Consider the following 576,716-nt stretch of genomic DNA (forward strand, 5'->3'; position numbering starts at 1 on the left):
TCTGTTCTGTGTATTTGGATGAAGCCTAAGATTTTGTTTGAAGACAGGGTTTAATCAGTTAAAAAATAATTTGAAAAAATATGACTTGATTACACTTAATTAAATACATGAGAATAAAGAGGTCTAGAAAAGTTACATGAAATTTGCCCAAGGCTACAGAGCTAATTGAACACTGTGGAAATAAAAATTATAAAAGTAAAACCTTGAGTCGCTCTTGGTTTAGAAACAATCTGTGGGTCACCACGGTATTTGGCGAGAAGCATTGGGGTGGAAGTTTTTTCACACACAGATGGAGAATTGAAATTCCTGTGTGTGTTACTATGGTTTAGCAAGACAAGGAAGAGAGGGCAGGAGAATATTTGTATAGTGGGAACCACAGTAGAGTAATGAACAAAGAGACCTGTTAGGAGACACGCCAGGCAGAGGAAAGGTCTTAAAGAAAAAAAAAATTCAGTTTAAATCTATAGGGGCTCTGTCCCTGGTAGTCACACTATTGCTCGCTTCGGTGATCATGGAAGAGGGGCCAAGAGCCCCTCCACCTCCAAGATTAACCGGAAGGTTTTTGTTTCATTTCCCAGATTAAGCATGAGATTACCACTTAGCTTCGAAAACCTGTGGCTATAGGAATTGTGTTAATTTAATCTATAAAACATATTTGTAAAGCCAATTGGTTGAATTTGTTCAACTTATGCTGTTAATAAATTCAACAGTCTTATGATAACTTGGAGCCCTGGTGGCATAATGGTTAAGACCTTGGCTGCTAATGAAGAGATCTGCAGTTCAAATCCACCAACTTCTCCTTGGAAACCCCGTGAGGCAGTTCTACTCTGTCCTATAGGGTTGCTAGGAATCGGAATCCACTCGACAGCAATGGGTTTGTTTGTTTTATGATAACTTACCCATGGCTGTGTTAGAAAGCTACAGACCATCTGGTTCTGGATTTCTCCTTGAAGACTATTTGAAATAAAGGGTGTCTTCAGCAGATTTGGGAGCCTCTGCATGGTGCAAACAGTTAACACACTTAGCTGCTAACTGAAAGATTGGAAGTTCGAGTCCACCTAGAGTTACTTTGGAAGAAAGACCTGGCAATCTATTTAAAATAATCAGCCATCAAAAACCCTGTAGAAGGGGACATCTACGTCAATTGGCATAATAAAATCTATTAAGAAAACATTCTGCATCCCACTTTGAAGAGTGGCACCTGGGGTCTCAAATGCTAGCAAGCAGCCATCTAAGGTGCATCAATCGGTCTCAACCCACCTAGATCAAAGGAGAATGAAGAACACCAAGGACACAAGGCGATTACGAACCCGAGAGACAGAAAGGGGCACATGAACCAGAGACTACATCATCCTGAGACCAGAAGAACTAGATGGTGCCCGGTTACAACCGATGACTGCCCTGACAGGAAACACAACAGAGAACCCCTGAGGGAGCAGGAGAGCAGTGGGATGCAGACCCCAAGTTCTCATAAAAAGACCAGACTTGATGGTCTGACTAGACTAGAAGGACTCCAGAGGTCATGGCCCCCAGACCTTCTGTTGGCCCAGGACAGGAACCATTCCCAAAGCCAACTCTTCAGACATGGATTGGACTGGACAATGGGTTGGAGAGGGATGGTGGTGAGGAGTGAGGTTCTTGGATCAAGTGGACACTTGCAACTATGTTGGAATCTCCTGCCTGGAGGGGAGATGAGAGGGTAGAGGGAGTTAGAAGCTGGTGAAATGGACACGAAAACAGAGAATGGAGGGAGAGAGCAGGCTGTCTCATTAAGGGGAGAGTAACTGGGAGTATGTAGCAGGGTGTATATAAGTTTTTGTGTGAGAGACTGACTTGGTTTGTAAACTTTCACTTAAAGCACAATAAAAATTATAAAAAAAACAAAAACAAAAAAACCCCGTTGAGTACAGTTCTACTCTGACTCACAGGAGGTCGCCAGGAGTCGGAATTGACTCAATGGCAACTTGTTGGTGAACAGTTTCAAATCCAAACATTATAAGAGGCCTCACTCGTCCTCAGCACCAATCAAGAGCCAGGCTTTCTTCTAAGCATTGAGGATGCAACAATGAACATTTGGAAAAGTGCCCAGCTTCCATGGACTAGAATCAGATCTCTTGATTTCTGGTCCAACACTGTTTCCATTACATTGTGCAAAGTTGAAGGCTGGCTCAACTGTTTTGAGAGTACCTGTCATTACAGAGTATCCTTACATCTCCTCCACGTTATTTATTCATTTATTCAACAAATATTTGTTGAGTAGCTTCTATAACCGGGCTCTACACCAAGCGCTGGGCGCTGTAATATAAATTGGCTCTCAAGGCACTCCCGGACTTGTGGGGACATAGACTCTTAAATAAATCTCAGACCAGCACGGTAAGTGCAACATGGAGGAAGGAACAAGGTACAGACATAACACAGGGTAGCAACTCATCAGCTCTCTCTGGGGTGATATCAAAACAGTCATAGAGGTTTCCCAGGCCAACAAGGACAGTGGGAGTGGGAACAGCATATAGAAAGGTTCAGAAGCAAGAGAGGACATGGCACTTTCTGAGAACTATAAGCTGTTTGGTATTGAAGGAGTATCAAGCACGGATGGATGGGAGGCAGGAAATTGGTGGAATTTCTATCTAATGGCTTCTGTTTTCTCAACGAGATAAGAGAGACAACATTTTTTTTTTCCTTGATGCATAAACATTTTATTAGTAATCAGATAGCTGTTCCTCCAGGGCTCTGAGCACTCCACTAAATTAAGCATTTCTAGTTGAAGAACTAGAAATGAATATGGAACAAATGCCCCATTGCAACCTCACGGGCAGAAGGTCCCTGTGCATGGCAGTTGCACTACTGTGGACTTGAAGAGCTGCAAGTGTGTGAAACCCAGGAACTCCCTAGGCACAGGAGTGGTACCAGGAGGGCGACAATTCTGTGCCACGAGGGGCTCTTCAGGTCCCTAGGGCAGGAAGTGTATGATGATTGATGAGAGGCAGAATCAGTGACCTGAAGGACAACTGGGCTCTGTAGTTGGAAGAACTGATTGTTATATTACTGTTTTAAAGTACATATAATATAAAACATATACACAAAGTAGAACTGACCCATAGGGTTTTCTAGTCTATAATTTTTATGGGAGTAGATTGCCAGTTCTTTCTCCCACAGAGCCACTGGGTGGGTTTGAACCAGCAACCTTTTGGTCAGCAGTGGAGCACTTAACCATTGTGTCACCAGGGCTCCATATATTTATGTTATATATGTGATATATGGAAACCCTGGTGGCATAGTGGTTAAGTGCTACAGCTGCTAACCCAAGCGCCGGCAGTTCAAAATTCCGCCAGGCGCTCCTTGGAAACTCTATGGGGCAGTTCTAATCTGTCCTATAGGGTCGCTATGAGTCGGAATCGACTCGACGGTACTGGGTTTGTTTTTGATGTGATATATGTTGTTGCTGTTGTTGTTAGGTGCCATCGAGTCGCTTCTGACTCCAGCGACCCTATTCACAACAGAACGAAACACTGTCCGGTCCTGCGCCATCCTTACAATCGTTGTTATGCTTGAGCTCATTGTTGAAGCCACTGTGTCAATCCACCTCATTGAGGGTCTTCCTCTTTTCTGCTGACCCTGTACTCTGCCAAGCATGATGTCCTTCTCTAGGGACTGATCCCTCCTGACAACATGTCCAAAGTATGTAAGACGCAGTCTCGCCATCCTTGCCTCTAAGGAGCATTCTGGCTACACTTCTTCCAAGATAGATTTGCTCGTTCTTTTGATAGTCCATGGAATATTCAATATTCTTTGCCAATGCCACAATTCAAAGGCCTCAACTCTTCTTCAGTCTTCCTTATTCATCGTCCAGCTTTCACACGCATATGATGCAATTGAAAATACCATGGCTTGGGTCAGGCACACCTTAGTCTTCAGGGTGACATCTTTGCTCTTCAACACTTTAAAGAGGTCCTTTGCAGCAGATTTTCTCAATGTAATGCGTCTTTTGATTTCTTGACTGCTGCTTCCATGGCTGTTGATTGTGGATCCAAATAAAATGAAATCCTTGACAACTTCAATCTTTTCTCCGTTTATCATGATGTTGTTCATTGGACCACTTGTGAGGATTTTTGTTTTCTTTATGTTGAGGTGCAATCCGTACTGAAGGCTGTGGTCTTTGATCTTCATTAGTAAGTGCTTCAAGTCCTCTTCACTGTCAGCAAGCAAGGTTGTGTCATCTGCATAACGCAGGTTGTTAATGAGTCTTCCTCCAATCCTGATGCCCCATTCTTCTTCATATAGTCCAGCTTCTCGTATTATTTGTTCAGCATACAGATTAAATAGGTATGGTGAAGGAATACAACCTGGATGCACACCTTTGCTGACTTTAAACCAATTGGTATCCCCTTGTTATGTCCGAACAAATGCCTCTTGGTCTATGTAAAGGTTCCTTATAAGCACAATTAAGTGTTCTGGAATTCCCATTCTTTGCAATGTTATCCATAGTTTCTTACGATCCACACAGTCAAATGCCTTTGCATAGTCAATAAAACACAGGTAAACATCCTTCTGGTATTCTCTGCTTTCAGCCAGGATCCACCTGACATCAGCAATGGTATCCCTGGCTTCACGTCGTTTTCTGAAACCAGCCTGAATTTCTGGCAGTTCCCTGTTGATACACTGCTGCAGCTGTTTTTGAATGATCGTCAGCAAAATTTTGCTTGCGTGTGATATTAATGATATTGTTCTATAATTTCCACATTCGGTTGGATCACCTTTCTTGGGAATAGGCATGAATACGGATCTCCTCCTGTCAGCTGGCCAGGAAGCTGTCTTCCACATTTCTTTACATAGACGAGTGAGCACCTCCAGTGATGCACCTGTTTGTTGAAACAGCTCAATTGATATTCCATCAATTACTGGAGCCTTGTTTTTCACCAATGCCTTCAGGGCAGCTTGGACTTCTTCCCTCAGTAACATCAGTTCCTGATTATATGCCACCTCTTGAAATGGTTGAACATCAACTAATTCTTTTTGATATAATGACTACGTGTATTCCTTCCATCTTCTTTTGATGGTTCCTGCATCGTTTAATACTTTCCCCATGGAATCCTTCACTATTGCAGAATAGACTCAGAGACACAGACATGAGGGAAGACAGACGCCAGGGTATGTCAAGGAATGCCCGCGGCTACCTACAAGGAAGGACCCTCACCTACAGCCAATGTCCTGATTTGAATTTCTAGCCTCCAAAACCACAAGACCCTGAGTCCAGTTCTTTAAAGCCACTCATTTATGATATCTGTGCCACAGCAGCCCTAGGGAGCTAAGACACAGGGTATGTACAACAGCTGGCATGTTCAAAGTCACTGGCGGTACAAACAATTGATGCACTCTGGTGCTAATCAAAAGGTTGTAGGTTCAAGTCCATCAAGAGGCCTTCAGAAGAACGGCCTGGCAATCTACTTCTGAAAAATCGACGCTTGAAAACCTTATGGAGCCCAGTTCTATACCCAGTCAGTGTCAACTCAACAGCAACTGGGTTTTGGCATGTTAGATAGACATAAGTGCTAAAAAGATAAAGAAACAGGGAAGAGGAATGAGGATTTGGAGGTTACAATGTTAGCTAGAGGCCAGGTAAAGCCTTGCTGATATCTGGTGGAAGAAGATTCCAAGCAAGGAACAATAAATACCTACTGTGTTTGTGGAACAGTGAGGAGGCCAGTGAGGCCAGAGCAGCGTGAATCCCTGGTAGAGCAGCGGGGTCAGGAAGGTGGGGTAGGGTGGACAGATTTAACAAATGAAAATGTAGGGTGCTAAGTCAAACTTGAACCCCACACAAGTGAGAAAAAACTTTTTGACTATGAGTATATCCCAAATGGAGCCCTGGTGGCACAGTGGTTAAGAGTTTGTCTGCCAACCAAAAGGTCAGCAGTTCTAATTCACCAGCCAGTCCTTGGAAACCCAATGGGGCAGTTCTACTCTGTCCTACAGGGTTGCTATGAGTCAGAATGGACTTGAAGGCAATGGGTATATCCCAAATATTGCATGGGATATATTCATACTAACCAATTATGTGTTGTTTATCTGAAGTTCAAACCCAACTTGGCGCCCTACATTTTATCTGGCAACCCTGAGGAGAGAATGAGTTTTAGATAGTGGGCAGCTTCCTAGGTGAGCCTGAGGCTTTGACTTTCACTCTGGGTTAGATAGGAGCTGTACTGGCACCATAGGGCTACCATAACTACAAACTGGGTGCCTTCAAACCACAGATATTTACTGTCTCACAGGTCTGGAGACCAGAAGACCAAATTCAGGGTGTTGGCAAGGCCATACTCTCTCTAAAGGCTCTAGAGAAAGACCCTCCTTTGCCTCTCCCAGCTTCTGGTAGACCCAAGTGTTTCCTTCCTCCGTCTTCACATCCCATCTTCCCTCTGTGTTTCTCTGTCTCTGTGTGTCTTCCTATAAGGACACCAGCCCTGTTAGATTAAGGCCCACCCACTCCTGAAATTTGTCCATTTCCTCAAGGTTCTTAAATTTGTTGGAGTACAATTTTTCATAGTATTCTGTTATAATCCTTTTTTTATTTCAGTTGGGTGTTGTAACATCACCCATCTCATTTCCTATTTGGGTTATTTTCATTTTCTCCTGTGTCAATTTGGCCAGTGGTTTGTTGATTTTATTAATCCTTTCAAAGAGTCAGCTTCTAGTCTTGTTGATTCTTTCTATTGTTTTTCTGTTCTCTTTCATTTATTTCTGCTCTGATCTTTATTATTTCCTTTCTTCTGGTGACTATGGCCTTCTTTTGCTGCTCTTTTTCTATTTGTTCATGTAGTGGAATAATGTTTTGATTTTGGCCATGTTCTTCTTTTTTGATGTGTGTGTTTATAGCTGTAAGTTGCCCCCTGAGTACTGCTTTTGCTATGTCCCAAAAGTTTTGGTATGTTGTGTTTTCGTTCTCCTTTGATTCTAGGAATTTATTTCATCTTTATTTTTTTAATCTTATAGTGTTTTAGGTGAAAGTTTAAACTCATATTAGTTTCTCCTTCAAAAATTTATACACAAATTGTTTTGTGACATTGGTTGTAATCCCTGAAATGTGTCAGCACTCTCCCCTTTCCCTTTACACTACTGGTTCCCCATATCCATTTGTCCAGGTTTCCTGTCCCTTCCTGCCTTCTTGTCTTTGTTTTTGGGTAGGTGTTGCCTATTTGGTCTCATATATTTGATTGAACTAAAAAGCAGAGAGATGGAGGTGGAATCAATGTGGCGCCGTAGACAGATGCACCATTATGTCCCTCTGCAGCAAAGAACTGAAAAACTAAGTAAAATAAACACAAACGTCAACCCTAAAACTGTAAGCATCAAATGAAGGGATAAAAAAATAGATCAAACACCGAAAGGAGGAGGAAACTGAAGGATAACAGACAACAAGGAGAGATACAGAGTGCAGGTCCCCTGCCAACTAACACAGCACAGCACCGTCAGCTTGGAGCACAGTGAGCAATGACCCCAGATAGGAGTATGAAAGGCAACTTCATGAAGTTCCTAACAGGAAACAGAGTACTCGGTAACCAGAGAAACACACTTTCCCACACCTTACTGTTCCGCCCCATATGCCACTTCCATGCTTTCCCGCTGAGCCACGCCAAACAGCCTTAGCTAGAGTGTCACTGGCCCATTGCCAGCCCTGGTGCACCCTGCCGGCTCTGCCGGGCCGTATTTTTCCCGTTTTCTTCTTTGCTTTCTCCCTCCCATCGAGCCCCATACTCCACCTCTACCCATTCCCACCAGGCCACACTGCACAGCCTTAACTAGAGAGCCACTTGCCTACTGCTGCCCAGGTCCACCCCACCCCCACCCACAAGCCCCTGCTATGCTGCCATTTTTTCCTTTTTTTAATTTCTCCCTCCCACGTTGCCCTATATGTCACCTCCCCTCCTTTCCAAATGGCCCCAGTCTCCACTTCACCTCTCCCCCACTTGCCAACCCACACCAAGACACTAGTTTTTTTCTTTCCTTTTCTCTTTCTTCCTTTTCGTTCTTTCTCCCACCTGGCACTGTATGCCACCTTCCCCCTTCCTGCTGGACTTCACCACACTGCTGTGGCTAGAGAGTCACTGGTGCACTGGCCAGCCACTGCCCCAGGTCTGACCCACCTTCTCCCATGTCCCACACCATGCTGCCATTTTTTTTTCATTTTTTTCTCCCTCCCACCTAGCCCAACACATCACTTCCCCTACCTACCCACCGGACACTGGGTATGCCCCGCCCACACTCAACGGCCACTGCTGTGCCCCCATTTTTTGTCTCTTTTTTTCCTTTCTTACTTTGCTTTCTCCCTCCCATCTAGCTGCATATGTCACCTCCCCAACTTCCCATTGGCCTCCACCATGACACCACATATAGAATGCCACTGACACACTGGCCTGCATCCACCCTACAGACCCCACTTCGCCAGCTTTTTTTTTTTTTTTTCTTCTTTCTTTTCTTTCTAACATCCACCTAACCCTGTATGCCACCTCTCCCACTTTCTGCTGACCCCCAGGTCTGCCACACTCCCACCTGCCAGCTAGTCCTTTTTGTCATTTTTCTTTCTATTTCCTACCTAAACCCGTTTGCCACCCTTCCATTTCAAATGGTACTTACTGTGCTGCCACAACTACAGCATTCCCAGTGCTCAGGCCTGGTGCTACACTGGGCACACACAGCCCCTCTCCTTTTGACACTCGACTAGCTATTGAACGGTGGTAAGCAGGTCCATACCACTCCCCATCTGACACCCATGCCTATCTGGTGGGGGCTGTGAACACTTCCAAACCCTGGACCAACATCAGGAGGTAGACAGTGGATGCCCAGTCTGCTATCAGCTACCTCACCAAACCAGTGTAAAGCGAAATGGACTTACACTGCCTGCTGCTACCCTGCCCACCTGGACAAGTAGTGAGAGCTATTGTGCCCTCAGACGAGCAAGCAGCAAAGCATGCCTGGACCACCTCCCCAAACACATCAAAATAAAACAGTGAAATAGGATGGAAAAAAAGGAACATACAATCAATAAATAAAGAAAGTAAAACCTTAATGTCTGGAAGACAGCAGACAAAATCAAAATATGTGAAAAAGCAGGATAAGATAGCTCTAGGAAGTGGTCAAAATAAAGAATCAGATGACTTTCTAGTAGAAGAAAAGGCAGTGGAACTACCTGATATGGAACTCAAAAGATTAATATTCAGTGTTCTCCAAGAGATTAGGAAAGACATGAAGGAAAGCACAGACAAAACCAAGGAAAAATAGACAAAATCATGGAAAACACAGACAAAACATAACAAAAAAATAAAAATAAATTTTTTTAACAAACATCAAGAAAATCACAGACAAAGCAATAGAAGAATTCAAGAACAAAATATCAAAATCAATAATTAGGAATCATACAAAAACAGAAACTGGAAATGCAAAAGATAAACAACAGAACTTCAGAAATGGTCAACTCAATAGAAGATTTTAGGAGCATTTGAACCAATGGAAGACAGAATCAGTGAGATCAAAGACAAATCCATGACCACCAATTTGTTTGAGGAAAAATCAGAGAAAACAATGAAGAAAAACTAAGAATTATGTGGGACATAATCAAGAGCAAAAATTTGCATTGATCAGATTTCTAGACCAAGGGGAGTATATGGAAGACACAGAGAAGATTGCTAAAGATTTTCTGCTAGAAAACTTCCCAAATATCATGAAAGATGAAAACCTGACCTTCCAAAAAGCTTTACAAACTGCATATAGGATAGACCCAAAAAGAAAGTCACCAACACATATCATAATCATGCTTGTCAAAAACAAAGACAAAAAAAGAATCCTGAGAGCAGCTTGAGGGAAAAAAAAGTCACTTACAAAGGGAAAACGATAAGACTAAGATCTGATTACGCAGCAGAAACTATGCCTACAAGAAGGCAATGGGATGACATATGTAAAACTTTGAAAGAAAAACACTGCCAACCTAAAATAGTAATATATCCTGCAAAACTCTCTCAAATATAAAGGTGAAATTAGGATATTTCCATATAAACAGAAATTAAGGGAATTCATAAAAACCAAAACAAACTTATAAGAACTATTAAAGGGAATCCTTTGGTTAGAGAAGCAACAACATCAGACAACAACCAGAGTCCAGGACGCAGGACAGCATCAGCCAGACACCAACCTAGTAACAAACTCTCAATCATAAAACAAAGTTAAAAGATTTAAACATGGAAACAGAGATGTCAATTTGTAAGTGATGACAACGTCAAAACAATAAAGGGGGCATAAATAGTGTAGGTATCAAACTTTCAAATGGAGAGGAAAACAAGGTAATATCGAGTAATAAAAGACTGGTTCAAACTTAGGAAAATAAGAGTAAATTTCAAGGTAACCACAAAGACAGTTAACAAATCTACTCATCAGAATAAAAAAGAAGAAAAACAAAGTCTCAGTAAACACAAAATCTATAATAATGAAAGAAAAGATAATTCACAAACAAAAGGAAATCACGCAGGAAAGTAAGAGGAACAAAGAAAATGTCAGCACCACATAAAAAAGCACAACAATATGAAAGCAATAAACTCAAAGCTACTGATAATTACGCCAAATGTAAAAGGCTCAAGTGCACCTGTAAAGAGACAGAGAGTGGTAAAAAAACCCAGCCCAGTGCCATTGAATAGATTCCGACTCATAGCTACCCTATAGGACAGAGTAGAACTGCCCCCATACAGTTTCCAAGGAGCACCTGGTGGATTTGAACTGCCGACCCTTTGGTTAGCAGCCATAGCATTTAACCACTATGCAACCAGGGTTTCCAAGAGAGTGGTAGAATGGATAAAAAAAAGTATGACCAATAAATATACTGTCTACAAGAGACATACCTTAGACACAAAAACAAAAATATATTAAAAATCAAAGACTGGAAAAAATGACAAAGCAAACAGTAATCAAAAGAGGGCAGGAATGACAATGCTAATCTCAGTTAAAATAGACTTTAAGGCAAAATCAACCATAAAAGTTAAGGAAGGACATTATATAATGATTAAAGGAACGATCCACCATGAAGACATAACCTTAATAAATTATGCACCCAACACCAGGGCTCCAAAATACATAAAACACACTCTAACAGCACTGAAAAGAGAAATAGACAGGTCCACAATAATAGTAGGAGACTTCCACACACCACTCTTGGTAAAGCACAGAACATCTAGAAAGAAACTCAAAAAAGTTAGAGATGATCTAAAGTCCAAAATCAACCAGCTTGACCTCATAGACATATATAGAATGCCCCACCCAACAGCAGCAAAGTATACATTTTTTTCCCAATGCACGTGGAACATTCTTCAGAATAGGAAACACATGAGGCTGCAAAGTAACCCTCCATAAATTCTGAAGCATCGAATTAACATAAAGCATTCTCTTTGATCACACTGCCATAAATGTAGAAATCAGTAATAGGAAGAATAAGGGGAAAAAATCAAATACATGGAAACTGAATAACATATTGCTTAAAAAAAAAAATTGGGTAATAGAAGAAGTCAGCAAGGGAATAAAAAAATTCCTAAAATCAAATGAGGGTGAAAATACATCATGCCAAAACCTTTGGGACACAGCAAAGGCAGCGCTCAGAGGTCAATTTATAGTAATAAATGCACACATCAAAAAAGTAGAAAGGGCCAAAATCAAAACATTAGCCCTACAACTTGAACAAATAGAAAGAAAACAGCAAAAGAAGCCCACAGCCACCATAAAAAGAAAAAAAAAAAATTTTTTTTTACCACAAGGGAGGAAATAATAAAGATTAGAGCAGAAATAAATGAAATAGAGAACAGAAAAATAATAGAATCAAAAAGATCAGAAGTTGCTTCTTTGAAAAGATCAACAAAATTGGCAAACCACTGGCTAAACTGACAAAAGAAAAACAACAGAGGAAACAAATATCTCAAATAACAAGTGAGACGGTGTACATTAGTGCAGACCCAACTGAAATAAAAAGGATCATAACAGAATACTATGAAAAATTGTACTCCAACGAATTTGAGAACTTAGAGAAAATGGACAAATTTCTAGAAACACACTATCTACCTAAACTAACACAAGCTGGGACAGAAAATCTTAAAAGACCCAAACGAGAGAGGAGATTGCAGAGGTAATAAAAAATCTCCTAATGGAGAAAAGCCCTGGCCCAGGCAGCTTCACTGGAGAATTCTACCAAACATTCAGAGAAGAGCTCACACCAGTACTACTCAAACTATTTCAGAGCATAGAAAAGGAAGGAATATTCCTGAGTTCATTCTATGAAGCCAGCATAACCCTGATAACAAAGCCAGGAAAAGACACCATAAACAGTAAAATTACAGACCAATATCTCTCTGGAATATAGATGCAAAAACTCTCAACAAAATTCTAGCTAATAGAATTCAGCATCATATTAAAAAAAAAAAAATACACCATGATCAAGTGGGATTCATACCAGGTATGCAAGGATGCTTCAATATTAGAAAACCAACCAATGTAATCCACCATATAAATAGAACAAAAGAAGCAAATCACATGATAGTCTCAGTGGATGGAGACAAGCCACTTGATAAAGTCCAAAACTATTCCTGATTAAAAAAAAATCTCAATAAAATAGGAATAGAAGGGAAATTCCTCAACATAATAAAAAGCATCTACACAAAAACAACAGCCAACATCATTCTCAAGGGAGAGAGGCAGAAAGCATTTCCCCTGAGAACAGGAATAAGACAAGGATGCCCTTTATCACCACTCCTGTTTAACATTGTGCTGGAAGTCCTAGCTGGAGCAATAAGGCAAGAAAAAGAAATAAAGGGCATCCAAATAAAGAACCCCACTGATTCCACAAGAAAACTATCGGAACTAATAGATTCAGCAGTGTAGCAGGACACAAGATTAACATACAAAAACCAGTTGGATTCCTATACACCAGTGAAAGAGAACTTCAAAAAGGAAACTGGGAAAAAATACCATTTATAATAGTCTCTAAAAAAAATAAAATACTTAGGAATAAATCTAACCAGGGACATTAAAGAAAACTACAAAACACTCTTCCAAGAAACCAAAAGAGACATGCATAAAGGGGAAAATATACCAAGTTCATGATTAGGAAGACTCAAAATTGTGGAAATGTCAATCCTACCCAAAGTGATCTACAGATATAAAGCAGTTTCAATCTAAATACCAACAGCATTCTTTAACAAGATGGAAAAACTAATTACCAACTTTATATGGAAATGAAAGACGCCCTGGCGAAGCAAAGCTTTACCAAAGAGAAAGAACAAAGTATGAGGCCTCACACTACCTGATCTCAGAACCTAGTATACAACCACGGTAGTCAAAACAGCGTGGTACTGGTACAATGACAGACACATAGACCAAAGGAACTGAATTAAGAACTCAGACATAAATCCCTCCACCCGACGGCAGCGGGGTTATGGTCAGCTGAACTTTGACAAAGGACCCAATTCATTACATGGGGAAAAGACAGTCTTTTTAACAAAAGGCGCTGACAAAACTGGATGGACATCTGTAAAAAAAAGAAAAAAAATAAGATCCATACCTCACACCATACACAAAAACTAACTCAAAGTGGATCAAAGACCTAAATACAAAATCTAAAACAATAAAGATCATGGGAGAAAAAATAGGGACAACATTAATGGCCCTAATACATGGCATAAATACAATATAAACCATAACTAACAATGCACAAACACCAGAAGATAAACTAGATAACTGGGACCTCCTGAAAACTGGACACTTATGCTCATCAAAAAAGTAAAAAGGTAACTGGGAGCTCCTAAAAATCAAACACTTATGCTCATCAAAAGACCTTAAAAAAAGAGTAAAAAGAGAACCTACAGACTGGGAAAAAAAATTTGGCTACCACAAATCCCATCATGGCCTAACCTCTAAAATCTACAAGATACTGCAAAACCTCAACAACAAAAAGATGAATAAACCCATAAAAAAAAAAAAAAATGGGCAAAGGACAAGGCTGGAACCACTCCCAAAGCCAACTCTTCAGACAGGGATTGGACTGCACTATAAGACAGAAAATGATACTGGTGTGGAGTAATTTTCTTGGCTCAAGTAGACACATGAGACTATGTGGGCAGCTTCTGTCTGGAGGCGAGATGAGAAGGCAGAGGGGTAGAGAAGCTGGCTGAATGGACATGGGGAATACAGGGTAGAGATGACAAGTGTGCTGTCTCATTAGGGGGAGAACAACTAGGAGTACATAGCAAGGTGTATATCAGTTTTTGTATGAGAGACTGACTTGATTTGTAAACTTTCACTTAAAGCACAATAAAAATAAATAAATAAATATTTTTAAAAATGGCAAAGGATATGAACAGGCACTTCACCAAAGAAGACATTCAAGCAGCTAAGAGATACATGAAGAAGTGCTCATGATCATTAGCCATTAGAAAAATGCAAATCAAAACTACAATGAGATACCATCTCACCCCAACAAAGCTAGCATTAATGCAAAAAACAAAAAATAATAAATGTCAAAGAGGTTGTGGAGAGACTGGAACACTTATACACTGCTGATGGGAATGTAAAATGGTACAACCACTTTGGAAATTGATTTGGGACTTCCTTAAAAAGCTAGAAATAGAAGTACCATATGATCCAGTAATCTCACTCCTTGGAATATATACTAGAGAAATAAGAAATGTCACATATATAGATATAGGCACAGCCATGTTCACTGCAGCACTGTTCACAATAGCAAAGTAATGGAAACAACCTAGGTGCCCATCAGCAGATGAATGGATAAACAAATTCTGGTGTATATACACAATGAAATATTATGCAACGATAAAGAACAATAAGGAATCCGCAAAACATCTCACAACATGGATAAATCTGGAGGGCATTATGCTGAGTGAAATGAGTCAGTCACAAAAGGACAAATATTGTATGAGATCACTATTATAAAAGAACTCAAGAAAAGATTTAAACACAGAAGAAAACATTCTTTGATGGTTACGAGGGTGGGGTGGGAGGGAGAGAGGTATTCACTAACTAGATAGTAGGTAAGAATTATCTTGTGAAAGGAAGGACAACACACAATACAGAGGAAATCAACACACCTGGACTAAACCAAAAGCTAAGACGTTTCCTGAATACAACCAAACACTTCGAGGGGCAGAGTAGTGGGGGCAGGGGTGTGGGGACCATATTTTCAGGGGACATCTAGGTCAATTGGCATAACAAAGTTTATTAAGAAAATGTTCTGCATCCCAATTTGGTGAGTGGCATCTGGGCTCTTAAAAGCTAGCCAACGGCCATCTAAGATGCATCAATTTGCCCCAACCCAAGTGGAGCAAAGGAGAAGGAAGAACAGCAAAAACACAAGGAAAATATTAACCCAAGAGTTAGAAAGGGTCATATAAACCAGAAGCTCCTTCAGCTTAAAACCTGAAGAACTAGATGGTGCCCAGCTACCACCAGTGACCACCCTGACAGGGAACACAACAGAGTCCCTGATGGAGCAGGAGAAAAGTTGGGTGCAGAAGTCAAATTCTAGTAAAAAGACCAGGCTTAATGGTCAGACTTAGACTGGAGGAACCCCTGAAGATATGGCCCCCAGGAATCTCTGTTAGCCCAAAACTAAAACCATTCCCAAAGCCAGTTCTTCAGACAAAGATTAAACTGGACTATAAGACATAAAATGGTATTCATGAAGAGTGTGCTTCTTAGCTCAAGCAGATACATGAGACTAAATGGTTAACTACTGTCTGAAGGTGAGATGAAAAGGCAGAAAGAGACAGGAGCTGGTTGAATGGACACAGGAAATCCAGGGTAGAAAGGAGGAGTTTGCTGACATATTATAGAGAGAGGAACTAGGGTCATATAGCAATGTGAGTACAAATTTTTATATGAGAAAATAACCTGAACTGTAAACTTTCACTTAAAGCACACACACACACACAAAAATTAACCGATTATAAAAAAAAAAAAAAAAAAGAGTGAAAAGAGAACCTACGGACTGGGAAAAAATTTTTAACTACTACATATCCGAGAAGGGTCTAATCTCTAAAATCTATAGAATACTTCAACACCTCAATAGCAAAAAGACCAATAATCCAATTAAAAATATGCAAAGAATATGAACAGACACTTCACCAAAGAAGACATTCAGGCATCTAACAGACACAGAAGGCAACGCTCAAGATCATTAGCCTTTAACCCGTTGCCACTGAGACTATTCCAACATTAAAAAGAAATTCAAATCAAAACTACAATGAGATACCATTTTATCCCAACATTACTGGCACCAATAGAAAACCAGAAAATAACAAATGTTGGAGAGGTTGTAGGGAGATTGGAAATCTTATGCAATGCTCTTGGGAATGTAAAATGATACATCCACTATGGAAAATAATATGGCACCTCCTTAGAAATAGAAATACCATACGATCCAGCGATCCCACTCTTAGAAACATATCCTAGAGAACTAAGAGCCGTCACAGGAACAGACAATTCACAATAGCAAAAAGATGGAAACAACCTAAGTGCCAACCAACAGATGAATGGATAAACAAAATGTGGTACACACACACAATGGAATGCTACATAACAATAAAGAATAATGATAAACTGGAAAACATCTCACAATATGGATGAATCCGGAGGACATTATGCTGAGTGAAATAAGTCAATCACGAAAGGAAAAATATTGTGTGAGACCACTATTATAAAAACCCAAGAAAAGGTTTACACACAGAAAAAACAATCTTTGATGGTTACGAGGGAGGGGTATGGAGGGGAAATCACTAACTAGATAGTGGAAAGTGCTACCTTTGGTGATGGGAAAGACAATACACAATATTGGGGAAGCTAGTACAACCCAAACAAGGTAAAGTTATAGAAGCTTCCTAAACAAAACAAAAAAAGACCAAACCCTTTGTCGTAGAGTCAATTCCAACTCATAGCAACCCTACAGGACGGAGTAGAACTACCCCCATAGAGTTTCCAAGGAGCGCCTGGTGGATTTGAACTGCCAACCCTTTGGTTAGCAGCTGTAGAATTTAACCACTACCCCACCAGGGTTTCCAGGTCAATTGGAAAACATAGTTCATAAAGAAAATGTTTTGTATCCTACTTTGGTGAGTAGTGTCCGGAGTCTTAAAAGCTTGTGAGTGGCCATCTAAGATACCTCTATTGGTCCTATCTTGTCCGGAGCAAAGGAGAATGAAGAAAACCAAAGACACAAAGAAAATATTGGTGCAAAGGATTAATGGATCACATGAACCACAATCTCCATCAGCCTGAGCCCAAAAGAACTAGATGGTGCCTGGCTACCACCAATTGCTGTGACAGTGATCACAATAGAGGGTCCCAGACAGAGTGGGCGAAAAATGTAGAACAAAATTCAAAATCCCTAAGAAAGGCCAGACTTACTGATATTACAGAGACTGGAGGAACCCCCGAGGTTATGGCACTCAGACACCCTGCTTACTCAGAACTGAAGCCATTCCCAAAGTCCACTTTTCACCAAAGATTAGACACGCCTATAAAACAAACAATAACACACGAGGGACATGCTGCTTAGTTCAGTCAAGTGTATGAGAACAAGTGGGCAACATCTGCCCAAAAGCAAAGAAAAAAAGGCAGGAAGGGACAGGAAAACTGGAAGAATGGACACCGAGAACCCAGAGTGGGAAGCAAAAGGGGGAGAGTGCTGACACATTGCAGGGACTGCAACTAGTGTCATAAAAGGATTCATGTATGAAATTTTTGAATGGAAAACTAATTTGTGCTATAAGCTTTCACCTAAAACAATAAAATAAAATAAAAAAACAGAGAGACTCTATTTTTTGAGAATGAAAGAGGCAGAAGCTGGGTAGGAAGTTTGAGGGGACCATTAGGATTGAGAAAAACCTAAAGGTCTATCAATGGGGACTGGCTTAATGGAACAGCCCACCATGCAGTGGAATACCATGTAGCCAGAAGAAAAAATAAGATATGTATTGATATATACTGATATGAAAAGATCTATAAGATATACAGTTTAGAGGCAGAGCCAAGAGGCAGAATAGACAGAAACTCCCGGCGAGCCCTCTTTACAACAAAGACCCAAAAAAAACAAGTGAAACGAGTATATTTGTGACAACCCGGGAGCCCTGAGCATCAAAAGCAAACTTAGACAACAAACTGAGGGGCAAGGGGAGGAAGAGACCGTTCAGAAGTGGAGAGAAGTTACTGGACCTGAATCGCGGGGAGCCCTCAGGCACCATTCCTGGAGCGGCGGCGGCAGCAGCAGGCTGATACTAGCATTAGGTCGCAGTTTCCTCAGGGAGAAGCAGCCAGCCACACAGCCTACTCACACCTCTGGAACCTGAGGAGAGCGGCGCTCTCAGCAAAAGGTAAGTATTTGTGTATATTTTACTGCGCCCCCCCACCCCCAAACCGGCTTCAGCGGCTGAATCCCTGGGCCTGAGATAGCTCCTGTTGAGCACCTAGAGCCATGCTTCCAGCCTTGGGGAAGGAAAAAATTTGCAGTTAGGGGGAAAAGATAATTTGCTAGCTCCATTAACCGAGGGAGCCCAGGACAGAAGCAGTCCTGTCCAGGCAAAAACCATCCATGGACCTTGAGCACCTTTCCCTTCTGCATGGACCTGTGTGGGCCTATTTTAGGAGAATAGGCCCTTGTTGGCAAATTCCAACCATTTCAGCTATGCAGTGCAGAGGTGGGTGTTTGACGTTTGACATTGCTTTGCCTGTGAAACGAGGTACTCACCTACCCACATCAGGGACCTAAGGACTGGTAGCTCCACTCAGGTCACCCAGCCACCTGTGACAGAGGTCCAAAGATAACTGGTACCTCCCAGTCCTTACAACAAAAACTTTGGGTGCCCATGGGTCCGTCTGCAGAACCCACCCACCTGCATGCACTAGGGAACAGGGACGTGCTTTCCTCAGAGACACTCAGGGATCATTTCTCGGCCCCCTGCCTTGTTCAGAGTGTGACCCCCTGCTGCAATCAGATACTGGTATATATGCCAATTACCCCTGCCCATCTAAGACTGTAGTAAAGAGCCTGTACCACACACTTGATGATCAGCTACTTGGAAACCTGAGCTGAATTCATACAAGAAAACTGAATGGACTCCTAGACTGATATACCTGATAACAGCTCTAGCCAGCTGGGGACAGGATGCCAGAGCTCCAAAGGTAAAAATAATCAAGGTAGCTCACTCAAGCAACCCATGGGGTATAACAAAACCAAATGAAGCAAGCAGCCATGACACAGTAAGCAAGCATAAACTAATACAATAACTTATAGATGGCTCAGAGACAACAGTCAATATCAAGTCACATAAAGAAACAGACCATGATCACCTCAACAAGCTCTCAAAACAAAGAATCCAGGAATCTTCTAGATGAGAGTGCATTCCTGGAATTACCAGAGCCAGAATACAAAAGTTTAACATACAGAACCCTTCAAGACATCAGGAAGGAAATGAGGCAATACACAGAACAAGCCAAGGAACACATAGATAAAGCAATTGAAAAAACAAGAAAGATTATTCAGGAACATAATGAAAAGTTTAATAAGCTGGAAAAATCCATAGACAGACAGCAATCAGAAATTCAGAAGATTAACAATAAAATTATGGAATTAGACAACTTGATAGAAAGTCAGAGGAGCAGAATTGAGCAAGGAGAAGCTAGAATTTCTGAACTCAAAGATAAATCACTTGGCACTAATATATTTGAAGAAAAATCAGATAAAAGAATTTAAAAAAATGAAGAAACCTTAAGAATCATGTGGGACTCTATAAAGAGAAATAACCTACGAGTGATTGGAGTACTAGAACAGGAAGGGATAACAGAAAATACAGAGAAAATTGTTGAAGATTTGTTGGCAGAAAACTTCCCTGACATTGTGAAAGATGAGAAGGTATCTATCCAAGATGCTCATCAAACTCCACATAAGGTAGATCTTAAAAGAAAGTCACCAAGACATATTATAATCAAACCTGCCAAAATGAAAGATTAAGAGAGAATTATAAGAGCAGTGAGGAATAAACGAAAAGTTACTACAAAGGAGAGCCAGTAAGAATAAGCTACTCAGCAGAAACCATGCAGGCAAGAAGGCAATTGGATGACATACTTAAAAAATTGAAGGAAAAAAATTGCTTGCCAAGAATCATATATGCAGCAAAACTGTCTCTTAAATATGAAAGTGAAATTAATACATTTCCAGATAAACATAAGTTGAGGGAATTCGTAAAAAAAAAAAAAAAAAAACTACAAGAGATCCTAAAGGGAGTTCTTTGGTTAGAAAGTCAATAATATCAGGTATCGACCCAAGACTAGAACACTGAGCAGAGCAACCAGAAGTCAACCCAGACAGGGAAATCCAAAAAAAACAAAGCAAGAAAATGAACAAAAAAAGATCAAAACAGGGTAACAGTGATGTTATCACATAAAAGAAGACAAAATTAAAATAATAAAGAGGGACTAAGAAATGTAATCCTACACCTTCCATATGGAGAGGAAGATACGGCGATACAAAGAAATAAAAAAGTTAGCCTTAAATTTAGAAAAATAGGGGTAAATAATAAGGTAACCACAAAGGAGACAAACTATGCTACTCATCAAAATAAAATACAACAGAAAAAAAGAGACTTAGCAGAAACAAAAGCAACAAAACAAATATGAGGAAACGACAATATATAAAGAAAATCTACTCAGCACATAAAATCAAGTGGGAAAAGAAACTGTCAACAACACACAAAAAAAGACATCAAAATGATAGCACTAAATTCATACCTATGCATAATTACCCTGAATATTAATGGACTAAATGCACCAATAAAGAGACAGAGTGGCCTAATGGATTAAAAATAAGATCTATCTATATGCTGCCTACAAGAGACACAAACAAAAACTCAAAGGATGGAAAAAAAATCTATCAAGCAAACAACAATCAACAAAGAGCAGGAGTGGCAATATTAATTTCTGACAAAATAGACTTTAAGTTAAATTTATCATAAAGGATAAGGAAGGACACTATATAATGATTAAAGGGACAACACACCGAGAAGATATAATCATATTAAATATGTATGCACCCAATGACAGGGCTGCAAGATACATAAAACAAACTCTATCAGCATTGAAAAGTGAGATAGACAGCTCCACAATAATAGTAGGAGACTTCAACACACCACTTTCAGTGAAGGACAGAACATCCAGAAAGAAGCTAAATAAAGGCACGGAAGATCTAAATGTCACAATCAACCAACTTGACCTCGTAGACATATACAGAACACTCCACCCAGCAGCAACCAACTATACTTTCTTTTCTAGTACACATGGAACATTCTTTGGAAGAGACCACATATTAGGTCATAAAGCAAGCCTTAGCAGAATCCAAAACACTGAAATATTACAAAGCATCTTCTCTGACCATAAGGCCATAAAAGTGGAAATCAATAACAGGAAAAGCAGGGAAAAGAAATCAAACACCTGGAAACTGAACAATACCCTGCTCAAAAAAGACTGGGTTATAGAAGACATTAAGGATGGAATAAAGAAATTCAGAGAATCCAATGAGAATGAAAACACTTCCTATCAGAACCTTTGGGACACAGCGAAAGTGGTGCTCAGAGGCCGATTTATATCAATAAATGCACACATCCAAAAAAGAAGAAATGGCCAAAATCAAAGAATTATCCCCACAACTTGAACAAATAGAAAGAGAGCAGCAAAAGAAACCCACAGGCACCAGAAGAAAACAAATAATAAAAATTAGAGCTGAACTAAATGAAATGGAAAACAGAAAAACAATTGAAAGAATTAACAAGACCAAAAGCTGGTTTTTTGAAAAACTCAACAAAATTGATAAGCCGTTGGCCAAAGTGACAAAAGAAAAACAGGAGAGGAAGCAAATAACCCAAATAAGAAATGAGGTGGGCAACATTACAACAGATCCAACTGAAATTAAAAGAATCATATCAGATCAGATTACTATGAAAAACTAAATTCAAACAAATTTGAAAACCTAGAAGAAATGGATGAATTCCTAGAAACACACTACCTACCTAAACTAACACAAACAGAGGTAGAACAACTAAATAGACCCATAACAAAAGAAGAGATTGAAAAGGTAATCAAAAAGCTCCCAGCAAAAAAAAAGCCCTGGTCCAGATGGCTTCACTGAAGAGTTCTACCAAACTTTCAGAGAAGAGTTAACACCACTACTACTAAAGGTATTTCAGAGCATAGAAAAGGATGGAATACTACGAAACTCATTCTATGAAGCCACCATATCCCTGATACCAAAACCAGGTAAAGACACCACAAGAAAAGAAAATTATACACCCATGTCCCTCATGAACGTAGATGCAAAAATCCTCAACAAAATTGTAGCCAATAGATTTCACCAACATACCAAAAAAATAATTCACCATGACCAAGTGGGATTCATACCAGGTATGCAGGGATGCTTCGACATTAGAAAAAGAATTACTGTAATCCATCATATAAATAAAACAAAAGACAAGAATCACATGATTTTATCAATTGATGCAGAAAAGGCATTTGACAAAGTTCAACACTCATTCATGATAAAAACTCTCAGCAAAATAGGAATAGAAGGAAAATTTCTCAACGTAATGAAGGGCATTTATACACAGCCAACAGCCAACATCACCCTAAATGGAGAGAGCCTGAAAACATTCCCACTGAGTTCAGGAACCAGACATGGATGCCCTTTATCACCTCTCTTATTCAACATTGTGTTGGAAGTCCTAGCCAGAGCAAGTAGGCTAGATAGAAATAAAGGGAATCCAGACTGGGAAAGAAGAAGTAAAAGTATCTCTATTTACAGATGACATGATCTTATACACAGAAAACCCTAAGGAATCCTCCAGAAAACTACTGCAACTAATAGAAGAGTTCAGCAGAGTATCGGGATACAAGATAAACATACAAAAATCAGTTGGATTCCTCTACACCAACAAAAAGAACATCGAAGAGGAAATCACCAAATCAATGCCATTTACAGTAGCCCCCAAGAAGATAAAATACTTAGAAATAAATCTTACCAGAGATGTAAAAGACTTATATAAAGAAAACTACAGTACACTTCTGCAAGAAACCAAAAGACTTTACTTAAGTGGAAGAACATACCTTGCTCATGGATAGGAAGACTTAACATTATAAAAATGTCTATTCTACCAAAAGCAATCTATACATTTAATGCAATTCCGATCCAAATCCCAACGACATTCTTTAATGAGACAGAGAAACAAATCACCAACTTCATATGGAAGGGAAAGAGGCCCCGGATAAATAAGGCATTACTGAAGAAGAAGAACAATGTGGGAGGCCTTATTTTACCTGATTTTAGAGCCTATTATACCGACACAGTAGTCAAAACAGCCTGGTACTGGTACAACAACAGATACATGGACCAAGGGAACAGAATTGAGAATCCAGACATAAATCCATCCAAATATGAGCAGCTGATATTTGACAAAGGCCCCAAAACAGTTAAATGGGGAAAAGATAGCCTTTTTTTTTTTTTAATAATTTTTATTGTGCTTTAAGTGAAAGTTTACAAATCAAGTTAGTCTGTCACATATAAGCTTATATACACCTTACTCCATACTCCCGTTTACTCTCCCCCTAATGAGTCAGCCCGCTCCCTCCTTCCAGTCTCTCCTTTAGTGACTGTTTTGCCAGTTTCTAACCCTCTCTACCCTCCCATCCCCCCTCCAGACAGGAGATGCCAACACAGTCTCAAGTGTCCACCTTATACAAGTAGCTCACTCTTTATCAGCATCTCTCTCAAATCCATTGTCCAGTCCCTTCCACGTCTGATGAGTTGTCTTCGGGAATGGTTCCTGTCCTGGGCCAACAGAAGGTTTGGGGTCCGTAACCGCCGGTATTCTTCCAGTCTCAGTCAGACCATTAAGTCTGGTCTTTTTATGAGAATTTGGGGTCTGCATCCCACTGTTCTCCTGCTCCCTTTGGGGTTCTCTGTTGTGCTCCTTGGCAGGGCAGTTATCGGTTGTGGCCAGGCACCAACTAGTTCTTCTGGTCTCAGGATGATGTAAGTCTCTGGTTCATGTGGCCCTTTCTGTCTCTTGGGCTCATAGTTATCGTGTGACCTTGGTGTTCTTCATTCTCCTGTGATCCAGGTGGGTTGAGACCAATTGATGCATTTTAGATGGCCGCTTGTTAGCATTTAAGACCCCAGACGCCACACTTCAAGTGGGATGCAGAATGTTTTCTTAATAGAATTTATTTTGCCAATTGACTTAGAAGTCCCCTTAAGCCGTAGTCCCCAAACCCCCACCCTTGCTTTGCTGACCTTCGAAGCACTCCCACCAGCAGTGTGTAAGAGTTCCAATCTCTCCGCAGCCTCTCCAACATTTATTATTTTGTGTTTTTTGGGTTAATGCCAGCCTTGTTGGAGTGAGATGGAATCTCATCGTACTTTTAATTTGCATTTCTCTAACGGCTAATGATCGAGAGCATTTTCTCATGTACCTGTTAGCTGCCTGAATATCTTCTTTAGTGCAGTGCATGTTCATATCCTCTGCCCACTTTTTGATTGGGTTGTTTGTCTTTTTGTGGTTGAGTTTTAACAGAATCGTGTAGATTTTAGAGATCAGGTGCTGGTCAGAGATGTCATAGCTGAAAATTTTTTCCCAATCTGTAGGTGGTCTTTTTACTCTTTTGGTGAAGTCTTTAGATGAGCATAGGTGTTTGATTTTTATGAGCTCCCAGTAATGTTTTGTATTCTGTTCCATTGGTCTATGTGCCTGTTGTTGTACCAGTACCAGAAAAGACAGCCTTTTTAACAAACGGTGCTGGCATAACTGGATATCCATCTGCAAAAAATGAAACAAGACCCATACCTCACTCCATGCACAAAAACTAACTCAAAATGGATCAAAGACCTAAATATAAAATCTAAAACGGTAAAGCCCAGGGAAGAAAAATAGGGACAACGTTAGGAGCCCTAATACATGGCATAAACAGTATCCAAAACATTATTAAGAATGCAGAAGAAAAACTAGATAACTGGGACAAACACCTGTGCTCATCCGAAGACTTCACCAAAAGAGTAAAAAGACTACCTATAGACTGGAAAAAAGTTCTTAGCTATGACATTTCTGATCAGCACCTGATCTCTAAAATCTACATGATACTGCAAAAAGACAAATAACCCAATTAAAAAATGGGCAAAAGATATGAATAGACACATCACTAAAGAAGACATTCAGGTAGCTAACAGATACATAAGGAAATGTTCACGATCATTAGCCATTAGAGAAATGCAGATCAAAACTACAATGAGATTTCATCTCACTCCAGCAAGGCTGGCATTAATCCAAAAAACATAAAAGAATAAATGTTGGAGAGGCTGTGGAGAGATTGGAACACTTCTGCACTGCTGGTGGGAATGTAAAATGGTACAACCACTTTAGAAATTGATTTGGTGCTTCCTTAAAAAGCTAGAAATTGAACTACCATATGATCCAGCAATCCCACTCCTTGGAATATATCCTGGAGAAATAAGAGCCTTTACATGAACAGATATATACACACCCATGTTTATTGCAGCACTGTTTACAATAGCAAAAAGTTGGAAGCAACCAAGGTGCCCATCAACAGATGAATGGATAAATAAATTATGGTATATTCACACAATGGAGAAAGAACTATGCATCGATAAAGAACAGTGAGAAATCTGTGAAACATTTCATAATATGGAGGAACCTGGAAGGCATTATGCTGAGTGAAATTAATCAGTTGCAAAAGGACAAATATTGTATAAGACCACTATTATAAGAACATGAGAAATAGTTTAAACTGAGAAGAAAACACTCTTTTGTGTTTACGAGAGGGGGGAGGGAGGGAAGTGGGAGAGGGGCTTTCGCTAATTAGGTAGTAGATAAGAATTACTTTAGGTGAAGGGAAAGACAGCACACTATACAGGGGAGGTCAGCACAACTGGACTAAACCAAAAGCAAAGAAGTTTCCTGAATGCTTGAAAGGCCAGCATAGCAGGGGCAGGAGTCTGGGGACCATCGTTTCAGGGACATTTAAGTCAATTGACATAATAAAATCTATTAACAAAACATTCTGCATCCCACTTTGAAGAGTGGCATCTGTGGTCTTAAATGCTAGCAAGCAGCCATCTAAAATGCATCAATTGGTCTCAACCCACATGGATCAAAGGAGAATGAAGAACACCATGGACACAAGGTAATTATGAGCCTAAGAGACAGAAAGGGCCGCGTGAACCAGAGACTACATCATTCTGAGACCAGAGGAACTAGATGGTGCCCGACTACAACTGATGACTGCCCTGACGGGGAACACAACAGAGAACCCCTGAGGGAGAGGAGAGCAGTGGGATGCAGATCCCAAATTCTCGTAAAAAGACCAGACTTAATGGTCTAACTAAGACTAGAAGGATCCCAGTGGTCATGGCCCCCAGACCTTCTGTTGGCCCAGGACAGGATCCATTCTCAAAGCCAATTCTTCACACATGAATTTGGACTGGAGTTTGGTTGGAGAGGGATGCTAGTGAGGAGTGAGCTTCTTGGATCAGGTGGACACTTGAGACTATGTTGGCATCTCCTGCCTGGAGGAGAGATGAGAGGGTGGAGGGGGTTAGAAGCTGGCGAAATGGACACAAAAAGAGAGAGTGGAGGGAGAGAGCGGGCTGTCTCATTAGAGGGAGAGTAATTGGGAGTGTGTAACAAGGTATGTATGGGTTTTTGTGTGAAAGACTGACTTGGTTTGTAAACTTTCACTTAAAGTACAATAAAAATTATTTTAAAAAAGATAAATGGCTTAATAAAAAAAGTAAGATGTAAACTGTGTGTACTGTTATCTTTTATGTCACAGACAGGAGGAAGAAATATGTATTACCTTATATGCAAAAAATATCTCTTGAAGAATGCATGAGAAAGCAACAGTGATATCTAAATGGCCAACAAGTACATAAAAAATGCTCAACGTCATTACTCATCAGGTAAATGTAGACTAAAACCACAATGAGAGTCAATCTCCATCATTCTTAGAGATTGTCTTCCTCAAGAGAACACTTTTTGTCTCTCCTGCATGAATGTTTAAATCCGTCACATTTACTGATCCAAAGAAAAAAAGTGTAATAAGGTAGATTGCATGCTCATTTTACTGAGTACTAAATTGTTTTTCCTGGGCTCTCAACAATAGCTGATAATTAACTGTCTTTAGATTTAACACTTGAAAAGTACTTAGGGAATGGGAAAAAAACAGATTTAGGTTGTACAAAAAATACTCCTACCGTATTATATATTATGTTCTTGTTTTTTCAGTGAACAACCCAGGAAATTTACACTTTCAAAAGGCTTGGGTCTTCTGTCTAAATAGCAAGGGTTAGGCAGAGGGTTGTGACCTTTTCTGGTTGTTCTGATGTGACCTGCCCATGTGATCGAATTATAGCCTTCGGAAAAAATCCACAGGGAAAATAGCTGCCCTTTGGAGCATATACTCAGAGGGGCAGAGTAAAACTGCTTTTAAATATAGTGCCATTATTATAAAATTACCATTTTCTTATTAATAATAATTGGAATAAACTAGTTTTTCTTTTATCTAATTCTATGTAATTTTATAATAATTCAATTTAAATAAATACATATCAATTATATAAAAAAAAAACACAATGAGATACCATGTCATACCCACCAGGATGGCTCTTATCAGGAAAACAGAAAATAACAAGTGTTGGTGAGGATGCAGAGAAATTGGAACCCTCACGCATTTCTGCTGGGATTGTAAAATGGTGCAACCACTGTTGCCACACTTTGGCAGTCACTAAAAAAGTTAAACATAGAAATACCTTATGACCCAGCAATTCCACTCGTAGGTATACACCCAGAAGAAGTGAAAGCAGCAAATCAAACAGACACAGATACACCAGTGTGCACTGCAGCATTATTCGTCACAGCCAAAAGGTGAAAACAATCCAAGTGTGTATCAACAGATGAATGGATAGACAAAATGTGGTATATACACACAATGGAGTATTATTCAGCTATAAAGAGGAAGGAAGGTCTGACAAATGAAGTCTGATAAATACGGATGACCCTTGAAAACTTGCTGAGTGAAATAACTGGGACATAAAAAGGCAAATACTGTACCATCACACTTACCTGAAATATCTAGAACAGGCAAATCCATCCAGACAAAAGATTGGTGTTTACGAGAAGATGGGGGACAGGGGTGATGGCGAGTAGAAAATAAATAAGGAATTATTTAAAATGTGGCATATTTACATAGTGATATAGAATTTTGCTTCACTCTTTGGTTAATGAAAAAAGAAAAAGAAAGTAATCGCTTTCGTTGCACTCTGGGAGAGAAGCAAGACGGTGGGGGTGGAAGCATGGGAGAGGCTTTTCACCATCTATCTTTTGAATTTTGGATCACATAGGTGTATTATTTATTTAAAAATGAATTAAAAATAAAATCTCTAAAATCTTTTTAATAAAATAAAAAGAACAATTTCTGAGGGCAATGGGAAGTAAAGCTCAGTGATTTTGGCCTCTGGAGCTTTGTGCTTAAATCGAACTTGGGGAAATATAGAGGAAGATATTTCTTTTCGTTGTTGTGATTAGTTGCTCTTGAGTCACCTCTGACTCACGGTGACCTTGTGTATAAAAAAAGGAAACATTGCCCGGTCCTGAACCATTCTGATCCTTGGTTTGTCTGAGTCCATTGTCGTGGCTATTGTGTCAATCCATCTCATTAAGAGTTTTCCTCATTTTTGCTAACCCCCCACTTTACCAGCCATGACGTCCTTTTCTAGGGACTGGTCTTTCGTAATGACATGTCCAAAATAAGTAAATCAACGTCTTTCTATCCTTGCTTCTAAGGAGCATTGTGGTTGTATTTCTTCTAAGACTGATTTGTTCATTCTTCTGGCACTCCACAGTATATTCAATATTCTTTGCCTACACCACTTTCCATTAGGAGTTCCTATTTAAGAAAAGTGACTTAGATGAAACAAGTGGATCAAATCTAGAAAGGTGTCCACAGAAAAATCGAACCAAGCTCCCTGGCTTGGCCTTTTGTAACCAGGGTCTCCGACCATGGTCTCTTCTACATACTAAAAAGGATTGCTTTGGTTACATTAACACAGCATTAAAAATTACTTAGAAACACCTATTGGTGTAAAATCCTATTGGTACAAATTGATTTAAAACAAAACTCAGCCCTTAGGAGCTAATAAGATGACAGTTTTCATTAATTCCATGCTTGGCACTTCTCAAGATGAAAGAACTGAAGAAAAAAATTCAACCCTCAACTTGCAATTTTGAAGGATTCTATGGGCAAAATATTGAATGAGGCAGGAAGCATCAAAAGAAGATGGAAGGAATACACAGAGTCACTATACCAAAAAGAATTGGTCAAGGTTCAACCATTTCAGGTGATAGCATATGATCAAGAACTGATGGTACTAAAGGAAGAGGTCCAAGCTGCACTGAAAGCATTAGTGAAAAACAAGGCTTCAGGAATTGATGGAATACCAATTGAGATATTTCAACAAACAGATGCAGTGCTGGACTTGTTCACTCATCTATGCCAAGAAATTTGGAAGACAGCTACCTGGCCAACCGACAGGTATAGAGCCATATTTGTATCCCTTCCAAAGAAAGGTGGTCAAAAAGAATGCAGAAAGTGTTGAACAATGTCGTTAATATCACACACAAGTAAAATTTTGCTGAAGATAATTCAAAAGTGGGTTGCAGCCATATGTCGACAGGGAATTGCCAGAGATTCAAGCCAGATTCAGAAGAGGGCGTGGAATAAGGGATGTCATTGCTGATGTCAGATGGATCTTGGCTGAAGGCAGACAATACCAGAAAGGTGTTTACCTGTGTTTTATTGACTATGTAAAGGCATTCAACTGTGTGAATTATAACAAATTATGGATAACACTGTGAAGAATGGGAATTCTCAAAAGCTTAATTATGCTCACGAGGAGCCTGTACTCAGACCAAGAGGCAATCATTTGAACAGGACAAGGGGATACTGTGTGGTTTTAAGTCAGGAAAGTTGTGAGTCAGGGTTGTATCCTTTCACCATACCTATTCAATCTGTATGCTGAGCAAATAATCCGAGAAGCTAGACTATATGAAGAAGAACGGGGCATCAGGATTGGAGGAAGACTCATTAACAAACTGCGTTATACAGATGACACAACCTTGCTTGCTGAAAGTGAAGAGGACTTGAAGCCTTCTGATGAAGATAAAGAAATACAGCCTTCAGTATGGATTACACCTCAACATCTCAACATAAACAGAACATAAATCCTCACAACTGGACTGATAAGCAACATCATGGTAAACGGAGAAAAGATTGAAGTTGTCAAGGATTTCATTTTCCTTGGATCCACAATTAACACCCATGGAAGCAGCAGTCAAGAAATCAAAAGACAGATTGCATTGGGCAAATCTGCTACAAAAGACTTCTTTAAAGTGTTGAAATGCAAAGCTGTCACTTTAGGGACTAAGGGGCACCTGACCCAAGCCATGCTGTTTTCAATCACCTCATATGCATGCGAAAGCTGGACAATGAATAAGGAAGACTGAAGAGAATCTATGCCTTTGAATTATGGTATTGGTGAGGACTGCCAGAAGAACAAACAAGTCTGTCTTGAAAGAAGTATAGCCAGAGTGCTCATTAGAAGTGAGGATGGTGAGACTGCTTCTCACATACTTTGGACGTGTTATCAGGAGGGACCAGTCCCTCGAGAAGGCCATAATGCTTGGTAGAGGGTCAGTGAGAAAGAGGAAGACCCTCAATGAGATGGATTGACCCAGTGGCTGCAAAAATGGGCTCAAGCATAACAATGATTACAAGGATGGCGCAAGACTGAGCAGTGTTTCATTCTGCTGTACATAGGGTACTGAGCTGATGGCACCTAACAACAACAAGAATTATTAATTAACACATTAACAAATAATTAACAAGAGTAACTTTTGTGTAAGAATGTGATTGTTAAATCAGGTTCATTGTCTTATGTTGTTGTTTTTAGCTACTGTCCTAGTTGGCCCTTGGCTTGTGGTGGTCCCATACATGATGGAACAAAACACTGCCTGGTCCTGCACCATCCCCATGATCTGTTAAGGATCAGACCATTGTGATCTGTATGTTTTTCATTGGCTGATTTTTGGAAGTAGATCACGAGGCCTTTCTTCCTAATCCATCTTAGTCTGGAAGCTCCACTAAAACCTGTTTAGCATCATAGCAACACACAAGCCTCCATTGGTAGAGGGGTGGTGGTTGCCCACGAAGTGCATTGGGCAAGAATCGAACTAGGTCTCCTGTATGGAAGGTGAGAATTCTGTCACTAAACTACCATATCCTTTTTATCTAAACAAATATATGTAAAAATTTCTGGATCTTCAACAACAAGCATGTGAAGTACTGTCTTTGTGCCAGATGTTAGGCAATGGTGATGCCTGAAGTCACGCAGAGTAATGGAGGAGAGAGACATAAAGAAAAAATTAGAATAAAATGTGACAGGTTCTATCACAGAGGCATGAACAGAATTCTGTAGGAGCCCAGGGGAGGGTGTGAGTAACTCTGCCTGGAAAAAGCTAGAAAGGAGGACCATATTTAAACCAAGTCTTAAATGAGGATTTGAAGTTAAGGGAGGTGAGAAGAACATTCCATGCAAAGAGAATACAGTGTGCAAAGCAGTGAAGCTCAGAATAACACAGTGTGTTTGTGGAACACCGAGCAGTTTGATCTGACTACAGCATCAGGTGCTTTTCAGGGAGTGGCAAGAATTGGGGTTGGAAAGGCAGGTTGGGACAGGGTTATGAGGTGCCTTGTATGTCAGGCTGACAAGTTTAGACTTCCTCATGGAGGCAAACTATCGTGTTCTCAGTCGACAGGCTGAGAGGTGAGTACACTTAGCATTACTAACTCCTTTCAAAGCAGGCAGTCCTCTCTGCTTCCACACGCTTGTTAGGTGCAGGACAAGAACATGGAAGGCACATTTGCAAACCTGGTGTTACCTTCACCATCATTCCTTTTTCTTCTTCTTCTGCATCTGATCAGTTCCAAAGTCTGTGACTATTGTCTCACAAATGCTTTCTTTTTTTTTTTTTTTTTTTTAATCAACCATTTAGTAAGCATTTGCCTATGTCAGGTACTGGGCTAAGGGCTTTGTATCCACTCTTTCATTCAACCCTCCAAGGCAGTGTTCTAGTCAGGGTCTTGGTAGCAAACAACAGTAGAAAAGGGACTTATAGGAAGGGTATCAGGCAACTCATAGAATCTATAGAAGGCTGGGGACTGGACTCAGGTGGGATCCAAGGGAAAAAGCAAAGCACAGTTGAGAGCCTACTTAGGTAACGATTTCCCTGGACATATCCCAGCATGCCTCTGGACTCTCATTCCCACCACAGCATCCTTGAAGATTCTCAGACTGACCCCCAGTGTCTTCGCATCACAACCCCAAGATTCCAAGTACAGAGAGGTGGGTGACCATCAACTGGCCCTTCTCAGAGCACAAGCCCAAGCCCTAGCTTCCAGAGGCAGGCAGAGGGACAGTGTTCCTTTTGTGGCTCCCACCTACCTTGGGATTCATTTAAATTAGGAAGGATATTCAGATATTGGGCAGCAAAAATGACAAACATCTGCTAGTGTATCATTATTTCCTGCATTTTATGAATGAGAGAGTAGACTTTAAGCAGGTAGGTTGGTTACTCAAACAACACAGCTCATTGGTGGTAAAGCCAGGCTTGGAGTCCATCTGTTTATCTGCAAAGCCCACGTTTTTATGCAATTGGCCGCATTGCCTTCTCTAAGCCATTCAGGCTGTATTTCACAGCCCACACACTGGTTCGGACTCCCATCATCTCATTTGTATTACTGCCTCCTGCCTGGACTTCCTGCTTTGTGCTCTCCCCATCTAGGTTCCTTCTCCATGCAGCTGCTAAGACAGTATTTTTCAAGTGCCACCTACATCATGCCAGCCTCTTGTTCAAAGCCCTGTGACTTACCCCTTTAAGAGCTTTCCCTGACTAATATCATTCCACCCAATCAGTCCCTCAGTAATCAGTCAAATAATGCTGCTCCTGTGCCATCAGGGCTGTATAATTTATACTATACTATCTTATACACATGAATAGTCTCCAGCTATTATGTTTACATGGGACTTCGCTAAGGTCAGAGAGCCTGTCTTCTGCTGCCTTTGCAACTCGATTGCCAGATATCAGCATCTAACACAGTACATGTCTTCTCAGCTTTCAATCTCACAGCCCTCCAAAATGTTTGCATTACTGTCATCCATGTTATTATTTGCAGGGCATTCCTCATTTGCTAATTCATTACTGTTATTGAGTGCTGTTGGGTTGGTTCCGACTCACAGTAATACTATCACTTCCCTGAAATTTCTCAGTGCTTCCTATGCTTCTCCACCACATACACCATGCCCAACCCCAAGAATAAACATATGCAAAATTATTTGTTGATAATAACAGAAACCCTGGTGGCGTAGTGGCTAAGTGCTACAGCTGCTAACCAAAAGGTCAGCAGTTCGAATCTGCGAGATGCTCCTTGGAAACTCTACGGGGCAGTTCTACTCTGTCCTATAGGGTCACTGTGAGTCAGAATCGACTCGACAGCAGTGGGTTTGGGGTAATGATAATAACTTTATTTCATTTTCTGGAAATGTTTAATTCTTTACTCCAGATACTGTGAGTTGAGGAAACGTAGAAAGTGTTATTCTTTTCTCAGAGCTGTAAGATGAGAGGAAATAGTACTTAGACCACCCCCCTTCCCATCGGGAATACTAAAGTAACATTAGCGTGGGACATAACGTGCAATGACGTAATCTAGAGGGCCAGGCTCCCAGCTTGATGTTCCTGTAGGGAAACCTCCTTACCTGGTTCTTGAATTCCTGCATATGGCAAAGGGCATCATTAGCAGCGAATAATGCACTATACCTTCAGACACCTCTGTTGGAGTTGTTGTTAGCCACTGCTGAGTCACTCCTGAATCATGGCGACCCCATGCCCAAGGGAACGAAATGCTGCCTGGTCCTGCACCATTCCCATGATTTCTTGTGGATCTGATCATTGTAATCCAGGGGGTTTTGATTGGCTGATTTTCAGAAGTAGATTGCCAAGCCTTTCTTCCTAGTCCTTCTAGGTCTGGAAGATCTACTGAAACCTGTTCAGCATCACACCAACATACAAGCCTCCACTGACAGATGGGTGGTAGCTGCACATGAGGCTCACTGGCTGGGAGTCAGACCCAGGTCGCTCTCACGGAAGGTGAGAATTCTACAACTGAACCACCAATGCCCCCGTTCAAAGACCTCTAATCAACCAGAGCCACTGAGTCGATTTCCACTCACAGCGATCCTATAGGACAGGCCAGAACTACCCCATAACTTTCCAAGGCTGTAAAAAAAAAAAAATTTTTTTTTTTTTAATCTTTACAGAAGCTGACTACCACATCTTTTTCCTTGCAAACCAGCTGGCGGGTTCAAAATGCCGACCTTTCAGTTAGCAGAAGAGTGCTTAACCACTGCACTACCAGGGCTCCTTTCAAAGATCTCTAGAGCCCTCTAAATCCGTAACAAAAAGGCAAAGACTTGAGGGATGCAAAGAGTGTCTTCTTCCATCTCCCTATGGTCCAGTCTCCAGTTTTGGTTGTTTTGTTTTGTTTTTTTTTTGACAGCCTGCCTTCTTCAGTTTATGTCATCAGCGGAGGTCACACCTACACACCCAACACACAACTTGATAATTAATACCTCTAGTAGAATCAATAAAACCCACAATTTATTCAAGGGACACTCATATATGCTCTGGTCATTGCATAGGTGCAAGAGTAAAGAAAAATAAAATAGAGTTTCTGTCCTCAAGGAGTTTACCTTCTAAATGGAAACACACATCTATTATACAAATACAGTAATTGATGAACAATGGGATGAGGCAATAAATTAAGACTATACTGGAAAAGAATGTGTACTTTGCAGCTGTTGGATTGAGTGTTCTATGTATGTCTACGAGATCAAGTTGGCCGATTGTGCCCTTTAGCTCTTCTGTATCTTTGTTGAGTTTCTTTCTAGATGTTCTGTCCTTTACCAAGAGTGGTGTGTTGAACTCTCCTACTATTATTGTGGAACTGTCAATTTCTCTTTTCAGTGCTCTTAGAGTTTGTTTTATGTATTTTGGAGCCCTGTCATTGGGTGCGTAGATGTTCATTATGGTTAAGTCTTCATGATGAATCATGCCTTTAATCATTATATAGTGCCCTTTGTCTTTTATAGTGGATTTTGTTTTAAAGTCTATTTTATCTAAGGTTAGTATTGCCACTCCTGCTCTTTTTTGGTAGTTATTTACTTGATATATTTTTTCCCATCCTTTGATTTTTAATAAATTTACATCTTTGTTTCTAAGGTGTGTCTCTTGTAGACAGCATATTGATGGGTCCTGTTTTTTTTATCCAGTCTGTCTCTCTGTGTCTCTTTATGGGTGCGTTTAGGGCATTTACATTCAGTGTAATTATTGATAGGTGTGAGTTTATTGCTGTCACTTTGTAGTGCTTTTTTTTTGTGGCGCTGACATTTTCTTTGTTCCTGTTACTCTCCTGTGCTGAGTTCCTTTTGTTCGTGGATTTCTTTTGTTTTTATAGATTTTTTTATTGAGACTTTTCTTATTTATTTTGATGAGTAGGTTTGTTAGCTTTTTTTGTGGTTACCTTGACATTTACCCTTATCTTTCTATGTTTAAATCAGGTTTGCCTTCCTCTCCATGAGAAAGTTCTATATCTACACTGTTTATTACCTCTTTTATTGCCCTGATGTTGTTGTCATTTACAGATTAACCTCACTGGTTCCCTGTTGTATTGCTTTTGGTTTTGGATAGTCCTTGAGAGTTCATTTCCTAGGTTGGTATCTGGCGGGTACAATCTTGTGTCCTAGATTCAGGCTGTGGTCTGGTGCTGTTTGTTCTCAGACCGAAGGACTCCCTTTAATAATTCTTGTAACTTTGGTTTGGTGTTTACATATTCCCTTAATTTCTGTTTATCTGGAAATGTCCCAATTTCACCATCATATTTGAATGAGAGCTTTGCAGGATATATTATTTTTGGTTGGCAATTTTTTTCTTTCAGGGTTTTATATATGTCATTCCATTGCTTTCTTGCCTGCATGGTTTCTGCCAAATAATCAGAGTTTAGTCTTATTGTTTCTCCCCTGTATGTGACTTTTTGTTTTTCTCGAGCTGCTTTCAGGATTTTTTCTTTGTCATTGGTTTTAGTGAGTGTGATTATGATATGCCTTGGTGATTTTCTTTTGGGGTCTATCCTATACAGGGTTTGTTGGGTTTCTTGGGTGGTCAACTTTTCATCTTTCACGATATTAGGAAAGTTTTCCATAAATTTGTCTATTTTTTCCTCATTTTTGTCTGCTTTTTGCTTCAGCTCTTAGATAGCTCTGAATATTAGAAGTTTGAATTCCCTGTCGGGTAGTTCTAGTACCTTTTCTTCTAGTGGAAAGTCATCTGGTGTTTTATTTTGGACACCTACTAGAACCATCCTGTCCTGTTTTTTTAAAATGTTTTGATATTACCTGTTGTCTTCAGGACATTCAGTGGTTATTTTCTTCGTTTATTGGATGCAGATCTGTTTGTTTCATCCTGCTTTTTTGTTTTATTTGGTTATGTTTGAGCAGGTAGCAGTACTTTGTTGTTTGCTTGTCTGTGGTCACAATGCTTTTCACCTCCTTGTCCAGTGGGCAGGTCCAGTTGCTCAGGTATAGTGTAGCAGGGCAGGTCCAGCTGAAGGGGAGGGGCTGGGCTGGGTTGTTTGTGGCATGTACTAGGGCCAACAGGGTGGACTGGGAATCAGTGCTGGTCAGGTTCTGGTAGGCTGTGCCTGTGCTGTTTGGGGGTGTGATGTTCAGCACACCATGCAGGTAGGGAGGAAGGAGGGGGGAGGTTGTGATGTATGGAGCTAATATGGGTATGGGAAAGAGGAGAGAACAGAGAGAGAAACAGGGGCCAAAAACAAACAAGAAAAGAGTGCTAAGGGAGCTTGCTGTTGGATTGGAGAGATGAGAAACCAAGAAATGGAGAAAAACAAAAAGGAAAGAAAAAAAACAAAGAATAAAGGGAAAAAGAAAAAAAAGTAACTGGGTAAAAATTTTAAAAGAAAGAAAAGCCCCCAGGGGTCCCACCAGTTCAGCTGCAAGGACCAGGGAGTGGCTCCCAGGCTGCGCAGTATAGCCTGACTAGAGGGGGTATCGATGTCACACAGCACCAGGTATTCAGGAGACAGGCAAAGAAAGTAAGTATAGAGAGATGAGAACTGAGAAACAAAGAAAGACAGAAAGGAAAAAAGAGAAAGAGAAAAAAAAGGAAAGAAAGAAATCCCCCCAGGGATCCCACCAACTGTGGAAGTGGCTCCTAAGCTGTGCAGTGTAGCCCAGATAAAAGGGGCTCCCAAGCCTCAATAAGAAAAGGAAAACAAACAAAAGCAAAAAAAAAAAAAAGCCCTGGGGATCCCACCAGCATAGTGTCTCTGGTCAGGGGAGTGGTTCCTTAGTTTAGTGGCACTGCACAGCCTTTCAAGAAGAGGCAAAGATGGCACAGGGAGCCAGGTGTTTGAGAGAAATGGGGGGAGGTGGTGGGAGGCACAGAAGAAACCAAAAGAAACAGCGACAGACACATGGCACTCAGGTAGCCGGCCAGTGTGGGTGGGGTGAATCCAAGGGCCCGGGGCAGAAGCAGTTGCCTCTGGGTCAAGAAACTTCGGCTTCTGGGAAGCAGAGAAGGCTGGTAGGGGGCAGTGGGAAGAAGGGTGGGGTTAGGAAAACGTTTGTCTCTGGTTATTGAGTGTCCTGTCAACTGCTAGGAACTTCCTAAAGCTGCTTTCCCATACTCCCTGTTTGCCAGTCTCCAGTGTGGGTGGGATAAATCCAAACGGCATGGATGCTGCACTTCCCAGCCGGCAGAGCCGCCACTGCCAGCCAGGAAGCCAGAAGTAGAGCAGCGGGGAGAGGATGAGGGGTGGGAAGCCATGTATTGCTGGTTCCCTGGTGCTCTGTCTCCTGCTTGGAGCTCCGTGAAGCTGCTTTCCCATGCTTCCCGCCCGCCGATATCTGACAGGAACCCAAGATGGCAGTTCCGCGCTGCATTAGCCGATAGGGAAACTCCGCATGTATCTTTCCTCGTTGTTTGTCTCTGTAGGTTCCTTATTCCATTCAGTGCTTGGCTGTGTTCTTTATCTCTTCATTTGACACTTCAGGTTCCAGGAGCAACGTTTGTCTCTGTTTTACCTAGTTTTTTGGGTCTTTGCTGTGGAAAGACAGCATGGTGCTTCTGTTTATGGTGCCTCATTGGCCAGGAGTCCTTGAGTCTACACTGGGTATAAGAATGACACACAGAAGGGAGCGATCCACTCTCTTTGGGGCAAGGGATCCTCAAAGACTTCACTTAGGATGAGATGCTTGGGCTGGGGCTGAGGGAAGAGTAAGAATTTACCAGAAAAATGAAAGTGGAAAGAGCATTCCAGGGAGAAAGTAGAAAGATGCACTACAGAATGAATGGCTTAGGGAATCGTAGGTCATTTGGATTTTGAAGATGCTTTTTCATTATCCAGAGCCCTGGTGGTGCAATGGTTAAGAGCTCGGCTGCTAACCAAAAAGTTGGCAGTTGGAATCCACCAGCCGCTCCTTAGAAACCCTGTGGGGCAGTTCTACTTTGTTCTATAGGGCCGCTATGAGTCAAAATCAACTCGACAGCAACGGGTTTTGATTGCATTATTCAGCATCCATTCTCTCCTTCCCTCCAAATTTCCCAGCCATGGGGTTGGGTATGACTGGCTTCACTCCTGGCTACAGGGAAGGCCCCTGACTGGAGTTAGCCAGTCAGCATAATCCATCCCCTTGGCACTGTTTGTTCTCAAGGAGCCATGTACTCCAGGCCTAATGAAACCAGCCACGGCATTCTCAAGGACTGGATATGTCTAATCAGAAGGAAGCCCAAGTCTTTGGTTTGATGGTTGGGGGAAGAGACAGTACTCACTGCTATTGGACAGGGAAGAGGAAGCGTGCAAACCTGAGAACTGCTGGTTTCTGGTTTGTGACCTCAAGGGGAGCCAACCAAAGGGTAAATATGTCACATAAAGCTAAAGGAATTGCAGAGAAGTGGATGATCTGACCAAATTCTCAGCAGAGATTAAGCAACTGCTGGATTTCTCTTCATTACTTAAAAAATCAAGTAGAATTTTTTTTTTCTACTACTAAAATTATTCTACCTGACATAGTATCGCTGGATTTAGGTTTTCAGGAGTAGAAAATAGGAAGTAGGATTGTAGAGGTAGGTAGGGGACAGATCATGAAAGGCCCTCTCTGCAAAAGAGTTTGGGTTCTATTCCAGAGACATGGAAAGCTCTCAAAGGTTTTAAGCCATGTTAGGGAGTGACATGATCAGACATATGAGTTTTAGGAGGATTGCTACAGCAGCAATGAGAAAGGTGGCTTGGAGGGAGTACGTCTGAGAGCAGTGAGACCAGTGAGAAAGTGACATCACATTCCCATTTCCTTATAGTTCCACTCAAGGGTACAGTTTCTACCTCCTTTTTGCACCGATCTTAAAATAGAATAAGCTTTCTAAACATAATTAGTCTATAAACATATGGTATAAAATCTTCAGGAATTTATACCCTGGATGAAAAGATGTATAGTTTTAGAAGCCCATAGCAGTTCTTCAGGAATTTAATGTAGGAGATTAAAGCTTAGACTATACCATTTGGGCTATCAATAATATCTTGGGTTTTTTCTGTTTCTTTTTAGGACTTCCAATTTGTTCTGTACACCTTCTGAACTCTTTTTATTTATTTTAACTGCAGTCTTTTTTTTTTTTTTTTTCCTCATTGTTTAAGGCTTGGTTCTTTTTTTCTAGAGACAGGATGGGAGTTAAAGAAAAAGAATGACATTGAGTCCCTTGGTACAAAAGCCCTTTTCCATGGTATCTGTTCCTCTTGAGGGAAGGTAACCTAACCGTAACCAGTTTTACTCAAGAGGAGGCATCTTTACTAACAAACACTTGTCTTGATCCATAGGGCTGCTCTCTTTTGGCCACCAGGATTAACTGCCAAGTAAATTCTATTGATAGGAGAAATATGGGCATGGAACTCCTATTGCTCCATTTCACTGGAAAAGGTTCTGTAAAGATAATAAGATTCAGTTAATCTCCTACTTGTCTTTATTGAGCTCCCCCTTCAAGCCTTGCACTGCACTCAATGCTGGGCAACAGAACAGTAAAGTTTGGGCTGTGCTTCCGGAAGGGCTTACAATGTGGTTGAGGATGGGAAGTGCTTTTCCTGAAACCGTATTAATGAGGCCTAAGTATAAACAATAAAAGCTGGTTCATATGTAAGACGGCTGTGTTATGTTAATTCCTGAAGCCTATGGAAAGTTTTTAAAAGCACCACCAGGTATATCCCAAAACTTTTCTATGCCATTCTGCTGGGACTCCAGTGACATTAGAATTTTGGTCTTAATCGCCTATACGAGACCAAAGGGTCAGCAATTACCTGAAAACAAAGATGAGAATATAAGGGGGCAGGAAAACTAGATTAATGGAAATGGAACAACTAGAATGGAAATAATGAGAATGTCCATGCATTGTGAAGAATGCAACCAATGCCACTGAACAATATGTATAGAAATTGTTCAATGGGAGCCTAAACTGTTGTGTAAACCTTCACCAAAACAAAATAAAATATTATTTTAAAAAAAAGGCAGAATTTTGGTTTTAAATTACTATTTCATATCTCACCTGGGCAATATTCATTTCCCTTAGGTCCCATTTAATTCCTTTGTGCATTCTATTAAACATTTATTCGATGCATAAGACTTACAGCAGAACTGGCTACGTAATTGTGCAACAGAACCTGACCTTATTTCTAAGCCGAAAGCTTGTCAGACCAACTTCCCTTCTTTACTTGCATATTGTGCCTAGAGCCACTGGCTCTCTAATTATAAAATTAAGATATAAGCTGCATAGAGCTCTGCCCTCAGTTTTACAAGAGAGTTAATCATATCTAGCACCTAGCTCACTCTCTGGCACAAAGCAGGTACTAGACAAGTATCTGCTGGAAAGAAGGAATGAATGAATAAACGTAGTGTCTGTGGAAGTGTGACTTAGCCTGAGTTTCCTTGAGCTCCATCAAGGACTCTAACAGATTCAAGATCCTTGAATAGCGAACTGTGAAGGAGTTTATTTCTTATTTATTTTTTGTCAGTAATTTTTGAAAGCCACCGTGTCCTAGGAATAGTAAACTTATTTCCTTTTGACCAAACAGACCAAATCCTCTGCTCTCAGTCTTCTAAGGAGCAAAACTAATCCATCGTAGTCCCTGCCTCTCACTTCAGCTCAGTTCAGGGACAGTTACAGGTGGGTCTGTGGTGTCATGAAAGTTATTAGTAAAGAGAAAGTAAAGAAGGAACAGAAACAGAAGCTCTGTTCCTCCTTCTCTGTTTTCTTTCTCTATTTTGCCAAAAATGGTCACCATTTCCCTCAGGCTGGTTCCCTTTCATACTTCATCTTACCCTGCCCTACTAGTTCCTCTGCAGAAAATTCCAGGAGAGTTGGTTTCCCTCAGAAATGTAGATGAACCAATGGGTGAAGCCAAGATGGTAGACTAGTCAGACACATTAAGCCATCCTGCTGCAACAAAGACTCGTAAAACAGATACAGACATCAGTCCTGAAACCCTGAACCTTAAATGAAGAGATAAAGTATTAGATCCGAAGTCAGTGAGGAGAAGAAACTGATAAAAAATGGGGAAGGAGTAGAGATACGAAGTGGAGGTTCCCAGCCAAATGGCATGACTCAGTGTGGACATCTTGGAATAAAACCAACAACCCCATACACAGGAAGGCACCTCCACAGAATTCCTAATATGAGATAGAGTTATGGCATGGACATGCCCAGGGCTAGGTAAGACCATGTTTGCTGGCTGCAACTCAAGGAAGAAACCAGACCATCTCACCCGGTAACCAGTGGAACATGCTCTTACAACTCCTACCCATCTGCTAAACAGCGGCTATAACCACCCCACGCCAGCAACCTCAACTACTGGGAACCACAACACCAGCCCACCCTATTGCCCTTCTCCATCTAGCCTACTCTGCCTCTGCCTTTGCCCCACCCCCACCACTCTCCTCTGCCCTGCCAGCCACAGCCTCTAGGGGACCCTGTCTGGACCCCAGACACCTTGCTCCCAATTCTGGACCCCTTCCACCAACCACCATGGCCCCGAGCCCCAGACCCCTCCCTACTGGCTTTGGACCCATCCCACTGCCTGCCGCAGCCCTGAGTAGAAAACAAGACTGGACCCGAGGCCCCCCCGCGACTGGCTCAGGACCCCCCCCCAACTGACCACCATGGCCCCACACCTGCCCCTGGCCCACTTCACACTGCAAACAAATGACCCATCCTTGCCCCTTCCCTACCTGCTGGACCTGCCGTGCTGCCCCATAGCTGAGCAACTGGCCCTACACACCCAGACAAGGTGGTGAGAACTATTGAGCCCACAGATGAGCAAACAACAAAGCACTCTCTGCCCACCTACCCAGACATAACCAAACAAAACAAAAAAGCAGGACAAAATAAACAAACCAACAATCAATAAATAAAGAAAATAATACCTGAATGTCTCAGAGACAGCAGACAACATCAAAACATATTTTAAGTAAAAAAAAAAAAAAAGGACAAGATGACTCCAGTAAACAAACAGAATGAAGAACCAGTTGACCTCTGGCAGAAGAAAAGTCATTAGAGTTAACCTCATAGGGAATTCAAAAGTCTAATATTCAAGGCTATCCAAGAGATTAGGAAATAAATCAAGGAAAACGCAAAGTTATGGAAAACAGAAAAAAAACAACAAAACAGACAAAATCAAGGAAAAAGCAGACAAAGCAATATAAGAATTCAAGAAGAAAATATAAGAACAAAATGTCAAAATAAATAAAGAATTAGAAATCATACGAAAAGAGGAATTAAAAAATCCAAAAGGTAAACAACAAAATTTCAGAAGTGGACAATGCAATAGAAGGTTTTAGGAGCAAATTTGGAACAATAGAAGACAGAATCAGCAAAAGCTAAAGGCAAATCCATGGATATTACTTTGAGGAAAAAAATTAGAGAAAAGAATGAAGAAAACCTAAGAATAATGTAGGATACAATCAAGAGCAAAAGGTTGCACGTGATCAGAGTTCCAGAACGGGGTGGGGGCGGGGGGAATGGAAAACACAGAGAGGATCGTTGAAGATTTGCTGACTGAAAGCATCCCTAATGTCTTGAAAAAGGAAAAGCTGAGCATTCAGGAAGCTCAATGTACCCCATATAGGAGAGACCCTCAAAAAATTCACCAAGACATACCATAATCACACTCTCCAAAACCAAAAACAAAGAAAGAATCCTGAGAACAGTTTGAGAAAAACAAAAACTTCCATACAAAGAGGAAACAATAAGACAAAGCTCTGATCATGTGGCAGAAACCAGGCAAGAAGGCAATGGGAGACTATATATAGAACCTTGAAAGAAAAAAGTCTCCAATCAAGAATAATATACTTGCAAAACTCTCTCTCAAATATGATGGCAAAAGTAGGATATTTCCAGATAAATAGACATTAAGGGAATTTGCAAAAATCAAACCAAATTAACAAGAATTATTAAAGGGAGTCTTTTGGTTAAAGAACCAAAAACATCAGACAACAACTTGAATCTAGGGCACAGGTCAATATCAGTCATATACCCACCTAGGTAATGAACTCTCAAGGATAAAACAAAACTAAAAGATTTGAAACAGGGAAGTATAGACTTTAATCTGTAAATGACAATGCCAGAACAATAAAAAGGGGAATACATGGTGCAGGTATAGAATTTTCAAATGGAGAGGAAGTCAAGTAATAAAAGACTGGTTGAAACATAGGAAGATAAGGGTAAATTTCAAAGTAACCACAAAGAAAGTTAACAAACCTACTCATAAAAATAAAGAAGAAAAATATAAAGTCTCAGTATGCACAAAATCTACAATAACAAAAGAAGCAAAAAGAAATTTGACAAAAGGGACTGAGCACAGGAGCATAAGAGGAACAGAGAAAACATCAGCACTGCAAAGAAAAAAAAAGTACTACAAAATGACAGCAATAAACTCACACCTATTGATGATTACAGTGAATGTAAATGGTTTAAATGCACCCGTAAAGAGACAATGAATGACAGAATGGATTAAAAAATAAATAAATATGGATACCCATAAACCCATTGCCATTGAGGCAATTAAGACTCATAGCCACCCTAAAGGAGAGCCTGGTGAATTTGAACTGCTGACCTTCTGATTAGCAGCCGTAGCTTTTAACCACTATGCCACAAGAGTTTCCTAAATATGGATAAAATGGATTTAAAAAACATTAAAAAAAAAAACCCCACATGGACATAAATATGTGAAAAATCAAAGGATGGAAAAAAACATATCAAGCAAACAGTAACCAAAAAAAAGCAGGAATACCAATACTAATCTCTTAGCCAATAAAGTAGACTTTAAGGCAAAATCTACAGTAAAAGACAAGGAAAGACATTATATAATGATTAAAGGGACAATCCACCATGATGACATAACCATAATATCTGGGTTATGTCATCCAACACAGGGCTCCAAAATATATAAAACTAACAGCACTGAAAAGAGAAATTGACAGTTCCACAATAATAATAGGAGACTTCAACACACACCACTCTTGGTAAAGGACAGAACATCTACAAAGAAACTCAGCACAGATACAGAAGATCTAAAGGGCACGATCAGTCATGTTGATCTCCTAGGCATATACAGAGCACTCCACCCAAAAGCAGCAAAGTATACATTCTTTTCCAACACACCTGAAACATTCTCCAGGATAGACATCTTAGGCCACAAAGCAACCCTCAGCAATATCCAAAACATTAGATAATTCAAAGCATCTCCTCTGATCACAGTGCCATAACAGTAGAAATTGATAACAGGAGGAGCAAGGAAAAAATAAAAATAAAAAACATGAAAACTAAATAACACCTTGCTTAAAAACAACTGGGTAATAAAAGAAATCAAAGATGGAATCAAAATAAAAAAATCTCTAGAATAAAATGAGAATGAAAACACATCATACCAAAACCTTTGGGACACAGCAAAGGCAGTCCTCAGAGGTCAATTTATAGCAATAAACACACATCAAAAAAGAAGAAAGGGCTAAAACCAAAATGTTAGCCCTACATCGTGAACAAATAGAAAAAGAAAAGCAAAAGAAGCCCACAGCCACCAGAAGAAGGAAAATAATAAAGATCAGATCAGAAGTAAATGAAATAGAAAATAGAAAAACAATAGAAAGGAACAATAAAATCAAACATGTGTTCTTTGAAAGGATCAATGAAACAAACCATTGGCCAAACTGACAAAAGAAAAACAGGAAAGGACATAAATAACCCATATGAGAAATGAGAGGCAGACCCAACTGAAATAAAAAAGATCATAACAGAATACTATGAAAAACTACTCCAACAAATTTGAAAACGTAGAGGAAATGGACAAATTTCTAGAAACACACTAGCTACCTAAACTAACACAAACTGAGGTAGAAAATCTGAACAGACTCATAACAAGAGAAGAGATTGAAAAGGTAATTAAAAAAAACTTCCAACAAAAAAAAAGTCCAGGTCCAGATGGCTTCGCTGAAGAATTCAAAGAAACGTTTGGAGAACAGCCCGCACCACTATTACTTAAAGTATTTCAGAACATAGAAAAGGAAAGGATAACTCCAAATTCATTCTCTGAAGCCAACATAACCCTGATACAAAACCAGGCAAAAACACCACAAAAAAAGAAAATTACAGACCAATATCTCTCATGAATATAGATGCAAAAATTCTCAACAAAATTTTAGCCAATAGAATTCAGCATCATATCAAAAAAATAATACACCAGACCAAGTAGGATTCGTACCAGCTATGCAAGGATGGCTCAACATTAGAAAATAAATCAACGTAATCCACCACATAAATAAAAGTAAAAAAATCACATGATCATCTCAATCAACACAGAAAAGACATTTGATAAAGTCCAACATCATTCCTGATAAAAACTCTTAATAAGATAGGAGTGGAAGGGGAATTGCTCAACAAAATAAAGGGCATCTATACAAAAACAACAGCCAACATTCTTCTCAACCAACAGCATTCTTTAAAGACATGGAAAAAATAATCACTAACTTTATATGGAAACGGAAGAGATCGCAGATAAGTAAAAGAAAGAAAGAAGATAAGTAAAGCACTATTAAAGGCCCCCATGTGTCTGTCAGTTTGTCATACTGTGGGGGTTTGTGTGTTGCTGTGATCCTGGAAGCTATGCCACTGGTATTCAAATACCAGTAGGGTCACCCATGGCAGACAGGTTTCAGCTGAGCTTCCAGACTAAGACAGACTAGGAAGAAGGACCCAGCAGTCTACTTCTGAAAAGAATTAGCCAATGAAAATCTTTTGAATAGTAGCTGAACATTATCTGATATGGTGCTGGAAGATAAGCCTCTCAGGTTGGAAGGCACTCAAAATAGGACTTGGAAAGAGCTTCTTCCTCAAAGTAGAGTCGACCTTAACGATGTAGATGGAATAAAGCTTTTGGGACCTTCATTTGCTGATGTGGCACAAATCAAAATTAGAAGAAACGGCTACAAAGATCCACTAATAATTGAAACCTGGAATGTACAAAGTATTAATCTAGGAAAATTGGAAATTGTCAAAAGTGAAATGGAACGCATAAACATTGGTATCCTAGGCATTAGTGAGCTGAAATGGACTGGTATTCGTCATTTTGAATCAGATAATCATATGGTCTACTATGCTTGGCATAACAACTTGAAGAGGCATGACATTGCATTCATCGTCAAAAAGAACATTTCAAGACCTATCTTGCAGTACAACACTGTCAGTGATAGGATAATACCCATACACCTACAAGGAACACCAGTTAATATGACTATTATTCAAATTTACACACCAACCACTAAGGCCAAAGATGAAGCAATTGAAGATTTTTACCAACTTCTGCAGTCAGAAATTGATCTAGTATGCAATCGTGATGCACTGATAATTACTGGTGATTGGGATGTGAAAGTTGAAAACAAAGAAGAAGGGTCAGTAGTTAGAAAATATGGCCTTGGTGATAGAAACCATGCCAGAGTGCACAGGATCGAATTTTGCAAGACCAAGGACTTCTTCATGGCAAACATCTTTTCTCACCAACATAAACAATGACTATGCACATGGACCTCGCCAGGTGGAATACACAGGAGCCAAATTGACTACATCTGTGGAAAGAGACAATGGAAAAGCTCGATATCATCAGTCAGAACAAGGCCAAGGGTGACTGTGGATCAGACCATCAATTACTCCTATGCATGTTTAAGCTGAAACTGAAGAAAATTAGAACAAGTCCCTGAGAGCCAAAGTATGACCTTGAGTATATCCCACCTGAATTTAGAGACCATCTCAAGAATAGACTGAAGTTGAACAAACTAATGACCGAAGACCAGATGAATTGTGGAATGACATCAAGGCCATCATACATGAAGAAAGCAAGAGATCATTAAAAGGACAGGAAAGAAAGATGTCAGAAGAGACTCTGAAACTTGCTCTTGAACCTCGAGTAGATAAAGCAAAAGGAAAAAATGATGAAGTTAAAGAGCTGAACAGAAGATTTCAAAGGGCAGCTCAAGAAGACAAAGTATTATGATGATGTGCACAAAGAGCCAAAGATAGAAAACCAAAACAGAAGAACACACTCAGTATTTCTCAAGCTGAAAGAACTGAAGAAAAAATTCAAGCCTCAAGTTGCAGTACTAAAGGACTCTACATGAAAAATATTAAATGACACAGGAAGCATACAAAGAAAATGGAAGGAATACACAGTGTCCCTATACCAAAGAGAGTTGGTTGATATTCACCCATTTCAGGAGGTAACGTATGATCAGGAACCAATGGCACTGAAGGAAGAAGTCTAAGCTGCACTGGAAAAAAAAAAAATGCACTGAAGGCATTGGCAAAAAATAAGGCTCCAGGATAGGCCTAGTACCAATTGAGATGTTTCAACAAATGGATGCAATGCTGGAAGTGCTCACTCGTCTATGCCAAGAAATTTGGAAGACAGCTACCTGGTCAACCAACTAGAAGAGACCATTTTGTCTATTCCCAAGAATGGGGATCCAACCAAAGGCAGAAATTATTGAACAATATCATTAATATCACATACAAGCAAAATTTTGCTGAAGATCATTCAAAAGTGGCTACAGCAGTATATTAGCAGGGAACTGCCAAAAATTCAAGCCAGATTTAGAAGAGGACGTGGAACCAGGATTATCATTGCCGATGTCAGATAGATTCTAGCTGAAAGCAGAGAATACCAGAAAGATGTTTACCTGTGTTTTCTTGACTATGCTAAGGCATTTGACTGTGTGGATCATAACAAATTACGGATAACATTGCAAAGAATGGGAATTCCGGAACACTTAATTGTACTTATGAGGAACCTGTACATGGATCAGAGGCAGTCATTCAAACAGGACAAGGGGATACTGCACTGTTCAAAGTCAGGAAAGTTGTGCCTCAGGGTTGCATCTTTTGACTGTACTTATTCAATCTGTATGCTGAACACATGAATCAGAAAGCTAGGCTATATGAAGAAGAACGTGGCATCAGGATTGGAGGAAGACTCATTAACAACCTGTGTTGTGCAGATGACACAACCTTGTTTGCTGAAAGTAAAGAGGACATGAAGCACTTACTGATGAAGATCAAAGACCACAGCCTTCAGTATGGATTGCACCTCAACATAAAGAAAACAAAAATCCTCACAATTGGACCGATAAACAACATCATGATTAATGGAGAAAAAATTGAGGTTGTCAAGGATTTCATTTCACTTGCATCCACAGTCAACACCCATGGAAGCAGCAGTCAAGAAGTCAAATGATGCATTGCTTTGGGCAAATCAGCTGCAAAGACATTTTTTAAAGTGTTGAAATGCAAAAATGTCACCTTGAGGACTAAGGTGCTCCTGACCCAAGCCATGATGTTTTCAATATGGATGCAAAAGCTGGACAATGAATAAGGAAGACCAAAGAAGAATTGATGCCTTTAAATTGTGGTGTTGGTGAAGAATACTGAATATACCACGGACTGCCAAAGAACAAACAAATCTGTCTTGGAGGAAGTACAACCAAAATGCTCCTTGGAAGCAAGGATGGTGAGACTACATCTCACATACTTTGGACATGCTATAAGGAGAGTTCAGTCCCTGGAGAAGGACGTCATACTTGGTAAAATAGAGGGTGAGCGAAAAAGAGGAAGACCATCCAGGAGATAGAGTGAGACGGTGGCTGCAGCGATGGGCTCAAGCACTGCAACAATAGTGAGGATGGCTCAGGACCAGGCAGTGTTTTGTTCTATTGTGAACGGGGTCACCATGAGTTGGAACCGACTTGATAGCACCTAACAACAACGATTGAAGAAGAAGAATGAAGTAGGAGGACTTGTACTACCTAACCTTGTAGCCCACTATACAGCTACAATACTCAGAACAGCCTGTTACTGGTACTATAACAGACACAGTGAGCAATGGAGCAGAATTGAGAACCCAGATGTAAATCCATTCACCTATGGTCACCTGATCTTCAACAAAGGCCCACAATCCATCAAACGGGAAAAGAACTGTTTGTTTGTTTTAACAAATGGTGCTGGTAAAACCGGATGTCCATCTGTAAAAAAATGAAATAGGACACATACCTCACATCATATGCAAAAACTAATTCTAGATGGATCAAAGACCTAAATATAAAACCAAAAACTATAAAGATTATTTTAGAAAAAATACGGTCAACAGCAAAAAAAAAAAAGTGTTGCTATGACATTGTTTCCAACTCATAGCAACCCTGTAGGGTAGAGTAGAACTGCCTTATAGCGTTTCCAAGGAGAAGCTGGTGGATTTGAACTGCTGACATTTTGGTTAGCAGCCATAGCTCTTAACCACTGCACTACCAGGGCTCTAAGGGCCCTAATATAAGGCATATACAGCATACAAACCATAATTAACAATACACAAAACCAGAAGATAAGCTAGAAAAATGGGATCTTATAAAAATTAAACACTTAGGCTCATCAAAAGACTTCACCAAAAAAGTAAAAAAAGAAGCTAATTGGGAAAAAAAAGTTGGCCATAGCATATCTGACAAAGATCTAATCTCTAAAATCTATAGGAAAATCCAACACCTCTACAATAAAAAGGCAAATAATCCAATTAAAAATGGCCAAAGGATATGAACAGACACTTCACCAAAGAAGACGTTCAGATGGCTAACAGACATAGGAGGAAATGTGAATGATCACTAGCCATTAGAGAAATGCAAATTAGAACTACAATGCGATGCCATCTCACACCAACACTACTGGCACAAAAAAAAGAAAATAACAAATATTGGAGAGGTTGTGAGGAGATTAGAACTCTTATGCACTGCTGGTGGGAATGCAAAATGGTAGAAACCATTTTGGAAAACGATATGGCCCTTACTTAAAAAGCTAGAAATAGAAATACCACATGATTCAGCAATCCCACTCCAAGGAATATGTATGAGAAAAATAAGAGCCATCGCACAAATAGACATATGCACACCCATGTTCATTGCAGCCTTATTCACAATAGCAAAAAGATGGAAACAACCTGAGTCCCCAACAACAGATGAATGGAGAAACACTGTGGTACATACACACAATGGAATACCATGCAATAATAGAGAACGATGATGAATCTGTGAAACATCTCACAACATGGATGAATCTGGAGGGCATTATGCCGTGTGAAATAAGTCAATCACAATAGGACAAATACTGTATGAAACCACTAGCATAAAACACATGAAAATGTTTCCTCACAGAAGGAAACAATCTTTGATGGTTACAAGGAGGGAAGGGGTGAAGAGGAAAAAACTCTAACAGTGGTAACCTTGATGAAGGGTAAGATAGTATACGATACTGGAAAAGTCAGCACAAGTCGACTAGGGCAAAGTCGTAGAAGCCTCAGCGACACATTCGAATGCCCTGGGGGACTGAGCTACTGGGCCAAGAGCTGGTAACCCTGTTCTTAGGGGACGTCTAGCTCAACTGGCATAACAGTGTACAAAGAAAACGTCCTACATCCGACTGTGGTGAGCAGCGACTGGGGTCTTAAAAGCCTGCTAGGAGCCATCTAAGATACACTTACTGGTCCCATCCCAGCTGGAGCAAAGAGCAATGAAGAAAACCAAAGACACAAGGGAAAGATTCGTCCATAGGACTAATGGACCTCAGCTATCACAACCTCCACCAAACTTGAGCCCAGAACAACTAGACGGTGCCTGGTTACCACCACTGACTGCTCTGGCAAGGATCATAATACAGGGTCCCTGACGGAGCTGGAGAAAAGTGTAAAACAAAATTCAAATTCACACACACACACACAAAAAGACCAGGCTTGCTGGTCTGAAAGAGACTAGAGAAAGTATGGCCCCAGGGAATCCTTTCAACTCAATACCGAAGTCGCTCCTGAGGTTCATCCTTCAAACAAAGATTAGAGAGGTCTATAGGACCAATGGAAACCCTGGTGGTGTAGTGGTTAAGTGCTATGGCCCCTAACCAAAAGGTTGGCAGTTCAAATCCACCAAGCACTCCTTGGAAACTATGGGGCAGTTCTATTCCCTCCTATACGATCACTATGAGTCGGAATCGACTCGATGGCAACAGGTTTTTATTGGACCAACAATAACACAGGTGAGGAATGTGCTTCATGGTTCAATTATGTATACGAGACTAATGGGCACACCAGCCCAAAAGCAAAGATGAGAAGGCAGGAAGGGACAGGAAAACTGGACCAACAGAAGCAAGGAATTCGGGTAGAGAAGGGGAGAGTGTTGACAGATCACGAGGTTGGCAAAGAATGTCACAAAACAATTTGTATATTAAATGTTTTATGAGAAACTAATCTGCTATGTAAACTTTCATCTAAAGCACAATTAAAAAAAAAAGAAAGAAATATAAATGGATCTTATTTCAGTCCTTTCTGTACATGAAAGCGTATTGTTAACACTCAAGGGAGTTAGAGCAGAATGGGGATACTGAGGAATTTCAGAAGAAGAGTAAGGGAAGAGCCTTCAAAAGCCTTGTGCTTCACTGAATTGTACATGTAGAAATCGTCGAATTGGTGTATGTTCTGCTGTGTATATTCCCAAAAACAACAAAAATAAATAAAATAAAATTTAAAAAGAGCCTTGTGTTTGCTTAAGCACAGGTGAGTAGGAGAAAAGTCACAAGGCTGTGTTTTATAGCTGATTAGGCCACAGAGGAGATACCAGTCTGATCAGAAACAGGATATGTTAACAGTGGAATGGCAAGCAGGCTGGTTAGTCTCTCAAACTGGGAAAGAAAAGGAAATGGGTGGCCTGGGAGATGTGCCCCATGATTGGAGGCCTTGGCTTCCACCATTACTAGTTACTCTTCCTAACCCTTCCCTAGAGTTCCCAGTCCTGGTGGCTCAAATGGTTAAGCGCACAGATGCTAACGGGAAGGTTGATGTTTCAAACCCACCCAGTGACTCCACGGGAGAAAGACCTGGTGATCTGCTTACATAAAGATTACAGCCAAGAAAACCCTATGGGGCAGTTCTACTCTGTCGCATAGGGTCACTAATAGTCTAAATTGATTCGACGGCTCCCAACAACAGGTCTGTGTGCCAACCACATTAGAATCATTTGGTATATATTATAAAAATTCAGATTCTCAGGTCAAACTCCCAGAAAACAAATTCAGTTCCTTGGATATACGGTCCAGAAATCTGCATCTTCACAAAGTTCCCAAGGCATTCTGTTGTGCAGCCAGGTTTGGTTGTTCTGATGAAGTCCGATATACCCATTTTTTCTTTTGTTGCCCAGGATTTTGGTGACATATCTAAGAATCCATTATCAAAAACAAACTCTTGAAATTGTATTCACGTTTTCTTCTAAGAGTTAGGTGGTTTTAGTACTTACATATGGTATGAGGTATGGGCACAACTTCGTTCTTTTGCATGTGGAGATTCAGCTGTCCCAGCACCATTTATTGAACAGACTGTTCTTTCCTCATTGAATAAACTTGGCAACCTTGTCAATTATCGATTGGCCATAGGTGTATGAGTTTATTTCTGAACTCTCAATTATATTCCATTGGCCTATATATCTATCCTTACACCAGTATGACTGGTATAGGAATAGAGTTATCTTTAGTCTATAGTACACTGTTTTTTATTATTATACTGTTTTGATTACTGTAGTTCCATAGTATGTTTTGAAATTGGAAAGTGTGAGGTCTGCTACTTTGTTCTTTTTCAAGATTGTTTTGGGTATTTGGGACCCCTTGCATTTCCACATGAATTTGAGGATCAGCTTTTCCCATTTCTGCAAAAAAGACTGTTGGAATTTTGATAGGGGTTGTGTTGAATCTGTAAATCACTTTGGGCAGTACTGACGTCCTTACAATATTAAGTCTTAAAATCCATAAACCCAGAATGCCTTTCTATTTATTTAGGTCTTCTTCCAACAATGTTTTATGTTTTTCAGTGTACAGGTCATTCACCTCCCTGGTTAAATTTATTCCTAGGTATTTTTTTTCTTTTATATGCTATTGTAAATAGGATTATTTTCTTGATTTCCTATTCAGATTATTTACTGTTGTGTACAGAAGCAGCAGAACTGATTTTTGTGTGTTGATCTTTGTTATCTAGTGCTTCTGTAATAGAAATACCACAAGCCGATGGCTTTTACAAACAGAAATTTATTTTCCCACAGTTTAGGAGGCTAGAAATCTAAATTCATAGCTCTGGCTCAAGGGGAAAGCATTCTCTCTCTGTCAGATCTGGAGAAAGGTCCTTGTCCCTTCAGCTCGTTTCCTGGTTCCTTGGAGATCTCCAAGTGTCTTAGCATCTATCTTACCCCATGTTATGGATTGAATTTGTCCCCCCCAAAATATGTGTTGTAAATCCTGACCTCTATGCCTGCGGTTATAATCCCATTTGGGAATGGGTTGTCTTTTTATGTTAATGAGGCAGGATTAGTGTAGAGTGTATCTTAAGTCAATCTCTTTTAAGATATAAATGATAACAAGTGAACAGAGAGAGATAGATGGGGTAAGGTAGATGCCAAGACAGATGGAGATCTCCAAGGAACCAGGAAGCAGACACTGAAGAGACAAGGACCTTCCTCCAGAGCCAATACAGAAAGAAAGCCTTTCCCCTAAGCCAGCACTCTGAATTTGAACTTTTGCCTCCAAAATTGTGAAAAAATTAATTTCTGTTTGTTAAAACCATCCACCGGTGTTATTTCTGTTACAGCACCACTGGGTGACTAAGACAGAATTTGGTACCGGGAGTGAGGTGTTGCTCTAACAGATACTTAAAATGTGGAAGCAGTTTTGGAATTGGGTAGCAGGTATAGGCTGGAAGAGTTTTAAGCTGCCTAATAGTAAAAGCTTATATTGCCTTGAAGAGACCCTTGGTAGAATTACAGATGACAAAGGCAAGTCTGGTGAGGGCTCAGAAGGAAGTCAGGAGAGCTACACAGAAAGTCTCTGTAGAATACATATGGTGCCAACAACAGAATGTTGCTAGAAATGTGGACATTAAATGTGCTTCTGGTGAGGCCTTAAGAGAAAATGGTGAACATGTGATTGGGCAATGGAGGAAAAAGGACGATGCTTTTTATGCAGTGGCAAAGAACTTGTCTGAATTATGTTCAAATGTTTGTTGGAAGGTAGAATTTGAAAGTGATGAACTTGAATATCTGGCTGATTAGATTTCTAAGCAAGATCTTAAAGGGGCCACATGGTTTCTTTTTGCCAGTTATAGTAAAATGTAAGAGAAAATGAACTGTGCAAAATGAAAACAACTTTAAGATTTTGAAAATTCTGTTGTACGAACTAAGAATATGTGTCCTAGAATGTTCACCAAGGACGTGGCTATACAATATTTTGTAAAAGAGATTAAGCCTGTGACTGATGGATGTAATCAACTATCACAGCAGAAAACCCATCAGCTTGGACTGAAGGGGAAAAAGAAAGTAAAGAACACCATCTGCTTTATGGAATTGTGCAGGCAGAAACAGGCCAAAGAAGCTACATCTGTTGTCCTCTAAGAAAAGAAAGGGATCATCTCTAGAGCAGCTAGGAGAGTAGCAGAACTGTTGGGATGAGAACAGGAAGCAGGGCCTTCTCGGTTTTAAAGGGTGAGGTCATGATCTCCTGGATCTCAAAGGGTGTGGGGCCACAGCCTCCTACGTTTCAGAGTCAGATCTCTGCCAACTGGGTTCCAGAATGTGAGGCTGCAGTTAATGTGTGCCAGAGGGATAGGGCTGTCGTCCAAAGCTGAGTGGGCCGGACTGCCATGCCCAAGGGGAAGAAGAATGGAGCCTGATGGAGCTGAGTGGGTATGGTCACCATTCAGAGGGACTAGGAGGATGGGGTCGCTTATAGCCAGAATCAACTGATGACAACTCTTTTTTTTTTTTAAAAGCCAAGGGAGAAGAGTGACCATTCCAAAGGGCCTGGAAGGTGGAGCTGAAGCCCAGGGCTGAGGAGTCTCCACCCAGAACCCAGAGGGCATGGCCAAAACCCACAATCTGGAGGGTGGGGCCATTGCCTAGATAGTCTCCGAGAAAAGGATTATTTTGAAACCTTCCCAGCTAATGTAATTTGTTCTGCTGATTTTGGGTTTGCTTGGTGACTGTTATTCCTTCTTTCCCTCTAATTACTCCCATTTGTAATGAAAATGCCTACCCTGCGTCTCTATTACCAATATACTTTGGAAACAGATAATTTATATTCTAGATTTCACAGGTTCACAGATGAAGAAGAATTTTGCCCCTGGATGGGGTATGCCTAAAGTCTCACCCATATTTGATTTGATGATTCAGAAGTTGAAGTTTTGGATTTGGAGTTGATTTAAGACTTTTGGCATGATCTGATGAATATGTTTTGCATGTGGCAAGGACATGAATTTTGGGGGGCCAAAAGGTGGATTGAATTATGTCTCCAAAAATATGTGTTGTAAATCCTAACCTCTATGCCTGTGGTTATAATCCCATTTGGGAATGGGTTGTCTTTGTTATGCTAATGGGACAGGTTTAGTGTAGGGTGTATCTCAAGTCAATCTTTTTTGAGATACAAAAAGATTAAGCAGGGGAGAAGAGAAAGAGAGATGGGGTAAAATAGATACCAAGATACGTGGAGATCTCCAAGGCACCAGGAAGCAGAAGCTGAAGAGACTAAGAACTTTCTTTCCTCCAGAGCCAACAGAGAAAGTCTTCCCCTCCAGCTAGCACTCTGAATTTGAACTTCTAGCTTCCTAAACTGCAAGAAAATGAATTTCTATTTGTTAAAGCCATCCACTTGTAGTATCTCTGTTACGGCAGCACTAAATAACTAAGACACCCCATCTCTGCTTTTTAGCTTGCTTGTTTAATCTTTCCCAATCCTTAAACATGGGACATCTTTCCCTTTATGTAAGTCATCTTTAATGTCTTTCAACAGTGTTTTATAATTTTCATTGTGTAAGTCTTTCGCATACCTGTTCAGATTTGTTCCTAGGTATTTTATTCTCTTAGATGCTATTGTAAATGGAATTGTTTCCCTAATTTCCCTTTCAGATTTTTCCTTGCTGGTGTGTAGAAACCCAATTGGTTTTCGTTCATTGACTTTGTACCCTGCGACTTTGCTAAATCCTCCATTAGCTCTAGAAGCTTTCTTGCAGACTCTTTGGAATTTTCTATATATAGCATCATGTCATACACCAATAGAGATAATTGTACTTCTTATTTTCCAATCTGGATACTATTATTTATTTTTTTCTTCTTTCTCTGGCTAGGACTTTCAATACAATATTGAATAGAAGTGGTTAGAGTGGACACCCTTGTTTTGTTCCTGATTTCAAAGGGAAAGCTCTCAATCTTTCTCCATTAAGTATAATGTAGGTTGTTGAATTTTCATATATGCCTTGAATTATATTGAGGAACTTCCCTTCTATTCCAATCTTCTTAAGCATTTTCATCAAAAAAAGGGTGTTAGATTTTATCAATTTTTTTTTTTTGGCATCCATGGAGATGATCATGTGGTTCTTTTCCTTTGTTCTATTGATGTGGTATACTATGTTCATTGATTTTCTAATGATGAACCATCCCTGCATTCCTGAAATAAATGCCACTTTGTCATGGTGTATGACTGTTTTAATACGCTGTTGGATTCTGTTCCCTAGTATTTTGTTGAAGATTTTTGTATCTATGTTCATAAGGGATATTGGCTTGTAATTTTCTTTTCTTGTGGTGTCTTTGGTTTTAGTATCATTGCCGTGTTCGCTTCACAGAATGAATTAGGGAGTATTCCTAAAAAAAAAAAAATTTTTTTTTTTTAACCTTTGGGAGAATTCAAACAGGATTGGTGTTAGGTAGAATTCCCCAGTGAAGCCATTTGGCCCATGACTTATTTTTGTTGAGAGTCAGTATGCGTAGCTGACTCAAGAGGAATAGAGGAAATAGGTCACTATGAGTCAGAATAGACTTGACGGCAGCGCTTTGGGTACTTCTAAAATTGGTCCCTTTCATCTAGGTTATCCAGTTTGTTGCTGCACAGTTGTTCATAGCATTATTGTAATTCTCTTTATTTCTATTGTGTCAGTTGTAATGTCTCCTCTTTCATTTCTTATTTTGGTTTTTGCATCTTTTCTCTTTTTTTCTTTGTCAGTCTAGCTAAAATTTTGTCAATTTTATTGATCTTTTCAAAGAACCAACTTCTGGTCTTGTTGATTCTCTGTTGTGTTTATGTTTATTTTTTTAAATTTATTTCTGCTCTGATCTTTGTTATTTCCTTTCTTCTGATAAATTTAGGCTCAGTTTACTCTTCTCTATTTCCTCAAGTTGTACAGTTAGCCTGTTAATTTGAGATCTGTTTTCATGTAGGCATTTATCGTTATAAGTTTCTCTCTGAGTACTGCCTCTGCTGCATCTCGTAAGTTTTGGTAAGTTGTGCTTTTATTTTCATCTGACTCTAAGAAATTCATGATTTCCTCCTTGACCCATTGGTAGTTTAATATTAAAAAAAAAAAAAGTTGTTTAATTTCCATATGTTTGTGCATTTTTCAGGATTTTTGTTTCATTTTGTTTTTATTATTGATTTCCAGCTTCACTCCATTGTGGTCAGAGAAAATAGTTTGTATTGTTTCAATCTTTTAAAATTTATCAAGACTTTCTTTGTGATCTAACATGTGGTCTGTCCTGGAGAATGATCCATGTGCTGTGGAGTAGAATGCATATTAAGCTGTTTTGGAGTGTAGTGTTCTATGTATGTCTGTTAAGTCTGGTTGATTTATAGTGTCATTCCTGTCCTCTGTTTCCTTGTTGATCTTCTGTCTAGATGTTCTGACCAATATTGAAAGTGGCATATTGAAGTCCAACTATTATTATAGTGCTATCTATTTCTCCCTTCAATTCTATCACTGTTTATATATTTATTTAAGTGCTCCCTAGGTGCATATATATTTATGATTGTTAAATCTTCTTGATGAATTGACTCTTTTATCACTAGGTAATGTCCACCTTGATCTTTTCTAACAGATTTTGTCCTAAAGCCTACTTTGTCTAATATTAAGTTATCACCCCAGCTCTCTTTTCGTTATTATTTGCATGAAATATTTTTTCCATCCTTTCACTTTTGATCTATTTGTGTCCTGGGTATATGGTGTGTCTCTTGTACACGGCATATAGTTGCATTATATATTTTTATCCATTCTGCCAATCTCTGCCTTTTAATTAGAACATTTAGTCCATTTACATTCACTGTAATTACTGGTATGTAGTGATTAAATTCTGCCATTTTGTTATTTGTTTTTTGTGTGTCTGAAGCTTTCTTTGTCTTTGTCCTTTACTACAGCTTGCTTTTGGGGGCTTTTTTTTTTTGTTGTCGTTGTTCATTGTAATGAGTCATTTTGTTTTCTTTCTCTTTTGCATGTGTGTGTTTTAGATATTTTCTTAGTGGTTACCATGACTATTACATTTAAGAGCTGTATTTATAATATGGTAGAGTAAGTTGGTACCAACTTAACTTCAGTAACATACAAGAAATTCTATACCTATATCAAACCCTCCCAATTTTGTTGTTGTTATTACTAATTACATCTTTATATTTTGTGTGCTTTATACTTTTATCCTTGCTTTTTTATATAATTATCTCTTTTCTTTCTTAATGTAGGCATTTACCATTGTAAATTTCTCTCTAAGCAGCATCAGGATTGGAGGAAAACTCGTTAACAACCTGTGTTATGCAGATGACACAACCTGAAAGTGAGGAGGAATTGAAGCATTTACTGATGAAGATCAAAGAGTACAGTCTTCAGAATGGATTATACCTCAACATAAAGAAAACAAAAATCCTTACAACTAGACCAATATGCAACATCGTGAAAAATGGGGAAATTTTTGAAGCTGTGAAGGATTTCATTTTACTTGGATCCACAGTCAACACCCATGGAAGCAGCAGTCAAGAAATCAAATGACACACTGCATTGGGAAAATCTGCTGCAAAAGACCTCTTTAAAGTATTAAAAAGCAAAGATGTGACTTTGAGGACTAAGGTACGTGTTTTAGGCTGGGTTCTCTAGAGAAGCAAGACCAGTAAAGTGTATAAATATTACCAAGGAAATGGCTCAAGCGGTTGTAGAGGCTGGAACGTCCCAAGTCCATGGATCAGGATGGAGGTTTCTCGTGATTCATGTAGCCACAGGGGCTGGCAAACCCAAGACTGGCAGGTGAGAGAGCAGGACTCTTGCCGACAGGCTGTGAAGGTCGACGACTTCCAAAACCGGCTAGGCAAGACTGCAGGTAAGCTCCTAGTTTCAAGTCCCAAGAACTTGAGGTAAGATGAACAGGAGCCAGCTGCAGGATTCAGAGCAAGCAAAAGCCCCCGAGCCTTGGCAGAATGTCCACCCCGATTGGATGCAGGCCACATGCCCAAGGAAACTCCCTTTCAACTGCCTGGCTACTCAAAGCAGATCCCATCATGAAGGTGATCACATTATATCAAATCTCATCACGAAGTGATCACAACATCATACAACTGTGAAACTACATCATAACTGCCAAACCACTGAGAATCAAGGCTTGGCCAAATTGACACAGAAGCTTAAGCATCACCGTGTACCTGATCCAAGACATGGTATTTTCAATCACCTCATGCATGCAAAAGCTGGACAATGATTAAGGAAGACTAAAGAAGAATTGATACCTTTCAAGTATGGTGTTGGAGAAAAATATTGAATATACCATGGACCACCAAAAGAATGAGCAAATCTGTCTTGGAAAAAGTACAGCCAGAATGCTCCTTAGAAGTGAGGATGGTGAGACTTTGTTTCATGAAATTTGGACATGTTGTTGGGAAGGACTGGTCCCTGGAGAAGGATATAATGCTTGGTGAAGTAGAGGGTCAGTGAAAAGATAAGACCCTCAATGAGATGGATCGACACAGTTGCTGCAACAATGGGCTCAAACATACCAACAATTATGACGATGGCACAGGACTGGGCAGTGTTTGTTCTGTTGTACATAGAGTCGCTGTGAGTTGGAACTGACAACTAACAACAACAACACTGAAGTCTCCAACTAATTTTGTAGAACTCTTTATTTCTTCTTCCACTTTGTCAATGTTTGCTTCATATATTTTGGGGTTCTTTTTTTTGTTGTTGTTAAGTGCATATATATTTATAGTTGTTATATTTTCTTGATGAATTGACCATTTAATCAGTATATACTGTCCTTCTTTGCCTTTAGTAATTGATTTTGTCTTAAAGTCTACTTAAAGTCCTGTTCTCTTTTGACTATTGTTTGCATGGAATTTTTTTTTTCCCCATTTTTTCACCTTCAACCTACTAATGTCCTTGTTCTAGAGTGAGTGTCTTATAGACAGGGTACAGTTGGATCACATTTTCTTACCTCTTCTGCCAATCTTTGCCTTTTGATTGAAATGCTTAATAAATTTACATTTAAACTAATTGCTGATAAGAACTTACTTCTACTATTTTCTATTTGTTTTTTGTGTGTCTTATACCTTTTTTGTCTCTCATTTCCTCTAATACTGCTTAGTTTTGTGTTATTTGATTTTTTTTATTTAAATAGGGAACATTTTGATTCTGATTTCCTTTTGTGTATACATTTTTAGATATTTTCTTTGTGGTTACCATGGAGATTACATTTAACAACCTTTACTTATAACAACCTTGTTTAAATACATAACAACTTTAATAACATGCAAAAACTCTGTTCCTATACTGCTCCTACCCCTCTCTTTATGTTATCATTGTCATATATGTTATCTTTTTATATTGTGTGGCCAATAACATGTATTTATAATTTTTTATGCACTTGTCTTTTAAATCATGTCAGACATAATGAGTAGAGTGTAACATAAAAATACCATAAAACTGTCCTTTATATTTACCCGCAAAATTACATTTACTTAAGATCTTTATATCTTCATAAAGTTTCAGATTATTGGCTAGTGTCCTTCCTTTTTAACCTGAGGGACTCTCTTTAGCATTTCTTGTGGGCAGACCTAATGATAAACTTCTTCAGCTTTTGTTTATCTGGGAATGTCTTTATTTTGCCCTCATTTTTGAAGGACAGTTGTGCCAGATAAAGAATTCTTGGCTGATATTTCTTTTCTTTGAGCAATTTAAATATGTCATTCCACTGCCTTCTGACCTATGTTTTTGAGGAGAAATCGGTACTCAGTCTTATTGCAGATCCTTTATATATTATGATTCACTTTTCTCTTGTTGCTTTCAAGGTTCTTTTTTTATCTCTGGTTTTTGAGAGTCTAATTATAATGCGTCTTAGTGTGGATCTCTTTGGGTTTTTCCTACTTGAACTTCATTGTGCTTTCTGGATATGTAGATGCATGACTTTGATCAAAGCTGAGATGTTTTTCGCTATCTTGTGTTCATGTATTTTTTTTTCCCCTTTCTCTCCTCTCCTTCTGAAACTTCCATAATGCGTATATTGATTTGTTTGATGGTTAGTGTCTAATAAGCTTCTTAGGCTGTGTTCACTTTTCTTCATTTTTTTTTGCTCCTCTGACTCAATAATCTCAATTGCCCTATGTTCCAGTGTATGGATTCTTTCTTCTGCCAGTTAAATATGCTGTTAAGTCCCTCCAGTGAATTTTTATTTGCATTTTTGTACTTTTCAGCTTCAGTATTTCTGTTTGGTTCTTTTGAAAATTTTATCTCTTTACAGAAATTCTTGTTTTGTTCCTATATTGTTTTCCTGATTTCCTTTAGTTCTTTACCTATGTTTTCCTTTAGCTCTTTGAGCATATTTAATACTTTTGTTTTAAAGTCTTTGTCTAGTAAGTCCATTACCTTTCCTTTGAGCCATCCTTTCCTATTGCTTTGTATGGCTTGCACACAAAGGGTCATTTGACTATAAAACACTGGTAACCCTGTAAATCAGATTCTTCCCCTTCCCAGGGTTTGCTTCTCCTCCTCTCCTTATTCTTTTTTAATTGTTTAAATTAAACAATTAGTTTTCCTCTTTAAAACATGCTCCCTTAATGGAAGTGCTGGCTGTTACCATTTTAATATCAGGCTCCCTGTCTGGTAGCGCCAGCCAACACTGCTTCAACACCAGGTCCCTCACCTAGATGGACTGGCTGTGGCCATTTCAACACCAGGTACCTGTCTGGGTGCACCAGCATATAAGACGTAGACATATAAGACATATATAAGACAGGATTTGGTACCAGGATGTGGGAGTGCTCTTCTAACAAGTACCTAAAATGTAGAAAGGACTTTGAAATTTAGTAAAGGCAGAGGCTGGAGGAATTTTGATGCCTTGATTGTAAGAGCCTTGGTTGCCTTGAAGAGACTGTTGGTAGAATTATGGGCATTAAGAGAAATTCTGATGAGGGCTTAGAATTGATTGAGAGCTGTAGGGAAAATTTCTATCATCATGAACAGAACGTTGTTAGAGATGTGGAGGTTAAACGTGCTTCTAGTGAAGCTTTAAAAGGAACAATAAACATGTTATTAGACACTGGAGAAAAGTTGGTCTTTGTTAAAAAGTGGCAAAGAACTTGTCTTAATTATGTTTGAATGTTTTGTGGAAAGTAAACCTCGTAAACGACGAATGAACGCTTGGCTGAGAAGATTTCTAAGTAGTATCTTAAAGGGATGGTGTGGTTTTTCCTTGCTGCTTATAGTAAAATGCAGGAAAGACATAGATTGAGATATGAACTATGCCAAAAGGAAAAAAAAAAAAAAAAGCCAGAACTTGAAGATTTGGAAAATTCTATTGTAAAAATTAAAATAGTGTGCCCTGGAAAGGACACCAAGGATGTGACTACACAACATCAGGCTCCTTACCTGTAAGTTCCAGCCACTGCAGCTCTCCTATGCTTACACCAAACTGGGAAAGGAGTGGGGTGTGGATGTGTGCAGAGCCAATGTTCTTCTACCATTCATATGTCTCCATATTCTTGATTTAGTGTACACTTTTTTAGATGGCGTAACTCTTTGCCTGGTTTCCAGAGTTCTGAGACCATGGATTCCATCAATTACTGCTTGATTTTTTTTTTTTTTTTTTGGTTTTGTTGTGAGTGGAAGGAAGCATGCACTGCTTATATCACCATCTTGCTCTGCCTTCTCACTGTGGTTTTGATTTGCGTTCTCTTGATCACCAATGATGTTCAGCACCTTTTCATGTGCTTATTAGCCCTTTGTATATCTTCTTTGGAAAACTGTATGTTCATATCCTTTGATCATTTTTAAATTGGGTTATTTGTATTTTTATTGTTGAGTTATAAACATTCTTTACATACTCTAGATACAAGCACCGTATCAGATACATGATTTGCAAAAATTTTTCTCCCAACTATGTGGTTTTTGACATGTAACGTAGAAAGAGTTCAAAGAATTGAGTGGCATTGCTATAGGAAAACTCCATTCTCATCTATTTGTTTATATGAACAAGGTTTCTCAGTCCTTGCATTTAAAAACATTTTATATCTGTAAAATGTTACATGTAATAACATTTAATATTATGAATATGCTACTGGACCTCCAAGTCTCGCTAGGTGTGACACTGAGGCACAAGTCAGGGGAAAGAGAAAGAAGAAAAACTTTATTTGGTTGGCCAAGCAAAGGAGCAAACCAGTACCTGCAGAGCCAAGATGGCTCCCTGATTGGCAGGCACAGGGGTTTATATCTGCTGAGGAAACAGAATAGGGGTGGGCTCCTCTTCAGGGCGTGTTCAGGGGCATGGTCCATCAGGATTGCCAGACGGCTCCTGTAATGATGCCGATGTAGTGCCACTGGGGCCATGATGGAGGGGAAATGGCTGCTTAGCTCCACCAGCCACCATCTGGTGGCTGCCTGCCTCAACTACATTGGATAGTGAGAAGTGTTATGATGAGTGGATTGGAAGTCTCTTTGAGGTCAAAGAATCACTGGGGTGGGAATATTTGAATAAATGAACCTGGAGATTAGGTAGACAGATACGCTTGGGTTGTATCTGGCCTCTGTCACCTGTTATAACTGTGTGACTCCAGGAAAAGCACTTTACCTCTCTGACTTTCTGTGGGATTAGTCAGTAATACTCCATTTCTTTTTTTAGCCAGTGGAGTTTTTGTTATCTGTAACCAAGAGTCCCGACAAATACAGTTGTAAGGATAAAGTGCTGCAGTATGTGGAACACAGCATTTGCTCTATAATTATTAGCTCTCATCTCTTTCACCTTCCAACAATGTACCCCCATCCCCGCAGAACAGTAAATGTCTCTTGTACCATTCCGGGAGCCTGACCTTGTGCTGGGTTCAGTAGAGGCATGCTCTGAGGTTACCGCAGTTGCCCATCATGCCCATCATGTAAAGGTTAAAACTAAAACTCCCAAGCATGGCTCTTCCTTGACACGGCTCCTGCCCGTATCTCCAGCCCAATCTCACAACCTTCACTATTAATCAAACTCTACCCTCCAGCTATCTGAGGTTCCCAGAAGAAGCCCGGCATTCTACAACTACCAACCCCTTGCACATGCTTTTCCCCCTGCCTGGACCTACCATTCCCATACTCCAGATGGGTTCTTCATCTTCCCAGCCAGAGTCAGGTGAGGGTCTCTGGGTCTCACTGCACTTTATAGTACCTCCATTGCAGCAGCTGCAACACTGTATTGTAATTGATAGTTTACTTGAGTGCCCATCCCACCTGGGGATGAAGTGGCAGGTGTCCAGAGGGCACCCCTTTCTAACAAGTGCATCAGGCCGTGGCGCCACGCCCAGGTCCCGTAATGTCTTCATCTTCACCTCGCTCTGTCCTAAGCCTCAGTAGGCTGCTCCAGCTGTTTTAAAGTTCTTTCACTTCCCTAACAACCCTGCTGTGCTTGCCTCCAGGCCCTTTACCCACCTCCTCCCCAAGACTCTTCAAACCAATATAACATAAAAAACAAAACAATGTAACTTGCTTGCTCCTGATTACACTTCAAGACTCTAGATGATACCTTCTCTGGGCAAGCTTTGCTGCATAACCCTGCCTCCCTCCTCCCCACCCCAGCTGAGGTTACATACTTGCACATTCCCTGGGCTGCGTGTTCTTCCATCACAATTTTTGACATCATCATTGCACTATCCTTGCCTGTTCTCTTATCTGTCTCTAGTGATCTGTGAGATTCTTGAGAATTGAGAGGTCTGTGTTGTTCAAATCTGTGTCCTGCTGCCTAGCACTGAGTAGTTACTCACTAAATGTTTCCTGAATGAATGGCAAGATAGAGATTCTGGTTCTGCAGAATTGAGGGCCAGACTCAGGGTTGCAATGATCCCACCCAGGTTCTGATTCCCATAAGGTTTGAGGTGGGGCAGCCATTGTCACTTCCTCCATACTTTTAAGGGGATGAGAAGATGCTCCCCTCAGGGAAGATGTCTTGCTCATAACAATAATTGCCACTACTACTTAAAGGACCTAGTGCACATGAAGGCACTTAAAATATGTCATTTGTAAGCAAGGTTAAAACATGTCATTTCTAAGCATACCGGCAAGGTAGGTGTTATTATCACCATTAAATAGGTGGGGAACCTGAGCCTCAGTGTAGTGGAATACTTTGCTCCAGGTCCCAGAGCTGGAAAATACCTGAATCCCCTTTTCAAGGTCCGTACAGGATATCGGCAAAGATGGCAAGTGGTAGAGTTGCATTCTGTGTTTTGAGACAGGTCCTTTGTATCATACTCTTTGGCTGTCAAAAACCTGCCTTAGAAATACATTTTCACAAGTCCTCTCCTTGTGTACCTTGGCCACCTCTGCATATTATTTTTCTGACCTCCAGAGCCCTGCCAGCCCAATCCTACCACATAGGCCCTGCTCCTCAGCTATCCTATAGCTCTGGCAATGCCAGGCACCTAACATTCACTTGATCGTTTAATCAGAGTAACTCTTTTCTGTCTGGAGCAGGTTAAAAGGGCTGGATTGCTGGGGAATGGAACCAGGTCAGGGCTAGGAGATGGTGACCTGGGTTCAAGTCTAACTACTGGTATGCCCTTGTGCTAGTAACTTAGACGTCTAAGAAAACAAGGAGTCACTTCTGAGGTTCGCCCTTCAGCCAAAGGTTAGACAGGCCCGTAAACAAAACCAGACTGAAGAGGCACGCCGACCCAGAGGCAAGGCACGCCAACCGAGGGACAAGGAGGAGAAGGCAGCAGAGGATAGAAAAGCTGGTAGCCGGGAACCCAAGGTCAAGGAGAGTGTTGACGTGCTCTAGGATTGGCGACAAATGTCACAAAACAATGACTGTATTGTTTAATGTAAAACTAATTTGTTCTATAAACCTTCATCTAATGTACAATTAAAAAAAAAAAAAGAAAACGAGGAGAATGACACTACAGACGATCTCTAAGCTCCCTGTCGGGATGTTCTCTTCTTTCCTAACTCTAGGTGCGCCACTATTTCGGGCAGCCGCCTGAACCAAGTGCGTAACGACGGTCTGCTCAACCAGGGACTGTCACGCAGTTCCCCGCTTCAGAAGCCAAGCCAGACCCCAGCTCGGCCACGCCCCCGGGCTCCCCAGGCCAGGAGCGCTGAAAGTGCGCGATAGGTCAAGACAGGACAAGGGAGAGATGGCTCTGTGAAACTACAACTCCCAGGAGCCCCTAGAGTGCCACCCGGCGGCCTGGGCCTGGTGCATGTTGGGACTAGTTAGCTGTCCACAGCTCGCTTTATTGCTAAGGCCGAAAAGGGCAGGTAAACCACGCGCATGCCCAGTCAGTCCCAACCACTTCAGCTTGTCTTTCCCGCACGCCTTTTCTCCTTCCGGCCTTGCAGAAGCGCGCTTTTCCCCGCCCCACCTCCCCACCAGGTCAGGAAATTTGGAGGAGGCGGGGCCTCTGGGAAGCGCCTTCCCAGGGGTGTGTACACGAGTATTACACGAGCATTCAGTGGATAATAAAGAGGGAGGGAACTAAGAAAGGGGTGTGGAGGCAGCAAAACACGAGGATATTGAGGGGAACGGAAGACGCATGCGTCCTAACAGCTGTTCCGCATGCCTTCGGGAGTTGCGGAGGGGCGGGACGGAAGTGGGCCAGTTTGCTGACGCAAGCGCATTGGGCCGCCAGAACCCCGCCTCCCTCGGTTTCCCTCCCTCTCCAGCACCCTCCCGGAAGTGAAGCCGCCCTCGCGCCCACCAGCGGCCACCTCTTGCGGCAGGCCCCGCCCCCTGCTGGCCCCGCCCCCTCTCCGCCCCTCCTCTGGCGGTGGCTCCCGGGTCGTCTCTCCGGCGGTGGCGGTTTCGGTGCCCGAAGCCGGGAGCGCTGAGTCGTTCCCGGGAGCGGCGGCCAGGCTATGACCGCCGGTCCCCGGCGTCCCGCTCCGGCCAACCAGAGCCTGTGCTCGTGCCCGAGCGGTCTCTTCAGCCCGGCCCCGCCGCGACCCCTCTCCGATGGCGGCGGAGATCCAGCCCAAGGCGCAGACCCGCAAGCCGATCCTGCTGCAGCGGGTCGAGGGGTCCCAGGAGGTGGTGAATATGGCCGTGATCGTGCCCAAGGAGGAGGGCGTCATCAGCGTCTCGGAGGACAGGTACGGACCGCTGCCCCTGTGCCGCGAGGAGGGGCGGGACGGAACGGCGGTCCCCGAGCTCCGCGCCGGGGCTCTGCCTCCGCGTCCGCGCGACTGTAGACGTGCTCCCCCAAGTTGTATTACAATGCGCGTCCCGGTGGCGTCGGTCTCCAGCTCGCGCCACCGCCGCTGCGGGACTCGGGGAAGCGGAGCCCGGCCAGCGGCGTGCGCTCAGGCCTCGCCCGGAGCCGGGTGGCTCCTGCGGGGCCCAAGTGGCCCTTAGGCTAGCGGTGCGCCGGCCACCGGACCTTGGTCCTGCCCTGAGGACGCGAGGGGGCAGAACGAGGGGCCGCCCGGGCCTGCAGGTGTGTGCGCGGAGAGGATGCTCCGAGCCATCTCTGCGAGATAACTGAGGGTTTTTGGGGTGTTTTTTTCCTCGGGTACAGTTCTTAGGGTTCCAGACTGAGAAAGCAAATGCCACTCCCTTGTCTCAGACATTCTCAGCGAATCCCGCTCTCCCGAACAGCCTACTCTGAATTCAGTGAATATTACAACTTAGGAAGAGTAACTTTGGCTTTTACGTGGTGCCTTCTCTCCTTTCTTAATCTTTTCGTGCTCAGGGGAAAGCTCGTAGAACCCGCAAGGAACCAATACTGCAAATAGCTCTTGAGTTCCTTCCCTTTGCTTCTTTCCTTTCTTTTTACTCTATTTTGCTTAATTTGCAGAAGTGGAGCTAGTTGTTCTCCTTCAGTATTCTCCCTTGTTCAGACAATGATATTTTGGCTTCAGTTTATGATGCTGATTTTTTCCAGAGGAGAATGCTGCTTGAATGAAGCAATTATGGTAATTTATCTACCAGCGTTCTAAAAAATGTAACACTAGAAGTACTTGCGAAGGGGCCTTTACCCTAAAACATAGTTGAATAGTTAAGTTTTTGTAATTTAAGTTCAGACTTTGCTAAGGTGGAGATTATTTCTGTGTGACTTCTAAAGTTTCAAAGGTAAAGCAACTAAGTGTACATTACCGCCTCTATAGCCATTTTATTACTTTGCATACAGTGTGGCCTCAAAAAATTTACCTGTTAAATTTTAGGTTCATCATTATTACTTGAGTGAGTATATTAATGACATATTCTTGTCTACATCACTCTTGATACAAATGACCAAATAGTGCTTGATTCATTTCCTGTGCAGAATCCAGTGGCAAACATTGTAAACATACACCAGTGGCAAGCAGTCTGGAATGAACAGAAGAAATTCGTTACTGAAATTGAATACACAGATATAGGAACCTTTTGAAATTCATAAAAAAGTCTAATATGAGTTTAATTTTTCGATTAGGCAAAATCCTGTTACAAGGACTACTTCTGGACCTAGAAATTCTTTGTTATAAAATGGTTTTTAAAGGAATGTATTGTTGGCATCTCTTTGCCAGTCTGTGGCTACTGGGGATGAAACTGCTCAACCTAACTGCAGTAGGAGATTCATACGTTCATCGACTCACATCAGGAAAGAAAAAAGTGGTTAAACCTAAGCTGCTTTTATATTACTTTCGAAACCTTTTGCTTTGGTTGATGGTTTGGGAGTAGAGGTAGGTATTCATAGGTTTTTTCTTTGAATGGAAAGGAGTACTAGAAGTTATTTGCTCTAACAGTCCTTGATTTTACAGAGAAGGAAGTTTTGGCCAGAGAGCTTGTTAACTGTCCAAATTCTTGTAGTTGGTGGAGCCAGCCTTAGCTCCTGTCTCCTGATTCCCATTCTGGTGTGTTTACCTGGAAGAAAATAGCCTTAGTAGCGTTTATGTCAAAGTATTTGGAGATGCTGAAGTGGCGTACGTGAAAGAACTGATGGATAAATTTCATTTGATTGTAAGACGAATGCAGTGCTTAGCTATTTTGGAGCTTAATTTTCATTTTCCTAGTTAACGATATGAAGAATAGAAATTATTTTATTATACAGAGTTACTGTTGTTTATATGGAGTGCCTGGGTAGTACAGATACTTAAGTGCTCAACTATCTTTAGCAGAAAAGTTGGCAGTTCGAACTCACACAGAGACACCTTAGAATCTACTTCCGAAAGATCATAGCCTTGAAAATCCTATGGAGCAGTTCTTCTCTGCACATACGGGGTTGCCATGAGTTGGAAGTGACTCGACAGCAACTAATGACGACAACAGTTCTTTACGTGTGCTTTGTTACTACCATCTCAACAAGTTTGTGTTTTTGTGGCCATATACTCAAATGTGAAGATAACTTTGTTATTTAGAGCTCATTTTCTGTTACGGTTTTCAATAAAAGAGAATTGATTAGTATTCTTGCTTTTCAGAATCCATTGTCAATGCAACTTGACATAATGCTAAAGATAGAATATTGATTTCATTAAAATCTGCAAAGCCATTACCATTAACTGCTCCTGCTAGCAATTGGTTATCTTCATCCTTGACCTATAAGGTTAAACCACAAATAATGTCCGTTCCTGAATGATAGTATCCCATAAGTTCTTAGGAAACTCTGGATTACCTTTTGACCTCTCATCCCTATAGCCCTTTGTGTACACTTTTGAAAACTCTTTAACGTTTTCTATTTTAAACAGTATTACAGATACTTTATGTCCATCTATCCTTTCCGTTAGTTACCTATCGGGGCGGTGTCTGTCTTATCCATTGTAGTGTCTTCAGGGTCTCCGTAGTGCCTGACACACAGCAGACCCTCAGTGAACATCCGCTCTATCAGGGATTCATCTATTTTTTGTCGTAGTTGCTTCTGAAAGCACAGCATTTTGACTACTGTGGGCGTTTAACTGACGCTTGCTGAATGAGTTTTCTGAGAGCCTGTGAAAGCCTTCTGTGGACAAATGCACACTTGTGGGAAAATTATTGAATTGGGAGCCTTTAAAAGTGCCTTAAAACTCTAAAAGTCTATGCGTTGCTTCATTTGATCGACAAATATTTGAGTTCCTAGTATGTTGCAGGCACATGTGCATACAACATTGACCAAAATGACAAGGTCCTTGTTCTCCAGATGCTCACAATTCAGCGGGGGAAGTTTTAGAAGACTACAGTTTTATGAAACAAACCATAAACTCTGAGAGTTAGTACTGAGAAGAGAATTTTCACTTGGGGAGCAGTGGCTGGATTGCACGGCCTTTATTTTCCCCTAAATTTTACCTTTTTTTGGAGGATTCTTCCACTTAGATTACCATTTTTACCCTTAGGCTGCCCTAGGTAGTGAGCTGATGATACTCTAATCTTCAGGGCCAAGAGTGACGAAAACCCTTGCCCTCAGTTCATCTTAGCGCACTTAAGACAAACTGTAACTTTGCCTGATACCAGGGGAAGATTTATAAGGGAATATAAGTTGTAAAAACAATCTAACTTGCAAGTATAGTTTCCTGATGCTGCCATATTAACAGCTTATTTTTACAGCTCACAGGCATTGTCTGAGTCTTATCTTTGCTGTGGTTATAGCCAGGTGCCAGCCCCAAAGAATTTGCCCACCTTTAATACTTTGGGATCCTCATTTCCCAGCTTCTGGACTGTGTTTTCTGAGTAGAGGGATATTTACCATTGTTTTCCTAGACTCTCCCTCCAAGTTATCTCAGCTTTATCTTGGTGAAGACTAATCTGTGCCTTACCTGGGGCTCCTTTGTACAGTGGTAGCTTCTTCTCCAAGTGATGAAGGCCAGGAGGTACCTATCTCCAGGTAAGACCCAGCCCCATCCATACCTTTGTAAGCTCTTTTCTATGCATGTCTTAAGTCAGCAATCTTAGCATTCATAGTGAGAGTTTTAGAAACTCTAGGTAGTTACTGTTAGGGAGTTATAGGTCATTGTTCCTTCACCAGGAGTCACTACGCTGTGCTTAAAACAGGTACAAGCAGCCTCGTTTGGGATTGCTGAAAAGCTCTGCTGGTGGTAGTTACAGAAGAAGACCAAGGAGTTCTCCAGATGGATCTTGCAGGATGAGTAGGAGTTCATGTGAAGAAGCCAGGGAAGAGGAAAAGTTCTTCTAGATAGAGGCGGAAAGAAAACTTGAATTCATTGAGGAGCACCATAATGGGCTGGCTAAGAGTATGGGCTCTGGAGCCAGTTGGCTTGGGTTCAAAACTCAACTTTGTCATTGTTATGGATTGAATTGTATCCCCCCAAAATGTGTGTAAACTTGGCGAGGCCGTGATCCCCAGTATGGTGTGATTGTCTACTATTCTGTCATCTGATATGATTTTCCTGTGTGTTGTAAATCCTACTTCTGTGATGTTAATGAGGCAGGATGAGGCAGGACTCAATCTATAAGATTGGGTTGTGTTTTAAGTCAGTCTCTTTTGAGATATAAAAGAGAGAAGCAAGCAAAGAGAGAAGAACCTCATACTACCAAGGACAAGAACCAGGAGAATAGTGTGTCCTTTGGACCCAGGGTCTCTGCACTGAGAAGCTCCTCAACTGGGGAAGATTGATGACGAGGATCTTCTCCCAGAGATGACATAGAGAGAAAGCCTTCCCCTGGAGTTGGCACCCTGAATTCAGACTTCTAGCCTCCTAGATTGTGAGAGAATAAGTTTCTCTTTGTTAAAGCCGTCTACTTGTGGTATTTCTGTTATAGCAGTACTAGATAACTAAGACAAAATTTGGTACCAGGAGTAGGATGCTGCTGTAACAAATACCCAAAATGTAGAAGCAGTTTTGAAGCTGTGGTTGGATAGAGGCTGGAAGAGTTTTAAAGTGCCTAGTAGTAAATGCCTAGATTGCCTTGAAGAGACCGTTGGTGGAATTGTGGCTGTCAGATAGTTCTGGTGAAGACTTCGAAGGACGTGAGAAGAGCTGTTACACTGCATATGGTGCAGATGGTGAGAAGCAGCAGCAGAACCAGGAGACCAGGACAAGACAGAGCTGGGGCCAATCCACGGAAGGAACAAGAGAGCTGAGTAACTTTGTGCAGGAGGCCTCCTGGCAGAGTGGGGTGTCTCTAGGCACTTATTGGTGGAGCTAGGCTTGCCAACCCCTGGGGCAAAAGAGCCGAGTGCCTTCTGGCTGAAGTTTTTGGGTTGAGTGGGGTGCCTCCAGGCACTTATCATTGGTGGACATAAAGAGCTTTGGACACTTGCCCCAGGAGGGCAGATATAGGCAGAGAGGCCACAGGAGCCTAGAGGACAAGGAACCAGAAAGCAGAAGCTGGGGAGACAAGGAATGCAGGAAGCAGAGCTGCCTCAGTCTCAAAAGGGTAGGGCCACGACTTCAGGGGTGTCAGAGGGTGGAGTCGCCTCGCCACACAAATGGAATAGGAGAACGGGGCTGCCCAAAGCCAAGGGAGCAGAGTTGCCCATTTTAGTGGGCCTGAAAGGAGGAGCTGAAGCCCAGGGAGAAGGGACCTCCACTCAGAATCTGGAGAGTGTAGCCAATGTCTAGAGTCTGGAGGGCAGGGCCATTGTGTAAGTGGTCTCAGAGAACAGAGGATTGTTTTCAAGCTTTGAGGGCTAATGTTCTGCTGACTTGTTTGGTGCCTGTTATTCCTTCTTTGCCTCCAAGTTCTCTCATGTGTAATGGAAATGCCTAGCTTGTGGCTGTTCCACCATTGTACTTTGGAAGCAGGTAATTTGTATTCTAAATTTCACAGATGAAGAGGAATTTTGCAGAAGATAAGATTTTGGACTTGGAGCTGATTTAAGACTTTTGCTATGAAATGCAGTGAATGTTTTTTACACATAGCAAGGACATGAACTTTTGGGGATCAAAGGATGGAATGTTATGGATTGAGTTGTAGCCCCTAAAAATGTGTGTAAACTTGGCTAGGCCATGATTCCCAATGTGGTATGATTGTCCATCTGTTGTGATTTTGCTGTGTTTTGTAAATCTTACCTCTATGATATTAATGAGGCAAGATTAGAGGCGGTTATGTTAATGAGACAGGACTTAGTCTACAAGATGAGGTTGTGTTTTAAGTCAGTCTCTTTTGAGATGTAAAAGAGAGAAGCAAGCAGAGAGACAGAGGGACCTCATACCACCAAGGAACAAGAGCCAGCAGAATAGCATGTCATTTGGACCCAGGGCCCCTGTGCTGAGAAGCTCCTTCACCAGGGAAGATTGATGACAACGACCTTCTCCCAGAGCCAGCACAAAGATAGAAAGCCTTCGCCTGGAGCTGGTACCCTGAATTCAGAATTCTAGCCTCCTAGACTATGAGAGAATAAGTTTTTGTTTGTTAAAGCCATCCACTTGTGGTATTTCTGTTACAGCAGCACTAGATAACGAAGACAGACACTTACTAGCCGTGTGACTTTAGGCAGTCTAATGTCTTCGCACCTTAGTGTGCTCATCTTAAAAATGAGGGTGAGAGTTGTCCTTATCTCAAAGTGCTGTTATGAAAGTTAATTTGTAAAAAGTCAAATAAAAATCTCCAAGTATCAGGTCATGTGCTAGTGCTTTGTGTACCATAAATCGGTCCTCACAATTACCATGTGAGACGGGGGTGTTATTTATATCTTACAGATGAGAAAACTGATGGTCAGAGTAGTTTTATTGTGGTCATATGGCTAGTACATGTCAGTGCTGAGGTTAGAACCCAGGTCTCTTTCAGCTCGGAGTGGTGGTGGGATAGAGGTGCTAGGAATGAGGCTGGAAAGGTAGGAGGATCTGGAGGGTGAGGATCGTGGCATGATGAGATTGCAGTTTTCAGTGGAGACTCTTGGTATTGGTGCAGGGGATAGATTGCAATGTGAGGAGAGATGGGAAGTGGCAAGAAAAGCAAAGTGCCTGTTGTAGTAATAACCCAGACAGGAGGTGATTTCACTGGGTTTGCTCCACTCCAGCCACACTGGCCTTCTTGCTCAAATATACTGAGCTCATTTTAGCTCCAAAGCCTGTTCCTTGTGCCTTAATGCTCTTTCATTAGGTACTGGCACAGCTCATTCCTTCCGGACTGACACCTCCTAAGAGAGATGTTTCCTGACTCCCTTCCTCTTGCCTTGCCTTGTTTTCTTCATAGCATTTGTCACTACCTGAAATGGTATTTGTTTACTTTACTGAATGCCTCCGCTACAAGAACACAGGCCCCTTGAAGGCATGGACTTTGTCTAGTTCCCATCTGTATGTCCAGTGCCTAGAAGTTGCCTGGCGTGTAGTAAGTACTCAATAAATGTTAGTTAAATGAATAAATTGCTTAAACTGAGGCAGTGGTCATGTGTATGGGAAAAGTGAAACCAAGCGAACGTAAGGATGTTTCGTGAGCAGTCAGGACGTGCTGATTGTTCTGTCGTGTTAGTTTCCAGGGGCTGCTGGAGCAAAGTGCCACCAACTCGGACGGCTTAAAACCACAGAAAAGTATTCTCTCACAGTTTCGGAGAGAAAAGCAAGTCCAAAATCAAGGTGTTTGCCGGGCCATGTCCCTCTGAAGCCTCTAAGGGAAGATATTTTCTTGCCTCTTCCAGCTTCTGGTAGTCCCAGGCGTTGCTTGGCTTGTGACAGCACTACTCCAGTCCTCCCGCTATGTCTCTGTGTTGCTTCTCTTCTTACGAGGACACCAGTCATATTCATTAAGGGCCCACACTGCTCCAGTATGACCTCAGCTTAGCTGATTACATCTACAGTGGCCCTATTTCCAAATCAGGTTGTGCATTCTAAGGTTCCAGAAGGACGTGATTTGGGGGGACACTGTTCGACCCAGTACACCTGTGAGCATGAACACCCCCCAAATCTCAGTGGTTTGATGGAACATAAGTTTATTTTTTGTTTTTAGTGTATGTCCAACTTAGGTTGGTAGGGGGACTTTGCTCATCAGTTGCTCTGGGATCTAGGCTGATGGACACTCTAAACACATGCCGTCACGATTGCCTGGACCAGTGCATTAAACATAATGCAACTTCCTGTGATGATGGAAATGTTCTGTATCTGTGCTACCCAGTGTGGTAGCCACTAGCACATGTAGCAATTGAAAGTAGAGCACTGGTGGTGGAGATGGTTAAGCGCTCGGCTGCTCATCAAAGGCTGGTGGTTTGAACCCCGCCCCCCCGGCAGCTCCTCAGGAGAAAGACGTGGCAACCTGCTTCCATGAAGATTACTGCCAAGAAAACCCTATATGGCAGTTGTGCTCTATCACATGGGGGCGCCATGAGTCGGAATCAACTCGAACTCACTCAGCAACAACCACAGGGTGACCGAAGAACTAAATTTTCAAATTTTATTTAATTTACATTTAAATAGCCACATGTGGCTAGTGACTGCCAACTGGATAGTGCAGGCAGTTGACAAATGACAAGTTGCACACTTGCCCTTACAGGCTTCTACCAGAAGTAACACGTCACCTTAGCTGGCATTTCATTGGCCAAAGCAAATTATGTGGCTGTGCTTAGTGGGGTGGGGGGAAGGGGAAGGAGGGGGGAGGGGGTGAGGGGGGAGGGGGGCGAGGGGGGAGGGGGCGAGGGGGGAGGGGGAGTGTGATCCTCCAGAGGGAAAACGGGTATATTTGTGAATGACTTCTAATGCCTGCCAGAATTAGAATTTGAAAAAAGACGCTGAATCATTTAAAATTAGTCTGTTAAATTTCTAAACTTGTGATTTCAGCAGTCTGAAGTCGCCAGTGCTCTGGATTATAACACGGTACTTTTAAGACTTGGGTGAAAACATTGGTTACACAAAGCTGTCTGTTTAGTGGAAGTGAGAATCAGAATCTAACAGGCTGAAGCCATAAGCCTGAGCTACTAGACCCAGACAGTATGTGTAAAATCCTGCCTTTAAGCCTGAAATCCAGCTGCCTTTGTCCAGAATGGAGGAGATAGAGCTTTGTAACAGCCTATCAAAAAGACTTCAGAGTTGATTATTTGATACTAACCTGACTATGAGTCAGTACAGTAATGTAGTTGCCCAGAAAAACTGATTGAATTTGAGTGGTGTGCAGAGCAGGGAAGCAGGTAATTGTCTCTGAAGTGTTCAGTGATTACTGTGTTCAACTCTGAGTGCCACACTTTGAGAAATCTGGAAAATTAGTGTCTCCAGGGAAATAGCATGATAGGAAAAGTTCCCGAAACCTCTGAGTGAAAGAAAGAATTTGAGATTCATGGAGAGTGAAGGAAAGAATTTGAGATTCATGGAGGAGGGTGATGTGAGGGACCACCTTCTTACACTCTGACTTTATAAAGGACCAATTTATGCAACATAGTTGGTTGTGTTCTCTGTAAGCCCTGAGGGCAAAACCTCTGCTGTGCCTAAAAGGGGGGCAGATTTTTATCTCAGTAGAAGGAGATCTGATCCCCAGTACTTAGCACGCAGGAGATAATGCAGTATCAGCTTGTTGAATAAATGAGATAAACAGATCGATCATCTGCTTAAAATGGAACAGACCTCAGGACATTTTTAGTTTCCATATTTTTATTTATTTTACCAGCAAAGGTATTTAGGTAGAATCAGAGAGATGCTTTATGCCAAGATAACTACCCAGCATAGGATGGGGGGGGGGGGTGGGTGGGGTGGAAGCAGAAGATAGGAGAAAGGAGGGGTTGGATTTCTTTCTTTCTTTTTTTTTTTTTAAATTAAATCTGTAAGGCCTTTTTTCCCCCCAACTCTAAGTGGCCATGACTACTTGACTATTTCTTGAAAAGATGTGTTAAAAAAATCTGACTCCATTTTATCAGTCCTCATTTTGTTATTTCATTTACCACCGATTCTTCCCATTATAAAATTGCACTGTCTCAGCACTCTGCTTCAACCATTAGTTCCACTAATAATTAGACTTTGGCTCAGTTCAGTTGAGCCTCGGATGGAGTTTTATGTACCATGTATCTTAAAACAACTGTATCAAAAAACTATTTTTTAATGCAAGATGAAGTTTTCGCATTGTGCAAGCATAGTTGTGAAAGTTGAAGACTTCTCAAAGAGATGGTATGAGGTCTCAAATCAGCAAAATTATAGACCCCATCTAAGCTAATTTTTGAGCTTGTCAAATATCTATTTAATGGCATAAAATTAATAAACTTGAAACTATGCACTTGAGACCCATCACTTAGCGGTAATAATTGTTGGCTTCAAGGCCCCAAAGGGAGAATTTGCCCCATATGATTGTTGAAAATTAGACCTTTACACTAAATTCAGAATATGAGACAGTGTTTGTGCCAGTAATCTGTCTGGAACTAGTCTGCGTCTGTGTCTCTCAGAGACAGAATACAGATGGACTTTTTAAGAGAAGATCACTACGGGAAAGCTTGTTCCAGGGAGATTCACTAAAGGAGGCTTAGTTTGAAGTGCCTCCAAGGGCCTGATGGTTCTGAATTTCCTATTTAATTTAAGCAGTTAGACCATATTTTGGCCAGCCTCAGAGCTCTTTATCAGGGCGCATTCATCCGGATGTTGCAACACGATGGAAAATGTGAGCGTGGCAATTCTGACTTGCTGAAACAAGTGATTCTCAGACTGTAAAATCCGAAGGGACTTTAGAGCTGATCTTTTCCAAATAAACAAAATCAAAACTTTTTAAAAGGAAATACTATTTTTGACTTAACACTATCTTTCCTTGGCTGTTTTCACTTTGCATTTAGCTTTGAGAAATGGAAACACTTTTCTATTTGTTGAGAATCACCCCGATGCAATTAAAAAATAAAAATTAAAAAACAAATAAATTTTGGGAAATTAAAACAATTAGTGGCATTTAGAAATCAACATGTGTTAATTATGATTGAATACTTACTTCAAGTAGTGCTCTGTTGATATACGTAACACTAACCTGGTGGAGCAGTGGTTAAGTGCTCAATTGCTAACTGAAAGGTCGCTGGTTCAAACCCACCAGCCACTCCATGGGAGAAAGATATGGCAGTCCGCTCCCATGACAGTTTACAGCCTTGGAAACCCTATGGGGCAGTTCTGCTCTGTCTTGTAGGGTCGCTGTGAGTCGAAATCAGCTCAGCGCCACTGAGAAAGCTAAATTACGTTACAGCTTATGACTCCCTGAAAAGAAAATGGCCATCAAGCCAAGCTCTTCAGTACCATAAATAACCAAAACCAAACCTGTTGCTGTCGAGCTGATTGCAACTCATAGCAACCCTATAGGATACAGTAGAACTGCCCCATAGGGTTTCTGAGGAGCAGCTGGTGGAGTCGAACTGCTGACCTTTTGGTACCATAGTAAAAATCAAACTAAACCTGTCAATTCTGACTCATAGAGACCCTAATGGACAGAGTAGAAGTGCCCTATAGGGTTTCCATAATAGAAAGAATAAAAAAGGAAGTGTTTTAGTTATCCAGTGCTGCTGTAACAGAAATACCACAAGTAAATGGCTTCAACAAGCAGAAATCCATTCTCTAGCAGTTTAGGAGGCTAGAAGTCTGAACTCAGGGTGCCAGCTCTAGAGGAAGTTTTGCTGTCTCTGTTGGCCCTGGAGGAAGGTCCCTGTCTCCTTTCCACACCTATGGGCCCGGTATTCCTTGGAGATCTCGATGTGTCATGACATTAGTCTTCCCCTGAATCTAGGAGGTTCTCAGCACAGGCACCTGGGGTCCAAATGATGTGCTCTGCTCCTGGCTCTTCTTTCTTGGTGGTGTGAGGCCCTCTCCTCTCTCCTCCTTTCTCTGTTTATAAGTCAAAAGAGATTGACTCAAGATGCAACCTAATCTTGTAAATTGTGTCCTGCCTCATTAGCATAATGGCCTCTAATCCTGCCTCATTAACGTCATAGAAGTTAGGGTTTACAACACACAGACTAATTCCATCAGATCGCAGAATGGAGGACAACCACACAGTACTGGGAATCATGGCCTAGCCAAGTTGACACACAGTTGGGGGGGGGGTACAATTCAGTCCATATCAGGAGACAATACTTATTTATTTCCATATGAATAGGTCTCCCAAGGAGAGTGCCACAATTAACCAAGAAATTTCCTTACACAGGAAAAATAACTTCCCTTGTGCAACTTCAGCAAACACTCTTAACTCTTCTTCTTTTTTTTTTTTTAAAGGACAGGGGTCTCCTTATTGAAACATTTCATTTAGTCATTAGTAAAAATTAATTTAGAAGTATAAGAAATAATAAATAAGACTGAAAAAAAAAAAGATAAGTCTGTCTGTCTCTCGGCAGGGAGGGCTGCCTTGTGCTCTTGTGTGTGTGCTTTTATGAGGGGTTGGGGGTGGATCTAAGCTCTTTCCTGCATTGATTGGTCTTGGCCATCTCCCGGGCCTTTCAGCACTCAGCTCCAGCAGATGAGGGGGTGGATTTTCTAGCTGGGGCTCTGGCATTGGTGTGCCCACACAGTGTAGTAGCTGTCCAGGTAAGTGCAAAGTCTTCAACCTGATCATCCTAGAGCCTTCCTTAGGGGAAAGAGCACAGTGGGGGAGGGGCTGCCTGCTTGTGCCCTGCTGTCAGCACTTGGTGACACAGGTGGGAAGTGATGCTTTCTGGAGCCTTTGGATGGCAGTGGCTCCTTGTTTCTGGAGAAATTTTCAGAGGTATTTGTTTTTATTGGTAAACTAGATTCACCACGTTCCTACTCCTGGATGAGTCCTTTGGTTTCAAATACCGAAGTTTTGCTCCTGGTGGTTTGCTGGCGCCTAGATCAGAGTCTGGGTTCTCTGGTGTTTTTGAAACTTTTTTTTTTAACCACAAATTATAGTGAGAGATGTATTTGACATTGCTTTCTAAGACTCACATACTTTCCCACGTCCCCACGTATATAACTGAAAGAAAAGTTTTCTAAAATGATGTCTTTATTATGTGATGTGCATGCTAATATTTTCTGTTCTGCTGTAGCTTTTATAAAATCCTGATTGTGACTCATTAAATTAATTTCGTGACCTACTAATAGGTTACAGACAACAGTTTGAAATACAGTGCTTTAGAGAGGTTATTGAAGATTTGTACCCTCTTTTTCTCTCTATGCAGTTTTATTTTTCTAGAAGATGAAAATACAGTAGAACTCAGGTACCTACACCTCCCTGGCCTGCCCCACGTAAAGAATGACTCTTAAACCTCTTTACATGATGACTGTTAAATGTTTTATGTGGTACCTTTTATAGCAATTTTTTGAATGCAGTTTTCAAAAATACGGTTGTGTTCATGCAATTTTATATTCTTGCCCCCACTTAATATTGTATCACCAGCTATCTAGTTTTTTTTTTTAATCTTTATGGTGCTTTAAGTGAAAGTTTTCAAGTCAAGTCAGTCTCTCATATAAAAATTTATATACACCTTGCTATATACTCCCACTTGCTCTCCCCCTAATGTCACAGCTTGGTCCTTCCCTCCACTCTCTCTTTTCATGTCCATTCCGCCAGCTTCTGACCCCCTCTGTCCTGAATCTAGGAGGTTCTCAGCACAGGCAACTGGGGTCCAAATGATATGCTCTGCTCCTGGCTCTTCTTTCTTGGTGGTGTGAGGCTCTCTCCTCCTTTCTCTCCTTTTTATGTCAAAAGAGATTGACTCAAGATGCAACCTAATCCTGTAAATTGTGTCCTGCCTCATTAGCATAACAGCCTCTAATCCTGCCTCATCTCCCCTCCAGATAGGAGATGTCAACATAGTCTCAAGTGTCTACTTGATCCAAGAGGCTAATTCTTCACCAGCGTCTTTTTCTATCCCTTTGTCCAGTCCAATCTCTGTCTGAAGAGTTGGCTTTGGGAATGGTTTCTGCCTTGGGCTAACAGAAGGTCTGGGGACCATGACCACCGGAGTCCTTCTAGTCTCAGTCGGACCATTAAGTCTGGTCTTTTTACAAGAATTTGGGATCTGCATCCCACTGCTCACCTGCTCCCTCAGGGGTTCTCTGTTGTGTTCCCTGTCACGGCAGCCATCGATTGTAGCCAGGCACCATCTGGTTCTTCTGGTCTCAGGCTAATGTAGTTCCTGGTTTGTGTGGCTCTTTCTGTCTCCTGTGCTCACGATTACCTTGTGTCCTGTGCTCATGATTACCTTGTGTCCTTGGTGTTCTTCATTCTCCTTTGCTCCAGGTGGGTTGAGACCAGTTGATGCATCTTAGATGGCCACTTGCTAGCGTTTAAGACCCCAGATGCCACTCTCCAGAGTGGGATGCAGAATGTTTTCTTAAAAGATTTTATTATGCCAATTGACTTAGATGTCCCCTGAAACGATGGTCCCCAAACCCCTGCCCCTGCTACGCTGGCCTTCGAGGCGTTCAGTTTATTCAGGTAACTTCTTTGCTTTTGGCTTCGTCCATTTGTGCTGACCTTGCTTGTTCTATGTGTTGTCTTTCCCTTCACCTAAAATAGTTTTTATCTACTATATAATTAGTGAATACTCTTCTTCCTCCCTCACTCCCTCCCCCCTCTAGTAACCATCAAAGAATATTTTCTTCTCTGTTTAAAGTATTTCCCGAGTTCTTATAATAGTGGTCTTATACAATATTTGTCCTTTCACAACTAATTCCACTCAGCATAATGCCTTCCAGATGCCTCCCCGTTATGAAATGTTTCATAGAGTCATCACTTTTCCTTATCGAGGCGTAGTATTCAACTGTGTGAATATACCATAATTTTTTTATCTGTTCATTCATTGATGGGCACCTTGGTTGCATCCATCTTTTTGCTATTGTAAACAGCGCTGCAGTGAACATGGGTATGCATGTATCTGTTCGTGTAAAGGCTTTTATTTCTCTAGGATATATTCCAAGGAGTGGGATTGCTGGATTGTATGGTAGTTCTTTTTCTAGCTTTTTAAGGAAGCGCCAAATTGATTTCCAAAGTGATTGTACCATTTTACATTCCCACCAGCAGTGTATAAGTGCTATCCACAACCTCTCCAACATTTATCATTTTGTGTTTTTTGGGTTAATGCCAGCCTTGTTGGAGTACGCTGGAATCTTATGGTAGTTTTGATTTGCATTTCTCTAGTGGCTAATGATCGTGAGCATTTCCTCATATATCTGTTAGCTACCTGAATGTCTTCTTTAGTGAAGTGTCTGTTCATATCTTTTGCCCATTTGGGTTATTTGTCTTTTTGTATTTGAGTTTTTGCAGTATCATGTAGATTTTGGAGATCAGGCCCTGATCGGAAATGTCACAGCTAAAATCTTTTTCCCAGTCTGTAGGTAGTCTTTTTACTCTTTTGGTGAAGTCTTTGGATGAGCGTAAGTGTTTGATTTTTAGGAGCTCCCAGTTATCTAGTTTTTCTTCTGCATTGTTAGTAATGTTTTGTATACTGTTTATGCCGTGTATTAGGGCTCCTAACGTCCCTGTTTTTTCGTCCATGCTCTTTATCGTTTTAGATTTTATATTAGGTTTTTGGTCCATTTTTGTGCATGGAGTAAGGTATGGGTCTTATTTCATTTTTTTGCAGATGGATATCCAGTTATGCCAGCACCACTTGTTAAAAAGACAGTCTTTTCCCCATTTAACAGATTTGGGGCCTTTGTGAAATATCAGCTGCTAATATGTAGATGGATTTATGTCTGGATTCTCAATTCTGTTCCACTGGTTTGTGTATCTGTTGTTGTACCAGTACCAGGCTGTTTTGACTACTGTGGCGGTAGCTGTCCAGTTTTAACCGCCATTTTAAGTGACTATTTTTCCTTTCTTTCAGTATTTACTCATATTTATTTAATAAGTGTAGTATATGTACTTGACACTGGATCTCCCGTCATGAAGAAGACACCTCCTGCTCTCAAAATACTGATAATGTAGTGGGCATGTATCATAATTTACCCATCACCTGTTGTTCGGTGTTTACATTATTTCCAGTTCATAAATGTTGTGATGAACGTTGTTGTGTATGTATGTGTGCCCCCTCTCCCCTGGGTTTTTGGCATTATTTCTTCAGGAAAGATTGTAAGAAAATTACCATATTCTTTTCCAGAATGTTTGTGGCACTTTATAATATTTAGAGTGACTTATAAGAATATTAGTTTTGCTGTACCTGACCAGTTATGGATATTATTATTTTTAAATTCTTAATAATTTAATTGATACGTAGTGGCACGTCACTGATGTTTGATTTGTACTTTCTGGCTGGTTAGTGAATACTTTTCTATTTGTTTTTTACTGCTTATGTTTCCTTTTGTCAATTATCTGTTCCTATTCGACAGCACTGGGTTTTCTGGGTATCCTCTGCTGCAAAAGACCTGTTTAAAGTGGGAAAATGATTCTTTCTGGAACCTTTGGATGGCAGTGGCTATTTATGTCACTTTGAAGACTAAGGCACGCCTGACCCAAGGCATGATATTTTCATTGCCTCCCATGTGTGTGAAAGCTGGACAAAGAATAATGAAGACCGAAGAAGACTTGATGCCTTTGAACTATGGTGTTGGTGAAGAATATTGAATATACCATGGACTGCTGGAAGAACAAGCAATTCTGTCTTAAAAGAAGTACAACAGAATGATCCTTGGAAGTGAGAATTATGAGACTTTGTTTCACGTGCTTTGGTTGGACGTGTTGTCAGGAGGGACCAGTCCCTGGAGAAGGATGTCAGGCTTGGTAAAGTAGAGAGTCAGAGAAAAAGAGGAAAACCCTCAAGGAGGTGGATTGATAAAGTAGCTGCAACAACGGGCTCAAACAAAGCAACGATCATGAAAATGGTTCAGGGCAAAGCAGTGTTTTGTTCTGTTGTACATAGGATCACTGTGAGTCGGAGTCGACGGCACCTAACGACAACATCTTTGTCTCGCGGAGCCTTGGTGGTGCAGCGGTTAAGCACTTGGCTGTTAACTGAAAGGTCGTCAGTTCAAACCCACCAGCCACTTCTCAGGACAAAGATATGGTAGTCTGTAGTCTGTGGGGCAGTTCTTCTCTGTCCTGTAGGGTCTCCATGAGTTGGAATTGACTCAAGGGCATTGGGTTTGGGTTTTCTTTTTTTATCCTTTGGCCATTTATCCATTGAGGTCTCCTGGTCCTTAGCAGTTTCTTGTACATGTATTGTCTGTGTATAGTAAGAGTGTTAACCCTGTGCCTGTTACAAAGCCAGAGATGTAGCCTATTCTCCTTTGTTTGCCTTTTGATTTTTACATACAAAAAATTCTTTAACTTAGCTGTCTATCCCTTTTTTTTCTTAATAATTGAAATGTCTTCCATCACTCCTAATTTTTGAAAAGTCATTCTTTCCCCAGAGATTCAGTGAATATTCAGTTTTCTTTGATGCTGTTTCTTTAGCTTGATGAAAAAATAAATTTTGATTTCTCTGGAAATTTATTTCGTTGGATGGTATAAATTGATTTTTCTAAGATTTTCTAATTGGTTATTTTATCACCATTTATTGCACGCTCCGTACGTTTTCTTTTGTATTTATTTGTGAAACTGCCTTATTCTCGTAATTAAGTTCTCGTAGTCAAACAGGCTTATGACAACCCTGCTGTGCTTTGGGGATCTCTTTGCCTCTTCTAATACTGGTTTTTTGCTTTTAATTGTTGTAGCTAATGGTAAGTTCTTGACTGCTTGCCATTATTTGAAAGGAATCATTTGGCTCAAGATGACTGTTTTTTCCCAACCTTAGGATTTCAGAGTCTCGGTTTCTCCTCTGTTAATTAGGACTAATGATTCCTCCTAGGATTGGCAGGAGGTTTACTGGAGGTGATGTGTGCACATCATACATGATGCTCAGTAAGTTAGTTTTGTTTTTTGTTTATGAACTTTTAAATGAATTGGTCACTCATCAGCTGCTCCTCAAAAGCACGGCTCTAAGTAGGTAGGCTTTTTTTGTTGCTATGCTATGGCTGCTAACCAAGAGGTCGGCAGTTCAGATCCTCCAGGCACTCCTTGGAAACTCTATGGGGCAGTTCTACTCTGTTCTATAGGGTCGCTATGAGTCAGAATCAACTCGACGGCGGTGGGTTTTTTTTTTTTTTTAATGGCTTCATTAAAGGCTTGACTCTTTTTTAAGAGTCACCTTGGATACACAGTGGTTGGGCTGTTGAAGTTTTTGTTTTTTTTTGTATAGTTCTGAGCCCATTATCTCTTCTCTTAACTGTCATCCTTTTACTGCCACTTCCCAAACTTGCCCTGGGAAGGCCAGTGGTCAGGAGAGGTGTGTGGCAGGAGGGCACTGAGCTCTCCTTTGCAAGCTTCACCCTCCATTTGGCTTCTTGTCCTGAAGTGGTGTGTCCGTTGCCCCCGCTGGTCCCCTGGATCAAGGGTGTGTCTTCCACGTCCTCCGTGGGTAATGAACTTCGTGGGTAGGATGGACCTCTAACTCAGCAGTCATCAGCTGGCAGTCGGGGGTTATAAACATGCAACCAGCAGGCTCAAGTCTGTTCTCAGACAGAATTTGGGTGCTTTACAAATGGTGCTTTTAGAAGTTTTTAATTGGTAGCCAAGGTTTAAAAATCTGAATTTCACATAAAAATGCAGATTGCTGGCTTCCCTTGACATATAGGAAGATGTAGCTGTGCTAAGCCTTGAAGTGCCTCCTGCAGACCCTTTGCTCCTACCCTGCCCGCATAGGGCCACGGTCGTCTGAGCCCTGGGGGCATGCTGCCCAGCTGCCTACTGGTGAGGAACCAGAGCAGAGGCCCAAAGCGCTTTCGCATCTTTCTCTCAAGTCTGAAAGGCAGCACTTCCCCTTTTATAGAGCAAATTGTTGGCTTTTTTTGGCATTTGGGAGGAGGGATAAAAAGGAAGAAATAGATACCCAGGAAGCCAAAGTTTCTAAAAAATTAGATAGGTGTTGAAGGGAGGAAGCATATCCATTAAAAATTAAGAAACCTTTTTCAGAAGATCCCGGTGTTGTAAACAGTAAACATATAAATAAAGGCAGGTATTGGTAAATTAGGCATGATGTTTACCCCTCCCTATCCTGTCTCTGTATAACCAAACTTGAGTTCTTGTCCTGTCCTATTAGCTGATCGAAATAAGACAGACTCCACACCTCCTGTTGCAAGGGAAACAGAAAGTGGAAATTTATTGTTTGCCCAAACAAGGAGCAACGTGGGGCCTACTAGCTGAAAGACCATGCACTCCCTGCCCTAAGGGAGCAGGGGGCTTTTATGTCCTCGAGTCCCTAGGGAGCAGGCATTGGTGTCCAAAATCTGAAACCTGGTTCCCTCCTATGTCCATATTTGGAGATCCAGGTGATGAGTCATGTTGCAAAGGAAGGGACCTCTCCCTGCTCAGGTACTGTGGTGTGCGGGAAAATATCTTCCTCTCCAGAGATGTTCAAGTCGGGATCAAGTTCAGGGCCACGGCTCCTCGGATCCTGCACATGTGCCACAATCGTGGTTCACTTATGCTCGAGATTCTGGCACCAAATTCAAACCATGGTTAGGGCCAAGGAGTGGTCAGGCCAAGCTATAGTTAGAAACTATGGCTTGTTGGGCTGTGAGGGAGGAGAAAACTATGGCAGAGCAGGAAGCCTTGGGGGTGGCTTCATCTGTAGCCCTGGTGGCACAGTGGTGAAGAGCTCTGCTGCTAACCGAAAGGTCAGCAGTTTGAATCTACCAGCTGCTCCTTGGAAACCGTATAAGGCAGTTTCTGTCCCATAGGGTTGCTGTGAGTTGGAATGGACTCAACAGCAACAGATTTGGTTGTTTTTTTTAATCCCGTCGCTGAGGAGCCCTGGTCACGTGGTGTTTAAATGCTCATTTGCTAACTGAAAGGTCACCAGCAGCTCCGCGGGAGGAAAGACCTGGCAATCTGCTCTCATAAAGATTACGGCTAGGAAATACTATGGAGCAGTTCTACTCCGTCCAGTAGGATCACTATGAGTGGGAATCAACTTGATGGCAGCGGGTTTGTTTGTTTTTCTCTCTGAAGATCCCTAGGTGGCACAAACAGTTTGTGTTTACCTACTAACCTAAAGGTTGGCAGCTCAAACCCACGCAGCAGCATCAGAGAAGAAAGGCTTGGTCACCTGCTTTTGTAAGGATTACACCAAGAAAACCCTGTGGAGCAGTTGTACTGTGTAAGATGTGGGGTCGTCATGAGTTGGAATTGACTAGATGGCAATGGGTTTGATTTTTTTTGGCATTACCTCTCTGTAGGAACTGTAACAGTGTTTAGGGCTTCCGTCTGGAGTCTGGGAGACCTGGGTTTGACTTTTAGCTCTGTTACTTACTTACTCGGTGATCTTAGGCAAGACTTAACTTCTCAGCCTTCTCAGCTACAAAATGGGAGTTAAAATAATGCCTACCTCATAGGGTTGTTCTAAGGATTAAATGATGCCATTTTGTAAAGTGCTTGTTGTGTACCATTGAGTTGATTCTGACTCACAGTGACCCAAAGGACAGAGTAGAACTGCCCCATAGGATTTCCTAGGCTGAAATCTTTACGGGAGCAGATAGTCAGGTCTTTTTTCCCTCAGAGTGGTTGGTAAGGTTTGAAATGGTGACCTTTTGGTTAACAGCCAAGCACTTAACCACTGTGCTACCAGGGCTCCTTGTAAATAGCTTGGCACCCGTTTATTCCTCCATGAATGTTAGTTTTTTCTTTTCCTCCAAAGTCTGTTTTTCTAACTCTTTAATAACTATGTAGGTCTTTTCTTTGCGTTTGAACCAATCCCCCGAGTTCCTTTCTCCCCTAGTTTTCTCCCTGTTCTTTTTTTTTTTTAATTGTGTTTTAAGTGAAAGTTTACAGTTCAAGTTAGTTTCCCGTACAAAAACTTATATACACATTGTTATATGACCTTAGTTGCTTTCCCTATAATGTGACAGCACGCTCCTCTTTCCACCCTGTATTTCCCATGTCTGTTTCTGCCTTCTCATCTCACCTCTGGACAGGAGCTGCCCATTAGTCTCATGTATCTACTTGAGCTAAGAAGCACTGTCTTCACTAGTATCATTTTAGGTCTCATAGTTCAGTCTAATCTTTGTCTGAAGAGTTGGCTTTGGGAATGAGTTCACTTTTGGGCTAACAAGAGAGATTGGGGGCCATGTCTTCCAGGATCTCTCCAGTCTCAGTTAGACCGTTAAGTCTGGTCTTTTTACATGAATTTGAGTTCTGTACCCCACTTTTCTCCTGCTCTGTCAGGGACTCTCTGTTGTATTCCCTGTCAGGGTGGTCATTGGTGGTAGCCAGGCACTGTCTAGTTCTTCTGGTCTCAGGCTGATGGAGTCTCTGGTTTCTGTGGCTCTTTTTATGTGTTGGGCTAATATTTTCCTTGTGTCTTTGGTGTTCTTCCATTTCATTTGCTCCAGGTGGCTTGAGACCGATTGATGTATCTTAGATGGCCATTGGCCAGCTTTTAAGACCCCAGACGCCACTCACCAAAATGGAATGCAGAACATTTTCTTAATAAACTTTGCTATTCCAGTTGACCTAGATGTCCACTGAAACTGTGGTCCCCAGAGTCCTGCCCCTGCCACTCTGTCCCTCTAAGTGTTTGGTTGTATTCAGGAAACTTCTTAGTCCTTGGTTTAGTCCAGTTGTGCTGACTTCCCCTGTACTGTGTGTTGTCCTTTCTTTCACCTAAGATAATTCTTATCTACTAATTTTTTTTTAATTTAGTAAGTGAATACTCCCCTCCCTCCCTCCCCACCCTTGTAACCATCAAAGAATGTTTTCTTCTGTATATAAACCTTTTCCTGAGTTCTTGTTATAGCAGTCTCACACAATATTTGTCCTTTTGCAACTGATTTCACTCAGCATAATGCCATCCAGATTGATCCATGTTAGTTTTGCAGATTCATTGTTGTTCTTTATTGTTGCGTAGTATTCTGTTGTGTGAATATACCATAATTTGTTTATCCATTTGCCCCTTTATGCGTACCTAGGTTGTTTCCATCTTTTTGCTATTGCAAACAGGGCTGCAGTGAACATGAGTGTGTATGTGTCTGTGTGACGGCTCTTATTTCTCTAGGATATTCGACTCAACGGCAACAGGTTTTAGGTTATATTCCAAGGAGTGGGATTGCTGGATTGTTTGGTAGTTCTATTTCTAGCTTTTTAAGGAAGTGCCAGATAGATTTCCAAAGTGGTTATACTATTTTACATTCCCACTAGCAGTATATAAGTATTCCAGTCTCCCACAACCTCTCCAACATTTATTATTTTGTGCTTTTTGGATTAATGCTAGCCTTGTCAGAGTGAGATGGTATCTCACTGTAGTTTTGATTTGCATTTCTCTAATGGCTAATGATCCTGAGCATGTCCTTATGTATGTGTTAGCTACCTGAATGTCTTCTTCGGTGAAGTGCCTGTTCATATCCTTTGCCCATTTTTTTAATTGGGTTGTTTGTCGTTTTGTTGTTGAGGTTTTCCAGTATCTTGTAGACTTTAGAGATAAGATACTGATAGGATTTGCTGTAGCCAAAATTTTTTTCCCACTCTGTAGGTTGACTTTTTGTTCTTTTGGTGAAGTCTTTTGATGAGCCTGTTTGCTTTTTAGGAGCTCCCAGTTATCTAGTTTCTTTTCTGGTGTTTGTGCATTGTGAGTAATGTATTCTGTTTATACTCTGTATAGGGCTCCTAGCATTGTTCCTGTTTTTTTGTTCCACAGTCTTTATTGTTTTTCTCCCCATTCTTGATAAGGCCCCTGCTTCTAGGAAGAGAGCTGAAGGTCACTGCTAGTTCTGTGGCTTTGGGAAAGACACTTAATTTCTTCAAGCCTCATCTGAAATTGTCTTCTCAGAGTTTTAAATGATGTAATATATGTGAAAGTACTTTGTATACCATATTGTTGTAGTTAGTTGCCATAGAATCTGCTCCAACTCATGATGACCTATGTATAACAGAATGAAATGTTGCCCAGTCCAGTGCCATCTTCATGATCGTTGGTATGTTTGGGTCCATTGTTCTGGCTGTCAGTCCATCTTATTGAGGTTTTTTTCATTTCCACAGACCTTCTGCTTCACCAAGCATAATGTCCTTTTCTGTTTGCCAAACCAACCAAATCCATTGCTGTTGCGTTGATTCTGACTGATAGTGACCCTATAGGACAGAGTAGAACTGCCCCATAGGGTTTCCAAGGAGCAGCTAGTGGATTCGACCTGCCAACCTTTTGGTTAGCAGCCTGAGCTCTTAACCATTTCCGTATAGTCCGTGTAAAAATGGAGCAGCGTCAGACCTTGTCTAACTTCATGTGGAGAGAGGAGAATCAACATCAGCCTCAGCCCAAAGCTGATTCCCATGAGGTGGAGATCAGACATACCTCCACTTTCCAACCTTTGTACCAATTTTGGCACCAGCCATCCCTTCCGTGGCACTCTCTACTGGGTTCAATAATTCATTGCAGTGACTACACAGAACTCAAAGACCATACACATGATTATGGAGTTTATTAGTGTGGTGCGATGAATCACTTTTGCGTGGCCTTTCTTGTCGTGGTCTTGGGTGGGACTGTGTAAATAGGATAATTGTGGCCCACCAAGGGGATTGGTCAGTTTGCCATCCTGCTGGGCTTGAAATGAGCCATCCCAGAGGTGAGAAAGAGAGGACCCCGCCACCGCCAAGGAAAGGGAGCCAAGAGCAGAGCGTGTCCTTTGGACCCAGGATCCCTGTGCTGAGAAGCTCCTGAAACTGGGAGACAGAGAGAGAGCTGAAACACTGAAGACAGCGAGAAGTGGTGGCAGAGAAACTGCAGCAGGAGAAACCGGTAGGAGATGGCATAGTGGGCCTCCCAGCCCACAGAGCGAGAAGCCTGAGTGCCTTTGGGCAGAAGGCTTACTGGTGGAGTAGGGTGTCTCCAGGCACTTGGTGGGGTTAAGTTTGCAGAGCTAGAGCTGAAGGCTTTACAGCTGAGCCTTACTGGTGGAGTGTGGTGCCTCGGGACACTTATTGGCAGAGTTAAAAGAGCTTTGTAACACTTGCCTGAGCAGGGCAGAGGCCGAGGGCCAGAGAGTTGTGCCTGTGAGCCTGGCTGAGAAGAGGCTGTCCTGTTGGAAGAACTGTATCCTGAGTGTTCCTGAACCTGAATTGTAACCTGTTACTTCCCTACTAAACCCCATAATCTTGAGTTTTGTCTGTGAGTTCTGTGTGGCTATTGCAATTCATCATCGAACCCAGCAGAGAAGCAGAGAGTGTTGTGGGAGAAACAGTTGGTGTCAAAAATGGTAAAGATGGTGTAGAGAGGAGGCATGTCTGACCTCCCCCTCATAGGAATCAGCCTGGCCTGTTGATCTTGATTCTCCGTCCCTTTTGTGAAGTTAGAGGAGGTCAGACAATACCACCCTGTGCTGTTTTTACAATTAGGGAAGTAATAGGTTACAATTCAGGATCAGATCAACTTGGAAGTAACAGGAACAGCTCAGGATAAGGCTCTTCAATCAGAACAGCTTTTTCTTAGCTGCTGCCATGGAGCCCTCATTCTCAGCCTGGGCCCCTCAACTTTGGCCTGGGCCCTCGCTCTCAGCTGTGACCCAGTGCTTGGGTAAGTGTTGTTTAGCTCCACAGGTAAGTGTCTAAAGGTACCCCACTCTGCCAGGAAGCCTCCTCCCTGAAGGCACTCAGCTCTCTTGCTCTGTTGGTTGGCACGCCCACTCTGGCCACCTTGCTTCACTGGCTTCAGTCTCCCAGTAGGTCTCCTAGTTCTGCTGCTGCCATTTCTCTGCCGCTCAACTATGCCATGCTTGCTGTCACTTCTCGCTTTTTCATTCTGTCTCTGGTGTTACAGTTTTTTCTGTCTTCTGCCTCTAGGAAGTTCTTGGTGCAGGGACCCTGGGCCCAAAAGACATGTTCTTCTCCTGGCTCTTCTTGATGGTAGTGAGGTTCCTCCTTCAGCCTTTGGAATTGGCTCATTTTAAATCTAGTGGGATGGCAAAACTGACCAATCTCCTACAGGGGTTACATGCACCTTGTTTGCATAGTCCCCAATCCCCCCATCAAGGGTTTCCTGTACCTTGTTTGCATTAGCAGGCTGCCCAGTCCCCTTGGTGGGCCACAAGCACCTAGTTTGCTAGTCCCACCCAAATATTTTTTGGGAGTTGCAAGACCATGGGTAGAAGGGCCGTATAGTAGCAATTCACTGTCCTGCAGTCCTATACTAATGTTGTCATTGCTAGTTGCCATTGAGTCGGCTATTGACTTTTAGCAACCCCGTATATAACAGACTGAAATGTTGCCTGGTCCTGTACATCTTCATGAATGATCCTTGGTATATTTAGAGCCCATCGATGTACCATTGTGTCAGTCCATCTCACTGGCCTTCCGCTTTACCAAACATGATGACCTTCTCCAGCAATCATTCCCTCCTAATGACACATCCAAAGTAAGCAAGTCAAAGTCTTGGATAGTATTTTGTGATCCATAGAGTTTTCGCTGGCTAATTTTCAGAAGTAGATTGCCAGGCCTTTCTTTTTAGTCTGTTTTAGTCAGGAAGTTTCATTGAAAGCTGGGTGACCCTGCTGGTATTTGGAATACCAGGGGCATAGCTTCTAGTATCATAGCAACAAGCAAGCCACCACAGTACGACAAACTGAGAGACCGGTGTAGGATATAAATGTTAAGGATTATTATCACTTACTGGGCTTTAATATAGAATATGAATATATATATATTTATATTTAAAGAGTTTCGTGCTTTGTCTTCATCTTAAAACTAGGTGGATGTTATATTTAAATTCGAATTTTAGAAAACCTTAAAATTATTTTATTGCTTTTTGTTTTGTAGATCTGGATGAATATTTTTCCCAAGTCAGTTACCCCCTATAGAAAAAGGCTTTCCCATGCTATGCTGTCAGAATCTCAGCAGGCTGTTATAGTGTACACCAGCACTACTGGGCTCTGGAAAATGCTAGTTGTTTGGTATTTTATAAGTTGATTTTGTTGGGAGGGAAGGGGTGTTGGAAATGGCTCATTTATTTCATTGTATTTTGATGTTTGGAAATTTTTTGAATTAATTTGAATGGTTTAATCAGTTCTCTTTACATTTTAAAGCTCAGACTGTTAAGCAGTTTTGAAGAATGAAATCTTTTTCTTGAGAAGGTAAAATTAAATTAGGGAGGTTAGTTATTTAATCTGAATAGTCAATTGAGTTAACATGTTGTTTGAATGGATTAAATTGGTGTGAAATTTTGCTGCAGTGTGACTTCTCTGACTTATTTTTCTTGTTGAGCTTCCATTTCAGAAGTTTCTGATGTCATATCAGACGTGCTCAACATAGATTTTCTAGCTTCATCTCAGTAGGATGGGGCAAAGCCTGAGGAGGTAAAGCTCACTCAGTCCGAAAAGGTTCAGAGCAGTATAGTGAGAGGAAGAGGCCCAGGTGGAGCATCATTTTTTTTATCAGCTTAGAATAACAAGTATTTATTATCTCACACAGTTTCTGAAGGTCAGGAATCCAGAAGAGGCTTAGTTGGGTGGTTCTGGCTCAGGGTTTCTCATGAGTTTGCAATCAAGTTGTAAGTCAGGGCTGTAGTCTCTGAAGGTTTGACTGGGTCTGGAGAGGATCTGCTTCCAAGATGGCTTACTCACATGATTGTAGGCAGGAGGCTTCTTTTCCTCCCTTGTGGGCTTCTTCAAGGGCTGCCCAGGACATAGCTTTCCCCATTGCAAGTGAACCATGACCAAACTATTGTTCTTGTGTGCCACCAAGTCAGTTCTGACTCAAAGTGACCCTGTAGGACTGCCCCATAGGGTTTCCTAGGCTGTCATCTTTATGGAAAAAGATTACCAGGTCTTTTGTCCTGTGGGGTCGCTGGTGGGTTGGAACCGCCAACCTTTGTGTTAGTAGCTGAGCGCTTAGCTGTTGAGTTATTAGGGCTCCTTGACCAAACTGTAGTCTTTTTATAACCTAATCTTGGAAGTGATAGCCCATCGTTTTTGCCATTCTGTTCACTAGAAGAGAGTCACTAAGCACAGCCCACTCTTGAGGGGAGAAGTATCAAAGAATTTGTGGGTATATCTTTAAAACCATCACAGAAGCCTTGCCAGGCAGATAATCTTGAGGATCCTGAGGAATGTGTGAGTTTGTCTGCAGGTAGATCTGTTTCTTTAGGGTGTGATCCTGCCCCACCCCCTGCTTTTATTTCTTTTAAAAAATGTTCTGCTTAACCCTTTAATAATTTATAATTATTAAATGAATCTTAAGAAGTTGCATACATCTGGAAGTGTAAGTCAGTATCAGTACTGAGCCCAGAAGAACTATACACGCTCCAAGTTGTTGATTCGTAGGTAAGTGAACAAAAGGTTAATTTTTTGAGATTAATGTGATGTGAGTAGCTTCTAGTGGTCGTTGGAGCTAGGCTGGTCCTTTTCTAAGTGTCTTTGGCTTTAAATGAAGCTTTTATATTTTGGACTAGGCCCTTTCTGATGTCTTACTGCTAAATACTTACTGGGAAATTCCATTTTCAGCTTGAAGGACGTGTTAGTTATGATCCGTTTTTGCATTGCACAGATAATGAGATTGTCTTTTGGGAATGCTGTTGTAGTCAGTATTTTCAGTGCCCAGTATTGGTTATTTTTGTTTTCCTAAAACCTTTATTTAAAAAGTTGATCTGTTGCTTTTTTAAAAAAAATATTTTATTGTGTTTTAGTTGAAAGTACAGCACAAATTAGTTTTCCCTTCAAAAATTTTATATACAAATTGTTTCTCAGGCTGGTGGAGGCTGTGGTTCATGTGATTCATTAGTCCTTTAGATAAACATTTTCCTTGTATCTTGGGTTTTCTTCATTCTCCTTTGCTCCGAAAGTGATGGGACCAATAGATGTATCTTAGATGGCTGCTCACAAGCTTTTAAGACCCCAGATACTACTCACCAAAGTAGGATATAGTACATTTTCTCTATGAACTGTTTTATGCCAGTTGACCTAGATGTCCCCTGAGACCATGGTCCCCAGCTCAACAGCGCCAGCAATTCAGTCCCTCAGGGTGTTTGGGTGTGTCTAGGAAGCTTCTTTGACTGCCTTGGCCAAGTTGTGCTGACTTCCCCTATATTGTGTGCTGTGTCCTTTTTTAAAGATAATGTTTTATTGTGTTCTTGCTGAACATTTACACAGCAGTTTAAGTTCCCATTCAACAATTTCTACACAAGTTGTTCAGTGACATTGGTTACATTCTTCACAACGCATGAGTGTTCTCATTATTTTCGTTCTGTTTCCATTAATTTAGTTTCTCTGCCCTTTTACGTTATCTTCTTTGTTTTAAAGCAATTGTTGACCACTTGGCCTCATATAGGTGACTTTTTAAAGAAACACAGTACTTACAGGTAATATTATTTTTTGAGCCAGTTTGTTATTTAGCTACAAGGTGACCTCAGAGGTTAGTTTTAGTTCAAGGTTTGAAACGTATCTTAGGGCAATAGTCTCGAGGAGTCTTCCAGTCTCAACCAGTCCAGTAAGTCTGTTTTCTTAGGAATTTGAGGTTATGTTCCACGTTCTTCTCCCATTCTATCAAGGTCCGTGTATTGTGGCCCTGATTAGAACAGTTGGTACTGGTAGCCAGGCACCATCTAATTCTTTTGGTCTTAGGATAGATGAGGCTGTGGTTTATGTAGACTGTTTATCCTATAGGCTAGTTTCTTCTCTGAGTCTTTGGTTTCCTTGTTTCTCTTTTGATCCAAATGAGTAGAGACCACTAATTGTATCTTAGATGGCTGTTTGTAAGCTTTTAAGAACCCAGACACTACTCACCAAATTAGGATATAGAGCAACTTTATGCCAGTTGACCAAGATGTCCCACAAGACTATAGGTGAGAATTCTGTTGCCAAACCACCGCTGCCTGTGTCTCGTTACTACTTGGTCCTCCTTTTCTAGTTTAGCAGCTGTGAACTTCTCGCTGGTGACCAAGCAGGGTCTGAGTGCGGCGTCTTCAGGGAGCCCATGGTGGTTGCTGCGTTCGTTCCCTTAGCGCTTTTCACGTTTGTACTAAAGCACCTCGCTGGGCACCGATCCTGGCAGTATTTGTCTTCTGCTCTGGGAGTCTTATCTTTGTTTCCCAAGGCCTCTAGCTGAGGACTTAGAACATAGTAGGCATTCCCAAGATTTTAAATAAAAGGCAGGAATTGGGGCAATACAGGTTTGTGTTGTGTATTAGTTTATAGAGAAGGAGAGAGAGAGAAAGAGTCACTCTGTAAACCAGTTGTGTACTAATGGTATGTACTGGGGACATCTCTTAGGTTTCTTTGGTACTGTGGACAGAAACCAGCTCTGGCTTTTCCTGGTAGGAGACTGAAGTATCTCTCAGAATCTAAGGATGGGGATGCACTGGGGCCATAGGAATAGAAGTAGAGACTGGAGCACCGGAGAAGCAGGACCGCCCCTCTCCCAGCTGCTCCTTGCCGTCTGTGTGTCCGCTTCGTGCTCCTCTCTCCCACAGACTGCTTTCCTCTCTTTCTTATTTAGTCTGCAGGGCAGCACTTGGCTGCCAGCTGCCTGAATTTTACATGTTCAGACTAGATACTTAGGAATAGATTGATATAGGTGCCAAGTCCTGGTTCTGGAATTCCTTGGGAAGGGACTCGCTGGTCCAGCTAGGGCTGGCTGTCCACTCTGCAGTTGTGGCAGAGGTGGGTCATGTTGCAGGGCTGTGCCAGTCACTGCTGCGGCCTGTGGGTGGGGGGGGGGGGACAGGGGACTTCAGGCAACACAGGGCTGGTGGTGTGGGTGTGAGCCCAGCCCGTGCAGTGTTGCCTGTTGCTCCACTAGCAGCAGAATGAAGAAGACGAACTCCTGCTTTTTTCTTGGTGTTCATTGCTGTTTTCCTTAAATCTGCTCATATGGCAGTTGATGTGTTCAGATAGCCATTTTCTCCTTACTGCTTCATTTGCCTGTTTGACGTGCTTGCTGCTAGTTTTCTGTAGTGAATGTCAGTGTGGAATGGGTAGGTATTTCACTATGAATGTGTGCTGAGCAAAAGCCATTATTCTGTGCCATATTTCAGCACTAATAAGTAGACCCCATATGGTAACCATATTTCCTTAACTCCAATTAAAATACATGGCTTAATAAAATTTTTTTTTTTTCTGGTGGATGAACTTATAAAATTGCATTTCATTTTACATCTAACAAACTGAAAGCAAAAAATGACGTGAATCTAGACGTCAAGCACAGACTGGCACAGTAAATATTCCATTTCAGCAAAGGAGGCTGAAAAACCTCAAGAATATCAATAGTGATTAATAAGAACTAACATTTATTAAGCAAGGACCACACGTTAGATACTGTGATAAGCCCTTTTCATGCATTTTCTCATGTAATCCTCAGAGTGATTGCATGAGGTTGTTTATTCTTCTTTTAAAGGTGAGGAAATAGCCAGGAGGAGGCAGAGGGGATGTGCAACCTGGTGTGTCTGACTCCACAGCCCTTCCACACCCTCCTGCACCAACCACCTCCTGTGAGGCTCTGTTACTGAAGGCGTGGAAGGAGGAGTGTGGAGCCTCCGTGGAAATCACCACGGGCCCAACTTATTTTCTTGAAGAAGAATCCAGCAAATCAACTGACCAATCAATAGATGACAGTACAAGTTAAGTAGAAGGAGGGTAAAGCTCTCTCTTCCACCCTTGTAATTCCCTTCTTTCTTTGCTTTAAGTATTGGAGTTACAGAATTGTGGATGTGGCTTGGACTTGTATCAGAAGGACCATGCATTTATTGCTAGATGACCGGGTGTTTGAATGGGGAAGGGCTTATAGGCTGCCCGAAGCTTGTATCAGTTAAGCCTAACCACACACGGATTTCTTTTTCTCATAACAAAACATCCGGAGGTAGATGGCCCTTACCACTTCCTGTTCTCTTGTCCCCAGCGTATGATATCTATCTGTCCACTTATTTATTTTAAGCAGTTGTAAGTTTTTAGCTGAGGACGTTGGTACTTGAACAAATTTGGATGTTGGGGAGATAAATAACTAATAAGATTCATGAGGCCTTTGGCTAGGAGAGCTACTCGGTTAGACCAGTTTTTATTTTGGGGAGTAGCTTGTCTCCATATGGATTCCCTTTGAATTTTGTACCCTATAAAACTGATTATAATTTTTTTCCCTACCTGCAACTCTGCTCCTTCTCCCTGTATTCCAGGATTGCCTTTGTGGTTGGAACAGATTTCCCCATTGGACTGAATGCTAGAGTCTAAATGCTGGGTTTCATGGGTTCATGGATATAGGCCTGGGACTTTTATGATTAATGTATGTAAGTGTTTTGGACCACCCTGAAGATTATCAGTTAATCTGGCAAATAGAAATACCAGAAGCTTGCCGGTTCTTGACAGCCTTTAAGAACCACCAGCAGTCACTCCTTTGTTCTTCTCATTTTAATGCCAGACCTTGAACTGCCAGAAGAGTTCGTAAGTGCCCAAGCACTGCATGTCTATTGAATTTACGGTGTGTTTTAAGGGATATTTTTATTTAAGAACATCTGGAGTGGAAGTTCCCTTGTGGAATTTCTGTTATAAGAGTGGTGAGATAGCGATGCCTTCAGCCTTCAGGGTTGCCTGCTAGAGCCTGGAGCAGCTGGAGCCCCTGAGCTGGGAGCCTCTGGTTGTGAGAAGCCTTGTCTAGTTACCCCCTGTTGCTGTAAAAGATTGAGAAGCACTTCTGTAGGGACACTTAGGGCTTTTTTTAAAAATAATTTTTATTGTGCTTTAAGTGAAAGTTTACAAATGAAGTCAGTCTCTCACACAAGGACACTTAGGGCTTTTATGTTGTACATACAACAACAGGATCATCAAACCTGGCCATACTTTCTCAGTGAAGATATTAAAGGATGTTTTCTTTATGTTATCATGTGAGGAATTTGCCCAACATTTAAACCTTAAAAGTGTTCTTGGGCTATTGTAAAGCAGGTTCCTATGATAAAGAGAGTATGGGAGGGGTTATAGGATCTGAGCTAAAACCATCCTTCTTTCACTTATTCCAAATTTTCTTGAGGGTTAGCTTCCTAATGTATGGAACAGGGAGACTACTGCTGCCTTCTTCGTAGGGTTGTGGTAAGAATTAAATGAAAGAATGGTGCAGTGTGGTGGATCGCTTTTGTGTGGCCTTTCTCACCGTGGTCTTATAACAGTCACTTGGGTGGGACTGTACAAATAGAATAATTATGGCCCACCAAGGGGATTGGTCAGTTTTGCCATCGCACCAGGCTTAAAAAGAGGGACAATTCCAGGGCAGGGAGAGGATCCCATCACCACCAAGAAAGAACAGCCAGGAGCAGAGAGCACACCCTTTGGACCCAGAATCCCTGTGCCGAGAAGCTCCTGGAACCAGGAGACAGAGAGAGAGAACTTTAGAAGTGGTGGCAGAGAAACGATGGCAAGAGACAGCATGGTGGGCTTCCCGGCCCACAGAGCGAGAAAGTTGAGTGCCTTTGGGCAGGAGACTTGCTGGTGGAGTGGGGTGCCTCTGGGCACTTGTCGGCAGAACTGAAAGAGCTTTGTAACACTTGCCTGAGTAGGGGAGAAGCCAAGGGCTAGAGAGGCGTGCCTGCGAGCACAGCTGGGAAGAGGCTGTCCTAATGGAAGAATTGTATCCTGTGTGTTCCTGAACCCGAATTGTAACCTGTTACTTCCTTAATAAACCCCATAATCATAAGTATTGTCGGTGAGCTTTTTGTAACCATTGCAGTGAATTATTTAACTCAGCAGAGAAATAGGGTGTGCCATGGGAGGGATGGTTGTTGTCAGAACTGGTAAAGATGATGGAGAGAGAAGGCATGTCTGACCTCTGTCTGCCGCATAGGAATCAGCCTTGGGCTGTTGATCTTGATTATTCTTTCCCGTTGTGAAATTGGAGAGGTCAGACACTGACCCCATGCCGTTTTTACAAATGGATGTGAACGTCCTTTGTAAAGCTGTGTGAAGGGGTCACATGCTCACATGGCCATAGGTGTCTGCAGGTGACATAAATGAGTGAGGCAGCATGCGTTGAGAATAATTGGGTGCAACCGAGTTGCGCCTTTGCGTCAGAGGTGCAAGAGGGAGTAGTGGCAATTGTGGCTGGTGAAAGAGGGCAGCTCCTTCTCAGCTCTAGCAGATGTTTAGGGTGTGGAAACGAGGTCCAGTGTCTCCAGATCATTAGACTTTTCAAAAAATGCTAGAAATCCAAGTTTTTATGTGAACTCTTTCAGTTTGTAAAGTTATTGAAAAAAAAATTTTTTTTTTTAACTCTACAGATTAAGCAAAATACAAATGTGGGCTAGAAATATTAATTCCTTTTTGAAAATAATGCATGCCAACTTGTACTATTTATTGACCAAGTTTCCAGTTAGAATAGACTTTTATATTAGTGTGGCCTCCCTCAACCTGTGCCCTCATTCTCCACTGAATGGTTATTCCCCGAATGTGCTGAGAGGATCATGTCACTGTGATCCAGCTCTAGCAAACAGCCTTACGAGGAGAGGCCATTTTAGTAGTCAAGAGTTAGATTGTCTTGATTTTTAGTTAAGAAACAGAAATGCATCCGAAAGCCTAAGGAAAGAGGAATTTTTTATGAGCCTACAGTCTAACTCTTGGACCTAAGGACAGAGGGAATGTGTCTGAGCCTTGTGGATGTCAGGGCTTGGGAACAGGGGAGACTTGAGAACTGTGTAGAGCTGCAATGTCTAACAGGTAGCCGCTAGCCACATGTGGCTATTTAAGTTTAAATTTAAATTACTTAACATTTTATATAAAATTAAAAATTCTTCAGTGGCACTAGTCATATTATAAAGTGCTCCAAAATCACATGTGGCTGGTGGCCGCCATATTGGACAGTACAGATTAACCGAACATTTTCATCATCAGAGATAGTTCTGTTGGAAAGTGTGCATAGAAGGGGAAGAATCATGAAGTGGGAGGTCTAGTTAAAGGTTAAACTAAATGATGATGGTGCCTGACCTGAAGCATTGGCAGTGGGGCACGTTTCAGAGTTACCAGGGAAGGTCACCACTGGGGAGGCGCCATAGCATAAGGGGTTAAGAACAATGGTTGGTGGTAAGATTGAGAGCCTGCTCTGCCATATCTTTGCTCTGTGGCTTTAGGCAAGTTACTTAAGGCTCATTTTTCCAGCCTGAAAAAATGAGGATTATTGAAGCTATGGATAGAATGAAAAAGGAGGAAGTTGAGCAAATGTGGTCAAAGAGAATGTTGGAGAAGCTTGCAGTGAGAAATGTTAGGGAAGGTCTCAGAAAGAGATGGTTGCTAAGTAAGCTTATAAAGATGAATGGATCCTGGAGTTTTGAGCTGGTCAATGCCCACATGAGAATAGTGCATTGGATGAGAGCATGGCCACTGGAGTCAGACCTGGGTTCACCGTCACCACTTATTAGCTTTTCGATATTGAGCAATTAGCAAACAAGCGTGCAATTATCTGGACCTTTTTTTTTTTTTTACCTGCAAAGTAGGGATTTTAATAGAATTTATCTTGAAGGCTTGTGAAGATTAAGGGGTATAATTCATATAAAGATATAATGTAGGGTCTGATACCTAGTAAACACTCAATAGATGTTAGCTCTTGTTATTAAGAATCTATCCCTCAGTATTGAATAATAAAGAATCATGGTGGATGTGGATTGTACAAATATTTTTTTGTAACTAGCTATATACCGTTGAAACTAAAGGATACCCTTTAGAATGTCCCATCAGAAATTTAGAAAGTGAGGAAAATAATTTTGGTATAAATGAAAAGTTTTACTTTGTACCAGCATTTCTTATGTAACTCATTACCCAGAGCCTTATAGAAATAAGTTTAAGTTTAGAATAGTTGAATTCATGGATGATAAATGCACACCGGACAGTTAAGGAGGATGTGAGGGGTGTTTGGTGCATCTGAGAGAGCATACTAAGATGCACGAACCATTGGCCGTGTTCTCATTGGGGACCTGGTGGTCATACACCTTTCAGGGAATGGGAAGAGGGCTTTCCCAGTATCTTCTCATGATGAGTTGTTTCCAAGACGACTCTATTTCCTTGTTACTCTGAGATTGTTCTCTTTCATTCCAGCATAAATTAGAATTCCCCTCTTCTTACTTCAAATTAAAAAGCACGAAGCAGAGACAGTAAAAGACAGTGTTGGGTAGTAAAAATGCCAGGTAAACCTGGGTTAAATCCCAGCTCCTCCACTTACTGGCTGTGTGACTTTTTTCAGAGCAGGTAAGCCATTTTTTAAATGTGTCACAGTGCTTGTAAGGATTAAAAGAGAAGGAGTTGTATGTAAAGCTTCTGGGACGCAATAGAATTTTTATACATTAAAAAATGCATTCATTCAGTTGAGATCTCCAATTCAGAAATTTAGAAGATTTGGTTTTTGGTGGGAACTTTATGTCCTTCAGTCCTGAATATGGCATCAGGCACACTATAGACACTCAGAAAATGTGCCTTAAATCACGAATTTGTGTAACTCTTTTTATGTGTGGAGAAAAAATTGTCTAAGAAGAAAAGTAGTTATTTCTACTGCTTATTTACCTTCAGTGATATGTCACCATCAGGTGTTTCTTTTTTTAAAATCTGTCCTCCATGTCATTTTACCTATTTTTAATTAAAAAAAATTTTTTTTTGTAAAAATATACCCAGCAAAAGATACTCTTTCAATAATTCCTACATGTACAACCCAGTGTCATTGATTACATTCTTCAAGTTATACAGTCATTCTCACTGTCCTCCTCCAAATTATTCTACCGCCGTCAAGATAAACTTATTGCCTCCTGAGGTTCTCATCTAACCTTTCAAGTTGCTGTTGTCAGTTTGCTCCCACATAGATAATTCTTTAAAAGAGCACAATGTTCAAGGCAGACGTATTTTATGCAAAGCTAAACTGTTGTTTGGTTCCAAGACTGTTAGTAGTGCAATGGTTAAGTGTTTGGCTACTAGCCCAAAGGTCAGCACCTACCAGCAACTCCACGGGAGAAAAGATGTTCCTGTAAAGTTCACAGCCTAGGAAGCCCGATGGGGCAGCTCTACTCTGTCCTATAGGGCTGCCATGAGTTGGAATTGACTCGATGGCATGCAACAACAATAACATTGTTTGATTCAAAGAAAACTTCAGGGGATAGTTTTGATTTGAGTTTTAAGGTTTTAAGATTATCTCAGGACAGTAGTTTTGGGGACCAGCCTCACTGACTCCAAAAAGTCTGGATTCCATTGAGAATTTGCAATTCTCTCCCATATTTTATCCCCTTTTGATCAGGATTCTTCTGTAGAATCTGTGATCAGAATGTTCAGTAATGGTACTTGGCACCATCCAGTTCTTTTCGTCTCATGGCATAGGAGTCAGTGGTTCATGAAGCGCGTCAAGGGTTTTTATGACTAAATATTTGGGAAACAAACTAAATACCCTATAAATCCAGAAACTGAATTGTAAAGCTACAGTGTAGGAAATTCACTTTTCATAGTGGAGTTAGCCTTTGACCTTTTCACAGTGGAGGTAACAACTTGCTTATTTAATTAAATATATTTTTGACATGTTTCATATCAGAATAAATTGATCTACCTAACTCAGTACCATAATTTACCTTACCAGTCTCCTAACAGGGGAAACTTAGGTTGTTTTCAGTTTTTCATTCTTTTCAAAAATTGGATTTTAAAGCAACAGTGTAGGAAATTCACTTTTCACAATGGAGGTGGTTTTTGACCTTTTTGTTAACAAAATTCATCTTGTTTATATCAATGGGATGTGAATAGGAAAGCTACAACGCGCCTATAAATGCAGTATTGTAATAAGAGGTACCTAGAACCTCTTTTGTATTTGGAATAATTTTGGTTGCAAAATTGCAAATGTAATAAATACTGGAGAACATACCACCTTGTCTTCTGTTCCTTAGTATACTTATGTACTTTATATAATGAAATTAAAAGGCATTTGAATGTGTTAAAAACCCAGTGCTGTTGAGTCAATTCCGACTCATAGTGACCCCACAGGACAGAGTAGAACTGCCCCATGGAGTTTCCAAGGAGCGCCTGGCGGATTCGAACTGTCAACCCTTTGGTTAGCAGCCATAGCACTTAACCACTATGCAACCAGGGTTCCATTGAATGTGTTGGCACTCTTTATTTATAACCCACAATACCTACCTGAAGGACAAAGTAATATTTTTTCATCATTTAATTCTTGAGGTGGTTAGTTTCTTTCCCATTGAACGGACAAGATAATTTCCATTGTTCTGGTATTCTGTGACAGAAGCCAGTATCCCTGCAGTGCTGGAGATCATTTATTCAATGGCTTCAGCTCTCTGAATTTTAACTGAAAACCAGAAAATAAGCAAAAGTAACCTTTAGCAGCCAAAATATGGCATAAAAATCCTGCTGACTAAAATTTGTATACTTTCCTCCCAGAAACACCCTTTCGATACCTAGTTATGTATTGATATTGTAACATGCTCTGTTTTATTGATAATAAGACCCACATCTTTTCACCTTTTTAATGTCTCTGACTCTGGATTAGTGATTTAAAACCACAGTCACTCTTTGCTCAGGATTCTGTGAGTTGGGTAGGACAGCTGGCATGACCACAGTCTCCTCCCTCTAGTAGGCCTACCTGCCTGGACTTGTTCACCTGGCAGAAAGGTTCCCAGAAGTGAGAGAAGACAAGCGCCAGTGCATTAGCACTTTTCAAGCCTTTGCTTGGTCACATTTGCCAACGCCAAGTTACAAGGTCAGGCCCAAAATCAAGGAGTGGAGAAATAGATTGTATAGTTCTTGACGAGAGGAGCAGGAAGTCTCATTGCAAAGGGGTGTACATGCTCGATGGGAGGGATTTCTGAGGGAATTTATGCAAAAAAATCTGTAGTATTCAATGAATGGCATATCAGTGTTCAATATAACCACTGCTGTCAAGCTGATTCCGACTCATAGCAACCCCAAAAGGTTTCCAAGGCTCTAAATCTCTATGGGAGCAGACTGTCACATCTTTCTCCCGTGGAGTGGCTGGTGGTTTCGAACTGGCGATCTTTCACTTAGCAGTCGATTGCTTTAACCACTGTACCACCAGGGCTGCTGACTGTTCAATATAGTCATTTTTTTTCTTAGTGATATATAACATTGGATATTAAAATTGATGGCATCTTAAAGTTCATAAAATATGGTATATGTGTATTAAATTTTTAATTAAAACAGTAATACATATTCACTATAAGAAATGAGAATAACACAGTGGTGCTTCCTCATTCCCTTTTCCTCTTGCCTCAGACTCTATAGAGGCAACTTCCCTGAACAATTTGGCGTAAGTGGCAGGCTGTAACAATGGCCCCCAAAGGTGCCCACAGTCACATTCTTGGTTCCTGTGAATATGTTACCGTAGGTGGTAAAGGGACTTTGGAGATGTGATTAAATTAAGCATCTTGAGACAAGAGATCATTCTGGATTATCAGGGTGGGCCCCGTGTCATCACAAGGGAGGCAGGAGGGGTAGAGTGTCAGAGCGGAGCAGGTAATGTGAAGTCAGAAGCAGAGGCTGGAGGGATGCGGCCCCAAGCCAGGAAATGAGGGCAGTCTCTAGCAGCTGGAAGAGGCGAGGAATAGCTTTCCCCCTGATGCTTCCAGAAGGACCTTGTTTTAGCCCCATAAGACTCATTCTCACCTTCTGATCGACATAACTGTAAGAGAATAAATCTGGATTTTTTTAAGCCACCAAGGTTGTAGTAATTTGCTATAGCAGCAATAGAAAACTAGTACCCTTGTTTATTTTTTGCTTTAAAGCAATACGTGATTATTGGTTAGAAATTCAAATAGAATCAAAGGGTGGAAAGTAAAATCCTGTTTTTCTTCGTCAACTCTTCCTACATCCTATGTTACCACTGTTAATAGTTTATGCTTTTTTTTTTTTAGAAATAGTCACATTCATTCTCTTTTCCATTTTTTTTTGTACAAATAAGATCCTATTGGACATACATATTTTGTCCGCAACTGGCTTATTAAATATATTTTTGGACATATTTTCATATCAGAATAAATCCATCTGCCTCTTATGGAGCCGTAATTGACTGTTTCCCTAATAGTGGAGATTCAGGGTTTTTTTTTTCTTTCTTTCTTTCCTCCTTTTCCTCTGTTACAAACAATGCTAAAGCAAACTATCTTCTACAAATATCATTGGCTGTCCTCTCCCAATGTAATTTCAAACAGTGGAATTGCTGGTTAAATGGAAATTGCTGTGTGTGTGTGTGCGCACGCACGCATACCTGTATTAGAGCAAGAGAGGGGAGCTGTTTCTTCCTGTTCAACTCTTTGCCTGTAATTTGTCATTTTAACTCTTTTTAAAGATGTGAAACACACAGAAAAGCACATAAAACAAATGTGTAGTTAATTGCACTTTTTAAAGCGAACATTCATGCAATTACCACTCATGTGATACCCCCCAGAAGGATCTCATTAACCCCTTCTTGATCACCGCCTCCACAAGGTTAAACAGTGTTCTGACTTGCATTACTGTTGTTTACTTTGGTTAGAACTCTTAACAAATTTGGTCATCTGTCTTTTTGGTCCTCAGAAGATTAGAATTGTTAAAAGGGCCGGTTAAGGTATTCATAATAATGATAGTTGGCCTTGGAGAAGTTACAGAAGGTGGGTGTAATAGCTAAAAACTAAGTTTGGAGCATTTAGTGTTAGAGCTAGCAACCCTCTGTAGGACTGTAGCTTAAGGAATCAAGGAAAAAAAAAAAAAAAGGTTAGTTTAATACTTTTAAGAACACAGAAAAATATTTTTAAAATACTGTCATAAAAGTGATTAAAAGAAAAAAGATGATGTTTCAAAAGACATCTGCCTGTTACCTTGAATTCACTCAGGGAGATTGCCTCAGTGTGCTGAGATGTCAAATACATGCATCCATTATATGGTGCGTAAGGCAACCCAGCCTTCATCTTTGAAAGCTAAGTTGATTCTAAGTTCCTAGGAGGTTTGATTTATAGCAAACCCCAAGGTCTAGTTCTTAGTCAGTTCTGTTTTATAAACTCCCCAAAGGAGTTCTTTCTGATCAGTGCTGATTGGTCAGAGATGGAACTGAATCAGGCACATATAATTCTTGTCTATTTTCTGTCTTACACTCAGGTCCGGGGGGTAGCACTAAAAATGGCAAATATGAGTTCCTACAGTGTGAAAAGGAGCCCTGATGATGCAGTGGCAAGCGCTTGGCTGCTAACTGACAGGTTGGAGGTTTGAACCTACTAGCCACTCCATGGGAGGAAGATGTGGCAGGCTGTTTCCGTAAAGACTGACTGTGTTGGAAACCCGATGGAGCAGTTCTGCTCTGTCCTACGGGGTCACTATGAGTCGTAATGGACTCGATGGCAGCAAGTTTGGTTTTTTATTTTGACACTGTGAACAAGCTTGACTAGGTTCCAAGTTAGGGTGGTCAGTGAATGAAGGTGGGTGTGCATAGATGGAAAGACACCACCCTTCATCTCAAACACCTTTTAAGTATGAAGGTCCTCATTTGGGTTCAGAATTGTATCATCTTTGCTATTTTACCCCCAAACTCACCTGACTTTCTTTGGTCTAATATCCAGCTATCTGATTCTTTCCATTGATGGTTTTTATGAGTGCAGAGTTTCAGGGATTTGGGAAATAAAGAAGAAGTTAAAACCAGAAGTTCAAGCGAAGAGTCTTAAGAGCTTCGTTGTCATCTGGTCCCCGCCTCCTTTCTTGCACTCACTAATGGGAACAAGGGGAGTGACTCTGTTAATGCTAAGTAATGCTTTCAGGCTACTTACAGATACAGGACATCGTGTATCTTTCTGAATAAAAGGAGAAAAGTTGACATGACCTTGAGTATCTCTAAGGGAGGCAAGTAAAATGAATCTTTAAAAAGCCATACTGAAAATTTCTTTCTTCCTGAAATTTAGTCCCCCCCCACCCCGAAAGTGTATGTAACAGTTGTGTATTTACTGTGTGAAATTACAAGGGAAAATTATTCTAACCAGAACCCAGGTGATGAATACTTGCCTAAGTACGTGAATTCCATTCCCACTGTAATTTGTATTTGTGTGTGACTCCTTGGTGTCATTTAACCCTGTTTTTGTAGATATGAAAATAAGGCAACTGTCTTCCTTGCATTTAGTAATATTGTTTATCCTGTTTGATAAGTATTGGTGTGAATGTAACATTTACTTGTAAGATAACCAGATAAAGGTATGGTGTTGTAAGTACTATCTACTAATGGAAGACAATCATGGAAAACAGATCCGTTGTGCATTTGCTCTTAGGATTCTCTGATTAGGTATATTTTGTGTTTTATTGTTTTTAGACTGTAGATATTGATGGTGTTTTAGCTGTGCCCTTTGTGGTCCTACCTTCACAAATGATAGGTAAATTGTGACTGCCTTTTTGGCATTCTTCCAGAAGGGGGCGGGGAAGCAACAAAGAGGAATCTGGTTAACTCATTCTTTGCTCTGTTGGTGAGTACCTGTTACATTTTTCTCCCCTAGATTAATGATTTTACTTTAGGGTGGTATGGGAAAGTAGGAGAAATAAACAAAAACTAAAGTTGTTGTAATTAATTAAAATCGTATGTGCTCTGCTAGTTCAGCATATGTTGATGATTAAGAATGCTTGCCTTCAGAAGTACTTATGCATTTAACAGTGAAGCATCAGCAAGGCAGGCATTTTGTTTTGTTCACTGTGGTGTCCCTGGTGCTTAGAACAGTGCCTGGTACATAGTAAGTGCTCAGAAAATATTTGTTGGGTGTAAAATAAAAGTGTATATTGCCTGTAAAGCCTGTTGTTTCTGCTTCATATTGTCAATCTGCCTAAATTATTTCTAATAATTAAAAACCTCATATTTTATATTATCGTTTGAATGGTGGTCATTGTAATTTGCTGTTTTGTGATTTTCTTAATGATCAGCCTAAGCCTAAGTAAGTTCCTTCCCTTTACCAGCAATTACTTTAGGAATAGGTATATGACCCAGTTCTGGCCGCTGATAAGAGCAGAAGTCTGCTGGGGCTAGGAGAGGAAGGTGCATCCGGGAAAAGTTCCCCCCTTTTAGAAAGGGATACACAAGGAAGAAACAATCTGTAGTTTTCTACTGCCTGTTGCCAGTCTGGATGTGACACCTGAGCTGCTGTAACAGCCTGACTAAGAGAAATAGCCTGAAGATAGACCAACACGCTGAAGATGGCAAAAGAAAAAGATGGAAAGACCCAGGGTCCTGCTGTCATTAAGCTACCAAGTTACCCAACCCCGGAGCTGCCCTACTGCTTGAGGAGTTTGTTTTCTTTTTTTAATTGTGCTTTAAGTGAAAGTTTACAAATCAAGGCAGTCTCCCATATAAAAATTTATATACACCTTGCTATATACTCCTAATTTCTCTCCCCCTAATGAGACAGCATACTCCTTCCCTCCACTTTCTCTTTTTGTGTCCATTCGGCCCGCTTCTGACCCCCTCTGCCCTCTCGTCTGCCCTCCAGACAGGAGATGCCCACATAGTCTCATGTGTCCTCTTGATCCAAGAAGCTTACTTTTCACCAGTATCATTTTCTGTCCCATAGCCCAGTCCAATCCCTGTCTGAAGAGTTGGCTTTGGGAATGGTTCCTGTCTTGGGCTAACAGAAGGTCTGAGGATCATGACCTCTGGGATCGTTCTAGTCTCAGTCAGACCATTAAGTCTGGTCTTTTTTACGAGAATTTGGGGTCTGCATACCACTGCTCTCCTGCTCCCTCAGGGATTCTCTGTTGTGTTCCCTGTCAGGGCAGTTGAGACAATTGATGCATCTTAGATGGACGCCTGCTAGCATTTAAGACTACAGATGCCACTCGCCAAACTGGGATGCAGAATGTTTTCTTAATAGATTTTATTATGCCAATTGATTTAGATGTCTCCTGAAACCATGGTCCCCAAACCCCCGCTTGAGTTCTTGTTACCAGAGAATAAATTTCCCTCACTGATACCTACTATGGATTGAATTGTGTTCCCCCTGAAATATGTGTTGGAATCCTAACCGTTATACCTGTGGATGTAATCACATTTGAAAATAGGGTTTTCTTTGTCATATTAACGAAACGGTGTCAGTGTAGGGTATGTCTTAAACCTAACCACTTTTAAGATATAAAAGAACAGATTAGACACAGAGAGAAACCAGCAGAAATGAGAGAAAGATAGATGCCAGGAGGAGATCTCCAAGGAATGCGGAGAAGAAGGCTAGAGAAGCTGAGACAAGAATTTCCCCCAGAGTGACAGAGAGCCTTCTCCGTGAGCCGATCCGCTGAATTTGGACTTCTAGCCTCCTAAACTGTGAGAAAATAAATTCCAGTTCTTTAAAACCACCCACTTGTAGTATTTCTGTTCTCATAGCACTAGCAAACTAAGATACCATTATTACCGTTTTACAGGCAAGGCAACAGACTCATACAGCTTTAAGTGGAATGATCATTGTTAGAGAACTCACTACTGTGTTAAAGTCAGGTGAATTAAAATATGTATGTGTCTGATAGTTTAGTGGTCTTCCTGTTCCTTTCTGTGACTTCTATATAAACAGCCCTGCCTCCCTGTTTGGAAGGGAACTGGATTACTGCATTTAGGTATTTGTGCTTAAAATGCGTTAATAGACAGTTGCTAATTTTTTGGTAGCTGATTACCTACGACAGATAGTACTTTGAAATTCTTACCTACTTTTCTTAACTTAAAAAAAAAATTAGAACTTTATTTACAAATTAACAACTTGAAGAGAAATGTTTTTATAACTATTTTTACTGTTTTGTGGATATATATTTCAAAATATAATTTGAATCAATTTGAGAAGTGATATGGCCTATCTGTAAAGGGAGGAATTAAAATAATAAACTATGACCTATTGGACTGGATGGGAGTGGGGGCTTAATGTGTAGCTTCGAAGTTGTACTTTATTTATATGGAGATTTCAGAGTTGACCATGTTCGTGATATATCCACACATGGTGTCCTTTTGCTGCCTTTGTCCCACCTTCTATTTTGCCTTCTACCCTGTTCTCTCTCTCTTCCTTCCCCACTTACAGGTAGAGTGCAGAGAGATTCAGTAGAGCGTGGGTACGTTTGTTCTTTCTGCAGAGGTAATCACGACAGTATCAATCTGAGTAGAGGAGTTGATGCATAGTTGAAGAATTCAATTAAAAAATATTTAATGCCATGTGAAAGGCACTTTAATGGGGGAGGGTTAAGTAGTTTTGAAAAGAAAATTCAGTTTCTCTTGGTAGAGGCAATAGTGGCTGATAAAGAAGTTGCTGCAAAGGTGACTGAGACGGTCCCCAGTCTCCTGGAGCTTACAGCCTGTGTCTCCCACGTCCCTTGCTGAAGTGATGCCATGCTGGAGAGGACCTCTGTGGGGAGCAGTCTGTTCCTCCCTCAGGCCCTTTTGTTCCTTCTTCAGGATTGGAGGGCCTGTGAGTTGAAGCCAGAGGGCTAAAACAGGACCAACATTTTGAAGACTGTTCTCCCTGTAGCAGAGTGGTTAAATAGTTCCCTCAGCTTGTTTTTTCCTCCCTAATCTAGTCAAATACTTGGAAGAATATGATTTTGAACAGTGATGGGGCTTTTCACTGGGCACCTTCTGGAATATTTTCTTAATTTCGGTTAAAACTGTAAGTAATTCCAAATTCTTGGGAATTAATAAAACAAAAAGCCAACCTTGTATAATTGTTAAGAATCCCTTTCTCAGCTGTGGTTTTTTTCATTAAGAAATCTTTTGTCTGTAAAATTTTGTTTCTCAGCTAAAATGAGCTGTGTGGTGTACTGATCAGGGTAATTTAGCACCAAGATTAGCACAGGTGACAGCATATGTTGCTGATTATTGACTTCTTCTTAAGGGAGCTTTTGGTTTTCTATTTGAAGCGCTTAATGATTTGATTCCTCTTTTTTAAATTAAAGGTATCTGTGAATAGAGAACTTGCCCTTCAAATGAGTATAAATTTTTTTCAAGAGAAACATTTCAAGCCATAAAATGAAAAGGGTGTTTTAAAATGTTTATGAAGATGTTGGGTGAATCATGACACAGAGTTTGGATGCTATATTCTGCTGCAATTTAATAATGTCTCCAACAAGTAAAGTGTTTATTTTCCTCTTATAACAAAAAGTCCAGAGGTAGGCATTCGAAGGTTGGTCAGTGGCTCAAAGAAATTATCAAAGATCTGGCAGAAAGATTCTGCCTTTCCTTTCCATCCAGCCATCCTTAGTGGTCTAGTCACTTTGAGGTCTCAAGATGGCTGCTCTCCAGCCAGCATTGCATCTATTTTCCAGGCAGGAAGATGGGGGAGGGCAGATGGCAAAAGGCATTTACCAGCGGCGCCTGTTCTATTTCAGAGAGCTTCCTGGAAACTTGTTTCAGTGACTTCCGCTTACATCTCATTAACCAAAACTGAGTCATGTTGCTACCCCTAGCTGCACATGAGGCTGGGAAGTGCAGTTGTCGTAGCTAGGCACCTTGTTACCCTGGACACAATTGGAATTCTGTTGGAAGATATTTTGAAAAGAAGTACATGTCTGCCGTCTCTAAACTAACGGAATTCAGGAGGAAAAACATAAATGACATTTGTTGAAAGCCTACCACACACAGGATGCTGTGCTCTGGTTGCCTTTGGCTGCATTTTCTTATCTCAGCCTTAGAATTCTGAGAGATAGGTCATGATGTGCATTTATATACAAGAAAAGATAAGCTTAGGGGGGACTTAAAGAACTAAAAGCAGGATTACTTGTATTCTTTATGGAAATCTTTGTACAATGGACCTCTTAAGCTTGCAATTAATTTAAAGAATTGTATCTTGAAATTCTGAAATTATAAAGTAAAATAACAAATTTAATCATATTTATGTGTTGAAAGTCAGCATTCATCAGTGAAGGCTGCGGTGCAGTGAATTACTTAATGTCGCTCTTCTAGCCATGGTCTTCGTGACTCACATACAATGATTGGGTGGGACTATGCAAATAAGACATATGGAACCAATGAGGGTTGGGGTTATGTGTCAACTTGGCTAGGCCATGATTCCCAGTATTGTGTGGTTGACCTCCATTTTATGTGTTGTGGATCCTGACTTCTGCATGTTGATGAGGCAGGATGGGTGTGGGGTGTGTCTTGAGTCACACAGCCTTGCAGGAGGGCGTGACTCAAGTCCCACCCTTACTCAAGCCACACCCTTCCCTGGGGTGTGGCTTCCATCTAAGGTATATGTGTGGGTGCCCTGGTGGGGCTCTCTTTGCATCTGGATCCTGTGTCTAGTTCATGATCATCTAATCTCTGGTTCTTGGGACTTGAGCCAGAGGCCTGCCATCTTACCTGCTGATTCTGGGATTCGTCAGCCTCCATAGCCCCTTGGGCCGGTGGCCTATCATCTGACTGATTCGCCAGCTTCCACAGCCTTGTGAGCCAGCAGCCTGTGGTCTGACCTGGCAGTTTAGGTTCCTTAGCCCCTGCATCCATGTGGGTCAGGAGTAGCCTATGCCTGACCCACAGATTTGGGACTGGCCATCCTCCACGACTGTGTGAGCGATTTCCTTGATATGGTTCATGAGTTCTGTGAGATGTTGCAGTGAATTATGGGTTAGACGGGAGGGAGAGCGCCGAGGGGAGAGTACTGAGGGGAGGAGGAGGAGTTGATGTTAGAGATGATGGAGTGGGACAGCAGTTTGGAAAAGTTGGACATTTGGGACATCTTTAACCTCCGCCTCATAGGAACCAGCTTCGTGCTGATCCTTATAAAAGAAATTATTCACTTAAGGCTAGGAGAAACTATTTGCAACATAGATTAAAAAGTTTTAATATTCATGATAGGTAAAGAGCCTCTACAACTAAATAATGATAAAAAGCTAACTTAATTAAAAAACAAAACCATGGACAGGCAGATATTTCTGAGAAGAAAAAATACAGATGGCCAAAAAAATTTGGAAAAAACAGTAATGCAAATGAAAAGAAAAAGTGAAACATTCCTTTTGATTCCCAGCTTGACGAATATTTTTAAAAGTTTGTAATATACAGTTCTGTAAGGATGTGGGAACAAAGGCACTTTCATGTATTACTGGTATTGCTGTAGGTTGATAGTGTCATTTTGGAGGGCAATTGGCAATACCTACAGAATGTAAAATGTACACACCTGTCTTTGACCCAGCAGACCAACTTCTCGGGAAAAAATTACAGAAATATTAGCATGAATTTACAAGGATGTTCATTGTAACACTGCAGTTAAAAAAAGTCTGGAACAAACTAAATGTCCATCTCCGGGGGAGTGGATGGATAAGCTGTGTCACGGCCATCCAGTGTACCCCTGGCTGAATGAACTGTGTCACGGCCATCCAGTATACCCCTGGCTGGATAAGCTGTGTCACGGCCATCCAGTGTACCCCTGGCTGAATGAACTGTGTCACGGCCATCCAGTGTACCCCTGGCTGAATGAACTGTGTCACGGCCATCCAGTATACCCCTGGCTGGATGAACTGTGTCACGGCCATCCAGTATACCCCTGGCTGGATAAGCTGTGTCACGGCCATCCAGTGTACCCCTGGCTGAATGAACTGTGTCACGGCCATCCAGTATACCCCTGGCTGGATAAGCTGTGTCACGGCCATCCAGTGTACCCCTGGCTGAATGAACTGTGTCACGGCCATCCAGTGTACCCCTGGCTGGATGAACTGTGTCACGGCCATCCAGTGTACCCCTGGCTGGATGAACTGTGTCACGGCCGTCCAGTGTACCCCTGGCTGGATAAGCTATGTCACGGCCGTCCAGTGTACCCCTGGCTGAATGAACTGTGTCACGGCCATCCAGTGTACCCCTGGCTGGATGAACTGTGTCACGGCCATCCAGTGTACCCCTGGCTGGATAAGCTGTGTCACGGCCGTCCAGTGTACCCCTGGCTGAATGAACTGTGTCACGGCCATCCAGTGTACCCCTGGCTGAATGAACTGTGTCACGGCCATCCAGTATACCCCTGGCTGGATGAACTGTGTCACGGCCATCCAGTATACCCCTGGCTGAATGAACTGTGTCACGGCCATCCAGTATACCCCTGGCTGGATAAGCTGTGTCACAGCCATCCAGTGTACCCCTGGCTGGATAAGCTGTGTCACGGCCATCCAGTGTACCCCTGGCTGGATAAGCTGTGTCACGGCCATCCAGTGTACCCCTGGCTGGATAAGCTGTGTCTCGGCCATCCAGTGTACCCCTGGCTGGATGAACTGTGTCACGGCCATCCAGTATACCCCTGGCTGGATAAGCTGTGTCACGGGCATCCAGTGTACCCCTGGCTGGATAAGCTGTGTCACGGCCATCCAGTGTACCCCTGGCTGGATGAACTGTGTCACGGCCATCCAGTATACCCCTGGCTGGATGAACTGTGTCACGGCCATCCAGTATACCCCTGGCTGGATGAACTGTGTCACGGCCATCTAGTATACCCCTGGCTGGATGAACTGTGTCACGGCCATCCAGTATACCCCTGGCTGAATGAACTGTGTCACGGCCATCCAGTATACCCCTGGCTGGATGAACTGTGTCACGGCCATCCAGTATACCCCTGGCTGGATAAGCTGTGTCACAGCCATCCAGTGTACCCCTGGCTGAATGAACTGTGTCATGGCCATCCAGTATACCCCTGGCTGAATGAACTGTGTCACGGCCATCCAGTATACCCCTGGCTGGATAAGCTGTGTCACAGCCATCCAGTGTACCCCTGGCTGGATAAGCTGTGTCACGGCCATCCAGTGTACCCCTGGCTGGATGAACTGTGTCACGGCCATCCAGTATACCCCTGGCTGAATGAACTGTGTCACGGCCATCCAGTATACCCCTGGCTGAATGAACTGTGTCACGGCCATCCAGTATACCCCTGGCTGAATGAACTGTGTCACGGCCATCCAGTATACCCCTGGCTGGATGAACTGTGTCACGGCCATCCAGTATACCCCTGGTTGAATGAACTGTGTCACGGCCATCCAGTATACCCCTGGCTGAATGAACTGTGTCACGGCCATCCAGTGCAATTATTAACTGCAAAGATGTCCGCAGACTATCGGGTAGGCAGGCTGCAGAGTAATATGGACACGATTTTTGTAATACCTCTCCTTAAAAAAATGCTGTGTGTGCATAGAAAAGAATTGGGGCAAGGGGGTCTAGTGATACTTCAGTTTTCATACTTAGGTATTTGAAAATTTTGCAGTGCTTAATTTGTGATACTGAGCCCACGAACCAACTACATCCCACAGATGTAGCTGATTTGATTCCTGTGTATTCCATCTGGTGAGATCCAAATGTACAGTTGCCATTTATGCTGGTGAAAAAAGGTATTTCCAATAAATAAGGTCACTGGTTTTGCAAAATTCTATCCTGCCATCTCCAGCATCATTTCTATCACCAAGGCCATATTTCCCAACTACTGATCCTTCTTTGTTTCCATCTTTCGCATTCCAATCACCAGTAATTATCAATGAATCTTGATTGCATGTTTGATCAATTTCAGACTGCAAAAGTTGGTAAAAATCTTCAATTTCTTTATCCATAGAGTTAAAATGAACAAGTTTGCAGGGGGAACTTTCTAAACACTTAAGAAATGTTTTCACAAAATCTTATTTCAAAAGTACTTATATACAAACAAATCTTTTTATCTTTCACAGTTTTAGCACAATGCCACGAGCTGAACACATGCCTATTGATTCAATAAATACGCACATCATTTCTTAAAAAACGAAATCTCTGTGTGTGTTTTGCAAGGATGTGTTACTTTTTTGTAACCTAATAAAGACATTTTTTTAAAAACACAATTTTTAAAAAACAAAAAGGTATATAAATTTGTCATTCTAAAAATGCTGAAAAGCTGATATTTATGACTATTTTCTGAAAGTGATGGGGAGCAAAATGTGGCAGGGAGAAAACAATCTGGGCTAATGAACACCTGAATTATAGACTGAAAAGAAATGCTGTCTTCTTTCAAATACCTATTACTCAGTTGTATCAGAGTAGGCTAGATTATACTGCCTGTACCCCACAATCTCAGTGCTTTAAACCACAAAGGTTTATATCTCATTCTCTATTGAGAATTGCTTGGGGGCTCTGCTAATAGAGTTGGTGGGTTAAGAAAGGCTCCATTATCTCAAGCATTACCAGTCATCTTGACAGGGGGAAGGGATTTGGCAGGTCATGTGATTAACCGTTCAACTTAACAACCAAACAGTTGGAGGTTTAAGTCTACTCAGAGGCACCTTGGAAGAAAGACCTCATGATCTACTTCCAAAAAACCAGCCACTGAAAACCCTGTGGAGCATAGTTCTATTTAGATACACATGGGGTTGCCATGAGTCAGAATCACCTCCATTGCAGCTGTTTTTTTTTTTTTGGTGGCACTAGCTTTTAAAAGACTTCTTCCCAGAAGCGACAAGTATCATTTCCACTTATACTTGATCAGTCAAAACAAGTCACATGGTCTTGCCTGGACTTAAGGGAGCTGGGAAGCGCCACCCTAACCATGTGCTCGGAGGGAGGATAATCAGAATTTATTGTGAATACCCTGATGGCTATCATAATACTTCAAAGGGGTGCTGTGAGATGAGTTATCATATGTAAAGCTCTTAGAATACTGCCCGGTACATAGGTGGCATGTTATGTGTTTTTATTCTTATAGTTACAGTAGCTTTTATGAAGCTAGATTCGTTTTTTAAGAAATGATGTGCGTATTTATTGAATCAATAGGCATGTGTTCAGCTCGTGGCATTGTGCTAAAACTGTGAAAGATAAAAAGATTTGTTTGTATATAAGTACTTTTGAAATAAGATTTTGTGAAAACATTTCTTAAGTGTTTAGAAAGTTCCCCCTGCAAACTTGTTCATTTTAACTCTATGGATAAAGAAATTGAAGATTTTTACCAACTTTTGCAGTCTGAAATTGATCAAACATGCAATCAAGATTCATTGATAATTACTGGTGATTGGAATGCGAAAGATGGAAACAAAGAAGGATCAGTAGTTGGGAAATATGGCCTTGGTGATAGAAATGATGCTGGAGATGGCAGGATAGAATTTTGCAAAACCAGTGACCTTATTTATTGGAAATACCTTTTTTCACCAGCATAAATGGCAACTGTACATTTGGATCTCACCAGATGGAATACACAGGAATCAAATCAGCTACATCTGTGGGATGTAGTTGGTTCGTGGGCTCAGTATCATCAGTCAGAACAAGGCCAGGGGCCAGCTGCAGAACAGACCATCAGTTGCTCATATCAAAGTTCAAGTTGAAGCTGAAGAAAATTAGAACAAGTCCACGAATACCAAATTACAACCTTGAGTATATCCCTCCTGAATTTAGAGACCATCTCAAGAATAGATTTGACGCATTGAATGCTAATGACTAAAGACCAGACAAGTTGTGGGATGACATCAAGAACATCATACGTGAAGAAAACAAAAGGTTATTAAAAAAGACAGGACCAAAAGAAAAGACTAAAATGGATATCAGAAGAGACTCTGAAACTTGCTCTTGAACATAGAGTAGCTAAAGCGAATGTAAGAAATGATGAAGTCAAAGAGCTGAACAGGAGGGTGGCTCGAGAAGACAAAGTAAAGTATTATGAAATATGCAAAGACTTGGAGTTAGAAAACAAAAGGGAAGAACATGCTCAGCGTTTCTCAAGCTGGAAGCACTGAAGAAAAAATTCAAGCTTCGAGTTGCAATATTGAAGAATTTTAAGGGGAAAATATTGAGTGGTGCAGGAATCATCAAAAGAAGATGGAAGGAGGCAGAGCCAACATGGCACTATAGACAGGAGCCCCATGCCATCGCTCTGCAGCAAAGACCTGAAAAACGAAGTAAAACAGATACAAACGTCGGTCCTGGAATCCTAAGAGTCAAATGATGGGATAAAGAACGCGATAAAGCACCAAATAGAATAAATATGCAATTGACAGAGAACAGAGAATGAGGAGAGCTATGGAGTGGAGGTCCCCTACCAGGTAACAATGGCATGAATTTGCCATCTTGGACTACAGCCACCAGGGACTGCAGACAGGGAGTATAGGAAGGCAATTTCACTGTGCTTCTGACAGGAGGCAGAGCATCCAGTAACTAGAGATACATGCTTTTCTACCCCCACTCTTCTTCCCTCTATGAGGCTTCTGGCACTTTCCAATGGTCCATGGTTGCTTGGCGGGAGAGACACCTGTTCACTGTCTCTAGGTCTGCCCCTCCCCCACGGCCGGTTCCCTTAGCGACATATTTGTAAAAATTTTTTGTTACTGTTTTTTGGCATTTTTGGTTTCTTCTCTCTCTGTTCCGTTCCTTTCTCCCACCCAGCTAGCCCCGTGTGCCATCCCTGCCCATTCTTGGCTGTGCTGTACTGCTCTGCTAGAGAGCCAACAGCATGGCCTCCCTGGTTTCCTGCCACCTCCACTGGCCCACTCCCTCAGTGCCATGATTTTTTCCTGTTTCTTTTCTCTTTCCCTTCTTCCCTTCCCCTCCCCCCCGCCCACCTGGCTCTATGTGCTGTCTCCACCCCTTTTTGACAGGGCAGTGCTGCACTGCTTGGCTAGAGAGCCTCCTGCGATCTGTGCCACCCCCACCAGTTGGCTACCTCAGCACTGTATTTTTTTGTTTGTGTTGTCTCATCTTCCATTCTCTCTTCCTTCCTTTTCTTTCTCCCGCCCACCTAGCCCTGTGTGCCATCCCCGCCCCTTCTTGACAGGCTATGCTGAGCCATTTGAAAGGTGTGTGTCAGGTTGTATCCTTTCACCATGCCTATTCAGACTGTATAACGCACTGCCGTCAAGTTGATTCCGACTCATAGCGAACCCTATAGGACAGAGTAGAACTGCCCCATAGAGTTTCCAAGGAGCGCCTGGCGGATTCGAACTGCCGACACTTTGGTTAGCAGCCATAGCCCTTAACCGCTATGCCACCAGGGGTGAGCAAATAATATGAGAAGCTGAACTACATGAAGAAGAATGGGGCACTGGGATTGGAGGAACACTCATTAATGACCTGTGATATGCAGATGACACAACCTTGCTTGCTGAAAGTGAAGAGGACTTAAAGCAGTTACTGATGAAGATCAAAGATTACAGCCTTCAGTATGGATTACACCTCAACAAAAAACAAAAATCCTCACAACTGGACCAATAAGCAACATCATGATAAACGGAGAAAAGATGGAAGATGTCAAGGATTTCATTTTACTTGGATCCACCATCAATGCCCATGGAAGCAGCAGTCAGTAAATCAAACAACGTATTGCATTGGGCAAATCTGCAGCAAACCAAAAAACTAAACCCACTGCCGTCAGGTCGATTGCTATTCATAGTGACCCCAGAGGGTTTCTGAGGCTATAAATCTCTACAGAAGTAAACCACCACATCTTTTTCCCCAGGAGCCTCTGGTGGTTTTGAACTGCAGACCTTTTGGTCAGCAGTCAATAACTTTAGCACCTGACCCTAGCCATGCTATTTTTAATTGCCTCATATGCATGTGAAAGCTGAACAATGACTAAGGAAGACTGAAGAAGGATTGATTCATTTGAATTATGGTTTTGGTGGAAAATGGTGAATATACCATGGACTGCTAGAAGAACAAAAAAATTTGTCTTGTAAGAAGTACAGCCAGAATGCTGCTTAGAAGTGAGGATGGCAAGACTTCGTCTCACGTACTTTGGACATGGTATCAAGAGGGACCAGTCCCTGGAGAAGGACATCATGATTGATAAAGTAGAGGATCAGCAAAAAAGAGGAAGACTCTCAAGGAGATGGATTGACACAGTGGCTACAGCAGCAGGCTCAAACACAGCAGTGACCGTGAGGATGGCGCAGGACTCAGCAGTGTTTTGTTCTGTTGTACATACGATCTCTCTGAGTCGGAACCGACTCAACAACACCTGACAAGAATAACAACAATATTGAGAAAGTGCTTATTAAAATGGAAATTTCTGCAGAACTTTCAGTGTGTAATTTTACACAACTCTAACTCAGTGAGGTTTTAATGTATCTAACAATAAATTCCTCTTTATGCTAGCTATCGCAGATGCATTTTATAGCAGTAACTCCTTAGCTATGCCTGTAGGGTTTGGCTGAGTAAGAAGGTACATTCCATTACCAGAAGGAACTCTTTTTAGACAATCCCTTATACACATGAAGTCCAAATGCAGAGTTCTTTACTTAGTGTGATGTCTGTCATTCAGTGCAAAGTTCTCCTCACATGGGCATCATTCAGTTCTCTCTTCTTCGATCGTCTCTCTTTCGTTTTCCCATAATCCTCTGTCTTTTTGTCATCAAGATTCAGCTCTTGATCGTCAGTTCTATCCCGTTTTCCTATAGATGAGCAGACATTTCAGGTCTTTTGTTTCCTCCAAGTGCAGTATCTACAAGAGAAACAAAGCTTTCCTAGGATCCAGGAGGAGGTAGAAAAATCCCCCATCGCTTTAATAAGATGGTGCGTTGAATCTCAAGGAATTTCAAGAAATGTGTCCACAGCCTGATATATTTGTTGGTTTTATTTTTATTTTTTAAGCTGTTAAGTAGAAAAGGCTGTTAAGCATTTGTGATACTTACAGAAGCTTGTTTGTAAAAGGTGAAGCTGCCCATGTATTTGTTTGATTCGCTTTCACCTGCCATTATTCAGCAGCCATGGCTATAGAAGTCAGGCCCCTACTAAGGGAGCAGTTGTGCCTGTGCTAATAATCTTTGATGCTAGAATTTGGGATACCTCTTAAGTATAAGCGGCAAGCACTCTTTCTGAATTCACCAGAATTATGTCTGTGGTTACCCTCAGGCCCCCTGGATTTAGTGCTGCATTTTGGCTGCACTTCCTTGAGAGTCTCAGCGAAGGAGAGGATAGGAGAGAGAATTAATAACGTTTTTTTGAGCACTGACTGCGTCAGCACTATGTTGTTACCTGTAAGGAGCCCTGGTGGCACAGTGGTTAAAGCTCTCAGCTGCTAACCAAAGGGTCGGCAGTTTGAACCCATAGCCACTCTGCGGGAGAAAGACGTGGCGGTCTGCTTCTGTGAAGATTTATTACCTGTGTTACTGCATTGAAAGTTTGCTCTAGGCTAACACATGGTCTCCTTCCTAACTCTAGTAGCCGTGATACCGATAATAAGTCAAGCATCTACAATATGGTGCTGTAGCCGGAGTTTCTGGAAGGCAGGGACTCTGTCTTATACTCTGTTCACAGTGGTGTTATCAGTAAAGGTAGTAAACGAATGACTGTGAAGTGGGTGGGGGAATAGGTGAATGCATGGGTTCAAAGCCAGATGTATCACATGGTCCCTAACCTCGAGAACATTAAGATTTAGAAGCAGTGAATCTTGAAAATGGCCAGTGGATGTTTCCTGATTGACAGAGTGTAATGCAGTCTGTCTTATCTTGTATAAAGTGAATCCACCTGTTCCTGTCCCTCAGGAACGCTCATTCTTGGTATACGCCATCAACCTGTTGCTCATTAACACATATTCTCGCAGTATGTTGCCAGAATTTTCATGAACACAGAACATCGCAGTTCTAGAAGATAGGAGGTTTGCCAAAGCAAAACAGTAGTCTTGGAGTGCTTCCTCCCTGCTGTCTCCTTTGTGCTAGTGGAGGAAGGTGTGTTGAGGGAACTGCAGTGCTGGACACCTTCATCAAGCAGCGATCATGAGACTGCTGGAGTTTGTCCACCTTTGCTAAGGCCAGAGAAGTGATCAAAATGGGGGGTGGCTTTTGCTGCTCTAAACAAAAAACCAAACCCAGTGCCGTCGAGTCCATTCCGACTCATAGCGACCCTATAGGACAGGGTAGAACTGCCCCATAGAGTTTCCAAGGAGTGCCTGGCGGATTCAAACTGCTGACCCTTTGGTTAGTGGCTGTAGCACTTAACCACTATGCCACCAGGGTTTAGATATGCTATTACGGGAATGGTGAACTGCAGAGCTCAAATGGGAACAACAGCTGATGCCTCCCTTTCTTTCTTTGACTTTCTTTTCTCTCTCAACTATGTCTTTTCTCTGTTCCTCAGAAGACACCCCAAAGGTGTTTAGTAGAGACTCCCCACTGTACCTTCCAAAATTAAATAATGGGATTGAGGTCTTTCAAATTCAATTGGGGACTATTTTAATTACCTTATGTCATATTGTGGATGATCAAAATAAGGGTGAGAAGAGGAAACAGTGCATGCTTACAGAACAGGCAGGCAGAGAGAGTGATCTGTTTTCCAGTAATCTGGGCTGATCTTGGAAACCTTGGTGGCATAGTGGTTAAGTGCTACGGATGCTAAATTTGAATCCACCAGGCGCTCCTTGGAGGTTACCCTATGGGGCAGTTCTGCTTTGTCCTGCTCTGAGTTGGAATTGACTCAACGGCAGTGGGTTTGGCTTTTTATTTTTTTTTTAAGAGGGCTGATCTTCCTATGGCCCCTCCCAGTGCAGAAATGTGGGGGAGAGAAGGGGAGGGGCTAAATATAGTTCAATCTTGAAAAGTAGCCTGATGCAACAATTCAAATAGCCTTTAGGTTAATGCTCATTAAAAAAAAGTGAAATGCTTTGACTGTCCTATTTCCTCTTCCTCCATGTTCCTTACTAAGATGGCATCTGGCTGAGAGAGGTTGTTGGGAGACAGTAGGGATGGGCAGTGGATGGGTCCCCTAGACCCACCTGGTAACCTCTGGGTCTTTCTTGGCTCTGTTGTGGAGCAGCTGCCCCGGCCTGATGCCTGGGAGATTGCTGAGGGGTGACACCCTACCCTGGTGCCTGCTGCTGGTAGAGCCGCATGTTGCCTCTGTCTCTCTGGCCATGACCTGGTGGTGCTCCTGGGGGCAGCACTTCACTTGGGCTCTTGTAGACCTGCTTCCCCTCTGGGTGTCTGCCATATCCTTCATTCGGCTCTTGGCCTGGTGTTCCCCTGCAGCCTTTGTAGCCTCGGCCTTTACTGTTGTGGGCCCATAGCACACCTGTGGCTCTCTGCACTGCTGCATCTCCTCACTCCCATCCCACCTGTGTCCCAGGTGCATCTCTGGGCCCCCAAGAAAGGCAGACTCCAGCTGTTCTGTCTGATTGAACTCAGTGCACTTTGATGTGAATGGCCCAAGGTGGTGCGGCATGGCCCACGAGGCAGTCTTTTCCCAGAATCCTGGATGGGAAGCTTGGCGGAAGCTCTCCTGCCCTCAGTGTTTACCTCAACCTGTCTATAGGGTTGCTATAAGTCGGAACTGACTCGAGGGCTGTGGGTTTGGGATTTTTTTTTTTTGGGTGTACTACTGTCGGGGGACAGCCTCAACAAGGAAAGACTCTTGCTGTGTGTCCTGGCAGATAATCTGAAGAACTGACACACAGCCATTTCCAGATTCATATGTTCAGAGAAACTTACTACACGGCGGCCAGCTGAAGTGTTTTTTGCAACCACATAGCAAGGGACCCAAGCTTATATGCCATTCCAGTTGGGACCAAGGCCCTTGTTTTTCTCCCATGTCCTTGGGTAGTCAGTGTTCCCAGGGACTTCACATGCAGGCCCAGATGTTTTCCTTCTTGTTGCTAAGGCATTCCTCAGCCTTGGTTGCTGGCCCAGTCATGCCCCTCCTGGCCTTGTACCTTAGCCCAAGTCCATCCCGAATTCATCCCCAGCATGCTTTGGGGAAGGGCAAAGCTGACTCCGTTAGGGAGGGGATGCATATAGCTGAATAGCATTACCCTACAGTCCACCCCTGCACACCCTCCTAATGTCCTTACAATCTTACCGCCCCCTCTTCTGCGATAGCCCTTGGACTTGGTATGCAGAGGAGCATTGCAGAACCAGAGCACATACTCAGTATAACCAGCAACACAGGAAAAGACATAGTAATAAGAGTCCCGATATCATCCAGAAGCCTGTCTGCCAGGCGAACGGGAGGGATTGCAGCCAGCTGAAGGCAGGGTCAGCGGCTTCATGTTTGATAGCAGTGATGTGTTGCTGCAAGTCCTGCAGATCCAGAGACACATTTTTAGAGGCATCAGGGCTATACATGCAACGTTTAGTTTTCATCATGGCACAGGTGCCACCCTGGGTGGCAGGCAGGATGTCAAGGGCCATCCTACTTTGAAGGACGACCTTCTGTATTTGTTGAGTCTCCCCATGCAGAAAGGTGATAGCCCACCTGATGCTGTTAAGTGCAGCTGTGGTGCGTGTCGCTAGCACCTCTACCTGCCACTCCACATGTATAGTGGTGGCCTGGGGCGAGAACAGGGACAAGGGGCAAAACCACCATTATGTGCACTGGTATCTGTGCTGGGCTGTTACAGTTTGCCAACTGCTGGGAACACTGGGGCGGGTGGCGTAAATATTAGCAGCTATGTACAGCCACCCCCAGGTGCAGCGCCCCACCCACTTGTAGGGCAGTTACGGCCACCCACGGAAGCCATGTGCCCAAAGCCACCACTTGGGTGATGGGCATGCCCCTGCCTGTAGGCTTTGCTTTTGCTTCCCTAACCAACTATTGGCAATAACTAGCAGGGTTCTAGCACACTGTCTTCGGGGGTCCAGTCCATCACTCTGAGGGGAGAAGAGGTATTAGTCCTGTTCCGATGCTCCCAGTAAAAGGGAACTTGGCCCTTTATAAGAACTTGCTTCCGATTGCAGTCAGGCATTGTACACTGCACATGACCTTCTCCAACATGCTGTACCTCTCTTCTGCTCCTCGTCACAACTGGGGCCAAAATCCCAGTGGCACTCTCTTATTGCTTTGCTGTTGCCACAGGACCTACCCGTACCTCTCGGGGTAACAGACTATGTCCAGTTGGCATGGCTGACCTTGTATTAACACTCCTAAAGCCTGTATTTGTTTTACAGCGACCTTCGCCTGCTGGAAGGCCTCCTCTTCCTTTGCCTTTCAGTCCCACACTGCTCCTTTTTTCACGTTCTCACTCTCTCTCTTCTTATACCCTCACTCTCTAGAATTCTCCCCAGTTTCACCTGTCTCTCTCTCACTCACTCATTCTCTTCCCCTCTAGCCCCCCGTATCACTTTCTCATCCAGTCTTTTTGTTTCTTTCTCCTTCAGTCTCATTTCCTTTCTTCACCAACCTATGTAGGGACTGTAGGGTGTGGGCTACGTGGGATATGAAGGGGTGCTAATACTCCAGGAGCCTGACAATTGCCTGTAGTTGCTTCACAGTTTCTGCACAGGGGTAGGCTTGGACTTTATCACCGCTTCAGGCATCACTTTCATCTTACCCAACCAGATAACACTCAAGTACTTGACCAACAAACCAGGCCCCTGCGTTTTTCCCTTGTTCACTGCCCGTCCCCGTGATTGGAGGTGCATGACTACCTCACCAGTTGCAGTCTGCAAAGAAGCAAACGAGTTAGAGATCAGCATGACATCATCAATATAGTGGAATATGGCCACCTCAGCAGGGGGAATCTGCCACTTGAGGTCAGTGGTAACCATGCCATGGCATATGGTGGGGCTATGCAGGTACCCTTGTGGGAGCACGGTGAAAGTCCACTGCCTTACCCCCCAACTGAAGGCAAACTGGTCCTGGCTGTCTGAGTGTAGAGGGATGCTAAAGAAAGCATTAGCCAAGTGATAAGTGCCCTGTACCTCCCCCATTTGCCCCATCATCTGTGCAATATTGGGTACAGCTGCAAGCAAGGGGGGAGTCACTTTATTCAATTCCCAGTAGTCTACTGTCATTCTCCAGGAGCTGTCCAGCTTGTGCACTGGCCAGACAGGACTATTGAAGGGGCTCTTAGCTGGTCTCAGAATCCCCACTGGGTGTAGCTCCTCCACGGCCTCGGTGATTTCTTGGTGCCTGCCAGGGAGGCGGTATTGCTTAAGGGCCATGACCCAAGCTGGGGAGTGCAACTGCACAGGGGACCATTTAGCATTGCCTTGCACTACAGTTTTCACCACTCTCACTTGCAGGTGGAACTCACCGGAGGTCTGCAGCTCCAGCCTCAACAAGATATCTCTGCCCAGAATGTATTCTGGTATCAGGGCTAGGTATACTTTGGTCGGCCTTTGGGAGTAGCCTTCTAATCTGCAGCACTAGTTTGATTTGGTACACCCTGACAGCCCTACTCCCATACCCATCAGTAGTTGTTAGTGGCAGTCCAGTGTATGATCATTTCAATGTGTGGCCTCTGGGGCCCTGTCACCTAGCAGAGGGCTTCCTGCACCTGTGGTGCACCTTGGCCACACCCCTAGTCAAGGGGTGAGGGACACTCCCACCCCCTGGTGGGGGAAGCCTTAGGTTTGGCCTCCTCTCATGGGCTCCGGTCAGTGCCTTTGTGGAACCCAGATCTTTAGTCAGGAACAATTCTACACTAAAGAAACACATTTTATAGAATAGACAGTTTGATCAAACATACGGCACCAATAAGAAATACCCTTGCAGGGAACTGCTGCATTGAGACCCCAGACTGCTTGTCTGAGATGTGTGGTCCAGGCTGGGGTTTTCTTGTCCTCTCCCATCAGCCATTTAAACCTGTCCATTGAAGTGCTCAATTGCCCCTATGTCTTGGGCGATAAAGAGTGTGAAGAGTTCATTGAAAATCCAGTGGAAGCCTCTGTATAGGATAAAAAGTCCCGATATGATTTACCTGCCGAGAACACTCTGGCCTGTTGGCTCAGGAATCTGTTCCTGCACAGGTTTTAGCCTCGGCCAGGGTCTCCTAGGTGGGTCAGCTTTCTTGTGCTGTCCAGTGTTTTATGATGACAGTGGCAGTCCATGTGTATAGGCCCAGTCTAGGATGGTGTGTGAGTCTCCATGGATGGTCGTCTCTTAAATCAGGACGCGGTTGATTGCACATCTCTTTGCTCTGGAGCAGACAGGGCTTCAGCCTCTGCAGTCAGCCGGTAAGACTGGTCTGCTCCTTGGCTGTTTTCCACTCTCAGCATAGGGGCTTTTCTGATGACTATCCACACAAGTAACAAAAGCTTACCAGGAGCAGAACTGATTTTGTTATTTTTTCTGTCCAGATGTCTTATCTCTGTAGGGGCTTGCTTTATATGTCAGTCCGAGGGATGTCAGTGGCCAGATTGAATGGCCAGGCTCTTAACTATAGCCCACGTCACAGTTTCCTTGTGCCCCTCTAAGAACGGCTCTAACTGCAGCAATTCCCATCAGGACTTGGAGGTAGAAGTTTACAAAGGTGTGCATTAATACATCAACATCATCAGTACACACAATAAGGATTTGTAGGGGCCCAGGGGACTTATCCTTAGTCAGGCTGGGATAAGAGTCTCAATGATAGCGACCTCAGACCCAGAGTATACCTCGTTGGACTTTAATTGTAACACAAGGCCTTTGCTCTTTGCTGGTGACAGAGAAATTAGGCTTAATCCTCAATTAAGAAATAACCGTTCTTAATTATTTCTGAAAGAAGAGCTGGGAAAAGCTGGCAGAGCCCTCACTTATTTGTGGGGCCACACCTCCATCACACCAAGTACAAGCATGGGTCCAGCCCAGTTGCCCGGTAACCTGGAGGTGGGCGCCCCTCTTTTATTTTCCCCTTACCATTGCAGCTGCAGCTAGGCTACTGGTCAGTTATCTTGGCTGGGGCAGCTATCAGAGAATTCTGAGGTCTCTTCAAGGTCACTCAACACAAACTATCTTGAAGAGCTTTTTACTCCCTTTTTTTCCTTTTTTCCCTGCTGTTTTAACTGGTGCTTTGCACTGGTTTTACAGGGTGTTCTCAGCGCCAGGGACCTGTTTATCCCCTCCAACTAGCTCCAGTCCCATGTTCTACTGACTGAGCTAGCCGAGCTTCGCTGGCCACCCCAGGATTTCTCCCACAGAACAGCATACAGGCCAGACTTCCCCACATCAAGGTCGCTGGCCACTCCGGGATTTCCCCCGAAGATGGCTCTTGCTTCCGCAAATGGGACACGAATGTTTCAGTGGAGGAGGAACATGCTGCAGGCAAATCCTTCAGCTGCAGCTCTGCTTCCAGCTGCCTAGTTAGGGCCACAGTGGCTGGCTCTGCATCGGGCGCCCCTCTCAATGCTGCCAGCAGAAGCCACCTCACACAAGCCGCCTCAGCACAGCAATCTGGCTTTTGCTTTGGGGCCTCCAATGAATATCGCCATGCCCACCACAGCGGCCATGCAACTCCTGCAGCCAGAACATGAACATCCTTTTCTTTCTCAATATGCAAAGACTCTAGTAACTGCAACAATCCCTGTGGTGTTTTCGGGGCGTCCCTGTACTCACACACAGGTCCCCGGGTATCAACAGCCTGGGCTAGTTGTCCCAGGACATGTATCCCTGGCCACCCTGGGATTTCTCCCAGCAGAGCCCACTTTTCCCCATGCATCTGGAAAGGCATGGTGTGCCCTTTGGATCCTGCCGGCTATGCCACTTGTCTGGGGACAGCCCCAGCAGGGAAAGACCCTCACTATGCATCCTGGCAGATAATCTGAAGAGCTGACACATAGCCCTTTCCAGATTCATACGTTCAGGGAAACTTACTACACGGGCAAGCAGCTGCTCTCCTGTGGCGGCCAGCTAGAGTATTTTCCACAACCACCTAGCAAGGGACCCAAGCTTATATACCATTCCAGCTGGGACCAAGGCTCCTTGTTTTTCTCCCACGTCCTTGGGTAGTCATTGTTCCCAGGGAATTCACATGCAGGCCTAGATGTTTTCCTTCTTGTTGCTAAGGCATTCCTCAGCCTTGGTTGCTGGCCCAGTCATGCCCCTCCCGGCCTTGTACCTTAGACCGAGTCCATCCTGAATTCATTCTCAGCATGCTTCGGGGAAGATCAAAGCTGAATAGATTAGGGAGGGGGTGCATGTAGCTGAACAGCATTACCCTACAACTACACATTACGGAGAAGAAAGGTTGGGACACACTTGTCTCACCCAGTTCCTCTCCTGCCTCTGCCTTTCTTTTCCCACTTTCCTCTGGGCCAAGCTTTTGAACTGTCAAAGAAAAAAATTGTGCCGGACAATGTTAAAACAGGCAAGGAAGACTTCTGTTCAAAAGAATTATAGTAAGGGAGCTGAAAGGACGAAGGCAAAGGGGAAAAGAGCACTGTAGTGGGGGAAGGGAAACCACTACAGTGAGAGAGATGCCAAAAGTAAGTCTGAGCTACAACTCCACTGACAGAGAACTGAGAGCCTTTTAAAAGAAAATTGGGGATTGACCACTGGGATGGGCAGTGATTTACTAAAATTGTGATTAGGGCCATTTTGTTGGAATGCTTTCTTTTCTTATGATGAATCCACTGTGATCCTGAGAGCTCCCAGGGGAGGGAGAGGGAGACAAGAGTTGGATGCTGATAGAGAGGAAGGTTGGGGAGATAAGGAAGTAAAAAGCCTATTCTGTAGTTAGAATAAAGAAAACAAAAATCCTCGCAAGTAGACCAATAAGCAACATCATTATAAACCGAGAAAAGATTGAAGTTCTCAAGGATTTTATTTTACTTAATCCACAATCAACATCCATGGAAGCAGCAATCAAGAAATCAAAAGAGGCATTGCATTGGGCAAATCGGCTGCAAAAGACCTCTTTAAAATGTTGAAAAACAAAGATGTCACCCTAAGAACTAAGGTGCGCCTGACCCAAGCCATCGTGTTTTCAGTCGCCTCATATGTGTGTGAAAGCTGGACAGTGAATAAGGAAGACTGAAGAAGAATTGATGCTGTTGAATTGTGGTGTTGGCAAAGAATATTGAATACCAAACCAAAACCAGTGCCGTTGAGTCGATTCCGACTCATAGTGAACCCTATAGGACAGAATAGAACTGCCCCGTAGAGTTTCCAAGGAGCGCCTGGTGAATACGAACTGCCGACCCTTTGGTTAGCAGCCATAGCACTTAACCACTACGCCACTGGGGTTTCCAATATTGAATACATAGACTGCCAAAAGAATGAACAAACCTGTCTTGGAAGAAGTACGACCAGCATTGTCCTTAGAAGCAAGAATGGCGAGACTACATCTCACATTCTTTGGACATGTTATCAGGAGACATTGTGCTTGGTAAAGTAGAGGGTCAGCGAAAAAGAGGAAGACCCTTAAGATGGGTGGACACAGTGGCTGCAACAGTGGGCTCAAGCATAACATTTGTGAGGATAGCGCAGGCCCAGGCGGTATTTTGTTCTGTCGTACCTCGGGTTGCTGTGAGTTGGAAGTGACTCAGTTGCACCTAACAACAACATGTGCATACAAAAGCTGGACAATGAAAATGGAAGACCAAAGAGGAACTGACACATTCAAATTGGAGTGTTGGCGAAGAATATTGAATATACCGTGGACTTCCAGAAGAATGATCAAATCTGCCTTGGAAGAAGTACAGCCAGAATGCTCCTTAGAAGTGAGGATGGTGAGACTTTGGTTCATGTAATTCGGGCATGGTATCAGGAGGGACCAAAAACCAAGCCAAACCCATTGTCGTCAAGTCAGAGTACAGAGTAGAGCTGCCCCTTAGGGTTTCCAAGGAGCAGATGGCGAATTTGAAGTGCCGACCTTTTGGTTAGCAGCCGTATCGTTTAACCACTGTGCCACCAAGGCTCCCAGAAGGGACCAGTCCCTGGAAAAGAACATCATGCTTGGTAAAGTCAGGGGTCAGCAAAAAAGATAAAGACCCTCCACGAGATGAATTGACACAGTGGCTGCAACAATGGGGTCGAAACATAGCAATGATTCTGAGAGTGGTGCAGGACTGGGCACTGTTTCATTCTGTTGTACGTAGGGTCGCTATGTGCCGGAACTGACTTGACAGCACCTAACAACAGCAACAACATAGTTATTTAAAAAGTAGATCATTAAGTTTTTGTCAGTTGTTTAAGGTAACCTTTCTCAGGAATACACAAAAAAGTGAGGGATTATTTTTAACAAAGGGCTCAGGTAAAATTCAGCTTTGCCACCCCTTTTGTCATCCAGCCAGATTAGAAAGTCTCTTACATTTAAAACTCTATAATCAAGTCCTCTTGACTTCGGTATGTTTATTTACGTTAAAGAGATATAGAAAATACCTTTTCTCTACGTAAGGCCTGCAATTCTTGCTGCAAAATCCTATTTTGTTTTTCTTTTCCTTGCTTGGTTTTTCTGCCACAACAGAAACTTTACCTAGCCAGACACCTTCAGTAGTGTTAAAAATAATAAACTCTTGAATTAAATCAAAGGCATAACACAATATTTGATTGCTCTGTGATTCAATAAACAGTTTGCAAATTGGGGCAGCTTCTGTCCCTGCAAGAAGAGAAACCTCTCCCTGGTACTGGAGATTTCACAAAGAGTTAAAAGTTTTATTTTTTAATGATTATGAGTTTTTGTGGTGACAAAGTACATAATGGTTATTGATTTAGCATTTAGAAAAATGACTCCAGAAAGTCTGGCTATTTACCTATTTGTAACTATAAGGCCTCTTGATGTTGAGTTTCAGGGAACAAAAGTCTTTTTCATTAAATCACAAGGTGATGGGTTTGTTAGGGACTATGCTTTTTAAGTTGGGGAGGGTGAAAACCAAGTTAACAATGCTGCAGGCAAGATTAGGATAGTTTTGCAGTTTGGGTTATGTTTTTTGGGCCTGTGGGTAAGAGAAACTGAAATTGAAGTGAACTATTTTTTTTTTTTAATTTTATTTCACAATAATACTGGTGAAGAGTGAGCTTCTTGGATCAGATAGACACATGAGACTATATGGGCAGCTCCTGTCTGGAGAGAAGATGAGAGGGCAGAGGGGGTCAGAAGCTGGCCAAATGGACACGAAAATAGAGAGTGGAGGTGTAACCGAACGCCACTTGGGCTCTTGTCCTGTCTTATTAAAAAAAAAAAAAAAAAGACGGACACTGATTGCAATGGAAACAGAAAGTGGCAAGTTTATTGTCTGCGCATAGAAGGAGCGCGTGGGGTCTAGTGACTTTAAGGCCACGGGCTCGCTGACTAAGGGAGCTGTGGAACTTTTTGTTTCCAGTGGCGTCAGGGAGTTGGGTTTGGTACCTGGAATTTTCTGCCTTTAGCCCTGTCATGCCTATATTTGGGGGTGGGCAGGGGGAGGGGTCAGTTGAAGGATGTGATTTCAATCTGTGCATGCTTCAAGGTGTAACTAGGGCTAGTCAGTGGACAGAGCCACTACCTGCTGCAACTTCCTGCTCAAAACAAGCTTGTGGTTAGCAAGACAAAGATGGGGGGAGGGGTGTCGATTGGGGTGTTCAATATGGCTGAGCAGCCTGTTTCAGAGGGAAGGAATGTGCTGTCTTATTAGAGGGAGAGCAACTAGGACTATATAGCAAACCAAACCAAACCCAGTGTCGTCGAGTCAATTCCGACTCAAAGCGACCCTATAGGACAGAGTAGAACTGCCCCATAGAGTTTCAAGGAGCGCCTGGTGGATTCGAACTGCCGACCCTTTGGTTAGCAGCCGTAGCACTTAACCACTACTCCACCAGGGTTTCCAGGAGTATATAGCAAGGCGTATATAATTTTTTATATGAGAGGCTGACTTGATTTGTAAACTTTCACTTAAAGCACAATAAAAATTAAAAAAAAAATTTATTTCACAATAGAATGATGGTGGTACTCGGCCCAAGTATATTAATTGCTTTCAAAATTACTTTCCCCATTGAACCTATAAGAACTGAAGGGGCATTGTTTACCTGTGAAACAGCTGAGCCTTAAGCAATTAAGGCTATTTTGAGTTGAAGATTCTCTCCCCCCGCATTTTTCTTTCTTTTTATATTGTGGTAAATATATACACAAGTCTTACGTACTTCATAATTTAAACAGAGTTTGAGGTCATGTGTCCAGGATCGGGTGGTAGTGTAGGCTGCCTCACTCCAGGAGGAAAAGCATGCATTGTGATGACTTTCCACAGGTTGTCCTTTTGTGTTCCTTCCAGCACAAAATGGTAGTTACCATAAGAGAAAATATGGAGAAGATTCAATGGGTTCTGGAGTAGCCACCTGGTACTAATGACTTACGCTCAGAAACTTGGATGACGGATCAACCACCAACAAACAGTTCATTAGTTATTACTGTGATAAAACCATCCCAGTTGACAGTTTGGTGGGATTTTCTCTTAAACTAATTAAAACTACACTCTCTATTATTTTTTTACTTTTTAATCTTTTTCTCCATTTAGCTTGATGTAGAAAGGTAGTATGCATTTGTGTATGTGTGTGTGCGTGTGTGTGTGCGTGTGTATGTTTGAAGGTGGGATGGGTTGTTTAGCTTCACATTAGACATTACATTTTAGGTTTATAAAATTGCAGTGAAATTTGGGGGGGTCATTATTATTTCCCATTTCATAAAGCACAAGATTAACCCAGACCACACTTGTGGTATGATTCCCTCCAAGAGGCCATATGCTGACAATGTAGAGCTTTGCAATATTTGCATCACTAAATAATAATATTTATAAACCTGCACACAGTCTCTTCCAGCCACTGTCTCCTCTGGAGGCACACTGGTGTTTAAAGGACTGTTCTTTACTTGTGCAGCAACACACATTACTGCATTTTTGTAGATCATTGGCTCTTTCTGGAGTTACACTATCCATCACAGATAAAGCTGGAAGATTTTATAAGTTTCAAATTCTGAACTTGGTAGAGAACATATAAAGAACTACTGCAACTCAACAGCAAAAAGATAAACAACTCAGCTAAAAAAAAAAAAAATACCTTGTTGGAATTTGAAGTATCAGTGTTAAAGGACTTGAATAGACATTTCTCCAAAGAAGATACACAAATGGCTAATAAGCACTTGAAAATGATGCCCAACATCCTTAGTCATCAAAGAAATGCAGATCAAAACCACAATGAGATATGGCTTCATGCCCACTGTTGATGTTATCTGCCCTGAAATCTGCTCCCACTCATGGCAACCTTATGTTGAACAGAAGGGAGTGTTGCCTGGTCTTGCTTCCTCCTCCCAGTCACCAGCATGTTTGAGTTCATTGTTGCCACTGTTGTGTTGGTGCATCTCACTGAGGGGCTCCCACGTTGAGGAAGACACCAAATATCATGTCCTCCTTTGGCAGCTGAACCCTCCTGATGACATGTCCAAAGCAAGTGAGTTGGGCAGTGTCCAAATGTGATCCATAAGGGTTTCCTTGGCTAATTTTCAGAAGTAGTTTGTGAGAAATTCTCATAAAAAGACCAGACTTAATGGTCTGACTGAGACTGGAAGGACCCCGGTGGTCATCGCCCTCAGACCTTCTGTTGGCCCAGGACAGGAAACATTCCCAAAGCCCATTCTTCAGACAGGCATTGGACTGGACAATGGGTTGGAGAGGGATGCTGGTGAGGAGTGAGCTTCTTGGATCAGGTGGTCACTTGAGACTGTGTTGGCATCTCCTGCCTGGACGGGTGATGAGAGGGCGGAGGGGGGTTAGAAGAAGCTGGCAAAATGGACTGGAAAAGAGAGAGTGGAGGGAGGGAGCAGGCTGTCTCATTAGGGGGAGAGTAATTGGGAGCGTGTAGCAAGGTGTGTATGGGTTTTTGTGTGAGAGACTGACTTGATTTGTAAACTTTCACTTAAAGCACACACACACACACACACACACACAAAAGTAGTAGTTTGTGAGGCCTTTCTTCCTAGTTTGTCTTAGTCTGAAATTCTACTGAAGCTTGTCCTTTATGCATGACCTTGCTGGTATTTGAAATACCAGTGGCATAGCTTTCAACACTGTAGCAACACATAAGCCTCCATTGTACAACAAAGCTACAGATGGTTGGTGTTTATACCCACTAGTGTTACAGCAAATCGTGGATTCCAGCTGCCTGCCGCAAAGCCAATACTGGGACTGGAGTAGGTTAAGAGGGCTTTAGTGAATACTGGTGCCCAAGAGACAGAGGGGTTAAGTTCCTCCCAAATTCTGTTTAACTCTAAAGGGCTAACTGGAGGGTTTTATAGGGAGAAGGTCAGGGTTTAGAGATTTCTGGGAATGTTGATTCTTCTTTGAGGTAGACATAATGGTAAAGTGACCTATTATTGAAGTCTTGCAAGTGTCTTCACGCCATCCTGGTTTTGGTCACAAGATGGATCTGTGTTTTGTTCAGGTACCTTGGTATCGCTCATTGCTTCGCCCCCTCGGAGAGAAACATAGTATAATCAATCAAAAATCTTGATTACCTTGTTTTACTTCAAAGGAACAATTGTGAGACAGACTCCAGAGCAAGTAATCAATGTTTCAAAGATTAGAGATTTAATCACAGCATATAGTTATATAGCTATACTAATAACACTGAAAGAAAAAAAAAAAACAACTGTATTGTCTCTACTTTGCTAGGATGACTATAATAAAAAAAGAAAAATATAGAAAATAACAGATCTTGGCAGTGATTTGGAGAAAGAACCCTCATCCATTGCTGGTGGGAATGTAAAATGGTACAACTGCTGTGGAAAAGCGTTTGAAAGTTTCTCAGGAAGTTAAACAGAGAATTATTATATGACCCAATAATTCCACTCCTAAATATATACCCAAAAGACTTGAAAGCAGGGACGCAAACAAATATTTGTACACCAGTGTTCATAGCAGTATTATTCATGGTAGACAAAAGGTAGAAGCAACCTAAGTGCCCATCAACAGATGATGAATACATGAAATGCGTTATGTAATACAATATAATGTTATTCAGCCACAGAAAGGAATGCCATAACGTGGATGACTCTTGAAAACATTATGCTGAGTGAAATAAGTCACATAAACACGCAAATATTTTATGATTCCACCTACATGGAATATCTGTTGTTGTTAGGTGCCGTTGAGGGGTTCCGACTCATAGAGACCCTGTGCACAACAGAACGAGACACTGCAGTCCTGGGCCATCCTTACAATCGTTGTTATGCTTGAGCCCATTGTTGTAGCCACTGTGTCAGTCCATCTTGTCGAGGGTCTTCCTCTTTTCCGCTGACCCTGTACTTTACCGAGTATTATGTCCTTCTCCAAGGACCTGATCCCTCCTGACAACATGTCTAAAGTATGTAAGACGCAGTCTCACCATCCTTGCTTCTAAGGAGCATTCTGGTATATTTTTTCCGAGACAGATTTGTTTGTTCTTTTGGCAGTCCATGGTATATTCAGTATTCTTCACCAACACCACAATTCAAAGGCGTCAATTCTTCTTCGGTCTTCCTGATTTATTGTCCAGCTTTCACATGCATGTGATGCGATTGAAAATACCATGGCTTGGGTCAGGTGCACCTTAGTCTTCAAGGTGACATCTTTGCTCTTCAACACTTTAAAGAGGTCCTTTGCAGCAGATTTACCCAATGTAATGCTTCTTTTGATTTCTTGACTGCTGTTTCCATGGGTGTTGGTTGTGGATCCAAGTAAAATGAAATCCTTGACAACTTCAGTCTTTTCTCCATTTATCATGTTGTTGCTCTTTGGTCCAGTTGTGAGGATTTTTGTCTTCTTTATTTTGAGGTGTGATCCATCCTGAAGGCTGTGGTCTTTGATCTTCATCAGTAAGTGTTCTAAGTCCTCTTCACTTTCAGCAAGCAAGATTGTGTCATCTGCGTTATGCGGGTTGTTAATGAGCCTTCCTCCGATCCTGATGCCCTGTTCTTCTTCATATAGTCCAGCTTCTCGGATTATTTCCTCAGCATATAGATTGAATAGGTTTGATGAAAGGATATAACCAGGACGCACACCTTTCCTTACTTTAAACCACTCAGTATCTCCTTGTTCTGTCTGAACAGCTGCCTCGTAATCTATGTAAAGGTTCCTCATGAACACAATTAAGTGTTCTGGAATTCCCATTCTTCGCAATGTTATCAATAATTTGTTATGATCCGCACAGTTGAGTGCCTTTGTGTAGTCAATAAAACACAAGTAAACCTCTTTCTGGTAGTCTCTGCTTTCAGTCAGGATCCATCTGACATCAGCAATGATATCCCTGCTTTCATGTCCTCTTCTGAATCCAGTCTGAATTTCTGGCAGTTCCCTGTTGATAAACTGCTGCAGCCACTTTTGAATGATCTTTAGCAAAATATTGCTTGCGTTTGATATTAATGATAATGTTCGATAATTTCCACATTCGGTTGGATCGCCTTTCTTGGGAATAGGCGTAAATATGGATCTCTTCCAGTCAGTTGGCCAGGAAGCTGTCTTCCATATATCTTGGCATAGACGAGTGAGCACTTCAGCACTGCATGCATTTGTTGAAACATCTCAATTGATGTTCCGTCAATTCCTGGAGCCTTGTTTTTCGCCAATGTGTTCACTGAAGCTTGAATGTCTTCTTCAGCATCATCGGTTCCTGATCATATGCTACTTCTTGAAATGGTTGAACACTGACTAATTCTTTTGGTGTAATGACTCTCTATATTCCTTCCATCTTCTTTTGATGCTTCCTACATCATTGAATATTTTCACCATAGAATCCTTCACTGTTGCAACTCAGGTCTTGAATTTTTTATTCAGCTCTTTCAGCTTGAGAAATGCCAAGCGTGTTCTTCCCTTCTGGTGTTCTAAGTCCAGCTCTTTGCACATGTCATTATAATACTTTACTTTGTCTTCTCAAGCCGCCCTTTGAAATCTCCTTTCAGTTCTTTACTTCATCATTTCTTCCTTTTGCTTCAGCTGCTCAGTTTTCAAGAGCAAGTTTCAGAGTCTCCTCTTACATTCATCTTGGTCCCTTCCAGCCAGGAGGGTGATAGGGAGGGGAAGGAATCCTCATCGCCAATACGGTAATGATTATAGTACTCAATTCATAGGGTTGTTATAAAAATTAAATGAGTTAAATTAAATGGAATACTGCCTAAGAGTTCAAAAATATATATATTTTTTACTTCACAATTTTTCAGTAGCCTTTTGTGATTTTCCTTGCTTGTAGATGTTGATTTTTTTGAGTGCTTTTTACACAGTTGTCTCTCTAGAGATGTTTGTTAATCTTACAGACCTCATCATTTGATTACCAGTGGATTTTGCTTGTCTGTGTAGAGGTGTTTGTTAGTCTTGCAGACCTCGTTGTTTCGGCTCTCAATGGACATTGCTTATCTCTCCCGTGCAGCACAGGTTGGAATGCACATCATAACAACATCTGGAAGCTCCCTAATTTCCAAGGTTTTCTCATTCTCTGCAGTAATTTTGGATATTCTGTGGTTTTTGACCCAATCTTGTGGTCCTTTCTGTCTTTACACAGCAGGCACTTAGTACAGGCAGTTGTTTTTTTAGGGATGATCTTTTTTAAAAATAAAGGGCCAGTTCAAGAGACATAATTAGACTGTTCTTCTGCTGTTGGCCAACATTCCTTTCAAGAGCTATCTTTGAAGTGACTGAACCTGGTTTTGAGATAATGTGATGAAGGATGACGGGTGAGAGAAGGGATCAGGTTCAGAGAAACCAACATGTGGCAAAGTCGAGGCATTTAACCAGAGGCTCCTCTAGGCCCACAGTTCTCTTGGGGCAATTCTGGACAGATTGATGGATGAATTTATTCAAGGCAGGCTTCAGATTGACCTGAGATGCTCTACATGTTAGGTGTTCCCTCATTATTTGTAGTTCCATCCCCAGGAACTGTGGTGTCAGCCAGTGTGCTCGCACCTTTTGTAATTTGCACTTGCTGCTTTTATTCAGCGTTGAGAGTGGCAAGAATAATGTGTTGAAATCTTGATGTGACAGCATTACCAGGCCACTTTCACTGCTCGTTTTCCTTTAATTCCACATGTTTTAAGATCCCTGGTGGCTTGAACAGTTTGTTGTCAACTACTAAATAAAGGTTGATGATTCAAACCCACCCAGCAGAACCACAGAAGGAGGGCCTGGTGATCTCCTTCCATAAAGATTACAACCAAGAAAACCTCATGGAGCAGTTCTTCTCTGTAACACGTGGGATCTTCATGGTCCAAATTGACTCAATGGCACTGGGTTTGGTTTGACTTTAGCATATGTTTGGTAAATATTAGTTGAGTTCTTGACTCTGCACCAGGTGCTTCTCTGGGCAGTGGGAATAATATTAGCAAATGAAACAAAGACCCTGCCATGTGAAGATTATATATATATAACCCAACCCAACCCAGTGCCGTCGAGTCGATTCCGACTCATAGCGACCCTATGGGACAGAGTAGAACTGCCCCATAGAGTTTCCAAGGAGCACCTGGTGGATTTGAACTGCCGACCCTTTGGTTAGCAGCTGTAGCACTTAAGCACTATGCCACCAGGGTTTCCTATATATATTTTAAATTTTTATTGTGCTTTAAGTGAAAGTTTACAATTCAAGTCAGTCTCTCATACAAAAACTATATACACCTTGCTACATACTCCTAGTTGCTCTCCCCCTAACAAGACAGTACACTCTTTCTCTCCACCTTCTATTTCCATGTCCACTCAGCCATCTTCTGCCTCCCTCTGCCTTCTTGTCTCCCCTCCAGACAGGTGCTGCCTACATAATCTCATGTCTCTACTTGATCCAAGAAGCTCACTCCTCACCAGTATCATTTTCTATCCTATAGTCCAGTCCAATCACTGTCTGAAGAGTTGGCTTTGGGAGTGGTTCCTGTCGTGGTTGGGGACCATGACCTCCGGGGTCATTCTAGTCTCCAAGTCTGGTCTTTTTACAGAATTTGAGGTCTGCATCTCACTGCTGTCCTGCTCCCTCAGGGGTTCTCTGTTGTGTTCCCTGTCAGGGCAGTCATCTGTTGTAGCCAGGCACCACCTAGTTCTTCTGGTCTCTGGCTAAGGTAGTCTGTGGTTTATGTGGCCCTCTCTGTCTCTTGGGCTCATAATTACCTTGTGTTTGGTATTCTTCATTCTCCTTTGCTCCAGGTGGGTTGAGACCAATGGATGCATCTCAGATGGCCGTTTGCTAGCTTTAAGACCCCAGATGCCATTCTCCAAAATGGGACGCAGAATGTTTTCTTAATAGATTTTATTATGCCAGTTGACCTAGATGTCCCCTGAAACCATGGTCTCCAACCCCCCACCCCTGCTATGCTGGCCTTCGAAGCATTCAGTTTATTCAGGAAACTTCTTTGCTTTTGGTTTAGTCCAGTTGTGCTGACCTCTCCTGTATCGTGTATGGTCTTTCCCTTCACCTAAAATAGTTCTTGTCTACTATCTAATTAGTGAATACCCCTCTCCCTCCCTCCCTCCCCACTCTCCTAACCATCAAAGAACATTTTCTTCTGTGTTTGAACTATTTCTTGAGTTCTCATAATAGTGGTCTTATACAATGTTTGTCCTTTTGCAACTAATTTCCCTCAGCGTAATGCCTTCCTGATTCCTCCATGTTATGAAATGTTTCTCGGGTTCGTTCTCGTTTTTCGCTGATGCATAGTATTCCATTGTGTGAATACACCATAATTTATCTGTTCCTCCGTTGATGGGCATCTTGGTTGCTTCCATCTATTTGCTATTGGAAACAGTGCTGCAGTAAACATGGGTGTGCATATATCTGTTCATGGAAAGGCTCTTATTTCTCTAGGATATATTCCAAGGAGTTGGATTGGTGGATCGTGTGGTAGTTCTATTTCTAGCTTTGTTAGGAAGTGCCAAATTGGTTTCCAGTTGTACCTATTTACATTCCCACTAGCAGTATATAAGTGTTCCAGTCTCCCACAACCACTCCAACATTTATTATTTTGTGTTTTTTGGATTAATGCCAGCTTTGTTGGAATGAGATGGAATCTCATTGTAGTTTTGATTTGCATTTCTCTAATGGCTGATGATCATGAGCATTTCCTTGTGTATCTGTTAGCTACCTGAATATCATCTTTATTGAAGTGCCTCTCCATATCCTTTGTCCATTTTTTAAATTGGGTTGTGTTTTTGTTGTTGAGTTTTTGCAGTATTATGTAGATTTTAGAAATCAGACGCTGATAGGAAATGTCATAGCTAAGAACTTTTTCCCAGTCTATAGGTAATCTTTTTACTCTTTTGGTGAAGTCTTTGGATGAGCATAGGTGTTTGATTTTTAGGAGCTCCAAAAAGTTATCTAGTAGTTTCTCTTCTGGTGTTTGTGTATTGTTAGTAATGTTTTGTATACTGTTTATGCCATGTATTAGGGCTCCTAGCATTGTCCCTATTTTTTCTTCCATGATCTTTATCGTTTTAGATTTTATATTTAGGTCTTTGATCCATTTTGAGTTTGTTTTTGTACATGGTGTGGGGTACGGGTCTTGTTTGATTTTTTTGCAGGTGGACCAGTTATGCCAGCAGCATTTGTTAAAGAGTTTGTCATTTCCCTATTTAACTGACTTTGGGCCTTGATCAAATATCAGCTCCTCATATGTGGGTGGATTTATGTCTGGATTCTCAATTCTGTTCCATTGGTCTATGTATCTGTCATTGTGTTAGTACTAGGCTGTTTTGACTACTATGGCAGTATAATATGTTCTAAAATCAGGTAGTGTGAAGTTTATATTCTTGTGGAGGGAAATAAAATAATCATTATAAATAATAGTATGTTAGAAGATGATAAGCACTGAGAAAAAAAACAGAGTAGGGTAAAAGGATTAGGAATGTAGGTATGGGGTGTTGGGGGAGGATGACATTTTTATTTTTAAAAAAGGAGTGGCCAGGTGTTGTGAATTGAATTGTGTCCCCCAAAAATATGTGTTGTAAATCCTAATGTCTATACCTCTGGTTTTAATCCCAATTGGGAATGGGTTGTCTTTGTTATGTTAATGAGGCAGGTTAAGTGTAGGGTATATCTTGAGTCAATCTTTTTTGAGATATAAAAGAAATTAAACAAGCAAATAGAGGAGGCGGGGGAAGGTAGATGCCAAGCCACATGAAGATCACCCAGGAGCAGAAGCTCAAAACACACCAGGCCTTCCTTCAGAGCTGACAGAGAGCCTTCCCCTAGAGTCAGCTACCCAATATAGGCTTCAAGCATCCTAAACTGTGAGAAAATAAATTTCTGTCTTTTAAAGCCATCCACTGGTGGTGTTTCTGTTATAGCAGCACTAGATGACTAAGACAGAATTTCTTACTGGAAAAGTGGGATGCTGCTCTAACAGATACCTAAAATGTGGGAGCAGTTTTGGAATTGAGTAATGGGTAGAGGCTGGAGGAGTTTTAAAGTGCCTAGTAGTAAATGCCTGGAGCCCTGGTGGTGCAGTGGTTAAGAGCATGGCTGCTAACCAAAAGTTCAGCAGTTTGAATCCGCAAGCTGCTGGTCAGAAACCCTATGGAGCAGTTCTACTCTGTCCTGTAGGGTTGTTATGAGTCAGAATCAGCTCGATGGCAAGGGATTAGTAGTAAAAGCCTAGATTGCCTTGAAGAGACTGTTGGTAGAATTATAGACATCAGAGGCAATTCCGGTAAGGGGCTCAGAAGGAAGTGAGGAGAGCTGTAGAGAAACTGTGGTATTTGAGAATACATATCGTGCCAGCAATAGAATGTTGCTAGAGATGTGGACATTAAGTGTGGCTTCTGGTGAGGCTTTAAAAGAAAATGAGGAACATATAATTGGATAATGGAGGAAGGGTGATGCTGTTTATGCAATGGCAGAGAACCTGTCTGAATTATGTTCAAATGTTTGGTGGAAGGTAGAACTTGAAAGTGATGAACTTGGGTATCTGGCTGATGAGATTTCTAAACAAGATCTTAAAGGGGGCCACATGGTTTCTTCTTGTGGCTTGTAGTAAAATGTGAGAGGTAAAAATGAACTCTGCAGAATGAAAACAGAACTTAAAAAGATTTGGAAAATTCTGTTGTACAGACTAAGGACCCGTGCCCTAGAATGTTCACCAACATTGGGGCGACACAATCTTTTGTTACAGAGGTTAAGTCTATGACTGATTAACCAACCAGCACAGCAGAAAACCCATCAGCTTAGACTAAAGGGGACAGAGAAAGAATGATAGAACGTTGTCTGCCTCTATGAATTCTACAGGCAGGAACCAGGCAAAAGGAGCTACATCTGTTATCCTCCAAGAAGAGAGAAGGACCGTTCTTGGAGCAGCTCCGAGATCAGCAGAAATGTTGGAAGGAGCACGGGAAGCAGAGTTTTCCCTGTTTCAAAGGGTGAGGCCACAGCCTCCTAGGTGTCAGAGTCGGATCTTTGCCAGCTTGGCTCCAGAGTATGGGGCTGCCATTAAGGTGTGCCAGGGGATGGGGCCACTGCCCAAAGCTGAAAGGGTGGCGCTGCCGTGCTCAAGGGGCAGAAGAACAGGGCCTGTCAGGGCTGAAGGGGGTAGGGTCTTCACTCAAATGGATTAGGAGAATGCCCCCCCCCCCCCCCGCACAAAGCCCAGGGAGCAGAGTCATCGTCCCATTGAGTCTGAAAGGAGGAGCCGAAGCTAGGGTCAAGAGGCATCTATCCAGAATCCAGAGAATATGGCCAAAACCCAGAGTCTGGAGGGCAGGGCCCTAGCCCAGACGGTCACAAAGAACAAAGGATTATTTTCAATCCTTTAGAACTAATGTAAATTTTCCTGCTGAGTTTTGGACTTGTTTGGTGCCCACTCTCCCTCCTTTCTCTCCCATTTCTCCCGTTTGTAATGGAAATGTCTGCCTTGTGCCTGTTTCACTGTCATCCTTTAGGAGCAGATGGCTTGCACTCTAGATTTCACAGATTCGCAGATGAAGATGGACCACGCCTAAAGTCTCACCTATATTTGATTTAGATGATTAAGAAGATGAGATTTTAGTACTTGGGGTCGATTTAAGACTTTTGGGATGATGTGAGGGGGTGAATGTGTTTTACATGTGGCAAGGACATGAATTTTGGGGGCCAGGGGATGGAATGAGCGCTTGAGCACATTCTTTTCTTCTCTATTTCCGCATACCTCCTAAATTTTATTGACGTAATTGGAAATATTAGTGTGTGTGTGTGTAATAATACTCCTTGAAGCATTATTTCTGGATATTTGCGTTAAGATTGCAGCACCATTAGCATGGATTTTTGAAACAGCTTTAGCTTGACCAGCTTTACTGCTCACCGCCATTTCTTTTATGCTTCTGTATGTCTGTACTTCTGTATATCTTATACTTTCTTGAGTTCTTTTTTTCTGATTTAATTTTTAATGGTTGTCTATCTTTGCTAAAGAATTTTTTCTTTTTCCAGGTAGGGTATGTAGGAAGTATATCTTTGAGTTTTTCTTCATCTATTAATATATTCTTCTGCATTATAGTAATGACAGTTTAGCTAAATTTAGAAATTTTAGGTCAGTCTTTTACCTTCAGAGTCCTATAAATTGTAGTCCATTGTCTTTTAGCAGTTAGGACTGCACGTGAGAAGCCTCATACCCATTTCATTCACATTCCCTTTTTTTTTTTCTTAATGGAAGTCTATACGTATAGTGATTTTTTTTTTTTTTTCTGTCCCTGATATTCAGAAGTTCTGCTGGACTATATGGGTCATTTATGATTAATTCTCCCAAGCTCCAAGTGAATAGTTTCAGTCTGAAAAACTCATTTTTAAGTTTTATTTCTTTTTCTATTATTATTCTCTTTATTATTTCTCCCTTCTGTCTTTGGTTTCTTTCTGAAATTGCTATTACATGTAGATCTTCTGGATCATTCATTCCTATGTTACCTTTTTTCCCTGATAATTTCCAGTTTTTCATTATTTTCCTGTGGGTTGTAGGAGATTTCATTGAACAGGTCTTTTAAGGCACTAGTTTGGTTTCCTGCAGTAGCCAGTCGGCTTTTCATTGCCTCTTTTTTAGGCCACCAGTTTTGTTTTTCACAGCCAAACACTATTTCCTGTTGCTCCTTTTTCATTGTAGTAACTTTTTTTTTAATCAGTGATAAACAGTTTTCTTTTGAGTTTCACTGAGAATATAAATTGAAAAAATTTGTAAGATTGTCTTGTTTCTTTGTTACTCGCATTATTCAGATTTTTCCACTTCTGCTAAAATACTGAGTCTTTTTTCATATCTAGTTTGCCAGCTTCTGCTCATCTGCCAAAAGAGATCTAGTTTGTTCAGTACTGGCAACTGAAATATGTGTTGTCAGAGATTGTGTAGGTCATGATTCTTTTTTTTTTTCATTCCAGGCAAAAATAGGAAAAAAGAAGTTAGGTTTACTGTAATTTCTGTTAGTGTTCTAATAGTTTGTGTGGGGTAGGGATGGAGCTGAGGGCAGTGGAGACAGCTGCAGGGCAGAGTTCCTCATTGTTCAGGAACAGTCTTCTGTTTGTGTCTGCTTGGCAGCTCTCAGCCTACTGAGGTAGTTTCCCTTCCCCCTGAATAGCTGCCTGGCCTCCTCATCAAGGCAGAAGCTCTAGCACTGGTCTTGCCTTCAGCCTCTGCTCTAATCCAGGAGCTGTCTGTAGGCTGAGGAGGGGATCCTGGTGGCATGGCCTCTCTGTGTAGAGTGGAGCAGTTAAGAGTTTAAGCTTGAGTGTGATAGCCATGTGTTCCAGTTCTGGCTTTGCTGTTTATTCGCTGTACAACGTGGGGCATCTTGTTTAACCCTCTGAGCACCATGTCCCTCATCTGTACAATAATATTGAAATTTGATAATAACTTCAAACAGAGTGCCTGGCTCTGGATAACTGACACATGACAGCTGTTTTATTGTCAATGTTCTGATAACTGGCAGCTGGTCAGGCTCTCCCCTTGCTGAGCTCTTTCCTTGGCCATCTCCTGCTGACTCCTCTGGTGCTCAGGTTTGCAGACGGAGCTCTTGTCAAGTGGCCAGTTAGGGTGGAGAATTCTCCCAGTGAGTTAGTTGGGTCATTTGAACAAGGAATAATGAGGGGAGAGAGTCATATACATCCTACTGGCTCCAGATACCCATGTGTAATTATTTGAACCACCTGAAATTTATTTTGGTAAATGGCGTGAGGTAAGAGTCCACCTTGTTTTGAACCATGTAATTAGGGCATCATGTTTTATTGTGTAATTCATCTTTTCCCGAATTTGCATTTCTACACCAGATATACTGAGTCATCATCTACAATTTAACAAGATTCCCATGTGATTCTTATATTTAACTTCCTGGGAACTTGTTAGAAATGCAAATTCTCGGCAGGGGTTCAAACCAAAATGAACCTGTTCAAAGCCCTGATCTTTCCCCCCATTATTTGAAATAGCTTTTTAGTATGCTAATTAGTGTATATGCTTGGGTTAGTTTCTGGGCTTTTAGTTCTGTTCCATTGGTCAGTCTGTTTAAACTGGTACAGTGCCACATGGTATTTGAGTCTTTCTTCAGTGGCAGGATAGAATAGTTGAACTCAACGTAAGTGCTTAAGATTATTATTACATTTAAAAATCTACTGCCATATGCAACAGACCTTTTTTTTTATTGTACTTTAGTTGAAGGTTTACAAAGCAAACTAGCTTCTCATTAAACAATTAATATACATATTCTTTTCTGACATTGGTTGCCAACCCCACAATATGTCAACATTCTTCCCTCCCCTATCATAGGTTTCCCATTTCCAGCTTTCTTGTCCCCTCCTGCCTTCTTGTCCTTGCCCCTGGGCTGGTGTGCCCATTTAGTCTCATTTCGTTTTATGAGCCTTCGCATCTTTGGCTGAAGGGTGAACCTCAGGAGTGACTTCAGTACTGAGTTAAAAGGGTGTCTGGGGGCCATACTCTGAGGGTTTCTCCAGTGTCCTTCGGACCACTTAAGTCTGGTCTTTTTTTTTTGAGTTAGAATATTGTACATTTTTCTCCAGCTCTGTCCAGGACGCTCTATTGTGATCCCTGTCACAGCAGTTGGTGGTGGCAGCAGGACACCATCTAGTTGTGCTGGACTCAGCCTGGTGGAGGCTGTGGTAGTTGTGGTCCATTAGTTCTTTGGACTAATCCTTCCCTTGCATCTTTGGTTTCTTCATCCTCCCTTGCTCCAGACGGGTGATACCAGTAGAGTACTTAGATGGCTGCTCAAAAGCTTTTTTTTTTTTTGTACTTTAGATAGAGATTTACAGAACAAGCTAGTGTCCCATTAAATAGTTAGTACACATATTGTTTTATGACATTGGTTAACAACCCCATGACATGTCAACACTCTCTCTTTCTTGTCCTTGGGTTCCATATTACCAGCTTTCCTGTCCCCTCCTGCTTTCTAGTCCTTGCGCCTGGGCTGGTGTGCCCCATAACCTCATTTTGTTTTTTGGGCCCATCTAATCTTTCGTTGAAGGGTGAGCCTCAGGCAAGACTTCATTACTGACCTGAAAGGGTGTCCAGGTGCCATACTCTTGGGGTTTCTCCAAACTCTGTCAGGCCAGTAAGTCTGGTCTTTTTTTATGAGTTAGAATTTTGTTCTATGCTTTTCTCCAGCTCTGTCCAGGACCCCTTATTGTGATCCCTGTCAGAGTAAATCGGTGGTGGTAGCGGGGCACCATCTAGTTGTACTGGACTCAGTCTGGTAGAGGCTGTGGTAGTTGTGGTCCATTAGTCCTTTGGACTAATCTATCCCTTTATGTCTTTAGTTTTCTGCATTCCCTTGCTCTACACGGGGTGACAGCAGTAAATTATCTTAGATGGCTGCTCACAAGCTTTTAAGACCCCAGATGCCACACATCAAAGTAGGATGTAGAACATATTCTTTGTAAATTGTGTTAGCCAATTGAGCTAGATGTCCCCGTGGTCCCCATAGTCCTCAGCCCAGTAATTTGGTTCCTCAGGGAGTTTGGATGTGGCAACAGACTTTTTAAAATTTTTACCAAAAATATATATGACAAAACATTCAGCAATTTAACAACAATTTCTACATGGACAATTCAGTGACATTGATTACATTCTTCAAGTTGTACAACCATTCTCACTACCTTTTTCCAAATTATCCCACCTACCATTAACGTCTATGCAGTGTACCCTAAGAAAAAACTCCCTCTTTTTCCCCTCATTCCTACTCCAGGAAAAAAAACAAAAAACGTTGCTGTCAAGTCTATTCTGACTCACAGTGACCTTATAGGACAGAGTAGAGCTGCCCCATAGGGTTTCCAAGGAGGAGTTGGTGGAGTCAAACTACCAACCTTTTGGTTAGCAGCCTAGCTCTTAACCACTGTACCACCACTACTAATAATATTTGGTCTTGTAATATTTGCTGTTTCATGTAAGCGAAATCATAAAATATTTGTCCTTTTGTGACCGACTTATTTCACTTAGCCTGTTTTCCAGTTTCATCAGGACTTCATTCCTCTTTATGGCTGAGTAGTATTCCATTGTATGTGTATACCACATTTTGTTTTTCCATTCAGCAGTTGTTGGACTTTTTGGTTGATTCCACCTTTTGGCTATTGTAAAAAGTACTGCCATGAACATCAATGTACATGTGTCTATTAGCGTAGCTGGTTTCAGGTCTTTTGAGTATACACTTAGGATTGGGATTGCTGGGTCATATGGCAATTCTATGTTCAGTTGTTTGAGGAACCACCAAAATATTTTCTACAGTGGTTGTACCATTTTACATTTCCATTAACAATGGATCATATTTCCTGTTTTTCCCCAACCTTGGCAACAAGTAATGTTTCTGTTTTTATGATCACTGCCATTTCTAAAGGTGGTGAGATGGTATCGCATTGTGGTTTTGGTTTGCATCTTCCCTAATGACTAATGGGAGATCTGGTGACACAGGGGTTAAAGCGCTGGGCTGCTAACGGAAAGGTTGGTGGTTTGAACCCACCTGTTTCTCCACGGTAGGAAGATGTGGCAGTCTGCTTCCACAGAGATTTACAGGCTTGGGAACCCTATGGAACAGTTCTACTCTGTCCTGTACGGTCATTGTGAGTTGGAATCAACTGGACAGCAATGGGTGATGGCTAATGACTTTGAGCATCTTTTCATGTGCTTATTGGCCATTTGAATATCCTCTAGCAGCACAGACTTTTTTATTTTGAAGTCCAGTTTCCAAAACTGGAGATCAAAAAAGTGTAAAGATTCTCCTCCTCCTTTGAGATCTTCTTTATCCCTTATTCCTAAGCATATACTACAGTGAAACCTGCAAAAGCTGGAAACTGTGTAAGGCGGAAACATATCAGAGAAGGAAAACTAAAATATTTTCCACTAAAACGAGTGATAGAAAAATGGCAAGACTGCACTCTGTCGAAGGTGGAAAACTTGCAAAACCTGGAAAAACAGAGGAGTCCTGTCAAGTTCCTGCTCTCACAGGTTTCCCTGTATTACAAGGCTTTAATTCTATAAATAACACGAAGAACTAACAGTGTAGTTTCACAAAGCCTGGAGGTGTGTTTTTAAGAAAGACTGGATGAAATCCCTACTCCATGGGCTCCATGAGGATGAGACCCCACTTTTACCCGTTGCTGTATCTAGTACTTGCCCTGGATCTTGCTAAGAACTCAATAAATGCTATCTCTCTGTCATTCTAATATATCTAATCTATCTTTCTAATCTCCCACAGATTTAAAAAAAAATTTTTGTTATCGTTGAGAATATACACAGCAAAATATACACCGATGCAATGGTTTCTACATGTAAAATTTAGCGATGTTTTTTACATTCTTCGAGTTGTGCAACCATTCTCACCCTCCTTTTTTGAGTTATTTCTCCTTTGTTAACATAAACTTACTACCTCCTAAGGTTTCTATTTAATCTTTTGAGTTGCTGTTGTCAACCTGATCCCTTATAGATAGTTCTTAAAAGAGCACAGTGTTCAAGACAAATCTTTTTTTTTAGTAGTTAAGCTAAACTATTGTTTGGTTTTAAAAAGGCTTTAGGGGATATTTTTGGTTTAAGGTTTAAAGATCATCTCAGGGCAATAGTTTAAGGGGTTCATCCACCCTCTATGGCTCCAGGAAGTCTGGATTTCAGGAGAATTTGAAAATTTTTTTGTTTGTTTTTCATTTCTTTTTTTTTTTTTTTTGTGCTATAAGTGAAAGTTTACAGCTCAGGTTAGTTTCTCATACAAAAATTTATACACACATTGTTATGAGACCCTAGTTGCTATCCCTGTAATGTGTCAACACGCTCCTTCTTTCCACCCCGGATTTTCTGTGTCCATTTAACCAGTTCCTGTCCGTTTCTGCTTTCTCATCTCGCGTCCGGACGGGAGTTGCCTGTGTAGTCTCATATATCTACTTGAACTAAGAAGCACATTCTTCACGAGTATCATTTTATATCTTATAGTCCAGTCTAATATTTGTCTGAAGAGTTGGCTTTGTGAATGATTTTAGTTCTGGGTTAACAGAGAGTCTGGGGGCAATGTCTTCTGTGGTTTCTCTGATCTCAGTCAGACCACGAAGTCTGATCTTTTTACTAGAATTTGAGTTCCGCACCCTGCTTTGCTCCTGCTCCATCAGGAACTCTCTGTTGTGTTCCGTGTTGGGGTGGTCCTTGGTGGTAGCCGGGCACCATCTACTTCTTCTGGTTTCCGGCTGATGGAGTCTCTGATTTCTGTAGCTCTTTTTATCTCTTGGGCCAGTATTTTCCTCGTGTCTTTGGTGTTCTTCATTCTCCTTTGCTTCAGCTGGGTTGGGACCAATTGATGCATCTTAGGTGGCTGCTTGCTGGCTTTTAAGAGCCCAGACGCCACTTACCAAAGTGGGATGCAGAACATTTTCTTTATAAACTTTGTTATGCCAACAGACCTAGCTGTCCCCTGAAACCATGGTCCCCAGACCCCAGCCCCTGCTACTCTGTCCCTCAAAGTCTTTGGTTGTATTCAGTAAACTTCTTAGCTTTTGGTTTAGTCCAGTTGTGCTGACTTCCCTGTATTGTGTGTTGTCCTTCCCTTCACCTAAGATAATTCTTCTCTACTATCTTTTTTTTTTAATCTAGTAATTGAATACTCCTCTCCCTCCTTCCCCACCCTTGTAACCATCAAAGAATGTTTTCTTTTGTGCTTAAACCTTTCGAGTTCTTATAATAGTGATCTCACACAATATTTGTCCTTTTGTGACTAATTTCACTCTGCATAACGTCTTCCACATTCATCATGTTATGACATGTTTCGCAGATTCATCATTCTTTATCATTGTATAGTATTCTGTTGTATGAATGTATCATAATTTGTTTATCCATTTGTCCATTGATGAACATAGGTGTGCATATATCTATTCGTGTGATGGCTCTTATTTTTCTAGGATGAGAATTTGAATCCTGATCTGCGTTTTCCTCCTTTTGATCAGAATTCTTCTATAGATACTTTGATCAAAATGTTCAGTAATGCCACCTGGGCACTATCCAGTCCTTCTGTCTCATAGCAAAGGAGGCAGTTGTTCTTGGAGGCAATTAGCGACACATTCCACACCCTCCTCCATTCCTCCTATTCCTGACTTTCCTTAATCCTCAGGTGAGTAGAGATGAATTGTTGTGTCTTGGATGGCCACTTGCAAGCTTTGAAGACCCCAGGTGCTATGCAACAAACTAGGAGGTAGAACACTAAAGACATTATTAGGCCACTTAGATGTCCCATGAAATCATGACCCTAAACCTCTAAACCAAGGAACTAAATACCAGGAGGTGTTTGGTTTTACATAAGCAGTCTCAGCAGCTACTGTTTTTATTTTTATTTTTGGTCATTGTTGTAAATATATTTATCACACAGCTTTTGTCAGTTCAACTTTTTATAGGTGTAAAACTTACAGCAATTACAATAATCAGCTGTGCAGCCTTAATCAATGCAATTTCTTCCATCATTATTGACAATCCTTTTCGCCTCCCTTTTGCCACTGGTGATCACTAATAAACTTTATTCTCTGTACTTTTGCCTTATCTTGTCATTTTAAATAAGCAAAGTCATAAAATATTTGCCCTCATGTGATTGGCTTATTTCACTCAGCATAATGTCTTCAAGCTCCATTTGTACCGTAGCAGGTATTAAGACTTCATTTCTAACATAAAAGTAGAAATCAATAACAGAAGGAACAAGGAAAAAAATCAAATACATGGGAACTGAATAACACATTGCTTAAAAACCACTGGGTAATAGAAAAAAAAGAAGAGATAGAACCAAAAAATTCTAGAATCAAATAAGAATGAAAATACATCTTTTCAAAACATTTGGGACATAGCAAAAGCAGTGCTCAGAAGTCAGTTATAACAATAAACGCACACATCAGAAAAGAAGGGCCAAAATCAAAACATTAATCCTACAACTTGAACAAATAGAAAGAGAGCAGCAAAAGAAGTCAACAGTCACCAGAAGAAAGGAAATAATAAAGATTAGAGCAGACATCAGTGAAACAGAGAGTAGAAAAACAATAGAAAGAATCAGCAAGACCAGAAGAAGTTGGTTCTTTGAAAGGATGAACAAAATGGACAAACCATTGGCCAAATTGACAAAAGAAAAGCAGGAGTGAAATGAATAACCCTAATCGGATGTCAGATGGCTAACGTTACAGCAGAAGCAACTGAAGTAAAAAGGATCGTAACAAAATACTATGAAAAAACTGTACTCCAATAAAATTGAATATGTAGAGGAAATGGACAAGTTTATGGAAACATACTACCTACCTGTACTAACACAGAGTGAGGTAGAAAAACCGAACAGACGCATGGCAAAAGAGATTGAAGAGGTAGTAAAAAAACTCCCTCCCCTGAAAAAAAAAAAAACCAGAAAACCAAAAACCCTGGCCCAGATGGCTTCATTGGATAATTCTATCAGATATTCAGAGAAGACCTCACACCAGTACTACTCTATTTCAGAATATAGCAAAGGAGGAAGTACTCCGAATTCATTCTATAAAGCCAGCATAATCCTGATACCAAAGCTAGGCAAAGACACCACAAAGAGAGTAAATTACTGACCAATATCCCTCATGAATATAGTCACAAAAGTTCTTAACAAAATTCTAGCCAGTATAATTGAAGAGCATATAAATATATATATATATATATATATATGTATCATGACCAAGTAGGATTCATACAAGGTATGCAAGAATGTTTCAACATTACAAAGTCAATCAATGTAATCCGCCACATAAGTAAAAGAAATCACACAGTCCTCTCAATGTAAAAAAGGCATTTGATAAACTCCAAATTTCATTCCTGATAAAAAGTCTCAATAAAATAGGAATAGAAGGGAAATTCCTCAACATAATAAAAGGCATTTATACAAAACCAGCAGCCAACATTATTCTCAACAGAGAGACTGAAAGCATTTTCCTTGAGAATGGGAACTGAACAAGGGTGTGCTTTATCACGACTTTTATTCAGCATTGTGTTGGAAATAAAGTCTTTTGATGAACAAAAATTTTTAATTTTTATGAGATCCCATTTATTTCGCCTTTTGCTGTTTGTGCTTTTGTTATATTAGATAATCCTTTGTTGAAAGCCCAGCCTGACAGCATTTCCTCTGTTTGTTCTTCTAAGAATTTTATGGTTTTAGCTTGCACATTTAGGTCTTTAATCCATTTTGAATTTGTTTTTGTGTATGGTGTGAGGTATGGATCCTGTTTCACTTTTCGGCATGTGGAAATCCAATTTTCGCAGCACCATTTTTGGGAGAAATTCTTCTTTCCCCATTTAATGGACTTAGAACCCTTGTCAAAAATCAGTTGACCATAGATGTGGATTTATTTCTGGACTCTCAATTCTGTTCCATTGGTCTATGTGTCTGTTGTTATACCGGTACCAGGCTATTTTGATTACTGTAGCTGTGTGGTATGTTTTAAAGTCAGAAAGTGTGAGTCCTCTTACTTTCTTTTTCTCTTTAGATGTTGTTTTAGCTATTTAGAGTATCTTGCCATTCCATATAAAGTTGAGGATTGATTTTTCTATTTCTGAAAAGAAAGCTGTTGGAATTTTGATTGAATCTATAGAATGCTTTGGATAGTATTGCTGTCTTAACAATGTTAAGTCTTCCAATCCATGAACATGGAACATCTTTCCATTTATCTCACTCTTCTTTGATCTCTTTTAGCAGTGTTTTATAGTTTTCATTTTATAAGTCCTTCCTGTCTGTGGTTAGATTTATTCCTAGCTATTTTATTCTCTTAGATACTATTGTAAATGGAATTGTTTCCGTAATTTCTCTTTCATATTTCTTATTGCAGTTATATAGAAATCCATCTAATTTTTGTTTGTTGACCTTGTACCTTGGTACTTTGCTAAATTCCTCTGTTATCTCTAAAAGTTTTCTTGTGGATTCTTTGAGATTTTCTATATATAGAATCATATCATCCACAAATAGCTATAATTTTACTTCTTTTCCAATCTGGTTACCTTTTATTAATAAATGCTTTTTAAATTAATGAAAAGTAATACTTAAGTCTTTTAGGAAACAAAGATTTTAAAATATCATGAACCCAGATTAGGTTCAATTAAGCCTTTGTAAATTTGCAATACCTGCTGGCACCTTAAGATTGGAAAAGGCTGATTTTTCTCATATACTCAGTACCGAGAAATGAGTTTTGTAGAGCAAAAAGGGCTTTTCTGCCCAAACATTTCTGTGCAGATCAAAGCAGTTGGGTATGTTATGGTTGGATTAAGTGGATTTCATCCACACTCTCCAAGCTTAGAATTGGATGAGAATGTAGGGGAATATGAAGAATCCCCCCAAAAGGAAGCCCTAAGGCTCTTAAATGGCATAGTAAGAGTTGAGAGGTGAATCATTAGGCGATCATTATTTTCCATGCCGGCCTGTGAAGAATAGCAGCTTCGTGTAACTGAGTCAGTTTCACAGAACAGTACGTTTTTTGTCTCGTGTACCCAGAGGCATAAATCAAATCCAAACCTAATGCACTGCGCAAGGTTCCATAAATGCTCGTAAGCCATTTTGTGTGGCTTCCTGTCGTCTGTCATCTAAGAGTGAAAACTTTTCACCAGGCTTCTTGCATTTTACCCTTTTTCTTCATGGTTTGATTTAATCCTATCTCTGAGAATTCAGACAACTCTAGAAATAGCGCGGTGATGAGACCTAGACTTCAGAGTCAGATGGGCTTAGCTCCTGGTTCTCTGTGTCACTGGCTTGGGGATTATGGACGCATTAGCATCCCCAGCTGCAATTTTTCACTTCTAAAATGGAGATGAAAAAAATGGTGTGAGGTTTAATGAAATAAAGCAAATAAAGCAGAATGTGTCTGATGTAACAAATGCTCGATAGGATATTGTTAGGAGAGGTGACAGCTTCAGTCTAACCACACCACCACTCCTCATTTCTCTTCTGGTGTCACCATATCTGGTAAGTCCCTGGGTGCTGCAAATGATTCATGTGCTTAGCTGCTAGCCAAGAGGGTTGGAGGTTTAAGTTCACCCAGAGGTGCCTCAGAAGAAAGGCCTGGTGATCTAACTTCAGAAAAATCATCTGTTGAAACCCCTGTGGAGCACAGTTCTACTGTGATACATGTGGGGTCGACCTGGGTCGGAGCTGATGCTATGGCAGTGGGTTTTCGGGGTGTTTCCCGCATCTAGGCAGTGCCGGAGTGTGGCTCCCTTCTCCGAGTATGGAAGCATCTGCGTGTGCCTTAATCTGGTGTGACTCTCTTAGTGAAGGGTGCCTACCGTGTTTTCACTTTTTTTTCCAATGTGCTGGCTGCCCACCTTTGTCTTCCCTTATGTACCAGGAAACCCGGTAATTGTCTGCTAGGCAGTTAGCGGTGTTTCTTAACAGATGTTGGCTTTTGCTGGATTTTGCTCATTTTCAGGTAATTGCCTTCAGCTGTCTTCCTCCCTTAGCCCACACTCGCTTCTGCACACTTGCACTCACTGACATACACACTCTGATTTGTGAACATGCTTTGGACTGATTTTATGGTTATCTTGGTTCTCTTGGCTACAGTTAGCTGGTTATTGTCAAAACCAGGCACCGCAATCATTATAACTTGGAGAGTACCAATTGTAGCAGAGAAGGGAAAGGGGGAATTGACCTTGACCCAGTTAGGCAGGATGGGAAACAACCAGTCCTTTGGCTTTGAAGTAAAAAAAGTCTATTTAATCACATAAAGCAAAATCACTGCAACAGTTGCCCAGGGTCTGTTAATTGAAAGGACTGAGAAGACTTCCCGGAGGACAGCCTGAGAAAGAAAACACGGCAAACATCAGGGAGGTCCAGCCATTCCACGTCCCCTCTCATTTGCACAGAACACCTTTTCTTTGGACTGTGAGCCATCAAGATAGTTGTGAGATAGCTTGGGCTAGACAAATATATTAGCACAACAGAATAGAGTCCAGAGTGAAACTCACACATAGACGGTCAATTGATTTTTAACAAAGCAGTGAAGCCAGTTCAGTGGAGAAAGCATAGTCTTGTCAGTAAATGGTGCTGAAACAATTGCATATCCACATGTAACGAAATGAACTTTGATGCATACCTCGTACTACATACAGGAATTAACACAAGTGTATCGTACACTTAAGTGTAAAACCTGAAATCATTAAACTTCTAGAAGAAACATGGGACAAAATCTTTGTGACCAGACTTGGCGTTTTAACAACATCCCCGTGTTCATCTTATTCACATTAAGGTTGGAAAAACTACTGTCTGTAAGGGGAGTGTGGGAAGATGAGTGTTATTCATGCAGGTAAGAAGGAGGCCAGCACATGCAGGGTCAGCTGTTTCATGGTCAAGTTCATGCAGAAGGTTTCACCCATCTGCAGCGAAACTAAAAACAAAACCCCGTTCATTTCTAGAACTAAATTTATTCAGTTTTTAAAGTTTAAGATCATGTCGCTTCTCTTTTTGTAAAATAATCCAGGGCTCCATCTAAAAATAATAGAGCTAACACATTATAGATTTTTTTTTTGTTGTTCTTTAAGTGAAAGTTTACAGTTCGAGTCAGTTTTTCATACAAAAATTTATACACACATTGTTATGTGACCCTAGTTGCTCTCCCTACAATGTGACGACACGCACCTCCCTCCCACGCTGGATTTGCACGGCATAGATTTTGTTTTACATTTTTTTGCCTGGCAAAATAAAAAGTTGGCAACTCTGTGTTTAACCCCCCACCCTTTTAGCTTTTTACCCGACCTACAAAACCCAGAAGTTTAGTAACTACTAAGTTAGAGAACCAAGAGTAGTTTGGTAGAGTATGGGGCCACCCTTGGGCAGCTGGAGTGGGTAGGGCCAGAGGAGCAGACAGGTCAGGTCCTGCAGAGCCTTGGAAACCATGGTGTTGGACTTGATCCTCAAATCTTTGAAGGGTGTGACACAATTAGATTTGCATTTTAGAAAGAGGACTTAAGTGGTTGGGTGAAGAAGGAATCAGAGAAGGGTGAAATTGGAGGCAGGAGATGAGCTGGGAGGCTCTTGCCGGTATCAGTGAAGATTGTGAGCTAAGGCAGCGTAGGAAGCATTAAACCAAAAACCAAACCCAGTGCCGTCGAGTCGATTCCAACTCATAGCGACCCTATAGGATAGAGTAGAACTGCCCCAAAGAGTTTCCAAGGAGCGCCTGGAGGATTTGAACTGGTGACCCTTTGGTTCAAAGCCATAGCACTTAACGACTGCGCCAGCAGGGTTTTGCAGAAAATGCAGAGGATAGGTTTAATTTATACTAAGGAGGTAGAGTTGACAGGGCTCAGCAGCCTACTTGATGAAAAAAGCAAACTTACATTATTATTCTGTGGTTTTAAATTTTGGTGAATGTAGCGTGGTCAAATAAGTGCAAGTCAGTGCATTTCTCAGAACTCTTAAATGGATTGATTTAAACGATTGTAGAGTAGTGTGAATGAGCATCTGTGCCACATAGTCCCTCAAAGACAAAGAGGAACTCATTAAAATGAGATCGGAGAGTTAATCCATCTTGACACATAAGTACCCATTCATGAAAAGCTATGCCATGTGAGTCAGAAAATGCTGATTTCATTCATTTTATTACATATATAACTCCTTGGGAGAATGCTGGCTAGTGAAAATTCAGGGTATTTCTAAGTTTTTTGGACTTTAGTTTTTTAGGGCTCAAATATTTTGTATTTGTATTTTGCTGAATATTTTGTAGAATAATAATTTACATATCGTGCTTGTTTTACAGAGCGACCTTTGGTAGAGGGTTGGTGTGACATGCCAGCCTTAGCTCAAGAGCCTAAGAATTTCAGAATCTTTTTGCAATTTAATGAACTCTTGGAAAGGATTTTAGAACATAATTGATTTTCAGCTACTGCTTTTGCCTTACTTCCCCCACAAAAATATGAATAAAGGTTGACTAATAAACGGTCTATTCCTACGGCTTCTCTGTGTGTTTGATGAGTTTATAGTTAAGATTTTCTGTTGGCACGGCTTAAAATCAGGCATGTTTTCCAAGAGAGGTCAAGATATAGTGAATTGTCTTTGGTAATAGACTTTTCTTCAACATATAACTTTGCTATTATAGGTTCATCTTTACTTTTTGTGTTATACCATGTTCTTTCTTAATATCAAGAAACAGCGATATACAATTTCGTGGACGCTTATGGGAAGGATTCGCTATAGAAGAGGAGTTAGTGCAATTTTGATTTATGGGATTTATTAACATTCATGGGCATTCATTATGTGTCTCAAAAACCCACAGGAAGAAGGGTTGATTATAGGGGGGATGGAGCATCTCTATGCTGTGGTTTTTCAAGATAACATGAGATTTTTCAACCATTGGTGTCAAGTTGTCACTTCCTAGCAAGTAAAAGTGTAGAGAGCAATATCTACTATTGTATGTTTGTTTTACTTAGCAGAGTAAAGATACAGTATTGTCTGTTTTGATTTTGGTGTCTTATACCTCCTTTGTATTACTACAAAGCATTTCAAATGCATTTAAAATTTCTCTTATATCCCATGTCCAGTGTAGCATTAAAATGGATACTGAAGATCTGTAGGGTTCAACAGAAACTCTCAGTATGCCCCCTAATTACCTAGGGTTTGGGGGATCTGTAGATTACTCACTTTTCAAGCAAATTAGCAGTGTTTTAAAATAATAACAAAACCAAAAACAAATTCTGTTAGATTTTACCTAGTATTTTGGTTATTTCTACCCAGAATATCTTTCAGCATGTCTGAAAGATTTGCTAATTTTTCTCTCTTGAAAAAGTAATTTGGCTTTGTGAGGCCTTTCCTCATTTTTTAAATATGGGCTGATAGCTTTTCTCACAGTCTGCCTCCACCATCAGTGTGGCGCTCCAAAGTGGAAATGTTATAGCCATCTTTGGTTCCTTCGCTTTCCCTTGATTCCTTAGACATAGATATAGCTAGGATTTGATTCTCTCTCTGTTCTCCCCTGCCAGTACTGTATTCTAACACCTTGCTTGCTACATACAGTAGGCTCTCAGTTGGCCATACAGCCTTTAGTTTTTCTCGTGACTAATTCAATTTGCTTACTACTGCCAAAGTCGTCTTTTGAAAACATCCCCTTTGATTGTATAACCTTGTCCACACACACACATGGTTCAGAAACTCTCCTTTGTTCCTTCTTTTATAAGGTATCAAGCCTAATTGCACCAAATCCAAAGTTGAAGTTGGATTTGAATACTGAATAGGTACCCTTTTGCCCTATCCTGCTGGCCAAGGTCCCTCTTCCAGACCTCCAGGGCCACTGTGGTCACAGCTGCCTTCTAATTGCTGCGTCTCTGGCAACTCTTATGGAGACTACAGTTTTAGAAAGAGAGTCATCTGTTGTAGTTTTAAGGTGTAAAATACTGAGTCATTTTGCTACATGTGGCTACCCTGGAAGAGAGCAGAATCCGTCTACAGATGCAGAATGGTGGTAGCCAGGAGCACCCTCGGAATCACTGCTGTCAGTTTACTGCTTCATTAAGTCCCTCGTGAGCATTCAGCACGCGCCTGTCTCACTGTAGCATGAGGTGGGGATACACGGGTGAGCCGGATGACATAGATTGTGACCTCCCGTGGTTTACAGAGCCAAGAACAATACTAAACCTGTATAATTCCTCTAATGATACCACCCAGATCCTGCCTAATGGGAGGACCCAGATTGTTGGATTGCTCAGACTAACTTTCAAGGCTGGACTCGGTTTCTTCTCTTGCCTGTGAGTAACTCAGGGTGAGGAGCAGGTAACACTGTTGATGCTGGTAGTCGGGGACGCACTCGGCCTCTCTGATCTTGTGGTGTGTTACTGTTCCTGGTGCCTCCTGGTGGGCTTCTGACCTCTGCACTGAGAATGTGTGTCATTTTCTCTCCTCTTTTCTAGTCCTCGTTCTGTCTTTCTCTTATGTGCTTATATGACCTTTTCTAAACACCTCCTCTAGGCTAAGTACTATATATATTCAAACGAAAAGTATTGTAGGTATTTACAAAATCAAAGATAATTTTTTTTTATTGTCCTTTAAGTGAAAGTTTACAAATCAAGTCAGTCTCTCATACAAAAATTTATATATACCTTGCTATGTACTCCTAGTTGCTCTCCCCTAATGAGACAGCATACTCCCTCTCTCTACCCTGTATTCCCTGTGGCCATTCAGCTAGCTTCTGTCCCTCTCTGCCCTCTCATCTGCACTCCATACAGGAGCTGCCTACGTAGTCTGATGTGTCTACTTGAGCCATGAAGCTCACTCCTCACCAGTATCATTTTCTATCCCATAGTCCAGTCCAATCCCTGCATGAAGAGTTGGCTTTGGGAATGGTTCCAGTCTTGGCCTAACAGAAGGTCTGGGGACCATGACCTCCAGAATCCTTCTAGTCTCAGTCAGACATTAAGTCTGGTCTTTTTATGAAAATTTGGGGTCTGCATCCCACTGCTGTCCTGCTCCATCAGAGATTCTCTGTTGTGTTTCCTGTCAGGGCAGTCATCGGCTGTAGCCAGGCACCATCTAGTTCTTCTGGTCTCAGGCCGATATAGTCTCTGATTTATGTGTCCCTTTCTGTCTCTTGGCCTCATAATTACCTTGTGTCTTTGGTGCGCTTCATTCTTCTTTGCTCCAGGTGGGTTGAGACCAATTGATGTGTCTTAGATAGCCGCCTTTTACTTGGATCCACCATGAACAGCCATGGAAACAGCAGTCAAGAAATCAAAAGATGCATTGCATTAGGTAAATCTGCTGCAAAGGACTTCTTCAAAGTGTTGAAGAGCAAAGCTGTCACCCTGAAGACTAAGGTGCGCCTGACCCAAGCAATGGTATTTTCAGTCGCATCATATGCTTGTGAAAGCTGGACAATGAATAAGGAAGACCGAAGAAGAATTGACGCCTTTGAATTGTGGTGTTGGTGAAGAATATTGAATATACCATGGACTGCCAAAAGAATGAACAAAACTGTCTTGGAAGAAGTGCAGCCAGAATGCTACTTAGAGGTAAGGATGGCGAGACCGCGTCTTGCATACTTTGGACGTGTTGTCAGGAGGGATCAGTCCCTGGAGGAGGACATCATGCTTGGCAGAGTACAGGGTCAGCAGAAAAGAGGAAGACCCTCAACGGGGTGGATTGACACAGTGGCTGCAACAACGAGCTCAAGCATAACAACGATCATAAGGATGGCTCAGGGCCAGGCAGTGTTCCATTCTGTTGTGCATATAGTCGCTATGAGTCAGAACCAACTTGATGCCACCTAACAACAACGACAACATATATATATAGAGAGAGAAAGAGACAGAGAAATTTATACGAAGGAAATGGCTCACACTGTTGTAGAGGGTGGATGTCCCAAGTCCATGGGTCAGGCATCAGGCCGGAGGCTTCTTTTGACTCACGTTACCTGCAGGGACTGATGATCCCAAGGTTGGCAGGTCAGGTGGCAGGTTGCTGGCTCACGGGTTGTGGAAGCTGAGGAATCCAAGATTGGCAGGTAATATGGCAGTCTGCTGGCTCAAGTCCCAGGAACTGGGGTTCAGATGATAAGTTGAATGCAGAATCCAGAGCAGGGCAAAAGCCAGTGAGCTTTGCCAGAAAGTCCATGTATATTGGATACAGGCCATACCCACAAGGAAACTCCCTTTCAGCTGATAGACTGCTCATAGCAGATCTCATCCTAGAGGAGATTACATTATATCAGATCTCATCATGGAAGTGATTACGTCATAACTGCCACGTCACTGAGAATCATGGCCCAGCCAAGTTGACTCACAGCCTTAACCGTCACAGATGTCTGTGACAGACCGCCTAGAATAGAAGGTCTAGAATGTAAGAAAACGATTTGCAGACACAAAATAGTGCTCATTAGTAATAAAAATACTCAGATTTAAGGCCTCTTGGGAGTTTCTTTCCCTAAAGGCTTTTGCTTCTAATTATTGATAAAGACAACAATTCCGTGTTTTCATGTATTCTGTTTTTGTAATTTCTCACCTGCCATATGTATCACATTCAACCTTATTTTATAGATTAAAAAAACCACCGAAGATATTGCACTTGATGGTTATTTTTTAAATTCTAAACCGTGGAGACCTTCACAGCCTTTGGTTGGAGAGATGTGACCCATCTGGTTGAAATGCTGAGGGGCAATCACGGTAATAAGCACACCTTGCTAAAAGCACATGACTGCAAATGACCAGAATGGCTGGTAATGTTTTTAAAGCAGGAATGCCATTAAAGCCCAAGGGGTTGAAATAAAAAACATCCACACCTCTTCTCCAGCATGGAGCTATGGAAAAAAAAGAAAACAAAAAACCATAGTGTCTGTGGTTCAGCCAGGTTGTTGACATCTGATAAAGCAGGCTCATTCACAGGAGGAGTGGACCCCAGGCTGGGCAGCCCCCAGCTCAGCTCCTGGCCGCTGTAATGCACTGCCACAGCTTCCCAACAGCAGCTCTGTCTGTCTGTAGGGGGCAGCCCCCTGCAGATATCACAGTGTAGCGTGAAGATTTGGTGGTGTTTATTTACTGTATGTGATCTGAATGCATGTAATGGGAACCCGACAGTTCGTTCTCATTACTGATAATCATAGAAAAATCAAATAATCATAAACAAATGGGCTTTTTTTTCCCTTTCAGTGTTTTCCAAGAATTTCTGCAACAGTCTTAATTCTTAAATGAATTAGAGACATTTTTGCCCGTTAAACAAATCGTTGTAAAAGCTACAAAAGAACATTGACTGACTGACATCCTATTGCTCCAAGTTTGTTAGTTTGCAGGTCGGTCGAGGCCGCCTTCCTTCTCTCTGTATCAATGTGCAGTGTGTGATCTGTTAGACAAGTATTCCGTGAAAACTCAGGGTCTTCAAAATTCAGTGGCTCCCCACCTCCAGCGTTACTTCAGTGGTGGCAAAAATAACAATTGTCCCCTGGGAAATGAAGCTCATTGCTATGGTAACTAATGAAGGTTGCATCATCCTAGGGCACATTTTTCAGAGCCTGGATTTCAGCATGGGTAGACGCCCCATCTTATTTTATTCAGTAGCTTAGCAACCTGGGGTGTGCTATTTGTTGCCACCCCCAGTTTCCCTGTCCTCTTGGAAAAGTGACCTATATAGATAGCTTTCATTGTAGGCCCGTTTTCACTGTGGGTTTAGTTCAGTTCTTAGGTATGTTCACAACGACCTTATTTTCTGGACCAAAATTCAGGACACATCCTGTGTCTGTAAAGTAAAAAGGGATTTTTCTTCTACCTCCGTGGCTGCCCACTCTGAGGTCTTTTTCTCTCTGAAGCCCATAACTGTTGGTATTATTCAGGGCTTTGTCTTTGGCCCTCTTTTCTTCTTACTCACTCTTGACTTAGCTATTGCTTATGTGCCGATGACTTCCAAATCTTAATTTTCAGCTCAGGTCTCATTCCTGATGGCCTTAACTAGACCTTTCCCGAACGCAGCATGTTCAGAATGGGCTCAGCATAGCCCCCCACAAACATCACTTATTGATGACTGGTACTAGTGTTCACCCAACACCCCTCATCCAGTCAGCCCCCAAGTCCAGATGATTCTACTTCCTAAGGAAAATCTGCCCTTTCTCTCTTTTAGGCTCTCATCTTATTTTAGCCTGCTTTACTTCCCATAGCCTCCAAACTGGCCTTTCTTCTTTCAGGCTTCCTACAGACGAACAAACAAACGAGAGTGTGTTTCTGGCCTCTTATCCTCCGTGGTTCCCATGTCCTTGACGTCAAGTGCACGGTCTCTAGCATGACGTACCAGGCCCTGGTGACCTGCCCGCTCCTGTCCAGGCTCGTTTCTTGTTACGCCCCACCTTGCACCGTCCCCTGCTGACTCTCACCTCTTGTGCTGAGTATCTGCTCCTCCTGCCAGGAGCACGCTCCCATAGTAAATGCCTACTCATCATTTCAGACTGTTGTTTCTGGAAGCTTCTCTGACATCACTTAATCCCTAGCTTTGTAGTCAGAGTTTAGGCCCCATGTGCTTTTCTAGCTCTCACCTTGCCTTACTGTAATGTGCTGCTGCCTGTCTGCCTCCCCCAGTGGACTTGGAGCTGCCTGAGAGCAGAGGTGTGCTAGTTGGTCCTTGTGCCTCCAGACCATTTCACATACTAGTACCTGTGGGTGTGTAATAAATGCTTATTGAATAAATTAATGAATTGACCAGTCAATGAATGATTGCCCTTGTGGGGCACTAGGGCAGAATTCCTAACTTCTAGAATTTAATTGTCTTGGAAAATCCAAGTTGTTCCAGACCCTGTAGTTCATTGTCCTTATCAGTATAAGTAGACTCTTAAAGACTGTGAGAGTATAGGGCAAAGCGTATGTTTTCCCTGGTTAGGATGTGGGTCGGGGTGCGGGGGGGGCATATACATACGAGTGTGTGTGTGCATATACATATAGATAACTATATTTTTATACATTCAGTTCAGCAACTGAATGTGCGTGTTTCTCTGTGTGTATACGCACACATACACATGTACGTATGTATATGTCTAAACATATACTTATGTATATACGTATTCATATTTATGTGTTATATATTCAGTTTAGAAACTGAATATATGTGTTTGTGTGTGTGTACAAGGGGCCCTGATGCCACAGAGGTTAAATAAGAGCTTGGCTGCTAAATGAAAGGTCAGTGGTTTGAACCCCTAGGAGAAAGATGTGGCATTGGGCTTCTGTAAAGATTACAGCCTTGGAAACCCTATGGGGCAGTTCTCTCTGTCCTTTAGGGTTGCTATGAGTTGGAATCCACTCTACGGCAGTGGGTTTGGTGTTTTGGTTTGGTGTGTGCATACACAGTTGAGTGCGGCAACTGTGTCTGACTACACCCTACTGCCAGTTTAGGTGCCTCAGCACAGTTCAAAACAAGAAAGTCAAGATGGGGATCTCACAAGAAGTGGGCGTCTGACTCCCCTGCTTGACTGAATGTTTGAATTAAGCCTGTCTGTGTGGTCCTAGTGGCTGCTGGGCCAAGAGCGGCTCTGGAGGAGATGGTATCCACCCTAGTTGAGGCTGTAGCTGAGGCAGGCATGGGGTTCAGTTCTTTGGAGGGAGTTGAGGTGGGATGGGAGGCAGAGTGGGATTACCCTTCACTTTCTTACTTATTTAGGGTACTAGCAGGGGCTGGAATTGTAAGGAAAAATAAGGGTTTATAGTTGGGTCATAGCTCACCCCAGCATGGTTTACGGATTTCTGTGTATCAGCCCCACTTCTTTGGTGCCTTTCTGTACAAGGCCTCTTGGGAGATATAGTCAGAGAACTGCTGACCGTTGCGAGATGGGTGGTGGCGGCTGTAGGCAGGTATTTTTGACTGATTCTTTTAACTTTTCACAAACAGTGAGCACCAGTTTTGGACCTAATGTGGTGGTTGGTCCTGGGCACAGATGTCAAGTATGATAAAATGTGGTTCCTTCTCTGACTGTATTTACAGCTTAGTCATGGAGGCAAACTAGTACGTAATCATAGTGGGGTTTTGGTGTATGCTATGATTTACCTAACATTTGTTTTAACTTAAAACAAAAACAAAAAGCCTATTTAGGTTTAAGAAATAAGGGCCAGTGTTTAGATGTAGTTTTCACCTGTTGAACTGTGGTCAGCTGCATCCAGTCTAGAATAAGACTATGGTGTTTCCAAAGCAACCCTACTGCTACACTGGCTGAGGTGGCCGTGGGGAGCACATGTGGTTCTCCCGATGCTTCCACCTGTGCTGAGAGCTTGGGAGAGAGGACGAGGCAGAGAAGTCAGGACAGGACAGTGCAGTGCACGGGGCCTTATGTGGGGGGCCAAGGAACAGTTTCCTGCATTTCAGCTGAGTCCTGCATTTCCTTCTCTGACACACTGACCTCTACTGGCTGAAGTATGACAGCTAATCACAACTGTTATTTTCTAAAATATTTTTTCAAGGATAAAGTTTCTCACTTACTACTAAAAGCATTCAGGGTTGCTTTTAAAATAATGATTCCCAGAAAAGTTAATTTTTACCTGTAGGCTTTGTACAGTGGAATTTATGTTTATCTGAGTAATTCTCAGCCATCCAAACTGCACTTTTGATTTCCAGGATTCAGTACCTTTTTTTTCTTTTTAAACTGTTTTATCTCTGAAGAATAAGAGATCAGATATTTTTATATAATTTTATTTTTAGATTTAAAAATCTGTAAATTATTCTTCATGCATGTTGGTGTAAGGAAGGCAGTATATTTAGTGAAGAGAGCACAGAATTTAAAATGAATTCATCACTCAGAAGCTCAGGCAAATCATTAGGCCCTCTGGGCCCCCGTGTTTGTCCAGAATGATCGTTTCTGTTTCACAGGACTAATGCATATGCAGAGTGGTTTTGGGGCTGTAATTTTATATTTTGTTTGTTGGTATTATCAAAAGTAAAACTAAGAGTATTTTATTATCCTTTTGACCTGTACAGATTTAAAATTGTAAACCGTGTGTGTGCCTTTTTTAACTGGGATTTTTAGAAACACTATTACTTAAATATACATATATGTAAGTAATACTTTATAAGTCTTGAGTCTGGAAGACCACAGGCATCGATCGCTTCAGCTAACATTACGACAATATAAGAAGCTGCGTGCACATAGCCTAGGTGCTGACTGCAGCTCTGATCCTCACGGGAGATGCTACTCGTAATCTCCACTCAGATAACCTACAGGTATTTTAAACTCAGTAGGTCTTAAAACAAAATTCGCTGTGACTGTCTTCCCATATTAGGGAAGCGGTTCTGTAGAGTGAGGTGGCTTGAGAACACAGTCTCTGAAGTTAGACCACCTAGATGCAAATTTGTGGCTCTCTCTGTGCCTCAGAGTGCTCACCTATAATATGGGGATAATAAGCATATCTACCTTGTGAGATTGTTGGGAGACAACCTGGGAGAACAGTTTCCTCAGAAGCCAGTTAGACTTCTATCTGGTTGCTTCCAGTAGGGTCCGTAAGCAGGTAAACTCTGCCAAAGATCTTACGTAGCCTGAGGACAATTGTCCTCAATTTATTGGCCTAGTCCTTTGCCCATCACTCCCACATCAATAAAACTGATGCCCAGGAAGAAGGGGAGAATGAATTTAGGGTAGGCAGCCAGCAGTCTGCCACATCCAGCCGCTCCCCACTTTAACTCACCCAACAAATATCTATCATGCATCTACCATGTACCATGAACTCTGCCAGGCTCTGAGTAGACACTACAACCAAAACCCACTGCCATCGAGTTTATTCCAACTCATAGTAACCCTACAGAACAGAGTAGAACGGCCCCATAGAATTTCCTAGGCTGAAAATCTTTACGAAAGCAGACTGCCACATCTTTCTCCTTTGGAGTGGCCAGTGGGTTTGAACTGCCAACCTTTTGGCTAGTAGTTGAGTGCTTTAACCACTGTACCACCAGGGCTCTGGTGAATAAGAAAAATACATTCTTTATCCTCACAAACCTTAGTTTCTAGTGAAAGAAACAGATAATAAACACTTCTACAGAAAGGCAGATCAAATAACAGATTGTGGTATGTGCCAAGAAGGAAATAAATGAAGTTATGTAGTGGATAATGCCATCATCTCTCAAGAGTCAGCACCTCCTGGGAAACCTTCCTGAACGTGCCTTTCCTGCCACATATGAATTAGGTGCTTTCCCTACATGACCTTACATAGATATAAAATAGCTCCTAGCTCTTATCCTGGGCCATTGTAATTATGTGTTTACTTGTTTGTCCAGATGCAAATCCTGCACAATGCCTGGCACATAGCAAGTGCTAATTGTTGTTGGTAGTTGCCGTGAAGTTGATTCCAACTCATGGTGACCCTCTGTGTACAGGGTAGAACCATACTGCATAGGTTTTCGAGACTGACCTTCAGAAGCAGATTGCCAGACTTGTCTTCTGAGGAGCCTCTGGATGGGTTTGAACCACCAAACTTTGGCTAGCAGTCAAGGGCTTAACTATTGGGGCCACCCAGGGACTCCTAGTAGGTGCTCAGTACATGTTAAATCAATGCATAAAGAAATGAATGTCATTTACAGGATACCTTTTTTTTTTGTAGACTGAACGTGAAATTCCTTATGTAAAGGATTATAATTTTCACTATGTTGGAAAAGAAGGAAAGCTTTATGGATCTTGGACCCTCCCAAGCTATGGTTGATAAATCCATTTGTAAAACAGTAGTGATGATGGTGATAATAATTGTGGACAGTTACTGAGTGGTTGCTATATGCCAGATACCACGTGAAGAACCTTACATTTAATCCTTATTACACCTTTATGAAATAAGTTCTAATTATAATTCTTATTTTTTTTACTAATTAGGAACTTTCAGGTATCTAAAGACACCTCAGACTCAAATGTTCAAAAGAGGACTCATGATTCTCACCCTAAACCTGGTCCTTTTCTGGTGTACCTCATCTCGGTGAATGACAGCATCATCCATGTGGTTGGACAGATCTAAAACCAAAATGTTAATCTTTGACATTACTTACCCTCATTTTCTCTATTAGTTAGCATATATTCCGTTGCTGGTAACAAAATCCATCTAACAATATCCTAAGCAAATAAGAAAGTAAATTATCTCACAAAAAAGTCTAAATGTGATCTGAAGGATTGGTGGCTCAACAGTGTTATTAAGGCCAGGCTCTTTCTGGTCTTTATTGCTGCCATCTTCAGCGTGACAGTGTATGTCCTCAGTCTTGTTGCCTCATGATTAAAGATGGCTGCCTCAACTCCAGGCGAAGTCTATATGGATTCCTTTTGGATAGTAATCTCAATGTTAGAGTGTTGTATTGGTATATATTGTAAAAAGAACTTGTTCAAGACAGTGAATGTTGATTCACTTAAACAAAGAAAGGGTAGGTGGTTGTCATGGATTGAATTGTGTCCCCCCAATATATGTGTCAACTTGGTTAGAACATGATTCCCGGTATTGTGTGGTTGTCCTCCATTTTGTAATTAATATAATTTTACTATTTATTGTAAATCCTAATCCCTACTTGTGGTTAATAAGGCAAGATTAGTTTATGTTAAAGAGGATTAGGGTGGGATGTGACACCCTTGCTCAGGTCACATCCCTGATCCAATTTAAAGGAAGTTTCCCTGGGGTGTGGCCTGCACTACCTTTTATCTTACAAGAAGTAAAAGGAAAGGGAAACAAGCAGAGAGTGGGGGGCCTCATACCATCAAGAAAGCAGTGCCAGGAGCAGAGCGCGGTTTTTGAACTTAGGGCTCCTAAGCACAGAAGACCCTAGTCCAGAGGAAGATTGATGACAAAGACCTTCCCCTAGAGCCAACAGAGAAAGTCTTCCACTGGAGCTGACACTCTGAATTTGGACTTCTAGCCTACTAGAGTGTGAGAAAGTGAATTTCTCTTTGTTAAAGCCATTCACTTGTGGTATTTCTTTTACAGCAGCACTAGATAACTAAGACAGTGGTTAAAGAAGAAGAAGGTGTAGACTCCCTATATGGAAGGAGCTGACACATTGTTCTTCATTGCTGTGAAGTCGATTCCAGTGCATGGAGACCCAATGTGTTGGTGAATGAGAAAAACATGTAAATACCTGAGAGAAGGCAGTGAGTTAAGTGCTGCACGGAGGCACACAGGATGAGGAAGAACTGTTTCTAACTGAGGGGACTGGGGGTGGAAAGGACGTACCTAGAGAAGGCTTCATGGAAGAATTGACTTTCAACTATACCGTGAGTGGGCTGCACACATACTCCAGCTGAAAGGCCCCGTTGTGATCTGAATGCACACATTCTTTATAACGTAGGGCTTCCGGTTGGTCACAGGTGAAGAAGCTGTACCACCTGTCTTTACTGCTGTTTGAACATTTCTAGTGAGTCCCTCTTTAACTTTTTATGTAATGAAGCAACATGGAATATTCTGTCCTTATTAATACTCAGTTCCACTAGATTGGAGTATATTGAGAATTTTGTCTTTCAAATTATTTGCTATTACACCTGTCCATCTCAAAAATGAAAGCAATTAGGAGACTCTTTTTTTTTTTTTTTTTTTATTCAAGATGGCAGACTAGTCAGACACACAATGCTGTACCTCTATAGCAAAGACCCAAGAAACAAAGTGTAACAGATACAGATGACAGCCCTGGAACCCTGAGCATCAAATGAAAGAATATAGAATTAGATCAAACACTGATCGGAAGAAGAAATTGAACGACAACAGCAAATGAGGGAGATAGGGAGTGGTGGTACCCTGCCAGCCACTGGCTCATCAGGGCCATTTTGAGACAAAGGCAGCAGTGACCGTGGTTAAGGAGCATAGGAAAACAACACAGAACTCCCAGTAGGTGACAGAGAAACTGTGAAGACACAACTGGAGTGAAGCAAGGATTGAACTGGAGCTAAGGAGGGAAAGTAAAGGAAGGAGGATGGGAGCTTCAGGGATCTCAGCATACACAGAACAGGGAGAGAGCCAGGATCAAGAGACAGGGCGACTCTCCAGCAGCAGTACCTGACTAGTAGGGCAAGTGATGAATGTGGAGCAAAAACGAGGCCCTCCTCCCATTTTTCTTTTTTCTTTTTCTCTCCCCCACCTCCCAGCTGCCTACTTTGCCCCACTCTGCACCAGAGAAAGTACCTACACTCCTCTCAGCCACCTGCCCACCCCCCTGCCCCACTCACCAGAGAGAGCACCTCCATGGCTCCTGGTTGTCTGTCTCATCCCTCCTCTACGTAGAGATTGCCTGCATGACCCTTGGCTGCCCACCCCACCCCTCACTTGCTGGAGGAAGAGCATTTGTGTGGCCCCTGGCCGCCCACTGTGATATATATCAAAGCAAAACAAAATTATAAACAAAATAACGCCTTAATACCTTGAAGACAGCAGACAGTATCAAATCATATAAAGAAACAAGACAAGCAAGCACAACCAAGTGACCGAAATAAAGGGGCACAAAACCTTGCGGAAGAGATGGTGATAGAACTGCCTGATAAGGAATTCAGAAGGCTCCCTCAAAGGAAAACAGATAAAACCCTAGAAGAATTCAGGAAAACAATACAAGAACAAAATGAAAAATTAAATAGAAATCATACAATTAGAAATCAAAAGATTAACAATAAAATACCAGAAATAGATAACCGAATCAAAGGCCATTAAAGTAGAATGGAAGCAACGGAAGAAAATTAGTGAGATAAAGGACAAGTTCCTTGATAACCTGTTTGCCAACCAAGATAGAGAAATCTCAAAAGTAAAATAATGCTACAGAACCAAAAACAGAGCACCAAATGTCAATCTGTAAGAGATGACAACCTCAAAACAAAAAAGAGGAACAAATGTTGTAGACATAAAATTTCCATATGGAGAGGAAGTCATGGTGATATCAAGAAATAACAAACTGTTTTAAATGTAGAAAGATAAAGGTGAACGTCAGAGTAACCACAAAAAGTTCATAAACCTACTCACCAGAATAATGAAGAAAACCGTAAAGACTCACTAAACACAAAATCAACAACGAAGGAAATGAAAATACATAAATAAAAAGAACTCAGCATAGAAAATTAAATGGAACAAAGAAAACAGCAACATCACAACAAAAAGCATAACAAAATGACAACAGTAAATTCATACCTGTCGACAGTCACACTGAATGTAAATTGTGTAAATGTACTAGTCAAGAGACAGAGAGTGGCAGAATGGATAAAAAATATGACCCATCAATATGCCGTCTACAAGAGACACACTTTAGACACAAGGACATAAATAGGTTAAAAACCAAAGGATGGAAAAAAAATATCATTCAAATAGTTACCAAAAAAAGAGTAGAAGTGGTAATATTAATCTCTGATAAAATAGACTTTACATCAAAATCTACCATAAGAGATGAATGAGGGAGGGATATTATATAATGATTAAAAGGACAATCCACCAAGAAGACATAACCATAATAAATATGTATGCATCCAATGACAGAGCTCCAAAATACATAAAAAAAAAGGCTCTAGCAGCATTGAAAAGAGAAATTGACAGCTTCACAATAATAGACTTTGATATGCCACTTTATTTACTTTTAAAAATATTTACTTTTATTGTACTTTAAATGAAGGTTTACAGAACAACTAGTTTCTCATTAAACAGTACACACGTTGTTTTATGACATTGTTTAACAACCCCACGACATGTCAACACTCCCCCTTCTTGACCTTGGGTTCCCAGTTATCAGCTTGCCTGTCCCCTTCTGTCTTCTAGTGCTTGCCCCTGGGCTGGTGTGCTGCTCCTTTAGTCTCCTTTGTTTTATGGGCCTGTCTGATCTTTGGCTGAAGGGTGAACCTCAGGAGTGACTTCATTACTGAGCTAAAAGAGTGTCCAGGGGACATATTCTCAAGATTTCTGCAGTCTCTGTCAGGCCAGTAAGTCTGGTCAATTTTTGTGAGTTAGAATTTTATTGTACATTTTTCTCCAGCTCTGTCCAGGACCCTCTACTGTGATTCCTGTTAGAGCAGTCAGTGATAGTAGCTGGGCACCATCTAGCTATATTGGACTCAATCTGGTTTAACACACCACTTTTGATGAAGGACAGAACAAATAGAAAGAAATTAACAAAGATACAAAAGACCTAAGTAACACAATTAACCAACTTGACCTCAAAGACAAAGAACCTTCCACCCAGCATCAGCACAGTATACATTCTTCTCCAACGTACATGGATCATTCTCCAGAATAGACCTCATTATAGGCCACAAAGTAAACCTCAGTAAATTCAAAAACATCCAAATAATACAAAGCATCTCTGACCACAGTGCTACAAAGCTAGAAATCAGTAACAGGAAGAACAGGGGAAGAAAATCAGATACATGGAAACTGAATAACACCTTGCTGAAAAACCACTAGGTGACAGAAGAAATTAAAAATGAAATAAAAATTCTTAGAATCAAATGAGAATGAAAACAACATACCAAAACCCATAGGACACAGCAAAAGCAGTGCTCAGAGGAGAATTCACAGCAGTAAAAACACATCAAAAAAAGAAGACAGGGCCAAAATCAATATTTTACCCCTACAGCTCAAACAGAGAAGCAACAGCAAAAGAAGCCCACAGTCACCAGAAAAACGGAAATAACAAAGAGCAGAGCAGAAATAAATGAAATAGAAAACAGGAAAACAAAAGAAAGAATCAACAAGACTAGAAATTGGCTCTTTGAGAGAATTAATAAAATAGACAAAACACTGGTCAAACTGACAAAAGAAAAGAATGAGAAGACACAAATAACCAAAATAACAAATGAGATGGTACATTACAACAGATCAACTGAGATAAACAGTATTATAGTAGAATACTATAAAAAGCTGTACTCCAACATTTTGAAAACCTGGAAGAAATAGACAGATTTCTGTAAACACATTACCTACCTAAAATAACACCAACTGAAGTAGAAAATTTAGACAAACCCATGATAGAAGAAGTAACCGAAAAAAAATCATTAAAAAACTCCCCAAAAAAGAAACCCCTGGCCAGACGGCTTCTGGAGAATTCCACCAGGCATTCAGAGAAGAGTTGACACCAATCCTACTGAAACTATTCCAGACCATAGAAAAGGAAGGAATACGCCCAAATTGCATAACCCCGATACCAAAGCCAGGCAAAGACACTACTAAAAAAGAAAATTATAGATTAATATTCTCAGCAAAATCTTAGCCAACAGAATTCAACAGCATATAAAAAAATAATATACCCCAACCAAGTGGGATTCATACCAGCTGTGCAAGGGTGGTTTAACATTAGAAAATCAATGAATGTAATTCACCACGTAAGTAAAACAAAGGAAAAGAATCCCACGATCATCTCAATCGGCAGAAAAGGCATTTGATAAAGTCCAACACCCCTTCTTGATAAAAACTCTCAGCAAAATAGGAATAGAAGGGAAATTCCTAAAAATAATTAAGGGCATATATACAAAACCAATATGCCCTTAATTGTTTTTAGGAATTTCCCTCTTTTCCTGTTTTGCTGAGAGTTTGGTGGCACAGTGGTTAAGAGCTCAGCTGCTAACCAAAAGGTCAGCAGCTGCTCCTTGGAAACCCTGTGGGGCAGTTCTCCCCTGTCCTGTAGGGTTGCTATGAATCGGAATCTACTTGACAGCAATAGGTGATGCAAAACCAGCAGCCAACGTTATTCTTGATGGAGAGAAACTGAAAGCATTCCCCTTGAGAAGGGGAACTAGACAAAAAAAAACACCACTTTTATTCAGTATTGTACTAGAAATCCTAGCTAGAGCAGTAAGGCAAGATAGGGAAATAAAAGGCATCCACATTGATAATGAAGAAGTAAAACTATCCCTATTTGCAGATGACATTATCCTATATATAGAAAAATCCCAGAAACTGCAAGAAAGCTACTGGAACTAATAGAAGGATTTAGCAAAGTGGTGGTGTACAAGATACAACAATTGGTCACTTCCTATCTGGAGCAAAGAAGAGTGAAGAAAACCAAAGACTCAAGGAAACAATTAGTCCAAAGGACTAATGGACCATGTCAATCCCAGTCTGCATTATCCTGAAACTAGAAGAACTAGATGATGCCTGACTACCACTACTGACTCCCCTGAACGGTCTGACCAGGGCCACAATAGTAGATCACGGACAAAGTGGAAGAGAAGTGTGTAACACAGTTCAAACTTGTAAATAAGACCAGACTTACTGGTCTGGAAGAGACTAACTTGGAACTGAATTCACTCCTGGAGATCACATTACAGGCCTATAAAATGAACAATAATACTAATACCAGTGAGGAACAGACATCTCTGAACAGTCAACTATATGAGACCTAAAAGGCAGCATTTGCCCAAAAGCAAACTACAGAAGGATGGTACGGGCAGGAAGGCTGGGTGAGTAGACTCCAGGGAACACCAGGGAGGAAGGAGGGAGAGTGCTGCCACATTCAAAGGTTTGCAATGAATGTCAGGAAACAAACTGTGTATAAGTTATTGAATGGGAAACTAATTTGCTCTATAAACTTTTACCTAAACAACAATATAATGTTCAAAAACAAAAAAGTTTGAAACACTTAGGAGAATTGGCTACAAAACCCTGAGTTTTGCATGTACAGTAGATGTGGTGGGATCACTATATATCACTGCATTTTAAGTGTGCTTGTGCAGAGAAAATGGCCTTTCCTTATTGTGTCTGTAGTTGGTCTATTTTTGACTAGAAAAAAATTTAGTGTATAACAACTTTCCATTTTTTATGATTATGAAATATTTCAGGCATATCAAAAAAGCATAATTATCTGATCTTTTACATATCCAGGTCTGTACAATACAGAAATAGTAAGCAGTTAAAATGCAAATTTGATGGATGAGTTGTGTCAGTGTCAGTGTCCTGGTTGTGCTTTTGTCCTATAGTTTGGAAGATGCAGCCATCGGGGTACATTGTGTGAAGGGTAACGGACCTCTGTGCGTTATTGTGCTTCAGGTGAAGGTCAATAGAGGCTAGCAGTTTCGCATTCAGTAGTTTATACACAGATTGTTTTGTGACAGTGGTTGCAATCCCCACGATGTGTCAGCAGTCTCCCCATTACCACCCAGAGTTCCCCATTTCCATTTGTGTGGTTTCCCTACCCCTTCCTGCCTTCTCATCTTTGCTTTTGGGTATCGGTTGACCTTTTGGTCTCGTGTAAATGATTGTTCTAAGGAGCACTTTCCTCGCGTGTGTTATTGTTTATTTATAGGTCTGTGTGTTATTTGGCCGAAAGGTGTTATCTGGGAATGGCTTCGGTTCCAAGTTAGAGGGGTGTCTAAGGGTCATAGTCACAGGGGTTCCTTCAGTCTCTCAGAACAGTAAATCTGGTCTTTTTTTATGTAGTTGAATTTTATTCTACATCCCCACCCCCTTCCCCCGGCCCCAACCGGGCCCTTCTATTGTGATTCTAGTCAGAGTGGTCGCCCGGGCAACATCTAGTTCTTCTGGTCTCCGGTTAGTGGAGGCTGTGGTTCCTGTGGTCCACAATATAAAATGGGCATATATGCAGCACGTACAAATATATCTGTAAAAATATCCCATATGCCCTCCCACACCTATTCAGCATGCATATCTACTTATGTATTCACTCATAAATTATTGTTTGTTATTACTGTTGCAGGATTGTATGTGTTAAACTATTTACCGTTGTTGACTTTTATTCTTGAGTACCTCTCAGTGTCTTACCTTGCCTTGGTCACGTGTTGACGTCTCCTATATTGTGTACTGTCTTTCCTTTCACCAAAGTTAACACGTGTCTACTCTCTAGTTACTGATTTTCCTTCCCTCCCCCTCCCATCCGTGGTAGCCATTAAAAAATGTTTCTTTCTGTGTATAAACCTTTTCTTGACTATTTACAATAAAACTCATGGCCATCAAGTTGATTTGGACTTAAAGTCACCATGTAGGACAGAGTTCTGTTGTACATAGGGTCACTATGAGTTGGAACCGACTCGACAGCACCTAACGACAACAACAGGGCAGAGTAGAACTGCCCTATATCATTTCCAAGGAGCAGCTGGTGGATTTGAACTGCTGACCTTTTGGTTAGCAGCTGATTGCGTAACCACTGCAGCACCAGGGCTCCATTTGTAATAGTGGTTTCATTCAGTATTTGTTCTTTTGTGATTTGCTTATTTCACTCAGCATATTGTCCTCCAGGAGCCCTCCGAATTCATCCATGTTATGAAATGTTTCAAGGATTCATCATTATTCTTTATCGTTGTGTAGTATTCCACAGTTCGTTTATCCATTCATCCGTTGATGGTCACTTAGGTTGTTTCCATCTTTTTTGCTATTGTGAGTAATGCTGCAATGAACATGAGTGTGCATGTGCCCTGTTATTGTCACGGCTCTTATCTCTCTAGGATATATGCCTAGGAGTGGGATTGCCGTGATCATATGGTATTTCTATTTCTAGCTTTTTGAGGAAGCACCATGCCATTTGTCCATAGTGGTTCTACCATTTTACATTCCCACCAGCAGTGTATAAGAGCTCCAGTCTCCACATAATCTTGTCAGCATTTGTTGTTTTCTGTGTTTTGATCAGTGCCATTATTACCGGGGTGAGATGGTATCTCACTGTGGTTTGTTTTGCATCTCTCTAATGGCTGATGATCGTGAGCATCTCTTCATGTGCTTTTCACTGCCTAAATGTTTTCTTTGGTGAAGTATCTGTTCATGTCCTTTGCCCCCTTTTTTTGACTGAGTGTGTATTTTTGTTTTTGAGTTGTTGAAGTTTTCTATGAATATTAAGGATTAGACCCTTGTTGAATACGTTATAGGCCCCAATTTTTTCCCATTCCGTGGTTTCTCTTTTTCCTCTTTTGGTGAAGTCTTTTGATGAGCATACATGTTTAATTTTTAGGAGATCCCAGTTACCTTGTTTATCTTCTGCTGTTTGTGCATTTTTAATTATGTTTGGTATTCTATTTATGCCATGTATAGGGGTCCCTGGTGTTGTCCCTGGAGCCCTGGTTGCATAGTGGTTAAGAGCTCAGCTGCTAACAAAAAGGTCAGTAGTTCAAATCCACCAACAGCTGCTTGGAAACACTATGGGGCAGTTCTACTCAGTCCTGTAGGGTCACTATGAGTTGGAACTGACTCGGTGGCACCTAACAACAAGGACAACAACAGAGTCGTCCAAATTTTTTCTTCCATAATCTTTATGGTTTTAGGTTTTACATTTAGGTCTTTGATCCATTTGAAGTTAGTTTTTTTGTGTATGGTGTGAGATGAGGTATGGATCTTGTTTCATTTTTCTGCAAATGGATATCCAGTTTTGCCAGCACCATTTGTTAAAGAGACTTTCTCTTCCCCATTTAGTGAATTTCCACCCTTTGTCAAAGATAACTGTTCATAGGTGGATGGGCTATGGATCTGTTGTTGTACCAGTACAAGGCTGTTTTGACTGCCGTGGCTGTATGATAGGTTCTGAGATCAGAGAGTATGAGACCTCCTACTTTGTTCTTCTTCAATAATGCTTTGTTTGTTCAGGACCTCTTTCATTTCCATATGAAGTTGCTGATGAGTTTTTCCATCTCATTAAAGAATGTTGTTGGAATTTGGATTGAGGTTGCAGTATATTTGTAGATCGCTTTAGGTAGTATTAACATTTTCACAACGTTAAGTCTTCCTATCCATGGTCATGATATATTTTTCCACTTAAGTAGGTATAGGGTTGCTGTGCGTCAGGATCAACTCGATGGTAATGGGTTTTTTTTTTTTTTTTGGTCTTGGTTGTGTACTTTTCTTTGTGTAAGTCTTTAATGTCTCTAGTTAGATTTATTCCTTTTTTTAAAAATCTTTTTGATGGCTATTGTAAACGGTCTTGATTTCTTCTTTGGAGTTCTCTTTGTTGGTGTAGAGGAATGCAACTTCTTTTTGTATGTTGATCTTGTTCCCTGCCATTTTTATGAATTCTTCTAAAAGTTCCAGTAACTTTCTTTTGGAGTATTTGTCTAGTCTTTATTCTGGTACCCAGTATGGGAGACCCACTGACTAGCTGAGGAAAAAAAAAGTCCAGTACAGCTTAATACTTAATCCTCTATGATGGCTTAAATTGTCTAGTTTCCAATTATCTCTGGGATAAAAATGCTCATTCCCTTAGTCTGCTTTTTACCCTGGGATAGCTTGGAGTGGAGAGTGAGGTGTGCGGCCAGATGATCTCCTGGTGGGGGGAATTGGCCAGCTCCCCTGATTTGATGTCCCCTGCTTCCTCTGGCCTGAGTGTGTTTGCCTTGCTGCCCTGTACAGATGAAGTCCTGGCTGGTGTAACTCGTTGCCAGGCCTTTCTGGCTGGTCAGAACCTAGTTGTGCTGCCCAGCTGGTTTTGTCTCTCTTTGGCTCCTCTCTCTGAGCTCTCCTGGATTTCTGCCATGTCTCCTTCTGGCCTCCTAGTCTGCAGCTTTACCCACAATCTTTTCTGCAAGATCCCCCTGTTTTTCCATGGTGGGGTTCCATGGCAGGCCCACTGGCTCAGGACATCTGAGCCTTAGATTAGAGCTTACCTTTGCCTGACCACACTTGGAAAATTCTCTCTTAGGGCAGTAACCTAGCTGGCAAAATTGTGGACATACTGTGGAACCCTTGTGTGTGTGTCAGATGCTACATATTCATTTGATTACTTTGCAGTCCCTTCACTAGTAAAATCTATTATGTGCGCAGGCATGTAGATGCTTCCAGCAGACCAAGGCATAGCTGGAAAGACAAAACAAACAACAAAGCAGGAACAATAATAATACTTTTCAGAACACTATCAGTATTACATTATGTTGTACACGTACATCTATGAGGATGGTATTTAGAGAAGCATATGTGGCATGCATTATGTAATTAAGAGATTTGGTTTCTGTATTTTGATTTTTTTCCCATGACTGAAAATACTGTGATTTAATGTATGATGTTTTCTTCTGTTGTAGGACAGTTCGTGTCTGGTTAAAGAGAGACAGCGGACAGTACTGGCCAAGTATATATCATGCAATGCCTTGTAAGTATTTGGATCCCTATCTTAAAAAACCGAACACGCACCCCAACTCCCCTTCCTTCCCAGATTGCCTTCTCTGTATGTTCTACTTGAAGAGGGAAGACTGAAGGATGGGTTATCATTATAATGGAAAGTACCATATTAAGTGGTTTTAGGTTTTCTCAAGCTCTCAATATGTCAAATAAGAAACCTGTTCTGAAATTGACTATATAATCATAATTCCTAAATAAGGTAAATGGAAGAAGGGCTACAGCACAGAGGCTCACTCATTATAGCAGTCTTCTGCTCTTTTCCAACTTTTTCTTGAAAATTTTAATGAAGTACTTCTTTAGACAATTCAAAATTTTGTCCAGTGATTACATTTATGAAGTAAATTTGTTCTTGCATTATTGTTATGTCATTTATCCAAATTCAAGACATTCAGCATTGAATGTTCAGTTCTCAAAAGGATTTGCTTAGAATTCAAAAGTTCTAACTAGAAGTCAATCTCAGTTCTCCAGGGTCTTACACGCAGAGTATGTACCTGCACCAGTAAATAATTAATCTTGCAAATATACTTTAAAAAAAATGTATGAGTGATTCTTAGACTATTCCACTGGCAGAAGTTCCCCTCCAGGAAAAGAAGAGCTGCCTTCCCCCAAACAGGAAATTTCTTTTTAGTCTAGTATTTTATCTTTAAAATTATCTCAGTTTTGGTATCCTGTTTCATGTTTATTTTAATACAAAGTAGTTATTTAAATTCATTATCATTGTATTATTAAATATTCTTACTCCCATCTATCAAATGTTAATTAAAATTGATACCCTAGGAAAGCCCTCTGGTGTATTGTTTGCGCTCGCATACCCTCTGGCTTGCTGCACTGTGAGCCCCAACCCTTGATGCAAGTATCCTGGTTTGAGAAGTACATGCCACAATGTACAGCCAAAGTAGATTCCAGCTAAATTGTAGATGTGATTAAGTTTATGCCTCTGGCAAAAGAATACTGTAATAACTTAAACAATAGTTTGCCTGTTTATGAACAGATGAATTACTAAGGATGCAGTGGTTTCATTGATTTTCAAATTATCTCTGAGTGTTTGCATGTTTTTTGAATTTTGTAGTAAATAGATGATACTTGGTTCAGCGTCGTATTATCATCTATTTACTACAAAATTCAAAAGACATGTGAAGAAGAAACTTCTTGTAATTCTGAGTACTTACATTCTCCCCTGACCTGTTTTGCCACCAGTGAACACCATTATATGGCCTAGGCCCGAGGCGAGCTTTCTTTTTAAGACCTGGCAGTGATGAGGGCTTAAGTAAATGGAAATGGAAAAAAAAATTCTGACTTTTTTCCCCAATTTTAAGTGAAGAAACAAAACTTATCTTTGATCTTGCTTTTTTCATCAAACTTGAACAGTATCTAACCAGGAGAGCTCAGGAAGGCCTGTACTCTAGCAGGGAGTTGGCCCCAGAGACCTGCAGCTGCCGTGACTGTGGCGTGGCGGGCAGAGGAGAGGCAGATGTGGGTGGAAGGATGGGGCTGGGAGTGGCAAGCAAGGAATCTTCTTGAGATGAGCAGTAATAGGAACCTCATGAAGACCCAGGATCCTAAGCAATTGCTTCCTCTCTCCCCCCTCCCCCCACCCCATACACGTATACATATAGACTTTGGTGTCATTGCTGCTGATGCTCACTTTATTTGGATATCACAGAGGTACAGAGAAGCCTCTAGTTTGCATTTCCATCATTTATTTATTTATTTTTTAAACTAGTAGTGTGCTTTATTTTTTGCAGAAATGTTTTGGCAGATAGTGGTTTTTAAAGCGTTAGCTTGCAATTATGCAAGTGTCTGTATATTACACGTTAGATTATTAAAGCCATTTTAAGAGATCGAACTCCAGAAATACCAGAGGTCTAAAGAGGGAAAGTCAAAAACATTTTTGTGAACTATCTTCTACTGCTTTTTCTGGTTGGTCCTCTTTCCTTTCCACGTGTACTCATTACTTCTTTAAGTCTTCTGCAGCGGGCTTCTTAATATGATCTCCACGTGGTTTTAGGGGGCCAAGACACTCCCTGAAGTACCTAGGAGGAAATATAAATCCCCCTGCTTGGGGAGAGTCTCTCACATTTATAAAGGGACACATAAGGGCATCCACTCCTCCTCCACCCACCATGCTAAGAGTAGTTACGTTAATTGCAGGAATAATGTACTGTGAAAAGAGCTGTAAGTTTTAAGGAAAGATAAACCTAGTTTGAAATAAAAAAAAAAAGTTTCCGTCGAGTTGATTCCAACTCATAGCAACCCTGTAGGACAGAGTAGAACCTCCCCATAGGGTTTCCAAGGAGCGGCTGGTGGATTCAAAATGAGCCTTTTGGTTAGCAGCCAAGCTCTTACCCACTGTGCCACCAGGGCTCCACAAATTTCTTTCTAGAGGATCGTGAGTAAATAACTAAACAACTCCAAGTGTTGTACCCCTACTTTATAAAAATAAGATATCTTTCCTGCAAAGTTATTATTTAAATCAGATAAATACATATTTGAGAACATGTTATCTAGTACCTGCCACATAGTAGACAATCAGGAAGTGATGCCGACATCATAGTTATGATTTTTTTTTCTTTTTATTTTGCTTTAAGTGAAAGTTTACAGCTCAAGTTAGTTTCTCATACAAAAATTTATACACACAATGCTATGTGAACACAATGCTATGTGACCTTAGTTGTTCTCCATATAATGTGTCAACACACTCCTCCTTTCCACCCTGGATTTCCTGTGTCCATTCAACCAGTTCCTCTTCCTTTCTGCCTTCTTAACTTGCCTCCAGGCAGGAGGTGCCCTTTTAGTCTCATGTTTCTACTTGAAATAAGAAGCACCCTCTTCATCAGTATCATTTTATGTCTCTCTCTCTTTTTTTTTTTTTAATTTTTATTGTGGATTAAGTCAAAGTTTACAAATCAAGTCAGTCTCTCATACAAAAATTTATATACACCTTGCTGTATACTCCTACTTGCTCTCCCCCTAATGAGACAGCAGCACACTGCTTCTCACTACCCTCTGTTTCCGTATCCATTCAGCCATCCTCTGTCCCCCTCTGCCTTCCCATCTCCCCTCCAGACAGGAGCCGCTCACATAGTCTCATGTGACTACTTGATCCAAGAAGCTCACTCCTTGCCATTATCATTTTCTCTCTTTTGGTGCAGTCCAATCCCTATCTGAAAAGTTGGCTTTGGGAATGGTTCCTGTCTTGGGCTAACAGCAGGTCTGAGGACCATGACTTCTGGGGTCCGTCTAGTCTCAATCAGACCATTAAGTCTGGTCTCCTTACGAAAATTTGAGGTCTGCATCCTATTGCTCTCTTGATCCCTCAGGGGTACTCTGTTGTGTTCCGTGTCAGGGCAGTCATTGGTTGTAGCCGCGCACCATCTAGTTCTTCTGGTCTCAGGCTGATGTAGTCTCTGGTTTATGTGGCCCTTTCTGTCATTTGGTGTTTTTCCTTCTCCTTTGCTCCAAGTAGGTTGAGACCAGTTGATGCATCTTAGATGGCCGCTTGTTAGCGTTTAAGACCGCAGACACCACTCTCCAAAGTGGGATGCAGAATATTTTCTTAATAGATTTTATTATGCCAATTGACCTAGATGTCCCCTGAAATCATGGTCCCCAGACCCTTGCCCCTGCTACTCTGGCCTTCAAAGCATTCAGTTTATTCAGGAAACTTCTTGGCTTTTGGTTTAGTCCAGTTGTGCTGACCTCTCCTGTACTGTGTGTTGTCTTTCCCTTCACCTAAAATAGTTCTTCTCTACTATGTAATTAGTGAATATTCCTCTCTCTCCCTCCCTCCCTCCCCCCTCCCCACTCTCCTAACCATCAAAGAATATTTTATTCAGTGTTTAAACTATATCTTGAGCTCTTATAATAGTGTTCTCATACAATATTTGTCCTTTTACAACTGACTAATTTCACTTAGCATAATGCATTCCAGATTCCTCCATGCTATGAAATGTTTTATGGATTCATCATTGGTGTTTATCGATATGTAGTATTCCCTTGTGCAAACATACCATAATTTATTTATCCATTCATCCATTGATGGGTACCTTGGTTGCTTCCATCTTTTTGCTATTGTAAACAGTGTTACAGTGAACATGGGTGTGTATATATCTGTTCATGTAAAGGCTCTTATTTCTCTAGGATATGTTCCAAGGAGTGGGGTTGCTGGATCGTACTTCTATTTCTAGCTTTTTAAGGAAGCATCAAATTGATTTCCATAGTGGTTGTACCATTTTACATTCCCATCAGCAGTGAAGAAGTGTTCCAGTCTCTCCACAACCTCTCCAACATTTATTATTTTATGTTTTTTGGATTAATGCCAGCCTTGTTGGAGTGAGATGGAATCTCATTGTATTTTTGGCTAATGATCATGAGCATTTCCTCACGTATTTGTTAGCTACCTGAATGTCATCTTTAAGAGCCTGTGGCGTGCCTGTTCGTATACTTTGCCCATTTTTTAATTCGGTTATTTGTCTTTTTGTTGTTGAGTTTTTGCAGTATCATGTAGATTTTAGAGATCAGATGCTGATTGGAAATATCATAGCTAAAAACTTTTTCCCAGTCTGTAGGTAATCTTTTTAGTCTCTTGGTGAAGTTTTTGGATAAGCATAGGTGTTTGATTTTTAGGGGCTCTTAGTTATCTAGTTTCTATTCTGGTGTTTATACATTGTTAGTAATGTTTTGTATACTGTTTATGCCATGCATTAAGGCTCTTAATGTTGTCCTGATTTTTTCTTCCATGATCTTTATCGTTTTAGATTTCATATTTAGGTCTTTGATCCATTTTGAGTTTGTTTTTGTGCATTGTGTGAGGTATGGGTCTTGTTCATTTTTTTGCAGATGGATATCCATTGATGCCAGCACCATTTGTTAAAGAGACTCTCTTTTCCCCCATTTAACTGACTTTGGGCCTTTATGAAGTATCAGCTGCTTATATGTGGTCGGATTTATGTCTAGATTCTCAATTCTGTTCCATTGGTCTATGTATCTGTTGTTGTACCAGTACCAGGCTGTTTTGACTACTGTGGCGGTATAATAGTTTCTAAAATCGGGTAGTGTGAGGCCTCCCACTTTGTTCTTCTTTTTCAGTAGTGCTTTACTTATACTGGGCCTTTTCCCTTTCCATATGAAGTTGGTGATTTTTTCTCCATCTCATTAAAAAATACCATTGCAATTTGGATTGGAATTGCATTGTATCTATAGATTGCTTTTGGTAGAATAGACATTTTTACAAATTTTACAATTTTACCAAGTCGTCCTACCCATGAGCAAGGTATTTTTTCCACTTATGTAGGTCTCTTTGTTTCTTGGAGTAGTGTCTTCTAATTTTCTTTGTATAGGTCTTTTACATCTCTGGTAAGATTTAATCCTAAGTATTTTATCTTCTTGGGGTCTACTATAAATGGTATTGATTTGGTGATTTCCTTTTCGATGTTCTTTTTGTTGGTGTAGAGGAATCAAACTGATTTTTGTATGTTTATCTTGTATCCTGATACTCTGCTCAACTCTTCTATTAGTTTCGGCAGTTTTCTTGAGGATTCCATAGGGTTTTCTGTGTATAAGATCATGCCATCTGCAAAAATACATACTTTTACTTGTTACTTACTAATCTGGATGCCTTTTATTTCTTTATCTAGCCTAATTGCTCTGGCTAGGACCTCCAGCACAATGTTGAATAAGAGTGGTGGTAGAGGACATGCTTGTCTGGTTCCTGTTCTCAAGGGGAATGCTTTCAGACTCTCTCCATGTAGGATGATGTTGGCTCTTGTTTTGTGTAAATGCCCTTTATTATGTTGAGGAATTTTGCTCCTATGCCAGTTTTGCTAAGAGTTTTTATTATGAATGGTTGTTGAACTTTGTCAAATGCCTTTTCTGCATCAATTGATAAGATTGTGTGGTTCTTTTGTTTTATTGCTATGATGGATGACATTAATTGTTTTTCTAATGTTGAACCATCCCTGCATACGTGATATGAATCCCACTTGGTCATGGTGAATTATTTTTTTAATATGTTGGTGAATTCTCTTGGCTAGAATTTTGTTGAGGATTTTTGCATCTAAGTTCATAAGCGATATAGGTCTATAATTTTTTTGTGGTATCTTTACCTGGTTTTGGAAACTCTGGTGGAGTAGTGGTTAAGTGCTACAGCTGCTAACCTAAACGGTCGGCAGTTCGAATCCACTAGGCGCTCCTTGGGAACTCTACAGGGCAGTTCTACTCTGTCCCATAGGGTTGCTATGAGTCAGAATCGACTTGATGGCACTGGGTTTTTTTTTTGTTTGTTTTTTTTGGTTTTACCTGGTTTTGGTATCAGGGATATGCTGGCTTCATAGAATGAGTTTGAGAGTATTCCATCCTTTTCTGTGCTCTGAAATACCTTTAGTAGTAGCAGTGTTAACTCTTCTCTGGAAGTTTGGTAGAACTCCCCAGTGAAGCCCTGCGGGCCAGGGCTTTTTTTTTGCTGGGAGTTCTTTAATTACCTTTTCAATCTATTCTTTTGTTACGGTTTATTTAGTTGTTCTACCTCATTTTATGTCTTATAGTCCAGTCTTTGCCTGAAAAGTTGGCTTTGGAAATGGTTTCAGTTCTGGGCTAACAGAGAGCCCGTCATCGTTTATTAATAAGCTGTATATGAGAGTGCCTAAAGGCTGCTATAGCTCATGCGCCTGGCCGAGGTTCTCAGTAAATACTTATTGAAGGAATGATGGAGCCCGATAATAAAGATGAGCTTCTGAGAACATACATTACTCATTTTCCTAATGATTGAACATGAACTCTGAGAAGGAGACTATATAATTATTTTGCATACCTCACCTGTAATGTACTAAAAGGTCTAAAAAGAATTACTTTGCTACTTTCAGTGATCAGCTTCAGCACCACCTGGAACTTTTTAGAAAGGCAAATATTGGGTTCCACTTCAGAGCTACTGGATCCAAATCTGTATTTTAACAAGACCCCTAGGCAATCTGAATGTACGTTAAAGTTTGAGAACATGGTGATCTATGTACCTCTGCTTATGTAAACACATATAAACCTCTCGCAGATATTATATTTCTTTGTAAACACATAGATAGAAGCATACATTCTAGTCAAGTAAGGATTTACTGAGCTCCTACTACGTGCAGGCTACTGTGCCAAGTGCCAGGGATTTGCAGACGAACAAGGTGCACTTGGTCAAGATGATTTTCTTCATCTTTCACTGTTGGATGATCTTGCTATCATGTAGGCGTTAAACAGACAAAAAATACTGTGTTCTCCACAGTTGGTCAGAAGGAGCTTTTATGTGCCTAGGAATCTGATGCATTCAGATGCCATAGTAGCTGATTTTTGAAAAAGAATTTAAACTTTGAGTTGAGAGGTGCAGAATCTTACTGAAGAAGAAAATAAGCTACATTTTCTTTCAGTGATCTAGAAATAGATTTGAGTTTCCAAGGGGTTTTTTTGTACCTTTTAATGAAAGGAGTTTTGCTAAGAGATTACTCAGTATTATCCTTAAATATCAGTTATGTGGTATTAGTTGTAAAATAAGGGAAAAGATTCATTATATTTGGATGCTATAATGTGGACAACCAAAGCAGATATGAGCATATTGTATGTTATAGCAGTGTGCAATAAATAGTATTCCAAATATAGAAGAAAACAAACATTTCCTTGGGGATGTGGACTGTATCCAATACATATATGTGGATGTTTTGGCAAGGCTTGTTGGCTTTTACTCACTCTGGATCCCGCATCCGGCTCATCATCATTCGACCTCTGGTTCTTGGGACTTAAACCAGCAGCCTGCCATATTCCCTGCTGATATTGGGGTTCGTCAGCCTCTGTAGCTCGTGAGCCAGCAGCTTGTCATCTGACCTGCCAATCTTGGTATATGTCGGCCTCCATAACCTGTAAGCCAGCAGCTTGTCGTCTTTTTTCCAGTCTTGGATTTGTCAGTCTCCACAGAGCATGAGCCAGCAGTCTGCCATGTGAACTGCTCATCTTGGGTTCCTCAGGCCCTGCGGCCACATAAGTCAGGACAAGCCTACAGCCTGACATCTGACCCACAGACTTGGTTCTTGCCAGCATCGACAACCGTGGGAGCAATTTCCTTGAGATAAATCTGTGTGTGTGTGTGTGTGTGCGCGCGCGTGCGTGCAAGGAAATGGCTCATGCAGTTGTAGAGGCTGGCAAGTCCCTAGTCTGTGGGTCGGGTGTTAGGTGTCGGAGTGGAGGCTTCTCCTGACTCAAGTAACTGCAGTGGTTGATGAACTCAGCATCCACAGGTCAGATGACAGGCTGCTGTCCCTTGAATTGCAAACATGTAAACTCCAGAGCAGTGAGGCGATCGTGTGTCTGAGTCAACAATGAGAGCTGACCTGCAGAAAATGAAGAGTGAATCCACTAGGAAAGACTGTCTGGCACCCCAGGGAGAGAGCCCAGCCACTGATGCCTATGCTTTCCTCCTCATGCTCCTAACCCCCCAAGAAGCCTGGCTCTGCTTTTGCCTGTGAGTTCAAGAGAGACCTCCCTCTCCTGCTGGATGTGTCCATTTGTGCTTAAGTAGACACGAGTGGGTTTCTGTGACTTGGAACTCTAAGTATTTGACTAAGCCTAGCCCTGATTGTGTACCTCCTAATTCCTATGTGCTCCGTTTCTCTTGAAATTCTGTGGTCTTTAAAGAGAAAGGACCAAGCCATGGTCTGTTGGTGCCATTGTGGTGGTAAGCGGAAAATAGCCTGAGAAAAGTGAAAGCATGTAAAGAAAGAAAGCAAAAACTAATGTTTTATCCTATTTTCTTTAGAAAGTTAATTCAACAAATGTTCTGTGTTCTTCTCTACCAAACACTATGCCAGGTACTGTAGTAGTTAAATATGGCAGACGGTCCCTATATTCATGGTGTTTACAGTCTTGGGGGAAGGCAGACATGAAAGAAGTACCAACTGTGACGTGTGGTGCGTTATGACATGGGAAGTAGGTATAAAGGGAAGATGGTCAGGAAGCCTCCTGAGAAAGGTCCGTTTTAGACCCTGCTGTCTATAGAGAATTTGGAGTGACTGTTTTATAGTTTTCTATAAGCCAGTGTTTATGGATAGGTGGGAAATATGAACATTTCCTTATCAAACATTCTTTCACAAAAGATAATACTCCCTTGATGTATCTTACATTAAAAAGAAAACAACAAAGCTTTTGAGACATTTTTTACATGTATAATTCAGTGACATTGATTACATTCACCGTGTTGCCCAACCATCACCACTATCTGTTTCCAAATTATTCCACCACCATTAACAGAAACCAGTGCTCCTTTCCCTCCCACCCCTGGTAAGCACTAATAAACTTGGTCTTTATACATTGGCCAGTTTTATGTAAGTGGAATTATACAATATTTGTCAGTATTTTGTATCTGACATTTAACTCAGCATAATGTTTTCAAGGTTCATCCATATTGTAGTATGTATCAGAGCTTCATTTCTCTTTGTGACTGAATCATATTCTGTTGTGTGTATATATCACATTTTGTTTATCCATTCTCTGTTGATGGACATTTGGTTTGTTTCTACCTTTTTGCTAATGTAAATGGTGCTGCAGTGAACATTCCTGTACAGGTTTCTGTTGATGTTCCTGCCGTCAGCTGCCTTGAGTATGTACTAGCATTACGACTGCTCAGTCATATGTTAGTTCTATGTTACACTTTTTCAGGAGACGCCAAACTGTTTTCCACAGTGGTTGTACCATTTTACATTCCTTCCAGAAATGGGGGAAAGTTTCACTTTCCCCACATCTTCATCAATGCTGGTTATTTTCCTTTTTTTGATCATAGCCATTCTAGCAGGGGTGAACTGATATCTCACTGTGGTTTTGATTTGCAACTCCTTAATGACTAATGATGTTGAACATCTTTTCATGTGCTTATTGGCCATCTGTATATCCTCTTTGATGATATGTCTATTCTTTGTCCATTTTTTGATTGTCCTTTTGTTGTTAGGTTGTAGGAATACTTTATTGTTGTTGTTAGGTGCCATCTAGTCGATTCAGACTCATAGTGACCCTTTGTACAGCAGAATGAAACATTGACCGGTCCTGCACCATCCTTGAAATCCTTGTTATGCCTTAGCCCATTGTTGCAGCCACTGTGTCAGTCCATCTCGTTGAGGGTCTTCCTGTTTTTCTGTGACCCTCTACTTTACCAAGTATGATGTCCTTCAGGGACCGGTCCCTCCTGAGAACCTGTTCAAAGTACGTGAGACAAAGTATCGCCATCCTTGCTTCTAATGAGCGTTCTGGCTATACTTCTTCCAAGACAGATTTGTTCGTTCTTTTGGCAGTCCATGGTATATTCGGTATTCTTCACCAATGCCATAATTCAAAGGCATTAATTTTTCTTCAGTCTTCCTCATTCATAGGCCAGCTTTCACATGCATATGAGACAATTGAAAACACCATGGCTTGGGCCATGTGTGTTTTAGTCCTTAAAGTGACGTATTTTCTTTTTAAAATTTTAAAGACGTCTTTTGCAGCAGATCTGCCCAATGCAATGCATCGTTTGATTTCTTGAGTATTTCTTCCATGATGTTGATTGTGGATCCAAGTAAAATGAAATCCTTGAAAACTTCAATCTTTTCTCCATTTGTCATGATGTTGCTTATTGGTCCGGTTGTGAGGATTTTCGTTTTCTTTATGTTGAAGTGTAATCCATACTGAAGGCTGTGGTCTTTGATCTTCATCAGTAAGTGCTTCAGGTCCTCTTCACTTTCAGCAGGAAAGGTTGTGTCATCTGCATATTATAGGATGTTAATGAGTCTTCCTCCAATCCTGTTGCTGTATTCTTCTTCATATAGTCCAGCTTCTCGGATTATTTGCTCATACAGATTGAATAGGTATGGTGAAAGGATATAACCCTGATGCATCCCTTTCTTGACGTTAAACCATGCAGTATCCCCTTGTTCTGTACAGTTGACTGCCTCTTGAACTATGTCCAGGTTCCTCAGGAGCACAGTCCTTTGGTATACAAAAGTCCATGGTTGTTTTGTTGTTGTTCTTGTTACTGTTTTTAATAATATTTTATTGCATTTTCGATGAACGTGCACACAGCAAGACAGGTTCCCATTCAACAATTTCTACATACACTGTTCACTGACATTGGTTACACTCTTCACATTGTGTCAGTATTCTCATTATTTCCATTTAGTTGTTCCATTCCCATTAACCTAGTCTCATAGACCCCCAACCTTCTCATCTATGATTTAGAGTATTGGTTGACCATTTGGTCTCAAATGGATGATTTTTTTAGAGATCAGTACTCAAGGGTAATATTCACCACTTTATGAGCTGACCTGCTATTTAGCTAAAACGTGACTTGAGGGAATAGTTTTGGTTCAAGGCTTAAAGAATTTCTTAATTCTTTAAGCTAAAGAGCTGTAACACTTGCCCACGCAGGATAGAGGCCCGAGTGTGGGCATGCCTGAGAAGGAGTTGAGAGCTCTTAGTTGGAAGCTGTCTTGATTCTTCTAGTCTCACTGGGTCCAGTAAGTCTGGATTTTTTGACAATTTGAACTTCTATTCCACATTTTTCTCCTTTTCTATCAGGATCCATCTATTATGGTCCTGATTAGAACGTTTGGTAGTGGAAGCCTGGCACCATGTAGTTCTTATCATCTCTGGGTAGAGAAAGCCATGAATCATGTAGACAGTTTTGTTAACTGGTTCCTTCTCTGAATGTTGGATTTCCTTCTATCTCTTTTGATCCAGACGAGTAGTGACCAGTACTTACATCTTAGATGGCTGCTCCCAAGCTTTTAAGACCCCAGACACTACTCACCAAAGTAGGAAGTAGAACATAAAATTAATTATCTGTATTGTGCCAATTGACCAAGTTGTCCCACGTGACTATGGCCCAAAGCCTTCAAACTCAGAAAGCTAATCCAGGTAGTGATTGGATATGTCCAAGAAGTAACAGTTTATGTGACTGTATTTGTTTTATTTTACATGTACCCACACACATATATGTATATATTTTGGTTGTTGTTGCAAAATTATATGTAACGTAGCATTTACCTAAAAATCCCTGTGTGTGTGTGTGTATGTGTGTATAACTTAGTGGCATCAATTACCTTGGTCAGCCTGTGCACACTTCACCCATATTCAATACTGCCTTTCTCATCACCATAAATAAGAAGTGACTACAGTCTTGCAGGACAATAGTTTTCTTTTCATGCATAGCCTTTCTGGCCCAGGATTTGTAGTTTTGCCAAGACGACTTGCTGAGCTACAACCTTACGAAGGAATTGGACAGTACTATGCAGATAAAGTTCCTGTAGCATACTAAGGGGATTGCTTAGTTTTGCCATCCTGTTAGGCTTAAGAGATCCAATCCCACAGAGGCTGAGGGGGACCTCACTACCATCAAGAAGGAGCCAGGAATCAAATAGACACATGAGGCTATGTGGGCAACTCCTGTCTGGAGAAGAGAAGAGAGGGCAGAGGGGGTCAGGAGCTGGCCAAATGGACACGAAAATGGAGAGCGGAGGGAAGGAGTGTGCCATCTCATTAGAGGGAGAGCAACTAGGAGTATGTAAAGAAAAGGTATATATAAGTTTTTGTATGAGAGACTGACTTGGTTTGTAAACTTTCACTTAAAGCACAATAAAAATAAAAGAGAAAAAAAAGCCAGGAGCTGAGTGCATCCTTTAGACCCAGGGTCCCTGTGCCGAGAACCTCCTAGACCCAGAAGACAGAGCTGTACCACTGGAGGTGGCATGAGGTGGCAGCAGCACAGGACCGACAGACAGCTTCATTGGGCTTGCTATCCCACAGAGTGAGAGAGCTGAGCACCTTTGGGCAGAAGGTTTCTTAGCAGAGTGGGGTGTCTCTGGGCACTTACCAGCGGAGCTAAAGAGCTGTAACACTTGCCCACGCAGGATAGAGGCCCGAGTGTGGGCATGCCTGAGAAGGAGTTGAGAGCTCTTAGTTGGAAGCTGTCTTGATTGACGAACTGTATCCTGTCTCCTGAGTTGTTCTTGTTACTTCCAAGTTGATTCTGATCCCGTTATTTCCCTAATAAACCCCATAATCGTAAATTTGGTCTGTGAGTTCTGTGTGGCCAAATCGGCAGTTAACCCAGCGGAGAAGTAGTGCTGTGGGAGAGACAGCTGGTGTCAAAATTGGTAAACAAGGTTGGAGAGTGAAGGTATGTCTGACCACTACCTCATAAGAGTCAGCTTTAGGCTGACGGTGATTCTCGTCCGTCCTTCTGAACTTAGACAAGATCTGACACCACTACATTTCAATCTAGAGAATGAATCCCTCTCTCCCCCTCCCCCTGTGCCTGATAACCATCAATGAACATTGGTCTCTGTATATGTACCTATTCTTGTCATTTTATGAAAGCGAGAACATGCAGTATTTGTCTTTTGTGCTCAAAATAATGTCCACCAGATTCATCCACGTTCCAAGATGTTCTGTAAACTTGTCTTTTCTTATGGCTGCTTAGTATTCAGTTATACATGCATAACACATTTTGTTTATCCATTCATCCATTGTGGGCACTTAGGTTGTTTCCATATTTTGGCTCTTGTGAATAGTGCTGCAACTCCATAGAGTTTTCAGTGCTTGAATTTCAGAAGTAGATCGCTAGGCCTTTCGTCCAGGTTACCTCCGGATAGACTTGAACTTCCGATCTTTTGGTTAGCAACTGTGTGCTTAACTGTGTGCACCACCCAGCAACTCTGTATCTCACATAGCCAAAAACCAGACAGACAAAGCTGTTGATGTCAAGTCGATTCTGACTCATGGTGACTCCATGTGTGCAGAGTAGAACTGAGCTCCATAGGGCTTTCTTCAGTGTATTCTTTATGGAAGCAGATTGCCAGGACTTTCTTCCATGGAGCTACTGGGTGAGTTCAGACCACCAAACTTTACGTTAATAGCCAATTGCAAACCACTTGCTCTACCCAGGGACCTCTGTATCTTATATAATAACTGCTCATTCTTTATGACAATATCAATTTACAGTCTACACAACTGGGACCCTGCCTGAACTTGGAAACTGGAGAGGGGCCTTTCTGAGCATACAGAGTTGAGGTTTAAGTTGCAGCCATAAATGAGATGATTGTTGCAGACTCTTAATAGATAACCATTTCAACCCCCACATTTGCATCACAAGAGAAGAAACAAAACAAAACACATAACCTATTTTCACGGTTGAATTATTTTAGACTTACTTTACCGTGGTACGAGGTTTGCCATTCATGATGTCAGACAAAGGAAAGGAGGAATGAAATCTCAAGTGGGAGCCAGGGTGGCAGGTGTTTGAGATTTTTCTTCCTCTGTTAAAGTATTGAGTATCACGTCTAGCCCTTTATTGCCAACTTTTCCCTTGAGAATGGGGAAAAGGTAAATCAACTTGGCTGCCAAAGATGTCATGAATAGGAGGTGGAGAGGGCTGGGGCCTCAGGACCTGGGTGTGTTGGAGAATTGGAAAGCCTCTGTTGATTCTGTCATTGCCAGGGCAGGCAGGTGGGATTTATTTTAGCTCCTAAGTGTTTATAAATTTGTCCCCAAAGCAGTGAACCAAACACAACTTAAACAGAAGACATTTTTTTTTCCCCAAAGATATTTACAAATTAGTAAGCACACATGACACAGCCAAGAGATGACCTATTTTGTCACTTTTTCCAGCTCTCTGCCTTGGCTTGGTAGGATGCCATTTACCCAGTCTGAAGTTTTGGTTGGGCCCCTCAGTTTTCACATAACCGTGGCCACTATCTTATCTGCTCAGCTAGCTTTTATAATATAGACACATGAGACCTCACTGAAAGACATCATTTTGAATTCTCTGCCTCCCAGTTTCTATTAAAAGCCTGATGGAGAGAAACGCTATTTACAGTGAGCATGTGAAGGCTATGCAGTCCGTTATTCACCTGTATTCTGAGTTTCCCCACCTTGTCTTGGTCCTCTGCAGAAATGCTTCCATGCTTTATACTGTCGGGGTGCACTGGTGTGTACATTATAGGAAATGCTTAAATTCTGTTCATGAAATAATTGTCTACCACAACACTTAACATCCCCTATATGAAGAAGCCCCAAGTGGGAATATTTTTTCAGATATGGGGACCTGGAATATCTTTGTTTTCTCTAAGGCAGAATTTCCCAAACTGCGTGCCACAGCATACCCGCGTGGTCCCAATGGATCACAGCATACCTGTGTGATCCCAATGGATCACAGCATACCCGTGTGGCCCCAGTGGATCACAGCATACCCGTGTGGTCCCAGTGGATCACAGCATACCCGTGTGGCCCCAGTGGATCACAGCATACCTGTGTGGTTCAAATGGATTCCAGGTCCCCCCAGAATTGATCCCCTTAGCTGGATAGAGGCAGTCCAGTCATCTTTTGCTCTAGCAATCTCTTCCATTTACCCCAAATATAAACGTAATTTTTGATACAGATATAATTTCCTATATGTATCGCATTGGGCAAATCTGCTGCAAAAGACCTCTTTAAAGGGTTAAAAAGCAAAGATGTCACCCCAAAGACTAAGGTGCACCTGACCCAAGCCAGGGTGTTTTCAGTCGCCTCATATGCATGCGAAAGCTGGCCAGTGAATAAGGAAGACTGAAGAAGAATTGATGCCTCTGAATTGTGGTGTTGGTGAAGAATATTGGAAGAAGTATAGCAAGAATGCTCCTTAGAAGCAGTGATGGCAAGACTTCGTCTCACATACTTTGGACGTGTTATCAGGAGGGATCAGTCCCTGGAGAAGGGTATCATGCTTGGTAGAGAGTCACAGAAAAAGAGGAAGACCCTCAACGAGATAGATTGACACAGTGGCTGCAGCAGTGGGCTCAAGTATAACAGCGATTGTGAGGATGGACTGGGCAGTGTTTCATTCTGTTGTGTATAGGGTCGCTGTGAGTCAGAATAGACTCGACAGCACCTAATAAGAACATTATGAAGTTAAAAAGATTGGGAGAAACAGCTCTGAGGAATTGGTACTTGGCCTTAACGATGTGAAACGTGGAACCTATTATGTTAACCAAGAGGTCTTTATTTTAATTTTCTTTCTGTTCTTATATGTCTTTTCCTTAGTAATGACTTACTGCTTATTTTTGTTGCCTAGTTTTATCGTATCTGCTTATTAAGCCATTTCAAATTCTTTGTGAGGTGAAGTGGGGAATTGTCTTTGTCTGGGTTCTCTAGAGGAGCAGAACCAGTGAAGTGTGTATATATATATATACGTATATATATATATGCTGCAGACCTCTGCTGGCTCACATGGTTGCAGGGGCTGACAAACCCAGAATCTGCAGGTCAGGAGGCTGGCTGGAGTCCTCTGCTTGCTCACAGGGTTGCAGAGGTTGGTGAATCCAAAATCTGCGGGTCAGATGGCATGCTGAAGATCTCTGTTGGCTCACGTGGTTGCAGGGGCTGAGAAACCCAAAATCTGCAGGCCAGGTGGCAGGCTAGAGGCCTCTGCTGGATCGTGGGGTTGTGGAGATTGGTGAATCCAAAATCTGCAGGTCAGGCATCAGGCCAGAGACTTCTGCAGGATTACATCCCAAGAACCAGAAGTCAGGTGCCAAGTAGAGTACAGGGTCAAGAAAGAGAGCGAGCTTTGCCAGAACATCCATTTATATACTGGAGGTGGGCCCCACCCCCAAGAAAACTCCCCTTTCAACTGATTGGCTGCCCATATCAGATCACAAAATAGAAGGTGATTGCTTGGTGTCTGCCAAACCACTGAGATCAGCCTAGCCAGGGTGACACATAACATTAACCATCACAGGAATACGTTAAGTAAATTATGTTAGTGAAACAGAATGGAGAGCTGAAGTTTGAGCATAGGCTATTATTTACATTAAATTCACCTTGAAATATACATTGTTAGGATTGGCATAGTCACAATAGTGTATAGGTTAGAACCTGTACCTGGATGGGAAACTGGGATTTGAGTTTCATTTTTGCTACTACCAATTGACTGTGTTACTTCCGGTAAGTTATTTACATTATCTTTGATGTGTGACAGATAAAATGTCTGTTTTCTCTGTTCTCAACTTTGCAAAAATATTTGGGTTATTAGATATATCAAATAACTGTTTGGAAAGGTCTTTCAGGTTCTGGGTCTTTAACAATATATACCATAATTGCTGATACTGATCCAGTGTTATTATTAGGGTTATAACTAATGACTGATTTGTGGGGTTAGGGGTTGGTTTCCTTTTTTCGTTTGTTGGCACTGTAATCTTAAGGCAGTAGATACCTTGAAACTGGATTTTGAAAATTTGATTGATTAATGTGGTTATATGCTTTCCATCTGGGATAGAAATGAGTTGTTTTGTATGTAAATGACAAGTGTTAATTTGGTCAGGTTTTCAAAAGAGAACTTTAGTAGATAACTTAAGCCTAAGATGGTTTGTGTGTTTGTCCCACCTCTTGTACTAGACTTATTGGAGTTCTGAGGCAAAGCTCATGTGGATAGATGAGTGGTAGAAAGGCACTGAAAATAATGACCTCGTCAGTTGTAGTTTATAAGGTAGTGACTGTTTTGGTGACTTTTAAACAACATCTTTAGCTTTAGGGAGTTTCTTGGCAGGCTGGGGAATATGTGATAATTGCTGGGAAATGCTCATCCTATTATTTTAATTTATACCTACTTTCAAATAATTCCTTGGTTCTAAGTTGTGAAGTGTATCTCTCCATTTGTTGGCTTCTTTAATTGGTATAGATTATATTATGGAACCATATGTAGAAACAGTTTGTTGTTTTTACTCTTTGTGTTTTTGACAATAGTAGTGTAATATGATCTTTTAATTCTGTATTTACCAAGAAGAAAGGAGCCCTGCTGGCACAGTAGTTAATGTGCTTGGCCTCTAAGGGCTAACCAAAAGGTTGGTGGTTGGAACCCACCAGCCGCTCAGCAGGAGAAAGATGTGGCAGTCTGCTTCCATAAAGATTATAGCCTTGCAAACTCTCTGGGGCAGTTCTACTCTCCTTCAGGATCACTATGAGTCAAAATCGACTTGAAGGCAGTCGGTTTGGTTTTCGGGTTTACCGAGAAGAAGTTCCCAAGCAACTTGATTTTTAAGGAAATGAAGGGAAACGTACACCATCCAAACTAAAGATGACAGATATTAATTATCTGAGCAATTATAGCGCTTTTTTTTTTTAGCATACTCTTGTTTGATTCTCACCTGATAGAACGTTGTAAAATTTCCTGTAGTTAGATCACTTTACTGTAACTTAAAACTCTGAGAGAAACTTTTCTGAGAGAAAAATGACTACTGCTAATAAATTCACTGTAAGTTTGCTGGTGTTACTCAGACTAGATAAAAAGAAAACAAAATGGTTAATTTTAGTAGATTACACAAAATGTTTGATTTCACTGGAAAATGCTTTTCAGTGCTAGGTAGTCGAAGTCTTAAATATAGGCACCGCTAGCCTAATAAATATTGTGCTGTGACAAACGAGGCTGAATGAAGTAGCGTCCATGAATTAAACCTTTGCTTTGTGCTTGCTCCCTGGAGGTGTATTTAAGGCTCTCTTATCATGGGATGCTGACATAGAACTTTACCAGGATGCCTTAAACACCTGAAGCTTTACTCATGGAAGTAGCATTGTTTAGTTTTAAAGTTCCCACTGGAACATGCCCTGCAGAAGGTAGCCTGTCCTGCCAGGGAATGCTGTGGCTTCGTAAAGCAGTTGGCATGACTGAAATCCACGGCAGACCCGTCAGTGAAACTGGTGTTTATTTGAGCAAAGTTCAGCAGGTCAGCAAAGAATGGAAAATAAATTAGCCATAAAATGAAAGAATGATAGGTGTAATAGAAATTAGGAGACTTTCCCCAAATTGAAATATTTTAAGAATGCCTATTTTTAACAATGTGTGTGTGTGTGTCTGTCCATCTGTCTATCGATCAATCCATCAATCGGTCTCTCTTTTTTTTTTTTTTTTAATAATTTTTATTGTGCTTTAAGTGAAAGATTACAAATCAAGTCAGTCGTTCACACAAAAACCCATATACACCTTGCTACACACTCCCAATTACTCTCCCCCTATAATGGGACAGCCTGCTCTCTCTCTCCACTCTCTCTTTTTGTGTCCTTTTCGCCAGCTTCTAACCCCCTCCACCCTCTCATCTCCCCTCCAGGCAGGAGATGCCAACATAGTCTCAAGTGTCCACCTGATCCAAGAAGCTCACTCCTCACGAGCATCCCTCACCAACCCATCGTCCAGTCCAATCCATGTCTGAAGACTTGGCTTCAGAAATAGTTCCTGTACTGGGCCAAGAGAAGGTCTGGGGGTCCTTCCAGTCTCAGTCAAACCATTAAGTCTGGTCTTATGAGAATTTGGGGTCTGCATCTCACTGCTCTTCTGCTCCCTCAGGGGTTCTCTGTTGTGCTCCCTGTCAGGGCAGTCATTGGTTATAGCCGGGCACCATCTAGTTCTTCTGGTCTCAGGATGATGTAGTCGCTGGTTCATGTGGCCCTTTCTGTCTCTTGGCTCGTAATCACCTTGTGTCCTTGGTGTTCTTCATCCTCCTTTGATCCAGGTGGGTTGAGACCAATGGATGCATCTTAGATGGCTGCTTGCTAGAGTTTAAGACCCCAGACACCACTCTTCAAAGTGGGATGCAGAATGTTTTTTTATTATGCCAGTTGACTTAGATGTCCCCTGAAACCATGGTTCCCAGACCCCTGCCCCTGCTACGCTAGCCTTCGAAGCACTCAGTTTATTCAGGAAACTTCTTTGCTTTTGATTGAGTCCAATTGTGCTGACCTCCCCTGTATTCTCTGCTGTCTTTCCCTTCACCTAAAGTAGTTCTTATTTATTATCTCATTAGTGAATACCCCTCTCCCGCCCTCCCTCCCTCCCTCCCTCCCCCCTCGAGTAACCACAAAAGAATGTTTTCTTCTCAGTTTAAACTATTTCTCAAGTTCTTATAATAGTGGTCTTACACAATATTTGTCCTTTTGCAACTGACTAATTTCACTCAGCATAATGCCTTCCAGGTTCCTCCATGTTATGAAATGTTTCAGAGATTCCTCACTGTTCTTTATCGATGCGTAGTATTCCATTGTGTGGATATACCATAGTTTATTTATCCATTCATCCGTTGATGGGCACATTGGTTGCTCCCATGTTTTTGCTATCGTAAACAGTGCTGCAATAAACACGGGTGTGCATATATCTGTTCGTATAAAGGCTCTTATTTCTCTAGGATATATTCGAAGCAGTGGGACTGCTGAATCATACAGTAGTTCTTTTTAAGGAAGCGCCAAATGGATTTCCAAAGTGGTTGTACCATTTGACATTCCCACCAGCAGTGTAGAAGTGTTCCAATCTCTCCACAGCCTCTCCAACATTTATTCTTTTGTGTTTTTTTGGATTAATGCCAACCTTGTTGGAGTGAGATGAAATCTCATTGTAGTTTTGATCTGCATTTCTCTAATGGCTAATGATCGTGAACATTTCCTCATATATCTGTTAGCTACCTGAATGTCTTCTAGAGTGAAGTGCCTATTCATATCTTTTGCCCATTTTTAAATAGGGTTATTTGTCTTTTTTGCCCTTGAGTTTTTGCAATATCATATAGATTTTAGAGATCAGGCGCTGATCAGAAATGTCGTACCTAAGAACTTTTTCCCAGTCTGTAGGTAGTCTTTTTACTCTTTTGGTGAAGTCTTTGGATGAGCGTAAGTGTTTGATTTTTAGGAGCTCCCAGTTACCTAGTTTTTCTTCTAAGTTTTTTATAATGTTTTGTATACTGTTTATGCCATGTATTAGGGCTCCTAACGTTGTCCCTGTTTTTTCTTCCATGATCTTTATTGCTTTAGATTTTATATTTAGGTCTTTGATCCAATTTGAGTTAGTTTTTGTGCATAGAGTGAGGTATGGGTCTTGTTCCATGTTTTTGCAGATGAATATCCAGTTATGCTAGCACCATTTTTTAAAAAGACTGTCTTTTCCCCATTTAACTGTTTTGGGGCCTTCGTCAAATATCAATTGCTCATATATGGATGGATTTATGTCTGGATTCTCAATTCTGTTCCATTGGTCCATGTATCTGTTGTTGTACCAGTAACAGGCTGTTTTGCCTACTGTGGTGGTATAATAGGTTCTAAAATCAGGTAAAGTAAGGCCTCCCACTTTGTTCTTCTTTTTCAGTAATGCCTTGTTTATCGGGGCCTCTTTCCCTTCCATATGAAATTGGTGATTTGTTTCTCCATCTCATTGAAGAATGTCCTTGGGATTTGGATGCGAATTGCATTACATGTATAGATCACTTTTGGTAGAACAGACATTTTTATAATGTTAAGTCTTCCTATCCATGAGCAAGGTACATTCTTCCACTTATGTAAGTCTCTTTTGGTTTCTTGCAGAAGTGTACTGTAGTTTGCTTTGTAAAAGTCTTTTACATCTCTGATAAGATTTCTTCCTAAGTATTTTATCTTCTTGGGGGCTTCTGTAAATGGCACTGATTCGGTGATTTCCTCTTCGATGTTCTTTTTGTTGGTGTAGAGGAATCCAACTGATTTTTGTATGTTTATCTTGTATCCCGATACTCTGCTGAACTCTTCTATTAGTTTCAGTAGTTTTCTGGAGGATTCCTTAGGGTTTTCTGTGTATAAGATCATGTGATCTGCAAATAGAGATACTTTTACTTCTTCCTTGCCAATCTGGATGTGCTTTATTTCTTTATCTAGCCGAATTGCTCTGGCTAGGACTTCCAGCACAATGTTGAATAAGAGTGGTGATAAAGGGCACCCTTGTCTCGTTCCTGATCTCAATGGGAAAGTTTTCAGGCTCTCTCCATTTAGGGTGATGTTGGCTGTTGGCTTTGTATAAATGCCCTTCATTACGTTGAGAAATTTTCCTTCTATTCCTATTTTGCTGAGAGTTTTTATCATGAATGAGTGTTGAACTTTGTCAAATGACTTTTCTGCATCAATTGATAAAATCATGTGATTCTTGTCTTTTGTTTTATTTATGTGGTGGATTACAGTAATTGTTTTTCTAATGTTGAACCATCCCTGCATACCTGGTATGAATGTCACTTGGTCATGGTGGATTATTTTTTTGATATGTTGTTGAATTGTCTTGGCTAGATTTTTGTTGAGGATTTTTGCATCTACATTCATGAGGGATATAGGTCTATAATTTTCTTTTCTTGTGGTGTCTTTACCTGGTTTTGGTATCAGGGAGATGGTGGCTTCATAGAATGAGTTTGGTAGTATTCCATCCTTTTCTATGCTCTGAAATACCTTTAGTAGTAGTGGTGTTAACTCTTCTCTGAAAGTTTGGTAGAACTCTTCAGTGAAGCCATCTGGACCAGGGCTTTTTTTGTTGGGAGTTTCTTGATTACCTTTTCAATCTCTTCTTTTGTTATGGGTCTGTTTAGTTGTTCTACCTCTGTTTGTGTTAGTTTAGGTAGGCAGTGTGTTTCTAGGAATTTATCCATTTTTTCTAGGTTTTCGAATTTGAGTATAGTTTTTCATAGTAATGTGATATGATTCTTTTAATTTCAGTTGGGTCTGTTGTAATACTGCGCATGTCATTTCTTATTCAGGTTATTTGCTTCCTCTCCTGTATTTCTTTTGTCAGATTGGCCAATGGTTTATCAATTTTGTTGATTTTTTCAAAAAACCAGCTTTTGGTCTTGTTAATTCTTTCAATTGTTTTTCTGTTTTCTGTTTCATTTAGTTCAGCTCTAATTTTTATTATTTGTTTTCTTCTGTTGCCTGTGGGTTTCTTTTGTTGCTCTCTTTCTATTTGTTCAAGTTGTAGGGATAGTTCTTTGATTTTGGCCCTTTCTTCTTTTTGGATGTGTGCATTTATTGATACAAATTGGCCTCTAAGCACCACTTTTGCTGTGTCCCAAAGGTTCTGAGAGGAAGTGTTTTCGTTCTCTTTGGATTCTATGAATGTCTTTATTCCATCTTTAAGGTCTTGTATAATCCAGTCTTTTTGAGCAGGGTATTGTTCAGTGTCCAAGTGTTTGATTTCTTTTCCCGTTATTGATTTCTACTTTTGTGGCCTTAGGGTCAGAGAAGATGCTTTGTAATATTTCAGTGTTTCAAATTCTGGTAAGGCTTGCTTTATGACCTAATATGTGGTCTGTTCTAGAGAATGTTCCATGTGCACTAGAAAAGAAAGTACAGTTGGTTGCTGTTGGGTGCAGTGGTCTGTATATGTCTACGGGGTCAAGTTGGTTGATTGTGGCATTTAGATCTTGCGTGTCTTTATTGAGCTTCTTTCTGGATGTCCTGTCCTTCACCAAAAGTGGTGTGTTGAAGTCTCCTACTATTATTGTTGGGCTGTCTATCTCATTTTTCAATGCTGATAGAGTTTATGTATCTTGTGGCCCTGTCATTGGGTGCATAAATATTGAATATGGTTATTTCTTGGTGTATTGCCCCTTTAATCATTGTATAGTGTCCTTCCTTATCCTTTCTGATGGATTTAACTTTAAAGGCTATTTTGTCAGAAATTAATATTGCCACTCCTGCTGTTTTTTTGATTGTTGTTTCCGTGATATATTTTTTCCATCCTTTGAGTTTTAGTTTGTGTCTCTAAGTCTAAGGTGTGTCTCTTGTAGGCAGCATATAGATGGATTTTGTTTTTTAATCCATTCTGCCACTCTCTGTCTCTTTATTGGTGCATTTAGTCCATTTACATTCAGTGTAATTATGGACAGGTATGAATTTAGTGCTATCATTTTGATATCTTTTTTTGTGTGTTGACAGTTTCTTTTTCCCACTTGATTTTATGTGCTGAGTAGATTTTCTATATGTATTGTCCTTTCCTCATATTTGTTGTTGATTTTGTTTCTGCTGAGTCTGTATTTTTCCCTTGTATTTTATTTTGTTGAGTAGGATAGTTTGTCTCCCTTGTGGTTACCTTATTATTTACCCTTATTTTTCTAAATTTATAACTAACTTTTATTTTTTTGTATTGCCGTATCTTCCTCTCCATATGGAAGGCGTATAATTCCATTTTTTAGTTCCTCTTTATTAGTTTAATGTTGTCTGCTTTTATATAATAACATCACCGTTACTCTGTGTTGGGCTTTTTTTTTTTTTTTTTAAATCTTGCTTTTTTTTTTTTTTTGGATTTCTCTGTCTGGGTTGACTTCTGGTTGCTCTGCCCACTGTTCTAGTCTTGGGTTGATAGCTGATATTATTGATTTCCTAACCAAAAACTCCATTTAGTATTTCTTATAGTTTTGGTTTGGTTTTTACAAATTCCCTCAACTTGTGTTTATCTGGAAATGTCTTAATTTCACCTTCATATTTAAGAGACAGTTTTGATGGATATATGATTCTTGGGAGGCAATTTTTTTCCTTCAGTTTTTTAAATATGTCATCCCATTGCCTTCTTGCCTGCACATTTTCTGCTGAGTAGTCCAAGGTTATTCTTATTGGCTCTCCCTCGTAGGTGACTTTTCTTTTGTCCCTCGCTGCTCTTATAATTGTCTCTTTATCTTTGGTTTTCGCAAGCTTGATTATGTCTTGTTGACTTTCTTTTAAGATCTACCTGATGTGGAGTTCGATGAGCAACTTGGATAGATATTTTCTCATCTTTCACAGTATCAGGGAAGTTTTCTGGCAACAAATCCTCAACAATTTTCTCTTTATTTTCTATTATCCCTCCTCTGGTAGTCCAATAACTCCTAGGTTGTTTCTCTTGATAAGAGTCCCAAATGATTTTTAAGTTTTCTTCATGTTTTTAAAATTCTTTTATCTGATTTTTTTTCAAATATATTAGTGCTAAGTGATTTATCTTCGAGTTCAGAATATTCTAGCTTCTACTTGCTCAGTTCTCCTCCTCTGACTTTCTATTCAGTTATCTAATTCTGTAATTTTATCGTTAATCTTCTGAATTTCTGATTGCTGTCTGTGTATGGATTTTTCCAGCTTATTATACTTTTCATTATGTTCCTGAATAATCTTTCTGATTTCTTCAGTTGCTTTATCTCTGTGTTCCTTGGCTTTTTCTACGTATTGCCTCATTTCCTTCCTGATGTCTTGAAGGGTTCTGTATATTAAACTTTTGTATTCTGGTAATGCCAGGAATGCGCTTTCATCTAAAAGATCCCTGGATTCTTTGTTTTGAGAGCCTGTTGAGGTGATCATGGTCTGTTTCTTTATGTGACTTGATATTGACTGTTGTCTCTGAGCCATCTATAAGTTATTTTATTAGTTTATGCTTGCTTACTGTGTCATAGCTGCTTACTTTGTTTTGTTTTGGTATACCCCTATAGGTTGCTTGAGTGAGCTAGCTTGATTATTTTTGCCTTTGGAGCTCTGGTGTCCTGTCCCCAGCTAGCTAGAGCTGTTATCAGGTATATCAGTCTAGGGGTCCATTCAGTTTTCTTGTGTGAATTCAGTTGAGGTTTCCAGGTAGCTGATCATCAAGTGTATGGTACAGGCTCTGTTATCTATCAGGTATATCAGTCTAGGAATCCATTCAGTTTTCTTGTGTGAATTCAGCTGAGGTTTCCAGGTAGCTGATATGAAGTGTATGGTACCGACTCTGTTCTACAGTCTTAGAGGGGCAAGGGTGATTGGAGTATATACCCGTATCTGATTGCAGCAGGGGGTCATGCTCTGAACAAGGCAGGGGGCTGAGAACCGACCCCCAAGTGTCTCTGAGGAAAATGCATCTCTGTTTCCTAGAGCATGCTGGTGGGTGGGCTCTGCATGGGGACCATGGGCACCTAAAGTTTTTGTTGTAAGAACTGGGAGGTACCAGTTATTCCTGGACCCCTGTCATGGGTGGCTGGGCAACCCAAGTAGAGCCACCAGTCCGTAGGTCTCTGTTGTGGGTAGGTGAGGACCTTGTTTAATAGGCAAAGCAATTGCAAACATCAAATACCCACTTCTCCACTGCACCACTGAAATGGTTGGAGTTTGCCAACAAGGGCCTATTCTCCTGAAATAGGCCCACACAGGTCCATGCAGAAAGGAAAGGCGCTCAAGGTCCACGGACGGGTTATGCCTGGACAGGAACTGCTGATGTCCTGAGCTCTCCCAGTTAAAGGAGCTAACAAATTATCTTTTCCCCCAGTTGGAAATTTTTTCCTTCCCAAAGGCCGGGAGGACAGCTCCACGTGCTCACCAGGGTCTGTCTCAGTCCCAGGGATTCAGCCTCTGAAGCTGGGTTGGGGGTGGGGGGTGCGCGGTAAAATATACGCAAGTACTTAGCTTTTGCCTAGAGCGCCGTTCTCCTCAGGTTCCAGAGATGTGAGTGGGCTGTGTGGCTGGCTGCTTCTCCCTGAGGAAACTGCGGCCGAACGCTAGGACCAGCCCACCGCCGCCACAGCCGCTCTGGGAATGGTGCCTGAGGGCTCCCCGCCATTCAGATCCGGCAACTCCTCTCTGCTTCTGAACAGTTTCTTCCTTCTCCTGCCCCTCAGTTTGTTGTCTAAGCTTGCCTTTGATGCTCACGGCTCCCAGCTTGTCACAGATATACTCGTTTCACTTGTCTTTTTGGTTCTTTTTTTGTAAAGAGGGCTCGTCAGAAGCGTCTGTCTATTCCGCCATCTTGGCTCTGCCTCCTATCTATTTTTTTAAGGCAAGGGGAGTGTTTTTCTAGACCACCTGTGGGATAAAAGTATTAGAAATACAAGTAGCTGATTTCTCTTTAATCCATTTAATTACTGACCTGCTGTTGAGGTCTCTTGAGTCCTCTTTGTCGAGGGCTCATATACCTTCAGCTTTTCTCCGTTCAGATTTCGTGTTCATTAATATAATCACTTTTACTGGGGCTTCTCTTATTTTTACTTTCCCTGAACTTTACACTAAATTCCTGTCTTAAATTACAAAAAAAGAAAAACCACTTTAAAAAACACTCAGAGTTTATGAAAGTGTTTAATTTTAAACATGAGACATTGGCAAGCCATTAAGATCTAAAGGCCTGATACTAATATAAAAAAATATTGTTTCCTCATTACACATAGATAGATAGCTGCCTTCAAGTCAGCTCCAACTCATGGCGACCTTGTGTATCTGAATGAAATGTTGCCCATTCCTGCGTCAACCTCACAATCACCAGCATGTTCAACTCCATCGTTACAACTGTCGTGCCAACCCATGTCACTGAGGGTCTCTCTCACCCTCGTTGGCCCTGTTTCACCAAACATGGTGTCCTCGTCTAACGACCGATTCCCCCGATAGTATTTCCAAAGCAAGTGAGTCAGATAATGTTCTGCTGTGATCATAAAGTTTCCTTTGACTAATTTTAGGAAGTGGATCACCAGACCTTTCTTCCTAATTTGTCTTAGTCTGGAAGCTCTGCTGAAACCTGTGCACCGTGGATGACCCTGCTGGTATTCAAAATACCAGTGGTATAGCTTCTAGCATCACAGCAACACACAAGCCGCCACGGTACCACAGACCAATGGACAGGTGATGGCCGTTACTCACAGACCTGCCCAGTTTCTTTTCTGTCTTATTTGTGCCTTTCAATATCTTGCTGTCTAAAATTTTGCAAATTCACTTATTTTGAGTGTCATCAATCTGAGACTGAAAAGGTAGATGACAAATCTTATTCAGATAGTGTGGAAAAGGAGTTTTTATAATATTTTATCTTGAAACTGTGATCATATTTTTCTAGGTTTTAATGAAAATGTTGGGAAGTAGGAAGCTAGGGTATAACACTGACAAGACGAGCGGCAAGGCCTTGGATTTCAGTTACTGGGTTAGTGTAGGAGCAGACTTGGGCACACTTTACATGGCATGATAGATGTGAAGGGCCTTGACAATTGGGGGCCACCCCACAAAGCTTAACTGTTGTGGTCATCCTTTCTCATGGGAAAACACTTAAGGGTGGCAAGAGTAAATATATCTTCCAGCTTTGTATTTCATTTCATTTAGAGGTCAGTGATGAATTTGTGATAGAGGAAGTCAGTAGACGGGAAGTGTATTGTATTTGTATAGCTCTGGCCAGCCATGTTTCTCACTCTGTGGAGAAAGCAACTTTAAGTTGGGAGACTAGAAGAGTCTCTCAGCCAACTTGTCTCTAGCCTGCACTTCTAGCCATCAGAGAGATCAAATAGTTCTTTATTGCCTTACAAAGTAATAGTTTTACAGTGTTGAAAGCAGAGTTCTGATTTGTTAAACATCGCGTTTTGCAATCTGACTACAAATGTTGTTTGTTTCTTCCCTCAATTCCCTTTACCATTTGGCCATAATTACCTCTATTTTAGTGTGTCTCATTATCCTTCCCCAGACAGCTTTGCCCCTTTGATATTTGTCTTGCATGACTAGGAGTCCGTTTTGTTCGGGCCTCAGCACTAGTCTTTCAGAAGCTACTTTAGTTGTTCATTTCTGGGGAGCTGAGGTTGGAACGATCTGTGTCAATCTGTCTACCCTCCGGAAAAGCATTTACTGTAACAACAAATATAGGCATTTATGTTCTTATGAATCTCTGCCTCCTTGGGCCTGCCAGGGTGTGTGGTTCACCAGTCGGGGGCCTGTAGCTGTACAATGTGAGTGTCACTGTTGAGGAATGATTTAATGACCGTCATGTGGCTCACCTAGCAATTTTTTCTCCCTACACATACATACGTGCACACACACACACACAAATGCACATGCACGCACACACACACACAAGATTTGTCTGATGTTTTCCCATAGCCTTCTTGAAGGTGTGGTTGTACCTTTGGGGGCACCTGGGAGCTATTGCTCTATAGCTCTGGCATTCTGCATCCAGAACCGTTTAAGGTTCAGCCATATGGGCTCTAGATCAGCAGTGTTTCTGCTAAAATTCCTTTTGTTTATGGTCCTTTATAGGTGAGATGCTTTGCTTTTGAATTCTGGTGATATTTCCTTCCATAAATGATTTAAACGAAGGAGGTGAAATTGGGGGTAAGTCTCATAGGTCCTGCATGTGGTTGGAGTCACACAATCTGTAACTCTCTTGGGGGCAGCAATAATATCTTACATCATTGTACCACATGTCTAGCACCTAGTAAGCTTTCTAAAAATTTCTTGAAAGAATAATAAGAAATATAGTCAATGTGCAAAAGAGAAATAAAGAAATAATAGCTAAGATTTAAGGGTAGCATTTGGAATCCCTAGGTGATGCACAGGTTAATGCGCTTGACTGCTAACCAGAAGGTTGGAGGTGCCAGTCCACCCAGAGGCACCTCAGAGGAAAGGTCTGGTGGTCTACTTCTGGAAAACCAGCCACTGACCCTGCACAGCACAGTTCTCCCTGACACACGTGGGGCTTCGTGAATCTGCGTTGCCGCCACAGCAGCTGGTATGTCGTGTTGTGAAAAGTCTTTTAAATCACATTCGGAGATCAGTGGGTTTTCAAACTGTTGCATAGCTAGATACAAATTTTGGAGGAAATCACATAGAAAATGCTTTTAGCTGGTCAGTCAGGCAGCTCAGTGGCATGGTATTTTTCGCTAATCTGTAGTCCTTTAGGCTACAGTCAGATTTTGATTTATATGTCCATGCTTACATCTTAATAAATCATTTGATATTTAAAGTTAATTTTAATAGGAGTAGCAAAACAATAAGAAATAATGCCAACTGTAACTCATAATCTTTTCATCCAAACATGTGTTGGTACAAACTGTTTAATTTTTCCAGGTATACTTTTAAGTGTGTGACTGCAACTGTTTTTCTTTTTCTGTTTTCACCTAACATGATAAGTGTTCATGGAACTTTTAAATTTAATTCTGCACATATTGCATGGGATTATGAGACCTGGGATTTCAGTATCTGCATAGAAGTTGTACCCAAACAGTGTATAGGCCAAGGACAAAGAAAACGGAGTTTCTCAGGACAGTGTGTTAAATAGCACTGCGGTTGCTTCTGTTTCCCCCCTCAGCAGTGTACTCTTGAGAATCTAGTTTTATTTTGTGACTAAACAGAAAGAAGATATTTTGCTATGCTGGTGGAAGCTTTTTGGGAGAATTTTTTTGTTATATTTTTTGAACATGTAGTAGTGATTGGAAGATAGAAAAAAGAAAATACACAGCTTAGGAGTTTTTTCTTTTTGGTTATTTTTATTCAGGGCTCTTAAAGAGAATGAAACATGTTACTGAGCAGTGTGTTTCTATGAAGTGGCTTTGTCAGTAGTACTTGAAGTTCTTTTACAGTTTAAAGATAACCTAAGTTATTTGTTTGTAAATGAGACTGTGTTTGAATTATGTCTTTGAACATTCTCCAACATTTTTCCCCTTTGGGACCTTGAGTAAGACTTTTAATCATAACTGTGAAAAGTAGGAATAAAAATATTTCCTGCTGATTATGATAGTGAGTAGTTTGTGATTTACAGGGCTGCTGTGAGGATGGGGAAGACTTTTACATATCGTTTTGGGCTCTTTGGAACAGCTATTTCAGTATGGAACAAATTGTCAAAAGTCCGAATTCTCAGGTGAAATGTAGATAGAGAAGAAGATAGGGACCCAGAAGCTGACCGTTTAATAAGCGCTTGTTGACCACATGTGGCTGCCAAGAATACTCGAGTCCTTGGGCACAGATACACTCCGCTAGTCAGCCCGGTGGAACAGAGAGTCCCAGCCCCGCACCGTGTGGACTGACTTACCCGATCTGTTTCCCACAGTGCCTAGTCCTACGTCTAGTTGGTTCTCATTTAGATGGAGACAGATCCTCAGTCGTGTCAGTCAGCAGCCTCCAGGATACCCCCCTGAATGCTATGAGTAAAAGACCCCTGTTATAGTCCATATGCCCCAAATCAATTATGAGTTTAAAAAAATGGATTTGTATACAAGTTGTGTGTATGTGTATGTATGTGGGGGGGATAAGAAGATCTTTGTTAGTTCAGAAGGGATAGGTTACTTCTGTCAGAAATTGGGGTCTAATTAGGAGAGAAAGCTTGGTGACAGAAGGATGACGTAGCACAGAGTACTGTTAACCTAGTCGAGCACGTTGAAACATGACATTGACAGAACAGCGAGAATAAGCTCCTTGGAACTGATCCAGTTGGAGAATATCTTGTTTGTTATAGTCATTAAAAGGATAACTAAAAAATTAGGGGTTGGCTGCAAAATTGCTGTTTTTACTTTTTGACATGTGGGAATTTAATGAACTTTTTTTTTAGTAAATAGTGGGAATTAGCCATACACTTTTAGCTATTTAGGCACTCCAGAATGAATGAGAATCATCGCTTTGTTAATTTCATCAACATGTTCATTTCTTTCAGCTCCATGTTCATGCATGTCTTTTAACCCGGAAACCAGAAGACTGTCCATAGGTCTAGACAATGGTACAATCTCAGTAAGTACACATCAATAAGATTTCCAGTTGAAATACTTCCTTTCCTGTGAAGTATGTATATGTATTGTAATTAGAATTATTTAGTTGTTTCAAATGAACAGATTAACATTCTTGCTAAGTAAAGTGGAAATTGCAGTGCAGCCAGTTATGGTGAGATGAGGGATTCTGGGTAAGGAGAACTGTCACCAATCTTGGCTTACATGCTAACAAGGTTCAACTTGCCCTACCATGTACACAGTGGGTAGGATAGGGGTGTGATTAGGCAGTTAAGTGAACTGCATGAATCTGTGCGTGGGGAGAGCAAGCTGTGATACTAGTGGCTTGATCAGATGGTTAATCGTGGATGGCCTTGTCAGCTTCCCTGCACAAGCAACCTAATACGGGGCAAATGTCTTCTCGTAGGTCTGCATGTCTGATCTTGTCTTTGATACTCTGTGTTCTCCTCCTGTTTCTGCTCCTCTTTGCCTTTTCAGCTCCTTCTAGCATGTAAAGAGAATCCTGTAAATTTGTGAAGCACGGAATCTAGATTTAATCTGTAGGCTATATCCAGGTAAATATTAGAACCTTTGATTATAGATCTTGAGAAAATTGAAGTGATTGTAGATTGGAATTTTAGGTTTTAATTTAATTTAAAGTATTACATTAGCTGCTAATAAGGCTGATCTGGCAAATTCTCTATTTGGTAAATTATCCAGTACTGACTTCATTCCTGGGCTAGAGGGGCCCTGTGATTTAGAGGGTTCTACTCGACGGCAGTGGGTTTGTTTTTTTATTTTTTTGGTTATTATGGCGATAGAGCCTTGGTAACACAGTGATTAAGAGCTCGGCTGCTAACTGAAAGGTTGGCAGTTTGAACCCACCAGCCACTCCTAGGAAGAAAGATGTGGCAGTCTGCTTCAATAAAAATTACAGCTTTGGAACCCTATGGGGTAGTTCTCCTTTGTCCTGTAGGGCCACTTGAGTTGAAATCAACTCAACGGCAATGGTTTTTTGTTGTTGTTACTATGGCCACACTTCTCCGTAAGGTGAAGGATCTGAGGGGCCAAGGGGATGTGCCTAGCCCAGTCATTTACCCCCCACCCTCCATACCCTGAGTCCTGGGACTCTGGAATTCCCTGCCCCAAAACAGCTCAGAGCCGGCTTCCAGGGTCTTTTACCTGGGTCTGTCCTTAACAACATAGAAGAAGCAACCAGTATCTTAGGCCTGAAGGACGGCCAAGGGGCAGTGGTTTGAGGTGGGTGGGATGGATCTGGGGAATAGGAGGAGAAGGGGTGGGCTGGTCCTCATGTCATCACAGTATGACTTGCAACTTTAAGGAGTCTAAGAATTCCACATTTGAGCTGGCTTTCCAATCTTGTCAAGATTAGAGACCATATTTTGTTTAACAGTTTGTTAACTTGATTTATAACTTTTAAATATTTAGACATATCGAATGTGGGCCTCCATGTGTACTCTTGCCCTGGCTCCTACAACTGTTAGAGGTGGACCTGAAATTTTCTATTTGATTCTTTAGTCAAAACATCAATTTGGTAACCTTTAAGGAAATTGTAACAATGTTCTTATATTTTTAATTATCAAGTATTTATATAACTCTTGTAACATCCAGAGCGTTTGATAGGTCTGTAAATTTTTCCTTAGGAGGACAGAAGAGAAATTTATGATATGGATCTTTGTCTAGTTTGAGGTGATCCATTTAAAACAGGAGGGGAGGTGGGATAAATGTATTTTTAAAAGAAATAGGGAAATAATTGGATTATTGAATGAATTGAAGTGTTCATTACAAAGGAAATGTGAAAAGATGGCCTGAAATCCACATATTGCTCAACAGTTCATGGCATTGTGTGTGTGACACTCAATCTCCATGAAAGCACTTATGTGGCTGTCACATATGGGTAGGACTTTGCTCTTTTGACATCAGTAAAGGTGGTAAATGGGTTGTTGACAAGTATGGCTTTGGAAACAAGAAACATGAGCAAAATAAAAGTTATGGAGCATTCTAACTGTTGTATATAAGAGGAGAAGCCACTGTAGCCAGTGTCCTTTAGTAAAAGAGACTGTCAGAGAACCAGAATATAAATCAGGGATGGGGCTCAGGTGCTTCTCTAGGTGTCAGTACAGTGTTGAGATAGCAAACCTACCTTACCCTGATCTGCTGAGAAAGACTGAGTGCCCTGACTTGTATGAGATAAAAAGAGATAGTTTCCTTAAAAGTGCCTTCTCTATTGCTGAAGAAAATGGATTGAGTACTCTGCCTTTTCTCATCTGAAGAATTATAAAGAGCTCTAAGTTAGGGAAAGATACATTGAAAAAACAGTGTTCAGCCATTATCTAAGGATCAGAATTCTCTGTGGTCACTACAATAACAGGGTGTTCACAGAGAACATGTGTACAGAGCTTCCACTCTGTGGGAGTTTACTTTCCAGAGATGGGAGATCTTTTTTAGAGATCAAACTTCCTCTATTCTCTGAATATAGTAAATAAGTTTTAGGAAGAAATACTGCTTAGCTTATTTTAAAACAAAGAATGAAATCAGAAGATGAATTTTTATTTCTCTTTGGTTTAAAAAGAATACTTTTTTAAATGTATAAAATACATGAAAAGTTCAAGAGATTATATAATTGAGGAATGAACTAAAGATGAAGTAGAGAAAGCAGGCATAGACGGTTCTTTAAAAAACCTGGCCACAAAGGGAAGAAGACAGAGGGCGATGACTAGAACATGATCCAATAAGAGGCAAACGGCAAGAAGGTCCGGAGAGTTTAGCTTTGAGAAAGAATTTGGGACACTTCAATCCATTTGAAATAGGAAGGACAGAAACATAGTTAAATTTCAAGATGTAGGAGCGGAATGGCCTTTAATTTTTCTCCGTGAAGTAGCAAGTAGGATCATCTACTAGTAGCTAAAGATGGGGTGAGGGAGTATTTTTATACCTCTACCATTTGCGCTTTCTAATTGTATAGTCCAGAACTCCCTTCTCCCATCTTTGGACTATCAAAATCCTAATTATCTTTCATAGCCTACTTCAAATGTTATCTTTTCCATTTTTCTTTCTTTTACATATGATTCCTGAGCCCTACCAATTGAAATTAATGACACAGTATTCAGTACGTTGTTGTTGTTGGTTGTGGTGGTGTTAGTTGCCACTGAGTGTGTCCGTAGGGTTTTCGCTATGACCTTTCAGAAGCAGATTGCCAGGCCTGTCTTCCGAGGCCTCTGGGTGTGTGAACTGCCAACCTTTCGGCTGGTAGTCGGGCGTTTAACTGTTGGCGCTACCCAGGGACTCTTACTCAGTACATTAGCTGTATTGTATTGCCTATTTAATACTGCTTTTGTAAAAAGTTTTCAAGTGATTCTCCTCCATTAAAGTGTTGGCTGCTGAGGACTAGTCCAGCCTTATTCGTCACTTTTCCGCACTGGTTCCTAGTGAGTTTCCTGGTACATATTAAGAACTCTGTGAATAATTTGTTAAATACATTGCTGACTAAAGTACAAACATTATTTCTTATTATTTAACATAGCTGATTATAATAAACACCTGCTTAAATTCTGGCAGTTTATTTATACAATTCTGTTGTTACTAAGGAAACCCTGTTGGCATAGTGGTTAAGGGCTACACCAGCTAACCAAAAGGTCAGCATTTCGAATCCACCAGCTGCTCCTTGGAAACTCTATGGAGGCAGTTTTACTCTGTCCTGTAGGGTCACTGTGAGTCAGAATTGACTTGATGGCAACAGATCGTTGTTGTTGTTTTTAACAATGTCTTTCACAACATAATTACCTTCTAAACGGGTAAAATTTATGCCAATAGTTTATTTCATCTTAAGTGTTGAGAAATGTCTTCCATTTTAATATTGAAGGTAGTCAGTCAGATTGTGCTAACTGCCATTCATGAAGTAGGAGTGTAAATTTTTCTCTCTTACACCTGAGGTATTCTAGCCAATCAACAAATGTTTAAATATCATCTATGTGCGAAAGATCATTCTCAGTGCTAATGTGTGGCTGCTGCTCTCAAAGATTTTATAATCCAGTTGAGGATACCATGAAAAATGAAGTTATGAAATAAGTAACAAAAACTTGGGGCGGGGAGAAAAAGACAGCAAAAGTAGTGGTATAAGAGATATGTCAATGATGATGTTGACAAGGCAATGAGGTCAGAAGAGAGTGGGAAAGAATGGTCTGGAACAGCTCCACGGAGACTGGTTGGATTTAGAAGACTGGTTAAGATTTGATTCAATAAAGATAGGAAAATTAGGTATTATTTCAGGAAGAATGAGTGGAAGGGGAAAAAAAACACTTGGACCATGAGCTCAGGCAAATGCAGCAGTGATATGCAGAAGAGTGGCTGGGTGGATGGCAGAGATAGGGGACTCACCACGTTGTTGACTGGGGCCCAAGCAGTGAGTGCACTATGCCTGCTGCTTTCTGTAGGTTCAGGGGCCACCTGCCTGCTGCTAGGCACCCAGGTTGCTGCACTGCAGGGCCAGGCAGTGGTGCTCAAGGAGTGGGAGCTGCTGCAGCACACACATCTGCCCAGTACCCTGGCTGCCTGGGCAGAACAGCACCTGGAGTACCTGCTGCATGAGAAATTGGATGGACTGACCAAGCTGCAGATGTTTCAGGAAGCTCCATCTGAGTGCATCTGTCCCCCAGACTCCCCTGAACAGTGTGGCAAGTCTGGACAAGAGGCGATCCTGGCTTTTTTGTTTTTATTTGGTTGGATCAGCCTTTTCTTTATGGTTTCTGGATCATGAATTGTAGTTGGAAAAGCCTTCTGGAGAGGTAGAGTCAACATGATACCCTAGACAGACACACCATGAGGTCCGCCTGCAGCAAAGGCCCCAAAACTAAGTAAAAACAGATACAAATGTCAATCCTGGAACCCTAAACATCAAATGAAGGGATAAAGAACTAGATCAAACACTGAATGGAAGAAGAAGCTGAAGGGAAACAGAGAACAAGGAGAGAGAACAGTTAAAGTCCCCTGCCAACGACCCTGGACAGGGTTATGGGAAAGGAACTTCACAGAGCTCCCAGCAGGAAATAGAGAACCCAGTAACCAGAGAAACATGCTTTCCCATCCCTCCCCCTTTGCCCCATATGCTACCCCCACCCCCTTCCTGGGACATGTCATACTGCTTGGCTAGAGAACTACCAGCCTGCTGTCACCCCTGGTCTGCGCCACATTGCCAACAAGCTCCTGCTGTACCTTTTGTCTTTCCCTTTTCCTCCTTTTCTTTCTCCCTTCGACCTAGACCTGTATGCCACCTCTACCCTTTCCTGCATGGCCTCCCTGCACTGCTACAGGTAGAGAACTGCTGGCCTTTCGCCACCCTGGGTCCCACCCACCCCCACCTGTCATGCCATTTTTTCCTTTCTCCTTCGCATCTAGCCGTGCACATCACTTCTGTCCCCTCCAGCTGAACCACACTGCACTGCCATGGTTAGATAGCCACCAGCCTGCTGCTTTCTACCTCCCACATAGCTCCATACGTCACGTCCTCCCCTTCCTGCCAGCACCCTGGCCCATCAAACCTCTACCATGCCACCACAGAGAGAGTTGCCCTGCCTCAGGTCCACTGCCGTGCTGGGCTTGCATTGCCCCTCCTCTCCTGCCACTCGTCCAGCTACTGAACACTGGAAAGCAAGCCTGTACCACTTCCTGATCAACACCCCCGCCTATCTGGTGAGGGGCTGTGAATGCTCCCACATTCCCAGGCCAACAGCTGGGGTCAGACAGTGCCAGCTCAGTCCATCCTCAGCCACCTTGCCAAACCAGTCAGTGTACAGCAAAGCGGGCTTGCCCTGCCTGCTGCAGCCCAGCCCACCCAGACAAGTTCTCGAGAGCTGTCGTGCCCACAGACAGACAAGCAGTAAAGCATGCCTGGCCCACCCACTGCAACATATAAAAACAAAATAAAAAAGCAGGATGAAACAAACATATAGTCAGTAAAGAAAAAATAATAGCTTAATGTCTTGGAAACAGCAGACAGTATCAAAATATATTTTTAAAAAACAGGAAAAGATGACTCCAGCAAGTGGCCAAAATAAAGTATCAGAAGATGACCTTCTGGTAGAAGAAAAGGCAATGAAAGTACCTGATATGGAATTCAAAAGACTAATATTTAGGGCTCTCCAAGAGACTAGATGGAAACCCTGGTGGTGTAGTGGTTAAGTGCTACACCTGCTTACCGAAGGGTCGGCAGTTTAAATCCGCCAGGTGCTCCTTGGAAACTCTATGGGGCAGTTCTACTCTGTCGTGTAGGGTCGCTATGAGTCGGAATCAACTTGATGGCACTGGGTTTCGTTTTTGTTTTTTAAGAGACTAGGTGAGAGATCAAAGAAAACACAGATAAAACCAAGGAAAAAATTGACAAAATCATGGAAAACACAGACAAACTCAATGAAAACATATCCAAAATTAAGGAAAACACAGAAAAACCAGTAGAATAATTCAGAAAAATAATACAAGAACAAAACATCAAAAATAAGTCATTAGAAATCATAGAAAAACAGCAACTACAAACCCAAAAGATAAACAACAAAATTTCAGAAAAGGACAACTCAGTAGAAAGTTTTAGGAGCTAATCTGAGACAATGGAAGACAGAATCAGTGAGATTGAAGGTAAATCCATGGACTCCACTTTAAGGAAAAATCACATGAAAGAATGAAGAAAACTGAAGAACTATGGAGGACACAATCAAGAGCAAAAATTTGTGAGTGATTGGAGTTCTAGAACAGGAGGAGAAGATGGAAAACACAGAGAAGATTGTTGAAGATTTGTTGTCAGAAAACTTCCAAGATATTGTGAAAAACAAAAAACCTGACTATCCAAGATGATCAACAAACCCCACGTAGGACAGACCCGAAAAGAAAGTCACCAAGACATATCATAATACCCCTGAGAGCAGCATGAGAAAAATGAAAAGTCACTTACAAAGGGGAAACAATATGACTAAGCTCTGATTACTCAGCAGAAACTATGCAGACAAGAAGGCAGTGGAATGACGTATATAAAACCTTGAAAGAAGAAAACTGCCGATCAAGAATAATATACCTGCAAAACTCTCTCCCAAATACAATGGTGAAATTACTACATTTCCAGATATACTGAAGTTAAGAGAATTCATAAAAACCAAATCAAACTTGCAAGAAATATTAAAGAGAGTCCTTTTTTTTTTTTTGTTTAGAGAACCAACAACGTCAGACAACAACCGGAGTCTAGGACGCAGGACAGCATCAGCCAGATTACAACCTAGGTAATGAACTCTCATAGTAAAATAGAGATAAAAGACTTGAACTGGGGAAATACAGATGTAAATCTATAAATGAGACAACAATGTCAGAACAATAAAAGGGTGTGAATAAAAGGTATAGGTATAAAACTTTCAAACAGGAAATCAAGGCGATAATCAAGTAATAAAGGACTGGTTCAAATTTAGGAAGATAGGGGTAAATTTCAAGGTAACCACAAAGAAAGCTAACAAACCTAAGCATCAGAATAAAAAAGAACATAAAGTCTCAGTAAACACAAAATCTATAATAATGAAAGAAAAGAAAATCCACAAACAAAAGAAACTGCACAGAAAGTAAGAGGAGCAAATGAAACATCAACACCACAAAAGAAGAAAAACAATATGACAGCTATAAACTCATACCTATCGATAATCACACTGAATGTAAATGGCTTAAATGTACTTGTAAAGAGACAGAGTGGCAGGATGGATTAAAAAACAGGACCTGTCAGTGTGCTGTTTACAAGAGATACACCTTAGACACAAAGACATAAATATATTAAAAATCAAAGGATGGAAAAAAATACATCAAACAAACAGCAACCAAAAAAGAACACGAGTTCTAGTACTAATCTCAGATAGAATAGACTTTAAGGCAAAATCAACCATAAAAGACGTGGAAGGACATTATATAATGACTAAAGGGACAGTTCACCAAGGAGACATAACCTTAATAAATATCTACACACCCAGTGACAGGGCTCCAAAATATGTAAAATAAACTCTAACAGCACTGAAAAGAGGAATAGACAGTTCCATGATAATAATAGAAAACTTCAACACCCCACTCTCAGCAAAGGACAGAACATCTAGAAAGAAACTCAAAATTGGTACAGAAGATATAAAGGCCCAAATCAACCAACTTGACGTCATAGAAATATATAGAACACTGCACCCAGCAGTAACAAAGTGTACATTCTTTTCCAGTACACATGGAACAGTCTTCAAAATAAACCACATTTTAAAGCACAAAGCAATCCTCAATAAAAGCCAAAACATCAAAATAATACAAAGAATTCTGTCTGATCACAACACCATAAAAGTAAAAATCAGTAACAGGAAGAGCAAGAAAAAAACAAAAAACACAGAAACAGAATAACACCTTGCTTAAAAACAACTGGATAATGGAAGAAATCAAAGAGGAGTAAAAAAAATTCCTAGAGTCAACTGAGAATGAAAACACATCTTACCAAAACCTTTGGGGCACAGCAAGGGCAGTGCTTAGAGGTCAATTTTTAGCAATACACACATACATCAAAAAAGAATTACGGGCCAAAATCAAAACATTAGCCCTATAACTTGAGCAGATGGAGAACAGAGACAGAAGCCCACAGCCACCACAAGAAAGAAAATAATGAAGATTAGAGCCGAAATAAATGAAATAGAGAATAGAAAAACAATAGAAGGAATCAGCAAGACCAAAAGTTGTTTCTTTGAAAATATTACAAAATCGACAAACCACTGGCCAGACTGTCCAAAGAAAAACAGGAGAGGAAGCAAATAAGAAATGAGATGGGGGACATTGCAAAAGACCCAACTGGAATAAAAAGGATCATAACAGAATATTATGAAAAATCATACTCCAACAAATTTGAGAACCTAGCTGAAATGGACTGATTTCTAAAAACACACAACCTACTAAAGTAACACAAACTGAGATAGAATATCTCATCAGACTCATGACAAGAAGAGACTGAAGAGGTAATAAAGAAACCCTGAACAACGATTTAAAAAAAGCCCTAGCCCTGGATGACTTTAGTGGAGAATTCTACCAAACATACAGAGAAGAGATCACGCCTGTACTGCTCAAACTATTTCAGAGCATAAAAAGGGAAAAAATACTCCTGAATTCATTCTATGAAGCCAGCATGACCCTGATACCAAAGCCAGGCAAAGACATCACACAAAAAAAGGAGAAAATTACAGACCAATATTACTCATGAATATAGATGCAAAAATTCTCCACAAAATTTTAGCCAACAGAATTCAGCATCATATCAAAAATATTACACCACGACCAGGTGGGAGTCACACCAGGTATGCAAGGATGGTTCAATATTAGTAACAGTCAGTGTAATCTACCACATAGATAGAACAAAGAAAAGAACCACATGATCATAAGAATCGATGCAGAGAAGCGTTTGATAAAGCCCAGCACCCATTCCTGATAAAAACTCTCATTAAAACAGAAACAGAAGGGAAATTCTTCAGTATAATAAAGGGCATCTATACCAAACCAACAGCCAACATCATTCTTAATGGAGAGAGGCTGAAAACATTCCCCCTGAGAGTGGGAGAAAGACAATAATGCCCTTTTTCACCACTCGTATTTAACATTGTGCTGAAATTCCTAGCCTGAGCAGTAAGGCAAGAAAAAGACATAAAGGGCATCCACGTTGGAAAGAAAGTAGTAAAACTACTCCTATTTGCAGATGATATGATCTTATCATAAACCATTGCCATTGAATTGATTCCAAGTCATAGTAACCTATAGGACAGAGTAGAACTGCCCCCACAGGATTTCCAAGGAACTGCTGGCGGATTCGAACTGCCAAGCTCTTAACCACTGCGCCACCAGGGCTCCATAGGGAACCCCAAAGATTCCAAAGAAATCTACTGAACTAATAGAAAGATTCAGCAGAGTAAGAGGATACGTTATCAACATACAAAAATCATTTGGGTTCTTATACACCAACAAAGAGAGCTCTGAAAAAGAAATCAGGAAAACAATACCATCTATAATAGACCCTAAAAAGATAAAATACTTACGAATAATTCTAACCAGGGTCATTCATAAAAGACCTGTACCAAAACAACAAACAAACGAACAAAAAAAACTACAGAACACTACTGCATGAAACCCAAAGAGACTTACATAAGTGGAAAAACATACCATGCTCATGGATAGGAAGACAACATTGTGAAAACGTCAGTCGTAGCCAAAGCAATGTATAGATATAATGCAATTCCAATCCAATACTAACAACATTCTTTAACAAGATGGAAAAACTAATTATTAAGTTTGTATGGAAAGGAAAGAGGTTCCGGAAAAGCAAAACATTATTGAAACAAAAGAACGAAGTAGAAGGCCTCACACTACCTGATCTTAGAACCAATTATACAGCCATGCTAGCCAAAGCAGCCTGGCACTGGTACAGCAACAGATACAGAGACCAGTGGAACAGAATTGAGAACCTAGACATAAATCCATGTATTTATGAGCAGCTGATATTTGACAAAGGGCCAGAGTCTGTTCAGTGGGAAAAGACAGTCTCCTTAACAAATGGTGCTGGCATAACTGGATGTCCATCTGTTAAAAAATGAAACAAGATCCATACCTCACAGCATATATACCTCATCCCAAGACTGTGGCCCCCAGACATTCTACTAATTCATAACTGAAACCTCTCCCGAAGCCCACTTTTCAGACAAAGATTTGGCAGGCCTGTAAAACAAACAGTAACACACAGGATGAACATGCATCTTAGTTCAATTGAATATACAAGACCAGATGGACAACTCTTAACCCAAAAGCAAGATGAGAAGGCAGGAAGGGACTGGACAAATGGACACAGGGAATCCGAGGTGGAAATGGGGAGAGTACTGTTGCCAATGTCACAAAACAATGTATGTATAAATTTTTTAATTAGAAACTAAAATAAAATTTTTTGGAAATAGTCATGATGGTTGATTGACATGGTAAGTGTAATTAATGTCTCTGAATTTTATACTTATAAGTAGCTAAAATGGCAAATTCTATGTATTTTGCCACAATAAAATAAAAAATATAATAGTACTTAAAAAAAAAAAAAACAGGACCCATACCTCACACCATACACAAAAAACTAACTCAAAATGAATTAAAGACCTAAATATAAAACCTAAAACAATAAAGATCATGGGGGAAAAAAAATAGATATAACACTAGGGACCCTGAATGGCATAAATAGAGTACAAATGATAACTAACAATGCACAAACACCAGAAGATAATTGAGAGCTCCTAAAACTTATGCTCATCAGAAGACTTCATCAAAAGAATAAATAGAGAAATTATAGACTGGGAAAATATTTCCGGCTACCACATATCCAACAAGGTCTAATTTCTAAAATCTGCAAAATGCTTCAATACCTTAACAACAAATAGATAAATAATCCAGTTAAAAATGGGAAAAGAATATGAACAGACACTTTACCAAAGAAGACATTCAGATGGCTAACAGACACATGAGGAAATGCTGACGATCATTATCCATTAGGGAAATGCAAATCAAAACTACATTGAGATACCATCTCACCCCGACATTACTGATACTAATCAAAAAAACAAAGTAACATGTTGGAGAAGTGGTGGGGAGATTGGAACTCTTATGCACTGCTGATGAGAAAATAAAATGGTACAACCACTATGGAAAATGATATGGTGCCTCCTTAAAAAGCTGGAAATAGAAATACCATATGATCCAGCAATCCCACGCCTAAGAATATATCCTAGAGAAATAAGAGCCATCACAGGAATAGATGTGTGCACATCCATGCTCATTTCAGCACTATTCACAATAGCAAAAAATGGAAACAACCTATGTGCCCATCAACAGGTGAATAAAAAAATTATGGTACATACACACAGTGGAGTACTATGCAATGATAAAGAACAATGATGAACCTATGAAACATCTCTCATTATGCTGAGTGAAATAAGTCAGCCACAAAAGGACAAATATTGTATGAGACCACTATTATAAAAACTCAAGAAAAGGTTTAGACACAGAAAAACAACAACAACGAAAAACAGTCTTTGATGATTTGAGGGAGGGGAGTGGTGGGGAGGGCAAATGACTAGATAGTAGACAAGTTAACTTTGGTGAAGGGAAAGACAACACGCAGTACAGGGGAATGCAAAACAACTTGACCAAGGCAGTCATTGATGCTTCCTAAGTACATCCAGACATTTTGAGGGAACAAGTTACTGGGACTGAGGGCTGGGGACCATAGTCTCGGGGGTCATCTAGGTCAGTTGGCATAACATAGTTCATAAAAAAAATGTTCTACGTTCTACTTTGGTAAGTTGTGTCACGGGTCTTAAAAGCTTGTTAGTGGCCATCTAAGATACATCTTTCTATTGGTTCCATCGCATCCAGAGCCAAAGAGATAAAGAAAACCAAAGACACAAGGAAAATATCAATCCAAAGGACTAATGGACCACATGAACCACAGCCTGAGCCCAGAAGAACTAGATGGTGCCTGGCTACTACCACCCGCTCTGACAAGGATCACAATATAGGGTCCCGGATAGAGCGGGAGAAAATTGTAGAACAAAATTCAAATTCACAAAAAATATAAAAGACCAAACTTACACTTCTGACAATGGCCCCCGGACACCCTGCTAACTTAAAACTGAAGCCACTCCCAAAGTCCACCTTTCAGCAAAAGATTAGACAGGCCTATAAAACAAACAGTAACACACGTGTGGAACGTACGTCTTAGTTTAATCAAGCATAGGAGACCAAGTGTGCAACACCTGCCCAAAAGCAAAGACGAGAAGGCAGGAAGGGACAGGAAACCTGGACAAATGAACCTGGAGAACCCAGCGTGGAAAGAAAAAGGGAAGAGTGCTGCCACATTGTGTGAATTGGAACCAGTGTCGCAAAACAATTGGTATATAAATTTTTTAATGAAAAACTTATTCGCTCTGTAAACTTTCATCTAAAACACAATTAAAAAATAAAAAATTTGGAGTTGAGAAAGGGCAAGGAATGTTTGCAGGGAAATGAATCAGCCAGCTTGGGAAGGGGATTAATGGGTATAAAGTATAAAAGATAGTTGGGGTTTGACTGTGAAAGGCCGATACAGAGTGAGAAGTTAGCATTATGCCGGGAAGCACTTCCACTAACTGGAAGACTTCGTACTGTATTTAAAGAGTGAGAAAATGTCAACACAGAAATTAAAGAATTTCTATTAATTTTCACCAACCCTCCTGAATACTGCTATAGGATAGTCATGTGTATATATACCCATTTTTATAAATATATATTTACTTCTATAGCGTCACAATGAGTCGGGATCGACTCGAGGGCACTGGGTTTTTGGGTTTGTTCTTCGTAAGCCAAAATTTTTATTAAAATATTGCCAAGATACGTAATCATTGAAGAATCTTTGAATGAGGCATCAGAATGATAAAATCTGTGTTCTCTGAATATTAATTTCAAATGTGTGTTATGGGAAATGTGATTGGGCTAAAAGGAAAGGATTGATGAATACAGGGGTTAGCATTCAGGACAGTGGTTATTATATAAAAATAAATGATATGGATCGTGTGTACTTGTTTTGGTAGTTCTTGTGATGATTGTATTCTTATTACATTATTGATTGTTATGTTACGTTCTTATACTGTTGCTGTTCACATAGGTTATCCACTGGAATGAAAGGAAAAAAGTAAAATATATATTGAGCATCTCTGTATACCATGCGCTCTGCTTTACACACATGGCCTCATTCCACCGTCACGATAATCCTGTGGTGCAGGTGGTATTACCCACATTTCTCAGATAAGGCGACTAAGGCCGGGAAAGTGTATATCCCTTCTCCAGCTTTCTGGGCCAGGAAGCAGCCCCCCTGAGACTAACTCTGTGCATTGAAGCCGAGTCTTTCTCCTCACCACTACACTGCCATCCAGGAGCCTCCTTGGCATTAGTAAAAACTTCCTGTTAAAGGCTTTCCCATTCCCTACTGTTGCCTCTTCTCCCTCCCTAGACTTAACTGCCTGAGGGCAAAAACCATGCCTGCTTCAGTCCTAGCAGCCTTTTGTAAAACATTCATTGAAAGAAGGAAAGCAGTATTTTAGTTTATCTTGTCAGGATGATAAGTTCGTTGTTAGCCGGCAGGACAACTATACTCTCAACAACTGAGGCAGTTTGAGCAGATCCTGTTTTTAAGTGGCTGATTTGGACATACAGAAGAGTTTGAGATCCTTGCCCTGCTTTCTGAAATCCAGACACACAGAAACAGTAAGCCAGCCTAATAAAGAAACCTAAGTAGAAACATAAAGGTGTTCCTGACAGTTTGTAGAACCCTAAATATGTTAATAAGTCTTTCATTATTTCACTTTCACCTAAGACTAGAAATCTGATGAATTTTTGGATTATTAAAGGAGCATGTCTCGTATCATCTATCATTATTTAGAGATTTGTATTTGCAAATTAGATCAATAACCTTCTAAGAGCATTGCTGTGTGGTCACCTCTTCCACCCATGGCATTCCTTAGATGAAGGCTCCAGGGTTTTGCAAACAGTTTGTGTTCAACTGTTAACCTAAAGTGAAATCACTTCCAATGATGGAATTCACAGCAGTGTATGTATTGGCAGAATCTTGTAGACAGGAAATCTGTGTCTTCTGCCTCTGAGGCCGCCCTCCCCTAGATTTAAGTGATAGATTAAGTAAGTGACACATCAGGGCAACAGTAACAGAGCAAGGACTTCTCTGACCGCTGGGCAAGTTTTCTTCATATTATACCAGCCCAGTTGCAAGGAATGGCCGTAGGTTGTTCACTAACAAATTGGTAGCTTACAGGGGAAGCTAGTATTATTCCATGCTAAGTCATGCTTTAAGAAGGAGAAAAAAAAAAATGAAGAATTTGAACATTTAATCCAACAGGGTGTTTTGGATGAGTTGTTTGTATGCTGTGGGTTATAATGAGCCTACAGGGACCAAATGCAAATGGTGAGGTCACATTCTACGGTGATGACAAATAGCCCATGGATGAAGCATTTCAGCTGTACCCAAATTAGTGTACAGTCAGTTCACGGCTGCTGGGGAGAAAGTCTTCGGAAACCTTCAAATTGATCAGCCGAGAAACAGCAGTGCCACAGCGGACTCCCAGTTGTCAGTCATCGTGATGCGTTCCAAGTTTTCTACTTTAGTTAAGAATTGATGTTGCTTCTGGAACTTACCTGCTGTCCAGGATTTCTGGTGTGATGCCACATAAGGAATAATATCCCAATCGTGAGATCAACACAGTGTGAATTTGAAGAAAGTTTCAGGAAGTCCTATATTATACTCCATCAGAGAAATACGAATCTAGAATTTACAGGGCCTCCTTCTTTGTGAGTCAGAATTGACTGGATGTCAGTGGGTTTGATTTTTAGTATTATTTATACTACCTTATGGTTTTCTCAAAGTCCCTGGGTAGTGCAGATGGTTAACGTACTCTGCTGCTAACCAGAAGGCTGGCAGTTGGAGGGTCAAGTCCACCCAGAGGTGCCTCAGAAGAGAAGCTTGGTGATCTGCTTCCAAAAAACCAGCCATTGAAAACCCTTTGGAACACAGTTCTACTGTGACACACATGGAGTCGCCATGAGTCAAAGACAACTCAGTGGCAACTGGTTATGATTCTCTCATTCCACCATGGTTTATGCCACAAAAGACAGCCATTTCTGAGTCATCTCATCATTGTATGGCTCTGGACTTTCCACTGTGAGAAGTTCACTTTAAAATGAATAAACCCACTGCTGTCGAGGCGATTCTGACTCAAAGCGACTCCACTGGGTTTCTAAGGCAGCAAATCTCTACGAAAGCAGACTGCCACATCTTTCTTACCTGGAGCCGCTGGTAGTTTTGAACTGCCTTTCGGTTAGCAGTCCAGCACTTTAACCACTGCATCACCATGGCTCCTTCTTAAAAAGAATAAATATTAAAAAAAATATATATATAGTACTTTAGATATTGAAGCTATGCTTAGCAGAAAAAGTCCTGGGGTGCTAAGATGCCAATTGTTTAGTATTTATTCATAGAATATAATTCATTCAAGTTGGTTTTGTCTAAACTCTTGTGTTGTGTGAGTTATTGTGCCTTCAGCATTTGTGTGGATCACAGAGCTTTTTGGAAACTCTCAAGGATGCGCCTGTCCCTCCTAACTATGTACGTGTACATACAGCCATATCATCCTTTGCTCGGTACCTACATGTTATCTAAACACTTAATTAAGCAGCAGTGAATGCAGACCCCAAGAGTGAGCTGCTTCTGTGACCATAGGTTATTTTGTGGCACCTCTGTTGCAATTCGGAATTTTTGAAGGCCTTCTTGATCCAACTTTTAGCACGAGTACCTGTCAAAGCATCCAGATTGCCCTCTATTTTAGATTAGGTGCTAAGAAGCTCCAGTAGAGTGAATGGTGGATTGAAATCAGTCATACACTGTCTACAGGAGTTATCTGCCCTCACAGGACGACTTTATAGGAAATTGTACTCGTGTTTCAGGAGATTGTCATCTTCTTGTCTTAGCCACATCAGTCTCGCACCTCTGTGCTTCAGGAGGGCAGTGACTGGTCATTGATTCCCGTGTACAAAGAAGTATAAGGAGTTCTAAGTTACTTCGTATATGTCTTCTTATGAACCTTATACCCTTATAATCCCTCCCTCTTACTTGGATCCTTCCCAGTGGCTTTTAAACACATTTAGTCTCTTTTTATTAAAAAGAAAAACTTCACAACTTTCATTCAACCCTCATCCCTTGCCACCTAATATCTTCTCTCCTCTCTCCTTCACAATCAGACTCCTCAAAAGAGCAGTCTGTAGCCACTTTCTGTATTTCCTCACTTCCCACTTTCTGTTCAAACCACTCCAGTCTGGCTTTCAATCCAATCAGTCTACCAAAACAGCTCTGGCTGTGGTTGCAAAAGGTCTCCATGTTGCTAGATGCAGTTGATGTTTTTAAGTCCTCATTATATTTGACCTCTCTACGGCATTCAGCGCTATTCACTGCTTCCTCCTGAAATATTCTCTTCTTATACATCTTCAGCACAACACTCCCCTGATTTTCCTCCTATTTGCTGACTGTTCCATTTCTGTGTCCATCCTAGCATGCCTTCAACTAGCCGTTCAGTGTTGACATTTCTCAGCGTTTGCTCCCAGGCCCGTCTTTCTCTGGACAGCTTCGTACATACCATGGCTCAATTTGCTCCCTATCTCTATCCAGGCCTTTTCTCTCAGATTCAGACCCATATATATATCCAGCTTCTTAACTTTTGCTATTAGATGTCTGAGAGGAGCTTCAATCACCAGATCCAAAATCAGACTCATATTCTTCCGCAGACCTCATTCTCCTCAGGCTTTCCTATTCTTGTGTGGAGCCAGTGTCCATCCTGTTGCACAAGCTAAGCATCTTTACATCATTTTTCCTCTCCTTCCTCAGCTCTGTCAGCTTGATCTTTTGTTGATTTTTAGCTTCTAACTATCTTTCGGCTTCCATCCACCCCTCTTCATTATCATTGTATCACCACCACCTCCATCATTATCCTCTTTCATCATCTCTTCCTTGGACTCCTCAGTTGCCTTTGTTACAGGTCAACCCACTCCAGTTTGTTTTCCACATTGGAGCTAGAAGGATCTTTTCAAAATGCAAATTACTGTCTTGTCATGTCCACTACCAGAACCCCCTCAGTGGCTTCCCATTGCTCTTTGGACACAGACCAATATTTTTCACACAGCCTGTGTGACCCTACAGGATCTGTCCACTGCCTACCTCCACAGCCTCATTTTGCCCAGTGCTATTCCTCTTGGCATTTCAGCCTTAGTGACCCACTTTGGTCCCATGTGCTTGCCATGTTCCCTGCTTTTACCATGCCTTTAGATTGCTCTGCCTTCCGCCTTGAGTGTGCTTCCTTCTCTCTCCACCTGATTAACTCTCTCTCATCCTTCAGATCTCAGTTTGATTTTCATTCCCTGATAGTTCAACTAGTTCATGTCCTTGCATTATACATGCTTATAGCACTGGTCCCTCTCCTTTGTAGCAATTGTCATAGTTGCTATTTTATGCTTGCTGGAGTGATTATCTGATTAATGCACATATTTAGCCAAGCTCCATAAGGCAGTGACTGTGACTACATGACTCTCTTGTATCCCTGGCACCCAGTACAATGCCGATATAAGTGCTCTGTAATATTTATAGGATGAAGGAGTGAGTGAATGAATGATGATAATCTATTAAGTTGGCAGAGTATAGAAGTTAAGGGCACAGGCTCCTGATTCAGAATGCTGGAGTTAAACCCCAGCTCTAGCCCTACAAGTTGTGTGACCCTGTGTATATTGCTTTACTTTCCATGCCTCAGTTTCCTTATGTGTAAAAAAAAAAAAAATTTTTTTTTTTTTTTTGTGTGTGTAAAATGAGGGCATTAATTATATGTGTTCCATTGGGTTGTTGTGAGGATTATCTGACACAATACATGTAAAGCTCTTAGAACAGTGCCTGTCTTGTCAGATGCTCCATAAATATAAGCTTCTGCTGACATCAGGAGCCCTGGTGGCATAGTGGCTAAGAGAGCAGCTGCTGACCAAAAAGTCTTTAGTTGGAATCCACCAGCCACTCCTTGGAAACCTTGTGGGGCAGTTCTGCTGTGGTTTATAGGGCCAGTGTGAGTTGGAATCAGCTGTACAACAGCAGGTTTGTTTTTGAGTTTTATTGACAGCAGCAGCACCAGCGTCTTCCATTAGCAGTAACCGAGAGGCTTTGGTTAGAACCTATGTTATGTGGATTTAGTAGGTCAGTTCCAAAGGCAGGAAATGTCTTAGTGGTAACATGCTCTTTCTTAGAATAACGTCAGTCTTTGATGCCTCATTACAATAATTCACCACTGATTTGTAAAACATACACTGCCAAATAATACTATTTTTTGCAAAAGAGTTTCTCACCCAAGTTGTTACCATTTTCCTTTACCAGCCTCAAGAAAAGGGCTGGGCTCTCAATGGTGTGCAGGTTACTGAAGATGGCCTGAGTGGGCGATCAGAGAAGACCTAGTGTATTTCTCATCATCAGAGACCCTTACTCCAGTGGACTGAGGGTGTGAGTGGAGCAGAGGCCATCAGCCATCAAGCCTGTAGTGCTTCCTATTTATGTAGGAATCTGGTTTTATGGGCCAGTATCCAGAGGAGTGTCTCTGGTCCTATCATAGGCATTGGTCTTGTCAGTATCACAAGCCTTTTCTTAACCATGTCCATCCAAAAGTATGAGAATGTTCTGTGTACACGTTTTCTCATTTTTACCTTGAGTTAGTCTTACTATAGTGCTCAGTTCTTACGGCACTGTTGTTTAGACCGGAAGGTTCAGATCCCAGATGAGCTGGTGTGGGATTTCCTTGTTAATCACCTTTGGAGGCATTCTTCTCAAAGCGTCTTGACGAACAGCAGAGTCATGAACATGTATCTCCAAAGAGCCATGTGGCATTTAGTCTCTTGGTGTAAAGCTTGAGAACTCACTAGAGCCACTACATGTAGTTGCTGAGTTTCAGTCACCGGTTGTTGCTGTGCCTACTCTGTGACCTGGGACAGCTTGGATAAAGGCTGACTACAGGCTTATGTTAGGGGAGAGGGCCATGGTGTTGGGCATGTCCTGGCCACTGGGGTTCAGTGCTAGGGCCTTGTTCCTTTGTTTTGCTGCAGTTGGCTGCGGCAAGTGACTAAGGGTGGTGGTAACCCAGAGTCAATTTTTCTTCCAAAGTACGTGCCCTCACTGTTGATTTACTGCTCCCCTGACAACACCTTGAAAGCAGGTTCCACACCTGCTCATCTTCAGTCTCACCTGTTGCAAAGGGAGAACAGCTCTTCTCTGTCACCAGTGAGTGTTACGTTTTTATTAACACACACATTTAAAGTAGGAAGGAAACAGTGGGTTTAAGCTCACTGGAACAAATGACATAGTTGGAGAAAGACTGTCACCATATTGGCACAAAGCACAGCACAGCTTTTGCATCAGGAACAATCACTCAGGTCCAGCTGGTTTTCTGATTGGAGAGGAGTGGAATCATGGAAGCAGTTTCTTCAGCCCAGAGCCTCTCTGTCATGGGTAGGAGAGGAAGGAGCTGGGCAGGTGCCGTTCAGCGGGCTGAATGCCTGCATGGCTGGGTATTTGCCGTGTTTTTTAAAACCAGTGAGCCTTGGGTTCTCTGGAGGTTCCTCCACTGGCTCCTTTTCTGGCAGAGCCGTGGTTGTCAGTGCTCTCCAAGGTCCCGGCCTCCTGCTGCTTGCTCTTTCCTAGTGATCTGCCCCGCGGCTTAATTATAGAACTGCCCCACAGGGGATCTGCCCCGCGGCTTAATTACAGAACTGCCCCACAGGGTTTCCAAGGAGTGCCTGGTGGATTCGAACTATTGACCTTTTGGTTAGCAGCCAAACTCTTAGCCACTGTGCCACCAGGGTTTCCATCCTAACACAGTCCTCAAGAATATGGCCCATTCTGTTCTCCTGAGCAGGAGGCTCAGACTCTAGCTGATGACTTGGCATCCCTGCAGGGAGTCTGTAAGACACCTTAAGTTTAACATATTCTAAATAGAAATAATTATCCTTGCCCCCAAATATGCTCTTTCTTCTTTGTTCCTTCGTAAATGGCATCACTGCATAAGCACAACCAAAAATTCAGAGTTATCGTAGCTCCACGTTTCCCCTCAAACCTCACAGTGATCAGCCCTCACGTCCTAGCACTTTACCTCAGAACTGCTTCCAGACTCTGTCCCTCTTTGTCTATTTCAACTAACTTCCTGGGTTTTTGTTTTGTTTAGAATATATATAACATAAAATTTACCATTTTACGTGTACCATTTTGTGACATTAATTCACAGTGTTGTACAACCATCATCGCTATCCTTTTCCAAAGTTTTTCATCACCCCAGGCATTCTATACCCCCTGAGCATTGTCCTCTTCTCCCAGCCTCTGGTCACCTCTAATCTACTTTCTGTCTCTCTGGATTTGCCTATCCCAGATATTTCCTATAAATGAGATCATAGAGTATGTGTCTTTTTGTATCTGACCTGCTTCATTTAGCATAATGTTTTCAAGGTTCATCCATGTTGTAGCATGTATTAGCTTCATTCCTGTTTATGGCTCAGTAATATTCCATTGTATGTATACTACATTTTGTTTACCCATTCATCTGTTGGTGGACACCTGAGTTGTTTCCACCTTTTGGCTATTGTGAATAGTGCTAAAGTGAACATTGGTGTAAATGTGTCTGTCCATGTTGCTACTTTCAAGTCTCTTGGGTATATACCTAGGAATGTAATTTCTGAGTCAAATGATAGCTCTAAGGAGCCCTGGTGACACATTGGTTAAGCCTTCGGCTGCTGACTGGAAGGTCAGTGATTCGAACTCAATAGCCACTCCACAGAACAAAGATGTAGCAGTCTGCTTCTGAAAAGATTACAGCCTTGGAAACCCTATGGGGCATTTCTACTCTGCCCTGTACTATGTCTGTGAGTTGGAATGACTCAACAGTAATGGGTTTTAATGGCTAATGATGCTAAGCATCTTTTCTTGTCCTTGTTGGCAATTTGAATATCCTCTTTGCCAAAGTGTCAAGTCCTTCGCCCATTTTTTGATTGGTTTGCTTGTGTTTTTGTTGTTAAGTTGTAGAAGTTTTATATATAATTTGGGTATGAAACCCTTGTCAGATATGTCAATGTAGTCTCTTGCAGCTTTTGCTTGGAATGTTGCAATAATCTCCAGACTGATCTTGCTATCTGTATTCTCTACTTTCCTCCACTTACTCTGTAGTTAGATATCTAAAATTCTAGTGTAATTTTGCCACTCCTCTGTATATAAACTGTCTACAACTTCCGGAAGGGTAGAGATCAGAGCCCTTAAGTTTTGTCTGGTTTTGTCATCCTCGTATATCACAGCTCTCCTACCTAAGTTTTATCTAGTTGTTCAGTTCACACATCCATACCATGTCCCTGGGGTCCTCTCTGCCAGAAGTAACTGTTACCCTCACTGACTGCCTGCTTCCCTGACCAGCTTCTTTCCTGCCTTTAAGTGTTAGCCTAAAAACCCCAAACCTGTTCTTAAGAGAAGGCTGCCTACTCCAGGGTAGGGTTAAAACCAAAAAACCAAACCCGTTGCCATCGAGTCAGTTCCACCTCACAGCAACCCTACAGGACAGAGTAGAGCTGTCCCATGGAGTTTCCAAGGAGCGTCTGATAGATTTGAACTACTCACCTTTTGGTCAGTAGCCATGGCTCTTAACCACTTGCCACCAGGGCTTCTAAGAGTAGGGTTAGCAGGCTCTATTTAATAGTTCCTATATTGTTCTTTTTTTTTTTTTTTTTTTTTATAGTTCTTGGGGCTCTGGTGGTACAGTGGTTAAGAGCATGGCTGGTAACCAAAAGGTTGGCAGTTTGAATCCACCACCTGCTCCTTGGAAACCCTAAGGGGCAGTCCTTCTCCATCTTGTAATGTTGCTATGAGTCAGAATCAATTCGACGGCGATGAATTCATTTTTTTTGTTTGGTTATATAGTACTTGGAGCCCTGGTGATGCAGTGGTTAAGAGTTTGGTTTAGATATCTACTTTATTACTTTTGCAGTAATTAGTAGTTTACATATATGTTTCATTTACATAACTGTATTAAGTAACACATAAATAGAACCTAAATGTGCCTGTAAGTAGGAGGCATTTATTCAGTGTTAATTTCCTTATTTCTTCACCTGTACTAGCCTGAGCACCTTGAAGGCAGGAAACGTTATGTTAATTGGCATCTCCAGAATCCAGCAGAGAGCCTTGCAAAATTAGAACGTCAGTAATATTTTTGAATGGATAAAAATCAAACCAGTTTCATTCAGTCAGGTGTCCTTTCTCCTTTAGCCTTCATTCTTATATTCTCATTATCCTTATCACAGACCTTGTTTTCCACCAGCTATTTGATACAGGGAAACAATTGGTATATGCTTTTTCATCTCTTTATCAGGAAGAGCTTACTCAGAGTTTGTAGGAAAAATCATTGTTGACACAATTGGCCATCATATCCAGGGGCAGAACGTTGTGGTGGTCGAGGTGTGGACTTTTCTTCCAGAGGGGTTTACACCAAATATCAGGTCTGCCACCTTTTAGTTGGATGAAAAAACCAAAAAACCAAACCCACTGCCGTCGAGTCGATTCCAACTTATAGCGACCCTATAGGACAGAGTAGAACTGCTCCATAAGAGTTTCCAAGGAGTGCCTGGTGGATTCAAACTGCCGACCTTTTTGGTTAGCAGCTGTAGCACTTAACCACTATGCCACCAGGGTTTCCTTTAGTTGGATTAGTTGGATAGCCATGGACAAACTGCTTAGCTTTGCATAAGCCTCAGTTGACTCACTGTAGATTGGAGATGACAATTTGCCCCTTGTGGGGTTGTTGTGAGGTTTACGTGAGATAACTTATGTGAAGGCACTGGCACTCATTTAATCTTCAACAAATGTAATTATTATCTTTATAGCAGGAGTTCTGTTCATTTTAGGAATAAATGGACTTTACTTTTTGATAAGGTTAATAATTTTACCTGAAATTAAAGAAAGTAATTTTTACATAATTATTTGCCACCCTAAGTTTAAAGATAATTTTTTTTAATCATACTTTTAAAAGCATTATGTTTCTTGGGGTACCATTTTGGGCTAGTGAATTGGGTTTTACATGTTAATGCTTCCTTTCTTTTTCCTTTATGTCTTTCTGTATTCATATTTATTTGTACAAATAATGTTCAAGACTGAATATTTGTGGGCTTAAATCTAGAAAAAGATAATTATAACATTTTAGCACAAAGACCATGGTTAGAAAAAGTTAACATAAAAAAAACTCATTATTTTCCTATTGACCTAGTGTAACCAAATGCAAGTTCTTGTCCTGTCCTATTAACCGATCAAAATAAGACAGACGCCACACCACCAGTTGCAGGGGAAACAGAAAGTGGGAATTTGTTGTTTGCACAAACAAGGAGCAATGTGGGGCCTAATAGCCGAAAGACCATGAGCTCCCTGCCCCAGGGGAACTGGGAGCTTTTATGTCCTTGAGCCCCCAAGGGCAGGGATTGGTGCCCGAAATCTGAAACCCTGAGACCTCCCACACCCAAATTAGGAGATCCAGGTACTGAGTCATGTTGCAGAGGAAGGGACCTTTTGCTTTGCAAATGGGCTTGGGCACCATGCTGGAAAATACCTTCCTCTCAGGCAATGTCCAGCTCCAGGGTCAAGTTCAGGGCCACAGCTCCTCAGGTCCTGTGCATGCGCCAAGATTGTGGTTTGTGGATGTGCAGGATTCCAGCACCAAATTCAAATCGAGGTTAGGGCCAAAGTGTTTTCTGGCCAAGCCATAGTTAGAAATCACGGCTTGGTGGGCCGCAATGGGGGAAGCCTCAGTGGAGTGGAGGAAGCCTTTGTGGTGGCTTCAGTCCCCCCTCTAACAGATCTCTTTTATTCTTGAGAGGGTTTAGGGCTGAAGGTCTCGTCTTCTGTAACTTTTTCATGCTGGCTAGGGGTGTTGGCATAGAACTGGACTCTAGCCAGAACCTGTTCAGGGGAGATAAGGTAATATCCCTGTGGTAGCATCATCTGCAGGTGGAAGTTGTGAAACCTAGAAGATACAAACTTTACTAAAAAGTTAAACAAACAAGGCCTGAATACAAGTAGCAGGATGACCATAACCAAGGGTCCTAGAAGGGGAGGAAACGATGTTAGGCTCAGGGTTGCTGACTTTACTATATCCCAGACATCTTGTGAAGTTGGGCCTTGGTTGAAATTGTGTAGCCACTTAGCTTTCTCATAAATCTTTTTCACATTTATCTCCACATCTCGAGAGGTGTTAACATAAGTATAGCAAGAGCTGTTGGCTACTGTCCAAATGCCCCTGGTTCAGCTAGCAAATAGTCCAGAGCTATGTGATGGTCTAAGACCACCCTCTCCAGAGTCAATGCTCTTTTTTTTTTTTCTGTACATTTTTTATTGTAGTAAAATACATATAAAATTTGCCATTTTAATCATTTTTAAGTGTATATTTCTGCGGCATTAATTACATTCACACTTTTGTGTAACCATCACCAAATTTATTTCCAAATCAAAGTTGTTTTTTAAAAAGAAGTTTGCATTTGCTCTGGTTAGTGTAGTTTGGTTAATATTGTTCTTAATTTCTATCTCTAAATAACATAAATAACTGTAGCACACAACTCACGTCTAAATATATAGTGTTTCAGTAGAACTAAATATTTTTGCTCTCTCTTTTGATGATCAAATCTTTAAAGTGATATAGTTATAACAGAAGCTGGCAAACTTTTTTTTTTTTTTATCTTTTTGAACTTTAGATGGTTTACAGAACAAATTAGTTTCTCATCCAACAGTTAGTACACACATTGTTGTATGACATTGGTTAACAACCCCGCAACATGTCAGTACTCTCCATTCTCAACCCTGGGTTCCCTATTACCAGCTTTCCTATTCCCTTCTACCTTCCAGTCCCCGCTCCAGGGCTGGTGCACCCCTTAAGTCTTGTTTGGTTCCATGGGTCTGCTCAATCTTTGGCTGAAGGGTCAGCCTCAGGAGTGGCCTCATTACTGAGCTGAAAGGGTATCTGGGGGTCATACTCTCAGGGTTTCTCCAGTCTCTGTCAGGCCAGCAAGTGTGGGGTTAGAATTTTGTTCTACTTTTTCTCCAGCTCTGTCCAGGACCCTCTATTGTGATCCCTGTCAGAGCAGTCAGTGGTGGTAGCCGGGCACTATCTAGTTGTACTGGACTCAGTCTGGTAGAGGCCATGGTAGATGTGGCCCATTAGTCCTTTGGACTAATCTTTCCCTTTTTTTTTTTTAATTGTGTTCTAAGTGAAAGTTTACAGATCAGGTCAGTCTCATACAAAAATTTACATATACCTTGCCATACACTCTTAATTGCTCTCCCTCCAATGAGACAGCACAATTCTTCCCTACACTTTCTCTCCTTGTGTTCATTCGGGTAACTTCTGGCCCCCTCTGGCCTCTCATCCCCCCTACAGACAGGAGATGCCAACATAGTTTCATGTGTCCACTTGATCCAAGAAGCTCGCTCTTCACCAGTATCATTTTCCATCCCCCAGACTTACTTTTTTTTTTTATTAACTTTTATTAAGCTTCAAGTGAACGTTTACAAATCCAATCAGTCTGTCACATATAAGTTTACATACATCTTACTCCGTACTCCCACCTGCTCTTCCCCTATTGAGTCAGCCCTTTCAGCCTCTCCTTTCGTGATAATTTTGCCAGCTTCCCTCCCTCTCTATCCTACCATCCCCCCTGCAGACAAGAGCTGCCAACACACTCTCAAGTGTCCACCTGATATACTTAGCTCACTCTTCATCAGCATCTCTCTCCCACCCGCTGACCAGTCCCTTTCATGTCTGATGAGTTGTCTTCGGGGATGGTTCCTGTCCTGTGCCGACAGAAGGTCTGGGGAGCATGGCCGCCGGGATTCCTCTAGTCTCAGTCAGACCATTAAGTATGGTCTTTTTATGCGAATTTGGGGTCTGCATCCCACTGATCTCCTGTTCCCTCAGGAGTTCTCTGTTGTGCTCGCTGTCAGGGCAGTCATCGATTGTGGCCGGGCACCAACTAGTTCTTCTGGTCTCAGGGTGATGTAGGCCTCTGGTTCATGTGGCCCTTTCTGTCTCTTGGGCTCCTAGTTGTCGTGTGACCTTGGTGTTCTTCATTTTCCTTTGCTCCAGGTGGGTTGAGACCAATTGATGCATCTTAGATGGCCACTTGTTAGCCTTGAAGACCCCAGATGCCACATTTCAAAGTGGGATGCAGAATGTTTTCATAATAGAATTATTTTGCCAATTGACTTAGAAGTCCCCTCAAACCATTTTCCCCAACCCCTGCCCCTGCTCCGCTGACCTTTGAAGCATTCATTTTATTCCGGAAACTTCTTTGCTTTTGGTCCAGTCCAATTGAGCTGACCGTCCATGTATTCAGTGTTGTCTTTCCCTTCACCCAAAGCAGTTCTTATCTACTGATTAGTCAATAAAAAACCCTCTCCCTCCCTGCCTCCCTCCCCCCTTCGTAACCACGAAAGTATGTGTTCTTCTCCGTTTATACTATTTCTCAAGATCTTATAATAGTGGTCTTATACAATATTTGTCCTTTTGCCTCTGACTCATTTCGCTCAGCATAATGCCTTCCAGGTTCCTCCATGTTATGAAATGTTTCAGAGGTTCGTCACTGTTCTTTATCGATGCGTAGTATTCCATTGTGTGAATATACCACAATTTATTTACCCATTCATCCGTTGATGGACACCTTGGTTGCTTCCAGCTTTTTGCTATTGTAAACAGAGCTGCAATAAACATGGGTGTGCATATATCTGTTTGTGTAAAGGCTCTTGTATCTCTAGGGTATATTCCGAGGAATGGGATTTCTGGGTTGTATGGTAGTTCTATTTCTAACTGTTTAAGATAACGCCAGGTAGATTTCCAAAGTGGTTGTACCATTTTACATTCCCACCAGCAGTGAATAAGGGTTCCAATCTCTCTGCAGCCTCTCCCACATTTATTATTTTGTATTTTTTGGATTAATGCCAGCCTTGTTGGTGTGAGATGGAATCTCATCGTAGTTTTAATTTGCATTTCTCTCATGGCTAATGATCGAGAGCATTTTCTCATGTATCTGTTGGCTGCCTGAATATCTTCTTTAGTGAAATGTGCGTTCATATCCTTTGCCCACTTCTTGATTGGGTTGTTTGTCTTTTTGTGGTTGAGTTTTGACAGAATCATGTAGATTTTAGAGATCAGGCGCTGGTCTGAAATGTCATAGCTGAAAATTCTTTCCCAGTCTGTAGGTGGTCTTTTTACTGTTTTGGTGAAGTCTTTAGATGAGCATAGATGTTTGATTTTTAGGAGCTCCCAGTTATCGGGTTTCTCTTCGTCATTTTTGGTAATGTTTTGTATTCTGTTTATGCCTTGTATTAGGGCTCCTAAGGTTGTCCCTATTTTTTCTTCCATGATCTTTATCGTTTTAGTCTTCATGTTTACGTCTTTGATCCACTTGGACTTAGTTTTTGTGCTTGGTGTGAGGTATGGGTCCTGTTTCATTCTTCTGCAAATGGATATCCAGTTATGCCAGCACCAATTGTTGAAAAGACTATCTTTTCCCCAATTAACTGACACTGGGCCTTTGTCAAATATCAGCTGCTCATACGTGGATGGATTTATATCTGGGTTCTCAATTCTGTTCCATTGGTCTATGTGCCTGTTGTTGTACCAGTACCAGGCTGTTTTGACTACTGTGGCTGTATAATAGCTTCTGAAATCAGATAGAGTGAGGCCTCCCACTTTCTTCTTCTTTTTCAGTAATGCTTTGCTTATCCAGGGCTTCTTTCCCTTCCATATGAAATTGGTGATTTGTTTCTCTGTCCCCTTAAAATACGACATTGGAATTTGGATCAGAAGTGCGTTATATGTATAGATGGCTTTTGGTAGAATAGACGTTTTTACTATGTTAAGTCTTCCTATCCATGAGCAAGGTATGTTTATCCACTTAAGTATGTCCTTTTGAATTTCTTGTAGAGCTTTGTAGTTTTCTTTGTATAGGTCTTTTACATCCTTGGTAAGATTTATTCCTAAGTATTTTATCTTCTTGGGGGCTACTGTGAATGCTATTGATTTGGTTATTTCCTCTTCTATGTTCTTTTTGTTGATGTAGAGGAATCCAAGTGATTTTTGTGTGTTTATTTTATAACCTGAGACTCTGCCAAACTCTTCTATTCGTTTCAGTAGTTTTCTGGAGGATTCCTTAGGGTTTTCTGTGTATAAGATCATAGCATCTGCAAATAGTGATAACTCTACTTCCTCCTTGCCAATCTGCATACCCTTTATTTCTTTATCTAGCCTAATTGCCCTGGCTAGGACTTCAAGTACGATGTTGAATAAGAGCAGTGATAAAGGGCATCCTTGTCTGGTTCCCGTTCTCAAGGGAAATGCTTTCAGGTTCTCTCCATTTAGAGTGATATTGGCTGTTGGCTTTGCATAGATGCCCTTTATTATGTTGAGGAATTTTCCTTCAATTCCTATTTTGGTAAGAGTTTTTATCATAAATGGGTGTTGGACTTTGTCAAATGCCTTTTCTGCATCAATTGATAGATCATGTGGTTTTTATGTTTTGTTTTATTTATGTGATGGATTACATTAATGGTTTTTCTGATATTAAACCGGCCTTGCATACCTGGTATAAATCCCACTTGATCATGGTGAATTATTTTTTTGATCTGTTGTTGGATTCTATTGGCTAGAATTTTGTTGAGGATTTTTGCATCTATGTTCATGAGGAATATAGGTCTGTAATTTTCTTTTTTTGTAATGTCTTTACCTGGTTTTGGTATCAGGGAGATGGTGGCTTCATAGAATGAGATGGGTAGTATTCCGTCCTTTTCTGTGCTTTGAAATACCTTCAGTAGTAGTGGTGTTAACTCTTCTCTGAAAGTTTGGTAGAACTCTGCAGTGAAGCCGTCCGGGCCAGGGCTTTTTTTTTTTTTTTTTTGGAAGTTTTTTGATTACCGTTTCAATCTCTTTTTTTGTTATGGGTCTATTTAGTTGTTCTACTTCTGAATGCGTTAGTTTAGGTAGGTAGTGTTTTTCCAAGAATTCATCCATTTCTTCTAGATTTTCAAATTTGTTAGCGTACAGTTTTTCGTAGTAATCTGAAATGATTCGTTTAATTTCAGTTGGTTCTGTTGTGATGTGGTCCTTCTCATTTCTTATTCAGGTTATTTGTTTCCTTTCCTGTATTTCTTTAGTCAATCTAGCCAATGGTTTGGCAATTTTGTTAATTTTTTCGAAGAACCAGCTTTTGGCTTTGTTAATTCTTTCAATTGTTTTTCTGTTCTCTAATTCATTTAGTTCAGCTCTAATTTTTATTATTTGTTTTCTTCTGGTGCCTGATGGGTTCTTTTGTTGCTCAGTTTCTATTTGTTCAAGTTGTAGGGCCAGTTCTCTGATTTTGGCTCTTCTTTTTGGATGTGTGTATTTATTGATATAAATTGGCCTCAGAGCACTGCTTTTGCTGTGTCCCAGAGGTTTTGATAGGAAGTACTTTCCTTCTCGTTGCATTCTATGAATTTCCTTATTCCCTCCTTGATGTCTTCTATAACCCAGTCTTTTTTCAGGAGGGTATTGTTCATTTTCCAAGTATTTGATTTCTTTTCCCTAGTTTTTCTGTTACTGATTTCTACTTTTATTGCCTTGTGGTCTGAGAAGATGCTTTGTAGTATTTTGATGTTTTGGAGTCTGCAAAGGTTTGTTTTATGACCTAATATGTGGTCTATTCTAGAGAATGTTCCATGTGCGCTAGAAAAAAAAGTATACTTTGCAGCAGTTGGGTGGAGAGTTCTGTATAAGTCAATGAGGTCAAGTTGGTTGATTGTTGTAAGTAGGTCTTCCGTGTCTCTGTTGAGCTTCTTACTGGATGTCCTGTCCTTCTCCGAAAGTGGTGTGTTGAAGTCTCCTACTATAATTGTGGAGGTGTCTATCTCACCTTTCAGTTCTGTTAAAATTTGATTTATGTATCTTGCAGCCCTGTCATTGGGTGCATAAATATTTAATATGGTTAAGTCTTCCTGATCAATTGTCCCTTTTATCATTATACAGCATCCTTCTTTATCCTTTGTGGTGGATTTAAGTCTAAAGTCTATTTTGTCAGAAATTAATATTGCTACTCCTCTTCTTTTTTGCTTATTATTTGCTTGACATATTTTTTTCCATCCTTTGAGTTTTAGTTTGTTTGTGTCTCTAAGTCTAAGGTGTGTCTCTTGTAGGCAGCATATAGATGGATCGTGTTTCTTTATCCAGTCTGTGACTCTCTGTCTCTTTATTGGTGCATTTACTCCATTTACATTCAGCGTAATTATAGAGAAATAAGTTTTTAGTGTTGTCATTTTGATGCCTTTTCATGTGTGTTGTTGGCAATTTCATTTTTCCACATACTTTTTTGTGCTGAGACATTTTTCTTAGTAAATTGTGAGATCCTCATTTTCATAGTGTTTGACTTTATGTTAGATGAGTCGTTACGTTTTTCTTGAGTTATGGAGTTGTTATACCTTTTTGTGGTTACCTTATTATTTACCCCTATTTTTCTAAGTAAAAACTTAGCTTGTATCGTTCTATATCGCCTTGTATCACTCTCCATCTGGCAGTTCAATGCCTCCTATATTTAGTCCCTCTTTTTGATTATTGTGATCTTTTACCTATTGACTTCCATGATTCCCTGTTATGTGTATTGTCATTTTAGTTATTTTTTTTTAATGAATCTTAATTTTTTTGTTTTTGTTATTTCCCTATTTGAGTTGATATCAGGACATTCTGTTTGTGACCTTGTATTGTGCTGGTATCTGATATTATTGGTTTTCTGACCAAACAGTATCCTTTAGTATTTCTTGTAGCTTTGGTTTGGTTTTTGCAAATTCTCTAAACTTGTGTTTATCTGTAAATATCTTAATTTCGCCTTCGTATTTCAGAGAGAGTTTTGCTGCATATATGATCCTTGGCTGGCAGTTTTTCTCCTTCAGTGCTCTGTATATGTCATCCCATTGCCTTCTTGCCTGCATGGTTTCTGCTGAGTAGTCTGAACTTATTGATTCTCCCTTGAAGGAAACCTTTCTTTTCTCCCTGGCTGCTTTTAAAATTTTCTGTTTATCTTTGGTTTTGGCGAGTTTGATGATAATATGTCTTGGTGTTTTTCTTTTTGGATCAATCTTAAATGGGGTTCGATGAGCATCTTGTACAGATATCCTTTCGTCTTTCATGATGTCAGGGAAGTTTTGTGTCATGAGTTCTTCAGCTATTTTCTCTGTGTTTTCTGTCCCCCTTCCCTGTTCTGGGACTCCAATCACCCGCAAGTTATCCTTCTTGATAGAGTCCCACGTGATTCTTAGGGTTTCTTCATTTTTTTTTTAATTCTTTTATCTGATTTTTTTTCAGCTATGTTGGTGTTGATTCCCTGGTCCTCCAGATTTCCCAGTCTGCATTCTAATTGCTCGAGTCTGCTCCTCTGACTTCCTATTGCGTTGTCTAATTCTGTAATTTTATTGTTAATCTTTTGGATTTCTACATGCTGTCTCTCTATGGATTCTTGCAACTTATTAATTTTTCCACTATGTTCTTGAATAATCTTTTTGAGTTCTTCAACAGTTTTATCAGTGTGTTCCTTGGCTTTTTCTGCAGTTTGCCTTATTTCGTTTGTGATGTCTTGAAGCATTCTGTAAATTAGTTTTTTATATTCTGTATCTGATAATTCCAGGATTGTATCTTCATTTGGGAAAGATTTTGATTCTTTTGTTTGGGGGGTTGTAGGAGCTGTCATGGTCTGCTTTTTTATGTGGTTTGATATGGACTGCTGTCTCTGAGTCATCACTGGGAAACTAGTTTTTTCAGAAAATCTGCTAGAAAAAAATGCAGTCAGATCCCTATCAGAGTTCTCCCTCTGGCTCAGGCTATTTGGATGTTAATGAAGCCGCCTGGGGAGGCTGGGGGAGGGATCAGAGAGTTAGGAGAGTAGCACCTCAGAATATAGCCAGAGTTGCTTGTCTTGCTTGGAATGACTATTATATCTGAGATTTCCGCGGGGCGCCTCGCCTATGTGTGCTGTCTGTGTGGAGATTGCCCCCGGGGGGTCTGGCCCACTGGAGTCACGGTCAGATCCTCAGCTGCCAGCCTGGGGCGGTGCACTCCCGACTCCAAAATCAGTCGCTGCCTCCCGGGGACTCCCCGTCCCGCCTACCGTGTAGCCGTGCCGCCCCGGCGAACTGGTTGGGCTGCCCCCCGGGGTCAGCTCAGGCGAGCAGAGCAGCTCCCCGCGCCTACACCGCGACCGCGTGTCCTGGCTGGGACGCCACTCTCCCCGCTCCAAGACCCGTCACTGTCTCCCGGGGCCTTCTCCCACCGGCTGCGTCGCCACTCCACCAGTGCAAACTGCCTGGGGCCCCCCCCGGGTCAGTTCAGGGGGGTGGAGCTGCTCCCCGCGCTCGCGCCCCACCAAAATCCCAGCGGGACGGCTCCCCGGCTGGGACGCTGCTCTCCCCGCTCCAAGACCAGTCACTGCCTCCCGGGGACTCCTCCCACCGTCTGCGCTGCCACGCCGCCTGCGCGAACCGGCGGGGCCCCCTCCCGTGGTTAGTTCAGGGGGGTGGAGCAGCTCTCCGCGCCCGCTCCCCTCCTAAATCCCGGCGGGACGGCTCCCCGGCTGGGACGCTGCTCTCCCTGCTCCAAGACCAGTCACTGCCTCCCAGGGACTTTTCCCACCAGCTGCGCTGCCACGTCGCCCACGCGAACCGGCTGGGCCCCCTCCCGGAATGAGTTCGGGGGCTAGGGCTAGGCCCCTTGTTTGTGCCGTCTGCCCCCCTGGGCTTTGCCCCAAATCGGGTGCTGAAGGTCACCTGACTGGTACGCTGGCTCCAGGCTCTGAAAACAATCGCTGCCTCTCCGTATTTGTTCGTTCTCCACCTCTAAATCCGTGTTTGTTGTTCAGGGTTCGTAGATTGTTATGTATGTGATCAATTCACTTGTTTTTCTGAGTCTTTGCCCCGCCTCCGAGTCAATGCTCTTTTGTTGATCTTCGATGGCTCAAGCAGTGGATTGTGCAATACTTTCTATGGACAAGGTCAGATTACAGAGGGTGGCTTCATGATAGGCAAATCCTCCTTAAGGTACCAGGAGCCCTATTGCTACACCTGCCCTAGCCAGGATTAAACCTAGTTCTCTCTTTAGTCTATAACTTGAGGTTTGGTTAGAGGCCTGATATGAGTGGACACTGGTGCCTGATGGGGACAGAAACATTGGCAGGTGGTCGTAACAGGGTTGTTGCAAGGAGTTGCCCACCCTTGGTCTGGATAGTGGTGCACTGGGCTGCTACTATTTCGGTATGAGCTGGATCCATATATCCAGATGTATCCATTGGGAGCACATAAAGATTCAGTGATGGTGCAGTTATTGAGGGTGGTATTAGCTAGCTCGAGCCAAGCATTGCTCTGCAAGTTTGGGGCTAGGGGACCATAAAGTTCAGGTCGATATACTCGGCACACAGGGCTTTGGTATTCTTTCCTGTGGCGTTGTAAATGTGCTTCAAGGTAATTGAGCATGCCTGGGGGTGTAGGCCCCATGTGGTCAGTAGGCAAGCAATAATCAGGGAGCAAACGAAAAGTTCTTGGGAAATTCCCAGATTATCTTCCCTTGGCAGACCCCCCCTGTGCAACAGACTTGTTTGGTCAGATTGGCCTGGAAGCAGTTGTCTGGGGCTTTAGCATCTGAGTCGGCGAGACTCCAGATAGTCTTTTGGACCAAGTCCTTGTTGTAATTAGAGGAATTAAACTCTTGGTCAATGGGCCGGGAAGAGAATGGGTACGGTTTTCAACCCAGGAAATGTTTACCCTGTATATGGGAGTGAATGAAAGATGGGCCCAGGGTGGGGCCCAGAGGGAGACCATCTAGTGGTGTTTTTAGTAGGTGGGGGTATTTGGATGTAATTGGTGACCATGAGTGCTTCTATATTGTCTTTGGTTCCAGTAGGGGGAGTGGAGCAGACCTTTTAAGACGAAAGCACTTGAGGTACTTATATGAGATAGTTATCCTGCCATTTCAGGGGCCCTGCCTCTCCCCCAGAGAGACATAGGAGATAAACAAGCAGGATGTAAGGCTGCATATAGGTGTTAAACATGAACACAGCCATGAATAGAGCTACTCGATAGTCATTGAGCTTGACAGGAAACAAGCACCAGGTCTTACAGAGCCAGAAAACAACTGTCAATAAGACAAGAACAACTGGCACAGTCACCAGGGGATGACAATCAACTGGCACAATTTTCTATCACTTTAGATCCTCTGAAGCCCGAGTCTCTCAATTATCACTGTCCTCCCAATTCTTACTGTTCTGCAGGGCTTGTTGGTTGGTATCATGAGTAGGAGCTAGCTTGATGTGGGAGTGGTAGGTCCACGCTCCCTTTCTGGCAATCCTGACTGCATTGGGGGTTGTTTTCCTGCTGGGTCTGTGGTGTTCCGGGTCCTGATGCAGAGAGGGACTTCAGGTTGTGGAAGAGTCCGTCATATTTTATACCTGTAAAGAGAGTCAAGAGTCCCTGCCACAGAATACAAATGTTGTTTAATAGCGAGCTAGCTTTGTGCATGCCTCTAGTCTCCAAGGTGTTTACAGGACCCAAAGTATTTAAACCCTCCCACAAATCATAGGGGTGGGGACGCCGATACATAAGCTTAAAAAGGCTTACCTTAAGTTTGAAGTGCCACCCTAGTCTTGCACAGAGCCAAGGGAAGCCCATGTTAATTAGGTCTTCTTACAAGGTTTGGCCAGGTGGGCTTCACCTTCCTGCAGTCTTCTCCCAGAACATATTCCTGGTACTTGGTACCCTCTGACACTGCTGAGAAGATCTTGTTGCTTTTTTTTTTTTTTTTTTTTTGCAAATAGTGGTCTTTCATTCTGAGAGGGACCATACAGAGTGACAGGTCATGCAGAGCCAGCTGATCACAAAACTAAAACCTGATCCAGTAGCAGAATAAAATCAATATATTTACATTTAGGTTTGTCCTGGAAAACCAGGACAGCCCAGTCTGGAGCCATCCTTCCTTTTCTTCTTACTTCCTTCTCACCTTCTTTTACTTCCTCATTACCTTTTTACCTCCTTTCTTCCTGCATTTTCTTTCTCTTGCTATTCTGCCTCTTTTCCTTCTTTTCTTCTCTGCCTTTCGTTTTTCCCTTCTCTGTTTTCTTCTCTCAGTCGGCCCTTTGGTGGCCTTGGGCCACTACTGTATCTTCCTGCTGATGCCCTTTGCAGTGTACCACAGCCAGAGCCACGGTGCGTGACACCGCCTCCAGGAGTTGGAAAATCTGTTGGCCATGTTTGATTTCTTTACTGGCCCAATTCAGCAGCTGCCTTTGCTTCCACAAAGTCCCGTGTACATGTGCAGCTGACAACACATACTCTGAATCTATGTAAATGGTCGCTTGCTTGGACTTGGCTAGCTGCAAGGCCTGGATCACTGCAATCAGTCTGGCTTTTACTTCACTAGGAAGTAAAACATTGGTTAGTTCCTGAAATTCGAGTCAAAAGTATATGCAGTTCTATTTTTTGGCATTAATTAGGAAAGATAATAGCTTTGCGTGTAGGTTCTCTTCTTATTTTCTCTTATTATTTGAATGTCAGGTAATTGCACATATTTCCATTCAGATCTACTGTGGGTAGCACTGAACCCAAATCCAGAAATCCAGTTGCTACTTCTAAGCCTGCTCTTAACGAGCAGATTGTTTAATCCTTTTCTGAAAGTTTCTTTAAATGAAAATATGAACTAATAAACACCACACTTATTTGCCATCACTGAAAAACAATTTTACTTCCAATATGTTTGTATAATATATATAACCATTTTCATATATTTCAAAACCATATATGTGCTGTTCTTATTGTTAGCTGCCATTGAGTTGACCCCTGACTCTTGGTGACCCCATGCACAATGGGATCGGACCATTGTGATCCATACAGTTTTTATTGGCTGGTTTTTGGAAGTAGATTGCCAGGACTTTTTTCCTAGCCTGTCTTGGTCTGGACGCTCTGCCGAAACTTCGGCATCGTAGCAGCACACAAGCCTTTTTTGACAGAATGTTGGTGACTGTACCTGAGTGTATTGGCCAGGAATTGCACTTGAGTCTGTCACATGCAAGGTGAGAATTCTACCACTGAACCACCACTGCCTTCTGTAAATGTGCTACTGTGTGTAAATTAACATATTACTTAGAATAAAATTTTTATTTTTTCATTTCACCTCTTTTAACAAAATATGTATTGAGTACCTACTGTGTGCCAGGTGGTGTTCTGGGTGCTTGCGATATAGCAGTGAACAAAATTGACCCTTTCCCCCCAGAAAATCCTTCTCCTGTGTATGTCACATTTAGTATACTCTCTATGAACAAGAAATGGAACAAGTTATATATAAGGTGATAGAGGTGATGGTTTTTATGGGGGAAAATGGAGCACAGTAAGGGGGATTGCAGGTAGGGGCTTGGGGGGCAGGTTGCAATTTTAAAAAGGATGGGCAGGGTAGACCTTGTTGAAAAGGTGTCATTTGAGCAGAGGACTTGAACGCTGGAGGAGTCAGTAGTCCTGCTGATATCTGGAGAAACGTTTAAGACAGAAGCACAGTCAGGGCAAAGTGTTTACAACAGTTAAACCAAAAAAAAAAAAAAACAAAAAACGTTGTCGTTGACTGGATTCTGACTCATAGCAACCCTATAGGACAGAGTAGAACTGCCCCATAGAGTTTCCAAGGAGCACCTGGCAGATTCGAACTGCCAACCCTTTGGTTAGCAGCTGTAGTATTTAACCACTATGCCACCAGAGTTTCCAGACAGAGGCACAGTCAGGGCAAAGTGTTTACAATAGTCAAAAAAAAAAATATATATATATATATATATATATATATATCGTTGAGTCGATTCTGACTCCTATCTATAGGACAGAGTAGAACTGCCACATAGAGTTCCCAGGGAGCAGCTGGTAGATTTGAACTGCTAATCTTTTGGTTAGCAGCCAAGCTTTTAACCACTGCGCCACCAGGGCTCTGTTTATAATAGTAGTACAGTTAAAATTTGATTTAATTTTTTAAACAAAGAATGATTATTCCTTTACTCACAAATATTTATTGATTGTCTCTCATACATTGTATATTGGGGGAAACATTAGAGAAATGGAGACACACATGTTAAGAAAACAAAACTCCATTCCTTTCAACTTAAAATCTACAAGGAAGGATAAAAATAATCTGGTCATAAACCAGACCAAACCCATTTCCATTGAGTCAACTTCTACTCATGGCGACCCTATAGGACAGAGTAGAACTGCCCCATAGGGTTTCTAAGGAGCAGCTGGTGGATTCAAACTGCTGACCTTTTGGTTAGCAGCTCAGTTGTTAACCACTGTGTGACCAGGGCTCCAATCTGATTGTAGACAGCTCTATTTTAATACAGATTGTGATCAATAGCACGAAAGAGCTACAGGGTCTATTGAAGTTCAAAGAAGGAAAGATTCATTCTGCCTAGAGTGATATGAAAGCAGACCATTCAAACTTGCCTAAGAGGATAGGTTTGCAAAGTGGTGGAGACTGGGGAAAGGGAAGAATTTACCTAGAAAGGGAGAGGCTAGAGCAAGGCAAGGAAGTAGGAATGTGCAGGCCATTGGCAAGGGTAAACGTAGTCTAGTTGGAAATGCTTAGGAAGGGCATGAGTTCAAGAAGGATGATACAGAGCCAGAGACTGACTGCCGGAGAAATGGAGTGGGATGGCAGGGCTAGTTGGCAAAGATAGCAGCTGGAGTCTTCCGATTGACAGTGTCCATGGAATACCATGGTCCTGCTTCCAGGTGTCAGACATGGGTAACAGGGATAGTGATGGAGGCATTGCTTTATGTTTGTCTTTCTTTCATGTTTGTCATAACTTATTGGTATCTGTAGTCTCCGAAGAGTGTAGTGGTTTCAGAATTTGCACTTTAATATTTTCCGTTGCTCATAGAAATTTGATGAGACAGTCTCCTGAGTTTTAGTATCCTTTTAAAAGCATCTTTGAGATTTGTGGGAGTTGAAAGATCAGTAGGTGAAAATCAGAGACAAACTCCAGTTGTAGGCCTGGGTTGTGCAACCAAGTAAGCTAGAAGCTTGGACAAGTTCCTTAGTATCCCTAGACTTTAGTTTCTCTGTCTAAAAAATGAATCATTGTACTACTAGGTGATCTCGAAGAACCCACACGAACTTTGCCAAAACTTAGCAGCCAAAGAGCGAACCTTCTCTCCTGAGCTGGTTTCATAAGTGCCAGCCTTGACTCTCAGGCTACGATTCATGACGTTCACTGTGTACTTTTCAGTTTCAACAGGCAGCTTTTTTGTTCAGGATAATTTTCTCCAAAGTTTTTTTTTTTTTTCTGTTTAGAAAATAAATATCAGCTACTAGACTTTATGTGACCTGATGATTCATGTCATTTGCTGTTCAATATTATAGCAGAATTTTTTTTTTTTAGTTTCTCATTCAAAAATTTATACACAAATTGTTTTTATGACATAGGTTGCAATCCCCACAGTGTGTCAGCACTCTCCCGCTCTGTGCCCGAGTTCCCTGTGTCCATTTGTCTAGTGTTCCTGTGCCTTCCTGCATTCTCATCCTTGCTTTTGGGTGTGTGTTGCCAATTTAGTCTCATATATGTGACTGAACTAAGAAGCATGTTCCTCACGTGTGTTATTGTTTGTTTTATAAGCCTGTCTAATCGTTGGCTGAAAGATGGACTTCAGGAGTAGATTCGGTTTGGAGTGTTTGGGGGCTGTAGTCTCGGGGGTTCCTACAGTCTCTCTCGGACCAGGAAGTCTGGCCAGTTTTTGTTAATTTGAATTTTGTTATACATTTTTCTTCTGCTCTGTCCGAGACCCTCTGTTGTGATACCTGTCGTAGGGGCCAGTAGTGGTAGCTGGGCACCATCTGGTTCTTCTGGTCTCAGGCTAGTGGAGGCTGTGGCTCCTATGGTCCGTTAGTCCTTTGGATTAATATTTTCCTTGTGCCTTTGTTTTTTTTTTTTCATTCTTCTTTGCTCCGGATGGGATGGGACCAATAGATGTATCTTAGGTGGCTGCTTGTAAGCTTTTAAGACCCCAGATGCTACTCACCAAAAGTAGGATGTAGAACATTTTCTTTATGAACTATGTTATGCCAGTTGACCTAGATGTCCCCCAAGACTGTGGTCCCCAGCCCTCAACCCCAGTAACTCAGTCCCTCAAGATGTTTGGATGTGCCTGGGAAGCTTCTGTGACCTTCCCCTCCCCGCCCCCTCCTGTCTTGTAACTGTCAAATACTGCTTTTTTTCTGTGTATAAATCTTTTCTTGCTTTCTATAATAGTGGTCTCATATAATATTTGTCCTTTTGTGATTGACTTATTTCACTCAACATAATGCCCTCCAGACTCATCCATGTTGTGAGATGTTTTGCTGCAGCAGAATTTTTATTGTGTATAAATGTCATTTAAAATATGCAATCTCCCTTTCACTGTCTGTGAAGGATACAGGGGGCAGGGGCCACTTTAGCAGCTTTCTTTGTGTAATATGTTAGTGTTCTGGCTTCAGATTTTGGCCCTGAACAGGATATTCCCCTTCGTTGAATAACTTCAAGAGCATTTGTCCTTAAGATTTTGAGATCCGCCAGAAGCAGTCTAAACCTGTGTCTTCGGTTTTCCTTTTACCCACTCCCTTCCATACCCTTGGGAGACATGGTATTGAAAACCCAGCTGCATCTGGTTACTTAGCAGTCAGTAATTGAAGACTGGAGATGGAGAAAGCACAAAAACATGGTGCTACTGATGGAAAGGAAAGATTAAGACAGGCAAACTGTTAAACACCCAGGCTGGCGTAGAGAGGGGAGCGGCTGGATAGCTAAGCAGTTGCTGTGCCAAGCAGCCTTGATACCACTTTTGAATCTGAACAAGAATTTGTAGAAAGAATCTGTAAGCCTGAATTTGAACAAGATTTTTTTTTTTATATAGATAATGTTTTGAATCTGGAGATGTTAACAGCTGCTGTTGTTGCACAAACCTCAGTTATCTTTTCTCTTCTGTCAGATGCTTCCATGTCTCGTGGCTTATGTCAGCCTACTCAGAAGTGTGACTGGGAGTTTCTTAAAGAGTTTGGAGCTGAGGCTGGGGGTTTGCAGCTGAAGCATTCCTTCCTCCAGCTCTTAAAACACGTCTGGTCAGAAAAGATTCACCTCAGTAGGCATTTGACAGGAGGGGGAAACGGCACCTGCCCTCCTGGCTCCTGGGTGGAGACAATGTTCCTGTGTGTGATACCCAGTGAAGCTTCTTTTCATAATTATAAACAAACAAGGCAGATAAGCAGAATCTGAAACAGAGATTTATCAAAGACAAAAGTCAGGTCAGTCACAGAAACCAGTAGTTCTCAGACTGGTCTGTGAGATCAAAACCATCTTCATAATGATAAAAAGACGTTATTTGCCATTTCCCTTCCTTCTCTAACAAGTATACAGATGGAATGCAGCAGCAAATAGGAGACTCCAGCTGCCTTCTGTTAAGCCAGACACTGAGATTTGTAAAATCATTTTTGCAGAAAAAAATTGCAAAACAAAAGTTACAAAACAAAAACAAGGATGTGTGTTTTCTATGTCCTTGTGGGTTTTCTGTTTATTATATTCCAGCTGATTTCAGGAAGTTTTCCTGGAAACTTGTAAGAATACATACAGTAAAAAAAAAAAACGGTAAAAATAAAAATTGGGAATCAAGGCAGGGCAAATATGTGTAAGTAACCAAGATCATGTAAAAGATGACCCCCTTAGCACCCCTCTGTGGAGAAAGCTGCCCTCCTATAGGCCCTGATGAAAAGGTGGAGGTAGCTTTTTTTTTTTTTTTTAGTTTTGTGTTTCAGGTGAAAGTTTATAATGCAAACTAGTTTCTCATTCAAAAATGTGTGCACAAGTTGTAATCCCTGCAATGTGTCAGCACTCTCCCCCTTTCCCTTTCCACTCTGGGTTCTCCGTGTCTATTCGTCCAGTTTTCTTGTCCTTAAACTTCTCATCTTCGCTTTTGGGCAGGTGTTGCCAATTTGGTCTCATGTACCTGATTGAACTAAGAAGCACGTTCCTCACGTGTATTATTGTTTGTTAGGAGGTAGCTTTGTTTTATCTCATAACTCCATTTCCATTACTCTCAACTGTCTGAATTCTAGGAGTGAGTACCTGGGCCAAAGACAGGCTAGGGACCACGTATAGACGGCTAGGGGTCTAGTGAGGAAGGATTTGCAGGGCTGAGATTTGAATGTGAAAGTACTATGAGAGCAGACTGGTTGGTGGAAGGGGAAGCTGAAAAGTCTTGCCTTAAGGAGGGGCTGGAGGGACTCTGATGGCGACGTGGAGGTTCCTATTACCAGGGAATAGAAGCCGAGCATCAGAAGGGGCCTGAGAAGCATGAGAAGGGATAATAGATCACCTGGTAGAAAAAGGCAGAGCTACCAGCATTCACCAGTAGCATTCCCATCACTGTCTGGGTTTCTGTATAATCCCTCTTTAGGGGCTTGAGTTCACGCAACCAAAAGAGCCTAAGAAGAACCTAGAATAAAATAAGTATGCAGATTATGAGGATCAGCACAGTTTCTATGACTAACACTTGAATTTGATTTCAGACTTTACGGTAGGCAAAGCAAAAAGGAGACACCGTTAACCTTGATACTGTATAATAATAAAGAAGGCAATTTTTAAGATACTAATACTTTCTAACATTGAATTTAAAGTCAGTCACCTTCATGTAGTCTAATAGTTGAGAACTAAGTTTATTTGGCAATATCATAAACATTTCTAAAGCAAATGCAGAAGTGGATTTTGTATGGAATTGTAAAACAAGAAGTTTACCAGTGTTAGACCAGAAAGATGTTTACCTGTGTTTTATTGACTGTGCAAAGGCATTCAACTGTGTGGATCATAACAAATTATGTATAACATTGCAAAGACTGGGAATTCCAGAAAACTTAATTATGCTTATGCAGAGCCTGTACATGGATCAAGAGGCAGTCGTTTGAACAGAACAAGGGCATACTGAGTGGTTTAAAGTCAGGAAAGGTATGTGTCAGGGCTGTATCCTTTCACCATACTTATTCTACCTGTATGCTGAGCAAATAATCCAAGAAGCTGGACTATATGAAGAAGAATGGGGCATCGGGGTTGGAGGGGAAGATTCATTAAAAACCTGCGATGTGCAGAAGACACAACCTTGCTTGCTGAAAGTGAAGAGGACTTGAAGCACTTACTGAAGAAGATCAAAGACCACAGCCTTCAGTGTGGATGACACCTCAACATCAACAAAACAAAAATCCTGACAACTGGACCAATAAGCAACATCGTGATAAACAGAGAAAAGATTGAAGTTGTCAAGGATTTCATTTTACTTGGATCCACGATCAATGCCCATGGAAACAGCAATCAAGAAATCAAACGACGTATTGCATTGGGCAGATGTACGCAAAAGACCCTTTAAAGTATTGAAAAGCAAAGATGTCACTTTAAGGACTAAGGTCTGCCTGATCCAAGCCATGGTATTTAGGTCACCTCATATGCGTGTGAAAGCTGGACGATGAATAAGGAAGACTGAAGACGAATGGATACCTATGAATTGTAGTGTTGGCGAAGAAATATTGAATGTACCATGGACTGCAAGAAGAACAAACAGTCTGTCTTGGAAGAAGTACAGCCAGAATGCTCCTTAGAAGCGAGGATGGCAAGACTTCGTCTCACAAACCTTGGACGTGTTATCAGGAGGGACCAGTCGCTGGAGAAGGACATCATGCTTGGTAAAGCAGAGGGTCAGCGAAAAAGAGGAAGACCCTCAATGAGATAGTGAGTCAGTGAGACAGTGGCTGCCACAGTGGGCTCAAACAGACAATTGTGAGGATGGTGCAGGACGGAGCAATGTTTCATTCTGTTGCACATGGGGTCGCTATGAGTCAGAACCAGCTCAGCGGCACCTTAGAACAAACGACAACAGACTTCCAAAGAACATTTCATTTTCTAACCAACTTCTGTTTTAACGAGGCAGATGTGGAGAGAAGACATCTCTGTTCTCAACCAGATGGTGCAAATGGTTAACATACTTGGCTGCTAACCAAAAGGCTGGAGGTTTGAGTGTACCCAGAGGTGCCGTGACAAAAAGGCCTGACAATCTACTTTTGAAATATCAGTCATTAAAAACCCTAAAGAGCACATATCTACTCTGACACACATGGGGTTGGTGTGAGTTGGAAATGACTTGACAGCAACTGTTTTTTTGTGTGTGTGTCACGAAACTGGATGGAACCAGAATCCACAGCCCTGCACCATGGGTTGTACACTTCTGTTACTTTTCTGCATTTCCCAGAAAAATTCTGGGCATCTGAGAACCTTTGCTGTATGCAGAGCGCATGCATGATGAGGAAAAAAATGTACATTTCATTTGAGTAAAAAGCCAGAGAACTGCCTGTGACCTCTCACTTAGACCGATGAAAAGCTGAGGTGGCTCCGATCAGCTCACCTCCGTTACCAACTGAGAATTGTGGTGTCTACTTGACAGATGTATTTTTATAAACTAACAGAAATGTTTATTGTTATGTGAAACATGCTGCAAGAGGGTAAGAATGGCACATGTGTACACAGGCCTAGGCTTCGTTGTACATTCTTTAATGGCAGGGCATACTGGCAGCTATTTTTTTCAGTATGATACTGACATAATTGCACAAATAAAGTAATATTACTATCCAGTCATGTCACTCTGCAGGACCTGGTTTTCATAGAAATTGAGAGAGTCAAAGAGGAGTGGAGGAAGCACTGAGAAGTAAGCTTACTGGCACTCTGCATTCTTATTCTTTCCTCCCAGCCCAGAGCACTAACTGTTAATGATAGCCCTTGACATTGGAATTGGAAGGGTCCTGCCAGTTTTCCCTTTCTTGTTTATTAATTTGATCTGGAACATGCCTTCTTCTTTTCCTTCTAAATGTTAAGATGAGAGTGGTGATGGTGCGTCACCTGCCTTTGGAGTTACAAGTGTGTTGAATGTCCCAGGATTCATCACGTCACTGTAACTGCCACAAAGTGAGGTTTTAAGTGGGTTAATAGTGAGTTTCTCAGGAACTGTGATATCCTTTTTACGATTTGAGTCCAAACGTAGCACCTATAAATTTTTTTTTAACTCAGAGTTTACCAAGTAATAAAAAACAGTCCCATTCGTAGAAGTCAACAACAACAAAAATCTAGAAATAGTCTCAAGACGAAACATGAAATTTAGTTGAAGAAAATTATGAAATTTTACTAATATACATAGAAAAGGCTTTCAAATGCCAATTCTTCCTGAATTTATAGGTTTGATGCAATTTCAATAATTCTTAAGGTAGTACTTTTTGTTATATAAAAATGTACAAAGTAAAACCTTAAATAAGGGGGAAAAACTATAAGTAGCACCAACATTTATAAACAGTTTCTACAAGGAAGACCTTTGTAAGCATAAAACAATGGCAATCACAAGGGAAAATATCATTATATTTTGAGTACATGAAATTCAGAACCTCTGTACATGAAAATGCGACGTAAATAGAATTTAAAAGTAAACAATAGGAAAAGTATTTGCTTCAAATATGGCAGAGAAAGGATAATACCCTCAATCTATAATAAGCATTTACAAATAGATAAGAAAAACAGTCAAGCCCTGTAGGTAGAAGACAAGTCACAAAAGAGGAGATACTAAAGACTAATAGATATTTTAAAGTGTTAGCATTAAAAGTTTATATTTAAGTATCAGTAATTTTAGGATACACATTGCTTCCATTTGAATTTAAGCTTTGAATTGAATCGAATAGTAGGTGCTCTCTTATGCTGCTGAAGGGAACATAGTAAAAGTGGCACAAACCAGAAAGAAATGTTGGTAATATGTACCTAGAGCTTTAAAAGTATTTATGCCTTTATATCAGTAAACCCACCTCTAGTAAAATATCTGTTGAAAAGAATAATAAAAAGCAGACAAAGATTTATTTACAAGACTGTCCTCATTTTTATAATAAAAGAATTGGTGTCTTAAAAATATAACAGTCCAAGACTAATTAAATAAATGTCTGTATAGCCTTCCAGTAGACTATTATGCAACTATTAAAAATTATGTTTTCAGAGAATAATGACATGGCAAATGCTGTTGTAATGATGTTAAGTTAAAAAGGAGAGCCACAAAACTACATAAATAGTACTCTTATTCCAGTTGTGTGTGTTTGTATGTATGTAAGGGAGAACGATTGAAAAGAAAAATAATCAGACTATTAACAGACCTTGTCACCAGTTGGTAGAATTGTAGACAATTTAAATATCCTTCTTGATACTTTTTCATAGTTTATTTATCTCCAGTAAGCATATTACTTTTATAATTAGAGTGAAGAATAATAAACATTAGAAATAAAAAAAAGTCTCTACCTATTCCAGAATTTGAATATCAAGTAGACAAAAAATAATATAGAATATTTGAAAACTGTCAGATTTCATTGAATATATATACAAATAAATATAGAACTTTGTATTCTGAATAAAATATATCTTTTCCCTGTCTGTAGAACATTTATAGAATTAGTGTCTTGACCATAAAGAAAATTTTACTAAATTGTAAAAAGTAAAAATGTTATATTTTCTGACTATAAGCCAGTAAAACTAGAAATTAGCAACAAAAGGTAGCCATAAACATAATTGCTTGTAAATCAAGAATTTTTTCTAAATAGTTCATAGTTTAAAATCGGTATACAAATTACATACAGTGTATATATGTTTCTATGATACATAAAATAATATAGAAATTATTTTAAAGGGTAATCACTTTATATCAAAATCTATGGAGTACAGTAAAAGCTATGCTTAGAGAATTTTACCTTAAGATGTTATGAGTTTTTTTAAATAAAGACTTAAATATATGAATCTAAGTATTCAGCTTAAGTTAACTACAAAAACAAACAAAAAAAAGTGGTAAAGTATAAGGAGGTTGTGGAAGAGAATTATGAAAATCAACCCTGAAATTAGAGATACAGAAAACAAACCAAAAATAAAACCAAAAGCTGTGTTTTAGAAAATATTGATAAAATAGATAAATTCCTGGCAAATCTCATTAAGAAAAAAAGATGAAAATAAAAAGCATATAATATTAGGCTTAAGAAAACAGATATAACCACATATAGTCAGTTCTGCTAAAATGCAACTTAGGTAGTGTTTTAAAATCATCACAATGTGCAGGATCTCACAATAAAAACCATAGAGCTTATGGGGAAAAAATGGAGTTAATGGACAAGTTTTGGATTTAATTGTGTCCCCCAAAATATGTGTTGTAATCCTGTACCTGTAAATACGAGTCTGTCTGGAAACAGAGGCTTTTCTTTTGTTGCGTTAGTGTAGGCTGGGAGCTAACCTAATCACGTCTGAGTTACAGAAAGAGTAGACTAGGTACAGAGACACACAGGGCAGACAGACACGAGGGCGCACCAAGAACTGCTCACAGTCACCAAGCACTAGGAAAGAAGCTCATAGAAGAAATCCACGCGGCTGAGACCCTGATTTGGACTTTTAGCGTCCAGGACTGTGAGAAAATAAATTTCTTTCTGTAAAGCCACCCACTGAGGTATTTCAGTCTTGGCAGCATTTGGTAACCAAGACAGGCCATGATACTCAAAAAACTTCATCAGTGACACAAAAAATAAAACGGGACACTCATAGAAATAGTAGCATAGTTTTATACTTGTTAAATGGTTAGCAAATATATAAATACTGCAATAAATATGGCACTTTACCTTGAAAAAGACCTGAAGTTTGCTTGAGGGAATGGGCCTTGGAAGTTATTGGAAGCTGAGTAATAACTTAGTGAGTTATTTTGAAGTGGTGGACAGACAGCACTTTAATTTAATACCAGATGTAGATGGAGTTACACTTAATGAAATTGGCGAATGTTTGTGGTATGTGCACACATGTGTTTTGTGTATTCCTACATGACTTGGTTTAGCTGGGTTCAGTTTTTCATGTTCACCTAGAGTTTCTGGAGGACAGAATCACACACAGCAGACATGAAATTTACTATGCTCAATTTGTTCCCTAATAAATCAGCCATATCGAAACAATACAGTTTCAAAATAAGCATTATAGCTGAATCATAGGAGAATATTGTATCAGTTCTATAGTAATATATTTGAAATTTAAGAGAAAAGGATGATTTTATAACAAAATATAAATTAATAAATTTGGGGTAGAAATTTGAAGTAGAAAGATTAGGTAGTAGAGTAACTACAGGAGAAATTGGAAAAGTGGTTAAAGATACGCTGTTTAAATAGGCACCAGGCACACAAGGTTTTATAGCCAAATTCTCTCTAATATTCAATTAGAGTTGTTCAGTATATTCCAGATTTTAAAAAACGGAAGGCTCCTTAATTCATTTTACAAAAGTAGCATGCATTTGACGAGGCATTGGTGGTTCAGTGGTAGAACACTCATCTTCCGTACCGGAGACCTTGGTTCTATTCCCAGCCGGGGCAGCTCACACACAGCCACCACCCATCTGTCAGTGGACGCTTGCGTTTTGCTATGGTGCTGAACAGGTTTCAGTGAAGCTTCCACACTAAGACACACTAGGAAAGGCCTGGTGGTCGACTTCTAAAAATCAGCCAGTGAAAACCCTATGGGTCACAACGGTTCAATCCACAACCAATCGTGGGGATGGCACCGGACTAGGCAGCATTTCATTCCATTGTGCATGGGGTCATGATGAGTTGGGCTGATTCGATGGCACCTAATGACATGTATTTTTTACCTAATTCTCATAGAGTACTTACTGTGTGTCAGGCACAATTTTAAATGCTTTATAAATATTAACTCAATCCTCAGCAGTTTTATGAAGCTATTACAGAGGCGTGAACTGAGGCATGGAGATCTTAAGCAACTTGTCCAAAACCATGTAGGTAGTATGCACTTTAGCTGGACTTTACACTAGGCAGTTTGGCTTCAGTGCCCAAGCTCTTAACCACTATCTTTTAACCAAAACCAAATGGAAAACTATAGACGAGTAACACTTAAAATATATAGATGTAAAAATTGTGTACAAAATTAGCATATCAACTCCAGCCACGTATTAAAGGAAGAACACACCATGACAAGTTGGAATTCTTTTGAGACTTTAAGAATAGGTCAATATTATGAAATTTACCAAAATAATTCTTTGCTTTTATAAATTGAAGGATTTTTAAAAAAGTTGTATATACTCTCTATGAATCAGAATTGATGGCATCGAGTTTGGGTTTCTTTGGTTTATAGTAAATACCCAAAATATATTTAAGTAAATTCAGCCGGTGCTCTTAATAAAAATTTCAGATAAAATACAGGTAATTATTGGTCAACAAACATCGTATACTAGATAGCATACTGCTGAAGTCATTTCTGTTAAACCAAGAGCTATTTTTAGATACACATAATCAGTAACTTATTAGAAATTGAAATGAAAAAAATTTCCAATCAGCCTAGTGATTGGAAATATATAAGATGCTTAGGAATTTGTGTAACTAGGAAGGTACAGGATCTTTATAAAGAAAATTATAAAATTTTATTTAAAGACCTGAGTATATTCCTCAGAGAAGACATCAGTCATATCATTAAAATACTGCTCCTTCTCAAGTTAAAATTTAAAAAGTGTAATGCAGTTTAGACTTAGGCTACCATGACATATTTATTTATTAAAAAAAACTAAAATTTCAGTACTGCAGAAGGCTGAACAAGTAAAATCCAAAGAAAATATTCTGAGAGAAAATATTGGCAATTCACATAAAAGGCAAAGGGTTACTCCCCCTAATTATCAAAGCATGTCTGTAATTCAGTAAAAAAATTACAAGCACAACAGACAGAAGGGACAGAGGATACACAGAGGACACATGCTTTATGCAGCTCAGGTTTTCTAGTCTCTGGTGCCCTTGGCTACTTCTTTCACCCTGAGGCCAAACCCCAGAGTCTGGTTTCTCTGCCGCTTTCTGAGCTGTATGACACACAGCCTAATGTTTGACTTCTCTAGCAGCTGCTAGTGGGTGAGGTAGCAAGGGGGGAGCTAACTTCCTGTGAGGCATGATTAAAGTTAAAAGGGAGGTGGGATGGAGCTGGCAGGTAAATCCCCTCTCCTTCCCATCCCCCAGTGGACTCTCCCAGAGCCTGCTGTTTCAGTTCTGTCTGTCCAGAGGCTTCCTTGCATTCGTGGCTAACCAACCAGCGGGGCTTCTCTGTAAAACACTGGCCAACTTTGTAATGTGCCATACCCATCTTTCCCACTTCCCTTTCCTTTTCCTTCACTCAGGCTGCTGATACTGCACCTCCAAGTAAAGCATTTGGCGTAGCTTTGTCTCAGGCTCAATTTTTTAGGGAACCAGGCTAGGACAAGAAGTCCATAGAACAAGAAATGAAAATGGCAAATAAACATATAAAAAGTACCCTATCTCAGAAGCAGCTAGAGTAATGCTCATTAAACCATCATGAGATACCATTTTTTTGCACATCAATTTGGCAACAATTGAAAAGATGAATAACATCCGATTCTAATACGATAGGGGGAAATTAGCTATCTGGGGGTTGGGGAATGAATCGCCACACACTTCATGGAAAACGATCCGGTTATTAAAACATTAGATGCACTAATCTGTGAGCCAACAGTCACTTTTAGGAATTTTAACTTACATACTCATTCACATGGGTATATATGCAAAGACATTTCTTGTAACAGTAAATTGTTATAAGAGTAAACAATAGGAGACAAATGGAATGTCCATTTAATGAATTAAGTGTAGCATGTTCTTATTATGGAGTATCATACAGCCATCAAAATAAGTTAGAACCATGTGTGTTGCCCTGGAAAGATAGCTCTGCCATATTTTAAGTGAAAACAGCAAGTTGCAGAGTACTGTCTATAGTGGAATCCTATTTTTGTATGACAGAACACCCTATATATGTGAGTATATGTTTGTATAAGGGTTAAAAAAAAGGTATAGAGGGATACATTACACAGACTGTTAACACTGGCTGCTTTAAAGGGGTACAGTGTGAAGTGAGGACAGTCACTTAATTTTTTTACAACATCCTGTATTCTTTGACTTATTACAGTGAGCACTGTGGATGGGTAGTTGAAAGGAAAGAAGGAAGCATAGAAAAATGGATCAAATGATTAAAAAATACAGGTATATTCAATCAATTGATTCTGAGCTTCAGTCAATACTAATGAAATAATCTAAATTACAAACAGTTTTATATTATATTATTTGTAAGTGTTAATAGATAAAATCTTTTTAAAAGTCAGCTGGGCAATATCTATCAAATTTTAAATGGCCATGCCCTTGGATCCAATAATTCTTCTAGAACTTTATTTTTACAGAAATAACAGCTAGAGATGTATAAAGATGCAGCGTGTTCAATGTAATTTTTTTGTAGTAAGGAAAACTGAAAACAATATAAACATTCATTAATAGAAAAACATTGTAGTACATCCTTAAGTTGGAATTCTCTGCAGTTATTTAAAAGAATGAAGTTGATAAGAATATACTCACATGGAGTTATATGCATGATTTGTTAAAAGAGAAAAAGTATTACCAAGTAGTATGATTTTTTTTTATGTACATGATTATAGTAACACTTTCCATAATAGTTGTCTTTGAGAAATGGGATCACATTACATTACTTAGAATAGCATATTATTTCTATGACCAAAAAAAGGAAAGAAATGTTGACAAAATCTCCCAAATTTTCTCCATGATTGTGTGTTTTTATTATCTTAGGAAAAACAAATTAATGAAAAATCAAGTTTACCAGTGTGATGAACTAGTAATTTTATTTTGTGTGTATTTGTTAAATTCTGAATGCAGGCCTGCACCAAATTGTTTTATTTTTATGCTCTTTCTTGTTCCAGGAGGAATTGAGGTACCTTTTGTCTGAGCTCCAGAACCATTTCAGTATATTCAAAACAGCACAAACTATATGAACTCACTAAATGTTTATCCAGCTGTCTTAAATACATTATTTAGTGTGTGTGTGTGTTAAGATTTAGGGGGCAGTGGTTTTTTACAGAACAGGGAAACCCTGGTGGCCTAGTGGTTAAGTGCTATGGCTGCTAACCAAAGAGTCGGCAGTTCACATCCGACAAGCGCTCCTTGGAAACTCTATGTGGCAGTTCTGCTCTGTCCTACAGGGTCGCTATGAGTCGGAATCAACTTGATGGCACTGGGTTTGGTTGGTTTTTGGTTACAGCACAGGGCTCAGAGTTGAGCTCCTTACTCCTTCTTGGGATTAAGGGTGATAGTTAATTGTTGCTCACATATGTGTGTGGCTTTCCTTCCCACACTATAAGCTCCTAATGTAAAAGATACTTTACTACTTTCAAAAACAGTCTGCTCTGACCCCAAGTGTATGGCCCGTGGACACCCTTTTAACTCAGTACTGAAGTCCCTTCTGAGGTTCACCCTTCAGCCAAAGATTAGACAGGCCTATAAAACAAACAATAATACCTGTAGCTCAACCAGGTATATGAGAATGAATGGGCACGCCAAACCAGGGGCAAGGATGAGAAGGCAGGAGGGGACAGGAAAGCTGGACAAATGGAAATGGGGAGACCCAAGGTCAAGAAGGGGAGAGTGTTGACACGCTGCAGGGTTGGCAACCAATATCACAAAACAATATGTATATTAATTGTTTAATGAGAAACTAAGTTGCCCTGTAAACCTTCATCTAAAAAACCAAACCCAGTGCCGTCGAGTCGATTCCGACTCATAGCAACCCTATAGGACAGAGTAGAACTGCCCCATAGAGTTTCCCAGGAGCGCCTGGCGGATTCAAACTGCTGACCCTTTGGTTAGCAGCTGTAGCACTTAGCTACTACGCCACCAGGGTTTCCTCTTCATCTAAAGCACAATAAAAACAAACAAACAAAAAGAATGTTTAAAAAAAAAAAAGCCTGCTCTGTTTGAGTGTGAGTCTAGCCCTCTAGAAATGAGAAGTAGATATAGTGCCACTCCTTGAAGAAATAATGAGTTTAAAAAAAAATGACAATTAGAGCTGAGAAAACAAACCATGGTAAAGAAAATTGATTTGTAGGTAAGCTTCTTAAAGGGGAAGGGGGTAGAAAAGTGGAGAACCAGAGGAACTTTATTGCCTTGTATTTTCTCACATAACTTTGTACTTTATCTTTATGGCATTTATCACAAAAATAATAAAATAACTGTTTTCTTTTAAAATATTACACAAACCTCAGTAAACACCCAGATAAGAAGTACGGAGATTACTTTCTGTCTCCCCCTCCCTTTTTTCAACTCATCAAAGAAAAATTCTGGATGCCTCCAAGTGTTTTGAAAGGTTCCTTGTTTTTAAGCTTAGCTGAAGGAATCAATTTACTATACTTTGCAGCTTTCCCTATGTTTGACAACTTACTCTTTAAGAACATATGAATATTTTGCATTTGAAAAAGGGTAAATAACTTCAAACCTGCTTAGGGCTTATAAATGTCCTGGTTAGGGCTTATAAACATATGATTGGCTTCTACATATGGGTCACTATAAACATGGATACTTAAGTGAAATACATACTCACTCACCTTTTATGTATCCCCACAAAGGATATGTAAAACGTGCTATATAGAAACTGGTTTTTTTTTGCGTGTGAACTTGACGTCCAAATAATCTGATCATATCGGGAGGTGCCTTTTGGTCAATATCGTTTGGTCAATATTTGTTGATTTCCTACTATGCCAGTTGCCCTAGGAATACGGGAACGAGTAAGATACAGCCTTGAGAAGCTTGTAGTAAGTGAGAGGAAATAAATTTAGAAATAAGTGTTAGAAACAGAATCTTTAAAATACCTGATTAATTTCTCTCATAGAAGAATTGCCATCCATTTGCTCACTGGCCAGAGCCTTGCCTGAGTTAGAGAAACATTTTCAGCTGTGGCATTATTGAAAGAAAAGTATTTTAAATCAGGCTTATCTTCAGAATTGACCCATATCAAGACTCTAAGCTTGCGCTCTCTCTCTCTCTCTCTCACACACACATACACACACGCCAATTTAAGAATTATAAGGTAAAATTTATGATAGTTCATTGGGTTGTAATTATGATTGCCACTTTTAAAGAGGCATAAAATTACTGACTTGATTAGCAAAATGTTAATATTAGATATAATTACATGATAATGTTTGCTTTATACAATGAGGTTTTACTGAAACATAGTTTTTCACTTAAAGAGTTTCTTTTTGAGCAGAGCCAACACGGTGCCCTAGACAGACACACCGTGCCGGCTCTCTGCAGCAAAGACTTGAAAACCTTAGTAAAACAGACACAAACGTCAATCCTAGAACCTTAAGCATCACCGTGCCTTTCCCCCCACCACCTGTTCCTCCTTTCCTCTCTCCCTCCCACCTTGCCCCATACACCACATCTACCCCTTCATGCCAGGCTATGCTGCACCACCACAAGTACAGAGCTACCGGCCCGCTGCCGCCCTGGGTCATGCTCACCATGCAATTTTTCCCCTTTCTTCCTTTTCTTTCCCCCTCTCAGTGTCATATGCCACCTCCCCTCCTTCCTGCCACACCAGGACACACCGCCACAGCTATAGAGCTACCAGGCCACCACTTTCTACTTCCCACCTAGCCCCATACACCACCTTCCCACCCTTCCCACTGGCATTCAGACCTACCCAGCTCCCACCCACTTGCTACCTTTTTTCCTCTTTCTCTTTTCATTCCTCTCACCACCTTGCCCTGTACACCAGCCCTCCTTCCCACCGTCCTGTGCTGTGTCACTACAGCTAGAGCACTGGGCCCACACTGCCTCTAACCTCCTGCCACTTGACCAGCTGCTGAACGGTGGGAAGTGACCCCTAACCACTCCCCATCCAACACCCTCGCTGTCTTAGGCTTGGTTCTCCAGAGAAGCATAACCAGGAAAGTGTATAAATATATGTAGATGGAGATTTATATCAAGGAAATAGCTCACACGGTTTTAGAGGCTAGAAGGTCTCATCCGTGGGTCAGGATAGAGGGCTTCTCCTGATACACGTAGCCACAGGGGCTGGCAAACCCAAGATCGGCAGGTTGGAGAGAGGGCACAGGCTGTGAAAATCAATGAATCCCGAAGATCGGCAGGCAAAACCACAGGTAAGCTGCTAGCTCAAGTCCCAAGAACCGAAGATCAGATGAACAGGAGCCAGCTGCAGGATCCAGAACGAGCAAAAGTCCACAAGTCTTGCCAGAATATCTACTTACATTCAATGCAGGTCACGTGCCCAAGGAAACTCCCTTTCAACTGATTGACTGTTCACAGCAGATCCCATCATGAAGGTGATCACCTGATATCAAATCTTATCATGGAAATGATCACATCATCATATGACTATCAAATCACTGAGAATCTTGGCCCAGCCAAGTTCACATACTCCAGTAACCATTACAGACCACTCCTTCTCAACCTGGCACCTATACACATCTCCTCAAACCATACATAATCTCTGAATAAAGGTAACTATAAAGCCATACTTGCCCCTAACGTGAATACAACGAACACACATACAAAGCAGAAATACTCATAACAATTCTGGAACTGGTCACATGGCCATAACTGGTATTTATAATTACCTTCTTCCACCATTCATTCCATATTTCCTTTGCCCTCAGCAGGCACCTCAGCTGGTCCTTTGCCTGGTGGGGTGATCCATATCTTCATTCCTGAAGAGTCTGGGCCATTAGTAGTCATGTCAGGATTGGATTGCTACAATTTTGCATTGACTTTAATCACAGAGCATGGTAGTACTAAGAGATGCCCTAAGGAATCTCCTGCATTCAGGACATACTCTTCTTCACCTCCATTAGGTAGTATCAGTCCGATTTCCTCTTGATAATCAGGATCAGCCACACCAAGCAGTATGTTAACTCCCTTCTTTGCCTGTTGATCCAGAGGCATGAGGAGCGCAAACTGGCTAGGTGGCATTCTTAGCTTCTAGGTCAGTGGAATCAGTGATGTGTCTTCAGGTGGGAGCATTCCTCCCTTTGCAGCTAAGACCTCTAGACCTGCAAAGCATAAGGTCTCGGGGACAGGAAGCAAAAATCTTGACAGTGGGTCACTGGGGTAATAGTGAGTGGTGCCACTCCCATTTTCATCCCTTGATTCCTGGACCCATGAATCCTGGCTATGGGAGAAACAGCACCATATATTGGATGCTGATTTAGAGTATATACAACCTCCTGGAGAACATTTCCCCAACCCTGCAAGGTACCCCCAGACACTGTAATTGTGTCTTTAGAAGGCCATTCCATCGTTCTGTCAAGCTAGCTGCTTCAGAATGATGGGGAACATGGTAACACCAGTGAATTCCACGAGCAGTGGCCCATTACCGCACATCATTTGCTGTGAAGTGAGTCCCTTGATCCAAGGCAATGTTGTGTGATACCATGATAGTGGATAAGGCATTCTGTAAGTCCACAGATGGTAGTTTTGGCAGAAGCTTCGTGTACAGGGGAAGGCAAATCCGTATCCAGAGTAAGCGTCTATTCCAGTAAGAACAAAATGCAGCTATTCCATGATAGAGGTGGTCCAGGGTGCTGGCTGATCACCTCAAGGGATGGTGCTATATCAGGGATTCAGTGTTGGTCTCTGGCAGGTTGGGTACTCAGCAGTGGCTGTAGCCAAGTCAGCCTTAGTGAGTGGAAGTCTGTGTTGCTGGGCCCATCCATAAACTCCATCCCTGCCACCATGGTCACTTGGTTCATGAGCCCATTGAGTAGCTGGGAAAAGAAGATGACTGGTTTCCACAGAACCTGCCATCCTGTCCACTTGAGTGTTAAAATCATCATCTGCTGAGGTCACCCTTTGGTGAGCATTCACATGAAACACAAATATCTTCAATTCTTTGACCCATTCTGAGAGGTATATCTACAAACCTCTTCCGCATAAATCCTTGTCTCCAATTTTCCATTCATGTTCCTTCCAAGTCCCTGACGATTCAGCCAAACCATTTGTCACAGCTCCTGAGTCAGTATACAGTTGTACACCTGGCCGTTTCTCCTTCCAAACAAAGTGAACAACCAGGTGCACTGCTCTGAGTTTTTCCCATTGGAAGGATTTCCCTTCACCACTGTCCTTCAGGTAGGTCCCAGGAAGGGGCTGTAGCGCTGCTGCTGTCCACTTTGAAGTGGTGCCAGCATATCGCACAGAGCCATCTGTAAACCAGGCTCGAGTTTTCTCTTCCTCAGTCAACCAATCATGAGGAACTCCCCATGAGTCCGTAAGTGCAGACGGGGAGACAGAAGGTAATGTGACAGGAGTGGACCCCACAGGCATTTGGGCCACTTCCTCACGCAACTTACTTGTGCCTTCAGGTCCTGTTTGGGCCCGATCTTGTATATACCACTTCCATTTAATGATGGAGTGCTATGTGCACCTCCAACTTTATGACTCTGTGGGTTCAGACAACACCCAGTTATGACGAAACAAATGAACATACAATCAATAAAAAGAATCTCATACATTAATGTTTCAGAGACAGCAAACAATATCAAAACATAAAAAAGCAGGACAAGATGGCTCCAGCAAGTGGCTAAAATAAAGAATCATATGACCTTTTGGTAGAAGAAAAGCTAGTGAAACAACCTAATATGGAATTCAAAAGACTAATATTAGGGCTCTCCAAGAGATTAGGAAAGAGATCAGGGAAAACAGACAAAACCAAGGAAAAAATAGATAAAATCATGGAAAACAAAGACAAACTCAACAAAAACATAACCAAAATCAAGGAAAATACAGAAAAAGCAATAGAAGAATTTAGGAAAATAATACAAGAACAAAACATCAAAATAAATAATTAAGTATCATACAAAAACAGCAATTAGAAACCCGAAAGATAAATAACAAAATTTCAGAGATGGACAGTTCAACAGAAGGTTTTAGGTACAAATTTGAGACAGTGGAAGACAGAATAAGCAAAATTGAAGATAAATCCTTGGACGCCACTTTGAGGAGAAAAATCAGATGAAAGAATGAAGAAAAGCTAAGAATTATGTGGGACACAGAGCAAAAGTTTGCATGTGATCGGAGTTCCAGAACAGGGAGAAAATGGAAAACAGAGAAGATTGTTTAAGATTTGCTGGCAGAATACTTCCCAAGTATCATGAAAGATGAATAGCTGACCACCCAAGAAGCTGAACAAACCCAATGTAGGATAGACCTTGAAAGAAAGTCACCAAGGCATATCATAATCACACTTGCCAAAAAGCAGGAATCCTGAGAGCAGCTTGAGAAAAAAAGAATAGTCACTTACAAAGGCCAAACAATATGACTAAGCTCTGATTACTTGGCAGGAAGTATGCAGGTAAGAAAGCAATATAAAACCTTGAAAGAAAAAAACAACCAAGAATAATATACCTTCCAAAACCCTGTCTCAGCAAAGGTGGCAAAATTAGGACATTTCCAGATATACAGAAATTAAGGGGATTCATAAAAACTAAAACAAACTTACAAGAAATATTAAAAGGAGTCCTTTGGTTAGTGAACCAGCATCAGACAACAACCAGAGGCTAGAACACAGGACAACATCAGCCAGATACCAGCCTAGGTAAAGAACTCTTAGTAATAAAACAAAGCTAAAAGACTTAAAACAATGAAACAGAGACATCAGTCAGTAAATGACAACAACATCAAAACAATAAAAGGGGGAATAAAATGGTGTCGGTATAAAACTTTCAAATGGAGAGGAAATCAAGGCCATATCAAGTAATAAAAGACAGGTTTAAACTTAGGAAGATAAGGGTAAATTTCAAGATAAACACAAACTTAACAAACCTACTCATCAGAATAAAAACGTAAAGTCTCAGTAAACACAAAATCTGTAATAACAAAAGAAAATCCACAAACAAAAGGAGCTCAGCACAAGAAACAAGAAAATGTCAGCACGACAAAAAAGTTTTTTAAAAGGCACAACATTATAACAGCAATAAACTCATATCTCTCAATAATCACACTGAATGTAAATGGCTTAAATGCACCTGTAAAGAGACAGAGAGTGGCAGAATCCATCAATATGCTGTCTACAGGAGACACACCTTAGACACAAGGGCATAAGTATATTAAAAATCAAAGGGCAGGAAAAAAATGTCAAACAAACAATAACCAAGAAAGGGCAGGAGAGGCAATACAAATCTCAGATAAAATAGGCTTTAAGCGGTCCGCAGGGCGGGGCGGCGACGCGACTGGCAGGATGAGAAGTCCCCGGGAGGCTGCGACTGATTTTGGAGCCGGGAGTGCACCGTCCCAGCAGGGGAACCTTGACGCTTGTCTTTGAATTGGCAGCGGAGGATCTGACCGCGGCTTCAAGGGGCCAGACCCCCGGGGACAATCTCCACACAGCCAGCACATGTAGGCGACACGCCCCTCGGGAATCTCAGACAAAACAGTCACTCCAAGCAAGACAAGCAACTTTGGCTATATTCCGAGGTGCTACTCTCCTATTTCTCTGAACCCTCCCCCACCCGTCCCAGGCGGCTTCATTAACATTGCAATTTCCTGAGCCAGAGGGAGAATGACTCCGGGTCCGCGGCGGCTTTGCTTCCCCCCCGCCCTTTTTTTTTTGTGTTTTTGATCTTTTCCTAACCCATTCTTCCAGCCTGAGAGAAGGAACCACAAAAAACCCAGGGACCAAAAATCCATCCCTAATTGGACTAAAAACACAGAACCAGCTACAGCCAAGCATATATGATCCAAATCTCAGACTTTCATCCTTACAGGGAACAAGGTGGCGGTTATAACCCAAAGGCAATTCTGATAGGGATCTGACTGCATTTTTTTTTTTTTAGCGGATTTTCTAGAAAAACAAGTTTCCCAGTGGTGGCTCGGAGATAGCAGTTCATATCACACCACATAAAGAAGCAGACCATGACAGCTCCTACAACCCCCCAAACAAAAGAATCAAAATCTTTCCCAAATGAAGGCACAATCCTGGAATTATCAGATACAGAATATAAAAAACTAATTTACAGAATGCTTCAAGACATCACAAACGAAATAAGGCAAACTGCAGAAAAAGCCAAGGAACACATTGGTAAAACAGTTGAAGAACTCAAAAAGATTATTCAAGAACATAGTGGAAAAATTAATAAGTTGCAAGAATCCATAGAGAGACAGCATGTAGAAATCCAAAAGATTAACAATAAAATTACAGAATTAGACAACGCAATAGGAAGTCAGAGGAGCAGGCTTGAGCAATTAGAACGCAGACTGGGAAATCTGGAGGACCAGGGAATTAACACCAACATAGCTGAAAAAAAATCAGATAAAAGAATTAAAAAAAATGAAGAAACCCTAAGAATCATGTGGGACTCTATCAAGAAGGATAACTTGCATGTGATTGGAGTCCCAGAACAGGGAGGGAGGACAAAAAACACAGAGAAAATAGTTGAAGATCTGCTGACAGAAAACTTCCCTGACATCATGAAAGACGAAAGGATATCTCTCCAAGATGCTCATCGAACCCCATTTAAGATTAATCCAAAAAGAAAAACACCAAGACATATTATCATCAAACTTGCCAAAAGCAAAGATAAAGAGAAAATTTTAAAAGCAGCCAGGGAGAAAAGAAAGGTCTCCTTCAAGGGCGAATCAATAAGAATAAGTTCAGACTACTCAGCAGAAACCATGCAGGCAAGAAGGCAATGGGATGACATATACAGAGCACTGAAGGAGAAAACCTGCCAGCAAAGGACCATATATCCAGCAAAACTCTCTCTGAAATATGAAGGCGAAATTAAGATATTTACAGATAAACACAAGTTTAGAGAATTTGCAAAAACCAAACCAAAGCTACAAGAAATACTAAAGGATATTGTTTGGTCAGAAAACCAATAATATCAGATACCAGCACAACACAAGGTCACAAAGCAGAACATCCTGGTATCAACTCAAATAGGGAAATCACAAAAACAATTTAAGATTAATTAAAAAAAAAATGCTCATAACAGGGAATCATTGAAGTCAATATGTAAAAGATCACAATAATCAAAAAGAGGGACTAAATACAGGTGGCATAGAACTGCCGTATGGAGAGGGATACAAGGCGATATAGAACAATACAAGTTAGGTTTTTACTTAGAAAAATAGGGGTAAATATTAAGGTAACCACACAGAGGTATAACAACTCCATAACTGGAGATAAAACCCAAGAAAAACGTAATGACTCAACAAACATAAAGTCAAACACTACAAAAATGAGGATCTTACAATTTACTAAGAAAAACGTCTCAGCACAAAAAAGTATGTGGAAAAATGAAATTGGCAACAACACATATAAAAAGACATCAAAATGACAACACTAAACATTTATCTATAATTACGCTGAATGTAAATGGACTAAATGCACCAATAAAGAGACAGAGAGTCTCGGACTGGATAAAGAAACACGATCCATCTATATGCTGCCTACAAGAGACACACCTTAGACTTACAGACACAAACAAACTAAAACTCAAAGGATGGAAAAAAATATATCAAGCAAACAACAAGCAAAAAAGAAGAGGAGTAGCAATATTAATTTCTGACAAAATAGGCTTTAGACTTAAATCCACCACAAAGGATAAAGAAGGACACTACATAATGATAAAAGGGACAATTGATCAGGAAGACATAACCATATGAAATATTTATGCACCCAGTGACAGGGCTGCAAGATACATAAATCAAATTTTAACAGAACTGAAAAGTGAGATAGACACCTCCACAATTATAGTAGGAGACTTCAACACACCACTTTCGGAGAAGGACAGGACATCCAGTAAGAAGCTCCATAGAGACACGGAAGACCTAATTACAACAATCAACCAACTTGACCTCGTTAACTTATACAGAACTCTCCACCCAACTACTGCAATGTATACTTTTTTTTCTAGCGCACATGGAACATTCTCTAGAATAGACCACATATTAGGTCATAAAACAAACCTTTGCAGAGTCCAAAACATCAAAATATTACAAAGCATCTTCTCAGACCACAAGGCAATAAAAGTAGAAATCAATAACAGAAAAACTAGGGAAAAGAAATCAAATACTTGGAAAATGAACAATACCCTCCTGAAAAAAGACTGGGTTATAGAAGACATTAAGGAGGGAATAAGGAAATTCATAGAATGCAACGAGAAGGAAAATACTTCCTATCAAAACCTCTGGGACACAGCAAAAGCAGTGCTCAGTGGCCAATTTATATTGATAGGGGAAATCAGAGAACTGTCCCTACAACTTGAACAAATAGAAAGTGAGCAACAAAAGAATCCATCAGCCACCAGAAGAAAACAAATAATAAAAATTAGAGCTGAACTAAATGAATTAGAGAACAGAAAAACAATTGAAAGAATTAACAAAGCCAAAAGCTGGTTCTTTGAAAAAATTAACAAAATTGATAAACCATTGGCTAGACTGACTAAAGAAATACAAGAAAGGAAACAAATAACCCGAATAAGAAACGAAAAGGACCACATCACAACAGACCCAACTGAAATTAAAAGAATCATATCAGATTATTACGAAAAATTGTACTCTAACAAATTTGAAAACCTAGAAGAAATGGATGAATTCCTGGAAAAACACTACCTACCTAAACTAACACATTCAGAAGTAGAACAACTAAATAGTCCCATAACAAAAAAAGTGATTGAAATGGTAATCAAAAAACTCCCAACAAAAAAAAGCCCTGGCCCGGACGGCTTCACTGCAGAGTTCTACCAAACTTTCAGAGAAGAGTTAACACCACTACTACTAAAGGTATTTCAAAGCATAGAAAATGACGGAATACTACCCAACTCATTCTATGAAGCCACCATCTCCCTGATACCAAAACCAGGTAAAGACATTACAAAAAAAGAAAATTACAGACCTATATCCCTCATGAACATAGATGCAAAAATCCTCAACAAAATTCTAGCCAATAGAATCCAACAACATATCAAAAAAATAATTCACCCTGATCAAGTGGGATTTATACCAGGTATGCAAGGCTGGTTTAATATCAGAAAAACCATTAATGTAATCCACCATATAAATAAAACAAAAGACAAAAACCACATGGTCTTATCAATTGATGCAGAAAAGGAATTTGACAAAGTCCAACACCCATTTATGATAAAAACTCTTACCAAAATAGGAATTGAAGGAAAATTCTTCAACATAATAAAGGGCATCTTTGCAAAGCCAGCAGCCAACATCACTGTAAATGAAGAGAACCTGAAAGCATTTCCCTTGAGAACGGGAACCAGACAAGGATGCCCTTTATCACTGCTCTTATTCAACATCGTGCTAGAAGTCCTAGCCAGGGCAATTAGGCTAGACAAAGAAATAAAGGGCATCCGGATTGGCAAGGAGGAAGTAAAATTATCTCTATTTGCAGATGACATGATCTTCTACATAGAAAACCCTAAGGAATCCTCCAGAAAACTACTGAAACTAATAGAAGAGTTTGGCAGAGTCTCAGGTTATAAAATAAACATACAAAAATCACTTGGATTCCTCTACATCAACAAGAAGAACATAGAAGAGGAAATAACCAAATCAATACCATTCACAGTAGCCCCCAAGAAGATAAAATACTTAGGAATAAATCTTACCAAGGATGTAAAAGACCTATACAAAGAAAACTACAAAGCTCTACTACAAGAAATTCAAAAGGACATACTTAAGTGGAAAAACATACCTTGCTCATGGATAGGAAGACTTAACATAGTAAAAATGTCTATTCTACCAAAAGCCATCTATACATACAATGCACTTCCGGTCCAAATTCCAATGTCATTTTTTAAGGTGATAGAGAAACAAATCACCAACTTCATATGGAAGGGAAAGAAGCCTCGGATAAGCAAAGCGTTACTGAAAAAGAAGAAGAAAGTGGGAGGCCTCACTCTACCTGATTTCAGAACCTATTATACAGCCACAGTAGTCAGAACAGCCTGGTATTGGTACAACAACAGGCACATAGACCAGTGGAACAGAATTGAGAACCCAGATATAAATCCATCCACATATGAGCAGCTGATATTTCACAAAGACCCAGTGTCGGTTAATTGGGGAAAAGATAGTCTTTTTAACAAATGGTGCTGGCGTAACTGGATATCCATTTGCAAAAAAATGAAACAGGACCCATACCTCACACCAAGCACAAAAACTAACTCCAAGTGGATCAAATACCTAAACATAAAGACTAAAACGATAAAGATCATGGAAGAAAAAATAGGGACAACCCTAGGAGCCCTAATACAAGGCATAAACAGAATACAAAACATTACCAAAAATGACGAAGAGAAACCAGATAACTGGGAGCTCCTGAAAATCAAACACCTATGCTCATCTAAAGACTTCACCAAAAGAGTAAAAAGACCACCTACAGACTGGGAAAGAATTTTCAGCTGTGACATCTCAGACCAGCGCCTGATCTCTAAAATCTATATGATTCTGTCAAAACTCAACCACAAAAAGACAAACAACCCAATCAAGAAGTGGGCAAAGGATATGACCACACACTTCACTAAAGAAGATATTCAGGCAGCTAACAGATACATGAGAAAATGCTCTCGATCATTAGCCATTAGAGAAATGCAAATTAAAACTACGATGAGATTCCATCTCACTCCAACAAGGCTGGCATTAATCCAAAACACACAAAACAATAAATGTTGGAGAGGCTGCGGAGAGATTGGAACTCTTATACACTGCTGGTGGGAATGTAAAATGGTACAACCACTTTGGAAATCTACCTGGCGTTATCTTAAACAGTTAGAAATAGAACTACCATACAACCCAGAAATCCCACTCCTCGGAATATACCCTAGAGAAACAAGAGCCTTCACACGAACAGATATATGCACACCCATGTTTATTGCAGCTCTGTTTACAATAGCAAAAAGCTGGAAGCAACCAAGGTGTCCATCAACGGATGAATGGCTAAATAAATTGTGGTATATTCACACAATGGAATACTACGCATCGATAAAGAACAGTGACGAATCTGTGAAACATTTCATAACATGGAGGAACCTGGAAGGCATTATGCTGAGCGAAATCAGTCAGAGGCAAAAGGACAAATACTGTATAAGGCCACTATTATAAGATCTTGAGAAATAGTATAAACGGAGAAGAACACATACTTTTGTGGTTACGAAGGGGGGAGGGAGGGAGGGAGGGAGAGGGTTTTTTACTGATTAATTAGTAGCTAAGAACTGGTTCAGGTGAAGGGAAGGACAACACTCAATACATGGAAGGTCAGCTCAATTGGACTGGACCAAAAGCAGAGAAGTTTCCGGGATAAAATGAATGCTTCAAACGTCAGCGGAGCAAGGGCGGGGGTTTGGGAACCATGGTTTAAGGGGACTTCTAAGTCAATTGGCAAAATAATTCTATTATGAAAACATTCTGCATCCCACTTTGAAATGTGGCATCTGGGGTCTTAAATGCTAACAAGCGAACACCTAAGATGCATTAATTGGTCTCAACCCACCTGGATCAAAGGAGAATGAAGAACACCAAGGTCACATGACAACTAAGAGCCCAAGAGACAGAAAGGGCCACATGAACCAGAGACCTACATCATCCTGAGACCAGAAGAACTAGTTGGTGCCCGGCCACAATCGATGACTGCCCTGACAGGGAGCACAACAGAGAACCCCTGAGGGAGCAGGAGATCAGTGGGATGCAGACCCCAAATTCTCATAAAAAGACCATACTTAATGGTCTGACTGAGACTAGAGGAATCCCGGCGGTCATGGTCCCCAAACCTTCTGTTGGCCCAGGATAGGAACCATCCCCGAAGACAACTCATCAGACATGAAAGGGACTGGACAGTGGGTAGGAGAGAGATGCTGATGAAGCGTGAGCTAATTATATCAGGTGGACACTTGAGACTGTGTTGGCATCTTCTGTCTGGAGGGGGGATGGGAGGATAGAGAGAGTTGGAAGCTGGCAAAATTGTCACGCAAGGAGAGACTGGAAGGGCTGACTTATTAGGGGGAGAGCAAGTGGGAGTACGGAGTAAGACGTATATAAACTTATATGTGACAGACCGACTTGATTTGTAAATGTTCACTTGAAGCTCAATAAAAGTTAATAAAAAAAAATAGGCTTTAAGGCAAAATCCACTATAAAAGACAGGAAAGGACATTATATAAAGATTAAAGGGACAGTCCACCAAGAAGAGATGAGAGATAACCTTAATAGATATCTATGCACTCATTGACAGGGCTCCAAAATATATAACACAAAGTCTGACAGCGCTGAAAGAGAAATAGTTCCACAGTAATAATAGGAGACTTCAACACACTGTCGGTAAAGCACAAAACATCTAGAAAGAAATTCAACAAAGATACTGAAGATCTAAAGGCCAAAATCAACCGATTTGACCTTGTAGGCATATATAGAGCACTCCACTCAACAGCAGCAAAGTATACATTCTTTTCTAACGCACATGGAACATTCTCCAGAATAGACACATTTTAGGCCACAAAGCAACCCTCAATAAAATCCAAAACATCAAAATAATACAAAGTGTTCTCTCTGAACACAATGACATAAAAGTAAAAATCAACAGGAAGAGCAAGAAAAAAAAATCAAATACATGGAAACTGAATAACACCTTGCTGTTACTTCTGGGTAATAGAAGAAATCAAAGAGGGAATCAAAAAATTCCTAGAATCAAATGTGAATGAAAACACATCATACCAAAACCTTTCGGACACAGCAAAGACAGTGTTCAGAGGTAAGTTTCTAGCAATAAATGCACATATCAAAAAAGAAGAATGTGCCAAAATCAAAATGTTAGCCGTACAACTTGAACAGATGGAGATCAGCAAAGGAGGCCCACAGCCACCAGAAGAAAGGAAATAATGAAGATCAGAGCAGAAGTAAATGAAGGAGAGAACAGAAATACCGTAGAAATAATCAACAAGGCTAAAATTGGTTATTTGAAAAAAATCAACAAACCATTGGCCAAACTGACAAAAAAAAAAAAAGGAAACAGATCACCCAAATAAGAAATGAGATGGGGGACATTACAACAGACCCAGCTGAAATGAAAAGGGTTGTAACAGAATACTATGAAAAACCATACTCCAACAAATTTTAGAACTTAGGGAAATGAACAAATTTCTAGAAACACACTACCTACCTAAACATAAGCTGAGATAGAAAATCTGAACAGAAAGTGGTAACTTTGGTGACGGGTGAGACAGTAGTACACAATACTGGGGAGGTAAGCACAGCTTGACCAAGACAAGCTCATGAAAACTTCATAGACACATCCAAACTCCCTGAGGGACTGAATTACTGGGCTGAGGGCTGGGGACCATGGTCTCGGGACATCTAGCTCAGTTGGCATAACATAGTTTATAAAGAAAATGATCCACATCCTACTTGCGTGAGTAGTGTCTGGGGTCTTAAAAGCTTGTGAGTGGCCATCTAAGATACCTCTACTGGTCCCACCGTGTCTGGAGTAAAGGAGAATGACGACACAAGGGAAAAATGAGCCAAGGGGACTTAGGGACCACAGGTGCCACAGCCTCCACCAAACTGAGTCCAGCACAACTAGATGGTACCCAGCCACCACCACTCACTGCTCTGACAAGGATCACAGTAGAGGGTCCTGGACAGAGCTGGAGAAGGATGTAGAACAGAATTCAAATTCACACACACACAGAAAGAGCAGACTTAGTGGTCTGACAGAGACTACGGCCCCCCCAGACACTCTGCTAACTCAGAATTGAAGCCACTCTCAAAGTCCACCTTTCAGCCAAAGATTAGATGGGCCTATAAAACAAAAAATAACACATGCAAGGAACTTGCTTCATAGTTAATCAAGTATAGGCAATCAAATAGACAACACCTACCCAAAAGCAAAGATGTGAAGGTAAGAAGGGACAGAAAAATGAGACGAATGACCATGGAGAACCCAGGGTGGAAAGCTAAGGTGGAGAGTGCTAATGCATTGTGGGGCATTGTGGGGATTGTAATCAGTGTCACAGAACAATTTCTGTATAGATTTTTTAATGAAAAACTATTTTGTGCTGTAAACTTTCACCTAAAAAACCATTAAAAAGAAAATCAGTTGTCATAGAGTCCATTCATAGCAACCCCATGTGTGTTAGAGTAGAACTGTGCTCCATATGAAGTGTCTCTGGGTAGACTCAAGCCACCAGCCTTTCAGTTAGCAGCCCAGCACTTAACCACTTGCACCAGCCGAGGAATTCTCCCAGAACTTGCGTTGCCTTCTCTCCAGACTCCATCATAGAGCAAGCTGGTAGCAGGGGTCCTTTGGGTCTCTCCATTACCCTTCAGTTATTTATCCTCAACTTTTTTTGTTTTCAGTAGAATCTGTGATACCAGCAAAATTGATAGAATTGCAGATGGATTGATTTTGAACTGATTTATGATCCTTACTGCACCAGAGAAGTAATTTTATGCACATAACTTCTCTTACAGTTACCTCCACAATGATTTCTCAGGAGCTCAGTCCTTATGGGAGAAGGCCATCACAAATGATGCTTATTTATTCATTTCAATCAGATTTTTAAAGATTTAGGGGAATAGTTCGCACCTCAGAAAATTACTCTTCATCAGGTTACCTAATTTGTTGTTGCTGTTGTTGTCTTCCAGAGAAAATACGTAGTAAAAAAAAAAAAGATTTCTTTTTGGTTAATGATTTTTTTTTCTTTTGCAGGAGTTTATTTTGTCAGAAGATTACAACAAGATGACTCCTGTGAAAAATTACCAAGGTAGGGAATGCAAATAGTGTTTTCACTTAACCTAGACTTAAAAATATTTCTTGGTGGCTTCCACTGCCACAAGAGAGTACTTACTCTGCTATAGTCAGGGGGAAGAGAACAGAGCAACCCTCTGAGGTGAATATGACCCCAGTTTTTTAAGTGAAAAGTTGAGGCCCAAAGAGGTTGAATGGTTTGTCTGTGGTCCGGCAGTATCAGAGTACAGATCCAGACACAGGTCAGTGCAAGTCCTGGATCCAAGGCCTTTGTTTCTACCACACCACGCTGCCTCCAACAGTTTGGCAGTGTGAATGGGGGACAGTGTTAGGAACAAGCTGCTCTACATGTGGCTCAGTTTGTATTTGGTTAAATGCTGTAGAATGATGGGACTATTTATATTGTCTAAGAGAAAGAATTAAGTTTTTATTGTTTCTTCAGCACTGGTAGTGTCATAGAATATAGTTCAGGAGCAGATTGTCATAGAATATTGTCATAGAATATAGTTCAGGAGCAGATTGTAGAAGGAATTTCTATATCCAGACCAACAGTGTTATAAAATCAGTACATTAGACGTGGGCCTTTTTGGAACACTTAGAAGTCATTTCATTCAGATCTCTGCGTGATTATGCAGTCTCTCCTTTATCCAAAGACATAGCAATCCTTTCTGATTTTGGGAAATTCAAAGCATTGAAAAATTTTTCCTTCATTTCAGGTTTTGAGCCAAAATTAATTTCCCTACAGCTTTATTCTTCAGGGTTTTTTTCATACATTACTTATCAAATATTTGCTGAGTACCTAATGTGTTCCAGTAGCTGATGATTATAATGGTGAACAGGCATGTGTTGTCTCTGCAAGTAAGCAGTTTATAGTCCTGTGGGGGTACACAAAGGAAAACAGGCTGCTGAGATGCGTGTGGTAAGTGCTAGAATGGTTCCCGATCGTCTTTGCTCAGTCTGTTGGTGCCACATAGACTAAGTACAATCTCTTACACATAACAGCCTTTCAGTTATTTCTAAAAATCTGTGAAAGTTCTTACCCCATCCCTTTCCCCTCCTTCAGTCTGCTTGTTTTCCCCCTTTTCTAACCAAGACGTTTTTATCTGCAATTCACATGATTCGGAAAAATGTTTTTTAATTGGCATATTTACAGATCTTAGGGTATCATGTACCTTTAGAGCACATTGTGGTGGTCTCCTTCTGAGATGGCTCCTAATGAGCACCACTTCCTGATAATCATGCTGTCGTGTAAGCCCCTGTTCGTGAGTGTAGGCAGGCCCTAGAATACAGCAAAAATGATGAATATCACTTCTGAGATTAGATTTCAAAAAGGCTGTGCATTCTGCCTTGCTTGCCCTCTCTTGCTTGTTCTTTCTGCTGGAAACCAGCTGCCATGTTGTGAGCTGCCCTGTGGAGAGGCCTGCATGGTGAAAACTGAGGAAGGCCGTCAGTTAGGAGCCAGCATGGAACAGAGGCCCTCAGTGTAACAGCCCATGAGGAACTGAGCACAGTCAACAACCACATGAGTGAGCTTGGAAACAGTCTTCTTCTGTTGAGCCTTCAGATGAGACCACAGCCCCTCCTAACACCTAGATTGTAGCTTTGTGAGAGACCTTGAGGCAGTGGCTCCTTGCTAAGCTGCATCAAAATATCTGACCCACAGAGATTATGAGATAATCAATGTTTGTTGTTGTAAGCCTTTAAGTTTTGGGGTAACTTGTTATGCAGCAACAGATAACTAATATATACATGCTGTTCTTGTGTGCCATCGAGTCAATTCTAACTCATAGTGACCCTATAGGACAGAGTAGAGCTGCTCCATAGGGTTTCCAAGGAGTGGCTGGTGGATTCGAATTGCTGAACTTTTGGTTAGCAGCCTGAGCTCTTAAACACGTTTGCCACCAAGACTCCATTATATGCATGTAATCTTACACACTTATAATAAGAAAATGATACTTATTTTCCTGTGTGCCTTTCTTCTTAAAATTAAGGGTGGCTTTTTGGGCAGCCACTTTATACTGTTGGCTCATAGAAAGTAGTCAACTCAGTTTCTCACGTGAGTTCTTATTAGGCTATATCTCCTGTACTTTTGAGCCTGTTTTATATATACAGGCATACATTGTAGATATTGTAGGTTCAGTTCCAGACCACTGCAATAAAGCAAATATCGCAAAAAAGCAAGTCACATGAATTTTTGGGTTTCTCAGTGCATATAAAACTTATGTTTACACTATACTGCAGTCTGTTAAGCATGCAATAGCATTATGTCTTAAAAAACAATGTACGTACCTTAATTAAAAAATACTTTATTGCCAGAGAGAGACTAAAGGCATTCCCCTTGAGAACAGGAGCCAGACAAGGATGCCCCTTATCACCACTCTTACTCAACATTGTGCTGGAGGTCCTAGCCCGAGCTATTAGGCTAGATAAGGAAATAAAGGGCATCCACATTGGCAAAGAAGAAGTAAAGGTATCTCTATTTGCAGATGATATGATCTTATACACAGAAAAGCCTAAAGAATCCTCAAGAAAACTACTGAAACCAAAAGAAGAATTTAGCAGAGTATCAGGATACAAGGTAAACATATATAAAGCAGTTGGATTCCTCTGCACCAACCAACAAAGAGAATGTTGAGGAAGAAATCAAATCAATACCATTCACAGTAGCCCCCAAGAAGATAAAATACTTATGAATAAATCTAACCAGAGGTGTAAAAGATCTATACGAAGAAAACTATAAGACACTACTGTAAGAAACCGAAAGAGACCTACATAAGTGGAAAAACATACCTTGCTCATGGGTAGGAAGACTCAACGTTGTAAAAATGTCTGTTTTACCCAAAGTAATCTATAGATACAATGCAATCCCAATCCAAATACCAGTGATATTTTTTAATGAGATGGAAAAACAAATACCAACTTTGTATGGAAGGGAAAGAGGCCCCGTATAAGTAAAGCATTAATGAAAAAGAAGGACAAAGTGGAAGGCCTCACGCTACCTGATATTAGAACCTATTACACTGTCACAGTAGTCAAAACAGCCTGGTACTGGTACAACAACAGATACGTAGACCAATGGAAAAGAATTTAGAATCCAAACATAAATCCATCCATCTGCATATGAGCAGCTGATATTTGACAAAGGCCCAAAGACAGTTAAATGCAGAAATGACAGACTCTTTAACAAATGGTGCTGGCATAACTACATATCCATCTGCAAAAAAATTAAACAAGACCCATACCTCACACCATGCACAAAAACTAACTCAAAATGGGTCAAAAGCCTAAATCTAAAATGTAAAGCAATAAATATCATGGAAGAAAAAGTAGGGACAATGCTAGGAGCCCTAATACATGGCATAAACAGTATACAAAACATTACTAACAATGTACAGACACCAGAAGAGAAATTAGATATCTGGGAGCTCCTAAAAATCAAACACCTATGCTCAGCCAAAGACTTCACCAAAAGAGTAAAAAGATTACCTGCAGACTGGGAAAAAGTTTTTAGCTATGACATTTCCGATCAGTGCCTGATCTCTAAAATCTACATGATACTGCAAAAACTCAACAACAAAAAGACAACTAACCCAATTAAAAAATGGGCAAAGGATATGAACAGGCACTTTATCAAAGAAGACATTCAGGTGGCTAACAGATACATGAGGAAATGCTCACAATCACTAGACATTAGAGAAATGCAAATCAAAACTACAATGAGATTCCATCTCACCCAACAAGGCTGGCATTAATCCAAAAAACACAAAAGAATAAATGTTGGAGAGGTTGTGGAGAGACTGGAACACTTATACACTGCTGGTGGCAATGTAAAATGGTCCAACCACTTTGGAAATCAATTTGGCACTTCCTTAAAAAGCTAGAAATAGAACTACCATACGACCCAGCAATTCTACTCCTTGGAATATAACCTAAAGAAATAAGAGCCTTCACATGAACAGATACCTGCACATCCATCTTCATTGCAGCCAAGGAGCTCATCATCGGATGAATGGATAAATAATGATATAGTCACACAATGGAATACTACGCAACGATGAAGAACAACAATTCCTCCATGTTATGAACAACAGTTCATACATAACATGGAGGAATCTGGAAGGCATTATGCTGAGTGAAATTAGTTAGTTGCAAAAGGACAAATATTGTATGAGACCACTATTATAAGAACTACAGATAAAGTTTAAACACAGAAGAAAATATTCTTTGATGGTTACGAGGGTAGGGAGGAAGGGAGAGGGATATTCACTAACTAGATAGTAGAAAAAAATTATTTTAGGTGAAGGGAAGGCTAACACACAACAAAGGGGAAATGAGTACAACCAGACTAAACCAAAAGCAGTTTCCTGAACACAACCAAAGACTTTGAAGGCCAGAGTAGCAGGGATGGGAGTATGGGGACCACAGTTTCAGGGGACATCTAAGTCAATTGACATAACAAAATGTATTAAGAAAATGTTCTGCGTCCCACTTTGGTGAGAGGGGCCTGTGGTTTTAAACACTAGCAAGCAGCCATCTAAGATCCATCAATTGCTCTCAGCCCACCTGGACCAAAGGAGAATGGAGAACACCAAAGATGCAAGGTAATTATGAGCCCAAAAGACAGAAAGGGCCACATAAACCAGAGACTCCATCAACCTGAGACCGAAAGAACTAGATGGTGCCCGGCTACCACCTATCACTGCTTGACAGGGAACAAAACAGAGAATCCCTGATGGAGCAGGAGAATAGTGGGATGCAGATCTTAAATTCTCATAAAAAGATCAGGCTTAATGGTCTGACTGAGATTGGAAGGACCCTGGTGGTCATGGTCCCTGGACCCTTTGTTAGCCCAAGATTGGAACCACTCCCAAAGCCAACTCTACAGACAGGGATTGTACTGGACTGTAAGATAGACAGTGATACTGGTGATGTGTGAGTTTCTTGGCTGAGTTGGACACTTGAGTCTATGTGGGCAACTCCTGCCTAGTGGCGAGATGAGAAGGAAGTGGGAGACAGGAGCTGATGGGATGGACACGGAGAATACAGGCTGGAGAGGAGGAATATGCTGTCTCATTAGGAGGAGAGCATCTGGGAGTGCATAGCAAGGTTTGTATAATAACTTTTTGTATGAGAAACTGACTTGATTTGTAAACCTTCACCTGAAGCACAATAAATTTAAAAAAAAAAAAACTTTATTGCTAAAAAATACTGACCATCATCTGAGCCTTCAGCTAGTCATCATCTTTTTGCTGGTGGAGGATCTTGCCTCGATGTTGATAGCTGCTGACTGATCAGGGTGGTGGTTCCTGAAGGTTGGGGTGGCTGTGGCGATTTCTTAGAATAAGACAACAATGAAATTTGCCACAAGATTTGACTCTTCCTTTGACAAAAGATTTTACCCACAGTAGAACTTCTTTCAAAATTGGGGTCAGTCCTCTCAAACCCTGCACTGCTTTATGAACTAAGTTTATGTAATATTCTAAATCCTTTGTTTTTATTTCAACAATGTTCACAGCATCTTCACCAGGAATAGCTTTCATCTCAAAAAACTGCTTTCTTTGCTCATCTATAAGAAGCAACTCCTCATCTGTTTAAAGTTTTATCATGAGATTGCAGCAATTCAGTCACATCTTCACGTTGCATTTCTAATTCTAGATCTCTTGCCATTTCCACCACATCTGCAGTTACTTCGTCCACTGAAGTCTTGAACTACTCTTAAGTTATCCACGAGCATTTGAATCAACTTCTTCGAAATTCCCGTTAATGTTGATATTGTGACTTCCTCCAATGAATCAAGAATGTTTTTAGTGACATGTAAAATGGTTAATCCTTTCCAGAAGGTTTTCAGTTTACTTTGCCTGGCTCCATCAGAGGAATTATACTATCTATGACTGCTGTAGCCTTACAAAATGCATTTCTAAAAATAAAAAGACTTGAAGGTCAAAATTACTTCTGAACCTGTGGGCTGCAGAATGGATGGTGTGTTAGCAGGCACGAAAACAACGTTAATCCCCTTGTACATGTCCACCAGAGCTCTTGGATGGCCAGGTGCATTGTCAATGAGCAGTAATATTTTGAAAGGAATCTTTTTTTCTGAGCAGTAGGTCTCAACAGTGGGCTTAAAATATTCAGTAACCCATGCTGTAAACAGACGTGCTGTCATCCAGGCTTTGTTGTTTCACTTATAGCCCACAGGCAGAGTAGATTTAGCATAATTCTTAAGGGCCCTAGGATTTTTGGAATGGTAATCGAGCATTGAGTGCAACTGAAAGTCACCAGCTGCGTTTATTTAGCCACCAACAAGAGAGCCGATCTGTCCTTTGAAGCTTTTGGAGTTAGGCATTGACTTATCTAGCGGTGGAAGTCCTAGATGGCATCTTCTTCCACTACAGGAATGTATCGTCTACGTTGAAAATCTGTGGTTCAGCGCAGCCGCCTTCATCAAAGACCTTGGCTAGATTTCTGAATAACTTGTTGCAGCTTCAGTATCAGCACCTGCTGCCTCACCTTGCACTTTTATGTTGCGGACACGGCGTCTTTCCTTAAACCTCACGAACCAACCTCTGCTACCTTCAGACTTGACCTCTGCAGCTTCTTCACCTTTCTCAGCCTTCATAAACTGAAGAGAGGACCTTACTCTGGGTTAGGCTTTGGTTTAAGGGAAAGTTGTTGTTGGTTTGATCTTCTATCCAGACCACGAAAACTTCCTCCATATCAGCAATAAGGCGGTTTCACTTTCTTACTGTTTATGTATTCACTGAAGTAGCACGTTTAATGTCCTTCAAGAACTTCCCCTTTGCATTCACAACTTGACCAGCAGTTTGGCACAAGAGGCCTAGCTTTTAGCTTATCTTGGCTTTTGACGTGCCTTCCTCACTAAGTATAATCATTTATAGCTTGATTTAAGTTGAGCAACCTGTGACTCTTTCTTTCACTTAAACAGTTAGAGGCCCTTGTAAGGTTATTAATTGGCCTAATTTTAATGTTGTGGTATTGCAGGGAATATGGAGACGGGGGAACAGCAGGTTGGCGGAGCAGTCAGAACATACTACATTATTAAGTTCGCTGTCTTATATGGGCGCGGTTCGTGGTGCCTCAAAACAGTTAGAATATTAACATCAGAGATCACGGATCGCCATAACAGATATAATAATGAAAAAGTTTGAAATGTTGTGGTAATTACCAAAATGTGACTCAGAGACACAAAGTGAGCATATGCTGTTGGAAAAATGGTGCCGATAGACTTGCTCAATGCAAGGTTGCCACAAACCTTCAATTTCTAAAAAACGTTATATCTGTGAAGTGCAATGAAGTGAAGTACAATACAATGAAGTATCCCTGTGTATGTTGTTGTTAGGTGCCGTTGAGTTAGTTCCAACTTAAAATGACCCTCTGTACAGCAGAACGAAACACTGCCTGGTCCTGTGCAACCCTGAATATTGTTGCTATGTTTGAACCCATTGTTGCAACCACTGTGTCAATCCATCTCATTGAGGGTCTTCCTCATTTTCACTGACCCTCTACTTTACCAAGCATGATGTCCTTCTCCAGGGACCGATCTCTCCGATAACATGTCCAAAGTACTTGAGACAAAGTCTTGGTATCCTTGCGTCTAATGAGCAGTCTGCCTGTACTTCTATGATGGATTTGTTTATTTTTCTTGAAGTCCATGATATATTCAGTATTCTTTTATAGCACCATAATTCAAAGGGATCAGTTTTTCTGTCTTTTTTATTCATTGTCCAGCTCTTGCGTGCATACGAAGTGATTCAAAATACCAAGGCTTGTGTCAGGCCCACCTTAGTCCTTAAAGTGACATATCTGCTTTTTAACACTTTAAACAGATCTTTTGCAGCAGATTTGCCAAATGCGATACGTCATTTGATTTCTTGACTATCACTTCAGTCTTTTCTGTTTATCATGATGTTGCTTATTGGATCAGTTGTGAGGATTTTGGTTTTCTTTACATTGAGGTTTAATCCATGCTGACAGCTGTGATCTCTCATCTTCATCAATAAGTGCTTCAAGTCCTCTTCAGTTTCAGCAAGCAAGGTTGTGTCATCTGTCTGTACATCGCAAGTTGTTAATGAGTGTTCTTCCAATCCTGATGCCTCATGCTTCTTCATATAGTCCAGTTTCTTGGATTATTTGCTCACTATACATATGGAATAAGTACAGTGAAAAGATACAACAATAACACACACCTTTCCTGATTTTAAACCCCGCAGTATCTCCTTGTTCTATTCGAACAACTACCTCTTGTTCTGCGTACAGGTTTATGTGCTGATGTGCGTGAGCACAGTTATTTGTTCTGGAATTCCCATTCTTTGCAATTATCCATAATTTGTTGTGATCCACACAGTCTAATGCTTTTGCATAGTCAAAAATACATAGGTAAATGTCTTTGTGGTATGCTGTGCTTTTAGCGAAGATCCATCTGACATCAGAAATTATATTGCTTGTTCTACCTCCTGAATCTGGCTTGACTTTCTAGCAGTTCCTTGTCGATATACTAACGTGAAAATCCTTGAATTATCTTTAGCACTATTTTATTTGCGTGTGATATTAGTGATATTGTTGGATAATTTCTTGATCCTCGTGGATCACCTTTCTTTGGAATAGGCACAAATAAGGATCTCTTTCAGTCAGTTGGCCAGGTAGCTGTCTTCCAAATTTCTTGGTGTAGACACGTGAATGCTTCAGCACGCATTCAGTTGATGAAACACTTCAATTCGTATTCTGTCGATTCGTGGAGCCTTGTTTTTTGTCAATGCCTTCAGAGCTGCTTGGACTTCTTCCTTCAGTACCATTGGCTCTTGATCATATGCTACCTTCTGAAATGGTTGAATGTTGACTAATTCTTGTATATATGTGTATATATATATATGTATGCATATATATATAGTTTTGTTTTTAACTTAATGTTGAACTTCACTTTCAGTTATTCATCATCTCATTTTATTTAGTCCATTTTCATTAAGATATTTTCAGTAAGATATTCTGAAGTCCTAATTGTCATTATATGTACTGACTCTCAAACATAGTTTTGTGTTTCCCTTAAGTGTATCAGCATGAAATATGCCTTTACCTAAGTTTGTATTAAAAATGACTGACCTCTCAGATGCATAGATGATTAGCATACCTTTAGAAACCAGTCTCCATTGGTATTACTCTTTGAGTATCCTGTAGCCAACCAGTATAGCCAACTGTATTAAGTATAGCTCACATATTTCCATTTTATCACCAGGGGATTGTGAAAAATTGATAACTAGACTACTGTGGGAACCCTTTCACCATAAACACTTAGAAGTGATGTTAAAATGATACTTTTTGGTGTTGTTTTTGTTGTTTATGCAAGGTAAGCTCTTGAAGAGAAAATAAAAGGAAGATTCCCATGTGTCAGAAGCAAAGAAAGAACTAAAAGTTAGAATGATATACATATGACCTGACATTACAGTAGTCCTGGGGAGATAATAGAGTGAGTAATAGCTAGAAGTTTGTGTATCAGGATGCACATGGGGACAGGAGATAAGGCCTAGACATACATGAGTTGGGAAATTGGAAATGACATATCCATATAAAGCTGAAATTCCATGGAAAGGTGAGGCATGAAACCCTCCACCAAGTGTCCCAGAAGACTATAGGGAAATACATTCTTGGCCTCAGCTCTGGATGGATGGAAAAAGTGTCCCATGATAAATGAACAAGGGTTAATTGAGCAACACAGTTAACCGTCTTACCTGAATTGTCATCTATAGACCACTCCATCCAACTAAAACAGAATACATTCCTTCAAGTATACACAGAACATTTACCAAGATAGATCATATTTGGGGCCATAAAACACATCTCAATAAATTTGAAAGGGTTCGAGTCATACATTATGATCGAAATGACATTAAAGAAAAAACCAATACAGAAAGTTCTCTGTAAAGTCTCTAAATATTTGGAAACTAACACACTTCTGACTACTCCATGGAGCAAAGAAGTCAAAAGGGAAATCAGAATGTATTTTGATCTGAATTAAAATGTAAACACAATGTACCAGAATGTATGGGATGCAGCTAAAGCATTCTAAGGGGGGTATATTTATAGCACTAAACACCTGTATTAGAAGAGAAGGAAGGTCTCAAATCAATGACCTCACCTTCTACCTTAAGAAATTAAAAAAGAAGAGCAAGTTAAATCCAAACTAAGCAGAAGAAAGATTAGAGCAGAAACTCATAAAGTAAAAAAAAATAAATAAATTGAGTAAGATATCAGAGACTAAGTAGATAATCAGTGAAACCAAAAGCTAGTTCTAGAAATGGTCAATAAAAGTGATGAACCTCTAGCCAGACTGATCAGGAAAAAAAGAAAGGATATAAATTAATAATACCAAGAAGGAGAGAGGTGACCTCACTATAAGAGTGTAGGGATATTTAAAGGATAATGAGGAATATTATGATCAACTTTATGCCGATAAATTTGACAACGTAGACAAAACAGACCAATTCCTGGAAAGATACAGACTACAAGAGCCACTTACAAAGAAAAAATCAGAATAACCCTACATCTAGTAAAGAACTTAAATTTATAAACACCTTCCCACAAAGAAAACTCCAGACACAGATTGTTTCACTGGTGGATTTTACCAAATATTCAATTAAGAAACAATACCAACTGTACAAAGCCTTCTAGAAAATTGAAGAAGTTGAATACCTTTCAGCTTGTTCTGTGAACTAGCATTACCCTGATGCTGAAGAAATCAAAGATGATGGTACAGAAAGAGAGCTACAGGCGAGTATCCCTTACAAACATAAATTAAAAAATTCTGAACAAAGTTTCAACAGATCAAATCCAAAAATCTCTAAACTGAATAAATACATCACAACCTAGTGGAGTTTACCCCAGGAACGCAAGGCTGGATTAACATTCAAAATCAATGTAATTCACCATATTAACAAAATGAGGGAAAAACCATACCATTTTCTCAGTAAAACCAAACCTATTGCTGTCGAGTTGATTCCAATTCATGCTCAACACCATGTGTTACAGAATAGAACTTCTCATAGAATTTTCTTTGGCTGTAATCTTTATGACACCAGATTTCCAGGCTTTTCTTCTGCAGTGCCACTGGATAGGTTTGAACCACCAACCTTTAGGTTAGTAGTTGAGCATAAACTGTTTACACCAGTCATCTCAGTAGACACAAAAAAAGTATTTGATAAAATCCAACATCCATGTCTGATTTAAAACTCTCAGCAAAGTAGGAGTACAAGGAAACTTTCTCAAGCTGATCAAGGACATCTACAAAAACCTACTTAAGTGGAAAGCTGAATGCTTTTCCTCTAAGATGAGAAACAACACAAGGATGCCCACTCTCATGACTTCTGTTCAGTCTTGTGCTGGAGGTTCTACCCGGTGCAGTAAGGCAAGAAATAGAATTATCAAATAAATAATAGAAGAAATGAAATTTACCCAGGGAGTAAAGATACGAATTTCTACATTGAACGTACCCACTGAATGTCTAGCATAAGGAATGAAAGAAAGACCTCTACACAAGGCACTTTATTGTGAAATGCCATTGCACCAGGTATAAAGAAAAGATGCTGAAGGTTTCCAAACAAGATAAAACAGCTCTCACAGAATGAATGGGAGCCCAGATAGCATTGGGCTTCTCCACTGGCAGCCAGGTGGCAGGAGAGCACTGACATCCAATTTTTGGTGGAAAATTAATTCAAACTCAGAATCCTATGCATAGCCAAGATGGCAAGTGTGGTCAGATAAGGTTAGATGTTTTCAGACATGCAAGGCCTCAAACATTTTACCTCGTCTAAGCACTCCTTCTAAACTGAGGAAATAAACCTGAAAAGAGGAAATTATGACATCCCAGAAACAGCATTCAACACATGAGGGAGGCAAAAGTAATTTCCAGGATGATAGCTACATGGCAGGCTTAGACTGGGGCAGAAGGATAGATGGCTCCAGGATGAAGGTGACAATAAAAAAAGAAGTGACCAAATGTATTTGACTTTCTTGACAGGAGTTTTAAAATTCTCTTAGCAAATCTGAGACTGTGTTGTTGTTGTTAGGTGTCATTGAGTCAGTTCCAACTCGTAGCGACCCTGTGCAGGACACAACGAAACACTGCCCGGTCCTTCGCCCTCCTTACAATGGTTATTATGCTTGAGTTCATTGTTGCAGCCAATGGGTCAGTCCACCTCATTGAGGACCTTCCTCTTTTCCGCTGACCCTGTACTTTACCAAGCATGATATCCTTCTCCAGGGACTGAGCCCTCCTGACAACGTGTCCAAAGTACATAAGATGCAGTCTCACCATCCTAGCTTCTAAAGAGCATTCTGGTTGTACTTCCAAGAGAGATTTGTTTGTTCTTTTGGCAGTCCATGTTATATTCAATATTCATCAACACCACAATTCAAAGGTGTCAGTTTTTCTTCCGTCTTCCTTACTCATTTTGTCCAGCTTTCATATGCATATGATGCAATTGAAAATACCATGGTTTGGTTAGTCTTCAAGGTGACATCTTTGCTTTTAAAGACTTTAAAGAGGTCCTCTGCAGCAGATTTGCCCAATGCAATGCGTCTTTTGATTTCTTGACTCCTGCTTCCATGGCTGTTGATTGTGGATCCAAGTAAGATGAAATCCTTGACAACTTCAGTCTTTTCTCCGTTTATCATGATGTTGCTTATTGGTCCAGTTGTGAGGACTTTTGTTTTCTTTATGTTGAGGTGTAATCCATACTGAAGGCTGTGGTCTTTGATCTTCATTAGTAAGTGCATCACTTTCAGCTAACAAGGTGGTGTCATCTGCAAAACACAGGTTGTTAATCAATGTTCCTCCAATCCTGATGCCTCATTCTTCTTCATATAGTCTAGCTTCTTGGATTATTTATTCAGCATACAGACTGAATAGGTATGGTGAACATATACAACCCTGACATACACCTTTCTTGACTTTAAACCACACAGTATCTCCTTGTTCTTTTCAAACAACTGCCTTTTGATCTATGTAAAGATTGCTCATGAGCACAATTAAGTGTTCTGGAATTGGCATTCTTCGCAGTGTTATCCATAATTTGTTATGATCCACACAGTCGAATGCCTTTGCATAGTCAATAAAACACAAGTAAACATTCTTCTGGTATTCTCTGCTTTCAGCCAGGATGCAGCTGACATCAGCAATGATATCCCTGGTTCTACATCCTCTTCTGAATCCAGCCTGAATTTCTGGCAGGTCCCTGTCGATATATTGCCGCAGCCACTTTTGAATGATCTTCGGGAAATTATGCTTGCATGTGGTATTAATGATATTGTTCGATGATTTCCGCATTTGGTTGGATCACCTTTCATGGGAATAGGCATAAATATGGCTCTTTTCCAGTCAGTTGGCCAGGAAGCTGTCTTCCATATGTGTTGGCATAGCCGAGAGAGCACTTCCAGGGCTGCATCCGTTTGTTGATATATCTCAGTTGATATTCCATAAATTCCTGGAGCCTTGTTTTTCGCCAGTGCCTTCAGTGCAGCTTGAACCTCTTCCTTCAGTACCGTCAGTTCCTGATCATATGCCACCTCTTGAAATGGTTGAATATCGACTAATTCTTTTCGGTATTAATGACTCTGTGTATTCCTTCCATCTTCTTTTGATACTTCCTGCATCATTTAATATTTTCCCCATAGAATCCTTCACTGTTGCAACTCAAGGCTGGAATTTTTGCTTCAGTTCTTTGAGCTTGAGAAACATGAAGCTTGTTTTTCCCTTTTGGTTTTCTATCTCCAGCTGTTTGCACACTTCATTATAATACTTTACTTTGGCTTCTTTTTTTTTTTTTTTTATAATAACTTTTATTAAGCTTCAAGTGAACGTTTACAAATCCAATCAGTCTGTCACATATAAGTTTACATACATCTCACTCCCTACTCCCACTTACTCTCCCCATCTTGAGTCAGCCCTTTCAGTCTCTCCTTTCTTGACAATTTTGCCGGCTTCCCTCTCTCTCTATCCTCCCATCCCCCTCCAGGCAAGAGTTGCCAACACAATCTCAAGTGTCCACCTGATATAATTAGCTCACTCTTCATCAGCATCTCTCTCCCACCCGCTGACCAGTCCCTTTCATTTCTGATGAGTTGTCTTCGGGGATGGTTCCTGTCCTGTGTCAACTGAAGGTCTGGGGAGCATGGCCGCCGGGATTCCTCTAGTCTCAGTCAGACCATTAAGTTTGGTATTCTTATGAGAATTTGGGGTCTGCATCCCACTGATCTCCTGCTCCCTCAGGGGTCCTCTGCTGAGCTCCCTGTCAGGGCAGTCATCGATTCTGGCCGGGCATCAACTAGTTCTTCTGGTCTCAGGATGATGTAGGTCTCTGGTTCATGTGGCCCTTTCTGTCTCTTGGGCTCTTAGTTGTCATGTGGGCTTGGTGTTCTTCATTTTCCTTTGCTCCAGGTGAGTTGAGACCAATTGCTGCATCTTAGATGGCTGCTTGTTAGCATTTAAGACCCCAGACGCCACATTTCAAAGTGGGATGCAGAATGATTTCATAATAGAATTATTTTGCCAATTGACTTAGAAGTCCCCGCAAACCTTGTTCCCCAGACCCCTGCGCTTGCTCCGCTGACCTTTGAAGCATTCATTTTATCCCGGAAACTTCTTTGCTTTTGGTCCAGTCCAATTGAGCTGACCTTCCATGTATTGAGTGTTGTCTTTCCCTTCACCTAAAGCAGTTCTTATCTACTGATTAATCAATAAAAAACCCTCTCCCACCCTCCCTCCCTCCCCTCCTCGTAACCACAAAAGTGTGTGTTCTTCTCAGGTTTACTATTTCTCAAGATCTTATAATAGTGGTCTTATACAATATTTGTCCTTTTGCCTCTGACTCATTTCGCTCAGCATAATGCCTTCCAGGTTCCTCCATGTTATGAAATGTTTCAGAGATTCGTCACTGTTCTTTATCGATGCGTAGTATTCCATTGTGTGAATATACCACAATTTATTTACCCATTCATCCATTGATGGACACCTTGGTTGCTTCCAACTTTTTGCTATTGTAAACAGAGCTGCAATAAACATGGGTGTGCATATATCTGTTTGTATGAAGGCTCTTGTATCTCTAGGGTATATTCCTAGGAGTGGGATTTCTGGGTTGTATGGTAGTTCTATTTCTAACTGTTTAAGATAACGCCAGATAGATTTCCAAAGTGGTTGTACCATTTTACATTCCCACCAGCAGTGTATGAGAGTTCCGATCTCTCCGCAGCCTCTCCAACATTTATTATTTTGTGTTTTTTGGATTAATGCCAGCCTTGTTGGTGTGAGATGGAATCTCATCGTAGTTTTAATTTGCATTTCTCTAATGGCTAATGATCGAGAGCATTTTCTCATGTATCTGTTGGCTGCCTGAATATCTTCTTTAGAGAAATGTGTGTTCATATCCTTTGCCCACTTCTTGATTGGGTTGTCTGTCTTTTTGTGGTTGAGTTTTGACAGAATCATGTAGATTTTAGAGATCAGGCGCTGGTCGGAAATGTCATAGCTGAAAATTCTTTCCCAATCTGTAGGTGGTCTTTTTACTCTTTTGGTGAAGTCTTTAGATGAGCATAGGTGTTTGATTTTTAGGAGCTCCCAGTTATCGGGTTTCTCTTCATCATTTTTGGTAATGTTTTGTATTCTGTTTATACCTTGTATTAGGGCTCCTAGGGTTGTCCCAATTTTTTCTTCCATGATCTTTATCGTTTTAGTCTTTATGTTTAGGTCTTTGATCCACTTGGAGTTAGTTTTTGTGCATGGTGTGAGGTATGGGTCCTGTTTCATTTTTTTGCAAATGGATATCCAGTTATGCCAGCACCATTTGTTAAAAAGGCTATCTTTTCCCCAGTTAATTGACACTGGTCCTTTGTCAAATATCAGCTGCTCATACGTGGATGGATCTATGTCTGGGTTCTCAATTCTGTTCCATTGGTCTATGTGTCTGTTGTGGTACCAATACCAGGCTGTTTTGACTACTGTGGCTGTATAATAGGTTCTGAAGTCAGGTAAGGTGAGGCCTCCCACTTTCTTCTTCTTTTTCAGTAGTGCTTTGCTTATCCGGGGCTTCTTTCCCTTCCATATGAAATTGGTGATTTGTTTTTCTATCCCCTTAAAATAAGACACTGGAATTTGGATCGGAAGTGCGTTAAATGTATAGATGGCTTTTGGTAGAATAGACATTTTTACTATGTTAAGTCTTCCTATCCATGAGCAAGGTATGTTTTTCCACTTAAGTATGTCCTTTTGAATTTCTTGTAGTAGAGCTTTGTAGTTTTCTTTGTATAGGTCTTTTACATCCTTGGTAAGATTTATTCCCAAGTATCTTATCTTCTTGGGGGCTATTGTGAATGGTATTGATTTGGTAATTTCCTCTTCGGTGTTCTTTTTGTTGATGTAGAGGAATCCAAGTGATTTTTGTATGTTTATTTTATAACCTGAGACTCTGCCAAACTCTTCTATTAGTTTCAGTAGTTTTCTGGAGGATTCCTTAGGGTTTTCTGTGTATATAATCATGTCATCTGCAAATAGTGATAACTTTACTTCTTCCTTGCCAATCCGGATACCTTTTATTTCTTTGTCTAGCCTGATTGCCCTGGCTAAGACTTCCAACACGATGTTGAATAAGAGCGGTGATAAAGGGCATCCTTGTCTGGTTCCCGTTCTCAAGGGAAATGCTTTCAGGTTCTCTCCATTTAGAGTGATATTGGCTGTTGGCTTTGCATAGATGCCCTTTATTATGTTGAGGAATTTTCCTTCAATTCCTATTTTGGTAAGAGTTTTTATCATAAATGGGTGTTGGACTTTGTCAAATGCCTTTTCTGCATCAATTGATAAGATCACGTGGTTTTTGTCTTTTGATTTATTTATGTGATGGATTACATTAATGGTTTTTCTGATATTAAACCAGCCTTGCATACCTGGTATAAATCCCACTTGATCAGGGTGAATTATTTTTTTGATGTGTCGTTGGATTCTATTGGCTAGAATTTTGTTGAGGATTTTTGCATCAATGTTCATGAGGGATATAGGTCTATAATTTTCTTTTTTTGTAATGTCTTTACCTGGTTTTGGTATCAGGGAGTTGGTGGCTTCATAGAATGAGTTGGGTAGTATTCCGTCATTTTCTATGCTTTGGAATACCTTTAGTAGTAGTGGTGTTAACTCCTCTCTGAAAATTTGGTAGAACTCTGCAGTGAAGCCGTCCGGGCCAGGACTTTTTTTTGTTGGGAGTTTTTTGATTACTGTTTCAATCTCTTTTTTTGTTATGGGTCTATTTAGTTGTTCTACTTCTGAATGTGTTAGTTTAGGTAGGTAGTGTTTTTCCAGGAATTCATCCATTTCTTCTAGGTTTTCAAATTTGTTAGAGTACAATTTTTCATAATAATCTGAAATGATTCTTTTAATTTCATTTGGTTCTGTTGTGATGTGGTCCTTCTCATTTCTTATTCGGGTTATTTGTTTCCTTTCCTGTATTTCTTTAGTCAGTCTAGCCAATGGTTTATCAATTTTGTTAATTTTTTCAAAGAACCAGCTTTTGGCTTTGTTAATTCTTTCGATTGTTTTTCTGTTCTCTAATTCATTTAGTTCAGCTCTAATTTTTATTATTTGTTTTCTTCTGGTGGCTGATGGATTCTTTTGTTGCTCACTTTCTATTTGTTCAAGTTGTAGGGACAGTTCTCTGATTTTGGCTCTTTCTTCTTTTTGTATGTGTGCATTTATGGATATAAATTGGCCTCTGAGCACTGCTTTTGCTGTGTCCCAGAGGTTTTGATAGGAAGTATTTTCATTCTCGTTGCTTTCTATGAATTTCCTTATTCCCTCCTTGATGTCTTCTATAACCCAGTCTTTTTTCAGGAGGGTATTGTTCATTTTCCAAGTATTTGATTTCTTTTCCCTAGTTTTTCTGTTATTGATCTCTAGTTTTATTGCCTTGTGGTCTGAGAAGATGCTTTGTAATATTTCGATATTTTGTACTCTGCAAAGGTTTGTTTTATGACCTAATATGTGGTCTATTCTAGAGAATGTTCCATGTGCGCTGGAAAAAAAAGTATATTTTGCAGCAGTTGGGTGGAGAGTTCTGTATAAGTCAATGAGGTCAAGTTGGTTGATTGTTGTAATTAGATCTTCCGTGTCTCTGTTGAGCTTCTTACTGGATGTCCTGTCCTTCTCCGAAAGTGGTGTGTTGAAGTCTCCTACTATAATTGTGGAGGTATCTATCTCGCTTTTCAGTTCTGTTAAAATTTGATTTATGTATCTTGCAGCCCTGTCATTGGGTGCGTAAATATTTAATATGGTTATGTCTTCCTGATCAATTGTCCCTTTTATCATTATATAGTGTCCTTCTTTATCCTTTGTGGTGGATTTAAGTCTAAAGTCTATTTTGTCAGAAATTAATATTGCTACTCCTCTTCTTTTTTGCTTATTGTTTGCTTGATATACTTTTTTCCATCCTTTGAGTTTTAGTTTGTTTGTGTCTCTAAGTCTAAGGTGTGTCTCTTGTAGGCAGCATATAGATGGATCGTGTTTCTTTATCCAGTCTGTGACTCTCTGTCTCTTTATTGGTGCATTTAGTCCATTTACATTCAGGGTAATTATAGATAAATAAGTTTTTAGTGCTGTCATTTTGATGCCTTTTTATGTGCGTTGTTGACAATTTCATTTTTCCACATACTTTTTTGTGCTGAGGCGTTTTTCTTAGTAAATTGTGAGATCCTCATTTTCATAGTGTTTGACTTTATGTTAGTTGAGTCGTTACGTTTTTCTTGGCTTTTATCTTGAGTTATAGAGTTGTTATACCTTTTTGTGGTTACCTCATTATATACCCCTATTTTTCTAAGTAAAAACCTAACTTGTATTGTTCTATATCGCCTTGTATCACTCTCCATATGGCAGTTCAATGCCTCCTGTATTTAGTCCCTCTTTTTGATTATTGTGATCTTTTACCTATTGACTTCCATGATTCCCTGTTATGTGTATTTTTTTTTTTAATTAATCTTAATTTGTTCGTTTTTGTGATTTCCCTATTTGAGTTGATATCAGGACGTTCTGTTTTGTGACCTTGTGTTGTGCTGATATCTGATATTATTGGTTCTCTGACCAAACAATATCCTTTAGTATTTCTTGTAGCTTTGGTTTGGTTTTTGCAAATTCTCTAAACTTGTGTTTGTCTGTAAATATCTTAATTTCGCCTTCATATTTCAGAGAGAGTTTTGCTGGATATATGATCCTTGGTTGGCAGTTTTTCTCCTTCAGTGTTCTGTATATGTCGTCCCATTCCCTTCTTGCCTGCATGGTTTCTGCTGAGTAGTCAGAACATATTCTTATTGATTCTCCCTTGAAGGAAACCTTTCTTTTCTCCCTGGCTGCTTTTAAAATTTTCTGTTTATCTTTGGTTTTGGTGAGTTTGATGATAATATGTCTTGGTGTTTTTATTTTTGGATCAATCTTAAATGGGGTTCGATGAGCATCTTGGATAGATATCCTTTCGTCTTTCATGATGTCAGGGAAGTTTTCTGTCAGAAGTTCTTCAACTATTTTCTCTGTGTTTTCTGTCCCCCCTCCCTGTTCTGGGACTCCAATCACCCGCAGGTTATCCTTCTTGATAGAGTCCCACATAATTCTTAGGGTTTCTTCATTTTTTTAAATTCTTTTATCTGATTTTTTTTCAGCTATGTTGGTGTTGATTCCCTGGTCCTCCAGATGTCCCAGTCTGCATTCTAATTGCTCGAGTCTGCTCCTCTGACTTCCTAGTGTGTTGTCTAATTCTGTAATTTTATTGTTAATCTTTTGGATTTCTACATGTTGTCTCTCTATGGATTCTTGCAACTTATTAATTTTTCCAGTATGTTCTTGAATAATCTTTTTGAGTTCTTCAACAGTTTTATCAGTGTGTTCCTTGGCTTTTTCCGCAGATATCCTAATTTCATTTGTGATATCATTAAGCATTCTGTAAATTAGTTTTTTATATTCTGTATCTGATAATTCCAAAATTGTATCTTCATTTGGGAAAGATTTTGATTCTTTTGTTTGGGGGGTTGGAGAAGCTGTCACGGTCTGCTTCTTTAAGTGGTTTGATATGGATTGTTGTCTCCGAGCCATCACTGGGAAACTAGTTTTTCCAGAAAATCCGCTGCGTGCAGTCCAAATCCCTGCGGGACGATTCCCCGGCTCGGATGCTGCTCTTTCTGCTCCAAGATCAGTCACTGCCTCCCGGGGACTTCTCCTACCGGCTGCGTCCCACGCCGCCCGTGGAACCGGCTGGTCCCCCTTCCGGGGTTAGTTCAGGGGGGTGGAGCAGGTCTCTGTGCTTGTGCCGTACCTGACTGGTACTCTGGCTCCAGGCTCTGGAAACAATCGCTGCTTCCCCGTATTAGTTCGTTCTCCGTCTCTAAATCTGTGTTTGTTGTTCAGGGTTCGTAGATTGTTATGTATGTGATCGATTCACTTGTTTTTCCGTGTCTTTGTTGTAAGAGGGATCCGAGGTAACGTCTGCCTAGTCCGCCATCTTGGCTCCCTCTTTCTTAATCTACTTTGGCTTCTTGAGCCGCCCTTTGAAATCTTCTGTGCAGTTCTCTTACGTCATCATTTTTTCATTTTGCTTTAGCTGCTCAATGTTCGAGAGCAAGTTTCAGAGTCTCCTCTGACACCTACCTTGGTCTTTTCTTTCTTTCCTGTCTTTTCAGTGACCTCTTATTTTCTTCATGTATGATGTCTTTGATGTCATTCCACAATTCGTCTGGTCTTCGGTAATTAGTGTTCAGCGTGTTAAATCTGTTCTTGAGATGGTCTCTAAATTCAGATGGGATATACTCGAGGCTGTGTTCTGGCTCTCGTGGACATGCTCTGATTTTCTTCAGTTTCAGCTTGACTGTTCCACAGTCAGCCCTGGGCCTTGCTCTGACTGATGATATTGAGCTTTTCCATCGTCTCTTTCCACAGATGTAGTCGATTTCATTCCTATGTGTTCCATCTGGCGAGGTCCATGTGTATAGTCACCATTTATGTTGGTAAAAAAAAGATACTCGTAATGAAAAAGTTGTTGGTCTTGGAAAATTCTGTCATCTGATCTCCAGCATGGTTTCTGTCACCAAGGCCGTATTTTCCAACTACCAATCCTTCTTCCTTATTTCCAACTTTAGCGTTCCAATCACCAGTAATTATCAGTGCATCCTAATTGCCTTTTTGATCAATTTCAGACTACAGAAGCTGATGGAAATCTTCAATTTCTTCATCTTTGGCCTTAGTAGTTGGTGCGTATAGTCGAATAATAGTCCTGTTAACTGGCCCTCGTTATAAGCATATGGATATTATCCTATCACTGACAGCATTGTACTTGAGGATGGATCTTGAAATGTTCTTTTTGACGATGCATGCAACACTATTCCTCTTCAAGTTGTCATTCCTGGCATAGTAGACTGTATGATTGTCCAAATGAAAATAGCCAATACCAGTCCATTTCAGCTCACTAATGGCTAGGATATCAATGCTTATGCATTCCATTTCATTCTTGACGATTTCTAGTTTTCCTAGATTCATACTTTGTACATTCCAGGTTCTGATTATTAATGGATGTTTGCAGCTGTTTCTTCTCATTTTGAGTCATGCCACATCAGCAAATGAAGGTCCCGAAACCCTTACTCCATCTACATCATTAAGGTCGACTCTACTTTGAGAAGGCAGCTCTTGCCCAGTCGTCTTTTGAGTGCCTCCCAACATGGGGGGCTCATCTTCCAGCGGTGTATCAGACAGTATTCTGCTGCTATTCATAAGGTTTTCACTGGCTAATTCTTCTCAGAAGTAGACTGCCGGGTCCTTCTTCCTAGCCTGTCTTAGTCTGGAAGCTCAGCTGAAACCTTTCTTCCATGGGTGACCCTGCTGGTGTCTGAATACCGGTATCATAGCTTCCAGCATCACAGCAATGCATAAACCCCCACAGTAGGACAAACTGGCAGGCACGTGGTGGTGGAACTATGTTAGTACATAGAAAGTAAGCAAATGAAAATAGCTCCGGGGGGGGGAGGGGGAGTTATACAAGAAAGAAAATACAGTGAAGATATACTACATGCCTCAACTGTGAACAGTATTTACATAGGCATAATAATACATTTCTGAGAATTGATAGAATTATTTTTCAATTAAAATTGGTAGAATTATAGCTATATAAGGTACGTAGGTAGATATAAGGGTCAGGGGAGGGGATGTGTGTGTTTTTGTGCTGAGTAGCTGCATGTGTAAGAAAGCTACCTAAATCCTCATCTTCCATTAGAGGAAGTCAATGGATAATGTATGAAATTAAAAAGTCAAGGAATAGCATTTAAAGTATGTTATTAAGAATTTATTTAAAAAATACCAGAAGAAAAAGCTAGGAAACTTAAAATTGGTTGTCTCTGGGGTGTCAAAAACTAAATGTTGCAGAATTGTGAAGAAATTTTTTGGAAAAGAAATACCATAACAGTGGGCTCGCCTATTAGATATCTAAATATGCCGTAAAGCAACAGTCATTAAAACAACATGGTACTGGATGGAGCCAAGATGGTGGAATAGACAGATGCTTCCGGCGAGCCCTCTTTACAACACAGACCCAAAAAACCAAGTGAAACAAGTATATTTGGGACAAGCTGGGAGCCCGGAGCATCAAAGGCAAGCTTAGACAACGAACTGAGGGGCAGGGGGAGGAAGATGCCGTTCAGAAGTGGAGAGGAGTTATGGGACCTGAATCGCGGGGAGCCCTCAGGCACCATTCCTGGAGTGGCAGTGACGGGCAGGCACTAGCATTCGGCTGCATGTTCCTCAGGGAGAAGCAGCCAGCCACACAGCCCACTCACACCCCCGGAACCTGAGGCGAACAGCGTGCTCTCAGCAAAAGCTAAGTACTTGAGTATATTTTACCGCCCCTCCCCCACCCCACCCACCCACAAGGTGGCTTCAGCGGCTGAATCCCTGGGCCTGAGATAGACCCTGCTGAGCTCCTACAACCATTCTGGCCATGGGGAAGGAAAAAATTTCCAGCTGGGGGGAAAAGATAATTTGTTAGCTCCATTAACCGGGGGGCCTAAGGAAAGGAGCGGCTCCTGTCCAGGCGTAAACCGTCTGTGGACCTTGAGCACATTTTCCTTCTGCATGGAACTGTGTGGGCCTATTTCGGGAGAATAGGCCCTTGTTGGCAAACTCCAACCATTTCACCTGTGCAGTGGAGAGGTGAGTGTTTGACGTTTGACATTGTTTTGCCTGTTAAACAAGTCCTGACCTACCCACATCAAGGACCTAAGGACTGGTAGCTCCACTCAGGTCACCCAGCCACCCACTGCAGGGGTCCAAAGATAACTGGTACCTCCCAGTCCTTACAAACAAAAACTTTGGGTGCCCATGCTCCCTCTATAGAACCCACCCACCAGCACGCCCTAGGGAACAGAGACACATTTTCCTCAGAGACAATGGAGGTTGGTTCTCAGCTCCCTGCCTTGTTCCAAGCGTGACCCCCTGCTGCAATCAGATACGGGTGTATACTCCAATCACCCCTTCTAAGACTATACGACAGAGCCTGTACCACACACTTGATATCAGCTACCTGGACACCTGAGCTGAGTTCATACAAGAAATCTGAATGGACTTCTAGACTGATATACCTGATAACAGCTCTAGCCAGCTGGGGACAGGACACCAGAGCTCCAAAGGCGAAAATAATCAAGCTAGCTCACTCAAGAAACCCATAGGGGTATACAAAAAAAAAAAAAGCAATCAGCTATGACACAGAAAGCAAGCATAAACTAATAAAATAACTTATAGATGGCTCAGAGACAACAGTCAATATCAAGTCACATAAAGAAACAGGCCATGATCACCTCAACAGGCTCTCAAAACAAAGAATCCGGGGATCTTCTAGAAGAAAGTGCATTTCTGGAATTACCAGGTGCAGAATACAAAAGTTTAATATACAGAACCCTTCAAGACATCAAAAAGGAAATGAGGCAATATGCAGAACAAGCCAAGGAACACACAGATAAAGCAACTGAGGAAATTAGAAAGATTTTTCAAGAACATAATGAAAAGTTTAATAAGCTAGAAAAATCCATGGGCAGACAGCAATCAGAAATTCAGAAGATTAACAATAAAATTACAGAATTAGATGACTCAACAGAAAGTCAGAGGAGCAGAACTGAGCAAGTAGAAGCTAGAATTTGGGAACTCGAGGATAAATCACTTGGCACTAATATATTTGAAGAAAAATCAGATAAAAAAATTTTTTAAAAAATGAAGAAACCTTAAAAGTCATGTGGGACTCTTATCAAGAGAAATAACCTACAAGTGATTGGAGTACCAGAACAGGGAGGGATAACAGAAAATTGTTGAAGATTTGTTGGCAGAAAACGTCCCTGATACTGTGAAAGATGAGAAGATACCTATCCAAGATGCTCATCGAACTCCACATAAGGTAGGTGTTAAAAGAAAGTCACCAAGACATATTATAATCAAGCTTGTCAAAACCAAAGATAGAGAATTATAAGAGCAGCAAGGGATACAGGAAAAGTCACCTACAAAGGAGAGCCTATAAGAATAAGCTCGGACCACTCGGCAGAAACCATGGAGGCAACAGGGCAATTAGATGACATTTAAAAAACTGAAGGAAGAAAATTGCCTGCCAAGAATCATATATCCATCAAACCTGTCTCTTAAATATGAAGGTGAAATTAAGACATTTCCAGATAAACAAAAGTTGAGGGAATTCGTAAAAACCAAACCAAAACTACAAGAAATACTAAAGGGAGTTCTTTGGTTAGAAAATCAATAAAATCAGGTATCAGCCCAAGACTAGAACACTGGGAGAGCAATCAGAAGTCAACCCAGACAGGGAAATCCAAAAAAACAAAGCAAGATTAAAAAAAGCCCCAAACAAGGTAACCTCGATGTTATTATATGAAAGAAGACAACATTAAAATAATAAAGAAAGACTAAGAACTGTAATCATACACCTTCCATATGGAGAGGAAAATATGGTGATACAAAGAAATAAAAGTTAGTTTTAAATTTAGGAAAATAGGGGTAAATAATAAGGTAAGCACAAAGGAGACAAACTATCCTACTCAACAAAATAAAATACAAGGGAAAAATACAGACTCAGCAGAAACAAAATCAACAACAACAAATATGAGGAAAGGACAATAGATAAGGAAAATCTACTCAGCACATAAAATCAAGTGGGAAAAAGAAACTGTCAACCCACAAAAAAAGACACCAAAATGATAGCACTAAATTCATACCTATCCATAATTACCCTGAATGTTAATGGACTAAATGCACCAATGAAGAGATAGAGAGTGACCGAATGGATTAAAAATCAGGATCCATCTATATGCTGCCTACAAGAGACACACCTTAGACTTAGAGACACAAACAAACTAAAACTCAAAGGATGGAAAAAAATATATCAAGCCAACAACAATCAAAAAAGAGCAGGAGTGGCAATATTAATTTCTGACAAAATAGACTTTAAAGTTAAATCCATCAGAAAGGATAAGGAAGGACACTATATAATGATTAAAGGGACAATACACCAAGAAGATATAACCATATTAAATACTTATGTACCCAGTGGCAGGGCTGCAAGATACATAAAACAAACTTATCAGCATTGAAAAGTGAGAGAGACAGTTCCACAATAATAGTAGGAGACTTCAACACACCACTTTTGGTGAAGGACGGAACATCCAGAAAGAAGCTTAGTAAAGACACGGAAGATCTAAATGCCACAATCAACCAACTTGACCTCGTGGACATATACAGAACATTCCATCCAACAGCAACCAAGTATACTTTCTTTTCTAGTGCACATGGAACATTCTCTAGAATAGACCACATATTAGGTCCTAAAGCAAGCCTCAGCAGAATCCAAAACATTGAAATATTACAAAGCGTCTTCTCTGACCATAAGGCCATAAAAGTGGAAATCAGTAACAGGAAAAGCAGGGAAAAGAAATCAAACACTTGGACACTGAACAATACTCTGCTCAATAAAGACTGGATTATAGAAGACATTAAGGATGGAATAAAGACATTCAGAGAATCCAATGAGAATGAAAACACTTTCTATCAGAACCTTTGGGACACAGTGAAAGCGGTGCTCAGAGGCCAATTTATATCAATAAATGCACACATCCAAAAAGAAGAAAGGGCCAAAATCAAAGAATTATCCCTACAACTTGAACAAAAAGAAAGAGAGCAACAAAAGAAACCCACAGGCACCAGAAGAAAACAAATAATAAAAATTAGAGCTGATCTAAATGAGATAGAAAACAGAAAAACAGTTGAAAGAAATAACAAGACCAAAAGGTGTTTTTTTTAAAAAACTCAACAAAATTGATAAACCACTGGCCAAACTGACAAAAAGAAAAAGAGAAGAGGAAGCAAATAACCCGAATACGAAATGAGATGGGCGATACTACAACAGACCAAACTGAAATTAAAAGAATCATATCAGATTACTATGAAAAACTATACTCAAACAAATTTGAAAACCTAGAAGAAAAGGATGAATTCCTAGAAACACACTACCTACCTAAACTAACACAAACAGAGGTAGAACTACTAAATAGACCTGTAACAAAAGAAGAGATTGAAAAGGTAATCAAGAAACTCCCAACAAAAAAAGCCCTGGTCCAGATGACTTCATTGCAGAGTTCTAGCAAACTTTCAGAGAAGAGTTAACACCACTACTACTAAAGGTATTTCAGAGCATAGAAAAGGACAGAATACCACCAAACTCATTCTATGAAGCTACCATATCCCTGATACCAAAACCAGGTAAAGACACCACAAGAAAAGAAAATTATAGACCTATATCCCTCATGAATGTAGATGCAAAAATCCTCCACAAAATTCTAGCCAGTAGAATTCAACAACATATCAAAAATATAATTTACCATGACCAAGTGGGATTCATACCAGGTATGCAGCGATGGTTCAACATTAGAAAAACAATTAATGGAATCCACCACATAAATAAAACAAAAGACAAGAATCACATAATTTTATCAACTCATGCAGAAAAGTCATTTGACAAAGTTCAACACTCATTCATGATAAAAACTCTCAGCCAAATAGGAATAGAAGGAAAATTCCTCAACATAATAAAGGACATTTATACAAAGTCAACAGCCAACATCACCCTAAACGGAGAGAGCCAGAAAACATTCCCATTGAGATTGGGAACCAGACAAGGATGCACTTTATCACTACTCTTATTCAACATTGTGCTGGAAGTCCTAGCCAGAGCAATTAGGCTAGATAAAGAAATAAAGGGCATCCAGATTGGCAGATGACATGATCTTATACACAGAAAACCCTAAGGAATCCTCCAGAAAAGTACTGAAACCAATAGAAGAGTTCAGCAGAGTATCAGGATACAAGATAAACATACGGAATTCAGTTGGATTCCTCTACACCAACAAAAAGAACCTTGAAGAGGAAGTCACCAAATCAATGCCATTTATAGTAGCCCCCAAGAAGATAAAATACTTAGAAATAAATCTTACCAGAGATGTAAAAGACTTATACAAAGAAAACTACAGAACACTTCTGCAAGCAACCAAAAGAGACTTACATAAGTGGAAGAACATACCTTACTCGTGAACAGGAAGACTTAACATTATAAAAATGTCTGTTCTACCAAAAGCGATCTATACATTTAATGCAATTCGGATCCAAATCCCAAGGACAGTCTTTAATGAGATAGAGAAACAAATCACGAATTTCATATGGAAGGGAAAGAGGCCCCGGATAAATAAGGCATTACTGAAAAAGAAGAACAATGTGGGAGGCCTTACTTTACCTGATTTTAGAACCTATTATACAACCACAGTAGTCAAAACAGCCTAGTACTGGTACAACAACAGATACATGGACCAGTGGAACAGAATTGAGAATCCAGACATAAATCCATCCACATATGAGCAGTTAATGTTTGACACAGGCCCCAAAACAGTTAAATGGGGAAAAGACAGTCTTTTTTTACAAATGGTGCTGGCATAACTGGATATCCATCTGCAAAAAAATGAAACAAGACCCATACCTCATTCCATACACAAAAAGTAACCCAAAATGGATCAAAGACCTAAGTATTAAATCTAAAACGATAAAGATCATGGAAGAAAAAATAGGGACAGTGTTAGGGGCCCTAATACGTAGCGTAAACAGCATACAAAACGTTATTAAGAATGCAGAAGAAAAACTAGATAACTGGGAACTCCTAAAAATCAAACACCTATGCTCATCCAAAGACTTCACCAAAAAAGTAAAAAGACTACCTACGGACTGGGAAAAAGTTTTTAGCTATGACATTTCTGATCAGCGCTTGATCTCTAAAATCTACATGATACTGCAAAAACTCAACTGCAAAAAGACAAATAACCCAATTAAAAAAATGGGCAAAAGACACTTAACTAAAGAAGACACTCAGGTAGCTAACAGATATATGAGGAAATGTTCACGATCATTAGCCATTAGAGAAATGCAGATCAAAACTACAGTGAGCTTTCATCTCACTCCGACAAGGGTGGCATTAATCCAAAAACCACAAAAGAATAAATGTTGGAGAGGCTGTGGAGAGATTGGAACACTTCTACACTGCTGATGGGAATGTGAAATGGTACAACCACTTTGGAAATTGATTTGGCGCTTCCTTAAAAATTTAGAAATAGAACTACCATACGATCCCACTCCTTGGAATATATACTAGAGAAATAAGAGCCTTTACACGAACAGATATATGCACACCCGTGTTTATTACAGCACTGTTTACAATAGCAAATACATGGAAGCAACCAATGTGCCCATCAACCAATGAATGGATAAATAACCATGCACACAATGGAATACTATGCATCGATAAAGAACAGTGAGGAATCTCTGAAACATTTCATAACATGGAGGAACCTGGAAGGCATTATGCTGAGTGAAATTAGTCAGTTGCAAAAGGACAAATATTGTATAAGACCACTATTATAAGAACTTGAGAAATAGTTTAAACTGAGAAGAAAACATTCTTTTGTGGTTACTCGAGGGGGGAGGGAGGGAGGGTGGGAGAGGGGTATTCACTAATTAGATAGTAGATAAGAACTACTTTAAGTGAAGGGAAAGACAGCACACAATACAGGGAAGGTCAGCACAATTGGACTCAACCAAAAGCAAAGAAGTTTCCTGAATAAACTGAATGCTTCAAAGGCCAGTGTAGCAGGGGCAGGGGTCTGGGAACCATGGTTTCAGGGGACATCTAAGTCAATTGGCATAATAAAATCTATTTAGAAAACATTGTGCATCCCACTTTGAAGAGTGGCATCTGGGGTCTTAAACGCTAGCAAGCAGCCATCTAAGATGCATCAATTGGTCTCAGCCCACTTGGATCAAAGGAGAATGAAGAACACCAAGGACACACGGTGATTTCAAGCCCAAGAGACAGAAAGGGCCAGATGAACTAGAGATTACATCGTCTTGAGACCAGAAGAACTAGATGGTGCCCGGCTACAACCAGTGACTGCCCTGAGAGGGAACACAACAGAGAACCCCTGAGGGAGCAGGAGAGCAGTGGCATGCAGACCCCAAATTCTCATAATACCAGACTTAATGGTCTGACTGAGACTAGAAGGATCCCGGTGGTCATGGCCACCAGACCTTCTGCTGGCCCAGGACAGGAACCATTCCCGAAGCGAACTCTTCAGACGTGGATTGTACTGGACGATGGGTTGGAGAGGGATGCTGGTGAGGAGTGAACTTCTTGGATCAGATGAACACTTGAGACTATGTTGGCATCTCCTGCCTGGAGGGGAGATGAGAGGGTGGAGGCGGTTAGAAGTTGGCGAAATGGACACAAAAAGAGAGAGTGGAGGGAGAGAGTGGGCTGTCTCATTGGGGGAGAGTAATTGGGAGTGTGTAGCAAGGTGTAAAGGTGTATATGGGTTTTTGTGTGAGAGACTGACTTGATTTGCAAACTTTCACTTAAAACACAATAAAAAGTATAAAAAAAACAACATGGTACTAGTGGAGGGATAGATAATGGGCTGAAATAGAGAATCCAGAAATATAGGCGTGTAAATATCAGCATTTCCTACTTAAATATACAGCATTTTAGACTACAGGGTAAGGATGAATTAGTCAAAGCATGGTTATGTGATCATTGGCTGTGCTTTTGGGAAAAATAATAAAATTCGACTCCTACTTTTCATACCGCACACCCAGGGGCAGATTACCCGATAAGCAAGGCAAGCAGGGCCTTACTTTTGCATGATTACTACTCTAGTTTATCTTGCTACTAGGTAATCTGCCCAGACAGGGATTGTAAATTTCAAAACAGGTGTTTATTCTGTAGGAAGGTGCTGTGAGCTTGGAAGAGAGACAGATGCCAGCCATACCTAGAAGCAGAAGCTTTGATTAGATGAAAAATGTGAATTTGTTTACTGCAGGTTAGTAAATAAGCACAAGTAAGCCCGTATTTACCTTGTTTATCAGATAATTCTCACCTCCTGAGTCACGCCATATGTGAAAATCAACTCAGAATGGATCGAGGACCTAAATGTAAGAATGAAAACCATAAAACCCTTAGAACAAAAGAGAATTATTGCCTTGGGACCTAATTTTTAACAATGGATTTTTAGATATAACTCCAAAAGTGCCGGCAACGAAAAACAAAATAGATAAATGGGACCTCATCAAAATTAAAAACTTTTGATCAACAAAAGGACTTTAATAACAAAGAGACAACCTATAGACTGGGAGAAAATTTTGGGGAACCGTCTGTTGAATAAGGGTTTAATATCCAGAATATATAAATAACTCCTCAATTTAACAACAAAAAGACAACTCAATTAAAAAAAAAAATGAGCAAAAGACTTGAACAAACATTTTACCAAAGAAGATGCTCAGATGGCCAACAAGCACATTAAAATATGCTCAACATCATTAATCACTGGACAGCAGTTGGTTTCATCATTAATCATTAAAAAAAAAAAACCAAACCTGTTGCTGCAGAGTCGATTCCAACTCATAGCGGCCCTATAAGACAGAACTGCCCCTTAGGATTTCCAAGGATCAACTGTTGGATTCGAACTGCCGACCTTTCGGTTAGCAGCCAAGCTCTTTAACTACTGCACCACCAGGGCTCCTGCTCTTTAACCATTAAAAAACCCCAAAACAAACCCATTGCCATCAAGTTGATTCCGACTCATAGTAACCCTATAGAACATAGTAGAACTGCCGCATAGGGTTTCCAAGGAGCGGCTAGTGAATTTAAACTGCCACCCTTTTGTTTGGCAGCTTGAGCTTTTAACCACTGCACCACCAGGGCTCCCATTAACGATTAGGGAGATATAAACCAAAACCACAATGAGATACCACTTCACCCCACTAGGATGGCTAGATTTTTTTTAAAAAAGGAAAACAACAAATGTTGGTGACAATATAGAGAAATAGGAACTGTCATCCATTACTGGTAGGAATGCAGAATGGTACAGCCACTGTGAGAAACAGTTTGGCTGTTCCTCAAAATGTTAAACATAGAACTAACATATGACCCAGCAAGTTCACTACTAGGTATATACCTAAGAGACTTAAAAGCAGAAACTCAGATAGACACGTGTACACCGAAGTTCATTGCAGCTCTATTCTGTTCTTTCCCAAAGAGGGGAAACAACCTAAATATCCATCAGCAGATAAATGGGTAAACAAAATGAGGTACATATATACTATGGAATACTACTCAGCCACGAAGAAATAAAGTCATGATACTTGGAACACTATGGATGAACCGTGAAAACATGCTGAGTAAAGTGAGTCACAAAAGGCAAATATTGTATGATCTCACTTATATGAAATATCTAGAACAGGCAAATATTATAGGAACCAAAGTTTATTAATGGTTACCAGGGGTGGAAGGGAGAGGGAACAGGGGAGTCACTGTTTAGGAAGCATTGAGTATCTGTTAATGGCGATGGGAGATTCGGCAGTGGATACTGTTGATGGTTCCACACCTGACCAGTATAATTAATGTCGCTGAATTATACATGTAAAAAATGTTGAATTATATTAAATATTAAGTATATTTTTACTACGATAAAAATAAATTAGATCCCTACTTCACAGAATGCCCAAAAATAAATCCTAGATGAATTAAACATGTATGCCCTTTGATTTTTCAGTTTCCCTTCAAGTAATCTTTCCTCCAAAAATACAGTTCACAAGGGCATGTGAACACAGATGTTTGTAATAGTAAAATATTGGAGACATTTTTAATGTCCATAAATAGGGAAATGGGTAAATAATCTATGGTTTATCTGTACCAGAGGCCAGCAAACTTTTTCTGTAAAGGGCCAGATAATGAATATTTTAGGCTTTGTGGGCTGAGAAGCAAAATTGAGGATATTATGTAGACACTTAAATAACAAGGGGAAGAAAAAAAACTTTCCACATGTTTGTAATCAGTGAAATTAAAAATATAATAATGATTGAGTACAATTTTTTGTTAGTACTGGTCTACTAATTAGAAGAATGGGATCCTTTTTGGGGAGTGTCTTAGTTATCTAAAACCAAAACCCATTGCCACTGAGTCAATGCTGACTCATACCGACCTTCTAAGACAGAGTAAAACTGCCCATAGGGTTTCCAAGCTGGTTGATTTGAACTGCCGATCTTTTTGGTTAGCAGCCAAATTCCTAACCACCACGCCACCAGGGTTCCCTTAATTATCTAGTGCTGCCATAACAGAAATACCACAAGCAGATGGCTTTAAAAAACAAAAATTTATTCTCTCACAGCCTAGGAGGCTAGAAGTCCGAATTCAGGGTACTAGCTCCAGGGGAAGGCTTTCATTCTCTGTCGGCTCTGGGGAAAGGTCCTTGTCATCAATCTTCTCAGCACAGGGACCCCAGGTCCAAAGGACATGCCCTGCTCCCAGCGCTTCTTTCTTAGTGGTATGAGGTCCCCTGTCTCTCTGCTTACTTCTCTCTTTTATATCTCAAAAGAGATTGACTCAAGATACAACCTAATCCTGTAGATTTTATCCTGCCTCATTAACATCATAACAGCCTCTGATCCTGCCCCATTAACATCATAGAAGTTAGAATTTATTCCAAAAGCTAGTGCCATCAAGTTGATTCTGAATCATAACGACTCTATAGGACAGTGTAGAACTGCCCCATAGAGTTTCCAAGGAGTGTCGGGCAGATTTGAACTGCCAATCCTTTAGTTAGCAGCTATAGCACTTAACCACTACGCCACCAGGGTTTCCATGGAATTTATTACACATAGGATAATCACATCAGATCACAAAATGGTGGATAGCCACATAGTACTCAGAATCATGGCCCAGCCAAGTTGACACACATTTTGGGAGGACACAATTCAGTCCATAACAGGGAGAAAACCATTAATTGAGGTTAAAAGTTAGTATTCCCTATCATCAAATCGATTGCAAATTTCATCTGTAAAAATCATTCTTGTGTCATGAACTGCGCTTAAACAGGTGTCAGTCCAGATCTGGCTCGGGAGCTGTAGCTTGCCAATCCCTGATGATATATATATTACGTCATCATTCAGAAGACTGTAGTAGATTTATATGGACTGATATGTAGAAGGCTAGCCATGATATATCGCTGAGTGAAAAAAAGCAAGTACGTGATAGTATTTATAATGTTAACACACCTCTCCAGAGATCCTCTGACCATGTTTGTGTGTGTGCATATGCACATGCGTGTTTGCATTTATGCATAAAAAGGAGAGGAAGACTGAACAGGAAGCTCTAACAGTCCCCCCTCTCCACACCCACCCCCTCAGGAGGAAGAGTAGAGGGAAGTGTTGAAATTAACTTCATAGTCTTCTTTCTTGATTGAATATTTTTCAGTTAGTTTTGTGCCACTTGGTAATTAAAAAAAAAATTATAAGGAAACTTTAAACTTTAAGCCAAAACTATCCCCTGAAGTCTGCTTTAAACCAAAAAATAAAAAAATAAAAATAACTTCTTTTAATTATTAAAGTATGTCTGCTTTGAGCATTGTGCTCTTTTAAAGAATTATCTGTGTGAGATCGGATTCACAACAGCACCTGAAAAGGTTGCATGGGAGGCTTAGGGAGCGGTGAGTTTAAGATAATGATGGTGGTGGTCATGGTTGTGAGGTGCCGTCGAGTCGCTTCCGACTCATAACAACCCCGTGAACAACAAAACAAACACAGCCCAGTTTTGCACCATCTTCAGAATCGTTATGCCTGAGCCCATCATTGCAGCCACTGTGTCAGTCCGTGATGGTGGAATAATGTGGAAAAGGATAACGAGAAATGGTACCATAACTCAGTGTAACCAATGTCACTGAATTGTACATGCAGAAATTGTTGAAATGGTGTGTCTTTGGCTGTGTATACTTTCACCAAAATTAAAAAAAAAAAAGGATTATATAAAAGACTGACATGCCCCTCCACAGGGGTATCCCCATACCTCTCATGAGATCCTGACCTACCGTGTGTTTGCAGTGGTTGCCGTACTGTGGAGCTTGATCTGGAGTGGGGAGACGAGAATGGTGCTCTTGTGGACTGCACTTTACAACCTCCTGTAAGATGCTTCATGGGCTGTTTTGTGTCTTGGTTTTCAGCACATCAGAGCAGAGTGACGATGATCCTGTTTGTCCTGGAACTGGAGTGGGTGCTGAGCACGGGACAGGACAAGCAGTTTGCCTGGCACTGCTCCGAGAGTGGACAGCTCCTGGGAGGTTATCGCACCAGTGCAGTGGCCTCGGGCCTGCAGTATCCTTTGCTGGACGGAGTCCTTTGGTGGGAACTTTGCTGTTGACTTTCTTTCATGGCAATTTTGGGTATGTGCAATTGAAAGTTTTGGGGGGTTTTGTTTTGTTTCTTTTTTGTGTAAATAAGATGCTCATAGACTTTTTCCTCAGGCACAAGTCTTCGAGGTTACTCTGTAGGCAGAGGGGAGTGAGGTGACCTCGCCTGAAGTGACGGCCCCTGCTGACACAAGTGCTGACATCAGGACAGTCTGCAGCTCAGATCTGTATGCCTCAGCTGTCAAGAAAATTGTGGAAAATGGAGATGAAATGATCACCAAAATACAATCTTTTATTTTTACACCAAAGTAATTTACACATAGATGTTAAGGTTGTGAATAGTCTCATTGGTGACTGGGAGAAGAACCACAGAATTCCTGTTCATTTTACAGATAGTTATGGAGAGGCTCCCATGCCACGACCAGAGCCTTGCTGCAGCGATGAGAGTTTTCCAGGGCGCAGAGTTATAGTCAGTCCTTATCTCCAGGTCACCAGCGTCCATTTGCTCAGCGTGAATCACTAACTACTAATTCCAGGTAATCCTCACATCTGGCCCACTAGACTCCAGCGAGCACAGTCCTGACAAGTGTGAAACGTGTGTCATTGATACTACTACTGTAAGCAGTAAAAAAAATCAAACCCATTGTCGTCAAGTGGATTCTGACTCATAGCGACCCTATAGGACAGAGGAGAACTGCCCCATAGAGTTCCCAAGGAGTGCCTGATGGATTCCAACTGCCGACCTTTTAGTTAGCAGCTGTAGCACTTACAGGGTTTCCATAAGGAGTATAGGACCCTGGAATTCATAAAGAAGCGTAGAATATCTTTCCACCTTCTGACAAATGAGCAAGTAGGCGGAAAGAAATCACTTGTCAGCAGAAGCAGGAAAAGCAGTAAGACCTTTGCAGACATGTGGCAGTGGCTGTATTTTTCTAAGTGTGCAGGCTAATGTCACCCTGATTTTTCTCACTGGAAGGATGAGGTCAAGGAACTAAGGCTGGCCGTTGTGGAAGGTTGAAAAGTGGCAAGTTTCCAAGAAGACCAGAAGCAAGGAAGATGAGATAAGAAATGGAAAACAGGATCAGCTTATCTTTGAGAGGGTGGTACTTCCTGATAAAAATGAAACTCCAGCTCTACTTTCTAAAAGCCAGTTCAGATGATCATAATGCTTGAACTGAAATTCATGGAATCTCTTGCCAATAGATTAATGATTTCTTACAGGTTAGAGCTGGAAGGGCACTTAGAGATCAACCAGTCCAACCCCTCACCTTACAGATGAGCCAGCTGAAGCCTAGAAAGGGTCACGTGCCTTATCTAGAGCCACCCTGCCAGTGAGTAGGATAATCACCAGAACCCAGTTCTGGCATGTACTTTCTGTTTTCTCGCATTACACTGCGTTATCCCCTGGAGAACAGAACTAATAGTATCAGTATAATTTCTCCTATACTGTGGTTTCCGTATCAGCCCTTTTACTCTGGGTTTGGCCCTTAGTGGAAAAGTAGAAATAACCAAAATGCAAGAGGCAGAAGAAGACAAAGAGCCTGACCAGTTCACAACTTGAATCATCAAGTTCTGAATAACCTCAAATTCTTTGGTTATTTTGGCTAAAGACCTAAAACTTCAAATATTAAGTGGCCTGTGACACTAATAACAACCATAAGGAAGACACAGAAGGAGAGGAAAAAGAAGAAAACGTGTTGCATTTGCAGTCCTGGAGTTTACAAAGCATTGCTACACATGTTATTTCATTTACAATTTAAAACGGTAACGTGAAGTAGAAAAGAAAGACCTTATTCTCAGTTTTCAGCGTGGAAACCAGGGCTCGGAAGAGTGAAGTGACTTGCTCACAGGTGAATGACTGCAACAGGCAGAACCAGGATTGTTGATTGTTCTTAGTTCCCATCAAGTGGGTTCTGTCTCACAGCAAACCCACGTGTGCAGAGTGGAACTGCTCCATAGGGTTTTCAGGGCTGTTAAAGCAGGTTGCCAGGTCTGTCTTCTGAGGCACCTCTGGGTGGGTTGGATAGGTTGTAACTGCCAAGTTTTGGACCAGTAGCTGAGCGCTTAACCATTTACACCACCCGGGGACTCCTTGAACCAGGATTAAAACGTGAGTATTAAAATCCTTCAGCCAGCCCTCTGCAAAACTGGACAGAGTAAAACAGGCATTTCCCAAAGAGCCATGGCAGCTAGACGTTAGGAAATGGAGCTGTTTGGCTTCCCACCTTACTTGCTCTTCTTTCAACTTGAGAATATATTACGCAGCTGCACCTGTCAGTGTCTTGATACCTGACCATGTTTTGGTCACATTTTTCATGCATCATCAAAAATAATTCAGGAAATCTTCATTTTAGAATTGTATTTCCAATATGTCACTCTGTGTAGTGAAATGTCTTCCCACCAAATGTAATCGCTTAGATTTATTCCTGTGCAGATAAAGAGTTCTGAAAAGCTATTGAGGTTATCTCGATTTTCCTATCTCTTCATATCATACTTAATGCCAGTCACTGTGGATTGAGGTTATACTGTAATTTTATTTCAGCTTAATTCTGGATGACTTTGTTTGACGTCTTAGTTTCTCTAGACAGTACTGTTATTTACCTGCAGTTTTAAAGACTGCAGGTGTCAGGTTGAATATGTTTTTTCATCTGTGTTCTTAAAATTAATCAAGACAAATTTAAGGTGATCTTTTTTTCTTATAAATTTACATATGTCTCTTAACTTGCTGGAAACCCTGGTGGCATAGTGGTGAAGTGCTATGGCTGCTAACCAAAAGATCAGCAGTTCAGATCCACCAGGTGCTCCTTAGAAACCCTATGGGGCAGTTCTACTCTGTCCTTATATGGTCGCTATGCGTTGGAATCGACCCCAAGGCAGTGGTAGTGGGATAACTTGTTAGGAGAGCTTTTTCCCTCTTGTTCTTGAGACTGGAAGAATTTGTTATGTCTTCTCCATCTTCACCTAGTCTTTTAATGTTTTATTATGGAAAACTTCAAAATGTCCACCAAATTGAAGAAAATAGTATAATGGATATTTACGTACCCATCAAATCAGATCCACTGATTTTTCTATCCTTTTTGCCTTCTCTATCTTTGTTGAAGTGTTTTAAAGCAAATTTCGATCTCATTTCATCTTTAGATACTTGATTGTGCACCTCTAAAAAATATGGACATGTCTTTCAGTAAACATAATGCCTTTATAGCTCCAAAAATTCGTAATCACTGCTTAATATTGCTGAATAATCCATCCACTTTCAAATTTCACCAATTGTCTGAAAACATCTTTTGCAGTAGCTTGGTTTTGAAATTGGGTCCAAACAAGGTGTACATGTGGCGTGTGTTTGTCGTGTCTCCTAAATCTCCCATAGTCTGCAGCAGCTTCCCACACGCTTATATTTTCATGTCACTGACTTGTTGAAGAAACTGGCTCAGTCATCATAGCTGGTCCCACGCTCAGAATTTCTCTTTGCTGCCTCATGAAGTCATTCACTTTGATCCACTACCTGCCAGTCTCTCCTATTTCCTATAAACTGGAAGTTGCCTCTAAAATCTTGATTCAGTTCAGATTCACCTTTCTGGCAAGAATACTTGATAAGTGTGCTCTGGTCTTCGTTTTGTTTCACATCAGGAGGTACATGACTTCTGGTCGCTGCCCATCTAGCAATGCTGGGTGCCTCAGTGGTTAGGTGGTGACAGCTGACCCCTGCAGGGCAGAGTTCCCATCAGCTTTTCATGCCTGGTACCATCCACTGACCAGCTCTGCCTGAATGGTGAGTCCCTAATGCTATCCATTTTCCCCACATACATCATTAGCTGGGGTTCTTCTACAAAGGAGAACTTTCCCTCATTAACTAGGGCTATTTGGTTTTTACAATTAGTACAGGAAAAGCAGGATAAATTCTTAATTTTTCCTCTTAAATTTCTGCTTTTCAGAGAAAAGATTTAGTACCCTGATTACTTCCAAAAGTGATTGATTTTCTTTTTTTTTTTTCCTTTTTGAGCACTGCCTTAGAAATACCACAAGTGGATGGCTTCAACAAAGAGAAATTTATTTTCTCATAGTGTGGTAGGTTACAAGTCCAAATTCAAGGGGTAAGCTCCAGGGGATGGCTTTCTGTCTCTGTTAGCTCTGGAGGAAGGTCCTTGTCATCAGTCTTCCCGTGGTCGGGGTGCTTCTCAGGTGCAGGGATCCCGGGTCCAGAGGATGCGCCCTGCTCCTGGCACTGCTTTCTTGGTGGTATGAGGTCCCCAACTCTCTGCTTGCTTCCCTTTCCTTTTATCTCTTGAGAGATAAAAGGTGGTATAGGCCACACCCCAGGGAAACTCCCTTTACCTTGGATCAGGGAGGTGACCTGAGTTAAGAGTGTTGTTACAATCCCACCCTAATCCTTTCAACATAAAATTTATATTCACCAAATGGAGAACAGCCACACATGGCCTAACCAAATTGATAGACACATTTTGGGGGAGACATAATTTAATCCATGACAAGCACTGTTATAAACTCTTCCAAAAAACCAAACCCATTGCCGTCAAATCGATTCTGACTCATAGTGACCCTGTAGCACAGAGTAGAACTGTCCCTTAGAGTTTCCAAGGCTATATAATACAGAAACCCTGGTGGCATAGTGGTTAAGTGCTATGGCTGCTAACCAAAGGTTCAGCAATTTGAATCCACCAGGCGCTCCTTGGAAACTCTATGGGGCAGTTCTACCCTGTCCTGTAGGGTCGCTATGAATTGGAATCGACTTGATGGCACTGGGTTTGGGTTTTTTTTTTAAATCTTTACAGAGCAGAATGCCACATCTTTCTCCTGCAGAGCAGCTGGTGGGTTCAAACCGATGACCTCTCATTTAGCAACCAAGTGCTTAAGCACTGCGCCACCAGGGCTTTTCAATTAACTCTAAGGGTTTTTAAAAATATATATTTAGTATATTTCAGTACATTGCAGTCATTTTATTTAATGTTCAAATTTTTTCACCTTTAGCCAGTAAGAGCCCCTTCATATTGCTACTGTGTTATTTTTACATAATCCCACCAGCCTTTGATGGCTTCCTTGCATTCCATCACGTGCCCTGAGCTCACTTTGTTCCTTCCCTGTCTCAGTCCTGCAATCAGCCATTCCCTTTAGTGAGGAACAGTATTCAGAGACAGCTAGGAAGTATGTGTGTGCATGCATGTATGTAAAGAAAACAAATCATCAGCTTGTGTAGCATTTCTATTTCAGAGTAACATTATAGAATGTTTACTTCATCTTTATACTTGATTCTTTTATCTTAAACTGAAATTTTTGGTTCCTAAAACATTTACATAATTCCTTATTTGCTTTATACTCCAGTATATTTCAGTAGGTTCAAAATAATAATAGCACTATTTCGGTAAGAGTAAGACTACTAAATGGAATTTTAGATTTCTTTGCATCATTCTTTGTCATTAGAACATATTCTACCAAGGACTCTGTTCGCAGTGGTTATTTTCATCAGTTTGATACAGTTAGGTTTGTGCATTTTACTTTGTTATCAATACAGGGGGAATTCTTTTTCTCTTAATTTTTTTGAATATGCAAAACAACTACAAGATTCCACAATAGAGACTGTGTAATAAGTGATATGTCTTACCTCCATCCCTGTCCTGCCACCTGGATTCTCCATCCTCCGTAGGTAGCCATTTTTGTGAGATCTTGATTTCTCCTTCAGATGCTTCCTTTTCTAACTACGAGCACACACGTACATTTGTATTTCCTTCCCTTTCTTACACAGAATTGGTAGTACATCACAGAATACAACTTACTAATACAGGCATACCTCATTTTATTGCCCATCACAGATATCGCATTTTTTTTTACAAACTGAAAGTTTATGACAATGCTGCATTGAGCAAGTTCACTGGTGACATATTTCCAATGGCATGTCGTACTTCCTGTTTCTGTGTCACATTTTGGTAATTCACACAATATTTCACACTTTTTCATCGTTATTATATCTGTCATGTTGACCTGTGATTATTGATCTTTGATGTTACTATTGTAATTGTTTTGGAAGGCTGCTAACCGCACCCACATAAGATGGGGAACTTAATCAGCAAACTTTGTGTGTGTTCTGACTGCTCCGCCAACCAGCTATTCTCTCTCTCTCCCTCTCCTCAGGCCTCCCTATTCCCTGAGACCATTCAGTATTGAAAGTAGGCCCGTGAATAACCCTACATTGGCCTCTTAAATGCTCAAGTGAAAGAGAGTCACACGTCTCTCAGTTTAACTCAAAAGCTAGAAATGATTAAGCTTAGTGAAGAAGGCATGTTGAAAGCTGAGATAGGCCAAAAGCTAGGTCTCTTATGCCAAACAGCCAAGTTGTGAATGCAAAGGAAAAGTTCTTGAAGGAAATTAAAAGAAGCCCTGGTGTCGTAGTGGTTAATAGCTCAGCTGCTAACCAGAAAGTCAGAAGTTCGAATCCACCAGCCACTTCTTGGAAACCCTATGGGGCAGTTCCACTCTGTCATACGGGGTCACTGTGAATCGGAATTGACAGCAAAAAGATGATGACTCTCTGAAGGCTCAGATGATGGTTAGCATTTTTTAGCAATAAAGTATTTTTTTAATTAAGGTATGTACTTTTTTTTTAAGACAATGTTATTGCATACCTAATAGACTGCAGTATAGTGTAAATGTAACTTTTTATGCACTGAGAAACCAAAAAATTCATGTGACTTGCTTTATTGCAATATTTGCTTTATTGTAGTGGCCTGGAACCAAACCCACAGTGTCTCCTAGGTATGCCTGTATATCCTGGAAATTATTCCACATTAGCAATTTCCTCATTTTTTCCAGCTGCATGGTATTCCATTGCATTGGTGTATCGTTGTTAATTAAATAAGTTCCCTAATGGTTGACTTTAGGGTTGTTTTCAAACTTAAGCTATTAATATAGAGTGAATAGCCTTGCTCACATGTCATTTCAGGTATTTGCCTGAAATGTGTGTGTCTGGGATTGATGTATAGAAGTAGGAAGGACAGATGCATATGTAATTTTGCTATTACCAACCCCCCTTTCACGGGGATTGTACCATTTTGCCTTCCAACCTTTGATGTATGAGAATGCCTGTTTCCCCACATCCTTGCCACAGAGTATGTTGCCAAACTTTTAGATTTTTGTAATCTGATAGAAAAGAAATGTTATCACAGTTTTGATTTGCATTTCTTTTATTATGTGTGAGGTTGAATATCATTTCATATTTTTAAGGACCTGTATCACAGGTCCCAAAGTCCACCCCCAGGTTTGATGATTTGCTAGGAGGATTTACAGGACACAGCTCATAGTTGTGCTCATGGCTCTTAGTTATTACAGTGCAAGGATTCTAAGTGCACACAGCAAGAGCAAAAGGCACATGGGGTGAAGTCCAGGGGAAAACGAGGCAGAAGCTTCCAAAGCCCTTTCCCGGTGGAGTCACACTGAATACTCTTAATTCCCCCCAGCAGTGAGTCGTCACAGGTATGAAATGTTGCCAACCAGGGAACTTTATTACAGACTCAATGCCCAGGGTTTTTATTGGGGTCGGGCACATAGTCAGCCTCCGCCTGACACGTACCAAAATTTTAGACTTCCGGAGTGAAGAGTTTAGCATAAACCACGTAGTTTGTACAGTTTAGGCCCAGTGAGCTACTCTTACCGGCTAATGGTGGGATGGTTCTGAAATAGGAGTTCCCAGCTGCCAGCCAGGGCCATCTGTGTAAGGAGGACTTTTCAGAGGATAGCAGTCAGGCCTGCTGTGTCAACTCTTCTGCACAGGATTATTTTCATTTCTTCTTGAACTATCCATCCATACAGTTGGCCCATTTTTCTATTAGGCATGTGGTCTTTTTCTTCTTGATGGCTCTTTTTATGTTAGGGATTAGGCCTATGTGATATAAGTTGCAAATATTTTTTTTCGGTTTGTCTTTTGGCTTTGCTTATGGTATTTGTTGTTCATTTGTGTAGGTGTATATGTGTTTTAAATTATGGGTGGTATTGCAGATATCATTAATTTGAGTCATAGCTTTTCCCGCTGCAAGGTTATGCCGGAACACTCCTGTCTAGAGATTATATGTTTTAATTTTTTACATTTAGATACCTAATTCATTTGGAATTTATCCTGGCATATAATGTGAAATACAGAACCTACTTTTTTTTTCCAAATGGCTAATCAGTTTGTGCTAACATCAGCTATTTTTTAAAAATCCATCTTCTCCTTATTGATTTAAGGAGTCACCTTTATCAGACATGTACTAAATTTCTGTGTGCTTTTGAGTCTATTTCTAGACTTCCTTTATTTGTTCTGTTGGTCTGTTTGTCTGTCTGTGCACCAGTATCACACTTTTAATTATAGAGACTTTATAAGATGTTATCATCTCTATTAGGGCTAAGCTCACCCTACCACATACTGTATTACTCTTATTTTCAGAGTTTTTCTGGTTCTTCCTGCTTATTCATTTTTCTCATTGATCTTTATAATTAACATATCTAGCACTAGAAAAAAATCTGTTGATATTTTAATTGTGGTTACATTGAATTTATAAATTAAGGTAGTAAGAGTTGATATCTTTATTATGTTGAGTCTTTCTATCCAATAATATGTAGTATGTCTTTCCATACGTTTAGTCCACTTTTGTGTCTTTCAGGAGTATGTTCACATTTTCTCATACAGGATTTGCACATTTCTTGTTACATTTATGCCTATTTAAAAACTATAAATCCCTCCACTCAATTTTGAGAAACAATCCTTAATGTTTACATGATAGATTTGATGTTGAAACCCGGCATGTGTTTATTGGTGACCACTCAGGCCAAGTTACAATCCTCAAACTGGAGCAAGAAAACTGCACCCTGGTCACAACGTTCAGAGGCCATACAGGTAGGATTGAAAGCCAAACCATCATGTGCTGATATTACAGTGAGATATTGCCTGCTGCATATTCTCGTATTCAGATGATATGTTTTGAAAGTGGGAAAGTACAGTCTGTGCTTGTGTAAAGATATACATGATACACATACCTGATTTCAGAATAGCTCAGTAAGATATAATGTCAAAAACGTTGCTACATCAATCCAAACAAAAGAGAAGCCAATCTGTTTTGAACATGTTTGTAACTTGATTCTTTGTCATATTGTACCAGAGAAAACCATTGTTGGCATACATTAATAAGACATTGTTTGAGACTCTGTGGCAACTGCTCAGACCCCATAGGCTGAAGGGACAGCTGCCTCCATCTGTCCTTGCCATTCTTGGAGTGAGAAGATGCTGTGGAAGACACACTCCCACTTACAAAACAAAATGAAATGAAAAATATATTCATCATGGGTAGCTGTGCTACTTAAAAAGGTGCAAGTTCCTTTGTAATTTTCCTTCCTTTTGGGTTTTGTTTTGTTTTGTTTTTTCTGGTTTAAAACCCAAGGTCCCCTTTATGTTACCTATCTGCTCAGTGTCATTTAAGCAAGGTGATATGAGCTATTCATGCTTCGCCTTGACAGAACTTGAAAAGATGATGATTATTCATCTTTTAGTAGCATTTTTAAGATGTGGCGTTGACTGCAGAAAATAGTGACCCTGAAAAACTATTAACAAAGTATATTTTAGAACAGCTTTACGTGTCTTCTGAAAACTACCAATGCGTGATTTAGTATAAAACAATGTTATTACTGAACTTGGATTTGGTATACGAGCAAAAGTAGGGGATACCAAAAAACCAAAACCAAACCCACTGCTGTCAAGTCGAGTAGGGAATAGAGGGTCGTAGAGATGATAAAGCATTTTCTAAAGAGGAGAAAAAGGAATGTTGGAATGACAAGCATGCAGTAAGGAGAAAACTGAATCCGGGGAACAAAGATTCATAATAAAAACCAAAACCAAGCCCACTGCCGTTGAGTCGATTCCAACTCATAGTGACCCTATAGGACAGAGTAGAACTGCACCATAGAGTTTCCAAGGAGCACCCGGTGGATTCGAACTGCCAACCTCTTGGTTAGCAGCCATAATAAAAAAATGCACCATAGAGTTTCTAAGGAGCGCCCGGTGGATTTGAACTGCCAACCTCTTGATTAGCAGCCATAATAGACATCTTAATTATCTGTGTTTTGGGGAGGAAGAGCACATAGAACCATTCCCTGTGGATAGGATCCAGGCCTTTCCTGATTGGATTTCTCCTTTCATCCACCTACACGGTAGCCAGCTGCAGGCCTGGTAGCTACCCAGAACTGTCCCACCCCAGAAATTTTAAACTTATATGTTCCACTTGCTGATTTCAGTCTAATCTTCCATCTCCTCAGAGCTTTCCTCTGATTCGCTTGCTCTTTCACCTCGGTTTCCCCCACTGTCTTAGCACCTCATCTTCTCTTCCTTCCCTGCGGCACCTGGTCTGTCACTTCAGCCGCATCCTCCCCATAGTCTCAATTCCGCACCCCCTTGTTCTTCCTTCTTGGAAGACCTTATCTACAATGCAGGCTCACTGCCTTGGTGCACTCAGCTGCCAGGTTGGTAGCAAGTCACACCAATACCATGATTTCCATGGCCAATTCATGATTTCCAGCCTTGGCGCGTGGAGTTGCCTAGTTATCCCTCTGCAGAATCCCTCTGCCTGTCCTCAGTACACCCCTCTTCCCTTGCCCGGCTCTTTCAGACCTTCCCACTCTCCCCACACCTCCTTCCCAGAAAAATAGAGGCTATCAGATAGAAACTCCTTTGTTTTCTTTTTTTAGTTTCTTCCCCACCCACATTCCCTCCCCAACAAACAAGCTCTCCCTCTCCCCTGCCTACCTTTGGCCCCAGGCTACTTCTCCCTGAGATGTCTACACAGGAAGTTATTTTCTCCGTCCCTCTCTGTACTAACCCACTCCTCTCAGTGTACTAACCTGCTCAAGTTGCCCGCCTCTCTGTTACCAAATAAACAGAGCGTCCTCTCAATCCTGCACCCTGTTGTAGCAATTTCCATCTCACTCTCTTAACAGCAATGCTTCTTAAAAGCGTATTTTCCCAGCTGCTTCAAATTCTTCACCTTCCATTTGCTTTCCCTGCAGTTTGGCTGGTGTCTTATCACTCCACATAAACTGCTCTCCCCAATGGCCTGCTGGTCATTAAGTCCTTTTCTTAATTAACTTTTCAGCAGCATTTTACCTTGCGGCCATTCCTACATGCTGTAACTGCCTCCTCTGGCTTTGGTGACCCATTCTCCCAGCTTTCCTCCTCCTTCTCAGTCTCTGTCTCCTTTGTGGGTGGTGGCATCCCAGGGTCTCCCTGGGCCCTCTCCTCTTTTCACTCTGTGCTCTCCTTGGTTGATCTCAGCCACTGCTCTCAGTCACAGAAGTAAAAGGCTCAGTCATTGTCCTCAAATTCTTCACAACCTGTTTAGAGAGACAAAAGCCAGGCAGTGGTTACAGTGCATGGTAGCAAGGGCACACGCCCAGCTGAAAGGAGGTGGGAGGGGTCAGAGAAGGCCACCCTGGGGGGAGATGTCACTTCAGCTACGGTCTTCAGTGATGAATAAGTGTTGAGTTCATGAAAAAGAGGTAAGAGGAGTAATTCAGGCAGAAAACACCCCCATGGTCCAAGGCGTGCGGAAACTGCTAGTATGTAGCTCTGTTTGGCTGGGTCCTTGGGTACAAGGCAGGGAGGCAACCAGAAAGGAAGCGAGAGTCAGTTCAGATCACTGAGGATTTTCTCAGGTATTGTCCTGCAATCAGTGAGAAACCATTAAAGACTTTCAAGCAGAGAAATTAATATAATCAGATTTTAAAAGTTTGTTGTGGCAGTAGAGTGTAATTGGAAAGTGAGGAAACCATGTCCCTTGAAATGTGACAGTGGCAATGGGAAAATGAGGAGTGGATGGACCCAGGCATTTAGGAAGCAATCTCAACAGGCTTGATGAGGGAGCAGGTGGCTCACAGATTCGGTTTAGGCAGAGGTGGGTTTCGGCCTGATGTTTTGACTCTTCACCATTATGTTTTGACTCTTCACTATTATGGTGGCTGATTGGTAGGGAGTCCTCTCAGTTCTGTATTGTTACCTCCAGGTCAGAAAAGGGGGAAGGGGCTGCTTCCAACCATGGTGTTGTGAGCCAGATGTGGCCCCAGGGTCTCACATTTTCATGCTTGTCCTAAAATTGAATGTTAGCTTGGTATTATGTCTTATCTTTCTCAGAAGAGTTGCAAGCATTTTCATTTGACTTTATCTTGAAATATCTGAGGAAGACAGGACCGCCGTGGCCCAGGAAGGTCACTAACTAACATGAAGGCAAACTTAGCAGGTCAGACGTTTAACTTGTTATTCTTCCTCAAGCGGGTGGTAGTATCTGTGTGTTGCTAATCAGGCTACAGCACAGCTCACTTGTTTAAAGCTAGAGCAAGGACATCTAAGAGGACATGGGGTTTCAAAGATATTGTCTGGTTCCTCCTATGTCGTAGGCCCATTCTGGGCACTGGCATATCCTAAACTTATCCAGACACTATTTGGGGATTTGGAGGTTTTCGTAAGGATTAGCTTAACCTCCTCTACCCCCTATCTCCCATCAAAGACCTGAAAGTAAACTCAGATCCTTTAAAGTGTGAACTTGGAGTCCCATCACTCCAGGTCCAAACTGGAAGCAGACAAGCATCTGATATGGGTAGAGAGTCATGTAACTGTTCACCCATCACTCCATTTGTTGCTCTCTGATGGAGGAGAGATGGTCATGTAAGAAATGTGGGTTAGTGATGGCATCAGCCTCACATTCCTGCCCAAAGGCCAAAACATTAGGAAACTAGTTTTATGTTCTTACGCTCCCTCTGCTGGTTTTATTTCTGGAGCTAAATGCCAAGTGTCATAGTTCTCTGCTGTTTCTACAGAAATTAGAATGCATTTCTACCAAAAAGGCATATACTGACTTGAACAAAAGGGAAGAAAATCAGATTTTGACCACTGGAAGGAAATTTCTATTAATTTCAATAAAATATTTTTTCTCTCCGAAGAAAATTTTTATTAGCATGAACATATTGGAGATGGGAGGGCCTGAATATAAACCTGCCAAAGCATACTAATAAATGAAAAATTAAATACAGACATGTTCATTAGCTGCCGGGAGAATTATTATGAAAGGAACAAGATAACTAACAAAAATAGTTAAACAAGGAAAGGTGTAGTTCAGTGCAAATACACAATAATTAAATTGAAAACTTGCATTGTTGTTTATGATGGAGGCTTCAACAAAGACTCCATTTCTATAAAGTGCAGGTGGATAGATGCAGATTTTCATCAAGTGTTAGTCAAGTCCTCAGCTGTATGTATGTGATGGGTGCAGAGATACATAGGTGAATAAAACAAAGCATTAAACCCATCGTTACAAAGGATTAATCAGAACACTGTGAGTGTACCAAGTGCTGTGACCCGTGAGGCAGAGCCTAGTCCGCTGTGGGAGCAGGCAACAGGAGGGCCTCTCTCTGTCCAGAGAGGTAGAGGGAGGCTCCCAAGGAAGTCACTGGTGGTGCACATGGTTAATGTGCTCGGCTGCTAACTGAGAGACTGACTGCTGGAGTCCACCCAGAAGGGCTCTAGGAGAAAGTCCCAGTGTCTTCTTGTTAAAAATCAGCCATTGAAAACCCTTTGGAGCACAGTTTTACTCTGATAGGGTTGCCATGAGTCACCATCAACTCAACAGCAACTGATTTTTCCAAAGGACCAAAAACCAACCAAACCCAGTGCCGTCGAGTCGATTCCAACTCATAGCTACCCTATAGGACAGAGTAGAACTGCCCCACAGAGTTTTCAAGGAGCGCCTGGCGGATTTGAACTACCGACCCTTGGATTAGCAGCTGTAGCACTTAACCACTATGCCACCAAGGTTTCCTTTCCAAAGGAAGCGATGTTTAAATAATATCTTAAGGAGAAACAGCTGTTATCCAGGTTGTAGGAGCTTCCCAGGCCAAGGGCAGCAGGTATGAAACCTGGAATGGGGAAGTGTGAGCAACTGAGCAAAGTGAAATGGCACATGTGGTGAGTTGGTGGGGAGGGTACAGGTTGGCCTTACAGTCAATGTTAAGAACTTGAGACATTGTGCTCAGGCAGTGGGAAGCCAGTGAAGAAGTTTAAGCAGGGTACGGTCATGGTTTGCATGTTAACGAATCGCTGTGGCAGCAGTGGGTGGGGACAGGAATGGGTACGACAGACCATTTAGGAGGCTACAGCTGAGACCCTGGAAAAGGTGATGCCTGTTGGGATGGGGCAGCAGCAGGGAGTGTGGAGAGGAGGGATCTAAGGTTTATTTAGGAGACGGGAGCCAGTAGCACTTGGCTGTTGATCGAGGTAGGGTGGCTCCCAGGTGTCTTAAGCATTTGGGTTTTACCCTGAATGGGACGAGAAGCCATAGGAGAGATTTCAGTGAAGGATGTTGTAATCCGCTTTGTGTTTTCCAGCGACCATGTTGGCTGCAGGACAATAGGAGCAGCAGTGGAAGCAGGGGAACCTGCTAGGAGATTATAATAGTCTCAGGCTTGTTTTTAGTTTGGTTTTTTACTTTTCATTTTAAAATATTTCAGATTTAAAAAATTTTTTAAACCAGTAGAGTCTTTTATGTCCTTTACCTGGATCCCACAAATGTTAACATCTTTCAAAATTATGGTACAAATATCAAAATCAGGAAATTAGCATGGATACAGTACTAGTATCTAGCCTATAGACCTTATTCACGTTTCACCAGTTACCTCACTTATGTCTTTTTTCTGGCTTAGACGCCAACCCAGAATCACACGTTGCATTTGAGTGTCAAGGCTCCTCAGTTTCCTTAATCTGGAACAGTTCTTCAGTGTTTCATGACCTTGACGCTTTTGAATACTAGCCAGAATGTCCCTCCACTTGAGTTTGTTTGACGTTTCCCCATGGTTAAGTTCAGGTTTATATGCCTTTGGTAAGAATCCCACGAAAGCGACATTCTGGCACGCCCTCCTTAGTGCATCCTACGACAGGGTGCTGAGGAGTGGTTTGTCCTGTCACTGATGATGTTAACTTTGTTCACTTGGCTAAAGTGATGGCCTCCAGGTTTCTCCACTTGGGTTACCCTTTATAATTAAATATTTATGGGGGAAATACTTTGAAACTATGTAAATATCCTGTATCTCCTTTCTGCCCTAATCATTTTAGCATCCATGATTATTCTTACCAGAAACAATTATGACTGTGGTGTTCGCCAAATTGTGATTTTCTATTATCATTATCCCTGATACCTTTATTGGCTGGGATTCTACTATAAGGAAGAACGTTTACTTCTCGCCCATTTGTTCATTTAGTTGTTTATTCAGTATGGACCTATGGGTTCTTATTCCTACACGTGAGGATTCATTACTATCATTATTTATTTTGTTGCTGAAATTGTCTCAGACTTGACCATTGGGAACCCTTCATAGTTTTCCCCAGAGTTCTCTCCAGTTCTGTTTATATATCAGCCATCAGTATCAACAGTACAAACTAGTAACTTTTTTCTTGTCTGAGATTTATGAAGCTGTTAGTGACTCTCACCTTCTTCTTAGACTAGTCTCTGTAATATTCTAGTAAACCTACAGTGTTGTAATAATTAAGGTAGTGCTAACTGCCCTAACAAATAATCCCCAACATCTCAGGAACAGCCCAGTGCGGGTGTTCTCAATTTGCACCTTTTTTCTTCCATGTGGTGATTCAGGAGCCCAGGCTCCTTCCAGAATGTGGTTTCTCATTCCCTGGGGTCTTGGAGTTCTCTTGGAGGAAGTGTAAAGAGAAAGTGGAAAAGAGCTGTCTTCTCTTACCTGCCTTGGCCCAGAAGGAATGCATGTCACTCCACTTACGTTCTCTGTTCTGTTGCTCATTGAGAATTGATCACAGGCCCCTTCCGTACAAGAGGGGTGATACTCAGGCAGCAGTTGCCCAAGGAGTGCTCTGTATATTGAGGGCGAATATGAATCCAGGTGGGCAGGTAGCTAACTCTGCCACAGGGGTTAACAGAGTTAGCCCTTGGGTGCTGTGTGGGAATAAGTAACATGTTTTGCACCATGGAACACAAGTCCTGAAATATTGCATTCTGAAATACTGAAGGGTATTTGGGAAACATTGTAACCTTGGAGTTCAGTAGCAGGGAGAGAGGGTGAGTTGTACAGAAGAAGATACTTGGCTTCAGCGGGCTGGATATGCATAGCAGAGAAGTTCCAAATAACAAAATTTGTGGAGAAAAAACAATATTTTTATATTTTCACTCAGCTGTTGATTCATTCATTCAGCAGACAGTATTGTCTGTGCACCAGGCACCCTGCTTGGCTGCTGGTGGTGGGTGGTGGAGGGGTCAGGGAGGAAGAGGTGGGAGTGGCAGGGATGGTTAGCCACCTGCACACTGGGACAAATGGTGCCCATCTTCACGTACTAGGAATGTGTACAGGCAGAACGCTTGCGGGCGTAGGAAGAAGCTATCAAGCGTTATCCAGAACAGTGGGATTTTTTTCTTTGTGATCTTAAAAAGGAAATCTGAGACAATTCTATGTGGGAAGCTTTCCTAAAAGCTTTTAAGGTACAGTACTTTATTAGAACAAATTGGTAATCTGGATAAAAAATGTCAAATTCCAACAAATAAGAGGCTATTTTATGTTCTTTGCAGAATAAAATATTTTTCAGTAATGTAAAAAATGAGTACTTCTGACATTCTGAAGTATTTGTAAACTTGGCGATGATGTTACATGGGAAAAGTTATGACTGTTTTCAGTACACAAGGAGTTTCATTTATAAGGGCCCTACCACAGAGGAAAACCTGTGGTAATACTCTATAGTTGTATCACAGGAGTAACACTGCTAGCCAGCATCAGCGCTGCACGTGAGTTTACAGAGGCCCTGGGTAACCACCTCACTGCTCACCGCGGTCCTAAGAGGTAGGTGACGGCTAGCTAGGCTCATATTATTACTAGTGAAAGTAGTAATGTTACCATCATCCCCATTTTATAGTCCAGAAAACTGATTAAGGATGTAAGTGATTTGCTCAGAGTCTATAAACTTAAATTCCCAAAGAGAAAAAAATGAATTTTAAATTCTGATATTGTAGTCTAATTATATCTGATGTTTAAGAATAAAAAATCTAATTGAGCTTTTTAAATCTGTTTACTTCCCATCCATTACTGTCAGGGTGAGAGGTGGCAGCAGTTTAGAAAACATAGTTAATATTCTGAACAGGGCAGTATTTTCCATTCTTCTTAAAATTATGACTGTTGTTTGCAGGTCACTTAATTGCCTTTTTTTCTTTCCCATTGGTCTTTATAGTAATTGATTTTATGGTACATTAAATTTGGGGGAAAAATGGTTAAAGGGTCAGATTTTTATCCTTGGTATCAATTCTTTTCTCTTAGAATTCATTCATTCATTTGTTCTTTGAACAAAAATTTATTGTATGCCAGGAACTGCCCTAGATCCTAAAGGCTTTGTACTCACATTTATTTCGTGAATAACATTGTTGCTTACTGTCCTCTTAGGTGGGGTGACTGCTCTCTGTTGGGACCCGGTCCAGCGAATGCTCTTCTCAGGCAGTTCAGATCACTCTGTCATCATGTGGGACATCGGTGGGAGAAAAGGGACAGCCATCGAGCTCCAAGGACACAAGTAAGGCTGCTGGTACTTTTTTAAAGAATTCCTGGGAAGGCATCCCAGCTGACAGAGCAGAGGCATGCCGTCCAGCCCCTGTGGCCAGGTCTTAGCAAGGGAAGGAACGTGGCAGGGCGCAAATACTGGCCACTTTGGTTTCCATCTGGGCGTGAGTGTGTTTACCTATCCATACCCCGTCTTACTCCACGAGGAATTGAGAATGTTTACAAAAACCATAAAACACAGTAATGGGAGCGAATAAATAAAAGATAAGAATTAGAACCAGTGAGAACATAAGAGTAAAAATTTAGGACTGAGAGAAAAAAAAGAGCTTAAAAATATAAGCCATGAAGGCCTGCACAATTTCTACAATTGAGTTCAAATGTGTCTTCCAGCTTCCTGGCAGCTTAAGGAAAAGGGAAGAGGTAATACCCTTACATAGTACATTTTGTAATTCAGCAAATATTTCTTGACTACCTACCTTGATCTGTATCAGGCTCTTCTTCCTTAAGGGATGCATTTTAGAGGACTGAGATCGAGAGCAGAGAAAGCTTCACGTTTCCTTGGAGCAGTTCACAGACTTTGCTGTGCACAAAGAATCACCGCGGAATTTGTTCAGTGATTCCTGGCCCCATCCTCTGGTTGCTGGTCGTATCTGTATGGTAACAAGCACCCCAAGTTGAGCACACTCTGGAGAAATCTGCCCGGCAGCATGCTGCTCACAGTCCCTGTCTGCAGGAAAGACCTTGCGATCTGCTCTGGAACTCTAGAGCTAATCTGAATTGTGTTTACTGTACACAGTTTTCAAAATGATATGGTGACACACAGCACAGACAGACGTCAGCAATGCTGCCATCAACTGAGTGCTTTTAAGCAGCATTCACTTTCCTGTAAATCTGCCTGGAAACGTTTGTTTCAAAATAGTCCTCTGAGTAGTTAAATCTACAGTTTTGGATTATTGAATATGAACTTAGTAAATTTTGGAAAGCCGAGACACAAGTAATCATTTTAGCTTTAGAGTTTGGGTTTATAGGAGTAGCTATTAAGCCTTTTTTTCTCACATTAGAGAAAGACCAGTTATCTGGGGCTACTTCTGACAGTCAGACCTTGTCATCAGCTCACTGGAGGAATTGTCGCCTTATTGTTCTCCTTAGTGAGGGCTGGCTCATCCAGAACACGTATGAGTTCACATCACCCATGCAATGAGGAAGAAGAGCTGGTCCACTGTCCTGTTCCAGAACACCCTGCTCTTATCTGATCTGCCGGGTAATTCCTGCCAACTCTGACTCTCTCAGGGCAATAAAACGCAGGTTTTGAATAAAGATCAGCAGTATTTGTTGCACTCATTCAGTTTAATTCATAACTAGGTTTATGTTTACATAGTGGTTAACAAAGACTGCAGGCGACCTTGCCTGATTTCATGGGGTCCTTCCACAAAATGCTAGACTGTAACAGTGCTCAGCACCAGCGTGCCTGTGTGCTAAGTGCCCTTGACCCTCATGGAAAATGTCCTTGAGAACCTACGCCTGCAGTTTGATAAGAAAGGAACCCCTATGACATTTAGATACAATCTCTCAGTCCCAGAAGGAGAAAACAAACAGATAGGTTTTCTAGTTTCTAAGAAGGCAAAGTTGTCCTTTTAGCAAATGGAATCCACCATACCTGGAGTTCATCCTGGTAGAGTCACACCCTAAGAACCTACCTGAATAGGTAGGCAGGCAGGCTGGGGAGATAAAGAGCCACCAGTCAGAACTGGCCTTGAACAGTCGTAATGGCAGAAGACCGTGGTCTGGGGCTGTATTTAAGTCAAACTCAGTAATAAACTCTAGGTCTTAGCCTGAAGGGGTTGCCCTGGTTTCACAGGTTTAGAAGAAGTAAACTTCTCAGCATCAACTGGTGTCACTCTGTTAGAGTGGGTTTGAATGCCAGGGCTGCGGATAGAGGAGCCACTGGAGCTCCAGAAAGTAGTAGAATGGTATTCTGAGAGGAAGGAAGGGAGGTGCAGGAGAGGAGAGACCTGGAGCACCAGGCAGGAAAGGAGAAGTCATAGGAGCCCTTTCGCAGCAACCCAGAAGTTGGCTGCTGGATTGGGGCTCAATGATTCTAGTATCTGATTAGTGCTTAGTATTTTGTCAAAGGTCTTTCAAAACACACATGTATCTCGGTTTAACCATACAATGACCCTATGAAAGAGAGAGGTCAGATAGCATTTTTTAGATGAGAATCTGCTTTAGGGGCCAGAGAGTTTCTGCTGGGGGCCTGAGGCTGCCCCATGTCCTCCTCCAGCTCCCAGTTTCCCCCACTGCCTGCCTTCCCCAGGATGACCAATGCTGGTCAGAGTCCCAAATCAGGAGCCGTAGTTGGTAAGCTTAGGAGCTGGAGAAAGCAGACAGGGCCCAGTGGGGAGACTGCCCTCCCCTGGTGTGGAAGGTCCAGTCATGGTGCTGAGGGACAACGCCGTAAGCTTTGGTCACGGCTTCTGTGGCTTCATGCCAACCTTCAGTGGCAGAAATGCGATGCATATGTAACGAGCTTGCTTGATTTGATGTTCAAAAATCCCACCAAAGAAGAACAAACTTTAGCACCAGAGAAAGTAATGATGACGGTGAAAATGTGTCCAAGCCAAAGGAAGAAAGCTAAGAATGTACACCTCTGTACAATGCTACCTGCATTTGGGTGATTGTATTTCCTGTAGCAGCTGGAACGTGACTGTCTGCTAGCTCGTGGGCGGAAAGGTGAAGGTTCCCGTCTCAGGTGCCGGTGGCGTTTCTCAGATGTTAGTTACCAGTTGGGCAGGTATTATAGAAACATTAACCTGGGCACTTCCTGTCCCGTGCCCACCTTGTCAAATCTAATTATAGTCCTTGGGCTTTTTAGATCCTTTTTATTCTGCTATAATACTTATCATTTTGTGCCCAACATTATGACTGTAATTCTTCTTCCTGATAGCTTAATTTGGTGCATTTGCTTAGGTTTTTAGGACTTTCTGTTAACTTGATTTAGTGGTAACTTGATTTAAAGCACAGGTAGAAATCCATGTTGTCCCTTTGTGTGGGACTCTCCACCAAGGCTGCAATCAGCTTCCGCCAAGTCTGGGTCACAGCCGCAATATTGGCCACTCATGGCTTGCATATTTGCTTCCTCTTTCCAAAACCCCAGTTCTTGGTTTCTATCTTTTTACTCTTACCATGTGTGTTGTTATTAGTTGTTGCCAAGTCACCGTCAACATACGGTAACCGCGTCCACAACAGAGTGGAATGCTGCCCTGTCCCACACCACCCTCACGGTCACCAGCATGTCTGAGCCCTTCGTTGCCTTCCAACATAGAGGGCTCATCTTCCAGCGCAATACTGGACAACATTCTGTTGTGATCTATAGGGTTTGCATTGGATAATTTTTGCAAGTAGATTGCCAGGCCTTTTGTCCTAGTCCTTCTCAGTCTGGAAGCTTCGCTGAAACCTGTCCACCATGGGTAGCCCTGCTGGTGTTTGGCATAGCTTACAGCATCATAGCAACACCATAATATGACAAACTGAAATATGGGTGATGATTACCACCACGTGTAAGAATTTGCTGGAAGCTTCCTCAGAGCTGTTGAGTAAAGACATACGGTATTAGTAAATAAATATACATTGACAGAATGGGTGCTTCTCCTCCTCCTCGTACCAGGTACATTGACAGAATGGGTGTTCCTCTTCCTCCTCATATTAGGCACATTGACAGAATTGGTGCTCCTCCTCCTCGTACCAGGTACATTGCATTTACAGTTATGAAAGGAAGTGGAGCCCTCTCAGCCAGCATCTGTGTTTTGGGGAGGGGTGTAATGATCAGCATATATGAGATCTTTCCTCATGAATTCAAGAGATTCAGGAGTATTTCTCACTGTTGTGCTAGAGACCTGTTAGGGTGGAGAGGAGGAGATGCCTTTCCTATTTCTAACTATTTAGCTGAGCACGCAATAGATCAAAGTATTAGAAATTAGAGTTTCTGTAGGGGGTAGAAGCTTGTCAAAGACAGCGGAGCAGTAGAGAGTGGTCATTAAGCCCACAGGCCTTTGAGTCAGGCCAGGCTGTATGAGCCAGCCCTTCTCTGTAGCCTTTGGCAAGGCATTTTAATGCTCTGCTCCTCAGTACCCTCATCTTAAAAGATAGTATTGCAAAGAAAGCCCTCCCAAGGTTGTTGAAAAACAAATGATCCAATACGTGTCAAATAACCAGCATAGGAGTAAGGGCCTAGTAAATGACAGTGTTGTTAAAATTATTCTAGTTGATAAAAATATATAGTAATTCAAAAATCAGGCTTTCAGCTATGAGTACTGTTTCTCTCTGATTGTGTCATTTTCTGTGGAAATATTGCCACATACACCTAATCCCTCTGCCCATCATTTATTCAGCAAATGCTTACAGAGCTCCATCTGCACACCAGGCTTTGTATCAGGCACTTAGGGCACAACGTTGGGTAAGAAAACATAGTTCCTGCCCTTATGGAGCCGTGCGAGAAGTATGAAAATGGGTTAAAAAAACCATTGCCGTCAAGTTGATTCCAACTCATAGCAACCCTATAGGACAGAGTAGAACTGCTCCATAGAGTTTCCAAGGAGCAGCTGGTGGATTCGAACTGCCAACCTTTTGGTTCACAGCCAAGCTTTTAACCACTGCTCCACCGGGGATCCATGAAAATGGGTAAAAGTGGGACAGTTGCGAGTTTTACTGGAAGGTGGGGGCTTCGGTGGGAGGTGGGGGGTCACTCTTGATTTGGACCTGAGAAGATGAAGAGGTTCTCATAGCGCACAGGATCAGGAGGTTACTCGACAAGAGCGACCTCCATGAACTAAAACACAATGGGTTCAAGAAATTGCCAGTGGACAGAGGGCAGTGGCTCATCTCAACTTCCACTCAAGCCAGTAAACAGCAGGGTATCTCTGATGTACCCAGACGGGGCCCTGAGTTCAAGTTCAGACTAGCTGTGGTCCAGGACCCCGGGGTAGGCAGAGCCCTTCCTGGTCCCTTGGCTTGGAATGGCCATAGGTATCAGATATCCAGGAGACCTAACATGGGTGGGTTACTCATGTGCCTTCTTGGGTCCTTGGAGGTTGGAAGACTAGTGAGGCGGCTCTGAATACAGGAACTGAGGTCTCCGGTAGCAGATGCAAAGCTGATGAGATTTTTACAAGTAACCTGGGGCATGCCTGAACAGGGATGTGAACCCTGGGCTGCCATGGACTGCCAGAAGAATTAACAAATTGTCTTGGAAGAAGTACAGCCAGGATGCTCCTTAGAAGTGAAGATGACGAGACTTCGTCTCACTTACTTTGGACTTGTTATCAGGAGGGACCAGTCCCTGGAGAAGGACACCATGCTTGGTGAAGCCGAGTCAGTGAAAAAGAAGAATACCCTTGAAGAGATAGGTTGACACGGTGGCTGCAACAGTGGGCTCAAACAGAGCAACAATTGTGAGAACTGGGTAGTGTTTCATTCTGTTGCACATAGGGTTGCTGTAAGTTGGAACGGACTCGACAGCACTTAACCGCAACAACCTGGGGCATTTCATCAAAGAAATGGAAGATGCTGTACATTTAAGACCCCTCCTGTTTGAGGATGGCAGAGGGCCTAAACTGACATTTGAGCAGCTGTTGGTTTGGGTCTGAGAGCCTGTTTTGATAACAAGGGTAAAGGCTTCTCAGCGCTTCTCCCTCAAGCAGCATCAGATCATTGTTATGCTTGAGCCCATTGTTGCAGCTACTGTGCCCATCCATCTCTTTGAGGGTTTTCCTCTTATAACGCTTCATCTGTGACTTGGGAATGGTCCCTCACCTTGTTCTTACCCACACAGTGGTTATATTTTGAATCCTTAAATCAAGAAGGCCCTGATGAGCTTTATTACAGAGCTTGGTTCCCAGCATTCCTCACTGCATTCCACTCCTCTGTGTTGGAATATTAACAGGACTGAGTCCATAAATTATGTGTTTGTTGCTCAATGTTGCCGCCAGCTGTGAGTGGCAAAGCTGTTCCTTCTATAGCTTATTTTGGTTTTACAAGATCATTGATGTGTATCAAGATGCCTTAACAAATGAAATGTAGTTCAGGTCACAGGGTTACGAGTCTTTCAATTAGATATATTTTCCTTCTTGTCCTTGCACGGTGGAATGGTAGCACTCCATATATTAAAAGCATGAAATGACAACCAGGAGAGATGGTGAGAAGAAAACTGACTTTTTTTTTTTTTTAACAAACACATGAAAGATTTTATATTGCTCATTAATGAATAAGGGTACCAGTAAGATACTATAACCAATTTGAAGAAAAACCAACAGAGCAGACACATACATAAGCAATCGGGAATGCTAAAATGAATTTGCAAAACCAGCTTGTCTGTGGGCAGAATGGGGCGGGGGCGGGGGGCGGGGCGGGGATTAGTAGTGTCTTCACTGGACAGGATTCCTTTATAGTGATATCAGTTTTCTGTAAAACAGCTCAGTTACAGTTACAGAAAAGTGCGGTCCCCAGTCAAATAAGATAACCCTGAAGGGTGCATTAGACAGCACCTCATGTTCTGTTGAGAAGACACCCGTTAATGTCATTATGTCAGAGTCTTTCACGGCTTCACCTGATAGCCCTCCCCTCATTCCTCCCTGTGCTCATAACAGTCTCAAAGGTTATTCTTGATCACACTAAAGTAGGGGTGGCCTAGTTATTCACAGAGGTGCAGTAAGAGTGTTAACCATACAGGCCTTCTTGGGTTTGCTTTGCAGTCTAGAGTAGTGCAGCATTCTGCCTGGAAGTTTTGATCAAGAATCTTGGATTGGACTTTTTAAAGCCTCTATTATTTGCTTATCCCAAGGGTGGAAAACCAAGCCCAAGAAACTCTCCACCATATCTGACCTACCATATTTGGAAACTAGATTGACTTCCTTGAGGCTTCCAACGTTTGCTAGATTCCTAGCCTGGTACCTCCTTTGCCACCTGTAAGGCCGGGACCCTGAAAACCAGGTACAAGGCCTGTTTTCCTGGGAAGCCTCTACAGACATTGGCTCTGTAAGTGAAGTCTGCCTTCGTTCCTTGAAGTGGCTAGTCAGTTCTGATTCAGCGAGCATAGTCCCCAAATACAACACTCTGGGAAGGGGCTTGATCGTACCATCGATTTGCCTCATTATATCCTGTGGAAAGACTCTAACTGTACCTGTGCAGATAGCTATATTGCCATGAAAAGCAGTCGGACTTGTAACAGTTTTTGAGTTCTGGAGGATCAGTGAGAATTGGATATTACTTTTAAATGTTTCCATTTAGCTCATAAAAGCAGAATGTACTAAATTGTAGATTAGAGATAGCTTAAAAGAAAAGGCTTCCTTGTCTACACAGAAAATAAGACACTAAAACAACATCAACAATCTTTCAAACAAATAACCACAGTGAGATTTCCCTCTTCAGCTCGTTCAGTCCTATGTAATTAATTCTTGTCCTATGGGATCTCACTTTAGCAGTTGACTTTTGTGAAGCCATCTGCTTCCAGAGTAAATAGAGCCCAGAAATGCAAGGAAATCCTGGTTCAGCCCACTGGCACAGATTGAAAATTGTTTAAGCAATGTCAGCTCAGAAGTCTGTGCCCAAGATTCTGTTCTTTGAAATACATTATTTTTAAAATACCTGGTACGTACCGTGCTTTCCCAAGAAACTCTGAGACGTCCTTTGGTTAAGTCACATACAAGCCTGTGGCTTCGAGCAGAGCCTTCAGGCAAGCATTAGAGTAACAGGAAAGTTGTCTGTAAGATGACAGATGTAATGGCTTAGTGGTCAGTTTACTATAGTGACCAATAATATTAGAATGGAGTAGAGTGGGTACCCTCCTATTGGGGTACCCTGCATAACTATTTCATAAGAGTTTTGATCAGGGTTTCCCCTGAGGGTAAAAATATATTACAGGCAGTCCCAGGTTTATGAACGCCCGACTTATATAGTACCCGTAGTTATGAACTAACCCCTGTAAAGCCTATTATATTAAAAATTCCAGGTACATACAGTGGTTTGTAATAACAAACAGGTGCTGCTTTGCAACACATATCAAAACATTATTGTTATTACTGTATTATTGTTTTAAAGATATTTTAGTGTACCTGGAAGTGTTTCGTTACCATTTTTTATGCATGGAAAGGTACATTATATACTACATACCAAGACAAACATTTGATTAACTGAGGTTAGACACAAACCGTACCTAACTGTTCTGACTTATGGACAAATTCAACTTAAAGACAGGAATAGAACTCCGTCGTAATCCAGGGGCTGCCCTGACAGATCTCCAGAGTCGTCTTATAAGGCATACAATTTCTGAAATACTTACGTTAATAACATTTGCTCATACAGGGTCTGGGTAGTGCAAACAGTTAACATGCTCAGCTGCTAACTGAAAAATTGGTGGTTGAAGTCCACCCAGAGGCTCCTCCGAAGAAAGTCCTGGCAGTCTGTTCCCAAAATAGCAGCCCCTGAAAAGCATGTGGACCACAGTTGTCCTCTGACACGCACGGGGTCGCCGTCAGTAGGAGCCGCTCCGCGGCAGCTGGGTACAGACTTCACCTGAGGGAGGCCGGGCCGCTCTCTGACCTGACAGCTGCCCCGTACGCATGTGGACCACAGTTGTCCTCTGACACACACGGGGTCGCCGTCAGTCTGAGCGCTCCGCGGCAGCTGGGTACAGACTTCACCTGAGGGAGGCCGGGCCACTCTTCTGACCCGACAGCTGCCCCGTACGCATGTGGACCACAGTTGTCCTCTGACACACACGGGGTCGCCGTCAGTCGGAGCCGCTCCGCGGCAGCTGGGTACAGACTTCACCTGGGGAGGCCGGGCCGCTCTTCTCATCCGACACCTGCCCCGTACGCATGTGGACCACAGTTGTCCTCTGACACACACGGGGTCGCCGTCAGTCTGAGCGCTCCGCGGCAGCTGGGTACAGACTTCACCTGGGGAGGCCGGGCCGCTCTTCTGACCCGACAGCTGCCCCGTACATGCAGCTCCTAACATGGTAAGGCAGCAAATAAACCTCGTTATTTATAGCATCTCTTTTTGTGAGGTGAAGGGGCAAATCTTTATGCTTTTCTAGGACCCCTTTGGGAAATCTCAGAGATCATTTTAGGTGTAAAAAAATCTTAAACTTTTATTTTTTCAGAATATAGGACCCAACCTGGGAAGGCATAGCCAACAGAGCTGCCAGAGGAGGCTCAGGCACTTACCTCTGGTAGGAGCACAGGTGTCCAGGAAACAATACCTGCTTATCATGTAATCAAAGCCACATGGAACATTTAAAGATAAATCTGGAAAGTGATATGAGTTTAAAGAATTTAGCTCTTTCATAAGTGAGGAGCCTTTGTGCTTTTTTTGTTTGTTTTTCTTAAATAATCAAGGACTTTAGACTTCAAGATACCCCACCCCATTGCCGTTGAGTCAATTCTGACTCATAGCGACCCTATAGAACAGTGTAGAACTGCCCTGTAGAGTTTCCACGGAGCACCTGGTGGATTCAAACTGCTGACCTTTGGCTAGCAGCTGTAGTATTAACCATTACGCCACCAGGGTTTCCGACATCAAGATAAAGCACTGAAAATAATTCCATCAGACTCAGAACCTCTGCCAGCTCTGCAGATTCCACGGAAGGCAAAGAATATCCTTTCTCATTGTAGCCACAGGCACTGATCAATAAGTAAACCAAGGAAGCCAACTCATCAAAACTAAGGGAACATTGCCAAAATTTTAATGCATCCCATAACGTCTTTTCAGACTCAAGTATTGTAAACAAAAGCAAATAAAATTCCCTTTCCAGGTTTTGTCTTTCATTTTTTTCTTTCATGTTCTGGAACAAACTGACACTTTACTTTAGAATTGCCTTTTTCATTCTCATTCTCTCAGAAGTATACAGTGGAGTTTTCCAGAAGCTACGTGGTGCGTGATACACAGCACATGCCGAGAGATGAGTATCTGGATCTCTGTTAGTAAGCCAGACATTAGAAAGATCTGCAAAAATGTAAAACAATGTCATTTTCTCATAAGAATTCTGTTTTAGACAATATAGCTATTTTTCACAAAATATGTTAACATGCAATGGGTTCATCATTGCTTTTTTTCAAATGAATCTTTTTTTTAATTTCTGTTTTAATTTCAAATACAATAAATACCAATAGTTATCATTCGTTTAAATGAAAACTTTTTGGTATCCACAAATACATTTTACAACTGTAAAGAGATCCTGAGACCAAAAAGTTTGAAAACCACCACTTTAAGACAAAAAAACTATTCTCTTTTTCTTTCAAAAACTGAAGTGCATACGCAGCTGTATTTCTTTGGCATGATTGCTCCTGTCATAGTCTCAGCTACTCATTTCAGTTAAAATTACCATCCAAAGTAACTAGCTTATATTTCACAGAGAAAAATGGGGGTGGGAGGAAATGAATAATTGAGAACTGACTGTCATGTACAAGCATTTCAGCACAATATAAAAGCCCATGAACACCCATAACACAAATTTCTACTTCAACATACATCGCTTTTGTTGTTGTTAGGTGGGTTCCGACTCACAGCAACCACATGTACAACAGAACGAAGCACTGCCTGGTCCTGTACCATCCTCTGTTCAAGTCCATTATTGCAGCCACTCTGTCAGTCTGTCTCGTTGGCGGTCTTCCTCTCTTTCACTGACCCTCTACTTTACCAAGCATGATGTCCTTCACCAGGGACCGATCCCCCCTGATAACATGTCCAGAGTGTAAGAGACGAAGTCACCATCCCTGCCTCTAAGGAGCATCCTGGTTGTACTTCTTCCAGTGCAGATTTGCTTGTTCTTCTGGCAGTCCATGGTACATTCAATATTCTTCATCAACACCATAATTCAAAGGCATCAGTTCTTCAGTCTTCCTTATTCATTGTCCAGCTTTCGCGTAAGTGTGAGGTGACTGAAAACACCATGCCTTGGGCCAGGCGCACCTTAGTCCTTAAAGTGACATCTTTGCTTTTTAATACTTTAAAGAGAGGTCTTTTGCAGCAGATTTGCCCAGTGCAGTAAATGTCATTTGATTTCTTGCCTGCTGCTTCTATGGATGTTGATTGTAGATCCAAGTAAAATGAAATCCTTGACAACTTCAGTCTTTTCTCCATTTATCATGATGTCACTTATGGGTCCAGTTGTGAGGATTTTTGTTTTCTTTATGTTGAGGTGCAATCCATAGTGAAAGCTGTAGTCTTTGATTTTCATGACTAAGTGCTTCAGGTCCTCTTCACTTTAGCAGGCAAGGTTGTGTCATCTGCATAACACAGGTTCTTAATGAGTCTTCCTCCAATCCTGATGCCCCATTCTTCTACATATAGTACAGCTTCTTGGATTATTTGCTCAGCATTCACATTGAATAAGTATGGTGAAAGGATACAACCCTGACACACACCTTTCCTGACTTTAAAACACACAGTATCTCCTTGTTCTTTTCAAACGACTGCCTCTTGGTCTATGGAAAGGTTCCTTACGAACACAATTAAGTGTTCTGGAATTCCCATCTCTTTCAAATGGCAAGAGTGAACACTTTGATTGACATGACCCAAAATTAATAGCCTCTCTGTAGCATATAAAAATAAGCGAGCATATGTAAACTTAATATTATTCTGTGTAATCCAAGTTTTAGTATTCTTAGAAATGTAAGACATCAAATGATTATCCATCAGTTAGCTCAACTTAGTCCATTTTAAGTTAGCTAAAGATCTTAGAAATTCTCTTTAATACCCTACAAAACATAATTACTGATTATAAAGTTTGCTAGAATAATTGTTCAATTTAATTGAACACAAATTTATTGTATTTTATAATCTTAAACACTATGCAGGAATAATATTAGCTTGGGGGAAGTGGTGGCTCCGTGGTAGAATTCTTGGATTCTAGGCTCAAATTCCCATCTGCCAATGGAGGCTTCAGTGTTGCCATGATGCTGAACAGGTTTCAGCAGAGCTTCCAGACTATGATAAATTAGGAAGAAAGGCCTGGTGATCCACTTTAGAAAATCAGCCAGCAAAGATCCTATGAATCCCAACAGTCTGATTCTGCAGAGGGTCGTCATGAGTCAGAGGCTGATCTGACAGCAGCTAACAACACAACAACATCAGCTTATTTGACCAGTAAGCTGTATAAGTTTAGGGGAAATAAACCCAAGTAAAATAAAAGGTACATTTATATTAACGCTGATGAACTGAGGATATAACTTTTTTAAAACCTATTATACTAGCCTCATTTGCCAAAGACTTACCTTAATTTTTTAATTTAGATTCTTAAAGTGTAATTGAGTTAGCTTTTCTGTAAGAAGAATTTTAAGTCTAGCACATTTAAAGCATGAGAGGTTCAATTTCCTTATTTTCTGTGAATTTTAGGAATATTCACTTCAGGTAAGCACTTGTTTATTTTTATTATCAGTCAATCAGAAGATGTTAATTTAAGAACTGCTATAATCTAATTTATTGATACTGGTAGCACAGTGATTAAGAGCTGGCTGCTAACCAAAAGGTCAGCAGTTCAAATCCACCAGCTGTTCCTTGGAAAACCTATGAAACAGTTCTACTCTGTCCTGTAGGGTCGCTATGAGTCAGAATCTACTCCACGGCAACGGGTAGATCGTACTTTAGATAAAGGTTTACAAAACAAACTAGTTTCTCATTAAACAGTCAGTACACACATTGTTCTGTGACATTGGTTAACAACCCCGCAACATGTCAATACTCTTCCTTTTCAACCCTGGGTTCTGTTTTACCAGCCTTCCTGTCCCCTCCTGCCTCCTAGTTCCTGCCCCAGGGCTGGTGTGCCCCTTTAGTCTCATTTTGTTTTATGGGCCTGTTCAATCTTTGGCTGAAGGGTGAACCTCAGGAGTGACTTCATTACTGAGCTGAAAGGGTGGCCGGGGGCCATACTCTCAGGGCTTCTCCAGTCTCTGTCAGGCCAGCAACTCTGTTCTTTCTTCCTGAGTTAGAAGTTTATTCTACATTTTTCTCCAGCTCTGTCCAGGACCCTCTATTGTGATCCCTGTCAGAGCAGTCAGTGGTGGTAGTCGGGCACCATCTAATTGTGCTGGACTCAGTCTGGTGGAGGCCATGGTAGATATGGTTCATTAGTCCTTTGGACTAATCTTTCCCTTGTGTCTTCTTGTGTTTTCTTCATTCTTCCCTGGCAATGGGTTTTTTTGACAGGAAATAGGAAAACATTTCATACACAACTAGATGTACAGGCCTTTCTGAATTACACAGAAACATGCAATCACTAGTCCACTTAGCAAAGAACTGCTCTTCTCAGAAGGTACTAAATTCTTAATTGATTTTGGGCTCAAAACAGGCAAATATACAAACACAGAAGACCAAGAAACCACATTCTGTGTTCCCTCTCACCCAGCAGAGAGTAGATATCTATAATCACATATTAAAAACCACCAAATTGTCAGCCCATGGAACCAAATTTCCTATCACTGCTGCCACCAAGGGAATAACTTGTAAGCCGGGCATGAACTAGAAGAAAACATAAAGCACAAAATCGGTACAGAGAATAAAAACTAAAGAATGTCTCTTGCTGCTTTGGATTTGCTCTGGGAACCAAGAGAAGACACACCTGGCCTAACCGCTTCGTGAATGCAGTTTACCTGGCTCTGTTTGGTAGGTCCATGGGTGTCTTGAAGGATGACCTCCAAAACTCTCCAAGAGTAAGAAAGAAAGAAAAAAAAAGATGAAATCATGGCTCTTGAACAAATGTAAAATGAACCTGTGTCAAAGATTTTAAGTAAGTAAGTAATGAAGGAACCAGTAAGATGGTCCACCCAGTGCAACCTTCAGCTTTGTTAGTAACTGACAAAGACTGCCTTTTCCTGGCACCTTGGTATCTTAAAGAAGCGTTTTGACTTGTCTGAAATCTTGGGTACCCGCCTGACTGTTAACCAACTAACCAGTTGCTATGTAGTCGATTTTGACTCATAGCAACCCTGTGTGTATAGAGTAGCTTGTAGGGTTTTCATAACTGTGACTTTTGGAAACAGGTTGCCAGGCCTTTCTCCCAAGGCACCTTGCATTTCAACCTTTTGGTTAGTTGCCCAGTGTTTAACCATTTGCGCCACCCAGGGACTCCACTTTACCTTTAGCATATTGAAAATTAAGTCAGATCTCTACGGTCTGCATTTGGGATCTGGGAATGTGTGTTGGTTGACTTTGCTAGGGTTTCTGCCATCAGGCTTTTCATTTGCCGTCCTGAAGTGTCATTCCCCTTGGTTTCTTGCACAGTGACAAAGTCCAGGCCCTCTCCTATGCGCAGCACACGAGGCAGCTCATCTCATGTGGCGGTGATGGTGGGATCGTCGTCTGGAACATGGACGTCAAGAGGCAGGAGGTAGGTGCCACGGAGGCTGGGGATCCTCTCCTTCCACAGCAGCAGGGCTGGGCTCTATATCCAGGCAGCCATGGCTCAGCCTCCCTCTTGCCTTCTTCTTTCTTTTTTGATTAAACCATGACATGGTATGTCAGAATAAAATATGGTATAAATAGAGTTTCCTTTTTTTTTTTTTTTAACCTCTCACAAATTGGCATGTGACACTAATGTAATGGAGATTTCATAAGAAACTCGACGGAAACTAAGCTGTTTAGACTTTAAATAAGTTACAGCATTTGCTGCAAAAGTCCAGGTAAGAAAAAAGAACCATCTGTTTTCAGGCAGTTAGCCCTTCGGTATCAAGTGTCCTATGAAAACAGGAAACTCATATGCTTTATTTTATTGAGGGAATTGGTGGCCAGGGTGTGAGAAATGTTATTTAATGAAGTAAGAATCCTTGGTTTGGTATTAATAGAAATGTTAGAAATAATTATTTTAAATAATTTAAATTTTATCGTAGCATTCTTTTTTTTATGAAGTTTGCTTTTTAATCTTTGAGCATCCTAACAACTGATATGTTTACTGAATGTCTCTTTTGACCGGCACGTCGAAGTTAACCATTTTCCCATTTCCCTTGAGTTGTTGTGGGTAGGCTTTCCCTTTGACAGTGTATATTCCTCTAATTTATTTCTTTGCAGGAAGCAAGAACTAGATAGAAAAGCAATACTTAAAATTAGACAAACGCAATTTCCCAGCTTCTTTCCATGCCCCCACCCCCATCTCATTTCTCGAGACAAGTTGCTATTACCCACAATGTAATGTCTTTCAAATGTCAGTAATTAAATGCTTAAAAAGATTAAAGCTTTATTTGCTCAAACCATAAATCCACTGGAGTTCTATTAGTAACTAATTAAAGTAACCATTACTGTTAGGAAGTGGGGAATTGTAGAATATTGTTTTTGAAAAGTACCCCTTGGCAGGGACATAGTTATAATGTGTTTAGCCATGCCAGCCAGGCTCTCAGTGCTGACCAGTGGCTGTCCTGGCTGGGTCCTGCATGGTAGCCTGCTTTGGGTTAGAGGTAATCACACCTGTTATATCCTGGCTTCTTTCCGGGCCCAAGTGACCAGCTAGGGGAGGGGAGATGGCTGGATTCTTTTCCCTTGATGCAAAGACAGACCCCAAAGAAGGACACTTGTGTGGTCTCCAGAAAAGAAACTAGGTGGTGGTTGGGCAGCCCCTCCAGCCATCTTGCTTAAATTCCACCTCTTGACAGGCAGGTATATGGGCACAAAGTGCTTGTTGACTGATTTAAAATTTTCTCGTTGAGTGACTCAGAGCTTTAAATACAGCAGGAAAGGTTCTGTCCATTTTTCACAAGTGCCTTTTATTTTTATAAACATAAATCTGAGAGGTTTTTTTTGTAAATGAGGATCTGTGGGACTACTTCATAGTTATGGCAAATACTGTGCAGTGCTCTCTGTAGAAGGTCTGAGGTGCGTATGAAGCAGTCTCTTTCCTGAAGCGCTGACAGACTTTCTGAAAGAAAAGATATGTGGGAGAAAACTTCAGAATATGAATACCAACCAACCGGTTGCCATTGAGTTGATTCTCATAGTGACCCTGAAGGACAGAGTAGAGCTGCTCCATGGGGTTTCTAAGGAGCACCTGGCCGGTTCGAACTGCGGACCTTTTGGTTAGCAGCCGTAGCTCTTAAACACTGCGCCACCAGAGTTTCTGAGACCAGGGCCCTTAAAAAGTTACCTTTTTCGTTTTCTTCTTGATAAAATGTATAGTTTTAGCGTCAGTCCTCCTGAATGTAGAATAGGTTAAATCAGTGTTTCCCAGAGTCTTATCCATAGCACGTGATCCTCAGAAAGGGACTAGTATTGCAGGCTCTTCAGAGCCTTCGGTGCAACCCTCCAAAGGAGCCTGTTGTTTACAGCATTTCTCAGACTTGTTTGATCACAGACCTCTCCCACAGTAGGTGTCCTGTGAGCCTACTGTTCCCTGAAATTAACTTTTGGGCCCTCCCACCAAATAAGGAATTTTATACAGTTAAATATGTGTGGAAGTGCATACCGAATCCCTGTGTATAATCTATAAAGATTTTCCAAAGAATAGCTTAAAATTAACAAAGTTTTTAAACCTGTTTGGCATGCTCTAGAATACTCATGATTGGGCTGGGAAATAGAGAACAAAGCAAAAATATGTGACCCATGAGGCAAGGAGCAGAGCTTCAAACCGTGACGGGTCCTGCTAGGCATGGACAGTGGGCAGTAGCTGCCCAGAGTAGCCCCTGTATCATGTCATATCGCACCAGCATGATGGCTGTGTGCAGGCAGCATGTGCTTTGTATGTATTGTCATCGTTGCTGTTGTTAGGTGCTGCTGAGTCTCTTTCAGCTCATAGTGACCCCATGGGACAGAGTAAAACTGCTTTCTAGGCTATAATCTCTGCGGGAGCAGATCCCCAGGTCTTTCTCCTCTTGCACCACCTGCTATGCAGTTATATGTAACTGTACGTAATCAAAGCAGATGATAAAGACCTAGATCTTCAACATGGTTGTAAGACCCTGCATGACGTGGCCCCTGCCTTGCCCTCCAGCCTTTCTCTCCTCTCTGCTCCAGCCATCCTGAGCTGCTCGCAGCTCTCTTGGCCTGGCCCTACCCCACCATCCTTCAGACCTCCTCAGCCTTACCACTTGTCAGGGGTCCAAGGCACCTGCTTCTCCACTCTTAAAGCATTCTGTACTTCTCAGTCTTCTCACACTTCCTTGTACTTACATAATTACTATTCATGAAATTTTCGTGTTTGGTCTTCCCTGATAAATTGTTTATTTACCAGTGTGTCCCCAGAGCCTGGTACATAGTGGATATTCCGTAAATATTTCTTGAATGGTTGACTAATAAATCACACTTCTATATTTTTATAAATACAGCAGCAGTGTAGTGGTTTCATTGTCCTCGCTGCTTCTCACTGTGACCTGCTGTATGCTTTATTTGACCAGACCCCCGAGTGGCTGGACAGTGACTCTTGCCAGAAATGTGATCAGCCTTTCTTCTGGAACTTCAAGCAGATGTGGGACAGTAAGAAGATTGGCCTCAGACAGGTTGGTGACATGAAGTCAGCATCAAAGTGCATGTAATAATGTGGAAATAACTTGCCCTTACGGTCTTAGGAGAAACAGCTTCCCTGGGCAGAGGCTGTGGTGGGGTAAATCCACCCCTTTGTCTTCTGTAGCTGATTCTTAATGGATTCAGTTTGGGAAACCATAGTGACTTGTTTCCAATAAGGATGAAGGGATGTGATTTTAGAATTCTAGTGGCATCTACTAAATACACCTTGAAATTTGACCAGTCATGCTTAGCTCATATTAGTAACAAACCAAGAAATTATATAAGGGATATTTATTTTTCCTTAATTATTTCACTTTGCCTCCTCCAATCTTAGTTTTCGTTATTTAGATTTACTTGTAATACAGCATTTTCAATCAGATTCCATAGCTTGATTTGGTTTTCCCCAAGAAATCCAAATGTTAGGTCACCTAGGTTGAGCACGCCCCAAGTGTAGACAATAGATTGAATTCAGTTTCACGCGGCAGCTTAGCCTTTGGAGACAACAGCGCCTCAGCACACCAGCTTCAAGATAGCCTGACAGCCGGATGGTTCTTCTGTAGTCCCTAGAGGTGACAGTTGGGTGGTTCCTCTGTAGTTCATAGTGGTGATAGTAAGGTGGTTCCTCTATAGTTCATGGTGGTGATAGTTGGGTGGTTCCTCTAGAGCAGTGACAGTTGGGTGGTTCCTCTGTAGCAGTGACAGTTGGGTGGTTCCTCTGTAGCGGTGACAGTTGGGTGGTTCCTTTGTAGCGGTGATGGGTGGTTCCTCTGTGGCGGTGACAGTTGGGTGGTTCCTCTGTAGCGGTGACAATTGGGTGGTTCCTCTGTAGCGGTGACAGTTGGGTGGTTCCTTTGTAGCGGTGATGGGTGGTTCCTCTGTGGCGGTGACAGTTGGGTGGTTCTTCTGTAGCAGTGACAATAGGGTGGTTCCTCTGTAGCAGTGACAGTTGGGTGGTTCCTCTGTAGAAGTGACAGTTGGGTGGTTCCTCTATAGCAGTGACAGTTGGGTGGTTCCTTTGTAGCGGTGATGGGTGGTTCCTCTGTGGCGGTGACAGTTGGGTGGTTCCTCTGTAGCGGTGACAATTGGGTGGTTCCTCTGTAGCGGTGACAGTTGGGTGGTTCCTCTGTAGCGGTGACAGTTGGGTGGTTCCTCTGTAGCGGTGACGGTTGGGTGGTTCCTCTGTAGCAGTGACAATTGGGTGGTTCCTCTGTAGTGGTAGCAGTTGAGTGGTTCCTCTATGGTTCATAACTGATAGTTGGGTGGTTCCTCTGTGGTTCATAACTGATAGTTGGGTGGTTCCTCTATAGTTCACATCAGTGATAATTGGGTTGTTCCTCTGTAGCAGTGACAGTTGGGTGGTTCCTCTGTAGCGGTGACAGTTGGGTGGTTCCTCTGTAGTGGTGACAGTTGGGTGGTTCCTCTGTAGTGGTGGCAGTTGAGTGGTTCCTCTATGGTTCATAACTGATAGTTGGGTGGTTCCTCTGTGGTTCACAGCAGTGATAATTGGAAAGCACTGAGAATGGGGAAAGGAGGCAGAATAGGAAGGTGACACAGTCAGATTTGTTTCCCAACAGTCCTTGTACTGAATAAACAGAGTACAAAAGAGAGCGCACCTGGAATTTTCCTTTTAATCTTCTGGGCCAGTTCTTGTTTAGCATCCTCACCTAAATGCGGTTGACCACGACTGAGTCTACCCAGAGAGGGGGTGAGGCACAAGAGCCATAGTGAATATCTATCTTCTCTTCCTCCTCCAGCACCATTGCCGCAAGTGCGGGAAGGCAGTTTGTGGCAAGTGCAGTTCCAAGCGCTCCTCCATCCCCCTGATGGGCTTCGAGTTTGAAGTGAGGGTCTGTGACAGCTGCCACGAGGCCATCACAGATGAAGAGTAAGTGGCAGTGGTCCGCACAACTCTCCAGGCTAAGGAGAGCTCTGACCTAAGAGCTGCATCCCGCGCCGCAGCCGTAACTAATATCGGCTCTATTGGCTTAGGGCTTGCTGCTTTAAAATATGGACCATGCAGTAGTAAAACCCCCCTTTCCCAGCAAGGGATTTGTGCTATCTTGTGAGATAAATAGGAAAAGGGAATATGCTCAAAGTGTTCATTTCTGAGTGCTCCTCAATTCCGGAGGTAAAAGCACAGGCTGTGTGCATTTAAAATAGATCCTCCTAAAATATTAAAAATAAAATTGATGCTCTTGGACCAAACTTCTTTGTCTGCCCATTTACTTGAGAATTGCCAAAGAAGGCAGGGGCCCACGCTTCACTTTCTAGCCCAACCTGGTGTCTTCACAGGAGTTGAATCAGCCAGCAGGCTCCAGGTTTCATTTCCCAGGAAGAGCTGAGCTATTTTACCGTTGCCCAGCTGCTCAGATGGGCTACATGTGGCCCTAGGTTATTGCACTTCAGTGTGTGTGAGAGAGCGGGGCAAATCTATGTGGTCTCTCTAATATTGGCTTATTGAAAACTGCCCCCACATGGAAGTGGAATGTTCTAGAACAAGTTTCTCTTTTAATGAATTACAGGAGGGTTTTAGAGGAAACTTCTCTTCTTCCTAATCTTCCCACTCCCACCCAACCCCAGCCCTTTGTATATAAGAAAACATCTTAAGTACTAGATGGCTGTCTTAAAAGCTGCATGTAAATAGAAACATTGAAAATGCAGCAGAGAAGCTCGGCAATTAGAGGAAATTCTTAGCAAATTAATAAAACAAAGAATTCTCTCATAGTACAAAAAAAAAAAACCAAACCCACTGCACTGTGTACTGTGTCTCATAGTACAGATAGCCCTAATTTACATTTTTCATTCTTATTTACTCATATCAAATATAAATTGAGATCCTCTTACAAGAAGTAAGCATTTATATTCATTTGATTATTTTCCACTCATTATACTCGACAGCACTGGGTTATACAAGATAAAATTAATAAGAACGTTCTTCTCTCATTGAGTTGGAGACCTGGAAAAAAACGTTAGATACTGTAGTTTAAGTCTTTTATAGGTAAAGACAGACCCAGAGAGTCTAGGCGAATTGCAAAGTAAGCCTAAATCTTTAATTCTAAAAATTTGCAAGTGACCATATTTAGTATACTGGAGATCTGTCCTACAGATTTTAGCTCTAGAAAAAGAAGAATAGCTGTCTTCAGAGAGCCCACTGCAGACGAATAGGAACCCCAAAACATGACTAGAAAACAGCTGTCCTTTTTCTAATCCCTGCCCACCTTTCCACGCCACTGTTTCTTCTTCCTCTTCTCTGTGGAAGCATTTGCGTTGTGTCTAGAGCACCTAGGCAGCTGGTGAGCCTTAGTGCTGAAAAAGGCAGAGATTAAATAACAGTGTTGTTTATATTTTGTTTTACTTGTTAAAGCTGTAGAATACTGCAGAAAAGCTAAGTCTGCAGTTATACCAGTGAAAAGAGGAGAAAGAACGGATGGCCGTTTGGTTAGAATGACTGTTCTTTTATCATGGGCATTTTAGCAAGCATGTTTTTTTTTTAAACTATATAGGCAAAGGTAGAGTATTTTACTGGCAAGTCCTATAGGGATCAAACTTAGCAAAAGCACTGTTGTTGTTGTTGTTAAGGCACAGGTAGAGATTTTATCTCTGGACTTCACAGGTTCCAGTGGAGCAACAAACTGTCCAGAAGGACTTTTGAAAATGTCTCCCATTTTGGAGAATGTAAGAATCCTTTTACCTTTTTTTTTTTTTTTTTTTTTAATCTATAACACGTCTCCAAGGAATAAAGGTAGATCTGATGAGCTTTTCAGTTATGTGATTTTAGCCATTTGGCTAAAAATGAGAGCGTAGGGTCCCTAGATCTCCATCATTCCCACGATACCACCTTTTACGCTGCAAACTCTCTTTTCCACCTTGCCCCCAGACGCGCGCCCACGGCAACCTTCCACGACAGTAAACATAACATCGTGCACGTGCATTTTGATGCAACCAGAGGGTGGTTACTGACTTCCGGGACTGACAAGGTTATCAAGGTAGGACACCATCTTATTTTTGGAGCTTTCCATCTTTGTCCTTACGTAAACACCCAGGAGCGTCAAGAATCTCTGAGGTACTGTTCAAGAGCTCATCCTCAGCAGTGAGCATTTTTGAGAGGAGCCCACTAGATGCAGGGCCCAGGCCAGGCCCTGGGTCTCCACAAAGAATGACCAGGCTCCTGCCTGCAAGGAACAGCTAGCCTACTTGAGGCATACTCTCAAAAAAGGACCAAAATAGGTCTCATGGGCAAACTGCCAAAAGAGTAATGCAGACAAGAAGTATTTTAAGAGTTCAGTAACTGGAGAAGGCTTTGTGAAGGAGGTGGGGTTTGAGCTGAGCACTGAATGAAAGATGGGACTTGAGTAAGCCAACAGCTAATAAACAAGGTCCTTTCCCAGTGAAATCAGTTACTACAAAAGCACTGCTCCTGGGCCTCTCTGAGGAGGGTGATAGACCACATGGAGAAGTGCCACAGCAGAGCTCCCTGCCCCCCACAGAAAGAGCCACCCCTGCATCACCCCCTGAGGCACACAGGTACACCCACTCAGTGCACCAGGCCCACTCCCAGCTCGCTCAGCTCCTGTTCTTGGAGGCAGCAGCGGGATGAGGTGGTTAGAATAGCTCCCTTCCTTTGGAAGTAACCAGACCTCTGTGACTTTGAGCAAGTTTAAAGTAAATTCTGGGAGCCTGAGTTGCTTTGTAAAATGAGACATCATGTCAAAGTGTTCGGAAGATTAAATGAGATCAGATTGGAAAGGACACAACACATGCCTGGAACCCATTTGGTGCCCAGTATGTGTTAGCTCCCGTCCCCGTGAAATGACTATATGCCTTCGTTGTCCATCGTCGTTGTTGTTAGCTACTGTCCAGTCAGTCCCAATAGCCCCAACTCATGGTCACCCCGTGCTCAACAGAACGAAACGCTGCCCAGTCCTATGCCATCCCTGTGAGCAGCTGCAGATCGGACTTCTGTGATCCATAGGGTTTTCACTGGCTGATTTTCAGAAGTAGATCTGTTAGCGGGATTGAAATTTCCAGCTGCCCTTGTCATGTTTTTGAGCTTCATGTTGAAATTTTTGATGGAAAAATATTTTAACATATAGATTTAGAATTCATATTAGTATAATACTTGGTTGATTTTTAATGCAAAAACTTTACTTGAAGAATTCAAACAGTTTAGTACCTTTTATCCTCAACCCAATTTATTTTTTAATTCATCACATAGCTCCCTTTTCTTTTTACAGTTGTGGGATATGACTCCAGTAGTGTCGTGATGACACTCCCGGAATCAGAAAGAATTTACTGAAGAAATGGTTGTTCTAATCCCAGTCACTGCTGAAGATGTAAATGAAGGCAGCCGCATGAGGAGAGAGAGACCACATGAGGAGAGACTGCGCGGAATCTGGATGAGTTTGCATACGCAAACAGTGGCGAGCTGGTGAGGGAACACTTGCGAAGGGACTCTTTCAGCTTGTTCATACAGTATCAAAGAAGGTATTTTTTTTAACGAATGGTTTATACAGCCTGGCTGTGCTACCTTGTTTTGAGTATAATGAAAAATCTGGGATGTCTAATTTTTGTATTTTTCAAGACTTCATTTTACTTGTTGGTTTGTGTGTCAGAGAAATGAGGGAGGTATCTGTTCAGGGTATTTTTGGTTATTATAAAGTAGTTCTTGTGTTCTCTTCACTTCGGCATGTATCACGTGGTCAGCATCTTTTTCTTCCCGTCTCTCTGCATTTAACCATCGTCTGCCGTTTCCCAGAGTGTCTGTGTTTCACTGTTTACTCCCAGCGCCTCTGCGTTCATATCCTCTTCAGTGGAGAGATTTGGGAAGCCATTTGTGTGGATTTACCGACTGACTTGAATCACTTGGAGAATGGTCTGTTTGTAATGCCTGACTCATCCGTGTTGTTATGCAGTAGAGATGACCCTGCCTTCCCGCCTCAGTGTTCTCTGTCTTTCCCACATTGGAAATACTGTGCAAAAGCTGCTTCCTGGTCATCATCCTCACAGAAGTAGATGGTTACAACTCAGAGCTTCAAGCCTCAGTGCCTGGATCATTTAGAACTAACCCAGTGGGAGCCTCGTGGACCTTTTATACCTTAGTTTTACTTGGCACAGCCAGTCCTCACTCATAATATTTAAAACAGACAGACAAACAAACCCTACATGCTTCAAGAACCAGTATCTTAAGATGTGCTTTTCCATGTGACATCACCTCTGAGCTTGAACACGTTCACTCCTGTGAGATTGTAGGCTTGCTCTATCCTTCATTGTCTGTATTTTTTTTCCCCTTAAAAACAAGTTATTTCAACTTTTGTATCTTAATGTATTTTATCAGAACACTTTGCACACTTTCATACTAAAACTGAACGTGATCTGCGACATAAAGGTACTCAGTCCTACAGCTCAGCCTGTGTCCTGTTGAGACTGTGAAAGAAGCTTCAGAACAGGAACCTGAAGGACTCTTTATTTCTAAGGAAATCCACTCAAGCTTGATAAAGTGGGATATTCCTGTTGTAGTCACTCAACTCAGGATTTTGAAGTCCTTATTTAAAAAAAGAAGCTATTTTCACCTGTGAAAATAACATTAAACAACAGTTAGCTGCACACACGGACCATGTGCCTGCCCCTCCTAAGCATGTTCGCACACTGTCTCATCCGTCCTCACCTGTCGGGAGGGGATCGCCAGGTTAAACAAAGCCGTGCAGATCAATGGGCGATGGCTTGCCCCACCCACCCAAGCACTGCCTCTGCAGCGTCTCGTCCACTTCTGACGTGACGTTTTGCGAGCAGTGTTGGAGTGAAATTGAAACCCTCCCTATTTTCCCAGAAAGCAGTTTTGCCCCTTCATGATCATTAATTACCTTTCTTTCTAACCAGGGAAAGTACTACAAGCCATACGCGCATACCACCCCTAACATGGGCAAAGTGTGCTTGCTGGGGACGGGGCTCCCAAGAGGTGGCTGTGCTCCACCACCACGGGAAGCAGGCCCAACGTGCCTGTTCCTGTCAGCCACCTCACATGATGGCCACCGCCCAGAATCAGACCAGAATGACCATGCGACCCTAACTCTAAGGATGCACGTGCGCACACACACACGTGAGCAATTACCACGTACCCCTCACTGCCCCCTCCTTCCACACCGCCCTTGCTTGCTGTCAGTCAGAGCTGTTATAATAACTACTTTGAGTCTTTTCTGCATGATTGCTCTGTGAGAGAGCATTAAAAAGGGAATTAAATTTAAAATATTCAAATATTTTATACTTTATTACTAGGACCTATAACCACTTACTAAGTTTCACGTATTAGAGTAACCGTGCATTGGAAATGAGGAATGGAAATGAATTGCTCTGTTATACCTTCTGAAACTTTGGAGCCTGGCCTGCATACAGACAGGGAAACACAGTAGCTCAGGTGCCAGCAAGCCTTCTAGATGAGCTCAGACCTCATTTGGGAAGCCGATCGCCCCACTGGAACCCACATGTACACCGTGGCCACTCTGCTCTGTGCCCTGCACTGCACTCAAGCCCACAGCCATGCAGAGGTTGAAACCACTGGTGGTCAGAGTCAGCTAGACCCCGCAGACACGTCAGGGTGTCCGTCGCCCAGCTTTTTCTTTCTCCTCATCTGCTGTAGGTGCATGAATTTGGTGAAGAGAGTTTAGCAAACCAAGTATGTGGTACTCGGAATACTGTGAATTCTTGAGTTTTACATTAAAGTAAGTGTCTCCACCGTACTCGTAACTCACAGAAATATTTGCTGGTATTGGGTGTCTCCCAAGCGTCTTACGGACATGGAGACTTCCCTCATGAGGAGTGGAAGCTGGCCCAGCAGTTGGCGTTTCTCCTGTCTGGGTTAATTAACTATCACAGTTCTTGTTTTGCCCTCTAGGGTTTGCACTTTACATGTATTTTTTTCTCTGTCACTTAAACACAAAAGCGCTTTGGCAAGTAATGCCTAGCATGGCTATGTTGGAAAAGTGACAGAACTGTGCTTATTATACATGCTAGTTGTTGTTTTCTGTTTGGCAGAACAAAACCAATCACATGCTCTCAGTTTCTCCAAAGGAGGGATGTTAACTGGGGTCTTCAGCTTCTTGGGTAAAGTCCACAATAGCAAAAGTGATTTTAGGTTAAATACTTAGAATCTTGTCTGCTTTTATAAGAGATTAATCAACCATGATCAGTTTTTAGGGTGTATTTTTCATTTGATTATTTGAATTATTCAGAGAATCATAAAACCACAAAATTGGAAGGGATCTTCAAAGATCTAGAAGATTCCAACCACAAAACACTTGATTGACCCCAGACGGGTATAAACAAATCTGGAAGGAGAATTCTCAAGGAACAGTTGTTTTTGAACATTAGCTGGTAATGTGCGAGTGGGAGGCATGGAGTCCTCCAGACCCAGGAGTGCCCCTCAGCCTAAGTGCCTGGGCACGTGGGCCCTGTGGCTGAGTAGGGGTCCTGGCAGCGCAGCACCAGTCGTCATCAGTGTAACCCTTCCTGCACTGTCCACCACAGGCTACTCTGGTGGCAAAGCTTAAGCAGAAGTACAGGGCCCTGAAAATGCCTTTCACCCATCTGTGTGAGGGCTGGCTTGGAGCAGCCTGGCCCGCAGCACCTGCCCTTCTTGTGGGCATCACCTGTTTGCACCCTGAACTTCACTTTGAAAAACTATAATTCATTTTTGCTTAACATTAGTTAATTTTTAAAGCCCCGATTTTGGCTTTTAAGCAAAAGGATAGCTCCAAGCTATATATCAAAATTACTATACATATTCAGTGAATGAGATTCATTTGGTTTTGTCTTTCCATAGTAGTTTAATTGTATGTAAATGACCCTGTTCACTAAGATTTATATTTTAAAGTGAAAATATTTTGCCAAAACATGCTTATTTTTGCCTCCTTTAAAATGATTTTAAGTTGAATTTTCCTGATAAGAAAGTGAATGTCTTGCAACTTGATTGTAAAACAGAGAAATTAGGTCCGTTTTGAGCACTGAGTTATCCAGATGATGCTTGAGGGTCTATGCGTTGAACTAGCCACTGGGGTTAGAGGTCTCTGGGGCTCCTCTCCTGGCCTGGGCTGAGGCCACACAGATGAGTAAATGGACTGTCTCAGTAGATGTGGCAGATGCGGTGGTGAAGGTATGCATGGGGCCCTCCTCCAGCTGGAGGGGATCCGCAGAGGGAGGGACTTCTGAGTGGAGTTAAAAGATGAGCAGGAGTGGGGCAGGTGAGGGGGACATGAAATGACTTTCAGGCTCTGACACAGCTTCACCAACGCCCAAGATCTCGAATGGGCCTGGTGTGCTCAGGGACCTCGGGTGGCTTGGAGTTGCCAGAGAACACCAAGTGCCTTGACTGCAGTCTTGGAGCCTGGTCTCTTGTTGTCAGGAGACGCTGATGCTCTGTGAACGCAGAACAACATGGTCGGCTATGAGATGCCACTCAGAGGTTCATCATGCTCTGATTCAGTCAGGTTTCCTGCCCCAGTGCTAACATCAGTTTCTTTTTCTTTGGAAATGCCTAGAATTGTTATCTGAAATTTAGTTACCCCATGGTAACTAATTTGGAACTTTCTGGGTGCGTTGCCCTTCCCTGCAGGCTGTGAGGTGAAGCTGGAGACCGTACGTGCCACAGACCTTGCCTGGAAAGGACTAATATACTGATTAGGTAATTCTACAGGTGGGCCAGGCCCAGCCGCTCACACCACTTGGTGAAAGGAAAGAGGTTGGACTGTGGCAGGAGAAGACTGTTGTGGACAACTGTGCGTACATTACACTAACTCGCAGCGTCGAGTGTGTGGTGCAGGGCAGGCGCTGCTGCCCCCACTTCCTCCTCAGCCTTAGATCATTCATGCAAGAAGGTGATAAATCCCTGTCGCAATGGCCTTCGCTGAGTGGAACCAAGTTTTTTCTCCATTCAGTTATAGAAAAAAAGGGCTTTGGGCAGCTCCTGCTGGGGAAACCTGGCTCTGCAGAGGCAGGAGCACCCCAGCTTCATGGCAGGAATGAGCAGGTTCTTCTCTTGCCATTACATCTATGTGCCTTTGGCTTTCAGTGCCCAAGTATCATAGGTCCATAATTTGATAGCAGTGGTGTTTGTGTTTAAACTTTAGCTCAGCTTTCCAATCAAGAACTACATACTACTCAGCCCTCAAGGTTTGTAGTTTACATTTTTGCTGTTAAAAGTCATTCTCCTTTCCACAGAGAAGCCTCTTTAGGTTTAATACGCAAAAGTACTGGTTAAAACTTAGATCTGTTCAAAACTGGGATGGATCCTTTGTGTTTCCCATGCCAGCAAACTTGTGAACAGATGGCCCCTTGTCAGAGGAGAGGGAAGCCTTTAGTGAGGACCAAATTAGATGATCGTTCTGAAGGATCCCTCCAGTACTGAGGTTCTGTGATTCCACTGAGTGTTGTTTATCATTGGACTAACCAAAACTATTACCCTGTGTGCCGTCCACATGGCTGACCTAGATAAACAGCACTTCACAGGCTTTGTGGTCATTTGCCATATCAATGAATTGCTTTTTGAATCTTTCCGTCTCGAGCCTAGTAAGTCTGGTTTCAGATAAAGATGGTGAAGGTGGTCATAGTCGTGGTACCATCTCATTAAAAACAGATACCTCAGATGTTCACCTTCATGAGTAAAGGAGTATCTGACTTTCTTGGGAGAGGAAGTGTCAGAGAATTACAGGCTGGTTTAAAAGTTTTTTTGTTTTTTTGTTTTTTAATTTACAATCTCTTTTTCTTTTCTCTCCTATTCCCTCTTTCCTTCCTTTGTTCTCTGGGAAGCATGAGAGGGTGAGCTCTAACTAACAAAAACGGGAAACAGTTTGAAAAAAGTATTTTACATCTATACACATTTTTACTTAAATGGATGGCAGTCTTATGTCGGCAGCATATGCCAACATGAAGTATGGACCAAACACGTGTGTCACTGTTAACCGTTGTACTCATACATTTGTGTTCTGCCGTTTGCCTTGCTTTTTAAATGACTTGTTCTTCAGTGTACTATCGTTTTGCAAGAGAAAATCTATGAAAAGTACAAAAACTGTTAGTAACTGGTCAGCAGGGAAGGTGCTAGCCCAAACTTCAGTGCCTGCCTAACCACTTTGTCCATAACCAGGGGCGTGGACTCGGCCACTCGGCTTGCTTGGCCCCACCTCACACCGGCTGAATGTTTTTCCCTTTCTTCTCTTGAAATGAGGAAGCTCTCCAAGGGGCTGGCCTGAGGATGTCACAAGCCTGAAGGTGGAACAGATTTCTCAAATGCGGCTCTAGCTGAACTCCTGGCATTTGACATGCTCTCTGCCACCAGATCCCACCCAACCAGACCACCCAGTCTTGACATTGACGTCCAGAATGTGCTCCGGTGGCGATGAGCAGGAGTTTTCTCCTGTGTCACAGTGTCTGTATCCACTTCTGCATTCACATGCTGCTGAACGTTGTGAGTGTCTGCTGCGCTCACATCCCGCTGTGCTTCTCTCCAACCAAAATGTACCTGTCGCCACGGCCAGTGTAAAAGACTCTCAACGCTCAGCTGCCTCCGTGGTTTCAAATAAATCTCTGTGGAAACCTTCCTGCGGCTGTGGTCCCATCCATTGTTGTTGCTGAGCCTCGTGCACTCCGGCCACCCTGCTCTGGGGCTCACTCTGTGGGTGCTGTCCAGTCTGGAGGTGTGGGTGAGTTTCCAGCTGTCTAGACCTCAAAGAAAGATGCAGTCTGGAGACCAAAGTGAGCTGCTGCTCACCACAGACTCTGAGCACAGCAAGTGGGCTGCGACCATCTTAAAAAAAAAAAAAACCAAACCTGCTGCCATTGGGTTGATGCCGACTCATGGCAATCCCATGTGTATCAGAGTAGAACTGCTCCATAGGGTTTTCAGTGCTGTAATCTTAGAGAATTAGATCACCAGGCCTTTCCCCCATGGTGCCACTGGGTGGACTTAACCTCCAACCTTCTGCTTAGTAGCCAAGCACAAGCTATATGTGCCACTCAGGAACCTGTGGCCTTCTAGTCCCCTTCTAGTCCCCTTTATGTTCTTTGGATCTGCCCTAACTGTGGTTGATGTACTTTCCAAATAAGAACAAAGAGGACTTCGGGCACATACAGCCAGGTAAAGCCTCTCCTGCGGCCCACAAGTGACCTGCACAATCTGCAGCAGCCAGTGAGGGGAGTAGCTGGGTGTCCTTCCCACCAGCCCTCGTCCCGGGGTTGACCCCCCTCAGCCTGCCTCTGCGGGCTGCAGCCTCACCTGCATCCCCCATTCAGGAGCTCTCACTTTATCCCTGTGGAAAGAGGGCAGATACAGTCATAGGGCACAGGCCTGTATGTGTGAGCACCAGGGAGAGCATCACCACCCCAATGGACACTAACCTCTTGGGCAGGCACACCCGAAACAACCCCTTCTCTGGGGATAAAGGCTGATGGGTCTGGCTGAGGGCCTTGGGCACCACTGAGAAACAGCCTGGTGGATGGCTGGGCTGCACCCACCTGGTTTTCCTTGAGCACCAAGGCTGTATGCAGACAATTCTGTCTGTTCACTGGTTTTCTCACACCTGTCCCCGAACTCACGCAAAGGTAAAATGGTGTGATTTAGAAGTTTTATCAAACCACTGCAAGAATGCCAGGTGTGTTGCTTACACTCCTAATCTTCAGCAAGTGTAAAACTAGGCCACATTTCATTGCCGTGTTTAATACTCACTGTCCCTTAGTTTTGCTTGTTCTGGCCACATGCATGGCCAGGGCAGTCCAGAGCCCCATGCACACACATGCTTGGGACCCTACAGTCATTGTTCCTCCCATCCCACCTCCCCTCCAGTTGACAAAGTTAATCTCAAGGGTAGAATTTTTAAGAACCACATTCTCAAATAGTAGGAAAAGAGCCTGCTGCTAAAGGTCAAGGTGAGCTTGTTGACAGCCCCAGTCATATTTATTTTAAAATAAATGTTCCTGCTCCCTGTAGGCGCCTCGTGGCTCATAGGGAGGGGAAGCAGGGTCTGCTCACGGCAGTTCCTGCTCCTTTATGAAGGCGACTGGCCTGCATGCTCTGGCCTGGCCTAGTGAAACCTCTGAGCCAGCTGTTCGAGAACTTCAATTAGCTTCTCCTCTTCAGCCAGTGAGAAGAGGTCCTAGCAAGAGGCAAGTGTGTAAAAACGGGTTTCCGACGTAAAGGTGAGGGTAAAACAAAGATGTGTGAGCCGCAGCACTGTGGACCAGCCTCTGACCTGTTACTTCTCGGGCCCAGGTCAGCCATGTCACAGACGCCTGGCGGAGGGGAGGCAGGAGGGGCCACGAGAGTTAGGTGTAGAGCCTGCCCTCAAGGGTCTCACGCTAACAAGGCCCCGCAGATCAGTGTTAAGCACCACTACAGAAGGGAGACCTAGTAGGGCAGAGAAGAACCAGTTGCTGTCGAGTAGACTCCAACTCATGGTAGCCCCATGTGTGTCAGCGTACAGCTGTGCTCCACAGTGCTTTCAATGGCTAATGTTTGGGAAATAGATCGCCAGACCCTTCTTCTGAGACACCTCTGGATGGACTCAAACCACCAACCTTTCTTCTTAGCAGCTGAGTGTGGTACCTTTGCACCAAAGTCCCCCAGGGACTCCTGGAGGCAAGCGAAAAGAAGTTAAAGCTGAGTTTTGAGGGAGTCGCAGACATTCTCTGGGTGGCTGGGGGGAGGGGAGAGGGGCATTCAAACACAGGTAACAGTATAGGTGGGAGTTTGGGGACAGGAGAGTGAGGCATGTTTGGTCAGGCAGGTGATAGCCGGGGCTGGATTGTGGCATGTGTGGGAGATGAGTGGGAGGATCCACTCCAGAGAACACCAGAGCTCTATAACCTCTAGAGCAAGGGTGGATGTCGTCAATGATGGGAACGGATGCGGAGAAGACCCTGGCTTCTGCCCAGGAAAAGCATCACTTCCTTATGCTGCCTACTATCACGCCTGCCTTCTCTCCTCAGTACTTGATCCTTTAAGAGTTCCACTGAGATAAAGAACAAAAACGCAACAGATACTGCTTCCAAAAATAGAAAGGAAAGCAGAGTCATAGTTACTCCCTTCACACCACTGCCTTGCACTGCCCCTGTTCCGCCTGGGACTGGGACCATCTTTCATCCCCAAAGTGAGGCTTGCCTCCACTGTGCCCATAGGTGCCATCCTTGCCCAGAATTTTGATTCTAGGGGATTTCTGTACTCAGAGGACCCGCCAAGTTTAGAAAGCTAAACAGGAAGGAGAAAAGGGCAGTAGGAGTGTTGGGGTGATGTAGTCGGGGGACAAAGCACTTTGCAGAACCAACCCCAGGGCAGAGGAAGGAGCCCTGTCACAGTCACAGGAAGGGAAGAAAACCACCCCACATTTCAGGGCAGGAGAGGCTGCCTCCAGAGGCTGAGCTCCCTGCCACCCAGCACTGTGGTTTAGGGACAGGTTGGCAGCTGCCTACAGAGATGGGAAGTAAGTTACCATGGAAGAACCGTATGCTGGGGTGCACGGTGGCTGCAGAGGACGGGGTGAGCCACAGTGCCGTGTCCACTGCCTGCACCACTGAGCAAAGTCTGTCCTTCATCCTGGCATGGAAGCCTGGCATCAACAGCTTCACAGCTGGGAGATGATGGGGACAGTGAACAGGGACAAGTTGATTATGATGGTATTCTGGATTAAAGGAATTTGGGGTGGTTGGCATCTTTTTTAATACCAAAAAAAAAAAAAAACCCGTTTATCACAAAATGGAATGTGATCATGCTGGGGGAATGATCTGCCTCTACACCTCCCATCCAGGCTCCCTATGTAAGGGCCTTGGGCCCAGAGCGTTCTCTGATGAGGAGGCTGAGAATTGGGTTACATTCTTTCTCCCAGTTCGCTCTCCTTACCAGAGAGGCCTTCCCCTGTTCTGGGCATGCAGTAACTGTCTCTGACTGTTGCACATGCCCAGGCAGCACACAGCACCTGGCTGACCCAAATTCTGTATCTTCCTGGTGGGGAGGGAATGGAGTCTCTCATACTAGGGTACAAGAAGGAGAGCATGCCAGATTGTAAGAGCCAGCCTCAAGGGGTGGGCTGAAGGCCAAACATGAGCACCCTCATGCAGTCCGCCAGTTCACTACAGTTTGCATTCTTATGTCAGCCCCTGCCATGGAGCCACTATTGTCCACCACCACTATAAAACCTCTTTCTGCCCTCTTCAGGGTGCAGAGATCTGCTTTGGTCCTTTTGCCACCTAGAACTCGCCTTGTTGTAAGTCTACGTAATAGACTTCTTCGCTGCCACCCTGGAGTTGCCTGCCTTTCTTTGGTCTCTCAGCAGCTTCCATTTTTGGAGGCAAATTTCACTTTACTGGCCCATGCCTGGACAATTGGCAAGCCAGCCAGGAGACCGAAGAATGGTGAGTGGGAGTAAGGCCTCTGTAGGGGGAAATACTGGTCAGCCAGCAACCTCCATGTGGGGAGGTCTGGCCAGTGTGCTTTTTTACAGGGGAAATCCCAGGTTGGCTAGTGTTATGGATTGCACTGTGTCCCCCAAAAATGTGTGTCAACTTGGCTAGGCCATGATTCCCACTATTGTGTGATTATCCACCATTTTGTCATCTGATGTCATTTTCATATGTGTTGTGAATTCTACATCTATGGTGTTAATGAGGCAGGGTTAGAGGCACTTATGTTAATGAGGCAGGACTCAATCTACAAGATGAGGTTGTATCTTGAATCAATCTCTTTTGAGATAGAAAAGAGAGAATCAGGCAGAGAGTGGGAGCCTCATATCACCAAGAAAACAGCGCTGGAAGCAGAGCACATCCTTTGGACTCGGGGTTCCTGCACTGAGAAGCTCCTACCCGAGGGAAGATTGATGACAAGGAGCTTTCCCTAGAACCAACATAGAAAGTCTTCCCGTGGAGCTGGCGCCCTGGATTCAGACTCCTAGCCTACTAGACTGTGGGAGAATAAATTTCTCTTTGTTAAAGCCATCCACTTTTGGTACTTCTGTTGTAGCAGCACTAGGCAGCTAAGACAGCCAGCGATCCTCATGTGGGGAGTTCTGGCCATGTTGTAGGCAGATGTGCCCCTTCATAAGTGTGGAAAAGAAGCTAGGAAAGCAGTAGCGGCTGTGGGATGGCAGCTACTCTGAGCTGTTTGGCTACTGAAGCCCAGCTAGCTGCTGAAGTGTGCATAAGAGCTCCCCAGGAAGAATTACAGTTAGAAAAAGATGTGCAGCAGTCAAGTGTGGACATGACTGATGTATCAAGCAGCCTGGTCCACGAACAGGATGAACAACTAGAAATGCTCACTTGCTGGTTTGTAGAGATGGGAGATTCAAAGGCTAGGGAAACAATCCCCCAGCCATTGCTCAAAGCTGTCCAACAATGGGACTGGAGATAGTTGGAGGAGATAAGCAGGTCCCTGGGGCTGAGAACACCCTGTACATAGCAAGAGTTAGAACAGCAGGGAAAAAAAAAAAAAAGGAGCAAAAAGTCCTTCAAGATAACTTGTGTTGAGCAGCCTTGAAGAGACCTTGGAGGCCTGCTCTGGAATTCTCTGCTAACTGACCCCGCCAAGATAACCAAGCAACAACATAGTCGCAACTGGACCCATGCTTGCACTTGGTATGGTGGAGGCGTGGCTCCACAGGTGTCTAAGGGCTCTACCAACTTTGCTCAGACCTTCTGACTTTGAGAAATAATTAGGAGTGAGGATTAAGCCTCGGTCCCTCTGTCACCTGGGAGGACCAAAGGCCTTAGGTTACAATTAGAGCTCAATGAGGAAATGAAAATCTTGGGTTTTTAGATACCGTTGCACAGGTGACTGTGATCTCTGTAACACCTAGCACCAAGATGAGGAAAACTTTTGGGTCTGAGGTCACCATCACTGAGACCCTTGCCCCAGCCTGACTACGGATAAGTCCCTTCAGGGCCCCTACAAACCCCTGTTGTATGTATTGATGATGTTGTTGTGTTAACGTACACTTCTGTAAGTGTTTGCCTCCAGGTCTTGATGGGAATTGCTGCAGTTAGGGGCATTTTAGTGGGGTACACAGAAACTGTGACATTGGCGATAGCTAATAGCCTGGCCATTCAATCTGGCCACTGACATGTAAAGACCCTCAGGCTGACATGTAAAGAAAGCCTCTAGGTGAGACAGCTGGACAAACAAACAAAAAAATCAGTTCTGCTCCTGATAAGCTTTTGTTACTTGTGTGGATGGTCACCAGAAAGGCCCTGTGCTGAGAGGCGAAAACAACCAACGAGCAGGCCGTTCCAACTGACTTCAGAGACTGAAGCATCCTCTGCTCCGGAGCAAAGAGATGTGCAACTGACCCCCTCCTGGATCTAAGAGAGGATAGGCCGTGGAGAGTCACACACCGTCCTAGGCTGGGTCTACATGCATAGACTGCCACTGCCATCACAAAACGCCGAACAATAGAAAAGCTGACCTGCCTGTGAGACCCTGGCCAAGGCTAACACCTGCCCAGGGACAGATTCCTGAGCCAACAGGCCAGGGCATTCCCAGCAGGTAAATCATATTGGGGCCTCTTATCCTGTACAGAGGCATCCTCTGGATCTTGAATGTGCTCTTCATGCTCTCTGTCACCCCCAAGCCACAGGGGCAACTGAGCACTTAAGTGGACAGGCTTGAACGGCTGATGAGAGGGGGCAAGACAACCCCAGCCTGAACTAAACATCTAAGACAGGCAGTCCGGGGTCTCGATGCAGCAGTCCCTGCAAGGGCGTTTCTCATTTGTGCCGTTTGTTAGATTAAACTGTCTATGTTATAAAATGTGTTTCTTCTGTATACGACTGTCTCTGACAAAAGCTCTGGGTTCCCACAGAAGTCACTGCCTCAAGACTAGGACAGACAGCCTGGGTGGCTATACCTGGGACCCTCACCTTGAGTCCCACGGAAGATAGGGGAGGGGAGGGGGGATTGTTAATGTTGTCTCGTTTTCTCCCCAGATTATCTCACGATGATGGACAGGCCTCTCATCCATGGGCCCCAATGATACAGGCTTTTGTTAGAGCCACCGATCAGACCGACTGTTGGCTCTGTCAGCATCTGAACTAAGATAATAAATCATCTCCCCACATTTTTCCAGCTGATCTGTCAACAAGGAGGACATCTCATAGACCAAATGTATGTATAACCTGGTGTGCTGAGGAGATGACATGGTAAATGAGTACAGTCAACTCCTGTTATGAATTGTGTCCCCCCAAAATGTGTTTACTTGCCTAGGCCATGATTCTCACTATTGTGTGGTGGTTCTCCATTTCATGATCTGATGTAATTTTCCTATGTTTTATAAATCCTAATCTATGTGATGTTAATGAGGCAGAATTAGAAGCAGTTATATTGACGAGGCAGGATGAAATCAACAGGATTAGTTTGTATCTTAAATCAATCTCTTTTGAGATATAAAAGAGAGATGTGAACAGACAGGAGAGGGACCTCACTACCACCAAGAAAGAAGAACCCGGAGTGAAGCGTGTCCTTTGGACCCAGGGTCAGAGTGCTGAGAAGCTTCTAGGCCAGAGGAAGATTGATGACAAGGACCTTCCCCCAAAGTTGACATAGAAAGCCTTCCCCTGGAACTGGCACCCTGAATTCAGGTTTCTAGCCTCCAAACTGTGAGAGAATAAACTTCTGTTTGTTAAACCATCCACTTGTGGTCTTTCTGTTACAGCCGCACTAGATAACTAAAACAACTCCACTATTCATGGAAAACATCTTCTGAAGCATGAAAGCTGCCTGTGGGGAGCGCTCCAACTTTAGAAGGAAATTTCTTTCTCTATGTTAAAAATATAAGTAGATGGCATGGGCCTGGATGGTTTGACTCTGAGAATGGTACTGAGTTTGACATTACTGTGGACATGGAGAACTTGTAGAATATGACCAGATGGTCCAGTGTACATTAACTGACTACACCAAGTCTGGATTAGCCTGGTCTGGCTATGAGTCGGAATCGACCAGATGGCAGTGGGGATTTTTTTTTTTTTTTTTTTGGTTTGGCAATGTAAGACCTTGTTCAATTGTGCTGAGAAAGAGAGCTTTTGTATTACTTGTACTGAAGTGTGTCCTGTTCACATACTGTGCCATATTGGGAGAAATATGCTGTTTTACATCAACGAATCAGGGCATGTTATACATACATAAGACTGGACAGATGCAGCTGTGTGATGCGTTCATTTGGCTTAGATTAAGCCACAACTGGGGTAACTGGTTGGGATCTCTCCTCCGAGCAGGCCTGATCAACCTTCTGGAGATAGTGCTACTAGTAACCCTCATTAAATGCTGCTTCGAATGACAGATATAACATCCACCAGAGTTATGCACCAAACCACATATATAGCTCAGCGTCCAGAATAGGTGATAGGCATACCAGGACTAGGTACTGCTCTGCTTCTGTTTCTGGCACCCTGATGGGCATCGAGGGGTGGATTGTTGGGGGAATGGTCTGCCTTTACGCCTCCCATCTGAGCTGCCTAAGTAAAGGCCTTGGGCCCAGAGCGTTCTCTGATAAAGAAGCCTCCTCTGTCCTGGCTCCTTCTCCTTATCAGAGAACCCTTCCCCCTCTCCTGGGCACACAGTGACTGTCTCTGTCTCTTGCACATGCGCCTGCACCACACAGCCTCTTTCTGACCCAGCTTCTCCACCTGTTCCTGGTGGGGAGGGAATGGAGCCTCTTGTGCTGTGGTCCAAGATGAAGCACGCCAGATTGTAAGAACCAGCCTCAGGGAGTGGACTGAAGGGGAAACGGGCTTTGTGAGGCCAAACGTGAGCACCCTCATGCAGTCCCCCAGTTCACTACAGTTTGCATTCTTATGTAAGCCCCTGGCGTGGAGTCACTATTGTCCACTACCACCATAAAACCTCTGCCTTCCCATTGCAGGGCGCGGAGATTTGCTTTGGTCCTCCTGCTACCCAGAATTCATTTTGTATGTAAGTTTTGCTAATAAACTTAACTTGCTGCCACCCTGGAGTTGCCTACCTCTTTTTTTGGTCTCTCGGCACCCTCCATTTTTGGAGGCAGATTTCATGTTACTGGTCCATGCCTGGACAGATCATAAACTCTGTATTTCAAAATAACATTTATCCAAGCTGTTTGGAAGAGATTGCAAAGAACCTTGTCATAAAGGCCCTAATGCCCCCTGCCACTTGGGTGCTAAGTGCTGCTCTGCTGGATGTCCTGTCCACAGGGCCCTCAGACCAGCCCATCCCCTGAGGAAAAAATTATCTCAGAGCTTTGAGGAAGCACGCCTCACCCCCCCCACCCCCACCCGCCTTCCCCTCCTAAGAAACAGGGCTCTAATGAGGTGTGGGCCTTACGCTGAGGCCAGGAAGGTTAAACCCTCAGACTGGATTCCTGCTTTAGCGATCTCTCTAAAATTATTCTAATCTCTATGAGGATCCTCGATGTTAGTTTCTTGGACTGTTTTCATATTCTTTTTAGAGAGCAGTGTAGTAAGGGAGCCCTGGTGGCATAGTGGTTAAGAGCTTGGCTGCTAACCAAAAGGTCGGCAGTTCAAATCCACCAGCCATTCCTTGGAAACCCTATGGGGCAGTTTTGCTCTGTCCTATAGGGTCACTATGAGTCGGAATCGATTCGACAGCAACAGGTTTGGCTTTTTTGGTAGTAAAAAAAAAAGCCTCTGCTTAGCTTTTTTTTTTTTTTTTAACCTCTTCTGCCAGGCTGTTTGCCTTGTCCTCCCCCTGGACCCCTGCACCCGGGGCTACACAGAGGTGGTGGTCACCTGGCACAGCCTGCCCACTCGCCCACTCCCTCGTCCACTCACAGCCTACCCAAATCCAGGCAGGACTGGCCTTGTGATTTGGCTGCAGGCAAAACCCCCATCTTCCCGTAGACCTCAGGGAACACGCTCGCTAAGTTGAGCACATTGGGAAACAAAATAGTTCTCTTGTGAAGCTAAAGAAAGAAACCAGAGAAAACAACGTTTGGAAGCCTTACTGAGATCATAGAATTTTAGAGATAGGAGTCATCTAATCTAGGGCTCTCTCTCTCTCTCTCTCTCTCTCTGTTTAATAAAAAATATTTTTTTCTTTTTACAGAAGTCACGATTGTTTATTGTGAAAAAATTAGGAAATACTGATGAGCAAAAAGAAAGCATTTAAAAACCCCTGTCCTACAATACTAGAGGAGTAGCAGAACTTGACCAAGGCAAGATCATGGAAGCTTCATAGACACATCCAAACTCCCTGAGGGACTGATTAGTGGGCTGAGGGCTGGGGACCATGGTCTTGGGGAACATCTAGCTCAACTGTCATAACATAGTTTATGAAGAAAATGTTCTACCTCCTACCTTGGTAAGTAGCATCTGTGGTGTTAAAGCTTGTGAGTGGCCATCTAAGGTATTTCACTGGTCTTACTTGGTCAGGAACAAGGGAGAATGAAGAAAACCAAAGACACAAGGCAAAGATTAGACCAAAGGACTAATGGACCACAGCTACCATTGCCTCCACCAGACTGAGTCCAGCACAACTAGATGGTGCCCAGCTACCACCACCAACTGCTCTGACAGGGATCACAGCAGAGGGTCCCAGACAGAGCTGGAGATAAATGTACAACAAAATTCTAACTCATCAAAGGAAAAAAAAAAAAGACCAGACTTACTGGTCTGACACAGACTGGAGAAACTCCAAGAGTATGGCCCCCAGAAACCCTTTTAACTCAGTGCTGAAAATCACTCCTGAGGTTCACCCTTCAGCCAAAGATTAGACAGGCCCATAAAACAAAATAATACACACAGCTCAACCATGTACATGAGACTAAAAGGGTATATCAGCCCAGGGGCAAGGATGAGAAGGCAAGAGGGGACAGGAAAGCTGGACGAATTGAATTGGGGAACCCAAGATGGAGAAGAGGAGAGTGTTGACACATCCTGGGGCTGGCAACCAATGTATAAAATAATATGTATATCAATGAGAAACTAATTTGCTCTGTAAACCTTCATCTAAAGCACAATAAAAAATCTATAATAATAATAAAGTACTGAAAGTAAATAAAAATCCCTGTCCTATCACCCGGAGTCTCCTGGTGCTGTGAACAGTTAATGTACTCAGATGCTAACCAAAAGGTTGAAGGTTTGAGTCTACCCAGAGGCACCTCAGAAGAAAGGCCTAGCAATCTACTTCTGAAAACCTTGTAGAGCACAGTTCTACTGCGACGCACTTGGGGTTGCCATGAGTCAGAATCAACTCAATAGCAGCTGGTTTACAGACTTAACCTAGTGGCCTCATTCATCAGCTCCCTCATCACTGGATGCTGTCGAAGTTCAGAGGGCCCACAAAGGACAGGGCCCAGCCACACCCCCACGTGCCCACCCCACGTGGCACCGTCCCCTTCCTTGGCTTTGCAGAGGACACACTGTAGATAGAAGCTCTACCTCTGAGAAGGAGGCCCCTCTTTCCAGTCCCAACATGTCCAATCTAAGTGGGTGTGGAGAAGCCCCTCAGTCCTTGCCACACTGGTTTTAGGTGGCTCCTGGGGAGAGTCAGTCCTGCAGCTGCTCAGGTGTCTTTAGATGAAGCATAGAAAATAAAGGCATGTCCCCCCAGCCAAGGTGCATGAATGAGAAACGGATGGGTTGGTGTGCACTGGCCCATCAGTCAAAACCACTTGCTGCCCCCAGGACAGGAGTGAAGAATGAAAACTGAAGGTCAGTGGTGAGGGAGTGGGCTGGCCAGCAGGCTTGCAAGACGGCACACACCCCATCTTTGTCCAGGGCACTGCAACATGTGCGGCCCCCTGGGTCGCACCTTCCTCCTCACTGGGCTTCACCATCAAGGTCTAAGCTGAACTCAGCACTCTGCTGCCCTCCACGTGGCTGAGAGTGGCAATGAACAAACCAGGCTGAGGATGAAGAAACCACATACTCCACGCTGCCTGGGCTTCCCTTGAAGTCAAATCCCCTCGGACCCCAGAGCTTTCTCCTTCACAAGTCACTTGTTTGACCCTTCTCTACTACACTTGAACTCAGCAGGGGCCGGCTGGTGTCTGCCTTGCTCACCACTGTACCTCGGGTACCCAGCACAGGGCTGGCACCTATGGGGGGTCACCAGTATTGAATTAAACTCCTGCCTTAGATACAGTATAGCAAACATTGGAAATGATTAAATAACACATGAGTTATAAGTAATAAAAATCATTAGATAACCCGCCCTTTAATTTGCACCTCAAATGTACTTGGGCTGTTGCCAGTCCCAGGGCGTTCTGATCATGCTTTTGTAAAGAACTCCGTTTCTGAGCACCATTTACAATGAGGAACTGGTTAACCCGACATCTCCTGGGGAAATGGTAAAGAAGTATGGCTCTCTCAAACGTCAGCATTTTGAGCTGAGAAATAACCACAGGATCTGGTCTGGGGGTTAGTGGAGGAGGTGGTGGGGGGAGTCCCAGAGGGCCAGTGAGCCCAACCAGGTGGATTTCAGAGCAAGAACTGTAAGGGTGGAATTCATAGGTCAAGCTTTCTAAAATCACTGTAATACACTGAGATATGGCTTGAAGCAATATAACTATACTTTCTGTTAAAAGGCGACCCAGGGTTGTTCTCATGGCACCTGTCCCCAGACTAGAGAGGGAGTAACTTCCCACCCTACTCATTCCCCCCTAGGCTGTGTGGGAGGAGGGGGACACCCTTGCTGGGCTTCCGTTTTGGTGGTCACTAGCTGCCAACCTTTTCTGTAGGATCTGAGAAATACCAAGGAGAGAGATGGCAGATTGTTTGGCTTCCCCCAGGGCGTGCTGGGCCTGAGCAGAGCTATACTAGGCTCTTGGTGAAAAGAGGGGTTTCCTCTTAGCCAGGGAATGATCTCGAGGGCTACTGTATACTAAAAACCCAAACAAGGTGCCACTGAGTTGACCTTGACTCATGGCGACCCCATGTCAGAGTAGAACTATGCCCCATAGGGCTTTCAGTGGCTGATTTTTCAGAAATAATCACCAGGCCTTTCTTCCAAGGTGCCTCTGTGTGGACTTGAACTTCCAACCTTATAATTAGCATTCAGCATGTTAACCATTTCCAACACCCAAGGACTCCACTGTGTGCTAAGGTCCAAATTAACGTGTATGCCAGAGTCAGCCTTCCTCAGGAAAGAGACCATCCGGCACATTAATAAAATGCAGTCTTGGGAAATCACCTTATTGACCTTGTTTTGTACATAGACCATATGGTTCCATTAAATGCTATCCTTTCTGATAGAGGATTGTTGAAGATTTGTTGAAAGATGAGAAGATATCTATCCAAGATGCTCACATAAGGTAGATTCTAAAAGAAAGTCACCAAGACATATTATAATCAAACTTGCCAAAACCAAAGATAAAAAGAGAATTTTAAGAGCAGCGAGGGATAAACGAAAAGTCACCTACAAAGAAGAGTCAGTAAGAATAAACTCAGACTACTCAACAGAAACCATGCAGGCAGGAAGGCAATGGGATGACTTATATAAAGCACTGAAGGAAAAAATTGCCAACCAAGAATCATATATCGAGCAAAACTGTCTCTCAAATGTGAAGGTGAAATTAGGACAGTTCCAGATAAACAGAAGTTTAGGGAATTTGTAAAAAGCAAACCAAAACTACAAGAAATACTAAAGGGAGTTCTTTGCTTAGAAAATCAATAATATCAGCTATCAACCCAAGACTAGAACACTGGGCACAGCAATCAAGTGTCAACCCAGACAGGGAAATCATACAAATAAATCAAGATAAAAAAAGCTCACAACAGGGAAACAGCGATGTATTATGTAAAAGAAGACATTAAAACAAGAAAGAGGGACTAAGAAATGTAGTCATAGATCTTTCATATGGAGAGGAAGACAAGGTGATATAAAGACATAAAAGATAGGTTTAAACTTAGAAAAATAGAGATTAATATTAAGGTAACCACAAAGGAGACTAACTATCCTACTCATCAAAATAAAATACAAGAAAAAAATAGAGACTCAGCAGAAACAAAATCAACAACAACATATAAGAGGAAAAGACAATATATAAACTACTTAACACAAAAAATTAAGTGGGAAAAAGAAACTGTCAAAAACACATAAAAAAAAGACATCAAAATGACAGCACTAAACTCATACCAATCTAAAATAATTACACTGAATGTAAATGGAATAAATGCACCAATAAAGAGAGTGGCAGAGTGGATAAAGAAATCACTATCCGTCTATACGCTACATACAAGAGACACACCTTAGACTTAGAGGCACAAAAAAACTAAAGTTCAAAGGATGGAAAAAAAAATATATATCAAGCAAACGACAATCAGAAAAGACCAGGAGTGGCAGTATTTCTGACAAAATAGACTTTTAAGTTAAATCTACCACAAAGGACAAGGAAGGACACTATATAATGATTAAAGGGACAATATACCAGGAGGATATAATCATATTAAATATTTACACACCCAATGACAAGGCTACAAGATACATAAAACAAACTCCAACAGCATTGAAAAGTGAGACAGAAAGCTCCACAATTATAGTAGGAGACTTCAACACACCGCTTTTGGTGAACGACAGACATCCAGAAAGAAGCTCAATAAACAGAAGATCTAAATGCCACAATCAACCAACTTGACTTCATAGACATATACAGAACACTCCCCCCAACAGCAGCCAAGTATACTTTCTTTTCTAGTGCACATGGAACATTCTCTAGAATAGGCCACATATTAGGTCATAAAGCAAGCCTTAGCAGAATCCAAAACACTGAAATATTACAAAGCATCTTCTCTGACCATAAGGCCATAAAAGTGGGAATCAATAACAGAAAAAGCAGGGAAAAGAAATCAAACACTTGGAAACTGAACAATACTTTCCTCAAAAAAGACTGGATTATAGAAGACATTAAGGATGGAATAAAGATATTCAGAGAATCCAATGAGAATGAAAACACTTCCTATCAAAACCTTTGGGACACAGTGAAAGCAGTGCTCAGAGGTCAATTTATATCAAGAAATGCGCACATACAAAAAGAGAAAGAGCCAAAATCAAAGAATTATCCCTACAACTTGAACAAATAGAAAGAGAGCAACAAAAGAAACACTCGGGCACCAAAAGAAAGCAAATAATAAAGATTAGAGCAGAATTAAATGGAATAGACAACAGAAAATCAACTGAAAGAGTTAACAAGACCAAAAGCTGACTCTTTAAAAAAAATTAACAAAATTGATAAACCACTGGCCAAACTGACAAAAGAAAAACAGGAGAGGAAGCAAATAACCCAAATAAGAAATGAGATGGGCAATATTACAACAGACTCAACTGAAATTAAAAGAATCATATCAGATTACTATGAAAAAAATTGTACTCTAACAAATTTGAAAACCTAGAAGAAATGGATGAATTCCTAGAAACATACTACCTACATAAACTAAAACAAAGAGCGGTAGAACAACTAAATAAACCCATAACAAAAGGAGAGACTGAAAACGTAATCCAAACACTCGCAACAACAACAAAAAAAGCCCTGGCCCAGGCGGCTTCATAGCAGAGTTCTACCAAACGTTCAGAGAAGAGTTAACGCCACTACTACTAAAGGTATTTCAGAGCATAGAAAAGGATGGAAAACTTCCAAACTCATTGTATGAAGCCAGCATATCCCTGATACCAAAACCAGGTAAACACTCCACAAAAAAAGAAAATTACAAACCTATATCCCTCATGAACTTGGATGCAAAAATCCTCAACAAAATTCTAGCCAATAGAATTCAATACCATATCAAAAAAATAGTTCACCATGACCAAGTGGGATTCATACCAGGTATGTGAGGATGGTTCAACATTAGAAAAATGATTAATGTAATCCATCATATAAAGAAAACAAAAGCCAAGAACCACATGATTTTATCAATCAGTACAGAAAAGGCATTTGACAAAGTTCAACACCCATTCATGATAAACACTCTGAGCAAAACAGGAATAGAAGGAAAATTCCTCAACATAATAAAGGGCATTTATACAAAGCCAACAGCCAACATCATCCTAAGTGGAGAGAGCTTGAAAGCATTCCCCTTGAGATCAGGAACCAGACAAGGATGGCCTTTATTGCCACTCTCATTCAACATTATGTGCTGGAGGTTCTAGCCAGAGCAATTAGGCTAGCTAAAGAAATAAGGGACATCCAGATTGGTAAGGAAGAAGTAAAAGTATCTCTGCAGATGACATGATCTTATACACAGAAAACCCTGAAGAAAACTACTGAAATTAATAGAAGAGTTCAGCAAAGTTTCTGGATACAAGATAAACATACAAAAATCAGTTGGATTCCTCTACACCAACAAAAAGAACATCAAAGAGGAAATCAATGCCATTTACAGTACCCCCAAGAAGATAAAATACTTAGGAATAAATCTTACCAGAGATGTAAAAGACCTATACAAACAACATTACTGCAACAAACCAAAAGAGACATAAGTGGAAAAGCATACCTTGCTCATGGATAGGAAGATTTAACACTGTAAAAACGTCTATTCTACCAAAAGCCATTTATAGACACAATGCAATTCCGATTCAAATTCCAGCGACATTTTTTAATGAGATGGAGAAACAAATCACCAGCTTCATATGGAAAGGGAAAAGGCCCAGTATAAGTAAAGTGTTACTGAAGAAGAAGAACAAAGTGGGAGGCCTCACACTACCTGATTTTAGAACCTATTATACTGCCACAGTAGTCAAAACAGCCTGGTACTGGTACAACGACAGATACATGGACCAATGGAACAGAATTGAGAATCCAGACATAAATCCATCCACATATGAGCAGCTGATATTTGACAAAGGCCCAAGTCAGTTAAATGAGGAAAAGACAGTCTGTTTAACAAGTGGTGCTGGTATAACTGGATATCCATCTGCAAAAAAAATGAAACGACCCATACCTCACTCCATGCACAAAAATGAGCTTAAAATGGACCAAAAAAAAAAAAAAACCCTAATATAAAATCTAAAATGATAAAGATCATGGAAGAAAAAATAGGGACAATGCTAGGAGCCCTAATACATGGCATAAATAGTATACAAAACATTACTAACAATGCAGAAGAAAAACTAGATAACTGGGAGCTCCTAAAAATCAAACACCTATGCTCATCCAAAGACTTCACCAAAAGAGTAAAAAGATTACCTGCAGACTGGGAAAAAGTTTTCAGCTATGACATTTCTGATCAGCATCTGATCTCTAAAATCTACATGATACTGCAAAAACTCAACTATAAAAAGATAACCCAATTAAAAAATGGGGAAAGGGTATGAACACACACTTCACTAAAGAACACATTCAGGTAGCTAACAGATACATGAGGAAATGCTCACGATCATTAGCCATTAGAGAAATGCAAATCAAAACTACAATGAGATTTCATCTCACTCCAACAAGGCTGGCATTAATCCAAAAAACACAATAAATTTTGGAGAGGCTGTGGAGAGACTGGAACACTTCTACACTGCTGGTGGGAATGTAAAATGGTACAACCACTTTGGAAATCGATTTGGCACTCCCTTAAAGAGCTAGAAATAGAACTACCATAAAATAAAAAAAATAGGATCCAGCAATCCCACTCCTTGGACTATATCCTAGAGAATTAAAAGCCTTTACACAAACAGATATATGCACACCCATGTTCACTGTAGCACTGTTTACAATAGCAAAAAGATGGAAGCAACCAAGGTGCCCATCAACGGATGAATGGATAAATAAATTACAGTATATTCACACAATGGAATACTACACATGGATACAGAACAATGATGAATCCGTGGAACATTTCATAGTATGGAGGAACCTGGAAGGCATTATGCTGAGTGAAATTAGTTGCAAAAGAACAAATATTGTATAAGACCACGATTATAATAACTGGAGAAACAGTTTAAAGAGAGATAAAAAATATTCTTTGACGGTTATGAGAGGGAGGAAGGGAGGAAGAGAGGTTTTCACTAATTAGATAGCAGATAAGAATTATTTTAGGTGAAGGGAAAGACAACGCAATACAGGCAAGGTCAGCACAACTGGACTGAACTAAAAGCAAAGAAATTCCCTGAATAAACTGAACACTTCGAAGGCCAGCATGGCAGGGGTGGGGGTTTGGGGACCATGGTTTCAGGGGACGTCTAAGTCAACTGGCATGATAAAATCTGTTAACATTCTGCATCCCACTTTGGAGAGTGGCGTCTCTGGGTCTTAAAAGCTAGCAAGCGGCCATCTAAGATTCATCAATGGGTCTCAATCCACCTGGAGCAAAGGAGAATGAAGAACACCAAAGACACATGGTAATTCTGAGCCCAAGAGACAGAAATGACCACATAAACCAGAGACTACATCAGCCTGAGATCAAAAGAGCTAGATTGTTCCCGGCTACAACCCATGACTGCCCTGACAGAGAACACAACAGAGAACCCCTGAGGGAGCAGGAGATCAGTGGGATGCAGACCCCAAATTTTCGTAAAAAGACCAGACTTAATGGTCCGACCGAGACTAGAAGGACCCCGGAGGTCATGGTCACCAGACCTTCTGTTAGCCCAAGAAAGGAACCATTCCCAAAGCCAATTCTTCAGACAGGGATTGGACTGGACTATGGGACAGAAAATGATACTGGTGAAGAGTGGGCTTCTTGGATCAAGTAGACACATGAAACTATGTTGGCATCTCCTGTCTGGAGGAGAGATAAGAGGGTGGAGGGGGTCAGAAGCTGGCCGAATGGACACAAAAATAGAGAGTGGAGGGAAGGAGTGTGTGTGTTGTCTCATTAGGGGGAGAGCAATTAGGGTATATAAATAATAGCAAGGTGTATATAAATTTTTGTATGAGAGACTGACTGGATTTGTAAACTCTTACCGAAAGCACAATAAAAAAAAATTTTTTTTTTAATGCTATCCTTTCTGACTGTAGATCATTGCATTCAGTTCTGAACCAAAATTCTACTGAGGAGACTTATCCATGATAAAGGTGATAGAAATTTGCAAACAAAAATAAGATTCCCTCCCGTGTTATCTTGGCTGCCTTTCTGCTACTTTTGCATTTCATCATCATTTGTGTTTGTTGTGATTTTTAAAAGTTCTTCATAAACTGAAGAGCTTGAAAGTTTACATGAGGTAAAATAAGTATGGTGGCCACGATTTTCTAACATAACTACCGAAGAAAAGGGTTTCTCTCTCAACGAACTACACAAAATTAACTCTATAATGAATTCACTTGACATCTTTCACTTTTGTTCATCACTTTATTAAAAAAAAAAAAAAAAACCTGCTGCCATCGAGTCGATTCCAACTCATAATGTCCCTATAGGACAGAGCAGAACTTCCCCACAGCATTTCCAAGGAGCACCTGGTGGATTCCAACTGTCAAACTTTTGGTTAGCAACCGAACTCTTAACCACCATGCCACCAGGGTTTCCAACAATTTATAGTGCAGTTAATATATTCTTTTTTTTTTCATTTATTATACTTTAGATAAAGGTTTCCAGAACAGACTACCTTCTCATTAAATGATTAGTACACATACTGTTTTATGACAACTGGTTAACAATCCCACAACATGTCAACACCCTCCCCTTCTCAACCTTGGGTTTCCTATTACCAGCCTTCCTGTCCCCTCCTGCCTCCTAGTCGTTGCCCCCGGGCTGGTGTGCCCTTTTAGTCTCGTTTTGTTTTATGGGCCTGTCTAATCTTTGGATGAAGGGTGAACCTCAGGAGTGACTTCATTACTCAGCTAAAAGGGTGTCTGGGGACCTATACTTTCGGGGTTTTTCCAGATTCTGTCAGGCCAGTACATCTGGTCTTTTTTTGTGAGTTAGAATTTTGTAGATTTTTCTCCAGCTCTGTCCAGGACCCTCTATTGTAATCCCTGTCAGAGCAGTCAGTGGTGGTAGCCAGACACCATCTAGTTGTACTGGACTCAGTCTGGTGGAGGCCATGGTAGATGTGGTCCATTAGTCCATTGGACTAATCTTTCCCTTGTATCTTTAGTTTTCTTCATTCTCCTTTGTTGCAAACGGGGTGAAACCAGTATTTAGATGGCTGCTTATAGGGTTTTAAGACCCCAGACGCTACTCACCAAACCAGAATGCAAAAAAATTTCTTTATAAACTATATTACGCCATTTGAGCTAGATGTTCCCTGAGACTATGGTCCCCACAGCCCTCAGCCCAGTAGTTCGGTCCCTCAGGGAATTTGGATGTGTCCCTGGAGCTTCCATGACCTTGCCTTGGACAAGCTGTGCTGGCTTCCCCAATATTGTGTGCTGTCCTAGCCTTCACCAAAGGTACCACTTATCTATTGTTTATTTAGTGCTTTTCCATCTGCACTGCACCCCTCCCTCATAACCATCAAAGATTGTTTCTTTTGTGTGTAAACATTTTTTGTCCTTTTGCGATTGACTTATTTCACTCAGCATAATGCCCTCCAGATTCATCCATGTAGTGAGATGCTCCCCAGATTCATCATTGTTCTTTATCATTTTGTAATGCTCAGTTATATACCATAGTTTGTACATTCATCTGTTGATGGGCATCTAGGTTGTTTCCATCTTTTTGGCATTGTGAACAATGCTGCAATGAATGTGGGTGTGCATGTGTCTATTCATTTCTCTAGGATATATTCTAGGGATTGCTGGATCATATAGTATTTCTATTTCTAGCTCTCTAAGGAAGTGCCATATTGTTTTCCAAAATGGTTGTATCACTTTGCGTTCCCACCTGCATAAGATTTCCAATCTCCCTGCAGCCTCTCCAACATTTGTTATTTTCTGTTTTTTGGTTTCTGCCAGTATGCTGGGGTGAGATGGTATCACATTCTGGTTTTGATTTGCATTTTGCTAATGGCTAGTGATCGGGAGCATTTCCTCATGTATATGTTAGCTGCTTGAATGTCTTCTTTTGTGAGGTGTCTGTTCATTTCCTTTACCCATTTTTTAATTGGATTGTCTTTTTGTTGTAGAAACCCAACAAATCAAACCCATTGCTGTTGAGTTGATTCCGACTCATAGCAACCCTGTAGGACAGAGTAGAACGTGCCCTATATGGTTTGCAAGGAGCGCCTGGTGGATTTGAACTGCCAACCTTTTGGTTAGCTGCTGTACCTCTTAACCACTACGCCACCAGGGTTTCCGTTTGTTGCAGAGGTTTTAGATTTTCCTGTAGATTTTAGGGAGTAGACATTTGTCAGATTTGTAATAGCCAAAAAATTTTTCCCAGTCTGTAGGTTCTCTTTTTACTCTTTGGTGAAGTCTTTTGATGAGCGTAAGTCTTTAATTTTTAGAAGATCCCAGTTATCTAGCTTAACTTCTGGAGTTTGTTTGTTGTTGGTTTGGTTTGTATGCAGTCAATGCCTTGTTATTAAGCCTCTAGTGTTGACCCTATTTTTTTTACTATGATTTTTGTAGTTTTTGGCTTTATATTTAGGTCTTTGATCCATTTTGAGTTAGTTTTTGTGTATGTTGCAAGGTATGTGTCCTGTTCCATTTTTTTGCAGATGGACATCCAGTTTTGCTAGCATCATTTGTTAAAAAGACTGTCTTTTCCTCATCTGATGGACTTTGGGCCCTTGTCAAAGATCAGGTGACCAGAGGTGGATGGATTTACATCTGGGTTTTCAATTCTGTTCCCTTGGTTAATGTATTTGTTCTTGTACCAGTACCAGGCTGTTTTGACTACCATAGCTGTAAGTAGGTTCTGAGGTCAAGTAGTACAAGTCCTCCTGCTTTATTCTTCTTCTTCAATAGTGCTTGAATTATCCAGGGCTTCTTCCATTTCCATATAAAGTTAATAATTAGTTTTTCCAACTCTTTAAAGAATGCTGTTGGTATTTGGATCTGTGTTGCTTTGTGTTTGTAAATTGCTTTGGGTAGAATTGTCATTTTCACAATGTCGAGTCTACCTATTCATGAGCATGTATGTTTTTCCATTTGTATAGATCTCTTTTGGATTCTTGCAGTAGTGTTTTGTAGTTTTCTGTGTATAGATCTTTTACATCCCTTGTTAGATTTATTCCTAAGTATTTTATTGGGGGGGGGGCTGTTATAAATGGTATTGTTTTCCTGATTTCCTTTTCATCCATCTCTTTATTGATGTATAGGAATTCAACTGATTCTTGTATGTTTACTTTGCTGAATCTTTTTATTAATTCCAGTAGTTTCCTCATGGAATCATTTGGGTTTTTTTTAATGTATAGTATCATATCATACACAAATAGGGACAGTTTTGCTTCTTCATTACCAATTTGGATGCCCTTAATTTCTGTTTCTTGCCTTATTGCTCTAGCTAGGACTTCCAGCACAATGTTAAATAGGAGTGGCGATAAAGGGCATCCTTGTGTTGTTTCTGTTCTCAAGGGGAATGTTTTCAGCCTCTCTCCATTAAGAATGATGTTGGATGTTGTTTTTGCATAGATGCCCTTTGTTATGTTGAGGAGTTTCTCTTTTATACCTATTTTGTTAAGAGTTTTTATCAGGAATGGGTGCTGGACTTTGTCGAATGCCTTTTCTGCATCAATTCAGATCATCATGTGACTTTTTCTTTTATTTATGTGGTGGGTTACATTGATGGATTTTCTAATGTTGAACCATCCTTGCATACCTGGTATGAATCCTACTTGGTTGTGGTGTATTATTATTATTATTTTTGATATGCTGCTGAATTCAGTTGGCTAGAATTTTGTTGAGAATTTTTGTGTCTATATTCATGGGAGGTATTGGTCTGTAATTTTCTTTTTTTGTGATGTCTTTGCCTGGTTTTGGTATCAGGGTTATGCTGGCTTCATACAATGAGTTTGGAAGTATTGCTTCCTTTTCTGTGCTCAGAAATAGTTTGAGTAGTACTGGTGTAAGCTCTTCTCTCAATGTTTCTTAGAATTCTCCAGTGAAGCCATCTGGGCCAGGACTTTTTTTTGTTGGGAGTTTTTCTTTATTACCTTTTCAATCTCTTCTCTTGTTATGGGTATGTTCAGATTTCCAACATCATTTTGTGTTAGTTTGGGTAAGTAGTATGTTTCTAGAAATTTGTCCTTTTCCTCCAGGTTTTCAAATTTGGTGGAGTATAGTTTTTCATAATACTCTGTTATGATCCTTTTATTTCAGTTGGATCTGTTGTAATTTCCCCCATTTCATTTCTTATTTGGTTTATTTGCATCCTCTCCTGTTTTTCTTTTGTTATTTTGGCCAATAGTTTGTTGATTTTGCTGATTCTTTCAAAGAACCAACTTTTGGTTCAGTATAATTATTGAAAGGTGTCAGTTTATTGCTGTAATTTTGTAGTGCTTTTTTTTTGTGGCGCAGACATTTTCTTTGTTCCTCTTACTCTCCTGTGCTGAATTCCTTTTGTTTGTGGATTTTTTCATTTCTTTTGGTTTTGTAGATTTTGTTTTTACTGAGACTTTATGTTTTTCTTCCTTATTTTGATGAGTAGGTTTGTTAACTTTCTTTGTAGTTACCTTGAAATTTACCTTTATCTTCCTAGGTTTGAACCAGTCTATTATTACTTGAAATCATCTTGTCTTCCTCTCCATTAGAAAGTTCTATACCTACACCGTTTGTTCCCTTTTTTATTATTCTGACGTTGTCATTTACAGATTAAACTCTCTGATTCTCTGATATAAATCTTTTGGTTTTTGATAGTCCTTGAGAATTCATTTCCTAGTTTGGTATCTGGTTGGTGCGATCTTCCATCCTAGATTTGGGCTGTGGTCTGATGTTGTTTGTTCTCAAACTGAAGGACTCCCTTTAATTATTCTTGTAAATTTGGTTTGGTTTTTACATATTCCCTTAATTTCTGTTTATCTGGAAGTGTTCTAATTTCACCATCATATTTGAACAAGCTACAGGACATATTATTCTTGGTTGGCAATTTTTTTCTTTCAAGGTTTTATATATATCATCCCATTGCCTCCTTGTGTGAATCAGAGCTTAGTCTTATTGTTTCCCTTGGTATGTGACTTTTCATTTTTCTTGAGCTGCTTTCAGGATTCTTTCTTTGTCTTTGGTTTTAGTGAGTGTGATTTTGGTATCCCTTGGTGATTTTCTTTTGGGGCCTGTCCTATATAGGGTTCGTTGAGCTTCTTGGATGGCCAGCTTTTCTATCTTTCATGATATTAGGGAAGTTTTCTCTCAGCAACTCTTCAATGATCGCCTCTGTGTTTTCCGTTTTCTTCCCCATTCAGGAACTCTGATCAATGGTAAATTTTTACTTTTGATTGTGTACCACGTAACTCTCAGGGTTTCTTCATTTTTCTTTGTTCCTTTTTCTGATTTTTCCTCAAACAAAATGGTATCCAAGTATTTGTCTTCAATTTCGCTGATCTTGTCTTCCATTGTTTGAAACCTACTCCTCAGACCTTCTATGGCACTGTCCATTTCTGAAATCCTATTGTTTATCTTTTGGATTTCTAATTGTTGATTTTGTATGCTTTCTAGTTGTGAATTTATTTTTACATTTTGTTCTTGTATTATGAATGTATTATAAATGAACTCTTCCATTTTTTGTCTCTATTTTCCATGAATTTGTCTGTTTTTTTCCTCATTTTTGTCTGTTTTTTGCTTTGACTCTTGGATAGCTCTGAATATTAGAGATTTGAATTCCCTATCAGGTAGTTCTAGTGCCTTTTTTTCTACTGGAAAGTCATATGGTGTTTTATTTCAGACACCTACTGGAATCATCCTGTCCTTTTTTTTGTTTGTTTATTTTTATGTTTTGATATTGTCCGCTGTCTTCGGGACATTCAGTAGTTATTTTCTCCATTTGTTGATTGTATATTTGTTTGTTTGTCCTGCTTTTTTGTTTTATTGTGTTATGTTTGAGCAGGCAGACTGTGCAAGCTTTGTTGTTTGTTAGTCTATGGGCATGATACTTTTCACCTCCTTTTCCAGTGGGCAGGCCTGTTGCTCAGCCATGGTGCAGCAGGGCAGTTCCAGCTGAAGGGGAGGGGCTGGGATGGGTTGTTTGTAGCACATACTGGGGCCAGCAGGGTAGGCTGGGGTCAGTGTAGGGCAGGTTCTAGTATGCCATGCTTGTGCTGCTCGGGGGTGTGATGTTCAGTGCAAGATGCAAGTAGGCAGGAGGGAGGGTGGAGGTTTTGAGGTGTGGCACTAAGATGGGTATCGAAAAGAAGAGAGAGAAGAGAGAGTAACAGGAGCCAAAAAAAAAACAAGAACAAAACAAAAGTGCTGAGCAAGCTTGTCATTGGAGTGGAAAGATAAGTAACCAAGAAATGAAGAAAAATAAAAAGGAAAAATAAATAAATAAATATATATATATATATATTTTTTTAAAGAAGTGCCTCCAGGGATCGCACCAGTGACCAGGGAAGTGGCTCCTAGGCATCAGGGCACAGCCCATCTAGAAGGAGCGGAGATGGCACAGAGCATCAGGTAGTCAGGAGACAGGAAAAAGAAGGAAAGCAGAGAGAGATGAGAAACGGAGAAATAAAGAAAAACAAAAAGGAAAAATGGAAAAGAGAAAATAAATAAAATAATTAAAAACTAAAAGCAAAGGTCCCCAGGGATTCCACTGGCTCGGCTGCACAGACCAAATCAGTGGCTCCCAAGCCTCACAGTACAGCCTGGCTAGAAAGGGCAGAGATGGCACACAGTGCCAGTTTTTTAGGAGACAGGAAATGGTAAGCAGAGAGACGAGAAACTGAGAAATGAAGAAAAACAAAAGGAAAAAAGTAAAAAAAGAAAGGGCCCCAGGAATCCCACCAATGCAGCTGTGCAACCAGGGACGTGGCTCCGAAGCCACACAGTGCAACCCTGCAGAAGGGGCAAAGATGGCACACAGCACCAGGTATTCAAGAGACAGGGAAAGAAGGTAAGTAGAGAGAGGTGAGAAACTGAGAAATGAAGAAAGACAAAAAAAAAAAGGAAAAAAGAGAAAAGAGCAATGCCCCCAGGGATCCCATTGGTCTGCACAGCTGGGTGGCTCCCAAGCCTCACAGTACAGCCCAGCTAGAAGGGGCTCCTAAGTGGCAAAAAGAAAAAGAAAAAAGAAAACAAAACAAAAGAAAAAAGTCCCTGGGAATCCCATCAGCATGGCAGAGCAGACCACAGAAGCAGTTCCCCAGCCGAGCGGCACTTCATAGCCCGTGAAAAAGAAGCAAAGATGGCACATGGAGCCAGGTGTTCAAGGGAAAGGAGGGGGAGGAGATGAGAGGCAGGGAGGAAACCAAAAGAAGCCAAAAAAAAAAAAGCAACACCAGCAACAATGAAATGGCACTGAAGGAGCCAGTCAGTGTGGGCAGGGCGAATCCAAGTGGCCTGGAGTCAGAGTCTCCTGGGCCTCAGTCACTCGCCTCACTGGGAAGCAGGAGAAGAAGGGTAGGGGGTAGGAAAGCATGTCTTACTGGTTACCGGTGCTCTGTCTCTTGCTGGGAGCTCCATGAATCTGCTTTCCTGTACTCCATGTCTGCCGACCTCCAACAGGAGTTCAAGATGGCAAATCCATGCTGCGTTAGCTGACAGGAGACCTCCGCTCATCTCTCTCTTCTCGCTCTGTTCTCTGTCAGCTTCTTATTCCATTTGGTGCTTGGTTGAGTTCTTTATCTCTTCATTTGATGCTTAAGGTTCCAGGATGGACGTTTGTTTCTGTTTTACTTAGTTTTTCGGTTCTTTGCTGTGGAGGGATGGGGTGATGCTTCTGTCTATAGTGTGATGTTGGCTCCACCCCCCCCCTAAAATATTCTTATAGTAACGAAAGGACCACCCTGGACATTCACCAAAAAAAAAAAAAAAATGCCATTTTATGAACTCTTTTTTATTCTCCTGTTCTCCCTCACCACTGCTGTCTTTTCTATGAAAAACCAACCTGTTGCTGTCAAGTCGATTCTGACTATAGGATAGAGTAGAACTGCCCCATAGCATTTCAAAGGAGTGGCTGGTAGATTTGAACTGCATACCTTTTGGTTAGGAGCCACTTAGCCACTACACCACCAGGGCTCTTTTCTGTGAAGCACAGCTAAAGTCTTATGTCCTGTTCTCTACCTGTTGTGCAGTGTATCAGCCTCCCATTGCTGCTACAACAAATTACCACAAACTTAGTGTCTTAAAACAACACAAATTTATTGTGTTACAGTTCTGGAGGTCAGAAGTCCAAAATGGGATTTGCAGAGCGAGTTGCTTCTGGAGGCTCTAAGGAAGGATCTGTTCCTTGCCTCCTCCAGCTTCTCAAGGCTACCTACTTCCCTTGGTTTGTGGTCCTATCACCCCAACCTCTGCTCCCATCACCACATTTTCTCTCTGACTCAGGTCACCTGCCTGCCTCTTACAAGGACCCTTGTGATTGCACTGGGCCCATCCGGTAATCCACGATCATCTCCCATCACAGCCACAAAGCCCCTGTAAGGCAGCGTGTTCACAGGCTCTGGTGATAAGGACGTGGACTTTTTTTTGGGTGGGGGGGCATTATTCTGCCTACCACAAGCAGAGAGAAGACAGCCTACATACACTGCCTTCCCCTGATTTCTCTAATGTATGCATTCTAGCTCACGAGGGACACACAGGTTCCATTAGCCTGTCCTTCCCCACTTGAGCAGGATTGTCTTCAGGAAATGCACACCCCCCACACACCTAAGCTCTCACCCAGCCGCCCTAGCTCTTCAGAATCTCCCTTTCCCCGATGCTTTGTCACCCCTGAGGACAGCCTTCGCAGAGGGCTGAGTCCGTAACATGGCTCTTTGCACAGCTCTGCCTCCTTCTCACAAGGAATCTGAGGGCGTTAAGCCCTCAGCTGCCAACTGAAAGGTCGGCTGTTTGAACCCACCAGCCACTCCACAGGAGAAAGATGCGGCAGTCTGCTTCCATAAAGATTACAGCCTTGGAAACCTGATGGGGGTAGTTCTACTCTATCCTTTAGGGTCGCTATGAGTCAGAATCAACTCAACGGCAATGGATTTGAGTTTTTCTCTCTCTCTTTTTTTTTTTTTTTTTTACATGCTTGGCTGCTAATGAAAAGGTTGGTGGTTCAAATCCACCCAGAGGCACCTCAGAAGAAAGGCTTGGTGATCTGCTTCCTAAAAATCAGCCATTGAAAACTCTTCTACTCTGCACAATTCTACTCGGAGACACATGGGGTCACCATCAGTCAGAATGGACTCGGCAGCAGCTGTTTTTTTTTTTTCCTTTTTTGTGCAGGCAACAGCCCCCACAGCAGCAGTGAGAAGAGGCAGGAGTAGGAGGAGTCTGGGGTGCTCCCTGAGATCCAGAGGAGGCAGGATTTGGAACAGGCTCCCAGGTCTGAGGGCTTCCAGGCAGTTCTCTACTGCTAGAACATGCACTTGGGAATCCCAGTCCATGCATTAGTAGTGGGAAGAAGCAGGAGGCTAACCATCAGCTCCCCTCGCACCCCTCGTGGCCTTGGGGCTGACTTCTCTCCAGACCCAACTAACCTGTCTGTGCTGGTACACCACTGCTTTATTTCAGATGGCTTGGCTTGGCAGGAGGCAAATGGCCTCTTGGGCAGCATCAGCTTCCACTGTGGATATGGGCAGAATGGCCCCTTAGGACATTTGCCGCAGCAAATGTTGGACCATTAACTTCCCATCAGGAAGAAAGCTGACAAAGCACCCCAAAGGTCAACTCATCACTCTAGGGTGGAGTTCCTTCTCCAGTGCAGGGATCAGCACAGCGATGAGAAAGTGCACCTGCGGTGGCACTAGTAGCCATGAGCTGGGAGGGGCTGTCCTCTGTGCTGCAGGGCGGGGAGCCTGGACGTGTTTATTTGCCTCTACCCTCCCATGCGGAGTCCCTGGGTGGTGCAAATGGTTAACACACTCAATTACTAACCGAAAGGCTGGAAGTTTGAGTCCGCCCAGAGGTGCCTCAGAAGAAAGGCCTGGTGATCTACTTCCAAAAAATCAGCCATTGAAAACCCTGTGGAGCACAGCTGTGCTCTGACACACATGGGATCTCCATGAGTTGGAGTCAACTCTATGGCAACTGGTTTTATGTGTAGCTACTGTTTGCAACAACACAGGAAGCATCAAAAGAAAGAAGGAAGGAATACGCAGTCACTATACCAAACAGAATTGGTCGATGTTCAGCCATTTCAGGAGGCAGCGTATGATCAGGAACTGATGGTACTAAAGGGAGATGTCCAAGCTGCCCTGAAGGCATTCGCAAAAAACAAGGCTCCAGAATTGACGGGATACCGATTGAGATGTTTCAACAAACAGATGTAGCGCTGAAAGTGCTCACTCACCCGTCTATGCCAAGAAATTTGGAAGACAGCTACCTGGCCAACCGACAGGAAGAGATCCATATTTATGCCTGTTCCCAAGAAAGGTAAACCAACCAAATGCAGGAATTATCAAACAATATCATTAATATCACACGCTAGTAAAATTTTGCTGCAGATGATTCAAAAGCGGCCGCAGCAGCAAAACGACAGGAAACTGCTAGAACTTCAAGCTGAGTTCAGGAGAGAACATGGAACCAGGGATATCATTGCTGATGTCAGATAGATCCTGGCTAAAAGCAAAGAATACCAGAAAGATGTTTACCTATTGTCTTAGTTTTCTAGTGCTGCTATAACAGAAATACCACAAGCGGATGGCTTTTTTTTTTTTTAAAAATAATAATTTTTATCGTGCTTTAAGGAAAGTTTACAAATCAACTCAGTCTCTCACACATAAACTTATATACACTTTGCTACATACTCTCAATTACTCTCCCCCTAATGATACAGCCCACTCTCTCCCTCCACTCTCTCTTTTCGTATCCATTTTGCCAGCTTCTAACCCCCTCTACCCTCTCATCTCCCCTCCAGGCAGGAGATACCAACATAGTCTCAACTGTCCACCTGATCCAAGAAGCTCACTTTTCACCAGCATCCCTCTCCAACCCATTGTCCAGTCCAATCCATGTCTGAAGAGTCGGCTTCGGGAATACAAGTGGATGGCTTTAACAAAGAGAAATTTATTTTCTCATAGTCTAGTAAGCTAGAAGTCCAAATTTGGGGTGTCAGTTCCAGGGGAAGGATTTCTCTCTCTGTCAGTTCTGAGGAAGATCCTTCTCGTCAGTCTTCCCCTGGACTAGGAGCTTCTCCACGCATGAACCCCACATCCAAAGGACAAGCTCTGCTTCCAGCACTGCTTTCTTGGTGGTATGAGGTCCCCAATCTCTGCTTGCTTCCCTTTTCTTTTACCTCTTATAAGATAAAAGGTGGTGCAGGCCACACTCCTGGGAAGCTCCGTTTACATTGGATCACGGATGTGATCTTACTAAGGGTGTTACAATCCCACCCTAATCCTCTTTAACATAAAATTACAATCATGAAATGGAGGACAACCACATAATATTGGGAATCATGACCTAACCAAGTTGACACGTATTTTGGGGGGACACAATTCAATCCATGACACCTGTGTTTTATTGACTGTGCAAAGGTATTCAACTGTGTGGATCATAACAGATTATGGACAACACGGCAAAGAATGGGAATTTCAGAACACTTAATTGTGCTCATGAGGAATCTGTACATAGACCAAGAGGCAGTCATTCAAACAGAACAAGGGTATACCGCGTGGTTTAAAGTAAGGAAATGTGTGCATCAGGGTTGTATCCTTTCAGCATACTTATTCAATCTGTATGCTGAACAAATAATTCAAGAAGCTGGACTATATGAAGAACAGGGCATCAGGATTGGAGGAAGACTCATTAACAACCTGCGTTATGCAGATGACACAACCTTGCTTGCTGAAAGTAAAGAGGACTTGAAGCACTTACTGATGAAGATCAAAGACCACAGCCTTCAGTATGGATTACACCTCAACATAAAGAAAACAAAAATCCTCACAACTGGAATGCTAAGCAACATCATGATAAATGGAGAAAAGATTGAAGTTGTGAAGGATTTTATTTTACTTGGATCCACAATCAACACCCAGGGAAGCAACAGTCAAGAAATCAAAAGACACATTGCATTAGGCAAATCTGCTGCAAAAGACCTCTTTAAAATGTTGAAAAGAAAAGATGTCACCTTGAAGACTGGGCTGCACAGCCCCGTGCACGTTGGTGGTGGTCACTGCACTGCTGTATTACTTGTAATTCGGAGTGGTGACTTTCACCCAAAACAGCATTCGTAGCTGCCCAGGGTCCATTCCGTTCTGGAGTAACCCACCTTGTTAGTATCTGTGGATTTTAAAGTCTCATGCACACTTGGTCTGAAACAGCTGTCAACCTCCATCTCATGGCCTTGAATGCTTCCTTTGTATTCACTGTGGGTGGCTCTCTTGGTGATTTAACTTTCAAGAAGTGGAAAGGACTTATGCCAAGAGCTATCTGCCCATCAGCCTGCCATGACGGATCATCATAAATGACTCCTTTGAGTAAAGGAGACGGAAGTCTGGAATCGGGCTGCCCACGGGAGGCCCACAGCCCAGGGAGGCTGGGGGAGGAGGGTCCTGTGCCTGCCCCAGACACATCTCCTTGTGGGATGGGCCAGAGCTGGGGATCCCCTATGCCCCTCTCCTCCCTGCCCAGGAGCTGCTCCTGTGTTTTGTTCTGTGTATCATTTTCTGTGGGAATACCTCTGTATCCATTTAGACGTTAGCCTGGAAATATTTGCTCCTTTAGGGCCCAGCCAGGTTGTAGGGGCTTTTAAAGCACCCCTAGAGAAACACAGGGGGAGGGGCACTGGTGGCTCGGTGGGAGAATTCTCTCCTTCCGTGCAGGAGACCCAGGTTCGACCCCTATCCAGTGTACCTCATGTGCAGCCACCACCTGTCATTGGAGGCTTGTGTGCTGCTATGTGCTGCCCGGATTTCGGTGGAGCTTCCAAACTAAGATGGACTAGAAAGAAAGGCAGGGCAATCTACTTCCAGAAGTCAGCCAAGTATATAACTCTTCACACCCAGCAAGCGTTTCTTCTCCCTGAGGAGATGAAACTTTTTCTGGCTACCAGCAGTTTATAATGCTCCAGCCTCCAAGCCTGCCTTCTGGGGCCCTTCCTCTATCCTCAGAGCCAGCAAAGGGGGACACAGCAGGGTGTTAAAGTAATAATCATATAAAATATTTAAGTTATACATGTGCACGTGCGTGTATGAAAAGATTTGGAGTTAGGGAATCCCAAAGAGGCTTGCGGCCCTGGTGGCGCAGTGGTTAAATGCTCAGGCTGCTAACCAAATGTCGGCACTTTGGATCCACCAGCCGCTCCTTGGAAGCCCGGTGGGGCAGTTCTGCTCTGTCCTATAGGTTGCTCTGAGTCGGGCTCAACTCGACAGCAATGGGTGGGTAAAGAGGCTCAGTAACTTACCTAAGGTCCCACACCAAGTCTACAGAGTAGAAAACAGAAGGCAAATCTCCTTTCCTGACTCATTGAGTCGTGCTGAATCCCAACCAACACCAGTGCAAAGGAGGAGTTAAACCCGTATTTGCAAGTCATTGTTCCTTAGGATGAACTTGGTTGCAAGACCTCCTTTCCCCAGATCCAAACTATGGGCCTGTCCTTAGCCCGGTGAGTCAAGGCCACACTCCTGGCCCAAAGCCCTTTAACACAGCATGCTCTCCATCAGCCTGGCGCAGTAGATATCTTTTGGAGGAACTACTGCAAGCCCTCTATTGTGGATTGAATTGGGTCCCCCAGCGTTTTCTGTTGCAGTCTTAACCCCTGGTGCCTGTGAGTGTGACGTCATTTGAAAATAGGGCCTTTGACTGTGTTAGCCATTAAGTTAACATGAGGCTATACTAGGGCAGAGTGGGCCCTAATCCCATCTGGGTGATGTCCTTACAGAAGAGACTGCTCACAGACCCCCAAAGAAAGAAGAGCCACTTCTGCAAGCCAAGGAACGGCACGGGCTACAGAGACAAGAAAGGATCTTCCCGTGGAGACTCCAGAGAAAACATGGCCCTGCCAATGCCGATTCACACGTCTAGCCTCCGGAACTGAGAGATGACAAAGTCTGTTCTGATAAGCCCCCAGTTAGCCACAGTGGCCCTAGGACACTAATACAGCCTGCCCACCCCCATCACCACCCCACCCTGGGAAGGCACCACATCCTGCATCCTGTTTGCTAGTGACAACAAGCACATCACTGAGTGGGTCCCCTGGGCCAGGCACTGCGTTCATCCCAGGTGGCCTTGACCCCATGGACAGAGTGGACTGAGCCAGGTGAATCCTTCCTACCAGAGGGCTAATCAGCTAATCAGCTACCTTTTAAGAGAAACACCTCCCTGGAAAGGTGCAGGTAGGGCCCTGTAGGAAGTGGCTAACAGGTACTCTTGGTTATCCATAACTTAGCATGAGTCTGGTCAGTAAGTGTCTTTCCTCCAAGACTTTCTAGCTCAGATTGGGGTAATTTGGGGGATTCAGAGTGTTGATGAGAAAAAAGAAGAGAGATATTTTAGAGTACGGGTTCCTGGGGGAGGGCAGGTCTGGTGAAGGGAAGGCACTTCAGCTCCTGGAAAATCTGCCCAAGGTTAGCCCTGGTCCCAGTAATAAGGATAATAACTCCTTATCATTGTGCCCATTAGTATTTTTAATTCACACAATGCCTTCCTTCCAAGGAGCTCATTACGCCGATGGAGGTTCATTACCAGAAAGAGACTCGGGAGTGGAATTTATGTTGGATATCGTCTTCTAAATATGGCAACAAGGACTTTCATTACATGGGTACAGGACTTGGAGCAAATCTCTCTCTATAAGCTAATTAAGAAAGGATGTAAAACTGTGTCAAGCCCGGGTAACACTGAAGGAGAGTATGCTTAAAGCACTGCTAAAACCATCTTTCCACCCTCCAAATACTACATTCGTAGGGCCCTAGGATCTGAGAAATTTTAACAGCATGCAAGTCAATTATTGTTTGATGAGAAAAATATATTGCAATTTTAAAATTTAGCATAGGAAAACTGATTGGAGTTTCTATTAAGAAACCTTCAAAGTCACCTTGAATTAAAGCCACTTTGGTTACCAGCCAATGGATTATGTACTTTCACCAGCTGTACTATCTGCCAAAGAAGAAATTGTCCTCTAACCCTGGGAAGTTATCAGTGTAGATTATACAGGAGCAAACAGCTGCACTGGAGTGTACCGTTTGGTACTTCCCATTTGTACAGTAACAGAAACAGTCCATAGTGAGCCCTGGGGGACTCACACACTGACCTTGGAAATTACATAAAGACTCTTTCCAAGAGCATATTATCTGGGAACACTTGAGGACAGAGTCCAAGAGAAAATGAGGGGCAGTAGAGTCATTAGGTTCTCATCGGTGCTCCTTGTGTGGGGTCAGACAGCAGGGAGTCAGGTTTTTCCCCTTCCCCCAACCTCAACTATCCCCCTTACCCAGTTCCATTCATTCAACAAGTATTCATCAAGGGCCTGCTAAATACTAGCAGCTGAGCTAAGTACTAGGAGACAGCTCTGTGCTTACCAGGATCACCAGGCGTGAAGTTAACCCCACAGTAACCGAGGTTAGTGCTGAGCGCAGGCACTGGGGGAGCTGACCTGTGTCAGGTCCTGCATTAGCAGTGACACGACATTTCGACTAAGATTTGACAGTGAGGCAGGAATAAGCTGGCAGAGGGTGAGGAGAGGAGAGCTGGGATGGGAAGGAGTGTGTCCCGGACATGAAGCCCAGCCTGCGCAAAGGCGCCATTCAAGGAAAAGCGAGACCGTCAGAGTGGCTGAGGCCAGAGGAGCAAGGCAGAGTGGTACAAAGTGAGGCTGGAGACGTAAAGGCCACACCAAAGACGCTGAACTTCTATGGAACCAAGGGGTGATTTTAAGCAGAATGAAGCAACTTTGTGGAGGAAGCTGCTGGTGAGCACAGAGCCCTGACGTTCCTACTCTGCATTACAGGGGCCTGGGTGGCCTGACAGGCAGTGGAGATGAAGAGAAGGGGACAAACTGGGCACAAACCATGGAAAGCCCACAGGTACAGTAGTGGACGGGGTACGGGAGACAAGGAGAGGAGGTGTAGAGATGAGTATGTGGGTGATGCCATCCCCTGAGGTGGGGAAGGGAGAAGAGGAGCAGGTTGGTGAGGGACGTGCTGGGTTTGAGGTAGCTGAGATATGGACTTGGAGCTCCGAAGAGAGATCTGGGCTGGGTGGAGACCCTTGGAGCCACGGAACATGATAGCATTTGGGGCCATGGGTGGGGTGAGATCCTTATGTAGAATGGAAAGGGAGGGGAGGGCCCAGGATTGGGCCCGGAGGAAATCCAACACTTTAAGGCCGGGTAGCAACCTGACCAATCCCTGGAGAAGGACATCATGCTTGGCAAAGTGGAGGGTCAGTGAAAGAGAGGAAGACCCTCAACGAGATGGACTGACACAGTGGCTGCAACAATGGGCTCAAACATAGCAGTGATTGTGACTATGGCACAGGACCGGGCAGTGTTTCATTCTATTATACACAGGGTCGCTATGAGTTGGAACTGACTCAAAGGTGGCAGCCTGCAGGGGTCAGTGGCGATTCAGTGGTAGGTTTCTCACCTTCCACTTCAGGAGACCCGGGTTCGACTCCCAGCCAAGGCACCTCATGCACAGTCTTCACCCATCTGTCAGCAGGGCTGGAGAGTATTTGTTCTTGTGCCTGGGGTCGCCATGAGTCTGGGGCCAACTGCACCACCACTAACAACGCAGAAGTCACAGTGGGCCAAGGAGGCTGAGGAGTGCAGACAGCGGTGTCAGCGGCTGCTGAGAGAGAATGCCAGATGTGGATGGAGGCAGTCCTCTGGGTTTCGTGACCTCAGCAAGAGAGTCTGGAGAAAACCAGGATGGAGTGGGTCACAGAGTGCCTGGAAGTCAGGAGGTGAAGAGAGAGCCTGGAAAACTCTTTGAAGAGGCATGGCTGTGACCCAGAGGAGAAAGACGGAGCCCCTTGTCCTGGGTTGCCCAGCACTTCCCTTATTTTAGCACTAAGAAGCCTGCATCCTGGGGAACCACTTAGTCCCAGACAGATGGGATTGTTGGTTACCCTGATGTGAAGTTCAGCAATGTTGTTTTTAAACATAGGGATGGACATATTTGAACACTAAAGGGAAGCATCCGTGAGAGAGGGGAGCGCCCTGGTCACCCACAGACACCTCATTAGCCTCCAGCTTTAATGAGGTTCTTAAATCCTTTGTGCCAGTGGCACGCACACACACACATCAATGAACGTGCCCTCACTTGCTGGTCCCCCAGCCGTGTGAGATCCAGGCCACTGTGTTTCGACCCTGCTGGCACATCTAGGGGAGGCACTCAGTCATTGCCCCCTGACACAGGGAGGCGGCCCCACAGAAGGAAGCCCAAGCGTGTGCACTGGGCTGGTTAAAAGCTTCAGAGTCCTGAACTGGGACTTTGTTTCTGACATTCCCCAAACGAGTACCTGAGGAGCACTGCTATTAGTGGCACACCTTTAAACACGCTCGCCAAATTCCAGCCAGAGGATCTGATAAGGTCCCAGCTCACAGGCCAGGATGGATTCCGTGCATGGCAGCGCTGATGGATCAAGCAGTGCTCTGGAGCAGGGCTCCTGGTCTGGGAGACAAGGAAAGCAGCACTTCTGAGGTGCACAGAGCAGGGCCTGCCACGGATCCCACAGCACGTCAGCCCAGCTCCCAGGACGTGGCAGGGCATAGGGAGGCCTGAGGGGCTCGACTCAGGGAAACTACTGTGTCTCATCAAAAGTAGCCTCCGTGACTGGCAGAAAACCAAAACCCAATGGGCAACTGATGTCTGCCTTCTGGGCGTGTTAATTCTGTCTCCTTGAGGAGGGGAAGAGGGTGCTCACACTGCAGGGTCAGCCCAGAGGCTCACCCAGGCTGGCTCGCAGGACCTTCAGGGGCTCCTCCTGCTGTTTGAGAAGGCCCAGTCCCCGCCGGCTTCCCCTGTTATCTGAAATCTGCTCCCCTCCCCTATCCTATCAATCTTTTGGGTTAAAATGTCTTAAAAACAAGAAGAGCAATGAGGTGGGCTTCCCCTCGCAGATACTAACACGTGCTGTGAATAGTCAGAATAGTGTGGTCCTGACATCATCAGTAATAAATCAATGAAACAGAACAGAGCCCAGGAAGAGAAGCAACTTACTGAGAATTTGGTGCATAATAACAATTGCATCACAAATCCAGAAGAAAGGGAAGATTATTCGGTAAACGGTGCTGGGACACTGCTTATTAAAACAGGAGAAGGAAGAAGGCGGGGGGGGGGGAAGGAGGGAGACACCTTACCCCTCTTAAACCAAAACAACTTCCATATTAAAAAGCTAAGTAAGAGAAAAGGTTGACTTAAGAAAATAGTAGATATTTAGAATAGTAAGGATTTTTTTTTACCATAAAAGTGAATAAATCAATCTGAAAAATACACAGCCTACCTGTATAAAAAAATGTAAACATCTGTGTGACAAATACCAAAAATAAAACTTAAAAGTAATTTGCAAAATAGGGAAGAAAAAGCATTTGTGATAAATATGCCAAAGAAGGTTTATAAATCAGTTTAAAAGATGACCATCTCAATAGAAAAATGGGCAAAGGACATGACCAGGCAATTCCCCCAAAGAAATGCAAATAGTAAATGACCACCACAAAGTTCCAGGTCACTAGCAACCAAAGAAATGCCAAAAATAATAAGAGTAATAAGATGCCATATTTCATCTGTCATTTTTGAGAAGATTCAAGACAATGATAGAACCCAGACTGGAGAAATACTAGTGGAAACATAAATTACTACAATTTTTTCTGGAGGGCAATTTGGTAATACATATCAAGGTCTTAAAAATGCTTATATGCTAAAAACCCATTGCCGTCGAGTCAATCCCTACTCATAGAGACCTTATACACTAAGTCTCTGTAATTTCACTCCTAGGAATTCATCCAAAGGAAATAACCAAAAATGTACATACAAATGTACAAGTACGCAGAGACTCAAGCGTACTTGTACGCCAATGTTCACTGCAATATTATTCACGATAGCAAAAAGGTGGAAACAATACAAGTGACCGTCAACTGATGAATCGATAAACAAGACGTGGTATATCCATACACTAGATTATTACCAAACCAAAAAATCTAAACCCATTGCCCTGGAGTCAATTCCAACTTGTAGCAACACTGTAGGACAGAGTAGAACCGCCCTGTAGAGTTTCCAAGGAGCAGCTGGTGGATTCCTACTGTCCATCTTCTGGTTAGCAGCCAAGCTCCTAGCCACTGCACCACCAGGGTGCAGGTGGAACATTATTCACCCTTAAAAAGCAGTTAAGTTCTGAAACACGCTACAACGTGGATGAACCTTGAAAACGTTATGCTGAATGAAATAAGCCAGACGCAAAAGGGCAAATATTATGCAATCACACTTATATGAAGTATCTAGAATAAGCATATTCACAAAGGCAAAAGATTAGTGATTACCAGAGGCTGGGGGAGGGGAAGAAACCCTGGTGGCATAGTGGTTAAGTGCTATTGCCGCTAACCAAAGGGTCGGCAGTTCAAATCCACCAGGCGCTCCTTGGAAACTCTATGGGGCAGTTCTACTCTGTCCTATAGGGTCGCTATGGGTTGGAGTCGACTCGACAGCACTGGGTTTGGTTTGGTTTGGTTTTGGGGGAGGGGAGAATGGGGCTTATTGCCTGAGGGACAGAGTTTCTATTTAGGGTGATAAAACAGAATGGTGACACACAACATATACAACATGGTGAATGTAATTTAATGCCACTGAATTGTATGTGTAAAAATGGCAAAAGTGGCAAATTTTAAGTTATATGTATTTTACCACAATAGTTTTTTTTAATGTATGTACAAAAATGTTCATCGCGGAGTCACTTTTAATAGTGAGAAACTGGAAACAACCGGAATGTCCCCAAACAAGGGATTAATTAAATAGATTATGGAGCATTCACCCAAAAGAATATTCTCTAATAGAATTCAGATTTTAAAAGATATGTAATGACATGGAAAACATTTCTAATATCAAGTTAAATGGAGAAACACAGACGCAGAATGACATGTACAGTAAGATTCCAACTGGGAATAGAGAATAGACACAGGAGAAGGCTTAGAGAAAAGTGACCAAACATGTTCATAATGGTTATTTCTTAATGATGGAATTATAGGTGACCTTTAGTTTTTTTTTTAGTTATCCCCATTTTATGGAATGGGAAAGTGAGGTTTGGGAGGGTTTAAGCAATGTTCCCTAAGTCACATAACTGGAGGAGCTGGACTACCCACCCAGCCACCCATCAGCTCAGGGCAACCAGCACGGACTGAACTCCTCCTAGGGGCCAGGCAGTGCCTGCTCTCAAGGGTCTGTGCTTAGTGCAAGAAAACAGCAGCAAAAATACCAAACCAGCTGCTGTCGAGTTGATTCCAACTCATGGCAACCCCATGTGTGTCAGAGTAGAACTGAGCTCCCTAGCATTTTCAATGGCTGATCTTTCAGACAGATCACCAGGCCTTTCTTCTGAGGCACCTCTGGGTGGACTTAAACCTCCAACCTTTTGGTTAGCAGCCCAGGGCATTAACCATTTGCACCATCCAGGGACTCTCTGTGCAAGAAACCAACTTCTAAACAGGTGATACCTATTGTACTACAATAAAGGTGCCACAACAAAGGTGCTACAGGAGCCGAGAGGACACCTGACCATGCTCTGGGTGAGAGGGATGCCTGAAAAATATCCTAGAGAGGGTGTGCTGAGCAGAGTCACAGGGGACAAAGGAAAGTCAAGCATGTAGGTGACAGTCCAGACAGAGGAAGCAGGGGGAAAACATGGTGGTATTAATGCAAGTGCCATGTTCCAAAAATCAAGGGGCTGGCTGGTGGAGGTTCTGTGTAGGAAAACAGTGGGAAATGTGTTTGGATGGGTGGGTGGGGTCTGGTGACAAAGGACTTCAACTGCAGCTTAATGGATTTGGAAGGTAAAACAATACTAGCTAACATTTCTACAGTATGTACTATTTCCCAGGCACTGTGGCCCTCTAGGAGATCTGGTGACACAGTGGTTAAGAGCTTGGGTGCCAACCAAAAGGTCGGCAGTTCAAATCCACCAGCCACTCCTTGGAAACCCTACAGGGCAGTTCTACTCTGTCCTATACGGTCACTATGAGTCGGAATTAACTTGATGGCATTGGGCTTGGTTTTTTTGGTTTGGTGCCCCTCTTGGAATCTTGAAGGTTTGTGAGCTGGAAGGTGGTCTTAAGAGCAAAACACTACTTGGTAAAGCTCAGGGTAAAGGTTATTGACAGGAGAGAATGCCAGGAACCACACCCAGTCAGTGTCTAAGGACATCTTCTACTTTGGAGTGCTGTTCTTTGCTTCTTTTGAAGACTTGGTACCTTAGCTCTCTCCATAGATCAAAGAGCATTTACCACGTGGTTCCTGAAGTTGTTCATGTGTCTAGTTTCCTCACTAGACCAGGCTCTCCTTTAATTTCTGAATCCTCATCACTGGCCACAGTGCCTGTCACATAGGAGGTGCTCTGTAAATGTTTATTGAGCAAATAGGGTGCTTTTCTTTATTAAATACTTTGGTTAATAGTTAACAGGCATGTCAAACTCAGATAACCCATTTTTATTTTAATTTTTATTGTGCTTTAAGTGAAAGTTTACAAATCAAGTCAGCCTCTCACACAAAAACTTTTATACACCTTGCTACATACTACCGATTGCTCTCCCCCGTATGAGACAGCCCGCTCCCCCGCTCCACTCCCTCTTTTCGTGTCCATTTCGCCAGCTTCTAATACCCTCTACCTTCTCATCTCCCCTCCAGACAGGAGATGCCGGCATGGTCCTAAGTGTCCACCTGATCTAAGAAGCTGACTCCTCACCAGCATCCCTCTCCATCCCATTGTCCAGTCCGATCCATGTCTGAAGAGTTGGCTTCGGGAATGGTTTCTGTCCTGAGACAACAGGTCTGGGGGCCATGACCACAGGGGTTCTTCCAGTCTCAGTCAGACCATTAAGTCTGGTCTTTTTATGAGAATTTGGGGTCTGCATCCCACTGCTCTCCTGCTCCCTCAGGTGTTCTCTGTTGTGTTCCCTGTCAGGGCAGTCATCGGTTATAGCAGGGCACCATCTAGTTCTTCTCGTCTCAGGCTGATGTAGTCTCTGGCTTATGTGGCCTTTTCTGTCTTTTGGGCTCATAATTACCTTGTGTTTTTGGTGTTCTTCATTCTTCCTTACTCCAGGGGGTTGAAACCAATTGATGCAACTTAGATGGCTGCTTGCTTGTGTTTAAGACTGCAGACGCCACTCTCCAAAGTGGGATGCAGAATGTTTTCTTAATAGATTTTATTATGCCAATTGACTTAGATATCCCCTGAAACCATGGTCCCCAAACCCCTGCCCCTGCTAGGCTGTACTTCGAAGCATTCAGTTTATTCAGGAAACTTCTTTGCTTTTGGTTTAGTCCAGTTGTGCTGACCTCGCCTGTACTGCGAGTTGTCTGTCCCATCACGTAAAGTAGTTCTTATCTACGATCTAATTAGTGAATGGATTTTTTTCCCTCTCTCATCCTCCCTCCCTCCCCCATCTTGTAGCCATCAAAGAATATTTTCTTCTCTGTTTAAACTATTTCTCCAGTTCTTATAATAATGGTCTCATACAATATTTCTCCTTTTGCAGCTGACTACTTTCACTCAGCATAATGTCTTCCAGATTCATCCATGTTATGAAATGTTTCACAGATTCATCACTGTTCTTTATCGATGTGTAGTATTTCATTGTGTGAATATACCATAATTTATTTATCCATTCATCCGTTGATGGGCACCTTGGTTGCTTCCATCTTTTTGCTGTTGTAAACAGTGCTGCAATAAACATGGGTGTGCATATATCTGTTCAAGTAAAGGCTCTTATCTCTCTAGAATATATTTGAAGGAGTGGGATTGCTGGATCATATAGTAGTTCTATTTCTTGCTTTTTAAGGAACTGCCAAATCGATTTCCAAAGTGGTTGTACCATTTCACATTCCCACCAGCAGTGTAGAAGTGTTCCAATCTCTCCACAGCCTCTCCAACATTTATTATTTTGTGTTTTTTGGATTAATGCCAGCCTTGTTGGAGTGAGATGAAATCTCATTGTAGTTTTGATCTGCATTTCTCTAATGGCTAATGATTGTGAGCATTTCCTCACGTATCTGTTAGCTACCTGAATGTGTTCTTTAGTGAAGTGCGTGTTCATATCCTTTCCTCATTTTTTAATTGGGTTATTTGTCTATTTGCAGTTGAGATTTTGCAGTATCATGTAGATTTTGGAGATCAGATGCTGATCGGAAATGTCATAGCTAAAAACGTGTTCCCGGTCTGCAGATAATCTTTTTACTTTTTTGGTGAAGTCTTTGGATGAGCATAGGTGTTTGATTTTTAGGAGTTCCCAGTTATCTAGTTTTTCTTCTGCATTGTTAGTAATGTTTTGCATACTGTTTATGCCATCTATTAAGGCTCCTAGCATTGTGAGTCAGAATCGGCTCAACGGCACTGGGTGGTTAGCATTGTCCCTATTTTTTCTTCCATGATCTTTATCGTTTTAGATTTTATATTTAGGTGTTTGGTCCATTTTGAGTTCGTTTTAGTGCATGGTGTGAGGTATGGGTCTTGTTTCATTTTTTTGCAAATGGATATCCAGTTATATGAGCACCATTTGTTAAACAGACTATCTTTTCCTCATTTAACTGACTTGGGCCTTTATCAAATATCAGCTGCTCATATGTGGATGGATTTATGTCTGGATTCTCAATTCTGTTCCATTGGTCTATGTATCTGTCATTGTACCAGTACCAGGCTGTTTTGACTACTGTGGTGGTATAATAGGTTCTAAAATCAGGTAGAGTGAGGCCTCCCACTTTGTTCTTTTTTAGTAATGCTTTACTTATCTGGGGCCTCTTTCCCTTCCACATGAAGTTGGTGATTTGTTTCTCCATCTCATTAAAGAATGTCTTTGGAATTTGGATCGGAATTGCATTAAATCTATAGATCACTTTTGGTAGAACAGACGTTTTTATAATGTTAAGGCTTCCTATCCATAAGCAAGGTATGTTTTTCCACTTATGTAGGTCTCTTGTGGTTTCTTGCAGAAGTGTTTTGTAGTTTTCTTTGTGTAAGTGTTTTACATCTCTGGTAAGATTTATTCCTAAGTATTTTATCTTCGTGGGGATACTGTAAATGGTATTGATTTGGTAATTTTCTCTTCGATGTTCTTTTTGTTGGTGTAGAGGAATCCAACTGATTTTTGTATGTTTATCTTGTATCCCGATACTCTGCTGAACTCTTCTATTAGTTTCAGTAGTTTTCTTCAGGATTCTTTAGGGTTTTCTGTGTATAAGATCATGTCATCTGCAAATAGAGATACTTTTACTTCTTCCTTGCCAATCTGGATGCCCTTTATTTCTTTATCTAGCCTAATTGCTTTGGCTAGGACCTCCAGCACAATGTTGAATAAGAGTGGTAACAAAGAGCATCCTTGTCCGGTTCCCAATCTCAAGGGTAATGATTTCAGGCTCTCTCCATTTAGGATGATGTTGGCTATTGGCTTTGTATAAATGCCCTTTATTATGTTGAGGAATTTTCCTGTTTTGCTAAGAGTGTTTATTATGAATGGTTGTTGAACTTTGTCAAATGCCTTTTCTGCATCCATTGATAAAATCATGTGATTCTTGTCTTTTGTTTTATTTATATGATACCCCTAGATTACATTAATTGTTTTTCTAATGTTGAACCGTCCCTGCATACCTGGTATGAATCTCACTTGGTCATGGTAAATTTTTTTTTTTTTTGATATGTTGTTGAATTCTATTGACTAGAATTTTATTGAGGACTTTGGCATCTAAGTTCATGAGGGATATAGGTCTGTAATTTTCTTTTTTTGTGGAGTGTTTACCTGGTTTTGGTATCAGGGATATGCTGGCTTCATAGAATGAGTTTGGGAGTATTCTGTCCTTTTCTACGCTCTGAAATACCTTTAGTAGTAGTGGTGTTCACTCATCTCTGAAAGTTTGGTAAAACTCTGCTGTGAAGCCATCTGGGCCCGGGCTTTTTTTATTTAGAGTTTTTTTGATTACCTTTTCAATCCCTTCTTTTGGTATGGGTCTATCTAGTTGTTCTACCTCTGTTTGTGTTAGTTTAGGTAGGTAGTGTGTTTCTAGGAATTGATCCATTTCATCTAGGTTTTCAAATTTGTTAGAGTACAATTTTTCACAGTAATCTGATATGATTCTTTTAATTTCAGTTGAGTCTATTGTAATATCACCCGTATCATTTCTTATTTGGGTTATTTGCTTCCTCTCCTGTTTTTCTTTTGTCAATTTCTTCAATGGTTTATCAATTTTGTTGATTTTTTTCTAAAAACCAGTTTTTGGTTTTGTTAATTCTTTCAATTATTTTTCTGTTTCCTATTTCATTTAGTTCTACTCCAATTTTTATTACTTTCTTCTGGTGCCTGAGGGTTTCTTTTGTTGCTCTGTATTTGTTCAAGTTGTAGGGATAATTCTTTAATTTTGCCCTTTCTTCTTTTTGGATGTGTGCATTTATTGATATAAATTGGCCTCTGAACACTGCTTTTGGTGTGTCCCAAAGATTCTGATAGGAAGTGTTTTCATTCTCATTGGATTCGATGAATATCTTTATTCCATCCTTAATGTCTTCTATAATCCAGTCTTTTTTGAGCAGGGTATTGTTCAGTTTCCAAGTCTTTGATTTCTTTTCCCTGTTTTTCCTGTTATTGACTTCCACTTTTATGGCCTTATGGTCAGAGAAGATGCTTTGTAGTATTTCAATGTTTTGGATTCTGCTAAGGCTTGCTTTATGACCTAATATGTGGCCTATTCTAGAGAATGTTCCATGTGCACTAGAAAAGAAGGTATATTTGGTTGCTGTTGATGGAGTTTTCTGTATATGTCTACGAGGTCAAGTTGGTTGATTGTGGCATTTAGATCTTGCGTGTCTTTATCGAGCTTCTTTCTGGAGGTCCTATCCTTCACTGAAAGTGGTGTGTTGATGTCTCCTACTATTATTGTGGAGCTGTCTATCTCACTTTTCAATGCTGATAGAGTTTGTTTTACGTATCTTGCAGCCCTGTCATTGAGTGCATAAATATTTAATATGGCTATATCTTCTTGATATATTGCCCCTTTAAGCATTATATAGTGTCCTTCCTTATCCTTTCTGATGGATTTAACTTTAAAGTCTATTTTGTCAGAAATTAATATTGCCACTCCTGCTGTTTTTTGATTGCTGTTTGTTTGATATATTTTTTTCCATCCTTTGAGTTTTAGTTTGTTTGTGTCTCTAAGTCTAAGGTGTGTCTCTTGTAGGCTGCATATAGATGGATCATGTTTTTTAATCTATTCTGCCACTCTCTGTCTCTTTATTGGTATATTTAGCCCATTAACATTCAGGGTAATTATGGATAGGTATGTATTTAGTGCTATCATTTCGATGTTTCTTTTTGTGTGTTGTTCACAGTTTCTTTTCCCACTTAATTTTATGTGCTGAGTAGATTACCTTTATATATTATCCTTTCCTCATATTGGTTGTTGTTGATTTTGTTTCTGCTGAGCGTCTATTTTTTTCTTGTATTTTATTTTGATGAGTAGGATAGTTTGCTCCTTTGTGGTTACCTTATTATTTACACCTATTTTTCTAAAGTTAAACCTAACTTTTATTTCTTTGTATCTTCTTATCTTCCTCTTCATATGGAAGATCTATGACTACATTTCTTAGTACTTCTTTATTGTTTTAATGTTGTCTTCTTTTACATAATAACATCGCTGTTACCCTGTTTTGAGCATTTTTTTTTGCTTGCTTTGTTATTTTGATTTCCCTCTCTGGGTTTACTTCTGGTTGCTCTGCCCAGTGTTCTAGTCTTGGGTTGATACCTGATATTAATGATTTTCTAACCAAAGAACTCCCTTTACTATTTCTCATAGTTTTGGTTTCATTTTTTAAAATCCCCTAAACTTCTGTTTATCTGAAAATGTCCTAATTTCACCTTCATATTTAAGAGACAGTTTTGCTGGCTATGTGATTCTTGGCTGGCAATTTTTTTTTTCTTCAATTTTTTAAATAAGTCATCCGATTGCCTTCTTGCCTGCATGGTTTCTGCTGAGTAGTCTGAACTTATTCTTGCTGACTCTCCTTTGTAGGCGACTTTTCGTTTATTCCTAACTGCTCTTAACATTCTCTCCCTATCTTTGGTTTTGGCAAGTTTTATTATGTCTTGGTAACTTTCTATTAAGATGTACCTTATGGGGAGTTCAATGAGCATCTTGCATAGATATTTTCTCATCTTTCATGATATCAGGGAAGTTTTCTGCCAACAAATCTTCAATAATTTTCTCTGTATTTTCTGTTATCCCTCCCTGTTCTGGTACTCCAAGCACTCGTAGGTTATTTCTCTTGGTAGAGTCCCACATGATTTTTAAGGTTTCTTCATTTTTTTTAATTCTTTTATCTGATTTTTCTTCAAATATATTAGTGCCAAGTGATATGTCTTCAAGTGCAGAAATTCTGCCTTCCACTTGCTCGGTTCTGCTCCTCTGACTTTATTTTGAGTTGTCTACTTCTGTAATTTTATTGTTAGTCTTCTGAATTTCTGAATGGTGTCTATCTTTGGATTTTTCCTGCTTATTAAATTTTTCATTATGTTCCTGAATAATCTTTTTAATTTCTCCAACTGCTTTATCTGTGTGTTCCTTGGCTTGTTCTGCATATTGCCTCATTTCTTTCCTGATGTTTTGAAGTGTTCTGTATATTAATCTTTTGTATTCTGCCTCTGGTAATTCCAGGAAGGCACTTTCACCTAGAAGACCCCTTGCTTCTTTGTTTTGAGAGCCTGTTCAGGTGATCATGGTCTGTTTCTTTATGTGACTTGATATTGACTGTTGTCTCTGAGCCATCTATGTTATTGTATGAGTTTATTTTATGTTTGCTTACTGTGTTGTAGCTTCTTGCTTTGTCTTGTTTTGATATGCCCAAATGGGTTGCTTGAGTGAGCTAGCTTGATTATTTTCACCTGTGGAGCTCTGACGTCCTTTCCCCAGATGGCTAGAGCTGTTATCAGGTGTATCAGTCTAGGAGTCCATTCACTTTTCTTGTATGAATTCAGCTCAGGTGTCCAGGTAGCTGATCATCAAGTATTTGGTACAGGCTCTGTCCTACAGTCTTAGAGGGGCAGGGGTGATTGGTGTAGGTACCAAAATCTGGTTGAAGCAGGGGGTTACACTCTGAACAAGTCAAGGGGGTGAGAATTGTCCCCATGTGTCTCTGAAGAAAGTGTGTCCCTGATCCCTAGAGCATACAGGTGCGTGAGTTCTGCAGACAGTCCATGGGCACACAGTGTTTTTGGTTGTAAGGACTGCAAGGTACCAGTTATCCTTGGACCCCTGTCGCAGGTGGCTGGGTGACCTGAGTGGAGCCACCAGTCCTTAGGCCCCTGATGTGGGTAGGTGAGGACCCTGTTTAATAGGGAAAGCAATGTCAAACATCAAACACCCCAGTCTCCGCTGCACAGCTGAAACGGTTGGAGTCTGCCAACAAGGGCCTATTCTCCTGAAATAGGCCCACCTAGGTCCATGCAGAGGGGAAAGGTACTCAAAGTTCATGGACTGTTTATGCTTGGACAAGAGCCGCTTCTGTCCTGAGCTCCCCTGTTTAGTGGAGCTGGCAAATTATCTGTTCCCCCAATTGCAAAATTTTTCCCTCTCCTATGACTGGGAGGATGTCTCTAGGCGCTCAACAGGGCCTATCTCAGGCCGAGGGAATTCAGCTGCTGTAGCTGGCTTGGGGGCAGGGGGTGGGGGGCACAGTAAAATATATGCAAGTACTTAGCTTTTTCTGAGAGCACCGTTCTTCTCTGGTTACGGAGGTGTGAGTAGGCTGTGGGGCTGGCTGCTTCTCCCTGAGGAAACTGTGGCCGAACACTAGTATCAGTCCACCGCCACTCTGGGGATGATGCCTGAGGGCTCCTAGTGATTCAGGTCCGGTAACTCCCCTCCACTTCTGAACTGTCTTTTCCTCCTCCTGCCCCTCAGTTAGTTTTCTAAGCTTGCATTTGATGCTCAGGACTCCTAGCTTTTCATAAATACACTCGTTTCACTTGCTTTTTTGGGTCTTTGTTGTAAAGAGAGCTCGCCAGAAGCATCTTTCTATTCTGCCATCTTGGCTCTGCCTTCCCTGACCCATTTTCAAATAATTAAAATTGAAGAAAATACACTTTCCTGGTATATTGGAGTCCTTGGGTGGAGCAAAGGTTTAAGTGCTCTACTACTAACTGAAAGGTTGGTGGTTCGATCCCACCCAGAGGCACCTCGGAAGAAAGGCCTGGTGATCTGCTTCTGAAAAATCAGTCATTGACATGCAAAAAGAAACAATGATTATGAGGGAGGGTTATGAGGAGGAAAGAGGTGGGGATGGAAAAATACTAACTAGACAATAGATAAGTGGTAACTTTGGTGGAGGGTAAGACAGTACACACTACTGGGGAAGCCAGCACAATTTGTCAAAGGCAAGGTCATGGAAGCTCCAGAGACACATGCAAACTCCCTGAGGGACCAAATTTCTGTGCTGAGGGCTAGGGGGACCATGGTCTCAGGGAACATTTAGCTCAATTGGCATAACATAGTTTATAAAGAAAATGTTCTACATCCTACTTCGGTGAGTAGCATCTGGGGTCTAAAAGCTTGTGAGCAGCCATCTGGAACAAGGGAGAATGAAGAAAACCAAAGACACAAGGGAAAGGTTAGTTCAAGTGTCTGATGGACCACAAGTACTACAGCCTCCACCACACTGAGTCCAGCACAGCTAGGTGGTGACTGGCTACCACCACCGACTGCTCTGTAAGGGATAACAACAGAGGGTCCCAGACAGAGCTGGAGAAAAATGTAGAACAAAATTCTAACTCACTAAAAAAAAAAAAGACCAGACTTACTGGTCTGACAGAGACTGGAGAAACCCCGAGTGTATGGCCCCTGGACACCCTTTTAGCTGAGTAATGAAGTCACTCCTGAGGTTCACCCTTCAGCTAAAGACTAGATAGGCCCATAAAACAAAATAAGACTAAATGGGCACACCAGGCCAGGGTCAAGAACTAGAAGGCAGGAGGGGACAGGAAAGCTGGTAATAGGGAACCCATGGTAGAGAAGGGGAGAGTGTTGACATGTCGTGGGGTTGGCAACCAATGTCACAAAACAGCATGTGTACTAATTGTTTATTGAGAAGCTAGTTTGTTCTATAAACCAACTAAAGTACAAAAAAAAAAAGGAAAGAAAGAAAAATCAGCCAAAGAAAACCCTCTGCATCACAGTTCTACTCTGAGATGCATAGGGTCACCATGAGTTGGAGTCAACTCAATGGCAACTGGTTTGGTTTTATGCTCTGTAGTAGATTGTTGTTCAGCAATATTGATTCCCTCCTGCCTGTCTCCATGGGAGGAGACCACTTTCCTGACTTTTGACTTTGGGCTGGTGGTATTGCTTGCTTTGGTCAACTGGATGTTAGCCGATGTGAAGCAAGCCAGGGGTTTGAAATGTCCTTGCGCACTTTTGTCATTGCCATGAGAAGAACGTACCCTGGCCAGACTGCTGATCCAAGGAGGGTGAGAGACATCTGGAACATTCCCCAGACCCAACCTGCTGGTTAGTGACACCCAGCTGAGCCCAGCTGAGATTAGTCCACCCAGCTGACCTGTAGAAGAATCAGCAAAATATACATGCTTATTGTTGTAGGCCTCTAAGATTTTGGAATTGTTTGTTATGCAGCAATAGCTGACTGATAACAACTCTATCCTAAAAATGCATCAACAGTACTACTATGACAAACATGGGGTCACGACAAGTCAGGACTGATTTGAAAGCTACTGGTTTATAATTTGTCGGCCTTCATTTCAGAAGTCCCTGAGTGGTGCAAACACTTTGCATTCAACCATTACCCTAAAGGTTGGTGGTTTGAACCTACCCGGTGGTACCACAGAAGAAAGGCCTGGCAATCTGCTTCGGTAAAGATCACAGCCAAAAAAACCCCTGGAGAGCTGTTCTATTCTGACTCACATGGGGTTGCCATGAGTCAGAATCAACTCCACAGCAAAGAGTTATTTTATTCCTGAAGGTGGTTCATGGACTCTAAGTTCATGCTACTTCTGACCATCAGCTTCCTCACCTGCACAATCTGTAAAGTTCTGAGGACTGAATGACATAATGAGAGAAAAGCAGTTAGTGTAGCCCCTGGCACATGGAAAGGGCTCAGTATGCACCATTATTAAGGCTCTTCTGGACCTTGGGTTGCTGCTTTGAACACACATATCATTGGATGGGAGGCTGCTCTAGTGAGGAGAAAGTCACAGCAGAGCACTGCGGTGTGTTCCGTCCTTCCAACGTGACCTCAAGTGAACTCCCCTATCTTCTGCCAAAAGTCAAGGCACCACTGCCTGTTTATCACATTCAGTTAATCAACAATGCAGCTGTCCTGGAGAAGGCAGAATTGGTGTCCTTGTCCCATGTCCCATGGTGTAAGAATGGCTAAGGTGGGTAAGGGCTTCAATCGCTAACACTCGGGCAGTGGTAGGCCACCAGCAGTGCACTTAGCACAGCCCCCTCCAGCCCATCTGTCTTCACTCCTCACGGAGTGAATCCTAACAGGCAAGATGGGTGTGACTCCAGAAGACCCCAAACACACCAGCAAGAACAGCAACCAAACAATCTATCTCACAAGATTGCCTCACCTCCATCGGTTTATCTACCCACAAGTCCACCAGAGGCAGCTCATGCTGTCCACAGGAGGGTGCTCTGGAAATCTCCCCATGCCCCACCTCACACCCACAGAAGGTCGTCATTAGCTGCTGTCAAGTCAGCCCTCAACTCATGGTGTCCTCTGCACAGGGAACTAAACGTTGCCCAGTTCTGCGCCATCCCTGTTATCAGAGATGGATCAGACCATTGTGATCCAGAGGGTTTTCACTGGCTGATTTAAGGAAGTAGACTGCCAGGCCTTTCTTCCTAGTCTATCTTAGTCTGGAAGCTGTTCGGCATCACAACAACGTGCGAGCCCCCATTGACAGAGGGGTGGTGGCTGTACATGAGGTGCATTGGCTGGGAATCGAATCAGGATCTCCCACATAGAAAGCAAGAATTATTTGTAAACTTGATCTAATTCATACACCATGAATCATCTATTCATAGTCCATGAATCGTATGCTATGAATGTATTATGACACCTAAACAAAGAGCTGTATGCAGGCATGGGCTCGGAAGGTAGCTTGCATTTAACCTGTCAGCGTCCAAACCTTTAGGATCGGCTGAGAAAGTCTGCACATACTGGTGTGCGTGGCCTCACAGTGTCAGGAACTACTGATGCTCGCTGGGGCATTGGAAATGTTTCCAGAGGCCCAACTGAATCTTAGAAAATAGAAAACAACCCATCCCATGTTATGTAATCTGGCCAGGAAAACATGTTTCATATTAGAAAGGCAGCCAGCAATTTCCTAGGACTCAGACAAAGGTCTAGGTTTTTCATTTGGCTCTGGAGCTGTCTCCGAATGCTAATATTTAACCCCTGTATCTCCCCATCTGTCCCGCACAGACACATTCAGCCGCCTCTCCCACAGCGGACGTGCTTCTTTGTGCAGTATACTATGTCTTCACTCGAGAGATGGTGAATAAATATCAAAGAATGGGAACAACTGTGCTTCTCAGGGAGGTTGGAGAGATCAATAAATGCTCCTAACACAAATAGGAAATGAAAATGAAAAGATATCAAGGCCTCAGAGCCAGGCTGGGTTCGTACAAAGGTGCAGCATAACAGGTCACGTAGTGAGAGAGGCAGTCCCTTCAGGGTCGATCACCCCTACCCCTGCTCTCAGTTCATGCAGAGACCCCCACTCTGCCCCCTTCTTTTTATAATTTTATTGTGGTGAAATACATATGACAAAACCTTTGCCGCTTCAGGCATTTTTACGTGTACAATTCAGTGACGTTAATTATATTCGCCACTTGTGCAGTCATCGCAACTATCTGTTTCCCATTCGTTTTCCTCACCCTTGACAGAAACTTGGTGCCCCTTAAGCAATACCTCCCCGTTCCTCCCTCCACCCACCCCAAACCCTCCTCCCGCAAAAAAAACCAAACCCGTTGCTGTTGAGTCGATTCCGACTTATAGAGACCCAACAGGACAGAGTAGAACTGCCCCCACAGAGTTTCCAAGGCTGTAATCTTTACAGAAGCAGACTGCCACATCTTTCTCCCACAGAGCTGCTGATGGGTTCAAACCACTCACCTTTCAGACAGCAGTTGCATGCTTAACCACTGCGCCACCAGGGCTCCTTAACCTCCTACCCCTGCTAACTACCAAAGAGCTTTGGTCTCTATGCATTTGCCTGTTCTAGTTATTCCATGTCAGTGGGATCATACAATGTTTGTCCTTCTGTGTCTGACTTATTTCACTCAGCATAATGTTTTCGAGGTTTTTCCATGTCGTAGCATGTATCAGAACGTCATTTGTCTTTACAGCTGGGTAGTATTCCATTGCATTTATGTACCACATTTTGTTTGTCCATTCATCTGTTGAGGGACACAGGTTGTTCCCACCTTTTGGCTATTGTGAATACTGCTGCAATGAACACTGGTGTACAGGCATCTGTTTTTGGTCCTGCTTTCAGTTCTCTTGGGTGTATACCTAGGAGTGCAATTGCTGGATCATATGGTAATGCTCTGTTTAACTTTTGGGGGAACCCCCAAACTGTTTGCTACAACACAGACCGTCCTCTTCTTGATCTCCATCCAAAGGCTTTGGCCCCTCTAAGAAGCACCCGTAGACTCGGTCCATCCTCCCCATGGCATGCCTGGCCTCTCCCCTCACAGTGCTCTCTTATGACTTATTTCACAATAATATGGTGATGGGCTTGGGGAGGAAAAGCTGGGGGGTGGTAGAACACGGGCTGTGGTGGCAGATAGACAGGTTCACATTCTAGCTCGGTGGCTCCTCAACTTGACTGTGGGCAAGCTATATGACTTCTCTCAGTCTGTTTCCTCATCTGCCCTATGTAGGCAGCGATACCTGTTTCATAGGCTGTCATGAGGGCTGCAGGAGACAACATGTACAGCACTCACTAGTGCCCAGCACACAACCAACACTCAGTACAGTGCTGGCAGGTGGTAGGTGGAGGAGCAGCAGTTGTTGACAGGGCCCCATGTTTGAAGGTCCGCATTTAAATGCTCTGCTGTTGCTGTCTTAACCTTCTGAATAAATTCAGAACAAGGGGCCCTGCATTTTCATCTTGCACTGTGTCTTGCTGAGCTGCAGCCCATCCTATGAGTCTTTGCCCTACAGTAAACTTACAATTAAAACCCCGCACAGCCCAAGATTTTGGTACTTTCAGCAATGATACCACATTTGGAACAAAGGCAAAGATGAAACTACTTATACTCAACCAGCACCATTTTTATAGTAAGCTTCCAGGTATTCATTAAAAAAAAAAAAAAGCAATGTCACCACTGGGGAGAAAGCTTCTTTCCCACTCCTGATGTTTCCTTCATCATGGAGAGAGTGCAATTAGTGAGCCTGTGGCCCCTGGGCCCTTCTCCTCCATCCCAGGGAGGGGGAGTACTCATCTACACTAAATTCAGTAAATCTGTGAACAATAAACTGGGCATGCTCGGCTCTGATCCTCCCTCCCTCCCTCCTCCTCCTGCAGAGCCGGAGAGGGTGTCTGTCTGTCCGAGGCCAGCCAGCTGTGAGAGGTGGGTGAGTCTGTCTAATTCTTGAGTTCAATATAACTTTAAAATCTATAGGAAAATCCAACACCTCTACAGCAAATAGACAAACAATCCAGTTAAAAAATGGGCAAAGGATATGAACAGACACTTCAGCAAAGAAGACATTCAAGCAGCTAATGGACATATGAGGAAACGATCACGATCTCTAGCCATTAAAAAAAAAAAAAAAAAAGCCATTAGGGACATGCAAATCAAAACCACGATGAGATACCATCTCACTCTGGCATTACTGGCAGAAATGAAAAAAAAAGAAAAAACAGGAAATAACAAATGTTGGAGAGGCTGCAGGGAGACTGGAACTCTTACACACTGTTGGTGGGAATGCAAGATGGCCCACCATTTTGGAAAATGATTTGGCACTTCCTTAAAAAGCTAGAAATAGAAATACCATACGATCCCGCAATCCTACTCCTAGGAATACATCCTAGAGAAATAAGAGCCGTGACATGAATAGACATAAGCACACCCATGTTCATTGCAGCACTGTTCACAATAGCAAAAAGATGGATGTCCATCAACAGATGAATGGATAAAGAAACTATGGTACATACACACAATGGAATACTACGTAACAACAAAGACCAGTGATGAATCTGCGAAGCATCTCACAACCTGGATGAATCTGGAAGGATTATGCTGAGTGAAATAAGTCAATCACAAAAGGACAAATATTGTATGAGACCATTACTATAAAAACGCACAAAAAGGTTTACACACAGAAAGAAACAATCTTTGATGATTACAAGAGAGGGGAGGGGTAGGGAGGAAAAAACACTAAATAGGCTATAAACCTAAAAAAGCAAACCCGTTGCCGTTGAGTCGATTCCGACTCACAGTGACAGAGTAGAACTATAGGACAGAGTAGAACTGCCCCACAGAGTTTCCAAGGAGCACCTGATAGATTCAAACTGCTGAACTTTTGCTTAGCAGACGTAGCTCCTAATCACTATACCACCAGGGTTTCCAAATAGACTATATGTCTTAGTCATCTAGTGCTGCTATAACAGAAGTACCACAAATGGATGGCTTTAACAAAGAGAAATTTATTTCTTCACAGCAAAGTAGGCTAAAAGTCCAAATTCAGGGAAAGGCTTTCTCTCTCTGTCCACTCTGGAGGAAGGTCTTTGTCCTCAATCTTCCCCTAGTTGAGGAGCTTCTCAAGCGCAGGGGCCGCGGGTCCAAAGGACTCGCTCTGCCCCTGGTGCTGCTTTCTTGGTGGTATGAGGTCCCCCACTCTCTGCTTGCTTCCCTTTCCTTTTTATCTCTTGAGAGATAAAAGGTGATGCAGGCCACACCCCAGGGAAACTCCCTTTACATTTGATCAGGGATGTGACCTGGGTAAGGGTGGTGTTACAACCCTTTTTAACATAAAATTACAATTACAAAATGGAGGACAACAACAGTCATGGAAATCATGGCCCAGCCAAATTCATACACAGTTTGGGGGTTGGGAGGGGAACATAATTCAATCCATGATACCACAGATAAGTGGTAACTTTGGTGAAGGGTAAGATAGTACACAACACTAGGGAAGTCAGCATAACTTGACCAAGGCAAAGTCATAGAAGCTTTACAGACACATCCAAACTCCCTGAGGAACGGAGTTACAGGGCTGAAGGCTGGGGACCATGGTCTCAGGGGACATATAGCTCAAACAGCATAACATAGTTTATAGAGAAAATGTTCTACATCCTACTTTGCCGAATAGCATCTGGGGTCTTTAAAGCTTGTGAGTAGCCATCTAAGATACTCTACTGGTCCCACACCATCTGGAACAAAGGAAAATGAAGAAAACTAAAGACACATGGAAAGATTAGTCCAAAGGACTAATGGACCACAACTACTACAGCCTCCACCAGACTGAGTCCAGCACAACTAGATGGTGACTGGCTACCACAACCAACTGCTCTGACAGGAATCACAGTAGGGGGTCCCGGACAAAGCTGGTGAAAAATGTAGAACAGAATTCTAACTCACAAAAAAAGATCAGACTTACTGGTCTGACAAAGACTGGAGAAACCCCAAGAGTATGGCCCCTGGACATCCTTTTAACTCAGTACCAAAGTCACTCCTGAAGTTCACCCTTCAGCCAAAGATTAGACAAGCCCATAAAACAAACAATAATGCATGTAGTGCAGCCATGTATATGTAACTAAATGGGCACACCAGCCCAGGGGCAAGTACAAGAAGGCAGGAGGGAACAGGAAGGCTGGATGAATGGAAATGGGGAACCCAGGGTCGAGAAGGAGACAGTGTTGACATGTTGTGGGATTTGGCAACCAATGTCACAGAACAATAAGGGCATTAATTGTTTAATAAGAGGCTGAAAGCATTCCCCTTAAGGACAGGAACAAGACAAAAACGCCCTTTATTACCACTCCTATTTAACATTGTGCTGGAAGCTCTAGTTAGACCAATACGGCAAGAAAAAGAAACAAAGGACATTCAAATTGTAAAGGAAGAAGTAAAACTGTCCCTATTTGCAGATGATATGATACTATACATAGAAAACCCAAAAGACTCCACAAGAAAACTACTGGAACTAATAGAAAGATTAAGCAGGATAGCAGGATACAAGATAAACATACAAAAATCAGTTGGATTCCTATACACCAATAAATAGAACTACAAAAAGGAAATCAGGAAAACAATACCATTTGTAATAACCTCTAAAAAAAATAAAATTAAAAAAATAAAATACTTAGGAACAAATCTAACCAGGGACATAAAAGGCCTATACAAAGAAAACTACAAAACATTACTGCAAGAAACCAAAAGAAATCTACATAAATGGAAACACATACCACACTCATGCATAGGTAGACTCAACATTGTGAAAATGTCAATTCTACCCAAAGCAATCTACAAATACAATGCAATCCCAATCCAAATACCAACAGCGTTTTTTTTAAAGAGATGAAAAAACTAATCATTAACTTTATATGGAAAGGGAAGAGGCCCTGGATAAGTAAAGCACTATTGAAGAAGAAGAATGAAGTAGGAGGACTTACACTACCTGACCTCAGAACCTACTATACAGCTATGGTAGTCAAAACACCCTGGTACTGGTACAATAACAGACATGTTGTCCAATGGAACATAATCAAGAATCCAGATGTATATCCATCCAACTACAGTCACCTGATCTTCAAAAAAGGCCAAAGTCCATCAAGTGGGGAAAAGACAGTCTTTTTAACAAATGGTGCTGGCAAACAGGAAAAACATACTACGCTCATGAATAGGAAGACTCAATACTGTGAAAATGTCAATTCTACCCAAAATAATCTGCAGATGCAATGCAATCCTGATCCAAATTCCAACCACATTTTTTTAATGAGGATGAGAAACAAATCACCAACTTCATATGGAAAGGGAAGAGGCCCCGGACAAGTAAAGCATTACTGAAGAAGAAAAACAAAGTGGGAGGCCTCACACTACCTGACTTTAGAACTTATTATACCACCACAGTAGTCAAAACAGTCTGGTACTGGTACAACAACAGATACATGGACCAATGGAACAGAATTGAGAACCAAGACATAAATCCATTTACCTATAAGCAGTTGATATTTGACAAAGGCCCAAAGTCCATTTAATGGGGATAAGACAGTCTCTTCAACAAATGGTGCTGGCATAACTGGATATCCATCTGCAAAAAAATGAAACAGGACCCATACCTCACACCATGCACAAAAATGAACTCAAAATGGATCAAAGCCCTAAATATAAAATCTAAAACGATAAAGATCATGGAAGAAAAAATAGGGATGGGGCCCAGCTACCACCAATGACTGCTATAACAGGGAACACAACAGCAGAAAGATGGAAAAAACCTAGGTGCCCATCAATAGATGAATGGATAGACAAATTATGGTTTGTTACTACACACAACAGAATATTATGCAACAATAAAGAACAATACCGAATCTGTGAAGCATCTCACAACCTGGATGAATCTGGAAGGCATTATGCTGAGTGAAATACGTCAATCACAAAAGGACAAATGTTGTATGGGACCACTACTATGAAAACTCATGAAAAGGTTTACACACAGAAAGAAACAATCTTTGATGGTTATGAGGGAGAGTGGGGTGGGAGGGAAAAATACTAAATAGACTGTAGATAAGTGATAACTTTGGTCAAGGGTAAGACAGTACATAGTACTGGGGAAACCAGCACAACTTGTCCAAGGCAAGATCATGGAAGCTTCATAGACACATCCAAACTCCCTAAGGGGCCAAATTACTGGGCTGCAGGCTGTGGGGACCATGGTCTCAGGGAATGTCTAGCTCAATTGGCACAACACAGTTTATAAAGAAAATGTTCTACATTCTATTTTGCTGAGTAGCACCTGGGGTCTTAAAAGTCTGTGAGTAGCCATCTAAGATACTCCACTGGTCTCACCCTGTCTGGAGCAAGTAAGAATGAAGAAAACCAAAGACATGGGGAAACATTAGTCCAAAGGACTAATGGACCACAACTACCACAGCCTCCACCAGGCTGAGTCCAGTACAACTAGATGGTGCCCAGCTACCATCACGTACTGCTCTAACAGGGATCACAGTAGAGGGTCCCGGAGAGAAAAAAAGAAAAAAATAGCAGACTTACTAGTCTGACAGAGACTGGAGACACTCCAAGAGTATGGCCCCTGGACACCCTTTTAGCTCAGTAATGAAGTCACTCTTGAGGTTCACCCTTCAGCCAAAGATTAGATAGGCCCATAAAACAAGACAAGACTAAATGGGCACACCAGGCCAGGGGCAAGGACTAGAAGGCAGGGAGGGAACAGGAAAGCTGGTAATGAGGAACCCAAGGTTGAGAAGGGAAGAGTGTTGACATGTTGTGGGCTGGCAACCAGTGTCACAAAACACTATGTGTGTTAATTGTTTAATGAGAAACTTGTTTGCTGTATAAACCCTCATCTAAAGATAATATTTAAAAAAATGTTGCTGATAAGGGTGATGGGAAAATTTGGAAATGGATAGCGGTACAGCAGGATGAACGTCATCAGTGTCACTGAGTTCTATGTGTAAAAGTGGATGAAATGGCAAATGCTTTGTTATATATAATTGTACCACAATTAAAAAAAAGCTCTAAAAAAAATCCACTGCATATTAAAATTAAATAACTCCACATTTCTAATAAAATCATTGGATCAATATTCATTTTTCATTGACAATATTTCTAACACTGGATCTGAATTTTAAAAGTTTAGATGTTAAATGTTTAAAGGTTATAAAAATAATAAATACATATACATATACAAACTAATATCCTTTTAATTAAAAAAAATACATGTACACGGTTTCCAAAAACTCAGAGAGTTCAAAATGACATAAAATGGAAAGGAGCAGTCTCACTCCTCAGAAGTGAACCATTCTTCACGGTTTCTTACGAATCATCCAGGAACATTTTAAGGATATACAAACGTGTGTGTGTGTTTGCATTTTCCGCACAGACGGGATCAGGTTACACATCATCCTACAGTCTTCTTTTTATTTAACAATATGTCTTGGAGATATTTTTGTTATATATAAATTTACCTTATGCCCTTTAACCATACCAGTTGCTGTCTACTAGATTCTGACTCACGCAGACCCCACGTATATCTAAGTAGGGTTTTCAGTAGCTGATTTTTCAGAAATAGAGTACCAGGTCTTTATTCTGAGGCACCTCTGGGTGGACTCCAACCTCCAACCTTTCAGTTAGCAGCCAAGTGCATTGTTTGCAATACCCAGGGACTCATCCTTATACTTTTTTTTTTAATATTTTATTATGATTTAGGTGAAAGTTCACACAGCACATTAGTTTCCCATTCAAAATTTATACATAATTTGTTCCCTGACATTGCTTGCTATCCCTGCAATGTGTCAGCACATTCCCCATTTCCACCCTTCTTCCCTGTTTCTGTCTCTCCAGTTTCCTTGCCTTCTCATCTTTGCTTTTGGGCAAATATTGCCCATTTGGTCTCACATAGTTGATTGTTCTAAGAAACACATTCCTCACGGGTGCTATTGTTTATTTCATAGGCCAATCTATTATTTGGCTTAAAGATGACCTTTAGGAGTAGCTTTGGTTCCAAGATAAAATGGTGTCTTAGGGTGACAGTCTCAGGGTTCCTCCAGTCTCTATCAGTCCAGTAAGTCTGGTCTTTTTCATGAATTTGAGTCTTTTTCTACATTTTTCCCCCATTTTAACTGGGACTTTCTATTATGTCCCTGATCAGAGAGATCGTTAGTGGTAGCCGGGCACCATCTAGTTCTTCTGGTCTCAGGCTAGGAGAGGCTGTGGTTTATATGGGCCACTAGTCCTGTGGACTAATTGTTTCCTTGAGTCTTTGGTTTCCTTTACTCTTTCTTCTTTGTTCCAGACAGGAAGAGACCAATAGTTTTATCTAAGATGGCTGCTCACGAGCTTTTAAGACCTCAGACGCTACTTACCAAACCAGGAGTGTAGAACATTCTCTTTATGAACTATGTTATGCCAGTTGACCTAGATGTCCCCTGAGACTATGGTCCTTAGCCTTCAAGCCCAGTAATTCATTCTCCTGAGGTGTTTGGATATGTCTAAGAAGTTTCTATAGCCCTCCTTATACTCTTTAATGGCTGCATAATATATCATTTCATGGATGTGTCATAGTTTCCTGCTGTGAAACATCTAGGGTCATGTCAATATTTTGCTCTTCAGACAATATCTAAAGCACATCATAAATGTAAGATCACAACCTGCTCTGTGACTCCCAGCCCTCGCTCAGGACGCTGTGTGGTCTGGTTAATGTTGGGCACAGCTGCCTCTCCCAGCAGATGGAGAATCCTTGACGGAGGAACCATCCCCAGTGCTTCCCTTTGCGGAACAAATGGGAAAAGGTGCACAAACATGCTCTCAGATACCTTATGGTGGTACACACAGAGTCACGCACATAGTGGATGACTGAGCGTGTTTGCTGTTTATAACTTTTCCTCTGTGCCCAGCACATGAACCCAAACTTGTATTCTAACCATCCAGTGGATACAAGGGTGTCCCCTCTGAGCTCCAGCAGACATGTAACCTATCACCAACCCAAGACGGAGATTCCTGCTCCTGCAGAGAACTGGACACTGAACTGCAGATGAGGATCTAAGCAACAGCCACAATTCTTTTGATAAAACAGAGAACATCAGTGCCCTGCCTCAGTTTGCCCCTGTCTCAGGTTAAAATAAAACAAAACAAAAAACAGTTGCATCAAGTCAAATCCGACTCATGGCCACCCAACGTTTGTCAGAGTAGAACTGTGCGCCATAGTGTTTTCAATGGCTGATTTTTCGGAAGTAGACTGCCAGGGCTTTCTTCCAAGGGGCCTCTGGGCAAACTTGAACCTCCAACCTTTCAGTTAGCAGCTGAACATGTTAACTGCCTGCACCACCCAGGGACTTCGTCGCAGGTAAAGACAGCTTTAATTAAGCCACGGCTGTTTTTTGTTGTCACAATTTCTTTTTACCGATTTTAAAACCTATTATTTTCTCACTCTAAGGGAAAGGCTCGGAGAATGAGAAAACTGAAGCAATCCCACACTTTCATGACTCTGAAAGTAGTCAGCTTGCATTCAGCTTAAGTCTGGCACAAGTTAATATTCCTCTACCTTCAAAGAACAGGAAAAGTGTTGTCTGCCTGGCCCACGCTCTTTAAAAGGGTCTGTGAAAGCCCTCACCCAGCCGGAGCAGATACACGGCTGCTGACTCACACATGGCTCAGCTGTATGCCTGTACTAGTGACTTCAAGCTGGGTCCAGACACCCAACCCTTTGATTCTAGGACCCTCTCCAAAACCACCCTGAAACTTCCTCCCATCCAGCAGTGCTACACAGCACTTATACAAAATCCAGGATAAAAAACAAAAAATCAAGTGAACTAAAATCAGCTCTTCCTTGAGGACTTCACAACTTCCTTGAGCTATCGGGAAGCATTGGAGGTGTCTCGGAAATAAAAGGAGGGAAAAGAGGGTCGCCATCCTAGACAGTAAACCATGGAGGCTAGTGAAACGAGGCACGCTGAAAAGACGGCGGAAACCATCTCCCTCTGAGAGAAAATAAGCCCATTGCCTTTGAGTCGATTTTGTCTCATGGCAGCCGCATGTGTTACAGAGTGGAACTGCTCCATAGGGTTTTCTTGGCTGTGATCTTTATGGAAGCAGATCGCCAGGGCTGTCTTCCGCGGTGCTGCTGGTTATGTTCTAACCACCAACCTTTAGGTTAGCAGCTGAGTGCAAACTGTTTGCACTGCCTAGGGACCTACTGGGAGAAAATAGGAAGCCAGAAAGCACCCAGAAGGAGAGATCAGAAGTCTGCTGTGGCCAGAGGAGGAGGAACTAGGAACAGGTGCATGGGTGTCAAAATCCCCAACTGCTGATCTATATGAAGAAAAGGCCGGGTAGCCGTTGGGCCCCATGGTACCAACTCTGCACACCTTCAAGTCCTGGGATACAAATATGGTTCCTGAAACTGAACAAAACTCAGCTGAGATTCTGTCCACCCTCCAGCTGCTGAGTGGCCCAGGAGTCCTGAGATGACGTTGTGAGAACTGTTCCACCCACATCAGAGGGTGAGTCTGTGGAGCAAATGGGAAAGGGTGTGTGAACATGCTCTCAGATACCTCTGTGTAGGAATGAGGCTGTGTTTTATATTAATATGAATGCTCGAGAATCTAAGCCAATAATTCTCAGAAGGTGGAAACCCACCTTGATCTGGTGTGTTGGGCAGTAGAGAGCCCTATTTTTTACCTTGATGTTTCGATGTTGATGGAGTCATCCCCCGCAAGTCATAAGGCACTCCTACAGCACCTTCCAGCCACATCAGGGGTTAGGGCAAGAGAAAAAATGTTCCCAGGCACTGTGCCTCTGTGATCCTTCTCCCCAGAACCCACAGCCCCTGTCTACTCCTAAGACATCCAATTCCAATCAAAGGACACTCTACAAAATAAGACACCTGACCAGTACTCCTTGAAACTGTCAAGGTTATCATAAACCAGCAAAGTCTGAGGAACTGTCACAGCCAAGAGGAGCCCAAGGAGTCATGACTTCTAATGTGGTGTTCTGGAACAGAGAAAGAGCATTAGGTAAAAACTGAGGAGATCTGAACACAGTATGGACTTTAGTTAATAATATTATCCCAATAAGGGTTCCTTAGCTGTGCCAAACGCACCGTTCTAACGTAAGATGCTAACAATGGGGGAGGGGGGTGGGGTGCATGGGAACTCCTTGTGCTACTTTCACAGCCTTTCTGTGCATCTCAAACCAGCCTCCCTTTCTTAGAACCAACTGATCATACGTGGTAATCACATCTACAACACCTAGATCAGCGTTGGATTGAATAACTGGGGACTATGGCCTCTGGTCTCTGGGTGGCACAAACAGTTAAGCACTCATCTCTTAGCTGAAAGGTTGGCGGTTCGAACCCACCCATAGGCGCCTCCGCAGACAGGCCTGGCAATCTGCCTCCGAAAGGTCATAGCCTTGAAAACCCTATAAAACCCATTGCCATCAAGTCAATTCCGACTCATAGCAACCCTATAAGTCAAAGTAGAACTGCCCCATAGAGTTTCCAAGGAGCACCTCGTGGATTTGAACTGCCAACCTTTTGGTTAGCAACCATAGCACTTAACCACTGCACCACTGGGGCTTCCAGAAAACCCTATGGGGTAGTTCTATTCTGCACACATGGGGTTGCCATGAGTCGGAATTGACTCAACGGCAACTAACAACAACAACCAAAAAAAACTATCCTAAAAGTAAAGTTTATTTTTTAAGTGTTGCCAGGGAGATAACTGCCAAACAAAAGTCTGGTGTCCTTTTACCCAGACAGCAAGATGATAAAGAACTGCAACCAGAAGTTTAAGAGGGAGGGTCCACCTGGTTCTGTCCCTGAGGCCCACTGGGAACATTGTGCCAGAGAGCAGCTGCTGAGCAGGCATTCCTGTCCCCAAGCCTGGTGCCACGCACGGCCTTCCAGAAAGATCACCTTGGCATACTTACCTCCCCATACCAGTGTACAAGGTCAGATTCCCATACAGCATTACCTTACCTGGCGCACAGGTTGTCCATGCTTACCTGGCTCAGCTGGCCAGCTGCACACCTGCCCAGACTCTCCTGCTCTCCTGAGTCCTTTGATCTCCACCCCTGATGCAGCAGGACCACCCCTCCGGTGTCCTCACGGCTCCACATGTCTCTTGTGGCTCCCAGGGCTCACAGGCTTCCCAGTACACTTAGGCAACAGTGGTGGTTCAGTGGTCAAGCTCCCGCCTTCTGCGTTAGAGACCAGCGTTCCTTCCCAACCAGTGCACCTCATGGCAGCCACCACCTGTCAGTGGAGGCTTGCATCTTGCTATGATACTGAGCAGGTTTCAGCAGAGCTCCCAGGCCAAGACAGACTAGAAAGAAAGGCCTGGTGATCTACTTCTGAAAATTAGCCAGTGAAAACCAACAGTCCAATCTGCAAATGACCATGGAGATGGCTCGGGACTGGGCAGCACTTAGTTTCACTGTGCCTCAGATGGCCATGAGTCAGGGGCCGATTCGACGTCAGCTAACAACAGCAGCACGTATTAAAGAGAGAACTAGGGAACTCGAAGCAGAGAATGTGAGGTTGGGAGTGATAATAACATTACCGTAAACAATAACACCAATAATAATAATAGCTGCTCCTATTAATTGAGGGTTATATGTTCTTATGATACCCAGAACTTCCTGTGTCGTGGCATCTGTCATGCTATTTCAGGCAGGGTCTGACAGAAACCACTTTCAACAGACAGAATTGAATGCAAGGATTGGTTACCCAGGAAAAGAAGGGAGGTGAGAACTGAAAGAGGTATGGTGCAGGAACCCAGAGATCAGCAACAGCAGGAAGCTACTATCAGCCCTAGTCTCTGGCACAAAGGGAGGATGGGTGTGGCCTGAGCCCAGGAGCCAGGGTCACTGGCCAGAAGGTGGAGCCACAGAGATTTCAGCCATTGCTAGGGAAGCACGTACCCCCTCTTCCCACCTTCCGGTCCTCTAATACCTCCTGCTGGCTAAACCCAGCCGGCAGCCAGCTGACAGAAAACACAGCAGAAGTCCACCCGATCCACTCGCCTACCCCACTGTGACGCAGGGTGGAGCAGGCAGGCCGGGGCAGGCACACAGCTCCATTGCTTACACCCCATGCATGAACGTGAACTTGGTGAGGACAGGGCTGTGTCTCTCACCTGAGTCTCTCTCCAGCTGTCATACAACGTCAGACATAGGTGCACATACCAATATGTTAAACAAATAAAGTAGTACCACGCTCTCTCAATTACCTAGTTCTGCTGTGACCAAAATCACAAGCTGGTGGCTTTAAAGAACAGATGCTTATTTTCTCACAGTTCGGGAGGCTAGAGATTCAAATTCAGGGCCTGGCCCTAGGGGGAGGTCCTACCTTGTTGGTAGTCCCAGGGTTCCTCAGTGCTCCTTGGCGTCTGTCTTCCCCTGCGTGTCTGTGTGTCTGCTCTTTCTATACCTCAGAAGGGATTAGGTTTGGGACCTACCCTATACTGGTATGGCCTTATTAATAAACAAAAGAAAAATCCCATTTCCAAGCAGTTATGATATCCAGAGGTAGCAGGGCTGGAACTTCATACACACTCCTGGGGAACACAATTCAATCCACGACACACCCCTACTTTTCAAATGAGGAAACTGAGGGCCAGAGAGGCTAAGGAATTTACCCCAACTCACAAGACTAGTTAGTGAGTGCAGACGCAGGAGGCAAAACCAAACCCCAGCTCCTCCTGGCCTGCCACGCTATGTGTCTGCTGCCTGGGAACAGCAGACTAGCCCAGGTTGTGGGAGTGGTGCTCTTCACAGACAGGGCCCAGCCACTGACCCGTGGTGGAGCCTGCAAAAGGCAACGCGTCAGGGAATATTCCCGAGGGGTGGACACACAGGCACCCTCAGGCCTGGCCCTCTGAGCTCTAAGGGCTGGGGGAGAGGGCTCATTCCCTCCCCACCCAGGAAACCTGCTTGCCTTCCTTTTAGCTCTATAAAACCAGCTGCCTTTGAGCTGACTCTGAGTCATGGTGACCCCATGTATGTCAGAGGAGAACGATGCTCCATTGGGTTTTCAATGGCTGATTTTTTTCGGAAGTAGATTGCCAGGCCTTTCTTTTGAGGCACCTCTGGGTGGACTCAAACCACCAAGCTTTCAGTTAGCAGCCAAGCATGTTACCATTTGCACCACCACCCGGGGACTCCTTCAGCTCTATATCCTTTCCTAAGATGGTAGACTTGGTTATAAGCATGGTTCAATATTATAAACAGAACCATAGTTTCATCCTTTTCTAGATAAAATCCACTTTTAAAACCATGTGGCCCAAACAAAAGTGGGCTAGAATCCAGGCGAATCCTCCTCAGTGTTGCCTGAGATTAGTATTCCTGTTGCATCCCGCAGCAGCACAAGTGAAAATTATCAGCAGGCAGCCAGCCAGCTTTCCATCTCAAGAACACAGGCACTTGCAGATATTAGAGGAAGATTTAGAGACCCTCACGCTGGCTGCCAGCACTGGGCCTTTGTAAAGCATCTGATGGCATGAGACTAGGGATGACCTGTGAGAAGGAGAAAGAAACACCCACTTGCTTTGATAATGTTATTTAAAAAATAATAACATTTTCTCTTTGGCCACGGGCCAAGCCTGAGGAGTGCAGGTGTGACTGCCCCCCAGCTGCCCTCCCACAGGCCCTGCAGTCATGAGAAGTTAGTGGAGAAACATTCCCAGGAGCGGCAGCAGGCAGGGAGTCTGCTGGAGAGGCCAGCTCAGAGCAGAGACAGGAGGAAGCTCCAGGCGGGAATGCAGGGGCCATGTTCTTTAGCGTCAGCCTGTGAGCGCCCAAAGGGTTAACTGCGGACCATTCCCAGGGGTCCATTCTCTCAAGCTCCCCATGGGTGTTCAGGGTGCACGGCCTGTGTCATCGCTCCAGGAGGGCCCCGCACTTGGTTTAATGCTCTGCTCTCACCGTCTGGCAATTCTTGATGATCTTTGCACCAGGGGCCCTGCATTTTCATTTTGTCCTTCTTATTGCTACTGTTAGCTGCCATCCCCGACTCAAGGTGACCCCACCCACAAGGCACAAAACACTGCGCAGTCCTGCACCATCCCCATGATCTGTTGCTGATTGGACTGTTGTCATCCATAGGGTTTTCACTGGCTGATTTTTGGAAATATATCACCAGACCTTTCTTCCTAGTCCCTCTTAGTCTGAATGCTCAGCTGAAACCTATTCAGCAGCACAGTGACGCATAAGCCCCTGCCGACAGGTCGGGGGTGGCTACACATGAGGTGCAGTGTCTGGAACTGAACCCTGCACAGACAGCAAGAATTCTACCTCTGAACAACTCACCTCAGCTCGCACTAACGAGTTGCCGTCGAGTGGATTCTGACTCACGGCAACCCCGTGTGTGTCAGAGTGGATTCTGACTCACGGCAACCCCGTGTGTGTCAGAGTGGATTCTGACTCACGGCAACCCCGTGTGTGTCAGAGCACAACTGTGCTCCGCAGGGTTTTCAGTGGCTGATTGTTTGCAAGCAGATCACGAGGTCTTTCCTCCTAGGCACCTCTGAGTGGCCTCAAAACACCAACCTTTTGATAGCAGCCTAGTGTACTGCATTAACCGGTGTACCACCCGGGGACTCCCATTTTGCTCTAGACCCCACCAACTATGTAGCAGATCCTGATTCCGCCTCTCAGAAGACGAAGACCACAAAATGTGAGCAAGACCTGATGGCTCTTGTTAGAAAGTGGCTCCCATCAAGACCAAAATGCTGTTTGTGCTTCCTCTTTAGTGAAAGGCCACTGGGTCAGTTTAAGGTCAGCGGTGCCTCAGTCCCCCTTGGTGTGCTGCACACTGACGCGCCCCCCCTGGTGTGTCAGCACGGGGCTCCAGTGCCCTGCAGGAAAACGTGGCAGCAGCCCAGGGACACGGGGTCAACCCTCAGTGGCCCAGTTATCCCAGGTCAAACCCAGCCTGGGAAATCACATCTCCCTCTCCCCTTGCTGAGGCTGCGTCTGAAGCGGAAGCACATTCACAGCCGATGCCAAGCCAGAGAGCTCGGCAGGAGCCCAGGCTCCCGCAGCTGACCCCCGCAGGGGGTGGGGAGCACGCACCGGTTACCAGGGTACCACCTCCCGATGATTTCACCTTTGTCCTCTTGCACTCTGTCTTGATCTCGCAAACCAGGTGAACTGTGCCACCTGGTGGAATTCAAAAAAACCACCCACAGGTTCCGCTGTTAGTCATGGACAGCAGCTTTTCCAAATTAAGAAAGTGAAGACAAGGGTTCCCCAAAAGAACACCTGAAACTGAGATGGTTCTGAAAAGTCTAGCTGGAACCAGTGCTCTGCACAGGTAGAGCAGCGAGGGTAGGAGTGAGGGGCCGTCTGGCCAGCGGGGCTACCTGGGCCGCCTGGCCTACCTGGGCTACCTGACAGCACATCTGGGACCACCCTGCTGTGAAGAGTCCCTGAGCACGGGGAGGGAAGTGTTGGCATGGTCACTTCTGCACCCCAGCATCGGGTCCTCAGTCCTGGCTGCGCTGGAGACTCACCTAGGGAGCTTGTGAAGAGAGAGGTGACGGGCCCAGACAAGGGTATTTCTAAAGGCTCCCAGGTGACTCTCATGTTCAGCCACGTTGAAAACCCCTGACCTAGTATGTAGTCGGGAGTCATCGAAGTGCCTGAAAGGCTGGATCCGTAAATGGCATGCATACTGTTCCGGCGATGCCAGCCTGTCATCAGCCAAGGTTTAGTTAAAGGGGAATGCCTTGGCTGCTGCAGTGCAGGAGTACTCACTACTAGTCTGCTTTCTTCACTTAAAATAGCCCGATTGATTAAATGGGGCCAGTTCCACAGGAGGCCGCAGGGTGACCACAGAGCCAGCCCTCTCCTCCTCCCCACCGCAGCTTAGAGTGCTTCCCGGGTTGCTAAGATTCAGTAATCCTTCTCTGACTTGGCAGATAATTAAATAAAGCTCCAAATGGTAATCTATTACCCTGGAAAAGGCCTACCTTGGTTTTAGAGGGAGGAAAAAAATAAGACATCTTGAGTATCTTGAAAGGTGATAAATTCTCAGCCTATTTCCCCGACCTCTGCTGGAACGTCAATTATGCCTAAAGGAGGGGTTCCTGAGAGGCGTGGCTAACTGTCCTAGCCACCCCAGTGCCACCCGTGACCTAGGGCAGTAGGGGTTGTGCAGGAAATCCCGGCATTTACCCAGGGGAAGATTCGTGTCGACTGAATAACCTTACTTTGCAGACTAAGGGACGGAGGGTAGAAGAGCAGCTACCATGCTCCAACCCTGGAGGCTGGACACCAGGACGGAGGAAGGAAGTTCAAGCACTGAACCCCCCTCACCCCTCTTCCCTGTAAGTCCTTCCAGTTATTCTCTGGGGCACTGGTGCTCTCTCTCTCTTTTGCCAATTCAACTATTTCTACATGTCTAATTCAGGGACATTGATTACATTCATCATGTCGTGCAGCTGTTATCACTGTCCTTTTCCCAATGACTCTGCCACCATTGTAGGGCACTGGTTCTTAAATAGGGTCCACATCCAAATTGTGGTGGACTCCCAGGCTTCTCTTTCCCCCACCTCTCCCAACACCCCCCCCCCCCCCCGCCCGAGATTCTCATTGAGAAGATTTGGGCTAGGTACCAAAAAACAAACAAACCTGTTACCATCAAGTCAGTTCTGACTTGTAGCAACCCCACACGTTACACAGTAGGACTGAGCCCCATAGAGTTTCTCTGGCTGTAATCTTTACGGCATCAGATCTCCAGTCTTTCTCCTGCGGAGATGCTGAGTGGAGTTGAACCCCCAACCTTCCAGTTAGTAACTGGGTGCAAACCGTTTGCACCACCCAGGGACCCAAGCTAGGACCAGGAGTCCACATTTTCTTTAAGTTCCACTGGTGAGTCTGATGCCCAGGATTGGCCACAGGCATTCACTGCTCTTGAGCAGAAAACATCGTGGCAGGTGGGCAGGACTCAAGCTCCTTGTGAATTAATGAAACACTGAGGAAGGCTCCTCCAGTTACCCACTCTGTCCACCTCTAGCTGGAAGCTACATGCACAGCTCAGAAACCCGGCAGCTGTGTGAACCCCAAGGGACCGTTGTCCAGTGCTCGTGGCCACAATGGCCAGGCCCCTCCTGACCTGCCAGGGACACAGGGTATTCTCCCTGAGCTGACTGGGCAGGCTGGCCGCGGGCTGAAGGGACACTGGCTTAGCTGCTCACCTCTCTGCCTATTTCAATGGTAGTTGCTTTCCCAATGTCACTGTTCTCTCCAGGGATCAAGAAGGCTCTTCCAGAAACTTGGACCTCCAAGTCATCGGGGATGAAGTCCTGAGATGCAGATTCATAGCCACTCTGGGAAATAGCAGGCCCACAGAAGCAACGGCCACAATGAGCCAGGAACACTAACCCCTCTGGAGGGGAAAAATCCTAATTCTACTGTGGGCTTTCTCTGTCCCTTCCAGCACACTGCCCAGCTCCATCCTGCCTCTGCCTCCCTCCGTCCCTCCCTCCCTGGTCTCACCGTCAATGCCAACTTCTCAGGGCCCAGATTTCCTGACTATTATCTTCCTGAACTTTTGAAAATATTTGGAGATTCCAACCTTGTGGCATCCAAACTACCTTTCCCTGACTGCCTCTGATACTTCTCTGTTGTCGTTAGTTGCCATTGAGTGGATTCTAACTCATGGCGACCCCTGTGGGTCAAAGTAGAGCTGTGCTCCATAGGCTTTTCAATGGCTGATGTTTTGGAAGTAGGTTGCCAGGCCTTTCTTCTGAGGCACCTCTGGGTGGACATTTAACCTTCAACCATTCAATTAGCAGCAGAGCACGTTAACCATTTACAGTACTGGGGGACTCCTGCCCCTTTAATACCAGGAAGGGGGGGACCCTTTGAAACAACAATAAAGGAAAAAAAAATCCTTTGATACCCAGGGTTGGTGGTAGGGGGCAGGTTTGGAGACCATTGTTGTCGTTAGCTGGTGTAGAGTTGGCCCCCAACTCATGGTGACCCCATCCATGCACAACAGAACAAAACGCTGCCCCATCCTGCACCATTCCCATGATTGGTTGTGGATCAGACCACTGTGATCCATAGGGTTTTCATTCTAGTCCTAGTCTGGAAGCTCTGCTGAAAGCTGTCCAGCATCCTGGCAACACGAAAGCCTCCACTGACAGAGGGGTGGTGGCTGTGCCTGGCGCATTGGCCAGGAAGCCAATTCCGGGTCACCCACCCGGAAGGTGAGAATTCTACCCCTGAAGCACTGCATCGTGGTCATTGCATGGCAGGACAGCTATCCCCACCTGTTACAGACGAGCCACAGGGAGCGGGGAGATGTGCAAGGTGGGGATGAAGGATGACGGCAGTTATCTGCGCTCTGCATTCCCTGAGGGTGTGCATGCAGGACGCCAGGGGGCGCCATTCAGACCAGAGTGACAGGAGAGCGATAGGGGATTTGGAGCCACAAGATCCCCTGACGGATGACAGCAGAGCACACTGAGGAAATGGTACTCTTTCTAACCTGCACAAAGGCTTCGCACTGCAGAGACGCAGCCCTCAGTCCCTTCATTGTTTCTCTCTCCTCCCTTGTGAAACATCTCTTCTGCCACTCGGACCAGCTGCTGGTGAATCAGTTCTGACTCATGGTGACGCCGTGTGTATCAGAGCAGAACTGAGCTCCAGGGAGTCTTCAATGGCTGGTTTTTCAGAAGTAGATCACCAGGCCTTTCTTCTGAGGAGCCTCTTAGAGGGACTCTAACCTCCAACTTTTCAGTTAGCAACTGCATGCATCAGCCATCTGCACCACCCAGGGATTCCTCTTCTACCACCATTTCCTGGTATTTCCTGGTTAAGAAACTGGCCGATGAAGGGAAGTCAGGAAGTAGAGGCTGAGTGGTGGGGGACTTAGTAGGAGGAAGCCCCTGAGGGCGGAGCTCTCCCCTCACTGGCAGGGAAGGGCCTCAGAGCCTGCACCTCTCACCCCAGGAGCTGAGCGATTTCCCCCCCATTTTGTAAACCAGGGCTCTTTCCCCTGCAGTTTCTACGAGAGACCCAGAGCCCTCCCACAGAGCCTGTTTACACGCAGACTGCCCCATGCTCCGGTACAGTTCAACTGCCGATTACTCTCCTGGGACACCGGTGAAGAGCCCAAGGAATGTTTATGAGCGCGGTTTGTTTGGAAATCATTTCCACAGAGGCCGCTTGTCTCGCAGCCTGTCAGACATCCCTGAGAGAACAAGAAGGCTCTTCCTCTTCCCACCGTCTGCAGCTCGCCTGAACGTCCAGGGCAGCTCAGAGAACGCCCTTCCTACTACTTTTACTTTACTGGTCCAGCTCAAGGGGCAAGACTTTTAACTATTCCAAAGCCTTCTTGAGAGTTTGTCTCAGAAATAAAAATGCCAAAACAAGAGCTTCAGGATGAACAACCTGGTTTAAATTGCAGCTCTGCCCCTTAATAGCTGTGAGACCTCCTGTGTTGGCTTATCCTTTCTCACCTCTGGTGTCCTCAGCAGAAGGGAAACAGTAAGGGCTGTCTCTTGTGCAGCCTAAATGGGATAACATGTCTGGCATTACCACAGCACTGGGAGCGTCTTAAGAGTTCAATAAATAGTAGTTATTATTATTATCATCAATAATAATGACAATAATACCAGCTATGTTCAAAACCGAGCTCCTCTCCAGCCCCCAACCTTCACATTAGGAGAAGCTTGAGAGCATTTGAAACGGAAAACAAAGATGAAGCTGGAAGATTTGCTTTTCCCTACAAGTGGGGGTCCTGAAGTCACTGTAAAAAGATTCCCTCGCAGAGATAAGGGGATTCTCAGAAAGGGTCAGGGGCCCAGAGTTGATGGATAAGAGTCTAGGCAGGCAGAAGGCACTGGTGTGGAGCGAGTGCATTTCCCAAACCACAAGACAGCCAGAAAAAGATAACATTCTGGAAATCGGCCCTCAAGCCCCACTCCTCCAGGGGCAGGAAGCCGAGAGGCTTTTCTCTGTGACACCCAGAAAGAGGCGGCATCAGCCTCCAGGTACCACGTTATGTCTATTAGAGACTAATGTTTGCTGAGCACGGCTCTGTGGGTCAAACCTTTCCTCAAGCTCCAGGCTGGGGTGCTGCCAAGTGGGCAGTGCCAGGCATAGGGCATCTTTCCTGGGGCTGCATGATGTCAGACCCCCACTCTGTCCTTTGCCTTGGTTCTTTGCCTTCAACACAAGGATTCCACCCTGGTCCAATCTGTTAATAGTAAGACTTAGCTTCTACGTATCCCACCCACCCCCCTTTTCTGGAAGAGTTTTATCTTCAGTCCTCGCACTTTCAAAAGCTGAAACTGAATCAGAGAGAAGTAAATGACTTGTCCAAGGTCACAGATGGCAGGGATAAAGCCAAAGGAGGTTCTTCCATTCTGTCAACACCCAGCCTAGGGCACTTTCTACTACACTAGCCTGTGGCCAGCTATCAATTCTGACTCATGGCAACCCCATGTGTTAAAGAGCAGAACCGCTCCATAGGGTTTTCTTGGCTGCAATCATGGGGTCGCCATCAATCGGAATTGACTCAATGGCACAAGACAAGAATCTTTCTGGAAGCAGATTGCCAGGCCTCCCTTCTGCAGCACTGCTGGGTGGATTTGAACTGCCAATTAGTAGTCAAGCACGAACTGTCTGCACCAGCCAGGGACCTTTTCTACTGCAGCAGTGGTTCAATCACTGACAAGCAGCATCAGCATCACCTGGAAACCTGTGAGAAATGCCAATTCTCCACCCACTGAACTGGATGCTTTAGAGTGGGGCCCAGCAACCTGTGGTTTCTCAAGCCTCCCGGTGAAGAGAGCTGTTGAACGTTCAAACTCAAGCCATAAATTCTGGCCAAGCTCACAGTAATCTCAGACATTTTTCCAGGGCTATTTTACAGAGCTGCACAAAACTCATGCCAAGTGTCCTAGGTACGGTCATACCTACGTTCCCGGGTAAGGTACATACCTTTCTCAAGAGTTCACATACCCACAGACTTTGAAATGCACTAATTAGGACCTAAGAGTCTGGTTTATATCAGCTTGATAGCTGGAAGTCCTTCTGAGCCACTCAACCAGAGCCAACCAATCATGAAGAAACCAAACACCCCGTAGTCACCAATGAATTATCTTTCCCCCCCAAATTAAAGACTTCTCACTTAGCCAATCACTCAGAGCTTCTCGGTTAGCATTTTCCTCACTGTCTTTAAAAACCTTTCCTTCACTTTCTAAAAACGCTTCTCTACCAGCAGATTAATCATTCACTAAGCCCTGTTTAAAGGACCGTTTTCCCTACTCCACAAAGCCCTGGTATTTAGTGTGTTCCCAACCCACTGATGGTAAGAATCCCCAGGAGACAAGCCCCCATAGGATCTGCTTCCCGGCCTTATCCAAACATGGAATTTGCTTAGGTCTTACCTACACCTGCTAATATGGTTGAGGAGTCAGTCTTTTTAAAACTGCCCCAGGTAATTCTTACGCTTCGCTAAGTTTAGAAAACAGTGACTAAATCTTGCTGCCTAGAGGGCCCAATGTAGGAAGGCTTTATAAAAATCCTGGTGTGCCAAGAAAAAGTATTGTACACCCAAAACACAGGCTCTCACTAAACGTACAACAGCAGGGACACCTGCCTATGCTTTGCCCCTCCAATCGCTGTGGTCTTGGGCCCCTTGGGTTAACCTCCACCTTCCCTCAGTGGGATCGAGGTAGGGAAACCAGGGCGGAAGAGTCAGGGAGATTCTACACGCCTGCTTTCCCCAGGGGTGGGAGCTAACTCAAGCTCTTCATCGTGCAGAGTCCTGTGCAAGAGACCAGGAGGTGGCGACCACTGCCAGGGGACACCCCTTTGAAAAAAAGAAGCTGCCATGTTAGTCACCTAAATTCCGTGGGACAGGGCTGAGAGTCATGCCTCATACCACTCTCTGCAGCACTGGGCTCGGAGGAGGTTGTGCAGTTTTTCTAAATATGATGTGGGGTGAAGAGAAGGGAGCAGCCTCCCCTAGGAATTCTGCCTTGTGTCTTCGGTTCATGAAAATTTGCCCGGGGGCCTTAAACCAGTTGCTATCCAGTTGACTGTGACCCATGGCAACTCAATGTGTGTCAGAGTAGAACTATGCTCCATAGGGTTTCCAGTGGCTGATTTTTTGGAAGTAGATCCCCAGGCCTTTCTTCCAAGGCACCTGTGGGTGGACTGGAACTTACAATCTTTGTTAGCAGCCAAGTGCTTCAGTAACAGTGTGGGCAAAGTCTCCTAGAAGATGGATGGGCTGCATAGGAGGCTCACCTGCGGGTGTGGGTATTTTAAAATAAAATGCCAGTCTTGGGCCAGTGCGCACAAACTGAATCAGAATCTCCAGAGGTGGGGCCACAGCACTGGTATCTAAAGGTCCACTGTGATTCTGATCTGCAGACAGGGCAAAGAAGCACTACCTTAGCTCCCTAACTTGAAGATGAAAACTGGCGGGCGCGGCCTCCTCCATCCCTGGCTCCCCCGGGACCTGTCACCCCTGAAAACCACAACGAGGTGGAGGGCAGACTAGTCACCAAGTGTACACAGGGTGCACAGCCCGCACCAGCCCTAACGCCCCGTGGCTCGGAAGGCTCTAGCTGGAGCCACCGGTCACAGTCCAAACGGCGCATTTTATCAGTGAAAAATAAACACACTCAGTAAAGTAGTAAGGCTCGGCTGGCAGTTTAGAGCTAGCCGGCCAGACGCCGAAAGCAACAGCCGGAGCACGCTGGCAGGACGCTCCGTCAACTCCTGGCGACCAGAGGCTCCCGGGCCGCCGTACGTCAGCGGGGCGAGGCCTGGGCGAGAAGCCCCGCCCCGACATGACCCGCCCCCGAGATGGCCCCGCCTCCGGCATGGCCCCGCCCCTCTGGCTCACGCCAAGTGTGTGGGCTCGACGACCCGGGCGGCGGAGCCGACTCCCACCTGGGGGCTGTGGGATCGCGGGAGGCCACGAGCCCGCGGGCGCGTTCCCGCCAGCCCTGCCCGTCGCCCGGCGGGCCACTTGACAGCCCGGCCGGGCCCGGCCCACACCGTCTGCCGCTGCCCCCTCGCCGGGCCGTCTTACTTGGTGTGTTGGCGCGGCTCCCTGGCGAACCACACGGCGGGGCGGTAGAGGGACGTGGTGGGGCGCGGACACCCGCGGCCCTGAGCTCCCGCACCGCCCCCCCAACCCAGCACAGCCGCCGTCACCGCCCCTCGGGAGCCGCCGCGGTTACATCATCCGGGTTATGTAAGAGCCCCGGCTTCCCAGGGCGTTTCTCTACTGGGAATCCGGCAGGGTCTCCGAGCTGGTCCGTCTGCGCCGCAGCTGAGGACACCCCCCCGCAACCCTGGCTTTGAAGAACGCTTCTCCAGCCCCAGCCTCGGAGAATCTGGGGATGCGGCCCTGCTGTGGGTCCTCGAGGTCTGCGTGGAAATCGGGCGTTCAGTACATATTTGGGGCACACCTGCGTGCTGGGTATGTCGGGGATGCAAAGACGGCACCACAACGCACCTTCTAGAATTTGGTGACCCATAAAATCATGTGAACTAAAAAGGCTGAATGGTGCTATAAGGATTTCTCCATATAATGGGTTTTATGAAAAAGGGTTATTGTAATAACTAGCATTTTCTCAGTTCCTAGACACTTGATTTCACTGAATGCCCTAACTCAGCGGAGAGCACCGCCAGGGGCTATGAGCCTGGGTGGTAACGTCCACGACACGCTGGCGGGAGGCAGACCCGCTGAGTGGTAAGCCTGTCTCCAAAATCCAGACTTTTCCCTGGAGTCCTGAAAGTAGTGACGGTGCCAGAGAGACCCTGTATCTCCCCTCAATCTCCGCCAGCACCCCCCACCCCAGCCCAGATAAACAGTGAAGTAAAAAAGAGCATGGTAGCTGTGCTGACTCAGATCCCAACAGTGATGAGGCCCCCTTTCAACTCCCCTTTTGTAGGAGTCACGCAGCCCTTGTGCACCCCTTCCCACATCTGACCCCCATCACTATCACCAAGTCAGAGATAGGTAGGCCTTCCTGCTGCACTCTTTACCAGTCACTTGGTTCAGTTCTGTACGGTTTGCCCCCTTTCCCAGAGACTGGGCCACTCTTACATAAGACATGCTGAGCCCGGCTGGTTTGATGGCCTCATTGCCCAGGATATAGGATCACTACCTACCCCACCCCCAGTGGGTATGTTTTCATTTCAGAATAACTTTTGAAATAAATTTCTCCAGAACAGCTTGCCTCTCTGCACAGGGCTCTGAGGTTCCTCTGCATTGCCCTTATTCCTGACAGAGTGTTGAAAGGAAGTTTAAACAAGTGGCGTTTTGCAAAACCACCCAGCCTGGTGTGATTTTTAATGCCTGTCCGGCTTGGCTGGGAGAACATTTTAGATCCCCAGAGTTACACCGCTGTGCTTTCTACCCTTTGTTTTGTGTCAGTGATGAAAAAGGTGTCAATCTGCTCCGAATCCCTCTTTCCACCTCAGGAAATACGCTTTTGGCTCACAGAGAGGGCTTGAGAAATAGTTTTCAACCACAGAATCTATTGAGGGCTTCACAGCACCTTGAGGAAAAGGGGTGGGTGGAAACCCAGCTCTCTCAATTAGCTGCATGAGCCTGGGCATGGGCAGGCTTAGCAAAATGCCTGGCTTCATAAGAGGCGATAAAAAAAATCATCTCCTTCCTTCAGTTTTCTTCTCATTCCTTGCTCCTATTACAGTACAGCCATGCAGTGAATATTCAATACATGCTTGAGGTTTAGCCTAAAATATCCACTAGGTACCAGACTAAGACTAGGAAGAAAGGCCTGGCGATCTGTGTCTGAAAATAAGCTAATAAAAGCCCTATGGCTCACAATAGGATACTGTCTGATATAGTGCTGGAAGATGAGCCCCCAAGGTTGGAAGGCACTCAACAATGGACTCAAACCCAACCAAACCAAACCCACTGCTCTCGAGTCGATTCCAACTCATAGCAACCCTATAGAACAGAGTAGAACTGCCCCCACAGAGTTTCCAAGGAGCGCCTGGTGGATTCGAACTGCTGACTTTTTGGTTAGCAGCTGTAGCACTTAACCACTACACCACCAGGGTTTCCCAATGGACTCAAGCATACCAGTAATTGTGAAGATGGCACAGGACTGGGCAGTGTTTCATTCTGTTGTACATGGGGTCGCCATGAGCTGAGTGGACAGCAACTAGTAACAAGTACCTGTCTTTATACACTCTTCCCTAGGAGGCTTTACAGAAAGGCAACCCTCATCTCAAAAGGGGCTTCCACTCTTTCCTGGGAGATGAGTAACACAGAAAGAAAAAAAAAAGGGTGGTGTGGGGTTAATGGAAAAAGGCTCCAGTTAAATAAGAGTCAGCTGATCTGGATTCTGGTCCTGCCACTGACTCCCTGTGTGACCTCGTGACAGTGGTAATGTGCACCGAGGGCTTACTATGCGCCAAGCACCATGGATTCTCTCACTTAACTCTCACAATGACCCATAAGGTTGTTCTTGCTATTAGCCCCATTTTATAGATGAGTAAACTAAGACTTAGAAGGATAAAGTACCTTGCCTGGGGTCACAGTACATACATGGTAGAGCCCAGGCTGTGTGACCGGAGCCCTGACTCTCACCCACTGTACCATACCACCTCCTTCTGACAATGCTGTATGGGAGCAACTCACTTAGCTCCTTTGGGCCTCAGTTTTCTCATCTAAACAAAAAAGGGGTCAGACTAAGTGACGTGAGTCCCCTTCCAGCTCCGACCTTCTTTAATAAGAGAATTACATAAAGATGTTAAGTAAGTTCAGCCCAAGGTACTTTTAAGACTGACATCAAAGTGAGTGCAGCTGCTTCATTTCACAGGGGTAGAAAGCCTCTAAAGTATTTCTTATGTGTCCCAGGCTCCAATTTGCTGCTCAAAAAGCCAGACAAAGAAAGCATTCTCCAAAGCTTCCTTCCAGTTGATTTAGAGCACTGAAGCTCATTTTGACAAAACTGGATGGAGAAGCAGAAGGTATGGACTAAGAAATCTATGGTTTCCTGCACAACACAGACGCGTGATTGGAAGTCTGCATGTTTCTCTCTCTCTCTCTCTCACACACACACACACGCCAGTGTTCATATATTGCCTTCCACTGAAGCTCAGTACCAGTTTTTCCAGCCAAGTTGTCATGGCAACACCAGCTGCCAATGAGATCATGGAAGATGGGGTCATAATGGCAATGGTGCCTCAATATTTTACCTAGCAAAGCCACTTAGTTAATAGGATGAATAACCATAAATCCATAGGAAGCCCAGGCACAAGTCCGTGTCGGCACTTGGTGTGCAGTTGGGGGTGGGGAATAGAAATGAACAAGAAGGGAAAGGAATGAAAAGGAAGAGAGGCTGAGGAGGGGTGGGAAGGAGAGCTGTGTGCTGACCCTTGCTGGCCCTCATTGTGGACCATGAATAGGACCTGACCCTGTCTGTGTGTGGGTTAAGAAACTGGTCATCTTTAGTGACAAGAAGGAGGGGTGGGGGTGTGGTGGACTCCCAGCCTTAATCACAAAGGGCTTCTAAGAAAACCAAGGCAACTGTTTTGTGGTGTTCACAGTAGCGGAGGAGAGAAGCAGATGTACCTGGTAGACAACAACCTGGCCTCCCGTTCGGCGGCTCACACAGTCGCCCATTCTGTTCAGAAACACTTTTCTGGCTGCCTCCCTATATTCCTTGATGTCCATCAGCTCCTACAGACCAGTTGGCTGCTGCCCATCTGGACCAACTCCCTGAAGAGAAATCCATTGGAGTTAACTTTTATTTTCTGCTCAAAAGAATCCCAGTGGGTGCCTCTGGCTAAAACTCTGGGTAGCAGGGTGGGAGAGAGACTGTTACACTGAATACCGTCTGTCACTTTGGCTTTTGTGCCATGTGCATGAAGTACTTACTCAAAAATCACGAAGATCTGCTTTCTTTCCCCAGCCTGTTCCACCTCCAAGGACTGGACATGTTGGCAGTGAGTGGCCAAAGGTAGGGGCACTGGTGAAACCCGGGTCCCAGTCTCCATGTAACTGAGTTTTCAGGAAGTGGCTTCCTACAAACAGGGCTTCTGGTCTTAAACATGCATGGAATCTGTTCCTAGGGCTCTCGTTTCATGTCAGGCAGGTCCTGCCCGCCTTGTAGAAAGCAGCAGGTTTCCTCTGGTGGCGCTCAAGGGCAGGAGCAGAACATCAGCCTAGAGGATGCTCCGCGAGGCTGTGCAGCTCGCCCTCACCAGCGCCCCACAGACAACCTACCACCACCTTTGGCCTGGGAGAAGGGGCCCAGCACAACCCCTAGTGCAGCAGAGAAGGTGCAGACACCGTGCAGCACCATAGCAAGGCCGGGACAGACAGTCAGAAGACTGTGTTCAGCTCCGACTCCTCGCACTGGGGCACTCACCCCTCTGAGCCTCAGTGTGCCCTCAACAGGAAAGCATAGCTGAACAGTTCACACAGCAATATATTGTTGCTGTTAGCTGCCATCCAGTTGGCCCCTGGCTCATGGGAGCCCATGCACAGCAGAATAAAATGCTGCCTGGTCTTGCACCATGCCCATGAACTGTTACAGATGTGAGTGTTGTGATCTGTAGGGCTTTCATTGACTAACTTCCAGATGTAGATCACCAGGCCTTTCTTCCTAGTGCATCTTAGTTTGGAAGCTCTGCTGAAACCTGTTTGCCTCATAGCACACACAAGCCTCCACTGATGGGCGGTGGCTGTGCATGAGCAGCATTGGTCGGGGATTGAACCTGGGTCCTCTGCATGGGAGGTGAGCATTCCACCACTGAACCACCACTGTCTCACAGCAGAGTAGCAAGGATGAAATAAAAGGATTTATCTCATAACAGATGGTTATGCTCTACTTACTGTGCTCATGACAAATGAGGAAACTGAGGCACAGAGAATTTAAGTGGCAAGTCCAAGATCACACACATCTAGAAAGTAGCAGACTGGGATTCCAGTCAGTACTCTGGCTCCAGACTCCACATGCTTCACCTTTTTTTTTTTTTTTTTTAAGGATGGGGGACATATCCCATGGAGGCTTCTCCTTGATTTCTTCTTTTAGTCACTGCTGTGGGGATGGAAGCTTCCACTAGCATCCCCTCCCCTTTTTTTGGTTGGTTGATTTGTTCCTGTGTGTGGCTGGGTGACTTAAAAGTCCCTCTACCGTGACCCCAGCCCACATCTCTCCCCACCCCCTACACACACGGTCAGAGGCACTGAGAGAAGGAAGGCGTAACATTAAGACCTGCAGGCAGCTAAGACAGCTTGGGCTTTGAGCCTGTGAGTGTATGGGCCCATTCCGTATGCGTGGAACAACCAGATGGCGGTGCGCTTGCAACTATTTCATATTAGGTGACTTGGTCATTCTGGGGAGATGTGGGAGGACTAAGGAATACTGATATTATTTTTATGTTTTTAAATATATTTTATAATTTCTGTGATGTTCAGGTGCTGCCTCCATTTTATATCTGTTGCCTAATGTATCCTAATTATACACACACATAAGATATTGAAAGGATAAATAGGAATTACTGTTGTTCGTTGCCATGGAGTTAGCTCCCTCGCATGGTGGCCCCATGTACAACAGAACAAAACGTTGCCTGATCCTGCACCATTTTCATGACCATTGTTATGCTCGAGTCCATGGTAGTGTCTGCTGTGTATTCTGAGTGTCTTCCAACCTAGGGACTCATTTTCCAGCACTATATGGACAATATTGTGATCCATAGGGTTTTCATTGGCTAGATCACCGGGCCTTTCTTCCTAGTCTGTTTTAGTCTGGAATCTCTGCTGAAACCTGTCCACCATGGGTGACCTTGCTGGTATTTGAAAGACTGGTGGCATAGTTTCCAGCATCATAGCGTCGTGCAAACCACCACAGTACGACACACTGAGAGGCGGGTGGTGGGAACAGATGTCAGGCGTGAGGTTTTACTGATGTGCACAGGCGCATTCCTGGGAACTCCGAAGGATGACAGACAGCCTAATATGCTTCTCTTCTCTCAGGAGCTTCCATTCGCTGTTGAGGACGGTGGAGCTTCCCTCCAGTCAGTCGCATCACCTTATCCAAGAGCCTCTGCAACTAATTCCATGGGGGGCTTGGTACAGCCAGAGGTTTATTTCATTAAGCACATGAGGGAGAATGACAAATATTTTCTCAAACTGAGCTCTCAATTATTCGTGTGGCAAAATAAATTTCAGATGATTGGGTTTTCAATTTTGATTCACAGAAGCGATCAAACATGTTCACAGCAGAGAATGTGCCTACTTATGTGAGTCTTAGAATATTGGCCATTTGTGAGGCAGATACCTCTTTGCACTGGTAATAAAAAGGCATCCGTGATATATGTCATGGATTGAATTGTGTCCCCCCCAAAATATGTGTCAACTTAGTTAGGCCATGATTCCCAGTATTGTGTGGTTGTCCTCCATTTTGTGATTGATGTAATTTTCCTAAGTGTCGTAAATCCTAATCTCTGCCTATGGTTAATGAGGCAAGATTAGATTATGTTAAAGAGGATTAGGGTGGGATGTAACACCCTTACTCGGGTCACATCCCTGATCCAGTGTAAAGGGAGTTTCCCTGGGGTGTGGCCTGCATCACCTTTTATCCTACAAGAGATAAAAGGAAAGAGAAGCAAGCAGAGAATTGGGGACCTCATACCAGCAAGAAAACAGTGCCAGAAGCAGAGCACGTCCTTTGGACCCAGGGTCCCTATGACTGAGAAGCTCCTAGACCAGAGGAAGATTGATGACAAGGACCTTCCTTCGGAGCCAATAGAGAGAGAAACCCTTCCCCTGGAGCTGATGTCCTGAATTTGGTTTGGCCTACTAGATTGTGCGGCCAGAATGCTCCCTAGAGGCAAGGATGGCGAGACTGCATCTTACATACTTTGGATATGTTGTCAGGAGGGATGAGTCCCTGGAGAAGGACATCATGCTTGGCAGAGTACAAGATCAGTGGAAAAGAGGAAGACCCTCAGCGAGGTGGACTGAGACAGTGGCTGCAACAATGAGCTCAAGCATAACAACGATTGTAAGGATGGCGCAGGACGGGACAGTGTTTCGTTCTGTTGTGCACAGGGTCGCTACGAGTCGGAACTGGCTCGACGGCACCTAACAGCAACAACAACTAGATTGTGAGAGAATAAACTTCTGTTTGTTGAAAGCATCCACTTGTGGTATTTCTGTTATAGCAGCACTAAATGACTAAGACAATATATTAAGTGGAAAAAAAGCAGGTTTCAAAATAATATGAATAGTCTGATATATAAAAATACTTAAATATACATAGACATGTGCTGGAAGCTATTAAAAATGAAGACTGGTTACCTTTCAGGGAACAGAAGTAGGAGTTGGGGTAGGTTTGAACTCTTCTACATTTTACTTTGTACTCTTTGATACTATTTGAATTTTTAGCCATAGCATGAATCACTTTTATAATAAAAATAAAGTTTTGAGATATTCATTTTAGGAAAACAGACGGGTTGTAAGAGGGAGCGTCTAGTGATTCATATCATGTTTCCAACTGTGGAGAAATACCGTCTCAGGTCGGGCCTCTTGGAGGTGTAGCCTGAGGTGGGCTTCAAGTGAGGTGATTCACTGAGGCAGTGGTCTCAGAAGAAACCAGAATGAGAGGAGGGAAGCAGGGCAGGAAAAGGGAAGAAGCTGAGAAAGGATTTTGTTACGGATTAAATTGTGTCCCCCCAAAATGTATGCTGGAGTCCTAAGCCCTACACCTGTGGATGTAATCCTGTTTGGAAGCAGGGTGTGTGCTAAACCTAAACCCTTCTAAGTTACATGTAGGGCAGCGTAGGCAGAGAGGCGCACACCCAGGGTAAGGCAGACACCACCTGAGGATTGTCAAGGAACCCAGGAATGCCCAGGCTACCGACAAGTAGGGAATCCACATGGCTGAGACCCTGTTTTGGACTTCTGGCCTCTAGAACTGTGAGAAAATAAGCTTCTGTTCCTTAAAGCCATCCACGTGTGGTATTTGTGTTACAGCAGCACTAGGAGACTAAGCACAGATGTGGTTTCAGATGAAGTGTAGCCTCCGTCTGACCCCACGAGAAGCACTGGCGCATGAGAGCGCCACAGAGTTTGATGTGCCCTGAGTTACCCCTCCTTGCCCATACTCAGTCATTAGCTATGGGTACCAGGGTTGGGTGGGAGGAGGGTGGTAACTCACACAGATTTCCTGGCAAGCTGGCTCTAACCAACCAAGGCCAGGCCTCCAGGAAAGGCTGCAGGTGTCAGCCATTAGGGCAACACCTGCTGCAGCTGGGGACAGTCCCACTTGGCGGGCAGAAGAGGTCCCAGGGGAATCCAGGTGGGGCTTCAAGCCTTTTCCCCAATCAGTTGGGAATTGAACTGAAGCTGGCTGCCTTGTAAACAAACTTATAAACTGTAAACAGATTTGTGAAATGCCTTTTTTTTTTTTCCTGGGTAATGGAAATCCATGAGCTATAAACCATTTTAAAAGCTGAAATAGTCAAATGAAGAAAGAAGGAGTACAAACATAATTGTTTGGAAGAGTCCAACCAGACTAAAAAAAATCTTGGAATTGTGGGGAAATCATTAAAGGCCTGAGGAGAGGAGCTGCTTCCGGGGCAGTGCTGCTCACGCAGGAGGTGGCCAGTGGCCATTGATGGTGGTGGAGAAGGCAATAAGTTCACGGGCAATGCAAATCTTAGAGTAGGTTATATCTCACTTCCTGTTTTGGTTGTTGAGAAAGCTCAAGGCCTGATCTGAACCCAGGGTGTTGGCTCAGCAAAAGGAATATGGCTAATAAAGGCAGGGGTTGATCTAGGAGGGACCTTTGGAGCCATGAAACTTTTTAGGAGGCTTATAAGAAGAGATCAAGTGTCTGCTGCTGTTGTTGTTAGTTCCACAGAGTTGGCTCTAACTCATGATGACCTTGTATAGGATGGAAGGAAACACTGCTGGGTCCTGTGCCAGCTTCACGGTCATGATACATGTGTAAAAGCCCTCAGCACAGTGCCGGCTACAGGACAAGCACACAGAAGGGACAATTTGCCTTTCCTTTGCCTGTGAAGCTGAGCTTTGCTTCCGTGCAATACAGTAAGAAAGTTCCAACTTTAAAAGGTGAATGGGCTAACAAAGGAGATGTTCTTTTATATATATATATATAATTTTTATTGTCCTTTAACTGAAGGTTTACAAATCAAGTCAGTCTCTCACATAAAAGCCCATATACACCTTGCTACACACTCCCAATTATGCTCACCCTAATGAGACAGCCTGCTCTCTCCCTCCACTCTCTCTTTTCGTGTCCTTTCACCAGCTTCTAACCCCCTCCACCCTCTCATCTCCCCTCCAGGCAGGAGATTCCAACATAGTCTCAAGTGTCCTCCTGATCCAAGAAGCTCACTCCTCACCAGCATCCCTCTCCAACCCATCGTCCAGTCCAATCCATGTCTGAAGAGTTGGCTTCGGGAATGGCTCCTGTCCTGGGCCAACAGAAGGTCTAGGGGCCATGACCACCGGGTCCTTCTAGTCTTAGTCAGACCATTAAGTCTGGTCTTATGAGAATTTGGGGTCTGCATCCCACTGCTCTCCTGCTCCCTCAGGAGTTCTCTGTTGTGTTCCCTGACAGGGCAGTCATCAGTTGTAGCCGGGCACCATCTAGTTCTTCTGGTCTCAGGATGATGTAGTCTCTGGTTCATGTGGCACTTTCTGTGTCTCGGGCTTGTAATCGCCTTGTGTCCTTGGTGTCCCTCATTGTCCTTTGATCCAGGTGGGTTGAGACCAATTGATGCATCTTAGATGGCTAAAGATGTTCTTGAGATAAAACAGAAAATATATTTGAAAAAGACCCCCCTCCTATTTCTAGAAGTAGCAAAATGCAGTCTCCCAAGATAGCTAAGATACCTCGGCTGCTATAAAGACATCAGGCTGGCCTGACATGTGAAAATACTGAAATTCAATCTCTACAAAAGAGAGATTTGTTTTCTTCTCAGCTGTGCACTCATAAAAAGAAATATTGCCACTAGAACCAATAAGAAGGATTGTCTGTTAATTCCTTTTTTTAGCATCTCTACCACCGACTCATCTACCCACCTGAGGATTATAACTTTTGTGGAGCAAACTTTACCTCCAGCAGGCCCCTGATGGTTCTCATGTCTGTGGACTGAGTCTGCACCCTGAGAAGCCCACAGGAAGAAAGAACAAGCAAAGCAGCTGAGGGCTGGAGGTTTATCTTCCCCCAGGGTATTCAAGGAAGGCACTGAAGAACAAATTGTACCGAGTTTATTTCATCAACACTGAAGAATGCCCATAAAGAAATGAAGCTCCAGACTCAGAGTTACACAAAACTCAAAGTTACCGACCCCTTTGCATCTTCTCATGCTCAAACAAATGGAAACGACATGTGATACTAGAAGTGGCATTATATTACCCTCACGGTCACAATGTAGATGAAATGACCTGGGTGAGTCTATGCTCATGTGTGTTCTGAGTGCACACATGTGGCCCTTGGACCCAGGGGTGCAGGGTCAGAAGCTCTGGGGCTGTGATTCTGTATTTTAAACAACAAACCAAAAACCAAACCCACTGCGGCTGAGTTAATTCCAACTCATAGTGACCGTATAGGGCAGAGCAGAACTGCCCCATAGGATTTCCAAGGCTGTGATCTTTACAGAAGAAGACTGCCACATCTTTCTCCCATGGACCAGCTGGTGGGTTCAACAAGCCTGCCTTTCAGTTCACATCTGAGTGCTTAACCACTGCGCCACCAGGGCTTTTTATTTTCAACAAACCTTCAAGTAATTCTCCTAGCTCCCTGAGCTCTGAGAACCACTGGTGTGGCTGAACCCAGTGAAATGGCTCCATTTTTGCGACTTTCACCTGGCATATCTATAAAAGCCAGTTGTTGTCCAGTCGACTCTGACTTATGGCAGCGCATGTGTGTCACAGTAGAACTGTGTTCCATAGGGTTTTCAATGGCTGATTTTTCTGAAGTAGATCACCAGGACTTTCGTCCGAGCCACCTCTGGGTGGACTTGAATCTCCAACCCTTCAGTTAGCAGCCAAGAACATGAACTGATTGCACTACGCAGGGACTCCTGTCACATCTACAGATCCAGTCAAAGAATGGGAACAGGGTGATTTTCCACACGATGCCCAACATAGCAAATAAAGTTAAATGGCTTCAATGTGTAATTTATCTTGGCTGCAGTCTTTTCTCAGATGGGAGCAACTGAGTATCCCTTCCAGCCATAAGGATCCATTCCCTTGAGGTTTCACCACATCTGGAAGAGGTATCACCATGCTCATTTCCCCCAGAATACCACAGTCGGAAGATGTCCCTACCAAGGACGATGGCCACCTCTTCACCTCAGCCTTGGCAAGGCAGTTTCATCCCCCGGGTGTATGCAGCCCACTGACATGAGTGCAGAACCCTGTGGGGCCTCCTACAAGCATTTTCCATCAAGAACTCAAACCAAAAAAATCAAACCTGTTGTCATGGAGTAGATTCCAACTTACAGTGAGCTCATGTGTGTCAGAGTAGAGCTGCGCTCCAGAGGGTTTTCAGTGGCTATGGTCTTTCAGATGTAGAACACGAGGCCTTTCTTCTGAGGCACCTCTGGGTGGGTTAGTAGTTGAGCACTTAACCATTTGCACCACCTAGGGACTCAATCAAAGAAGCCCCGCTGAGGGAAATGATACTGATCACTCAAAGTGCAGACAGCCTGTTACAGACTGACTTGTGTCCCCAAAAATATGTGTTGTAAATCCTAACTCCAAAACCTGTGGGTGTAATCCCATTTGGGGTTGGGTTTTCTTTGTTATGTTAATGAGGCCATGTCAGTGTAGAGTATATTTTAAGCCAATTACCTTTAAGATATAAGAAGAGATGGGGAAGACAGATGCCACTCCACATGAAGCTCACCAACGAACTGAGGAGCAGAAGCTGAAAAGAGACAAGGGCCTTCCCCAGAGCTGACAGAGAGAAAGCCTTCCCCCAGAGCTGGTGCCCTGAATTTGGACTTCCAGCCTCCTAAACTGTGAGAAAATTTATGTGTTTATTAAAGGCGCCCACTTGTGGTATTTCTGTTACAGCAGCACTGGGTAACTAAGACACAGTCCATCGCTCCCTAGACAGTCCAGGAGACATCTCTGGATTAAGCCAGGCCTGCAGAGAACCACAGTCTGGGCCATTTGCCTTGGCTCCGAAACTTCTTCCCCTTAAGTATGCCTCCTCATAACCATCTCACCATCCATGGAGGGAGGCTCTAGTGAATGACTGTGCAAAGCCTGCTCATGTATTTTGTACAGCACGCTCAGATGTCACCCCCTGAGTCACAGAGACCCCTCTTGGGTGAAGCACATGGCCTTCTCAGGCGGACTTTGGCTGTGTTTCTCCAGAAGGGGCATACTTTTACTCTATGGAAAACGTGCTACTCCTAGCTGTTCATCTTTTCCTGACTGCTTTGGTGGCAAAGAAGCTCAAAGCCAACATTTTACTTCAGGTTTTAGCAATTGTTTAGGATCTCCGAGCCAGCTTCTCTGTTGCAGTGGGATGGGGTACATCTAAGAATGAGCACACTTCTCCGAATCTCTCTGGGCCAAGAATCAAATGTTTTGGTATAGGAACAAAAGAAAACTTGAGATCCTCTGCCTTCTAACCATCATAGCTTTTCCTATGATTCTATTTTTGTTGTAAAAAATATATATATAATGCATTTGCCAAATCAACAGTTTTCACCTGTACAGGTCAGTGACACCAATTATATTATCATGCCGCGCAGCAATACCTGAGTAGTCTGCTGCCAAGTTCCCAGTCTCCATAAACAGCCACTCTCCTCCCCCCCCAGTCTGCTGCCAAGTTCTCTATCTCCATAAACAGCCACTCTCCCCCCCCAGTCTGCTGCCAAGTTCCCCATCTCCATAAACAGCCACTCTCCCCCTCTAGTCTGCTGCCAAGTTCTCCATCTCCATAAACAGCCACTCTCCCCCCACCCCCGAGTCTGGTGTCAAGTTCTCCATCTCCATAAACAGCCACTCTCCTCCCCCCCAGTCTGCTGCCAAGTTCTCCATCTCCATAAACAGCCACTCTCCCCCCCCAGTCTGCTGCCAAGTTCCCCATCTCCATAAACATTCACTCTCCCCCCCAAGTCTGCTGCCAAGTTCCCCATCTCCATGAACAGCCACTCTCCTCCCCCCACTCCTCCCCCTGGCAGTTCTCCATCTCCATAAACAGCCACTCTCCTCCCGCCTAATTTTTTCCTCCCGCCTAGTCTGCTGCCAAGTTCTCCATCTCCATAAACAGCCACTCTCCCCCCCCCAGTCTGCTGCCAAGTTCCCCACCTCCATAAACAGCCACTCTCCGCCCCAGTCTGCTGCCAAGTTCTGCATCTCCATGAACAGCCACTCTCCTCCCTCCTAGTCTGCTGCCAAGTTCCCCATCTCCATAAACAGCCACTCTCCCTCGCCAGTCTGCTGCCAAGTTCTCCATCTCCATAAACAGCCACTCTCCTCCCCCCAGTCTGCTGCCAAGTTCTCCATCTCCATAAACAGCCACTCTCCTCCCCCCTACTCTGCTGCCAAGTTCTCCATCTCCATAAACAGCCACTCTCCTCCCCCTCCAGTCTGCTGCCAAGTTCTCCATCTCCATAAACAGCCACTCTCCTCCCCCTCCAGTCTGCTGCCAAGTTCTCCATCTCCATGAACATCCACTCTCCTCCCCCCGCCCAGTCTGCTGCCAAGTTCTCCATCTCCATGAACATCCACTCTCCTCCTCTCCCGCCAGTCTGCTGCCAAGTTCCCCATCTCCATAAACAGCCACTCTCCTCCCCGCAGTCTGCTGCCAAGTTCTCCATCTCCATAAACAGCCACTCTCCTCCCCGCCCCACTCCTCCCCCTGGTCACCACTAATAAGCTTTGGCCTCTACGCATTTGCCTATTCTGGATATTTCATATCAATGGGATCATACAACATTTGTCCTTTTGTGAGTGATTTACTTCACTCAGCATAACATTTTCAAGTTCATCCACGTTGTAGCAATGTATCAGGACTTCCTTCCTCTTAATGACTGAGTAATATTCCACTGTATGTGTGGACCACATTTTATTTATCCATTCATCTGTTGATTAATATTTTGATTGTTTCCACCTACAGGTCTGTTTTTAACTATATATTTTCCTTGCCTTTTTTCTTATATTTCTTATATTCTTATATCTAAAGTTCCTTCACACTTGTTGTGGAATAAGATATAAAAAAAAAAAATGTAAAGAGAGAAAGAAAGGAGGGAAAGAAAATTCTTTTACCACGCCATTTCTGGGGAAGGGATTATCTTGCCACTTTTACTGGCATACATATTTGATAAGTCACCACCTATACTGAGACACGGATTTCTGCAGCACTCAAGGATATCCATACCTATCAGAAACTGGGCCTTTGGGGCCCAGCCACTGATGTACCCAAAGCACTAGCCAATATCCGCAGTCTGCTAACAGGCATGGTTTTTCACCACTCTTTCCACCTCTGCAAGGCCCCAGGACCGGAGCTTCAGAGGCAGTCTCAGGGAGTAGTGCTGGCCCCTGGGCTCCGTCTTCCACACCCATATGCCAGGAGGAGAGAGTGGAGGGGAAGCAGGTGTGAAGCCACCACTTCTCATGTTCCCCTGTTGCAGACTCCCCCACATTTGTCACTCACGAGGCCACCAGCCAAGTGTCTTGGCAACGCTGTTAGTTGAGGACAGCCACTGGGGCGTGAGTGGGAGAGCCTCCATTAGCTCGCCAGAACCCCGGAGCCACCTCCCAGGGGCTGTAGGGTTGGAGCTGTCACATCGCGGCGCGGCTCCCATGCCTCAGGCAGGCCCGGGTCTTCAACGCCAGCGCTCTTTAAGGAGTCTGGATGCAGCCTCAGAGTCATTCCTAACACAGCGTAGTCGTGACTGAAGCTGGACTGGAGAACAAAGCTGTTTGCCATCTCGTCCACAGCATGCCTGAGCCAGGGGAGCCTGCTCATTCTCCTCCACCTGTGCGGAGTCTGGGGTTTGCTGACCTGCCTATCTAGGCTTGACTTCCTGTCTTTTAGGCTGGAGCCTGAGCTCAGGACGTAGCGTCGGGGCTTTACGGGAGGTGCTAGTTGACGTGTGGCCTGGGTTGATTTAGAAACGAGTCCTGTTGGTTTCCAGTGTTGTTCATTTGTGTCCTAACATTAGCTGAGTGACTGAGAAGTCGTCTGAGGAAAGGAAGGTGGGAACGGGAGTCCACAGCCCCCTTGCCTGCCCCAACGTCTGAGCTCGCAGACTCCCCCCGGGCCCCCACTCTGCGTGGTCGGGGGTGGGCGGGCGCGGCAGAACCCAGCCAAGCGTCCCGGGGGCGGCGGGGGCAGGGGCCGCGAGCTGCTCGCCCACCAGGTCTTCTGCCTCCGCCCCAAGGGAACTTAGGAAAGGCAACCGCGTGGAGAGCGGGGGCGGGATCGGGCTTTCCCCACTTCGCCCAACAGAGGGCGCGACGAGCCCCTTCTCCTTACCTGGGAGGACAACGCGACCAAACAAACGCGACTCCCGGTGGCGATGCCTGGGGCCTGCCTACAAAATCAAACGGGAAGTCTCCGCGGGACTCACGAGTCCTTTTCTCTTAAAGCCACACAGGGAAGTGAGCTACTCAGTCTGAGCTGACACGTCTGGTTAAGGGAGGCGCCTCACGTGGAGGGCCACTCGGATGGGTTTGATTATTAAGCACCAGGAAATAAGCAGCTCAGCGCCGTGCAAATATGCAGACTAGGGAGGCTGCGCATGTGTCCCAGCTAGGAGCACAAGGACGCTGGCGCCACGCTGCTCAGGCACTGCTCCTAGGGACACCCAGGGCGGCATTCTGCCTCTAGGACTCTAAAGCATGGGGCCTTTTGTGGAGAGGCTGACTCACGGAGGGACTCAGTCCCCCAGTCGCCAGGAGGTCCCCCTCACATACTCCACAGCACAGCCTCGCCTGGGGTCCAAGCAGACTATCCCCAGCCCACCGATGGGGAGAGGGGATTGCGCTAGTGGTCGCTGTTTGGTGTCCTCCTAGACTTCCAGACCAATGGATTTACAAAAGGCTTGCAAACCTTCACCTGTCCTAGTGTAGAGGAGCATTTAAACTCAGAGACCAAAAAGCACCTACATAGATGACACCTCAGTTCATGCAACCTGACACCAAGCACACAAAGCTGGTTTATGTCACACACAAAACTGGTTTATGCCCACAGCTATCAGCAAATCACAGAGACAGGCACACATACCTAGGGAACGAAGCAGACTCAAGCCAAGCAAACCATCTGCAGGAGCCCTGCCTGAGCACAGTGTGACGGGACCACTCCCCCTGCCATGCTAGGCTGGCAGGCCACTCCAGCCCCAAGGGGATTTACTTCCTTGTCCTTGGATGCCCCCACCAATCAGACCAAATCCACCTGATTTGGGGTGGGGAAGGGCTGCTCTAACTTTCTCCAAAAGCAGCTGGAGTTATTAAAAGAGCATCTTCCTCCTTATCATAGTAAAAGCCATCATTTATTGGATACAGAGGTGCATTGGAAGAAAGGCCTGGCAATCTACTTCAGAAAAACCAGCCATGGGAAACAGTTTTACTCTGACACATAGTTACCATGAGCCAGGTGCTATGAATAAATACACTGAACGTGGTTCTTACACCAACACTGCGGGGTAGGTTTTATTATCCCCATTTTACAGATGAGGAAGCTGAGGTTCAGAGAAATTGAGGGCCTCATCCAAGGCCACTGGCAAGTAAAGCTACAATTTGTCTTCTATGAAAGTCCATGCTCTTTCTATGACGGTGCCCACGGCTGTGGCTGAATCACACCCCTGCAGCAGCAGCAGCAACACCAAAACCCCTGGGTGTTCTTTACCCTGTAAGTCGTTGGAACTGCACCCTGATTTGAAAGGGTCTCCCATTCTTTGCCTCTTTCACCTCATCCCTCAAAAAAAGAAACAATGCCTTTGAAAAGTCTTAGGTATAAAATTCCCCCTATGAAAAAAGCCAAAGTGCCTTTCCCAGGCCCAGGCAGGCAGGGAGTTTCTTTAGTGTTCTAGATTGTTCAGTGCCTTTGGTGGTTTCAGAAATGCCTGCAGGAAGGATTTGGTTGCCTTTACAGCATGCCCTCTTCCTGAGTTGGGTTGTATGTATGTATGTGTGTGCTTATATACGTGTGTGTATGTGTGTGTGTGCCTGTGTATAGATGTGTGTGTGTGCATATATGTGTATGTGTGTGCAAATGTGTGTCTGTGTGTATGCTGTGTGCGCATGTCTGTGCATGTATATGTGTGTGTACATGCATGTGTGTGCGTGTGTGTGTACATTTGTGTGTCTCTGTGTGTGTAGGTGTATGTGTGTGCATGCCAGAGTGGGGGCTCTCAGTCTTCATCAACGGCGACCCTCTACTTGTAGCACAGGGGGACACAACTGCTGCACAGCACGAGTAGGACCAGCATGGTGTGACTGAGCACAAGGACCCCTACCGCAAAGAGGTACAGGGTTTTGTCACAGTAATCCTGTGGCTGCTGGAAAGGGGGGATAAAATCAGGCAGGTAAACAGAAAAGACCCAGTAATTTCCCAGGATGAACCAGAGGAAGGGGAAAAGGCTGAGGGTGAGGTGCGTGTCGTACTTGTGCGTGTTCTGCCTCCAGGGATATTTGTCATCGTCGTCTTCGTTAATCACCACAGCCTTGGACAGAAGCCACCTCATCCTGGTGGAGTCGTACAGCAGGAGAGACACCTGGGGTGTGGTGGGAGGTGAGGGGCCAGAGGGCAAAGCAGCAAAGAGGAGGGAGGAGAGAGAGAGAGATTACGAACGGTGCACACACTAGATTTAGAAATGTTGCCAAGGAGGGAAATTTAATTTTGAGGAATTAGAGCTGTCAAGGATGAAGGCACAAATCCACAGCCAGCATCCTCGGTGGCATTTCTCTGTTACACGGTTGAGTTGGTTTGGACAAGGGACTGGTTGACTTAAACTCATCTATGAACCCAAAGTTGCACTGTTATTGTGGTTCACTTCAGTGTCCTTGAGGCCAGTTCCTCCACCTCCTTGGCTCCAGTGACCTGCTCCCCACATTCTTTGTGGCCACCTCCCCCTATGACCACACCCTGGACCTGGCCATCAGCTGGGAGTGCTCTACCTCCTCCACCCCACCCGTGACTGCTAGAGCCTACCTATCCAGCTTCCTCATCCCTCATGCCTCCAGGAACACTCGCTGGACCTCTCTGGGCTGGGCTAGGAATCTTTTGGGTTTCTGTAAGTTTCTGTGTGTATCTCTATCATTCCTTTACCACAGTGTACAGCAAAGATCTGCTTATGGGCCTCTTGCCAAAGGGACTGGAGCTCCAGTAAGATAAGGGCTAAAAATTGACCTTTGGGCTTGGAAAGAGTGAGGCCACTGGTGACCTTGATAAGGGCGGTTTCAGCAGAGTTATAGTATAGGGTGGCCAGGTTGCAGAGGAGCAAATGGAAGGGGTGGGGAAGTCAGGGCAGACAGCTCTTAAGAAACGTTGGCGGGGGCGGGGGAGGCAACCTAAAGGTTGGGAGAAAAATTTTGGAGAACCATATATCAGATAAGGGCCTAATATCCAAATATATATATAACTTCTACAACTCAACAACAAAAAGACAAACAACCCAATAAAAAAAATGGGCAACCAAAAAAAAAAAAAACCCAGTGCCGTCCAGTCAATTCCAACTCATAGCAACCTTATAGGACAGAGTAGAACTGCCCCATGGAGTTTCCAAGGAGTGCCTAGCGGATTCGAACTGCTGGCCCTTTGGTTAGCACCCGTAGCACTTAACCACTACGCCACCAGGGTTTCCAAAAATGGGCAAAGGACTTGGATATTTCACCAAAGAAAACATTCAAATGGCCACCAAACACATGAAAAGGTGCTCAGCATCATTAGCCATCAGAGAAATGCAAAGCAAAACCACAATGAGATGTCACTTGACCCCCATTAGACGAGCAATGATTTAAAAAAAAAAACCCGTGTTGGAGGGGTTGTGGAGACACTGGAACCCTTATCCGTTGCTGGTGAGAATGTAAAACGGTACAAGCGTTGTGGAAAACAGTTTGACGGTTCCTCAAAAAGCTGAACGTAGAACTACCACGTGACCCAGCAATCCCACTCCTAGGTATATACGCAGCACCACCAAAAGCAGGGATGCAAACAAGCCAGTGTACATTGCAGCACTTTTCACAACAGCTGAAAGGTGGAAACAACCTAAATGGCCATCAACAGATGACTGGATAAGCCAATGTGGTAGATATACACGAGGGAACGTGACGCAGCCATAAGGAGAAATGAAGTTATGACACATGCCACAGCATGAACGAGCCTGAAAACATGCTGCTGAGGGAAATCAGTCAGACACAAAAGGACCAATACTGGGTGGTCTCGTGTGTGTGAGATAAGCAAATATATGTATAAAGAAACCAGAGATCATTAATGGTCGCCAGCGGTAGGAAGGAGGGGGAAAAGGGGAGTATTTGTTTGAGAGGCATCAAGTTTATGTTAATAATGTTAATAGTGGTGGAATGTTTTGGAAAAAAGTAGCGACAATGGTGGCACAACATGAAAAAGGTGATCGATGTCACTGAATCGTAAATGTGGAAGCTGTCCTCGCAAATGTTTTGGTGTATATTTTCTCACTACAAGAAAAAAAAAAGTGAAAAACTAAGTAAAAGAAAGAAGCCTGGGTGAGAAAGGAGAAAGGCTCGGGGTGTTTCTGTGTGAGGAGAGGCCTCAGCGAATGTGCCTGAGTAGTGAAGGCCATGACTACTGAAGCAGTCCCCCTTCGCGCCCCAGGTACCAGGTGTGGGCAGTTAGGGTAGCTGGGCTTCAGCCCTCATGTGCCTCCTGGAGGGGTAGGGCACACGCACTCATGTGTGGTGTGTGAGTGTGTGTGTTTGAGAGACAGTACCATGTTTTACACAAATAACTTGAGCCTTCTGTGTTTGTTTGCCGGCTGTGCCCTCCTCCCACCCCCAGGTATTTTCATAAGCGAATACGCTAATTTTTTTATACCAATATGTGGAAGAGGATTGGCATGGCTTGTAAGGGTACCTCTAGGAGGGAGGGCATGGTCGGCAAACAAACTCAGAAGGCGCACATTATTTGTGTAAAATATGGTATGTGTGTGTGTGAGAGTATATGTGTGTGCGTGTCTGTGAGTATGTGTGTGTGCATGCACATGTATGTGTATGTGTGTGGCGCGCACCCAGGTGCTCACTCAGGCATGTCCGTGGTGTCCCCAGCTCCCTCCTACTGGTCCAGATTCCCAGGCTCTGGGTAGCAGTATGTAAAGATTAAGGAAGTCCTATCTGTTCTCAGCCAGAGGAAGCCTCCACCTGGGAACACTTCCCCTGCCCCACCCCCTCCCCGCAGTTTCTCTCTCTCTCTCTCTCACACACACACACACACACACACACCTCATGACTCGTTCTCTCCCTACCACCTTCACATCCCGCCACCGCTCCCCCCGCCCCGCCCGGTACTGTTTGCCCCCTCATCCTGTTGTACAACTGAGACTGGATAGGGGGTGAGATGGACAGACTTTCCTTCTGTTGGCACAGTACATTTCCATCCACGTATATTGGGACCTGGTCCCGATGCTAATGACCCCTCTCCTTGTGAGGCCCCCCCAGCAGGCTTTCCCACTGCTACCCTGAGGCCCCTCTACAGGCGGCTCCCCCACCCAGCCCCGCCCAGCCTGTTGTCTCTTCTCCAGAACGTTTGCTCCACTCCCCATCCCCAGGGCCCAGGAGTTACTGTCCCTTCTGTTAAGTCAAGAGCACAGGCCCTTTGGGTACCCTTGGGGGAAAAGACCAACTGGCTTCTGGTGGATGGTTCCTGAACACTTCTTTTTTCCAGTTGCCATCAACTGGGCTCCGACTCATACTGACCCCATGTGTGTCAGAGTAGAACTGTGCTCCACAGGGTTGTTGTCATGGATTGAATCTGTCCCCTCAAAATATCTGTCAACTTGGTTAGGTCATGATTTCCTCTCTTGTATGATTGTCCACCATTTTGTCATCTGATGTGATTTTCCTATGTGTTGTATATCCTAACATTATGATGTAAGGAGATTGATTAGTGGCAGTTATGTTGATGAGATCTACAAGATTAAATTGTGTCTTAAGCCAATTTCTTTTGAGATATAAAAGAGAGAAGCTAGCAGAGAGACTTGGGGACCTCATACCACCAAGAAAGTAGTGCCAGGAGCAGAGCCAGGGTTCCTACTCGGAGAAGCTCCTAGTACGGGAGAAGATTGATGACCAGGATCTTCCACCAGAGCTGACAGAGAGGGAAAGCCTTCCCCTGGAGCTGACGCCCTGAATTTGGACTTGTAGCCTATTAGACTGTGAGAGAATAAATTTCTCTTTATTAAAGCCATCCACTTGTGATAGTTACGTTATAGCAGCACTAGATGACTAAGACAGTTGTCAATGGCTGACTTTTCTGGAAGTAGATCCCCAGGCATTTCTTCAAAGGAGCCTCTGGGTGGACTCAAACCTCCAGCCCTTCAGTTAGCAACCAAGCATGTTAAACATTTGTACCCACAGGGCCTGGATCCATGCTGTGATGGAAAACGGATGCCCCTTTGAAATTCTGCTCCCATTTTACTATACCAAGGACCAACGCTCCCCCCGATTCTGATAGCCTGTGATCCCTCTGTCTCAGGTGTTCCTTTTGAAAGTGCAGCCAAGGAAAACACAGTCTTCCTTGCTAAGGAACCTTGGTTCCCTGTGTTCCAAACTGTCCAGCAAATTGAGCTCTGACTTCTTTCAGAAACCTAGCCTGTTTATCTGTTCTTTTCCAGGTGTTCAGGCTCCCCACATCCCCCCAGCCTACCCTCATGGCGCCCCAGCACAGGGAGAGCAGGGCTCCAGAGAGGAACCTTGACAGCCGAGAGCATGGCAGGTTGACGAAGTGAAAGACTGCGCTTGAGTGAAGTGCAAGGTTAGGACAGAACCAAGAAATGGAGCAAAGAGGGAGCTGGTGAGCAGAGATGGAGAGCAAGGAGGCAGAGCTGGGCCTGTGGGGCGGATGGTGGCTTCAGGTCTGGCTCACTACTTTTAAACTTCTGGATGGAAATGAAGGTGGTAGCGGCCAGCAGGGAAGGGGAGTCAGAGCCGGAGAGGAACAGAGAGAGGTGAGGGCTAGACACAGATGCTGCCCAAGAGGAGAGCCTGGTACTGGGGTAAGTGTTCATGTACTGTTAGGGGTTGAATTGTGTCCCCCCAAAAAGATATGTTGTGAATGTGACCTCGTTTGGAAATAGGGTCTTTCAATTGTTATCAGCTAACTTAGCATGAGGTCATGCTGCAGTAGGGTGGGTCCTATCCCATCTGAGTGTTGACTTGAACGAGAAGACACAGACAGTCATATGCAGACGGAGGACGGCCACGTGAAGACGGGGGAGAAATCAGAGCGATGCCGCCTCAAGCCAAGGAACACCAAGGACTGCCAGGAACCACCAGAAGCTAGGAAGAAGCAAGCAAGGGTCTTTCTTCCACTAGAGCCTTCAGAGATAGCATGGCTCTGCCGACACCTGGATTTCAGACTTCTAGCCTCAGAACTGTGAGACAATACATTTCTGTTGTTTTAAGCCACTCAGTTTGTGGTACTTTGTTACAGCAGCTCTGGGAAACTAATACATATCCCTTATCACAATTAATGCTCCTTTTTTTTATAGCCTTATGCAAGAGGTATTAAATAAATACATGCATAAAACCAAAAAACCAAACAAACAAACCTATTGTCATCAAGTCAATTTCAACTCAGAGTGATCCTAAAGGACTGAGTAGGACCGCCCCATAAGGTCTCCAAGGAGAGGCTGGTGGATTTGAACTTCCAACCTTTTGGTTAGCAGCAGAGCCCTTAGCCACTGAGCCAGCAGGGATCCAAATAAATGCATAGGAGGACAAAAACTGAAGCTGTCAGGACAAAATGTTACCAGTGATTTTCTCTGGGTGATGGATTTACAGGTGATTTCTATTTGCTTCTTTGCGCTTATCTGTATTCTTTTACTTCCTACAATGAAAAGTTATTTATGAAAAAATACAACCTAAGTAGTCAGTCTAATGTTGGTGTATACTATCTCAGTTAACGCTCATACTAACCTATGTTGATGTTGTCAGTTGTGACCCCCTGTGGCAGAGTAGCACCACTCCACAGAGTTTTCAAGGCTGTGACCTTTCAGAAGCAGATCACCAGGCCTGTCTCCCGAGGCACCTCTGGGTGGGTTCAAACTGCCAACCTTTTCGCTAGTAATCAAAACCAAACCCATTGCTGTCGAGTCTATTCCGACTCATAGTGACCCTAAAGGACAGAGGAGAACTGCCCCACAGGGTTTCCAAGGAGTGGCTGGTGGATTCGAACTGCCCACCTTTTAGTTAGCAGCCGAGCTCTTAACCACTGCACCACCAGGGCTCCCTTTGGCTAGTAGTAAAGTGCTTAACTATTTGCACTACTCAGGGACTCCTCTTAACTGTGAGGTGTATGTTATTATCCCGCTTCTGTGGATGAAAAGACTAAGGCTCAGAGAAGTTAAGTCACTTGCCCAGGTCCACAGTCAATAAGAAAACAAGCTGGACATTGGTCCCCACCTCTCTGACCGCTACACTACCCTGCACTGATGCTTACATCAGAGGATGTGGGGCTCTCCCCTGGGGCGGGAGAGCTCTGCATCTGATCTAACTGCCCAGGGTCTTCAGGAATAGGCTTAGAGCCTGGCTGGGCGGGAGAACATTTCTGTAAGGAAGGAATGTGAGGACTTAGCTTTGAGTGCAGAGCTGGCACATCCAGCAGGGCTTCCTGGGAGAGGGGGCCATCTGCAGGGCCTGCTGTGAGCAGGGAGAGGTGGGGAGGAACCTCCTCAGGGAGTGGGGAGTGTTGTGTGTGTGTGTGTGTGTGTGTGTATGTGTGTGTGTCGCAAAGGTGAAGAGTGCTGGGTTTGGGGAACAGGAGGAAACCGGTTGGACTAGAGCAGGGCTCAAGGGTGGGACTGTGAGGTGGGGCGGGCCTGGATTGAAACACCAGCTCTCTACTTACCTGGAGACCCTGGCTGGTGCAAGTGGCTAAATACGCTCAGCCACTAACCGAAAGGGTTCAAGTCCACCCAGAGGTACTTAGGAAGAAAGGCCTGGTGATCTACTTCTGAAAAATCAGCCACTAAAACCACTACGGAGCACAGTTTTACCCTGACACACATGGGGTTGCCGCGAGTCAGAGGTGGCTTGACGACAACTGTTTTCTAGCCGTGGCCCCTTACTCGGTGTAATCTCAGCCAAAGCAGCCACCAAGCCTCAGTTTTCTCGTCTGTGAACGGGAGCTGACTGCACTGTTCAGGTTTGGGTGCCCAGCATCCACCCTTTCCTGGCAGGCCCCTTCCTTTGGAGGGGGAGGAGCAGAACTGCCCCGTAGGGTTTCTAAGGACTGGCTGGTGGATTTGAATCGCCGACAGTTTGGTTGGCAGCCGAGCTCCTAACCAGTGCGCCACCAGGGCCATCGGTAGGAGGGTGAACCCCGGGCTGCCCTCCCTCAGAGGCTGCTTCCCTACACTGCCTCTCACGCACTCCAGAGGGCGGCAGGACGTCTCAGCTCCGCCACAGAGCCGGCTGCTTTCCCAGGGCTTTGGCTCTGGAGCCTGGGGAGGCTGGGAGAGAAAACCAGCTGGTTCGTTCACTCCACTGCTGGCCCAGGAGAGGCTGTAAGTGGTTCCTGAGGCTGGAGTCCCCCCAAAGGCGTCTCAAAAGAAAGGTCTGGTGTTCTACTTTGGAAAAACCAGCTGCCGAAAACCTCAGGGAGCACACTTCTACTCTGACATGCGTGGAGCCACCGTGAGTCAAAGTCAACTACATGGCACCTGTGTTTTTTAAGTTAGCCAGAGTTGGTATTTGTTTCTCGTAATCAAGGAATCCTTCCCGATGCAAGTACCTGCCTCAAAGAGGCGTTGTGAGGACTGAATGAGGCCAAAATGGGGTCAAGTCCTTAGCACAGTGCCCTGCATATCAAGCATTTACGGCGTGGTTCCAATTATTGCTGAGAAGAGACCTTGGAGGATGTGGTGACGTGTTACAGGGATGCTGCTGTTGTTAGTCGCCAGAGTCGGCGCCAACTCATGGCGATCCCACACACGACAGAACTAAACGTTGCCTGGTCCTGCACCATCTTCATGGTCATTGGCGTGCTCGAGTCCATTGTTGCAGCCACTGTGTGTTTTGAATGCCTTCCCACCTAGGGGGCTCATCTTCCAACACTATATCAGACTGTACTCTGTTGTGACCCATAGGGTTCTTATTGGCTAATTTTCAGAAGTAGATCGCCAGGTCTTTCTTCCTAGTCTGTCTTAGTCTGGGTGCTACGCAGAAATCTGTCCACCACGGGTGACCCTGCTGGTATTTGAAATGCCAGTGGCATAGCTTCCAGCGGCATAGCTTCCAGCACCACAGCAACACGCAAGCCCGCTCAGTACGACATACTGCCAGATGGGTTGTGGGGTTACAGAGATAATGACCACTAAATTACTGGTTTTCAAACTTTCTTTTAACATGACTCTGCGTAACAAATACGTTTTACACCATGAACCATCAATTGGGCAAATGTGTGTCCTAGTTTGCTCGGAAAAGTCCTGGTTTATGCTGTTGTCCTGGCATGGTTATCATTAGAGTCCCCAGTACCCTCGAAAGTGTCCCAGTTTGGATGATAAATTATATGGTCTACTTGCCCAAACACATGTATATGTGTGTAAGTTCACACACTACTTAACTTAGTGTGCAAGCTAATGTGGTCTACGCTCCTTCGTGGTTTTATGTGGGTTGAACATACTAAACTGATTTCATGCTCCTCCAGCGTGCCACGATCCTCAGTTCTTTTTGGTAACACCAGGGTATGTTAACCCACCTCTCCTCAGCTTCCTCTCTGGTGCAATGAAATACTGGAATGCCACGGACGCATTTCACAAAGGATGCTGGGAACTGACATGCAGTGTTGGGCGGCGGGGCTGAATACAAAGCACTATCATCGCTAGTAAACTTGTGTATCCAGGGACTCTAAGGCCATTTGCCCTAACAGTTATGACTCCCTGCGTATTACCTTGCCATAATGAGCACAAAAATTTAATTTGGCTTCAAGCAGTTTTTGATTGCCAGGAAAAATCAATGCTGTTTATTAGGGCCCAGTTTGTTCATTAAAATAAATTATGTTTGGGTTCTAGGGCAGCTTTCATAAAGGAAGAGCTTGCTTTTATGAAGAGGAACAGACCCTGCGGACAGCAACATCTCTGAAGGAAAGTTCCACTGAGCAGCCTGATGCCAAGGTCGTCAAGTGAGAGAGAATGGGCAGAGGGAATTAATGCCAAAACTTTGCCTTGTTTTATGGGTCTCTATGGCACTCAATTCATAGGAACCTTCCCCTAGCCCCACAGGGCCACAGGGGATATGCAACCCCTGAGCCCAGGGCCTTTGGGTTTTCCTTGAGGCTAAACAGACTGCCAGGTTGTTAGTTATCTAGTGCTACTATTTCAGAAATTTATTCTCTCACAGTTTAGAAGCTAGAAGTCCAAATTCAAGGTGCCTGCTCTAGGGAAAGGCTTTCTCTCTGTTGGCTCTGGGGGAAGGTCCTTGTCTCCTTTCAATATCTGTGGGCCTGGCATTCCTTGAAGATACCCACGTGCCCTGGCTTCAATCTTCCCCTGGTCTAGGAGGTTCTCAGTGCAGGGGACACTGGGTTCAAAGGATGAGCTCTACTCCCAGCTCTTCTTTCTTGGTGGTAGTAAAGTCTGTCTCCTCTCTGCTTGCTTCTCTCGCCTATCTCTTACAAAGGTGTGACTCAAGTAAGGTGGTGACTTCAGGAAGGACATGACTTGAGTAAGGGTGTGACTCAAGATACACCCCACACTAATATAGAGGTTTAGGATTTACAACACATAATCACACAGTACCACAAATGGAGGACAATTACATCAGATCACAAAATGGAGGACAATTATACAATACTGGGATTCTTGGCCTAGCCAGTCTGACACGTTTCTGAGGGATACAGTCCAATCCCTGACATGGTGACCCCATGCAGATGGGGCTATAGGTTATAGGTTATAATCATGTGTATTTGTGCTACCCAGAACACTGCCCACACGACTGCTGTCAGAAGCTGAGCACTTTGGTGAGGGAAACTCAGATACGAAAGGCTCCAGAGAGGGTCAGGAAGCAGCCCCGGTGTGGGACATGAGGAGGTAGGAGGTGTCAGGAGATACCCCAGGTGAGGGTAACTAGCAGGTAAGACGGGTCCAGGTATAAGATGTGATGTGGTGGGAGGGGCCAGGAAAATAAGCAGGTGTGGGTAATGAGGTGGGAGGGGGTCAGGAGAAAGCCCAAGTGCAGGATGTGAGGAGGTGGGGGGGGGCGGTCCAGAGGATCTCCCAGGTGTGAGTAAAAAGTAGGTGGGGGAGGGGCATCAGGATGCAGCCCAGGTATAAGTACTGAGGAGGTGGGCAGGGTCAGGAGAATAAGCATAAATAGATAAATAATTTTTAAAAGGCTCCAGCTGCCTGTCCCAAATCAGACATTATTTCCCAAAACAGAACCGAGCTTATGGTTACTGGTTGCATATGAGAACAGCAATCTTTAGGACATTCCTGTGATGTATTAGATCAATATCATGGCCAAAATCACCGCCTGGTATCTTTCAAGGCCGCAGGCCCCAGAAGGAAACTGGCAAAGAAATCAGATAGTGGGCCCAAATGAAATTTTATTTATGGCACTCTAGATTCTGTTTTCTCTTTACTGTTACTTAGTTTTTATAAAATCATTTGGAGAAACAGATGCTTATGGTTTTCAGCTCTTGATATAGGGAGCTTTGAGACGGGCCTGAGCAGCTAGAAAGTGCTCGTGATAAATGGGAGTGGACCTAGGGTACTTTGGCAGGGCGTGGTATTTCTGTGGCTGAGGGGTGCGGAAGCTTAACTGCAGGCTCTGCATCACCCTCAATAGCTCTTCTTCAGGTGCTTTTCCTGTTTACGAGGATATCAGGACAACTTCTGAGCAAATCTGCATCTATACTGACACAAGCTTGAGAGTCCTAGAGAAACCCTCCTACTCCCCAACATAAAGAGCTCTCCGTTGATTGATGACGACAGCCAAATAATTCTATTCTAGTTATTTGAGAACTAGGAGCTATAAGTAAAAACCAAAATAAGAACCACTAAAATTAAACACGTTTACGCAAATGGAGCTCGACTGCCCTAAGAGGAAGCTGTTTCAAAGAGGCACAGAGAAAGGCTGCCACGACGTCGGCTGATATCAGCGTATAATTGGCAGCCGGTGGCTCCTCAGCATCAGCCGTTGTTAGACCAAGGACACAACTCGGAACACCGAACTTGGGACAGCAGGAAGGAAGTGGCTGCAGAGAAGCACAGCCCCAGTGAATGCCCGTCACCTGGAAAAATCAATGGCTTTCCAGCCAGCCCTCATTATCTCGTGTAGCTCTGTCACTTTTACAACCGTGACCTTGAGGGGAAGTTCTGGCTCCCCCATGAGAAGCAAGCAATTAAGGGAAGCATTCCAAAGTGAAATGCATAGAACTACAAACAGCAGATACTTTACCTTTAAGGTGCCAATTATTCCACTCACTAGCAAATATAAAGGAATGAGGGGCTGTATGGGGCAGTCCTCCAAAAACTTCATTCCCACACAGCGCGCGAGGGAAGAGAAGGGCATTCAGGAGCAGCAAGCCTGTTATGAAAAGGAGCTAAACATCCTACAAAGCCAAAAGGTGAACCCCGCAAACCATTGCATGACTCCTGGTCGTGAGGTCTGCTCAGCCTCCCCCCTACCACCTGCTCTTCAGGACACTATCACCCGGGATTGACATGACAGCTCGGCTCTCGCCACAGAATGGAGCAGTGCAGGTGTCACTGTACCCTTTGCCTGGTGTTACCTGCCTATAGGTGTGCTCTGCTTTCACAGATCGTACCAGAGTTTCACAGGAGTCCCTGGATGGTGCAAATGGTTAAGACTGGTGGTTCGAACCCACCCAGAGGCACCTTGGAAAAGAGGCCTATTAGTCTGCTTCCGAAAGGTCACAGCCTTGAAAGCCCTATGGAGCAGCTCTACCCTGCACAGATGGGGTCACCACAGTCAGAATCAATTCCAATGATAACCCACGTTTTCAACGATTCATTTTACAAAAGAATTCCAAGGATCCCCTTAAACACCCAGGTCCCTTGATTTGCTTAAGGTTCCATCTATGTGCCACTTTCCTAGTGGTACAAACGGTTTGAGCTTGTTACGAACTGAGAGGTTGGTAGCTCGAATCAACTCAGCAGCGCCTCAGAAGAAAGGGCGGGTGACCTCCTTCTACAAGACCACAGCCTGTGGAGCACAACTCCACTCTGGCTGCTGGTGATCTGCTTCTACAGGAGCATAGCCTGTGGGGCACAGCTCCACTCTGGCTGCTGGTGATCTCCTTCTACAGAAGCACAGCCTGTGGGGCACAGCTCCACTCTGGCTGCTGGTGATCTCCTACAGAAGCACAGCCTGTGGGGCACTGCTCCACTCTGGCTGCTGGTGATCTCCTTCTACAGGAGCACAGCCTGTGGAGCACAGCTCCACTCTGGCTGCTGGTGATCTGCTTCTACAGGAGCACAGCCTGTGGGACACAGCTCCACTCTGGCTGCTGGTGACCTTCTACAGGAGCACAGCCTGTGGGGCACAGCTCCACCCTGGCTGCTGGTGATCTCCTTCTACAGGAGCACAGCCTGTGGAGCACAGCTCCACTCCGGCACACACGGCGTCGCCATGCATTGGGATCGACTCGTTGGCAATGGGTTTTTTTCCTACAAAAATACATCCACAATGTAAAATGAGGCTCACGTTCATTCTGCTTCAGGGCCAGGTTGCAGGAAGGAACCGGCAGAGACCTCCCCACTTGCACAGAAGGCTCCCACTCTATCAGTGGCCAGTACCCGTTGCTGTCGAGTCAATCCCACTCATGACGACCCCATGTGTTTCAGAGTAGAAGTGCACTCCATAGGATTTTCAGGGACTGATTTTTAGATGGAGATTGCCAGGCCTTTCTTCCGAGCCACCTCTGGGTGGACTCAAACCTCCAACCTTTCGGTCAACAGCTGAGCATGTTAACCATTTTCACCACCCAGGGACTCCATATTAGTGGCAGTGAGCCTATTATTACCATTGACCAGGACCCCAAGCTGGGAAACTCAAGTTTACTGACACCTCTTAGCAGCTAGATTTGGAAAACTGCCAAATCAATGGCCCCCAAACCTCGCCCTTTGTAAGCAATTCTTTCTCTGCTTTTTTCCAAGTCATTGATTTCTAGGTCTATTATTAACCACTCATGATATGGTGTGTCTATTTAAAATATAAGAAAGAAATGCCTCTTCTCCTTCCTGAGCAGCCTGGCTGAGCCAGGCGTCAGGAGGGTAATAGCACACATCCATGCTGTGCAGAACGCTAGCTGAGCCCCCACATCTCCCAACATCCTTCTGGCTAGGTGATGGGCTCTAACCAATGGTCTGTAAGCAGTTAAAACTGGTACCTGAGGCTTTCTTCTCTTCCCCTGCTTTGTCCACCTGGGAACCATGGGTGGAGATGGCCAGTTCCCACGATTGAGCAGCATGGAGCATTAAGTCCGCACATTGCCCTGGAGAGTCCCCTGGTCCACATAGAATTTGCATGAGCAAGAAATAAACCTCCGGAGTGTTAAGCCGCTAGGATTTCAGAGTTAATTTGCGACTGCAACAGAGTTAAGTGACCCTAACTAATACATTTGCCAGCAGAGCCCAGGAAAGGGAATCATCACTGTAGGACCAAAGTCTTCTGTTTAAGTGATTTTTGAAGTCTTCATTTGACATTTTATTTCCCATTAATGCCTTGGTATGTAAACAGAGGAAGTAAGCCACTTTCCTGTGACTACACTGCATTACCCAGAAATTTATGAAAATTTTGAGGTATACCCCCTAAACCCAAACCCACTGCCATTGAGTCGATTCTGACTCATAGCGACCCGATAGGACAGAGTGGAACAGCTCCATAGGGTTCCCAAGGGGTGGCTGGTAGATTCAAACTGCTGACCTTTCTGGTTAGCAGCTGAGCTCTTAACCACTGTGCCACCAGGGCTGCTGCTTCAAGGTATGCAGGGACCCATAAATTTAGGGCCTCAAACAGAGTAAAGGCAAATATTTGTCTTTGTCCCATTGTCAACCTCTGAAGGCTTTCGTTTCTGGGTAACTTTGATAATTTAGCCAACTCCATTTTTAGATGGCAATACCTTCCAAGTTTCAGCCCAACCTTTCACACGAAGAAATTTTCAAAGTCGATGCCAAATTTGTTAGGTACGAACTGCCTTTATCTCAATTCAAAACCCAGCTATGAAATGAATACTGAATGATGGTTTATCTATCTCTTCACTGCTAATGAATAAAAACAGCTGCTGCTCACAGGAGTCTATCAGTGCACAGATGGCTTAGAAGGATCCTAATAAATTGAATAAAAGCCATCTTTTCCCCTGCGTTCCTCACGAGATGCTAGGAACGACCTTAATTCTAGATGTTCTTTCTGTCTGATCTGCAGCATCACAATCGCCCCCTTTAAACTGCAGAAATCCTCCCAGCACGGCTGGTAACAAGTACCAGCGCTTGATGCTAGTGGTGATTTTAACAAGCCTTCCTGGGAATTAGCCTGCAGGCGCTTGTCTTATTTTATGCGGCCTTATTGGTCAATGAACTGCCCAGGTAAGTTCATTTTCCAGATAACTAAACCAAGGTTTCCAAGGCTGAGACTCTTTTACTCCGTAGATTTTGCATAAAGCATTTTCTTAAGTGCCCTCCTGCCTTCCTGACTGTCCCGAACATCTTATAAATACTTCTTGAGCTGCTTTGTAACAGTGATAGCGTCAGGGACTATTAGGAGCCGTCAAGTCGATTCTGACTCATCGGGACCCTATGTACAACAGAAGGAAACACTGCCCGGTCCTGCACCATCCTCACAATCGTTGCTGTTTGAGTCCGTTGCTGTAGCCACTGTGTCAGTCCATCTGGTTGAGGGTCTTCCTCTCTTTCGCTGACCCTCTATTTTACCAGGCATGATGTCCTCCTCCAAGGACTGGTCCCTCCTAATAAAATATCCAAAGTACATGAGACAAAGTCTCACCATGAGCATTCTGGTTGTGCTTCTTTCAAGACAGATTTGTTCATTCTTCTGGCAATCCATGATATATTCAATATTCTTTGCCAACACCATAATTCAAAGGCATCAATTCTTCGGTTCTCCTTACTCATTGTCCAGCTTTCACATACATATGAAGAAACAGAAAAAACTATGTGTTGGGTCAGGGACTCCGTAGCCCTTAAGGTGACTTCTTTGCTTTTTATCACTTTAAAGAGATCTTTTGCAGCAGATTCGCCCAGTGCAAAGCATCTTCCACAGGCATCGACTGTGCATCCAAGTAAAACGAAATCCTTGACAACATCAGTCTTTTCTCCGTTTAGCATGATGTTGCTCATTGGTCCAGTTGTGAGGATTTTTGTTTTCTTTATGTTGAGGTGTAATCCATACTGAAGGCTGTGGTCTTTGATCTTCATTAGTAAGTGCTTCAAGTCCTCTTCACTTTCAGCAAGCAAGGTTGTGTCATCTGCATATCGCAGGTTGTTAATGAGTCTTCCTCCAATCCTGATGCCCCGTTCTTCTTCATATAGTCCAGCTTCTCAGATTATTTGCTCAGCACACAGATTGAATAAGCATGATGAAATGGTACAATCTTGACGCACACCCTTCCTGACTTTAAACCATGCAGTATCCCCTTGTTCTGTTTAAATGACTGCCTTTTGGTCTAAGTACAGGTTCCACATGAGCACAATTAAGTTTTCTGAAATTCCCATTCTTCACAACGTTATCCATAATTTGTTATATCCACAGTCAAGTGGCTTTGCATTGTCAAGAAAACACAGGTAAACATCTTTCTGGCACTCTCTGCTTTCAGCTATGATCCATCTGACAGCAGCAATGAAATCCCTTGTTCCACATCCTCTTCTGAATCTGGCTTGAATTTCTGGAATTTCCCTGTTGATGTATTATTGCAACTGCTTTTGAATGATCTTCAGCAAAATTTTACTTGTGTGTGATGTTAATGATATTGTTCTATAATTCCCGCATTCTTTTGGATCTTTCTTTGGAATGGGTGCAAATATGGATCTCTTCTAGCCAGTTGGCGAGGGAGCTGTCTTCCAAATTTCTTGGCATAGGTGAGTGAGTGCTACCATCTGTTCGTTGAAACATCGCAGTTGGTATTCTGTCGATTCCTGGAGCCTTGTTTTTCATCACTGCATTGACCTACTGCGGAGCCTGTTGATGAGGCTCTATCGTTTGCCCCAACACTAAATGACCCCAGACTACTCGGCCGTTTTAGTTCTTCAAAATTTTGTTTTGTTCCTTTATTTGCTATCAGACTGTCTGCTTTTAATTCTTACAGATCTAAGAGTACTTCCTATGGACTGAATTGTGTCTTCCCAAAAAATATGAAGTCCTGTGAATGTGACCCTGTTGGGAAACAGGAGTTTTGTCATGCCATACCTGACATACGGTGGGTCCTAAACTTAATCACTGCTTAGTGATGTCTTACAAAAAGCAAAATAAACAGAGCACACACAGGGGAAAGAGACCACGTGATGACCTTTACAAACCCAGGAGTGCTCGGGAACCAAGGAATGCCTGGGGCTGCCAACAAGGAAAGACCTTCCTCTACAGCCCATGCCCTTATTTGGACTTTTAGCCTCCAAAATAGTGAGACAATAAATTCCTGTTGTTTAAAACCGCCCACACTGGTATTTTTGTTACATCAGCACTAGGAAACTAAGACAGTACTATTTTTCACAACAACCTCTATGCCCCTTTAATTTCTGCTCCGATATGCCTAGAGCTTAGAACCCAGAACACCAGACTTGCTAGGTTTCTATATAAATAAAAAAATAAAGATAGCTAAATTCCATACAGAAGCCTTGGTGGCACCATGGCTAAGAGCTTGGCTGCTGTCATGGCTTCAATTGTGTCCCCTGAAAATATCTGTGAACTTGGCTATGTCGTGATTCCCAGTACTGTACGATTGTCTACCATTTTGTCATATGAGGTGATCTCCCTATGTGTTGTAAATCCTATCACTATGATGTAATGAGATGAATGTTGTTGTTATTTGGTGCCATCAAGTTGATTCCAACTCACAGCAACCTTAGAAGGAAACACTGCCTTAGAAGGAAACACGGTCCTGCGCCGTCCTTACAATTGTTATTATGCTTGAGCCCATTGTTGCAGTCACTGCGTCAATCCATCTCATTAAGGGCCTTCCTCTTTTCTGCTGACCCCGTACTTTACCAAGCATGATGTTCTCCTCCAGCGACTGATCCCTCCTGACAACATGTCCAAAGTATGTAAGACGCAGTCTCACCATCCTTGCTTCTAAGGAGCATTCTGGTTGTACTTCTTCCAAGACAGATTTACTCGTTCTTCTGGCAGTCCATGGTATATTCAATATTCTTCGCCAACACCACAATTCAAAGGCGTCGAGTCTTCTTCTGTCTTCCTTATTCATTGTCCAGCTTTCACACGCATATGATGCGATTGAAAATACCATGGCTTGGGTCAGGCACACCTTAGTCTTCAAGGTGACATCTTTGCTCTTCAACACTTTAAAGAGGTCTTTTGCAGCAGATTTGCCCAGTGCAATGCATCTTTTGATTTTTTGACTGCTGCTTCCATGGCTGTTGATTGTGGATCCAAGTAAAATGAAAACCTTGAAAACTTCAATCTTTTCTCCGTTTATCATGATGTTGCTCATTGGTCCAGTTGTGAGGATTTTTCTTTATGTTGAGGTGCAGTCCATACTGAAGGCTGTGGTCTTTGATCTTCATTAGTAAGTGCTTCAAGTCCTTTTCACTTTCAGCAAGCAAGGTTGTGTCATCTGCATAACGCAGGTCGTTAATGAGTCTTCCTCCAATCCTGATGCCCCGTTCTTCTTCATATAGTCCAGCTTCTCGGATTACTTGTTCAGCATACAGATTGAATACGTATGGTGAAAGGATACAACCCTGATGCACACTGTTCCTGACTTTAAACCACTCAGTATCCCCTTGTTCTGTCTGAACAACTGCCTCTTGATCTATGTAAAGGTTCCTCATGGGCACAATTAAGTGTTCTGAAATTCCCATTTTTCGCAACGTTATCCATAATTCGTTATGGTCCACAGAGTCTAATGCTTTTGCATAGTCAATAAAACACAGGTAAACATCCTTCTGGCATTCCCTGCTTTTGGCCAGGGTCCATCTGACATCAGCAATGATATCCCTGGTTCCACATCCTCTTCTGAATCCAGCGTGAACTTCTGGCAGTTCCCTGTTGATGTATTGCTGCAGCCACTTTTGAATGATCTTCAGCAAAATTTTGCTTACGTGTGACATTAATGATAAAAAAAAATGATATTGTTCGATAATTTCCACATTCGGTTGGATCACCTTTTTTGGGAATAGCCATAAATATGGATCTCTTCCAGTCATTTGGCCAAGGAGCTGTCTTCCAAATTTCTTGGCAGAGACGAGTGAGCACCTCCAGTGCTGCATCAATTTGTTGAAACATCTCAATTGATATTTTGTCAATTCCTGGAGCCTTGTTTTTCGCCAATGCCTTCAGTGCAACTTGGACTTCTCCCTTCAGTACCATCCATTCCTGATCATAAGCTACCTCTTGAAATGGTTGAACGTTGACCAATTCTTTTTGGTGTAATGACTCTGTGTATTCCTTCCATCTTCTTTTGATGCTTCCCGCTTTGTTTAATATTTTCCCCAAAGAATTCTTCACTATTGCAACTTGAGGCTTGAATTTTTTCTTCAGTTCTTTCAGCCTGAAAACTCCAAATGTATCCTTCCCTTTTGGTTTTCTATCTCCAGCTCTTTGCACATGTGATTATAATACTTTACTTTGTCTACTCAAGGCACCCTTTGAAATCTTCTGTTCAGTTCTTTTACTTCATCATTTCTTCCTTTTGCTTTAGCTGCTCGATGTTTGAGAGCAAGTTTCAGAGTCTTCTCTGACATCTGTCTGCGTCTTTTCTTTCTTTCCTGTCTTTTCAATGACCTCTTGCTTTCTTTATAATGAAATGGGATTAGTGGCAGTTCTATTGATGAGTTCTACAAGATTAGATAGTGTCTTAAGCCAATCTCCTTTGGGATACAAAAGAGAGAAGTGAACAGAGAGACAGGGGGACCTCATACTATCAAGAATGAAGAGCAGGAGCGTGCGTCCTTTGGACTCGAGGTCCCCGCACTGAGAAGCTCCTCGACCAGGGGAAGATTGATGATAAGTACTTTCCTCTAGAGCTGAGAAGAGAAAGCCTTCCCCTGGAGCTGATGCCCTGAAATTTGGACTTGTAGCTTACTAGACTGTGAGAGAATAAATTTCTCTTCGTTGAAACCATCAACTTGTGGTATTTCTGTTATAGCAGCACTAGATGACTAAGACAGCTGCTAACCAAAAGGTCGGCAGTTTGAATCCACCAGTTGCTCCTTGGAAACCCTATGGGACAATTCTACTCTATCCTATACAGACCAGACCTCAAGGGTTCCCACTAGTAACGTTCAAATGCAGAGGTCTAATTTCTCTGATATGTGACAACTATTTTGGCTACTCAAGGAGCTTCCCAGCCCCAGCCCCCCAATCCAGGATACTTCTGGATAATTGAAATTGTTTAATATGCGTGATGTATTTATTTATTCATTCACCCAGCAGATGCATTACTACAGCAAGAGACACATTCTTCATACTGCTCACGACAGGTTTCCACATGGGAACACAGGGACTGGGAAGGGGCCTTGGGAAACCTCTAGCCTAGTGGCCTCCAAACCCCAAACCTGGGCTAGAGATATCAGAATCACCTGGGAGGAGATTTTTAAAAGCAGATTTCTGCCCTTACTCCAAATATACTGCATCAGCATCTTCCAGGGCAGGGCTCAGGATCTGTCCTTTTTCAGTGTTCACCAAGTGGTTCTGTTATGCCTGGCATGTGTTTGGAAATCATTGCCCTGGCCAGCTCTCCTGTTGTTGTTGTTAGCTGCCATAAAGCTGATTCCAACTCATGGCAACCCCTTGTGTTACAGAGTAGAACTGCTCCACAGAGTTTTTGGAGGCTGTAATCTTAATGGAAGCAGATTGCCAGGCCTTTCTTCCACAGTACCTGTGACGGTATATGTTATGTATCAACTTAGCTAGACTATTATTCATAGTGGTTTGGCAGACACTATGTAATCACTTTCCATTTTCTGATCTGATGTGAGCAGCCAATCAGTTGAAAGGGCAGTGTCCTTGGGGGTGTGGCCTGCCTCCAGTATATAAACGGATGTTCTGGCAATGCTCGCGCTCTCTCTCTCGGCCCTGGACTCTTCTTGTCACCTGACCTCTGGTTTTTGGGACGTACGCCTACAGAAGTCTCTGGCCTGCCGCCTCATCTGTAGATTTTGGATTTGCCAACCCCAGTGTCTTAGCTATCTAGTGCTGCTATAACAGAAAAACCACAAGTGGATGGCTTTAACAAACAGAAATTTATTCTTTCACAGTTTAGGAGACGGCTAGCAGTCCGAATTTAGGGCATCAGCTCCAGGGAAAGGCTTTCTCTCTGTATCAGCTCTAGGGAAGGTGGTTGTCATCAATCTTCCCCTGGTCTAGGAGCTTCTCCGTGCACGGACCTTGGGTCCAAAGAACACGTGCTCTTCTTGCTTGGTGGTAATGAGTTCCCTCTGTCTCTCTGCTCACTTCTCTCTTTCGTATTTCTTTCTTTTTTAAAAATTGTACTTTAGATGAAGGTTTACAGAGCAAACTAGATTCTCATTAAACAATACACATTTTTCTGTGACATTGGCTGCCAACCCCACGACATGTCAACACTCCCCCCTTCTTGACCTTGGGCTCCCTATTGCCAGCTTTCCTGACCCCTCCTGCCTTCTCATTCTTGCCCCTGGGCTGGTGTGCCCATTTAGTCTCCTTTTGTTTTATGGGTGTGTCTAATCTTTGGCTGAAGGGTGAACCTCAGGAGTGGCTTCATTACTGAGCTATAAGCATGTCTGGGGGCCATACCCTTGGGGTTTCTCCAGTCTTTGTCAGACCAGTAAGTCTGGGTCTTTTTTGTGAGTTAGAATTTTGTTTACATTTTTCGCCAGCTCTGTCCAGGACCCTCTATTATGATCCCTGTCAGAGCAGTTGGTGGTGGTAGCCGCGCACCATCTAGTTGTGCTGAAGTCAGTCTGGTGGAGGCTGTGGTAGTTGTGGTCCATTAGTTCCTCAGACTAATCTTTCCCTTGTGTCTTTGGTTTTCTTCATTCTCCCTTGCTCCAGATTGGGTGAGACCAGTGGAGTATCTTAGATGGCTGCTCACAAGCTTTTAAGACCCCAGATGCTACTCATCAAAGGAGAATGTAGAACATTTTCTTATGACCTATGTTATGCTAATTGAGCTAGCTGTTCCCTGAGATCTTTTATATTTCAAAAGAGGTTGACTCAAGATACAACCTAATCTTGTAGATTGAGTCCTCATTAACATAACTGCCTCTAATCCTGCCTCATTAACATCAAAGAGGTAGGATTTACAACACATAGAAAAACACCATCAGATGACAAAATGGTAGACATTCACACAACACTGGGAATTATGGCCTAGCCAAGTCGACACACATTTTGGGGGGGACACAATTCAATCCATAATACCCCGCAAACTTGTGATCCAGCAGAGACCTACAGCCTGCCACCTGACCTGCAGATTTTGGGTTTGTCAGCCCCTGCAACCACGTGAGACAGCACAGGCCTCCAGCTTGCAACCTGACCAGAAGATTTTGGATTCACCAACCCCTGTGACCCTGTGAGCAAGCAGAGGCCTCCAGCCTACCACCTGACCTGAAGATTTTGGGTTTGTCAGCTCCTGCAACCACGTGAGACAGCAGAGGTCTCCAGCCTGCTGCCTGACCCACAGGTTTGGGACTTGCCAGTCCCCACAATTGCATGAGCCTTTTCCTTGAAGTAAATCTATATATATAGGCTTCACTGGTTTTGCTCCTCTAGAGAACCCAGACTAAGACAGTACCATTGGGTGGGTTTGAACCGCCAACCTTTAGGTTAGCAGTCAAGCATAAACCATTTGTGCCACCTTTCTGTTTAAAGATTAAGTGCCGACCCATGCTCGAAGCAGCTGACCAGCAGCTCAGGAGCCAGCTCACCTGTGAAGGCCATGGACATCGGCAGTGCCAGGGGGGCAAAGAGCAGGAAAACCAAGCAGGCTGCAAGAAGAAGGAGCAGGCATGGATTAGAAACATTCGGCCCCTTCCATTCCCTTTGCATTGCAGTTTCCTTATGCCTTCCCTGAAACCTTACCTTTTCTCAAGTCAGAGTCCGCCAGTAAAAGGAGGTCATTGTGGCCTGGGGGTCCTGCAGGGTACAAGCCAAGATTTGCATCTCTGAGCTTGCAGAATGTCTCTGGTGATCACACTGCCAGTGCAAAGGTCCAGATTGCCTGCAGGGCCTCTCCAAAGTCTGACAGCTTGTAGGGAAGGAGTTTATAGAGCTGCTGCTCTGCACTGCAGGGAGCCACAGCCCCGGCATTAACAGAGTCAGGCAGGATCAACCCATGCCTCCTGGGAACCTATACTGCCGCAGATTGTTCTTCCCTTCCCTGGATAAAATTCACTGACAACTCGATTTAGCACTTAAACAAGTTATTTCATGAAATCATGAAATCTTTTTCCCTTCCCACTTATTTGGTTATCTATTCCATATATGATATTATACCATCTCATACCAGTTGCTGCCGAGTTGATTCCGACTAATGGCGACCCCATGTGTGTCACAGTAGAGCTGTGCTCCAGAGGGTTTTCTTTATTCTTTTTTTTTTTTTTTTTAATTGTGTATTAGGTCAAAGTTTGCAGCTCAAGTTAACTTCTCAAAAATTTATGACATATTGTTTTGTGACATTGGCTGCAATCCCCACAATGTGACAACACACTCCGCCTTTCCACCCCAGGTTCCCTGTGTCCATTCATCCCGTCCCTGTCCCTTCCTGCCTTCTCATCCTGCTTTTGGACAGGATTTGCCCATTTGGTCTCGTATATTTGATTGAACCAAGAAGCATATTCCTCACATGTATTATTTTTTGTTTTACAGGACTGTCTAACCTTTATCTGAAGAATGGACTTTGTGGTGGTTTCAGTTCTGGGTTAACGGATCTGGGGGGTCATAGTTTCAGGGGTTCCAGAGAGTTTTCAATGATTGATTTTTTATCACCAAGTCTTCCTTCCAAGGCACCTATGGGTGGACTTGAACCTCCAACCTTTCAATTAGTAACCGATTGTGTTAACTGTTTGCATCACCCAGGGACTCCTATGATATTATAATCAAAAAACCAAACCCACTGCTGTCAAGTCAATTCTGATGCATAGTAACCCTATAGGACAGAGTAGAACTGCCTCATAGGGTTTACAAGGCTATAATCTTTATGGAAGCAGACTGCCACATCTTTCTCCTGTGGAGTGGCTGGTGGGTATTATACACCCTCCTAAAACTTACTACTTACTACTGACAGCGCAGTGTAAGAGAACTCTGGACTGGGAGTCAGCAGGCTTGGGGCTTTCTCCCTGTTCACACCAATGATGCTCTAGGCATCGGGAAAGAACATGGGCTTGGGGGCTGGACAGGCCTGGGTCCAGATCCTGGCTCTGTCCTGGCCCAAAAACTGTGTGGCTTTGGGCAAATTATTTGAGTTCCTAAAGCCTCATTTTTCCAGTCTGAAAAATGAGTCAGCAGATGCACACACCAGGAGCTCAGTATGTGGCAACTACTATGATTAAGCAGTTCCTTTCCTTCTTAGGTTCTTGATTTTCTCCTCTGTTAAATGGCCTACAGATATAGGTTCTGCTTGGCCATATCTTTTTTTCAATTATGAATTCAAATGCCTCTTGGGTAGGTCTGCACCCCAGCTCCCACTTGTAAAGTCTAGGCAGCATCGCCATTTATGTTTTTTGCTAGCTCCTGTTGCCAGTCCTGACAGCAGATGCAGGATCTCTGGATATTGTGGCAGCTGCCTCACCATCCACCCCTTCCCCTCTAGGTAACAATTACCCCAGTCTTTGTTCCAGTATCCCCACCTCCCCACCTCTCCACTTCTATGCAGTTTATGTGATCTGGCAGAGGTTAACTCCGCCCTGGGTTTGGAGAAGGGCATGAGGTTTAGCCCTAAATTTTCAACATAGTTCCACTCACTGGATATGTTATCAGCTGGTGAATGGCTCATGACTCATTTTATGCCAGGGAGACACAAGGCAAGAGTTATGATAATTCTGATAGAGCTTAGAAACAAGGCTTCTCTCTCTCTTTGTAAGACCAGGGTGGAACAGCAGGGATTTTCGTGAGGGAACATCATGAGCTTGAGCAAACAGCAGAAAACCACATCCTGGAAAAGGACCTATTATCAGCAATATTAATCAGGGCTTGCTTAGCTCACTTAACCACAAGGCTGTTTTTCTTGAGCAACCAGGTGCCAAGCATGCGCCGTGAAAAAATAGATGACAGCTATATGACTCTCCGCCAGAGACAGGAGTGAGCAAAAGTCCCTCACAGAGAATCGAACTACGATCTTAACAAAAGGACCTCAACTGGGCATGTGCAAAAAGCAGGCTCTATGCTATACAAGAGCAGCTCCATCTTGAAAGAAATAATGCATGTGCATTTCATTATAATAAACTAAGCCCCTTCCTAGAAGACCATGCCTATCCCCAGAAAACCCGTGAATAAAGATGATACTATTATCCTTAAACTATAAGAGCTGTGACCTCCCTGACTCTGATGAGTCAGTCTTTTGAAGAGACTTAGTCCCCCGCTGACTCCTTTTACTTGTCACAAGTAAATTAACTTGCCAAAGTTACCACCAACTCTGTCTACCTCATGTATTCTTGCTTGGGGAAAGACAAGGACCCTTGGAGTCAATTGGATATCGGTAACATTTGGACATAGGAGAGGAAGCAAGTCACTTTGGGGGTTATTAGCAGCCATCTTGCCACCATGATGGGGAGCCAGTCTGAGACTGGAGCTGATACCACAGAAGGCTAAGAGGAGAGGCAAAGAGAAATTACGTCCTTAAGACATGCATCAACCACTGAATAACACCACCCTGAAGCTAAACTCCTTCTGGAATTTCCATGTATACCAACCAACAAGCAGCCACTTGCTGCAGAGTCAGTTCCAGCTCCTGGAGACCCCCGTGCGTCAGTGCAGAACAGTGCTCCACGGGACTTCCAGTGGCTGGTTTTCTGGAAGGCGATGACCAGAACTTTCCTCTGAGGAGCCTGGGTGGACTCAAACATTCAATCTTTCGTTTAGCACTGAGTGCATCAACCATCTGCACCACCCGTCGACACCTTGGCCCCCATACGCTGCCCTTAATGCCAATCTTGAGTTCACCTGGAAGAAGTATGGAGGAGGGCCGGCACGCACCTTGGGTTGTCCCAGTTGTCATCCCTCCCCTCCAGCCACCCTTCTCTGCATTAGCGACAATACTGATCATCAGAGCTTGCTTCCTGGATGTGCAGCCTGTGCTGTCCCACAAGCCCTGGTGCTTGGAGGACCTGCGCTTGGTTAATGCTTTTCTGTTCCCATCTTGAAATTCTTCATGATTTTATCTTTGAACCTGTGTTTTGAAAGTGAAGTTCGATGGGACAAGGAAGCCTGCAGGTGGCAGAGAAGACCGTGCAGCATGCGTGTCTGCTCTGCATTCCTGGCCATCCTGGGGCACAAAATTCCAGTGGCCCCACAGTGTGTGGGAGTTCAGCAAGATCCAGAGTGAATACAAGGCAAGTGTGTCATGATGTCAACTGAGAAAGCAGAGACCCTGACAGCACTAGGAAGCCACACTTCCCATGCCACCCAGGACTTGCTTCACATGCAGACAGGAGGCAGTGGTGTTCTGGGGAACACAAGTGACCAGGAGCCTACTACACCCTTTCTCTCTCATGATATTTCCCTGGATCAGCCAACCACTTGCCCTGAGAGTGATGGCACAGAAGCAAAGGGGAAGACAAGAGGAACCATGGCTCCTTTTCCCTCCAGCCCCCCTTCCGGGTGAAGGTAGAACATGGCTGTCCAGTGTGCACACGTCAAGAGGTGATACACAAACAGTGGTGAGGGCACAGACCTTCTGTTGATGGTGGCAGAATAATTTGGGGAGGGATAGTGGCGACAGCAGCACAACACGATGAACATAGTCAGCGTCACTGAGTGGAACATGTAAACACTATAGAATTGGTAAATGTTTTGCTATATGTATTTTACCACAAAAACAAAGCAAAACAGAACAGCTGACTTGCTTTTGTGCAATGTTTCCACTCCTCCGGTAAGAACAAATACACATGAATTGTGTCATTTTGGTGATTCTGCTCTTGTATTTACATTTAAGCTGGCATCATACAATATTACTAGTAGAATGTATGTTAATATATTAGAATTTTATTTTTTCTTTACTTAAAAATAACATTAAATGACAAATAAATAAAAATACCATGACAACTCTAGGCAGAGACGGTAGAAGAAGGGAGACAGCTTTCTGCCACAGCGCCTCTAGTGGCACTTTCCCTGCGTTCTCAGCAAGGTGCCCACGTTTGCATTTTGCATGGGGTCCTGCAACTTGTGGATCACAGACGACACAGCACTGCGGGCAGTTGTGCCAGAGGAAAGGCAAAGCTTCAGGTGATCTAGTACAGCTGTTTAATTTTCAATTTAAAGCCGGGTCAAGGAAGAAATTTCTTGCTAGTAAATGCTAGAAAATCAAGGGGCTAATGGGTCCCAGTTCCATTTCTGACTTTGGAGCTTGTTTCCAGGATGATAAAGTGATCAGCATCCCCGAAACCTGTCACTATCCTGCGAGCTTATGAGAGATGGTGTCATCTGGCCACATGTTTAACCCATGTGTTCACTGGCCACACATGTAACCCCCACGCTTAGTGGCCACACATGTAACCTATGTGCTCAGTGGCCACACGTGTAACCCACATGCTCACTGGTCACACGTGTAACCATGTGTCCAGTGGCACAGAGACATGGAGCGCATCCTGGGGGAGGCACCTGCCACATGACTCTTCACAGCCAGGTTGACAGGGAAAACTCAAGCCAGACATCCCCGATGACCACCCAGAGGAGAGCATGCTGGTGAACATGACCGCCTGACTCATGTCCCACTGACTCGCATATGACCCTGGCAGCATTCTTAACCCCTTGCTTTTCAATGTCCTCATTTTATAAGTAAGCATAATTACAGTACTTACCTATTTAAAAAAAAAAGTTGCCAGCAAGTTGATTCCAACTCATGTGACCACATGTGTGTCAGAGTAGAACTGTGCTCCACAGGGTTTTCAATGGATGAATTTTTGGAAATAGATCACCAGCCCTTTCTTCCGAGACACCTCTGGGTGAACTCAAAACCTCTAACCTTTTGGTTAGCAGCTTAGCATGTTAACCATTTGCACGACGCAGGGATTGCATTTACCGAATAAAAAACAAAACAAAACTTACCCAAGAGACTTGTTAAAATATTCAAATGTCCTAATCCATGTAGCGAGCTTAACACAGTGACTACCACACAATAGACACTCAATAGATGTTAGCTACTGTTATTACTGTTATTTGCCCTGCATGACTTCATCTTCATTTCAGGCCCCAGGGGTCAAATGCAGAACTGGGAACCCAGCAAATGAGTGATATTTTATGGTTCCTACAGACTCTGAATAAACTGTGTGCTTGTTTCCTAGGCCTGCCGTAACAAGGTACCCCAAACTGGGGGCTAAACAAGAGAAATTTATTCTCTCACAGCTCTGGAGGCTAGAAGTCCACAGTCAAGGTGTCGGCAGGGCCACGCTCTCTCTGAAGGCTCCAGAGGAAGATCTTTCCTTGTGTCTTCCAGCTTTGGGGACTCCTGGTGGCACAGTGGTTATGAGCTTGGCTGCTAACCAAAAGGTTGGCAGTTCAAACCCACCAGCTGCGCCTTGGAGGTCCTACGAGGCAGTTCTACTCTGTCCTGTAGGTTTGCTGTGAGTCAGGTTTTGGTAGTCCCAGGCATTCGCTGGCTTGTGGCAGAATAGCTCCAATCTTTACCTCATCCTCATGTGGCCGTCTTCTTGTGTGTCTGTGTCTCTGTCTCTTCTTCCCTTTTTATAAGGACACCAGGCTTATTGGAAGAGGACCCAACCCACTTTAGTATGACCTCATGTTAACTAATTACATCTACAAAGATCCTATTTCCAAATAAGGTCACATTCACGGGTAGTCAATGTGGGGTAGTAGCGGTGCAGCGGTAGAATTCTTGCCTTCCATGCGGGAGACCAGGATTTGATTCCTGGCCAATGTACCTCGGTGCAGCCACCACCTGTCTGACACTGGAGGCTTGTGTGGTACTATGATGCTGAACAGATTTCAACAGCCTCCAGACTCAGAAAGGGTAGGCAGAAAGACCTGGCCATCTACATCCAAAATCAGCCAATGAAAACCCTATGGATCACAATGGACTGATCTGCAACTCATCACAGGGATGGTGAGGACCAGGCATAGTTTTGTTCTGTTGTGCATGGGGACACCATGAGTCAGAGGCCAACTGAAGTCAGCTAACAACAAAACAGGTACCTGGGGGTTAGGACTTCAATATATCTTTCTTGGGGAACACAATTAAACCCATGACAAGCTGACATTTGGGTTGTTCTAAACTTATTGTTGTTGTACTTCAGATGAAGTTTTACAGAGGAAATTAATTTCTCATTAAGCAATTAATACACATATTGTTTTGTAACATTGGTCGCCAACCCCATAACATGTCATTTTGTTTTCTGGGCCTTTCTAATCTTTGGCTGAAGGGTGAACCTCAGCAGTGACTTCAGTATTGAGCTAAAAGGGTGTCCAGGGGCCATACTCTCAGGGTTTCTCCAGTCTCTGTCAGACCAGTAATTCTGGTCTTTTTTGTGAGTCAGAATTTTGTTCTACATTTTTCTCCAGCTCTGTCCAGGACCCTCTATTGTGATCCCTTATCAGAGCGGTCAGTGGTGGTACCTGGGCATCATCTAATTGTGCTGGCCTGGGTTGTTCTAAACTTAATCCTTCTGTGGCCCTAGCTTCATTCCCTAACCCTGTCCTCAGGTGGAGCCTTGGCTCCATTAGACTCTGCCTCTTTGGATCACCACCACTCAGGCCTAAGAAGGCTCACTCCTGCTCCCTAGCTCTCCAGAGCCATAGTTCTCAGATTCTCAGTGTCCACCCTTGACCTAATCCATCAGAATTGCTACAAACAGCACCTGGGAATCTGTATTTTAAAGCAGCTCCCCAGGTGATTCTGAAGTCAGTGGTCCACCCCAACCTTTTAGAAGGAGGCTGGAGATTCTTCAAAAGCTCAGTGTGAGACACTGGGGCTGGGCGGGCGGGGTGCTAGGGTATCACTGGAGTAGAAGTGATTAGCAATTCATAATACGAGGGCTGCTTTACCACTGAGTCCCCACACGACCACCCAAGGCACAGTCAGGGGTCCGAAATCCTCACCTCTCCCGTGATCCCCTGTCTCCTGGGGATCTGGTCGCAGAGTCATCAGTCACAGAGATCTCTGAAATATCACCCGGTGACCTCAGTGATAACTGACACCCATAACTACCACCAAGAAATACAGTTTTGCCTTCGAGTTTATTAAGCACCTATTCAAAAGTGTCTCAAAGTGCTGCATTCTGATCTCAAGAGAAATGAGAATTTCTATCTATAAAGTCAGTTTGAAAGAGTAGATTGTAAGAGCTAAATCAACTGGGAGGCCCCAAAGTGAAAATAATTCAGGATTACAGCAATGGTCCACCTGTCTGTCAGTTTGTCCTACTGGGGTGTGGTAGCTGGCATGTTGCTGTGGTGCTGGATACTATGTCTCTGGTATTTCAGACACCAGCAGGGTCACCAGGCAGTGTTCCATCCTGTTGTACGTGGGGCTACCATGAGTCAGAGCTGACTCCATGGCAACTAATAACAAAAAACGTATGAAAGACTGCAAGAAGAAGAACGTCCGAGGGGCGTCTTCCCCGGAGGACTCCTGGTGGGGCTGGGCTGCCATCTTGCTGGCAGCTTGCAGTGGATTTAACAGTGCTGTGCGCGTCATCACCGGGGGCAGCTGCCGGCAGCCTATCAACAGGACGGGTACATTAGTAGGTGTTCAAGACACTTTACACCCAGCTACTGGACAACATTGGCAGCCAGAAGTGTAAAAAACTGTTTTCAACGGGGAAATCTTGGTAGGAAAGATTTCGGCTTAATGTGTGCTCAAGGACCTCCAGAGCCTGTTTCCTATCAGTAGCAAGTGTTATCTGCTGCTCTCTTCCTCAAAGCTAAATAATTTGGTGGGGAAACTGAGACCAGGGACCCAGTATTTTTCTCTGCAACATCACCCTTCAAGGGGTGCCACTGAGCTACCAGATGCCCCAGAGGCAACTGGAGACAGTGCAGACAGATATGTTCAACTCAGTTCTTCTTTCTAAACTGCCCTCCCAGCTCCCCCATATCTGTAATGGCACCAAGACCTCAGTCATCTCTGCCACCTCTGCCCTCTCCTGGCACTCTGGGTACTCTGTCTCCACCTCACATTTCACATCCATCCCTCTTCTCTATATCTGCACCAGCGCCCCACATCTCCCCCTCACCTAGACTATTCCACAGCACCCACCAATCCCCAGCGGTAATGGTCAAGGCCAGTTTGCATGAGGCGCTATTGGTTTAGCACCTGCCCTGCTCTGCATGGGGATGAACCTCTTTTTAGATATCCATCTAGTCGTTCCTGCTTTTAACTAGGGTTTGGAGAGAATGTGCAAAACCGGCATCCTGATTCTTGCCATCACAGACCTCCCAACCTCGAAAGGGAGAGGAAAACCGTGCTCAAGTTCACAGAACGCTGTGAGTCAGAATCCACTCAACCGTAACAGCTAGCCGTGCAGAAAGCAGTAGGAAGCCCACAGGAGCCAACAGTCTCGAGAAAACCAAGGAAAGCTTCTTCCAGAAGGCAATGTTTGCAGTGGGTTTTGATGGATAGGTATGGTTTTCACAGGCCAAGTTACAAGGAGATTGCTCTTCAATCAGAGGGAAGATCCTAGAGGAAATAAAAGATTCAAGGAAGAACAGCCGTGGTTCTCAGGGTCTGTCTCGGGGTGGGCGGCCTCTCTCCCAGTTCTTCTCCGGAGCCTGGGCTTCCCTGGCCTTTGCAGGCTGCTGTCCTCCTGCGGAGTTAGGTGGCCTCCCGGGTTCCCCGACAGGTGCCCATGGCCGGGTTCACGCACTCATCACATTTAATTAAGTGAGCCTGTGAGGGCTGGAGGTCGGCTGTGCAGCCACGGAGCAGTCATCAAGACTTCACCGCTCCCCAGTTATTAAAGCGGCCCTTAGGGTAGCAGCTGGGCACAGGAAGCCAAGGTACTAAGGTACCAAGCAGCAGAGTGAGCTTGACCGCGAGGAGGAACAAGCGGGGCTGGAGGCCAAGGCTGCGCAGGGCCCCGGAGCACTCCGGAAAGTTCTTCCAGGCATGCTGCTGGACCAGGACTACACTTGGCTCTGTCACTGCCCTGCTCCCGGACGGACAGACGAATAGATGGAGGGATGGACGGGTCTCTCCTCTGAGGTCTCCCCTCCCTGCACTCCGTAGCTAACATCCTGGGGGGAGAGCTGAAGACTGTTCTTAAAATACACCTTCTTTTTCTAATTACATAAGTGTGTGTAGGTCTGGGTTGGGTAGTACTTTACAGGAAATGTGGAAAATGCAGAAAAGAATAAAGAAGAAAGTTCAAGTCACTGTAAAGAAAAACACTGGGCCCAATTTTATCCTATTTGGGATCAGATCAAGGAGGCCTTTTCCCAGTCTAAATTCTAAAAGGAATGTCAATTGTGAAAAAATTTTAAACATTCAGAAAATAAGTACCAGAGTGAGCTTTTAAATGCCCACTGCACAGGTTTTGTGTGTGTGTATGTGTGTGTGTTTCTTTTAAGTTTTTCAACTTTTTATTTGGAAATACTTCCAGTGTATATTTCCCAAGGGTAGGGATATTCTCTTACATAACCTTAGTTCAGCTGGCAACTTCATAAATTTACATAGATAAAATATTTAAATCTACCATGCATATTCCAATGTTGCTGACTAAGAAAGACTTTTAAAACATCCTCCCTGCCTTAGCACAGGATCCAGTCTAGAGTCCAGTACTGCTTTTAGCTGTCATGACTTTCTAGCCTCCTTGAATCTGGAGCATTTCCACAGCTCTTCGTTTTCTGGAGTCCCTGGAAGTGCAGATGGTTAACATGCTTAGCTGCTAACCAAAACGTTTGAGGTTTTGGCTCTCCCAAAGGCAACTCAGAAGAAAGGCCTGGTGATCTACTTCCAAAAAATCATCCATTGAAAATCCTAGAGCACAGTTCTACTCTAACACACGTGGGGTCGCCATGAGTCCGAATCGACTCGACAGCAACTGGTTGTCGTTCTGTTGTCTTGTTTTCTATGAAATTGACATTTTTGAAGAATACAGTCCTCCCCACTCTTTTTAAAGAGAATGTTCTTCAGGTTGTGTTTGTCAGATGTTTCCTCGTGTTTAGTTGTTGCTAGTTGCTGATGAGTCGGCTCTGACTCGTGGAGATGCCATGTCCAACAGAACAAAATGTTGCCTGGTCCTGCACCATCTCCACGGCCGTTGGTACAGATGTTGGTATACTTAGGCATTCTTGGCCGGACTAGGTCCCTCGCTGGCAATGTTAATTTTGAACCTCAGTCAACATTTTGCCCAGTTTCTCCACTGTGTAATTACTATGTTTTCTGCCTTGCCACCAATGAACAGTCTGTGGCAAGTCTCTAAGTCCTTGCAAATACCTTGCTTGTCTTAAAACTTCCTGGTGGATTTAGTATCCACTGATGATGCTTGCCTGGTCCAGTCTTTACCTCGAGGCACATGGGAGGAAGGAGACAGAAATGCATTTTAGAAGGCCCAGGGGATAAAAGATAGCCTGGCATTTTCAGGGAAGCAAAAATGTTTTAGTCTGGCCTGTTTCTTCAGGGCGAGAAGGGCAAGAAGAAGAGATGACACAAGAGGTAAGCAGGGCCAGATCATGAGAGGTCTTTCAAATGATGGGAAGCATATATTCTATTCTGCGGTGTCTTAGGCTGGCTTCTCTAGAGAAGCAAAACCAGTAAAGTGTATATACATGTATGTGTGTGTATATATAGAAAGAGCAAGACAGAGAGAGATTTATCTCAAGGAAATGGCTCACGTGGTTGTAGAGGCTGGCAAGTCCCAAGTCCATGGGTCAGGCATCAGGCTGGAGATTTCTCCTGGCTCATGTAGCTGTAGGGGCTGATGAACCCAATTGGCAGGTCAGACGGCAGGCCGCTGGCTCACAGGCTATGGAGGCTGATGAATTCAAGATCAGCAGGCAAGACAGCAGGCTCAAGTCCCAAGAAATGGGGGTCAGATGATGATGAGTTGAATGCAGGATCCAGAGTAGGTAAGCGAGCTTTGTCAGAACATCCATATATATACTGGATACAGGCCACATCCCTGAGAAACTCCCCTTACAACTGATTGGCTGATCACATCAGTCATATCATGGAGGATGACTACATCATTGCATAACTGCCAAATTACATCATTACATGACTGCCAAACCATTGAGAATCATGGCCCAGCCAAGTTTATACACAACCTTAACCATCACATGTGGGCAATGGGGAATCATGGAGCAGGGAGGGACCTTCCCGCTGTCCCATAGAGGATGAGCTGAGGCAGGGAGAGCCGTTAGGCAGCCTTGCCATAGTCCAGGCTGAAGATGGCGCTGTTTACAAAATGAGAGGAGAAAGTTGAGGAATCAAGGAGACCACAGGTAGGCCAATGCCTCCAGGTGGGACCAATCAACAGTTTTATATCACCTTCCAGGGCATGTGAGGTGTGAATGACCCAGACCAGTGGTTTTACTGTGTAGCCAGGAAACATCCCTTTTCTGGGAAAGTAAATCTGACAGGAGTATGGAAACCCCGAGAGTAGCATGTTCTCTCTTATCAGCCTAGTGTCACTGCACAGCTCTTTTTGCATGCAGAGGGAGGTTGCATGTGTGCCCACCACACATCTGTCAGTTTGTTGTACTGTGTCAGTTTATTGTACTGTGTCAGTTTGTTGTACTGTGGTGGCTCGTGTGCTATGATGCTGGAAGCTATGCCAACAATATTCAAATACCGGCAGGGTCGCTCATGGTGGACGGGTTTCAGCAGAGCTTCCAGACTAAGACAGACTATGGAGAAAGACCTGGCAATCTACTTCTGAAAATTAGGCAACGAAAACCCTTTGGGTCACAACAGAAGATTGTCTGATTTAGGGCTGGAAGACGAGCCCCTTAGGTTGGAAAACACTCAAAATACACAGTGGTGACAACAGTGGACTTGAGCACACCAATGGTCTTGAAGATGGCACAGGACCAGGTAACTTCATTCTGTTGTACGTGCAGTTGCCATAAGTCAGAGCTGACTCAATGGCAACTAACAATAAATGTGTGTGCAAGTGGGGTAATTTTAGGAGGATCTACAGCAATAACATAGCAGACTGTGTTTTCTTTCCCTGAAGGCAGTGAACCAATCTAGTGTTTTCATTCCTGCCAGAGCATTAGTGCCTCTGGGCAGAGGCTCCAGCATTCTGCCCACTCTGGGCCCCACAGAAGTAGGTGTGCTCTGGTGGTGAAGGGGTGGCAGCCCCAGAGCTGTCCCTGGCAGTGAAAGTTCAGGGCTGTGCCTTAGGAGGTTAAGATGGAGGCTGGGCATACCAGCTGTGTTCAAAGGTCATATCTAGCAGCTGGTGGCCTCATTCATTCATTTGCCCATTTAGTCATCCAGTAATATTTATTGAGCTCCTACTGTGTGCAGGCATTACTGGAGGGGTTTTCCTGGGAGGAGTGGTGGGGAGGTGGGGGCCAGTTAAGGTACCTACAGTGTCGAATGTAAATACAATAGCAGCCAGGCACCCATCACCTCACCCCCTTGTTCCTCTGACCCTTCCGCCCACTTCTACCCCCTGATCGCTGCTCCCTGCGATTACAACTCTAAGATGCGTCATTCAGGGCTCCCTGCACTGTTCCGCTTACTCATATTTCATCTAGACAAAGATTTCAGACCACACATCTCACCATCACACATCTCACCATGAAGGAAATATCTTAATCAATGGTGCCTCGAGTCTCAGGATCTGTGTTTAGGATGTATTCCAAGTGTCAGGTGTAGACTGAGCCTTCTGTTATGTGGTCCAGACCCAATGGGTGGGGATACGGGAGGGGTCCAGTTTGGTAAGGAGTGAGGATGGGGTGGAAGTGAGGAGAGCTGTCCCGAGTCCCATCCAAATTCACATCTCCTGCCATGTGTCCCGGCTCTGCTCCCCTTGTACATTGACTGGGTCATTGACTCCCTTCACTCAAACTTCTTCCAAACACATGTTATATTGAAAATACACACTCTGTACACAGAAAGCTACAGAGTCAGGTAAAGTAGAAGTAGAAGGCAGCTCACCGTCTACCCCAGCTGCTACCGTGGCCACCCCGAGCCAGGCACAGCCCAGTGCACGCGGCTCACGCAGGGTCTGGAGCCTGAATCCTCCAAAGCTCGGCATTTCTCAGAGCTGGCACTCACCATTGCTGCTGATCTTAGTAATGCATCGGCGATGTGCTCGCTGCAGACCACCTGGCATTGTTCTCATCCATTGGCAAAGTTCTGGGGATCGAAAACAATTTATTAGAAAGGCTGGTGGAAGGTTGCATGAAGGACCCACTAGCCACCCCAATGCATGCCGGTGCCTCCTGCAGGGCCCCCTAACGGTCTGCTTTGGGGTCTGGGTGCAAGCCATCAAGCCTGGTCTGCCAGCCTTGTTGCTGGTCATCAGAGCTGAGAGAAAAAGCTTTTATTTCCAGATGAGGGAACTGGGTCTCAGAAGGCCGAGAGGTTTGCCCGGTGATCCCCAGCTCGGAAGATGCAGGACCTGAAGGCCACAATAATAATAGCCAGTTGTCGTGGAGTTGACTGTGACCTATAGTGGACCGACACGTGTCACAGTAGTACTCTGCTTCACAAGATTTGCAATGACTGATTTTCGGAAGTAGATAGCCAGGCCTTTTTTCTGAGGCACCTCTAAGTGGACTCAAACCTCCAACCTTTTGGTCAGCAGCTGAGCGCATTAACCATTCTCAGCACCAAGGGACTCCAAATAGTAATAGCTGTCACTTACTGAGTGATACGATGTGCAGGCATTGTGTTAGCCCTCCATATACATCAGCTCATTACTTAATCCACAAGACAATCCTGGCTGTGTGTGTGTGGGAGGGTGGTTATTAACCCTACGTTACAGATGAAGACTCAGAGCCTCAGAGGTGAGGATTTGTCTACTGCAGGCTCTGGCAGCTGGCAGAGCCACAGTTTGATCCTTCTCACCTGAGCACACGCAACCAGCTGCTCTCCATCATACACCTCATTAGGGGCTGAAGAGGAAGGGCAGCCATGGACTTGACCACAGCAGCCTGGACAGAGGCCTCAGGGGACTGTCTTCCCAGGTCTGCTTCACTGTGGACTTTTGTGGTCTGAGCAAGTCGGTGACACCATGAGCAAGGGCTTCACTACTTGGAAGAAATGTTAATGAATTTTTAGACACACAAGAAAAATCCAGCTAGTCAGGTAAGAAGACAGCAAGCTCTCTTGCTGGCAGAAATGAGGTCAACCCCACCTCTATATGTGGGGAGGGGGCCGCTCTGCCCCTGATGCTCTGATATGGGCAGCCCTGCTGCTTTGTTGCTTGGGAGTGGGGCCTTCTGGGGGCTTGCTGGTCCAGGCAGCGTCTGGGGCAAATATCCTCTCTTCACACACAGTCTACCAAGAGGAGCCATTCTGGGGAGACTATGCTCCATCTGAAAGCAAGCTTTAAAAAGTCAGAATTCCTAGCACTGCAGTTTGCAGGCAAGGGAACGTGGCGTCCCAGTGGTGTGGGCTGCAAGCCTTCCCCGGGGAAAGACCCTCGTTCAGCTGAGCCTGGCAGTGCCAAGAGAATCTGTCTGTGGCACAGGGACAGAGGCGGGAAGGGTGACATAAGAAGGCACAGCTGGCGGGTGCTGTGGCCCACTGTGGTGATCTCCTGCCACCAGGCAGGCAGTTCTTGCTCTGGCAGCTTCTCTCCCCTACTGACCCTCTTAGCTCTGAGGCAGGTGAAGCAGCCCAGCTTCAGGCTCCCAGGTGTGAGAATGAGCTTTGTGGCTCTCATCCCCATCACTTTGCTCCTGGGATGTGTCATGCTCAAGGCCTCACTTTGGTAGCTGGAGAGCTGTCGTCACTGCAGTCGGAGTCAGACTGATGGGGGACGGGTCAGTCCCAAACCAGGGGTTTATTACCAGGCCCCAGCCAAGTCTTCCACATAAGTTAAAAAAAAAAAAAACTGTTGCCGTGGAGTCAATTCTGACTCATGACGACCCCATGTGTGTCAGAGTAGAACTGCTCCATGGGGTTTTCAATGGCTGGGTTTTCTTTGGAAGTATATCTCCAGGACTTTCTTCCAAGGTGCCTCTGGGTGGACTCGAAACTCCAACCTTTGCATTAGCAATTGAGTGCATCAACTGTGTGCACCACCCAGGGACTCCTTCCACAAATGTTATCTCATTTAATTCCTCCAATTAGCCAGGAGGCAGGGTGGCCCCTATTTTACAGAGAAAACTGAGATTCCATCAGTTAGTTAGCTCAGTCATCTAGCTACTAAATGGTAGAACTGGGATTCGGAATGACGCCTCTGTGACTGTTTGAAACCTCAAAGGCCACAGTCTGTCCACCTCACCTCAGAGCAGGAATAAAGGAGAAGAAAGCTAGAAAGGAAAAGCTTCCCAAAGTGAGGTCAGGGACCACACAAGGAGACTGCTGTGGCTTCTTGATAAAACCCGTGGGTGCAGGATCTTATTTAACCAGGTAGGTATTATTATCCCCATTCTACAGATGAAAAAACTGGGGGTCAGAAGAGTTAAGAACTTGCCCAAGGTTACATAGCTAGGCTGGAACTCACGTGTCTTACGATTTGCCAAAGTTGAGATGCCTGCTCACGCTCGGCCAGAAGTGCCTTGGAGAGTTTCAATTGTAACAATAGGCCACAAAAAGCTTCACGCACCCTTTAACCCCTACGAGACGCACTAAGCAATTCCCAGTGTTCCTTTACTGTTCCTGCCTCTGATGCTGCCTTTCCTATTCACTCCTCTCCCAGAAGCATCTGTGGAAGATGTGTGTGAGTCTGTGTCTCTCTGGGGCATAGTCTTCAATACCTGTATGATGGATAATTCCATCTATGACCCACTACTCAAACATCCTTTCATGCAGCTCCATTTCTTCCCCCCATGTCCTTGCAAAAACTGTCACCTTCGTGTCCTGACATACAGAAGATCAGAACTGTACCCCTGAGGAAACAACAGCCTCCCTCCTTATCCCTTGACTTGGCTTCCCCTGACAGGCCTAAGGTTAGGGCACTTCACTGGTCCAATGGGGTTAGCCAGGTGCACGACATCTTATTAAGCAGAAAACAGCCCCTGAGTCATGGAGAACCCATCACTGTAGGCGTTACAGATTTATTGCTGGTGTCCACGCTTAATGAGGTTATTACCACAGGGGAGCCAAAGAAGGTAAGTAAACCTTTCCACTGCAAACCCTGCTGGAAAAGTAACCCTCCTGTACTGACAGGGGAGCCAAAGAAGGTAAGTAAACCTTTCCACTGCAAACCCTGCTGGAAAAGTAACCCTTCTGTACTGAAGGGGAGCACCGTTATGTGAAAGAGCAGGCCCGTAACACCCTGGGAGGGCATGTGGTTCCTCCTCTCCCTTCTTAGTGAAGGGAGCGCTGTCTGCTTGCTCTGGGCAAGTCTTTCCATCTGACGGAGGCCTCTTCACTAGGTGCCTGCTCACTCTGTTACCAGCCCCAGATGTCCTTCATTCCTGCTGTCTGACAGTTCTTGCCAACTTCAATAACACAGGCCATAGGTACCACAGACGTGATATATAAATAACATTTAGAAACTCGTGGAACTTTCTTCCCAGGGGTTGATGTGGACTTCAAATCTTCCAGTCACAGGCCACAACGTTTTCCTCACTCATCATTGTTGTTGTTAGCTGCCTTTGAGTCAGCCCCTGACTCGTGGTGATACCATACACAACAGAACAAAACACTGCCTAGTCCTGTGCCATCCCTATGGTTGGTTGTGAACTGGACAGATGTGATCCACAGGGTTTTCAATGGCTGATTTTCAGAAATAGATTGCCAGGCCTTTCTTCCTGGTCCATCTTAGTCTGGAAGCTCTGCTAAAACCTGTTGCGCATCCTAGCAACATGCAAGCCTCCACTGACAGACAGGTGATGGCTGCATTTGAGGAGCGTTGGCTAAAAATCAAACTGGGGTCCCCCACATGGAAGGCAGGAATTCCACCACTGAACCACCACTTGCTCCTCATTCATTATAGAAGGAAATATTAGAGGGAGCAGAAATAAGGACAAACTGTTCATATTGGTGTGGTGAGGTTGACAAATTTCCTTTGAAACATGTTTGATTTTTTCTCTCATACCTACAACCCAAGATACTCCATTTTTAAAATCCGCACTGGCTTTGTGGAAACCATCTGTATTTGCTGGTGTCATATTATAACAGCACAAACATTTCTACCTTGGGCCATTACCTGGGGTTTGGAGGTACATGCTTTAGTTTCCAGGGAACTTTGAAAAACAATTTCACACTACAACAAGTAGGTTTTCTAAAATGTGAACATCCCAGATTGACTGATCTTTAGCCTCTAACTGCACGGATGTTAGAAGCGACGACGTCCTTCTTGTTAGTCACATCAGAGCAAACAAGGCAGCACCCAAAGAACAAATTAAGGCTGAGCACGGGTAACAGGTCCAGTTTATAAATTCTTATTCCTCTGGGGCCTTTATTTCATAAACTAGCATGATGGATGCAAACAAGACAAGGATGTTGAGCTGCTAGTTCTGTCAGAGTTCTTGAAGAACTCTCCCAAGAGACTGGAGGCTGACAGGACAGCCAAGCGTTGGCATCTGGCCAGAAAGGGGAGACAGAATTCCCAGGTGGAGCCCAAATGCTGGCCAACACGCCTGTATGTGTGCTCAGCTGCACTTACGACGAATGAAAGGTTAATATGAATGACTGTGAGGTATCATTTTCCACCTATCAGACTGGCAAAGATCTAGTTCGGGGAGGGAAACAGGTGAGAATGTAACGTATGCAACTTTTGGGAGTCGATTTGGCACAATCTAAGCAGGCAGGAAAATATACAAGTGCAATTTCATTCAGGGGATTTTCATTCACTGATTTTTGGAAGCTTCCTTAGTTATCCAGTGCTGCTTTAACACAAGTGGGTGGCTTGGACAACAGAAATTTATTCTCTCATGGTCGGGAGACCTGGGTTCGTTTCCCAGCCAATGCACCTCATGAGCAACCGCTACTTATCTGGGAAGCTATGATGCTGAACAGGTTTCAGCGGAGCTTCCAGACTAAAACAGGCTAGGAAAAAAGGCCTGGCAGTCTATTTCTGAAAATCAGGCAATGAGAGCACTACGGATCACAATGATCCGATCCACAACTGATTATGGAGATGGTGCAGGACTGGACAGTGTCTGGATCCGCTATGCACGGGGTGGCCATGAGTCAGGGGCAACTCAGTGGAGCTGACGACACTATAGAGAGCGTAGTGAAATGGGGCCCTGGCTAAGGAGGGAGCAGAGGAGGGTGCTGGGGCACATACGGGAGTGTTTTCGTTTCCACACTATACCCTACGACCACTTTACTTTTCTTCCCTGTGAGCAGGTTTTACTTTTATAATTTAAAATATCCAAGAAATATTATGTGAAAGGAATAGTAGTTTAATTTTTTTTCCTGAAAATTCCTAAGATAAAAAGTAGTGGGTAGGGGCGTAGACAGACGAGCAGGAGTAAGTCTACCTGAGAACAGAACAAAAAGTAGAGATTCCATGTGAAGGGGGTGGGGAAATGTTATTTTTCTCTTTCTGAATATTTTATTTAAAATTACAAAAATAAATTAACAGAAAAATTAGATCATAGAGAAAAGAAAACCATTTATCGTTATAAACAACATACAGAACTCCCACCCCAATAACTATTAGTGTTTTGGAGCTTTTCTTTCCACTATGTGGATATCCATGTGTACACACGTGTACATACATGCACAGGTATGCATACATGTGCACACACATGCATATATGCACACACGTGCACACACACACACAATGTGACCCCCATGCACACACCTGCAACACACACACATTCACCCCTATCGTTACCACAGATGCACACACGTGCACATTTGAGATGACTGTAGCCATCGAGGAAACCCTGGTGGCGTAGTGGTTAAGAGCTGTGGCTGCTAACCAAGAAGGTCGGCAGTTCAAATCCACCAGGAGCTCCTTGGAAACCCTATGGGGCAGTTCTACTCTGTCCTATAGGGTCGCTATGAGTCGGAATCGACTCGACGGCAGTGGGTCGTGGTGGTAGTGTAGCCATCAGGCACATTAACTAACACTTCCCGTGCTTACATACGTGTCCTTTCTGTTACCGTGTGGTCTTCATAACCATCATTTTAACAGCTGTATCATATTCCACAGAGTGGGAAATATCATATTATACTTAACCATATCTTGTTGGATGTTTACTTACAATTTTCACTATTATGACTCATCCTAAGAGACATACATTTCCAGGAAAATTGCTTTTCTTTTCCATACATTAGATGGTCCCTTTATAATAAATAATTACATGTGAAATTATCGAGTCAAAAAGTATGAGCAATTTGATGACTTTTGAGATACAATGGATTTCCAAAGGAGTGGTGTCCATTCACAGTGCCACCAGCAATACAGGAGAGTGCCAGTTCACCACACTCTAGCCAGTGCTGGGTGTCTGAGCGATTGAAGCATTTCTTAAACTAAATAGGCAAAAATGGAATTTAAGTGTTATTTTAATTTTTTTTTTTTTGCACATTCTTTCTATGCTTGTTTTCTGGCTGTATGTCCTCCCTTGTAAATTATTTTTTATGACATTTCATACAGATTCATTTCAATTCAAAGCAAAAATTATCTTTTTAGTGCTGAGCCCAGAAGAAAGAAAAGCTGTAATTTGCAAAAATAGCAGTGAATCTGCTTTTTTATATGACAGAACTAACTCATTGTGTGAATTTACAGATTCAAATATGCTAAGGAAGATCCGGTCACCCTTAACGTTGAGGATGTGAGGAACTCACCAAAGCTCCATAGCAGATTTCCCTTTCAAATGGAAGCTCAAAGAGAGGAGGAGTCCCTCAAATATGGGAGGCTTTCAACAGAGTGGGTGTGGCCGATTATGGTGGTAAGGACTTCAGATGTCAGCCAACAAACTTGCTAACCCATAAAAATAAATAATAAATAATTTTTTTTAAGTAAATTTTCTTATCTGTAGGAATCTAACACATGAGATTGGGGCATCCACTGGGCAATACCTTCTCTCCCGTGTCAATAAACACAGATTTACAAAGACAGGGATGGGACTGCCTCTGTCTCATATTTGTTTCTGTATCAGTAAGAGTAGCAATAATAGCCCCCGTTGCTTAATCTCCTAAAAGTTTAGTGATGATAAAGAGCATAAAGGAAATTAATTAATCAATAATTGCCAAATGACACTCTTAACACATTTTCAATTTTCAATCCAATTGATCCATCTCAGTGGTTCTCATCAGGGGTGATTTTGTCTCCCAGGGGACATCTGGTAATGTCTGGAGACATTTCTCATTGTCACGACTGGGGTGGGGGGGTGCTGCTAGCCTGTAGTAGGTAGAGACCGGGGATGCTGCTAAGCGTCCTACAATGCACAGGGCAGATCCCCGCAAGAAAGAATTATCCAGCCCAAAATGTCGACAGTGCTGAGTTTGAGAAACCTTTGTATATCTGCTTAATATTGCCAGTGTGGGTGTTCAAATGTATAAAATAGTACTTTATTTTAAATCTCTGATTTATGTCATAAATCAACAGCAAGCCTGTATATCTATACAGTTTTTTTATATATTTTTGTTAACCTTTAGCACTGGGCCAGTATTTAGCATGACTTATTTTCACCCCAAAGCTCCAACCTGAAGCAAGAACACACCTTTGACTCGGTGATTGTGTTTTCAGTGACTTACTTGGTAAATTAAGCTGTTCATTCCTAAACTAGATGGTGGGGTGTGGGACCCCAACTCGTTCTTGGTTTGGGATACCATTGACGGTTAAACATTAACCACCTCCACACCTGCTCCTGCAAAGCTATTGTTGAACATTTCCAACAAAGCTTTAGGGTGCTCAGCACGTGCGTATTTTACTATCTGCGGCTCTCTAAGCAGCCTACGCTGCTCCAAAGCCCAAAACAAACCCTTTGCAGTCAAGTGGATTCCAACCCATAGCGACCTGGATTCCAACGGCCGATCTTTTGGTTGGCAGCCATGGCTCTTAGCCACGGCACCGCCAGGGCGCCTCTAACTATTCCATCAGGCATGAAATCAGCAGAGGTTGTTGCACACCTACTGTGCGCCGGACGACCCCATTACCTCCCTACTATTCGCCTGTCGTCTGCTTCCTAAAAAAATGGACTTCCTTTGAGCTCTCCCACACTTTAAAACTGCCGAGTCAAAGCCACCTGCTCAGCGGCCCAAGGGGTGAGACACTGAGGTGATTTCTGGGATCCCCCCTCACTGCCCTGTAGTAGCGGGTTGTTTCCAACCCCCCAGTATAACTTGCCTCCGCCCTATAGGTCATTGCTTCTTCACGATTATTCTCTCAGCGAGAAACACCATTTTGCTTAGCCTCACTGAAGATGAAGGTCTTTCCCTCCACGCAACTGAGAAAAACACTTCCACAACGCAGTCATTTTCCTTCCAGGAAGCATAAATCATCTATCTAAGAACGAGCCTGGAGAAACAGGAGTTTTTCTCCAGCTTGCAGGCTGCACAGAGCCGTCCTGACTCACCTTCGGTGCTGCGCTCCAGGGCTGCGTGCCGCGCGCGGGCCACCACTCCGGGCTCCCGCTCCAGGGCCCGCCGCGCCGCTCGGCGCCGGCAGCGCTCTCTCGCCGCTGCGGGCTCGGCTTCCCTGTCTCGCTTCCGACTTCTCTCCTGCAGCCCGACAGCAGCTGCTGGCTTTTCCCTCTAGGAGGAGCGAGCGGGGCGTCTGCTGTCCCCACTCCCACTTGTGGGGTAAGCCTCCCCGCCGCGGCCGCCAGGGGGCAGCAGAGCCAACCCGGAAAACTTGGGGCGGCCGGCCACCCGGCCTAGGGTCAGTCCGCGCCCCAAAGGCTGCGCAGCGCTTCGGCTTTAGCGGGAGGTGCAGGCCTGCGTGCGACCTTCTTCTCACCTCCCGCTCTGCGGCCGTGCTGGTGGCCTGTGAGGATAGTAGATGGAACACGGGCTGCCTAGCAGAGGGATAAACAAGGCTTAGGACATGAGAAGTGCCTTAAGTACTTTGAGGGTTGTCCTGCAGAAAAGAGATTAAATTTATTCAGCGTCAGCCAGACAGAGTGCAGTTACCGGGAGGCAGAATTACGCCCAGTGTAATAAGCTTTCTGACAGTTGCTGTGTGCAACCTGAAGCAGGCTACTTGGTGAGGCTGTGTATTGCCCGAACTTGAATGTTCATAGCGCGGATGGCCACTTTCAGGGCCTGCTCTCAGTGCGCATCAAGTAGCAGGACTTCTCAACCGCTAATTTATAAGAAGCACCCTAGACTCTTTATTAAAATGTAAATTCTTGCCCACCTCCCAAAATTTTTCCATCTGTAGGTCTGGTCTGGGGCCCAGTAATCTGCATTTCTGCAAGCTTTCCTGCAAGTCCTTCTGTGGGTGCTCCGTAAAGAATCAGCAGGGTCCTATGCCATTAAAGGTCCCTTCCAACCCTAAAGTTCTAATTTTTGCTGCCGTTATTTTAATGGGAAAGGCCAGTCTCCCAAGCTAGGCTTAGGATAAGGCAGGCAAGTGGCCTATCCAGCAGTATTTAAGGAGGCGCTCCTTTCCTAGGCTGACCCTGCGCGCGCACAGCCCTGAGAGAAAAAAAAAGTGCCTCCCTTAAACGCTGCACCCTAGCCTCTTCTCTTGTCTGGCCCAAGTCCTGGCCCTGGGCCAGGCCACACACAGAGCATATTGAAGTGGGGTGATTGCCAGTAGGGAGGGCAAAGCCTTAGGGATTTCCTGTACCATGGTGGGGTCTGGGAGAGCAGGAGCCTGGAGCTGGCCAAAAAAAAAAAGGACAGTGCCCCTTTTTGAGCATGTTTCAGCCCAGGGATCAAAACAGACTTAATTTTATGTTGTAGGACAGTCTTCCTGGGAGTTCAGTGAGAAAGGGAATACTGGCTAGTCTATCAGAAGGTTTTCCAGATGTCCCTGCAGACACAGCAAAACATCAAAGAGTTTTTTTCTCCCAAACCAAACAACTATATATTTAACTGATTATGAGACTCCAAGAATAAATGATATTAATAATAGCTGTATCACTTGTAAGATAAGAGAGGGAATTTAATATGGGAAATAAGTTACAAAAGTGTTGGAATTGCAGAAAAGTCAGAGGATTGGCTAGGGGAGGGGACAACCCAAAGATCAAACAACAGATGGCAGAAGTCTCTACTGGCCAAAATGCGATACAAAACAAGGCACCGTTGCCATCGAGTCAATTCCAACTCATAGTGACCATATAGGGCAGAGTAGAACTGCCCCATAGAGTTTCCAAGTAGCACCTGGTAGATTCGAACTGCTGACCTTTTTGTTAGCAGCCTTAGCACACTTAACCACTACACCACCAGGATTTTCAAAACAAGGTAGGTACTATTAGTATCCATGTCTCACAGATGAGTAAAGCGAGGCTCAGAGAGTAACTACCCAAGGCCACATAGCTACTAAATATGCGATGAATTTAACCCCAGGCAATTCAACCTGGAGTCCATGCTCTTGATCACTATACTATTGCCTCATGAATTAAAAGGTGCACTGGAGCCCTGGTGGCAAAGTGGTTTAGAGCTTGGTTAAAAATTTGGCTGCTAATAAAAAGATTGGCAGTTCTAATCCATCAGACACTCCTTGGAAACCCTCTGGGGCAGCCCTACTCTATCCTGTAGGGTCACTATGAGTTAGAGTTGACTTGATGGCAATGGGTTTTGTTTGTTTGTTTGTTTGTTTTTTTGTTTAGGGAAGTGATAGAAGTATTGAGTTAAAGTTGAATTCATGGCATAAATTTTTTTATACGTGCTTTAAGGTTTTTTGAGGTGGCCTATGTAATGAAGCCCTACTGGTAAAAGTGAGTTCATTCATTCTTTTACCAAACATATAAAAAAATTATATGTTTGGTTTGAGTGCTACTCCAAACCAGACACTGTGAATAAAATAATCATTTCATAAAATCCAATATCTCCCATAAAAAAAACAAACAAGGGATATTATTACAAAAAAGCAGTGAGTTAATGAGTGCATGCCTGAGTTTAATCACAAAGGCGTCTGTGAGCTAATGAGTGCATACTTGACCTCTTGATGGACGTCACAGAAATGAAAAGAAAAAAAGTTACCGCAGAGTCAGCTCCAACTCATGGTGACCCCATGTGTGTCAAAGTAGAGCTGTGCTCCATACGGTTTTTAGTGAATGGATTTTTGGAAGTGGCTTACCAGGCTTTTCTTCCAAGCTACCTCTGAGTAGACTTGAACCTCTAACCTTTTGGTTAGCAGTAGAGTACATTAACCAGTTGCACCACCCAGAGGTTCCATAGAAATGAAGAAACATACTAAACTTGGCCAAAGACCAAGTGTTACCAAATAGGGAGCAATCAGAGAATCTGTCAGCACTGACTCCAGGTTGGCCGTGTTCACTACGTTCATTCCCACTCTCCTCCGGAGACTGTGTGAGAGATTGCTTTTGCTTTTGTCTTTTATTTTGCGTTATTATCAAATAAATTATTTCAGTATAACTGTTCTTATTCTTTTCACGCTTTCCTAGGAGAGTGTTCCCCCCTGATGCCACCCTTCTGTTTGAGTCACTTTTTCTATATTTACCATCTACTGATTCGGAAAGCTTCCTAATTCAGGGGAAAGCCTTCAAGGTTTGCGATGCAGTGGGTTTCTCCTTATATATGGCCTTTCTGGCCTTGAGTTTATAATTGGTTGGACCACAATCTTGCAGATAAGGTACGTAAGATCCTTGTAGGGATTGGTGTTATTACGCCGAGTGGGGGCCTTTCGGTCTACTGAGAGGATTCATTAGTTCATGGTCTTGATGGGGGACAGTGCACCCCTTGAAATTGATAAGGAGCTTGCTTTTAACAACTGACTAACCCGACAGAGGTTTTTAGAGACAGAACACAGAGAGAAAGAAGGAGCTGTAACACTGAAGAGGGACAAGAAACAGTGCGAGATGGTCAGAAGTGGATGAGAGATGGCAGAGCCCAGCAGCAGAGGCCAGAATGGGGTCTGGCGGCCATAGGCCCAAGCGAAGGGCCTGCCTGCAGGCACTGCCAAGAAGGAACTGCAAGTTGTCTTGGTTGGAAGCAGGCCTGATTGACAAACTATATCCTGTCTCCTGAGTGGTTCCTGTTACTTCCAAGTTGATCCTGATCCCAAGTTGTAACCTGTTACTTCCCCGGTGAACCACTTAACTGTAAGTACATTTCGTGAGTTCTGTGAGATGTTGGATTGAATTACTGAACCCAAATATGGGAGGAAGAATGTTGAGGGTGGCGGGATAGTTGATGTCAGAGATGATGGATTGGCACAGCTTGGAGAAGCTGGACGTTTGGGACACCTTTAACCTCCGCCTCAGCTTTGTGCTAATCCTTATAAAAGAAATTGTTCATTTAGGGTTCCTCGCTTCAGCTTCCACCTGAATCGAAATGCATTTTCAATGGAAGCTTTCTTTTTGTTTTTTTGCTTTTTCTACCATTACAGTTTTCCTGAAGGTAATCTAAGAAAAAGAGAAACAGGCTGCTTGAGTCCTGAACTAGTTCATAGTCCAGAAGAAGAAGAATGAAACAAAGGTCAACTCCTAACATTCTAAGGGCCCTCTGGAACTGGGCAGTTATCCAAGATGCTCCAGGAAACGCTCCAGATTTAGACTGGCAAAAGAAAGAGGCAATGAACTTAAAGACAAGTCAATTGATATTATCCAGTCTGAGCAACAGAAAGAAAAAAGAATGAAGAAAGGTGAATAGAGTCTCAGAGACCTGTGGGACACCACCAAGCTACCAAAATGCGCAAAGTAGGAGTCCTAGAAGGGAAGGAGAGAGAGAAACAGGGAAGATAGAATATTTGAAGAAGTAATAGCCAGAAACTTCTCAAATCTTATGAGAAACATTAATGTTCATATCCAAAAACTCCAAGTACAATAAACTCAAAAAGATCCACACCTAGACATACCATAGTCAAATGTCAAAAGACAAAGACATCACAGGAAAACTATAGACTAATATCTCTTATGAATATAAATGCAAAAGCCTTCAACAATATACAAGTGTCATGGATTGAATTATGTCCCCCTAAAAATGCATGTATCAACTTGGACAGGTCATGATTCCCAATATTGTGTGGTTGTCCTCCATTTTGTGATTGTAATTTTATGTGGGATTGTAACATCACCTTTACTCAGGCCACCTCCCTGATCCAATGTTAAAAGGAGTTTCCCTGGGGCGTGGCCTGTACCACCTTTTATCTCTTAAGAAATAAAAGGAAAGAGAAGCAAGCAGAGAGTTAGGGACCTCGTACCACCAAGAAAGCAGCACCAGGAGCAGAGCACGTCCTTTGGACATGGGGTCCCTACGCCTGAGAAGCTCCTTGGCCAGAGGAAAATTGAGGACAAGGACCTTCCTCCAGAGCCAACAGAGAGAGGAAGGCTTCCCCTGGAGCTGACACCCTGAATTTGGACTTGTAATTTACTAGACTGTGAGAAAATAAATTTCTGTTTGTTAAAGCCATCCACTTGTGGTATTTCTGTTATGACAGCACTAGATGACTAAGACCGAATTTGGTACCAGGAGTGGGGTTCTGCTCTAACAGATACCTAAAATGTGGAAGCGGTTTTGAAACTGTGAATGGATAGAGTTGCGACAACGGCAGAGGACCAATGCAGCAGAGAACCTGCAGTGGCAGAGAAGCAGCAACAGCAGAGAACCAACAGCAGCAGAACCAGGAGACCGGTGCAAGACAGCGTTGGAGCTGACCCACGGAGTGAGAGAGCTGAGTGCCTGTGTGCAGGAGGCTTCCTGGTGGAGTGGGATGCCTCTGGGCACTTATCAGTGGAGCTAAGGTTGCTGACCCATGGAGCCAGAGAGCTGAGTGCCTGTGTGCAGGAGGCTTCCTTGTGGAGTGGGGTGCCTATAGGCACTTACCAGTAGAGCTACAGAGCTTTGGAACACTTGCCTCAGCAAGGAAGATGTGGGCATGAGCCCCAAGGAGCCAAAAGGCCAAGAAACCGGGAAACAGAAGCTGAAAAGACAAGGAACACAAGAAGCTAAGCTGTCACAGTCTCAAAAGGTATGGCCATGACCTCAGGGGTTTCAAAGGGTACAGCCATGGCCTCTGGTGTTTCTAAGGGTGGAGTTGCCACTCAGATGGTTGAGGAGAATGGTGCACCTAAAGCTGAGGGAGCAGAGTTGCTCTCCCAGTGGGCCTGAAAGGCAGAGCTGAAGCCCAGGGCCAAGGAGTCTCCACTCAGAATCCAAATGGCTAATACCTAGAGTCTGGAGGGCAGTGCCATAGTGTAAATTGTCTCAGAGAACAGAGGATTATTTTCAAAGCTTTGAGGGCTAATGTAACATGTTCTACTGACTTGCTTGGTACCTGTTATGCCTTCTTTCCCTCCAGTTTCTCCCATTTGTAATGGAAATGTCTAGTTTGTGTCTGTTCTGCCATAGGACCTTTGGAAACAGATAACTTGTATTCTAGATTTCACAGATGAAGAGGAATTTTTGGATTTTCGACTTGGAGTTAAGACTTTTGCTATGATATGATGGGGGTGAATATGTTTTGCCTTTTGCAAGGATGTGATTTTGGGAGGGCCAAAGGGTGGAATGTCATAGATTGAATTATGTCCCCCCAAAAATGTGATATCAACTTTGATAGGCCATGATTCCCACTATTGTGTGATTGTCCTCCATTTTGTGATTGTAATTTTATGTTAAAAGATTAGAGTGGGATTGTAACACCACCCTTACTCAGGTCACCTCCCTGATCCAATGTTAAAGGTAGTTTCCCTGGGGTGTGGCCTGTACCACCTTTTATCTCTTGAGAGATAAAAGGGAAGAGAAGCAAGTGGAGAGTTGGGGACCTCATACCACCAAGAAAACAGCACCAGGAGCAGAGCGCATCCTTTGGACACGGGGTCCCTGCACCTGAGAAGCTCCTCGATGAGAAGATTGAGGACAAGGACCTTTCTCCAGAGCCAACAGAGAGAGAAAGCCTTCCCCTGGAGCCGACACCCTGAATTTGGACTTGTAATTTACTAAAAAAAAAAAAAGACTGTGAGAAGACAAATTTCTGTTTGTTAAAGCCATCCACTTGTGGTATTTCTGTTATGACAGCACTGGATGACTAAGACAATGAGCAAACTGAATCCAGCAACATATAAAAAGGATTATATACAATAACTGAATGGGATTTACCTCAGGAATTCACAATTGGTTTAACATAAAAAATCAATCAGTGTAGTACCCATTTTAATAGAAAAGGCAAAAACCACACGATCATTTAAATAGATCCAGAAAAACATTTGACCTAATCTAACACTCTGTCATTACAAAAACTTGCAACAAACTAGGAGCAAAAGGAAACTTTCTCAGCCTGATAAAGGCCATCTGTTATAGGGCAAGGCTTCCCAGCTCGGGACTAAGCCCTGACTAGGTTCTTACCTTCTTCTGACCAAGAATGACCCAGAGAGGCTCAGAGGTTCCATACGAACAAAGATTTATTAGGGACAGAAAGAAAGTAAAAGGCTCACAGGGAGAGAGAGGGAAGGGTTTTCACCTACGCTAGCCTCTAGTCTCTCACCGAACAAAGGATTTCTTAGGGCTTGTAAAAGTTCTTTAAAAAACTAGTGCCAGGCGGGGAAAAAGGTATTATCTTTTACTGTTAGATGGGTGGAGATTTCCAGGAGAAGGGGAGGGATTATGAAAATCAAATGCACGCACAGTTAGAATTCAAGCTGAACTTCCTCACAGAGCTTGCTGGTACCAAGATGGAGTCTGTCACAAAGGCTGCCGGAATGTCAAACAGGACTTATTCTTGGGTGTTGTGCATGCATGATGCCTCTGGATCTTGATTCAAGCCCCGGCGAGGGGTCTCTGCTCATGTTTGTCTCATGTGGAAGGTCATTCATAAACCACGTTGATCTTTACTGCGCACGCTCTGTACCTGGTGAGGCCTTGAAAAACAACTCAGGTGGATCATCAGTAATTTATAGCTGGTCAAGCACACAAGGCCTTGAAATGTAGCTCTTTATCTTGTCTAAGCACCTAGTTTGTTAATTACAAGTAGTTCTCAGCTGCCAGCAGTAAAAGTTATATGGTGGTCTGTACTTAGGTTTAGATTTAATTATAGCTGGTCGAGCACTCAGGGCCTTGAAATGTAGCCCTTATTTAATTCAGCCAGCCCGATCTCTTCCCTTTCTCACATCTACAAAAATCCTTCAGTTAACATCATACTTAATGAAGAACAGCTGAATCCTTTCTGCCTAATACCGGAAACAAGGCAAGTATGTCCAGTCTTGCCACTTCTATTCAACATTGTACTAGTAGATAGACAGCAAAGCTAGCCTGGAAAAAGAAATAAAGGGATCCAGATTAGAAATGAAGGGCTAAAACTATATCTGAAGATGACCTGATGTTATATATAGAATATCCAAAGACTCCACAGAAAAGCTATCAGAATAAACAAGTTAAGCAAAGTTGTAGGATACAAGATGAATACACAAATATCTATTGTATTCTGTTAATTAGCAACCAGAAGATAAAATTACAAAAGCATTAAAAAGAATAAAATGCTTAGGAAAAATTTAACAAAAGAAACACAAGATTATATATTGAAAACAGCAATAGATGGTTGAAAGAATTTAAAGAAGTCTTAAATAAATGGAAAGGCTTCCACGTTCATGAATCAGAAGACAATATTATTAAGACGGAAATATTCCCCAAATTGATCTAGAGATTCAACACAATTTTTAACAGAATCCCAACAGCCTCTTTTGCAAAAATCAAGAAGTTGATCCCAAAACTCATATGGAAGTGCAAGGGATCCAGAATAGCCAAACCAATCTTGAAAAAGAAGAACAAAGTTGGCAGACTCACATTTCCCGATTTCAAAACTTTATGCAAAGCTACGGTAAATAAGACATTGTAGTACTGACATAGGCTAGATACATAGACAATGGAATAGAGCTGAGAGTCCAGAAATAACTCCTGCCTTTGTAAAAGTCAACCGATTTTTGACCAAGGTGCCCGGACAATTTAATCGGCAAGAAATAGATTCTTCAACAAATGGTGCTGTGACAACTGAGTATCCACATGTAAAAGAACGATGTTAGATCCCTACTTCACAACATAGACAAAAACTAGCTCTTGCCAAGTCTCTCCAGTGCTTGGCTCCTGCATTACAAGGTAGTCAGCAGCAGACCCCAGGCTGCGGCTTTTCGCAGAACTCCCCTGGGGCAGTTTTGTAGCAGAATGCCTCTGGTGAGACACCTCTCTGGGGACGACTTTCCTCGGCATCCTCCAAAACCAAACCAAACTTGTTGCTGTCGAGTCGATTCTGACTCATAGGACCCTACAGGACAGAGTAGAACTGCCCCATACAATTTCCAAGGAGTGCCTGGTGGATTTGAACTGTCGAACTTCCTGTTAGCAGCCAAGCTCTTAACCACTATTCCACCAGGGTTTCCTCAGCACCCTAGAGGGTGAGTGTTCAGCAAGTTCCACCACCGTGGCTCACAGCACCTTCTCTCACATTTGGGCAGTTAGGTGGGGGTTAAGAGGCAGGAGAAGGGTGGGGGTTTTCCTTGGATTCTCTATCTCAGCCCTTGGGGTGATAGCTTCTCCTTATACCTGGTATTCCTATATTCTTTAGAGTTCTCTTTACCTCTTTCTAACCTATCCCTTATAATAACGCTTTATATTAAACTTTCCTTGTTCAAATTACTGTGTGGTTTCGGCCTCCAAATTAGACCCAGACTGATATACAAAACACCCCAAAATAAACCCGTTGCTGTGGAGTCAGTTCTGACTCATAGCGGCCCTATAGCACCAGGTTGATACACTCATCTTTAAAAAGTGGCAACGCCAAGTTTTAGCAAAGATGTGGAACAAACAGAACTCGCATACACCACTGGTAGGATTGTAAATTGGTACACCACTTTGGAAAACTATCAGTGTTACGAAAGTGAGTATTTTCATACTCTGAAATTCCACTCGTAGGTAAATACCCAAAAGAAATGTGAACATACACACGTGTGCACAAATGTTCATAGAAACTTTATTCATAATAGCCAAAGATCAGAAACAACCTGATTGTCTACCAACAATGTTGTTGTTGTTGTTAGGTGCTGTCAAGTCGGTTCCGACTCATAGCGACCCTATGTACAACAGAATGAAACACTGCCCGGTCCTGCAACATCCTTACAGTCGTTGTTATGCTTGAGCCGATTGTTGCAGCCACTGAGGTAGAGAAAATACATTTTCTCTGGTGTTTTAATATCAGAGAGAATATGTTTTCTAGTTTGTTTTAGTGTGATTAATCTCTAGTCTTTGAAAAATGGCACAGGTTCTGTTCAAGATATGGCTGAGCGGCCGTTCTGCTTTTAACATAACAAACATGACTGAGCTTTGTTTTGCAAATGGCCTTCAGCCTGCAAGACAACAGCTGGAAAGGCTGCCTGGTGCTTTTGGTCTGCAACTTTCTTTCTTGCTCCTTATCTCAGTCAGAGTGGACTTGGCAGAACAGTTCCACTAGCTGAGAGATTCTCATGCAATTTTTTTTCCAGCCTGTTACAAACACACAGATTAGAGTCCAGATGTCTGACACGCATATATTTAGTTTAATAAAGAGTTTCTTGTAGTAGTTTTGTGAGGTATGAGACCACCTGTGGGCTACGTGCTTAAAAACATTAGGTAACCCTGACCTTCCCCCTAAAACCCTCCCGCTAGCTCTTTAGGGTTAGACAGAATTTGGGAGAAATTTAACCCCCTCTGTCTCTTGTACACTGGTGTCCAATAAAGCCCTCTTGCTGCTTACCTTCTCCTGTCTCAGTATTGGCTTTGCGTCAGGCAGCTCGAATCTGCAATATGAGGTAACACCACTGTGTTAATCCACCTCGTTGAGGGTCTTCCTCTTTTCCAGTGACCCTGTACTTTATCAAGCATGATGTCTTTCTCCAGAGAATGGTCCCTCCTGACAACATGTCTACCAACAATAGAACGGATAAACTGTGACATCTCATACAGTGGAATTATAAATGTTAATGAAAATGAACGACTGCTACATGCAATGACATGAATGATCTTATAAATATACTAATGCACACACACACACACAAATCCAGAGACAAAAAACATATCCTGTGTGATTCCATTTATATAAGAATAAAAAACCTGCCAAATCTAGTTTATGGTAATACAAAGTAGTGGATACTTCAAGGGTACCTTCATTAGCTAAGTTCTACTCTAATCACAGAATTTTGGTAAATACTTTTTGAATTAAGTTGGTGGCACAGGGTCATTTTCAGTAAGCTCAGGAGAGATGAACTGGGAGGAGGGTACACAGAAAGGTTATCTCTTGCCCTGCTCCTCCCCCACTATTCCTGTCCAGTTTTTTTCTTTCCTCTGAAAAACAGGGTGATTTATAAAGCATCTGCCACTGTCAAACCCCCACTGAAACCTGATTTCCCAGAAGCATTCTTCTGGAATGAACCCAAGCAGCGCGTGAGGTAACAATCCCCTGCCACTCATCCACACTGCTAGTCTTCTGTGAAGTCAAAGATGGAAGATGGCAGAGTCTTTCAAACCTTTCACGTTCTCTCTCTTCTCACTGAAGCCTCTTACCCTGGGTCCCAGGTTGGCCCTACCCACCTTGTGAGTCAGGACTGAGAGGGAACAGAGGGGTCATCGCAAGCAGTATTGGGGTGAGCCCATGAAGATGACATCACCAGGGATCTGATGTGACAATGACTGCCTGCCCTCTGAAGGCTACAGGGCTTGCCCAGTTGGGAAACAGCTAAGTGGTAAGTAACTGTCGGCTTTAGATTCGATAGTATTGGTTCTAAGCATAGGGTTAGATATAACGTTCCCTGAAAAAAATTTCTTAGCCTTGAAGTATAATGATGGTGAGAGACACATTTCTTTGATTTACGGTTTTATATCTACATAGATACACATCTGCAGTTTTACACTGTACTTTATGTCTAATTTGGAGCCTTGGTGGCGAAGTGGTTAAGAGCTCTGGCTGCTAACCAAAAGGTCAGCAGTTCAAATCCACCAGCCGCTTCTTGGAAATCCTATGGGGCAGTCCTACTCTGTCCTACAGGGTCACTATGAGTCAAAATCAACTTGACAGCAATGAGTTTGGTTTTTGTTTTTTGGGTTATGTCTAAATTAATATATAAACCCATTGCCATTGAGTCAATATCAACTCATAGTGACCTTATAGCCATATACTTCATGTTATATTTCATATTTTTGTCAAAGATAATTTAGTTATAACTTCAGAAAAACTTAGAGATGAATATTTTCCAACATACTGAACCCAGGAGCTACCATCCGCTTAGCAAACAGTTACCAAACACCTACCCTGTGCTAGGTGCTAGACCTAGGAATGGGAAACAAGGTGCTCCTAGTGGGACAGGAGAGGCATTAACTCAGCATAAGCAGACCAGGGGTGTCAGGAGAAGCTTCCTAGAGAGGTGACTTAGTTTCTTAGTGCTGCTATGACGTAAATACTGTGACCCTAATACTCCCCAGCATGTTTTCTCTGTTTCAAAACGGGAAACTGAGAGCTTCACATAACTAACGCCCTGATGAACCTGTAAGGTTTTCTCCTTCCTCTGCTTGCCTTCTCCTTTCCACGTACCTCTGTTAATGACTTTGTTTCAATCTGATGCAAATAACTTTGTTATTTATTTTGATCTGATGCTAATAACTTTGTTTTGTTCTGTCCAACCACCTGTGACTTACAACCCCCCACAGGGAAATCAGAGCCCAGATGTCTGACATGTATATCTTTAGCCTGATAAGGAGATGCCCAGCATGTATCTCTTTAGTTTGAAAAAGAATCTCTTGTCATTATCGTGTAATGAATAACTCCTCCTGCCACGCCATCTGCAGGCTACAAAGGTATTTCTAACCCTAGTAAAAATCATGTATAAGCTCTGATGTAAAATTGCCCTTTGGGACTCCATAGAGACAGCTTGCATTACTGTCAGATTCCTGTTGGTGGCCACCTCCTAAATAAAGTTTCTCACTCTTTCTGACTTAGAGTACATTTCATTGGCTCTACTCCTCCAGGGCACAGACCCTAATCAGGCAACAATACCACAAATGGGTGGCTTAATGAACATAAACTTATTTTCTCATAGTGTAGGAGGCTCGATGTCCAAATTCTGGGCACTGGCTCTGGGGGAAGTCTTTCTGTTGGCCCTGGGGGACGGTCCTTATCTCTTTTCAACTTCTGTTCCTTGGTTCCTTGGTGAGCTTCGTGTGGAGTGTGCGTGCCCTCCATTTGTGCTTCCTCCTCTGTGCCTAATCTACTCTTTTATATCTCAAAGGCGATTGTCTTAGGACACACCCTATGCTGATACGGTCTTATTAACATAACAAAGAAAGTCCTATTCCCAAATGGAATTACATCCATACATACAGAGGTTTAGGAATTGCAACACATATTTTTGGGGGGAACACAATTCAATCCATAACAGGAGGTGACTTCGAGGATTTAGCTAGGTGAAATGGAGTTAGGTAAGGCCTTCCAGAGAGAGAAAACAACAGGGAAAACAGCATGGAAGTGTGGGAGAACTTGGCAGTTTGAGGAGTTTCTAGATGGCCAAAGTATAGTTGTCAGAGGAGAGGGCTGAGAGAATCTAGAATCACATGTAGGCGAAGATTATGATAGTCCTTGTTTATCACCCTATCATACCCATACCATACTCACTGCCGTCGAGTTGGTTCAGACTCATAGTGATCCTATAGGTCAGAGCAGAACCACCCCATACAGTTTCCAAGGAGTGCCTGGTAGATTTGAACTGCTGATCTTTTGGTTAGCAGCCGTAGCTCTTAACCACTATGCCACCAGGGTTTCCCATATCACCCTATGCAGATAGAAAATACACAAAATAGTCATTATAATTATTCTTATTTCCTACATTTATTGAGTACTTGTCATGTCCCAGGCACTGTTCTAGGCACTCAACATCCCCAATTCATTCCTCACCAGAAACCTATGCGGATAAAATATAGTCCATGGTGAAACAAGCCCACAAAGAGTCTGAGAAAGAGCAGTCAGGGAGGTAGAAGGAGAACAGGCTGGCCTGGGGCCACAGAAGTCAAGGGGGAAGAGTTTCCAAAAGGAGTAGCATCGAATGCTGCTGAGAGGTCAATGAGCATGATGACTAAACAATTAGATCTTGTTGTTGCTGTTAGGTGCCGTCAAGTCGGTTCTGATTCATAGCGACCCTGTGTACAGCAGAAGGAAACACTGCCCCATCCTGCCCAGTCCTCATAATTGTTACGCTTGAGCCAATTGTTGCAGCCACGGTGTCAATCCATCTAACTGAGGGTCTTCCTCTTTTTCACTAACCCTCTATTTACCAAGCGTGATGTCCTCCAGGGATTGGTCCCTCCTGACAACAAGTCCAAAGTATGTGAGACGTAGTCTCTCCATCCTTGTTTCTAAGGAGCATTCTGGTCATACTTCTTCCAAGACAGATTTGTTCATTCTTTTGGCAGTCCATGGTATATTCACTATTCTTCTCCAACACTATGATTCAAAGGTGGCAATTCTTTGGTCTTCCTTATTCATCGTCCAGGTTTCACATGCATTTGAGGTAATTGACAACACCATGGCTTGGGTCAGGCGCACCTTAGTCTTCAAGGTGTCATTTAAATCTTAACAGGTGCAATTTCTGTGGGATTAGGAAGCAAAGACAGACTGCCATAGGGTGAGGGCGTGAATGGCAATGCAGAAATGATGGTAATGATTGTTAGCCACTCTTTCGAGAATACTGTTCAAGGAGGAAAGGGTTAGCAAAAGGAGAGGGAGTTAGAGGATTCTGTTTTTGGTTGGTTGGTGTTTTCTGTGTGTGTGTGTTTCCCCAAAATAATAAATTATTGTATTTTCCGTGAAAGTTTACACAACAAATTAAGTTCACATTTAACTATTACTATACAAATTATTCAGGGACATGGGTTAAATTTTTCACATTGTGTCAACATTCTTATTAATTCCTTCCTAGATATTTTGTTTCCAGTAATCTGGCTTCCTGTCCCCTTACCCTTTTATCTTTGCTTTAGAGGAATTGTTGACCATTTGGTCTCATATAGATGATTTTTTTTAAAGGTGCACAGTACTCACTGGTACTATATTTTATGGAACAACCTGTTATTTAGCTGAAAGGTGACCTCAGGGGGTAGTTTTTGTTCAAGGTTTATGGAGTAACTCAGGGAGATAGTCTCAGGGAGTCCTCTAGTCTCAACTGGTCCAGTAAGACTGCACTTTTTAAGAATTTGAGTTCTGTTCCACATTTTTCTCCCATTCTATCTATTGCAGCCCTGATCAGAACGGTAGGTAGTGGTAGCCAGGCACCATCTAGTTCTGGTCTCAGGGTAGAAGAGGGTGTGGTTCATGTAGACTATTAGTCCTGTAGACTAATTTCTTCTTTGAGTCTTTGGTTTCCTCCGTTCTTTTTACTCCAGATGAGATGAGATGTATATGAGAGGGCTGCTCACAAGCTTTTAAGACCCCAGACGCCACTCACCAAACTAGGATGTAGAACATAGACTTTATGAACTATATTATGCCAACTGACAAAGTTGTCCCTCAAGACTATGGTTGTAAGCCTTCAAACCCAGAAAACCAATCCCACAAGGTGTCTGGTTATGTCTAAGAAGTATCTGTGACTGTGCCCCCTACATGGTTCATTATATATATAAATATACATGTGTGCACATGCATACATGTAAATCCACCTACACATGGCTACATCCATATGGACATACATATGTACACACACATATGTACCCATACTCATATATACATACATACATAACAACACAAACATATCCTTTGTCAAAAACACCACTTTCTCTTGTGTACTTAGTGACATCATTTACCTTGGTCAAGCTGTGCGCTCTTCATCTACATTCTCTGCTACCTTTCCCATTGCTTCTCTCACTGCCCCCCAAAAAGAAAAGAAAAATAACAGGTGATTCACCCTCCACCCATCCCTGGTAACCACTAATGAATGTTGGTCTTTGTTTATATACCTACTCTGGTTGGTTGCTTTTTAAAACGGACTTGAGCATGTCTACGAGAGGCAAGAATGAGCAGAAAGAGAGAGAGAGAGGTGGAAAGCCCATGAATGATGAAACAAAGTCTTGAGGGAGGTGTGAGGATATGAAATACAAGTTACAGGTGGAGGCTTGGCCTTGTCTACAAGACCAGAAACTACCAGTTGTCATTCACTCATAGGGACCCCACATGTGTCAGAGTAGAGCTGTGCTCCATATTTTTTAAAAAATATTTTATTGTGTTTTAGGTGAAAGTTTACACAGAAAATTAAGTTCCCATTCAACAATTCATACACAGATTGTTCAGTGACATTGACTACAGTCTCTGCAATGTGTCAGCCTTCTCACTGTTTCCATCCACCTGCCCTTTTTCCATCCATCCAGTTTTCCTGCCCCTCCTTGCCTTCTTCTCATCTTTGCTTTTGGGTACACGTTGCCCATTGGAACTCAAACAGTTGATTGTTTAAAGGAGCACATTCCTCACTGGTGTTGCTGTTTGTTTTATAGACCAATCTATTATTTGACTGAAAGATGACCTCCAGGAGTGGCTTCAGTTCCAGATTAAAAGGGTATTTTAGGACAGTTGTCTCAGGGGTTCCTCTAATCTCTATCAATCCAGTAATTCTGGTCTTTTTTTTTTTTTTTATGAATTTGAGTTTTGTTCTACATTTTTCTCACATCCTAAATGGTACCTTCTATTGTGTCCGTGGTCAGAACAATCGTTAGTGGTAGCCAGGCACCATTTACTTCTTCTGGTCTCAGGCTAGAAGAGGCTGTGGTTCAAGTTGGCCATTAGTCTACTGGACTAATTTCTACCTTGAATCTTTGGTTTCCTCATTCTCCTTTGCTCCAGATGGGAAGAGACTAATTGTTGTATCTTAGATGGCTTTTTTTTTTTTTAGATGGCTGCTCAGAAGCTTTTAAGACCCCAGATGCTACTCAACATACTAGGATGTAGAGCTTTATCTTTATAAACAAAGTTATGCCAATTGACCTAGTTGTCCTACGAGACTATGGTTCTGAGCCTTGAAACCCAGTAAATCAATCCCACGAGGTGTTTCGGTATGTCTAGGAAGTATCCATAACTGTGCCCCCGTGCCCTTTATTGTATATATGAAAATATATGCAGCACATAAAAAAAAATATGCCTGCAAATATACCTATATACGCACATGCACATACTCTCATATGCCTTCCCACACCCGTATAGCATACATATCTACCTATGCGACCGCTCACATATTTTTGCTTGTTATTATTGTTCTTGCAAAATTGTATGTTACAGCATTTACCATTGTTGTTCTTTATTCTTGCGTACCTCTCCGTTTCTTCATTTACCTTGGTCAGGTCGTGCTGACTTCCCTCATTGCCTTTCCTGTTCAGAATTAATACGTGTCTACTATCTACTAAGTGATTTCCCCTCTCTCCTTCCCATCTCTGGTAACCGTCAAAGAAAGTTGCTTTTTGTGTGTGTATTTACTCTCAACTTTTATTTATTTATTTTATTGTACTTCAGATGAAGGTTTACAGAACAAACTAGTTTCTCATCAAACAGTTGGTACACATATTGTTCTATGACATTGGTTAACACCCACCACAACATATCAACACTCTCCTTTCTCAACCCTGGGTTCTCTATTACCAGCTTCCTTGTTTTCTCCTGCCTTCCAGTCCCTGCCCCAGGGCTGGTGTACCCTGTTAGTTTTGTTTTGTTCCACGGGCCTCTTCAATCTTTGGCTGAAGGTGAACCTTGGGAGTGACCTCATTACTGAGCTGAAAGAGTGTCAGAGGCCACACTCTGAGGGTTTCTCCAGTCTCAGTCTGGCCAGCAAGTCTGGTCTTTCTTTTTGAGTTAGAATTCTGTTTTACATTTATCTCCAGCTCTGTCTGGGACCCTCTATTGTCATCCCTGTCGGAGTAGTCAGTGGTGGTAGTGGGGCACCAACTCGTTGTACTGTACTCTGTCTGGTGGAGGCCGTGGTAGATGTGGTGCATTAGTCCTTTGGACTAATCTTTCTCTTGTATGTTTCATTTTCTTCATTCTTCCTTGCATCCGAAGGGGTGAGACCAGAGGAGTATCCTAGATGGCCACTCACAGGCTTTTAAGATCCCAAACACTACTCTCCAAAGTAGAATGTAGAACATATTCTTTATAAACTAAGTTATGCCAATTGAGCTAGATATTCCCCAAGAGCATGGTCCCCACAGCCCCCAGCCCAGCAATTCTGTCCCTCAGGGAGTTTGGATGTCTCTATGGAGCTACCATGACCTTGCCTTGTACAGGTTGTGCTGGTTTCCCAGTATTTTGTACTGTCTTACCCTTCACCAAAGTTACCACTTATCCATTGTCTATTACGTGTTTTTCCAACCGCACCCCTCCCCTTCCTTGTAACCATCAGGGATTGTTTCTTTTTGTATGTAAACCTTTTCATGAGTATTTACTGTAGTGGTTTCATACAATATTTGTCCTTTTGTGATTGACTTATTTCACTCAGCATAACGCTCTCCAGATTCATCCATGTTATGAGATGCTTCACAGAGTCAACGTTGTTCTTTATCATTGAGTAATACTCCATTGTGTGTATGTGCCAGTTTGTTTATCCATTCATCTGTTAATGAGCATCTAGGTTGTTTTCATCTTTTTACTGTTGTGAACAATGCTGCAATGAACATGGGTGTGCATATGTCTATTCTTTTGACGGCTCTTATTTCTCTAGGATATATTCCTAGGAGTGGGATTGCCAGATCATATGGTATTTCTACTTCTAGCTTTCTAAGGAAGCGCCATACTGTTTTTCAAAATGGCTGTATCATTTTGCATTCCCACCAGCAGTGCATAAGAGTTCTGATCTCCCCACAGCCTCTTCAACATTTGTTATTTCCTGTTTTATTGATTCTTGCCAGTAAGTAGTTCCAGCTAGAAATTGTGAGCATTTCTTCAAGTGGCTGTTGACCTCTCAGAAGTCTTTGGTGAAGTGTCCATTTCCTTTGCCCATTTTTTAATTGGATTATTTGTCTTTTTGTTGTAGAGGTGTTGGATTTTCTTGTAGATTTTAGAGATCAGACCTTAGTCTGATATGAAATAGCCAATTTTTTTTTCCCAGGCTGTAGGTTCTCTTTTTACTCTTTCGGTGAAATCTTTTGGTGAGCATAAATGTTTAATTTTTAGAAGATCCCAGTTATCCAGCTTATCCTCTGGAGCTTGTGTGTTTTTAGTTGTGGTTTTTATCCTGTTAATGCCATGTATTAGGGCCTCTAGCGTTGATCCTATTTTTTCTTCTCTGAACTTCATGGTTTTGGCTTTATATTTAGGTCTTTGATCCACTTTGAGTTAGTTTTTGTATATGGTGTGAGGTATGGGTCCTGTGTCATTTTTTTGCAGAGGGACATCCAGATTTGCCACATCATTTGTTAAAAAGGCTGTCTTTTCCCCATCTGATAGACTTTGGGCCCTTGTTGAAGATAGGTGACCACAGGTGGATGAATTTACATCTGGGTTCTCAATTTTGTTCTATTGGTCAATGTATCTGTTGTTGTACCAGTACCAGGCTGTTTTGACTACCTTAAGTGTATAGTAGGTTCTGAGGTCAGGTAGTGCAAGTCCTCCTACTTTATTCTTCTTCTTCAGTAGTGCTTTACTTATCCAGGGGTTCTTCCCTTTCCATATAAAGTTAATGATAAGTTTTTCCATCTCTTTAAAGAATGTTGTTGGTATTTGGATCTGGATTGCATTGTATCTGTAGATCGCTTTGGGTAGAACTGTCATTTTCACAATGTTGAGTATATCCATGGGCATGGTATGTTTTTCCATTTATGTAGATCTCTTTTGGTTTCTTGGAGTAGCATTTTGTAGTTTTCTTTGTATAGGTCTTTCACATCCCTGGTTAGAATTATTCCCAAGTATTTTACCTTTTTAGGGGTTATTATAAATGGTATTATTTTCCTGATTTCCATTTCATCGTTCTCTTTATTGGTGTATAAGAATCCAACTGATTTTTGTATGCTTAGTTTGTATTCTGCTGCTCTGCTGAATCTTTCTATTAGTTACAGTAGTTTTCTTGTGGAGTCTTTTGGGTTCTCTACGTATAGCATCATATCATGCTCAAATAGGGAGAGTTTAACTTCTTCATTACCAATTTGGATGTCCTTTATTTCTGTTTCTTTCCTTATTGCTCTAGCTAGGACTTCCAACACGATGTTAAATAGGAGTGGAGATAAAGGGCATACTTGTGTTGTTTGTGTTCTCCAGGGGAAAGTTTTCAGCCTCTCTCCATTAAGAATGATGTTGGATGTTGGTTTTACATAGATGCTCCTTATTATGTTGAGAAATTTTCCTTCTGTACCTATTTTATTGAGAGTTTTTATCAGGAATGTGTGTTGGACTTTGTTGAATGTCTTTTCTGTGTTGGTTGAGATGATCATGTGATTCTTTTCTTTCTTTTTATTTATGTGATGGATTACTTTGAGTTTCTTATGTTGAACCATCCTTGCATTCCTGGTATGAATCCTACTTGGTTGTAGTGTATTTTTTTTTTTTTTTTGATATGCTGCTGAATTCTATTTGCTAGAATTTTGTTGAGAATTTTTGCATCTATGTTCATGAGAGATATTGGTCTGTAATTTTCTTTTCTTTTTTTTTTTGGTGTCTTAGCCTGGTTTTGGTATCAGGATTATTCTGGCTTAGTAGAATGAATTAGGAAGTATTGCTTCCTTTTGTACGTTCTGAAATAGCTTGAGTAGTGCTGGTATAAGCTCTTCTCTGAATCCTTGGAAGAATTCTCCAGTAATGCCATCTGGGCCAGGGGTTTTTTTGTTGTTGTTGGGAGTTTTTTTTTTTTTTTTTTAATTATCTTTTCAGTCTCTTCTCTTGTTACGGATCTGTTCATATTTTCAACATCATTTTGTGTTAGTTTGGATACGTAATGTGTTTCCAGAAATTTGTCCATTTCCTCTAGGTTTTCAAATTTGTTGAAGGGTAGTATTTAATAACACTGTATTATGATCCTTTTTATTTCAGTTGGTTCTGTTGTATTGCCCCCCATTTCATTTCTTATCTGGGTTATTTGCATCCTTTCCTGTTTTTCTTTTGTAGTTTGGCCACTGGTTTGTCAATTTGTTGATCCTTTCAAATAACCAATTTTGGTTTTGCTGATTCTTTCTATTGCTTTTCTATTCTCTATTTCATTTATTTCTGCTCTGATTTTTATTATTTCTTTTCTTCTGGTGGCAGTGGGCTTCTTTTGCTATTCTCTTTCTGTTTGTTCAAGTTGTGTAGTTAATGTTTTGATTTTACCCTTTTCTTCTTTTTTGATGTGTGCATCTATTGCTATACATTGGCTTCTGAGGATGACCTTTGCTGTGTCCCAAAGGTTTGGTATACATTTTCATTCTCATTTGATTCTAGGAATTTTTTAATTCCATCTCTGATTTAGTCTATTATCCGGTGGTTTTTAAGCAGGGTGTTATTCAGTTTCCATGTAGTTGATTTTTTTTCCCTTACTCTTCCTGTTGTTGATTTCTACTTTGATGGCATTGTGGTCAGAGAAGATACTTTGTATTATCTCAATGTTTTGGATTTTGTTGAAGGTTGCTCTGTGGCCTAAGATGTGGTCTATTCTGAGAACATTCCATGTGCATTAGACAAGAATGTGTATTTTGCAGCTGTTGGGTTGAGCGTTATATATGTCTATAAGGTCAAGGTGGCTGATTGTGCTCTTTACCTCATCTGTATCTTTCTTGAGTTTCTTTTTAGATGTTCTGTCCTTTACCGAGAGTACTGTGTTGAAGTCTCCTACTCTTATTGTGGAACTGTCAAGTTCTCTTTTCAGTGCTGTTAGAGTTTGTTTTATGTATTTTGGAGCCCTGTCATTGAGTGCATAGGTGTTTATGGTTAAGTCTTCATGATGGGTTGTTCCTTTAATCTTTAAATAGTGCCCTTCTTTGTCTTTTGTGGTGCATTTTGTTTTAAAGTCTATTTTATCTGAGATTAGTGTTCCCACTCCTGCTCTTTTTTGGTAGTTATTGCTTGATGTATTTTTTTCCATTCTTTGATTTTTAATAAATTTGCATCTTTGTTTCTAAGTTGTGTCTCTTGTAGACAGCATATTGCTGGGTCCTGGGTTTTTTTATCCATTCTGTGACGCTGTGTCTCTTTATGGGTACGTTTAGGCCATTTACATTCAGTGTAATTATTCATAGCTGTGAGTTTATTGCTGTCATTTTGTAGTCTTTTTTGTGGTGCTAACATTTTCTTTGTTCCTCTTACTTTTCTGTGCTGAGTTCCTTTTGTTTGTGGATTTCTATTTCATTTCTTTTGTTTTTGTAGATTTTGTTTTTATTGAGACTATGTTTTTCTTCTTTATTTTGATGAGTAGGTTTGTTAATTTTCTTTGTGGTTACCTTGAAATTTACACTTATCTTCCTAAGTTTGAACCAGTCTATTATTATTTGGACAATGTTCCGCTGCTATTCATAAGGTTTTCACTGGCTAATGCTTTTCAGAAGTAGACTGCTGGGTCCTTCTTCCTAGTCTGTCTTAGTCTGGAAGCTCAGATGAAACCTGTCCTCCATGGGTGACCCTGCTGGTATCTGAATACCAGTGGCATAGCTTCCAGCATCACAGCAACATGCAAGCCCCCACAGTATGACAAACTCACAGACACGTGAAGAGGACTTGAAGCACTTACTAATGAAGATCAAAGACCACAGTCTTCAGTATGGACTGCACCTCAACATAAAGAAAACAAAAAATCATCACAACTGGACCAATGAGCAACATCATGATAAACGGAGAAAAGATTGAAGTTGTTAAGGATTTCATTTTACTTGGATCCACAATCAACAGCCATGGAAGCAGCAATCAAGAAATCAAAAGACACATTGCACTGGGTAAATCTGCTGCAAAAGACCTCTTCAAAGTGTTGAAGAACAAAGATGTCACCCTGAAGACTAAGGTGCGCCTGACCCAAGCCATGGTATTTTCAATCACATCATATGCATGTGAAAGCTGGATGATGAATAAGGGAGACCGAAGAAGAGTTGATGCCTTTGAATTGTGGTGTTGGCGAATATTGAATATACCATGGACTGCCAAAAGAACAAACAAATCTGTCTTGGAAGCTGTGCAACCAGAATGCTCCTTAGAGGCACGGATGGTGAGACCGTTTCTTACATACTTTGGACGTGTTGTCAGGAGGGATCAGTCCCTGCAGAAGGACATCATGCTTGGCAGAGTACAGAGTCAGCAGAAAAGAGGAAGACCCTCAAAAAGGTGGATTGACACAGTGGCTGCAACAATGAGCTCAAGCATAACAATGATTGTAAGGATGGCGCAGGACCAGGCATAGCGTCACTATCAGTCAGAACCGACTCGATGGCACCTAACAACAACAACATTATTACTTGGTGTCTCCTTGCTCTCTTCTCCATTAGTCTTATATCTACATTGTTTATTCCCTCTTTTCTTGTTCAGACATTGTTGTCATTTAGAGATTAACCTCTCTGGTTCCCTATGGTATTTCTTTTGGTTTTGGATAGTCCTTGAGAGTTCATTTCCTAGGTTGGTATCTGGCTGATACATTATTTCATCCTAGATTCAGGCTGTGGTCTGATGTTGTTTGTTCTCAGACCAAAGGACTTCCTTTAATAATTCTGGTAAGTTTAGTTTGGTTTTTACATATTCCCTTAATTTCCGTTTATCTGAAAATGTCTTTCACCATCATATTTGAATGAGAGTTTTGCAGGATATATTATTCTTGGCTGGCAGTTTTTTCTTTCAAGGTTTTATGTGTGTCATTCTATTGCCTTCTTGCTCGCATGGTTTCTGCAAAATAATCAGAGTTTAGTCTTATTATTTCCCCACTGTATGAGACTTTTTTTGTTTTTTTTAGTTCCTCTCAGGATTTTTTCTTTGTCATTGGTTTTAACGAGTGTGATTATGATATGCCTTGGTGTTTTTTTGGGGGGGTCTTTTTTAGCCTATATGGGGTTTGTTGAGCCTCTTGGATGGTCAACTTTTCATCATTCATGATATTAGGGAAGCTCTTTGTCAGCAATTCTTCAATGATCCTCTCTGGGTTTTCCATTTTCTCTCCCTGTTCTGGAACTCTGATCACTCACAAGTTTTTGCTTTTGATTGGATCCTACATACTTCTCAGGGCTTCCTCATTTTTCTTCATTCTTTTTTCTGATTTTTCCTCAAACAGAGTTGTGTACAAGCGTTCGTGTTCAATTTCACTAATGCTGTCTTCCGTCATTTCAAACCTGCTCCTCAGTCCTTCTATGACACTGTCCATTTTTGAAATCTTGTTGTTTATCCTTTGGATATCTAAGTGTTGTTTTTGTATGATTTCTAGTTGTGAATTTATTTTGGCATTTTGTTCCTGTATTATTTTTCTGAATTCTTACATTTTTTTGCCTGTATTTTCCATGAATTTGTCTGCCTTTCCCATAAATTTGTCCATTTTTTTCCTGCTTTTTGCTTCAATTCTTGGATAGCTCTGAATATTAAAGATTGTATTCCCTGTCAGGTAGTTCTAGTGTCTTTTCTTCTACTGGAAAGTCATCTGGTGTTTTATTTTGGATGCCTACTGGAACCATCCTGTCCTATTTTTTTAAAATAATTTTTGATACTGCCTGCTGTCTTTGGGCCATTCAGTAGTTATTTTGTTTATTTCTCAATTGTAGATTTCTTTGTTTCATCTTGCTTTTTTGTTTTATTTGGTTATGTCTGAGCAGGTGAGCTGTGCATTCTTTGTTGTTTGCTTGTCTGCAGTTGCAATACTTTTCACCTCCTTGTCCAATGGGTGGGGCTAGTCATTCAGCTATTGTATACCAGGGCAGGTCCAGATGAAGGGGAGGAGCTGGGATAGGTTGTTTGTGGCTTGTACTAGGGCTGACAGGGCAGGCCAGGAATCAGTTCTGGGCAGGTTCTGGTAGGCCGTGCCTGTGCTGCTTGGAGGTGTGATGTTCAGCGCACAGCACAGGTAGACAGGAATGAGGGGTGTGGCTGTGAAGTATGTAGCTAACATGGGTATGGGAAAGAGGAGAAAAAAATTGGAGCCAAAAAACAAACAAAAGAAACACACACACCCCACAAAAAAAGAATGCCAAGGGAGCTTGCTGTTGGAGTGGAGAGATGAGGACCCAGGAAATGGAGAGAAGCAAAAAGGAAAAAAAAAAAAAAGGGAAAAAGATAACTAGATAAAAATTTGGAAAAGAAGAAAAAAAGTAGAAAAGTAAAACCCCCAGGGTCCCACCAGTGTGGCCACGAGGACAGGGGAAAGTCTCCCAGGTTGCGCAGTATAGCCTGGCTAGAGGGGGTATAGATGTCACACAACACCAGGTATTCAGGAGACTGGAAAAGAAGGTAAGTATAGGCAGATGAGAACTGAGAAATGATGGAAGACAGAAAGGGAAAAAGAGGGAAGGGAAAAAAGAAAAAAGAAGAAAAGAAATGCTCCCAGGAATCCCACCTATGTGGTTGCACAGATTGGGAGAGTGGCTCCTACGCCATGCAGTGCAGCCTGGCTAGAAGGGGCTCCCAAGTGTGAAAAGAGAAAGAAAACAAACAAAACAGAACAATGCAAAGCAACGAAAAAAAAAAAAAAGCCCCAGAGATCGCCACCTGTGTGGTGTCGTGGGCTGGGGGAGTGAATCCCCAAAACAAAACAAGAAAAAGAAAAAAAGCCCCGGGGATCCCACCATCATGGTGTTGTGGTCCAAGGGAGTGAATCCCCAGTTGATCAGGGTTTCAAACATTTCAAGAAGAAGCAAAGATGGCACACACAGCAAGGTGTTCAAGAGAAAGGAGGAGGAGGTGATGGGAGGCACGGAAGAAACCAAAAGAGAGGAAAGAAGCAACACCAGCTCAGGGACCTGGCCAGTGTAGACAGGGTAAATCCAAGCGGCCTGGGGCAGAAGCAGTTGCCCCCTGGCCAAGAGACTGTGGCTGGTGGGAAGCAGTGGTGGCACAGACACTTCCTGGCTGGCCAAGTCACTGCAGCCTGCCATAAAAAGCGCAAAGGTAGAGCAGCAGGAAGAGGATATGGGGTTGGAAAGCATGTATTGCTGGTTACCTTGTGCTCTACCCTTCTGGGAGCTCCATGAAGCTGATTTTCTGTGCTCCCTGTCAGCACTCCATACCCAACAGGAGTCCAAGATGGCAAACCCGTGATATATTAGCTGATAAGGAACCTCAGCAAGTATCTCCCCTCGCTCTCAGTCCTATGTGAGTTTCTTGTTACATTCAGTGTTTGGCTGAGTTCTTTATCTCTTCATTTGAAACTTTAGGTTCCTGGAATGACGTTTGTCTCTGTTTTACTTAATTTTTGGGGTCTTTGCTGTGGCGGGACAGCATGGTGCTTCTGCCTATGGTACCAATTTGTTTGGAAATTCCCTATTCTTGAATTTTTTTCCTTATGTTTTCATTTATTTCTCTTTTTTTCCTTCTAAATTTTATTTTCTTGTTGCTGTGAATATACACAGCAAAACATACACCAATTCAACAGTTTCTACATAAACAATTCACTGACATTGATTACATTCTTTGAGTTGTGTAACCATTCTCACCCACTTTTCTGAGTTGTTCCTCCCTCATTACCATAAATTCACTGCCCCCTGTTTCCTATCTATTCTGTTGAGTTCTGTTGTCAATTTGATCCCATCTAGATAGTTCTTAAAAAAGCATAATACTCAAGGCAGAAATTTTTTACTAGTTAATCTAATCTATTTGGTTTTAAGATGACTTCAGGGGATATTTTTGATTTAAGGTTTAAAGATTATCTCAGGGCAATAGTTTTAGGGGTTCATCTACACTGCATGGCACCAGAAAGTCTAGAGTCCGTGAGAATTTGAAGTTTTGTTCTGCATTTTGTCCCTCTTGGTTAAGATCCTTCTATGGAATCTTTGATCAAAATGTTCAGTAATGGTAGCCGGGCACCATCCAGTTCTTTTGGTCTCATGGCAAAGGAGGCAGTTTTTCCAGGAGACGATTAGCCACACATTCCATATCCTCCTCCTAGTCCTCATTCTCCCCTATTCTTGACTTTTTATAAAACTGGTATCATGTAATATTTGTCCTTTTGCATTTAACTTATTTCACTCAGCATAATTCCTCCAGGTTCATCCATGTTATAAAATGTTTTGCAGACTCATCATTATTCTTTATTGTTGTGTAGTATTCCATTGTATGTATGTACCATAATTTGTTTATCCATTTGTCCATTGATAAGCACTTGGGGTGTATCCATCTTTTTTTTATCTTGATTTATTTTTGTGATTTCCCTGTCTGGGCTGACCTCTGATTGCTCTGTCCAGTGTTCTAGTCTTGGGTTGATACCTGATATTATTGATTTTCTAACCGAAGAACTCCCTTTAGTATGTCTTGTAGTTTTGGTTTGGTTTTTATGAATTCTCTAAACTTTGGTTTATCTGGAAATGTCCTAATTTCACCTTCATATTTGAGAGATAGTTTTGCTAGATATATGATTCTTGCCCGGCAACTTTTTTCCTTCAGTGCTTTATATAAGTCATCCCATTGCCTTCTTGCCTGCATGGTTTCTGCCAAGTAGTCCAAGCTTATTCTTATTGACTCTCCTTTGTAGGTGACTTTTTGTTTATCCCTAGCTGCTCTTAAAATTCTCTCTTTATCTTTGGTTTTGGTAAGCCTGATTATAATACGTCTTGGTGATTTTCTTTTAAAATCTACCTTATGTGGAGTTCAATAAGCATCTTGGATAGATATCTTCTCATCTTTCACGACATCAGGGACGTTTTCTGCCAATGAATCTTCAACAATTCTCTCTGTATTTTCTGTAATCCCTCCCTGTTCTGGTACTCCAATCACTTGTAGGTTGTCTTGATAGAGTCCCACATGATTATTAGGGTTTCCTCATTTTTTTAAATTCTTTTATCTGGTTTTTCGTCAGATATGTTGGTGCCACGTACTTTATCTTCAAGCTCACCAATTCTGCCTTCCACTCGCTCGATTCTACTCCTCTGACTTTCTATTGAGTTGCCTAATTTTGTAATTTTATTGTTAATCTGAATTTCTGATTGCTGTCTCTCTATGGATTCTTGTAGCTTACTAAGTTTTTCATTATGTTCTTGAATAACCTTTTCAATTTCTTCAACTGTTTTATCTGTGTGTTTCTTGGCTTGTTCTGCACATTGCCTGATCTCCTTCCCGATGTCTTGAAGAGTTCTGTATGTTAATCTTTTGTATTCTGCATCTGGTAATTCCAGGAAGGCACTTTCATCTAGAAGATCCCTTGATTCTTTGTTTTGAGAGCTTGTTAAAGTGATCATGGTCTGTTTCTTTATGTGATTTGATATTGACTGTTGTCCCTGTGTCATCTATCAGTTATTGTATTAGTTTATTTTGTTGGTTTACTGTATCCTTGCTTCTTGCTTTGTTTCATTTTGATATGCTCAAATGGGTTGCTTGAGTGAGCTAGCTTGATTATTTTTGCCTTTGAAGCTCTGACGTCCTGCCACCAGATGGTTAGAGCTGTAATCAGGTTTGTCAGTCTAGGAGTCCATTCACTTTTCTTGTATGCATTCAGCTCAGGTGTCCAGGTAGCTGGTCATGAAATGTGTGGTACAGGCTCTGTCCTACAGTCTTAGAGTTGCAGGGGTGATTGGTGTAAGTACCAGTATCTGATTGCAGCAGGGGGTCACGCTCTGAACAAGGCAGGGGACTGAAAATAGTCACCCAAGTGATTCTGAGGAAAGTGCATCCCTCTTCCCTACAGTGTACAGGTGGGTGGGCTTTGCAGGTGGACCATGGGCACCCAATGCTTTTGTTTGTAAGGACTAGGAGGTACCAGTTATTCTTGAACTCCTTTCACGGGTGGCTGGGTGACCTGAATGGAGCCACCAGTCCTTAGGCCTCTGATGTGAGTTGGTGAGGACCCTGTTTAATAGGCAAAGTGATGTCAATCATCAAACACTCACCTCTCCCCCGCACAGCTGAAACAGTTGGCGTCTGCCAACAAGGGCCTATTCTCATGAAATAGGCCCACACAGGTCCATGCAGGGGGGAAAGGTATTCAAAGTCCATGGACCATTTATGCCTGGACAGGAGACACTTCTGTCCAGAGCTCCCCAGCTTAGTGGAGCTGGCAAATTCTCTTTTCCCCCAATTGCAAATTTATTCCTTTTCCAAAGCTGGGAGTATTGTTCCAGGCGCTCAGCAGGGCCTATCTCAGGCCCAGGGAAATCAACAGCCTCTGAAGCCAGCTTGGGGGCATGAGACACAGTGAAATATACGCAAGTACTTAGCTTTCGCCTAGAGCACCGTTCTTCTCTGGTTCTGGAGGTGTGAGTAGGCTGTGTGGCTGGCTACTTCTTGAGGAAACTGCTGCCAAACATTACTACCAGCCCACTGCAGCGGCTCCCCGGAATGGTGCCTGAGGGATCTCAGCAATTCAGGTCCTATAACTCCTCTCCGCATCTGAACTGCCTCTCCCTCCCCGAACTGCCTCTCCCTCCCCCTGCCACTCAGTTTTCTGACTTTGCCTTTGATGTTCACAGGTCCTAGCGTCTCATAAATATAATTGTTTTAATTGTTTTTTTGGGTCTTTGTTGTAAAAGGGATGGCAGAAAGTGTCTGACTATTCCGCTATCTTGGCCTTGCCTCTGTATCCATTTTTGCTCTTGTGGATAATACTTCAATGGATATAGGTGAGCATATGTCTATTCATATCACTGCTTTTATATCTCTAGGATATATCCCTAGGAGTGGAATTGCTGGATTGTAAGGTATTTCTACTTTTAGCTTTTTGAGAATGCACCATACCATTTTCCCTACTGGTTGTACCATACAATCCTACCAGCAATATATAGAGTTCCAATCTCCCCACAACCTCGCCAGGATTTTTTTTTTCATCAGTGCTATTTTTGCAGGGATTAGATGGTATCTCATTGTAGCCTTTAATGGCTAATGATTGCAAGCATCTCGACATCTGTTTTTTAGCTGCATGAATGCCCTCTTTCGTGAAGTGTCTGTTCATGGCCTTTGCTCATTTTTTGATTGGATTTTTTGTCTTCCTGTTGTTGAATTGTTGAAGTTTTCTATATATTTTAGAGATTAGACCCTTGCCAGATATGTCTTTACCAAAAAATTTTTCCCAGTCTGTAGGATCTCTCTCTCTCTCTTTTTTTTTTTTATAATTTTTATTGTGCTTTAAGTGAAAGTTTACAAATCAAGTCAGTCTCTCACACAAAAACCCATATACACCTTACTACACAGTCCCAATTACTCTCTCCCTCCACTCTCTCTTTTTGTGTCCATTTTGCCAGCTTCTAACCCCCTCCACCCTCTCATCTCCCCTCCAGGCAGGAGATGCCAACATAGTCTCAAGTGTCCACCTGATCCGAGAAGCTCACTCTTCACCAGCATCCCTCTCCAACTCATTGTCCAGTCCAATCCATATCTGAAGAGTTGGCTTCGGGAATGGTTCCTGTCCCAGGGCAACAGAAGGTCTGGGGGCCATGATCACTGGTGTCTTTCCAGTCTCAGACCATTAAGTCTGGTCTTACGAGAATTTGGGGTCTTCATGCCACTGCTCTCCTGCTCCCTCAGGGGTTCTCTGTTGAGTTCCCTGTCAGGGCAGTCATCGGTTGTAGCTGGGCACCATCTAGTTCTTCTGGGCTCAGGATGATGTGGTCTACGGTTCATGTGGCCCTTTCTGTCTCTGGGCTCATAATCACCTTGTGTCCTTGGTGTTCTTCATTCTCCTTTGATCCAGGTGGGTTGAGACCAATTGATTCATCTTAGATGGCTGCTTGCTAGCGTTTAAGACCCCAGATGCCACTCTTCAAAGTGGGATGCAGAATGTTTTCTTAATAGGTTTTATTATGCCAATTGACTTAGATGTCCCCTGAAACCATGGTCCCCAGACCCCTGCCCCTGCTACGCTGGCCTTCGAAGTATTCAGTTTATTCAGGAAACTTCTTTACATTTGGTTGAGTCCAATTGTGCTGACCTCCCCTGTATTACGTCCTGTCTTTCCCTTCACCACACAAAGTAGTTCTTATCTACAATCTAATTACTGGATGCCCCTCAGCCACCCTCCCTCCCTCCCTCCCCCTCTTATAACCACTAAAGAATGTTTTCTTCTCAGTTTAAACTATTTCTCAAGTTCTTATAACAGTGGTCTTATACAATATTTGTCCTTTTGCAACCAATTTCACTGAGCATAATGCCTTCCAGGTTCCTCCATGTTATGAAATGTTTCACAGATTCCTCACTGTTCTTTATCAATGTGTACTATTCCATTTGTGAATATACCATAATTTATTTATCCGTTCATCCATTGATGGGCACCTTGGTTGCTTCCATCTTTTTGCTATTGTAAACAGTGCTGCAATGAATATGGGTGTGCATGTATCTGCTCGTGTAAAGGCTCTTATTTCTCTAGGATATATTCCAAGGAGTGGGATTGCTGGATCCTATGGTACCTCTATTTCTAGCTTTTTAAAAAAAAAAAAAAAAGAAGCGCCAAATCGATTTCCAAAGTGGTTGTACCATTTGACATTCTCACCAGCAGTGTAGAAGTGTTCCAATCTCTCCACAGCCTCTCCAACATTTATTCTTTTGTGGTTTTTGGATTAATGCCAGCCTTGTTGGAGTGAGATGAAATCTCACTGTAGTTTTGATCTGCATTTCTCTAACAGCTAATGATCGTGAACAACTCCTCCTGTATCTGTTAGCTACCTAAATGTCTTCTTTAGTGAAGTGTCTATTCCTATCTTTTGCCCATTTTTTAATTGGGTTATTTGTCTTTTTGTATTTGACTTTTTGCAGTATCATGTAGATTTTAGAGATCAGGCGCTGATCAGAAATGTCATAGCTAAAAACTTTTTCCCAGTCTGTAGGTAATCTTTTTACTCTTCTGGTGAAGTCTTTGGATGAGCACAGGTGTTTGATTTTTAGGAGTTCCCAGTTATCTAGTTTTTCTTCTGCATTCTTAATAATGTTTTGTATACTTTTTATGCCATGTATTAGGGCTCCTAACATTGTCCCTATTTTTTCTTCCATGATCTTTATCATTTTAGATTTTATATTTAGGTCTTTGATCCATTTTGAATTAGTTTTTGTGCATGGAGTGAGGTATGGATCTTGTTTCATTTTTTTTGCAGATGGATATCCAGTTATGCCAGCACCATTTGTTAAAAAGACTGTCTTTTCCCTATTTAAGAGTTTTGGGGCCTTTGTCAAATATCAACTGCTGATATGTCTATGGATTTATGTCTGGATTCTCAATTCTGTTCCATTGGTCTGTTTTTCTGTTGTTGTACCAGTACCAGGCTGTTTTGACTACTGTGGCGGTATAATGGGTTCTAAAATCAGGTAAAGTAAGGCCTCCAACTATGTTCTTTTTTTTCAGTAATGCCTTATTTACCCGGGGCCTCTTTCACTTCCATATGAAGTTGGTGATTTGTTTCTCCATCTCATTAAAGAATGTCTTTGGGATTTGGATCAGAATTGCATTAAACGTATAGATCGCTTTTGGTAGAATAGAAATCTTTATAATGTTAGGTTTTCCTATCCATGAGCAAGGTATGTTCTTCCACTTATGTAAGTCTCTTTTGGTTTCTTGAAGAAGTGTACTCTAGTTTTCTTTGTATAAGTCTTTTACATCTCTGGTAAGATTTATTCCTAAGTGTTTTATCTTCTTGGGGGTACTGTAAATGGCATTGATTTGGTGATTTCCTCTTCGATGTTCTTTTTGTTGGTATAGAGGAATCCAACTGAATTTTGTATGTTTCTCTTGTATCCCGATACTCTGCCGAACTCTTCTATTAGTTTCAGTAGTTTTCTTGAGGATTCTTTAGGGTTTTCTGTGTATAAGATCATGTTATCTGCAAAAAGAGATACTTTTACTTCTTCCTTGCCAACCTGGATGCCCTTTATTTCTTTATCTAGCCTAATTGCTCTGGCTAGGACTTCCAGCACAATGTTGAATAAGAGTGGTGATAAAGGACATCCTTGTCTGGTTCCCAATCTCAATTGGGAATGCTTTCAGGCTCTCTCCATCTAGGGTGATGTTTGCTGTTGGCTTTGTATAAATGCCCTTTATTATGTTGAGGAATTTTCCTTCTATTCCTATTTTGCTGAGAGTTGTTATCATGAATGAGTGTTGAACTTTGTCAAATGCCTTTTCTGCATCAATTGATAAAATCATGTGATTCTTTTGTTTTATTTATGTGGTGGATTCCATTAATTGTTTTTCTAATGTTGAACCATCCTTGCATGCCTGGTATGAATCCCACTTGATCATGGTGAATTATTTTTTTGATATGTTGTTGAATTGTACTGGCTAGAATTTTGTTGAGGATTTTTGCACCCACGTTCATGAGGGATATAGGTCTATAATTTCCTTTTCTTGTGGTGTCTTTACCTGGTTTTGGTATCAGGGATATGGTGGCTTCATAGAATGAATTTGGTAGTATTCCGTCTTTTTCTATGCTCTGAAATACCTTTAGTACGAATGGTATTAACTCTTCTCTGAAAGATTGGTAGAACTCTGCAGTGAAGCTGTATGGACCATGGCTTTTTTTTGTTGGGAGTTTTTTGATTACCTTTTCAATCTCTTCTTTTTTTATGGGTCTATTTAGTTGTTCTACCTCTGTTTGTGTTAGTTTAGGTAGGTGGTGTGTTTCTAGGAATTTATCCATTTCTTCCAGGTTTTCAGATTTGTTAGAGTATAGTTTTTCATAGTAATCTGTTATTCTTTTAATTTCAGTTGGGTCTGTTGTAGTATCGCCCATCTCATTTCTTATTCGGGTTATTTGCTTCCTCTCCTGTTTTTCTTTTGTCAGTTTGGCCAATGGTTTGTGAATTTTGTTGATTTTTTCAGCAAACCAGCTCTTGGTCTTCTTAATTCTTTCAATTGTTTTTCTGTTTCCTATTTCATGTAGTTCTGCTCTAATTTTGATTCTTTGTTTTCTTCTGGTGCCTGTGGGTTTCTTTTGTTCCTTTCTTTCTATTTCTTCAAGTTGTAGGGATAATTCTTTGATTTTCGCCCTTTCTTCTTTTTGGGTGTGTGCATTTATTGATATAAATTGGCCTCTGAGTACCGCTTTTGCTGTGTCCCAAAGGTTCTGATAGGAAGTGTGTTCATTCTCATTGGATTCTCTGAATTTCTTTATTCCATCCTTAATGTCTTCTATAATCCAGTCATTTTTGAGCAGGGTATTGTTCAGTTTCCAAGTGTTTGATTTCATTTCCCTGCTTTTCCTGTTATTGATTTCCACTTTTATGGCCTTATGGTCAGAAGATGCTTTGTAATATTTCAATGTTTTGGATTGTGGTAAGGCTTGCTTTATGACTTAATATGTGGTCTATTCTAGAGAATGTTCCATGTGCACTAGAAAAGAAAGTATACTTGGTTGGTGTTGGGTGGAGTGTTCTGTATATGTCTACGAGGTCAGGTTGGTTGATTGTAGCATTTAGATCTTCCGTGTCTTTAATGAGCTTCTTTCTGGATGTTCCGTCCTTCACCGAAAGTGGTGTGTTGAAGTCTCCTACTATTTTTGTGTCGCTGTCTATCTCACTTTTCAATGCTGACTGAGTTTGTTTTACATATCTTGCAGCCCTGTTATTGGGTGCATAAATATTTAATATAGTTATATTTTCTTGGCGTATTGTCCCTTTAATCATTATATAGTGTCCTTCCTTATCTTTTCTGATGGATTTAACTTTAAATTCTATTTTGTCAGAAATTAATATTGCCACTTCTGCTCTTTTTTGATTGTTGTTTGCTTGATATATTTTTTTCCATTCTTTGAGTTTTAGTTTGTTTGTGTCTCTCAGCCTAAGGTGTGTCTCTTGTAGGCAGCATATAGACGGATCTTTTTTTAAATCCATTCTGGCACTCTCTGTCTCTTTACTGGTGCATTTTGTCCATTTACATTCAGGGTAATTATGGATAAGTACTTTTTTTTTTTAAGTATTTAGTGCTATCATTTTGATGTCTTTTTTTGTGTGTTGACAGTTTCTTTTTCCTACTTGATTTTATGTGCTGAGTAGATTTTCTTAATATTTTGTCCTTTCCTCATATTTGTTGTTGTTGATTTTGTTTCTGCTGAGTCTGTATTTTTCCCTTGTATTTTATTTTGATGAGTAGGATAGTTTATCTCTTTTGTGGCTACCTTATTATTTACCCCTATTTTTCTAAATTTAAATCTGACTTTTATTTCTTTCTATCGCCATACCTCCCTCTCCATATGGAAGGTGTATGATTACATTTCTTAGTCCCTCTTTATTATTTTAATGTTGTCTTCTTTTTTTTTTTTCTTTTATACAATAACATCACTTTTACCCTGTTTTGGGCTTTTTTTTTTTTAATCTTGCTTTGTGTTTTTGGATTTCCCTGTCTGGGTTGACTTCTGATTGCTCTGCCCAGTGTTCTAGTCTTGGGCTGATACCTGATATTATTGATTTTCTAACCAAAGAACTCCCTTTACTATTTCTTGTAGGTTTGGTTTGGTTTTTACGAATTCCCTCAACTTGTGTTTATCTGGAAATGTCTTAATTTCACCTTCATATTTAAGAGACAGTTTTGATGGATATATGATTCTTGGAAGACAATTTTTTTCCTTTAATTTTTGAAATATGACATCCAATTGCCTTCTTGCCTCCATGGTTTCTGCCGAGTAACCCGAGTTTATTGTTATTGGCTTTCCTTTGTAGGTGACATTTCGTTTATCCCTCGCTGCTCTTATAATTCTCTTGTTATCTTTGATTTTGACAAGCTTGATTATAATATGTCTTGGTGCCCCTTTCTTTTAATATCTACCTTATGTGGATTTCGATGAGCACCTTGGATAGATGTCTTCTCATCTTTCACAATATCAGGGACGTTTTCTGCCAACAAATCTTCAACAATTCTCTCTGTATTTTCTGTTATCCCTCCCTGTTCTGGTATGCCAATCACTCGTAGGTTATTTCTCTTGATAGAGTCCTACATGATTCTTAATGTTTCTTCATTTTTTAAAATTGTTTTATCTGATTTTTCTTCAAATATATTAGTGCCAAGTGATTTTATCTTCAAGTTCAGAAATTCTAGCTTCTACCTGCTCAATTCTGCTCCCCTGACTTTCTATTGAGTTTTCTAATTCTGTAATCTTATTGTTAATCTTCTGAATTTCTGATTGCTCTCTGTCTATGGATTTTTCTAGCTTATTAAACTTTTCATTATGTTCCTGAATAATCTTTCTAATTTCTTCCTTTGCTTTATCTGTGTGTTCCTTGGCTTGTTCTGCATATTGCCTCATTTCGTTCCTGATGTCTTGAAGGGTTCTGTATATTGTCTTTTTTATTCTGCATCTGGTAATTCCAGGAATGCACTTTCATCCAGAAGATCCCTGGATTCTTTATTTGGGAGTCTGTTGAGGGGATCATGGTCTGTTTCTTTATGTGACTTGATATCGACTGTTGTCTCCGAACCATCTATAAGTTATTGTATTAGTGTATGCTTGCTTACTGTGTCATAGCTGCTTGCTTTGTTTTGTTTTAGTACACCCCTATGGGTTGCTTGAGTGAGCTAGCTTGATTATTTTCACCTTTGGAGCTCTGGTGTCCTGTTCCCAGCTGGCTAGAGCTGTTATCAGGTATATTAGCCTAGGAGTCCATTGCATTTTCTTGTATGAATTCAGCTCATGTTTCCAGGAAGCTGATATCAAGTGTGTGATACAGGCTCTGTCCCACAGCCTTAGAGGGTAGGAGTGATTGGCGTATATACTGCTATCTGACTGCAGCAGGGAGTCATGCTCTGAACAAGGCAGGGAGCTGAGAACCAACCCCCCAAGTGTCTCTGAGGAAAACGTGTCTCTGTTCCCTAGAGCGTGCTGGTGGATGGGCTCTGCAGATGGACCATGGGCACCCAAAATTTTTGTTGTAAGGGCTGGGAGGTGCCAGTTATCTTTGCACCCCGTCACCGGTGGCTGAGTGACCTGAATGGAGCTACCAGTCCTTAGGTCCCTGATCTGGGTAGGTGAGGACCTTGTTTAATAGGCAAAGCGATGTCAAACATCAAACACCTACCTCTCCACCACACAGCTGAAATGGTTGAAGTCTGCCAACAAGGGCCTATTCTCCCGAAATAGGCCTACACAGTTCCATGCAGAAGGGAAGGGTGCTGAAGGTCCACGGACGGTTTATGCCTGGACAGGAGCCGCTTCTGTCCTGAGCTCTCCCAGTTACTGGAGCTAGCAAATTATCTTTTCCCCCCAGTTACAAATTTTTTCCTTCCCCGAGGCCAGGAGGATGGGTCTATGTGCTCATCAGGGTCTATCTCAGGCCCAGGGATTCAACCGATGAAGTTGGCTTGGGGGTGGGGATGGGCATGGTATAATATACGCAAGTACTTAGCTTTTGCCGAGAGCGCCCTTCTCTTCAGGTTCCAGAGGTGTGAGTGGGCTGTGTGGCTGGCTGCTTCTCCCTGAGGAAACTGTGGCGGAACGCTAGTACCAGCCCGCCACCGCTGCCGCCACCACCGCTCTAGGAGTGGTGCCTGAAGGCTCCCTGCCATTCAGGTCCGGTAACTCCTCTCCACTTCTGAACAGCCTCTTCCTCCCCCTGCCCCTCAGTTCATTGTCTAAGCTTGACTTTGATGCTCAGGGCTCCCAGCTTGTCACAAATATACTCGTTTCACTTGTTTTTTCAGAACTTTGTTATAAGGAGGGTTCGACAGAAGTGTCTGTCTATTCCACCATCTTGGCTCTGCCTCCTGCAGGTTCTTTTTACCCTTTTGATAAAGTCTTTTGATAAGCATAAGTATTTAATTTTTAGGAGGTCCTAGCTATCTAGTTTATCTTCTGTTGTTCATGCATTTTTAGTTATGTTTAATAGTTTATTTATGCCAAAAAATTAGGCCCCCTAGCTTTGCCCCTGTGTTATCTTCCAGGAGTTTTATAGTTTTAGTTTTAATATTTAGGGCTTTAATCTATTTTAAGTCAGTTTTTGTGTGTTGTGCGTGGTTTGGATCCTTGTCATAGTTATCCAGTGCTGCGGTAACAGAAATACCACAAGTGGATGGCTTTAACAAACAGAAATTTATTCTGTCACAGCTCAGGAGGCTAGAAGTCTGAATTTGGGACACTCTTTCCAGGGAACGTCTTTCTCTCTCTGTCAGTCCTGGGGTAAGGTCCTTGCCATCAATCTTCCCCTAGTCTAGGAGAGTCTCAGCACAGGGACCTGGGGTCCAAAGGACATGCTTCACTCCCTGCTTCTTTCTTGGTGGCATGAGATCCCTCTCATCTCTGCTCGATTGTCTCATTTATGTCTCAAAAGAGATTGACTAAAAATACAACCTAATCCTGTAGATTGAGTCCTGCCTCATTAACATAACTGCCTCTAATCCTGCCTATCAACATCATAGAGGTTAGGATTTACAACACATAGGATAATCACATCAGATCACAAAATCGTGGACAATCACTCAATACTGGGAATCATCGCCTAGCCAAACTGACACATTTTTGAGGGATATAATTCAATCCATAACAGATTCTGTTTCATTTTTCTCCTAATGGATATCCAGCTTTGGTGGCGCCATTTGTTAAAGAGATTGTCTCTTCCCCATTGAATGTATTTTGACCCTCTGTTGAAGACTAGTTGTCTGTAGATGGTTGGATTTACTTCTGGGTTCTCAGTTCTGCTCCATTGGTCTATGTATCTGTCATTGTACCAGCACCAGGCTGTTTTGATTGCTATAGCTGTATAGTAAGTTCTGAGATCAGGAAGTGTAAGGCCTCCAACTTTGTTCTTCTTCTTCAATGTTGCTTTAGCTATTTCGGGCCTTTTTCCTTCCCATATGATGTTGGAGATTAGTTTTTCTATTTCACTAAAGAATTTTGTTGTAATTTAGATCAGGATTGCATTATATTTATAGATTGCTTTGGGTAGTATTGATATTTTCGCAATGTTAAGTCTTCTAGTCCATGAGCATGGTATGTTTTTCCATTTGTGTAAATCTCTTTTGATTTCTTGCAGTACTGTTGTGTAGTTTTCCTTGTATAAGTCTTTCATGTTCCTGGTTAGATTTATTCCTAGGTATTTTATCTTTTAGGGGGCTATTGTAAATGATACTATTTTCCTGATTTCCTTTTAGGAGTTCTCCTTGTTAGTGTAGAGGAATCCAACTGATTTCTGTGTTGATCTTGGACCCTGCCACTTTGCTGAACCGTTTTATTAGTTCTAGTAACTTTCTTGTGGAGTCTGTGGGATTTTCTGTGTATAGGATCATGTCATCTGTGAATAGGGATTAGTTTTACTTCTTCCTTACCAATTTGGATACCGTTTATTTTCCTTTCTTGCCTTATTGCTCTAGCTAGGACTTCCAGTACCATATTGAAGTAAAAGTGGTGATAACGGGCATCTTTGTCTCGTTCCTGTTCTCAGGGGGAATGCTTTTAATCTCTCTCCATTGAAAATAATATTGGCAGTTGGTGTCACGGATTGAATTGTGTCCCCCAAAAATATGTGTCAACTTGGTTAGGCCATGATTCCCAGTATTGTGTGATCGTCTTCCTTTTTGTGATTGTAATTTTATGTTAAAGAGGATTAGAGTGGGATTGTTACACCCTTACTAAGGTCACATCCCTGATCCAATGTAAAGGGAGTTTCCCTGGGGTGTGGCCTGCACCACTTTTTATCTTACAAGAGATAAAAGGAAAGGGAAGTGACTAGAGAGTGGGGGATCTCATACCACCAAGAAAGCACTGCTGGGAGCAGAGCATGTCCTTTGGACCTGGGGTTCCTGTGCAGAGAAGCTCCTAGTTTAGGGGAAGACTGATGACAAGGACCTCCCTCTAGAGCCAAAAGAGAAAGCCCTCCCCTGGAGCTGACACCCTGAATTTGGACTTCTAGCCTACTAGACTGTGAGAGAATAAATTTCTCTTGTTGAAGCTATCCACTTGTATTTCTGTTATACCAGCACTACTTGACTAAAACAGTTGGTTTTGCCTATATGCCCTTAATTATCTTGAGGAATTTCCCTTCTATTCCTATTTTTCTGAGTTTTTATCATGAAAAGGTGTTGGCCGTTATCAAATGCCTTTTCTGCATTGATTGAGATGATCATGTGATTCTTTTCCTTTGTTTTATTTATGTGGTGAATTATGCTGATTGATTTTCCAATGTTAAACCATCCTTGCACAGCTGGTATGAATCCCACCTGATCATGATGTATATATTTTTGATATGCTGTTGTATTCTGTTGGCTAGAAATTTGTTGAGCATAGGATTTTCAATGGCTGATTTTTCAGAAGCAGATTGCCAGGTCTTTCTTCTGAGATGCCTCTGGATGAACTGGAACCTCCAACCTTTTGGTTATCAGCCAAGTGCACTAACCATTTGCACTACCCAGGGACCCCATAGAAGGGCAGAGGGACACCATTAAAAATGGGTTTTGGAGGCCAAGGGGGTGAGCAGGAAATTGAGGGTGTTTTTGCTTGGGGGCTTCTTTCAATTCAACAAATGCTTGTTGAAGGCCTGCTATGTGCTATCACAGCAGAAAAAAACAATTATGGGGGAATTCAAAGAAGAACAAGGCACTTTCTCTGACCTCAAGACGCTAACAGTTTAATAAATACAATAATATAGTAAATAGGAAGAAGACCAACCAGCACCAGTTACCAGAGAGTCGATTCTGACTCATGGAGACTACATGTGCGTCAGAATAGAATTGTGCTCTATAAGGTTTTAAATGGCTATTTTCAGAAGCAGATCACAGGCTTTTCTTCTGAGGCATTTCTGGGTGGGCAAATCTCCAGCCTCTTCTATAGTAGCCAAGTGCGTTAATTGTTTGTACCACACAGGGACTACAGGAATAAAACAACCATAATACAATATAAAAAGTCCAAGTTCCAAATTTCAATTAATCAGTTAAATTCAACCAACATTTTACTACATACCTCCTATATGCACTGCTCTATGTTAGATGCTGGGTTATAGGGATGAGAGCGAGGCATGGTGTCCACATGCACGTCCATGTGCAGGGACAATGGAGACAATGGAGGTAAACAATGGGTGTGCAGGGCCAGAGTGCATGAAGCAGAGGATGAAGGACATTTCTGGAGGGTCTGAACAGCATTCAGAGGAGCAGGGATGACTAGGAGGAAAGTGTTCTCCATCAAGGACAGAGCATGGGCCCTGGCATAAAGGTGAGACACTGTAGGCCACGTCCAGAGAACTGCCTATAGCTCATTACTCCTGAAACTTGGATTTGGAGTGGAGTGGAGACTGGGGTTTTGAACTGATTCATTTTGGCTTGAACCCCTGCTGAAAATTTGCATTTCTAGCAAGTTCCCAGGAAGCTATACTTAAGAATCACCTGTGGGGCTCTTGTTAAAATGTAGATTCTGGTTCAGTATATCTGGGGTGGAAATGCAAATTCTCAGCAGGGTTGAACTGGAACTAACCGGTTCAAAGCCCTGGTGGAGACTGCATAGGAAAGTAAAGGCAAGGGACAAGCAGGATTCAGGTTGCAGAGGGCCTTAGGAAGGGACTGGATTTTATCCTTGGGCAATGGAGTCTTCAAAGTCTTGTTGGTTTTCCTAGAAGAAGCCCTTTATTATTTATTTATTTTTTTTGGCTGTAAAAATATATACAACAAAACATTTGTCAATTCAACATTTTTCTTGTGTACAATTCAGTAACACTAGTTACATCAGTGATGTTGTGCAGCCATCACCGACGTCCATTACCAAATTTGCCATCACCATAAACAGAAACTCAATGTTTCCTAAACCACACTTCCTGCTTCTTCCTGTCCCCCTCCCACCTGTCCCTGGTAACCAATAATAAACTTCAATCTCTATACATTTGCCTATTTCACATAAGTGAGATCATGCAATATTTGTCCCTTTGCAATTGACTTACATTACTCAGCATAATGTTTTCAAGGTTTACCCATTTTATAGCTCTTCTCTTTATGGCTGAGTAATATCCCATTTTATATATGTTGTTGTTGTTAGGTGCTGTCAGTTGACTTGACCCATAGTGGCACTATGTATAACAGAACAAAACACTGCCCAGTCCTGCACCATCCTTACAATCGTTGCTATGTTTGAGCTCACTGTTGCAGCCACTGTGTCAATCTCATCAACGGTCTTCTTCTGTTTTGCTGACCTATTTTACCAGGCGTGATGTTCTTCTTCAGGGACTGATCTCTCCTAATAACATGTCCAAAGTATGTGAGATGAAGTCTTGGCATCCTTGCTTTTAAGGAGCATTCTGGCTGTACTTCTTCCAAGAGAGATTTGTTTGTTCTTCTGGCAGTCCATGGTATATTCAATATTTTTCTCCAATACCATAATTCAAAGGCACCAATTCTTCTTTGGTCTTCCTTATTCATTGTCCAGCTTTTTATTTTAGCCTGTTGCCATCGAGTCGATTCTGAATCATAGTGACCCTAGACAGAGTAGAACTGCCCCATAGAGTTTCCAAGGAGCCCCTGGTGGATTTGAACTGCCAATCTTTTGGTTAGCAGCCTAACTCTTAACCTCTACACCACCAGGGTTTCTGTTTTTTATTTTACAGATATGTATATATATACGTATACATACATATGTCTATTCACTGGAGCCCTCATGGCGAAGTGGTTAAGAGCTTAGGCTGCTAACCAAAAGGTCAGCAGTTTGAATCCACCAGGTGCTCCTTGGAAGCCCTATGGGGCCCTTCTACTCTGTCCTATAGGGTTACTATGAGTCAGAATTGACTAGACAGCACAACACACACACATATATATATACACCACATTTTATTTATCCATTCATTGATGGACGTTTAGGTTGTTTCCACCTTTTGGCTGTTGTAAACAGTGCTACAGTGGACACTGGTGTACATGTGTCTGTTTGCATACTGCTTTCAGGTCTCTTGGGTATATACGTAGGAATATGGTTATATGGTAGTTCTAGGAGTCCCACAGTGGCACAAATGTGTAAGTGCTAGCCTACTAACTGAAAAGTTGGCCATTCAAACCCACCCAGAGGTGCCTGAGAAGTAAGCCCTGGCAAACTGCTTCCGAAAGATCACAGCCATTGAAAACACCATGGAGCACAGTTCTACCCTGCACACATGGTATCACCATGAGTTGGAATTGGCTTGACAGCAAGTAACAACATAGCCATTCTATATTTAACTTTTGAGGAACTGTCAAACTGTTTTCCAACAATGGATATGCCATTCTGCATTCCCACCAGCAATGGACGAGGGTTCCAATTTCTCCACATCCTGGCCAACCTCTTCAAAGGTTTTCAGGCAGGTCTGCTATGTTGCAACAGTGATTTAGAAACACCCCCACGACTACAGTGTGGAGGTGAATGGGAGAGGGTAATGACAACCTAGACTGGAGAGATCAGCGAGCGGTTCAGGCATGCTGGCCTGAACTGACCCTGGTCAAGGAGGTAGAGCAAGAGGATGGTGTCAAGAAATGTTAGGGATATTAAATGGTAAGTCTTGATGGTTGATTAAAAGTCTAGTAAGGGAAGAGGCGGGGCCAAGATGGCGGACTAGGTAGACGCTACCTCGGATCCCTCTTGCAACAAAGACTCGGAAAAACAAGTGAATCGAGCACATACATAACAATCTACAAACCCTGAACAACAAACACAGATTTAGAGAGGGAGAAGGAAAAAATACGGGGAAGCAGCAACTGTTTTCGGAGCCTGGAGCCAGCGTCCCAGTCAGGTAACCTTGGCGCCGGGCTTAGGTCTGGGCCCAGGGGAGCTGAACTCTAAATCTTCTGACGGAGCAAACAGGGGGCACAGCCCTACCCCCCTGAACTCACCCCGGGAGGGGGCCCAGCCGGTCGTACGGGCGGCATGGTGATGCGGCTGGTGGGAGAAGTCCCTGGTAGGCAGTGACTGGTTTTGGAGCCAGGAGTGCAGCGTCCCAGCTGGGGAACCTTGGCGCAGGGCTTTTGACTGGGTGCTGTCACGTAGCAAGCACGGGGCGCAGCCCTACTCCCCTGAACTAACCCCGGGAGGGGGGCCAGCCAGTCCGTGGGGGCAGCGCGAGGACACGGCTGGCGGGAGAAGTCCCCGGGAGGCAACGACTGATTTTGGAGCTGGGAGTGCAGTGTCCCAGCAGGGGAACCTTGATGCTGGGCTTTGGACTGGCAGCGGAGGCTCTGACCGCGGCTTCAGCGGGCCAGACCCTCGGGGGCAATCTCCACACAGCCAGCACACGTAGGCGACACGCCCCTTGGGAATCTCAGATAAAATAGTCATTCCAAGCAAGATAAGCAACTTTGGCTACATTCCGAGGTGCTACTCTCCTATTTCTATGAACCCTCCTCCACCTTTCCCAGGCGGCTTCATTAACATTGGAATTTCCTGAGCCAGAGGGAGAAGGCTCCAGCTCCGCGGCGGCTTTGCTTCCCCCCCCCCCTTTTTTTTTTTTGTTTATGGTCTTTTCATAACCCATTCTTCCAGCCTGAGAGAAGAAACCACAAAAAACCCAGGGACCAAAAATCCATACCAAATTGGACTAAAAACACAGAACCAGCTACAGCCAAGCATATATGATCCAAATCCTGGGCTTTCATCCTTACAGGGAACAAGGTGGCGGTTATAATCCAAAGGCAGTTCTGATAGGGATCTGACTGCATTTTTTTTTAAGCGGATTTTCTGGAAAAACAAGTTTCCCAGGTCTGATATCTCTGCTTATACAACAGAGCCCTAACTGACCCACAACAGGGAACTGAGGGTTGAAGCTCCCCCCAGACCACCTAGCCTCTTGCCTTAGGGGTTCTAAGGAGGGTGACACCTACCAATCAGTAGAGGTACTTGCATTGGGGGCCTAAGGTACAGCTGCAGTGCCCTCCCACCAAGGTGCTATAGGAATAGAGACACACCTACCTCACTGACACTTGGGGGAAGCCTGTCAGCATCCTGCCCCCCCCTGGAGTGTGAACCCCAGCTGCTAATAGAATCTGGTGCACACAACTATCACCACTACTTCTTGAGGTGGATAGGTGTTAGGGTACAGCACACACTTGATGACCCAAAATCAGATTCTACTCAAGAATAGTGAATGGACTCTTAGGCATATACATCTGGCAACAGCCCAAGCCAGCTGGTAATAGGTCATAAGTAAGTCAAGGGTTACAACAAACAAGACAGCACAATCTAGTAGCCCATCCACGTATATTGAAAGGAAACAAAACAAGATAAGACTCAGTGAGCAATTATAGAATAAATCACTACTATATCTTAGTGATGGCTCGGAGACAGCACTCGATATCAAACCACATAAAGAAGCAGACCATGACAGCTTCTACAACCCCTCAAACAAAAGAATCAAAATCTTTCCCAAATGAAGATACAATCCTGGAGTTATCAGATACAGAATATTAAAAACTAATTTACAGAATGCTTCAAGACATCAGGGATGACCTCAGAAATGAAATAAGGCAAACTGCAGAAAAACCCAAGGAACACACTGATAAAACAGTTGAAGAACTCAAAAAGATTATTTAAGAACATAGTGGAAAAATTAATAAGTTGCAAGAATCCATAGAGAGACAGTATGTAGAAATCCAAAAGATTGACAATAAAATTACAGAATTAGACAACGCAATAGGAAGTCAGAGGAGCAGACTCGAGCAATTAGAATGCAGAGTGGGAAATCTGGAGGACCAGGGAATTAACACCAACATAGCTGAAAAAAAATCAGATAAAAGAATTAAAAAAAAATGAAGAAACCCTAAGAATCATGTGGGACTCTATCAAGAAGGATAACTTGCGTGTGATTGGACTCCCAGAACAGGGAGGGAGGACAGAAAACACAGAGAAAATAGTTGAAGATCTGCTGACAGAAAACTTCCCTGACATCATGAAAGACGAAAGGATATCTATCCAAGATGCTCATCGAACCCCATTTAAGATTGATCCAAAAAGAAAAACACCAAGACATATTATCATCAAACTTGCCAAAAGCAAAGATAAAGAGAAAATTTTAAAAGCAGCCAGGGAGAAAAGAAAGGTCTCCTTCAAGGAAGAATCAATAAGAATAAGTTCAGACTACTCAGCAGAAATGATGCAGGCAAGAAGGCAATGGGATGACATATACAGAGCACTGAAGGAGAAAACCTGCCAGAAAAGGATCATATATCCAGCAAAACTCTCTCTGAAATATGAAGGTGAAATTAAGATATTTACAGATAAACACAAGCTTAGAGAATTTGCAAAAACCAAACCAAAGCTACAAGAAATACTAAAGGAAATTGTTTGGTCAGAAAACCAATAATATCAGATACCAGCACAACACAAGGTCACAGAACAGAACATCCTGATATCAACTCAAGTAGGGAAATCACGAAAACAAATTAAGATTAATTTAAAAAAAAAATGCTCAAAACAGGGAACCATTGAAGTCAATATGTAAAAGATCACAATAATCAAAAAGAGGGACTAAATACAGGTGGCATAGAACTGCCATATGGAGAGGGATACAAGGTGATATAGGATAACACAAGTTAGGTTTTTACTTAGAAAAATAGGGGTAAATATTAAGGTAACCACAAAGAGGTATAACAACTCCATAACTCAAAATAAAAGCCAAGAAAAACGTAACGACTCAACAAACATAAAGTCAAATACTATGAAAATGAAGATCTCACAATTTACAAAGAAAAACGTCTCAGCACAAAAAAGTAAGTGGAAAAATGAAATTGTCAACAACACACATAAAAAGGCATCAAAATGACAACACTAAACACTTACTTATCTATAATTACGCTGAACGTAAATGGACTAAATGCACCAATAAAGAGACAGAGAGTCTCGGACTGGATAAAGAAACACGATCCGTCTATATGCTGCCTACAAGAGACACACCTTAGACTTAGAGACACAAACAAACTAAAACTCAAAGGATGGAAAAAAATATATCAAGCAAACAATAAGCAAAAAAGAAGAGGAGTAGCAATATTAATTTCTGACAAAATAGACTTTAAACTTAAATCCACCACAAAGGATAAGGAACGACACTACATAATGATAAAAGGGACAATTGATCAGGAAGATATAAACATATTAAATATTTATGCACCCAGTGACAGGGCTGCAAGATACATAAATCAAATTTTAACAGAACTGAAAAGTGAGATAGACACCTCCACAATTATAGGAGGAGACTTCAACACACCACTTTCGGAGAAGGACAGGACATCCGGTAAGAAGCTCAATAGAGACATGGAAGACCTAATTACAACAATCAACCAACTTGACCTCATTGACTTATACAGAACTCTCCACCGAACTGCTGAAAGTATACTTTTTTTTCTAGCGCTCATGGAACATTCTCTAGAATAGACCACATATTCGGTCATAAAACAAACCTTTGCAGAATCCAAAACATCGAAATACTACAAAGCATCTTCTCAGACCACAAGGCAATAAAAGTAGAAATCAATAACAGAAAAACTAGGGAAAAGAAATCAAATACTTGGAAACTGAACAATACCCTGCTGAAAAAAGACTGGGTTATAGAAGACATCAAGGAGGGAATAAGGAAATTCATAGAATGCAACGAGAATGAAAATACTTCCTATCAAAACCTCTGGGACACAGCAAAAGCAGTGCTCAGAGGCCAATTTATATCCATAAATGCACACATACAAAAAAGAAGAAAGAGCCAAAATCAGAGAACTGTCCCTACAACTTGAATAGAAAGTGAGCAACAAAACAATCCATCAGGCACCAGAAGAAAACAAATAATAAAAATTAGAGCTGAACTAAATGAATTAGAGAACAGAAAAACAATTGAAAGAATTAACAAAGCCAAAAGCTGGTTCTTTGAAAAAATTAACAAAATTGATAAACCATTGGCTAGACCGACTAAAGAAATACAGGAGAGGAAACAAATAGCCCGAATAAGAAACGAGAAGGGCCACATCACAACAGACCCAACTGAAATTAAAAGAATCATATCAGATTATTACGAAAAATTGTACTCTAACAAATTTGCAAACCTAGAAGAAATGGATGAATTCCTGGAAAAACACTACCTGCTTAAACTAACACATTCAGAAGTAGAACAACTAAATAGACCCATAACAAAAAAAGAGATTGAAACAGTAATCAAAAAACTCCCAACAAAAAAAAGCCCTGGCCCGGTCGGCTTCACTGCAGAGTTCTACGAAACTTTCAGAGAAGAGTTAACACCACTACTATGAAAGGTATTTCAAAGCATAGAAAATGACGGAATACTACCTAACTCATTCTATGAAGCCACCATCTCCCTGATACCAAAACCAGGTAAAGACATCACAAAAAAAGAAAATTACAGACCTATATCCCTCATGAACATTGATGCAAAAATCCTCAACAAAATTCTAGCCAATAGAATTCAACAACATATCAAAAAAATAATTCACCACGACCAAGAGGGTTTTATACCAGGTATGCAAGGCTGGTTTAATATTAGAAAAACCATTAATGTAATCCACCACATAAATAAAAAAAAAGAGAAAACCCACATGATCTTATCAATTGATGCAGAAAAGGCATTTGACAAAGTCCAACACCCATTCATGATAAAAACTCTCACCAAAATAGGAATTGAAGGAAAATTCCTCAACATAATAAAGGGCAAATTTTTTATGCAAAGCCAACAGCCAACATTACTCTAAATGGAGAGAGCCTGAAAGCATTTCCCTTGAGAATGGGAACCACACAAGGATGCCCTTTATCACCGCTCTTATTCAACATTGCGCTAGAGGTCCTAGCCAGAGCAATTAGGCTAGACAAAGAAATAAAGGGCATCCGGATTGGCAAGGAGGAAGTAAAATTATCTCTATTTGCAGATGACATGATCTTATACACAGAAAACCCTAAGGAATCCTCCAGAAAACTACTGAAACTAATAGAAGAGTTTGGCAGAGTCTCAGGTTATAAGATAAACATACAAAGATCACTTGGATTCCTCTACATCAACAAAAAGAACATCGAAGAGGAAATAACCAAATCAATACCATTCACAGTAGCCCCCAAGAAGATGAAATACTTAGGAATAAATCTTACCAATGATGTAAAAGACTTATACAAAGAAAACTACAAAGCTCTACTACAAGAAATTAAAAAGGACATACTTAAGTGGAAAAACATATCTTACTCATGGATAAGAAGACTTAACATAATAAAAATGTCTATTCTACCAAAAGCCATCTATACATACAATGCACTTCCGATCCAAATTCCAATGTCATTTTTTTAAGGTGATAGAGAAACAAATAACCAACTTGATATGGAAGGGAAAGAAGCCTCGGATAAGTAAAGCATTACTGAAAAAGAAGAAGAAAGTGGGAGGCCTCACTCTACCTGATTTCAGAATCTATTATACAGCCATGGTAGTCAAAACAGCCTAGTACTGGTACAACAACAGGCACATAGACCAGTGGAACAGAATTGAGAACCCAGATATAAATCCATGCACATATGAGCAGCTGATATTTGACAAAGGCCCAGTGTCAGTTAATTGGGGAAAAGATAGACTTTTTAACAAATGGTGCTGGCATAACTGGATAGCCATTTGCAAAAAAATGAAACAGGACCCATACCTCACACCAAGCACAAAAACTAACTCCAAGTGGATCAAAGACCTAAACATAAAGACTAAAACAATAAAGATCATGGAAGAAAAAATAGGGACAACCTTAGGAGCCCTAATACAAGGCATAAACAGAATACAAAACATTACCAAAAATGATGAAGAGAAACCAGATAACTGGGAGCTCCTAAAAATCAAACACCAATGCTCATCTAAAGACTTCACCAAAAGAGTAAAAAGACCACCTACAGACTGGGAAAGAATTTTCAGCTATGACATCTCAGACCAGCGCCTGATCTCTAAAATCTATATGATTCTGTTAAAACTCAACCACACAAAGACAAACAACCCAATCACAAGTGGGCAAAGGATATGAACACACACTTCACTAAAGAAGATATTCAGGCAGCTAACAGATACATGAGAAAATGCTCTCGATCATTAGCCATTAGAGAAATGCAAATTAAAACCACGATGAGATTCCATCTCACTCCAACAAGGCTGGCATTAATCCAAAAAACACAAAATAATAAATGTTGGAGAGGCTGCGGAGAGATTAGAACTCTTATACACTGCTGGTGGGAATGTAAAATGGTACAACCACTTTGGAAATCTATCTAGCGTTATCTTAAACAGTTAGAAATAGAACTACCATACAACCCAGAAATCCCACTCCTCGCAATATACCCTAGAGATACAAGAGCCTTCACACAAACAGATATATGCACACCCATGTTTATTGCAGCTCTGTTTACAATAGCAAAAAGCTGGAAGCAACCAAGGTGTCCATCAACGGATGAATGGGTAAATAAATTGTGGTATATTCACACAATGGAATACTACGCATCGATAAAGAACAGTGACGAATCTGTGAAACATTTCATAACATGGAGGAACCTGGAAGGCATTATGCTGAGCGAAATGAGTCAGAGGCAAAAGGACAAATATTGTATAAGACCACTATTATAAGATCTTGAGAAATAGTATAAACTGAGAAGAACACATACGTTTGTGGTTACGAGGGAGGGAGGGAGGGAGAGGGTTTTTTTACTGATTAATTAGTAGATAAGAACTGCTTTAGGTGAAGGGAAGGACAACACTCAATACATGGAAGACCAGCTCAATTGGACTGGACCAAAAGCAAAGAAGTTTCTGGGATAAACTGAATGCTTCAAAGGTCAGCGGAGCAAGGGCGGTGGGTTGGGGACCATGGTTCTAAGTCAATTGGCAAAATAATTCTATTATGAAAACATTCTGCATCCCACTTGGAAATGTGGTGTCTGGGGTCTTAAATGCTAACAAGCGGCCATCTAAGATGCATCAATTGGTCTCAACCCACCTGGAGCAAAGAAGAATGAAGAACACCAAGGTCACACGACAACTAAGAGCCCAAGAGACAGAAAGGGCCACATGAACCAGAGACCTACATCATCCTGAGACCAGAAGAACTAGTTGGTGCCGGGCCACAAACGATGACTGCCCTGACAGGGAGCACAACAGAGAACCCCTGAGGGAGCAGGAGATCAGTGGGATGCAGACCCCCAAATCTCATAAAAAGACCAGACTTAATGATCTGACTGAGACTAGAGGAATCTCGGCGGTCATGGTCCCCAAACCTTCTGTTGGCACAGGACAGGAACCATCCCTGAAGACAACTCATCAGACATGAAAGGGACTGGACAGTGGGTAGGAGAGAGATGCTGATGAAGAGTGAGCTAATTATATCAGGTGGACACTTGAGACTGTGTTGGCATCTCCTGTCTGGAGGGGGGATGGGAGGATAGAGGGAGTTGGAAGCTGGCAAAATTGTCACGAAAGGAGAGACTGGAAGGGCTGACTCATTAGGGGGAGAGCAAGTGGGAGTACGGAGTAAGATGTATATAAACTTATATGTGACAGTCTGACTTGATTTGTAAACGTTCATTTGAAGCTCAATTAAAGTTAAAAAAAAAAAAAAAAGAAAGAAGCGAGCAGAGAGACAGGAGTCCTCATATCACTAAGAAGGCAATGCTACGAGCAGAGCAAATCCTTTGGACCTGCGGTTCCTGCACTGAGATGCTCCCAGACCAAGGGAAGATTGATGACAAGGACCTTCCTCCAGAGCTGACAGAGAGAGGAAGCCTTCCCATGGAGCCGATGCTCTGAGTTTGGACTTGTAGCCTACTAGACTGTGAGAGAATAAATTTCTCTTTGTAAAGCCCAAAAAAAAAAAAAAAGTCTAGTAAGGGAGAGGAAGGAGGCAAGGATGAGCTCCAGGTTTCTGGTTTGTGTGGCTGGGTGGCTGGTGATGCCACCAACTGGCCACAGCACAACCACCATAATTCACTATGCAGGTACACGTAACCATCTACCTGCCCTTCTTACCATCTCACTATGCAGGTACACATAACCACTACCTGACATTCTTACCCTCTCTTCACGATGCAGGTACATGTAACCAGCTACCTGTCCTCACCATCTCTTCACTATGCAGGTACACATAACCAGCTACCTGTCCTTCTTACCATCTCTTTGCTATGCAGGTACATGTAACCAGCTACCTGTCCTTCACCATCTCTTCACTATGCACATACACGTAACCACCTACCTGTCCTTCTGATTTTCTCTTCACTATGCAGGTACACGGAACCAGCTACCTGTCCTTCATCTCTTCACAATGTAGGTACAGGTAACCAGCTAACTGTCCTTCTTACCATCTCTTCAGTATGCAGATACACATAATCAGCTACCTGTCCTTCCTTCCATCTCTTCACTATGCAGGAACACGTAACCAGCTACCTCTCCTTCACCATCTCTTCACTATGCAGGAACACGTAACCAACTACTTGTCCTTCTTCCCCCGATTCCTACTCCCAAGTCAAAAAATGAAAAAAGAGGAAGTCCCAGAAAAACTCCTGAAAAACCTCACATTGTTCCACAGCGTGGTAGCAAGGATCACTGAATGAAGCCAGGCCCTGGATGTTTCTTCCAGAAAGCACAAAATAGAAACAAATTCCCTTACTATGTACACACACCCTGTATCTGCCTACATTGAGCTCTTCCCTGCATTCTAACCACTTTTCCGTATCCAGTTCTTTTTCTTATTGCTTGACCCACCTTTGTCCTTACCAGAACGTTTGTGAATTTTTCTGATATCTGATACCTCAGCTACATAATGTTTGGTAATCTCTCTATCCCTTTTTCCCTTCTTTCCTCTCTTCCTTCAATGCTGTCTCCCTCCGTCCCTACCTCCCTTCCTTCCTTTCTTCCTTCCATCCACTTTTATTTTGTGTGAAATAGAATGCATTTACTGGAGTACACAAAGCATACATTTACAGCCTAACACATTTTTACAACAAACACACTTGTAACCACCCGAAACAAAGAAGTAGACTATTGTGGGGCCCTCACAACCCTTCTCATGTACTCACCTAATTACACCCATTAGTACCCACACCCCCACAAGCAAGTAACCACTATGCTGACTTAAAGGAGTCCCCTCCTTTCTTTTCTTTTTTGTGTTATCACCTTATTATATTTTTTTATATAATTTTAATTTTGCCTGTTTTGGAACTTTACTCTTCAAATTTTGCTTCTTTCTTTCAACAAGATTTATTCGTGTTGTTGCATGAAGCTATGCTGTCCATTGTATGAATATACCACCATTGTTTAAATGCATTCTACTCTGATAGTCATTGGATTGTTTCTAGTTTTGAGTTCTCATGAACAGAGCTGCTTGAACATTCTTGTAAAGGTATCCTGGTCACAATTCATAAGCTTCTTTAGGGTGTACCTGGGAGTGGGACTGGATGGGAGGTGTCTTCAGTATTACTTGATATTGGGTGAGAGTCCCTCTTGCTTCCCATCCTCACCCACATTTGGTATTGTCTCTCAACCTTTTTCTTTTAAACCTCTGTTTTTAAAATAGATTCTTCTACTAAGACAGAATCCCCTTGGTCAGGTCACTCTGTTTCCCGGGTGACTTGCGTATTAGTTTCCCAGGGCCATGTAACAAATATCACAAAGTGGATGGCTTATAAGAACAGAAATATGTTGTCTCACAGTTCCGGAGGCTAGAAGTCTGAATTTAGGATGTCATCAGGGCCATGTTCTCTTTGCTTCTCTCCCAGCTTCTGGCAGTTTAAGGTGTTTCTTGAACCGGAGATGCATCTTCACATGGCTGTCTTTCCTCCATATATGTCTGTCTTTGTGCTTTTTCTCCTCTTTTATAGGGACATCAGTCATGTATGATTAGGATCCACCCTACTCCTGTATGACCTCATGTTACTGATAACATCTTCAAAGACCCTGTTTCCAACAAAGTCATGTTCTCAGGTACAAGGGGTTAGGACTTCAAAGTAAATTTTTGGGAGACACAATACAATTCATAACAACGTGTGACAGAAGACATTCACATGTGTGGCACTCTACTGAGAGCATGTCCATAAGATTATGAGCAATTCCCAGGTGAGATTGCCAAAACCTGAAATTACTTCTGACTGATGTAAAAATAATAATAATGATTTTTGGGTTTTATAACTTTATTATTGAGAAAAACAAAACAATTTTTACATGATTGTCACATTTAAGTGTTTTGATACCCCTGCTGTCTTTGTTGCCTGAGAACCTATGTTGTTAGCAACCTCAAGCTTGAATGTATTGACCATCTCTTCACCCCAAAGCCATGACCACCCAACATGTTTCTCTACCAAAGCCTGTCCCTCACAAACACTACCAACAGGGCAAAGATATCAATAATTTTCTCTAATCAAATGGTATAGACCCAGTGGCTTTCCCCCCAGCACGTGGTACTCATGAACATGTTCTCTTTGGTGCCCCCACAGGGTTTGACCAGGTGACCTGGACTTGGCCAACAGCCCGTCCTCCATCATGGCCACTCCAGCATTCTGGCTGCCTAGGAAGATGTTTCCCTTCAAGGTGAGCAAATGGATGGGGTTTGCTTGTTTCCGGTCACTAGTGGTCTCTTCTCCCAACATTCGCCGGAAGAAACTAATCCACAAACTGCAGGAGGAAAAGGCTTTTCGGGATGAGATGAAAATTTTCCGTGAGAAAATAGAAGACTTCAGGGAAGAGATGTGGAGTTTCCGAGGCAAGATCCGTGCTTTCCGAGGCCAGATCTTGGGCTTTTGGGAAGGGGAGAGACCTTTCTGGGAAGAGGAGAAAACCTTCTGGAAAGAAGAAAAGACTTTCTGGGAAATGGAAAAATCTTTCCGGGAAGAAGAGAAAACCTTTTGGAAAAAATACCGCACCTTCTGGAAGGAAGATAAGGCTTTCTGGAAAGAGGACAGTGCCCTATGGGAAAGAGACCGGAACCTTTTCCAGGAGGACAAGGCCCTGTGGGAAGAAGAAAAAGCCCTGTGGGTAGAGGAAAGAGCCCTCCTTGAGGAGGAGAAGGCCCTGTGGGAAGATAAGAAGTCCCTCTGGGAGGAAGAGAACGCCCTTTGGGAGGAAGAGAAAGCATTCTGGGTAGAAGGTGGCCGCCATGTGGAGCTGATGCTGGAAGAAGGGCTGCGATCACCAGCCTTCTTCCGAGGCAGGGCGTGAGTACAGGAAAGGAAGGTGCATGGGGTACAGACGCTGCTGGATTGAAATTCAAGTCCAGGGTGACCCCATGTACTGGAGAAAATATGTACTTCTTTGTCTCCTCGCTTTGAAAGATCTAATAAAATCCTGAGGGGAGGTTTGGAAGACCAACTTCTTCAAGGGAGGCCAGTTCCATTTTTCCCAGGTTTTGTGACTGTCCAAGGTCACAGTCCCATCCTACAGGCTGTATTGTTGTCCATAGAACTTGGTCCCAGGCAGTTCCCCATGAGAGATCTGCATGGGTGGTGTTTGTGATTGGACACACTGTTGCTCTCTTTAAGAGTCAGAATGGGGGGAGAGGGGTTGGGCTGAGACAATAGCAGCTAGAAACACATCAAGACAGACAGGGGCTGAGACGTCCCTGCTCCTGTCACTGTGGGACAATTATCTCTCCTCCACCCTGGACAGTCCTGGAGGCCTGGGGTGGGCTGAGAGCTTTCCAGAAAAGGCCACAAAGTTGTTAACATTTCATCTGTGCCCCTTCCTTGCTGACAGGCAATTTCAGCCACACAGGCAGAAGCTTTTAACAGCCCACTTGCTGGTAGACCTGGGTCCCCACCAAATTTCTCAACTGCCCATTCTCTGTCAGCATGAGAAAGGTGCCTTGGGAGTACACTGGGACTCAAGAGCACACCCCACAGAATACCGACCTTCCCTGAAGAAGAGACTCACACGAGTTTCACCACACCTGGGTTTTTTGTTACAAATTCCTTCCTTTGGGTTTCCTTCGTGCCATTGATTTTTTAAAAATTAAAATGCCCCAGAGAGGTAGCATATTAAATGGATTTACACTAGTGTGGTCAGCAACTTATGTGACCAACTTTTCTTCTGGGGGTGGGGAGAGTAAACGGTCTCTATGGGGATTGTCATGGAAATGTCTATAAGAGGGGAGTAAGAAATATCAAGTCAGGCATGTCTTGCTTTCCCTTTGCTTGGCCCTAATTCATCCTTATTATTAACACATCTGATTACCTGCCTTTGTGGGTCCCCCACTATCAGCAAGCACTTTCACATTCACTGATTCACCCAGCTGTCACCACAACTCTGTGGGTTGATAAGGAAGGCATATAACCCCATTCTACAAATGAGGAAACTGAGACCTAGAGAAGCAAAATGATTGCACGTGGCCAGGCAAGTAGTAAATGCAAGGGCCAGGACTTAAACCCAGATGGTCTGACTCATGGTCCAGTCCTTTTCTAATATAGCCCCGTTCCGTGGAATATGACTTTAGAGGAGCTCGGCCAACAATGGTGTCAGGGCTCAATGAGACTTAAAGCAGTTTGGGATTTTGCTGTGGTTTGGGGTGGCGGTGGAGAGACAAGGAGAGGAGAGGTGGGGGAATTTACAAAGTTCCCTTAGATGTGCTGAGCAAGCCTTCCCCATACCAAGAAGGTGGGCCAACTCCCAGGAGCAGCTGGACCTCCAGGGCTCTGGGAAAGTTTGGTTCCCCTGCAAGGTCCCTGGGGAATGCCAGGCTTACCCCAGAGTAATCAGAGCTAAGGCAGTAGATAGGAGCAGCTTTTTCTTTGTCAGACACCTACCCTTGCATCCTCGGCTTCTCATGGGCCCCTGGACAAAGACTTCAGCAAGCCAATGAGGGAGAAAAATGCTGGTGTGGAGAATCTGATGCAGGAAGAGACACCATAGAGGGTGTTCACACTCTAGAAGGTCTGTCCACTTATGGTGCACGGTATGGTGGGAACACCAACACAGTGAGAACCTGCAAGCTCAGCATTCCCAAGTGATTCCATCAAAGACAAAAATAGAAGACTGTTGACCATAAGACCAAAGAAAGGTAAACCAAATGGAGGCAGAGAGTGGGAGTATGCCATGAGTAGAAATGACCCCTGAACAACATCCCACAGAACCATCTTGAAAGACAGCTGTCTTTGTGACAGATGACTTGAGGAGCTGTACCTCTGATTCCATCTTTCATCCAGCAAACATCAGTGAACTTTCAATGTCCAAGTTATGGACCTCTTAAAATCCTGGTGGGGAGATGGGCAGGTAAACAGGCAGTGAGAGTTACGAGAGACAGGTTCATGGAGTGCTCCTTTGGTGTCTTTTAACCTACTCTGGGAGGGTGGGTGGGTAGATGGGTCAGATTTGTTTTCCAGAGGAAGTCATGTTTGGGCAAAGCCTCAGAGTCAAGTAGGGATTTGCTGCAGAAGGGGAACTGAAAGCTAGGAAGAAGGACATTCTAGCAGTAGGAACAGCACTGGAAAGGCTAAGGCACAGGGAAGTGCAGCAGTTTGAGGAACTGCAGTTGCTTCAGTGAACATGGGTGTCTTAGGCTTCCCTAGAGAAACAGAATCGGTGATATACACAGAGACAGGGAGAGAGAAGAGGGAGAGAGAGAGATTTACTTGAAGGGATTGTCTCATGTGATGTAAGGGCTGGCAAACCCAAAATCCATGGGTCAGCTGGCAAGCTGGAGATGCTCTCCTGCAGACTTGCACCCCAAAATCTGTAGATCAGGCAACGAAGAGAGAGAGAGAGAGCACATTCTGCCAAAATATAGATTTATAGTTTGGGGGCAGAACACACCCTAAGGAAACTCCCTTCTCAACTGTTACATTTTATTAGATTACATTATGGTAAATGATTACATTATGGAACAGCAACCAGACTAGTGCTTGGCCAAACCACTGAGAGCCATAGCTTAGCCAAGTTAGCCATCAAAACAGGACAATATAGAACAATGAGTTGAACGAGAAGACAGATAACTGATGACGTAAAGCCTCGTGGTCAATAAGAAACCACTGACAGATTTTGAGGAAGGGAATGAGACGTTTAGGTTTTAATTTTATAAAAGACATACTGGATGTTCAAAGTGTGGTCCATGGACCAGGAACATTGGCCTTATCTGGGAACTTGTTGGAAATACAGAATCTCAGGCCCTGCCCGACCTCCTGAGTCAGACTCTGCATTTTAGCAAGGTCCCCCGGTGGTTTTTGTGGACTTTAAAGTTGGAGCCGCACTTCTATCTAAAGAAGGAGGCTGGAGTGGAGGAATAGCTAGATCACTCAGCAGGTTGAGGCAGTGTCCAATAAGACATGATGGTGCCCTGCCCCAAGCAACGGTGGAGCGTATGTGGAGAGGAGCACGCAGCGTGGGGAGCTATTGGGAGGCAGATCAGATTCCTCCGGCTTGAGAATGAATTAAATTTTGGCGGTATGAGAGAGGCAGGTGTCAAAGATAGCATGTAGTTTCTGACAAGGACAATGAGGGAATGGTTGTGTCCATCACTAAGAAGAGGCAGAAGAGGAGGAGTGGGGTTTTTCATGGGGAGGAGATGAAGAGTGTAGTCTGGGACATGTTGGATTACTGGTTCCTTGTTGGGCAAGCTCTCCAGAGCTTGGTCAACACTTGGGTGAACTCTACCTTTCTCCTTGTTCATTGCCACCCAACAACAAGCTGTGTAGCCAGCACCCTTTCTGTCTTAGTTTCCTGGGACTGTCATAACAAAATACCACAATGCGGTGGCTTTAAAGAACAGAAAGTTATGGTCTCTCAGTTCAGGAGACTAGAAGTCCAAATCAAGGTATCAGCCATGTCGATTTCTTCTGAGGGTTTTGAGAGAAAAACTGTTCCATGCCTCCTGGCTTCTAGTTGCTGCCAGCAATCCTTGGAGTTCATTTGCTGTTTGTAGCTATATTTTCACATGGTGTCTTCCCCCGAATGACTCTGTTTCCATATCTACTCTCCCCCTTTATAAGACACCGTCATTCAAGAGGGATTAGGACCTACACAAAGGAGTCCCTGGGTGCTGCCAATGGTTAAGTGCTCAGCTACTAACCAAAAGGTTGAGGGTTTGAGTCCACCCAGAGGCACCACAAACGAAAGTCCTGGTGATCTACTTCTGAAAAATCAGCCACTGAAAACCCTGTGGAGCACAGTTCTACTCCGACACACGTGAGACCCCCATGAGTCAGAATCAACTTCACAGCAACTAGTTTTTTTTTGTTTTTCTTTTTTTGTACCTTACCAGAGTGGTTAAGATTCCTGAGAACAGCTTTTGACAAATTTCTTCCTGATTTCTGATTATGTTATGAGGTTCAAAAGAGGCTATATGTTGATATTCCTAGCACATTATACAACATTCAATAAATTCTGGATCCTTTCACCCCCATTTGCCTCATAGACGTAACCTTGAACGATTTATTTCTCATTCTGGTCTATCAGGAATTTGGTAAATTCTTAGCTTCCAGTGTCAGTAATGTATTTCATTTTAAATGTTTAGACAGGCAAGGTCATGTGAATGTACTTGAGCAAACATTATCTGACCTTTGGCCTGTATCTGAGACAACTGGCAACAGTATCCCTCAGAATAAATCCTAAAATGGAATGCTATGGAAGTGTCTGCAGTGTGGGTGTCCCCCACAGCCCTCCACAGGAAAGCCTTCAGGAGCCAGCCCTGTGACTGACTTGGGACAGTGACTTGAGATACTTGGTCAGGATATAAGAAGGGCCTGTCCTAAACTCTTCTCTCACAAAAAGAGAGACCAAGTGCAGATGTTTTTAAAGGAAAAAATTTTTTTTTTAATTGGAGTGAATAAATAATACTGGAAAAAAAAATCCCCATTATTCCAAGTGGCATATCTTATTATAATCATGGAAAATTTAAAACTAAGCAGGCCAGAAATTTCCTACTCTTGATCTTTTAGTACCTTCAGTGTGGGTGAGGTACTAACTGTTTAAGAGTTATGTAAATGGTTTTTGGAATCTCACAGGAGAACAATGTGGCTGCCTGTTTCCGTAGAGATTTATAGTCTTGGAAACCCTAAGAGTAGGAATCAATTCTCTGGCAGTGGGTTTGGTTTTTGGGTTTTGGTAAATTATATGGTTTAGCACCTCTTCTGGAACTTAGTATTTATACTTCCCTGGTGCTTCAGCCTAGAGCCCTGATGGCGCTTTGGTTAAGCACTCAGCTGCTAACCTGAAGATAGTGGTTTGAACCCACCAGCCATTCCATGGGAGAAAAATGTGACGGTTTGCTTCAGTAAAGATTTGCAGCCTTTGAAACCCTAATGGGCAGTTCTACTCTGTCCTGCAGGGTTGCCGTGAGTCGGAATTGACTCGACAGCAATGGGACAGGTTGGTGCTTCAGCCAAAAATTTCCATTTAATATCCTTTTAAAATCCGTTTACATCTCTATAAAACTGAACCTGTTGTTGTCGAGACTCTTCTGACTCATAGTGACCCATCTGTTACAGGGTAGAACTGCTACATAGGATTTTCTTGGCTGTAATTTTTTGTTGTTGCTGTTTTTTTTTTTTTAATTTTTATTTATTTTGTTGTCATTGAGAATATACACAGCAAAACATACACCAATTCAACAGTTTCTACATGTACCATTTAGTGACATTGATTACATTCTTCGAGCTGTGCAACGATTCTCACCGTTTGTGATGGTTAAGATTGTGTGTCAACTTGACCATGATTCTGTGTTTTGGCAATTGTATACTGGCATGATCACTTCCCCGTTGAGATTTGATATATGATCACCCCCATGGCGATCTGCTGTGAGTAGCCAATCAGTTAAAAGGGAGTTTCCTTGGGTGCATGGCCCGCATTGAATGTAAGAAGGCATTCTGGCAAGGCTTGGAGGATTTTGCTCATGCTGAATCCTACAGCTGACTCCTGCTCATCTGACCTCTGGTTCTCGGGACTTGAGGTAGCAACTTACCTGTGGTCTTGCCTGCCAATCTTGGGATTCATCAATCTTTGGAGCTTGTGAGCAAAGAGCCCGGCTCTCTGATCTCCGATCTTGGCTTTGCCAGCCCCTGCGGCTACGTGCATAGGAGAAGCCTCTATCCTGACCCAAGAACTTCGGACATTCCAGCCTCTACAACTGCATGAGATATTTCCTTGATATAAATATCTCTCTGTATATATATGGATACTCTTTGCTGGTTTTGCTTCTCTAGAGAACCCAGTCTAAGACACTCTCTTTTTCTGAGTTGTTCTTCCCCCATTAACATAAATTCACTGCCCCCTAAAGTTCTTATCTAATCTTTGAGTTGCTGTTATCAGTTTGATCCCATGTAGATAGTTCTTAAAGAGCATAATGCTCAAGCAGAGCCAAGATGGCAGAATAGACAGACGCTTCCAGCAAGCCCTGTTACAACAAAGACCAAAAAAAACAAGTGAAATGAGTATATATATGACAAGCTAGGAGCCCTGGCATGAAAGGCAAGCTTAGAAAATGAACTGAGGGACAGGGGGAGGAACAGACAGTTCAGAAGTGAAGAGGAGTCACTGGACCTGAATCGCGGGGAGCCCTCAGGCACCATTCCTGGGAGTGGCAGCAGCGGGCTGGTACTAGCATTCATCTGCAGTTTCCTCAGGGAGAAGCAGCCAGACACACAGCCTATTCACACCTCCAGAGCCAGAGAACAGTGCTCTCGGCAAAAGCTAAGTACTTGCTTATATTTTACCGTGCCCCCCATTCCCTGCTCCCAAGCCAGCTTCAGCAGCTGATTTCCCTGGGCCTGAGATAGGCCCTGTTGAGTGCCTAGAGCCATCCTCCCAACCTTGGAGAAGGAATAAATTTGCAATTGTGGGAAAAGATAATTTGCCAGCTCCACTAACCAGGGGAGCTAAGGACAGAAACGGCTCCTGTCCAGGCATAAACGGTTCATGGACTTTGAGTACCTTTCCTTACTGCAGGGACCGGCGTGGGCCTATTTCAGGAGAATAGGCCCTTGTTAGCAGACTCCAACCATTTCGGCTGTGCAACAGAGAAGTGGGTGTTTGATGTATGGCTTTGCTTTGCCTATTAAACAGAGTCCTCACCTACCCACATCGGGGACCTAAGGACTGGTGGCTTTGTTCAGATCACCCAGCCACCCATGACAGGAGTCCTAGGACAACTGGTACCTCCCAGTCCTTACAACCAAAAACATTGGGTGCCCTTGGTCCATCTGCAGAACCCACCCACCTGTGTGTTCTATGGAAGAGGGACTCGCTTTCCTCAGAGACATGTGGGGGACAATTCTCAGCCCCCTGCCTTGTTCAGAGTGTGACCCCCTGCTGTAACCAGATACCAGTACCTACGCCAATCAGCCCTGCCCCTCTAAGACTGTAGGGCAGAGCCTGTACCACACACTTGATGATCAGCTACCTGGATACCTGAGCTGAATGCATACAAGAAAAGTGAATAGACTCCTATACTGATATACCTGATAAAAGCTCTAGCCATCTGGGGACAGGACATCAGAGGTCCAAAGGCAAAAATATTCATGCTAGTTCACTCAAGCAACTCATTTAGGCATATCAAAACAAAACAAAGCAAGAAGCTATGACACAGCAAGCAAACATAAACTAATACAATAACTTATAGATGGCTCAGAGACAACAGTCAGCACCAAGTCACATAAAGAAACAGACCATGATCACCTCAACAAGTTCTCAGAACAGAGAATCAAGAGATCTTTTATATGAAAGTGCTTGGTTGTTTTCCTGGAATTACCAGAGACAGAATAAAAGATTAATATACAGAACCCTTCAAGACATCAGGAAGGGAACACACAGATAAAGCAGTTGAAGAGATTAAAAAGATTATTCAAGAACATAATGAAAAATTTAATAAGCTGGAAAAATCAATAGACAGCAATCAGAAATTCAGAAGATTAACAATAAAATTACAGAAGTAGACAACTCAGTAGAAAGTCAGAGGAGCAGAATTGAGCAAGTGGAAGGCAGAATTTTTGAAGTTGAAGACAAAGCACTTGGCACTAATATATTTGATGAAAAATCAGATAAAACAATTAAAAAAAATTAAGAAACCTTAAGAATCTCGTGGGACTCTATCAAGACAAATAACCTATGACTGATTGGAGTACCAGAACAGCAAGGGATAACAGAAAACAGAGTGAATTGTTGAAGATTTGTTGGCAGAAAACTTCCCTGATATCGTGAAAGATGAGAAAATATTTATCCAAGATGCTCATCGAACTCCACATAAGATAGATTTTAAAAGAATGTCACCAAGACATTATAATCAAACTTGCCAAAACCAAAGATAAACAGAGAATTTAAAGAGCAGCTAGGGATAAATGAAAATTCACCTACAAAGGAGAGTCAATAAACTCGGACTACTCAACACAAACCATGCAGGCAAGAAGGCAATGGAATGACTCACAGAAAAAAACTGAAGGAAAAAAATTGCCAAGAATCCTATATCCAGCAAAACTGTCTCTCAAATATGAAGGTGAAATTAGGACATTTCCAGATAAACTGAAGTTTAGGGAATTCATAAAAACCAAACCAAAACTACAAGAAATACTAAAGGGAGTTCTTTGGTTAGGAAATCAATAATATCAGGAATCATCAACCCAAGACTAGAACACCGGGCAGAGCAATCAGAAGTCGAACCAGATAGGGAAATCACAAAAATAAATCAAGACAAAAAAATGCTCGAAACAGGAAAACAACAATGTTATTATGTAAAAGAAGACAACACTAAAACAATAAAGAAAAAAGAGGGACTAAGAAATGTACTCGTAGATCTCCATATGGAGAGGAGGACAAGGTGACACAAAGAAAGTTAGGTTTAAATTTAGAAAAATAGGGGTAAATAATAAGGTAACCACAAAGGAGACAAACTATCCTACACATCAAAATAAAATCCAAGAAAAAAAATAGAGACTCAGCAGAAACAAAATCAACAACAAATAAAAGGAAAGGACAATATATAAGGAAAATCAACACAGCACCTAAAGTTAAGTGGGCAAAATAAACTGTCAACAACACACAAAAAAAGACATCAAAATGATAACACTAAATTCATAACCTTTCCGTAATTACACTGAATGTAAATGGACTAAATGCACCAATAAAGAGACAGAGTGGCAGAATGGATTAAAAAACAAGATCCATCTATATGCTGCCTACAAGAGACACACCTTAGACTTAGAGACAAAAAATAAACTAAAACTCAAAGAATGAAAAAATATTTCAAGCAAACAACAATCAAAAAAGAGGAGGAATGGCAATATTAATTTCTGACAAAATAGACTTTAAAGTTAAATCCATCAGAAAGGATAAGGAAGGACACTATACGATGATTAAAGGGGCAACATACCAAGAAGATATAACCATATTAAATATTTATGCACCCAATGACAGGGCTGCAAGATACATAAAACAAACTCTATCAGCATTGAAAAGTGAGATAGACAGCTCCACAATAATAGTAGGAGACGCCAACACACTGCTTTCAGTGAAGGACAGGACTTCCACAAAGAAGCTTAATAAAGACATGGGAGATCTAAATGCCACAATCAACCAACTTGACCTCATAGACATGTACAAAACACTCCACCCAACACCAACCAAGTATACTTTCTTTTCTAGTGCACATGGAACATTCTCTAGAATAGACCACATTAAAAAAAAAAAAAAAAAAGACCACATATTAGGTCATAAAGCAAGCCTTAGCAGAATCCAAAACACTGAAATATTACAAAGCATCTTCTCTGACCATAAGGCCGTGAAAGTGGAAATCAATAACAGGAAAAGCAGGGAAAAGAAATCAAAGACTTGGAAACTGAACAATACCCTGCTTGAAAAAGACTGGATTATAGAAGACATTAGGACAGAATAAAGAAATTCATGGAATCCAATGAGAATGAAAACACTTCCATTTAGAACCTTTGGGACACAGTGAAAGCAGTGCTCAGAGGTCCCTTTATATCAATAAATGCACGCATCCAAAAAAGAAGAAAGGGCCAAAACCAGAGAACTATCCCTACAACTTGAACAAATAGAAAGAGGGCAGCAAAAGGAGCCCACAGGCACCAGAAGAAAACAAATAATCAAAATCAGAGGAGAACTAAATGAAATAGAAAACAGAAAAACAATTGAAAGAATTAACAAGACCCAAAGCTGGCTCTTTGAAAAAATCGGCGAAATTCACAAACCATTGGCCAAACTGACAAAAGCAAAATAGGAGAGGAAGCAAATAACCCAAATAAGAAATCAGATAGGCGATATTACAACAAATCCAACTGAAATTAAAAGAATCATATCAGATTACTGTGAAAAATTGTACTCTAACAAATTTGAAAACCTAGAAGAAATGGATGAATCCCTACTAACACACTACCAACCTAAACTACCACAAACAGAGGTAGAACAATTAAGTAGACCCATAACAAAAGAGGAGATTGAAAAGGTAATCAAAAAACTCCCAACAAAAAAAAAGCCCTGGTCCAGACGGCTTCACTGCAGAATTCTACCAAACTTTCAGAGAAGAGTTAACACCACTACTCCTAAAGGTATTTCAGAGCATAGAAAAGGACGGAATACTCCCAAATTCATTCTATGAAGCCACCGTATCCCCAATACCAAAACCAGGTAAACACTCCAAAAAAAGAAAATTACAGCGCTATATCCCTCATGAACTTAGATGTGAAAATCCTCAACAAAATTCTAGCCGACAGAATTCAACAACATAAAAAAAAAAAAAAAAAAATCCACCATGACCAAGTGGGATTCATACCAGGTATGCAGGGATGGTTCAACATTAGAAAAACAATTAATGGAATCCACCACATAAATAAAACAAAAGACAAGAATCACATGATTTTATCAATTGATGCAGAAAAAGCATTTGACAAAGTTCAGCACTCATTCATGATAAAAACTCTCAGCAAAATAGGAATAGAAGGAAAATTTCTCAACATAATAAGGGGCATTTATTCAAAGCCAACAGCCAACATCACCCTAAATGGAGAGAGCCTGAAAACATTCCCACTGAGTTTGGGAACCAGACAAGGATGCCTTTTATCACCACTCTTATTCAACATTGTGCTGGAAGTCCTAGCCAGAGCAATTAGGCTAGATAAAGAAATAAAGGGCAACCAGATTGGCAAGGAAGAAGTAAAAGTATCTCTATTTGCAGATGACATGATCTTATACACAGAAAACCCTAAAGAATCCTCCAGAAAACTACTAAAACTAATAGAAGAGTTAAGCAGAGTATCAGGATACAAGACAAACATACAAAAATCGGTTGGATTCCTCTACACCAACAAAAAGAACATCGAAGAGGAAACCACCAAATCAATACCATTTACAGCAGCCCCCAAGAAGATAAAATACTTGGGAATAAATCTTACCAGAGAGGTAAAAGACTTATACAAAGAAAACTAGAGTACGTTTCTGCAAGAAACCAAAAGAGACTTACATCAGTGGAAGAACATACCTTACTCGTGGATAGGAAGATTTAACATTATAAGAATGTCTATTCTACCAAAAGCGATGTATACATTTAATGCAATTCCGATCCAAATTCCAATGACATTTTTTAATGAGATGGAGAAACAAATCACCAGCTTCATACGGAAGATAAAGAGGCCCTGGATAAGGAAAGCATTACTGAAAAAGAAGAAGAAAGTGGGAGGCCTTACTTTACCTGATTTTAGAACCTATTATACCACCACAGTAGTCAAAATAGCCTGGTACTGGTACAACAACAGATACATAGACCAATGGAACAGAACTGAGAATGCAGACATAAATCCATCCACATATGAGTAGTGGATATTTCACAAAGGCCCCAAAGCAGTTAAATGGAGAAAAGACAGTCTTTTTAACAAATAGTGCTGGTATAATTGGATATCCACCTGCAAAAAAAATGAAACAAGGCCCATACCTCACAAAAACTGACTCAAAATGGATCAAAGACCTACATATAAAATCTAAAACGATAAAGATCATGGAAGAAAAAATAGGCACAACGTTAGGAGCCCTAATACATGGCATAAACAGTATACAAAACATTACTAACAATGCAGAAGAGAAACTAGATAACTGGGAGCTCCTAAAAATGAAACACCTATGCTCATGCCAAGACTTCACCAAAAGAGTAAAAGGATTACCTACAGACTGGGAAAAAGTTTTTAGCTATGGCATTTCATATCAGCACCTGATCTCTAAAATCTACATGATACTGAAAAAACTCAACTGCAAAGAGACAACCCAATTAAAAAATGAGCAAAATATATGAACAGATACTTCACTAAAGAAGATATTCAGGTAACAGATATATGAGGATTGTTAGCCATTAGAGAAATGCAAATCAAAACTGTAATGAGATTCCATCTCACTCCAACAAGGCTGGTATTAATCCAAAAAACAAAAAACAATGAATGTTGGAAAGGTTGTGGAGAGACTGGAACACTTATACACTGCTGGTGGGAATGTCAAATGGTACAACCACTTTGGAAATCAATTTGGCGCTTCCTTGAAAAGCTAGAAATACAACTACCATAGGATCCGGCAATCTCACTCCTTGGAATATATCTTAGAGAAACAAGAGCCTTTACACGAGCAGATATATGCACACCCATGTTCATTGCAGCACTGTTTACAATAGCGAAAAGATGGAAGCAACCAAGGTGCCCATCAACGGATGAATGGATAGATAAATTATGGTATATTCACACAATGGAATACTACGTATGCATTGATAAGGAACAGTGAGGAATCTGCAAAACATTTCATAACATGGAGGAACCTGGAAGGCATTATGCTGAGTGAAATTAGTCAGATGCAAAAGGACAAATATTGTATAAGACCACTATTATAAGAACTTGAGAAATAGTTTAAACAGAGAAGAAAATATTCTTTGATGGTTACGGGATGGGGGAGAGAGGGAGGATGGGAGAGGGGTATTCGTTAATTAGATTGTAGATAAGAACTACTTTAGGTGATGGGAAAGACAACACACAATACAGGCGAGTTCAGCATAACTGGACTAAACAAAAAGCAAAGAAGTTTCCTGAATAAACCGACTGCTTCAAAGACCAGTGTAGCAGGGGTGGGCGTTTGGGGACCATGGTTCCAGGGGACATCTAAGTCAATTGGCATAATAAAATCTATTAAGAAAACATTCTGCATCCCACTTTGAAGAGTGGCATCTGGGGTCTTAAACGCAAGCAAACGGCCATCTAAGATGCATCAATTTGTCTCAACCCCCCGAACCAAAGGAGAATGAAGATCACCAAGGACACAAGTAATTACAAGCCCAAGAGACAGAAAGGGCCACATAAGCCAGAGACTACATCATCCTGAGACCAGAAGAACTAGATGGTACCTGGCTAGAACCGATGACTGCCCTTACAGAACACAACAGAGAACCCCTGAGGGAGCAGGAGAGCAGTGGGATGCAGACCCCAAATTCTCATTAAAAAACAGACTTAATGGTCTGAGGCTAGAAGGACCCTGGTAGTCATGGCCCCCAGACCTTCTGTTGGCCCAGGACAGGAACCATTCCCAAAGCCAACTCTTCAGACATGGATTGGACTGGACAATAGGATGGAGAGGGATGCTGGTGAGGAGTGAGCTTCTTGGATTAGATGGACACTTGAGACTATGTTGGCATCTCCTGCCTGGAGGGTAGATGAGAGGGTAGAGGGGGTTAGAAGCTGATGAAATGGACACAAAAAGAGAGAGCAGAGGGAGGGGAGTAGGCTGTCTCATTAGGGGGAGAGCAACTGGGAGTACATAGTAAGGTGTACATAAGTTTTTGTGTGAGAGACTGACTTGATTTGTAAACTTTCACTTAAAGCACAGTAAAAAATTTTTTAAAAAGAGCATAATGCTCAAAACAGACTTTTCTTTGAAACTTTTTTTTATTGTGCTTTAAGTGAAAGTTTACAATTCATTTTCTCATACAAAAACTTCTATACACATTCTTTGACGGTTTTATCTAATTTTTTAATCTAAGTAGTGAATGCCCCTCTCTCTCCATCCGCACTCTCATAATCATCAAAGAATGTTTTCTTCTGTGTTTAAGTCTTTTCTTGAGTTCTTACAATAGTGATCTCATACAGTATTTGTCCTTTTGTGTGACTAATTTCACTCAGCGTAATGCCTTCCAGATTCCTCCATGTTATGAGATGTTTCATGGATTCATCATTGTTCTTTATCATTTTGTCGTATTCCATTGTGTGAATATACCATAATTTGTTTATCCATTCGTCCATTGATGGGCACCTAGGTTGTTTTCATCTTTTTGCTATCGTGAACAGTACTGCAGTAAACATGGGTGTGCATATATCTATTCATGTGATGGTTCTTATTTCTCTAGGATATATTCCAAGGAAAGGGATTGCTGGATCATATGGTACTTCTACTTCTAGCTTTTTAAGGAAAGGCCAAATCATTTTCCAAAGTGGTTGTATCATTTGACATTTCCACCAGCACTGTAGAAGTGTTCCAGTCTCTCCACAACCTCTCAAACATTTATTATTTTGTGTTTTTTGTATTAATGCCAGGCTTGTCGGGGTAAGATGGTGTCTCATTGTAGTTTTGATCTGCATTTTTCTAATGGCTAATGATCCGGAGCATTTCCTCACGTATCTGTTAGTTGCCTGAATGTCTTCATTGATGAAGTGCCTGTTCATATTGTTTGCCCATTTTTTAATTGGGATATTTGTCTTTTTGTGTTGAGGTTTTGTAGTATCTTGTAGATTTTTAGAGATTAGATGCTGATCGGATTTGTTGTAGCCAAAAATTTTTTGCCAGTCTGTAGGTAATCTTTTTACTCTTTTGGTGATGTCTTTGGATGAGCATAAGTTTTTGATTTGTAGGATTCCCAGTTATCTAGTTTGTCTTCTGGTGTTTATGCATAATTAGTAATGTCAAAGCAGACATTTTTTATTAGCTAAGCTAAACTATTGTTACATTTTAAGATGACTTCAGGGGATATTTTTGCTTTAAGGTTTAAAGACTATCTCAGGGCAATAGTTTCAGGGGTTCATCCAACCTTCGTGGCTGGAGGAAGTCTGGAGTCCATGAGAATTTCATATTTTGTTCTGCATTTTCCCCCTTTTGATCAGAATTCTTCTATAGAATCTTTGATAAAAATGTTCAGTTATGGTAGCCAGGCACCATCCAGTTCTTCTGGTCTCATGGCAAAGGAGGCAGTTGTTCATGGAGGCAATTATTCTCACATTCCATATCCTCTTTCTATTCCTGACTCTCCTTCCTCTGTTTTGGCTTTAGTGTTTATGGAAGCAGATCACCAGGTCTTTCTTTTACAGCATCACTGGGTCTGTTCAGACCGCCAACCTTTGGGCTCGTAGCTGAGAGCAAACAGTTTGTACCACACAGGGACCTTCATATCTCTATGTTGTTGTTGTATGCTGCCCAGTAGATTCTGACTCCTAGCGACCCTATAGGACAGAGTAGAACTGCCCCCTTATGGTTTCCTAGGCTGTAATCTTTATGAGAGCAGATTGCCAGATCTTTTCTCCCATGGAGCCACTGATAGGTTCAAATCACTGACCCTTTGGTTAGCAGCCAAGCACTTCACCATTCCACCACCAGGACTCCACCCACAATAGAACCTGATTAATTATCTAGCCAATCAAGCTCTAGTCCTTCCTTTGTGGTTAGTTCTTGTATCAATAACCTGAAGCTCTGTTGAATGTATCTTCCTGTGCACTGTTTCTCCATGAGAGTGACTTTGGCGTTTAGATAGGACAATTCTTCATCCCACAGATTTTTATAAGCATTGCAGGACATTTAACATCATTCAAAACCAAAAAACCCGTTGCTGTCGAGTCGATTTCAACCCATAGCGACCCTATAGGACAGAGTAGAACGGCCTGCAGGGTTTCCAAGGAGCGGCTGGTAGATTAGAACTACCGACCTTTTGGTTGTCCTCACTAAATGCCTGCATGCCTCCCAATCTTTCAGACAACCAGAGAAGGTTGCTGTTGTTTGCTGCCATCAAGTTGGCTCTGACTCATGACGACCCCACGTACAGCAGAAGGAAACACTGCTCAGCCCTGTATGAGACAATATTCTGTTGTGACCCATAGGGTTGTCATGAATTTTGGGGAGTAGATCACCTTGCCTTTCTTACTAGTCTGTCTTAATCTGGAAGAACTGCTAAAACCTGCCTACCACGAGTAATACTGCTGGTATTTGAAATATTAGTGGCATAGCTTCCAGCATCATAGCAGCATGCAAGCCACCACAGGATAGCGAACTGATAGACATGTGGTAATACCCCAAATCACCCCACCCGTTTCCAGACATCCCAAGGGAGACAATTCTTCTTTTTTTGAGAACCTCTGATCTTTCACCCGGGACTGCCTTAGAATATTGTGAAATGTGTAAATGTGTTTGTGCTTCCTTGTATGTGACTTTCTTCCTATGTAACTAGAGTTCCATGGTAAAGATGAAAAACGCACATAAAAAGAAGGAGCCTATATTCAGTTTTCAGCTTTTTAAATAGGTTCTTGCGACCCATTTCAGAAGCTCTATGAGATGAGAAAAGAAGAAAAAGAGAATGAATATCCAAGTCAAAAGGCAAAGCCCAGAAGAAGCAGGGAAAACAGGAGAACAGGAGGGGATTTCCAGTAAAATATTACAAAACAAATGCACGCGTCTGCTCCCAACCCTCCCTAAATCCCAATAAACACAGAAAAGGAGATTGTTAAAAATTAAAAAAAAAAAAGTTAGGACAAAGAGAATACAAAAGAAGCCAAGAGTAACAACATTTTGAAAGCAAATGGATGGGTAGAAGCTGACTTAGCAGAAACAATGTAGCTGAATTCTGAAGTGTAAAGGACAAAGCCGAGAGCCCGGCCAAGGCGCACTGTGGAACTAGTCTGCAGGCACGCACCACCTCTCAGCTTAGCCCAGCCAAGGCGCGCCGTAGAACTAGTCTGCAGGCACGCACCACCTCTCAGCTTGTTCATAACCGTCACGTCCCTCCAGTCAGGGCCAGAACACACAAGACACTCGGAGAGTGTTAGCACAAGGAAAGCAGATAGCAAACAATACATAGAAATCAGAGTTCACCCTTAAACAGCAGTTTCACAGTGAGGAATCTGTGTTTACCAGTCTGGCACATTTCTTGGCTCTGCCCCCTCACTGCTGGTCCAGCTCTCAACCCAGGGGCAGATTAACCAGTAAGCAAGGTAGGTACAGGCTTAATTGTGTTTACTTACTAATCTGTAGTGCACAATTTCACATGGGTTTACCAATGACTTCAACATTCCAGAGAAAATTATTTCCAAATATAAGATCTGTACTTAGCCAAATTATCAGACAAGAAAAAAAAAAAAAAAAGAGCGAGGGTTAAATAAAGGCATTTTCAGTCACACAGGATCTCAATTTACCACTAATTCATTCTTTTCTGGGAAGTTCCACCAAAAAGAGGGCGTAAAGAAAGAAAGACAGGGGCAGATGTGGAATTCAGAAAACAGGAGGTCAATGCCAGTAATGGGGGACAGGAAGCCCCAAGGTTACAGCTGTGGCAGGGGAGGCCCAGACAGGATCTAGTCCAGATCGGAGCAGGTCAGGAGGTGAAATTGACGGAAAACCTACAGTGACTGAATGTACTGATAGGAGATTAACACTGCTAGGGGAGAGTTTGAGGGGGAATAAGTGGTAAGTATGGGTAAGTATGGAGAAAATTGGAAACCCTGGTGGCGTAGTGGTTAAGTGCTACAGCTGCTAATCAAAATGTTGGCAGTTCAAATCCACCAGGCGCTCCTTGGAAACCCTATGGGGCAGTTCTACTCTGTCCTATAGGGTCACTGTAAGTCGGAATGACTGGACGGCAATGGGTTTGGCCTTTTTTTTACTGGAGAAAATTAAACAAAGGGATAAAATACCCACAATTATTAACTTTAGGTAAAACAAAGAGTTGTGCAGGAAAGAAAAAATAGTTATGGCATACTACATTCATCTGTGAAGCGCGTCTGCATAGTTACATAAATGTAAATACTGAATTGAGATCTAACCTAAATTACAATACAGCATGTTGGAAGGAGGAACGGAAAGTCTGCAATGTGTGCGTGGGGGCGGGGGGAGGTATATAATGCTTAACACTGAAAAATATTAAGTAGCAATACAACCATATTATTTAGAGCAATGCTTCTCAAACCGTAGCGTACATCCGAATCACCCAGAGGGCTTGTTAAGTCACAAATGCCCCACCTACCCCACTGCCCCAGCCACACAGAACTTCTCCCCGACCTTGACCTTGCAGTGCTCCCTGGAGGCATTGGGCTTTTGCACAAGTCAGTCTTCTAATCAGGAGAATTCTGCTTCTCTCAGCCTTCCCCTTGACAAACTCACTATTATCCTACAGGTAAACCAAAAAAAAAAAAAAGCCCAGCTACCATTAATTCTGACTCGTGGCAACAGCATGTGTGTCAGAGTAGAACTGTGCTCCATAGGGTTTTCAATGGATGATTTTTCAGAAGTAGATCACCAGGCCTTTCTTCCAAGGCACCTATGGGTAAGCTCAAACTTCCAAACTTTCAGCTAATAGCCGAGCACTTAATAGTTTGCATCACTCAGAAACTTCTCATTCTTCAAGTATGGGCCTAGATATCACTTATCCTGAGTAGCCTTCTCTGACCCTACTGTCTGTGTGGCGGACCCCTCTGTAGAGTCCTTTAGCAACCCGAACTCCCCCTAGCATAGCATGATGTTCCAGGGCTGTCATCTTCCATTTACTTACAGGAACCCTCCAGCAGACTGTAAAGGCCCAAGAAGGCAGAGACAATGTATGGAATATTTGAAAGGCTCTGTGGCTGCCCAGCACCTTTGGAATAAGATAGATAGATGGGTGGGTGGGTAGGTAGGGGATGGATGGAAGGATAGATGATAGACAGATAGAAACAGAGATAGACATCTGCTGCTGAGTAGACTCTGACTCATGGCAACTTTACGTACAACAGAACAAAAGGCCGCCTGGTACTGCGTCATCTTTACAACGGCTGGCGTGTTTACAATTGCCAGCATCATTGCAGCTACTGTGCCAGTCCATCTCACCGAGGGTCTCCCTTGCCCTCATTGGCCTTCTGCTTCGCCAAACATGACGTCCTCCTACAGCAATTGATCCCTCCTGATGAGATGTCCAAAGAAAGTAAGTCGGACAATGTTTGGTTGTGATCCATAGGATTTTCATTGGCTAATTTTCAGAAGTAGATCACCAGGCCTTTCTTCCTAATCTGTCTTATTCTGGAAGCTTACTGAAACCTGTCCACCATGGGTGACCTTGCTGGTATTTGACATAAAGGTGGCATAGCTGCCAGCGTCATAGCAACAAACAACTACAGCATGATAAGCTGACAGACGGGCAGTAGATCTTTGGAATACATACCCTTCTTATATTTGGGAGGATTTCCCACCTCATAAGTCTTTTCTCCCCAAGGTGAAAGTTAGAAATTTATTTTCCAGGCTCCGTTGCAGCTAGAGTTCAGACATGTGACCCAGCCTCCACTAATCACAAGCATCTATGCCAGACTTTATGAAGAAAAATACGGGAGGGTGACAGAAAATTGAGTTTTTAGAGGCTGTAGGGATGGTGGCCCTGGCAGAGGAACCCCTGCCTGGGACAATAGTGTAAGTAAGCCACAGTGCCCTCGCCCAGCTGCAGGGGCAGTTGGGTCTCCTCTAGAACAACCCAGCATTGTATTCTGGGCAGTGGTCCTGGCTGTATCGCCACCAACTCCAATTCTTTAGTCGTTGGGGAAATTATGTGAATTATCTAATATCCGTTAATATGTTCCTTGTTTGATAAACCGAAGTACCTTGGTGGTACAAGGAACTAAGGTGTTTGCCTCCTAACTGAAAGGTTGGCAGTTCGAGTCCACCCACAGGTGCCTTGGAAGAAAGCCCTAGAGATCTACTTTCAAAAAATCAATTATTAAAACCCTATGGAGCACAGTTCTACTCTGACACAGATGCTGTCACCATGAGTCAGAGTCGACTCATCAGCAACTGGCAACTGATTAACTAGAGTGTGTTCTCCCTTCCACCCCACCCCCTTTTTTAAATTAAGAACAAGGACAAGACAAACAGTAATTATTTTATGTTTATCCTCGGTGCCTAACAAATCTTCGGCATGTAATAGATAATAAGTGTTTAATAACAAAGATGAATGAATGTTTCAGGGGAGTACAGTTCCCTGGAATCAATGACTATGACCCCTGACTTCCTTGAAGGAAGGTGTGTGGGGCCATCCCAACCCGGAACCACGTACCCAGGTCTGCCCCAGACCATGCAACACCACGCCCGCAGGTGGGTGAAGGACAGCTGCTCCTGGTCTGTGGAGGACACCACTCGGAAGATATCTGCTGACCTCCTTGATGCTGGTGAATCACCTGGGTGATTTCTCTCACGCCTGCAAGCAGGTGGAAGCACACATCACCGCACGTTAGAGCAAAGGCTATTTTCTTGCTGTTTTGCTCCTGCAGCTGGAAAGGCTGCCTTTGCCGTTATGGCAGTGCTGTCTGGGCACACCTTGCACCCCCACCACAATTTGAAACGAGCTTTTAAGTCACATACAATAATACTTAACAACAGCCTGACTGCTAGAGGTTTGCTGCACACAGCTGCACATTTACAGAACTCAGAGCTGGTTGCTTAGCAACAAAACCAGATGCTGCTTTACCTAGTTCTAGATCCTCATTTCCCTAATCAATGTGGCTTTAACACTTTGGCAGAAGAGAGACCCCAGCTAAGCCTTGAGAATGAATAATGAAGACCAAAGAAGAATTGATGCCTTTAAATTGTGGTGTTGGTGAAGAGTGTTGAGTGTACCATGGACTGCCAGAAGAACAAACAAATCTGTCTCGAGAGTAGAGCCAGAATGCTCATTAGAAGCAAGAATGGCGAGACTTCATCTCACGTGCTTTTGGACATGCTATCAGGAGGGACCAGTCCCTGGAAAAGGACATCATGCTTGGTCGAGGGTGAGTGAAAAAGAGGAAGACCCTCGATGAGATGGACTGACGCAGTGGCTGCAACAATGGGCTCAAGCATAACAATGATTGTGAGGATGGTGCAGGACTGGGCAGTGGTTCTTTTTGTTGTACATAGGGTCCCTATGAGCTGGAACCAACTCAACGGCACCTAACAACAAGCATTGAGAAGAGACAACAATCACTAATGTTTGTTGAGAGCTTTCTCTGCTCTAAGCACTTTTGTAAGAGCTGTAAACCATGTTATAGCTCAATCTATTCTCACAACAACCTAGTGAGATTGCTGTTCTCATTAGCTGCCTTCTAGTTGGCCCCTGACTAATGGCAACACTACGAACAACAGAACAAAACACTGCCAGGTCCTGCACCATCCCCATGATTGGTTGTGGATTGAATCACTGTGAACTGTAAGGTTTTCTTGGCTGACTTCCAGAAGTAGACCGCCAGGCCTTTCTTCCTAGTCTGTCTGAGTCTGGAAATCTGGAAGCACCGCTGAAACCTGTTCAGCAACATAGCAACACACAAACTTCCACTGACAGACAAGTGGTGGCTGCACTTGAGGTATATTGGCGTGAATTGAACCTGAGTCTTCCGCATAGAAGTTAATAATTCTGCCACTGAACCAGTGAGGTAGGCATTTGTATTAGCCCCAGTTGCAAATGAGGAAACTGAGGCCCAGACTGCCCAGGGCCACACAGACAATAAGAGGTGAAATGGGGATTTGGACCCAGGTTATCTGGTTGCAGATTCCAAGCTCTTTTCAACTCAGTTAAAATGCCCTGTTCTGTTGGTCGCTCTCAAAAGCTTCTCCCCACAAAGCAGTTAAGGCAGAAAGCTCTTCCAATGGACAGACGGAATTCTTTAGCTGCACAAAGAGTTAAACTAGGCTTAACACACAAGACACCCCTTACATCTCAAGTACTCTCATCAGTGAAAAACTTGGCTTTGCCAGCAAGCCCCTTATAATAACAATACACACCACCAAGAAGATGCTCTGGTGGCCCTCTCTACCACTACCTGCTTCAACTATCTGTTGTCATCAAGTCGATTCCAAATCATGATGATCCCACGTGTTTCAGAGTAGAACTGTGCTCCACAGGGTTTTCATTGGCTGTAATCTTACAGAAGTAGATAGCCAGGCCTTCCTTCTGCAGTGCTGCTGGGTAGATTCAAACCTACCTTTCTCCAAATTCAGTGGATGTCAACCAAATTCTCACTTGGTCCAGGGGTCATTTATTGACCCCAGTATCCCCAGGGGGCTAACCTGGCTCCAGGTGATGTGAAGCTATGGCTGTGGGAGGAGTTTGGCCAGGGCAGAGGACCGGGAAAGGAGCCTCCTTGCAGGGGCTGCTGACCTGAGGATGACCACACTGCTCCTCAGTGTCCCGTATACACTCTTCAGATAAGCTCTGACTCCTACCTGTGAGAAAGCACCCAGGACAACACTTACCCTAGACCCCTCGACATGAGACCTGAGATAGACTGTTCCCTCTTCCTCTTGGCCACAAGGATCTGCTTAGACCCCGACTCCAAAACCACAGCCTTTTACCTTCTTCCCTGCCGGTTCTCCATCTTGAGTCTTCAGCATGAGGCAAATTCTACCCTAGCTACTTTTCACTGTCTACCTCTGTTCAGGGGGGTTGCTATTTCCGAGAGCAGGTCTCTTTCTAGTCTGGGCTTCTCTGAAGGTTTCCTTTTCATCCTCAGTCCTGTGCCCTCCCTCCAGTATGTTCTCAGCAGCTGTCCTGTGGGGGTCCTGGGAAAGAATGGAGCTGAGGGGTGGGAGGTTGACCAGGAACCATTTATCAGAGCACTGGCCTCCTGGCTTTTGGAACATCTCTCACGTCTTCCCAAGACCAAGATGGTACCCAGGACCTCTTTCAAAGATGTGTTCTTTTTAATGGTTCCCTTGAAGAGTGGTCAGCAGACCACCGGTGTAGGTCCCTGGTGGTCTGTCAAGAAGTCCTTAGACCGCTCAAGGGGTTCAGGGAGGAAGTTGTGAAATCATTTCATAGCATAAATTTCACCAATTTGAAACTAGGCTTAATTATGTGTACCAGAAATCGTCAAGCTCTAAATAATCATTACATTTGCACAGACTGAAAGATTATGTTTGCACACTGAAAGATTATAATGGTCATTTTTTTTTTTTTTTTTGGTTAACACTCAGTTAACTACCTTTCAAATTATTTGCATTTATATGTTAAATGATGTTTTCATTCAACTTGCATCCTCTGATTTTATTATTGTACTGTGTTACAGCCTCAATTCTCAGATTGAATCATTGCCTCCAGAGTGGCTTACTAAATGGAATGTGATGGAATGGAGGTGATGTTTTAGGAAGCAATGGGTGGTGGGAAAGCAGGTAATGGGACTGGAAAATCAATTTTAGGTGAGTAGATTTGTTATTGGGGTCCTGGTGACACGGTGGTTAAGAGCTAGGCAGCTAACCAAAAGGGCAGCAGTTCAAATCCATCAGCTGCCCCTTGGAGTCCCTATGGGGCAGTTCTACTCTGTCCTATAGGGTTGCTATGAGTCAGAATTGACTCTTGGCAACAGATTTGGTTGTTTTGTTGTTGTTGCTTTGAAATTTGTTGTTGCTATTAGCTGCCGTCCAGTTGGCCTCAGACCCATGGCAGCCTAAGTACAATGGAACAAGTCACTGCCCTGCACCATCCCCATGTGG

At 42.5% G+C, this 576,716-nt stretch overlaps 3 protein-coding genes and 1 long non-coding RNA gene across 18 annotated transcripts; 2 read left to right on the top strand and 2 right to left on the bottom strand.

The window, feature by feature from the left end:
• The first annotated feature begins 67,952 nt into the window (after positions 1 to 67,952).
• On the top strand, positions 67,953 to 365,494 carry WDFY2 (WD repeat and FYVE domain containing 2). 11 transcript variants are annotated; one of them, XR_010318214.1, is made up of 13 exons: positions 67,953 to 68,262; positions 181,136 to 181,203; positions 212,398 to 212,471; positions 280,823 to 280,877; positions 315,509 to 315,659; positions 324,463 to 324,575; positions 333,164 to 333,290; positions 347,552 to 347,657; positions 350,647 to 350,748; positions 352,510 to 352,640; positions 354,633 to 354,741; positions 355,990 to 356,239; positions 360,360 to 365,494. XR_010318214.1 is itself a non-coding variant. In XM_003412629.4 (12 exons), the coding sequence occupies exons 1-12, from the start codon at positions 68,126 to 68,128 to the stop codon at positions 356,017 to 356,019; spliced, it is 1,203 nt and encodes a 400-aa protein (XP_003412677.1). In that variant the 5' UTR covers positions 67,953 to 68,125; the 3' UTR covers positions 356,020 to 365,494. The 11 variants fall into 11 exon arrangements, 3 of the variants coding, with proteins under 3 accessions (XP_003412677.1, XP_064126250.1, XP_023407116.1); XR_002786422.2 differs by having other exon boundaries at positions 361,887 to 365,494; XR_010318215.1 differs by having other exon boundaries at positions 361,968 to 365,494.
• On the bottom strand, positions 310,001 to 347,553 carry LOC135227992 (uncharacterized). The gene is made up of 5 exons (XR_010318221.1): positions 340,927 to 347,553; positions 333,754 to 333,927; positions 326,832 to 327,058; positions 315,377 to 315,932; positions 310,001 to 311,441 (listed from the first exon to the last, which is right to left on the bottom strand). It is a non-coding gene; the product is annotated as an uncharacterized LOC135227992 (long non-coding RNA).
• A 72,023-nt stretch (positions 365,495 to 437,517) lies between the features above and the next one.
• TMEM272 (transmembrane protein 272) lies at positions 437,518 to 498,686 on the bottom strand. Of its 5 annotated transcripts, none has more exons than XM_064270181.1 (6): positions 498,604 to 498,686; positions 490,226 to 490,306; positions 476,757 to 476,816; positions 452,981 to 455,219; positions 448,984 to 449,124; positions 437,518 to 447,279 (listed from the first exon to the last, which is right to left on the bottom strand). In XM_064270181.1, exons 2-4 carry the CDS (start codon positions 490,226 to 490,228, stop codon positions 454,881 to 454,883), a joined length of 402 nt encoding a protein of 133 aa, XP_064126251.1. In that variant the 5' UTR covers positions 490,229 to 490,306; positions 498,604 to 498,686; the 3' UTR covers positions 437,518 to 447,279; positions 448,984 to 449,124; positions 452,981 to 454,880. The 5 variants fall into 5 exon arrangements, 1 of the variants encoding a protein (XP_064126251.1); XR_010318217.1 differs by lacking the exon at positions 452,981 to 455,219 and adding an exon at positions 476,911 to 476,964 and having other exon boundaries at positions 437,519 to 447,279; XR_010318218.1 differs by lacking the exons at positions 452,981 to 455,219; positions 490,226 to 490,306; positions 498,604 to 498,686 and adding exons at positions 468,050 to 475,323; positions 476,911 to 483,970.
• A 53,883-nt stretch (positions 498,687 to 552,569) lies between these two features.
• CCDC70 (coiled-coil domain containing 70) lies at positions 552,570 to 553,492 on the top strand. The gene has a single exon (XM_003412574.3). The coding sequence runs from the start codon at positions 552,570 to 552,572 to the stop codon at positions 553,242 to 553,244; it is 675 nt and encodes a 224-aa protein (XP_003412622.1). The 3' UTR covers positions 553,245 to 553,492.
• Positions 553,493 to 576,716: the final 23,224 nt, after the last annotated feature.

The sequence above is a fragment of the Loxodonta africana genome, chromosome 17, assembly GCF_030014295.1.
Source record: "Loxodonta africana isolate mLoxAfr1 chromosome 17, mLoxAfr1.hap2, whole genome shotgun sequence".
Classification (NCBI taxonomy): Eukaryota; Metazoa; Chordata; class Mammalia; order Proboscidea; family Elephantidae; genus Loxodonta; species Loxodonta africana.

What these genes read in the sequence shown, in the direction of transcription:
- WDFY2 (XM_003412629.4), top strand. Translation starts at nt 68,126, where the DNA reads ATGGCGGCGGAGATCCAGCCCAAGGCGCAGACCCGCAAGCCGATCCTG. An exon ending in TAGACAATGGTACAATCTCA is followed by an intron (nt 212,472 to 280,822) that starts GTAAGTACACAT and finishes TTTCTTTTGCAG; the next exon opens with GAGTTTATTTTGTCAGAAGA. An exon ending in AACGTTCAGAGGCCATACAG is followed by an intron (nt 324,576 to 333,163) that starts GTAGGATTGAAA and finishes CTGTCCTCTTAG; the next exon opens with GTGGGGTGACTGCTCTCTGT.
- TMEM272 (XM_064270181.1), bottom strand. An exon ending in GATGTCCATGGCCTTCACAG is followed by an intron (nt 455,220 to 476,756) that starts GTGAGCTGGCTC and finishes ACCACACCCCAG; the next exon opens with GTGTCTCTCCTGCTGTACGA.
- CCDC70 (XM_003412574.3), top strand. Translation starts at nt 552,570, where the DNA reads ATGGCCACTCCAGCATTCTGGCTGCCTAGGAAGATGTTTCCCTTCAAG.